The 477,298-nt window shown below is 44.1% G+C and overlaps 4 protein-coding genes and 1 non-coding gene across 9 annotated transcripts; 1 reads left to right on the plus strand and 4 right to left on the minus strand.

The window, feature by feature from the left end:
- The first annotated feature begins 1,414 nt into the window (after nt 1-1,414).
- Nucleotides 1,415-86,546, plus strand: cdan1 (codanin 1). Of its 2 annotated transcripts, XM_067991122.1 has the most exons (28): nt 1,415-1,518; nt 2,394-3,070; nt 7,051-7,275; nt 10,263-10,438; nt 12,634-12,753; nt 19,745-19,820; nt 21,578-21,698; nt 22,134-22,243; nt 26,006-26,095; nt 34,799-34,874; nt 35,709-35,914; nt 38,348-38,462; nt 42,710-42,853; nt 44,078-44,244; nt 46,713-46,794; nt 60,761-60,841; nt 63,166-63,220; nt 65,678-65,811; nt 66,618-66,721; nt 68,635-68,784; nt 70,352-70,415; nt 71,076-71,154; nt 72,199-72,359; nt 76,650-76,757; nt 77,934-77,997; nt 78,835-79,031; nt 86,102-86,215; nt 86,367-86,546. In XM_067991122.1, exons 1-28 carry the CDS (start codon nt 1,429-1,431, stop codon nt 86,433-86,435), a joined length of 3,855 nt encoding a protein of 1,284 aa, XP_067847223.1. In that variant the 5' UTR covers nt 1,415-1,428; the 3' UTR covers nt 86,436-86,546. The 2 variants fall into 2 exon arrangements, with proteins under 2 accessions (XP_067847223.1, XP_067847225.1); XM_067991124.1 differs by lacking the exon at nt 26,006-26,095.
- On the minus strand, nt 75,643-75,714 carry trnae-uuc (transfer RNA glutamic acid (anticodon UUC)). Its single transcript has one exon. It is a non-coding gene; the product is annotated as a tRNA-Glu (tRNA).
- A 1,717-nt stretch (nt 86,547-88,263) lies between the features above and the next one.
- LOC137326228 (uncharacterized) lies at nt 88,264-121,316 on the minus strand. 2 transcript variants are annotated; one of them, XM_067991126.1, is made up of 11 exons: nt 110,500-121,316; nt 105,336-105,539; nt 102,686-102,869; nt 101,377-101,511; nt 99,894-100,005; nt 97,361-97,521; nt 95,182-95,246; nt 94,181-94,386; nt 90,834-90,913; nt 88,974-89,132; nt 88,264-88,857 (listed from the first exon to the last, which is right to left on the minus strand). In XM_067991126.1, the coding sequence occupies exons 1-11, from the start codon at nt 121,305-121,307 to the stop codon at nt 88,756-88,758; spliced, it is 12,216 nt and encodes a 4,071-aa protein (XP_067847227.1). In that variant the 5' UTR covers nt 121,308-121,316; the 3' UTR covers nt 88,264-88,755. The 2 variants fall into 2 exon arrangements, with proteins under 2 accessions (XP_067847227.1, XP_067847226.1); XM_067991125.1 differs by having other exon boundaries at nt 97,361-97,524.
- A 12-nt stretch (nt 121,317-121,328) lies between these two features.
- Nucleotides 121,329-354,222, minus strand: LOC137326393 (stAR-related lipid transfer protein 9-like; the record flags this gene model as incomplete). The annotated part of the gene is made up of 24 exons (XM_067991435.1): nt 354,014-354,222; nt 333,205-333,274; nt 325,202-325,318; nt 230,434-230,550; nt 212,015-212,047; nt 211,860-211,921; nt 206,889-207,001; nt 189,383-189,452; nt 186,365-186,437; nt 184,083-184,150; nt 182,714-182,811; nt 175,610-175,801; nt 166,914-167,011; nt 165,979-166,056; nt 164,337-164,411; nt 163,445-163,624; nt 160,485-160,536; nt 153,851-153,988; nt 151,701-151,783; nt 145,775-145,881; nt 140,815-140,865; nt 128,239-128,459; nt 125,198-125,732; nt 121,329-122,442 (listed from the first exon to the last, which is right to left on the minus strand). Coding segments are annotated over exons 1-24 (3,792 nt in total), but the record flags the coding sequence as incomplete, so codon positions are not given.
- Nucleotides 354,223-360,103: 5,881 nt separating this feature from the next.
- On the minus strand, nt 360,104-441,936 carry LOC137326229 (BRD4-interacting chromatin-remodeling complex-associated protein-like). 3 transcript variants are annotated; one of them, XM_067991128.1, is made up of 14 exons: nt 441,865-441,936; nt 440,388-440,544; nt 423,682-423,893; nt 422,666-422,782; nt 420,633-420,678; nt 416,650-416,692; nt 413,252-415,324; nt 411,996-412,262; nt 386,296-386,424; nt 384,151-384,212; nt 381,576-381,724; nt 378,773-378,867; nt 376,113-376,215; nt 360,104-366,075 (listed from the first exon to the last, which is right to left on the minus strand). In XM_067991128.1, exons 5-14 carry the CDS (start codon nt 420,671-420,673, stop codon nt 364,913-364,915), a joined length of 4,125 nt encoding a protein of 1,374 aa, XP_067847229.1. In that variant the 5' UTR covers nt 420,674-420,678; nt 422,666-422,782; nt 423,682-423,893; nt 440,388-440,544; nt 441,865-441,936; the 3' UTR covers nt 360,104-364,912. The 3 variants fall into 3 exon arrangements, with proteins under 3 accessions (XP_067847229.1, XP_067847230.1, XP_067847228.1); XM_067991129.1 differs by lacking the exon at nt 441,865-441,936 and adding an exon at nt 440,805-441,184; XM_067991127.1 differs by lacking the exon at nt 441,865-441,936 and having other exon boundaries at nt 440,388-440,580.
- Between the last annotated feature and the right edge of the window lie 35,362 nt (nt 441,937-477,298).

Below are 477,298 nucleotides of genomic sequence, written 5' to 3' on the forward strand. Positions count from 1 at the left end.
AATTAGCTTTTTAAAAAAAAACATTCTTAATATTCCCAGTACTGGAGTATTAGTAATACTGTCAGTCATGAGCATAACCAGGTGTACAGATCGCGTACACTTTTCAATTACCTGTGGCACTGAAAATTGTTTTTTCTCCACTCCTCAATGGAGCTCCCTGCTGGGGTCTCCTGCACCTTTGCTGATGAAACACTTGTGGGCAGGATTGGAAATCCTGATCCTAAAATACTATGGCAAGAATTCCCACCCATTGCAGTTTCATCCCTGGAACAACAGAAGGATAGGCACTGAGAGTGGAGGGGAAGGACTGGCAGCAGGACCTGGGGGAAGGGGAAAGATGGGGTGAAAGGTGTTCACATGAAGTGAGAGGGAAGAGTGCACCTGTGAAAGGAGGGCGAGAGTGATCATTGAGGTAGCTTTTGGTGAAGTGATATTCTGATTGATCTCTTGGATGTGGATAAACCCAAATGTCACATTTTTTCTTCAATTTATAGTAGCACCTTTAATGTAAAGGAAAGCCCCAAAGCTCTTTGCAAATAGAAATAGACAGACAAAACACACACCAAAACTTGGAGGGAGAAATGAAGAGTAAACAAAAGCTTGGTTTAAAAAAAAAGGGTTTTGAGAAGTTAAGTAGATGACAGATAGAGAGATGGAAAGAATGGGATGGGATCTCCTGAAGAAGAATCAGTTCCACCTGTAGAAAGGGAGGGGATGGGTTCATCTGAAGAATCAGATCCACATATAGAAAGGGAGGGGATGGGATCACCTGAAGAAGACAGTTCCACATTGCTGGATAACAGAGAGGCAGCAGAGGAGGATGGTGTGGTCCACCCTGTCAAAAGTGACAGAAAGGACAAGGAGGGATATCGTGTCACTGTCACAGATGATGCAGTTAGTGACTTTGGCCAGGGCCATCTTGGTGATGAGAAGGATCGAAGCTGGACTGGAGCGATTTGAACATAGTGTTTTTGAGCGAGATTGGTACAGAGCTACGAGTTGAAAAAAAACCATTTGGGAACATTCGAGAAGGAAGGGAGGTTAATGATGGGGTGGTGGAGAGGATGAAGGGATTGTGGAGGGTGTTTTTTTTAAAAAGGTGGATGGGATGATTGACAATGCCAGCTAGCATGTGTTGAGGATGTTGATGGTTTTGATGCTAATCATTAACCCTCAATCCTCACTGTTGACCAGATGAAATGTTTGTTCAGATTGATTTTATTGCACTGTAATTGTGCTTAAAATGTCAATCCAAAGGTGTGGGCAGACTTTGACCCGTTTAGAGTGAGACACACAAATCTTAGATGAAGAATATAAATAATTATTTGAGACTCTCACATTTTTGAACCACCCGCCCTGCAGCGTGCGGGGTTAAGGAGAGGTCAGGGCGCCTGCGCGTTGAGCGGGTTGTGGGCGCGCGGCAGGGTGATGGCGGCCGTGCTGGAGCTGCTGCTGAGGGAGGAGGTGACGGCGAGGGAAGCGGTAACATGGCTTAAAAAACACCGGCGGCCTGCCCAGGTAAACACCGAAGCACCCGCCGGGGGAGAAAGGGTCGTAAATGGAGCTGGGTCTCTCCCGCCAGCCAGCGGCCGGCTGACTGTCACCCGGGGCCGGTGTCGGGGGCCTGAGGCGGAGAGACCCCGCCCCCGCCCACTTACCCCATCCGCCGGCCCCCGACTCCAACCTTCAACCCTCCCAACCCCCTCCCCCAACCCCACCCTTCAACCTTCCCCCACCCCCACCTTCCCCCTCCCCCAACCTTCCCCACCCCCACCCCCAACCCTCCCCACCCCCACCCCCAACCCCCTCCCCCTCCCCCTCCCCCAACCCCACCCTTCAACCTTCCCCCACCCCCACCTTCCCCCTCCCCCAACCTTCCCCCTCCCCCAACCTTCCCCCTCCCCCACCCCCAACCTTCAACCCTCCTGCCCTATCCCCTACCCCCCCAACCTTCCCCCTCCCCCACCCCCAACCTTCAACCCTCCTGCCCTATCCCCTACCCCACCAACCAATCCTGCCCTATCCCCTACCCCACCCTCAGCCCTCTATCCTAGCCCACTCCTGACCCCCACCACCAACCTTCAACTGTTGCTTATCCCCACCCCACCAACCTTCAACCCTCCCTACCACACACCTCTCCCTACCCCAATCCCCTACCCCCCTCCAGCCTATTCCTCTACTGCCCTCCCCCATGTTGTGGTTGTGCCTCATCTTGTTTTTAAAACAAAAATCTTTTGCCTCTTTACCATGGATGTTGGGTGGGAGAAGGTAAAGGTGCTGCAAAATATTGCCTAGTTATACCCTTCACTAATAAGGTCAAGAAAGCCCAAAGATGCTTTTATATGTGTGACAACATTTTCAGAAACTTTTTTTTGTCTGACTTCTGATTCCAGAACGGTGAATTGAGTGACAAGCTTCTGGCATACAATTCGCTGCAGAGAGACTTTGTACCCTTCCTTTTAAATTTTTTAAGAGAGCAGACAAACCAACTAATTCCAAATGGTCCATCTACTCCTGCAAAGACATCCTCTGCCAAAGGGCCAAAACCTGCCAGGTGCCATCGGGACTTGAATGAGAGCAAACTGACAGAAAAAAGTGCCAGTAACACACAGGCGTCAAAAGGGACCAGAGCAGAGTTATTCTCGGAGACTCCAAACAGTTCCTTTAACTCGGATGGTTACTTCCAGTCTCCTTCATCCAGTGGCTCTTTGTTCTTTTCAAAGTCAAACAGCGACTTGAACAATGTGGTTTCACCAGTTAGCCCTGACTTCGGTTGTAGCACAGCACTGCGCTATGGGGAGAGACGGTCTGCTCAGAGGGCTAGCCTTGGGCAGTTCATCGTCCTCGGTCCTGAAAGTCAATCGCAGCGACGCGCCAAGAAGAAGAACGCTTTGGTCACTGGTCGCCAGGTCACCAAGGACTCGGCAAAGAGCCCAACTGAAGAGGATGGTGCGACTTGGAGTGGCAGTAGGAGGAGGATGGAGTTTGTTAACACCCCTCAGCCTGCTACTCATTTAAATATAAATAACCTAGAAGAATTTCCACCAGTGGGTACAACTGCTTGGGGAAGGTAATGTGCATCTGTATTAATAGATTAATTCACAGTTCAGTAAATGTTCACAATTGGAACTCTTCAGTATGTTATCTAAAAGTGTCAGCCGTGGCTCAGTGAGTAGCACTCTCCCCTCTGAGTCAGGAGGTCGTGGGTTCAATTCCCACTCCAGAGACTTGAGCACATAATCTAGGCTGACACTCCAGTGCCAGTACTGAGGGAGTGCTGCACTGTCAGAGGTACTGTCTTTTGGATGAGACATTAAACCGAGGCCCCGTCTACCCCCTCAGGCTGACGTAAAAAATCCCATGGCACCATTTGAAGAAGATCAGGGAAATTTCCCCCAGTGTCCTGACCAATATTTATCCTGCAACCATCCATCATCACTGAACAAAAAATTACCTGGTCATTACCTTATTGCTGTTTGTGGGATCTTGCTGTGTGCAAATTGGCCTCTGCATTTCCTACATACAACAGTGACTACACTTCAATGTACTTCATTGGCTGTAAAGCACTTTGGGACGTCCTGAGTTAGTGAAAGGTGCTATATATGCACGTCTTTCTTTTTAAAAGTGGACTTTTATGTTGTATATAAGTGGAACGTTGTGTAAGTTGTAACCTTCCTTTTTGCAGTTGCTAACTGTTAAGTGTGAAAGTTGCACTAGATGAGTGGGTCTGCTTTATTTGAAAGTATAACAAACTCATAAAACTGTGACTTCAGTCTAAAAGTGTAAAACTGAAACTCCCAGCAATATAACTACATTGTAGATCTTGCCCTTCCAAATTTGGCATGAATGGAGCTGAGCCTAGCATATATTTTGAAGCTGTCTGGCTAAGTTGGGTGCCATTGTCTCTCGATCGAGTATTTTGATTTATTTACTGTTGGTTATAAGTATGTCACGAGTAGTGGGAGCAATTTGAAGTGATGAATTAAGAGTAACTACAAGTGTTCTGACGCATCGTTAAAATTTCGACTTAAATGCAAAATTTCCCATAGCATATTAACATCAAATTGTTAACTAGGAAATGAGGCCTCCTGTAGATTCTGTATAGGGACACTGCTTGCTTTGTGCTGAAGTTAGACCATTAAAATAGAGGAGCTTAAAATTTGGCATGAATGGAGCTGAGCCTAGCATATAATTTGAAGCCGTCTGACTAAGACAGCTGGGTGCCATTGTACCTTTTACGTGGCAAAGTCCTGTGAAGCTTGAACTTCACGTCGAGAACTGTTTCCATAGGACGTCTCTGGGTTGGGGTTGATTGACAGCTCCTACCCCAGGCAGAGAGATATTTGGCTGGTGTCTGCCAGTTCTTTAGTTCTTTTGAGTTCATAGCAACAGAGACAAATACCTAGATATTCTGGTGATTAGACATGTATGAGTCTGTATTATGGAAGCTGGTTCAGGTTAGACAGTGTTAGGAGAGTTAGAGAAGTGTGGCATTTGTTATTTTTGTACTGACTGTTTAAAGATTCTGTGATGAAGTGAAATCTGCTGTATTGATTCTCTGCACTTGTTATAAATATGATTAGTTTAAACCCAAAGTCGTGTGGTGTCCTGTTTAGTTTATTCTATTAGCCTTGGCTCAGTGGTAACACTCTCGCCTCTGATAAGGTTGTGGGTTAAAGCCCCACTCCATAGACTTGAGCACGTAATCTAGGCTGGCACTCCGGTGCAGTAATGGGATTGCTGCACTTTTGGAGGTACCGTCTTTCAGATGGTAAAACTGGGGCCCCGTCTGCCATCTCGGGTGGATGTAAAAGATCCCGTGGCACTATTTTGAAGTAGAGCAGAGCAGTTCTCCCTGGTGTCCTGGCCAATATTTATCCCTCAACCAGTATCTCCAAGAAACAGATTATCAAGTCATTTTTTTCATTGCTGTTTGTGGGACCATGCAAATTGGTTGCCATGTTTCCTACAATACAACAGTGACTGCAGTTCAAAAAAAGTACTTAATTGGTTGTAAAGCGCTTTGGGATGTCGTGAGGTCGTGAAAGGTGCTATATAAATGCAAGTTCTTTCACCAACCAAAGATGAGAACATGAGAAGGCTTGTGAAGTAAGCTAAGTATACAGTTGTTTATGTTCAGTCACATCACTGGATATTGTGTGCATAACATCACATTTCTGTTCTTCAGGGTGCTCCCGTTTGCACTGAGCATGTGAGAAATATCTAGAAGTTTAAGTACAGCTTATAAACGGAACATTGTCATCTCGGGAGACTAAATAAATTGGGCAGAGCACAAAATAGGGCAAATTGTACATGGTCTGTGGGCAGAATGGGCTTTAATAGGACAACTTCCTTGTACAGCGCTCATGTTCTTTTTATAAACAAACGTGTTAGATTGGGAAATCACAGAAGGATTTAGAAAGTCCTTATGCTGCATTTATACAAATGTGTCAAACTAGCTATATGAACATAAGAAACAGGAGCAGAAGTAGACCCCTCGAGCCTGCTCTGCCTCTCAATAAGATCGTGGCTGATCTTCAACTCCACTTTCCCGCCCGGTCCCCTTATCCCTTGATAGACCATGGTTAGCTCAGCCTGATATGTCCGCTGTTCGAAAGCAGAAGATGCAAGGTTACAGTTGCTGTCCCTATGTTTTAACTAAAGGTCATAGGCCATTTGGTCTATTATATACTTCTAAATTGATCTTTGAACCGGTGTCAAGGTTGCCCTGCTAGGACAAGTTGGGTGTCAGCCTTGGCTCAGTGGTAGCAAACTCACCTCTGAGTCAGAAGGTTGTGGGTTCAAGTCCTTGTTGGATAATTCTTTCATTATCTTTTTAACAGATTTGAAAAGCTAGAGACAGTAATATACCTGACAATTCACTTATTATTGTTTCAAAACATTGATCTTAAAACTTCATACAGAGCAGTACATGCAGTCCTATGTCTAAAACTTACGTATAGAGAACTTAACGGGAATCGTGAGCGTTGCCTATCCAAACCTGTTCAAGCTACCTCGTCTTGAAGGTAGTCAAAGTTCCTACTGAGTGAAACTTTGTATCTCCTTTTATACCATTTTCTTTCATTGTCTAATTCTTGCTGGATTCAACTTTACTGGGTCTTTTATGACCCTTAGATCATTGAACAGATTGCTGGACAATGATGGGGGGTGTCTTTTGTCCTGTAACATTGTATCTTTGCTTCCTATCTTTGCTCTTCCCTAATTATAGCTGTTGTTGTACAAGCCTTTGACGTGTTTCCTCTTGCAATCTCTACTGTAAGAAGAACCTATTCCATTATTTATACTGCAGTGATTTCCTTCTTTTAACCCCCCGCAACTGAGATTTAAAAAAAAAACTGTCTTTTTTAAAAGCCTATGTGTTTCAACCTGACAACCCTTTTAGCTCCATATTATATATCATTAATGCAAACTAGCTTGCTTATTTAACTTATATGCCTTTCCTCACAGTATAATGTCTTCGGCGCTGAAATCCTTCCTTCTCCAATGTTATCAAAGTCATTGAGGGAAAAACATGGGATTTGTGAACACAAAGTTTAAACCAATTCTGTCCACATTAGCTGTTCTGTGTTTGTTCTGTGCTAGAATAATGTAAAAACATATCTATATTCTTACAGTCCCCCTCCAGAGACTTGAGCACATAATCCAGACTGACTCTTCAGTGCAGTACTGTTGGATGTGCCGATGAGACGTTAAACTGAGACCCCGTCTGCCCTCTCGGGGACATAAAAGATCCCATAATGCTATTCGACGAAGAGCTGGGGAATTCTCCCCCATGTGTCCTGGCCAATATTTATCCCTGTTTGTGGGACCTTGCTGTGTGCAAATTGGTTGCCACGTTTCATATAATGCAACAATTTCCACACTTCAAAAAGAACTTTAGTGGCTGTAAAGTGCTTTGGGACATCCCGAGAATGTATAACACTTTATGTAAATGCAAGTCATTTTATGGTACAGCTGTATGAAGATTTTCTGTAATATAATTACATTTATGGGTCAAAATAATTATTTTAATTATCATATTTATTTCAGTAAAACAAAACCATCAAGAAGAATTAACCCTACTCCAGTCAGTGTAGAGCGGCCGCAGTCCAAACCCAAGATATGTTTCACTTCCACTCCTTTGAGTCAACCACTGTCGTCCTCATACTCCGCAGGAGTTACTTCAGAAGCATTTGGGGCTGGGCTGGAGGGGTTTGCCGCGGTTACATCTCCTAGCAGCTTGCAGGAAGAGCGAGAGATGCTGAAAATTGAAAGGTAATGAAAAAAACATCCACTAAATGTGCAGAGGAAATTTCTGTTTTTTGTTTTATATATTTTTTCTTGTTTCTGCTGCATGTTTCTTAGAGATGCAAAACAATTTTTTTTAACAAAAGAGGAGAAAGTCAAGTATTTCATTCTGGGTTCTGACCTGGAGTTTGAAATTTACAAACTATTTACTAATTAACTTCAGCATATTTTTAAGCACTACAGTGATTCCCATGTTGAGTACTTGCTTTCCAGAAATACTAAAAAAAAATGAAAGAATGCTCTCTGCAAACTTCCTTTGGACATCTTGTATGCACCAGAGCCTGAATTTCAATCCTGCAGGGGTAGTCCACCTTATAGGGTGCAAGAAACACCTTAACCTGGACATCGTCAGCCTTTTTTAATCCCACATTCCTTTTACCATTTCAGCAAACAAGCAGGGAACTCTCCCAGTGGCCTTAAAGGCACAGGCCAAATTAGCAGCTAAACATCACAACTGTGCTGCAGACCCCAGAATACCGGGTACAAATTATGTACCGGATTAAATTATGAGGACAGATTGCATAAACTTGGCTTGTATTCGCATAATCTTAAAATTAGAGTTAGGCCGTTCAGGAGTGAAATCAGGAAGCACTTAATCACACAAAGGGTAGTGGAAATCTGGAACTCTCTCCCCCAAAAGGATTTGAATTCTCAGTCAATTGGAGCTTTCAAGACTGCGATAGAGAGATTTTTGTTGGGTAAGGGTATCAAGGGATATGGAACCAAGGCGGGTAAATGGAGTTGAGATGCAGATCAGCCATGATCTAATAGAATGGCGGAACACGCTCAAGAAGCTGAATGGCCTCCTCCTGTTTCTAATGAGCTGGGAATTATTACAGTGCAAAGGCTAGAGGACAGACTGATAACTTGCCCGTTTCTGTGTAACATTATTGAACTTTTCTTTTTGGAATGTCTCTGGAGACTGGGTTATTTCACTGTCTATTTTCCAACCGCCTGGTTGACCTGTCAGCTGAGCAATCCTGCTCTTGCCGCACAAAAATATTTCAGCTTTGAGTACCCTGAACTTTTTAAAATGTCCACACTATGTTATAGCACGATAGATTTTGAACAAAAAAAAGTCTTCCACTGTGGGTTGCTGAAAAAAAAAGTTTTTTCCTCCAATGTCTTTTGGTAGGGGAGCATAAAAATAAGGAAATTAGTAGCAGGGTATACATTACTTTAATATTTCAATATGCAGTAGCACTCTGCATTTTGTTCTTGAATGGGCCCCTTGTGAAGTGCCTTGGGATGTTTTTTCTATATAAATGCAAGTTATTAATGATACAAACTGGAATGGTAGAATCAAACAGCACAGAAGGAAACCATTCGGTTCATCGTGCCTGTGTCTGGTTCTTTGAAAGAGCTTCCCAACCAGTCACTCACCTCCACGCTCTCCCCATTGCCCTGCAAACCTTTCCCTTTTCAGGTATATATCCAATTCCCTTTTGAAAGTTACGATTGAATCTGCTTCCATCACCCTTTCAGTGCATTCCTGATCATAACAATTTGCTGCGTTAAAAAAAATTCTCCTCCTCTCCCCTCTGTTTGTTTTGCTAATTATCTTAAATCTGCATCCACTCAAAGTTCCAAATTTTTCCTTCATTCTTTTAGAAACAATCCTTTGAGTAGTAATTTTGCTAATGGTATGGACAGTGTGATGTTCAGTCTGTATATTCTAGTTAGTAACAGAAAATGCTGGAAGACATTATAGGTCGATTTAACATCTGAAAGAGAAAGATAATCTAACACTTCAGAGCATGTGAATGTTTAGGAAAAAGAAAAGTCCAGTAAGCTTTATAAACCCATCTGTTTATGATAAATCAAACCCTTCTCACTGTGTTCTTCCATTCCCCCGCATCATTATCTATTTGCCTCTCAAGTCCATGTGTAATATCTGCCTCAATGTCATTTTTTAGCAACTTATTCCCCAAGTCTGAGTGGATTAATTTCTACCAGACTTCTCTCTTTATTCCTGACTTTCTAAATGCTTCCTGGATGTAATGTTTCTCCAAATTTTTGAATCTGGAATCAGCAACTACAAAGAGACAGAAATAAATCGTCTGTAGTGACAAGTACTTCACTGATTGCAGTATTCTTATGTAGTGCAAACAGTAATAAACTTTCTTCTTTCTGTATAGTCATGGTAATTTAGCACTTTGGAGTACCAGTGCAATATATCACTAGGTGGTAGGGTGCAAATTCACACTTACAATTTCTTCTTGTTTTTTCCCTTGTGCCTCTGAGAAGCACCTTGGGCTATTTTTCTAAGTTAAATGTATCATTTGAATGCAAGTTGTTGTAGGCTACTTATCTCCTCTAACAACAAGTGAAGTGACAATGTACTTCCTGCAAGAAGTAAATTGATTTCCTTTCCCTCTTGGTGGATCTTATATGCCTCTTAGTGTTACTTACGGAGAATCATTGGCACAGACCTGGGAATTGGTCATCTGTCCAACCTATGAGCTGGCTAATGATGCATAATAAAGGAATGCTGAGAGGAGAGGAAGGAGGAAGCCTCCGAAAGCTTGTGAATTTAAAATAAAATTGCTGGACTATAACTTGGTGTTGTAAAATTGTTTACAATTGTCAACCCCAGTCCATCATCGGCATCTCCACATCGAGAGGAGAGGGGAGAAAGGAGAGAGGAAATGAAATGCAAAAACAACTTACCAAATGCAGTATTTCATTAGCAAGAAATGAAAAGTTAAAGGGTCAACACCAAAAGCTTTACTTCTTTAAAGATACTGACGGGCCTGCTATATGACGCCTGCATTTTCTGTTTTTCTTGTTTAATTACTTCTTGTTTTTATGGATTAACAATAAGCTCCTGAATTAGTGCATGGAAAATTGAAGGAAGTCAGAAATGTATATATACAGCAATTGTGTTTTTGACCTCTCTCTAGGAGGCTTTTATATTAAGTTTTTTCAATATGTTTTGTTTTCAAATGATTTAGATCCAAGTTGCTTCAGCAGTCATCAGTGTTGGACCCAACTGCACCCACTAAATGCCAGTATGGAAGATCCTTTAGCATTTCCTCAGACAGTATCGCTGTATGTGCAGATGTCAGCAAAGTTTGTCATAGAAACCAGTTGGATGTGTTGGCTCAGCTGTACTCTAGTTGTATCTCTGGTAAGTGAATAAATTTAAGACAATTGGCAAAAGAACCAAAGGGGAGATGAGAATTTTTTTTATGCAGTGAGTTGTTCTGATCTTGAATGTGCTGCCTGAAAGGGAATTGGATGAATACTTGAAAAGGAGTAATTTACAGAGCTGCGGGGAAAGAGCGGTAGAGTGGGACTAATTGGATAGCTCTTTCAAAGAGCTACCATAGGCATGATGAGCCAAATGGCGGCCTCCTGTGTTGTAAAATTCTTTGATTCTAAGTGTATTGATTGCTATGTGTACAACACAACTGGTGTAAAAGGTAAACAGAACTGTGCTGATTAATGCATTTGAAAGTCAATGTTAATTTAATATATGATGGTGAAATGTAGTGTACTGGCATATGTTTGTCTTGTGATGGTGAAATATAGTGTTTGTCTTATCTGGTGAAAGAATATTCTGATTCCCATCAAATAAAAATTCTGGTTGTACGATCAGTTTCAGTGTACTTAAAATGCCTGGTGGCTCCCTATATGGAAGACTTTACTTTGGATGTTTTTATATTTTGTTTTCTGTAAGAAGTCTGTGCACTCTTCATTCACATTTCCCCTAGTGCTATAGCTGAGAAAGGGAACTTACCATTCATAAGAACAGAAGAAATAGGAGTAGGAATAGGCCCCTCGAGCCTGCTCCGCCATTTAATAAGATCATGGCTGATCTCCGACCTCAGCTTCACTTAACTGCCCAGTCCATGTGTCCCTACATTCCCCTAGAATCCAAAAATCTATCTCTGCCTTGACCATATTCAACGACTGAGCATCTACAGTCCTTTCGGGTAGAGAATTCCAAAGATTTACAACCCTCTGTGTGAAGGAATTCCTCCTCATCTCAGACTTAAATGGCCGACCCCTTATCCTCCGACTATGCCCCCTAGTTCTAGACTCTCCAGCCAGGGGAAACAATCTCTCAGCATCTACCCAGCCCCCTCAGAATCTTGTATGCTTAAATGAGGTCACCTCTCATTCTGCTAAACTTCAGAGTATAGGTCCATTCTACTCAATATCTCCTCATAGGACAACCCTCTCATCCCAAGAGTTAATCTAGTGAACCTTTGTTGCACTGCTTCTAAGGCAACTACATCCTTCCTTAGATAAGGAGACCAAAACTGTACACAGTACTCCAGGTAGGGTCTCACCAAAGCCCTGTACAATTGTACTAAGACTTCCTTACTCTTGTACTCTTCTGCCTTTGCCAAATTGATTTTTCCATTCTATATGAAAATTAAAGTTCCCCATAATTATAGCATTACCTTTGTTATAAGCTCCTATTATTTCTTGATTAATATTATGTCCAATGGTATAGCTACTGTTGGGGGCTACCCCATCTCCTTTTCCATTCTGCCTGTCTTTTCGAAATGTCAAGTACCCTGCAATATTTAGTTCCCAACCTTGGTCACCTTGCAACCATGTCTCTGTAGTGGCTATTAGATCAAACCCATTAATCTCTATTTGTGCCACTAATTAGAAATTAAGAGAAAAGTCAAAGCAACAGAGCAGTGTTGTGATTTGGGTAAAGATAAGCAGACTGTGGCAGGAAGGGCCAGAGAGTTAAACGGTAATAGTGCATCAACGAATAAGGTAAAAACAGGGAAAGATGATAAAAGTTAGTATAAAAAACTCTTTATAGTAACTTATGAAACATTCATAACAAGATAGACAAATTAGTGGCACATTGGCGGAACGGTCAAGAACCAGAGGACATAGATTTAAGGTGATTGACAAAAGAGCCAAAGGCGACATGAGGAAAAACTTTTTTACACAGTGAGTGGTTAGGATCTGGAATGTACTGCCCGAGGGGGTGGTGGAGGTAGATTCAGTCATGGCCTTCAAAAGGGAACTTGAAAGGAAAAAATTTGCAGGTCTACGGGGAAAGGGTGGGGGAGTGGGACTAGCTGGATTGCTCTTGCATAGAACTGGCGTGGACTCGATGGGCTGAATGGCCTCCTTCCGTGCTGTAACCTTTCTATGATTCTACTGTGTGTGGAGTACATTCTGGCAGTTGTTTAGGTAGGACAAAATATTAATGCAGGGATTTATTGCTTTGCTGGCAATGAAGTGACCTTTAACCAAGTGTGGACAGGTCTTTGATGCAGACTGTCCGAGGGCTGCATGGAGATTGGAAGACAAATGTTAACAACCAATGTTATTTTCTTCTAATTCTAGAGAATTTGGTGCCAAACATTTTTCTGGAGCTGTTCTTTATACTGCAGTTGTTGACATCCAGGGGAGGAGCATCAACAGATGATTTGGATGACGAGGTGGAATATGCCACTGAGGTAAAAGGTGAGAGTTACCCAATGAGAGCTGTAACGTCATCTCTCTTCGAATTTTGAGGTTCAAACCAAATACAAGATGTGTGCTACAAACAATGCAATGGAATAGAAGTAAAGAAAGAGAGAACTTGCAATTATACAGTGCTTTTCACGACATCAGGACGTCCCAAAATGCTTTACAGCCAATGAAGTACTTTTTGAAGTGTAGCCACAGTTGTATTGTAGGAAATGCGGCAGCTAATTTGTGCACAGCAAGATCCAACAAACAGCAATGAGATAATGACCAGATAATCATTGTGATGCAAATAATACAATAGAATACAGTTGAACAGAGGGGACAACAATGGAGCATTGAGAGCCATGTGTACCAACAGAAATACCTCCGTAAGGTCCAGTGTGAAAATCAGTTGAGACCAACATGCATATGTACAAAATTCATACACCTGAAGACATCAAGGAAGGACTGAATTAACTTCCATCACATTCAATCTCTGAATCCATAGGAGGGCAAGCATTGAGAGGAAGTTTTAACCAACAGTTACTGGTTCTGTAGCTGGTGATTACCACCATGTCCACCCACCCCCTCCATTAAAAGAAGTAATTAAAATTCGAGTCTGTCGCTCAAGATCAGAATGCATGTAGGGCAGGCCACGAGGTCACTTATGAACTACAAGTAGAATTGTAGAAAGGTTACAGCATGGAAGGAGGCCATTCGGCTCATTGAGACCGAGCCGGCTCTATGCAAGAGCAATCCAGCTAGTCCCTATCCCCGTAGCCCTCGAATTTTTTCCTTTCAAGTACTTAGCCAGTTCCCTTTTGAAGGCCATGATTGAATCTGCCTCCACCACCCCCTCGGGCAGTGCATTCCAAATCCTAACCACTCGCTGTGTAAAAACGTTTTTCCTCATGTCACCTTTGGTTCTTTTGCCAATCACCTTAAATCTATGTCCCCTGGTCCTTGACCCTTCCACCAATGCGGACAGTTTCTCTCTATCTACTCTGTCTAGCCCTTCATGATTTTAAATACCTCTATCAAATCTCCTCGCAACTGTCTCCAAGGAGAACAACCCCAGCTTCTCCAGTCTATCCATGTAGCTAAAGTCCCTCATCCCTGGAATCATTCTAGTAAATCTCTTCTGCACCCTCTCTAAGGCCTTCACATCCTTCCTAAAGTGCGGTGCCTTGAACTGGACACAATACACCAGTTATGGCCGAATCAGTGTTTTATAAAGGTTCATCATGGCTTCCATACTTTTATACTCTATGCCCAGGATCCCGTATGCTTTTTTAACCATTTTCTCTGCCCTGCCACCTCCAACGATTTGTGCACATATACTCCCAGATCTCTCTGTTCTTGTACCCCTTTTAGAGTTGTGCCCTCTAGTTTATATTGCCCCTCCTCGTTCTTCCTACCGAAATGTATCACTTGACATTTTTCTGCGTTAAATTTCACCTGCCGTGTGTCCGCCCATTCCACCAGCCTGTCTATATCCTCTTGAAGTCTATCACTATCCTCCTCACTGTTGACTACCCTTCCAAGTTTTGTGTCATCTGCAAATTTTGAAATTGTGCCCTGTACAAGTCATTAATACATATCAAGAAAAGAAGTGGTTCCAGCACCTGGGGAACACCGGTACACCTCCATCCAGTCCGAAAAACAACCGCTACTCTCTGTTTCCTCTCACTTAGCCAATTCTGTATCCATGTTGTTACTGCCCCCTTTATTCCATGGGCCACAATCGTGATGATAAGCCTACCATGCAGCACTTTATCAAATGCCTTTTGAAAGTCCATATACACCACATCAACTGCATTGCCCTCATCTACCCTCTGTGTTACCTCATCAAAAAACTCTTATCAGGTTCGTTAAACACAATTTGCTTTTAATAAATCCGTGCTGGTTTTCCCTTATTAATCCACACTCACCCAGCTGACTGTTAATTCTATCCCGGATTATCATTTCTAAAAGTTTCTCCCCAATGAGGTTAAACTGACTGGCCTATAGTTGATGGGTTTATCCTTAGACCCTTTTTCAAAAAAGGGTGAAACGTTTGCAATTCTGTAGTCCTCTGGCACCACCCCCGTATCTAAGGATGTTTGGAAGATTTTGGTCAGTATCTCTGCAATTTCCACCCTTACTTCCCTCAGCAACCTAGGATCATCCCATCAGGACTGGGTGACTTATCTACTTTAAGTACAGCCAGCCTCTCTAGTACCTCTTTATCAGTTTTTAGCCCACCCAGTATCTCAGGTATATCTTCCTTTACTGAGTCTCTGACAGCATCATCTTCCTTGGTAAAGACTCATTTAGTATCTCAGCCGTGCCCTCTACCTCCATGAGTAGATCTCCTTTGTGGTCCCTAATCGGCCCCACCCCTCCTTTTACTACCTGTTTACTAATTACATGCCTGTAGAAGACTTTTGGATTCCCTTTTATGTTGGCTGCCAGTCTGTTCTCCTCCTCTCTGCCCCTCTTATTTCCTTTTTCACTTCCCCTCTGAACTTTCTACATTCTGCCTGGTTATCAACCTGACATCTGTCCTAGGCCTTTTTTTTCCCATTTCATCTTACTCACTATCTCTTTTGTCATCGAGGCAGCTCTGACTTTAGTTGCCCTACCTTTCTGCCTCGTGGGAATGTGCCTAGACTGCACTCAAACCATCTCCTCCTTAAAGGCCGCCCACTGTTCAATTATAGTTTTGCCTGCCAATCTTTGATTCCAATTTACCCGGGTCAGATCTGTTCTCATCCTATTGAAATTAGCCCTCCTCCAATTGAGTATTTTTACTTCAGAGTGGTCGTGTCCTTTTCCATAGCTATTCTAAACCTTGTGCTACTATGATCGCTGCTCCCTAAATCCTTCCCCACTGACATTTGCTCCACTTGATTCCCTAGAACCAAGTCCAGCAATGCCTCCAGCCTTGGGCTGGAAATGTACTGAGTAAGAAAGTTATCCTGAACACATTTCAAATTTTCCTCCCCCTCTTTGCCCCTTCTTATAGTTATCCCAGTCTATATTAGGATAAATGTAAGGAGTCGTACAACACCAGGTTATAGTCCAACAGCTTTATTTGAAATCACAAGCTTTCGGAGCTTTGCTCCTTCGTCAGGTGAGTGAAGGGTTCCATAAAGCACAGCATATATAGTCAGAGAACAATGCCTGGTGATTACAGATAATCTTTCCAACTGCCCGTTATCACACCTCGGCAGAGAGATAATCACAGCAATCAAAGGAGTGGATGGTGTTCAGACAGGTTAGTCAGGAACATTACATCCAAGAATACTGAATACACAAGCGGTCAGATCACAAAGGCAGAGAGAGAGAGACCCGAAAGGCAGAGAGAGAGAGAGAGAGAATGACCAGTTGTATTAAAAACAGATAACTTTTTTTCGCTGGTGGGGTTACATGTAGCGTGACATGAACCCAAGATCCCGGTTGAGGCCGTCCTCATGGGTGCGGAACTTGGCGATCAATTTCTGCTCAACGATTTTGCGTTGTCGTGTGTCTCGAAGGCCGCCTTGGAGAACGCTTACTCGAAGATTGGAGGCTGAATGTCCTTGACTGCTGAAGTCTTCCCCGACTGGGAGGGAACCCTCCTGTCTGGCGATTGTCGCGCGGTGTCCGTTCATCCGTTGTCGCAGTGTCTGCATGGTCTCGCCAATGTACCATGCTCCGGGGCATCCTTTCCTGCACCGTATGAGGTAGACAACGTTGGCCGAGTCACAAGAGTATGAACCATGTACCTGGTGGGTGGTGTCCTCTCGTGTGATGGTGGTATCTGTGTCGATGACCTGGCATGTCTTGCAGAGGTTGCCGTGGCAGGGTTGTGTGGTGTCGTGGACGCTGTTCTCCTGAAAGCTGGGTAATTTGCTGCGCACAATGGTCTGTTTGAGGTTAGGTGGCTGTTTTGAAGGCGAGTAGTGGAGGTGTGGGGATGGCCTTAGCGAGGTGTTCGTTGTCATCGATGACATGTTGAAGGCCCCAGTTATCACTACTCTATAGCTTTTGCACCTCTCTGTAATTTCCCTGCAAATTTGCTCCTCTATATCCCCCAGTAATGAATACACAGGCCATTAAACACGTAGCCATTAAACACTTAGCCATCCAACTCTCACAGCCAGTCTGCCTGCCACGAAGTCAATGTGGCTAAATTGGGCAGAAGGTCTTTTCAGGAACATCTTTTGATCCTATGAAGGGAGGCATAATTTGTTTAAATAGAAAAGATACTGGTGTCAGAGCATAAACATAATTTTCTCCGATTAAATTCTAAGTTAACCAAGATTCTAGGTACAGATGTAATCCTCGCAGTACCATTCCAGTACAGCTAGATCATTGGGCAGTTACCGAAGATTGGAGAAAGCTGCTGACTGCCATAGGTTTTTTTCATGTGCCAACTCTGAGAATGCTGACCCTCCAATGTGAGATGATGTGAATGAGAATTAGCTGTGTGTCAAAACAATAACTTTTATAATTCATTCATAAATATTCAGGCACTGCTGTTGAGAAGTGTTTACCTAATTCTGCTTTTTAGAACTTGCTTTTGCACATATTGTCTTATCTTTTGAACCCTTAAAGGGGATCTTAATACTCGATGACCAAAATGACTGCTTTCCACAAAACAGCAAAATATATTTGACAACCTTGTATTTGCTCCTTACTATCCCTGATAGTGCTGGGAATATTTTGTGTATTTTTCTTTTTTATATTGCAATTCCTCACTTCCCTTGTGCTCAGCACCATTCCTTACATGACCAGCCAACCGCCAGTCCTCCACCTCTACTGGTCAGGAGGCAGGAGCTGGGAAGTAGATGAGAGCACTCTGACTTCTGCCCTTCCTGAAGGATGTGCATTTGCCTGTACAACATATCTAGTAATTACAACCTCATTTCCGTACAAGGTACATACTGAAGTCTTTTGAAGAGACTTCATTCCATCTGCTTAATCTAGTGCATCTAGGAACATAGACTGGAGAATTGCAAATGTTCCACCCTGTTCAAAAAAGGCTGTAAGGATAAACCCAGCAAATATAGGCCAGTCAGTTTAACCTCAGTGGTGGGGAAACTTTTAGAACTATAATCCGGGACAGAATTAACGGTCGCTTGAACGAGTGTGGATTGATTAGGGAAAACCAACACTGATTTGTTAAAGGCAAATCATGTTTAACTAACCTGATGATAAGAGTTTTTTGATGAGAGGGTAGATGAGGGCAATGCAGCTGATGTGGTGCATGCGGACTTTCAAAAGGCGTTTGATAAAGTGCTGCATGGTAGGCTCATTATCAAGATTGTGGCCCATGGAATAAAGGGGGCAGTAGCAAAATGGATACAGAATTGGCTAAATGAGAGGAAACAGAGAGTAGTGGTGAACGGTTGTTTTTTGGACTGGAGGAAGGTGTACAGTGGTGTTCCCCAGGGGTCGGTGCTGGGACCACTGCTTTTCTTGATATATATTAATGACTTGGACTTGGGTGTACAGGCCACAGTTTCAGAATTTGCTGATGACACAAAACTTGGAAGGGTAGTCAACAGTGAGGAGGATAGTGATAGACTTCAAGAGGATATAGATAGGCCGGTGGCATGGGCGGACACGTGGCAGGTGAAACTTGACACGGAAAAATGTCAAGTGATACATTTCGGTAGGAAGAACGAGAAGAGGCAATATAAACTAGAGGGCACAACTCTAAATGGGGTACAGGAACAGAGAGATCTGGGGGTATATGTGCACAAATCGTTGAAGGTTGCAGGGCAGGTTGAGAAAACGGTTAAAAAAGCATATGGGGTCCTGGGTTTTATAAATGGAGGCATAGAGTACAAAAGTATGGAAGTCACGATGAACCTTTATAAAACACTGGTTCAGCCACAACTGGTGTATTGCGTCCAGTTCTGGGCACCGCACTTTAGGAAAGACGTGAAGGCCTTAGAGGGGGTGCAGAAGAGATTTATTGGAATGATTCCAGGGATGGAGGACTTTAGTTACGTGGATAGACTGGAGAAGCTGGGGTTGTTCTCCTTGGAACAGAGACGGTTACGAGGAGATTTGATAGAGGTATTTGAAATCATGAAGGGTCCAGACAGAGTAGATGGAGAGAAACTGTTCCCATTGGCGGAAGGGTCAAGGACCAGAGGATGTAGATTTAAGTAGATTGGCAAAAGAACCAAAGGTGACAAGAGGAAAAACTTTTTCACTCAGCGAGCGGTTAGGATCTGGAATGCACTGCCGAAGTGGGTGATGGAAGCAGATTCAATCATGGCCTTCAAAAGGGAACTGGACAAGTGCTTGAAAGGAAAAAAATTGCAGGCTATGGGGATAGCCGGGTGAGTGGGACTAGTTGGATTGCTCTCGCATAGACTCGCGCGGACTTGATGGGCCGAATGGCCTCCCTCCATGAATTAACCTTTCTATGATTCTGTAGGAACAGGGGTATGCCATTCAGCCCCTTGAGCATGTTCCACCATTCAATTAAATCTTGGCTGATCTGTACCTGATTACAATGTCAGCCGTGGCTCAGTGGTAACATTCTCACCTCTGGGTCGGATGTTTGTGGGTTTAAATCCCACTCCAGAGACTTGAGCCTATAATCCAGGCTGACACTCCAGTGCAGTACTGAAGGAGTGCTGCACTGTCGGAGGTGCCATCTTGCGGATGAGATGTTAAACCGAAGCCCCGTCTGCCCTCCCAGGTGGATGTAAAAGATCCTGTGGCGCAATTCGAAGAGGAGCAGGGGTCTGCCTGGGGTCCTGGCCAATATTTATCCCTTGCCCAACATCACTAAAACAGATTATCTGCGCATTGTCACATTGCTGATTGTGGGAGCTTGCTGTGTGCAAATTGGCTGGCCCGTCTCCTTACGTACACTTCAAAAGTACTTCATTGGCTGTAAAGCACTTCCGGATGTCCTGAGATCGTGAAAGGCGCTATATAAATGCAAGTCTGTCTTCTTTACCTCAACTGGCTTTTATAATTAGTTCTACGTCTAAATGTAAGATGATTTATTTTCCAGATGTGGAAAGGCAGTACTTCAGAAGTGTGCATAATTGCATCTATTTTGCTGTCAGAGTTCTGGAAACGCAGTTCACGTGAGTTTTGTCCCCCCTTTATTGAACTTGCACTGTTTTATAATTGAAGATACAAGTACTGTACAAATGGATAAGATTTACCTTGGCTACACATGTTTTGGTAACTTTTGAGGTGAGGTTGTTCCCAATAATGGACTCGCCAGGGAGAAGGGAAATAAAAACTTTAGGGTTCATTATCAAGGACAGGTGTTTAGTGAGAGGGAACCTGCATACCCAGCCTTTCTCTAAAGAATGAAGCTTTTTTTGGAATGTATGTGCACATTGGTGATCTGAGAACAATGAATTATTGGGATTGAATGGTGCATACTGTCCTTTCAACTTCGTGTCTGCATGGTCCTCAATGGTGCTTCAATCTGCAGCACGAAACAGCCCATAATTCTGCACCAAACCAGCAGCCTTGCTCAAAGAGGCCCAAGGGATGGTTTGTGTGGAGAAATTAAAGGGAAGATCACAGTGGTGTATTGCAATTGTCAAGCTTTTCTGAGGTGGGGGTTAAGTGCAGAGAGAGCTTTACTCCACATTTGGCCCATGCTGCGTCTGATGTTGATGCTTAGATCCAAAGGGGATAAATATTCCAGTTCCAGGGCGTAAAGTTTCCATAGATCTCCCCCGTCCCACTCAATTCTCAGTTATGTCTATCCCCATTTCTAGTTTGTTTCGCCAGTTCCTTGTTCACTATCAAGTCTAATAGTCCTGGACAACAGCATATATAACTGGACAACTAAATGAGGCCTGTATTTCTTCTTTAGTAATTCCTGCTCCACTGTTCAGATATCAAGGATGAGATGGGTTGTAGGTAAGTGTCGCTCAGAGTGTGCTTTATATGCTGTATCTTAGGGGAAAAAAATCTCCCAGTCTATTCTTTTATAGTTAATGGATGAATTCAGACAGCAACTTCATCTATTTGAGTGGTGAGTTTTTTAAATGATGGAAGAGACTAATAAGGAATGCTTTCAGTTGAATTTGTGAGTGTTTGACAGGTGTCGGATACAGATAGTTTCAGGGATAGCTCCCTTAATTTATTTCGTCAAATGCCCGGTGTGAAACAGAACTGCACAGACACCAACAATTTGCATTTATATAGCGCCGTTAATGTCGTAAAACGTAAAGGCGTTTCATCAGAATGTTATCAAACAAAAATTTGACACCGAGCACTGTAAGGAGTCATTAGGACTGGTGACAAAAAGGTCAAAGAGGTAGGTTTTAAGGAGTGTCTTAAAGGAGGATAGCGAGGTGGAGAGGTTTAGGGAGAGAATTCCAGAGCTTAGGGCCTAGGCAGCTAAAGGCACGGCCGCCAATGGTTGAGGTCTAGGATTGAACGGCTCCCTGATGGCTCCGTTGTTGGTAGCCCAGTATAGACTGAACTGCACAAAGAGGGAAAGTGAAATCCAGTCCTTGGTCCTTGCAGAGTAAGCTGATCTCAGTTGTGGGGGAGTGATGGGACTAGAGAAGAAGAAGAAACAGAGTTCCTGCCCCCAATTGCTAACCAATGAACCCCACTGGAAAGTACATACGTGTTAGATGTTGTGATGATGCCCCCCACAGTTGAATAACCTGCAAATTCTCACTTGAAGAACAGCCACTTTACTGCTGTATCAGAGAAGAGCTGGCGCCAGTGGCCTCTATGGCATAGGTCATGAGAGGAAGTTTTTGAGAAAACCTCCTGGAAAATGTTAGCGTAGAAAATGATATGAGATGGAATAATGTGAATCGCATTCGCTCAAATTAAAACATTTTTTTTGTTTTACTTTTTGTAGGATTATTTCCTATTTAGATAAGGGGACTATAAGGCTTCTTGCAGAGAATGACCGACTTGGTATGTTCTCTGCTTCATTACGTGACCAGTTGACCCGTGCCAATGAGGTCAGCACTGCCCAGGTGAGATTTTACTGCTGTCTAATGGTAGGTTGTGGTAATCTGAATGTTTGTTTTTTTTAGAATCAGCTGTTTACTTAAATTTTTCCATTAAGTGGATTTCTTAGCAACAGACCATCCATCTTCCTTTATTACCATGAAATTATAACTGAAATTTGTTGCTTCCCAGTTTTTAAAGAATCCAGCCTTCGTATTGCTTCTCCAGCTGTAGGTCTTCCTTGGTTTTGCAGTTGAGTTCTTGAATGAAATAGTGTGTGATGCCTGCATCTTGCTGCAAACATAGGTGACAATCTCCCCCCCCCCCCCCCCCCCCCCAGGAAATATTAAAATATGAATGTCCTCATTTTAGATTCTTGATTGAGACATCCTGCCCATAATGTGGTTTACCTTCACTAAAGAATAGCCATGTTATTTCAGTGTTAACTGCTTGTTTTCCAGGTATCACTCACTCTCCCTTCAGTCATACAGTCTGTTCCATTCGAGCCTGAAACTGACACCCGATCAAATTTTACCAGTGACAGAGCGTTTCAGAATTTCAAGAAGCAAAGGTACAGAACCTGTCTTGTCATAAATACAACGCAAACATAGGAACAGGAGGGGGCCATTCAGCCCCTTGAGCCTGTTCCACCATTGAATTAGATCATGACTGATCTGATCAGTCAGATGGTTAATGCTTGTTAACTAGCTTTAATGCTTCGAAAGAAAGAAAGAGACTTGCATTTATATAGTGCCTTTCACAACCTCAGGCCGTCCCAATGCGCTTTGCAGCCAGTGAAGTACTTTTGAAGTGTAGTTACTGTTGTAATGTAAGAAGCACGGCAAGGTCCCACTAACAGAAATGTGATAATGAGCAGATAATCTGTTTTTAGTGATGTTAGTTGAGGGATAAATATATGGACACCAGTGAGTACTCCCCTGCTGTTCCTTGAAATAGTGACAATCTAATATGGGTTTAACAATGCATTCTATTCCTTTGCATTGTGATTCCAATGATCACCAAATTAGCTTATTATTGTGATACAGCTTTAGAACGCTTATGCTTTCAATGTTCTTTTCAAGATATATTTTCAAAAAGGAATTAGATGCAATGTGATCACATCTATGAAACAAAAATGAAATAATGCACTGGGATGGTAAAAACAAGTTTTGATAAAAAGATATTTGAGGTTTTTTATTATCTCTTTGTAAGGGATGTGTCAGCCATTGCTGAGTGGTAGCATTCTTGCCTCTGAGTCAGAAGGTTGTGGGTTCAAGTCCAACTCCAAAGACTTGAGCACAAAATCTAGGCTGAAACTTCAGTGCAGTACTGAGGGAGTGCTGCACTGTCGGAGGTGCCGTCTTTCAGATGAAACGTTAAAGCAACGCCTGCCCTCTCAGGTGGGCGTAAAAGATCCCATGGCATAATTTTGAATAAGAGCAGGGGAGTTCTCCCCGGTGTCCTGGCCAATATTTATCCCTCAACCAACATCATTAAAACAGTCACATTGCTGTTTGTGGGACCTTGCTGTGTGCAAATTGGCTGCCGTGTTTCCTACACTAGACTGATTAGGGACTAAAAAGGAGATCATCTTGTGGAGGCAGAGGACATGGCTGAGGTACTAAATGAATACTTTGCATCGGTCTTCACTAGAGAAGAGGATGCTGCTGTTCAAAATCATGACTGGTTTAGATAAAGAGAAACTGTTCCCATTGGCAGAAGGACCGAGAACCAGAGGACACAGATTTAAGGTGATTGGCAAAAGAACCAAAGGTGACATGAAGAAAAACTTTTTTAAGCAGCGAGTGTTATGATTTGGAATGCACTGCCTGAGGGAGTGGTGGATGCAGATTCAATCGTGGCTTTCAAAAAGGAATTGGATAAATATTTGAAGGGGAAAAAAATTTGCAGGGCTACAGCGAAAGCGGGGAATGAGACTAACTGGTTTGCTCTTAGAAAGGGCCGGAACGGGCTCGATGGGCCGAGTGGCAGTCACCTGTGCTGTAATGATTCTATGTTTGTAGCAGTAAAGGAGGAGATAGTAGTGATATTAGGTACGATAAAAATAGAGAAAGAGGAGGTACTTAAAAGATTGGCAGTACTCAATGTAGATAAGTCACCCGGTCCGGATGGGATGCATTCTAGGTTACTGAGGAAAGTAAGGGTGGAAATTGCGGAGGCTCTGGCCACAATCTTCCAATCCTCCTTAGATCTGGGGGCAGTGCCAGAGGACTGGAAGATTGCAAAAGTTATACCCCGTTCAAAAAAGGGGAGAGGGATAAACCCGGCAATTACAGGCCAGCCAGCCTAACGTGGGTGGTGGGGAAACTTGTAGAGACAATAATCCGGGACAAAATTAATTGGCCATTGGAAAAGTATGGGCTAACAAATGAAAGTCAGCACAGATTTGTTAAAGGAAAATCATGTTTGACAATTTGATTAAATTCTTTGAAGTAATGGAAAGGGTTGATGAGGGTAGTGCGCTTGATGTTCTGTATATGGACTTTCAAAAGGCATTTAATAAAGTACCACATAATAGATTTCTAAGCAAAATTGAAGCCCATGGGATTAAAGAGACAGTGGCAGCGTAGATACAAAATTGGCAATGGAACAGAAAGCAGAGAGTAATGTTGTTTTTCAGACTGGAGGGAAGTATACAGTGGTGGTCCCCAGGGGTCAGTATTCGTACCACTTCTCTTTCTGATATATATTAATGACCTAAACTTGGATATAGAGGGTATAATTTCAAAGTTTACAGATGACACAAAACTCGGAAATGTAGTAAACCATGTGGAGGATAGTAACAGACCTCAGGAGGACATGGACAGACTGGTGAAATGGGCAGACACATGGCAGATGAAATTTAACACAGAGGAGTGTGCAGTGATACATTTGGTAGGAAGAAAGAGGAGAGGCAATATAAACTAAATGGTACAATTTTAAAGGGAGTGCAGGAACAGAGAGATGCCTGGAAGTGTATGTACACAAATAAGTGGCAAGTGACATTCGCACCAGACAAGTGCCAGCCAATGACACCTCCCCTTGACATTCAATGGCATTACCATCATTGAATCCCCCACCATCATCAATATCCTGGGGGTCACCATTGACCAGAAACTTAACTGGACCAGCCACATAAATACTGTGGCTACAAGAGCAGGTTATTGGCTGGGTATTCTGCGGCGAGTGACTCACCTCCTGACTCCCCAAAGCCTTTCCACCATCTACAAGGCACAAGTCAGGAGTGTGATGGAATACTCTCCACTTCCCTGGATGAGTGCAGCTTCAACAATATTCAAGAAGCTCGACACCATCCAGGACAAAGCAGCCCGCTTGATTGGCACCCCATCCACCACCCTAAACATTTACTCCCTCCACCACTGGAGCACCGTGGCTGCAGTGTGTACCATCTACAAGATGCACTGCAGCAATTCACCAAGACTTCTTCGACAGCACCTCCCAAACCTGCGACCTCTACCTCCTAGAAGGACAAGGGCAGCAGGCACATGGGAACAACACCACCTGCACACACCATCCTGACTTGGAAATTTATCGCCATTCCTTCATCGTCACTGGGTCAAAATCCTGGAACTCCCTTCCTAACAGCACTGTGGGAGCACCTTCACCACATGGACCGCAGCGGTTAAAGAAGACGGCTCACCACCACCTTCTTGAGGGCAATTAGGGGTGGGCAATAAATGGTGGCCTCACCAGCAACGCCCACATCCCATGAACGAATAAAAAAAAACTTTGAAGGTGGCAGGACGTTGAGAAGAATGTTAAAAAAGCACATGGGATCTTGGGCTTTATAAATAGAGGCATAGAGTACAAAAGCAAGGAAGTTATGCTAAACCTTTATAAAACACTGGTTAGGCCGCCACTGGAGTATTGTGTTCAGTTCTGGGTACCACACTTTAGGAAGGTTGTCAAGGCCTTAGAGAGGGTGCAGAAGAGATTTATTAGAATGATATCAGGGATGAGGGACTTCAGTTATGTGGAGAGACTGGAAAAGCTGGGGCTGTACTCCTTAGATTAGAGAAGGTTAGGGGGAGATTTGATAGAGGTGTTCAAAATCATGAACTGTTTTGATGGAGTAAATAAGGAGGAACTGGTCCAGTGGCAGAAGGGTCGGTAACCAGAGGAGCCAGATTTAAGGTGGTCGGCAGAAGAGCCAGAGGTGACTTGAGGAAACATATTTTTACGCAGTGAGTTGTAATGATCTGGAGTGCGCTGCCTGATGCACTAATGAAAGAAAAGATGGGATGTTTTAAGGTTCCATAGTCCTACAATGCAAGTGCTGAGTGAAGAGCAGTATCCCTTCACTATCTTCCAGAGATGTCTTTTACGAATTGCTGCGTGAGTGGGAGGACAAGCATACGAATCCTGGTTGGGAGTTTGAAAGAGCACTGGGACTTCGAATCAGGTATGGCAGCCTTCTCTTCTGTTCACCATTCTTATGTTGGAAAGGAGATCAGGAACTGAAAATAGTTTGAGTATTCTGGTACAACCATGAAATAAAAGAATTGAGACACTTTTTTAGGTAATCCAGTTTTGGACATGAAACCATGAAGTGACAGCAAAACAAATCAGTATTAAATATTTCATTGGTCAGTTACTGTGTGGATAAATTTTCAGGCTTACCAGAAGCAGAGAATTGTAGGAGAGGAGTTGCATACCAGAGGGCAGTCTTTTTGTCTGAGTTTCGTCTGCTTCGTAAAGAATTCTCAGTCATACTATTCTGTTCCATCAATTACAGGTTTATTGGAGTCGTGATATTTATCTTGGAAATTTATCGTGCGACAGGGACACTGCCATACCAGTTCCTAGTCAGACTTTCATTAAATGAGTTTGTTGTTTTAAACATCTCAAAAACTAAGCTGTGTCTTAAACGTCCTGTTAGAGGTATGATGAGAGCAGTGCGTGAAACTGACTGGATTTTGAGAAGTGTTTGAAGGATTCTGATTCCAACTATTGTCCCTTACCATGGTGTCCCTCAGGGTTCGGTATTGGGACCACTGCTCTTTTTGATCTATATTAATAACCTGGACTTGGGTTTACAGGGTGTAACTTCAAGGTTTGCGGATGACACAAAGCTTGGAAATGTAGTAAATAGTGAGGAGTAGCAGACTTCAGGAGGACTTAGTCTGGTGAAATGGGCAGACAAATGACACATGTAATTGAATGTAGAGAAGTGTGAAGTGATGTATTTTGGAAGGAAAAATGAGGAGATGCAATATAAACTAAATGGTACAATTTTAAAGGGGGTGCAGGAACAGAGATCTGGGGGAGTATGTACACAAATTTTTGAAGGCAGCAGGACAAGTTCAGAAGGCTGTTTGTAAAAAAAAACATACAGAATCCATGCTTTATAAATCGAGGCATAGAGTACAAAAGCAAGGAAGTGATGGTAAACCTTTGTAAATCACTAGTTAGACCTCAGCTGGAGTATTGTGTTCAATTCTGGGCACCAGAGTTTAGGAAGGATGTCAAGGCCTTGGAGAGGTGTGCAAAGGAGATTTCCCAGAATGGTACCAGGGATGAGGGAATTCAGTTATGTGGAGAGATAGGAGAAGCTGGAATTATTCTTCTTAGAACAAAGAAGGTTAAGGAGAGATTTAATGGAGGTGTTCAAAATTACGAGTGGCTTTGATAAGAATAAATGGGGAGAAACTGTTTCCAGTGGCAGGAGGGTTGGTAACCAGAGGGGATAGACTTAAGATAATTGGCAAAAAATCCAGGGGGGAGATGAGAATTTTTTTTTACACAGCATGTTGTTATGATCTGGAATGCACTGCCTGAAAGTGTGGTGGAAGCAGATTCAGTAGTAATTTTCAAAAGGGAATTGGATAAATATTTAAAAAGGAAAAATTTGCAGGACTATGGGGTAAGAGCAGGGGACCAGGACTAATTGGATAGCTCTTTCAAAAAGCCAGCACAGACACGATGGGCCGAATGGCCTCCTGTGATGATGATTCAGTGCGTTTCCGCCTTCTGTGTCTCAGTGCATGGTAACATCCTCTTTTTGTAATTCTCCAGCATTTTGAGCGTTTGATCCAGATAAAATGTTTGGGAGTTGCTCTTTTTTCTTTTTCTTTCCCTTCCCTTTTCTCCAGTGAAATAACGTAAACTGAGCATCTACTTAGAAATGTAAAGGTTTATGTACCAGCTTCATCGTCCCCTTCTAGTGCATCCACCCTTTCAAAGGTAGTGTGCCGAAACTTGCCTAATGTATTATGAACATTATCAATGAGTTATACAGGAATAAAGTAAGATGCTGAGCTGCATCCGAGTGTTCAATGTTGGGACATGTAGGCAGGAAAAGGGTTAAATGTATTTTTAAAAACATTTGAAGACAGAATCTTATGCGTTTACTTTCCCTACTGGAAAGCTGGGTCCAAGAAAAGATAAGCAACTGTATGCTTATCTTTTCCAGTATGAAAGAACCCATATATGGTACTGTGTGAGACTGAATGTAGTGGGTCCAGTGACCTTGAATGAGGAAGATGTATGGGAAAGTGAAGGAAAAGCATTTTGAGATGAAGTCGTCACCAGTGTCAATCAATGCTTATTTGTATGTGTGTGTGTGTGTGTGTGTGTGTGTGTGTGTATAGTGTTTTATATGTTTTTTTTTTTATTCGTTCACGGGATGTGGGCGTCGCTGGCAAGGCCGGCATTTATTGCCCATCCCTAATTGCCCTCGAGAAGGTGGTGGTGAGCCGCCTTCTTGAACCGCTGCAGTCCGTGTGATGACGGTTCTCCCACAGTGCTGTTAGGAAGGGAGTTCCAGGATTTTGACCCAGCGACAATGAAGGAACGGCGATATATTTCCAAGTCGGGATGGTGTGTGACTTGGAGGGGAACCTGCAGGTGGTGTTGTTCCCATGCGCCTGCTGCCCTTGTCCTTCTAGTTGGTGGAGGTCGCGGGTTTGGGAGGTGCTGTCGAAGAAGCCTTGGCGAGTTGCTGCAGTGCATCCTGTGGATGGTACACACTGCAGCCACAGTGCGCCGGTGGTGAAGGGAGTGAATGTTTAGGGTGGTGGATGGGGTGCCAATCAAGCGGGCTGCTTTATCTTGGATGGTGTCGAGCTTCTTGAGTGTTGTTGGAGCTGCACTCATCCAGGCAAGTGGAGAGTATTCCATCACACTCCTGACTTGAGCCTTGTAGATGGTGGAAAGGCTTTGGGGAGTCAGGAGGTGAGTCACTCGCCGCAGAATACCCAGCCTCTGACCTGCTCTCGTAGCCACAGTATTTATATGGCTGGTCCAGTTAAGTTTCTGGTCAATGGTGACCCCCAGGATGTTGATGGTGGGGGATTCGGCGATGGTAATGCCGTTGAATGTCAAGGGGAGGTGGTTAGACTCTCTCTTGTTGGAAATGGTCATTGCCTGGCACTTATCTGGCGCGAATGTTACTTGCCACTTATGAGCCCAAGCCTGGATGTTGTCCAGGTCTTGCTGCATGCAGGCTCGGACTGCTTCATTATCTGAGGGGTTGCGAATGGAACTGAACACTGTGCAGTCATCAGCGAACATCCCCATTTCTGACCTTATGATGGAGGGAAGGTCATTGATGAAGCAGCTGAAGATGGTTGGGCCTAGGACACATACATGTATACATGTAAATATAATGTTTTATATAATGTTTTATACGTTTGTGTATATGTTTTGTGTATATGTTTTGTATACATGTGTATATGTTTTGTATACAGAGGCATATATGTATACAGAGGCATATATGTTTTTTGTATGCGGGGGGTGTGTTTGTGTGTATAGTTTAGAGATGTAGTTGCATGCCTTATTAGTACATTTAGATTAGTGATTTGTAGCTCAGAATATAAGTTATAAAAGGTGGCAAGTTGTAACAGGCCTTTGGATTTAACCCGGGAAAGTTTGAGCTCAAGAACTGTATATTTGATAGACCTCGAGTCCCCGAGTCGGGTTTGCTTGATTTGTAAGTATTTCACCTTATTTGGAGAGTTAAACTTTGAATAAGCGAAACTTTGAATGAACGCGCCTAAAGCTAGCTAGCTAACAATGACAACAGTGTGTGGACTGGATGCAGGTGGGTGCAGTCGATAGCAGGAGTGCAACTACACTTGTCCTTAGGTTGGTTCTATTTATTTTAATAATTGGGTTTTGAAAAGAAATAGTCAGCCCCCTGCCAGTTTTATTCTGGAATTTGTTAATAGAGTGGATGAATTGGAGTGACTGTGGGTGCTTAATTTCTTCCCCTATCATAGAAGTATTTGGTTAGCAGTCAGCAAAACACTTGGCCGGTGACTGAAAATCATACGCAGCCTATGTTTTGTCTGGAATAGTGGATGCTGAGACAAATAAGGATAAGTCCCGCTTTGTTTTCTCTGCTTATTTTCCAGCCAGTAGAGAATGCCATGTGTATATAGGAACGTAGGAATTGCTAGACGAAGAAAGTCCAAGGTCCATCTAGTTCACCACCTACCATCTTGGTCATCGCAGGATACAACGATAATGCAGTTGTTGACTAAATCATAGCTATCAATCTCTATCAATGAACCTACAACAGAGGGGTTGCACCTCAACAAAGCTGGGACCAATGTCCTCATGGGGAGGTTAACCAGTGCTGTGGGTGAGGGATTAAATTAATTTGGCAGGGGGATGGGCACCAGGATGAAACAGTAGAGAGGAGAAACAAGGTGCACAGAGGACTGGAAGGAACAAATAGAACTAGAGTAAAGAATAGTTCAGAAATGGGGAGGGATCAGACAGTGGGCGAATGTGAGGTAGTCTAAGATGAGTTTTGAGTGCATGTGCATAGATGCATGTAGCCTGGGAAATGAAGTTGGTGAGCTGCAGGCTCAAGTCGCCACATGGGACTATGATAGAGTGGCAATTGCAGAGACCTGGTTCAAAGAAAGGGAGGATTGGGAACTTAATATTCCTGGCTACAAGGTATTTAGGAAAGATAGGGGGTGGGGTGGGGGGGGGGGGGCGCGCAGTGATGGCAGTGTTGCTGAAGGAAACTATTATAGCACTGGAAAGGGATGATGTAATTGAGGGGCCAAAGACAGAATCTATTTGGTTAGAATTAAGGAGCAATAGAGGAGCTATTACTGGGTGTGTACTAAGGCCACCAAATAGTGGGAAGGAGATAGAGCAGCAAATTTTCAGGCAAATTACAGAAAGATGCAAAAACAATAGAGTAGTGATAATGGACTTCAATTATCCGAATATAGACTGGGAAAATAACAGTGTGAAGGACAAAGACGGGGAGGAATTCCTGAAATGTGTACAAGAAAACTTTCTGGAACAGTGTGTTTCCAGCCCAACCAGGAAGGAAACAGTGCTGGAGAATGAAGGGGGCGAGTGGAGTATGTTTCAGTGGGGGAGCATTTAGGGAACTGTGATCATAATATCATTAGGTTTAGAATAGTTATGGAAACTAGGGATTAAGGGACTATCAAATGTGAAAATACTTAACTGGAGGAGACCTAATTTCAGTGAGTTAAAAAGGAATCTTGCCCAGGAGAATTGGAATCAAAAATTGGTAGGCAAAACGGTAATTGAACAATGGGAGGCCTTCGAGGAGGAGATGGTTCGGCTATACACTAGACAGTCCCACGAGGGGGAAAGGAAGGGTAAACAAAACTAGAGCTCCCTGGATGACTAAAGATATAGAGTTTAAATTGAAACAAAAAAGGAGGCTTATGACAAATGTAAGGTTCATAATACAGTAGAGAACCAAGCTAAATACGGAAAGTACAGAGGAGATCTAAAAAAGGAAATAAGAGGGGCAAAGAGAGAGTATGAGAATAGATTAGCTGCTAACATAAAAGGGAACCCAAAGGCCTTTAGAAACATATAAATAGTCAAAGGAAGGGTGGGGCCGATCAGGGACAAAAAATGAGATCATCTTGTGGAGGCAGAGGTACTAAATGAATACTTCGCATCGGTCTTCACTAGAGAAGAGGGTGCTGCCATTGTAGCAGCAAAGGAGGAGGTAGTAGCGATAGTGGATAAAAATAGATAACGGGGAGGTACTTAAAAGATTGGCAGTGCTCAAAGTTTGTAAAAGTCACCCAGTTCAGATGGGATGCGTCCTAGGTTACTGAGGGAAGTAAAGGTGGAAATTGCGGAGGCTCTGGCCACAATCCTCCTTTAGATATGGGGACGGAGCCGGAGGACTGGAGGATTGCAAATGTCACACCTTTGTTCAAAAAAGGGGAGAGGGATAAGCCCGGCAATTACAGGCCAGTCAGCCTAATGACTGTGGTTGGGAAACTTTGAGACACAATAATCCGGGACAAAATTAATTGGCACTTGGAAAGTATGGGCTGATAAATGAAAGTCAGCACTGATTTGTTAAAGGAAAATCATCAACCCTCTCCGTTACTCTTTGATGAAGTAACGGAGAGGATTGATGAGGGGAGAGCGATTGATGTGTATATGGACTTGCATAAGGCTTTGATAAAGTACCACATAATAGACATGTTGGCAGAATTAAAATCCATGGGATTAAAGGGACAGTGGCAGCTTGGATGAAAAAATTGTCAAAGGGATAGAAAGCAAAAAGTAGTGGTGAACGGTTGTTTTTCAGACTAGAGGGAAGTATACAGTGATGTTCCACAGGGGTCAGTATTAGGACCACTGCCCTTTTTGATATATATTAATGTCTTGGACTTGGGTGTAGAGGATATAATTTCAAAGTTTGCAGATGATATGAAACTCAGAAATGCAATGAACAATGTGAAGGATAGTAACAGACTTCACGAGGACATAGATAGACTGGTGAAATGGCCAGACACATGGCAGATGAAATTTAATGCAAAGAAGTGTGAAGTGATACATTTTGGTAGGAAGAATGAGGAGAGGCAATATAAACTAAATGGTACGATTTTAAAGGAAGTGCAGGAACAGAGATCAGGGGGGTGAAAGTACAGAAATCTTTGAAGGTGGCAGAATAAGTTGAGAAGACTGTTAACAAAACATATGGGTTCCTGGGCTTTATTAATAGAGATATAGAGTACAAAAGCAAGGAAGTTATGCTAAACCTTTATAAAACACTGGTTAGGCCCCAGCTGGAGTATTGTGTTCAATTCTGAGCACCACTCTTTAGGAAGGATGTCAAGGCCGTAGAGGGTGCAGAAGAGATTTACTGGAATGGTACCGGGGATGAGGGACTTTGGTTATGTGAAGAGACTGGAGAAGCTATCCTTCGAACAGAGATGGTTAAAGGGAGATTTAATAAAGGTGTTCAAAATCATGAACGGTTTTGATAGAGTAAATAAGGAGAAACTGTTACCAGTGGCAGAAGGGTCGGTTACCAGAGGACACAGATTTAAGGTGATCGGCAAAAGAACCAGAGGTGACATGAGATTTTTTTTATGCAGCGCATTGTAATGATCTCTAATACACTGCCTGAAAGGGTGGTGGAAGCAGCAAGAATCAAAGTACAGTAACTTTTCAAAGAATAGTAACTTTCAAAAGGGAATTCGATAGAAACTTGAAGGGGAAAACTTTACTGGGCTATGAAGAGCAAGGAACGGAATGGGACTAATTGGATAACTCTAAGAACCGGCACAGGCACATTGGGCCGAATGGCAGCCTCCTGTGCTGTACCTTACATGATGCTATGACCCAGACATGAGGCAAGGAAATCCCCAGTGGTTGGAGAGCTTTGAGAATTATAGGTCTAAAGTCACCTGTTCCTCCCAAGCCTGTTACACTTACCACATGTCATGTCTCAAATTACTCATAGATCCTAAAATGTCATTTTCTGAAAGAAATCTACCTAATTTATATTTGAATGAATCAATACTAACTGCTTCCATTGTCTCCCTAGGGAATCGGTTCCATAAATTGCCCACTCGCTGACTGAAATATTGTTTCCGCAGATTCGTTTTGAATTTACCCCCTTTAAGTGCCAGGCAATGACCATCTCCAAAAAGAGAGTGTCTAACCACCTCCCCTTGACATTCAACGGCATTACCATCACCAAATCCCCCACCATCAACATCCTGGGGGTCACCATTGATCAGAAACTTAACTGGACCAGTCACATAAATACTGTGGCTACAAGAGCAGGTCAGAGACTGGGTATTCTGTGGCGAATGACTCACCTCCTGACTCCTCAAAGGCTTTCCACTATCTACAAGGCACAAGTCAGGAGTGTGATGGAATACTCTCCACTTGCCTGGATGAGTGCAGCTCCAACAACACTCAAGAAGCTCGTCACCATCCAGGACAAAGCAGCCCACTTGATTGGCACCCCATCCACCACCCTAAACATTCACTCCCTTCACCACCGGCGCACCGTGGCTGCAGTGTGTATCATTTACAGGATGCACTGCAGCAACTTGCCAAGGCTTCTTCGACAGCACGTCCCAAACCCGCGACCTCTACCACCAAGAAGGACAAGGGCAGTAGGCACATGGGAACAACACCACCTGCACATTCCCCTCCAAGTCACACGTTCCCGACTTGGAAATATATCGCCGTTCCTTCATCGTCACTGGGTCAAAATCCTGGAACTCCCTTCCTGACGGCACTGTGGGAGAACCTTCACCACACAGACTGCAGCGGTTCAAGAAGGCAGCTCACCACCACCTTCTCGCGGGCAATTAGTGATGGGCAATAAATGCTGGTCTTGCCAGCGACGCCCACATCCCATGAACAAATTTTTTTTAAAGCGCAATCCGTGTCCTCTGTGTTCTGGACAAGGTGAAACAGCTTGTCATGGTCCACATTATCTAGTCCCCTTAGAATCCTAAAAACAGCAATCGCATTACCTCTCAACCTTGACTATTCCAGTGAGAACATGCCCAATTTACACAATTGCGCCTCAATCCAATCCCTCCTTCAGTATTTTTCCTAGTAGGTCTTTGCCAAATTGGTGATGAACTTCTATGCATCTTACCTCATGGTGCCCCAGCAAAACTTTCTCATGAAGTAACATTGTTCTTAAAAGCTATAAGGCCAAACAGTGAGTGCAGTGGATTGTGCTGCATGAAATGGGGAGTCCAGGCAGAAACTATGACTGAGCAAGATGATGTTGAACCCCTCAACTGGATAATTGCTGGTACTTTGCTAGCTTCTTCATATCCTGATCCATGGATGTATTCCAACTAAGCATTTTGATTATTTGTTCCAGGAACATGATGGTCAATCTAAGCACAGCTTGTAACCATAGCCACTTTGCAAGACTGTTTCAGAAACAACTGATAAGGGTGAGCATGTTGTTTGTGTTTACAGCATCCTTCATTGTTCCCAATTCTCTCCTGACAGTGATGTAGAAGCTTAGGCAGCTTTCCTAGTTAAATATTTTGATTTCTTAGTTGTGAAATGATTTAGAGGAGTAAATTATGTCTGATGGAATTTTGCAGACGAAAAACAAGACGAGATCCAGTACAGTCTGCACAAAGCTTCCCAAATTTGGTTTAAATCTCTTACTTTTGAACCACAAATTGTAAAAAAAACAATTTCTAAGTACTCTGCCATAGTCATGTGAAATGACTTTTAGAGCTGTTTAGTTGTCACATTGAAAATCAAGTGTGGTGCATAGAATGACACAGAATTTACAGCACAGAAAAAGGCCAATTGGCCCAACTGGTCTTCACCGGTGTTTATGCTTCACATGAGCCTCCTCCCACTTTACTTCATCTCACCCTATCAGCATATCCTTCTGTTTCTTTCTCCCTCATGTGTTTATCTCGCTTCCCTTTAAATGCTTCTCTGCTATTTTCCTCAACTACTCCTTGTTCCACATTCTCACCACTCTGGGTAAAGAAGTTTCTCCTGAATTCCCTATTGGATTTATTAGTGACTATCTTATATTTATGACCCTCACCCAGGAAGGCCCAGGTTTTGTACCCACACTGTGCTAAATAAGGTAATTGGCCTCATTGAACTTGAGGTAGAGGGGGGAGCAAGTATTTGAAGTACAGTTAGTTACCACCTTAAGGCTTCTGGAAAACTACCTAATCTTTAGGGCTGTTAAATTTTATTTTAATTCAGACATTCGAATCTAGATTTATGAATAATCTTCCATTTTTCTCGCATAGATGTGTAAGGGTGCAGTTGGAGTACTTGCAGGTGGTGACAATCCTGACCAGGATGTGCTTGACATGTTTGGAACAGACAACCTAACCAAACTGAAACGGCTGCAGGAGCGCTTTGTCGTGCCCCAGAATATTGGGGGCCCGTGCCCTCCTCCAGCTTTCTCGGGTTGCCAAGAGTTCTTCAGGGATTTCCTTTTGTGTGCAGGAAGGTTGGTTCTGTTTTAATTTGTTTTATTATCAGCTTCTGCTCAGGGAATAACAATTCATCGTGTTTAATTCCCTCTGGAATGTTATGATTAATCTGACTTCAGTAGCCACGTGTGGTAAAGCATCCCATATCCTAACAACCTTGGCATTTAAAAAAAAAGATTTCTCCTAAGCTCCCCCTCTCTGCTTCTAATCCTGAGTTCTGCACCCTTGTTACCAGTTCTCTTATCAGTGGAAATAATCTCTCCCTATTTACCCTCTCGCATCCTTTCGTAATTTTGAAAACTGTTGGATTTTCCCAATCTTCTTGGCTCCAATCAGCGGAGTCTTAATTCTTACCAATCTGAGAAACATATTTACTCCTACTGCTTACTCTTCGTTTTTCAACTCGCCACCTCTTCATTCTGCCAATTTACCATTAATACTTGGTGTTTTAAATTTGAAACAAGTGGCAGGTGCTTTTTGAAAGTCGGAACATATCCTAATCTGCTTTGTATGCTTGGTAATTTTCTAGAAGAATTTGGTTAAATTAGTCGAGCATGAACTATCCCTTACAAATTAGTGTTGACTGTCTTAGTCTATAACCATTCTAAATTGACTACTTGCTTAGGTATTAAAATTCCAAACACCTTTTACCCATATATCCATTGTTACTATCTTGTTATGGCAATAAGCTGTTTGGACTGCAGGTTTCACCATGTTAACTCCCCAGATTACAGCCTATGCAGAAGTTATGTTACCTCTGCCAATTGAGACACCAAATTATATAATTTATAATGGTATGCTGGTGCCACATGGTGGTGGAAGTGTCAGACTGATGGGACATGGCTTTGCATCCCTGGTCTTGGCTCTCTACTGTTGGGTTCTGTTGGGTTCTTTGTTTCAGCTAAGTTGTTAGTAGGAAGCGCCAAGATAGCGACTAAATGTGATGTGTTCCCAAAGCAAGGGAAAACAGGATCTGGATGGCACATCTCTGGATTGCTGTTGCATGTTTTGTTGATGGGTTATGCATTCGGGCACAGTTAGTACCCAGCCCAGAGAGACCATGAATTCATTTAATACTGATTTAAGGTAATTGTCAAAAGGACTAAAAGAAAATGAGAATTTTTTTTTAACGCAGCGAATTGTAATGATCTGGAATGCACTGCCTGAAAGGGTGGTGGAAGCAGATTCAATAATAACTTTCAAAAGGGATTTGGATCAATACTTAAAGGAAAAAAATTGCAATGCTATGGGGAAAGAGGGGCGAGTAGGACTAATTGAATAGCTCTTTCAAAGATGGGCCGAATGGCCGCCTCCTGTGCTGTATGATTTTATGAAAGAATAGAAAATAGGAGAACTTTTAGCTTTGTCTTGTGAGGATTTGAGAGTTGCTTTGCTATTTTTTTTTAAAAAGGTTGCGATTCAAACTGGTGATTGAATTCTCAAAGCTTTATTTCAGACAAGTATTGCAGTTTGTTTTCCAAGTGATTTAATACTAGCTAGAAGATTAATTTAAATTATTTCATTCTACTGATTGATCTGGAAAGCAGCCAATCAGGACAAGCTCCTCCCCTCTTCATTTTGGCTCCAAATTCAGTTAAAAATCAGTATATTCTGAGAAAGGTAGCAAACCATTTTTGTGGCTTAAAGATACATTGTTTCTGCAGTTCCAAGTTTTTAAACAAAAGAATGAGCTTTTATGTATTTTTAGGAGGTAAATATGATCTGGAATACACTGCATGAAAGGGTAGTGGCAGCTGCAATAACTTTCAAATGGGAATTGGATATATACTTGAAAAGGAAAAAATGCAGGGCCACGGGGAAAGAGCAGGGGAATGGGACTAATTGGATAGCTCTTTCAAAGAGCCGGCACAGGCATGATGGGCCGAATGGTGACTTCCAGTGCTGTAAGATTCTATGATTTTGACCAAAGTTTATGTTTATTAAAGACCGTAATAGTGGATAAACACAACTTCTTTTGTCAGAAACTGGCTGATGACTGGGAATATGACGGAGAGTACTTTACTGGCCTTAAAGGAGCCACAGACAGGTCAAGGGAGAAGGCTGACAGACCCTGCTCTCTTCTCCCAGGAACTCTGGGACCCTTTGCCAGTGGTCCCAGATTCAAGGTCCCCTTCTGAAAGTACTGCCAAATACCAGGGTCCCCTTCCAGTGCTCCCAAGATATTTGGCCTGCTACTAATGTTGATAAATTAGTGGCCTTGATAATACAAAATGGCTTAAAATAACATCCCTCCTCTTTTTAAAAAAAATATCCTCAACAAATATATATATCTATCTATATCCATATATATATATATCTTTCTCTGTATCCCTATCTTCATATCTATGCGTATAATCTTCACACTCACCACTCACCTCCAGTACCCAACATATGTCATTACTGCCACTTCATTCTTCTAGGACTAATTTTACATTCCTTTTCTGATGTAGCCATCAGTTAAATCAGCACTTGTCAGACACCTTGTGCCAGCAGATTTTGGAACTGGACAGCATTGCAATCCTGAGCCACGAGTCCTCAGAAGGTGAAGCGGACATGGATGAACAGGTAAAGTACTGATTTGAGTTTTTGTCAATTTTGTGTTGAGTGTCAATGATCCACAAGCATTTTCTCCTGACAAAGCATTGCTCTCTCTTTCTCCCATATATCCAAGTTTACCGATGACACAAAGATTGGTGGCAAAGTAAGTAGTGTAGACGGGAGCATAAAATTACAAAGAGACATTGATAGATTAAGTGAGTGGGGAAAAACTATGGCAGGTGGATTTCAACGCAGGTAAGTGTGAGATCTGAGTATTTTTTTATATGGTGAAAAGCTAGGAACAGTGGCGGTCTAAAGAGATTTAGGGGTCCATGTACACAGATCACTAAAATGTTGTAGTCAGGTACAAAAAATAATCAAAAAGGTTAATGGAAAGTTAGCCTTTATAACTAGAGGGCTATAACCAGACAAAGCTCTGGTTAGACCATATCTAAGTACTGTGTACAGTTCTGGGCACCACACAGTAGAAATGATATATTGGCCTTGGAAAGAGTGCAGCGCTGATTCACCAGAATGTTACCAGGGTTCCAAGGGTTAAATTATGAGGAGAGATTACATAAACTAAGCTTGTATTCCCTGGAATTTGGAAGGTAAAGGGGTGATTTGATTGAGGTTTTTAGGATTTTGAAAGGAATTAATAGAGAGAGAAACTTTTTCTGCTGATGGGGAATCGAGGACAAGAGGACATAACCTTAAAAATCAGAGCCAAGCTATTCGGGAGAAGTTAGGAAACACTTCTTCACACAAAGGGTGGTAGAAGTGTGGAACATTCTCCCACAAAAAACAGTAGATACAACTCAATTAATAATTTAAATCTGAGATCGATAGATTTTTGCTAGCCAAGGGTATTAAAGCCAAGGTGTAAATGGAGTTAGGATACAGATCAGCCATGATCTCATTGAATGGTGGAACAGGCTTGAGGGGCTGAATGGCCTCCTCCTGTTCCTATGTTGTGCAATTAAATCCTGGATGCTTCTTAATTCATAGCTTAGTTTACAATGTTATGTACATCATCGCTGTTCTTGAACTGGGAGTAATGAGCTATTCTGCTAAGCTGTTGAATAATGGTCTTTGTGTTACGATGAGCAACTTAAATATACAGCATTATGCTTGAATAATGCAAGGATGAGAAAGCATCAGGCTGAAGTGTTGGAGTGGAAAATGTGGTTATTGCAATAGATTTTTGTTGTGGGACATTTCCTAGTAATAAAAGCAAAATCTATCTAGTGGTGTAAATTGAGCCTGATGGATCACGGACATTGCAGACTCAATAAGGCAGTGTTTAATCTTTCACATGCTATGTATGGTTTAAAATGTAGGTGCTAGAATTACCAAAAATCTGGAAAACCTTTCCTGCAGAATCCCAGAATACACTCCTCTTTCCCCCTCTCCATTGAACTATAAAACTTTCATCACCTAGTGTGAATTGAAAATTAGCAGAAATAAGATTTGGGCCGTTGAGTCTGTTTTGGATCAAAAAGAAAAGCCACAAAAGCCACAAATGCTGGAAATGTGAATTCAAAACACCTGTTCGGTGGTATTGGTAATGTAATGAACTGTAGCAGCTTTTCGGAGATATTTTTCTCTCTGATTTGAATGAGGAAGCTGAATGCTGGAGATTTGTCCGGTTAGAAAATTGGGATGTGTCTTTAAAGCAACAGGATTTTTTTTATGTTTGATAGTTGATAATTAGCAAGATGAGAATTTTTTTTATGCAGTGAGTTATTATGATCTGGAATGCATTGCCAGAAAGTGTGGTGGAGCAGAATCAATAGTAACTTTCAAAAGGGAATTGAATATATACAAAATTTGCAGGGCTATGGGGAAAGAGCAGGGGAGTGGGACTAATTGGATAGCTCTTTCAAAGAGCTGGCACGGGCATTATTTTTTTATTCGTTCATGGGATGTGGGCTTCGCTGGCGAGGCCAGCAATTATTGCCCATCACTAATTGCCCTTGAGAAGGTGGTGGTGAGCTGCCTTCTTGAACCGCTGCAATCCGTGTGGTGAAGGTTCTCCCACAGTGCTGTTAGGAAGGGAGTTCCAGGATTTTGACCCAGCGACGATGAAGGAACGGCGATATATTTCCAAGTCGGGATGGTGTGTGACTTGGAGGGGAACGTCCAGGTGGTGGTGTTTCCATGTGCCTGCTGCCCTTGTCCTTCTAGGTGGTAGAGGTCACAGGTTTGGGAGGTGCTGTCGAAGAAGCCTTGGCGAGTTGCTGCAGTGCATCCTGTGGATGGTGCACACTGCAGCCACAGTGTGCCGGTGGTGAAGGGAGTGAATGTTTAGCATGGTGGATGGGGTGCCAATCAAGCGGGCTGCTTTGTCCTGGATGTTGTCGAGCTTCTTGAGTGTTGTTGGAGCTGCATTCAACCAGGCAAGTGGAGAGTATTCCATCACACTCCTGACTTGTGCCGTGTAGATGGTGGAAAGGCTTTGTGGAGTCAGGAGGTGAGTCAGTCGCCGCAGAATACCCAGCCTCTGACCTGCTCTTGTAGCCACAGTATTTATATGGCTCGTCCAATTAAGTTTCTGGTTAATGGTGACCCCCCAGGATGTTGATGGTGGGGGATTCGGAGATGGTAATGCCATTGAATGTCAAGGGGAGGTGGTTAGACTCTCTCTCTTGTTGGAAATGGTCATTGCCTGGCACTTGTCAGGCGAGAATGTTACTTGCCACTTATGAGCCCAAGCCTGGATGTTGTCTAGGTCTTGCTGCATGCGGGCTTGGACTGCTTCATTATCTGAGGGGTTGCGAATGGAACTGAACACTGTGCAATCAGCGGACATCCCCATTTCTGACCTTATGATGGAGAGAAGGTCATTGATGAAGCAGCTGAAGATGGTTGGGCCTAGGACACTGCCCTGAGGAACTCCTGCAGCAGTGTCCTGGGGCTGAGATGATTGGCCTCCAACAACCACTACCATCTTCCTTTGTGCTAGGTGTGACTCCAGCCACTGGTTAATTTTCCCCAATTCCCATTGACTTCAATTTTGCTAGGGCTCCTTGGTGCCACACTCGGTCAAATGCTGCCTTGATGTCAAGGGCAGTCACTCTCACCTCACCTCTGGAATTCAGCTCTTTTGACCATGTTTGGACCAAGGCTGTAATGAGTTCTGGAGCCGAGTGGTCCTGGTGGAACCCAAACTGAGCATCAGTGAGCAGGTTATTGGTGAGTAAGTGCCGCTTGATAGCACTGTCGACGACACCTTCCGTTACTTTGCTGATGATTGAGAGTAGGCTGATTGGGCGGTAATTGGCAGGATTGGATTTGTCCTGCTTTTTGTGGACAGGACATACCTGGGCAATTTTCCGCATTGTCAGGTAGATGCTAGTGTTGATGATGGGCCGAATGGCCTCCTTTTGTGCTGTAAGATTCTATGATAGAAAAAATTGTCCATTCAAAACATGCAGCAACTTCCTGCTCATAAGCCCTGCACAGTCTGATTAGATTGAAGAAAAAGGGGCTGGCTTATATTGCATTCTGGGAGTTGTCTATCTGAGTATTTGTGGGAGGAATTTCAAATGTTGAATAATTTAATGGTCGAGCTTAGTGACTTTCCTTTAGAACTTTGTAATATTCATTTAATATGTTAAAAAAAAAATTGTTTCCAATTGACTTGAGTGAAGAAAATGGTGAGAAGAAATTTGAGCAATTCAGTTAATTTTGTACCACTTGTTGATGATTGGTAGCTTTGGAGAAAAAAAATTGAGGGATTTGTTTGCATTGGAACAAAAATGACACCACAATCATTTATAATAAAACCCAACTGAAAACAATATGCAAGATAAAATACTTGCATAAGAATGTTGTAAAGTGGGTAGAGGTTTTCTAAAGCAATGAAGTATGTGAATTTAAAAAAAGTTGAATATTATAAAAGAGGAATAAAATGAGGAAAAATGTCTAACGGTATTTTCTGAAATAACTTCTGATGTTTAGCACGTACCATTCCTGAACTGGCAGGGAAAGGCTGTTATAAAAAGGTGTGAGGAGGTGCTTGAGGATGCCCTAAGTTGAGACTCCCAGTAACTTTGTTGTTCTGGTTTTTCTCCCCCTCTCTCCTTCCCAAAAAGAGACACTTGGTTATTCTGACTGGAACAGAAGAACAGCAAGGATCAGTGGCATGAAGCTGTGACCTGTAGATATTTGGTTTCCTGAGACTGACTGCCTTGATTTGGCATCGTGCTCCCAACAATGTGCCAGTCATTTTCACTGAAGCATTTTCTTCTCTTTATTTCTATTAATTTTAGGATGAAAAGGAGCACTTTGCCTCGGTCTTGATGACAGTAAGACTGCTGGCTAAGTTTCTTGGTTTCCTTGCCTTCCTTCCTTATCGTACAGGAGATCGACCAACGAGGGACATGCAAGAGGCAGCGGTTTCCCTGAGAAACAAGGTACACGCATGGAGTAATATTTACATTTCCTATAGATAATTGAGTCTTAGGCATAAGGGTGCATTGATATTTGACCTGTCTGGTTAATTGAGTTAATTTTTATTAAACTTAACCATTCTCATCTATTTCTTGAAGTAACTTTTTCCCCTTTCCATCTCCTTGCAATATGCCAGTCATTTTTCCCCTACTTCCTTTATTGTTTAAAAGAACATTTAACACTGATTTGGCTTGTATGGGTGACAGTTAAAAAGAAAAAAAAATTGTAAATGCTAGCAATCTGAAATAAAAATTCTGCAATAAATGGTGGGTCTATCAGTGCGTAGAGAAAAACTATAGGTAAATGTTTCATGTATAGACCCTTCATTTGGGTGCAGTCCTGCATCTTATGTGCACAAGAGGGCTTTGCTGTAATAAATTAGCTTGTCCAAATATAATTTAAGATGCCATGTTTTCTCTATGTTTGCTCTCTGATGTACAGCAAGATTTGGGGGAACACATTCTGTCTGTCTCACTAACAGAAATGCTTCTTTTCAGTGGTAAAGGAAATGTTTTTTTTCCCTTTTTTTGGTCTCTGGTAACTCTGCTGCCTGTATCCTATCCCACACCGAGTCCTGCTCGCACATTACTCTGTCCTTGCGGACTCAAATTGGCTTCCAGTCCTCCAATTCTCGTCCTTGTGTTGAAATCCAATCCTGGCTGTACCTCTTCCTTTCTCTGTAACGGCTAGTTCTACAGCTCCCACTGCCCTCCCAAAATCTCCATTCCTTTGATTCTGGCCCCTTGTCCATCTCCCCTCCCTTTACCTCACCATTCATGGCTGTACCTTTAGCCGTCTAGGATCCACGTTTTGGAATTCCCTCTCTAAACCCCTCCATCTACTGTTCTCCTTTTAAGGCTCTCCTTAAAACCAAGCTTTCGGTCACCCCTTCTAATGTTACTTCCTTTGTCTCAGCATCCAGTTTTCTCTGATTATGCCTCTGTGAAGTTCCTTGGGATGTTTTTCTATGCTATATGCTGTTGTTCATAACATCTCTGCTACGTTATCTAACCAGGAAACACTTGAACTTCGATCCCTCTGATGCCTTGTCCAGGATAGCTTTTTCTAGGAGAAGATTAAGTAACATTCTGCCTTATTAAATGTCGTCACAGCCTAAATATATTAAGCTATAAGTCACAATATTTGCTATACCAAGTTGTTTTTTTTTCTTGTCTTTACTTGCCTAGGGTGTGCCTGTTCTGAACGTGTACAAGTTACTGAGACGGTCAATTGAAAATCAGCGCACCACTCTCACTGTACCCTGGATAGTTGAGTTTCTTAGTATGGTGGACCATGTGGCTCCATTCCTGGATTATTATCACAGAGTGTTTACCCTCCTCTTGCATTTATACAGGTGAGTGTCAGGAGATGGTAACTAAGCATATTTGCTTTTTTTCCCCCTTTTTTTGTATGTTAGATAGATGGCATAACAGTGTGCTGCTGGATGCAACTAATATATGTCGGCCATGGCTCAGTGGCAAGGCGCTTTATAAATGCGAGCCTTTTTCTTTATTATGGGGACCGAGGTCTGATGGACTGGACCCTGATATCTCCTGGGAGCATAGAAAGAACCATGGAATCTTACAGCACAGAAGGAGGCTGTTCGGCCCATCGTGCCTGTACAGGCTCTTAAAAGCACTATCCAATTAGTCCCACACCCCTGCTTTTTCTCCATAGCCCTGCAAATTTTTCCCTTCAAGTATTTATCTAATTCCCTTTTGAAAGTTACGATTGAATCTCCTTCCACCACCCTTTCAGACAGTGCATTCCAGATCATAACAACTTGCTGTGTAAAAACTTGAAATGATACTGGGATGCTGGTGGGTGTGTTACAAATAGTTTAATGCATGCTTAGGGAGCTACAAGCTTATAGGTTATCGGCTGTTTTCAGCTAAACTCTAATTCCCATTCAAGAAAGCATTGTAAATTTGCTGAGGTTTACATGCTTAATCCTAAATGATGTAAAGGATTTTTGAACAGTTATCAGTTTGTGTCTGTAAACTTGTTAGCATGTCTTGGGCTTTACAATTACTCGTCTGAAACCGCTTGGGGGTCAAAATCCCACATCCCTCGCTGTGACGTGAGAGCAGATTTTAAGTGAAAAATCACAAGTGGTGACTGAGTCCAGTAGTTGCCAGATACTTCCTTTGACAAGATTTAAGATTGCATGATAGTTTAGCACAGCACAAGCCCTACGAACATACGAATTAAGAGCAGGAGTAGGCCATTCGGCCCCTCGATCCTGCTCTGCCATTTGATAAGATCATGGCTGATCTGGTTGTGACCTCAACCCTACTTTCCCATCTACCTACCTTTGACTTTACCAAACCTTTGACTCCCTTGTTAATCAAGAATCTATCTAACTCAGCCTTAAAAATATTCAATGACCCTGCCTCCACCACTCTCTGGGGAAGGGAGTTCTATAGACTCACAACCCTCTGAGAGAAAAAAATTCTCCTCATTCCGTCTTAAATGGGAGACCCGTTATTTTTAAACTGTGGCCCCTAGTTCTAGTCTCTCCCACAAGGGGAAACATCCCCTCAGCATCTACCCCTTCTAGTCCCCTCAGGATCTTATATGTTTCAATAAGATCACCTCTTATTCTTCTAAACTCCAATGTATCCAGGTCCAACTTGTCCATCCTTTCCTCATAAGATAACCTCCTCATCCCAGGAATCAGTCGAGTGAACCTTCTCTGAACTGTCTCCAAAGTAATTATGTCCTTTCTTAAATAAGGAGACCAAAACTGCACACAGTATTCTAGATGTGGTCTCACCAATGCCCTGTACAACTATAGCAAAACATCTCTACTTTTATTTTCCATTCCCCTTACAATAAATGACAACATTCCATTTGCCTTCCCAATTAGTTGCTGTACCTGCATACTAACTTTTTGTGATTCATGTACTAGGACACCCAGATCCCTCTGTACCTCAGAGTTCTGCAATCTCTCTCCATTTAAATAATATACTGCTTTTCTATTCCTCCTGCCAAAGTGGACAAGTTCACATTTTCCCACATTATACTCCATCTACCAAATTTTTGCCCACTCACTTAACCTATCTATATTCCTTTGCAGACTCCTTATGTCCTCTTCACAACTTACTTTCCTACACACCTTTGTGTCATCAACGAATTTAGCAACCATAAATTCAGTCCCTTCATCCAAGTCATTGATATAGATTGTAAATAGTTGAGGCCCAAGCACTGATCCCTGTGGCACTCCACTTGTTACATCTTACCAACCTGAAAATGACCCATTTATGCCTACTCTCTGTTTCCTGTTAGCTAACCAATCCTTTATCCATGCTGACATGTTACCCCCTACACCATGAGCTCTTATTTTGTATAGTAGTCTTTGATGTGGTACCTTGTCAAAAGCCTTCTGGAAATCCAAGTACACCATATCCACAGGATCCCATTTATCCACACTGCTTGTTGCTTCCTCAAAGGACTCTAATAAATTAGTCAAACACTATTTCCCTTTCACAAAGCCGTGTTGACGCTGCCTGATTGCATTGAGATTTTCAAAGTGCCCTGCTATAACCTCCTTAATAATAGATTCTAGCATTTTCCCTATGACAGACGTTAAGCTAACTGGCCTGTAGTTTCCTGCTTTCTGTCTCCCTCCTTTCTTGAATAGAGGAGTTACATTCATTATTTTCCAATCTGATGGGACCCTTCCAGAATCTAGGGAATTTTGGAAAATGAATACCAATGCATCTGTACTTATGAGATGAGGAGGGAGGAGAAGTGAAGTGGAGAATCTGCACGTTTGTTTTTATGTAAATTAAAATGACTTTACTCTGGTTCTTCGAACAGATGCTTGGTTCTAACAAGTGAGCAAAAGGGAAATTGCCTGAACAAGTTGCTGATCCTTGCTGTAGTGGGGTGGCTTTTCCAGGCAAGTATTTATCAAATGTTAAAGGAAATGATTTGGTTTGGGGTTTAAGTAGTACAGAATGTCAAATGTTTGACTGGTTTGCAGTACATAAGTTGGTTAGTTCACTGGTAGAAATTGCTAGGAATGCCAGTCTTTGCTTCAACATTTTTTTTAACTGTGCATGATCTGCACTTGAAGTGCCATAACCTATAAGATTACGGACCAAATGCTGGAAAGTGGGATTAGGCTGGGTAGCTTTTTTTCGACCGCCACGGATCCGATGGGCTGAATGGCCTCCTTCTGTGCCATAAATTTTCTATGTTTCTATGTGACTGTCCTTCCCTACCTAACAGCACTGTGGGAGCACTCTTACCACATAGACTGCAGCAGATCAAGGAGAAGGTCCACCACCAACTTCTCAAGGGCAACTAGGGATGGGCAATAAATGCCGGCCTTGCCAGCGATATCTACATCCCAAGAATGAATATATTAACAAAAAATACAAATCGAAAGTGAGGAGGAAGGTGGTGGTGGACCTTCTTCTTGAACCGCTGCAGTCCGTGTGGTAACGGTGCTCCCACAGTGCTGTTAGGTAGGGAAGGACAGTCACATAGAAAATTTATGGTGCAGAAGGAGGCCATTCGGCCCATCGTATCCGTGCCAGTCAAAAAAAAGCTACCCAGCCTAATCCCACTTTCCAGCATTTGGTCTGTAATCTAATAGGTGATGGCACTTCAAGTGCATCGAAAGTGAGGAGGAAAAGAAAAACTTGCATTTCTATTGTGCCTTTCACGACCTCAGGACAGCCCAACGCGCTTTACAACCAATGAAGTACATTTGAAGTGTAGTCACTGTTGTAATGTAGGAATCTCGGCAGCCAATTTGTGCGCAGCAAGGTCCCACATGCAGCAATGAGATAAATGACCAATCTGTTTTAGTGATGTTGATTGATTGAGGGATAATATTGGCCAGGACACCAGGGAGAACGCCCCTGCTCTTCAAATAGTGCCCTGGGATCTTTTACACCCACACAAGGGGGCAGAACGGTTTAAAGTGTCATCTGAAAGATGGCACCTCAGACAGTGCAGCACTCCCTCAGTACTGCAGTGAAATGTCAGCCTGGATTATCTGCTCAAGTCTCTGGAGTGGGACTTGAACCCACAACATTCTGACTCAGAGGTGAGAGTGATACTCACTGAGCCACGGCTGACACTGAAAGCAGCTGAGAAAGTACCAGTGAGAAAATACTGAGGATTTCTGAAAACAAACTAATTGAAGAGTCAGGAGAACCTATATGCATTTAAAAAAGAGACAGGAAGCCAGTCACATTGCTGAAGAAAAAAATTTTGAAGTCCTTTTGTGCGCCAAGGCTTCTTCGACAGCACCTCCCAAACCCGCGATCTCTACCATCTAGAAGGATAAGAGCAGCAGGCACATGGGAATAACACCACCTGCACGTTCCCCTCCAAGTCACACACCATCCCGACTTGGAAATATATTGCCGTTCCTTCATCGTCGCTGGGTCAAAATCCTGGAACTCCCTTCCTAACAGCACTGTGGGAGAACCTTCACCACACGGACTGCAGCGGTTCAAGAAGGTGGCTCACCACCACCTTCTCAAGGGCAATTAGGGATGGGCAATAAATGCCGCCTCGCCAGCGACGCCCTCATCCCATGAGCGAATAAAAAAAAAAAAATCTACAGGGGAATCAGAAGGAGGGTGGGGGGGATCTTAGCCCAACAAATTCTCCCAGGTTGAATGCAGGATAAAACTACATAGTTTGGCTCAACAGTACATCTCCAAAGAGCACCCCATTGTGGCATTGCCGCTTCCCTCACCAGGCATCCTTGCTTGGTAGTTTAATCTGGTGGACCCCTGCCTGCTAAGAGGTAGGTTGGGGCTCACGAACCAGAATCCTTGTGGGTGACAAAAGGAAGAGACTTTCATCCCCTTAATGTGGGCTGGATTGAAGCTGGGTCACTGAGGTAGAAGGATGGTGTTCTAACCTTCCCCGTACTGCCTGTCCTCCCACTGAATTGGACAACTTCTGTAAGGTATGTGTGTGGTGGGGGAATGGAAAGATAACAAACACCATCCTCAAATTCACAAATCATTAAAGTAGCGACGCAGGTTTACAAGGCCATATAAAATGCAAACAAAGCTCTGGGATTCATTTCTAGAGGAACAGAATTGAAAAGCAGAGAGAAGGTATGTTAAACATATATAGATCCTTGGTTAAACCACACTTGGAGTACTTTGCACAGTTCTACTCTTCATATTACAAAAAGGATATAGAGGCATTGGAGAAGGTGCAAAAAAGATTTACCAGAACTGAGAGGTTATAACCATCAGGAAAGACTGAACAGGCTGAGTCTTTTTTCTCTAGAAAAGAGAAGGCTGAGGGGTAACCTATTATTTAAAATTATGATGGGTGTGATAGGATAAACATATCGAAGATGTTTCCACTTGTGTGGGAATCCAAAACTGGGCACCATAAATATAAGATAGTCACTAATAAATCCAATCGGAAATTCAGAAGAAACTTCTTTACCCAGAGAGTGGTAAGAATGTGGAATTCGCTACTACAAGGAGTAGTTGAGGCGAATAGCATAGATGTATTTAAGGGGAAGATAGATAGGTACATGAGGGAGAAAGGAATAGAATCACAGAAAGTTACAACACAGAAGGAGGCCATTCAGCCCATCGTGTCTGTGCCGACTGAAAAAGAGCTATCCAGCCTAATCGCACTTTCCAGCTTGGTCCGTAGCCTTGTAGGTTCACTTCAAGTGCACGTCCAAGTACTTTTAAATGCATTGAGGTTTTCTGGTTCTACCACCCTCTCAGGCAGTAAGTTGTGACCCCTACCACGTAGGTGGAAAAATTTACCCTCAGCGTCCCTCGAATCTGTCTACCAATTACTTTTAAATCTATGCCCCCTCGTTATTGACCCCTCTGCTAAGGGAAATAGGTCCTTCGTATCCACTCTATTTAGGCCCCATATAATTTATACACCTCAATTAAATCTCGCCTCGGCCTCCTCTGTTCCAATCATAGAATGGTTACAGCAAAGAAGGAGGCCATTTGGCCCATCGACCCCATGCCGGCTCTCTGCAAGAGCAATCCAGCTAGTCCTACTCCCCGCCCTTTCCCCGTAGCCCTGAAAAATTTTTCCCTTCAAGTACTTACCCAATTCCCTTTTTAAAAGCCACGCTTTCAGGCAGTGCATTCGAGATCGTGACCACTCGCTGCGTAAAAAAGTTTTTCCTCATGTCGCCTTTTGGTTCTTTTGCCAATCACCTTAAATCTGTCTCCTCTGGTTCTCGACCCTTCCGCCAATGGGAACAGTTTCTCTCTATCTACTGTCTTAGACCCCTCATGGTTTTGAACACCTCTATCAAATCTCCTCTCAACCTTCTCTGCTCTAAGGAGAACAACCCCAGCTTCTCCAGTCTATCCATGTAACTGTAGTTTGGAATAGAAGGATATGCTGCTGGGGTTCGATGAAGTAGAGTGGGAGGTGGTTTGTGTGGAGAGTAAACACCGACATAGACCAATTGGGTCAATTGGCTTGTTTCTGTGCTGTAAATTTTATGTTATTAGTTGCCCTTTTGTTTTTCGGCTGTTGTATATTCTACCCATTTTGCAGATAGAACATTCATTTTTGCAACACAAATTTCGGGTACTCGGTTGAAAATGGACACGTTGCAAACTCTGTACACACCCGGCTTGAAAGACTTTGGCCTTCTGGGGACACAGAGGACTGGGAGGGACAAATAGCACTAGAGTAAAGAAGAATTCAGAAATAGGAGGGATCAAACAGGCAAACTAAGATGAGGTTGGAGTGTTGTGCGTGAACGCACGTAGCGTGGTAAGTAAGGTTGGTGAGCTGCAGGTTCAAGACGCCAAATGGGACTGTGATATAGTGGCAATAACAGAGACCTGACTCAAAGAAGGGGAGGATTGGGTACTTAATATTCCTGACTACAAGGTATTCAGGAAAGATAGGGAAGAAAAGAAAGGAGGGAGAGGGGGTGCGGGGGTGGTGGCAGTATTGATCAAAGAAACTATTATAGCACTGGAAAGAGATGATGTAGTCGAGGGGTCAAAGACAGAATCTTTTTTGTTAGAATTAAGAACGATAGAGGAGCTATTCCACCACTGGGAGTATACTATAGGCCACCAAATAGTGGGAAGGAGATGGATTGAAACACATAAGATTCTGAGAGGGTAGAAGCTGTGTGGCTGTTTCCACTGGCTGGAGAGTCTAGAACTAAGGAGCATTGCCTCAGGATAAGGAGTTGGCCATTTAAGACTGAGATGAGGGGGAATTTCTTCATTCAGAAGGTTGTGAATCTTTGGAATTCTTTATCCCAGAGGACTGTGGATGCTCAGTCGTTGAATATATTCAAGGCTGAGATCGATAGATTTTTGGACTCTGAGGGAATCAAGGGATATGGGGATCGGGCAGGAAAGTGGAGTTGAGGTCGAAGGTCAGCCATGATCTGATTGAATGGTAGAACAGACTCGAGGGGCTGTATGGTCTACTGCTGCTCTTATTTCTTATGTTCTTAGGAGTAAATTTGCAGGCAAATTACAGAAAGATGCAAGAACTATAGAGTAGTGATTATGGGGGACTTCAATTATCCCAACATAGACTGGGACAATAACAGTATAAAGGGCAAAGAGGGGGAAGAATTCCTGAAATGTGTACGAGAACTTTCTGGATCAGTGTATTTCCAGTTCAACGAGGAAGGAAACAGTGCTGGATGAATGAAGCAGGGCAGATGGAGTGTGTTTCAGTGGGGGAGCATTAAGGGAACAGTGATCATAATTTCATTAGATTTAGAATAGTTATGGAAAAGGACAAGGAACAATCAAGCATAAAAATACTTAACTGGAGGAGGGCTAATTTCAGTGAGTTAAAAAGGGATCTTGCCCAGGAGGTTTGGAATCAAAAATTGACAGGCAAAATAGTAATTGAACAATGGGAGGCCTTCAAAGAGGAATTGGTTTGAGTACAAAGTATACACATTCCTATGAGGGGGAAAGGAAGGGCATCCAAAGCTAGAGCTCCCTGGATGACTAAAGATATAGAGATTAAAATGATACTGAAAAAGAAGTCGTCGTCTTCTTCTTTGGCAGTCCCTCAGGGTCGAGGATGACTTGCTTCTACTCCGGGAAGGTGGGTTCTGCGGTGGCTGAATAGTCCAATCCCGGAGCCGCAGACTCTGCCACAGGTGGGGCAGGTAGTGTTTATTAAGGCAGGCGGGTGGGAGAGACGCTCTGGATTCTGTGCGCTCTTTCCGCTGCTTGCGCTTGGCCTCCACGTGCTCCACTCGGTGTCCCTCGAAGTGATTGATGCCTTCGCGGATGCTTCTTCTCCAGTTTGGGCATTCTAGGGCAAGCGATTCCCACGTGTTGGTGGGGATGTTGCATTTTTTTAGGGAGGCTCTGAGAGTGTCCTTATAGCGTTTCCTCTGCCCTCCTAGTGATCGCCTGCCATAGTGGAGCTTGGAGTAGAGCACTTGTTTAGGGAATCTTGTGTCAGGCATGCGGACATTGTGGCCCGTCTGTCGCAGCTGGTTGAGCGTGACCAGTGCCTCGATACTGGGGATGTTAGCCTGGGAGAGAACGCTCACGTTGGTACACCTATCCTGCCAGTGGATTTGCAGGATTTTGCGGAGTCAACGTTGGTGATATCTCTCCAGGGATTTGAGGTGTCTGCTGTACATGGTCCATGTTTCTGGTGCATATAGGAGGGTGGGGTCCACAGCTGCTCTGTAGACCATGAGCTTGGTGCTGGATTTGAGGTCTCTGTCTTCGAGCACTCTGTTCCTCAGGCACACTGGCGCATTGGAGTCGATGTTGAATTTCATCGTCGATGTCTGCTCGCGCCGAGAGGAGGCTCCCGAGGTATGGGAAATGATCCACGCTATCCAGAGGCTCACCATGGATCTTGATGGTCAGAGGACAGTGTTGTGTAACAGGAGCGGGCTGGTAGAGGACCTTTGTTTTCCGGATGTTTCCTCTGCTGTTCTCTCATACGCCCCGTCTGCGTACTGCAGCTCGATGACAGAAGTCGGGGTGGTCTTGGTTCTGGCCTGGAGGTGTCGAAGGTTGAACAGTTTCCCGCTTGTCCTGTTGGTTAGCTCCACTCCGGCGGGCAGCTTCATGGTGATGGGGTGGAGTGTTGCAGCGAGAAAGATGGAGAAGAGCGTTGGTGCAATGACGAAGCCCTGCTTAACCCCAGTTTGCACTCGTATTTGGTCTGTGGTGGATCCGTTGGTGAGAATCACAGCTTGCATGTCATCGTGGAGCAGGCGGAGAATGGTGACGAATTTCTGCGGACAGCTGAATTTGAGGAGGATGCTCCACAATCCCTCCCGGTTGACAGAGTCGAAGGCCTTTGCGAGATCGAAGAAGGCCATGTACAGAGGTTGATGCTGCTCCCTGCACTTTTCCTGGACTTGTCGCGCGCTAAAGATCAGGTCCATTGTGCCTCTTGACGGGCGGAAGCCGCATTGAGACTCGGAAAAAGTAGGCTTATGACGAATGTAAGGTTCATAATACAGTAGAGTATCAAGCTGAATACAGAAAGTACAGAGGAAATCTAAAAAAGGGAATAAGGGGGCAAAGAGAGAATATGAGAATAGATTAGCGGCTAACATAAAAGGGAACTCAAAAGTCTTTTATAAACATATAAATAGTAAAAGGGTAGTCAAAAGAAGGGTGGGACCAATTAGAGACAAAAAGATCATCTTGTGGAGGCAGAGGGTATGGCTGAGGTATTAAATGAATTCTTCTCATTTGTCTTCACTGGAGAAGAGGATGCTGCCAATGTAGCAGTCATAGTATCAGAGAAATTTAAGGCACAGAAGGGGGCCGTTCAGCCCATCGTGCCTGTGCCAGCTGATAAAGAGCTATCCAGCCTAATCCCAGTTTCCAGCTCTTGGTCCATAGGCTTGTAGGTTACGGCACTTCAAGTGCATATCCAAGTACTTTTTAAATGTGATGAGGGTTTCTGTTTCTGCCTCTACCACCCTTTCAGGCAGAGAGTTCCAGACCCTCACCATCCTCTGGGTGAAAAAATGTCTCCTCAACACCCCACTAATCCTTCTACCAATTGCTTTAAATCTATGCCACCTGGTTATTGGCCTCTCTGCTAAGGGAAATAAGTCCTTCCTATCCACTCTATCTAGGCCCCCTCATAATTTTATACACATCAATTAAATCTCCCCTCAGCCTCCTCTGTTCCAAAGAAAACAACTCCAGCCTGTCCAATCTTTCCTCATACCTAAAATTCTCAAGCCCTGGTAATATCCTTGGAAATCTCCTCTGTACCCCCTCAAGTGCAATTGTATCTTTCCTGTAATGTGGTGACCAGAACTGTACACAGTACTCTAGCTGTGGCCTCGGTCGTGTTTTATATAGTTTTAGCATACAAAGTGGCTATTGACACCACTATGTCAGCGAATTAGTTGGAAGCGGGGCGGGACTTATAGCAGGATTCACAGCAAACAGTCTAGTTTACAGCAAACAGTGTATTTAAACAGAGGGGACGTGAAGTGTGCAGGACGCCATCTTGGTAAAGGTTTGCGCGTGCGCACCTAACGACTGCCAGCAGCATGAAGAGTAGGGAGATAATGATGCGAATCAGTGTACAATGCTCATTTGAAGCAGCCGGTGACATTTTGGAACTGCCAATGCCCTGTCTTAACCTTGCACAGCTGAACAGGACCTAAACGGCATGAAGGACCCCCCCCCCCACCCCCACCAGCGCTATTTAAAGGGACCATGCAGGAATTATGGGCTAGTTGCTGGATTATTTATTCTGGCTGCTGGTGCAATTGCACGTGTTTTTGGATGTTTCCTATATTTGGCTAAATTTGCAGTATTCTACAGAGAGTGGTCTGGCTGGCCTTGCAGTTCTTTTAGTGACATTTAAAATAGTGTGCTAATTGCTTTCAGACATGGGTGGCCTGCTAGGGCTTCCTCTGGGAATTGAACATGGCTGGGAGAATGAAGAGAGGCCACACAGAGCAGGATAGGCTGCTAGAAGAAGGAGGAGGAGACGGCGCAGGGCACTCAGCAGGAGGCCATATCCAGGGACCTATTCTGTTACCTCAACTTCAGCGACGACCAGTGCATCAGCTGGCTGCGGTTCACTAAAGAGGTCGTGACTGAGATTTGTCAACTGCTGTAGCCACAGCTGCAGCCTCAGAACAGGGCAAGGACAGCATTACCTCTGGCTGTCAAGGTAACTGTTGCGCTTAATTTTTACGGCTCTGGCTCCTTTCAGGCTGCTGCTGGCAATATAAGCAACATCTCGCAGTTTGCACTGCACTGCTGTATAAGGAAGGTCACGGAGGTTCTGTACACACTCAAACAGATTCATCTCTTTCCCTCTTGACAGAGACAAGCAGCATGTGTGAACACGAGGGTTTGCTCGCATTGCAGGCTTCCATTGACTGCACGCATATTGCCATGCGTGCTCCACATCAGAACTCGGCCGTATTCGTGAACGGAAAGGGGCTCCACTCCCTCAATGTGCAGCTGGTGTGCGATCACATGCAGCACATCGTGCAGGTCAGTGCCCACTACCCTGGCAGCAGTCATGATTCCTTCATCTTGTGGCAGTCCAACATGCCACCTATATTTCAATCAGCACAGCAAGTCAAAGGCTGGCTACTGGGCGACGAGGGTTATCCCCTCATGAAGTGGCTCATGACTCTGGTCCGGAATGCACGCACATGTGCATAGCAGGCGTTCAACGAGACCCATGCTGCCACAGGGAACATTGTCGAACACACCATATGTGTCCTCAAGCAATGCTTCTGCTGCCTGGATCGCAGTACTCAGCCGAGCGGCTATCGAGATTTGTTGTCGCATGCTCCTTGCTGCACAACCTCACCATTACCATCGCCTATCGAGCGGGAACCTGAGCAAGAGGAAAAAGCGGAAGAGGAAGAGGAGGAAGTCCAGCAGGAAGTGGAGGAAGAGGCAAGGAGGCCACAAGGTGGCCAGGCCCTGTCTGCCAGGGGTCTGCGTGATCAGATTATTAATGAGCGACACCACTGACCTCGAGGATACCTCCCCGTTCACCAACATTCCCACCACTCTTTACCTTTCCTCTCTCGCATGACCATCAAATTGTCTTCGTTATGATTACACATTACTTGCGTCCTCAGCCCATCGCAGAAATAAAAACCACCACCAAATGCAAATTCAAATCCACATTTATAAATTAACACATGATGGAAACAAAATTAGATTATTCACCCTTGTGCATTCCCTTAGTGCCTATTGTTCATGTGCCTTTACCTATCCTAGTGCTCCTACGAGGTGCATCCCCAGTGGCTGGAGCATGGGTGGTGGGAGGTTGCTGACCTTTAATTGAGGAGAGTGGAGGATGACTTTGAGCAGCTCTGGGCCGGGAGGGCCTGGCTTCAAACTGCACCATCTCGGCCTGGGCTGCAGCAGTCTTGCGTGGCTGACTGACGGGCAACAGCAAGGGCACTGGTGGAGTGGCAGGGGTGGATGCAGGAATGCTGTCATCCTGAGAGAGGACAGCAGGTCTGACTGCCACGGCGCTACTGCCACTCTCCCGGGGCGGCGCTCAGCAATCCTGATGATCTGCTGGAGAATGGATTGCTGGAGTGCTGTGACGCCCTGGAAGCCCCGTGCCACGTCAGCAGCAGTCTTGAGCTCCAAACGCAGCAGTCAGACCTTTGATGGCAGACGTTTGTGCTGCAATGGAAGCTGTGACATCGCTCATCAGACGCTGTATCATGGTGGGTTCCACAGGTGTGCTGATAGAACGGTTGGTCACCTCCATGTGGGAAAGGATGGGCTCCAGCTCTGCGTAAAGCCCTGTGCCTAGTTGGAGCTGGACTTCTCCATGCCCCTTGACATTGTGTGCAGGCTTTCCAGTGCACCAAGCATCTGGTGGTGTCTGTCCATTAGCCTTCTTCTGTAGCCTGGCCCATCACAATCATCATTTGACTCCTGTGCAGCAGAGCCATTGCGAGACCTCGCCCTCAGGTGAGCTGGCACTTGTGGTTTCCGTTCCCCCCGCCAAGCCTCCTGCACATTTGTGCTCGGTGTCTCACCACGTGCAGATCCCTCCTCTAACCTAGCCTCTAAATTACGCGCAGTGTCAGTATCTGAGCTGGTGGATGCGAGTGTCAGATCAAGTGACGTTGTGTCCGCATCATCACTATGATCTTCCTCTGCCTCCTCTGACTGGGCAGGTTCCGGCTCTTGGGTATCTGATCTGACAAAGGAACACAGGTTGAGTTGTGGTGAGGGGAGTGGAGAAAGTAAGATGCGTGCTGACACAATCTGCAGCACGTGCGTCAGAAAAGATTGTGGGATGAGAGAGAAGTGGGAAGTGAGAAAGAGGATTAGGTATGCAGACACCCTCATCATCAATTCCTCCAGCGCTGCCAATGGCCATGGCCTCAGTGACGGCCCTTCCAATGATGGACAGCACATGGTGTAGGCGGAACCTGTCCTCCTCTAGTTCTTTCCTGCTGCCTGTTGTTATGTGCCACCTTCTCCTGCAAGAAAGAGGGAAGTGTGTCAGTGAGCGTCCTGCAAGATGTTTGGGAGATGTGGCTGTCATGATTGAATAGCTGCCAGCGTGTGTGAGACCTGTGAGTTGTGTGGCTTGCAACAGTGGTGAGAGGAAGCATCTGATTTGAAGAGTTGCGTACTGATTGAAAGAGTTTGTTGATGGGGGGTGTAGTGCGTGGAGCAGTGGATGCGGCAAGTGGTGTAGTTGGTAGGAGATCCCACTTGACAGTTGAATGCTCTTACCGTGACCACTCGTGTCAAATCATTGAACTTCTTCCTGCACTGCATCCATGTTCTTGGCGCTATGCTCCTGGCATTGATCTCATCCACTACTCCCTCCCACTGCCTCTTGAGCATATGTCTGGAGGGCCTTCTGCCCTCCCCAGCGGATATAGGATGCCCCTCCTTCTCTCCACCTCTTCCACCATGGCCTCTAGTGCATCATCCAAGAACCTTGGTGCACGCTCTCTCGCAGGCGCAGCCATTCTTCCAACTATCTCAGCCCAGGAAACACTTCTCACGCCACAGTGCACCTCCCCTTTAAGATGCACGCAGCCAATCAACAGCACAGGTAGTGCTGGCTGCACTCAGCAATCTTTGAAATCATCAGGCAGCACGAATGTTACGTGCTGTTCGCATCGCTATGACTGGGCGCTGGTTAATCGCGCACCGCGATCCCAGCGCCTGTTTTCGGGGGTTATCCAATATAACCCCCAGAGTCTCTACGAACTACAGCAAACAGTCTATTTACTCAGCATACAGAGTCTATATAAAAAGAGTCTCTACGCACTACAGCAAGCAGAACTCATGACTGAAACTTTTTTTTATTCATTCTTGGGATGTGGGCATCGCTGGCATGGCCAGCATTTATTGCCTATCCCTAATTGTCCTTGAGAAGGTGGTGGTGAGCCGCTGCCTTGAACTGCTGAGTGGGATTGTACAACTGAGTGGCTTGCTCGACCATTTCAGAGAGCAGTTAAGGATCAACCACATTGCTGTGGGTCTGGAGTCACATATCGGCCAGACCGGGTAAAGATGGCAGGTCGCCTTCCCTAAAGGACATTAGTGAACCAGATGGGTTTTTACAACAATCTAGTAGTTTCATGGTCACCATTACTGATACCAGCTTTTTATTCCAGATTTTATTTAAATTTAATTAACTGAATTTAAATTTACCAGCTGCCATAGCAGGATTTGAACTCATGTACTCTGGATTATTAGTCCAGTAACATAACCACCATACAGCAACATATCCTGATGAAAGCAGGGTTATTTCTCCAGCAAAATGCAGTGAATGGAGGATAGTTACAGAATACAAACTACGTGTGTAAAATCAATCCCAGTCACTTACAGCAGTGCGGTCTCCAGGCATGATTGATGGGGGAATTATCCAATCACCTCCATTCTGGCCAGGTATAGTGGTGTCACCATATACAGCATAACCTCCCTGCTTTTATATTCTTTGCCTCGGCTAATAAAGGATGCCTTCTCAACACCTTATCTACCTGTCCTGCTACCTTCAAGGATCTGTGGACATGCACTCCAAGGTCCCTCACTTCCTCTACACCTCTCAGTATCCTCCCATTTATTGTGTATTCCCTTGCCTTGTTTGCCCTCCCCAAATGCATTACCTCACACTTCTCTGGATTGAATTCCATTTGCCACTTTTCTGCCCACCTGACCAGTAAAGGAGGAGATAGTAGTGATATTGGATAGGTTAAAAAATAGATGAAGAGGGGGTACTGAAAAGATTGGCAGTACTCAATGTAGAAAAGTCACCCGGTCCAGATGGGATGCATCTTAGGCTACTGAGGGAAGTAAGGGTGTAAATTATGGAGGCTCTGGCCATAATCTTCCAATCTTCCTTAGATAGGGGGGGACGGTGCCGGAGGACTGGAGGATTGCAGATGTCACACCCCTGTTTTAAAAAAAAAAGGGAGGGGGATAAACCTGGCAGTTACAGGCCAGTCAGCCTAACGCCGGTGATGGGGAAACATTATAGACAGTAATCTGGGACAAAATTAGCAATTGGAAAAGTATGGGCTAATAAATGAAAGTCAGCATGGATTTTTTAAAAGGAAAATCATGTTTGACTAACTTGATTGAGTTCTTTGATGAAGTAACGGAGAGGGTTGATGAGGGTAGAGCGATTGATGTTCTGTAAATGGACTTTCAAAAGGCATTTGACAAAGTGTCACATAACAGACTTGTTAGCAAAATTAAAGCCCATGAGATTAAAGGGACAGTGGCAGCATGGATACAAAATTGGCTAAGGGACAGAAAAGAGAGTAGTGGTGAGCGATTGTTTTTCAGACTGGAGGGAAGTGTACAGTGGTGTAACCCAGGGGTCACTATTAGGACCACTGCTCTTTTTGATATATATTAATGACCTGGACTTGGGTATATAGGGCATAATTTCAAAGTTTGTAGATGACACGGAACTCGGAAATATAGTAAACAATGTGGAGGATAGTAACAGACTTCAGGAGAGCATAGCTAGACTGGTGAAATGGGCAGCCACGTGGCAGATGAAATTTAACGCAGAGAAGTGTGAACTGATACACTTTGGTATGAAGATTGAGGAGAGGCAATATAAACTAAATGGTACAATTTTAAAGGGGGTGCAGGAACAGAGAAACCTGGGGGTGTATTTGCACACATCTTTGAAGGTGGCAGGACAAGTTGTGAAGGCTGTCAGTGCATATGGGATCCTGGGCTTTATTAATAGAAGCACAGAGTACAAAAGCAAGGAAGTTGTGCTAAATCTTTATAAAACACTGGTTAGGCCTCAACTGGAGTATTGTGTTCAATTCTGGGCACCATACTTAAGGAACAATGTCAAGGCCTTAGGGTGGGTGCAGAAGAGATTTACTAGACTGGGACCAGGGATTAAGGACTCCAGGTATGTGGAGAGACTGGAGAAGCTTAGAGCAGAGAAGTTTAAGGTGAGATTTGATAGAGGTGTTCAAAATTATGAAGTGTTTTGATAGAGTAAATAAGGAAAAACTGTTTCCAGTGGCAGAAGGGTCATTAACAAAAGGCACAGATTTGAGGTGATCGGCAAAAGAGCCAGAGGCGACATGAGGAAATATTTTTTGATGCAGCAAGTTATTATGATCTGGAATGCACTGCCTGAAAGGGTGGTGGAGGCAGATTCAATAGTAACTTTCGAAAGGGAATTGGATAAATACTTGAAGGGAAAAAAATTGCAGGGCTTTGGGGAAGGAACGGGGGAATGGGACTAATTGGGTAGTTCTTTCACAGCGGCACAAGCACGATGGGCAGAATGGCTGTTTTCTGTGCTGTACCTACTATGATACAATAGGCTTTGAAATGGGCAATGCAGATAGTAAGACATGGAATGTGTATGTATGGTATATAATCCAAATAACATTGTCAAAATCTCCTTAGATTCCTACAGTTCCTGAAGAAATGTTCTTCAATGAAGAGAAGATTGATGTATTTGAAGCAAACATATCTGATCAAGGCTTAGTAAGTCAAGCAGGCATTGCACCTCCAGCTTTTTATTGCCTCATAGATGAGTGGACTGTTCAGTTCACAGTTGAATATAAAAAAACATTAATTTTTGTTATTAGAGTAACCATGAGCTCTCCTGATTGCTTACTGAGTAAAGGTGATGTAATGCTAAACTGCTCTGACCAAATGGTCTTCATTTGATCCACTGTGTGACTGCTGATCTTAGGCAAGGAGCCATTTGGGATAATGTGGACATTAATGCCCTTTTGCTGGTGAGGAAATTTGCTTTCAGTGGATGTGTGTGGACATCAATGAGAACAGGATTTGGCGTGGCTGTGATGCCCTCTGAGGTTGAATAGCTTGCCAACGCATTGTCCCAAGTTCCCAAAGAACGGTTAATTGGGATGATGAGGCCACTTGTGTCCAGGAAGCTATAGTCCAGCAAGAGTCAGGAGAGGGAGGATGAAAAAGGAGAAAGACATTTGTCACATCCTTTGATGCTGCAATGCTCATGGCTCCCTCACTGGTTCAAAAACCACACAGATTGGAGCACTTGGTAGTACCTAAGAAAATGACAGTCTCTCCATCTGGCTAGTCCCAAAAACCAATGCCTTTCAATTGCTCAATCTTAAATATGTCCATTTTTTCCTTTTAAGTGACTCCCAGACGATGTGCAGTCCATTCCACACATTCACCACCGTCTGTGTAAAGTAGTTTAAACTGTCTGTGCACCTTACCACTTCTAAGTTCGGGTATCTAGGTATTGTAATTTTGTTTGTAAACTGTTCATAAACTTTTCTCCCCTCTGGTGCAAGCTCCAGTCTTCTATTCTGTTTTCACCCATGTTGGGCCATTACATTTTCCAGATTCCAATATATTTTTCTGATCTTCAAGTATATAAAACAATTGACTGTAGAACACCTGCTCTACAAAACTCCCTTCACTATATAACCTACACTCCGAAATGTAAACAATGTCTAGTCCTCCACAGAATTAAACACTTAATGGGGAGGTGTGTGATGCTGAATTATTGCTTAATTCTAAATGTTAAAGGGAGATCCTAGTATGTTGGTGTAATTTCCATTTACTTGTTGCAGTGGTACAAAAATGCTGGTTAGACACAGTCTGATACTCTTCCTTCACCCCTCCCTATCCAAGTGGAGGAGTCCCAATCTTCTGATGAGTGCCTCTCCATAGCAGCACAGTGAAGATTAGAAACTCTGCCATCTCGGTTGGTTAGTTCATCTCATCTTATTCAGCAAGAACGTCTTCTCTCCTATATTGAGACGTTGCGATGGATGTTCATGAACAGAACGTAATGGTGTCACACCATGAGCCAAATGAAGAGATCAAAGTTTGTGACTAAAAGACAGGCATCCGTTTATTTTTTGAGACTGCAGGACAACTTTGATTGTATACTTTTTTTTTTATTCGTTCACGGGATGTGGGCGTCGCTGGCAAGGCCGGCATTTATTGCCCATCCCTAAGAGGGCAATTAAGAATCAACCACATTGCTGTGGGTCTGGAGTCACATATAGGCCAGACCGGGTAAGGACGGCAGGTTTCCTTCCCTAAAGGACATTAGTGAACCAGATGGGTTTTTACGACAATCCGGTAGTTTCATGGCTATCATTACTGATACTAGTATTTTAATTCCAGATTTTTATTTAATTAATTGAATTTAAATTCGCCAGCCGCCGTGGCGGGATTTGAACTCGTGACTCTGGATTTGAGTCCAGGCCTCTGGATTACTAGCCCAGTAACATAACCACTATGCTACCGTACTTGACTAATGGCAAGTAATGAAAAGTTGGAGATTTTTGAGTTATTGAGAAGATGTTGACAAGTCAATGTTCTCTTACCTCCCTACCAAAAAAATAAAACAATCTATGCCCTTCCAATCCATTCTGAAATGCAGGAGTTTTGTTGCTCCAGCCTCATTGACATAAATGTTCGTTTGCTTGCTAAGTGTAATAGATTCAAAAATGTGACTGATGACAATACGCTACTTCTGGGTACCCATGTACTTGAGCTATCATTGCCCAAATGGACAAACTATAGACTTGCTTTCAAAAATGTGCGAAAGCTCTATAACTGGTCAGAGTGAGTGACACTTCCTTCCTGAAAAAGCATCCAACCCTCTGCCTTTCACATCCCTGGTTGAAAAAATGTAATTCGAGACCCAATTGAGCGACTGGTGTCATACTTCTGGATATAAAATCACATTCTGTTGCATTAAAGCAGCTAAAACGGCAAGTCACGGAGGTGCCTCATCATTTCTGATCGAGTGTCCATCTCCCCTTGATACCAAGTGTGCTGTATGTTTTTTCTATTTTCAGGATTCTGTTCCTTTGGTTGACCAGCAGCTGCTCTATCTCTGTTGTCCCTATCTGAGTAAGTATTTCTGGACATTGGGGGATGGGATGGGATGGAGGAGGCGAGGTGGGGGCAGCAGGCAGAGGAGAGAGCTAAATAGAAGGTTAATGGTTCAAATAAAGCTCACACAGACACTTTGACTGCTTATTTGTACGCCACTAGACATTTAAATGTTTACTTAAGGTTATCACATTTAACTAAATTGTTGGCATTTTTCAAAGATATTACTAGCATGGGGAACAAGGAAATAGAGTGGATTTTATGGGCGTCGATTATTTAAGAGGTGATATTATAGTATAAGGCGCCAGTTAGATTGTACTGGAGCATCGCTGGTCACCATCCCGCAGGAAGGCTGATAGACCTCTCTGTGGTGCTGTGTGTGGCGACTAAGTTGACGCACATTTTCAGGAATTTAAGTTATGAAGAAAGGCTGAGGAAGTTGGGTTTGTTCTCATTGGAAAAGGGAACTCAAGCTTTTTGTTTTATAATGTTGGCTGTTCTTAATATTCTGTATTTTTGGTTTATGTTTTATTTAATTTCCCATATGAATATCATCTTTTCCCTTTAGGAACAGGAGGAGGCAATTCAGCCCCTCGAGCCTGTTCAGTGAGATCTTGGCTGACCTATACCTTAACTCCATTTACCTGCCATAGCTCCGTATCCCTTGATACCCTTACCTAATAAAAAATCTGTCGATCTGTTTTTGTCGTGTGTGATCCTTGATTAGAAAGATTTTCAAGACTCTCGGGTTTCCAATAAGGCATCTCCTATTGCTCGGAGGTGTGTAATAGTGACGTGTGGGGATTCTCTCCCTTTACCCCTCCCCTCCCAGAGTGTCATAGAGTTATACAGCACGGAGAGAGGCCCTTCGACCCATCGTGTCCGCGCCGGCCATCAGCCCTGTCTACTCTAATCCCATATTCCAGCATTTGGTCCGTAGCCTTGTATGCTATGGCATTTCAAGTGCTCATCCAAATGCTTCTTGAATGTTGTGAGGGTTCCTGCCTCCACAACCCCCTCAGGCAGTGAGTTCCAGACTCCAACCACCCTCTGGGTGAAAAAGTTCTTTCTCAAATCCCCTCTAAACCTCCCGCCTTTTACCTTGAATCTATGTCCCCTTGTTATAGAACCCTCAACGAAGGGAAAAAGCTCCTTAGTATCCATCCTATCTATGCCCCTCATAATTTTGTACACCTCAATCATGTCCCCCCTCAGCCTCCTCTGCTCCAAGGAAAACAAACCCAATCTTCCCAGTCTCTCTTCATAGCTGAAGCGCTCCAGCCCTGGTAACATCCTGGTGAATCTCCTCTATACCCTCTCCAAAGCGATCACATCCTTCCTGTAGTGTGGCGACCAGAACTGCACACAATACTCCAGCTGTGGCCTAACCAGTGTTTTATACAGCTCCATCATAACCTCCTTGCTCTTATATTCTATGCCTCGGCTAATAAAGGCAAGTATCCCATATGCCTTCTTTACCACCTTATCCACCTGTTCCGCCGCCTTCAGGGATCTGTGAACTTGCACACCAAGATCCCTCTGACCCTCTGTCTTGCCTAGGGTCCTCCCATTCATTGTGTATTCCCTTGCCTTGTTAGTCCCTCCAAAGTGCATCACCTCGCACTTTTCCGGGTTAAATTCCATTTGCCACTGTTCCGCCCATCTGACCAACCCATCTATATCGTCCTGCAGACTGAGGCTATCCTCCTCGCTATTTACCACCCTACCAATCTTTGTATCATCAGCGAACTTACTGATCATACCTTTTACATTCATATCCAAGTCATTAATGTAGACCACAAACAGCAAGGGACCCAGCACCGATCCCCGTGGTACCCCACTGGCCATAGGCTTCCAGTCACAAAAACAACCTTCGACCATCACCCTCTGCCTTCTGCCACTAAGCCAGTTTTGTATCCAAAGTGCCAAGGCACCCTGGATTCCATGGGCTCGTACCTTCTTGACCAGTCTCCTGTGGGGGACTTTATCGAAGGCCTTACTGAAATCCATGTATACCACATCCACTGCATTACCCTCATCCACATGCCTAGTCACCCCCTCAAAAAATTCAATCAAATTAGTCAGACATGATCTTCCCTTGACAAAGCCATGTTGACTATCCCTGATTAATCCTTGCTTCTCCAAGTGGAGACTAATTTTGTCCTTCAGAATTTTTTCCAATAATTTTCCTACCACTGATGTTAGGCTCACTGGCCTGTAGTTCCCCGGTTTTTCCCTACTCCCCTGCTTGGCATCTGTTGAGTGCCTCGCCATGGCAGTACAGTTGAGATCACAAACTTTGTGAAATGCAGACTTGCACACGTGTTCTGTCATTTTACCCAATTAGTTCCTCTCATCTAATTTGTCTGCCCAACCTGCCGGCCAGATGGAAGTTGTTAACTCACGCAGAACCTGTGAGAGATTTATTGACTCTAGGTTCTGTACCAGTTAATCTAATCAGGTTTTGTGTTGCAGGTGAGTTACGCAAGCTGTTGGCTTCCTACGTAGCTGGCAGTGGAGTTAAAAATGGAGGATGTATGAGAAAGATTACACCAACTGCAGCGGAGCCCTTGGTGCCGACTTTAGCGCAATCGCAGCAGAGACTCCAGGTAACACCTTCACCCTTGTGCTCTCAAACCCTCTGTAAAGAGCATGCTATCTTGATACTATCTACATTTTTGTCTTCCAGAGAAATAAGTTTTTAATAAAGACTAACCTGCATATAACCAAGTTACAGCTTCCTGCGTTAAGTGTCTGTTATACGTTGGTGTTCATTTAATGTAGGCTTGACTTAATTCCTTTTTTTGGTGCCTCAGATTGACTGTCAACCATTTTGTTTCAGTAAAGACAAATATCTATCCCCCTTTCCAGTTCCCAAATACTATCTACACTCTTCAGTGACTTCTCTTAGCCCCTGATAAACACTAATACTGTTTGGATAAGTCTGTTATTGCAAGAATGGAGGTTGGTGCCTGCAGTTTCCTTGCTCATGCATGTTTCCTTCACTCAGTTACCCAGCACCTGGGTGAATACTCCTCCCTTTCAATGCAGAATTACTATTGGCCTTGAATCGAAACACAAATCAGTGGCAGCCTCCTGCTTGTGGCCAGCTTGCTTTCCCCCTTTCACCAGGCAGTTTACCCATCAATACTGCCACCAATTGTAGCGCTCCTCCACTGCCCCACGTGGGATTAGCTGAGAGCACAGACCAGGTGAGAGAACTAACCAAGTCTGTACTGGCTGTACAGTGAGTGCATTAACCAAACAGCCATCAGAGCAAGCTAACCCACTCATTTAAATAGCATTATCTTGGTGATCTAACTGAGGAGTAATGTACAGTGAGTGTCCGGTTTCAACTAAATGAGGAAGAATTTTACACCAAGTGCTTAACGTTAAGTTTTTGTTTCCTGGTTAGGCAGAGTTGGAGGAGGCTTTTTTTCACAATCAGCCCCCATCACTTCGCAAAACAGTTGAGTTTGTGGCTGAAAGAGTTGGATCTAACTGTGTGAAGCACATCAAGTGAGTGAAACAAAAGTCTGTCATTGTTAAATTAGGAACAGAGAGTATTCTAGTATTGTAGAAAACTTTTTATTTCAAGGTACTTATTTCAAGGAATAACCCACTCTTTTAACAAAGCAACATTAACAATATAAACTGGATGAGATGCAAGTACAAAAACACCAACACCTGGAATCACTCGCCCTCACTGCCTGGACCTTGGGCATTACCTAGAGGGGAGAATCTTGGGCCCATAACACAACCCATCTGATCCTCCTTCTATTGAAGTTAATGGAAAGAAAATACGGCGGATTCTGTAAGAGGCAGTAAGGACCAAAATCTTCATACACCCCCACCACCATCGCCGGTAAAGACCGAAAGATGGTGACCTTGAAGCTTTTATTCTTATGCCCGGAATTATCACATTATCACAGAAGCTTGTGGATGATGCAATTTCAGTCTTTGCCACTTGTGTCTTTTTAACATTGGATGTAGAGTCTTTCCCCCCTTGCCAATTTCATCTCCCTCTTTCCCCCCACCCGCCCCTGTTCCATTCCTGAAGGTATTGATAGCTTGCTCGGTGCCCTCCAGTAGCTCACCCAATTGGCTAATTTGATAAATGCACGAGCTTTGACAGTGAGAGTCCTTGGGGTATTCAGCCGCAGGAAGAATCACAGCTGAGCCTAATCCTGCTCTTGCCCGGCATCTCTATGTACCTGCTGCAGGAGGTTGCTAATCTGTAGCCTTGGTTGGTAGCTAATCCAGCATATCGAGACGGTCTCTCTGTCTCTATGACTCACTTATAAACTTGGGGAGACATCAGATGAGCCAAAAGTGGGATAGTTCTGAAGTGCTTAGGTTTAAATAAACAAAAGGCACTGAATGCATAGAGTTCTGTGCTCATTTTATTATGTCTATGTAGGTGAGCACATTAATAAGATCTCTGAAAATGCACAAGATAAAAGGGAATTAGTTCCATTTAAGACTAACTTTGCCTCCAATTTTGATAAATGCAACTGGTATAGTTCCAATGATTGCTCAGTAAGCTTTTCCATTAAGTACTGTCATTTAATTTCCCCTCTCCTGCCCTTCTACATAAAACCCTTTGGGATATTTGCCGCTGGGTTCATGGACAAAGAAAATCAGCTGGATGTGCAGTAGTTAACTCCCACAATACTGATCATTAGCTGTCTTGCCCTGCTTGTTTCTAATCCACTACGTGTTACCCTAGTCAGCTTATAGGTCATTCACCCAGACTTACCAATCTGTGCGAATTTACATTTTGGATTTTGCAGTAAGGAACAGCAACTTGCTTTTATATAGCGCCTTCAATGTAGGGAAACATTCCAAGACCCTTCACAGGAGCGTAATCAGACAAAAATTGACACCGAGCCAAAGGAGGAGATAAAAAGAAAGACTTGTATTTATGTAGCGCTTTTCACAATTTCAGGACGTCCCAAAGCGCTTTACAGCCAATGAAGTACTTTTGAAGTGTAGTCACTTGTAATGTAGGAAACATGGCAGCCAATTTGTGCACAGCAAGATCCCACAAACAGCAGTGAGATAATGACCAGATAATCTGTTTTTAGTGATGTTGGTTGAGTGATGAATTTTGGCCAGGACACCGGGGAGAACTCCCCTGCTCTTCTTCCAATAGTGCCATGGGGTCTTTTGCATCCACCTGAGAGGGCAGATGGGGCCTCGGTTTAGCATCTCATCCAAAAGATGGCACCTCCGACTGCAGGACTTTCTCAGTACTGCACTGAAATGTCAGCCTCGATTATGGGCTCAAGTCTCTGGAATGGGACAGGTGACTTAAAAACAAAAAAGTAAGAACAGGTTTAGGTTTTGTATTGCAGGTGACATTTTTTATCCCTTTCAAACATGCAGCAATGCGAGTGAAACTCAATTTTTGCCCATATTCCCTTTCCTAGGGCGACTCTGGTGTCTGAGCTAGTCAAGCGCGGGACAACAATGCTACGTGATGGAATGAAGGACGAGAAGACCAGCTTGCCCAAGCTCCTTGAAAGTGTGACCAGTGAACTCTGTGAAGAAGGCAGGCAGGCAGTGGTCAAAGGCAGAGAGTAAGCATCTCCGAGACTTGAATGGTGGCGACTTGTGTGACAAGTGCACATGTTCGGTGACCAGCTGATTGTTTCCTGTTTTGAACGAAGAACTGCAACTGTGGTTGAAGGAGGACGATAGTGAGAGGAAGTACAAAATATCAACAACAGCTTGCATTTATATCGTGCCTTTAATGTAGTAAAATCTCCCATAGCGCTTCATTGGAGAAATTAACAAACAAAATTTGACACCGAGCCACATGCGATATTAGGACAGGCGACCAAAAGCTTGGTGAGGTGAAGCCTAAGATCCTGGTTCCCACCTTATGGGGAAATAATTTTAATGATGTATTTAGACAGGCAACTACTTTATGCAATAAGTATTCCCCACCTTCTCTAATTTATTCCTCCCAGTAATCAATTATATCATCAGATTATACATGCATTGATTGTCGATTCAGTCTGAAGAATTACTGCTGGCGCTGTATTGGATGAACACTTCATGTGTTTGTATGACATTCCTCACTCCTTTTGTTATCAGGAGGCAGTAACCAGTTTAAAACAGGGGTAAGAGGGATGTTGTGTGTTTGTTCACCGTACCGATAGCAATTGTTCTAAGCTTTAAGTGTCTGTCGAAGCTCCCACTACCAGCAAACAACTCAGTAAGAGCTCTAGACTTTGTTGACCATTAGACTCTATTAACCCATAGATTACCGACTTGCAGATGGGCTACACAAATTTTATTTTGGCTTTAAAAGTTTGGAAAAAAAATAGAGTAACCTATATGCTGTTAATATGGTAAATGGGAAACTACAGATTATTGGATGACAGGTGTTGCCTCTCTTGTAGTATGGCAAATATCTCCTTGTATTTTGAATGAGGAAATGCTGTGACTACATGGTTCTGTCCAGTGTTTCTTCCATTCCCTTGCCCCCGGGGTCCGGTGTTTGTCCGCTCCCCTGCCCCCGGGGTCCGGTGTTTGTCCGCTCCCCTGCCCCCGGGGTCCGGTGTTTGTCCGCTCCCCTGCCCCCGGGGTCCGGTGTTTGTCCGCTCCCCTGCCCCCGGGGGTCCGGTGTTTGTCCGCTCCCCTGCCCCCGGGGTCCGGTGTTTGTCCGCTCCCCTGCCCCCGGGTCCCGGTGTTTGTCCGCTCCCCTGCCCCCGGGGTCCGGTGTTTGTCCGCTCCCCTGCCCCCGGGGTCCGGTGTTTATCCGCTCCCCTGCCCCCGGGGTCCGGTGTTTGTCCGCTCCCCTGCCCCCGGGGTCCGGTGTTTGTCCGCTCCCCTGCCCCCGGGTCCCGGTGTTTGTCCGCTCCCCTGCCCCCGGGGGTCCGGTGTTTGTCCACTCCCCTGCCCCCGGGGTCCGGTGTTTGTCCGCTCCCCTGCCCCCGGGGTCCGGTGTTTGTCCGCTCCCCTGCCCCCGGGGTCCGGTGTTTGTCCGCTCCCCTGCCCCCGGGGTCCAGTGTTTGTCCGCGACAACATGTCGTAGAGGGATGCGCATGAGAGGCCTTACCTGCTGTTAGGATTCAAATCTGACATTTTAAGTGTTTTTAAGAGTAAAATATTTATTTTTCTCTTTCTCACCTTTTTCAGATTCTGTAGCAGAAAGGGACCTGAAGCAATTCAAGTTCTTCTTCCAGGGGAGACATCTGCCTCGGTTTGTTAATCTTTCAGAAATCACTCTGGAAACAAAGCCGCTGCCTTATCCAGGACTCCTTGGGTTGGTGGGTGGGGAACCCTTCCTGTTCACAGTCCCCAACTCTGTGCATATCTCTCGTCATCCTCTGTCTGAATCTTCTTAGTCCAACTTTGCTAAATATTGGCAAGATCACAGCCGTTCTGTTGGGTTCTTGGCAGGAACTGTGCTCCTCGGTCACTTGTTGCCTTCCCCATTCCTGGCCACTTGCTCAACCTGAACCTGATGGTGTATCGCGCTGGTGTCCTCTGATGTTCAAACCCCACAGCTAGTCCTTCACCAAGTCCGCCTACTTCCACGCCTGCTACATCACCAAGCTCACCTGGCAGCTAGTGAAGCCCTCGTGCGCATCTCCCTCATCTGTGACAGAGTTACACTGCAATGGTTGGTGGTGCTTTGCCATTTTAAGTAACTATTAGAAACTTTTTTTGACTGTACCTTTACCCTTTCCCCCTTGCGCCTTAATCAACTCCTGTCTGTTTCCCGCCCGCCCCTCCTTCTCTCAGTTTGACTCCCACCTCTATCTCTTTTTCCCCCTCCTCATTGTGAAGTACGAAATGCCTTTCTCCTGTTCTGATGGTAGGTATTCTTTGAATGTAATGAAGCCGTTTTTTTATACAGGTGCTGAACACAGCAGAAGATATTACAAGCCGCCTTGCTACTGAGAAAGCTTGTACATGGCTTTCCGCCAACATCACAGGTACAAAGAAGCAATACCTATTTATATAGAAAAAGGATGGCTTGTTGCACACGATCACAGGAAAATTGTCCACTGCCATGCCAATATTAGAAGACTTGTCTGTGATTGCAGGTCCCCACACTGAGGGCCTGCTCTCAGCCATTCTGAGTGCAAGCTACTGCCACAAGAAATGGCTAATTCAGCAATTGAAAAAGATTGTTTGAGAATCCTTGCAGGGGAGGAGTGAGTGAGGGCGGGAGTGAAATCAGGCGCGAGGTGATGGTGGATTAGGTGCATTCTTTTGGCAACACAGCCTCTCAATGATGAGATTCATGGCACAGGAAAAGAAACGCAATTATTGAACAGAAGCAGTGCGAATTCTTCGTGTTCTCTCTTCCTTTGAGTGCATGTGTATATTTGTTTCTCCTCCTCTTCCCTCTGCTATTCCTGTGCAGGCTGTGGAATGGTGCTGGGATCGAGCACCACTTTCCTTGTTGGATGAAGGGATGCTGTTTGGGAATGGGATTATGCAGCGTGTTCATAATGCAACCTCCCGGTAGCATTTCCTTGCTGCTTCTCACTGTAGAAAGAAAGGAGATGGCACTAACATCATTCCACAGCCAGGCCTGCCAAGAAAGGATGTGGAGAGACAGTGCGGCAGCAGGGTTGCTAAGAGTCCAAATAAGGGAAGTGGCTTTTGAAACCGGGTGAAATACTTTTGGATGATGAACTGCATCTTACTCATTGATATTTTAATCTCACTTCCCTGATTATTATTTTCGACATTGTTGCACAGCAGAGTGGGGAATGCAGATGGTCCACTCCCAGCTCTCTCTCTCTCTCTCTCTCATAAGTGCTTTCGAGCCAGTCACTGGGAGAATTGCCTTCTGCTTTCCCGTGCTTGTTTCCACACTAATTACACCGTAGGGTGCTGGTGAATAATGAATGCATGTTGCATTGCTGCAATGTGTCTATGGCAAAAGTGGACTGTGTTGTGTTAAATGTACTTTGAAGCCTCTCCTGTGGTAGTTCGATCAGGTTTTTCTTTTCTTGTTTTGCCGTCAGCTTTAATTAAAAAGGAAATGAAGCTCGGCTTTGACAGACTGAAGAAATCTCAAACAGTACAATCAACAAGTGTGAGTGAGGTTCCTGGAGAGAAAGGGAGTTGCCCTCCAGAGTGCAAACACAATGCCCCACTTCCCTCCCAGATAGCTTGTGAGTTTAAGGTATGTTGCATTTCCATGGTCTAAATGTGATAGAAATGGAAAATTGGTTCAATATACAATATGGTTTCATCAAATAACGTTACTAAAAAGCAACTTAATTTTTAAATGAGCGTCTTTCTCCCTGTCCATTTCTACTGGAGCTTAATACATTTAATGTGTAATGTGGGAATTTTTTATTTGTGTAGTTTCTGCATTACATACACAAACTGTTACAAGGGACTATGATTTATGTTTTGTTTCCTGCAAATTGATTTTCGTGGCATGTAATTTAGCAGTTTGTTGATATTGATTGGTTGGGTTGGAAATTGTCTGGAAGGAGTTAGTTAGCCTGATGCTGTGAGGAACATGATTAACCTTCCTGCAGTAGTTTGGAGTCTTTCTGCGCTGACGTTGAGTTCCGTCTTGAACAAAGAGTGAGGGTGGGGATATGTAGAAATGTTTTTCCTGCTCAGGCTATTGAAAGACCAGTTGCAATAGTGGGACTGTTCTACCTCGTGCATCAGAATCTGGGTCTCGCTCTGAATGATTACCATGATGCAGGTAAACTTGTGTGGCTGGGCTTTGTCTCGGCCCATCGTTTCACTGCACGATGGTGAGGTCTTATGGACATTGTAGCATCAGAACACAGAAGTGAAACCTCCATCTTTATGTCCTACACTGCGTGTCCACTTTCAATCTGTCAGTGTGGTCTTGGAGAAACAGGACTTGGCCGCACTGGAGCTTGAGCTGTTTTACACAACGGGGCTCGTGTGCTTCCTGAGAATGGGCATCACCTTGTCAAGGAAGCCTCAGTGGGTGAATGCATGATATCCCGAGCTACATATTAAAGGTTGTTCATAATTGGGGTGGTGGTTGGGATGGAAAGATCTACCAGGGTTCCCTCCAATGAGTCCTATTGAATTAGAAATCCTGTATGTGCGCCTTGAATCATAGAAAGGTTACAGCATGAAGGAGGCCATTCGGCCCATCGATTCCACGCCTGTTCTATGAAAGAGCAATCCAGCTAGTCCCACTCCCCCGCCCTATCCCCGTAGCCCCCCTGCAAATTCTTTCCTTTCAAGTACTTATCCAGTTCCCTTTTGAAGGCCATGATTGAATCTGCCTCCACCACCCCCTCGGGCGGTGCATTCCAGATCCCAACCACTCTTTGTGTAAAAAAAAAACGTTTTTCCTCAGGTCACTTTTTTTTTGCCAATCACCTTAAATCTATGTCCTTTGGTTCTTGACTCTTCCGCCAGTGGGAACAGTTTCTCTCTATCTACTCTGTCTAGACACTTTACGATTTTGAATACCTCTATCAAATCTCCTCGCAACCGTGTCTGTTCCAAGGAGAACAACCCCAGCTTCTCCAGTCTATCCACGTAACTAAAGTCCCTCATCCCTGGAATCATTCTAGTAAATCTCTTCTGCACCCTCTCTAAGGCCTTCACATCTTTCCTAAAGTGCGGTGCCCAGAACTGGACACAATTGTGTCCAGTGTTTTATAAAGGTTCATCATGACTTCCATACTTTTGTACTCTATGCCTCTATTTATAAAACCCAGGACCCCATATGCTTTTTTAACCGCTTTCTCGACCTGCCCTGCAACCTTCAATGATTTGTGCACATATACCCCCAGATCTCTCTGTTCCTGTACCCCTTTTAGAGTTGTGCCCTCTAGTTTATGTTGCCTCTCCTTGTTCTTCCTACCGAAATGTATCACTTCGCATTTTTCTGGATTAAGTTTCATCTGCCACGTGTCCGCCCATGCCACGAACCTGTCTATATCCTCTTGAAGTCTATCACTATCCTCTTCACTGTTTACTACACTTCCAAGTTTTGTGTCATCTGCAAATTTTGAAATAGTGCCCTGTACACCCAAGCCCAAGTCATTAATATTTATCAAAAAAAGCAGTGGTCCCAGTACTGACCCCTGGGGAACACCACTGTACACCTCCCTCCAGTCCGAAAAACAACCGTTCACCACTATTCATTGTTTCCTGTCACTTAGCCAATTCTGTATCCATGTTGCTACTGCCCCCTTTATTCCATGGGCTGCAATCTTGATGATAAGCCTACCGTGCAGCACTTTATCAAATGCCTTTTGAAAGTCCATATACACCACATCAACTGCATTGCCCTCATCTACCCTGTCTTTTACCGCATCAAAAAACTCTATCTGGTTAGTTAAACATGATTTGCCTTTAACAAATCCGTGCTGGCTTTCCCTAATCAATCCACACTTGTCCAAGTGACTGTTAATTCTGTCCCGGATTATCGTTTCTAAAAGTTTCCCCACCACTGAGATTAAACTGGCCTATAGTTGCTGGGCTTATCCTCATAGAGTCATAGAGTCATACAGCACGGATAGAGGCCCTTCGGCCCATCGTGTCCGCGCCGGCCATCAGCCCTGTCTACTCTAATCCCATATTCCAGCATTTGGTCCGTAGCCTTGTATGCTATGGCATTTCAAGTGCTCATCCAAATGCTTCTTGAATGTTGTGAGGGTTCCTGCCTCCACAACCCTTTCAGGCAGTGAGTTCCAGACTCCAACCACCCTCTGGGTGAAAAAGTTCTTTCTCAAATCCCCTCTAAACCTCCCGCCTTTTACCTTGAATCTATGTCCCCTTGTTATAGAACCCTCAACGAAGGGAAAAAGCTCCTTAGTATCCATCCTATCTGTGCCCCTCATAATTTTGTACACCTCAATCATGTCCCCCCTCAGCCTCCTCTGCTCCAAGGAAAACAAACCCAATCTTCCCAATCTCTCTTCATAGCTGAAGCGCTCCAGCCCTGGTAACATCCTGGTGAATCTCCTCTGCACCCTCTCCAAAGCGATCACATCCTTCCTGTAGTGTGGCGACCAGAACTGCACACAGTACTCCAGCTGTGGCCTAACCAGTGTTTTATACAGCTCCATCATAACCTCCTTGCTCTTATATTCTATGCCTCGGCTAATAAAGGCAAGTATCCCATATGCCTTCTTTACCACCTTATCTACCTGTTCCGCCGCCTTCAGGGATCTGTGAACTTGCACACCAAGATCCCTCTGACCCTGTGTCTTGCCTGGGGTCCTCCCATTCATTGTGTATTCCCTTGCCTTGTTAGTCCCTCCAAAGTGCATCACCTCGCACTTTTCCGGGTTAAATTCCATTTGCCACTGTTCCGCCCATCTGACCAACCCATCTATATCGTCCTGCAGACTGAGGCTATCCTCCTCGCTATTTACCACCCTACCAAATTTTGTATCATCAGCGAACTTACTGATCATACCTTTTACATTCATATCCAAGTCATGCTATTATTCCCACACCGGGAGTCGAACCCGGGCCGCCTGGGTGAAAAGCAGGAATCCGAACCACTAGACCATATGGGAACTAACATCCTTTTTTGAACAAGGGTGTAACATTTGCGCTTCTCCAGTCCTCTGGCACCACTCCCGTATCTAAGGATGTTTGGAAGATTATGGCTAGAACCTCTGCAATTTACACCCTTACTTCCCTCAGCATCCCATCTGGACCGGATAAGTACAGCAAGCCTTTCTAGTACCTCTTCTTTATCAAATTTTAGCCCATCCAGTATCTCAACTGTATCTTCCTTTACTGAGACTCTGGCAGCACTTTCATCCTTGGTGAAGACAGGTGCAAAATGGTCATTTAGTACCTCGGCCATGCCCTCTGCCTCCATGAGTAGATCTTCTTTATGGTCCCTCCCTAATCAGCCCCACTACCCATTTACTATTTATATGCCTGTAGAAGACTTTTGGATTCCCTTTTATGTTGGCCACCAGTCTAATCTCATACTCTCTGCCCCTCTTAGTTCCTTTTCGCTTCCCCTCTGAACTTTCTATATTCTGCCTGGTTCTCACTTGTGTTATCAACCTGATATCTGTCATAAGCCCCTTTTTTCCGCTTCGTCTTGAGATGGGAAGCATGTTTGATTGTGATGCTCTTCATGCTCAAATTGCATGCTAACATTCACTGGTTTCACACTCAAAGTATGAGCAGTTGACCAAGAGACTGGAAGGCATCTGGTATCCATGGGACTGTATCCCAGCGGGTGAAGGAAGAAAATTGGAGCAGGCAGCAATGGAGAAGTACAGGAGAAACACAAGTTCAATCTTCTAATCCTGAGTTCCTTATCTCAATAAATCGAGGCCTGAGCATTGGTCACTAACTAAACCACAGTCAGTTTGACACTTGAAGAACGGAATATATACCCTCTAATGCGGTAGGTTTTTGCTGAAATCTCTGGTAGAGATGGTTTGGAAGCCCATAGCTTAATTCACTGTATATTCTCTCCTTTTCATAGGAGTTGTTGAGTATTACATTGGGACCCAGGCACAGTGGTGAAATATTGGACCACAAACAACTTGATGACCTATTACGAAGGTTAAGCCAAACACTAAGGTGTAAACAGGTGAGAGAATATTTATTCAAAGGTATTCCTTTTAATAAGGAGAAGATGGGTTCAAAGGACACTGATTCAAGCCTGTGATTCCTGATGAGTGAATTACCAATTTTGGCCACACTATTGTAAGAAATGCATTCCATTCTGAATACTTCCCCTCTAAGTGAAGGAGGAAGCGGTGGTTGGAAGAGACTCGAGGCCTGCATTACTCTTAGTGGCCAGTTTCAGAATGGAAGCAGGTGACATCGTGGAGCCGGTGACATCATGGAGCCAGTCACTTCATGGTTTCTTGAGCCAAGATTGACAATGCTAAGGAGGGAAATTATGTGTGGGAGGGAAGTTACGGGTGAGAAGAGGCAATTTGGCCCATCAAAGCTGGTCTGCTTTCATTATTTATGCGTCAAAATATTCAAGTTCAATTTGGGAAAAGTCACACCGTAAGATGTGTTAAGGCAAGAATGTTCAATTTTCTCAAAGGAATTAGCAACTCAAACTAGGAATTCTACCAACCAGCATCTCATTTCTAGAGGAATAGAATTGAAAACTGGTATGAAACCTTGGTTTCACACTCAGAGCACTGTGTACAGTTCTGATGTCCATATCATAAAAAGGATATAAAGGCACTGGAGAAGGTGCAAAAAAGATTTACATGGATACCAGAACTGAGAGGTTCTAACTAACAGGAAAGATTGAACAGGCTGGGGCTCTTTTTTCTAGAAAAGAGAAGGCTGAAGGGTGACCTGATAGAGGTCTTCAAAATTGTGAAAAGGGTTTGAAAGGGTAGACGTGGAGAAGATGTTTCCACTTGTGGGGGAGACAAAAACTAGGGGTCACAAATATAAGATAGTCACTAATAAATCCAATAAGGAATTCAGGAGAAATTTCTTTGCCCAGAGTGTGGTGAGAATGTGGAACTTGCAACCACAAGGAGTGACTGAGGTGAATAGCATAGATGCATTTAAGAAGAAGCTAGATAAACAGATAAGGGAGAAAGGAATAGAGGAATATGCTGAAGGGTTAGATAAAGTAGGGAGGGAGGAGGCTTGTGTGGAGCATAAATGCCAGCATAGATCAGTTGGTCCAAATGGCCTGTTTCTGTCCTGTAAATTCTATCTAATCTGCTCATCGCTTGATTATGAAACTGAAGGGGTAGCACTTGCAGTGAGCTGTGTCTTGTTTTTGCAGTACATCTGTCCAGTAATTGAACACGCCCTTGCCAAGTACACTGTGGAGCTCGCTTCTCTGTTAGGTAAGTAATTGAAAAACTAAATGGTTTTATTTTTTCCACTCTTGTATTTCTTCCACCTTCAGATGTAAACTTTTTCATGTACAGATAATATTTGTACATTAAAACATTCAGTAACCTGCAGGTGGTGCTATTGTGACTGGGATGAGTTTTATTTTAAATACTTAACATCTCGAGGGAAGATGTTTTTGGTTATTTTACTGGTGGAGTATGTCTTAACGATCTGTAAACTAAAGGAAGGACTTGAATTTATAGGATAAATATTGGCTAGTTCACTGGGAGAACTCCCCTGCTTGTCTTTTGAATAGTGCCGTGGGATGGTTCACAGCCACCCAAAAGGGCAAATGGGATCCTGGGTTATGGTCTCGATTGAAAGATAGCACCTCCGACAGTGCAGCGCTCCCTCGGTGCTGCACTGAAGTGTTAGCCTGGATTATGTGTTCAAGTCCTGGAGTGGGGCATGAACCCATGACCTGACTCAGCGAGAGTGCTACCAACTGAGCCAAGGCTGACGACTATAGTAGTCTTCAACAGCGGAACTATTTTTTTGTACTTTTAATTGAACCAAAAGGCCACTACGTGAAGCTTTCCTCTCCATCTTTTGAGACTTTCATCTTTGAGGGTGACTAATTCACTTGACTTCTAGTTAACCAATCTTGGAGGTTTCCTCTATACACTATAAAATCACAATGTGGTGCATAGAGGAAATCATCCCTTTCGTCTTTGGGAATTTGCAGCATCATTGTTGTCTTGTAACAGTGGTGGACTAATGTTTCCTCTTGTTCCAAAATAGCTTCAGCTCTACCTGGCTGAAGTCTCACCTCTGTTTCTTTTCTACAGTTTCAGGAGAAATTCCACTCTCCAACCCTAATATGAAGAAGGATTCCAGAGATCAGGCTTCTCATTGCAAGCCCGTCCAGCATTCGCTCAGCCTCCTCCTTGTTTTGTGGAAGGATGATTTCCGGGTGCCCGTACCTCTTCAGCTAATATTTAGTGAGAAGAACATTTCATATACAGTAGGGGCAAGAAATCGAAAGGTAATTCTTCTCAAGTGGTTTTTAAAAATAGCTTGTCCCATTGTGAATGAGTTCACACATGCAGCAGTTAATAGTGGCCTGCACATGACTCTGGTAGACTTATGATTTTCAATTATCTGTCATCTGAATAAGAGCTGTGTTAATTATACTTGTGGGCTGATTCCCTGAGCTCTCCCAGGATGGTGGAGTGGGGAGCTAACCTTGCTGGATTTGGTGATGTAAGCTCAGTTATTAAATATTTGTAATATGTTCTCTGTGCATTTGGTGTGTAAGGAATATTAAGTGCAGCAGCTCTTAAAAGGGTCTCAAGGATTGTTCACACCGATCATTCAAGGGAAATTATTTGTTAACTATTACAGCATCATAATAACAGCAATTTATCTTCAGAACTTAGGCGAAGGAGAAAGAAATGTTTCTAAGCTATGACTTGATTGTTGTTTTAGGAGTGCTGACTTCTCAAAAATAAAATTTGGCCAACATAGTCTGTACTTAGTCTTTCACTAATTGGCGTATTGCAGTGTTGTAATGAAGACTAAGGTAGACAAATTCTTACAGATCCTTGTTCCCAAATATTGTGTTGTTTACATTTTATTCCTGAGAACCTGATTCATTTACAAAAGATGACATGTTTTGTGGTAATTCTTACATCTGCCTAAATTTAATATCAACAAAAGGAAAATTAGTATTTTTTTATTCGTTCATGGGATGTGGGTGTCGCTGACAAGGCCATCCATTATTGCCCATCCCTAATTGCCCTTGAGAAGGTGGTGGTGAGCCGCTGCCTTCAACCACTGCAGTCCGTGTGGTGATGGTTCTCCCACAGTGCTGTTAGGAAGGGAGTTCCAGGATTTTGATCCAGTGACGATGAAGGAACGGCGATATATTTCCAAGTCGGGATGGTGTGTGACTTGGAGGGGAATGTGCAGGTGGTGTTGTTCCCATGTGCGTGCTGCCCTTGTCCTTCTAGGTGGTAGAGGTAGTGGGTTTGGGAGGTGCTGTCGAAGAAGCCTTGGCAAGTTGCTGCAGTGTATCCTGTGGATGGTACACACTGCGTCGGTGGTGAAGGGAGTGAACGTTTAGGGTGGTGGATGGGGTGCCAATCAAGCAGGCTGCTTTGTCCTGGATGGTGTTGAGCTTCTTGAGTGTTGTTGGAGCTGCACTCATCCAGGCAAGTGGAGAGTATTCCATCAAACTCCTGACTTGTGCCTTGTAGATGATGGAAAGGCTTTGGGGAGTCAGGAGGTGAGTCACTCGCTGCAGAATACCCAGCCTCTGACTTGCTCTTGTAGCCACAGTATTTATGTAGCTGGTCCAGTTAAGTTTCTGGTCAATGGTGACCCCCAGGATGTTGATGATGGGGGAATTCGGCGATGGTTGAATGTCAAAGGGAGGTGGTCATTGCCTGGCACTTGTCTGGCACGAATGTTACTTGCCACTTATCAGCCCAAGCCTGGATGTTGTCCAGGTCTTGCTGCATGCGGGCACAGAGTGCATCGTTATCTGAGGGGTTGCGAATGGAACTGTACACTGTGCAATCATAAGCAAACATCCCAATTTCTGGCCTTATGATGGAGGGAAGGTCATTGATGAAGCAGCTGAAGATCGTTGGGGCTAGGACACTGCCCTGAGGAACTCCTGCAGCAATGTCCTGAGGCTGAGATGATTGGCCTCCAACAACCGCTACCATCTTCCTTTGTGCTCGGTGTGACTCCAGCCACTGGAGAGTTTTCCCCCTGTTTGCCATTGACTTCAATTTTATTTGGGCTCCTTGGTGCCACACTCGGTCAAATGCTGCCTTGATGTCAAGGGCAGTCACTCTCACCTCACCTCTGGAATTCAGTTCTTTTGTCCATGTTTGGACCAAGGCTGTACTGAGCATTGGTGAGCAGGTTATTGGTGAGTAAGTGCCGCTTGGAAGGAGTCGTCGACAGTGCTATCATCACTTTGCTGATGATTGAGAGTAGACTGATGGGGCGGTAATTGGCCGGATTGGATTTGTCCTGCTTTTTGTGGACAGGACATACCTGGGCAATTTTCCACATTGTCGGGTAGATGCCAGTATTGTAACTATACTGGAACAGTTTGGCTAGAGGCGCGGCTAGTTCTGGAGCACGTCTTCAGCACTACAGCCGGGATGTTGTCGGGGCCCATAGCCTTTGCTGTATCCAGTGCACTCAGCAGTTTCTTGATATCACGTGGAGTGAATCGAATTGGCTGAAGACTGGCTTCTGTGATGGTGGGGATATCGGGAGGAGACCGAGATGGATCATCCACTCGGCACTTCTGGCTGAAGATGGTTACAAACGCTTAAGCCTTGTCTTTTGCACTCACGTGCTGGACTCCGCCATCGTTGAGGATGGGGATGTTTACAGAGCCGCCTCCTCCCGTTAGTTGTTTAATTGTCCACCACCATTCACGACTGGATGTGGCAGGACTGCAGAGCTTTGATCTGATCCATTGGTTGTGGAATCGCTTAGCTCTGTCTATAGCATGTTGCTTCCACTGTTTAGCATGCATGTAGTCCTGAGTTGTAGCTTCACCAGGTTGGCACCTCACTTTTAGGTATGCCTGGTGCTGCTCCTGGCTTGCTCTTCTACAATCGTCATTGAATCAGGGTTGATCCCCTGGCTTGTTGGTAATGGTAGAGTGAGCAATATGCCAGGCCATGAGGTTACAGATTGTGCTGGAATACAATTCTGCTGCTGCTGATGGCCCACAGTGCCTCATGGATGCCCAGTTTTGAGCTGCTGGATCTGTTCTGAATCTACCCATTTAGCACAGTGATAGTGTCACACAACACGTTGGATGGTGTCCTCAGTGCGAAGATGGGACTTCGTCTCCACGAGGACTGTGCGATGGTCACTCCTACCAATACTGTCATGGACAGATGCATCTGCGACAGGTAGATTGGTGAGGACGAGGTCAAGTAAGTTTTTCTCTCGTGTTGGTTCGCTCACCACCTGCCGCAGGCCCAGTCTGGCAGCTATGTCCTTTAGGACTCGGCCAGCCCGGTCAGTAGTAGTGCTACCGAGCCACTCTTGGTGATTGTCATTGAAGTCCCCCACAGAGTACATTCTGTGCCCTTGCTACCCTCAGTGCTTCCTCCAAGTGATGCTCAACATGGAGGAGGACTGATTCATCAGCTGAGGGAGGGCGGTAGGTGGTAATCAGCAGGAGGTTTCCTTGCCCATGTTTGACCTGATGCCATGAGATTTTATGGGGTCAGGAGTCAATGTACCACCACCTCTGGTTGGTCTGTCCTGCAGGTGGGACAGGGCATAGTGATGGTGATGGAAGAGTCTGGGACGTTGGCTGAAAGGTATGATTCTGAGAGTATGGCTATGTCAGGCTGTTGCTTGACTAGCCTGTGGGACAGCTCTCCCAATTTTGGCATAAGTCCCCAGATATTAGTGAGGAGGACTTTGCAGGATCGACTGGGCTTGGTTTGCCTTGGTCATGTCCGGTGCCTAGTGGTCCGATGCTGGGTGGTCCATCCCGTTTTATTCTTATTATGACTTTTTTTAGCGAGATTTTACAACTGAGTGGCTTGCTAGGCCATTTCAGAGGGCAATTAAAAATGAACCACATTGCTGTGGGTCTGGAGTCACATATAGGCCAGACCGGGTAAGGACGGCAGGTTTCCTTCCCTAAAGGACATTAGTGAACCAGATGGGTTTTTACGACAATCCGGTAGTTTCATGGCCACCATTACTGATACTAGTTTTTTTTGATTCCAGATTTTATTTAATTAATTGAATTTAAATTTAGTAAGATGGGCAAGGACAGCTCAAGGAACAAGCAATAAAAACAGAAAATGCTGGAGAAGCTCTGCAAGTCAGGCAGCATTCATGGAGAAAGAAACAGGGTTAACATTTCAGGTTGAAGACCTTTTGTCAGAACTGGAAGATGTTAAGAGTTAAAGTTTTTGAGAGTATGAAAAGAAACTTGCAAGGGATATCAAAACCAATACGAAGAACTTTTATAGTTACATTAGGAAAAAGAGGGTGGTCAGGAGCAGTGTTGGCCCCTTAAAAACTGAAAGTGGGGATATTGTCATTGACAATGGGGAAATAGCAGACATGTTGAACAATTACTTTGCGTCAGTATTTACAGTACAAAAAGAGGATAGCATGCCGGAAATCCCAAGAAAACTAATATTGAATCGGGGACAGGGACTCGATAAAATTAACATAAGTAAAGCAACAGTAATGAAGAAAATAATAGCACTAAAGAGTGACAAATCCCCAGGACCAGATGGTTTCCATCCCAGGGTTTTAAAGGAAGTAGGTGAGCACATTGCAGATGCCCTAACTATAATCTTTCAAAATTCTCTAGATTCAGGAACTGTCCCTCTAGATTGGAAAATTGCACATGCTACTCTGCTTTTTAAGAAAGGGGAGAGAGGGAAACCAGGGAATTATAGACCAGTTAGCCTAACATCTGTTGTGGGGAAAATGTTGGAGTCTATAATTAAGGATAGGGTGACTGAACACCTCGAGAATTTTCAGTTAATCAGAGAGAGCCAGCATGGATCTGTGAAAGGTAGGTCGTGCCTGACAAACCTGATTGAATTTTTTGAAGAGGTGATTAAAGTAGTGGAGAGGGGAATGTCAATGGATGTTATTTATATGGACTTCCAGAAGGCATTTGATAAGGTCCCACATAAGAGACTGTTAGCTAAGATAGAAGCCCACGGAATCGAGGGAAAAGTACGGACTTGGTTAGGAAGTTGGCTCAGCGAAAGGCGACAGAGAGTAGGGATAATGGGTAGGTACTCACATTGGCAGGATGTGACCAGTGGAGTCCCGCGGGGATCTGTCTTGGGGCCTCAATTATTCACAAACGACTTAGATGAAGGCATAGAAAGTCTCATATCTACGTTTGCCGATGACACAAAGATTGGTGGCATTGTAAGCAGTGTAGATGAAAACATAAAATTACAAAGCGATATTGATAGATTAGGTGAATGGGCAAAACTGTGGGAAGTGGAATTCAATGTAAACAAATGTGAGGTCATCCACTTTGGATCAAAAAAGGATTGAACAGGGTACTTTTTAAATGGTAAAAAGTTAAAAACAGTGGATGTCCAAAGGGGCCTCGGGGTTCAGGGACTTTGGTCATGAACAGGTGCAAAAAATAATCAATAAGGCTAATGGAATGCTGGCCTTTATATCTAGAGGACTGGAGTACAAGGGGGCAGAAGATATCCTGCAGATATACAAAACCCTGGTTAGACTGCACCTGGAGTACTGTGAGCAGTTCTGGGCACCGCACCTTCGGAAGGACATATTGGCCTTGGAGGGAGTGCAGCGTAGGTTCACTAGAATGATACCCGGACTTCAAGGGTTAAGTTACGAGGAGAGATTATACAAATTGGGGTTGTATTCTCTAGAATTTCGAAGGTTAAGGGGTGATCTGATCGAAGTTTATAAGATATTAAGGGAAATGGATAGGGTGGATAGAGAGAAACTATTTCTGCTAGTTGGGGATTTTAGGAGTAGGGGGCACAGTCTTAAAAATTAGAGCCAGACCTTTCAGGAGCGAGATTAGAAAACATTTCTGCACACAAAGGGTGGTAGAAGTTTGGAACTCTCTTCCGCAAATGGCAATTGATACTAGCTCAATTGCTAAATTTAAATCTGAGATAGATAGCTTTTTGGCAATCAAAGGTATTAAGGGATATGGGCAAAGACTGGTATATGGAGTTAGATCACAGATCAGCCATGATCGTTTCAAATGGCGGAGCAGGCACGAGGGGCTGAATGGCCTACTCCTGTTCCTATAAGTACAGAACCAGAGAAACGGGGGTGGGGGGGAAGAACAAAAGGGAAGGTCTGTGATTGGGTAGAGGACACGGATGATTAAATGACAAAAGGGTGATGGTGCAGATGGTGGTAATGGGACAGGTTAAGAAACAAAAGATTGATCAGGAGTAGCTGTAAATGGCAGCAGAAGAACCATTACAGCACCTGCTGACAAAAAATGGTAGCAGTGGTTATGAATGACCTGCCCCTTCACCACCTCCCTTCCCACTGTCCAGGGCCCCAAACACTCCTTCCAGGTGAAACAGTGATTTACTTGTACTACTTTCAATTTATACTGTATTCACTGCTCACAGTGAGGTCTCCTCTACATTGGGGAGATCAAACAGAGATTGGGTGATCGTTTTGCTGAACATCTCCGCTCTGTCCGCAAGCGTGACCCTGACCGTTTTAATTCCCCTTCCCAGTCCGACCTCAACAGAAGCTCAAGGAACAGCATCTCATCTTTTATTTTGGCATTTTACAACCTTCCGGACTCTACACTGATTTCAATAACTTCAGATCATAATCACTGCTCCCATTTTTTCAGTCAGCAGGTGCTGGTAAAGGTTCTGCTGCTGCTGATCAATCTTTTGTTTCTTAACCTGTCCCATTACCGCCATCCTTGCCTTGCACCATCATCCCTTGTGTCCTCCACCCTATCACAGACTTTCCCTTTTGTTCTTTCCATCCCCTCTCCTTCTTTCCCTGGCTCTGTACTTGCTCAAAAACTTTAACATCTTCCAGTTCTGATGAAAGGTCTTTGACCTGAACCTTTAACTCTGTTTCTTTCTCCACAGATGCTGCCTGACTTGCTGAGCTTCTCCAGCATTTTCTGTTTTATTTCAGATTTCCAATTTAAGATTTGAACAACACTAAACAGCCCTATAGCAAGTTACACAACGAGCAGAAGCCGAGTACGAGAGCAATTTGTTGTCGGGCTTATTCAAATCAAACCTTAAAAGTTCCCTCCTCACCCAATCAACCCTTTAATAATCTTACTTTGAAGAAACACATTTTTGAGACAAGTTCCCCTCTACTTTCTGAACATTGTACTTTTTATGGATGCAGTTTTTCGAGCAAAAATGAATTGTTCAGTCAGCCGTTAATCTTGGTAATTAGGTGAATACACTGCATTATAATCTAGTTGTGTTTATTTGAGGAGGGATGATAACTAGGAAAATATTGTTGCAATCAAACGAGAGAAAACTCAAATTACTTTATTCGGATCCTCTTTCAAAGCTTTATTACCATTTCTTCTCCCATTAGTTATTGTGGAATGAGCTCTCGTTTCTTATTCATGGCCTTGTTGAGCAGAGACTGATGAAGATTGCAGAAATAGAGTGTTGCTGGAGGGACCTTTCACAGCGGTCTTGGCCCCAGGTAACAGTTTAATTTATTTGGTCTGTTTCTTTTTGGTAAGTAAACCTGTTAAGATAGTTCATTGCACCTCCAGTAATAGAGTCTAAACATGTTGGTTTGAGATCACTAGAGGCTGTGGTTTTTAAAAACATGTTTCTTTTGCTTGTTCCAGGATTTTATTCATGTGATAGAATCCATATTTGGAATGTGTTCAGAACTGGCAAAGACAGATGCTGAATGAACGAAGATGCACGGAGTAAAATAGCATGCCTAGATTATGACTGCTACGAATAAAAAGCTAGCCTTATTCTGACAGTATTTTGCCATTCGTAAGTGCAATTCATTTGGGGGGTGGGGGGGGGGGGGGGGGAAGAGATATTAAATGTTACTGAAGCTGCTAATTTTAATTATAAATTCATATGAATATTTTATGTAGTTCACATTGGACTATTTCTAATAACTGTATGTATTAATCTTGAAATAAAGTGGACCATTTTATATTGTAACTAATCCTGTGATACTTATTTACAAACTACAGTGTTTTCAGCAAAACAAAAGGCAGCTTTTTAAAAAGTTGTTCCTACCTTCAAAGTGGGAGAGGGAAGAACCCAACATAAATTAGAAGTTATTGGGGGAGAAAAAAGTGAGGGACAAGAAGAGCTTTTAGCCCATCACAGTTCAGTTCTGTACTATACTCTGAATTAGGAAAGAAATCATCTTACATTTGTCCAGACCACTGATTTTTAAATTAATGTGGTAGCTGCTTTTTGTGATATAACATTTAGCTAGTCAACCCAAGCAAATGCTGTTTTAAAGTTCCTTGTATAGGAACATTGTAAATCATTAGGTAACAGCTCACATTCTTGCAGATTGCAGCAGTAATAATGGAATTCAGTAGTTGCAGAGAACATGCTGGTCTTTCTATTTAACAAAGCTTGTTTACAAAATGGGCTGGCAGTGGATTAGTATGACATCAAGGCAGCATTTGACCGAGTGAAGTCACTGGGAATCGGAGGGAAACTCTCCAGTGGCTGGAGTCATACCTAGCACAAAGGAAGATGGTAGTGGTTGTTGGAGGCCAATCATCTCAGCCCCAGGACATTGCTGCAGGAGTTCCTCAGGGCATTGTCCTAGGCCCAATCATCTTTAGCTGCTTCCTCGAGGTCAGAAATGGGGCTGGTCACTGCTGATTGCAGTTCCATTCGCAACCCCTCAGATAATGAAGCAGTCTGTGTCCGCATGCAGCAAGACCCGGACAACATCCAGGCTTGAGCTGATAAGTGCCAGGCAACGACCATCTCCAGCAAGAGAGAATCTAACCACCTCCCCTTGACATTCAACGGCATTACTATCGCCGAATCTCCCACCATCAACATCCTGGGGGTCACCATTGAACAGAAACTCAACTGGACCAGCCACATAAATACTGTGGCTACAAGAGCAGGTCAGAAGCTGGGTATTCTGCGGCGAGTGACTCTCCTCCTGACTCCCCAAAGCCTTTCCACGGCACAAGTCAGGACTATGATGGAATACTCTCCACTTGCCTGGATGAGTGCAGCTCCAACAACACTCAAGAAGCTCAACACCATCCAGGACAAAGCAGCCCACTTGATTTTGGCTCCCCATCCACCACCGGCCCACTGTGGCTGCAGTGTGTACCACCCACAGGATACACTGCAGCAACTCGCCAAGGCTTCTCCGACAGCACGTGCATGGGAACAACACCACCTACACGTTCCCCTCCAAGTCTCACGCCATTCCTTCATTGCCGCTGGGTCAAAATCCTGGAACTCTCTACCTAACAGCACTATAGGAGAACCTTCACCACACGGACTGCAGCGGCTCACCACCACCTTCTCAAGGGCAATTAGGGATGGGCAATAAATGCCGGCCTTGCCAGCGACGCCCACATCCCATGAACAAATAAAAAAAATGGTATTAAGGTCAGTAGGTAGGAAATGGAATTTGGCACCATATCAGAACAGTAATAAAACGACAAGACATTTTACTTTCACAAATTGTATATTTAAATTCAGCATTAAATATAAGTATCATAGAATAATGACCACAAAACATTTAATGCTTATTCTTAAAATCATTCCAATATAAACTTAAATTCCATGGAATTAACTTTATATAATGCTTCAACCAGTTCATATATAAATAAAAGTTCAATTTGGACCTTTGTGATTTGCATACAAAAATAAAAATCTTAACTGTACATTTAATAAAAACCTAGAACAGCTTGATTTGAGGCACTGACTTGTCCACTAAGAGGGATTGTCTTTAACTTTATCAAAGGGACTGAGTTAGCAACTGAAAAACAAATTGTTTAATTACACAATACAAAAATATCTGTACAAAACTGTACATATTATACACAAGTATCCTAAGTTTAAACATGCATAATTCTGCTAAAAGTGTTTATAAAAACAATGTGTGGCCTGAGCCAGGCAGGTAACCACATTCTTGAAGTCTGGTCAGATTACAAATCCAGAGGGGAGGAGGCTGCTCTGCAGCATTAGCCTGGATGTACAGTACCTGCCGTTATAACTGAACAGTCAGCAGGTGAGCAAGCTGGCAAGGTTGGCAATGCACAAAGGCTGTCGCTTGGCAACTGACCCCAACAGTCTGGCAGGGAGAGCAGGAGCACCAAGATCAACCTTAAAAACAGAAAGGAAGGGGAAATCGCAGCTTCATTCACCAGTTTGCTACCAACTTATTTTTAAAATTCTAATTCTATTTAAATACCGATAGGATTTAATTGCATCATCTTTACCTGAATCAGGTAGATAAGTCTCGTTACTTCCTTTCCATTCTGTATGTCAGGCTGCAGGATCCAGCCACTGGGCAGCATTTCCCCTCGTACAATCTCCTTCACGGGCCGTGGCATTGATTCCTCGTAGATGGACTGCATTGCTACAATATACTGCTGGTCCTAGTGAAAGAACAATGGGTTCAAACTGGGCATGTTCCACTGGAAAGTAAAGATCAACCCCAAACTCCTCCTCTCACTGATAAATCCATCCTTACCAGCAAGTGGGAGGAGCTAATTGATTATAGAGATTGAGGTTATCTGCTTCACCCCTCTCCCCCACCCCCAAACCTCTCGGGATTGTGGTGTGAAGTAAATGCAGGGGCAGATGTCGTATAAGGGGTAAGTGATATTACTCACTGCAAAACTGGGTTCCATTCATTCATATAAAATCAATCCATTTGTCAGTTTACAATTGACCTTGTCTTACTAGAATGCATTCCCTCTGTCTTCAGCGAGGGGAGAGCACCTGAAGGTAAATGTGAGATCACAGTATCCGGTACACAATTAGGGGTCGTATTGTTACAATCCCCGAGTCCTGCCATGCTTTGGTAAAAGTGTCCTCCATTTGAGGACACAGGACCTGTATACAGGAGTGACTAGTGACACAGCCTAAGACAGTTATCTACTGTAGACCTGTAATTTGCAATGCCCCCCGGACTCTTTACCACGAGACTATCTGACTGACAGTTAACAGCTGCCATGTCTCAAACTCTATCACTCCACCCTGAAACGGGGTTTAAAACCCTAATTTCCCTGCAGTACAACAGTGACCACAATTCAAAAGTAATTCATTGGCTGTGAAGTACTTTGGGAGGTCGTGAAAGGCGTCACATAAATGCAAGTTCTAAGTTTAGTATCGCTTATCTGTCCTCTTGTTAAAGGATGGCAGGAGCCAGGGATTGTATAAATACAACCCCTTATTGTGTTCTGGACACTGTGATCTCACACTTACCTCCAGGTGCACTTTCAATGTACTTGGGTTTCTCAGTGAAGTGAAGTACATTAGTGTGGTGTCATGGGGAACACCAGTGCTAGGGCTATAGTCAAAGCTGTCAGGTGAGTGGGAGGGATCTGGATAGGGCAGGAAAGTAAAGAGATGAGTGGCAAATGGCATTTAATATGGGCAGAAGCAAGGTATTGAGGACAATACAGGAGAGGGAGTTGGGGGATAGCTTTCTCAAAACCAACAGCACCGGGCACAGCATGAGCCAGGGCAAGCTATAGAGGTATGTAGCCAAAGAGTGACTGACAATGCACTGGCAGAGCCACACGTGGAGTAGTGTGCACAGTGCTGTTCGTCATACTACAGTGAGAATATCCAGACAATAGAGGCAGTGCAGAGAATGGTCAAACTGCTGTGTGACTCAAGGCATCTGATCCATGAGGGGAGTTTGAATAGACAGGGTTTGTTTACTCTGAAGTAGTATTCAAGAGTAGATAGATCGAATCTCACTAATACATTCGATCAACACAAATGTCGGAACCAGGGGTCCAGCTTCGATAAGGGAAGGTGTACACAGATTAGATTGAAGTGCTTTTTGCAGGAGGTGATGTACCTGTCCAGTGAGGCAGCTGTGTGGGAAAAACGTAAGGGAGAATAGGACCGTTATCTGAGGATTGGGTGATTTGAGAGCTAGTGCTTTTGGGACTGATTAATAGTCTTTTCTAGTTCGGCACTTTCCTGTGGCTCTTGCATGTATAAATCCAAGTGTAGTGAGGGGAGAATGTTACTTGTCATTCAAATAGTGCAACAGTTCAAACAGTGCTCTAATAGAAGAAGAAATCAAATCCAAAAGGAAGGTATCCTGTTGTTAACCTTACCTCTTTTGCCTCCACACTGATGCAGCAGAAGTCCCTGGGCTGATTGAGGTAGCACACAGAGGTATCATTCACAAGATAAACTTAATGAGGAAAAATGTCAAATAAAAAGGGAACATTAATTTGCAAAGTGGAATATTCAGCATTTTCTATATTTAAAGCTAAATGTGATACAGGTGTAGCATTTCTCATTGTGTTAAGAGAATAAATTGTCCAAAAAAAATCAATTTACTAATATCTGTTGCAAATGAAACATGTACATGTATAAAATGGGACTAATTGGATAGCTCTTTCAAAAAGCCGGCACAAGCACGATGGGCAGAATGGCCTCCTTCTGTGATGTATATAAATATGTAGCCTTATATTAAGCCACTGAACACAGATAGCCTCCTAGTAAAGAACTATACCAGTCTCCTGTCTGATTCTTGAACTATCTAGTTCTATCTCATCATTTAACATATAAGGCCCATCACCCTTAGCTCTTTGAAAGAGCTATCAAATTACTCCCACTCCCCTGTTCTTTCGCCAAGCCCTGCAAAATTTTCCCTTTCAAGTTTATATCAAATTTCCCATTTGAAAGTTACTATTGATTCTGTTTCCACCATCCTTTCAGGCAGTGCATTCCAGACCATCATAACTCACTGGGTAAAAATATTTTTCCTCATCTCCCCTCTGGCTCTTTTGCCAATTACCTTAAATCTGGTTAACGATCCTTCTGCCACTGAAAACAGTTCCTCCGTATTTACTTTTATCCAAGCTCTTTATGATTTTGAACACCTCTATCAAGTCTCCCCTTAATCGTCTCTGTTCTAAGGAGAACAACCTCAGCTTTTCCAGTCTCTCCACATAACTGAAGTCCCTCATCCCTGGTACCATTCGAGTAAATCTCTTCTGCACCCTCTCTAAAGCCTTCACATCCTTCCTAAAGTGAGGTGCTCAGAATTGAATACAATACTCCACCAAGAGCCTAACTAGTGTTTTATAAAGGTTTAGCATAACTTCCTTGTTTTTATACTCTCTGCCTCTGTTTATAAATTGTAAACAATTTTACAACACCAAGTTATAGTCCAACAATTTTATTTGAAATTCACAAGCTTTCGGAGGCTTCCTCCTTCCTCAGGTGAATGTTGTGGAAAACATCCACCTGAGGAAGGAGGAAGCCTCCGAAAGCTTGTGAATTTAAAATAAAATTGTTGGACTATAACTTGGTGTTGTAAAATTGTTTACAATTGTCAACCCCAGTCCATCACCGGCATCTCCACATCATGGCTACCATCGACACCACACTCTGTTTATAAAGCCAAGGATCCCAGATGCCTTTTTAAACAAGCTTCTCAACTTGTCCTGCCACCTTCAAAGATTTGTGTACATACACCCCCAGGTCTCTCTGTTCCTGCACCCCCTTTAAAATTGTACCATTTAGTTTATATTGCCGTTCCTCATTCTTCCAACCAAAATGAATCAGTTCACACTTCTCTGCGTTAAATTTCATCTGCCATGTGTCTGCCCATTTCACCAGTCTGTCTATATCCTCCTAAAGTCTGTTACTATCCTCCACATTGTTTACTACATTTCCAAATTTTGTGTCATCTGCAAACTTTGAAATTATACCCTCTATACCCAAGTCCAGGTCATTAATATATATCAAAAACAGCAGTGGTCCTAATACTGACCTCTGGGGAACACCACTGTATACTTCCCTCCAGTCTGAAAACAACCGTTCACCACTACTCTCTGCTTTCTGTCATTTAGCCAATTTTGTATCCAAGCAGCCACTGCTCCTCCAATCCCATGGGCTTCAATTTTGCTAACAAGTCTATTATATGGTACTTTATCAAATGCCTTTTGAAAGTCCATATACACAACATCAAGCGCACTACCCTCAAAGAACTTAATCAAGTTAGTCAAAAACGATTTGCCTTTAACAAATCTGTGCTGACTTTCATCATAACAACTCGCTGCGTAAAAAAAAAAATCTCATCTTGCCTCCTGTTCTTTTGCCAATTATCTTAAATCTGTGTCCTCTGGTTACTGATTCTCCTGCCAGTGGAAACAATTTCTTACCGTCTACTCTATCAAAACCTCTCAATTTTGAACACCTCTATTAAATCTCCCCATAACCTTCTCTGCATCTTTTGTTACCCAATCCAAAGTGGAGCATCAGAAAATGTCATTCAGCGTTTCCCTCCCACGTATCTGCCATCAAAATGGAATAAAAGATAGTGCGACAATCTAAAGGGGACCGCGGAATTGTTATTTATTTACATGACTTGTAGCAGATTTTCCAGAAGTTATCTACATTCAACCCAAATACAGAAAAATTACCTCCGCTGTCCAAAAATCTGGGGCATGAGGATTTTATTCTCGTTTGTTTAAGTACCCTTAAGAATGACATTGCACAAAGCCCTCGAAGCAATACGTTTGGACGAGCAGACTTTTCCTGTAGTCAGGGACAGTGCAGCAATCTGCTATGGAGATCCTCACTGTGGTTGTTAGGGCAGTAACCCAAGCCGATGTGTCCACAGATAAGTAGGGCTTGGGACTTCCGTAAATATCCTGGAGTTACTTCTCCTTGAGAAAAGGCTTTGTGGTGAACACTTTTGAGCTCATTTCGAAGGTTTCAAAAAGCACCAACAGAATCTAAAAGTTACCCTGTTATACCTTTGAAAACACCAGCCAACCAAGTTTAGCAGGCCTTGTATTATTATCAGGAGCAGGTAGGCACCTATATGGGCCGAGAAGACTTGACCTCGGAGAGAGCAGGGTAAAGAAGCCCTTCATCTCCTTTCAGCAATGACTTGGTCACAGCTGCTGCTCACATGAGTAGCAGGAGTTCACATTTGACATCTTCCGAGTGAGACCAATCGCAAACAGGATTATACCAAGTCAAAGTGGAGCAGGGACCAGACGGGCCTGAACACGCAGACAAACTTGGGAGCACCCAGGACATTCACCGTGAAAGCAAGTTTGATTGGTCAGCGAAAGGCCAAAAGTTACTCCAGCCAGTTTCAAGAGAAACCCCTCAGACATTGGCCCATGGAATGGTTAATGTATAGGAATAATGAGCCATTTCCTGGTGGTGCTGCTTAGAAAAGATGGCCAAAAAGACTTGTCGAAAGGAATTTCATTGGGTAGACCAACGACTGGGGCAGATTTAGATCAACCACCAAACCTAACCTCCCACAAAATCATTGCCCAGAACAACTAAACCCTGAAAGAGCAGAAGCCATGGCAGTGATTGCATGAAAATCTCTCCAACATCTTTTTCTTAAATCTTCATTTCTCAAATGAAATTCTTTTGCCGATTCACTGTGCCCAGAAGGGATCCATCATGAGTAGTAGCACCTTACCAAGCTCAATGCCATTTCCCAGCTGCCGGTGAATTTCCACAGTTTTTATTGTCTTGTCGTAGAGCTGCCTCTTGCTGTGATCTTTCACCATGCACCACACACAGTGCAATGGTTTCTCAATCACACCAACCCCCATAAATCCATGTTTTGTTGAGGAGGTGTACTGCTTATAGAACATTAGGATTCCTTTCTCTGTGCAGTGGTATCTAACAAACACAAAAAATATTGAAATTACGACACACAATCTTCATTTTGGGGATCAAAATAAAACACAAGGCATTTCCTCTACATTTCTATTCAGGTGCAGGGTAGCAGGTGCTGGGAGTGCGATCAGAGTACATGTGCTCAATACTCAGCCCACCCAATTTTTGTGTCTTTAAATTAACGGGTGGAAAATTGGGCGTATTGTGTAACAGTCTTGCGATCCTCCAAGCCCAATATTCCAGTGCAAAAGCAGAAAATGACCTCTTGTGTGTCTTTTTGAAAGTAAGGGCTCTCACAAAGAGTTGTTCCCATGCACCTGCTGTCCTTGTCCTTCAAGGTGGTAGAGGTCACTGGTTTGGGACCTGTTGCTTAGGTAAGCTGTTGCTTAGTGGGTAGAACTCTCGCCTCTGAGTCAGAAAGTCGTGGGTTCAAGTCTCACTCCACAGACTTGAGCCCACGATCTAGGCTGAGGGAGTGCTGCACTGTCGGAGGTGCCGTCTTTCAGGTGGATGTAAAAGATCCCACTGCGCTATTTCGAAGAAGAGCAGGAGAGTTCTCCCCAGTGTCCTGGCCAATATTTATCCCTCAACCAAACACCTAAATAACCAAAAGATGGTCATTATCACATTTCTGTTTGTGGGATCTTGCTGAGTGTAAATTGGCTGCTGCGTTTCCTACAATGCAACAGTTACTGCACTTCAAAAGTATTTCATTGGCTGCAAAATGCTTTGGGATGTGCAAGTTCTTTCTTTAACTTAACTGAAAGGGTAAACTTGGTTTATTTGTTTTGCTCCTACCTCCATCCAGCTGCTGCTTTGCCATTGAGAAGGTTTCCAAGATTATTAACTGATGCCACCATTATCTGAAAAGACAGGGTTTTTAAATCATGTATTTTCTGGACAATAATAGACTTTAAAATGTGAAGTGTTGGCTCTTGATGGCTGAGTGGTCACAAACCTGCGACCTCTCCCACCTAGAAGGACAAGGGCAGCAGGCACATGGGATCAACACCACCTGCACGTTCCCCTCCAAGTCACACACCATCCCGACTTGGAAATATATCGCCGTTCCTTCATCGTCGCTGGGTCAAAATCCTGGAACTCCCTTCCTCCTAACAGCACTGTGGGAGAACCTTCACCACATGGACTGCAGCGGTTCAAGGCAGCTCATCACCACCTTCTCAAGGGCAATTAGGGATGGGCAATAAATGCTGGCCTTGCCAGCGACACCCACATCCTGAGAATTAATAAATAAAAATTGCAGGGTGTGGTATGGTACAGGTAACATTTGATCTCTGTTCTGGGGCAGAATGAATTTATCCTGGTTGGTAGAAGACCTGCTACAATTGGCTTCAGTGGCCCTGGATTTAGAGGGATAGTTGATAAAATGGGGGGAAAAATCACCCAGAATTTTAGAACAATATCCAGTCACTCCTGTTGGAACTAAACTTCTAAGGACATTGTGTGATGACACAATCGGCTTAGCTGTGATCCACAGTCAAGCATCTGCTGAAACTCACTGCCAAAGCTCACATGAAGAATGAACCACTTGAAAGAGGGATTGGAGGGTTACATTGAGTTACATCAAAATTACAGCACAGAATCAGGCCATTCGGCCCAACTGGTCTATGACAGCATTTACGCTCCACGGGAGCCTCCTCCCTCCTTACTTCATCTCACTCTATCAGCATATCCTTCTATTTCTTTCTTCCTCATGTGCTTATCTAGTTTCCCTTTAAATGCTTCTCTGCTATTTACCTCAACTACTCCTTATTAGTTCCACATTCTCACCACTCTTTGGGTAAAGAAGTTCCTCCTGAATTCGATTGGATTTATTAGTGACTATCTTATATTTATGATCTCTAGTTTTGGACTCCCCCACAAGTGGAAACATTTTCTCTAGGTCGACCATATTAAACCCTTTCATGATCTTAAAGACCTCAATCAGGTCACCCCTCAGTCTTCTCTTTTCCATGGAAAAGAGCCCCAGCCTGTTCCACCTTTCCTGATAAGTACAACCTCTCAGTTCTGGTATCATCCTCGTGAATCTTTTTTGCTCCCCCTCCAATGCATCTATATCCTTTCTATAATAATGGAGACCAGAATTGTGCACAGTACTCCAAGTGTGGTCTAACCAGGTTCTGTACAGGTTTAACATAACCTCCCTGCTTTTCAAATCTATTCCTCTAGAAATGAAGTTGCTGGAGTGCTCGATTTGCCTTTTTTTATTAAGGCTTTAATAGCTTGTGTCACTATTTTTAGTGATTTTTGTGTCTGTACCCCAAGATCCCTTCGCTCTTCTATCCCATTCACACTCTTATTATCCAAGCAGTATGAGGCCTCCTTATTCTTCCTACCAAAATGCACCACCTCACATTTATCTACATTGAAATTCATTTGCCAATTACATGCCCATTCTGCAAGTTTATTAATGTCCACTGGCATCTTGACACATTCCTCTTTTGCATTAACTACACCCCCGATTCGATGTTGTCTGCAAATTTTGAAATTGTACTTCCGATTCCCAAATCGTTAATGTTCATTGTGAACAATTCTGGTCTCCATGTGAACAACAGTGGTCCCAGCACCAATCCCTGTGGAACACCACTTCCCCAGTCTGAGTAACTACCTTTAACCCCTACTCTCTGTTTTCTGTTTTGTAGCCAGCTTATTATCCATTCTGCTACCTGTCCCCTGACTCCACATGCTCTGATCTTAATCCCGAGTCTACAATGCGGTACCTTATCGAAGGCCTTTTGAAAATCCAAATATATTACATCTACCGCATTATCCTTGTCTACTCTTTCTGTTACTTCTTCAAAGAATTCAATAAGGTTGGTCACACATGACTTTCTCTTCTGAAACCCATGCTTTCCATTCTTTATTAGTCCGGTCAATTGGATATTTTCATATACAGCCTTTAATCCGGTCAATTGAATATTCTTATCAATAATATCAGGAATCTGGGAAAACTTACCTCTGCTTTAACAGAAGCTACAGTGTGAGTTGCCAAATGCTGGTATTTTGTAAGGCAGGTAGAACTTGCCGTATGACTGCCGTCTTCAGCCGGCTGTACTGTTCGAACAGTGCAATCTTTTATTATACTCCCTGAAATTGATTCAATAGGTGGACAGGAAGCTGCTGCAAGAAAATTAAATATAAAATACAGTTTATTGCCCTCTAGAGAAACATCTCGACACTCCATATTCCCAACGGTAATTCCATTTTGTCTTCTTACCCCAATGCCCCAACACAAAATCCACATCAACCTTCACTCTGCCAAATCTCATAACCTTACAAAACCCCAAGATCTCCAAGAGATATTGGATCAGGAGAGAGATCTTGGACAGGTCACTAAATCCATTAGCACAATGTTCCCAGGCTGTTAAAAAAAAGGAAACAGAATGTTGGGATGCATGAGTGTAACATTTAATCCAGAGAGGTCACTATAAAACTGTATTTGGCCCTGGTGAGACCACATCTGGAATGGTGGGTGCAGTTTTGTTCTCTCCATGCCAGAAAGGATATTCAGTTATTGGAGGGCGTACAAAGAAAGATATTCACTTATTGGAGGGGGTACAGAGAAGGATATTCAGTTATTGGAGGGGTACAGAGAAGGATATTCAGTTATTGGAGGGGTACAGAGATGGATATTCAGTTATTGGAGTGGGTACAGAGATGGATATTCAGTTATTGGAGGGGTACAGAGATGGATATTCAGTTATTGGAGGGGTACAGAGAAGGATATTCAGTTATTGGAGTGGGTACAGAGATGGATATTCAGTTATTGGAGGGGTACAGAGATGGATATTCAGTTATTGGAGGGGTACAGAGATGGATATTCAGTTATTGGAGGGGTACAGAGATGGATATTCAGTTATTGGAGGGGGTACAGAGAAGGATATTCAGTTATTGGAGGGGGTACAGAGAAGGATATTCAGTTATTGGAGGGGTACAGAGAAGGATATTCAGTTATTGGAGGGGTACAGAGAAGGATATTCAGATATTGGAGGGGTACAGATTACGGTACATGGTTGATCCCAGAACATAAGGGAAAAATCTCTTGTCCCACACTTGGGATCTGTGATAATACCAAATGAAAGGATACTGTAAGAGTGCATTAAATGATTGCACAGTAACAACCTGCCCTCCAGCCCTACAACCTTCAGAGAACCCTGGGTTCCCCCAACTCTGGCCTCTTGTGCATTTCCCACTTTCTTCGTCCCACCATTGGTGGCCATGCCTTCAGCTCTGGAATTCCCTCCTTAAACCTTTCCACCTCTCTCTCCTCCTTCAAGATGTTCCCTAAAACCAACCTCTTCCTATCCCAATGTCTCCTTCTTTGGCTCAGTGTCAATTTTTATCTGATTATGCTCCTAGGACGTTTTACATTAAAGGTGCTATACAAATGCAACTTTAGCTCACTTCACTTGTACCCCAACTCTCCGGGCATTATTGTGCCAAAATGGATTTTTTAAACTTGTATTTTTGCACCGCTACAATCAGCACCTGTACTTTCAAAAACACACCAAGTATTCTTTTCAAAGGAAAGCCATCAGTTTGAGTTAGTTAGTTTGTCTGCTAGATTTGCCTCAAAATCTAACCTTGTTTTGGCCCACAAAGATGTTCTGAAGTGTTCACTGGTTAATTAACTGGGAGGGGATTGTTCCTCAGAAGTATTCTGGGACCCCTTGTTGCTAAAGGGATTGTTCCATTCAATTTGCCCAGCACGGTACCCAACCAGACTATGAGAAGCCCTCAGTCACAGTTTAGAGAATAGGACACACCCTGGGGTGGTGACTTTGATTAACAGCTCTTTCTGAGACCCTTGACTAGCTGGACCCTTTGTACCTGGCACTTTGGTCAGCAGAGACTTCATCTTACCAAATTTTATTGGCAGCCCACAGGCTGACTTGAATAAGAGTAACAGTGTACGTGAATCTTGCAGCCAAAAGACAGTCTGTGCTTTAAAAGTATGAGCCAGTTTAGCCAAAGGGCTGTAGTAGCTTCAGCTTACAACATGTAGCCTTCTGTTTAGAGAGAAAGCAAGTTGGGTCTTTGTTTTTTTTTTACAGAGGAGTGTCGAAATATATATCTCATTGTGTTAAACATTGTACTGTTTGTTCATCTGTCTTACATCAATAAAACCACTTATTGGTTCAAAGTCTGTGTCTCAAGTTAATACGATTGTTTATCGAGTCCGCTGTTCTGAAAAATGAAGAATTAAAGTGGCAACAAGTGATGTATTCCAGTAGCCGGTGTGCAGAATAAGGGTTCTCTGTTACAATCCCTGGGTACCGCTATCATTTACCTAAATATCGGGTGATAACATTTACACTCCAGATAATAAGGGACGTGAGGTCCACTTATGCAAGTGAAGCTGAGTAATAACCCAAAAATGTTGCAACGACCACAAAATAAAATATTAAATGCAGAACTGAAAAGGGACTCAAATCAAGTTTCAATGCCAATGACTTATTACTATAATAAGTATGTCCATTGTTACTCACCATGGCAACTTTGGATGATTCCAGTTGCTGGATGTTCTGTTACATTAAGTTGTGAGTTTCGAGAAGCTGTGCGCCCTCTGCTGACCATCACGGGATCAGTGCTACTTTTGTTCTGGCATTATTAAAAAAAAGCCAATGAAGTAATGAGGACTTGCTTTTCAAATCACAGCTTATACAGTATAATAAAAAGCAGTGGAAATCTGAATCCAAAATGTCTGCACAGAATGGCAGTGTTATAGCTTCATACATCACTCTCATGTCTATGGAACTCCTGTGGGTTAAATGTTTTTGTCCATTGACAGGTAGTGGGCAAAACATCTAGCCCATTATTCTCTTTACACAGAAGCTTAAACACAGAGTTGGCCAATCTCTAAGGCAAGAACTGCCTTTCCACCATCTACAAGGCACAAGTCAGGAGTGTGATGGAATACTCTCCACTTGCCTGGATGAGTGCAGCTCCAACAACACTCAAGCAGCTCGACACCATCCAGGACAAAGCAGCCCGCTTGATTGGCACCCCATCCACCACCTTAAACATTCACTTACTTCACCACTGGTGCACAGTGGCTGCAGTGTGTACCATCCACAGGATGCACTGCAGCAACTCGCCAAGGCTTCTTCGACAGCACCTCCCAAACCCGCGACCTCTACCACCCAGAAGGACAAGGGCAGCAGATACATGGGAACAACACCACCTGCACGTTCCCCTCCAAGTTACACACCATCCCGACTTGGAAATATATCTCCGTTCCTTCATCATTGCTGGGTCAAAATCCTGGAACTCCCTTCCTAACAGCACTGTGGGAGAACCTTCACCACACGGACTGCAGCGGTTCAAGAAGGCGGCTCACCACCACCTTCTCTCGAGGGCAATTAGGGATAGGCAATAAATGCCGGCCTCGCCAGTGACGCCCACATCCCAAGAATGAATTAAAGAAAGAGAGATCTGACATGGGACAACATCCTGCAACAAACCCCTTACCGGTTGTAAACTTACACCGTGTAGTTGCATCAAGTGGACGTAAAAGATGCCATGACACTATTCGAAGAAGAGCAGGGGAGTTCTCCCCGGTGTCCTGGCCAATATTTATCCCTCAACCAACATCATTAGAACAGTTTAATTGGTCATTTATCTCATTGCTGTTTGTGGGATCTTGCGGTGAGCAAATTGGCTGCTGCATTTCCTACATTACAACAGTGACTACACTTCAAAAGTACTTAATTGGCTGTGAAGAGCTTTGGGACATCCTGAGGTTGTGAAAGGTGCTATATAAATGCAAGTCGTTCTTTTATCTGCCGTTCAGCAAATAGCAGAACTTTGATTGAGATTATTTGATTCTTAGATAACGACGGGATAAACTAAACTGGGATAATGGGGCCAAGAATAATTGGTGTTTTATCATCTGTACCCACATAAGAATGAAAAGATTCCCAAGTTGCCATCAGCCAGTCAATGCTCGTTTATCACTGAGTGAAGCCTGACCTTGGTCTGAGGGTTGATGTCAGGTGAGGCTGTGTTGCTGCTGCTGTAGCCTGATGTGGGATTGGAAGACAGACTAAGATTTGACCCGGTGCACAAACTGCTCCTGCTAACTAGGTTCTTCACCCTCCCTTCCTCCTGTTAAAGGGAAAAACATAGAAAACACACAAAAATCAATATAGCGAGTAATAATCAGCACCAACCAAATCCTCACAAATCGTATTACTGTTCGAAGGAAATTGAAGATTAATAAAAGTAATATTCCTGAAAGATGCAAAGAAATTGCCCTGGAAGCATCCGCACGTCCACCTGCATACACATCTACCCGCCCGCGCCCACCCACACCCACCCCCGCCCACCCACACCCACCCCCCGCCCATCCACCACACCCCCCGCCCATCCACCACACACACACCCACCCGCGCAGCCACACACACACCCACCCGCGCAGCCACACACACACCCACCCGCGCAGCCACACACACAGATCTACCTGAGCACTAATCTGCACTAACCAAATCCTCACAAATCGAATTACTGTTTGAAGGAAATTGAAGATCAATAAAAGTAATATTCCTGAAAGATGCGAAGAAATTGCCCAGGAAGCATCCGCACACGCGCGCCCACACAAACGCCTCCCCCCGCGCGCGCCCACGCCTCCCCCCCCCCACCCCCCTGCGCGCGCGCCCACGCCTACCCCTCCCCCCCGCGCGCGCCCACGCCCCCGCGCCCACACCTCCCCCCCCCGCCTGCGCCCACACATCCACATGTACACACACACATCCACACGTGTACACGCCCACACATCCACACCCACACATATATCCCCCCGCGCACACCCACACACATAAACCCCCACCCGTACCTTACACGTGTGTGTATATATATATATATATATATATATATATACACACACATATAAACACACCATTCTTTTCACTTTTACATTAATGGTTAGATAAATTATGACAGGTGGAATATATTCTATTTGGTCATTTTCAGAGACATAACCGTGTTTGCAGTTATATTCGTCACTCCAATTCCGATTGTGATGCTGATCTTTTATTTCCTATAACAAATGGTTAACAATGTTACAAGTTAATTACCTCCAGTTTTAACTTTAAAATGCACATCCTGTACTTATTATATAATGTGCTTGCATTGTCAGACTTGTTTAAATGTGATCATAAAAATTACTACAAGTTTAAACTAAGCCCTCATTCATATACAAAATCACTTAGTATCAAATGATTTAAGGCTAGTTAGTAGTTACATATATGCCCCATTAGATCTGATTGCTCCTGAAAGATACCTTCAATAACTGCGAGATCATTTGTTGTTGTAAACGCCATTTCTCCTTCTCAGCCCTCACACGTAACTTATCTCTCGCCTTTGCTATTTCCGCTTTTGCTTCCTCTCGTGCCTTCTGATAATCTCGAAGTAGATACTCGATCTCCGAAGGGGTCTCCTCTCTCCTCTTGACAACTGCTCGAGTTCTACGGGATAACAACCACTCATTAAGTTTGTCGCCACCAGACATGGTGCCTTTCATTTTCTTGAGTTTAACTAATGCTTTGGTAAAGAGCATTGAAGGCTGCAAGAACAAATTTAGATCAGGTATCGACAACCACTGATATACATCAATCGAAATCGCACGAAGTCAAGGAATCACTGGGTGATGTTGAAACGATAGATTGTTTTGCATAACTGAAAAGCTCAATACAATGTTCAAAGTTTTTGAACTTTCATACAACAGATCAACAGATGGACTCTGGAATTGGAAGTACAATTTCAAAATTTGTGGACAACACCTCGGACAATACTGAGGAGGACTGCGACAAAATGCAGGAAGACATTAATAAACTTACAAAGAGGGTGTATAATGGGCAAATACATTTCAAAATAGATAAGTGTGAGGTATTACATTTGGTTGGAAGAATAAGAAGGCCACATACTGCTTGGATAATAAGAGTCTAAATGGGGTAGAGGAGCAAAGGGATCGGGGGTACAGATACACAAATCACTAAAAGTAACGATGCAGGTTAATAAGGCCATAAAAAAGGCAAACCAAGCACTGGGGTTCATTTCTAGAGGGGTAAAATTAAAAAGCAGAGAAGTTATGTTAAACTTGTGCAGAACCTTGGTTCGACCTCACTTGGAGTATTGCGAACAACTCTGGTCTCCATATTATAAAAGGAGATAGAAACATTGGAGAAGGTGCAAAAAAGATTTACTAGGATGATACCAGAACTGTTACACCAGTCAGGAAAGACTGAACAGGCTAGGGCTCTTTTCTCTAGAAAAGAGAAAGCTGAGAGGTGACCTGATGGAGGTCTTTAAGATTATGAAAGGATTTGGTAGGGTAGACATAGAGAAAATCTTTCCACTTGTGGGGGAGACCAGAACCAGGGGCCATAAATATAAGACAGTCACTAATAAATCCAATAGGGAATTCAGAAGAAACTTCTTTACCCAGAGAGTGGTGAGAATGTGGAACTCACTACCACATGGAGTGGTTGAGGCAAATAGCATAGATGCATTTAAGGGGAAGCTAGATAAATACATGAGGGAGAAAGGAATAGAAGGATATGCTGGTAGGGTTAGATGAAGTAGGGAGGGAGGAGGCTCGTGTCGAGCCAGCATAGACCAGTTGGGCCGAATGGCCTGTTCCTGTGCTGTACATTCTATGTAACTCTATGTAATAAAAACTACAATCTATTCTCCTTGGAGATTGTCTTACATTTTAATAAGTTTGTTTCTGACTAAAGGTGCAAAGAAAAAGTCAAAAATGAGTTAGAAAGAAATCATTCCAATGACTAGTCACTGTGTAAATTTCTGTGACTGCTGCTCCTGCTCCTGCTCTCAGTACTGGCCAATCCAGGGGGCTACACTTCAAAAGTACTTCATTGGCTGTGAAGGACTTTGCGAGACTGTGATATTATGAAGCACATGGTGAGATCAATGGGCACCAGCCTTCAGAGTGAAGAGGGACTCGAGGAAGTTCTCTCAGTACTTCACCAGTATGAGGCCAGTCAGAGATGAGATGAGAACCATAAAGATGCTTGAAACAGAGAACAAACAAAAAATGTTAATAATTCTGACTGACTATTTCCTCCAAGTATTCACAAGGGAGGCTATGAACAAGAATAGATGGTATTTGTCCCACAATGCTAACGGAGATTTGTGAGGCATTGACAATCATGAGGAAGTCTCCAGACACTGAGGAGACACCAGTAGATTGGAAACAGGCCAATGTGGTACCATATTTAAAAAGACAACAATTCGAACACAGGCAACTGAAGAACTTTTACTCTTACTTTAATCCCATGTAAAATATTGGAACTGATCATCAGGTTGAGGATTATCTGTACAATGATAACTTAGTAAGGAGCAGTCAACATATTCAGCAAAGGAAGATTATTCCTGACCAACTTTTTTGAAGAAGTGAACTGTGTTAAGTCCGACAGACTTCCAGAGGCATCTGACAAAGTTCCACGCAAAAGGCAATTAACTGAAGTAATGGGGATTGCAGGTAAAACTTGGGTATGGATCAGAAATTGGCTGAAGGGTAGAAATCACTCTGGGAATTTATTACATGATTTACATGAGGGTTGGGGAGAGAAGTACTGAGTGGAGTGCCCCGGGGCTCAGTATTGGGACCACCACTGTTTCCCATTTACAGCAATGACCTGGACCCAGCAACCCATTGTAAATTGATCAAATTTGGGAAAGAAAAAGAAAGGAAGGAAGGAAAGAAGGAGCACTTATATAGCGCCTTTCATGACCTCAGGACATCCCAAAGCCTCTCAAATTGAAGAAGTGTATTCTGATTCAAATAAGCAGGCAATTGAAAGATTGAATGAATCCAGAACACCACTCAATGTACAGAGTCTTCTCTGCAGGAGTGCTGATGCTGCACCAATTCCTTGATGAAGTTTTCCTTGATGTAACCAAGTACTTACCGTGTGTTTTCCACAACGTCTTGGCGCAACCGTTGGAGGTAGTTCCTGCGCCTGCTCGGCAGGTCTTGTTCATGACGGGATGAGGTTGGATGCTTTTGGTGTCGTACGGTTAAATGCTTCTGTGGACTCAGGCTACGGGTCCTTCTGAAATTCTGTAGTTTCTCATCTCTCTCCTTTCTCAAGGCTTCTATGGTTTTCATGTGTCTTTTGTAATGTTTATAAAATATATATAAAAATCATTATGTTGATTTTTTTTGTAACATTTTAATTGTTAACCATAAACTTTAGGACCATCAAGTGACTAGTACACAGCTGCAGACTGCATCATAGTCGGTCCTTCAGCAGAGTTAACTTGAGTGCATGATTGAAGTATATAAATATCAGTTACCGCAACATAGAAAGTGCTGCTTCACTCAACTCTTTGCTAAAATGGACGTCATTGGCCATGAAGAATATCCCTTCTGGTCAGCAGGCAACTTCTATTTAACCAGAGGGCCATTTAGTCTCTGTGGTGACACCCAATCTCTGTGTTAATCTAGCAACGTGCAGTTATTATGGCTTAGCAGGATTGCCATGGTTACTAAAAAATACATTAACGTTTTTTTAAATGCCCACTTGGACATTGAGAAATGAGGATTTCACCACTGAGACTTTGAGGAATGAATGGGCTTCATGGCGGTTGGTTATTTCCTGGGTGAGAATGCCGATAATCTTGAGTACAGAAGATTAAAGGCTGATCTAATTGAGGTGATTCAGATGATTAAAGGATTTGATAGGGTGGATAGAGAGAAACTATTTCCTCTGGTGGGAGAGTCCAGAACAAGGGGGAATAATCTTAAAATTAGAGCCAGGCCGCTCAAGAGTGAAATCAGGAAGCACTTCTTCACACAAAGGGAAATCAGGGACTCCCTCCCCCAAAACACTGTTGAGTCTGGGGGTCAAATGAAAATGTCAAAACTGAGATTGGTAGATTTTTGTTAGGCAAGGATACTGAGAACTTTCTTGATCAGTACGTTTCCGGCCCAACGAGGACAGAGACATTGCTGGATCTGGTTCTGGGGAATGAGATGGGCCAAGTGGAGCAAGTGTCGCAAGTGTCAGTAGGGGAACATTTAGGGAACAGTGATCATAGTACCATAAGGTTTGGATTAGTTATGGAAAAGGTCAAGGAGTAATCTACAGTAAAAATACTTAATTGGAGGAGGACCAATTTCAGTGGGTTGAGAACAGATCTGGCCCGGGTAAATTGGAATCAAAGATTGGGAGGTAAAACTGTAATCAAGCAATGGGTAGTCTTTAGAGAGGAGATGGTTCGGGTACAGTCTAGATACATTCCCATGATGGGGAAAGGTAGGACAACCAAAGCCAGAGCTCCCTGGATGACGAAAGAGATAGAGAGTAAGGTGAAGCAGAAAAAGGGGGCGTATGACAGATGTCATGTTGATAACACAAATGAGAATCCGACTGAATATAGAAACTTCAAAGGGAAAGTGAGAAAGGAAATAAGAGGGGCAAAGAGATAGGAGAATAGACTGGCAACCAACATAAAAGGGAATCCAAAAGTCTTCTATAGGGATATAAATAGTAAATGGTTAATAAGACGAGGTGCGGGGCCGATTAGGGACCATAAAGGAGATTTACACATGGAGGCAGAGGCCATGGCTGAGTTATTAAGTGAGTACTTCGCATCTGTCTTTACCAAGGAAGAAGATGCTGCCAAAGTCACAGTAAAAGAGGAGGTAGATGGGCTAAGAATTGATAAGGAGGAGGTACTAGAGAGGCTGGCTGTACTTAAAATAGATAAGTCACCCGGTCCGGATAGGATGCATTCTAGGTTGCTGAGGGAAGTAAGGGTGGAAATTGCGGAGGTACTGGCCATAATCTTCCAATCATCCTTAGATATGGGGGTGGTGCCAGAGGACTGGAGAACTGCAGATGTTACACCCTTGTTCAAAAAAGGGTGTAAGGATAAACCCAGCAACTACAGGCCAGTCAGTTTAACCTTGGTGGTGGGGAAACTTTTAGAAATGATAATCCAGGACAAAATTAACAGTCACTTGGACAAGTGGATTAATTAAGGAAAGCCAGCACGGATTTGTTAAAGGCAAATCGTGTTTAACTAACTTGATTGAGTTTTTTGATGAGGTTACAGAGAGGGTCGATGAGGGCAATCCGGTTGACATGGTGTATATGGACTTCCAAAAGGCGTTTCATGAAGTGCCACATAATAGGCTTGTCATCAAAGTTGAAGCCCATGGAATAAAAGGGGCAGTGGCAGCATGGATACGAAATTGGCTAAGTGACAGGAAACAGAGAGTAGTGGTGAACAGTTGTTTTTCAGACTGGAGGAAGGTAAGCAGTGGTGTTCCCCAGGGGTCAGTACCAGGACCACTGCTTTTTTTTGATATATATTAATGACTTGGACTTGGGTGTACAGGACACAATTTCAAAATTTGCAGATGACACAAAACTGGGAAGTGTAGCGAATAGTGAGGAGGATAGTGATAGACTTCAAGAGGATATAGACAGGCTGATGGAATGGGTGGACACGTGGCAGATGAAATTTAACACAGAGAAGTGCGAAGTGATACATTTTGGTAGGAAGAATGAGGAGAGGCAATATAAACTAAATGATACAATTCTAACAGGGGCCCAGGAACAGAGAGACCTGGGGGTATATGTGCACAGGTCGTTGAAGGTGGCAGGACAGGTTGAGATAGCGGTTAAAAAAGCATAAGTGATCCTGGGCTTTATAAATAGAGGCATAGAGTACAAAAGCAAGGAGGTTATGATGAACCTTTATAAAATACTGGTTCAGCCACAATTGTGTCCAATTCTGGGCACCATAGTTTAGGAAGGATGTGAAGGCCTTAGAGGGGGTGCAGAAAAGGTTTACTAAAATGGTTCCAGGGATGAGGGACTTCAGTTACGTGGATAGACTGGAGAAGCTGGGGTTGTTCTTCTTAGAGCAGAGACGGTTGCGAGGAGATTTGATAGAGGTATTCAAAATCATGAAGGGTCCAGACAGAGTGGATAGAGAGAAATTGTTCCTATTGGTGGAAGGGTTGAGAACCAGAGGTCATAGATTTAAGGTAACTGGCAAAAGAACCAAAGGTGACATGAGGAAAAGCTTTTTTACACAGCGAGTGGTTATGATCCGGAATGCACTGCCTGAGGGGGTGGTGGAGGCAGATTCAATCATGGCCTTCAAAAGGGAACTGGATAAGTACTTGAAGGGAAAAAATTTGGAGGACTGCGGGGAAAGGGCGGGGGAGTGGGACTAGCTGGATTGCTCTTGCAAAGAGCCAGCACAGGCTCAATGGGCCGGATGGCCTCTTTCTGCGCTGTAACCATTCTATGATTCTATAACCAAGTTGGGTAAATGGAGTTAAGATATAGAGCAGCCATGATCTAATTAAATGGCGGAACAGGCTCAAAGGGCTGAATGGCCTACTCCTGTTCCCATGATCCTTTTTATATACAGTTACAAGGTAACTGCAGTTTAAAGCCGCAAATACTAACAGATAATGACATTTATTACCACAGCATAAAGTACTGTAATTGTACTTTAAGTTTACAAGACAGGAGGCAATATTAAGGACTTGTTATCTACAGCGTGCTATGTTATTTGAGCCAATATATCTTCAGCTTTCTTCTAGAAAATTACCCCTGTAGTAAAAGGTCTAGATCATATTTGTGGTCGTTTATGCCAGGCTGAAAAGTAACAAAAGCTGCTTGCTTTGGTGCACAAGCCATGACAATTTGTCATTTACACACCATACCTATGCATACAGTTCTAAGTATGGATGAAATAGCTGGATCTCCCATGTGTTGTTCACAGGTAGTGTGGGATTTACAGCATGACTGTGATCTTTAGCTGTTAACCTGGCCTGTCCCTTTAAGGCCACCACTCAGGTACTCCTTGAAGAGAAAAGGTCTAAACAGGCCCCGAGGTCCATTCGAGCTTTCTCTCGATTAGCACTTTCTTGGCTCCTCTCGTCAACTCAGGGTCAGAAAGAGCAGCAGGAAATAACAGCCGTTCTCTGTTGTGAATTGTTGGTGTCTGTATTTATACAAAGTGTGATGTCTGGAGTGTTATACTCTCAACTTTCATACAATTACACAGATTGGATTATCACAGTCAAACTATCTTTTTATATTCAGTTTTCACCCTGGCATAAATGATCACAATTTTTTTTTACTCCTGGCCCGACACCCGTCGGAATTATCAGAGAATGCATATTGATGGGGGTCTACCGTCTGAAACTTCAGATGCCCAGACTTAGGCCCCTTTCAAATGGTGCGGCTCTGTGGTCGGGATTAACAGGGCAGTGAGGCCGCTAACACCAGGGCACGAGATTTAAGATAATGGGCTAAAGAACCAGAGGGGAGATGAGGAGACATTTGTTTACACAGCAAGTTGTTATGATCTGAAATGCACTGCCTGAAAGGGCGGTGGAAGCAGATTCAATAGTAACTTTCAAGAGGGAATTGGATAAATACTTAAAAAGGAAAATTTTCAGGAATATGGGGAAAGAGCTGGGGAATGGGACAAATTGGGTAACTCTTTCAAAGAGCCGGCACTGGAATGAAGGGCCGAATCGCCTCCTTCTGTGCTATATGATTTTATGATCTTCAGACTGTTGGGAAGTTTCAGATTTTATCAAGGTTTGTGGAGTACCAGAGTGGGACGAGCAAAAAAAATAGTTTCTATGTGATTTCCCATATGGCCAGTCCCCAATACTGGTCACATTGTGAAGTACACGTAGAGAGGGGATTGTGATTTAAGCCACTTCCATGGATCACCTACTGGCTGTTGGCAGCTTCCCGGCAGGAACCCGAGAGCAAGTCATCTGATGTTTGGGCAAAGGAAATAAATAGGAGGGGAGAAAACAAATTGTGACGGGGAAGATCAATAAAAGCACCGGATGATTTATAAATGGCAAAGATGTAATATATGAAAGATATGAAATCATTAGTCTTTATGGAAAAAATAAAGTCAATTATAGGCAGTAAACTACAGTGGAGATCACGCTGGATGAATTGGTTCCGGGCGACACTGGACTAGATTTCCACATCAAATCATGAGTTTTTCAACTGTTGAGCATGCGACTGGGCAGTAAATGTAAATACATTACAATTTCTTAGTAAGCTTTTCATTTACCTGTCGTAAAGCTGCTGCCTTATAGGAACGTTCAAGTCATCTGCTGCTCCACTCTGGAGTATTCTTAGCAAAGCGTCCGTTTCCCCCAGGCCATAGTTCAGCTTCGCTTCAGTGAGTTCCACCGTCAGTTGGTGCTGGTTTAAGTCCAGGTGTATTCCTGACATGATCTGAGCACGTTCTTGGCGCAAGCTTTCAATTTCCTTCTGCCTTTCTCCGTGAGCTTCTGATTTGAAGTCCACCATTTCTGTAACTGCGTCTCTGGTTTGCTTTTTCTCTGCCTGTCTGTGTGGACTGATGACCGTGCTATTAAAACTTGTTGTTGACGGAGGTCTATAGTGGACCCCAGACCAGTTGCAGAACTTGTTGTGCAAAGGTAAGTCTTCTGGACCTCTGCAGTTCGCTGCCCCAGAATTGGACATTTGTGGCCTGTTGTAGCCAGTTATGGAGGGATTCTCATTCAGAAGCACTTCTGTGTTGCACTCACTTGAAACTAAGGATTGGGCATCTTCACTGGCAAATTCGATTGTCACTTCGCTCATTATGGATGTCCCGGGAATTGCATCTGACATGGAATTACAATGATTCATGGAGTCATCTTGGTGTCTAGTTTGATCCTGTAGTGTTATACACTTTTGTTCATAAAAGTCTACCACATCTTCAGAAAGAGGACCGTGCTGTACGGAAGACACACTGGGAGATCTATGAAAGATCCTTCCAAATAGCCTCGTGGAGCCATCATTGATTTCACTTAGAGTGGGAGGAAAGGAAACCAATGGATTATTCGGATAAGTTGGTTGAAAAGCAGAAGCATCTGCTGCTCCACTCTCCTTTCTTCCATCAGTGTTTGAGGTACAGGGCATCTGAACCTTTTGAAGAACCAATTGTGGCTCAGTTTCCTTGGACTCTGTTGAGCGACAACGTTTAACCACATGACCTACTCGCATCACATTTTTTTCACACTGACAATTGTACCCTGGCTTGTTCATAGCAGTTGACACGTTCATAAGATGTTCATTGCAAGTCTTTGCTGCTTCTGACCTTACAGATGAGCCTTTGGATTGGACTGTGCCCTGGTACTGTGCTTCACTCTCTCGTTGAACTAATGACAAAACATGTGGTGTCCATTTACTTTGCTCATTTGACTGAACCAAAGTCACACCATCATTTATTTCTATCTTCTGTTCACTTTCTGATTCCATTTGTGTGAAATTAATCTTTCTTTGCTGTTTTTCATTAAAACCATACCAAGAAGCAGGCCTTTGCCAATGTACAGAATGTTGCAGTTCACGAGAATCTGCATCTTGAAGACACAGAAAGGATTTGCTACGAGATCTCTGCTTCCCTGACCCAGCTTCCAATGTTTGAATAGGGGATGATGCTCGGTCCACTAGAACACTTGGCTTTATATTAGCAGAAGCAGGTTCATGTTCAGCTTGGAGACCTTGTGCAAAGCTCTCCATTTCTCGATCTTCAAGTCTGGGATAATTAGTTTCCATCTTTGCAAATTCTGATGTGCTTTCCAAAGAGTTGCTACCTGTACTGTGCGCACGGTCACTGCGTATCGATGTCTGTGAAGATGCTGCGACCGGTGAAACACCTGGACTGAAGGGAGAAAGTTGCAAAGAGTCTGCTACGGGTTTCGGAGCATCTAGCAAGGCAGGGGTTGAGGTCCTGGCAGATGAATTTCCACCATCAGAGAGAGGAGGAGAACAAAGTGATTGGCTCAAAATGGCATGATGAGTGTTAAGGTCTGACACACTACAGTTCTGCTTTCGTTCCTGTAGTGTTAATGTCACATTTGTGTGTTCTTGAGACACATTAACATCTGAACCAATCACTTTAACAATAACATTAACCTCTGGCGATCGCTGCACTTCCTTTCTTTGAATTTCCTGGCTATCTCTGTCAACTTCATGAGATAATATTTCTGTCTGAATGGCTACATCCACTGCTGTCTGGGTACAACTGTCTGCCTTGCTGGTTGCTTCTGACGTACCACGGTTTTGATTAGGTGTTGAAGTGGTTTGATTTGAACGGTCTGTGTTTGCATGGATATTACCCAACAGCTCTGTGGTGTTATGGAGAAGCTGTGAAAGATGGACAGAAAGATTCTGAACACTTGACCAGGGGCCTTGTCGTGCGGGTGTCTGTGTTGGAATTTGGGTGTAGCTTCTCCGGTGTCTAGACAGCTTCTGGTGTCTCACTCCACCCGATGTTTGTGTTTCGTGGTTGCAGGTCAGTTTCAAAGACCCATCGGAGGCTGACTTTGCAGAAGACGCGAAGTCCAATGGGTAAAGGAGTACAATTTCATCGACCTGTGATCGTACGTTTTCTAATCCAGAAGAACAACTTGGAAATTGTGACGATCTGATGAATGAAGTGGCCATAGGTGGGTCACAAGAAATTTGATAGGTATCTCCATCAAGACCATTACTGCCAGGGTATGTAGCTTCAAAATTCTCCACTCGGAAGTCACCTATATTACTTAGTGTGCCGGATATTGCTCTTGCATTGGCATATGAACTTAAATGTGAATTAAAGGGAGAATTTTGAACATTCAATCCATTGTCGACACTGGAACATCTCATAACATTACCAGGACTACTTACTTTTGACTGGACACTGCACACATTGCTTGCACTTCCAAAAGCACACTGTTTCCAATGGGCTTTGTTCAATTCATCGCATTGCCACTGATGGATGTATGGATTAATATCACTGGAAGCAAAATGCATTGGGTCTTTCTTTTCATGGAAACTCAGTTCTACTTCAGAAAACTGCTGATCTTTGAGTTTTCGTTCAGTAAAGTTTCTTTGATGAAATTCATTAATTGTCGCTGGGGTGTGACCATCATCGCCTTGTTGTTTGATTGATTGATTCCTTTGGTCTTGATTACAGGAAGGTAAAGTCAGCCTGGAATGGACTCCTGCATCACAAGCAGGCATGTATGAATCTGTATTCACCAAAACCCTCTCTCTTATAAGCTCGGGCTGAAGACCTAACTTGGACTGGCCATGTTTTCTGTCCATATCCCTTTCTGCATGTACTTCCGTTTGGTATACAACCTCTTTTCCACACGGTGATAGTGGATCAACACTTGGATTTAATGCATCTAAAGGTTTAGCGATCAGTACTGCAGCAAGTCTGTTCCCATTGGAACCTTGCATCACGAAATCAACATTGGAAGAAGACACCTGGACAACTGGTACCGATAGTCTCTGCTTCAATAGCGCTGCCCTCGATACCTCTCCACAACTTTCCAGTTTAGTGGTATTCATTGACTCTTTACAATTACAGACATATGACTGCGACCTGTTGAGAACCCTCCCACACCGCCTGCTTCGAAGCTCTTTAAGTGAAAGGAATTCAATGTCAATTTCTTCACCTGAACTCGATGAGCCCTTAGTTTCTTCTGCAGTTGTCTTCAGTTTCATTCTTTTAAGCCTCTGTGATTTCTTCTTTAGAGCATTAGCTGTATTTATGCCATGTCTCGCATCTGAACCATCCAACAACTCTGAATTGGAAGAACCATGTTCTTCAGTATCAACTTCATCTACTTGGGTTACTGAAGAGCACATAGAACAGCCACTGCTACAAGAATCTGACAGTACTGAAAAATCAGTGGTATGGCAAGTTCCATCGATTTCAGTACATTTACTGCTTTCAAGTGACTGAGAACCTAACTCTCCAATCTGCTTGCACTTTAGGACTGAATCCTCATTCTGTTCATACACATCAGAACTGAGATCACTGCCATCTATTTGGATGACTGGCAGGTCACCACGTTCACTAGAAGAAAATTCTTCTTCGTTGTATGTTTCAGCTATTACCTGAGCAGCACAAGTCTCGTGCAGATCCTCTACTTGCAATTTGGATTCATTTCCAAGTTTATGTCCAGGGGCCAATTGATTTTGAGTCTGTTTTGATTGTGATACTGACTGTTCTCGTACATGGGCCTCATGGACAGGGGTGCACAACTCTGCACAGCTGTCACTGTGGTGCATTTCTGATCTGCATTCTGATGCAGCGGTCTCAACCCTTTGCTGCATATGGGTTTCAACACTGGGCTTGTTACTGCGTTCAAGTACATATTGAAGCTTGAAGTCAGCTTCGGCGGGGCACTTTGACTTATTTTCCTCCTTAATATTAACTAAGACTTCATGATTTTTATTGTGAGAATCCAATGATAACCTATTTCCATTGTAAACCAATTCTTGCTTAAAAGAATTCAGTTCTTTTTCCAGCAGTAACTGTGTTTCTTGATACCTTTCACTACCAATTTCTTCCTTCCTGCTTAACCCATTATTCGTTGAGTCAGGTGCATCATTATCATTATGGTTTTCAGCACACCCAACTGTTTCAGAAGAAGCCGTACCATCAGCTATAACAGACTCTTCTCTGCACGTAACTAAAGGAACTGTCACTGGCCGTTCTGAAATTGTTATACACAAGTTTAAAGAATTCTCAGATAGCTCTGAAACACCCATCCCAACAAGGTCTCCGTCAATCAAACTCACTGAAGAATCCTCCTCTTCCGTTCTGCAACACAAGTCATTTTGTTTCTGGTGGCCATATGGTTCACTGAAGCTTTGCGGTTTGAATGTATTTACACAGTCAGCATTTAAGAACTGGACGTCATGGCATTTAGTTTCTGCCTTTAACGGATAATATACTGGCAATCCAGTGGTGTTTGAAGATTGCTCTTGAACAGATTGCTGAAGTGCTTGTTGAACGTGGGCCTGGTCCTTTCTTGCTGCAGGATGTTTCTTTAACAGCTCAGAACGTAATGTGCTTTCCAAGGAGCTTAACCCAGCTGATCTAGGCAAGGTGGCATTCTTTGTATCACCATCTAGTGTCTGACTTTCAATTGGGTTTTCTTCACATACATACAACCTCCGTTCACTTTGGACCTCCTTTTCTTCTTGTTTCAGTGGGACTGCTTCGGGAGATGTACACCCGCTCACATGCTGATAGGCAAATGAATTTGCTGCGGATACTTCAGATTTCCCATGTACAACCTGACTTCTATCCAACTGGGAAATATCTTGCAGAGAACTTGTTCTAACACCTTCAGTTTGGCTCTGAAACATTTTGCCTTGTTGCAGTAAGCTGCTCGTGACAGATGTATTCTGACGGACATCAGTGCTATGAATTTTCAGGGCACCTTGGAAAGTCTGAGGGGAAGATTCAGCATTGAAGCCAGAGGCTAAAAAATCTGCATTGCATGTATTCTGATCGTGCAAAAACAAGGGTGATTGATGGCCTTTAAAAATATTTTGCTTTTGAGATAAAGTCAAGGCATCTACAGTGCCCAAATTTGTCACAATTGCATCTGAACAAACTATATTTTTACCAGAAGTTTTCTGCTTGTGATTAGCGAGTGTCTCATCACCAGCCTTTCTCAAATGGTGGTCAGCAAACATGGCCTGGTCCGAATGAACTAATACTTTTGCTGCCTGCAGATCAGTCTGAACATCACTCACATCAGAAATAGCTGTTGCATCAAGTTGGCACCACATTACATGTCTACCTATCACCTCCTTTAAAACTATATCCTGACTTGGTACTGCACAAACCGATCTCCCTGGTGCCAAATATTTTGACTTCCTGCAGATGGTGCTGTTAACTTGGCAATCACCTGCACTGGCCTTTTCTTCATTGATTTCTTGAAGACTGCATTTAAAGACAAAACAGGACTGGGGTGACCCCACACCACTATTCATATCTTGCCTTTCAATCATATTCCGACTTGATTTTGAGGTAGCTGTGTCTTGGATGTTTCCTGTTGGCTGTGAAATCGACATGCTATCTTTATATGACGTACTTGGTTCATTGCCCCGCAGTAAAATGGTGTCCTTGGAACAAGTAGCACTGTCAATAATAACTCTGCTTTCAGCTACCTGTTGCTGTGGGATATTTTCACTGGACAATTTATGGTTCAGCCTCCTCCTCGAAGGAAAATCTTCATCAGCTAGAGAGCCATCCTGACTGGAGATCAAATTATGTTCTCCAGAATCAGTGCCAGAATCAGCTATTAAGTTATTGTTCTGATGACCTGGAGAAGTTTTAGATTGCTTCCTCTTTTTAGGATCCATGATTGCATGGTTCTCTAATCTTCCTACTTGTGTATATTCATGACCACTTGTCCACAGTTGCTGACCGTTTAATGAGTGCTCAGCAATATCACACTGTGAAGCTGCCAAACTGCTTTCATGCCCATCAGTACTCCCTTGACATGGAACAGTTTCAAACATCTGTGTGTCTTGGAGTGTCTCAGAGTCTGACTTTTTTATCACACATGGTATTTCCTCTTGTGATAGCTTTTGTTCTTCATTGTTAGAGGTATTTATACAACTCACAGCTGATTTTACAGATTTAGGAATCTTTGGAGAGGATGGCTCATCTACTTCATCTCCTATGGCTGTGGTTGTGACATCTTCCTGCTGCAGATCCTGGGAATATCTGTCTGCAAGTATTGGTCTAACTTCACTTGCCTGTGCCATACCTAAAGAAATGTGAAAGCAGAGTGTTGCCTGATTGTCGCGCGTGCAGGTTCTAATAACTGAACTAGGATTTTTGATGGAGTCTCTATCTTCAGTTTCAGTCCCACTGAAGTTTAGCATTTTTTCTTCACACAAAATGTGCTGCTCCTTTCTTGTTTGGGGTTTTTTTGAATTTGTGTCCACAATTTTATCAGTATTTTTAGTACCTTCAACAGATCTTGGAGACGAGAATTGATGAGAATGATTTTGCTGGGGAGCATAGTCAGTGCCCACGTATGGTATTGATTCTTCCACTATCTGAGTGGTAGCCATTTTGGTCTCTTGACTGTCACTGTAAATTAACAAAGCTGTTCCATTTTGTTCAGCACTGCTTCTGGTTTCTATTGGGTTTTTACTTTCAGCTAAGCCTTTGACATTTTCATAGTTTTTAGTCATTGTCTCTGTAACTTCAGTGATCATATTGGTAGCACCTTGATATGCACTTGTAGGTTCAGTGATCTCCTTCCAATCTGCAGTACAGTCATCCACCATGAGGGGCGATTGATTATCTACAGTTCCTGTTATGCAACTTATATCAGGGGCATTGCTGTCATTAGTCCTGCCCTCAAATTCAACATCAATTAGGTTATCCTTTTGAATTAACTCTGCCGCATCTCCTTCCTGGTCAGATTCAAGACATAATCTGCACACATCCTGAACCATATTTGTCAGCTTTTCATTCCTCTCCTCAGTTAGATGTCTTAGGAAATCAGTTCCCTTTTCAAGTTCATGACCAAACTTTGGCCATGTTTGGTTTGAGACTGTTTCAGTGCTGTGCACTTTTTCCAGATTAAGGGTTTGATGGTTCTTGCTTTCCATTAGAACGTTCTGAGCTACTACAGAGTGCTCTTGTTTGGCTTGTCCTGCCTCATTTCTTGTACAACTGGCATCATAACAAGCATTGATCTCGCTCTGAAATGCTACCCTTGATGCTTCTGCTGTGCCACAAGCTTCTGTGCAAGTCCAATCACATAACTGAGGTCTCTCCTTAACTGCTCCATCAACTGTGTCATCATTTTCCTTAATAGACTTTGTAGTGCAAGTTTGTTCTAAGCAATGTTTAGAAGAGCTGAAGCCTCCAGATACCCCGTCTCTTCTCATTTCTGTTCTCTTTTGAAATGCTCTTGCTTCACCATTGCCTTCCTCACTCAATTTTTCAAAACCCTCATCAAAGGATATTACTTCATTAGGATCTTTTCCACCTTTAGCTGTACATGTGGTCCTGATTTCTTGTAAAGTAGAAAGGACATACATTTCTGAGTCACCTGCTAATTTAACACTGGTTGTTCTGGTATTGCCATCTGTTTCTGCCACACTGGATCTGCCGGTCACCACAGATATTGTTTGAAAATAATTGTCAGTTGTATCAAAATTGTTGCCAACTTTTTCTGCTCCACCACATACAACACTGTTCTCCTTTGACTTGCTCTGTTCTACATAGTCACATGCTACACTGTGAATTAATTTGGCACAAATAATTCTCTTCTGCTCACATTCAGCGTCTCTATCGAACACTTCTCCTCCTGCACGACCAGTTCTCTCAACAAAATCTTTGAAAGTTCCTGCAGAACCAATTTGCTCTTCAACAGTGACTTCAGATTCCCCTAAAAATCCAGCACCTGTCATATTTACTGAATCTTCAGTCAGATCTGTTGGAAGACTGTGATCAAAATAAGATACACCTTCATGAACTGCATTATTCACGATGGTGTTACTTTTGTTAAGTTTTGCTGCACTAACATTACCAACACAAATTTCTTCATAATCTTCAAAACCATCCAGTAAGGAATTAGTGGTAGATACATTGACACTTGGGAATCTTTCTGCTCTCGTACTGCTTTCTTCAATAAATTGGACTGTTAATACGTCAGCGGCAACATGCTTCTGGTTGACATCTGTTTTTTTATGGTCAACTTTAGTTTTGAATCCATTCCTGGTTATCTGTGGATTGGTTGTTTCTAGGTGGCATGTCGTGCCCTCCATAATAGGGATTCTTTCCACATTGGGACCACTTGATATATCTGATCCACCTTCAACTAGCCTGTTAATCTTTTCAGTCTTTTTGATAAAAGGCTGTGGCAGGTGACCCCCTGAAATAGATTCAGTAGGAAAGTTGAGTTTGTCCGGAAGTATACTGTAGATTCTATTCGATTTTGCCACAATATTGTAATCCAGATTAAATCCATCCCAAATCCTGCTCTCAAAAGCATTTTCTGTAGGTTCTTCATTAGTAGAGTTGGGAGCACTTTGCCCAGAAGTAGGAAAATTTAATGCAGAGGTTTCTTCTATCAGTACATTGTTATTATGTTTCTGATCTTGTGCGTCGCCATTAAATGGAGTGCTTTCATAGTTCAAGCAGTCATCAAGATCAGGATTGTATGAAATTTTGCTTAGCTCTCTTTTATTAGTTTTGCCTTTTGATACACGTTCTTCCTTTTCATTAGACAAAGTGTCACTCACTATACTTTGTTCCTGTGAGGAAGCACCACTGGTTCTCACCCGGATATCTTCAGAACAAACAGTGCTAATCTCTATACGTAAATGTCCATTATCGAGACTCTTGACTTCACTGACCTTGGTTTCAGAATCCACTGGATTGTTGATAGCCTCTAAGAGAGTTTCTGTTGAAGTATATCCACTATCGTTCCTCGAGAGATTCATGTGGTTCTTCGCTTTCTGTGGAGCAACAGCCTGTTCCTTCATAATTAAACTAGGCATCAGATCCCAATTGTCTTTTTCTTCAGTTACGGCGCATCTTGTATCCGGACCCCCCTGCATTATAATGGGTTTTATAATTTGTCTGTCTCCTTCATGTACTAAAACTGAGTTTTCTGTTTGACTATTTCCATCCTTCATTAAAGTTGAGTGAACAATATCACGATCCATATCTTGCATTGCACTAAGCTCCAAAATAGGTTTGGTCTCATTCTGTAATAAAGAGGATGACAGAATCACACTCTCAATAAGCAAACTATTATCTACAATGTCATTCTTTTCTTCAGCTAAGTAGAGAAATCTGTCAGTTAAAGATGACTTATTTAGTTTTGTCCTTTGGGTGTTTAGGTCTTCCTTTTCCACGACTGCATCACATTCCTCCACCATCTTGGGTTCTAGCACCTGTAATGATGGTCCAACGACAAGTCTATAAAGGCTACTGGAATGACAAACAGTTTGAGAGCAAGAAGATTTGGAGAAGATTTGGGATTCTGTCTCATCATGAGATTGTCTATGGCAAGGTAACTCTTCTGCTTGTAGAATAAATTGCTCAGTGCTAGAAATGGTTATCTTCTCAAAGTTGGATGAGGAATTGAGCTTGGTTGCGTTCGTTCTTGAAGCACTGCCGTGTGCATCATACTTTCTGTGATAATCATCGTCACCCAACAAACTGCACCGTGTGCGGGTTCCCTCAGTTTGTGTGTTCTCTTTTTGTCTTCTCTGTGTTACCTCCATTTCTGAATGAAAATCTGTACCAGATGTTTTAAGTTTCAAACAACTGTTGGGTGTAGAAGACTCTACAAATTGTTTAGATTCCATTGGTGAACAAGATCGCTGCACAGGAAGTACACTATCTGGTACAATGGATATTCCTGCTGGTACATGTATAGTTTCAGTTTCTGAACTATCAAGGACTTCAATAACACAAACCATGTTATGATCAGTACAACCTGCACCTTGCTTAGTTACCCCATCAGTTCTAGATGTAGTACTGAAAAGTTCCTTTGTTTGGGCTGAATCCTTTTCTCCATCTAATTTGCCCTCTTTGTTCTCAGCATGCAATGTGTTTTCCTCTTCCAGCGTAACGAATGCAGTTGTCTTGTGTAAATTAGGAATTGCATCGTGCTGTATGGTCTCCTGCAGTGGATCAAAATTAAACACAGGATGGATCCAAATAGCTTCTGGTTCTTTAGTTAGTTCAGCCTCCACATTTCTATACATATCAGTTTTCCCTAGTGAGATTGTCAGAACAGGAGTATCATCGGATGAATCTACCTCCATATTACTCCTGTTACTAGATTCGCAGGATGACCAAGCATCTGTCATGATCAAGGAGTCCATATTATTTTTATCAAGCTCCAGATTTTCCAATTGTGTATTTTTAGCCATGTCTGTAGTCTTCAACACTGTGTTACTGTCCAAATAAAAACACCGCCCTTTTAATTTCAGACCTCCAACACCCTTTTTACCAATTAGTTCTTCAGGAGCCTGGTAGGTTTTATTCCCATCACCTTGAGTCCAAGGTAGATTCCAGTACACTTCAGCAGGCATTTCATCTGAAGCTGTTGACCCAGCTGAATCCATTCTGAAAATGTCACTGGTTTCTTCCACATCAGCTAAGCTGTCTAGGGAAATACTTTTCCCTCTGTATGCAAGTTTGTGCCTTGCTACCTTATTGTGGGAAAAGTGGACACTAGCATTATGTTCACTGCCATTCAATGCGCCAGCTAGTTTAGCACCCTTGTCCACCAGTGAATCCTGGGACATCTGACTCTCATCACTTTCGCTGCAATCCTCAGGCTGGTTGCATCGCTGTCCCTCCGATTCTTCCTCCTGTAACCGCTCCGTTAAAGCATTTGCATATGCAGATGAGAGAGAGTCCACAGAGTACAAGCTTTCAGCGTCTGATACTTCCTCCTCTCCTAACCAGCCCCCTAGCAAATCGCTAGAGACGGCAGCAGTGCCAGCATTCAGTATTTCGACACTGTGCCACTTCCTCACCTTGCCAGGACGAGGCACTGCTTCCGAAAGTCCATTGAGGTCAACCATTGAGGAAGCCCCCTTGATGGGAAGCTGCTCCTGGCTTGAGGAAGATGCCCGAGTGCCACTCCCCTTGCAGAACCTTTTGGTTCTGCTCAATTGTCCCGATGGTGGCTTTTTGCAAACCCTTGAGGGTGATGATTTATTGCCAGTATTCATGAACGAACATTTCCACGTTAAATCCTGCCCCACGTCCTCGTTAGTTATTTTAAGTAACTTATCCATGGTAGTTTGGCCACCTAATGAACTTTCCATCAAACCTGATTCAAGTATCTTAGTCTTGGAGACCAGGCATCCCAATGAATTTTTATTTTCAGGTACATTACTGATGAGTTGTTGGACTTCTGGCTGTGGCCTGCTTGTTTCATCCATTTTTGGTTGCTCTTTGCTAATGAAATTAGTGCTTTCAGTTAATTGTTTTATGGCTTGGGACTTTCTGGGTTTCTCATGCTCTACAGCCTTTTGTTTCTTATGTAATTGGCCCCAAGCAAGTGAAATGGTGTCGCTCCCTCGTTTTAAAGCTTGCTTCCTTATAACGGGCAATGCCATTTTCGTCAGAGATTCCACTGAGAGAGATTTCTGAGCTGAACTGTGGTTCTTCTTCGTTTGAGATGAGGTAGCTGAGTTTTTCCTCTTTAGGAAATCACTGTAAAAAGCATTGGAAACATTAAATGCAATTATATTGTTAAAAAGTCACACTTCAAAAAATATATTTGATTTCCACATCATTTCTAATTACTTCTGTGATTCAGTCTGTTTATAGTTGCATTAATATCAGTCTTTTAATACAGATTCTGAAAACCTAGTGTCTTGGAGCTGCCTCCTGGCACTTACATTGGTGTCAGCTGTGGCTCAGTGAGTATCACTCTCGCCTCTGAGTCAGGAGGTCGAGGGTTCAAGCCCCACTCCAGAGACTTGAGCACAAAATCCAGGCTATCATTCCAGTGCAGTATTGTTGGATGTGCCATCTTTCAGATGAGATGTTAAACCGAGGCCCTGTCTGCCCTCTCAGGTGGATGTGAAAGATCCCATGGCTCTATTTCGAAGGAGAGCGCGGGAGTTCTCCTCAGTGTCCTGGCTAATAATTATCCCTTAGCCAACATCTAAAACAGATTATCTGGTCATTTATCTCATTGCTGTTTGTGGGACCTTGCTGTGCACAAATTGGCTGCAATATTTCCTACAACAATGACTACAATTCAAAAGTACTTCATTGGCTGTAAAGCGCTTTGGGAAGGCCTGAGATGGTGAAAGGCACTACAGAAATGCAAGTCTTTCTTACGTTGTTAAATCAGTTTCTCATAGCCTGATGACAGATTAGTAGATCCAGTTATACCCAGCTTACAAATCTTCAGGCTACTGAAAATGGATTCAACAACATACACATCAATAACCAAATCATAAGTGCCAAGCAATCAAAATTAAAATATAAATATTAAAGACAATGTTTATTTAACCCTTTAGCCTCCTCTAAAAATGCATTATTAAACAACACTCGGGGTAGAAGAATTCTTGGGTAGAGGAAAGGGGCATTCAGCCTGAAATGATTATTTTGATTGATCTCAATCTATCTGTTTTGTCACCAGTGTCAGCAGTGATTTTAGAAGCGAGTTTGTAGTACATCATGACACTTTACTTGGTGTATTTTGTCATGTTTTGAGTATACTTTTTTTATATATACACAAACACTTTATGATTATATATTCTACTTAACAGGGATTAACAGGACCAGAAAAGACCATTTCAGGGCATTTGGCCAGGGCCAGGGTTCAAAAACAAGATACACAGTTTGCTACCAATATCCCTCAATTGATTTTCCCCTTATATGCCTGTCCATTTTTTTCTTAAAATGATTGATGTGATTAATGTCATCATTGCCTCTCAGGGCAGTCCATTCCAAACAATCACCACCCTTTGTGTGAAAGAGTATTATTGGATCTGTTCATTCACATCCCCTCTTCGCAGCATCATCCCATCATGATTTCATGTTATGCTCAGGGCCACAGTAAACACTTTCTCAGGGTTCAACTCGTTAACACTCCGAAGAATCTTGAATTCCTCATTAAGATTCCCTCTGTCTTCTCTCCCTTAGTGTAAACAATCAGCTTCTGATGTTTCTCTATCTCTCAGGTATCTGAGGCCAGGAATCAGGTGTAAAGTCACACCATATGACAAAATATGTTCCCCTTAAAGCTCAGTGATTTCATCCACTTAGTAGCTGAGCTGTACAGATTAGACCAGCTATCCCACCAGGCACCACCATGAGCCAGCCTGTTCATATCCAGCAGATAACCAAGCTGGCCACCACTAGACGCTAGCCAACCAGCAGTCATCCAGCCACGAGGAACCAGACAGCCAAATCACAGCCAGCTGACCACCAGGAGAAGTCAGCCAGGCACCAGCAACCGGGACCCAATCATCCATAACCAGCAACCGCGTCCCACTCATCCATAACCAGCAACCGCGTCCCACTCATCCATAACCAGCAACCGCGTCCCACTCATCCATAACCAGCAACCGCGTCCCACTCATCCATAACCAGCAACCGCGTCCCACTCATCCATAACCAGCAACCGCGTCCCACTCATCCATAACCAGCAACCGCGTCCCACTCATCCATAACCAGCAACCGTGTCCCGCTCATCCATAACCAGCAACCGCGTCCCACTCATCCATAACCAGCAACCGTGTCCCGCTCATCCATAACCAGCAACCGCGTCCCACTCATCCATAACCAGCAACCGCGTCCCACTCATCCATAACCAGCAACCGTGTCCCGCTCATCCATAACCAGCAACCAGGACCCAAATCATCCAAAACCAGCAACCAGGAGCCACCCTTCCACCAGAGAGAGCTGCCAGCAGAGGCAGCAGTACTGGCAGAGTCAGATTTGAGTGAGTTTTTGTGCTAATACAGAAGTGTTACCGAGCAAGAGAAACGGCATGACATTTCTGGGAAAACTCCCCAGCTCATCTTTGAAAAAGTGCCACAGGCTTGTTCACATCCACCTGAGAGGGCTTACGGGACCACAGTTTAACATCTCACCTGAGAGACGGCACCTCCGACAGTGCAGCACTCCCTCAGTATTGCAATGGGAGTGTCAGCCTAGATTTTGTGCTCACGTCTCTGGAGTGGGACTTGAACCCACGATCTTCTGACTCAAGAGGCGAGAGTGATATCCACTGAGTCACGGCTAACTCAATATTAACCTCTCTTTCCCTTTTAGATGCTAATCTATTCTATATTTACAGCATCTTTGATTTTTAAAATCTGCTTTAACAAATTAAAGGACATACTTTATTCCAAAGCATAAAAGAGCTGTCCAACTGTCTTCCCCAATTATGTATTTAGAATCTTACATGAGTTGTAAACAAATTAATTTCTGTGTAACAAAAGCATACCTGTAAACTGGTACATACTGCGGGTACAGACGTGATACCAGGTCAATTGAATCCGAATGCCTCCTAGCTGGTAAAGGAACAGATAATGAATGTCTTCTCGCTGGTAATGAGTTTGGAGGAAATGATTTGTTCCACCTCATCAGTTTTGGATTTGAACCAGTTTGTAAAGTGCCTGGTTTGCTCATTATGGGCTGCTTGAGTTGATCCTCGCTGAGTAAACTTGCAGCCTCTAGGTGTTGCAGGTTCTTTTTTGCTTCTAAAAGCTTGTGCTTCTTGGCTATTCTCTCCAGCTGGTACTTGACTCTCTTCTTGCTGATATTTCGCTCCGCTTTCCTCAGTGAATGTTTCTGCAGCAGTTCCAGCTGCATCAGTCGTTTCCTATCCTGCTCGATTGAAGGGATCTCTTCAGTCTCCAGCGTGATCTGTACCCCGCACTCAGTAAACGATGCAGAGTCGGTCTGTATCCCCAGCTCTCGCTGCTGCTGCTGCTCCAGGCAAACTAAGCGTTTCTCTTCATTCGCGAGACACAGCTGGTCTGAAAAATAAGGAACAGACAGCTGTTAATGTGGCAAAAGAAAAATACTGCGGATGCTGGAAATCTGAATTAAAAACAGAAAATGCTGAAAACACTCATCAGGTCAGGCAACATCTGGGAAGAGAGAAACAGAATTAACGGCCTCGATATTAAACCTGCCACAACGGGCGGGAGAGGGTCAGGGGTTAAAAATTTAAAAATCGGGGAACCGGCCAGGTAGGCTCGTGTCCATTTTTATGGTGGGTTTCGAGCCGTGCGAGTGTCCCGCCCTCGAGAGGGCTGGGCCAGGAGGAGATGGAGTCCTCCCCCGGCTCAACAAGGAAGCCTTCAGCCTCCCCTCTGCCGACTAAAGCCTCTCTCTCCTCCCTGCCACGATCAATGACCTCCCCCCACTCCAGCCCCAATCTCTAGCTCCCTCCCTCCCAATTGCCCCTCTCTTCCCACCCCACTCCAGCCTCGATCTCGAGCTCCCTCCCTTCAGATTGTTGATGCAGAGGAGGTGTAAATAGTTACAGAATGTGGAAACAAGCTGTTAATATGGTCCGTTTCTCTCTCTAAATGTTTTTTATTTATCAGCATTTATCCTTTCACTGCTACACATGCAGGAAAAAAAAGTTTCCTCGCTTCCACCTTATGATCAATTGGTGTGGATATAGATTTAACCCATATATCTCAATGCTGCATTTACCTTATAGCAGTGAGTCAGCAGGAAGCATGCAAGGTAAACCAGGCAGAGCTGCAGCTTCTACAGGTTCAGCTGTTTTCACCTAAAGAGGTATGTTTTTCTGACCCTTCCAACTTGCCTCTAGATTTTTTTTATTATTCGTTCACGGGATGTGGGCGTCGCTGGCAAGGCCGGCATTTATTGCCCAGCCCTAATTGCCCTCGAGAAGGTGGTGGTGAGCCGCCTTCTTGAACCGCTGCAGTCCGTGTGGTGACGGTTCTCCCACAGTGCTGTTAGGAAGGGAGTTCCAGGATTTTGACCCAGCGACAATGAAGGAACGGCGATATATTTCCAAGTCGGGATGGTGTGTGACTTGGAGGGGAACGTGCAGGTGGTGTTGTTCCCATGCGCCTGCTGCTCTTGTCCTTCTAGGTGGGAGAGGTCACGGGTTTGGGAGGTGCTGTCGAAGAAGCCTTGGCGAGTTGCTGCAGTGCATCCTGTGGATGGTGCACACTGCAGCCACAGTGCGCCGGTGGTGAAGGGAGTGAATGTTTAGGGTGGAGGATGGGGTGCCAATCAAGCGGGCTGCTTTATCTTGGATAGTGTCGAGCTTCTTGAGTGTTGTTGGAGCTGCACTCATCCAGGCAAGTGGAGAGTATTCCATCACACTCCTGACTTGTGCCTTGTAGATGGTGGAAAGGCTTTGGGGAGTCAGGAGGTGAGTCACTCGCCGCAGAATACCCAGCCTCTGACCTGCTCTCGTAGCCACAGTATTTATATGGCTGGTCCAGTTAAGTTTCTGGTCAATGGTGACCCCCAGGATGTTGATGGTGGGGGATTCGGCGATGGTAATGCCGTTGAACGTCAAGGGGAGGTGGTTAGACTCTCTCTTGTTGGAGATGGTCATTGCCTGGCACTTGTCTGGCGCGAATGTTACTTGCCACTTATGAGCCCAAGCCTGGATGTTGTCCAAGTCTTGCTGCATGCGGGCTCGGACTGCTTCATTATTTGAGGGGTTGCAAATGGAACTGAACACTGTGCAATCATCAGCGAACGTCCCCATTTCTGACCTTATGATGGAGGGAAGGTCATTGATGAAGCAGCTGAAGATGGTTGGGCCTAGGACACTGCCCTGAGGAACTCCTGCAGCAATGTCCTGGGGCTGAGATGATTGGCCTCCAACAACCACTACCATCTTCCTTTGTGCTAGGTGTGACTCCAGCCACTGGAGAGTTTTCCCCCTGATTCCCATTGACTTCAATTTTACTAGAGCTCCTTGGTGCCACACTCGGTCAAATGCTGCCTTGATGTCAAGGGCAGTCACTCTCACCTCACCTCTGGAATTCAGCTCTTTTGTCCATGTTTGGACCAAGGCTGTAATGAGGTCTGGAGCCGAGTGGTCCTGGCGGAACCCAAACTGAGCATCGGTGAGCAGGTTATTGGTGAGTAAGTGCCGCTTGATAGCATTGTCGACGACACCTTCCATCACTTTGCTGATGATTGAGAGTAGACTGATGGGGCGGTAATTGGCCGGATTGGATTTGTCCTGCTTTTTGTGGACAGGACATACCTGGGCAATTTTCCACATTGTCGGGTAGATGCCAGTGTTGTAGCTGTACTGGAACAGCTTGGCTAGAGGCGCAGCTAGTTCTGGAGCACAGTGGCACTATAAATGGTGCTGCCAAAGGAAAAAGCACTAATTTTTCTTTTTTTTGTCAAAATAGAACAAAACATTCTATTTTGTTTCCCTGCTGGCCTGAACACATCTTCCCATTTCAATTAGAATCTCCTGTTCAAAACAGTGAGTGAATCGTGTTTAAGGAAAAGACTGCGACGACATACTTTGCTCAATTTGTTGTTTGAGCTGCTCCTGATCGTGGTCAAGCTCTTGTTCTGCCTGTGACTGGGCTGCTTGGATGTGCTGGCGTAGTTCCTCAACGTAGCACTGCTGCTGCTGTATCTGCTCTTGGTAAAATTCTTCCAATCCCTTCAGCTTTTGCTTGTCCTCCTCGTGCGCCTGCTGTTTGTTCTGGTACTGCTCCCGAAGTTCCATCAGCTGCCTCCTGAGGATAAAGCACAGCAAGTAAAATCTTTTGTGTGCATGGATTCAAAGCTCACAGAACCTTTCTTCTGCTTGATGCACCAAACAATGGCACTGTTTACACTACAGAAACAGAGAAAGTCCAGAACAGGAGATTCTTCGACAGCACCTCCCAAACCCACGACCTCCACCACCTAGAAGAACAAGAGCAGCAGGCACATGGGAACAACACCACCTGCACGTTCCCCTCCAAGTCACACACCATCCCGACTTGGAAATATATCACCGTTCCTTCATCGTCGCTGGGTCAAAATCCTTGAACTCGCTACCTAACAGTACTGTGGGAGAACCTTCACCACACGGACTGCAGCGGTTCAAGAAGGCGGCTCACCACCACCTTCTCAAGGGCAATTAGGGATGGGCAATAAATGCCAGCTGTGGGGGTTCACCCCAACAATACACGGGCTGTGAGGGTTCACCCCAACAATACACGGGCTGTGGAGGTTCACCCCAACAATACACGGGCTGTGGAGGTTCACCCCAACAATACACGGGCTGTGGGGGTTCACCAACAATACACGGGCTGTGGGGGTCCACCCACAATACACGGGCTGTGGGGGTTCACCCCAACATTACACGGGCTGTGGGGGTTCACCCCAACAATACACGGGCTGTGGGGGTTCACCCCAACAATACACGGGCTGTGGGGGTTCACCCCAACAATACACGGGCTGTGGGGGTTCACCCCAACAATACACGGGCTGTGGGGGTTCACCCCAACAATACATGGGCTGTTGGGGTTCACCCCAACAATACACAGGCTGTGGGGGTTCACCCCAACAATACACGGGCTGTGGGGGTTCACCCCAACAATACACGGGCTGTGGGGGTTCACCCCAACAATACACGGGCTGAGGGGGTTCACCCCAACAATACACGGGCTGAGGGGGTTCACCCCAACAATACACGGGCTGAGGGGGTTCACCCCAACAATACACGGGCTGAGGGGGTTCACCCCAACAATACACGGGCTGTGGGGTTCACCCCAACAATACACGGGCTGTGGGGGTTCACCCCAACAATACACGGGCTGTGGGGTTCACCCCAACAATACACGGGCTGTGGGGGTTCACCCACAATACACGGGCTGTGGGGGTTCACCAACAATACACGGGCTGAGGGGGTTCACCCTAACAATACACGGGCTGTGAGGGTTCACCCCAACAATACACGGGCTGTGGGGGTTCACCAACAATACACGGGCTGTGGGGGTTCACCAACAATACACGGGCTGTGGGGGTTCACCAACAATACACGGGCTGTGGGGGTTCACCAACAATACACGGGCTGTGGGGGTTCACCAACAATACACGGGCTGTGGGGGTTCACCAACAATACACGGGCTGTGGGGGTTCACCAACAATACACGGGCTGTGGGGGTTCACCAACAATACACGGGCTGTGGGGGTTCACCAACAATACACGGGCTGTGAGGGTTCACCCCAACAATACACGGGCTGTGGGGGTTCACCAACAATACACGGGCTGTGGGGGTTCACCAACAATACACGGGATGTGGGGGTTCACCCCAACAATACACGGGCTGTGGAGGTTCACCCCAACAATACACGGGCTGTGGGGTTCACCCCAACAATACACGGGCTGTGGGGGTTCACCCCAACAATACACGGGCTGTGGGGGTTCACCCCAACAATGCACGGGCTGTGGGGGTTCACCCCAACAATACACGGGCTGTGGGGGTTCACCCCAACAATACACGGGCTGTGGGGGTTCACCCCAACAATACACGGGCTGTGGGGGTTCACCCCAACAATACACGGGCTGTGGGGGTTCACCCCAACAATACACGGGCTGTGGGGGTTCACCAACAATACACGGGCTGTGGGGGTTCACCAACAATACACGGGCTGTGGGGGTTCACCAACAATACACGGGCTGTGGGGGTTCACCAACAATACACGGGCTGTGGGGGTTCACCAACAATACACGGGCTGTGGGGTTCACCCCAACAATACACGGGCTGTGGGGGTTCACCCCAACAATACACGGGCTGTGGGGGTTCACCAACAATACACGGGCTGTGGGGGTTCACCCCAACAATACACGGGCTGTGGGGGTTCACCCCAACAATACACGGGCTGTGGGGGTTCACCCCAACAATACACGGGTTGTGGGGGTTCACCCCAACAATACACGGGCTGTGGGGGTTCACCCCAACAATACACGGGCTGTGGGGGTTCACCCCAACAATATTTGACTGTTTACAAAATACCAGTAGTTACCAGCAGGTACAGGGAAGTCTTCTATATATACGTGTAAAAATATATTCGTCATTGCAACACTTTAGCAGTGGAAAGTAAGTTATGGCCAAGCAAATACATCATGTGATAGCAGCTGCCTGAGAATCTTACAATCTTGCCAACAAACTTGGGTTTTGGATCACAAAGTCCTTTCCTTCCACTAACACATCACTCCGTTCTCTGGTTACTGATTGCTCTACACACACAGCACTTGTGGTGCGATTCCTCACAGGGCCAGCCGTTACGTTACCTAGCAACAATGCAGCTTTGGTTATACAAAGAAAGCTTGCTTGGCCGCACAGGGACTGAGGTACACAGGCACAAACTAGTCACTGATTTTGCAAGGTGTTTTAAATAGACCACAAACTATGGCAGTGCACAGTATTCAAATGAATAACATTGAGTTATATGATATTTTGCAACGGATTTAAAACTTGGAAACAAACTCAAAGCTATAAGCACACTTATTTGTCAAATTTACTTGGAGTTTGTCTAACTACCATTTCAATAGCGGCAGAATTTTGACTCCCGAACTTAATCACCCCGTTTATGCTCCACAAATGACATGGTTGTAGAACACAGGCTGTCTGATATCAATAGTACTGGGTGTTGGTGCAACTCAGCCAGTGCAAGACAAACAAAGTAAGATAAAGAACTTGATCACTAACACAAATAAAATACAATAAAAAAAGCTGAACATGAGTCATACAAACAAGTCTGACGTTAAAACTCATAAGGCACAAACCTCGATATGCTGAAGTCAAACAGCTCCACACACAGCCTGTTTACTGAATGTTAATAGTGTACCTAATTAATGTTACATAGCCCGATACGGAGAGTCTTTTGACACTGTTTACATCTGAAAATTTAATCTAAGGCATTTATCTTTGCAAAATATGAACGTTAAATATGAAATTTAAACAGTACACACAGACAGGCACACAGAACAGACAGGCACACAGACAGAGGCAGAGAGAGATAGAGGACAGACAAGATGGACAGAAGACGGACAGACAGACCAGACAGGACAGGCACACACACACTTCAATTAGTATTTGCAGTTGCTAGCCTTACAGTAATTGCCCAGGTGAACAAGTAATCCTCAGAGGATGAAGGACCCAGCCCCAAAAACTACCTTGTCTCTGGTGTCCCAATACCCCAAACTCTGCCGTTCTCAATACCCACGAAGATCAAGTCCTAATGGAGGCTTCAGCAACACCATTTTGAACATAAGCTTGCCTGCACTGTAAGTTGGTGTTCAACATAGTGTGCCAAGAGGCGACTGCAACTATGGCAACAACTGAACAAGTGATTTCAATAAGTGTCTTCCCACTTATGGCTCCATCTAAAGAAAGTTTAGAAATAGGAACCTCACGAGTACAAAAAAAGTAAAATGCAAAAGACACATTTATTATTGTGCCAGTCATTGATATTAAATACATCATTAAATTATATAAACATTAGACTAGCTGCTTAGCTTTTATTGGGGAGGGGCTGTTTATTTTCATATGCGTCTAATCTACTCATGGACATTGTATGTTATCGAATATCCATCACCTAAACGTGCATGGTAACTATTGATAACTTAGTTTAGTTATAACAACTATAATAGCATATCTCTCTTCTATTCATTACATTTATTGAACGTCGAACAAAAACTCAAATATTTTATTTCTGTTAAATAAAAATGCAAAGTACTCGTACTGATACAGAAAAAGCTGGAAATACTCAGCAGGTCAAGCAGCAACTATGGAGAAACAGAAATCAGTTGACGTTTCAAGTATTAAGATGGTTCCTCAGGATCTTAAGATGTGAATTATCAATTGACTGACTTTCTCCACAGATCTGCTGCATATTTCCAGATTTTTCTGGTTTTCTCAGATTTCCAGTATCTGCAGTATTTTGCCTATTTGTATTGAAAGAGGGTCTTTTATGTCAAAACATCACAAAGCCCTTTGCACAACAAATGACTTTTTCATGTGCAGCGAATGTAGCCAAACACAGCAGCCATTCTACATCAGCAGCATCCCAGTCACAGCCATGAGAAGAGTGCTGACTCTGTTTTTTGGTAATATTGGTTGAGGGTGGGATGTTGGCCAGGACTTCCGGCTGCTCTTTGGATATTATTACTGGATGTTCAACATCCTGATACCTGAACCACTGTTAACAGGCAGGTTGGTCCTCAAGTTAATGTTCCATCCAATGCCTAGATTGTGGCTCAAAGCTGCAACCCTCTGACAAAGAGGCCAGGCTGCTGCCAATGCAGTCAAGCGGACACACAATGTGGCTGGTGGCACTCATCATTTATTTTCCATAAACTACCAATCTTTCATATATAGCACTGCATAAACACTTCGAAACTACACATCAGGGATACAGTCCGCACCACGCCACAGGGGGGGGGGGGGGGGAGGGGAGGGAAGAGGCCGCACCACGCCTCGGAGGGGGGTGGGGGGGGAGGGGAGGGAAGAGGCCGCACTACGCCTCCGGGATAGAGACTACATATCAGGGACTTGAAAACAGCTGCCTAACTTATGAATCTCATAAGAGTGACAGAGTTACACTGGCTGCGACACAAGTGCTTTATGTTCTGATAAAAGGTCGCACCCAAAATGTTGCATCTTTCTCTTCCAGATCCATACTGTCCTGCTGTGTATTTCTAGCATTTTCTGTTTTTATACAAATAAAAAGTGAGAGATTTCCAACCCTAGTATAATGGCAGTAATCACACTCGTAATTTAGCAGATGCTGCTCATCCAAAATTGTTTATGACATTCTCCCATTGACTTCATCACAATAGCAATTTAGAAGAACTACTGAAATTCAGTATCATACTTTGTGACAGTGCACACCCTTTTTTTTTGCGGGCTAACTGTATACTATCTAGAAAGCCCCATCACCAACACAACTTCCAACAAACCACACAAGTTTCTTGTAATATCTCAGCTGTTTTGCTGACAAATAAGATAAACTTATTAATCCTAGAATTAGTTTAGTTTCCAATTAGGGAAGTCACAGTGGCTCCGAGCCTCTCATGGAATAAGTGCACAACACAGTGAGATACTGAGCAATACAGACCAAGGTCGTCTCAGGTTTGAGCCCAAGATTTTGCTGAATTAGTTAATCTCAGCCGGGGCAATGAGAGGGGCACTGTAATTGGCCTCAGCAACACTTGGCTAAGGAGAGGGAAAAAACATCACTCATCATTCATGCTCCTGACTGCTAAAGAAAGACTTGCTTTTATATAGTGCCTTTCACAACCTCAGGACATCCCAAAGCGCTTTACAGCCAATGAAGGACTTTTTTGAAGTGTCACCGCTGTTGTAATGTAGAAAATGTGACAGTGCTATCAAGCGGCACTTACTCACCAATAACCTGCTCACTGATGCTCAGTTTGGGTCCCACCAGGACCACTCGGCTCCAGACCTCATTACAGCCTTGCTCCAAACATGGACAAAAGAGCTGAATTCCAGAGGACAGGTGAGAGTGACTGCCCTTGACATCAAGGCAGCATTTGACCGAGTGTGGCACCAAGGAGCCCGAGTAAAATTGAAGTCAATGGGACTCAGGGGGAAAACTCTCCAGTGGCTGGAGTCATACCTAGCACAAAGGAAGATGGTAGTGGTTGTTGCAGGACAATCATCTCAGCCCCAGGACATTGCTGCAGGAGTTCCTCAGGGAAGTGTCCTAGGGCCAAACATCTTCAGCTGCTTCATCAATGACCTTCCCTCCATCATAAGGTCAGAAATGGGGATGTTCGCTGATGATTGCACAGTGTTCAGTTCCATTCGCAACCCCTCGGTGCAACCCCTCAACCCAGCAGTCCGTGCCCGCATGCAGCAAGACCTGGACAACATCCAGGATGGGGCTGATAAGTGGCAAGTAACATTCGTGCCAGACAAGTGCCAGGCAATGACCATCTCCAACAAGAGTGAGTCGAACCACCCCCCCATGACATTCAATGGCATTACCATCGCTGAATCCTCCACCATCAACATCCTGGGGGTCACCATTGACCAGAAACTTAACTGGACCAGCCACATAAATACTGTGGCTACAAGAGCAGGTCAGAGGCTGGGTATTCTGTGGCGAGTGACTCACCTCCTGACTCCCCAAAGCCTTTCCACCATCTACAAGGCACAAGTCAGGAGTGTGATGGAATACTCTCCACTTGCTTGGATGAGTGCAGCTCCAACAACACTCAAGAAGCTCGGCACCATCCAGGACAAAGTAGCCCGCTTGATTGGCACCCCATCCACCACCCTAAACATTCACTCCCTTCACCACCGGTGCACTGTGGCTGCAGTGTGTACCATCCACAGGATGCACTGCAGCGACGCGCCAAGGCTTCTTCGACAGCACCTCCCAAACCCGCAACCTCTACCACCTAGAAGGACAAGAGCAGCAGACACATGGGAACACCACCACCTGCACGTTCCCCTCCAAGTCACACACCATCCCGACTTGGAAATATATCGCCGTTCCTTCATCGTCGCTGGGTCAAAATCCTGGAACTCCCTTCCTAACAGCACTGTGGGAGAACCTTCACCACACGAACTGCAGCGGTTCAAGATGGCGGCTCACCACCACCTTCTCGAGGGCAATTAGGGATGGGAAATAAATGCTGGCCTTGCCAGCGACGCCCACATCCCATGAACGAATAAAAAGAAGTCCCACAAATAGCAATGTGATAATGACCAAATAATCTGTTTTTAGTGGTGTTGGTGGAGGGATAAATATCGGTTAAGGCACCGGAGAGAACGCCCCTGCTCCTCTTCGAAATAGTGTAGTGGGATCTTTTAAGTCCACATGAGAGAGCAATTTAATGTCTCATCCGAAAGACGCCACCTCTGATAGTACAGAACTCCCTCAGTACTGCACTGGGAGTGTCAGCCTAGATTATGGTCTCAAGTCTCTGGATTGGAACTTGAACCCACGACCTTCTGACTCACAGGAGAGTGCACTACCACTGAGCCACGGCTAACACCTCCAAACAGAGATCACTGACTGCTATCCAGTGATTCCTATTGGAGTGCAGGTTTTTAAATGCGGCTGTTGAATGAGATGAAGGTCAGATTCAGCAGTGAGCCTTCCCTACAGTCACTCAGGTGAGGTATCAGAGTGTGATGTCGGTGCCCGTGGAACTGTACCCCAATATGGTCATTACCTTCATGAGGAGAAGAGGAAACTGATACAGCAAGGACGTTGCCCTGGCCAGATTTCAAACTTTCTTTCCAGAAAATATGAGAAATTGTAAGGCTAAACAATTAAAGGGGAAGGAAAGTCCGGGGAGGGCCAAAGAGAATATTTTGTTCCAATCATTTCTCATTTTAGGAGGATTTTCTTCAGTACATCTTAAAACAAACAATTCTCATACCAGCCTTTTGAGTATGATTAGCTTTCTGCTAGGTTGCTCTGGTGACATGACACTCTGGTGGTGTCCCTGGGGTCATATAACCTAGGAAACCATGCTACTGAGTGGGAGAACTGCATCCCCAAGCAGTGATGTGGTTTCCTGGGTCGGATTGCCCTAGAGCTGCCTCGGGCAGGTCTGAAGTTGCGGACCCTGCTATTTCCTATTGATCCGCTCTGGGACACATGGGGATGCTCCCGGTCAGTCAGATCATCAGATCAGCTGAGAAGGGAGGAAAATCCTACTCAAGGGTCTCCTGGCCAGCAATAAAATTGACATTTATTTAAAAAAAGACTGAAGAAAATTCTCCCCAGGCTAACAATTTCTTTCACGGAGGGAATACATTCAGCAAATATACTTTCCTTCCCCTTTAACTAGGGGTGCTATGGTGTTATGATACAATTGTATGATAGAAGTCCAGTGTAAGACCTTGGATCATGTTATGATTCTCCACTGAGTGAAATTTCAAACTCCACCAGGAGCAGTTAACAAGTAGGGGCACAGAGGAGAGGAAATAAAAGGCCCGTTAGTCACAGATATCAATCTCCCACACCTCCTGGCAACTGTGGAGGACATGGAGAAAGTCCCAAATGCAGAAGGCTCACAGCAGAGAGAGAGAGAGAGGAAAATGGTGCGGGTGTAAAAGAAAATGACCAAAGATATGCAGTCACAGTAGTGCCTGCTCCAGTATGTGTTAATCTTCTTCCTACACATCCAAAAACTTGCATTTATATGGCACCTTTAACGTAGTAAATCATCCCAAGGCGCTTCACAGGAACGATTATCAAACAAAATTTGACACGAGCCACATAACGAGATATTAGGACAGGTGACCAAAAGCTTGGTCAAAGAAGTAGGTTTTGAGGAGCGTCTTAAAGGAGGAGAGAGAGAGAGAGAGAGAGAGATATGGAGAGGTTTAGGGAGGGAATTCCAGAGCTTCGGGCCTCGGCAGCTGAAGGCACAGCCGCCAATGGTGGAGCGAAGGAAATCGGGGATGTGCAAGAGGCCAGAATTGGAGGAGCGCAGAGATCTCAGAGGGCTGGAGGAGGTTACAAAATTAGGGAGCGGTGAGGCCATGGAGGGATTTGAAAAAAGGATGAGAATTTTAAAATCAAGGCTTTTGCTGGACCAGGAGAACACAAATGCAAACACAATTTCACAAGGAAAGATAATCTTTTAACTTTCACTACACTGGCCAGAGTTTTCCACGTTAATTATTCTGTTTGAAGTATATTGTGCACAGAATTAATTCAATCACAAATGCAACAAATGTATGGGATGAGGGAGAGGGTGCAGGGGAAGAGTCTGTGCATCCACAAACAAAATAAATGTCAGGTTCTGATCGAGGACTGCAATACAATTAGAATATAATTAATAACTTGCTCATGACTAAAATTAATTTAGGCTAAAGGCACAACGAAATCTGAATGCCCGTAATCTTAACAATAACTTTACGAAGCAACAGCTAAAGAATGTTCTGCAGTAAACAAGGCTAGTTTACACTTACATCAGTAAATGCCAGCTCTAATTGCATAATACTAAAGATTTCCCACAGCAGCGCAGATGATCCATTGTCGCCTTGACATTGGCACATGTCACTTTTAAGGAAGTTTGTCTTAAACTTTTTGGCTGATCATTTTAAAAGTACTCTTTCACATCAGTCAGGATATTAAACTAGTTCAGACTTGTGTTGTTCTGAGCCTGTGCCAGGTACCATTCTCATCTTCCCTGATTTATACTGATGTCAGTTAGAGGAGGAAAAACAAACATTTTACACACAGCACCTCCCCAAGACCAAGCTCACAATATCAGGTTTCAGCAATACAAGGTGAAAACAAGCCTATACGTTCCAAAAATTGAAAATGCAACACTTTATTATGCCTCTTCAGGACAGATCTACGTACCTCACGTACAATGAACTATTTTGAAGTACATTGGCTGCACACTGTGTAGGCAAATGTGGCGGAAAGATCCCACAAAAAGGAGTGGGAAGAACACACGTACAAAACTCAAAGAGCTGACCAACAGCTCCAAAGAAGTCCACAACTCATCAAACAATGTACATCTGGAAACAGCCATGAACAAGACCACTGTTTCAAGACAACTGAGTGGTTAAAAAAGATTTTTTAAACACGCTGATAGTTTCGTAAACGCGCAGACCAGTCAAAATCTCAGTCTTTACATCGTTATGTACTATAAGTAGGCCCTGATCATCTATGAAAATTATATTTCAATATTAGGAGCCTCATGGTTACCAGATGAAACGCTAGGTCGAGCAGAATGCCAATACATTGGCTCCATGCTGTCCAAGCAGTTACACCTGTCATAGACTCTTTCAGCACAGAAGGAGCCAATTCAGCCCATCGTGCCTGCGCTGGCCCTTTGAAAGAGCTATCCAATTAGTCCCACTCCCTCGCTCTGTCCACACAGCCCTACAATTTTTAAAAAACTTTTCTAATATTTATCCAATTCCCTTTTGAAAGTTACTATTGAATCTGCTTCCACCACCTTTCAGGCAGTGCATTCCAACTCGCTGCGTAACAAAAAATTGTCAACATCTCCCCTCTGGTTCTTTTTCCACTTATCTTAAATCACCTGTGAGACACTGGATGTGATAAAGAAAACAAACCCTGGGATGGGGAGCTTTAATGCTTCCCTTTTTAAAATCACAGGTGTAACCTCAGTAGCAGCTTGAGACATGTTCAGCACTGCGTTTTTAAATGGATTATTTGCATCATTTTCTGCTTCGTCCTGCCACCCATGCTGCCTCAGATTCTTGATTAAGTGAGAGGGCAAAACTGTGGCAGATGGAGTTCAATGTGAGAAAGTGTAAGGTCATCCACTTTGGACCTAAGAAAGATAGATCAGAGTATTTTCTAAATGGCGAGAAACTAGGAACTGTGGAGGAGCAGAGAGATTTAGGGGTCCTAGTACAGAAATCACTAAAAACTAGTGGACAGGTACAAAAAATAATTTAAAATGATAATGAAATGTTGGCCTTTATCTTAAGAGGGCTGGAATAGAAAGCGGTGGAATTAAAGATACAGCTGTACAGAGCTCTGGTTAGGCCGCATCTGGATACTGTGTTCAGCTCAGGAAGGATATATTGGCCTTAGAGGGGGTGCAGCACAGTTTCACCAGAATGATATTGGGGCTAAAAGGATTAAAATTATGAGGACAGGTTGCATGAACTTGGGTTGTGTTCTCTTGAGTATAGAAGATTAAGGGATGGTCAGATCGAGGTGTTCAAGACAATTAAAGGATTTGATAGGGTGGATAGAGAGAAACTATTTTCTCTGGTGGAAGAGACCAGAACAAGGAGGCATAACCTTAAAATTAGAGCCAGGCCGTTCAGGACTGATATCAGGAAGCATTTCTTCACAAAAAGGGTAGTGGAAATCAGGAACTCTCCCCCAAAAAGCTGTTGAGTCTGGAGGACAATTGAAAATTTCAAAACTGAGATTGATGGATATTTGTTAGGTTAGGTGTTAAGGGATATGGAACCAAGGTGGGTAGATGGAGTTAAAATACAGATCAGCCATGATCTAATTGAATGAACAGGCTCAAGAGGCAGAATAGCCTACTGCTGTCCCAATGTTCCTAAAATAATGCTACGGAATCTTTTACATCCACCTGAGAGGGGAGACGGGACCTCGGTTTAACATCTCATCCCAAAGACGACACATCCGACAGAGCAGCACTCCCTCAGTATTGCACTGGGAGTATCAGCCTAGATTATGTGCTCAAGTCTCTGGAGTGGAACTTGAACACACGACCTTCTGACTTTGAGGCGAGAGTGCTACTCACTGAGCCATGGCTGACATATAAGTGGTTCTTAAGAGACCCATTTTAAAAGGAACTCACTTAGAATAGAACCCGTTATCTGGGTACCTTGGGCCTGAAAGCCTGTCTGTTAGTGTTTCTTGCACAGAAATTATGAAGAACAGGTTTACAGATATAGCAAGAGTCCAACCCAAGAAACAGGCCAATGAAGCCTGTGCACTGCATTGCTGGAAAAGCTGGGATAGTGAAAAACATGCTCCGTTTGACATTAAAGGGCAAGGTGCCCAGATCTCCAAGGTTCAGACTGTCAAGGCCGTTTGTACCATGTCTCATGTAATCCTAAGTCACTGATGTGATGTTAGTGTTTACATACAAGCCTAGAAATTAACGTGACTTGAGCCTGTTCATTCAATTAGATCATGGCTGATCTGTATTTTAACTCCATCTACCCACCTTGGTTCCATATCCCTTAACTCCTAACCTAACAAATATCCATCAATCTCAGTTTTGAAATTTTCAATTGTCCTCCAGCCTCAACAGAAGAAAATATCAAATTCCTCTGCTATTTGAACAAAGAAATTAACCCATTTCTTTAATGTTAAAATAATGGAGAGAGGAAGTTGATATGAGCAAATTAAACCTTCGTATGGCAACAGTAATTTCCAGATGATAGTGTTGTAACATAATATATAAATTATCCAATTGGACAGACTAAAATGCAGACTGGAAGCACATAAAATGACAGATACTCTCTACTGTTAGTACATTCTAGGAATGAGCTGAAAACAGTAAACTGATTAATTTAAACATTTCCCTAGCTCCTAAAAAGACAATGAACATTGTTCAGGTCGGTTTCTCACCTGGTTTCATTTAGCTCCATTCCTTCGTCCTTCTCTTTGTCGTGTTCCAAGCTGTAAAAATGCAACAGATCACCTTCATTACTTCACCTTCACTTGTCCTTGTGAAAATCTTTCCTTTACAAACATACAAATCTACCAGTTCTCCAACCAGAACAGAAAGCCATGCAGGGTGCAGAAATATTACACTGTGACCCAGTCCTGGTTTTGAAGAGCAACGCTCTCCCCTTTTGGCATTTAATGCCTGCCACCTGTTCCCTCCAGCCCTAGTGAAGGTGGCTCCAACGGCAGATCAGGAGACCCACTGCTGTCGGAACAAGGTGAGTTGGGCAATTCACACCGGGAAAGGCCATGAACTATGTAAGACCCAGTGTGCTGGGAGTCAATAGGACCACAGTAATATTGACTAGGGTACTGTCGTGTAGTGGTTATGTTACTGGACTAGTAATCCAGGGGCCTAGACTAATAATCCAGAGAACGCAGTCCAAATCCCACCGTGGCAGTTTGATCACGAAGCTATGGGATTGTGGTAAAAACCCAACTGATTCACTGATTTCATTTAGGGAAGGAAACCTGCCGTCCTTACCTGGTCTGGCCTATATGTGACTCCAGTGGTTGACTCTTAACTGCTCTCTGAAGTGGCCTAGCAAGCCACTCCAGTTGTATAAAATCAGGGTAATAAATACCTTGCCAGTGACACCCACAGCCTGAGAATGAATAAAAATATAGGGAACAAAGATACAACTCATGATTACTTATGTTAATCACCACTTCCCGTCACAAAGCACCACTGGCACCCTGTACTCTTGACCACTGGTGGGTGTGACACTCACTGGAGAGGTGGCTTACACTGGAGGAAAAGTAGATAATGCATGAAGGCAACAGCCTTCCAAATAAGTGACTTGAAGCTTCTAGTGGTTTCAAAAGTGCTGGTGGAAAACTGGATTAATTGATGTCAGGCATCAGAAAGTAAAAGCAAGAAGGATAAATATATGTTCAAATGCAGAGGAAAAGTAAATGACACTTGGAACTTCTCACCAGAAGTTTCATATTTAAAGGCTGACTGCCAGAAAATGTTAGAAAAGTATTTTATTATTTGCAGTAAGGATCAAGATCGAAAGTATGTGGTTTATTTGCAAATGGTGCTAACCTCCACTCACTGCCCCTAAAGCTCCAGGACCTGGCTCCAATATTGGCATAAAATATGAACCAGAAGCAAAGAGCACAAGTCTGTGCCAGACGCTCCGCCTCCTCCCTCCAGAAATAATAAAATCAGCCATGTTGGAAAACAATAGACTGATGAAATGTTCCATTGTGCAGTGTGGTGTTATCATTCCTAGGTTCTGTGCACTAACGTAAGATACTGCTCAAGATACACATCAGGCAGCACAGAATGAAGACTGAAAGAGAAACACCATTGACCATGAGTGCTGGTAGCACCACAATATTAAAATTAGTCAGATTTTCTTTAAAAAGGAGGTCTGTTTTAGTCAGCAGCTTTGCACCATTCTCCATTTAATTTTTTTTTGCTACAATTTCTCAATTTAAATCTGTATCCAGATTCTTAGTACACTGTAGGAAGGACCAAGTAACACACCCGACTATCAGATTTGAGGAGGTTACCAAGCTCTGCACATCATATTTTTCATTCAGATAGGCTCTTGTTCACTCTGGCTGTTATTTATTGGTGGATTTCTTTCCATTCTTAGACAGGTGAAGTGACCTGAGAACAGGGTGAAAATTTTTTACCCATTCATCTGACTGGTCTGCATGGTCCTCATAAATAACTGCTTCGAAACAATGAACAATTTGAACCAGTGAGCCTGTAAGCAGCATTATGTAGAATTCAATAATTATTGATTGCAGTTTACATGCAAGAGTAACCTAAAGACTTAATAGGAAATTACAGTCGGCTATTAGTAAAGGTGAAGTATGAACCTTTCTGCAATAAATTACTGGTGTAAAAGTTGAGATAAAAAGCCAAATGTGTTTTACTGGCAAAGTATCACTTCTGTGGTACATTCTGCCATTTTTAAATCCCTCCATGGCCTCACCCCTTCCTATCTCTGTAACCTCCTCCAGCCCTAAAACCCTCTGAGATCTCTGCGCTCCTCCAATTCTGGCCTCTTGCACATCCCCGATTTCCTTCACTCCAGCTGCCTAGGCCCTAAGCTCTGGAATTCCCTCTCTAAACTTCTCTGCCTCTCTCTCCTCCTTTAAGACCCTACTTAAAACCTACCTCTTTGACCAAGCTTTTGGTCACCTGTCCTAATATCTCATGTAGCTTGGTGTCAAATTTTGTTTGATACTTGCCCGTGAAGTGTCTTGGAATGTTTTACTATGTTGAAGGCGCTATATAAATGCAAGTTGTTGTTGTAAGGTCGATAAACAGGCTTGCGGTTAAATCATAACACAGTGTGGTATATCCAGTATTAACACGATTCATCTGCTGGCAACTATTATCATATGAATATTGGTCAGCTCTGAAATTACACTGTGAAGATTAGTGTACGAATGCTTAACACATCCAGTTAAATTCCCTTGGCCTCAACTTTAATGCAGGTTTATTCTAAATGGGTTTAAACACCTGTGTCAAAATTTACATGAATTAGTTAAGAATTTGTACGCTAATCTTTGCAAAGTACAATTTCAAGGTCTTAATTTCTGACTAGTATATTTAAAAAACACACAAGTATTACAGATCAGAAGGAATAATTTGGAAAATCTCGATAAAACAATCCAAGATTTACAAATACTAGTCGATCTCCCATGATGTGGCACAAAAGGAGTCAACAGCAAGTGTCTTCAGGTAAAGCAAGGGTAGAGGGCAGGAGATAATTGAACCAGAGAGTGCAGATGTAATTCAGTCCCATTATTAAAGTCATACATTCTGTCCTTATTTTTATATTTCCATTATAAATTCCTACGTTCATGTTTATAATGGAAACTGTTTACACAAGAGGCTGTTAGCAGAATTGGAAACACATGGAATTGGCGGCAACCTACTGACATAGGTAGGGAATTGGTTAGAAGGTAGCAGACAGAGATTAGGGATAATGGGTATGTACTCCAATTGGCAGGATATGACTAGTGGTGTCCCCCAGGGATCTGTCCTGGGGCCTCAGCTTTTTACTACATTTATAAATGACTTGGATAAAGGAATAGAGAGCCATATATTTAAGTTTACTGAAAGCACTAAATTTTGTGGCACAGTAAATAGTGTAGATGGGAGCAGAAAATTGCAAAACGACATTAATAGATTAAGTGAGTGGGCAAAACTGCGGCAGATGCAGTTCAATGTGGAAAAGTGAGGTCATCTACTTTGGACCCAAGAAAGATAGATCAGAGTATTTTCTAAATGATGAGAAGCTCAGAACCGTGGATGAGCAGAAAGATTTAGGGGTCCATGTACAGAAATCACTAAAAACTAGTGGACAGGTACAAAATATAATTAAAAAGGCTAATGGAATGTTCGCCTTTATCTCAAGGGAGCTGGAATACAAAGGGGTGGAAGTTATGCTACAGTTACATAAAGCTCTGGTTAGACCCAATTCAGAGTACAGAGTTCAGTTCTAGGCACCACACCTCAGGAAGGATATATTGGCCTTCGAGGGAGTGCAGCATAGATTCACCAGAATGATACTGGGGCTAAAAGGGTTAAATTATAAGGACAGGTTGTATAGACTAGGCTTGTATTCCCTTGAGTATAGGAAATCGAGGGGTGATATAATTGAGCTGAATAAGATGATTAAGGGATTTGATATGGTACACAGAGAGGAACTATTTCCTCTGGTGGGGAGTCCAGAACAAGGATGCATAACCTTAAAATTAGAGCTAGGCCGTTCATTGGGTGATGTCAGGAAGCACTTCTTCACACAAAGGGCAGTGGAAATCTAAAACTCTCTCTCTCAAAAAGCTGTTGAAACTGGGGTTCAATTGAAAATTTCAAAACCGAGATTGATGGATTTTTGTTAGGCAAGGGTATTAATGGTTACGGAACCAAGGAGGGTAGATGGAGTTAAGATACAGATCAGCCATGATCTGATTGAATGGCGGAACAGGCTCTGGCTGAATGGCCTCCTCCTGTACCTATGTTTGTCTGATGTAAACATACCACGCTGTAATTACATCATCCTGCCGGTGATGGCGCTGCAGGACCTACACTGGGGAAGGTATAATTACAGTGTGGTACTTTTACAGGTGCAGTTTCCATTATAAATGTGGACATAGGAATTTATAGTGGGAAATCTGACAGGACGTGCCAAAGGTGCAAGATTATTAATATATTGTGTAGCTATTAGGACTATATTTATTTTAACATACTATTTATTAATGTATTGCAGTACACATATATTACATAGATTATATATATAAACATAGAACAATCTGACCAATAATGATGCACACTGGCAAAGATTTCAAATTATTTTAATGGTTAAACATGTATTGACTTAAAATAAATGCTTCTGCAGTATAAATATTAATTTAGGATCTAGTCATTCATGTTTTGAAGCCAAACTAAAGAATCAAAACCACAGGAAAACTTACTTAACAATGAGGTTAAGCTGCTGCTGAAAAGCAAATCCATTTCTGGCCCTGCATGTTCCTATGTTCCATTTATAACTGAAAAATAATATGGGATTCTGAATGTGTGCTTCATTAATTCAGTCAGGCCTCAAAACAAAGCACTTTATATGTGCCCAAAGACGTTTAAAACAGGACGCCAGCTCATTCTTGCAAGTAACATTTTAAAAGGTGTTGATTGGGGTGGGGGGGGGGGCGGGTGATCTATGAGAAAGGATTGAGCTTGTTGATTGAATTGGCCTTTTTGTGCCTAAAAGTTGTCGTTTTCCAGCTCCAGTGCTGCGAGTGTACACTGATACTATTTTTGAAACAGTAATTCTATCACATTTGACGATTTTTGTACTCCCGCTTCCAGCCAGTGGTTCTCAGAATATCCTACCTTGCTTGCATGAGAGGAGATAAAACATAAGGAGGGGAAAAGTTGAATTCTCCATCCAAATCCAGCCACTCACAGGAGCCACTGCTTGCCAGAGACACACTGCTACTCTATACAAGTGAGAGAAAAAAACACTAATGTTATATAAATTGCGGACAACAGTAATAAATTTCTTATTTAAATATTTAGCAAACTCCCATTCACATCCTTCCACTCACACAAACTCAGATCAGCAACATAAGTTGGGAGAAAGGAGCACTGCAGCCATGCTCCAAGATTCAGCTGGCAGGAAGCACAGTTCAAGGAGGTAAGACAAATATCAAGGTGGGAGACTCACCAACTGGGTGTGCAAATGAATTAGGCTTTGGAGATGGAGGTGGAGAGTTAATTTCATCAGCTGTTGGCATTGGCCCAGTATCATAATGTGCTAGCATACTAATATGTGTGAGCACATGGAAAGGTTCTGATCTCATCAGAAGAGGTTGGAGTTTTAATTTATACCCAAATCCATATACCGCAGGTTTCACATATGCCCAGATAGTCATTTACAGAGTGATATTGGCAGATGCCTGTGAGGAGATCACCTACACATCTCTCAGTCAGAGATCCATGGTATGGAGCTGGATTTGAAAGTGAAAGGATGGGAGGGAATAAAATTACTTTGTTAGGTCTTAATTAGCCTCCCCTGCCAATTGTATAGCATTTTGCTACATTAAAGACACTACATACATTTTTTCATTCGTTCTTGGTGTGTGGGCGTCGCTGGCAAGGCTGGCATTTAGAAGTAAAGGGAATTAGGGGTTATGGGGAGCGGGCAGGAAATTGGACATGAAGCTGAGTTCGGATCGGTCAATGCCCTGTGGGTGGCGGAGAGGGCCCAGGGGCTATGTGGCCGGGTCCTGCTCCGACTTCTTGTGTTCTTTAGATTTGTGGTTGGGATCAGATCAGCCATGATCTTATTGAATGGCGGAGCAGGCTCGAGGGGCCGATTGGCCTACTCCTGCTCCAATTTCTTATGTTCTTATGTTCTTATGTTCTTATTGCCCATCTCTAGTTGAGAAGGTGGTGGTGTACCAACTGAGGGGCTTGCTAGGCTACTTGTAAAGGCAGTTAAGAGTCAACCTTGTTGGTGTGGGACTGAAGTCACTTTTAGGCCAGACCAGGTAAGGGCAGCAGGTTTCCATCCCTAAAGGACATTAGTGAACCAGTAAACCTTCTTGAACCGCTGCAGTCCAGTGGTTTGATACAACTGAGTGGTTTTCTCGGCCACTTCAGAAGGCAGTTAAGAGTCAACCACACTGTTGACTCTTGTAAGTTGGTTAACTCTGCAACCTAAAAATTGAAAGACTCATCCAAACTCCACCCACATGTAATTACATGCAATAACTTAAAAATAAAATGTGTATATTGCAGCAAACTGGTCAGAAACTTTCAAGGGAAAACACCCAAAGTGCGGAGATGATTTCTGAGAAAACCCTACGAAGCAAAACAGACCTTTCCAGCACAGAATTCCTGTGGATTTGGAGCCCTACATCACTGTGACTTTAAAGAGTTTCTCTCCGTCCTGTCCCACTCACACCTCCCAGCACTGACCCTGTGGACTCTGCCAGCGGATCAGCTATCACCGCCCCTCTCCGCATCTCCCTCCAGAATGTCTGTTACCTGTGACCAAGGCCCTTGCCATCCATGAACTTATTGTGGATGATTGCGTCGACATCATGGCCATGACGGAAACCTGGCTGATGGATGATGACACCTTCCCCCTTAATGAAGCCTCCCCACTGGCTAAGACTTCCACCACTTGCCCTACCTAGACTGCCGCAATGGCAGTGTGGCCCTTATCACCAAATCATACCTTAGTCTGTCCCCATATTCCTCTGGCATCTTCTCCTCCTTTGAGCATCTCACTTTGTTCCACCCCTCTCCTCTCTCCTTTAAAATCCTCGTTCTCTACTGCCCACCCAAGTACCACACCAAGATTCTTATCGAGATATCTTCACTGCTTTCCTCCTTCAGCCTTTGCACCGAGCGACTTCTCATCCTCGGTGATTTCAACCTCCATCTCAACTCATCAAACCCTCTCCCTCTCACTGAGTTCACTGCCCTCTTATTCTCCCTTAATCTCTCCCTCCATATAAACTCCCCTACCCATATTCACAGCCTCCCCCTCGACCTTGCCTCTCTACTCCCATCATGTCAATCATGGATAAGGCCATCTTTGATCACTTCCTTGTATTCCTCTCCACCCACATCTCCCTTCCCCCTCCCAATCCCATTTCCTTCTGTGTTCACCCCTGGAAAAAAAAACTCTCCCCAAGTCATTTACAACGGCACTTTCCAATTCCCAACTGTCTAGCCTTTGGTCCTCCATTCATCACAACATTTCTGTAGCTACTGATCTGCTCAATCATACTCTCACCTCCACCTTTGATGCCGCTGCCCCATTAAACCCATTATTCCCTCTCATCTTGGTCGTTCCCCCGGTACGGCCCTCATCTCTGCTCCCTTAAGTCCATGGGACACAGACTTGAACGTTTATAGTGGACAACGAGTTCAGACATTCATCGAGATATCTCATCGAGATATCTTCACTGCTTTCCTCCCTCAGCCTTTGCACCGAGTGACTTCTCATCCTCGGTGATTTCAACCTCCATCTCAACTCATCAAACCCTCTCTCTCTCACTGAGTTCACTGCCCTCTTATTCTCCCTTAATCTCTCCCTCCATATAAACTCCCCTACCCATATTCACAGCCTTGATGAGATGAGATCATCGATGAGATCTGGCTGGACAACATAAAACACTATCGGGTCCTGCTCTCCTCTGCCAAAACTGCTCACTATTCCAGGATCATCCTGGAATGTAAAGATAACCCCCGGCTTCTCTATAAACCGTCTGCCAAAACCCCTCTCCCCTGCCCCCTCCATCCTTACCTCCAACAAGTGCGAGGAACTAGTGGACTTCGTCATTAAGCTCGAGACCATCCGTTCAGCTGCCTCTCTTCCCCTAGCCCACCAAGCCAAACATCCCCTATAGTTCCCCCCTGCCCCAGACCTGGACTTGCATCTTTCTCTAGTTTCTCTCCTATCTCCCCTCATGCCTTCTCCGAGCTCATCTTGACCATTCGGCTCACCTCCTGCTCCCTCGACCCTATTCCCATCAAACTGCTGACCACCCAACTTCCCTTCCTGGTCCCCATGTTACCTGATACTTTTAACGGTTCCTACTCCTCGGGTACTGACCCCCTCCCTTTAAATCTGCTGCCATCACTCCCCTCCTCAAAAAACCCACCCATGACCCCTCTGTCCTTGCAAACTACCGCCTAATCTCCAACCTCTCTTTCCTCTCCAAAGTCCTTGAACGTTTTGTCGCCTCCCAAATCTGTGTCCACCTTTCCCGCATCTCCATGTTTCAATCCTTCCAATCAGATTTCCACCCCTGCCATAGTACTGAAACGGCCCTTATCAAAGTCACAAATGACATCCTATGTGACTGTGACTGTGGTGAACTATCCCTCCTCATCCTTCTCGACCTGTCTGCAGCCTTTGACACTGTTGACCACACCATCCTCCTCCAATGCCGCTCCTCTGTCGTCCAGCTGGGCAGGACTATGTTCGCCTGGTTCCATTCTTATCTATCCAGTCGTAGCCAGAGGATCTCCTGTAATGGCTTCTCTTCCCACTCCCGCACCATTACCTCTGGAGTCTCCCAAGGATCTATCCTTGGTCCCCTCCTATTTCTCATCGACATGCTGCCCGTCGGCGACATCATCTGAAAACTCGACGTCAGTTTCCACGCTGACAACACCCAGCTATAACTCACCACCACCTCCTTCGACCCCTCCACTGTCTCTGATTTGTCACGCTACTTGTCTGACATCCAATACTGGATGAGCAGAAATTTCTTCCAACTAAATATTGAGAAAACTGAAGCTACTGTCTTCAGTCCCCACCACAAACTCCATTCCCTAGCCACCGATTCCATCCCTCTCCCTGGTCACTGTCTGAGGCTGAACCAGACCTTCACAACCTTGGTGTCCTATTTGACCCTGAGATGAGCTTCTGACCACATAGCCGTTCCATTACCTAGACCGCCTACTTTCATCTCTGTAACATCGCCCGTCTCCACCCCTTCCTCAGCTCATCTGCTGTTGAAACCTCTCATCCATTCCTTTGTTACCACTAGACTTCGACTATTCCAATGCTCTCCTGACCGGCCTCCCATCTTCACCCTCCATAAACTTGAGCTCATCCAAAACTCTGCTGCCCGTATCCTAACTCGCACCAAGTCCGGTTCACCCATCACCCCTATGTTCGCTGACCTACACTGGCTCCCGATCCGGGAATGCCTCGATTTTAAAATTCTTATCTTTGTTTTCAAATCCCTCCATGGCCTTGCCCCTCCCTATACCCGTAACCTCCTCCAGCCCTACAACCCTCCGAAATCTCTGTGCTCCTCCAATTCTTGCCTCTTGCGCATCCACGATTTTAATCACACTGCCATTGATGTCAGTGCCTTCAGCTGTCTAGGCTCTAAGCTCTGGAATTTCCTCCCTAAACCTCTCTGCCTCCCTATCCTCCTTGTTTGATAGTCGTTCCTGTGAAGTGCCTTGGGACGTTTTACTACGTTAAAGGCGCTATATAAATGCAAGTAGTTGTTGTTGTTGTTGTTCTCATTCTCATGTTAAATGCCTATTCATGAGGCCAGCTGCACATGAGCCTTGTGGTTAACAGTTTTAAAAATAGGATTCCAGGCATCACACTGAAAAATAACGGATTTCCGAATAAACCACCTTAATTTCAACTCAAGCAGTGAACTGTCTGATGCTGCTTGTACATAGAACCAGTTTTATTAGAACCCAGAAGCTTGAAGTCAAAACTCGGAGTGCTTTACAAGAGGTGAGCTAACTGGTCACCGGCCTGGCACTGCTCCTCCTGAGTTGTTAAGAACCCTCCCTCAACACTGACTGGTTCACACATCTATCCTGTGATTACAAATGGCAGAACGGGAACATTATAGGTACAATAAATTTGATAGTATTAATTCTATTATATACCTTAGCCTGGCTCTAAAGTAGGTAGTGAGCTATCCAACATGCTAAACTGTGCCTCTACCCAGAACCCGAGGAATCAAATTATTTAAATTACGTTGATTAACTTATCATTCTGAAGTCAGTCCCTGGGCAAAAACTCTTCTTATTTGCCCTCCAACTCCATAACCTAATCAGCACACTTCAGGCTGGTTCCCTCCCGAAACCAACAACTTGTTTCCTATCCACACTCCAATATTAAAATGCTGTCGCATTCCTCCTCTGCCCACCCCACAACCCCAAGAACTGTGTCTGTTGGGCAAAGGGATCTGGTTTTTTTTTGTCCACCTGGTGACCTCAAGTAACAATGAGCCAACAATGAACCTCATTCGACAACTTCAGAGGAGTACCCTTTACTGCACAGCAAAGTTTTAATTGCCCATTTCCCCTCAAAGTGACAATGCTGACTTGCCAGCACATTACAGTCGATTTCTATCCACTGGGAATCTGAGTGAAAGTGCCTGAACTAGTCTTGCTTATGATCCATAGAAACTGGATTCAGATGCGAGTTAGTGTTCCAACTCACTATTCCACCCAGTCCTTCTCTGCAGCACTAATTGCCATCAGCTCCAAACGTGCATTCCCTGGTCGAGTCCTTCAAAGTTACCTCTACCAAGACCAAGTTACACAAAAATAGTTATACTATGAATTTTCCTTTGAATTTTCAAAAAGTGTGACCAACAATATTTTGCAGGATGGACAACACAGAGGCCCATCAAATCTCAATCATCCCAAGTTTATTAATTACACCAAAACTTACAGAATTATTAGGGCTGCTACACTGCAAACTACAAAAGACATTAATTAATTAAGTATATGTGGTCAGACTATAGAAACTCACAGCTCTCCTTTGTCTCAACTTTGCAGCTTCAGTTGGATGGTTAAACCTGAACTTATGCACCTTGCCCAGTACTATAACAGCACCTGCAAAATAAATTGAATCATGCTGAATAAACCACAGAAATAAAGGAAGAACAGACCCTGTTATTCTACATCTACAAACAACATATGGACACAATGAAAAATTCTTGCCACAATGAAAAAAAAACGTGCAAAAAAAGCAGCATTTTTCTGGACAAGACATTTAAAATAATTTTTTTAATCTTTGGGAGAAAAAATCTTGCGTGACATTGTTTGTGGGCAGGTTGAACTCTGGAACACTGTTGTAATGTTTCACTGCTAACTTGGCCTCTCAGGTAGTTTGAAAGTGACACAAGTTCATCATTGACTACAAGAGCAGTGACAATCAGAGAGCAATTGTAATGTCTTGTACATTTCAGGCTCCAGAAGAACCAATCATGAAATGATCAGCTGTTTTCACCTCTTTTTTACAAAATTGTGTTGCATCTGTAAAGAGGTATGACACTTGGAAATGTGATGGGAATGTGCTAAACGCAAAACGACTTACATACATCGCACCCCCATGATCTTGCTCACAGCGAGTTAGTGGAGAAACTATTTTATCCCATGTAACATGAGATATATCATCTTGGCCACAGATTTACAGTGATTGAATAAGTTTTTACTGCAGAGTATAGTGGGAGTGTTAGTGGTATTTCCAGGTTTGAATTCCATGATGATGTTCATATGCGCGTGGAAACTATTATCAATAGTTTTGATTACCAAAGGTTTGTTTAACCATATAGTTAATTTTGTATTTTAGCTTTTTCAAGCACGTTGTACATAGGATGTGTCACAGGATCTGGGAGATTTTAGGGATTGGTCCTGGCGTGTAGAAGTATTAAGGAGTAGGCGGCGGGTGATGGGATGAGGGAGCCTAGGATCTGGTAGCATCTGGGGGGGGGGGGGGGGGGGGGGGGGAGGTCAGGGTCTGATTACAGTCAGGAATGCAGTGATGGAGGTTTTTGTGGGAGATGGGCCTCACGGGAGTGACAGGAAGAAGGAGTAAGCATGACTGTTCAACGCAGGTAGAACCGGGAATGGCAAGAGGGAGCATCGGAAGAGAAAAAGAAAGACAAAGAACATAGGAGGCCATTCAGCCGGGTACGGTAGCCATAGTGGTTATGTTACCGGACTAGTAATCCAGAGGCCTGGACTAATAATCCGAAGACATGAGTTCAAATCCCGCCACAGCAGCTGGGAAATTTAACTTCAATTAATTAAATAAAAATCTGGAATAAAAAGCTAGTATGAGTAATGGTGACCATGAAACCGGATTGTCGTAAAAACCCATCTGGTTCACTAAAGTCCTTTAGGAAGGAAACCTGCCACCATGATCTTCAATTAGATCATGGTCGATCTGTACCACAACTCCATTTACCCGTCTTTGATCCATATCCCGTGATACCCTCACCCAACAAAAATCTAGCAATCTCAGTCTTGAAAGCTCCAACTGACCCAGAATCCACAGCCTTTTGGGGGAGAGAGTTTCACACTGGGGTTAAAGAGGGGAAAAGGACAGCTCAGGACAGAGAGAGAGAAGTGGGAAGAGATGCCAAGGAGGACAGTTGGGCAACTGGCCCAATTTAAATAGGCTTGAGGGAGGAGGTGCAGTGGACAACAGTAGTACAGCGCCACCTAAAGGTCGGATGACTTACTTGGAGGCAAATAAAATGAACAGATAAGTTTAAGCATTACAGGCAGGTATTACAGATAGGCAGTGGAAATGGCGCAAAATAAAAGTTTTACAGGAAGTGCGTGCTTTACGAAAGACTTTTAATATATTAAAAATTATAGATTTTAAATTTTCAACAAAATTATGGTCACAGAATAAAATCATTTTGGCTTTTTACTTCTTCCAACTCATAGTGCATAATGTTTTCTTGACATCAGTGCCAATCACCCTTATCGAGTACCTGGCCAAGGACAGCCTGAGGGCAGAATAACATGAGGGAGAAGATAAAGGCTGACGGGAACAAAGGGAAAATATTTCAGATTTGTTTCAAATTATTCATTAGGCAACGTTTGCAGTAATTCCGCACAGATGCTGCCGACTGGATGGATTAGTGATAATAGTAATATGTCCATTACCTTGAGATAACCGACATGAATGGGTGACATCCAGTTCATTGACAGTACACTGTGATCCTCCACATGGTTCAAGTGTCACTATGCCATTTTCATTATGAATGACACAGTGCTCTGTCTCCACCCATGGACCCTGCAGAACTAAGAAAAAGACAACCATTATTGGTTTCCTCCCAGTGGAAAATTTTTGAAATGAGGTCACTATTTTGGAAGGGTTCCAAAACTTCACAACATTGCCTTCAATCCAACTCACTGCACACAAATCGTGATTTACAGGGGACTTTCAGCCATTGGCTCAGCTCAGTAAATGCAGTCAGTTCTATTTCTCTGCTCCCTTGCCCTCAGTCCCTGCTGGTACAAGAGCAAATACCACTAACATTTTCAATTAGATTTCTTTTATTTTGAAGAGGCTCTAGATGAGGGCAGTCAAGTCTCACAGAAACCTGCTTTTATAATTGTTTTGTTTTCCATTTTATATCGAATTATATAGAACGTACAGCACAGAAACAGGGCATTCAGCCCAACTGGTCCATGCCGGTGTTGATGCTCCACACAAGCCTCCTCCCTCCCTACTTCATCTAACCCTATCAGCATATCCTTCTATTCCTTTCTCCCTCATGTACTTATCTAGCTTCCCCTTAAATGTATCCATGCTATTCGCCTCAACTACTTCTTGTGGTAGCAAGTTCCACATTCTGGGTAAAGAAGTTTCTCCTGAATGCCCCATTGGATTTATTAGTGACTATCTTATATTTATGACCCCTAGTTTTGGTCTGCCCCACAAGTGGAAACATCTTCTCTACGTCTACCCTATCATAATCTTAAAGACCTCTATCAGGTCATCCCTCAGCCTTTTCTTTTCTCGAGAAAAGCACCCCAGTCTGTTCAATCTTTTCTGATGGGTATAATCTCTCAGTTCTGGTATCATCCTTGTAAATCTTTTTTGCACCTTCTCCAGTGCCTCTATATCCTTTTGGGTCCAGGACTGGTGTAGAAAAAGAAATCAAAGAGCAAATGCTGCTCAGATTGCACATCCATATCTACATGCATAAGATTTCATACTAAAGATAGCATTTGATTTGTTTTTTTCCATTTCCTTTTATAATATTAAGTACTGTAATTTCTCTCTTGGTTTGCAAAATAAGCAATGGACATCATCTATTAGCGAAACAATTAAAATAATAGATAACCTTCTTTCACTATGGGTCTTTCTCAATCTTAGTTTGAAGTTAATTCTCGAGTAGGATATCAAATCATCTTGGGGAGATTTCTCTTTCATGAGTTCCCTCCTTGAGAAATCAGATGACTTTTAACTCCCTCTCTGTATAAATACTTCCATTTTCAGTTCTTGAGGGAAGCAACATTGGATCCAAAATAAAGTGAGAGCACAGAAATTTTGAAGAATCAATAAGTTGAAGTCAGAAGTAAAAGATTGGGCGGCAGCTCTGTATAAGACTGAACTTCAACCAATGATTGAAGAAGACCACACATACCAAAGGCTTATAATCCTATTGTTAGTCTTCCTTGGTTCAACCTCCACATACAGGAGTAGTGTAGAATTTTGGGAGTGGGTTATCAGGGTTCTATAGCTTCAGGCCTGCTTGGAAATCATCTTGCTTAAGCATTCAACATCTTGGCCTACCAAAACAAGAGAGTGATGCACAGTACAAGTATTTATATACTGCTGCAGAACTCTCAAGTGAGAAGTGGTGACTGCATAAGTAGAATGAGTTCAAACTTTCCTCATTAGGACCTCTCCTGGCAGAGAGTAACACAAGCCACACTTCACAAGAGAGTTTGCTAACCTCTGCCAGATAACAGATTTACCTACGGCTTTGTTCCCTGGATACAAACAATTGCCTGGATTGCCAAACTTCTTGTCCTGTCCATGCAAGATGTCAATGTCCAGTAAAATTCCTTTCTGTTGATCAAGTATGAAGAGTTTAAAAGGTGTTGCTACCATAATCCCCTGGGTTAACTGAAATTCAGAAACAATTTTAGGAAGGGATGAGTGATTGAGGCCCTGCCGACATGCTACTCAAGGTGCACATAATCTATCACAGGGTGTTCAGCATACCAACCATTCATTCTGATGAGTGGCAGCAGGATTTTGAGCATAGAATCATAGAAGTTACAACATGGAAACAGGCCCTTCGGCCCAACATGTCCATGTCGCCCAGTTTATACCACTAAGCTAGTCCCAATTGCCTGCACTTGGCCCATATCCCTTTCTACCCATCTTACCCATGTAACTGTCCAAATGCTTTTTAAAAGACAAAATTGTACCCGCCTCTACTACTGCCTCTGGCAGCTCGTTCCAGACACTCACCACCCTTTGAGTGAAAAAATTGCCCCTCTGGACCCTTTTGTATCTCTCCCCTCTCACCTTAAATCTATGCCCCCTCGTTATAGACTCCCCTACCTTTGGGAAAAGATTTTGACTATCGACCTTATCTATGCCCCTCATTATTTTATAGACTTCTATAAGATCACCCCTAAACCTCCTATTCTCCAGGGAAAAAAGTCCCAGTCTATCTAACCTCTCCCTATAAGTCAAACCATCAAGTCCCGATAGCATCCTAGTAAATCTTTTCTGCACTCTTTCTAGTTTAATAATATCCTTTCTATAATAGGGTGACCAGAACTGTACACAGTATTCCAAGTGTGGCCTTACTAATGTCTTGTGCAACTTCAACAAGACATCCCAACTCCTGTATTCAATGTTCTGACCAATGAAACCAAGCATGCCGAATGCCTTCTTCACCACCCTATCCACCTGTGACTCCACTTTCAAGGAGCTATGAACCTGTACTCCTAGATCTCTTTGTTCTATAACTCTCCCCAACGCCCTACCATTAACGGAGTAGGTCCTGGCCCGATTCGATCTACCAAAATGCATCACCTCACATTTATCTAAATTAAACTCCATCTGCCATTCATCGGCCCACTGGCCCAATTTATCAAGATCCCGTTGCAATCCTAGATAACCTTCTTCACTGTCCACAATGCCACCAATCTTGGTGTCATCTGCAAACTTACTAACCAAGCCTCCTAAATTCTCATCCAAATCATTAATATAAACAACAAATAACAGCAGACCCAGCACCGATCCCTGAGGCACACCGCTGGACACAGGCCTCCAGTTTGAAAAACAACCCTCTACAACCACCCTCTGTCTTCTGTCGTCAAGCCAATTTTGTATCCAATTGGCTACCTCACCTTGGATCCCGTGAGATTTATAGAATCATAGAATCATAGAAGTTACAACATGGAAACAGGCCCTTCGGCCCAACATGTCCATGTCGCCCAGTTTATACCACTAAGCTAGTCCCAATTGCCTGCACTTGGCCCAATAGAATCATAGAAGTTACAACAGGGAAACAGGCCCTTCAACAACATGGAAACAGGCCCTTCATTTAACCTTATGTAACAACCTACCATGCGGTACCTTGTCAAAGGCTTTGCTGAAGTCCATGTAGACCACGTCTACTGCACAGCCCTCATCTATCTTCTTGGTTACCCCTTCAAAAAACTCAATCAAATTCGTGAGACATGATTTTCCTCTCACAAAACCATGCTGACTGTTCCTAATTAGTCCCTGCCTCTCCAAATGCCTGTAGATCCTGTCTCTCAGAATACCCTCTAACAACTTACCCACTACAGATGTCAGGCTCACTGGTCTGTAGTTCCCAGGCTTTTCCCTGCCGCCCTTCTTAAACAAAGGCACAACATTTGCTACCCTCCAATCTTCAGGCACCTCACTTGTAGCTGTCGATGATTCAAATATCTCTGCTTGGGGACCCGCAATTTCCTCCCTAATCTCCCATAATGTCCTGGGATACATTTCATCAGGTCCCGGAGATTTATCTACCTTGATGCGCGTTAAGACTTCCAGCACCTCCCTCTCTGTAATATGTACACTCCTCAAGACATCACTATTTATTTCCCCAAGTTCCCTAACATCCATGCCTTTCTCAACCGTAAATACCGATGTGAAATATTCATTCAGGATCTCACCCATCTCTTGTGGTTCCTCACACAGATGACCTTGTTGATCCTTCAGAGGCCCTACTCTCTCCCTAGTTACTCTTTTGCCCTTTATGTATTTGTAGAAGCTCTTTGGATTCTCCTTCGCCTTATCTGCCAAAGCAATCTCATGTCCCCTTTTTGCCCTCCTGATTTCTCTCTTAACTCTACTCCGGCAATCTCTATACTCTTCAAGGGATCCACTTGATCCCAGCTGCCTATGCATGTCATATGCCTCCTCCTTCTTTTTGACTAGGGCCTCAATCTCCCGAGTCATCCAAGGTTCCCTACTTCTACCAGCCTTGCCCTTCACTTTATAAGGAATGTGCTTACCCTGAACCCTGGTTAACACACTTTTGAAAGCCTCCCACTTACCAGACGTCCCTTTGCCTGCCAACAGACTCTCCCAATCAACTTCTGAAAGTTCCTGTCTAATACCATCAAAATTGGCCTTTCCCCGATTTAGAATTTTAACTTTTGGGCCAGACCTATCATTCTCCATTGGGACTTCCATTCATAGGAAGCCATTGGCTTGAATAGTTGTGACTTAATTGGCTGAGGACAAAATTAAAGGTTCAACCTTTGTGGTGAGTGTGGAAGAAACTTGATGACTTAAAGATTTGCAAAAGAGCAAATATTACAGAGGCTATGTGGCAGTTGATAGAGGCTAAGGTGAGCCACTATAAACAAATTAATTTTGTGGACGCGTTTTTATATAAAAGACTTAAACTCTCTTTTTTTTTTGCAAGATGCCCTTGCAAAGTGAGACTGAAAAGCTTTTTACCCACAAAAAAATCAAGTTGCATGAAACAGAAAAACTTGAGATCACAAAGAAGGTGGAATGTGCATAAAGTGATAGTGTCACAATGTGTGCTACAGGGGAAGACACGCCCAGCAGCTGAGATCAAACTGGGGGTTTTGGTGTCGGGGGTGGGGGGGGGAGACGGAGGGGGGGGGGGGGAGACGGAGGGGGGGGGGGGGAGAAGGGGGGGGGGGGGAGAAAAGGAGGGGGGGGGGGGGGGAGAAGGAGAGGGGGAGGGGAGAAGGAGAGGGGGAGGGAGAAGGAGGGGGGGGGAGAAGGAGGGGGCAAGAGACCCAAACATGAAGCATAGAAGGAGAAAAGTGAAAATATGAAAGGATTTATGGTTAAAAATATTGCTATAAAACCAGTTGTTAGAAACACATGGTAATAAGAAACAATGTTCTCGTTGGAGGAAACCCCTAACAGCAGCTGTTGTCAGAGAAGATGACTGGAGGATGGGTTTCCGTGGTGAGTGGAGACCACATGACCTCTACAACAGCAAAGTATTTATGTAGTGCCTTTAACGTAGTAAAATGTTCCAAGCTGCTTCACAGGACTGTTATCAAACAAAATTTGACACCAAGCCACATAGGGAAATATCAGGACAGTAAGGAGGTAGATTTTAAGGAGTGTCTTAAAGGAGGAGAGAGAGGTAAAGAGGCAGAGAGATTTAGGGAGGGAACTCCAGAGCTTAGGGCCTCGGCAGCTGAAGGCACGGCCAGCAGTGGTGGAGTGATTAAAATCGCAAGAGGCTAGAATTGGAGGAACAGAGAGATAGGGAGGGGTGTCGGGCTGGAGGAGGTTACAGAGATAGGGAGGGGTGTCGGGCTGGAGGAGGTTACAGAGATAGGGAGGGGTGTCGGGCTGGAGGAGGTTACAGAGATAGGGAGGGGTGTCGGGCTGGAGGAGGTTACAGAGATAGGGAGGGGTGTCGGGCTGGAGGAGGTTACAGAGATAGGGAGGGGTGTCGGGCTGGAGGAGTTACAGAGATAGGGAGGGGTGTCGGGCTGGAGGAGGTTACAGAGATAGGGAGGGGTGTCGGGCTGGAGGAGGTTACAGAGATCGGGAGGGGGGAGGGCTGGAGGAGGTTACAGAGATAGGGAGGGGTGTCGGGCTGGAGGAGGTTACAGAGATAGGGAGGGGTGTCGGGCTGGAGGAGGTTACAGAGATAGGGAGGGGGGAGGGCTGGAGGAGGTTACAGAGATAGGGAGGGGTGTCGGGCTGGAGGAGGTTACAGAGATAGGGAGGGGTGTCGGGCTGGAGGAGGTTACAGAGATAGGGAGGGGGGAGGGCTGGAGGAGGTTACAGAGATAGGGAGGGGTGTTGGGCTGGAGGAGGTTACAGAGATAGGGAGGGGTGTAGGGCTGGAGGAGGTTACAGAGATAGGGAGGGGTGTAGGGCTGGAGGAAGTTACAGAGATAGGGAGGGGAAAGGCCCTGGAAGGATTTGAAGACAAGGATGAGAATTTTAAAATGTCGGTCAGTGAGCACAGGGTGATGGGTGAATGGGACTCTAAAGCTGGGAACTTGTTAAAAGGAAGTAACTTCTAGCCAACTGAATGATGGATAATATAAACCTGCAAACAGACGATAAAGGCACGAGTGTTACCGTTCAGTTTGCTTTCACTTTATAGCTGTCCACCATCTTAGCTATGCTCTGAACCCAAACATGAACACAGGTAAAAGGCCAGAGAACTCACCCTTGAAGTTGGATCCATATTGTAGTGGATGCAGGTACACAATGTGCAAGGAATTTTTTTTTAAAAATTGCAGTAACTTTCTCATCCTAATCCATTTTTTGTGCACTTACCAATGTCTTGTTCTGTTTCAGCATCAATTCCCCCAATCTTTGTCGTTCCTTCCTAAAACCATGAAGACATTTAAATCAACTGCTTATCCCTATCGAACACAAAATAACTCACAGAATTACATCAGGTCGAGACGAACCAAAGCTCTTTTTTTAAGATCAGCAAGATATATTGCACTGGCATATGTGCCTTTAACATGTTAAAGAAAATACACACAATTGGAGCATAAATCTTAATGTTTAACACTTGGACCAGCCCTTTAAGTCTGATGTTATTTACGTTAAAAACAATATTTCAAAGTCCCAATACATATACTATGATTAGAATTTAAAACTGCCTTTAGATCACAAACTAGAGATTCATAAGTAGCATTCTAAAAGTCAACAAGGTTTAAAAATTGAACTCTAAGGATTCTCCACAGCAGTTAGCACATTAAGGGTTCCTTCACCACTAAGCCACAATGCAACAGGTAGGAAAAACAACATAACCCACCAACCATGGGTTAAGGCTCCGTTTGCTGCAAGGGTATCTTTCGAAACGCATTCCAGAAAGAATGGTGAGGCAGTTTGTTAAATAGCAATGAACCATAACTGGATGTCATTTGTGTTTTTACTAGTTGGTCACATTCTGGATGGTGAAAGTTCTGATCTGTAATGCACTGCCTGGAAGGGTGGAGGAAGCAGATTCAATAGTAACTTTCAATGGGGAATTAATATATACTTGAAAAGGAAAAATTTGCAGGGCTATGTGGAAAGAACAGGGGAATGGGACTAATTGGATAGTTCTTTCAAAGAGCCTGCACAGGCACAATGGGCCGAATGGTCTCCTTCTATGCTGTATGTATGATTCTATGAAGTGTCATCAATACCAAAGTAGTAAAATGAAATAAAAGCCAACCTGATTATGTGAAATCAGGTTGATGTACTCTACAGATCACCTGTGCTGTTTCCCGATGTTGCACACCTCACAACTACACTGCTGCCGACAGGCCAACAGAGCAGGACAGTTGGGAGACTGCTTATAACACAGGGAGCCTGGAGACTAGGGCAAGGGTCCTTCAGGATCCAGCCAAATGGAGATTGGTATACTAACAGCATGTGGATCTGTAAAACACACTGACCTGTTCAAATATTGATATAGCAACAGGTTATTACTTATACAGACAAAAATAACTTCTAAAGTCACGGTGAACAAACGGTGAAGACTTATCACAGCAAACTATTTAAGTTTAGCAGGCACAACACATACAAGGAAAACTGATCAGCAATAGTTTCCTTACTTACAGCTTAGGAGGTCCAATAGAAAGATAAACAAGTCAAAGAACAAGAGAAAAAGAAGAAAGGTAATTCAAAGAGGAAAAATGTGGTGGGTAACACTGTCTTCACTTTAAATGTAATGATTTTTTCAGCTATAACCTCTGACCTCTCTCCATCGCAGCCTTGCTCCCTTTCTATATTTTAACATTATGATGGTCATTGCTCTTCTGAATCTTCATCTTTCATTCCATCTAAACTTCAAACATACCAAATAAGAGTGTATTGAAATCAAAACTCACTGCACAATCTCCGACTTGAACTCATCATTTCCCTAAACTGTCTTAATTCACACAGTTTTCAAAACAGCTAGAGTTGAAATAGAAACTGTCTTCAAACTGGAAGACTACAGAGAGAGGGGTGGAATTTCTGCAGGGGTTCCCCAATCTCCAGCTTATTTGAAATGATAATGTAAGGGGATTGATGGACAGTGAAATAGACGATTCTAATCTCTGAATGTAAATTCCATTTCAGTCACCACTGATGGGATTGTGGTTTTCATTGTCAGGTGTCAAAAACAGATTACTGAAGGAAACAAGTTACCATCCACTTAAGTGTAAATCCTGGTTAACAGTGTAATGGCCTGACTACGGAGAAGTTTTGATAATCAAAGGGGCCTACTTTTACTTCAAAGAAAGGACATCCAAATAATGTAGGGACAGCCTCATGCTTCCCAATTGCTGGGATGGCTGAACCTCTATAGGAGAGGGTTGAGATACTTTGAGGGTCATCTCCCACATTATTTCTATCAGAAACTATTATTCATAAACTGCTATAAGGATTTTGAACTGTTTTTCTCTTTCTATTGTGTTGAAGCAGTTTACATATTTCGTTAAGTCTGCTTGTTTGTACTCTTGGTTTCTTGCTACTAATTATTCCGTGTATTACTTAACTTGTAAATAAGTCTATCTGCATTGGTCTGATGGCATGGTGTTTTTGCACTTTTCTGAAGAGATAGGAGAACATATTGGACATTCCACATGATCTCCAGGATAATTTCCATCTTAATTCACACAGTTTTCAAAACAGCTAGAGTTGAAATAGAAACCACAATTAAGGGTTATTTATTAAACCTATAACTCATACATTGGCACAGGTTTTGGTTTATAGGAGACTCAGTCTGTTTGTGAAGCACAAAACAAAAATTCTGGGAAAAAGCCTGAATTGAAACACTTATTAATTCCTTCAATCTTTCCTTCCTTGTGCAATATTCCGCTTTTTAAAAGCCAAGTTTGCCGTCACCTAATTAGTTCCCGATTTACCACTCTTGTCTTTCATTCTTTCCAATCTTGCTGGTGTTCCTCACTGTGAACCTTGGCTCTTCAGCTATCAAGGTCTCAATGGCATACAGTGGTAATTCACTGAAAAATTACTCTACGCAATGATATGGTGCGACTGCAAATTCTACAATTATTCACAGCTAGGATGATCACAAGGTACTTCCAAGAGATAGGACAGAACAAATAAGTATGGCAAAATCGAAAGAGTCAAACTGCACTTCCTCCTGACTGATCTACAGTAGCATAAGCACAGAAGCAGTTCACCCATCAGTCAGTAGATCTTACACAAGAGATCTTAGATAGAGAGAGAAATAAATATATATATTTTTAAAAACAGTGAATCGATCCAAAACATGCCTGAAATCTTACCCTTAGATGATAGAGAGCAACACCTGTACTTAATATATCCTCATCCACTGCTATTAAATGAGGTAACTGGGAGGCAACAATCACTCCAGTTTTCCCTCGGTTTATGTCCACATAGTATTCCTCCATGATTGCTTTTGTGTCTTTCCATCTGTCTGTCCATTCTTTGGTAAGCTGGTCTACCTGAGAGATCACAGTAATTCATGGAGCAGTATTTAAAGTAACAAATGAATCTAAGCTGCATGGGATCAACTTTTAAGCTTCATATTCATGCGGTATTATTAATACAAACAGAGATAATGACACTACTGTCCAATTTACAACTAAGGCTACAAAACAGCATAAATGAGAAATTTAATGTAATGAGTTGCAATGAATAGGAAAACATTCAGGCAATCTGGTTGCCCCCTCAATGCCTTAAGTGTCAGCCGTGGCTCAGTGGTAGGACTCTCGCCTTGGAGTCAGAAGATCCACTCCAGACACTTGAGCACATAATCCAGCTGACACTTCAATGCTGCACTGTCGGAGGTGCCGTCTTTCAGATGAGATGTTAAACAGAGTCTGCCCTCTCAGGTCGGTGTAAAAGATGACATGACACTATTCGAAGAGCAGGGGAGTTCACCCCGGTGTCCTGGACAGTACTTATCCCACAACCAACACCACTAAAACAGATCACATTGCTGTGTGTGGGACCTTGCTGTGCGCAAATTGGCTGCCACGTTTTCTACATTACAACAGTGACTACACTTCAAAAATACTTCATTGGTTGTAAAGCGTTTTGGGACGGCCTGAGGTCATGAAAGGCACTTTATAAATGCAAGTCTTTCTTTCTCTTTTATAAAATCCATCTAAAATATGTAAGTATCATTTTGTTCATACAAAGAGTATCACCAACCTTGAGTTCATTTTGAAGTAGCATTTCTGTCAGGCTTCCATCTTTCTCATCGCTTAAAGAAGGACTGGCGTTTCGCTGTAAAACACATTGCTGAAGTTCAACATTATTGATTGTTTTTGCTTTGGTGCAAAAATGACAGCTGTGCATCTGGAACATATGTTCAAATAGGATCATGGATGCCACAGTGGTGTTGGAACATTGAGGTGAGAATAATGAGTGCCATCAACACACTGCCCGCTGGGTGGTAGGTCGTGGGTTCAGACCCAAAGTTTCCCTAAATGATCACAACCGTGCTCTCATAGTGTCAGAGGGTCCTAACAAAGTCGAGGAGAGTCATCCAAGGCATTCCTGCACATCCGCTGGTCGGCTTATTGAGCAGAACTGCTCTATATCAGAAGCTTAGGAACAAGCCCATTATCTGCCTTTTCGACCAGTATAAAACAAGTTACTTCTCCCGAACAAAAAGAAAGTTAGGTGAACCTGGATTATCCCCTCTTATACCATTGAAAAACAATACATTTTCGGCATTTAAATTTCCCCAATTCTTCTCTGCCCCACACCCACCCCCAAACCAACTTGCTCTCTTCAGTGTCAGCTTGACTTAGTGTGAACTCTCGCCCCCTAGTCAAAAGGTCTCAGTGACGGTGAAGCCCTACTCCAGGACTTGAGAACCTAATCTAGGTTATCACTTCACTTCAGGGAGTGCTGCATTGTTGGAGGTGCCGTCTTCCAGTTCAGGTGGATGTGAATAATTGCATGGCACTATTCAAAGAAGGACATGGGAGTTCTCCTGGCCAACATGTATCCCTCAACCAACACCACCAAAACAGATTAATTGGTCACTTATCTAACTGCTGTTTGTGGGACCTTGCTGTGCGCAAATTGGCTGCCGCGTTTACCTACGAAACAACAGTGACTACATTTCAAAAGTAATTCAATGGCCACAAAGCGCTTTGTGAAAGGGGCTTTATAAATGCAAGTCCTTCCTTCTTTCTTGTCATGGTTATTGTCTTTATATAGCTTGGCGTGAGGGAGGAAAGCTGAACCCACCCTGGACTTGACTATTAATACGAATAGTGTCTCCATTAGGTCAATAAACCCACTGAAGTATACAGAGGAGGAAAGGGGGAGCTGTATTATGCACAACTTTCCCTACTTTTATGATGAGGTGGTCAGCTGCCATGACGCAACCTATTCGAAAAACCTATCTGAGAGAACCAACCAAGTTTACGCTCTTGTGAAGCGCCTTGGGACGTTTTACTATGTTAAAGGCACGACATAAATGCAAGTTGTTGTTACTGTGATCATAAACAAGGCTAATGCAGAGCACCAGATGACCCGGCATCAGATTTCATAATTACAGAATTGTGAGGAGAGTTATTTTTAACCCATACTTTTCAGAACTCATGTCCGTATATAAATCCCCATGGGGAGAAAACATTGATAATTAATTCATATATTTTTGGAAGATTTTAACCAAATTACAGACAAGATAGTACCTGAAATAAATGTTTAAAAATGAATTATTTTGATCAGAAGTGATTTTTAAAATGGTAGTCAGGAATGGTATTAAGTACAGCAGATGTCAACATTTAATTTTTACTTTTTACTCTATTATTGTAGGAGAGAATCCACCACTTACCAATTCAAAACTCATCAGCATGGCTTTTAATCTGTCAATCTCCTCCCGGAGTTCTCGAATCAACTTCACATTAGCATCCTGAAAAGTGTTAAGGGGACCCTTATAAGACATTGAAATGATGTCCGGTACAATTACAAAATACATTTTATACATACTGTATACAAAAAAAATTCCAATTTGGAGATACAGTAACTTGACTCATAACTGTGACTCCAATTGTTCTCTTATACAGTCTCACGCTGGGGTACCATTTCATTGGTGCTCCTACAATCCTCCGAGAATTCTGCATTTCTCAAATTCTGGCCTCTCGTGTATCCCCAATTTCCTTCATCCTAACCACTGGCAGCCATGCCTTCAGCTGTCCAAGCCCTAAGCTCTGGAATTCCCTCCCTAAATCTCTCCGCCTCTCTATCCTCTTTTCTAATGCTCCTTAAAACCTGCCTCTTTTCACCTATCCTAAAATCTCCTTATATGGCTGGGTGTTAAATTTTGTCTCATTACACTCCTGTGATTGGGAGGTTTTACTACGTTAAAGGCACGATATAAATGCAAGTTGTTGTTGGTGCTGGCCACATTTCTAGTATCTCACCCAACAGTCATTCTTCACGTGTCAGCAAACTATCAGACCAAGGGCAGCATCACAGGTAAGCCTGCTCCTATTCTCACCCACTTTCCAGCAGGGGTCACTGAATAGTGATCAGGGAGTGGCACTCGGGGCTGTCCGTTCCCCTCCATAGCTGAAGGATTGTCAAGAGCCAGCGCAATGCCCCTGACTAACCTAACATAGACATGAAGCCTTCCCGCTATGTGTGGCTTAATTCTGCACTAAACAACAAATTAACCGTTGATCCATATGGGAGAGTTGTTACTTTAAAAGTAAACAAACAGACACAGATTGAATGCAGTGGCCTGGCAAATGACTGCTAATTTCTCACCTCATTCACACGTGGTTTATTGACAATATTCTTTGCATGGGCTGCATATCTTAAGGTGCTGATGGTTTCGTTGTAACTTGTGCTTGCAGGCGAGATTGCTGCAGTCAAAAAACATAGGCTGTGATGACGATATCGTGAATCAGGAAGGAACACAAATGAAAGAACAAACCAGAGCAACACATAAATAGGAAGAAATCTGGGAAAGTGAATTGCCACAACTGTTCACAGCAGCTCATAACACAAATGGGCAGCTCCAACTTTTGGAAGTATTTTCCATTATTTCCACATTTACAATGTAAGGCAATGAATTCACTATAGCACTGATGTAGAACACAAGTCAAAGAAACAAAGCAAAAAAAACTGGTTAAGAATTTTCAAATACTGAGAAGTGTGAGATAACAATTAGAATCATGGAATGGTTACAGCACGGAAGGAGGCCATTCGGTCCATGGAGTCCGTGTCGGCTCTCTGCAAGAGCAATCCAGCAAGTCCCACTCCGCTGCCCCATCCCCAAGCCCTGCAAAAATTTTTCCCTTCAAGTACTTATCCAATTGCCTTTTGAAAGCCACGAAGAATGAATTTGCCTCCATCGCTCCCTTGGGCAGTGCATTCCAGATCAGAACCACTCGCTGTGTAAAAGAAGTATTTTCTAATGTCATCTTTGGTTCTTTTGCCAATCACCTTAAATCTGTGTCCTCTGGTTCTTGACCCACCAATGGGAACAATTTCTCTCTATCTACTCTGTCTAGACCCTTCATGATTTTGAACACCTCTATCAAATCTCCTCTCAACCTTCTCTGTTCCAAGAAGAACAACCCCAGCTTCTCCAGTCTATCCATGTAACTGAAGTCCCTCATCCTTGGAATCATTCTAGTAAATCTCTTCTGAACTCTCTCTAAGGCCTTCACATCTTTCCTGAAGTACGGTGCCCAGAACTGGACACAATACTCCAGTTGTGGCTGAACCAGTGTTTTATAAAGTTTCATCAGAACCTCCTTGTACTCTATGCCACTATTTATAAAGCCCAGGATCCCGTATACTTTCTTAACCGCTTTCTCAACGTGCCCTGCCACCTTCAACGATTTGTGCACATATACCCCCAGATCTCTCTGTTCCTGCACCCCTTTTAGAATTGTACCCTTTAATTTATATTGCCTCTCATCATTCTTCCTACCGAAATGTATCACTTCATACTTTTCCACGTTGAATTTCATCTGCCACGTGACCGCCCATTCCACCAGCCTGTCTGTGTCCTCTTGAAGTCTACCACTATTCTCCTCACTGTTCACTACCCTCCCAAGTTTTGTGTTATCTGCAAATTTTGAAATTGTGCCCTGTGCACCCAAGTCCAAGTCATTAATATATATCAACAAAAGCAATAGTCCGAGTACCGATCCCTGGGGAACACCACTGTACACCTCCCTCCAGTCTGAAAAACAACCCTTCACCACTGCTCTCTGTTTCCTATTACTTAGCTAATTCTGTATCCATGCTGCCACTGCCTTCTTTATTCCATGGGTTTCAACTTTGATGACAAGCCTACCATGCAGTACTTTATCCAACGCCTTTTCGAAGTCCATATACACCACATCAACTGCATTGCCCTCATCGACCCTCTATGTTACCTCTTCAAAAAACTCAATCAAGTTAGTTAAACACGATTTGCCTTTAACAAATCCGCGCTGACTTTCTTTATTAATCCACACTTATCCAAGTGAATGTTAATTTTGTCCCGGGTTATCGTTTCTAAACGTCTCCTCGCTACCGAGGTTAAACTGACTGGCCTGTAGTTGCTGGGTTTATCCTTACACCCTTTTTTGAACAAGAGTGTAACACCTGCAATTATCCAGTCCTCTGGCACCGCCCCCATATCTACGGGTGTTTGGAAGATTATGGCCAGTACCTCCACAATTTCCACCCTTACTTCCCTCAGCAACCTCATCCGGACCAGGTGACTTATCTAATTTAAGTACAGCTATAGCCTTTCTCGTACCTCTTCTTTATCAATTTTTAGCCCATCCAGTATCTCAACTACCTCTTCACTTAGTGACTTTGGCAGCATCTTCTTCCTTGGTAAAGACAGATGCAAAGTACTCATTTAGTACCTCAGCCATGCCCTCTGCCTCCATGCGCAGATCTTTTTGGTCCCTAATTGGTCTGACCCCTCCTCTTACTACCCGTTTACTGTTTATATGCCTATAGAAGACTTATGGATTCCCTTTTATGTTGGTCACCAGTCTATTCTCCTACTCTCTCTTTGCCCCTCTTATTTCCTTTCTTGCCTCCCCTCTGAACTTTCTATATTGTGCCTGGTTCTCACTTGTGTTATCAACCTGACATTTGTCACATGCCCCTTTTTTCTGCTTCATCTTTCTATCTCTTTTGTCATCCAGGGAGCCCTGGCTTTAGTTGACCTATCTTTCCCGCTCGTGGGAATGTACCTTGTCTGTACCCGAAACATCTCCTCTTTAAAAGCCACCCACTGTTCAATTACAGTTTTGCCTGCCAATCTTTGTTTCCAATTTACCCGGGCCAGATCCATTCTCATCCCATTGGAATTGGCCCTTCTCCAATTGAGTATTATTACTTCATTGTAGTCCTTGTCCTTTTCCATAACTAATCTAAACCTTATGATACTATGATCGTTGTTCCCTAAATGTTTCCCCACTGACACTTGCTCCACTTGGCTCACCTCATTCCCCAGAAACAGTTCCAGCAATGCCTCCTTCCTCAATGGGCCAGAAACGTACTGGTCAAGAAAGTTCTCCTGAACACACTTCAAAAATTCCTCCTCATCTTTGCCCTTTACACTATTACTATCCCAGTCTATATTAGGATAGTTGAAATCCCTCATTATCACTACTCTATGGCTCTTGCAGCTCTCCGTAATTTCCCTGCAAATTTGCTCCTCGAAATCCTTCCCACGAGTTGGTGGCCTATAGAATACCCCCAGTAGTTTAATGGCACCTCTATTGTTTCTTAACTCTCCTTAATCAATACTGCCACACCCCTCCTTTCTTTCCTTCTCTATCTTTCCTGAACACCTTGGATCCAGGAATATTTAGTACCCAATCCTGCCCTTTTTTGAGCCAGTTCTCCGTTATCGGCACAACATTATATTCCCATTTGTGCCTGCAGCTCACCAACTTTGTTCACCACGTTTTGTGCGATTACACACATGCACTGTAAACCAGTCTTAGACTTGTATTCTCTCTGTCTGATCCCACCTAATACTGTATTATTTCTTACTCTAGTGCTATCTGTCTCTCCCAATCCTTTATATACCTTGTTTCTCCTTTCCAATGCTACAGCCTGGTGCCCAACCCCTGCCAAATTAGATTAAACCCTCCCCCACAAGGACATTGGTCCCAGCTCTGTTGAGGTGCAATCTGTCTGGCCTGTACAGGTTCCACCTCCCCCAGAACTGATCCCACTGCCCCAGGAATCCAAAGCCCTTCCTCTTGCACAATATCTCCAGCTAAGCATTCATCTGCCCTATCCTCCTAACATAAGAACATAAGAAATAGGAGCAGGAGTAGGCCAATCGGCCCCTCGAGCCTGCTCCGCCATTCAATAAGATCATGGCTGATCTGATCCTAATCTCAAATCTAAATTCATGTCCAATTTCCTGCCCGCTCCCCGTAACCCCTAATTCCCTTTACTTCTAGGAAACTGTCGATTTCTGTTTTAAATTTATTTAATGATGTCGCTTCCACAGCTTCCTGGGGCAGCAAATTCCAGACACTATACTCACTCCTTCAGTGAGTATTTCTATACTCACGAGCACGTGGCACTAGGAGTAATCCAGAGATTACTACCTTTGAGGTCCTGCTTATTAATCTCTTTCCTAACTCCCCAAACTATTCCTGCAGGACTGCATCTCTCATTCCACCTATGTCGTTGGTACCGATATGGACCACGACCTCTGACTGTTCACCTTCCCCCTTCAGAATGTTCTGCAGCCGCTTAGTGACATCCTTGACCCTGGCACCAGGGAGGCAACATCCCATCCTGGAATCACATCTGCAGCCGCAGAAACACTTGTCTGTTCCCCTAACTATTGAATTAATCTCGAAAAATGTATTGCTACTTTACATGTTACACTAATTCATTAAAATCTTTTAAAAATATATTGGTAATGCGTCGGCACTTAGAATAAATAACTTATAAATTTGATCTATCCTTGGTCTCCTCCTATTTCTCATCTACAGGATGCCCCTCGGCGACATCATCCGAAAACTCGTCAGGTTCCACATGAACGCTGACGACACACAGCTCTACCTCACCACCACCTCCCTCGACCCATCCAGTGCCTCTGATTAGTAACGCTGCTTGTCTGACATCCAGTACTGGATGAGCAGAAATTTCCTCCAACTAAATATTGTCTTCTGTCCCTGCCACAAACTCTGTTTCCGAGCAATCGATTTCCTCTCCCTGACCACTGTCTCATGTTGAACCAGACTGTTCACAACCTCAGCATTCTATTTGAGCCTATGAGCTTCTGACCCCATATCCTCTCCATCACCCAGACCACCTACTTCCACCTGCCTGGGCCCTTAGCTCTGGAATTCCCTTCCTAAACCTCTCCGCCTCTCCACTTCTCTCTCCTCCTTTAAGACACTCCTTAAAACCTACCTCTTGGACCAAGCTTTTGGTCACCTGTCCTAATATCTCCTTATGTGGCTCGGTCTCAAATTTTGATAATTGCTCCTGTGAAGTACCTTGGGATGTTTTACTACGTTAAAGGCGCTATATAAATGCAAGTTGATGTTGTTGTTGTGCATCTGATTTCCACTATAACATACTGCAAATGAAAAGTTTGAAATAATGCAGTTAAACGTTTTTACGATTGTAATACTGGACACAGTGTCCCAGTACATGTTTGTGCTTCTTTTCATGAGCCAAGTGCGAAATAGTCCCAGTCACTTGATGCCAAAATCAGCACTTGCCTGTCACTAGTTCACAGGATGCTGACAATCTAAAAGTGCAAATAATCTGGGCTAATACAGGCTGATTAACTCCTTCCTGTTATTGTGTTTGGGTGAAGTTCGAGCAGGGACAACAGATTTATTTGTTTGTGTGTTTTTTTTGTTAGTTCTCACTGCAGCCACCCACCACCACATGTCTGCCTTCAATCAGAATAGGGAATTCAAAATCAGCACAGGATTAAAAACTCGGCCTCCTCCTGATATCCCCACCATCACAGAAGCCAGTCTTCAGCCAATTCTATTCACTCTGTGTGATATCAAGAAACAGCTGAGTGCACTGGATAGGGGAAAGGCTATGGGCCCCCGACAATATCCTGGCTTGTGCCTGAAGACTTGTGCTCCAGAACTAGCCGCGCCTCTAGCCAAGCTGTTCCAGTACAGCTAAACACTGGCATCTACCCGACAATGTGGAATATTGTCCAGGTATGTCCTGAACACAAAAAGCAGGACAAATCCAATCCGGCCAATTACCCCCCCATCAGTCTACTCTCAATCATCAGCAAAGTGATGGAAGGTGTCGTCGACAGTGCTATCAAGCGGCACTTACTCACCAATAACCTGCTCACCAATGCTCAGTTTGGGTTCCGCCAGGACCACTCGGCTCCAGACCTCATTACAGCCTTGGTCCAAACATGGACAAAAGAGCTGAATTCCAGAGGTGAGGTGAGAGTCACTGCCCTTGACATCAAGGCAGCATTTAACCGAGTGTGGCACCAAGGAGCCCGAGTAAAATTGAAGTCAATGGGAATCAGGGGGAAAACTCTCCAGTGGCTGGAGTCATACCTAGCATAAAGGAAGATGGTAGTGGTTGTTGGAGGCCAATCATCTCAGCCCCAGGACATGGCTGCAGGAGTTCCTCAGGGCAGTGTCCTGGGCCAAACCATCTTCAGCTGCTTCATCAATGACCTTCCCTCCATCATCAGGTCAGAATTGGGGATGTTTGCTGATGATTGCACAGTGTTCAGTTCCATTTGCAACCCCTCAGATAATGAAGCAGTCCGTACCCGCATGCAGCAAGACCTGGGCAACATCCAGGCTTGGGCTGATAAGTGACAAGTAACATTTGCGCCAGACAAGTGCCAGGCAATGACCATCTCCAACAAGACAGAGTCTAATCACCTCCTCGTGACATTCAACAGCATTACCATCGCCAAATCCCCGACCATCAACATCCTGGGGGTCACCATTGACCAAAAACTTAACTGGACCAGCCACATCAATACTGTGGCTACAACAGCAGGTCAGAGGCTGGGTATTCTGCAGCGAATGACTCACCTCCCGACTCCCCAAGCCTTTCCACCAACTTCAAGGCATAAGTCAAGAGTGTGATGGAATACTCTCCAGTTGCTTGGATGAGTGCAGCTCCAACAATACTCAAGAAGCTCGACACCATCCAGGACAAAGCAGCCCGCTTGATTGGCACACCATCCACTAACTTAAACATTCACTCCCTCCACCACCAGCACACCATGGCTGAAGTGTGTACCATCCACAGGATGCACTGCAGCAACTCCCCAAGGCTTCTTCGACAGCACCTCCAAACCTGCGACCTCTATCACCCAGAAGGACAAGGGCAGCAGGCACATGGGAACAACACCACCTGCACCTTCCCCTCCAAGTCACACACCATCCTGACATGGAAATATATCGCCGTTCCTTCATCGTCACTGGGTCAAAATCCAGGAACTCCCTACCTAACAGCATTGTGGGAGAACCTTCACCACACAGACTGCAGCGGTTCAAGAAGGCGGCTCACCACCACCTTCTCAAGGGCAATTAGGGATGGGCAATAAATGCCGGCCTCGCCAGCGATGCCCGCATTCCATGAATGAATTAACAAAAGCACTGGACTATGTTGGACATACTTTGCACAATCACCATCAACACCACAAGGTTACTGGGCAAAAAAAGAGAAACTCCTGTGGGTGAAAGCAGTTTTGCCTATTCTTCCAACCCGAGATACATTGTAATATACTCCACCTAGTGGCCCGGACAAGACCTGGTGAAGCATGTCCACTAGCTCCCTCCAATTTTATTCAGAATTCATGAACGATGAGGAGGCACGCTAGCTGGTTGTGTGATGGGGGCCGTGAGAAATGGACTGGAACTATTGGATGACCAAGAGAGGCATTAGGACTATATGGGAACAGGCTACTCCTAATGGTAGGGCCCACATGGATGTAGATGGTGTGTAATTCAAGGGTGAGAAAACAATGCAGGAAAGGGGAGGGAAGGAAAAAAAGAGGAATGTAACAGTTAGGTAGTGCAATACAGTATTTGGGAGGGATGGAGGATGACACTTAATGTTGGCTTCCAATCTCAGCCTCATCAAGGGCAGGTTGTCCCAGAGAGTGGGGATATTCTCCAACATAGTAACATTGGCAGCTCCCTCCTTGGAACTCCGGGGAATGGTGCATTGCTTGGAGAACTCTTGGAGAGGGGAATTTTTTTTTTAAATATACAATGAAACCTTTAAATTAGGGACACCTAAGGGACTTGCATCAGGTGCCCTTTATTTGCAGGTGTCCTTATTTTCAAAATGGTCGTTGTATATACAGTAAACCAGATGAGCCAAATATCCCAGGATTGGCTGTATCTCCTGCGGCGCTCCTTTTTTTCACCCTCACCTGGGATCTTGCCTAATTCTGGAGCCCTGCCAGCGGGATGTGATTTCAGTTCATTTTCTGTTTGTTGGGTATCCCAGTTCATTGCCATCCTGGTGGCCTTTTCCATTGAGGGAGGGATGCGCTGATTCTGGGATCTGCTACGTTGGCAGCCTACATAGGGCGAGGTGGCTGCTGTTGGGCTGGAATGCCTGGGAGATCCCAGCCAAATTGAGGGTGGGTGATTAATCTCCTGTAGACCTCAGTCCGGGACCAAATCCCTCCGTGTACTGCTTCTGCTAATGTTTGACGTGCTGTGGGGGTGGGCAGGGGGCTGTTAGCAGCTTATCAGTACCTGATATACTGGTGGAGTGAGATGTGGTGTTGCCTGGTGCAGTTTCCAGCTTTTGGGGAATGGGGAATTCTTTACCCAACATCCATAGTGGCAGAGAAACTGCTCTATCCCTGGGATAGAGCGCGGAAGCATTCAATCCCCGGGTTAGAGCCGTGTAAACATTGAATCCCAAACATAGTGCGGTGCAAATATTCAATCCCAAACATAGTGCGGTGCAAATATTCAATCCCCGGGATAGAGCCGCGTAAACGTTCAATCCCCGGGATAGAGCCGCGTAAACGTTCAATCCCTGGGATAGAGCCATTCGAACATTCACTCCTGGGTATAAAGCCGCTCAAACATTCAATCCAGGTGGAAAGCCTCTATTGATGCTGAGTAAAGAAATCCCCATTCCACAAAAGCCATTTCTTTCATCCGCTAATGCCTCGCGCTGACCCACGTGCCCCATGTTTCAAGTTGTAAATGGATTTGGTGCATTGAAGGCTGTCTGTAGTTCGCAATTTGCGATTGTCCGTGGTTTCAAGGTGCACCTTTAATCTGTTACAATGAAAGTTATTCGGGACTGTCAATAAGAGCCTGTTTTTTGCAGGTGTCCATTTGTACAGGTTTCACTGTATACAAAAGTGGAGATAAAAAGATTTCACACCGAGGATTTCTTGAAATATTATGTACTGTTCAAACCTTGTTAGCCAATTAAATTAAAAGCTCATTTTGTTATCAGTTGTTTTTTGAAAAGACGAAGATACTCACTTGCAATCATGATGGTTTTAGAGTTCCCTCCAAGGCTGTCCTTGAGAAGCCAAGTGAGGACAGAATCACGGTAAGGAATATAACAATGGCGTCTGCTGCTTCCCGAATATATGCTGGAATGGCTTCCAGTGTCTCCTTCACTCAGTACACTATTTATACTCTGGCAGCTGCTGGACATCTGGGAATTTTGTGCTACATAATTAAAAACAAAATGCACAAATTGAGGTGTATTTACTTGAACATGAATCAGCATCTTGTGATTTTCTTACATTGAAGAAAATAAACCTCATGTTGTCAGAACATCTTAAATGCACTTTGCTGCCTCACACAACAGATTACTTTGGAATGCAGTGACTATTAATGCAGGAAAATGCAGCGGCCATTCTGCCCCCACAAATAGTGACAAAATGAATGAGCAGTTGATCTGGTTTCGGGTGATATTCGCTGAGGGAGGAATGTCAGCCTGGACAGGGAAAAACTCTCTGCTTTTCTTCAAGGATTACCATTCTATGCTGAACAAGATCTTGGTTTATGAAATAGGAGCAGGAGTAGGCCATACGGCCCCTCGAGCCTGCTCCACCATTCAATATCACGGTTGATCGTCAACCTCAATTCCACTTTCCTGCCCGATCCCCATATCCCTTGAAGTCCAAAAATCTATCGATCTCAGTCTTGAATATACTTAACGACTTAGCATCCACAGCCCTCTGTCTCACTTAAAGAATGGCCAATGCAGCTCTCGGTCAGTACTGCACTGGAATGCTAGACCATGGATCGAAGCTCTGGTGTAGAGCTTGAATCCATCACCTGATCCAGAGGTGACAACTGAGTCACTGACTCACCAGCAGTATCGATTGAAAGTAATTTTCTATTTAAAACACAAATATACATTTCACATCTAAAGTCTCTATTTAGGTTAGAACAAAACCTTCTCGATGGAACAAACTTTTGTTTGTTTATAATGTTTATTGGACACAGAATTTCATGGTAATAAAACATTTTTTGATAAATAAGCTGTGACAACATAGTTAATCCTTCAGTGCAATCATCACATAACAGAGTGCGCTGGTAACTACGACACAGAAAATGGCCAGAAAACCAAATGAGACCCTATGACAGCCTGGATAGTTATATTACCCCCACCGGTTAACTTATTTCAAGGCAATAATCTAATCAAGAGGTTGAGAAGGTGGTTGGAAATCATTCTCGCTTGCTTGGATGTGATCTGAATCCCTTGATTAGATTACTGCTTTGTAACGACTTAAAGATATTAGTTGCTTCAAAATTTACTTGACTTACTCACTTTCACCTCTTCCAACAGTCTCTGAACAAATTGTAAATAAGGGTGTGATTTAAACAGTCAGAACTTAACGTCAGAATGACAGTTTGTGCTTAATCACAATGTGGGTGAACTTCCTCACCGTTTTCAGCGTATAACAGTGCGTGGCATTTTGTTTAGTGAGGAAATTCAGGTGCAAATCATTCCCACTTGCGTGGAATTTCCTTACGCTTTTTGAATCGTCCTGCGATCCATTGGCCAAGTTCTCGCTGGCCTCATCTACATATTTTGGAGCAAGAGTCAATGGCGTAGCAGCTGCATGTTTCATGGGTTTGCGCTACTAATGCACTTTGGGTGACTCAGACTGGGGGGGGGGGGGGGTGCAGAGGGACAGCAGGGAGGCGGAGGCTCAGGCTGAGGGTCAGGGGCTCAGCAGTGTCCAGGATCAGCTAGTACAGGCAGAAGTGAGGAGTTACTGACACCGAAGAGTCTGGACATTTTGAATACAGATTTCTGCAGCTGGGAAACATTTTTTTTTACAAGTGTCTATTTTGTGCTATTCTGCCGACACACACCTGGACTTGCTTCTCGGAGGGTCAGACCGCCAGCAGATTTTCAGAGTCCCTTTAACCAGAGGGCAGCATGAAGGGTTAGTTGTGGAAGTGTTGCTTTAAGAGGGTGAAGAGTGGGCTGCTGCCCAGGATGGACAAGGAAGAAAAGGAGAGAGTGCCCAGTGTGCTACATTGCCAGCCCTGGTGTAATTGTTGAACCTTTTCTGGCATTGTTGTGCAGTCCGGGGGAGGGGGGTCTGAAAGAGTTGGCACAGTGCCAATGCTACCTCCATCCAGACAGCATGAGTTACATTTCTGGGTGGCACCCAAAAACTGTTATAGGAACACAGGAACAGGAGTAGGCCGTTCAGCTCCTCGTGCCTGCTCCGCCATTTGATACCCATACACAGGAGACTGTGTCCAATGTCCTGAAGGGGGACTTGGAGGTCTGAATCAGCGAAGCTCTGTGTTGTTCTTCTCTGGCTTGGTGCCATGTCTTGCTGCCCTCTGGGTCCAGGCTGTACCTGCACAGTCATAATTCTGTACAACAAATATTGCTGAGGCATTCAGTGAAGTTATTAGAGAGTAAAGTGAAGGAGCCAAACACTCTTTCCTTACCCGTTAGCTCCCATGGCTACTGCTAAAGAGTGCAGGCAGAGCTGACTTTTTAAAGACTGCACTGGAGTTTCCAGGTAGTTCAACTGCTTGCACCCATTTTACACCAATGACCACCAATGAGAATGCAAATGAGCAGACCCAGGAAACCCATGTGTAACTCCCACTGCAGGCCATTGGGAGGTGCAATTTTAAAAATTTTTTAAAAAGGGGCAACTGTGGTGTAACCCATTTCGAGGAAATTCTAGACCAACATATTGTGATGGGTTTGACCACATCAGTGCAATTAAACGCTGAAATTATATCCTTAAAATATGAGACCAAAAGTAACCTAATGTCAAAGAGAGAGTCTCACCAGTGCACATGTAGAAAATAGTTATTAAGAGTTATGATTTGGGCTCTTCATTTTTAGTTTCAACTTAACCCCCTGGAATTTAAATAAATTGGCGATGTCCCTTCTTGTTGATATCCAGTATGTTGGTGTGAATATTCATCACCATGTGACTCCCTCTTCTTTCACTGGGTTTCAAATAATGATGACAATAACTTCTATTTGCAACATCTTTTCCATTAAGTTCTTATCTTGTGTTTTGTTCATCTGTGAATAAACATTAGCAGGAAAAAGATTGTGGGAGTGTTTCTTTCCACTGATATTAGGCATCAGAGAAAAGATTGCAACCCTTTCGCTCCTGAGCGATTACATGCAGGTGAGCAAATTATGTCATTTGAAGCATAGCTTTAAGAACATTAGAACATAAGAAATAAGAGGAGTAGGCCGTACGGCCTCTCGAGCCTGCTCCGCCATTCAATAAGATCTTCGACCTCAACTCCACTTTCCTGCGCAATCCCCATATCCCTTGATTACCCTTACAGTCCAGAAATCTATCGATCTCAGCCTTGAATATACTCAATGACTCAGCATCCACAGCCCTCTGGGGTAGAGAATTCCAAAAATTCACAACCCTCTGAATGAAGAAATTCCTCCTCATCTCAGTCTTAAATGGCTGACCCCTCATCCTGAGACAAAGTCCCCTAGTTCTAGACTCTTCAGCCAAGGGACACAATCTCTCAGCATCGACCCTATTAAGCCCCCTCAGAATCTTATATGTTTCAATGGGATCACCTCTCATTTTTCTAAACTTCAGAGAGTATAGGCCCATTCTACTCAATCTCTTCTCATAGGACAACCCTCTCATCCCTGGAATCAATCCAGTGAACCTTCATTGCACTGCCTCTAAGGCAAGTATATCCTTCCTTAGACAAGGAGACCAAAAATGTACACAGTCCTCCAGGTGGGGTCTCACCAAAGCCCGGTACAATAGTAGTAAGACTTCCTTACTCTTGTACTCCAATCCCCTTGCAATAAAGGCCAACATGCTATTTGCCTTTCTAATTGCTGACTGTACTGCATGCTAACTTTTTGTGTTTCTTGTACGACGACACCCAAATCTTTCTGAACACCAACATTTAATAGTTTCTCACCATTTAAAAAATATTCTGTTTTTCTATTCTTCCTACCAAAGTGAATAACCTCACATTTCCCCACATTATACTCCATCTGCCACCTTCTTGCCCACTCACTAAACCTGTCTATATCCCTTTGCAGACTCTTTGTGTCCTCCTCACAGCTTACTTTCCCACCAACCTTTCTATCGTCAGCAAACTTGGATACATTACACTCGGTCCCTTCATCTAAGTCATTAATATAGATTGTAAATAGCTGAGGCCCAAGCACCGATCCCTGTGGCACCCCACTAGTAACAGCCTGCCAACCTGAAATGACCCGTTTATCCCTACTCTCTGTTTTCTGTCCGTTAACCAATCCTCTATCCATGCTAATATGTTACCCCAACCCCATGAGCCCTTATCTTGTGCAACAACCTTTTATGTGGCACCTTATCGAATGCCTTTTGAAAATCCAAATATACTACATCCACTGGTTCACCTTTATCTACCCTGCTAGTTACATCCCCAAAAAACTCTAATAAATTTATCAAACACTATTTCCCTTTCATAAAACCATAAACTGCCTAATCATATTATGATTTTCTAAATGCCGTGTTGCCACTTCCTTAATAATGGGTTCCAGCATTTTCCCGACGACTGATGTCAGGCTAACTGGCCTATAGTTCCCTGTTTTCTCTCTCCCTCCTTTCTTGAATAGTGCTGTTACATTTGTTACCTTCCAATCTGCTGGGACCGTTCGAAAATCTAGGGAATTTTGGAAGATCACAACCAATGCATCCACTAACTCTTTTAGAGCCCTAGGATGTAGGCCGTCAGGTCCAAGGGATTTATCAGCTTTTAGTCCCATTAGTTTCTCAAGTACTTTTTCTCTACTGATATTAATTACTTTAAGTTCCTCACTCCCATTAGCCCCTTGGTTCCCCACTATTTCTGGTATGTTTTTAGTGTCTTCTACTGTGAAGACTGATACAAAATATTTGTTTAATGTCTCTGCCATTTCCTTATTCACCATTATAATTTCTCCTGTCTCAGCCCCCAAGGGACCCACGTTTACTTTTGCTAATCTCTTCCTTTTTACATACTTGTAGAAGCTCTTACAATCCATTTTTATATTACTTGCTAGTTTACTTTCATATTCTATTTTCTCCCTTATCATCAATTTTTTGGTCATCCGTTGCTGGTTTCTAAAACTCTCCCAATCCTCAGGCTTATTACTATTCTTGGCAACATTATAATCCTCTTCTTTTAATCGAATACTATCTGTAACTTCTTTAGTTAGCCACGGATGGATCACATTTCTCAACTGAATGGATATTCGTTGAGAATTTTGAAATATTTCTTTAAATGTTTGCCATTGCTTATCTTTGTCGTCATATCCTTTAATCTAATTTCCCAATCTACCTCAGCCCACTCGCCCCTCATACCTATGTAATTGGCGTTGTTTAAGTTTAAGACTCTAGTTTCGGACTTCATTTATGTCAGCAGATTATGTTTTGCTGATTCTGATGAGTACTTACTCCACCATCGAGTGCCAATCTTTCAACCCCTATCCCCTGAAATTCTCTTCCAAAATTACTTCACCTTGCTACTTACTCCCTCAAAAGCCTGTTTGTGGGATCTTGCTGTGCACAAATTGCTGCTGCATTTCCTACATTACAACAGTGACTACACTTCAAAAAAAAGTTCTTAATTGGCTGTAAAGCATTTTGTGATGTCCTGAGGTCGTGAAAGGTGCTATATAAATTCAAGTCTTTCTTTTTCTTTCTATGCAAATGGCAGTTGTTATACTCCACCCTCCTTCCTTTAATGGGTTTATGTCTTGGTTGAGTCACTATACAGTTGTGTATTACTGAAGATGCAGCATCCAGTTTTGTCAGCCTGCAGCAGCTTTAATTCAAAACCAAACATATATTAATCTTCAAAATTCTAGTTTGCAGCTTTCTTTTTAGCAAAAATAACCACCAGTTCTTATTCATAACATTTCACTCTACGAAAAGGTTCACATTAAGAAAACAGAATGGTGTGTTGAATTATTAGCACAAAGAAGGGATTATTATAGTGTCTTAAAATCCCTTCAGAGTTGGAAGTTCTTAAAGTGACAACATGTTGCTAATTGGTATCTGAATATTTCTCTCTCTAGTTTTATTTAGCACATCAATGTGAAATTTGTTTTCATTGTTCTAAAGTTGGATGATGGACAGTACAAACCAACTGTTAGTACTTATGCAATCCAGAGGTTGCTGAAAAAAATGAAACAATTGGCAAGCTCTTGTCAGCAGAAAAAGGTTCAAACAACAATGTGTAACTACGGAAAATGCCGGCTTCTTCCTATTCAGGCTTAAGTTCTACTTTTCTCAGTCTCTTTGTGATTATGCACTCTCCCTAAACAAGAGCTTGCAGACAAACTCTGGTCAGGTTTCTACTTGGTCATCAGCCGACTGGAGGTACAGGAGTGTGGCCTGAGGAGCTCAGATTTTCCCCATCACCTCTGGGGAAATATCTTGTCCCCCACTCACCTCATTCCCTCATCCAGGGATCAGGCTGAGAATTTGTTGTGTGGGAAATCCTGGATATCCAACCATCCCACGACGCACTGAGATGATGCACTGCCAAGGTGTCAGCTGTGGCTCAGTGGTAGCACTCTCGCCTCTGAGTCAGAAGGTCCCACTCCAGAGGCTTGAGCACATAATCCAGGCTGACATTTCAGTGCAGTTCTGAGGGAGTGCTGCACTGTCGAAGGTGCCGTCTTTCAAATGAGACATTAAACTGCCCTCTCAGGTGGATGTAAAATACGGCACTATTTGAAGAAGAGCAGGGGAGCTCTCCCTGCTGTCCTGGCCAATATTTATCCCTCAAGCAACACCTAAAAACAGGTCATAATCACATTGCTGTCTATGGAACCTTGCTGTGCACAAATTGGCTGCCACATTTCCTACATTACAACAGTGACTACACTTCAAAAGTATGTCATTGGCTGTAAAGCAATTTGGGACTTCCTGAGGTTGTGAGAGAAGCTATATAAATCCAAGTTCTTTCTTCCATTTTCTTTCAAGAATATTCTCTTTCTTCTTTTTGACCATATACTTATGGTAAAAATCTTAATATAAAATCACAAGTAGTTCTAATTTTAAGAAGTGTTAGAGTACAAGTACCTGAAAATGATAGATTTAAAGGTTTGCTGCAACATCTCACCTAAAGTGGAGATGACTATTCCCAGAGTAACCAGCGATTTGTTAATATTTGATCCTTCTGTGATCCTGTCCTTGCAGTAATTTGGATCTGCTCTCTCACTGTAAAACATCAATTGAGTTAAAGAGAAATAAACAGAGTCCTTTGTGACTCGTACTGAACAATTCCTTAGTATTTTTTCACGTTGTAGCTAAGCCAGTAGAGGGCATAATTACATTGCTTTATTATTAAAACTTTCACTGTGTACTCATGTTTGTTTGTCAGAACTGTGGACTAAGGAATGTTTGATTCCACATTCACCCGATGATGAGGATGGCCTATTGTGAAGCGTAATACTCCAGACGTCCGACAATGCATCATTAGTAATCGTTCTGCCCTTCAGACACTTGAATATAGTTAAACGTTATTTATTTAGCTTTGTATCCTTTTGACAGAGAAGTTATTTTACAATACGCAAAATAAGTGTGTAAATGTTTTGACTCTCACCCGACTGTCTTTCTTTCTCATCTACCTCAAATGTCTGACGGTTACTTTGTGGACCCCAGCTCCAGGATACAGACGTTTCAGCAGCACTGCACTTTGTTTGAGATGGGAGCTGGAGTGCAGGGGGTAGGGTTAGAGAGTGATCTAGTGTTATCCACAAAAATCTACTGGATTGCTTTGGAAAAAGTGACCAGATTGTGCCGCAAGTGTTTGCCTGCGGTGCACTGGTAAACAGTCCTGAAGGAGAAACACGATCATCAGTTACTCTGAGACGTCTGTGAATTGTAACTGGTTAGAGTTCTAAATATGGGCTGTAAGGTTGGGTTAATGTGTGCGAGTTTTGCTCAGTTATCTTCAGGGTCAAGTAGAATGTTACTTTATTTGAAGGTTTACCTATGACTTTTAGCCTCCTTCTTGAGTTTAAGTGAATTGACAGGGCATGCTCTGGAGGTACAGACTTGCAGGTCTAAGTGGGCTTTTTAAGTTAACACTTTCTTAAATCATTCATTCAAGAAAATGACTTTCTTTTGATCTATCTCCCTTAGTTTCCTTTAACCTTTAGAAAGTTCTTGCTTCAACCATTACAATGACCATTCCAGCCGCAGCTCCTGCACGTGTGATTAATGCTGCCGACAGAGCATTTAAACTGCCGACACTAAGGCAATTCCATGACAAGCACAATAAGAGGCCAAGATAGACCAATGCCATATTCAGATCTGGTTTGCTCCTCAACCCACTTACAAACAGATAGGATCGACCATTCCACCTCACAGTCCATCTGCTGCATGGGTCACCATTTGTGCAAATGTTAATCAGTGCTGGGACTCAAAGTGATGAGGATTATTATATTATTCATCTTTTGTAAAATACAAAATTCCCAAGGACTCACCTGCCTGCCAAATCAACAAGGTTGATTTTGCTAACTATCTCTGATGGAAGGTTATTCTCCAATATTGCCTAAAATACAGAAAGGGAACTATATTAATGTACATTATCAAATACATTCACTTAATATTTAGAGTGGAAGTTAAAAGTTACACTTTGTAACTTCTTCCTGTATCTTCAATTTTTTTTTAACTTGGTCATATTTGCCATACAGATTTGCAAATGTATCAGTGCAAAGGAAATGCATACAAAGGAACAGGAATAGGCCATTCAGCCCCTCGAGCCTGTTCCACCATTCAATTAGATCATGGCTGATCTGTATCTTAACTCCACTTATCTTAACTCCGCCTATGCTCCATATCCCTTAATACCCTTGCCTAATAAAAATCTATCAATCTCAGTCTTGAAAGTTCCAATTGACCCCCAGCCTCTACAGCGTTTTTGGGGTGGGGGAGGGGGAAAAAAGAGAGTGCTCAAGATTTTCACTCCCCTTTGTGTGAAGAAATGCTTCCTGATTTCACCCCTAAACAGTCTAGTTCTAATTTTAAGATTATGCCTCCTTGTTCTGGACTCTCCCACCAGAGGAAACAGTTTCTCCATATCTACCCTATAGAATCATTTTATCATTTTTAACACATACACCTTTACTGAAGGCCTAAAGGTGAGCAATAGTGCAAGATTGTTGATAAATTGCAACCCACAAGCATAACATACCATGCATTTTACTTTATTTTTAACAGAATATTAGAACATTTCACTCTCCACCAGAACAGAACTTCAATCCCCATCTCAAGCAGGATTTGTACTGGGGTCAACAAGTTCCCGTTTGGTTGCTGCAACAAGGGAATAAAGAAAGGAAAACCAACCCAGAGGTGGAAAGAATCCCTTTTTACACACCACTCACCACCTTTTCCTGGTGACAATTAAGAGGTAGCACTGATGCCACCAGTGGGAGATGCCCCTAGAGTGGGTATGAGCATAGATTTGGGACCTAATGATTAGTGACAATAGAACAAACAAATTACCAAAGTATAGGTTTTTGTAAAGTAACAAAAGCAAGAATCAGTTATTGATTTTCTCGTTCATAAATAAAGGTTTGAAAAAAGTGAAAATGTGCTTTTTAAATGATGAGACAAGTATATAGAGGTGACAGGGAGCCTAGCCACGTGGGGTCAGAGGGTGATAGAACATGAGTAACCTGTGATCACCACATAGCAAGTTCCTGATCTTGGCAGGGATGTATAGGGAGCAAACCAGTGCAAGTCAGGCATTTCCCCACAAGGAGGGAGAGGAAAATCAGAGTCTGCGGAGGGTGCCGGCGCCACTTCCAGCTTTCCTGGGGACACCCTAGTTTTGGGTGCCCTGTGGGCAGGTACAGCAGAAAGGGAACCAGGAGGGCTGGGTACACCCCCTCCAGCCTCATTTGAGTACAATCACTGGCCCTGTGCCTATTGGAGGGGGTGCAGCACAGGTTCACCAGAACAATACTGGGTCTAAAAGGGTTAAATTATGAGGACAGGTTGTATGGACTAGGCTTGTAATCCCTTGAATATAGAAGATTAAGGGATGATCTAATCGAGGTGTTTAATATGATTAAAGGATTTGATAGGCTATATAGAGAGAAACATTTTCCTCTGGTGGGGGAATCCATAACAAGGGGGCATAATCTTAAAATTAGAGCTTGGCCGCTCAGGGGTGATGTCAGGAAGCACTTCTTCACACAAAGGGGAGTGGAAATCTGGAACTCTCCCTCAAAAAGCTGTTGAAGCTCGTGGTCAATTGAAAATTTCACAACTGAGATTGATAGATTTTTGTTAGATGAGGATGCTAAGGGATCTGGAACAAAGGCGGGTAAGTGGAGTTAAGCTACAGATCAGCCATGATCTAACTGAATGGCGGAATAGGCTCGAGGGGCTGAATGGCCTCCTCCTCTTCCTATGTTCCTAAACACAAGGCTGTCAAATACAATACACAGTAAAGGTGTAATTATAGTTTTCTGTGACCGATTTTGGACTTGAATGGTGATTTAACAATGAATAGTTTATTACATAGAAACAAGTTCTTGTTAAGAGTGTTTCTCGTGTGTGAGGAGCAGTCTGCTAACACAATCTCAGTCCAATGGCCTGAAGGGGCACAATTTGAAACAAGAACAAGGTAACAATAGTTGCTGAAGGGATAATATTTGAGCAGCCGTACTTGCTTTTGAATCAGTTTGTTACGTAAACTGCTGAGAGAATAAATTAAAGCAGACAGATTGAAACACAATAAATAGAACATTTTGCGAACCTGAGTATAACGGATGGTAAAGATAGCATGGGAACGGCTGCTGGCATCATGAATGTGGGTAGCAGCAGTGATTCTAAAACAGAAGCACACAACAAATGGATGAAAAGGAACTTAATTTAATTTAAAATAAAAGCAACATTAGATATCAACCTTTTCTGGCTTCTAATAGGAATTTGTTTTGAATCTTAGATCATTTAAAATAAATTCCAAAGGACATGCAAGACCATTTCATAGAAGCATAGAATCAAACAGCACAGGAGGCGGCCACTTGGCCCATCGTGCCTGTGCCGGCTCTTTGAAAGAGCTATCCAATTAGTCCCACTCCCTTGCTCTTCCCCAACGACCAGCAAATTTTTTCCCTTCAAGTATTTATCCAATTCCCTTTTGAAAGTTACTACTGAATCTGCTTCCACCACCCCTTCAGGGAACACATTCCAGATCAGAACAACTCACAGCGTAAAAAAAATTCTCCTCTCCCCTCTGGTTCTTCTGCCAATTATTTTAAACTGTGTCGCTGGTTACCGACCCTTCTGCCACTTGAAACAGTTTCTCCCCATCTACTTTATCAAAACCCTTCATGATTTTGAACCTCTATTAAACCTCCCCTTAACCTTCTCCGCTATAAGGAGAACAACCCCAGCTTCTCCAATCTTTCCACATAACTGAAGTCCCTCATCCCTGGCACCACACTAATAAATCTCCTCTGCACCCTCTCTAAGTCCCTGACATGTAAAAAAACACTTCCTGTATATTAGAAAACAATGTGCAACATCAGTAAGTATTTTATTCATTTGGCATGTTTGTGATGTGAGATTGCCATAGATTTCAGTATGATACTGAACCAAAAAAAGGAAGCTTGAGGACAGTTTAAAGGAGTCCCAAATGATTCAGTGAGTGAATACACAATATGACGTGGTACTGAATCACACGGACCAGGCAAGTCATAGGTTTGATCCCTGGTCTGTGCCGAGATGTCTGACCTCAGACAGGGTGGGGGCAGAGTCTGCTGTAACTGGTATCAGGGCCCGAGCTGGAGACAGCGAATCAGACAAGGTTTCCACTCCCGATTACTATCGAGTGACCGTTGGATTGTGCACACTTGGGTGTTGGGATTGGATAGGATCAGGCTCGGTTCAGCTTGTCAAAATAGCCTGCCATCGCTCACATGTGAAGAGCAAGTTCTTGGGCGGGCCAGAGATTGGAGGGCCGCTGACACCTCCACTACCATTCCCCAGCAAGGGTCTTTAGAAGAGGAAGGAGAAAAACCACATTTTATGAAATCACAAGGCAGGCTTGGATTAAGAAGGCCGTTAGGCAATTTGATATCAACCCTAACGTCCTCCTATTATAGCAACTATCTGTTTCTTAATTGAGTCCAGCGTCCCAGCCTGATGGGCAGTCCAGTGGCACAACTTGCTGGAGCTCCGGAGCACTGCACCATGGAATATGTCCTCTGAACCCAGAGAGGCTGTTCACCCCTTCAGCCAGGAATAATATATGGACAGTATAGTGGGAGCTGTGGCTCAATGGTAGCAAGAAATGAGATGTGAGAACATATCTTTTACCTTCCTTCCCCCTCCACTTCCCTCTTGGCGTGAAGCATCCTTCAGGTTAGACTTGGAACAGGCCAAGCACAACACAGAGCACTATCAAGTTAACATCTTCAAAATGGCTTCCCACTACTGCACTGAGATGATTAACCAACATTCGACCTTTCTGACTTTTCCAATGAGCAGAGAACTGGCACCTGTTACTCAAGTACTGGGGGAGGTTTTATGATGTAGGACTAACAGTGCTGTTATAATGCTCTATAATGTACCATCAATGTAGAAACACATGTATTCCTGGCATCAGTGGCACATTATCAGGGCCACTGACAGTGACTAAAGTAAATTCTGTTTTTATGACATGGTTTTATCCGTGACGACTGAATAAGTCAAAATTCTGTTTTTATTTTGTAGGGTTACAGGTTTTTCTGGGAGTTTTACCAATGTTTTGGGGATGATATTCTGCAATTCCATCCATTAGTTCATGAAGATCAGCAATCAGTGGCCTGGGCACATGGCAATATAAAGGGGGCATGCTCCCTTTCTCTGATGACGTTCAGGACTTGATTTGCTTGGCCTCACTGAATGGCCATTGGAGGCAAGAGCAGAATGTGGACCTCCATCAGACCCAACGGGATACCGCGAAAGAAAAAAAAAGCACTCAACGACGATACGGATCTTCACTTCAACCCTGATCGACCAGCAATCCCACATCAACAGAAGAGAACCTTCAGTTTCCTGGGAGTTAGGAAGTGAAAGAAGAGGAATCTACCATCAAGGTCACTGTTGTTTGACATACACCTACAATTCGGTTTCAGTTTAAGATGATTGAAGTTTCAAATGATTTTAAATTCAGTTATGTGGAGAGACTAGAGAAGCTCAGATTGTTCTCCTTCGAGCATAGAAGGTTAGAGAGAGATTTAATAGAGGTGCTCAAAATTATATCGGGTTTTGATAGAGTAGAAAAAAGGGAGAAACTGTTCTCACTGGCAGGTAACCAGAGGACATGGATTTAAGGTAAATAGCAATAGAACCAGAGGCGATATGATGAGAATTTCTTTTTAATGCAGCGAGTTGTTATGATCCAGAATGCATGGCCTGAAAGGGCGGTGGAAGTAGATTCAACAATAACTTTCAAAAGGGAATTGGATAAATACTTGAAGGGGAAAATTAGCAGGGCTTTGGGGAAAGAACGGGGGAGTGAGACTAATTGGATAGTTCTTTCAAAGAACCGGCACAGGCACGATGGGCCGAATGGCCTTCTTCTATGCTGTATGATTCTATGATCAAATGTTGCTGTGGAATTTCTCATTCAGAACAAATATCAGTAACAAATTCATTCCTGTTTCCAGTGAATTAAATACTAAATAGAACACCGGGTTGAAATTTAAAAAATACTACAAACCAATTGTTTACAGCAAATTTGCAACAAACACTAAGCCAGAGGAAAAATCCATGTGATGATCAATACCTATTTGCAATCCCTTCCTCCAAAAGTTCGACAAGTTGCTTGTAGTCTGAAACCAAGTGCTGAGATAATCCTGTGGAAATTCACAAACACCACCACATACAATTAATCTGAGAATAGCAAAGCACAGTGAAAGTGACACAAGTATGAAATCATCGTTAAATCGGGGCAACTTCTGGAACACTACGTTTCTGTTACGTAGCTGCTGTTCTGTTTTACACCTCAAAAGAACTGAACCATCAACTTTCACAATATATCTGCGCTTATACCACTACTTCGTGCTGATCAAATTCTAATGTATTTACTGTGCCGCCTTGAATTAAGATTTTGTGGGAATGGAGATACTAAGCAAGTTTTCATGTTGATTTATTAAAATTAAACAAATGCAAAGTGAAGGGCAGCATCCTAACATTCTGTGTCGTAAAGTGGTGGGACGCAAGGTTAAGCCAACAGCCTTAGTCCCTGATTCCAGCCTTGCACCAAGCAATAGATGGACTTCATCATCGGGAATGAGAAAGAGGAAACCAAAGGGAGCATCATTCCAGTTGCTCTCAGTCTTGAGGTGGCCAGTGTCAGAGCAGCACTGAAGCAGATTTTCATCCCATTCTTGGTTAGGAATAATGGGTTGAGAGGCAAACAAGAGGAAAAGGAGAAAATGCCTGAAAATGTTCAAAAAGATGCAAGATACCACTTTTTAAAAATATTTTGCTGGCACATCCCTAAGCCAGTCAGCTTTCCTCCACCCTTGTGTCAATTAGGCAGACTGATTCAATGTTCAGATTGCCACTGTGTCACATCTTGGCTGAGAACAGGAGTGGGGTTCAGCCAGACTCAATCCAGCTGCTAGTGATGCAGGTTCACAATGTATGGAAAAAAAACTGAATATAAACACACTAAAAATTGCATTGAGTTTCCTTCTTCAAGATGGAGTCCAACCAGCAACACTCAAAGGGGTGGATTTTAAACTTAGAATCACAGAATCTTATAGCACATTCGGCCCATCGTGCCTGTGCCGGCTCTTTGAAAGAGCTATCCAATTAGTCCCACTCTCCCGCTCTTTCCCCATAGCCCAGCAATTTTTTCTTTTCAAGTATTTATCCAATTCTCTTTTGAAAGTTATTATTGAATCTGCTTCCATCACCCTTTCAGGCAGTGTATTCCAGATCATTACAACTCGCTGAGGAAAAAAATGTCTCCTCATCTCCCCTTTGGTTCTTTTGCCAATTATCATAAAACTTGTGCCCTGGTGTTAACGGCCTCAGAATGGGGTGGGCAGCCTCACCGCCCTGTTAATCCCAACCGCAGGACAGTGCCATTTTGAAAGGGGCCTAGTCTGAAGTTTCAGGCGGTAGACCCCCATCAATATGCAAATCGGGGTCCTCGGAAACCACCCCGCCGCTGTAATCGAGACCCCTAAAAGGACAAGGGCAGCAGGCGCATAGGAACACCACCACCTGCACGTTACCCTCCAAGTCACACACCATCCCGACTTGGAAATATATCACCGTTCCTTCATCGTCACTGGGTCAAAATCCTGGAACTCTCTTCCTAACAGCACTGTAGCGGACTGCAGCGATTCAAGGCGGCGGCTCACCACCACCTTCTCAAGGGCAATTAGGGATGGGCAATAAATGTTGGCCCTGCCAGCGACGCCCACATCCCATGAATGAATAAAAAAAATGTTTCCAACTAAACAGTGGGTGGTGATCATGACGACGGCCTGATTAATTAATAGATCCTCTCGGGGTAATCCGGTTTTTTCTTTGTAGTTTGTGGTCTCCTCTAAGGTTTGCAGTTTCCTGGAGCTAGAAGGGAGGGTGAAACAGCTGCATACATCTGCATGACTGATGTCTTACGGCTGTCTACACTTACTGCAGTAAGAGAAACATTCTCGAACAATCTTTATTTCCACCTTCTGGTCTATGTGAGATGTTTTGCTAAACAAGCACTGTAGTATCTCAGTTAAACACCAACAAAAAACCATCACAAATGGAGCTGGCAGATTCAGGTTATTAGATGGTCTCAGATTTTAAGGCCTTGGCACAAGGCCGATGGTGTCCAACTGAAGCTGCACTGCCACTTCTAAGCTTTTTTTGAAATGCTACTTCATACAAATGTCAAAAGACAACACTCCCAAACTTAAAAAAAATGCAAGATTCATAGCTTTGTCATAAAGCTGAAAGATGGAATTATTATACGATTGTACACTTAAAAATATCAGAGAAATGTTAAAATCTGTACAAAATATATCAGCTCAAAATTATTGGAAGTCATATTTCTGGAGGAGTGGATCAATTAGCTACTTCCTGACATCAACTGGATGAATTAACATTCGTGTACAGATGTCAGATGTGGCCTGTTCCCAGGAACCAGTCTCCTCTTTGTTGATAATAGCTGGCTGGAGTCCAGTCACTGTGTCTGTGGGATTGCATCAGCCCGTTGGATGAAATTCCATTAGACCATACAAAAAAAGCATTTAAAAGCAATAAGGCTTCAGAGTTGGAACGTAAGCATGGAAACTTTTACCACATTTGGCTTTAACAATAGTTTGGGTAAACCCCCGGTCTCTGTCACACCTTCTCACTGTAGGTTCCCTTAGGGGAGACACGTTTATTGCTTCAAGTCAAGAGCATCCTGCTCATTATGTGCATGGTGCTGAGAAACGTTACACTGGCTTAGAAAGGGGAGCTTCGGAGGTTGTGGTTGATACACAAAGTTGGGGCAAAAGAAGGGGTGCTTTACTCAACATCTAAATTGCACCGTACCACATCTGGGATTTGGACACTGGAGCCCCAATTTTCCAAATCTGAGTAAAGTGTGTGCGCGCACATGCGTACGCCAGAGCGAGGGTGCCTGCCTGCCTGTGCGCGCGTGTGCCAGTCTGCGTGTGGCTGCCTGTGCGCATGCGTGCCAAAGTGCGCCCGCGCGCCAGTGAGTATGGCTGCCTGTGCACATGTGCCGCGATGTGTGCGTGTGCCACAGTGTGCACGTGCGTGCCTCAGTGCACGTGCATGTACGGCAAAAAAAACAGCTGACCTGGCTGGACTTCACAATCTAAACATGCAATGGATATGAGGCCTCGCTACTGGTTTGCTGCCAATAGGAAAATTGGAAATCATTTCTCGTAAAGGGCTGCAGCTGGCTCTGAAAAGGGAGATATAGTCCTGAGGAGTTTCAAGCTGCAGCTCATTGGTTTCAATTGTTCAGAAGATGGCCATGGAGACGACATCAGGCCAGATGTTTGGGAGATGCTGGTGAAGGAGGTTCAATGTGGTTTTCCCTCTCCAAGGCAAAAGGCCAACCCCCTCAAAACCAGGGGCTCAAACTTTCTGGGAAGTGATAGCATTAAGTCTCTGGGCCATGTCCCTGGTACAACCTGGCAACAGGTGTGCACCATAATACCACCTTCACAGTATACATCAGTTAAAATAAACCGATTTGTTCAGTAATTATAAGACATTAATCCTGGGGGTCAGATGCCAGTTATAAACCAGTTAAATTTTACTCGCTTTATGCCACGATGCCCTTGATTAGATTATAGATTTGCAATTACTCTGTTCAAAGTCTCTAAGCTCCCTCATCACTCAGCTAATGAATGCATTCACGTGTGTGCAGTATCGAGCCAATCACTGGTTTGTAGATCTCTGACAGGGTGGTGATGGGTTTGCTGTAACTAACCACAGCACAAAGAAAGCTCTTGATCAGTACACAATGACCCTCGCTGGACTGTGTGCACGTGTGGATCTGAAGTAAGGCCAGGACCAGGCTCAGTTGTGTTGCTCCCCCTTGACCCAAACGCCTGAGTGTATTGGCTCACACAGGAAGAACAGCCACCTGCCTGAGGCACTGCACAGCTTGCTGCATCCACAGAGTTGGTCCCCAGCAAGGAGGCAGCAGAGAAGTTCGGGGGGGGAGAAAAGGAGTCCTCTAATACTTAAGGAGAATATTCCTGCTTCATCATGGAAACAAGGAAGAAAACTCTATAATATCTACACAGCAAAAACGATATCTCAGAGTGCAGAATTTGGATGGAACCCGTCCCTGATGCATTGTATCTGGTTTAAAGGAACAGCTGTTATTTCTCAATCCTAGTGAGTACTTGAGAATAAATCAAAGTTAAAAACAATTAAACTAGCTAATAGTGATTAAAACTAGTTTAATCTTTCTACTGAAAATATAGCTCTAAAGGAAGAAAAGAGCATGTCAATCTGCACACAGTGAGCTCCCACAAACATCACTGCGATAAATGACCAGGTAACGTGTTTTAGTAATGTTGATTGAGGGATAAGTTTTGGCCAGGACACCGGGGAGAACTCTCCTTTTCTTTTTCAAATTGTACCATGGGATCATTTACATCCACCTGAGGGCAGATGGGGCCTCGGCTTAATATCTCATCCAAAAGACGGTACCTCAGACAGTGCAGCACTCCCTCACTACTGCACTGGGAGTGTCAGCCTAGATTATGTGCCCAAGTACTCTGGAGTGGAACTTGAACCCACAATCTTCAGACTCAGAGGTGAGTGAAAATATGAAGCAGATAACTGTGGCAGTTATCACAAGCTGAGAACTGTATACGGAGGGCTCGTAATTATTAGAACTCTTGCACAAGAAGGTGCTAACACTATCAACAGAAATGGGCCGTGAAGCAGAGAGCATGCTGTCGGATTTTGAAGAAAGTAAACTCATGCTGAAATGGAATTTTGATTCAAGCGGACTGGTCTAATAAAATGCCCAGCCCTCGCAGAACTGCATCAATTTAAGCATCGTGGATGAGATCACTCTCCAACTGCCACAGGCCTATGTCACATGCAATGAAACATATTTCCTTTGAAGTTTCAGATTTGAAAAGCCAGCCTGTTACAAACTACATTAAAAAAAGGAACAGGGGATTCTAACATTCGGAGGATGCGGTTTGCATAGGGTATGTGAGAGACTGTTAATAGAATGTTCACAACAGTAAAACTGCAGGTAATAATCATTACCTGCAATAATCCAAAAGGCATATAAAGTATTAAATGCTAGCACTACTTCTGATAAACTGTAACACTTGTGCATACAAAAATGCACAGCACATAGTTATCCTCTGACCCACTGGTAACAGCTGGACTGGCTGCTTCTAAAATCAAAACACATGGTTAAAGTAAAAGAATGCTTGGGAAGGGCTACACTGTGTCTTGCTGCAACATCAGGCTTCTCTGAGTAGGATTTAAACAGGATATGAGGGGTTCCCACTGCGAGGGTTATATTCAGTATTAAACTGCTATGAAACAGTAAAAATACTTTGTAAACCAGCCAATGATCCAGTGAGCTAAAAACGTGGACTGTTTGGCTCAGTGGACAGCACATTTAAATAAAACATTCCACAATTGTAGACAGTAGAGAATTTTTTTTCCTTGTAGGCATTTAAAGCCAGGGCATACCGACTGCCCTGCATGTGTCGTGTAAAATTACAAGTTACGTGCACTCCAATCCTCCTGTTGAGTAATCTTTAAATATCAACTCTCCCTTCTGCCTCCAGTCTGTGTTCCTGGTGCGGAGTTTAAAATCTTTCTCCCTGGAATGATTCCGTTGGGCTGTCTTTGATGTTAAATCAGAAGATCGGACAGAAAGCAAGAGAGAGAGAGATTCTGTTTTTATCCTGCTGTTTGAATTGACTGAGCTGAGCGTTTGAAACGTTTGTTCTTGGCACTGATCCCATTGATGAATTTAGAATTTATCCACCTATGGGATGAGCATTAGGACAGACTTTACTCAAGAGTTAGACAAACGAGGCCAGCAGCAATAGGTGACTATGGCCTATATCAGGCCAGACTTATTCTGTCCCTTATCTCACAGCCTTTCTGAGTCTCAAGTCTCTGCCAAGTTATCTACTGGTACAGTAACCTGCTGGTGTTGTAGTCAACACATAGTCAGACAGTAAGAAAGGTCCATATATTACATACTGGCACATAATTTTAATACAGTATGCATTTTGGATACTTGTGGCAACAAATTCAAATTCACTGCTTGCTGGAAAGAGGGCAATCGTTCAATCATAGAATTTTACAACACAGAAGGAGGCCATTCAGTCCATCGTGCCTGCCCTCTGAATGAGCTTCCCACTTAATCTCATTCCCCTCCCTGTTTCCCAATCCTTCTCAGTTTTTCTTCTACAAATTCCTATCCACTTTCCCTTTAAAAGCTATTATGGATTCTGCTTCCACCGTTGTTTCTGGTAGGACATTACAGGTTCTAACACTCAGCATAAGAAAAATTTCTCCTATCCTCTCCCTTCATTTCCAACTCACCGAGCAGTGGAAGTCATTTTTCCCTATGTATCTCGTCAAAACCCCTCAACTTTGAACAAGTCTATCAGATCTGCACACAACTTTCTTTGTTCTAATGAAAAGAGCCCCAATTCTCGAGTTGTTCTTCATAACTAAAGGTGCTCATCCCTGGGATCATGATTAATCTCTTCTGCATCCTCTCCATGGCCTTAACATCATTCAAAAGGTAAGGTACTCAGAACTGAACACAATATTCTAACTGCAGCCTAACCAATGATCTGTATAGGTTCAGCATTATCTCTTGGCTTTTGCACTCGACACCAAATGATAAAACCTCAGATCCCATATGCTTTTTAAAAAAAATAACAGCTGTTAAAGACATGTAAAGACATAGTCTCTCTGTTCATCTACTCCTTTTAAAGTTTGACGATTTGGTGGTTATGCCCTCTCCTTATTCTTCCTCCCAAAAGGTATCACCTCACATCAAGTTACATCGAGTCTACAGCACAGAAACAGGCCATTCGGCCCAACTGGTCTATGCCTGTGTTTATGCCCCACATGAGCCTTCTCCCACCCCTCTTCATCTAACCCTATCAGCATATCCTTCTATTCTTTTCTCCCTCATGTGCTTATCGAGCTTCCCCTTAAATGCTATTTGCCTCAACTGCTCATTGTGGTAGGGCGTTCCACATTCTTATGTTCGAACCACTCTTTGGGTGAAGAAGTTTCTCCTGAATTCCCTATTGGATTTATTAGTGACTATCTTAAATATTTATGGCCCCTAGTTTTGGACACACCCACAAATGGAAACATTTTCTCGATGTCTCGCAAACCCTCTCGTTAACTTCAAAGGCCTCTATCAGGTCACCCCTCTGCCTTCTCTTTTCCAGAGAAATGAGCCCCAGCCTGTTCAGCCTTTCCTGATAAGAATATCCTCTCAGTTTTGATATCATCCTTGTCAATCTTTTTTGCACCCTCTCCAATGCCTCTATATCCTTTCTATAATATGGAGACTAGATCTGTGCGCAGTACTCCATGTGGTCGAACCAAGGTTCTATACAAGTTTAACATAACTTTTTTTTTCAATTCTATCCCTCTAGAAATGAACCCCAGTGCTTTGTTTGCTTTTTTAAAATGGCCTTATTAACCTGTGTCACTACTTTTAGTGATTTGTGTATCTGTATCCCCCGATCCCTTAGCTCCTCAACCCCATTTAGACTCTTACTATCCAAGCAATATGTGGCCTCTTTATTCTTCCAACGAAAGTGCACCACCTCACACTTAACTATATTGAAATTCATTTGCCAATTACACGCCCATTCTGCAAGTTTATAAATGTTGTCTTGCATTTTAACTCATTCTTCCTTTGTATTAACCATGCCCCCCAATTTGGTGTCATCCGCAAATTTTGAAACTGTACTTCTAATTCCTGATTCCAAATCGTTGATGTAAAATGTGAACAACAGTGGTCCCAGCACCGATCCCTGTGGAACACCACGTCCCACCTTTTGCCAGTCTGAGTAACTACCCTTAAACCCTACTCTGCTTTCTGTATTGTAGCCAGCTTGCTATCCATTCTGCTACCTGTCCCCATACGCCACATGCTCTGACCTTAGTCATGAGTCTACTATGCGTTCCATTATCGAAGGCCTTTTGAAAATCCAAATATATTACATCTACTGCATTACCCTTGTCCACTCTTTTTGTTATTTCTTCAAAGATCAAATCGGGCCAGGACCTACTCCGTTAATGGTAGGGCGTTGGGGAGAGTTATAGAACAAAGAGATCTAGGAGTACAAGTTCATAGCTCCTTGAAAGTGGAGTCACAGGTGGATAGGGTGGTGAAGAAGGCATTCGGCATGCTTGGTTTCATTGGTCAGAACATTGAATACAGGAGTTGGGATGTCTTGTTGAAGTTGTACAGGGCATTGGTGAGGCCACACTTGGAATACTGTGTACAGTTCTGGTCACCCTATTATAGAAAGGATATTATTAAACTAGAAAGAGTGCAGAAAAGATTTACTAGGATGCTGCCGGGACTTGATGGTTTGACTTATAGGGAGAGGTTAGATAGACTGGGACTTTTTCCCCTGGAGAGTAGGAGGTTAAGGGGTGATCTTATAGAAGTCTATAAAATAATGAGGGGCATAGATAAGGTCGATATTCAAAATCTTTTCCCAAAGGTAGGGGAGTCTATAACGAGGGGGCATAGATTTAAGGTGAGAGGGGAGAGATACAAAAGGGTCCAGAGGGGCAATTTTTTCACTCAAAGGGTGGTGAGTGTCTGGAACGAGCTGCCAGAGGCAGTAGTAGAGGCGGGTACAATTTTGTCTTTTAAAAAGCATTTGGACAGTTACATGGGTAAGATGGGTATAGAGGGATATGGGCCAAGTGCAGGCAATTGGGACTAGCTTAGTGGTATAAACTGGGCGACATGGACATGTTGGGCCGAAGGGCCTGTTTCCATGTTGTAACTTCTATGATTCTATGATAATAAAGTTTATCAAGCATGACTTTCCCCATTGAAATCCGTGCTGACTAGTGTATTATATTTTTGTTCTCTAGATGTCTTTCTATTACATCTTTGAATAACGATTCCATTATCTTTCCTACCACCGACGTTAAGCTAATTGGTCTATAGTTCCCTGGACTTACTCTATCTCCCTTTTTAAATATAGGAATCACATTAGCTGTCCGCCAGTCCTCTGGCACGATTGCCTTTTCTAATGAATTTTTATATCTTTCTAATAGTGCCTCTGCTATCTCTACCCTATCTATTCACGGATACGATCCATCCGGACCAGGGGTTTTATCCTCTCTAAATTTGATTAGTTTATCAATTATCTCCCCCCTTTCTATCTGAAATGTCTTCTTATCATTTTTGTTCTCTTCCTCTTGTGTCATGTCTGCCATGTTAGTCTCCTTGATAAATACTGAGGCAAAATAAGTATTCAATATTTCTGCCATTTCACTGTCACTACCTGTGAGTTTATCTTGTACATCCATGAGTGGCCCTATCCCTATCCCGATACTTTTTCTTTTGTTATTTATGTGTCTGTAGAATACTTCACTATTTCTTTTTATATTGCTTGATAATTTAATTTCTTAGTTCCTCTTTGTTTTCCTAATTGTTTTTTTAAACTTCTTTCCTAACCTCTTCCTATTCCCTTTTGTCGTCCTCTCCTTTATTGTCTATGTACTGAGAGTCATGAACATACTGTAAAAATGCCATTCCTTTTCCCCCATTCCCTACCTCCTATTTCCAGTTTATTTGGGGGTAGTTGAAATCTCAATTATTCGATGTCTTTTACTCATTTTACAGATTTTCCTACATATTTCATGCTCCACTTCCCTTCCACTATTAGATGGTCTGTAGAATATCCCTATTAATGCGATCGAAACCTCCTTATCTTGTCTCAATCCACATGGATTCTGTATCTATCTTAATCTTATGTTGTCTCTACTCCACCCCACTTTCTTCCTTCCCTATCCTTTCTAAATACGTTATGTCCTGCAATATTTAACCAGCAGTCCTATTCTTTATGTAGCCACGTTTCAGATGTCCCTACTACAACCGACTCCACACTACGAATTATCCAGTTCCCCCGTTTTGTTTTGGATGCTTTGCACATTGCTGTACAGGCAATTTAATTTGTTTTCAATAATTCTTCCCCTTACTTCATTTTTAACAATCATTTTATACTCATGTGCTATAATTGTATTTCTCCAAATTAAGTTTCATCTAACATCTGTCTGCCCAATCTATTAACCTATGTCTTCCTGAAGTCCCTTAGAATCATAGAAAATTTACGGCACAGGAGGAGGCCATTTGGCCCATCGTGTCCGCGCCGGCCGAAAATGAGCCACCCAGCCTAATCCCACTTTCCAGCACTTGGTCCGTAGCCTTGTAGGTCACGGCATTTCAGGTGCACATCCAAGTACTCTTTAAATGAGTTGAGGGTTTCTGCCTCTACCACCCTTTCAGGCAGAGTGTTCCAGACCCCCACCACCCTTTGGGTGAAAAAACTTTTCCTCAGCTCCCCTCTAAACCGTTTGCCAATCACTTTAAATCTATGCCCCCTGGTTATTCCCTTCTAAGGGAAATAGGTCCTTCCTATCCACTCTATCTAGGACCCTCATAATTTTGTACACCTCAATCAAATCACCCCTCAGCCTCCTCTGTTCCAAGGAAAACAATCCCAGCCTATCCAATCTTTCCTCATAGCTAAAATTCTCGAGTCCTGGCAACATCCTCATAAATCTCCTCTGTACACTCTCTAGTGCAATTACATCCTTCCTGTAATGTGGTGACCAGAACTGTACACAGTACTCAAGCTGTGGCCTAACTAGTGTTTTATACAGTTCCAACATACCCTCCCTGCTCTTATATTCTATGCCTCGGCTAATAAAGGAAAGTATTCTAAATGCCTTCTTAACCACCTCATCTCCCTGTCCTGCTACCTTCAGGGATCTGTGGACATGCACTCCAAGGTCCCTCATGTCCTCTACACCTCTCAGTATCCTCCCATTTATTGTGTATTCCCTTGCCTTGTTTGCCCTCCCCAAATGCATTACCTCACACTTCTCTGGATTGAATTCCATTTGCTACTTTTCTGCCCACCTGACCAGTCCATTGATATCTTCCTGCAGTCGACAGCTTTCCCCCTCACTATCAACCACACGGTCAATTTTTGTATCATCTGCAAACTTCTGAATCATGCCCCCTACATTTTAGTCTAAATCATTAATATATATCACAAAGAGCAAGGGACCGAGTACTGAGCCCTGCGGAACCCCACTGGAAACAGCCTTCCAGTCACAAAAACATCCGTCAACCTTGGCTTCCTGCCACTGAGCCAATTTTGGATCCAACTTGCCACTTTCCCTTGGGTTTGTCCTTTTTTGACCAGTCTGCCATGTGCAACCTTGTCAAAAGCCTTGCTAAAATCCATGTACACTACATCAAATACTCGACCCCCATAGACCCTCCTTGTTATCTCCTCAAAAAATTCAATCAAGTTAGTCAGACACAATCTTCCCATAACAAATCCGTGCTGACTATCCTTGATTATCCGTGCCTTTCTAAGTGACGTTTTATCCTGTCCCTCAGAATTGATTCCAATAATTTACCCACCACCAAGGTTAGACTGACTGGCCTGTAATTACTCGGTCTATCCCTCGCTCCCTTTTTAAACAACGGTACAACATTAGCAGTCCTCCAATCCTCCGGCACCCTGCCTGTGTCCAGTGAAGTTTGGAAAATGGTGGTCAGAGCCTCTGCTATTTCCTCCCTGGTTTCTTTTAACAGCATGGGATACATTTCACACAGGCCTGGTGATTTATCTACTTTTAAAGATGCTAATCCCTTTAATACTTCCTCGCTCACTGAGTTTATCCCATCCAATATTTCAGACTCCTCCTCCTTAACTACAATCTCTGCATCGTCCCTCTCTTTTGTGAAGACAGATGCAAAGTATTCATTAAGAACAATACCCACATAGAATCATAGAAGTTACAACATGGAAACAGGCCCTTCGGCCCAACATGTCCATGTCGCCCAGTTTATACCACTAAGCTAGTCCCAATTGCCTGCACTTGGCCCATATCCCTCTATACCCATCTTACCCATGTAACTGTCCAAATGCTTTTTAAAAGACAAAATTGTACCCGCCTCTACTACTGCCTCTGGCAGCTCGTTCCAGACACTCACCACCCTTTGAGTGAAAAAATTGCCCCTCTGGACCCTTTTGTATCTCTCCCCTCTCACCTTAAATCTGTGCCCCCTCGTTATAGACTCCCCTACCTTTGGGAAAAGATTTTGAATATCGACCTTATCTATGCCCCTCATTATTTTATAGACTTCTATAAGATCACCCCTTAACCTCCTACTCTCCAGGGAATAAAGTCCCAGTCTGTCTAACCTCTCCCTGTAAGTCAAACCATCAAGTCCCGGTAGCATCCTAGTAAATCTTTTCTGCACTCTTTCTAGTTTAATAATATCCTTTCTATAATAGGGTGACCAGAACTGTACACAGTACTCCAAGTGTGGCCTCACCAATGCCCTGTACAACTTCAACAAGACATCCCAACTCCTGCATTCAATGTTCTGACCAATGAAACCAAGCATGCCGAATGCCTTCTTCACCACCCTATCCACCTGTGACTCCACTTTCAAGGAGCTATGAATCTGTACTCCTAGATCTCTTTGTTCTATAACTCTCCCCAACGCCCTACCATTAACGGAGTAGGTCCTGGCCCGATTCGATCTACCAAAATGCATCACCTCACATTTATCTAAATTAAACTCCATCTGCCATTCATCGGCCCACTGGCCCAATTGATCAAGATCCCGTTGCAATCCCAGATAACCTTCTTCACTGTCCACAATGCCACCAATCTTGGTGTCATCTGCAAACTTACTAACCATGCCTCCTAAATTCTCATCCAAATCATTAATATAAATAACAAATAACAGCGGACCCAGCACCGATCCCTGAGGCACACCGCTGGACACAGGCATCCAGTTTGAAAAACAACCCTCTACAACCACCCTCTGTCTTCTGTCGTCAAGCCAATTTTGTATCCAATTGGCTACCTCACCTTGGATCCCATGAGATTTAACCTTATGTAACAACCTACCATGCGGTACCTTGTCAAATGCTTTGCTGAAGTCCATGTAGACCACGTCTACTGCACAGCCCTCATCTATCTTCTTGGTTACCCCTTCAAAAAACTCAATCAAATTCGTGAGACATGATTTTCCTCTCACAAAACCATGCTGACTGTTCCTAATCAGTCCCTGCCTCTCCAAATGCCTGTCGATCCTGTCTCTCAGAATACCCTCTAACAACTTACCCACTACAGATGTCAGGCTCACCGGTCTGTAGTTCCCAGGCTTTTCCCTGCCGCCCTTCTTAAACAAAGGCACAACATTTGCTACCCTCCAATCTTCAGGCACCTCACTTGTAGCTGTCGATGATTCAAATATCTCTGCTTGGGGACCCGCAATTTCCTCCCTAACCTCCCATAACGTCCTGGGATACATTTCATCAGGTCCCGGAGATTTATCTACCTTGATGCGCGTTAAGACTTCCAGCACCTCCCTCTCTGTAATATGTACACTCCTCAAGACATCACTATTTATTTCCCCAAGTTCCCTAACATCCATGCCTTTCTCAACCGTAAATACCGATGTGAAATATTCATTCAGGATCTCACCCATCTCTTGTGGTTCCTCACATAGATGACCTTGTTGATCCTTAAGAGGCCCTACTCTCTCCCTAGTTACTCTTTTGCCCTTTATGTACATGTAGCTCTTTGGATTCTCCTTCGCCTTATCTGCCAAAGCAATCTCATGTCCCCTTTTTGCCCTCCTGATTTCTCTCTTAACTCTACTCCGGCAATCTCTATACTCTTCAAGGGATCCACTTGATCCCAGCTGCCTATGCATGTCATATGCCTCCTTCTTCTTTTTGACTAGTGCCTCAATCTCCCGAGTCATCCAAGGTTCCCTACTTCTACCAGCCTTGCCCTTCACTTTATAAGGAATGTGCTTACCCTGAACCCTGGTTAACGCACTTTGGAAAGCCTCCCACTTACCAGACGTCCCTTTGCCTGCCAACAGACTCTCCCAATCAACTTCTGAAAGTTCCTGTCTAATACCATCAAAATTGGCCTTTCCCCAATTTAGAATTTTAACTTTTGGGCCAGACCTATCCTTCTCCATAGCTATCTTAAAACTAATGGACAAAGTGATCCCTCACTAACACTTCTGTCACCTGCCCTTCCTTATTTCCCAAGAGGAGGTCAAGTTTTGCCCCCTCTCTAGTCGGGCCATCCACATACTGAATGAGAAATTCCTCCTAAATACACTCAACAAATTTCTCTCCATCCAAGCCCCTAATGCTATGGCTGTCCCAGTCAATGTTGGGAAAGTTAAAGTTCCCTACTATTACCACCCTATTTTTCTTGCAGCTGTCTGTAATCTCCTTACATATTTGCTCCTCAATTTCCCGTTGACTATTTGGGGGTCTGTAGTACAATCCTATCAAAGTGATCTCTCCCTTCTTATTTTTCAGTTCTACCCATATAGACTCAGTGGGCGAACCCTCGGATATATCCCCTCTCACTACTGCCGTGATGTTCTCCCTAATCAAGAACGCAACTCCCCCTCCTCTCTTACCTCCTGCTCTATCTTTCCTATAGCATCTGTACCCTGGAACATTGAGCTGCCAGTCCTGCCCCTCCCTTAGCCATGTTTCAGTAATAGCTATAACATCCCAGTCCCATGTACCCATCCATGCCCTGAGTTCATCTGCCTTGCCCATCAGACTTCTTGCATTGAAATAAATGCAGTTTAATCTAGACTTCCCTTGGTCTTTGCCCTGCTTTCTCAGACCATCTGTCCGGTCATGTTTTGTACACTCTCCCTTACTGCCTTTTGTTTCTGTCACCACTTTATTTCCCACTGACTTCCTGCATCGGTTCCCATCCCCCTGCCAAATTAGTTTAAACCCTCCCCAACAGCACTGGCAAACACTCCCCCTAGGACATTGGTTCCAGTCCTGCCCAGATGCAGACCGTCCAATTTGTACTGGTCCCACCTCCCCCAGAACCGGTTCCAATGGCCCAGGAATTTGAATCCCTCCCTCTTGCACCATCTCTCAAGCCACGTATTCATCTTAGCTATCCTGTCATTCCTACTCTGACTACCCGTGGCACTGGTAGCAATCCTGAGATTACTACCTTTGAGGTCCTACTCTTTAGTTTAACTCCTAACTCCCTAAATTCAGCTTGTAGGACCTCATCCTGTTTTTTACCTATATCGTTGGTGCCGATATGCACCACGACAACTGGCTGTTCACCCTCCCCCTCCAGAATGTCCTGCAGCCGCTCCGAGACATCCTTGACCCTTGCACCAGGGAGGCAACATACCATCCTGGAGTCTCGGTTGCGTCCGCAGAAACGCCTGTCTATTCCGCTTACAATCGAGTCCCCTATCACTATAGCTCTGCCACTCTTTTTCCTGCCCTCCTGTGCAGCAGAGCCAGCCACGGTGCCATGAACCTGGCCACTGCCACCTTCCCCTGGTGAGCCATCTCCCCCAACAGTATCCAAAACGGTATACCTGTTTTGGAGGGAGATGACCGCAGGGGAGCCCTGCACTGCCTTCCTACTCTTCCTCTGTCTGTTGGTCACCCATTCACTATCTCCCTCAGTAATTTTTATCTGCGGTGTGACCAACTCACTGAACGTGCTATCCACGACTTTCTCAGCATCGCGGATGCTCCAAAGTGAGTCCATCCGCAGCTCCAGAGCCGTCAAGCGGTCAAACAATAGCTGCAGCTGGACACACTTCCCGCAGGTGAAGGAATCAGGGATACAGGAAGGAGCCCTGAATTCCCACATCCCACAAGAGGAACATGACACGGCCCTGGGATCTCCTGCCATGACTTAACCCTTAAATTAGCTTAAGAACAACTACAATGTCAAGAGAAAAAAAAAGGAAAGAAAAACTACTTACCACTCCCTTTAAGGAGTTTACTCCTTTAAATTGTTCGCAATTTAGAGAATGTTAACTACACTAGGGACCTTGATTCACTAAAAAATAAACGCTACTTCCTATAAGACCTGCAGACCTTCCCTTTCCTTTTACTTTAGTTACTGTAGATAAGTAGAAATACTCACCTGAACCTACTCACCAATCAGGTGCCTCCCCTGTGTCGCGTCCCGATCTGATTCCTGACGTCACTTCGAACTCGGTCGCGGCTCCGCTCGGCTCGGCTCCTCTCAGCTGTTCTCAGCGCTCTGAAATCCCGCCTTTTATTGGACGCTCCCTCCGCTCGGCTCGGCTCCTCTCAGCTGTACTCAGCGCTCTGAAATCCCGCCTTTTATCGGACGCTCCCTCCGCTCCGCTCGGCTCCTCTCAGCTGTTCTCAGCGCTCTGAAATCCCGCCTTTTATCGGACGCTCCCTCCGCTCGGCTCGGCTCCTCAGCTGTACTCAGCGCTCTGAAATCCCGCCTTTTATCGGACGCTCCCTCCGCTCGGCTTGGCTCCTCTCAGCTGTTCTCAGCGCTCTGAAATCCCGCCTTTTATCGGACGCTCCCTCCGCTCGGCTCCTCTCAGCTGTACTCAGCGCTCTGAAATCCCGCCTTTTATCGGACGCTCCCTCCGCTCGGTTCGGCTCCTCTCAGCTGTTCTCAGCGCTCTGAAATCCCGCCTTTTATCGGACGCTCCCTCCGCTCGGCTCGGCTCCTCTCAGCTGTACTCAGCGCTCTGAAATCCCGCCTTTTATCGGACGCTCCCTCCGCTCGGCTCGGCTCCTCTCATCTTCTGCCTCCACACAAAGGTTACCTTTTTGATCTCTAATAGGCCCTACTCTTTCCTTCGTTATCCTCTTGCTCTTAATGTATTTATAAAACATCTTTGGGTTTTCCTTGCCAATATTTTTTCATGCCCTCTCTTTGCTTTCCTAATTTCCTTTTTAATTTCACTCCTGCACTTTTCATACTCCTCTCGGCTTTCTGTAGTATTGAGCTCTTGGTATCTGACATAAGAGTCCCTTTTTTACCTTATCTTACCATGTATGCTCCTTGACATCCGGGGGCTCTAGATTTGGCAGTGCCACCCTTTTTCTTTGTGGGAACATGTTTACTGTGAACCCCTTGAATCTTCCTCTTGAATGTCTCCCACTGCTCTGACACTGATTTACCTTCAAGTAGCTGTTTCCAGTCCACTTCTGCGAAATCACTTCTTAGCTGAGTAAAACTGGCCTTTGCCCAATTGAGAACTTTTACTCCTGTTCTTTCTTTGTCCTTTTCCATAACAGTCTGTACAGACTATAAGCATAACAGCTTACAGTCCTTTTCACAGTGAATCATGTTCCCTGTTTTTGCATCATCTATAAATTTGAATCATGTGCCCTCCACTCTACCCAAGTCCACGTCACATATTCATACATATTCTGAGAAGGAAAAACAGCCCGAGCACTGACCCTGGGGTACACACCAGTTTAATCCTTGTGCCACACCAGACCTGGGAGTGCTGCAGGCTGAAACTGTGTGCCAAAAGTACAAAAGTGGTCTGTTCGCAAAATGGCAACCCTCACCTGGTCATTCACCCTGTCATTTGGGTGCAGTGGCAAGTTCAGCATGTTGAAAACCGGCAGAATTATACACAATCTGCGATTAAAGCTGTCAAAGTCAGAAAATGATCTAATTTTATAAACAAAGTGTGAGATTACCTTCCACATAGGGACCTTTATCGGGGTGTTCACGCACACGAAGGGTGTAGGGTTTGTTTCCATCGCAGCGCTTCAGAAGATCTCGAACACGCTCATTATAAATTTCCAGAAAGCTGCAAAGGAACAGGCTCCTATTAGTGTACAGTGAACAAACAGCAAATTTACAAAACACGATGAAGGTTGGAAATCTAAAGTAAAATTCGAAAATGCTGGGATTGCATGCCATGTCAGTCAGCATCTGAGAGAGAAAGATGGGTTCATTCATAGAGTGGGTCCCTTCTTCCGACTGATAGGAACATAGGAACAGGAGAAGGCCATTCAGCCTCTCGAACCAGTCAATGAGGTCATGGCTGATCTCTATCCAAATTCCATTTACCTGCCTTAGGACCATATCCGTTAACAGTCTTGGCAAGCAAAAATCTATCAATCTCAGATTTAAAATTATTAATTGAGTTGCATCTACTGCTTTTTGTGGGAGAGTGTTCCACACTTCTACCACCCTTTGTGTGAAGAAGTGTTTCCTAACTTCTCTCCTGAATGGCCTGGCTCTGATTTTTAAGGTTATGCCCTCTTGTCCGAGACTCCCCCCACCAGCAGAAAAAGATTCTCTCTATCTACCCTATTAATTTCTTTCAAAATCCTAAAAACCTCAATCAAATCACCCCTTTACCTTCTATATTCCAGGGAATACAATCTTAGTTTATGTAATCTCTCCTCATAATTTAACCCTTAGGAACCCTGGTAACATTCTGGTGAATCTGCGCTGCACTCTTTCCAATACCAATATATCATTTCTAAGGTGCGGTGCCCAGAACTGTATGCAATACTCCAGATGTGGTCTAACCAGTTGTACAGCTGTAGCAAAACTTCCTCCCCTTTATATTCTAGCCCTCTAGTCATAAAGGCTAACATTCCATTAGCCTTTTTGATTATTTTTTCAAACTGACTACGACATTTTAGTGATCTGTGTAAATGGACCCCTAAACCTCTTCGGATCGCCACTGTTCCTAGCTTTACACCATTTAAAAAAATACTCAGATCTATCCTTTTTTGGTCCAAAATTGATGACTTCACATTTACCTGCGCTGAAATCCATCTGCCACAGTTTTGCCCACTCACTTAATCTATCAATGTTTCTGTAATCTAATGCTCCCATCTACACTACTTACTATGCCACCAATCTGTGTCATTGGCAAACGTGGATATATGGCTCACAATAGAGAGCTATATATCTTAAGCCATATATCTTATTCTTAAGCTATTAATAAATATAGTGAATAGTTGAGGCCCCAGCATAGATCCTTGTGGGACATCACTAGTCACTTCCTTCCAACTCGAGTACATATCCATTATCCCTACTTTCTGTCTTCCATCGCCTAATCAATCTCCGAACCAGATCAATAATTTGCCTTCAATTCCATGAGCTTTAATTTGAGCTAAGTCTCTTACGTGGAACCTTATCAAATGCTTTCTGGAAGTCCATATAAACTACATCCATAGACTTCCCCTGTCTATGACTTTAGTTACTTCCTCAAAAAATTCAATGAGGTTTAGACATGACCTACCCTTCACAAATTCATGTTGGCTCTCTCTAATCAGCACAAATTTCTCCAAGTGCTCAGTCATTTTGTCCTTATAGATTCCAATAACTTCCCCACAACAGATGTTAGATTAACAGGTATAGAATTTCCTGGTTTCTCTCGCACCTTTCTTAAATAATGGAGTTACATTTGTAATTTTCAAATCTAAAGGGACAATTCCTGAATCGAGAGAGTTTTGGAAGATTATGGCTAAAGCATCTGCAGTTTCTTCAACTACTTCCTTTAAAACCCTGGGGTTTGAGAGTTCCAAAATCTTCTGCTTTTACATTTAATTACAGAGGATTTACAGCATAGAAACAGGCCATTCGGCCCAACTGGTCTATGCCGATGTTGATGCTCCACACGATCCTCCTCCTTCATGTCACTCTATCGACATATTCTTTTACTCCTTTCTCCCTTAACTAGCTTTCCCTTAAATGCATCTACGCTATTCGTCCCAACTACTCCTTGTGGCAGCGAGTTCCACATTCTCACCACACTGTGTAAAGAAGTTTCTCCTGAACTCAATTTTTAATTTTACATTGTTCTTGTTATGTTGGATGTTTTCTGTTACAGCAGTAAATAATCAATAGCCAAGACTGTGTTAAATAGGTTTCCTGTAGTATCCTATTTATACAGGTTGACCCTACCACTTAACACAAGTCAAACATTTCAACATCAAGTCTATTCAATGTATAAATATATATCAATCAATATACACCCAATTTTAAATAATGGAAGGGCAAAGAAATGTCAATATCTTGATTGTATAATTGAGTTTTTTATGTAATTATTAATACAACACAGTCTGGAACTCACTTCCGCTGAACTGAAATGATGCCAGCAGAGTCCAGGTAGATCTAATGAAAACTATTACTATGGTGCATTGCTAAGAACTTCAGTGTCTCATGAGATATGAGTTGTAGGAATCACTAGAACAACATTTATACCAACGATAAAGCCCTGTGCACTATATTAGTAAATTAGAGTAGAAAGCAATATTTTTGATATGGTGGTTACAACCTATATGGATCCTTTGTGCTGGTTGCTATGAAAGAGATTTAGGATAAAGAGCAGGAGAAACTTTTTTTTTACATCGAGGTTTCTAAGCTTGTGGATTGCACGACCAGAGTTAGTGACTGAAGCAGAGACGATGTTAACATTTAAGAATGGGTTTGATCAGTGGTTGAAGGAAAGGGGAACAAAGGGGAACAAAGGGGAACAAAGGGGAACAAAGGGGTATGGGAACAGATTATGGGATTTAGGACCACTGCTCCTTTGGTCTAGTTGAGGCAAATGGCCTGTCTCTGTGTTATAATCATCAGCAAAGTGATGGAAGGTGCCGTCAACAGTGCTATCCAGCGGCACTTGCTCACTAATAACCTGCTCACTGATGCTTAGTTTGGGTTCCGCCAGGACCACTCAGCTCCAGACCTCATTACGGCCTTGGTCCAAACATGGACAAAAGAGCTGAATTCCAGAGGTGAGGTGAGGGTGATTGCCCTTGACATCAAGGCAGCATTTGACCAAGTGTGGCACCAAGGAGCCCGAGGAAAATTGAAGTCAATGGGAATCAGGGGGAAAACTCTCCAGTGGCTGGAGTCATACCTAGCATAAAGGAAGATGATAGTGATTGTTGGAGGCCAATCATCTCAGCCCCAGGACATTGCTGCAGGAGTTCCTCAGGGCAGTGTCCTCGGCCCAACCATCTTCAGCTGCGTTAGCAATGACCTTCCCTCCATCATAAGGTCATAAATGGGGATGTTCGCTGATAATTGCACAGTGTTCAGTTCCATTCGCAACCCCTCAGATAATGAAGCAGTCCATGCCCGCATGCAGCAAGACCTGGACAACATCCAGGCTTGGGCTGATAAGTGGCAAGTTACATTCGTGCCAGACAAGTACCAGGCAATGACCATCTCCAACAAGAGAGAGTCCAACCACCTCCCCTTGATATTCAATGGCATTACCATTGCCGAATCCCCCACCATCAACATCCTGAGGGTCACCATTGACCAGAAACTTAACTGGACCAGCCACATAAATACTGTGGCAACAAGAGTAGGTCAGAAACTGGGCATTCTGCAGTGAGTGACTCACCTCCTGACTCCCCAAATCCTTTCCAAGGCACAAGTCAGGAGTGTGATAGAATAATCTCCACTTGCCTGGATGAGTGCAGCTCCAACAACACTCAAGAAGCTAATCACCATCCAGGACAAAGCAGCCCGCTTGATTGGCATCCCATCCACCACCCTAAACATTCACTCCCTTCACCACCAGCGCACCGTGGCTGCAGTGTGTACCATCCACAGAATGCACTGCAGCAACTTGCCAAGGCTTCTTTGACAGCACCTCCCAGACCTGCGACCTCTACCACCAAGAAGGACAAGTGCAGCAGGCACATGCACGTTCAACATGCATGGACAACGCCACCTGCACTTTCCCCTCCAAGTCACACACCATCCCGACTTGGAAATATATCGCCGTTCCTTCATCGTCTCTGGGTCAAAATCCTGGAACTCCCTTCCTAACAACACTGTGGGAGAACCTTCACCACACGGACTGAAGCGGTTCTAGAAGGCGACTCACCACCACCACCTTCTCAAGGGCAATTGGGGATGGGCAATAAATGCTGGCCTTGCCAACAACGCCCACATCCCATGAACGAATAAAAAAAATTCTATATAATTCTATGCCATGGTGCTTCAATTTACCTTCCCAACACCAATCAATCTCTTGCATGTTGATTGCAGAATCTAACTTGAACCATTCCTTTCTCTCCGTCTTTACAATCACCCCCACTGTTCTCACAATTGCAACAATACAAAGTGTCATCCAAGCATCCTCAGTGCCACTGAAGGGAATAAACTATTTTCACTTGTGTTAAGGATGCCGTGATGGTCATATTTCTTACACAATTCCTAGACAAAGTAAATCTGACGCACAGAATAGATGGGAAAATCAAAGAGGCAGATGGACAGGGAATGCCATTGTATTACAAGTTTGGGAGCAGTGTTGCACTATTACATTCAAGCTCCAAACCTGAATTATGCTCTTCACAACATTCCCAGCTTAGGGAACAATTTATAACAACGTCATCTACATAAGCTGGCCTCACAGTGGTACAGGAGTAGGTCAAGTGCAGAGGAGGTACTTGCTGTCATCTCCAAACTAATTTGTTCTCATAGTATTTCCAGCAGTGCTAATTCATGAAGGGTGAGGGGAGGGGGGGGATGGGGGGGAGGGGGGGGGGGGGATGGGGGGGAGGGAGGGGGAGACACAGAGCGAGCGACAGGCAAAGAAAGGAAGATAGGTAGCTATATCGACCAACTGTAAGTGCTATCAATTCAGGGCTGAGATTTTAAAAAGCAATACTAGTGTTAATTCTCACCTAACTTCTATTCTGCACGATGCGAGCTTCTCTTGGTAGTCATCCACCCTGGAAAAAAGTCCCTGTAAAAATTTAAAAAAATATGAAACACTGGATATGAATCAAATGACTAAATGTGAGGTGAATATCATTGAAATTATCGGGAAAGCAATTACCTTGCATATCCTTGGTGTCAGCCCAATCGATGCCTATGGGACACAGAGGAATAATGAGTCATGTGACATTCATACTTCACGAGTTTCCTTACTCAAAAACCATCTGATAAAGTCATTACTTATATACTGAATTAAACAAATTGAGTTTTACTCTCACAGCTTCCGTTCTCTGACCCTCCCGACCATGAAATGTTCTTCTCACTGTTACATATATAATCTGCACAATTGAAAATGTTTTCCTCTTATATTTTTCCACCTCCAATGATGTTTGTTGTGATACACCTCTTGCTCTTCACCTTAACAATCACTCAACCTGACATAAAGGACTTGCATTTCTGTAGCTTTCAGAACCTCAGGATATCCCAAAGCGCTTCACAGCCCATGAAGAACTTTTGAAGTGTTGTCACTGTTGTAATGTAGGAAATGCAGCAGCTAATTTTCACACAGCAAGGTCCCACAAACAGCAATGTGATAAATGACCAGATAGTCTGTGTTTAGTCATGTTGGTGGAGGGATAAATATTGACCAGGACACAGGACACTATTCATCTTCGAATAGTTCCATTACCTAGACATAGAAATACGGCAGGGGGACTGTGATAGACTCGAACATATTAACATCGAGCGGGAGGAGGTATTGGCGGTTTTAGCAGGCCTAAAAATGGATAAATCCCCAGGCCCGGACGAAATGTATCCCAGGCTACTGTGTGAGGCAAAGGAGGAGATTGCGGGGGCTCTGACACATATATTCAGAACCTCTCTGGCCACAGGGGATGTGCTAGAGGACTGGAGAACCGCTAACGTAATACCATTATTCAAGAAGGGGAGTAGGGAAAAACCGGGGAACTACAGGCCAGTGAGCCTAACATCAGTGGTAGGAAAATTATTGAAAAAAATTCTGAAGGACAAAATTAGTCTCCACTTGGAGAAGCAAGGATTAATCAGGGATAGTCAACATGGCTTTGTCAAGGGAAGATCATGTCTGACTAATTTGATTGAATTTTTTGAGGGGGTGACTAGGCATGTGGATGAGGGTAACGCAGTGGATGTGGTATACATGGATTTCAGTAAGGCCTTCGATAAAGTCCCCCACAGGAGACTGGTCAAGAAGGTACGAGCCCATGGAATCCAGGGTGCCTTGGCACTTTGGATACAAAACTGGCTTAGTGGCAGAAGGCAGAGGGTGATGGTCGAAGGTTGTTTTTGTGACTGGAAGCCTGTGGCCAGTGGGGTACCACTGGGATCGGTGCTGGGTCCCTTGCTGTTTGTGGTCTACATTAACGACTTGGATATGAATGTAAAAGGTATGATCAGTAAGTTCGCTGATGATACAAAGATTGGTAGGGTGGTAAATAGCGAGGAGGATAGCCTCAGTCTGCAGGACGATATAGATGGGTTGGTCAGATGGGCGGAACAGTAGCAAATGGAATTTAACCCGGAAAAGTGCGAGGTGATGCACTTTGGAGGGACTAACAAGGCAAGGGAATACACAATGAATGGGAGGACCCTAGGCAAGACAGAGGGTCAGAGGGATCTTGGTGTGCAAGTTCACAGATCCCTGAAGGCGGCGGAACAGGTAGATAAGGTGGTAAAGAAGGCATATGGGATACTTGCCTTTATTAGCCGAGGCATAGAATATAAGAGCAAGGAGGTTATGATGGAGCTGTATAAAACACTGGTTAGGCCACAGCTGGAGTACTGTGTGCAGTTCTGGTCGCCGCACTACAGGAAGGATGTGATCGCTTTGGAGAGGGTGCAGAGGAGATTCACCAGGATGTTACCAGGGCTGGAGCACTTCAGCTATGAAGAGAGACTGGGAAGATTGGGTTTGTTTTCCTTGGAGCAGAGGAGGCTGAGGGGGGACATGATTGAGGTGTACAAAATTATGAGGGGCACAGATAGGATGGATACTAAGGAGCTTTTTCCCTTCGTTGAGGGTTCTATAACAAGGGGACATAGATTCAAGGTAAAAGGCGGGAGGTTTAGAGGGGATTTGAGAAAGAACTTTTTCACCCAGAGGGTGGTTGGAGTCTGGAACTCACTGCCTGAAAGGGTTGTGGAGGCAGGAACCCTCACAACATTCAAGAAGCATTTGGATGAGCGCTTGAAATGCCATAGCATACAAGGCTACGGACCAAATGCTGGAATATGGGATTAGAGTAGACAGGGCTGATGGCCGGCGCGGACACGATGGGCCGAAGGGACTCTATCCGTGCTGTATAACTCTATGACTCTATGACTACCTCCACCTCAGAGTGCAGACGGCGCCTCATCTGAAAGCTGGCACCTCCGACAATGCAGCACTCCCTCAGCCTATTCAGTACTGTTCTGGAGTGGGGCTTGAACTCACGACCTTCTGATTCAGAGGCAAGAGTGCTTCCACTGAGCCAGGGCTGAGTTTATAACTAAAATAATCTATTGCTGTATACATCACAGACAGCAGGCTGTCAGTGAAATGAAGCACAGATGTCTTGCATGGCTCACAGTGGTTTGCACATCCGTTTGTGATCCATTCCAGAAACGCCATTATTCAGTGCCAATGCCTCTGGGAAATGATAGGTTTTCAGGATTATCATCACGACCGTAAATATCCAAAAAAAGTATGACATTAACCAGACGTTCATCACTCAAATCAGTCGGAAGAAACAGCACTTCCTAAAGTGGTAGAGCCTCTGGGACTCGCATTGTTCAAGTGAATAGAAAAGACACTTTGCTATGTGCTGGAATCGGCTGTAACTTGTCTTTCAAAACAGGAGTCAGTCTCTTGACCTGAACCCAAGATCAAGTCATTCAGCTGATGCTTCATGTGCTCCAAATCCATCAACTTTTCAATCTTCAATTCAGGAGAAAATATTACACCAATTTAGATGTTTCCATTATCTTTGGCAGTGTCTGTATTTTACAGGAAACAGAATAGGTACAGAAGAAAATGAAATAAAGTTTGTGGATTGAGGTAGAGTAAGATAGAGATTTAAAAAAAAAATCACAAATTCGAGATCTCAAATAAAAACAGAAAATATTGGAAATACACAGCAAGTCAGTCAGCCTCTGGGAAATGATAGGTTAATATTTAGGGTGGGGTCCCTTCATCCAACCAGAGCGGCGGCGGACCTGAGCGGGAGCAGAGGAGAGAGACCGAGAGCGGGGATAAAAGAGCGGCGGACCGAGGCCCGAGACCAGAGCGGCGGCGGACCTGAGCGGGAGCAGAGGAGAGAGACCGAGAGCGGGGATAAAAGAGCGGCGGACCGAGGCCCGAGACCAGAGCGGTGGGGGACCTGATTGGGAGCAGAGGAGAGAGACCGAGAGCGGGGATAAAAGAGCGGCGGCCCGAGGCCCGAGACCAGAGCGGCGGCGGACCTGATCGGGAGCAGAGGAGAGAGACCGAGAGCGGGGATAAAAGAGCGGCGGACCGAGGCCCGAGACCAGAGCGGCGGTGGACCTGAGCGGGAGCAGAGGAGAGAGACCGAGAGCGGGGATAAAAGAGCGGCGGACCAAGGCCTGAGACCAGAGCGGCGGCGGACCTGATCGGGAGCAGAGGAGAGAGACCGAGAGCGGGGATAAAAGAGCGGCGGCCCGAGGCCCGAGACCAGAGCGGCGGCGGACCTGATCGGGAGCAGAGGAGAGAGACCGAGAGCGGGGATAAAAGAGCGGCGGCCCCAGTCCCAAGACCAGAGCGGCGGCGGACCTGAGCGGGAGCAGAGGAGAGAGACCGAGAGCGGGGATAAAAGAGCGGCGGCCCGAGGCCCGAGACCAGAGCGGTGGGGGACCTGATCGGATCAAAAACAACAACAGAAAACCAAGGAGTGACGTCACAGGACAGCAGGTAAGTGATTGGTTGGTGAGTATTACTGTTTTTTTTCTACTCTAAATTAGGCATTGGTTTAAACTAAGAGCTGGGAAACTAAGCAGCTTTTATAGCAGGTCGTTTTTTTTTTTAGTGAACCTAGGTCCCTGGTATAGTTAACATTTTCAAATTTCAACGTAATTTAAAAGGGGTAACTAAGCTAAGGCAAATCATGGCAGCAGACCTCGCACCCGTGATTTGCCCCTCCTGCAAGATGTGGGAAGTCATGGACACTACCAGTGTCCCTGCCGACCATGTGTGCAGGAAGTGTGTCCACCTGCAGCTACTGACCGATCGCATCTCGGAGCTGGAGCTGCGGGTGGACTCACTGTGGAGCATCCGCGATGCAGAGAAACTCGTGGATAGCACGTTGAGCGAGTTGGTCACACCGCAGGTAAAGGCAGTACAGGCAGGAAGTGAATGGGTGACCACCAGGAAGAGTAAGAGGTGCAGGCAGGTAGTGCAGGGGTCCCCTGTGGCCATCCCCCTCTCAAACAGGTATACCGTTTTGGACACTGTTGTGGGAGATGGCTCACCAGGGGAAGGTGGCAGCGGCCAGGTTCATGGCACCGTGGCTGGCTCTGCTGCACAGGAGGGCAGGAAAAAGAGTGGCAGAGCTATAGTGATAGGGGACTCGATTGTAAGGGGAATAGACAGGCGTTTCTGCGGACGCAACCGAGACTCCAGGATGGTATGTTGCCTCCCTGGTGCAAGGGTCAGGGATGTCTCGGAGCGGCTGCAGAACATTCTGGAGGGGGAGGGTGAACAGCCAGTTGTCGTGGTGCATATAGGTACCAACGATATAGGTAAAAAACGGGATGAGGTCCTACAAGCTGAATTTAGGGAGTTAGGAGTTAAACGAAAAAGTAGGATCTCAAAGGTAGTAATCTCAGGATTGCTACCAGTAGCATGGGCTAGTCAGAGTAGGAATGACAGGATAGCTAGGATGAATACGTGGCTTGAGAGATGGTGCAAGAGGGAGGGATTCAAATTCCTGGGACATTGGAACCGGTTCTGGGGGAGGTGGGACCAGTACAAATTGGACGGTCTGCATCTGGGCAGGACTGGAACCAATGTCCTAGGGGGAGTGTTTGCCAGTGCTGTTGGGGAGGGTTTAAACTAAAGTGGCAGGGGGATGGGAATCGATGCAGGAAGTCAGTGGGAAGTAAAGTGGTGACAGAAACAAAAGGCAGTAAGGGAGAGTGTACAAAACATGACCGGACAAATGATCTGAGAAAGCACGGCAAAGACCAAGGGAAGTCTAGATTAAACTGCATTTATTTCAATGCAAGAAGTCTGATGGGCAAGGCAGATGAACTCAGGGCATGGATGGGTACATGGGACTGGGATGTTATAGCTATTACTGAAACATGGCTAAGGGAGGGGCAGGACTGGCAGCTCAATGTTCCAGGGTACAGATGCTATTGGAAAGATAGAGCAGGAGGTAAGAGAGGAGGGGGAGTTGCGTTGCGTTCTTGATTAGGGAGAACATCACGGCAGTAGTGAGAGGGGATATATCCGAGGGTTCGCCCACGGAGTCGATATGGGTAGAACTGAAAAATAAGAAGGGAGAGATCACGTTGATAGGATTGTACTACAGACCCCCAAATAGTCAACGGGAAATTGAGGAGCAAATATGTAAGGAGATTACAGACAGCTGCAAGAAAAATAGGGTGATAATAGTCGGGGACTTTAACTTTCCCAACATTGACTGGGACAGCCATAGCATTAGGGGCTTGGATGGAGAGAAATTTGTTGAGTGTATTTAGGAGGAATTTCTCATTCAGTATATGGATGGCCCGACTAGAGAGGGGGCAAAACTTGACCTCCTCTTGGGAAATAAGGAAGGGCAGGTGACAGAAGTGTTAGTGAGGGATCACTTTGGGACCAGTGATCATAATTCCATTAGTTTTAAGATAGCTATGGAGAAGGATAGGTCTGGCCCAAAAGTTAAAATTCTAAATTAGGGAAAAGGCCAATTTTGATGGTATTAGACAGGAACTTTCAGAAGTTGATTGGGAGAGTCTGTTGGCAGGCAAAGGGACGTCTGGTAAGTGGGAGTCCTTCAAAAATGTGTTAACCAGGGTTCAGGGTAAGCACATTCCTTATAAAGTGAAGGGCAAGGCTGGTAGAAGTAGGGAACCTTGGATGACTCGGGAGATTGAGGCCCAAGTCAGAAAGAAGAAGGAGGCATATGACATGCATAGGCAGCTGGGATCAAGTGGATCCCTTGAAGAGTATAGAGATTGCCAGAGTAGAGTTAAGAGAGAAATCAGGAGGGCAAAAAGGGGATATGAGATTGCTTTGGCAGATAAGGCAAAGGTGAATCCAAAGAGCTTCTACAAATACATAAAGGGCAAAAGAGTAACTAGGGAGAAAGTAGGGCCTCTGAAGGATCATCAAGGTCATCTATGTGCGGAACCACAAGAGATGGGTGAGATCCTAAATGAATATTTCGCATCGGTATTTACGGTTGAGAAAGGCATGGATGTTAGGGAACTTGGGGAAATAAATAGTGATGTCTTGAGGAGTGTACATATTACAGAGAGGGAGGTGCTGGAAGTCTTAACGCGCATCAAGGTGGATAAATCTCCGGGACCTGATGAAATGTATCCCAGGACGTTATGGGAGGTTAGGGAGGAAATTGCGGGTCCCCTAGCAGAGATATTTGAATCATCCACCGCTACAGGTGAGGTGCCTGAAGATTGGAGGGTAGCAAATGTTGTGCCTTTGTTTAAGAAGGGCGGCAGGGAAAAGCCTGGGAATGACAGACCGGTGAGCCTGACATCTGTAGTGGGTAAGTTGTTAGAGGGTATTCTGAGAGACAGGATCTACGGGCATTTGGAGAGGCAGGGACTGATTAGGAACAGTCAGCATGGTTTTGTGAGAGGAAAATCATGTCTCACGAATTTGATTGAGTTTTTTGAAGGGGTAACCAAGAAGATAGATGAGGGCTGTGCAGTAGACGTGGTCTACATGGACTTTAGCAAAGCCTTTGACAAGGTACCGCATGGTAGGTTGTTACAGAAGGTTAAATCTCACGGGATCCAAGGTGAGGTAGCCAATTGGATACAACATTGGCTTGACGACAGAAGACAGAGGGTGGGTGTAGAGGGTTGTTTTTCAAATTGGAGGCCTGTGACCAGCGGTGTGCCTCAGGGATCGGTGCTGGGTCCGCTGTTATTTGTTATTTATATTAATGATTTGGATGAGAATTTAGGAGGCATGGTTAGTAAGTTTGCAGATGACACCAAGATTGGTGGCATCGTGGACAGTGAAGAAGGTTATCTAGGATTGCAACGGGATCTTGATAAATTGGGCCAGTGGGCCGATGAATGGCAAATGGAGTTTAATTTAGATAAATGTGAGGTGATGCATTTTGGGAGATCGAATCGGGCCAGGACCTACTCCATTAATGGTAGAGCGTTGGGGAGAGTTATAGAACAAAGAGATCTAGGAGTACAGGTTCATAGCTCCTTGAAAGTGGAGTCACAGGTGGATCGGGTGGTGAAGAAGGCATTCAGCTTGCTTGGTTTCATTGGTCAGAACATTGAATACAGGAGTTGGGATGTCTTGTTGAAGTTGTACAAGACATTAGTTAGGCCACACTTGGAATACTGTGTACAGTTCTGGTCACCCTATTATAGAAAGGATATTATTAAACTAGAAAGAGTGCAGAAAAGATTTACTAGGATGCTGCCGGGACTTGATGGTTTGACTTATAGGGAGAGGTTAGATAGACTGGGACTTTTTCCCCTGGAGAGTAGGAGGTTGAGGGGTAATCTTATAGAAGTCTATAAAATAATGAGGGGCATAGATAAGGTAGATAGTCAAAATCTTTTCCCAAAGGTAGGGGAGTCTATAACGAGGGGACATAGATTTAAGGTGAGAGGGGAGAGATACAAAAGGGTCCAGAGGGGCAATTTTTTCACTCAAAGGGTGGTGAGTGTCTGGAACGAGCTGCCAGAAGCAGTAGTAGAGGCGGGTACAATTTTGTCTTTTAAAAAGCATTTGGACAGTTACATGGGTAAGATGGGGATAGAGGGATATGGGCCAAGTGCAGGCAATTGGGACTAGCTTAGTGGTATAAACTGGGCGACATGGACATGTTGGGCCGAAGGGCCTGTTTCCATGTTGTAAACTTCTATGGTTCTATGATTGAGAGTGTCAGTCTAAATAGTTCTATCTTACTCTTTCAGAAGGAGGCTGACCTACTGTGCATTTATAGAGATAAATTTTAACAAATTCCAGTGAGTTCAAAACGAGTACAATACAGGGTGTGTGACATACAATAAAAAGTTGCATTTAGATAGCACCTTTCATGTACTTCGGATGTGCTTCACAGATAATTATTTTTGAAGTGTAATCACTGTTATTGAAGCAAACATGTCAGCCAATTTGTACACAGCAAGGTCCCACAAACAGCAATGAGATAAATAACCAGTTGATCTGTTTTGGTGCTGTTGGTTGAGGGAAATTGTTGGCCAGGACACCAGCAGAACTCTTACTCTTCTTCAAATACTGCGATGTGTTCAATTACATCCACCCGAACAGGCAAAAAGGGGCTTTGGTTTCATGTCTCATCCAAAAGACATCACCTCCGACAATGTAGCACACTCTCAATTCTGAAATGTCAGCCTGGATTTTGTGCGCCAATTGCTGAAATGGGGCTTGAACCCATGACCTTCTGACTCAGAGGTGAGAGTGCTACCAACGGCTGACACAATAGACAGAATATGCCCATCCTTTGTTGGCACACCAGCAATTATGATACATGATACCCACTGTGGAAATAGCACATGTGTCCAGTAACATATGCCAAGTCTCAACCAGTTACAAATGATGCACTTTTAAAAAACTGTTTGGCAAAGGTAAAAATTGGTCCTGTACTTTTTTTTAAAACTGCATTTTCACTATAAAGGGCACACAGGACAAAATACAAAGTTAAAAAAGTACATAATCTCAATGTGGGAAGATCAACGATTCCTTGTTTTTGCACAGGAGTTAGCAACACTAGTGATTGGACAGGGCAGTGCACTTGTCCAACAGACAGGGTGAGCATTGATGGATCTTTGACACTTTCTTTTAAGAGGTCTTGATGTGACATACATTGAGTCTCAACCTTAAAGTCCCTAACTTCAATTCAGCACCTGCCTTGAAAAAAATGATAAATATTCATAACGACATCGCAGTTTGGTAGCAATTCTCAAATGATCTAATAATTGTCAGGAACACACACACACACACACACACACACACACAGCTGAGGATATTGAAAAGCAGCTATCACCACCCTGAGCCACTCACCATCATTCAACCAAGAAAATGGGTGACAAAGTCATTAAAGAATAATTTTGACGGCAAAAAAAAATCATGCAGCTGATTTGAACAAAAACTAGGAAAATAGAACTGTGCACTTCGAGAAATCACTAAAAATAAACCTGCTCCTTGGGACATTAGCTGCAGCTGGTGTCTGCAAAATAAATTGATGTTATCACTTTTAGTAATCCTAACTACTTTATGCATCGTACAGTGAGGAGGTCTGAATTGAAACGTTCGTTTTGCAAAAAACATTTTTCAGCAAAGGTGAAGCCTCCTCTGGGTTCACTATCAAGCTGTGATACGTAACAGGTTGTCCACGTGCCGAGTTATAGTTAGAACTCGGCAGGGAAAGAAAGGAAAAAATAGAGGGCAAGTAATTCCCCGGTGTTCCAATCTACCCTTTAGTGACCGGTTCAAGAGGATTAATAACCTGGCAGGAGGTTGCTGGCAGCTTTCAGTCTCAGTTACCAAACTCTGTGTAGTGCCTGGGAACTTTGAAATGAGTGACAATAACTTGCAAAATCAGAGGGAAAAATAATAAAAGCAACACCTGACCCTGCTCACAAGAAAAAAATAACCTCAATTTGGTCTGGGCTGAATGCTAAAGGAGCAACATCTGGTTTCATTGCATTGTATCAAAACAGATATATCCTCCCAAGAACTAAACCAATCCAACAACAAAAGTGCTAATGATAGAATCATAAAGCACAGAAGGTGGCCATTTGGCCCATTGTGCCTGTGCCAGCTCTTTCAAAGAGCTATCCAATTTGTCCCACTCCCTGCTCTTTCCCCATAGCCCTGTAAATGTTTCCTTTTCTGGTATGTATCAAATTCCCTTTTGAAAGTTGTTACTGAATCGGCTTCCACCACCCTTTCAGGCAGTGCATTCCAGATCATAACAACTTGCTGCATAAAATACATTCTCATCTTCCCCGCCCCCCCCCCCAACCCCATCCCACCACCAGACAATTCTTTTGCCAATTACCTTAAATCTGTGTCCTCTGGTGACCGACCCTCCTGCGAGTGGAAACAGTTTTTCCAAATTTACTCTATCAAAACCCTTCATAATTTTGAACACCTCAATTAAATCCCCCTTTAACATTCTCTGCGCTAAAAAGAGAACAATCCCAGCTTCTCTAGTCTCTCCACATAATTGAAGTCCTTTATTTCTTGCTAACGCAACAAATTTTGGTTTTACATAAATGTACCACAATTTAATCAAAAGAAAAGGATCTTCACCCCAGCAGAGTGTGATAACATGACAAAATAGTTGTCCATTGAGGATTCTCTCTCCTATCCAAAACTGTAGGTAATTTTGCACATGAATTAATTACCACTCTATTATCTTTGCATTGTTGATTGCTCATTCAGTATGACCGTAACACAATAGCTAGTCCTATCAGTCCTATATAAATGTCAGTGCACTCAATCACGTGAGGGTTGAATAGGTTGAATCAAATCATTTTGTAATGGGCAGGTTTCAGAAATCTATTTAAGATCATTCACAAAATAAATGCGCACGTACAGACAAAGTGACAGACACACAAATGGTTCACTGGAAACCGTTTGTTATAAACTACTTTCAAAGTAATGCTGTGATAAATTGCTCTAAGCATATTCAAACAAAAGACACTAAACCCACTTGATTCTTGAAACAACCCCATCCCTGTTTATAAATAACTTTGTTTTTTAATTTGTGCTGCGTTCTTCAGGACAGAACTTTCAAACGTAGCACTAATCAGCCATCAAATTAGACCTTCATAATATTAAATCTGAATTCAACTGTTCTTATGTGGTGAGTTTTAACAGTTGTAATCCATTTCCAATTATTCCTGGTTCCCTCCTAAAAAAAAGTTACATGGGTGGAAGCACTGAGGTTAAACCACTCGAGCTGAGCTACATGTCTTAGTAAGCTTTCTTTGGAAGGACATTTTCAGTGGCATGGCTAATTGATGAGATCTAACCACTGTAAAATGGGATAATTATGTTCCTGTACTTTATTTTTCCTTTGTGCTAACATTCTCCACTCCTCCTCTTCTGAAGTGATGAGCATTTTGGTGGTAGTGATCATAATACAGTTAGTTTTAACATAGTTATGGAAAAGGACAAAGACAGAGCAAGAGTTCAAGTTTTCAATTGGGGCAAGGCCATTTTTACTGAACTAAGAAGTGATTTAGCAGAAGTAAACTGGAAACAGCTACTTGAAGGTAAATCAGTGTCAGAGCAGTGGGAGACATTCAAAGGGGAGATTCAAGGGGTTCAGGGTAAACATGTTCCCACAAAGAAAAAGGGAGGGGCTGCCAATTCTACAGCCCCCTGGACATCAAGAAGCATTCAGGGTAAGATAAGGCAGAAAAAGAAAGCCTGTGATAGACACCGGGAACTCAATACTACAGAAAGCTTAGAGGAGTAGACAAAGTGCAGGGGTGAAGTTAAAAAGGAAATTAGGAAAGCAAAGAGAGGGCATGAAAAAATATTAGCAGGTAAAAGCAAAGAAAACCCAAAGATGTTTTATAAATACATTAAGAGCAAGAGGATAACTAAGGAAAGAGTAGGGCCTATTAGAGACCAAAAAGGTAAACTATGTGTGGAGGCAAAAGATGTGGGTATGGTTCTTAATGAATACTTTGCATCTGTCTTCACAAAGGAGAGGGATGATGTAGGGATTGAATTTAAGGAGGAGGAGTGTGAAATATTGGATGGGATAAACAGAGTGAGAGTGGAAGTATTAAGGGGATTTGCATCTTTGAAAGTGGATAAATCACCAGGGCCGGATGAAATTTATCCTAGGCTGTTACAAGAAACCAGGGAGACTTCAACAATCATTTTCCAAACTTCACTGGATACAGGCGTAGTACTCGGAGGATTGGAGGACTGCAAAAGTTGTACCATTGTTTAAAAAGGGAGCGAAGGATAGACTGAGTAATTACAGGCCAGTCAGCCGAACCTCGGTGGTGGGCAAATTATTGGAATCAATTCTGAGGGACAGGATAAACTGTCACTTAGAAAGGCACAGACTAATCAAGGACAGTCAGCACGGATTCGTTAAGGGGAGATCGTGTCTGAATTTTTCGAGGAGGGGACAAGGTGGATCAATGAGGGTAGCGCAATTGATGTAGTCTACATGGATTTTAACAAGGCTTTGACAAGGTCCCACATGGTAGATTGGTCAAAAAAGTAAAGGCCCATGGAATCCGAGGGAATGCGGCAAATTGGATCCAAAATTGGCTCAACGGGAGAAAGCAAAGGGTAATGGTCAACGGGTGTTTTTGAGACTGGAAGGCTGTTTCCAGTGGGGTGCCGGAGGGCTCAGTACTAGGTCGTTTGCTTTTTTTGGTATACATTAATGATTTGGACTTAAATGTAGGGGGCATGATTACGAAATTTGTGGATGACACAAAGATAAGGCCGTGTGGTTGATAGTGAGGAGGAAAGCTGCAGACTGCAGGAAGGTATCAATGGACTGGTCAGATGGGCAGAAAAGTGGCAAATGGAATTCAATCCGGAGAAGTGTGAGGTAATGCATTTGGGGAGAGCAAACAAGGCAAGGGAATACACAATAAATGGGAGGATACTGAGAGGGGTAGAGGAAATGAGGGACCTTGGAGTGCATGTCCACAGATCCCTGAAGGTAGCAGGACAGGTAGATAAGGTGGTTAAGAAGGCATTTAGAATACTTTCCTTTATTAGCCGAGGCATAGAATATAAGAGCAGGGAGGTTATGCTGAAACTGTACAAAACACTGGTTAGGCCACAGCTTGAGCACTGTGGACAGTTCTGGTCACCACATTACAAGGAGGATGTAATTGCACTAGAGAGGGTACAGAGGAGATTTACAAGGATGTTGCCAGGACTGAAGAATTTTAGCTATGAGGAAAGATTGGATTGGCTGGGGTTGTTTTCCTTGGAACAGAAGAAGCTGAGGGGTGATTTAATTGAGGTGTACAAAATTATGAGGGGCCCAGATAGAGTGGATAGGAAGGACCTATTTCTCTTTGCGGAAGGGTCAATAACCAGGGGCATAGATTTAAAGTGATTGGTAGAAGGATTAGAGCGGAAATGAGGAAATATTTTTTCATTCACAAGGTGGTGGGTGTCTGGAACTCACTGCCTGAGAGGGTGATAGAGGCAGAAACCCTCAACTCATTTAAAAAATACCTGGATGTGCACCTGAAGAGCCATGACCTGCAGGGCAACGGACCAAATGCGGGAAAGTGGGACTAGGCTGGGTGGCTCATTTCTCAGCTGGCGCGGACATGATATGCCGAATGGCCTCCTTCTGTGCCATAAATTTTCCATGATTCTATGAGCTGTTGTATGGTTTCATGGTAAACAGGACATGCTTCATGTGTAAACCGAGACAGGCATTGATGGCAGGCTATTTCAGCCTTCTACGCTGGCCCCAAACATCGGCATTTACAAGCAGTATCACTGGTTAGCTTTTGGGATTCCGGGCCCCATGAAATCTCATGGCATCAGGTCAAACATGGGCAAGGAAACCTCCTGCTGATTACCACCAACTGTCCTCCCTCAGCTGATGAATCAGTCCTCCTCCATGTTGAGCACCACTTGGAGGAAGCACTGATGGTAGCAAGGGCACAGAACAGACTCTGGATGGGGGACTTCAATGTCCATCACCAAGAGTGGCTCGGCAGCAGCACTACTGACCGAGCTGGCCGAGTCCTGAAAGACATAGCTGCCAGACTGGGCCTGCGGCAGGTGGTGAGCGAACCAACACAAGGGAAAAGCCGACTTGACCTCGTCCTCGCCAATCTACCTGTCACAGATGCATCTGTCCATGACAGTACTGGTAGGAGTGACCACTGCACAGTCCTTGTGGAGACTAAGTCCCGTCTTCACACTGAGGACACCATCCAACGTGTTGTGTGGCACTACCACCGTGCTAAATGGGATAGATTCAGAACAGATCTAGCAGCTCAAAACTGGGCATCCATGAGGCACTGTGGGCCATCAGCAGCAGCAGAATTGTATTCCAGCACAATCTGTAACCTCATGGCCCGGCATATTCCTCACTCTACCATTACCAATAAGCCAGGGGATCAACCCTGGTTCAATGATGAGTATAGAAGAGCATGCCAGGAGCAGCACCAGGCGTACCAGGTGCCAACCTGGTGAAGCTACAACACAGGACGACATGCATGCTAAACAGCGGAAGCAATATGCTATAGACAGAGCTAAGCGATTCCACAACCAACGGATCAGATCAAAGCTCTGCAGTCCTGCCACATCCAGTCGTGAATGGTGGTGGACAATTAAACAACTAATGGGAGGAGGAGGCTCTGCAAACATCCCAATCCTCAACGATGGCAGAGTCCAGCATGCGAGTGCAACAGACAAGGCTGAAGCATTTGCAACCAAATTCAGCCAGAAGTGCCGAGCAGATGATCCATCTCTGCCTCCTCCCGATATTCCCACCATCACAGAAGCCAGTCTTCAGCCAATTCGATTCACTCCACATGATATCAAGAAACGGCTCAGTGCACTGGATACAACAAAGGCAATGGGCCCCGACAACATCCTGGCTGTAGTGCTGAAGACTGTGCTGTGCTCCAGAACTAGCTGCGCCTCCAGCCAAACTGTTCCAGAACAGCTACAACACTGGCATCTACCCGACAATGTGAAAAATTGCCCAGGGTGGCAACCTGGTGTCCGCAAAAAGCAGGACAAATCCAATCCGGACAATTACCACCCCATCAGTCCACTCTCAATCATCAGCAAAGTGATGGAAGGTGTCGTCGACAGTGCGATCAAGTGGCACTTACTCACCAATAACCCGCTCACCGATGCTCAGTTTGGGTTCCGCCAGGACCACTCGGCTCCAGACCTCATTACAGCCTTGGTCCAAACATGGTCAAAAGAGCTGAATTCCAGGGGTGAGGTGAGAGTGATTGCCCTTGACATCAAGGCAGCATTTGACCGAGTGTGGCACCAAGGAGCCCCAGTAAAATTGAAGTTAATGGGAATCAGGGGGAAAACTCTCCAGTGGCTGGAGTCATACCGAGCAAAAAGGAAGATGGCAGTGGTTGTTGGAGGCCAATCATCTCAGCCCCAAGACATTGCTGCAGGAGTTCCTCAGGTCAGTGTCCTCGGCCAAACCATCTTCAGCTGTTTCATCAATGACCTTCCCTCCAGCATAAGGTTAGAAATGGGGATGTTTGCTGATGATTGCACAGTGTTCAGTTCCATTCACAACCCCTCAGATAATGAAGCACTCCATGCCCGCATGCAGCAAGACCTGGACAACATCCAGGCTTGGGCTGATAAGTGGTAAGTAACATTTGCGCCAGACAAGTGCCAGGCAATGACCATCTCCAACAAGAGAGAGTCAAACCACCTCCCCTTGACATTCAATGGCATTACCATCGCCAAATTAAAAAAAAAATTTTTATTCGTTCACGGGATGTGGGCGTCGCTGGCGAGGCAAGCATTTATTGCCCATCCCTAATTGCCCTCGAGAAGGTGGTGGTGAGCCGCCATCTTGAACCACTGCAGTCCGTGTGGTGACGATTCTCCCACAGTGCTGTTAGGAAGGGAGTTCCAGGATTTTGACCCAGCGACAATGAAGGAACTGCGATATATTTCCAAATCGGGATGGTGTGTGATTTGGAGGGAAACGTGCAGGTGGTGTTGTTCCCATGTGCCTGCTGCTCTTGTCCTTCCAGGTGGGAGAGGTCGCGGGTTTGGGAGGTGCTGTCGAAGAAGCCTTGGCGAGTTGCTGCAGTGCATCCTGTGGATGGTACACACTGCAGCCACAGTGCGCCGGTGGTGAAGGGAGTGAATGTTTTGGGTGGTGGATGGGGTGCCAATCAAGCGGACTGCTTTATCTTGGATGGTGTCGAGCTTCTTGAGTGTTGTTGGAGCTGCACTCATCCAGGCAAGTGGAGAGTATTCCATCACACTCCTGACTTGTGCCTTGTAGATGGTGGAAAGGCTTTGGGGAGTCAGGAGGTGAGTCACTCGCCGCAGAATACCCAGCCTCTGACCTGCTCTTGTAGCCACAGTATTTATATGGCTGGTCCAGTTAAGTTTCTGGTCAATGGTGACCCCCAGGATGTTGATGGTGGGGGATTCGGCGATGGTAATGCCGTTGAATGTCAAGGGGAGGTGGTTAGACTCTCTCTTGTTGGAGATGGTCATTGCCTGGCACTTATCTGGCGCGAATGTTACTTGCCACTTATCAGCCCAAGCCTGGATGTTGTCCAGGTCTTGCTGCATGCGGGCTCGGACTGCTTCATTATCTGAGGGGTTGCAAATGGAACTGAACACTGTGCAGTCATCAGTGAACATCCCCATTTCTGACCTTATGATGGAGGGAAGGTCATTGATGAAGCAGCTGAAGATGGTTGGGCCTAGGACACTGCCCTGAGGAACTCCTGCAGCAATGTCCTGGGGCTGAGATGATTGGCCTCCAACGACCACTACCATCTTCCTTTGTGCTAGGTATGACTCCAGCCACTGGAGAGTTTTACCCCTGATTCCCATTGACTTCAATTTTACTAGGGCTCCTTGGTGCCACACTCGGTCAAATGCTGCCTTGATGTCAAGGGCAGTCACTCTCACCTCACCTCTGGAATTCAGCTCTTTTGTCCATGTTTGGACCAAGGCTGTAATGTGGTCTGGAGCAGAGTGGTCTTGGCGGAACCCAAACTGAGCATCGGTGAGCAGGTTATTGGTGAGTAAGTGCCGCTTGATAGCACTGTCAACGACACCTTCCATCACTTTGCTGATGATTGAGAGTAGACTGATGGGGCGGTAATTGGCCGGATTGGATTTGTTCTGCTTTTTGTGGACAGGACATACCTGGGCAGTTTTCCACATTGTCGGGTAGATGCCAGTGTTTAGCTGTACTGGAACAGCTTGGCTGGAGGCGCCATCAAATCCCCCACCATCAACATCCTGAGGGTCTTGAGCTTCTTCGACAACACCTCCCAAACTCACGACCTCTGCCACCTAGAAGGACAAGGGCAGCAGGCACATGGGAACAACACCACTTGCATGTTCCCCTCCAAGTCACACACCATCCTGACTTGGAAATATATCGCCGTTCCTTCATCGTTGCTGGGTCAAAATCCTGGAACTCCCTACCTAACAGCACTGTGGGAGAACCTTCACCAAACAGACTGCAGCGATTCAAGGTGGTGCCTCACCACCACCTTCTCAAGGGAATTAGAGATGGGCAATAAATGCCGGCATTGCCAGCAACGCCCACATCCCATGAACTAATAAAAAAAAATCTACCTCCACCACCCTCTCGGCAGTGCATTCCAGATCCTAACCACTCGCTGTGTAAAAAAGTTTTTCCTCATGTCACCTTTGGTTCTTTTGCCAATCACCTTAAATCTATGTCTCTGGTTCTTGACCCTTCCGCCAATGGGAACAGTTTCTCTCTACCTACTCTGTCTGGACCCTTCATGATTTTGAATACCTCTATCAAATCTCCTCTCAACCGTCTCTGTTCCAAGGAGAACAACCCCAGCTTCTCCAGTCTATTCTCGTAACTGAAGTCCCTCATCCCTGGAATCATTCCAGTAAATCTCTTTTGCACCCTCTCCAAGGCCTTCACATCTTTCCTAAATGCAGTGCCCAGAACGGGACACAATACTCCAGTTGTGGCCGAACCAGTGTTTTATAAAGGTTCATTATAACTTCTATACTTTTGTTCTCACTATTACCTCTAAAAAAAATAAAGACTTGTATTGATATAGTGCCTTTCATGACCTCAGGACGTCCCATAGCACTTGACAACCAATGAAGTACTTTTGAAGTGTCGTCACTGTTGTAATGCAGCCAATAGCTCCCTTAAAGTCATGACTGGTACTGGTTCTGATTTTGGATGAATCTTTACAAGGAAATATCGGAAGCTCAAATCAAAATGACTCAGTGCAAACGCCACTCAAAGACAGTGCTTCCTCTGATTGACTTGTAGTTCATCGCTATGTCAGTCAGAAAAGAAGGTTAAGCCAGAAAACGTAGAAACTCTAAGTTAAGCTATTCACTGCTGAAGACTCCATTTGGCATTATTCTCACTATAGTCTGACAGCTGTGTAGAATGGACATGGGATGTAGCTCGTGTCTTTCATAACTGAAGTGAATAACTTAGTGTAAGAGGAATAAAGGGTGCATGAATAAAACTAACAAAATAATACGGTACTGTACTCTGGTTTCCTGTCTTACTTGTGTGAATCTGAGCGTGGGGTTGGAACAAATGTAAAAAGCATGAAGTGAATACTCACTGGTGTCCCCATCATAGTGTACGTTTTGCCTGAGCCCGTCTGTCCATAGGCAAACAGACAGACATTGTAACCCTCGATGGCTCCCGACAGGACTGATGTGCCAAGATCCTGGTACACCTGCAAACACAGAGTATAAACAGTATTAGTGAGCTGGAGAATTGTGTATTCAATGTAGACAGTGTCACAGAAACGAAGAGATTCAAAGGCACAGCCAATCATTTTGTAAAACCTCTAATACTTTAAGGCACAAAACATGCCTTTGTTAGATGGCAGATGTGGTGTCAACACATTTGGAATGACGAGCAGGGAAGAATGATAGTCATTAAATTGAAGGGTTGGAATGATATAATTAGCAATCAGAAGGAAACTCGATCGGTTGCAATCATCAGAACTCCCTCGATTAAATGAATCTCTCCCAGTCTCCTCTTTGTAGACAAATAGAAAATGTTAGAAATCTGAAATTAAAAACAACAAATAAATGCAGGAAATACGCAGCAGGCCTTTCAGTATGTGAGAGAAAAGACATGATCGCATTTTGAGGTTGTTCTGATCCAGGGTCCCCATCCCAAGCGTTAAATAATCATTTCTCTTTCAAATGCTGACTGTTGTGTACTGCTCTTTATCAAACAGATATCCAGGGCCATTATTAATTATTATTGTGAATATGTGGCTCATTTGGTAGCACTCTCGTCTCTGAGTCAGAAGGTTGTGCGTTCAAGTCCCACTCCAGAGACTTGAGCACATAATCCAGGCTGACACTCCCAGTGCAATACTGAGGGAGTGCTGCACTGTCGGAGGTGCCGCCTTTCCGACGAGACATGAAACCTGTCCTCTCAGGTGGATATAAAAGATCCCATGGCACTATTTCGAAGAAGAGCCGGGGAGTTCTCCCCGGTGTCCTGGCCAATATTTATCCCTCAACCAACATCACCAAAACAGATTATCTGGTCATTATCTCATTGCTGTTTGTGGGATCTTGTTGTATGCAAATTGGCTGCTGCGTTTCCTACATTACAACAGTGACTACACTTCAAAAAGTACTTCAATGGCTGTAAAGCGCTTTGGGACGACCTGAAAGGGGCAAATTCTTTCTTTCGATTATTGAAGCAAGTCTTGGTAGGTTGGCTGCCATTTTATGGCAGCAATATTCTACAACCATCAAGGAATAAAGTAGGGAGTGAAGTAGGTGAAGATTAACGCACAGTTAGGAACAAAGTCTGTGCTGAGCAGCACACAATTTGGACGATAACAACAGTTGGGGAACAGAAAAATATAAGCAGTAAATAATAAAATTTCATTTGTAGGTTAACACTTCGATTGGACTATTATTCCACAGAAACTTGCAGAGTGTCACTCGGTTATGGTTTATGGTCTGTTACATCGAAACTGCAGCACAGAAACAGGCCATTCGGCCCAACTTTCTGCTCCACATGAGCCTCCTCCCTCCCTACTTCATCTAACCCGATCAGCATATCCTTCAATTCCTTTCTCCCTCAGGTGCTGATCTCGTTTCCCCTTAAATGTATCCATCTATTTGCCTCAACTATTCCTTGTGGTAACTCGTTCCACATTCTTATCACTCTTTGGGTAAAGAAGTTTCTCCTGAATCCCCGATTGGATTTATTAGTGACTATCTTATATTTATAACCTCCAGTTTTCGACTCCCCGACAAGTGGAAATATTTTCTCTACATCTACCCTATCAAACCCTTTCATAATCTTAAAGACCTCGATCAGGTCACCCCTCAGCCTACTCTTTTTCAAGAGAAAAAAGCCCCAGCCTGTTCAGCCTTTCCTGATAAAAATATCCTCAGTTCTGGAATCATCCTTGTGAATCTCTTTTGCACCTTCTCCCTTGCCTCGATATCCTTTCTATAGTATGGAAACCTGAACTGTGCACAGTACTCCAACTGTGATCTAACCAAGATCCCATACAAGTTCAACATAATTTCTCTGCTTTTCTATTTTACCCCTCCAGCAATGAACCCCAGTGCTTGATTTGTCTTTTTTATGGCCTTATTAACCTGAGTCGCTACGTTATGATTTGTGTGAATGTATCCTCAGAACCCTTTGCTCCTCTATTTCATTGACACTCTTATTATCCAAGCAGTATGTAGCCTCCTTATTCTTCCCACCAAAATGCAGCACCTCACATTTATCTATACTGAAATTCATTTGCCAATTACATGCGCATTAAGCAAGTTTATTAATGTCTTACTGCAGTTTGACGCATTCCTCCTGTGTCGTCCGTAAATTGTTACATCTGATTTTTTTTCGCGGGGGGATGTTATGAATTCAACAAGGTCGTTAGTTCTTCGAAACAGAATCAGCTCAGGGACATAGGAACATAGAAAATAGAAGCAGCAGTAGGCCATTTGGCCCTTCGAGCATGCTCCACCATTCAATATGATCATGGCTGATCCTCTTTCTCAATATCATATTCCCGCTCTCTCCTCATGCCCCTTGATGCCTTTTGTGTCTAGAAATCTATCAAGCTCCTTCTTAAATATATTCAGTGAATTGGCCTCCACTGCCTTCTGTGGTAGAGAATTCCACAGGTTCACCACCCTCTGAGTGAAGAAATTGCTCCTCATCTCAGTCCTAAATGTCCTACCCCGTATCCTGAGACTGAGACCCCTCGTTCTGGAACCCCAGCCGGGGGAAACATCCTCCCTGCATCCAGTCTGTCTAGCCCTGTCAGAATTTTATATGTTTCAATGAAATCCCCTCTCACTCATCTAAACTCTAGTGAATACAGACCTAGTCGAACCAATCTTTCCTCATACCACAGTCCTGCCATCCCAGGAATCAGTCTGGTGAACCTTCGCTGCACTCTCTCTATGGCAAGAATATCCTTTCTTCGGTAAGGAGACCAAAACTGCACACAATACTCTGGGTGTGGTCTCACCAAGGCCCTGTATAACTGCAGTAAGACATCCTTGCTCTGTACTCAAATCCTCTTGCAATGCAGGCCAACATACCATTTGCCTTCCTAACTGCTTGCTGCACCTGCATGTTTGCTTTCAGTGGCTCGTGTACAAGGACACCCAGGAGCCTTTATACATCAACATTCCCCAATCTATCACTATTTAAATAATACTCTGCCTTTCTGTTTTTCCTTCTGAAGTGGATAACTTCACATTTATCCACGTTATACTGCATCTGCCATGTATTTGCCCACTCACTCAACTTGTCTAAATCGCCTTGAAGCCTCTTTGCATCCTCCTCACAACTCACGATCCCACCTAGTTTTGTGTGGTCAGCAAACTTGGAAATATTACATTTGGTTCCCTCGTCCAAATCATTGATATATATTGTGAATAGCTGGGGCCCAATCACTGATTCCTGCAGTACCCCACGAGTCACTGCCTGCCACCCCGAAAAAGATCCATTTATTCCTACTCTCTGTTTCCTGTCTGTTAACCAATTTTCAATCCATGCCAGTATATTACCCCCAATCCCACGTGCTTTAATTTTGCGCACTAACCTCTTATGTGGGACTTTATCAAAGGCCTCTGAAAATCCAAATACACCACATCCACTGGCTCTCCCTTATCTATTCTACCAGTTACATCCTCAAAAAACTCAGTAGGTTTGTCAAACACGATTTCCCTTTCATAAATTCATGTTGACTTTGTCTAATCCCGTTGATATTTTCTAAGTATTCTGTTATCACATCCTTTATAATAGACTCCAGCATTTTCCCTACTACTGATGTTAGGCTAACCGATCTGTCGTTCCCTGTTTTCTCTCTCCCTCCTTTTTTAAATAGTGGGGTTACATTTGCCACCCTCTAATCTGCAGGAACTGTTCCATAATATATACAATTTTGGAAGATGACAACCAATGCATCCACTATTTCCATGGCTACCTCTTTTAGTACTCTGGGATGCAGATTATCAGACCCTGGGGATTTATCGGCTTTCAGTCCCATTAATTTCTCCAGCACTACTTTTTTTACAAATATTAATTTCCTTTAATTCCTCCTTCTCACTAGACCCTTGGTTCCCTACCATTTTTGGGAAATTATTTGTATCCTCTTCCGTGAAGACAGAACCGAAGTATTTGTTTAATTTGTTTATTGTTATTTGTTCAAGCTGATTGGCGGAAGGATTAGAGGGGACATGAGGAAACTCTTTTTTACCCAGAGGGTGATGGGTGTATGGAATTTGCTGCCTGAATTGGTGGTAGAGGAAGGGACACTCAACTCTTTTTAAAAAGTACCTGGATCTGCACCTGAAGTGCTGTAAGCTGCAAGGCTACGGACCGGGTGCTGGAAGGTGGGATTAGAATGGGCACCTGGTTGTTCTTTGAGCCGGCGCGGACACGATGGGCCGAATGGCCTGCTTCTATGCTGTAACTTTTCTATGGTTCTATTGCTCTGTCATTTCCCTGATCCCCATTATAAATTCTCCCCTTTCTGACTGTCAGGGACCTACATTTGTCTTCACTAATCTTTTTCTTTTTACATACTTGTAGAAGCTTTTACAGTCTACTTTTATGTTCCTTGCAAGTTTACTCTCATACTCTATTTTCCCCTCTTAATCAATCTTTTGGTCCTTTTAGAATGCTTGCTACTTTTTCTGGCAACTTTACATGAATCCTTTTTGGATCTAATACTATCCTTAATTTCTTTTGTTAGCTATGGTTGGGCCGCTTTTCCTTTTGTATTTTTGCGTCAGAAAGGAATGTATAATTGTTGCAATTCATGCATTTATTCCTTAAATGTTAGCCATTGCCTAGCCACCGTCATGCCTTTGAATGAAGCTCCCCAACCTACCATAGCCAACTCACTCCTCATACCTTCATAGTTGCCTTTGTTTAGATTTAGGACCCTAGTTTCAGATTGGACTACTTCACTTTCCATCTGAACGAAAAATTCAATCATGTTATGGTCACTCTTCCCTAAAGGATCCCGCACAACAAGATTATTAATTAACCCCTTCTCATTGCACAATATGAAATCTAGGATAGTCTATTCCCTCGTTGGCTCCTCAACGTACTGATCTAAAAAACCATCTCGTACACACACCAGGAATTCGTCCTCCACAGTATTATTGCTAATTTGGTTTGGCCAGTCTATAAGTAGATTGAAGTCACCCATGATTACTGTAGTACCCTTGTTACAAGCTTCTCTAATTTCCTGTTTGATGCCGTCCCCTACATTACCACTACTGTTTGGAGGCTTATAGACAACTCACACCAGTGTTTTCTGCCCCTTGGTGCTTCTTAACTCCACCCAGACTGATTCTACATCTTGATTTTCTGAGCCAATATCCTTTCTCACTATTGCTCTGACTTCATCCTTTACTAACAATGCCACCCCATCTCCTTTTCCTTTTTGCCTGTCCTTCCTAAATATTGAATACCCTCAAATATTCAGCTCCCAGCCTTGGTCACCCTGCAGCCATGGCTCTGTAATCGCAATTATATCATATCCGTTTACATCTATTTGAGCTATTAATTCATCTACCTTATTACGAATGCTTTGTGCATTCAGATACAGTGCCTTTAGATTTGTCTTTTTAACATTTTTAGACATTTTAACATTTTTTTGTACTATGGCCCTATTTGTCTTATTACCATTTTTTCTTACCCGGACCCTATTTGTTGTCTTTTGTTTGTACGCTCTGTCCCTTCCTGACCCAATCTGGTTATCCTTACCCCAATCACTTTCCTGCACTGCTGCCTTGTCTTTTCTCTTTAGCATTCTAGATTTCTCTCCACTGGGACCCTCCCCCCACTTATTTAGTTTAAAGCCCTATCTACCTCCCTAGTCATTTGATTCGCTAGTACTCTGGTCCCAGCACGGTTCAGGTGTAGTCCATCCCAATGGAACAGCTCTCTCTTTCCCCAGTACTGGTGCCAGTGCCCCACGAATCGAAACCCACTTCTCCCACACTAATCTTTGAGCCACGCATTCATCTCCCTGATCCTATTGACCCTTATGCCAATTTGCTCGTGGCTCAGGTAATCCAGAGATTATTACCTTTGTGGTTCTGCTTTTTAATTTAGTCCCTTGCTGCTCAAACTCTCTCAGCAGAACCTTTTTCTTAGTCCTACCAATGTCAGCATCGAGTATTTCCAGGTCAATTACGATAGATGTACTGAAAGCTCTCTCCTTCTCTCGAAACTAATATGGCAAAGGGAGGGGCACCAGGATGAAGCATCAGAGAGGAGATACAAGGTCACAGAGGACTGGTAGAGACAAACAGCGTTAGAATAAAAAGTAGCTCAGAAATAGGAGGCTGACTAAGATGGGTTTGGAGTGCATGTGCGTAAACGCACGGAGTGTGGTAAATAAGGTTGGTGAGCTGCAGGCACAAGTAGCCAGATGGGATTATGATATAGTGGCAATAACGGAGACCTGGCTCAAAGAAGGGGATGAATGGGCACTTAATATTTCTGGCTACAATGTTTTCAGGAAAAATAGGGAAGGAAAAAAAGGAGGGAGAGGTGTGACAATGTTGGTCAAAGATAGAGTTACAGCACCACAAAGGAATAATGTACTTGAGGATTCAAAGACAGAATCTATTGGGTTAGAATGATAGAATAGAGGAGCTATTACACTGCTGGGTGGATACAATAGGCCACCAATAATGGAATGGAGCTAGGGGAGCACATGTACAGGCAAATTACACAAAGATGCAAGTACTTTCGAGTCGTGATAATGGGGAACTTAAATTATCCCAATATAGACTGGAACAGTAACAGTATAAAGGGCAAAGAGGGGGAGGAATTCCTGAACTGTGTACAAAAGAACTTTCTTGATCAGTATGTTTCCAGCCCAACGTGGAAGGAAGCTTTGCTGGATCTAGTTCTGGGGAATGAAGTGGGTCAAGTGGAGCATGCATCAGTGGGGGAGCATTTGGGAAACAGCGATCACAATATTAGGTTTCGAGTCGTCATGGAAAAGGACAAGGAACAATCAAATGTGAAAATACTCAACTGGAGGAGGGCTAATTTCAGTGAGTTGAAAAGAGATCTGGCCCAGGTGGGTTGAAATCAAAGATTGGCATGGAAAACAGTAATTGAGCAAATGGGAAGCCTTCAAAGAGGAGATAGATCAGGTATAGAGTAGACACATTCCTATGGGAGGGAAAGGAAGGGCATCAAAAACTAGAGCTCCCTGGATGAATAAAAATATATAGATTAAAATGAAACAGAAAAAGGTTTATGATAAATGTGGGGTTCACAATTCAGTAGAAAACCAAGCTGAATACAGAAAGCAGGGGAGAACTGAAAAAGGAAATGAGGGGCAAAGAGAGAGTATGAGAATAGAATCGAGGTTAACATAAAAGGGAGCCCAAAAGCCTTTTATAAAGAGATGAATAGTAAGAGGGTAGTCAAAGGAAGAGTGGGTGTCCATTCGGGACAAAAAAGGAGATCGTCTTGTGGAGGCAGAGGACATGGCTGAAGTACGAAATGAGTACTTTGCATCTGTCTTCACTAAAGAAGAGGATGCTGCCATTGTCACAGTACAGGAGGAGGTAGTAGAGAAATTGGATTGGATAAAAATAGACAAAAGAGGTGCTACTAAAATGGTTGGCAGTGCTCTAAGTAGAAAAGTCACCCGGTCCAGATGGGATGCATCCTCGGTTACTGAGGGAAGGGTGGAAATTGCGGAGGCTCTGGCCACAATCTTCCAATCCTCCTCAGATATGGGAGTGGTGCCAGAGGACTGGAGGATTGCAAATTTTAGACCCCTGTTCAAAAAAGGGGAGAGGGATAAACCAGGCAATTATAGGCCAGTCAGCCGAACGTCGGTGGTGGGGGAACTTTGAGACACAATAACCCAGGACAAAATTAATTGGCATTTGGAAAAGTATGGGCTAATAAATTAAAGTCAGCACAGATTTGTTAAAAGCAAATCGTGTTTGACTAACTTGATTGGATTCTTTGACGAAGTGACGGAGAAGGTTGATGAGGGTAGTGGGGTTGATGTTCTGTATATGGACTTTCAAAAGGCATTTGATAAAATACCACATAATAGACTTGTCAGCAAAATTAAAGCCCATGGGATTAAAGGAAAGTGGCAGCATGGATACAAAATTGGCTAAGGGACCGAAAGCAGAGACGAGTGGTTTTTCAGACTGGAGGGAAGTATAGATTGGTGTCCCTCAGGGGTCGATATTAGGACCACTGCCATTTTTGATATATATTAATAACCTGGACCTGGGCATACAGGGCTTAATTTCCAAGTTTGCAGATGACACGAAACTCAGAAATGTAGTAAACAGTGAGGAGGACAGTAACAGACTGGTGAAATGGGCAGATACATGGCAGATGAAATTTAACACAGAGAAATGTGAAATGTTTCATTTTGTAGGAAGAATAAGGAGGCAATATAAACTAAATGGTAGAATTTAAAGGGGAGGGTAGGAACAGAGACCAAGATGGGTATATGTACACAAGTCTTTGAAGGTGGCAGGACAAGTTGAGAAAGCTGTTAAAAAGGAATATGGGATCCTTGGCTTTATGAAGAGGCATACAGTGCAAAAGCAAGGCAATTACGCTAAATCTTTATAAAACACTGGTTAGGCTCCAGCTGGAGTATTGTGTTCAATTCTAGGCACCACACCCTCGAGCTTCTCCTTAGAGCAGAGAAAGTTCAGGGGAGATTTGATAGAGTTATTCGAAATCATGAATGTTTTTGATAGAGTAAATAAGGAGAAACTGTTTCCAGTGGCAGAAGGGTCGTTAACCAGAGGACAGTCTGGTAATTGGCAAAACAACAGAAGTGACATGAGGGAAAAAAAAATTTTGCGCAGAGTTGTAATGATCTGGAATGCACTGCCTGAAAGGGTGATGGAAGCAGATTCAATAATAACTTACAAAAGGGAATTGGATAAATACTCGAAGGGAAAAATTTAGAGGGCTATGGGGAAAGAGCAGGTGAGTCGGATGAATTGGATAGCTCTTTCAAAGAGCTGGCACATGCACAATGGGCCGAATCGCCTCCTCCTGTGATGTATTATTGTATGATTCTATGATAGATGTGTTCAGTAGTGTGCCTCAACTTGTTGCTCAACCTGGTTCTCCAGAACTTGAGATGCTTACGGTTCTCCCAGATGCTTACAGTCCTACCAGGAGCTGCTGAGTATCCAGAGTATTTCACCAGTGACTAAGAGCTCCTGGTGTTTTTCCTACTCTCCCACCAACAAAAGGCTATCAGGACTCACTTGTAGAATGCTTTGATTAATGCTTTTCACTTTTGAATTGAACTCTCAACCTTTGGGCAGGGATCCTCCACATAATGTAGTATGCTATACGCAATTCTTCTTTGGTTAATTTTTTCTAAGAAATTAATTCTGGCTAGTGATCACTGACCTAATGCTTAACACCAATAGCAAAAATAAAATTACCTTTGGCGAGAATGGCAGACAAACACTTAATACATTGGTTGGACTTTCCACTGTCCATTATTTTAATGAAGGCTTGTTTAAAATAAACAGACCAACACCTCTTAAAATAGCACACAGAGGAATAGAACCACAGGAACATAGGAATTGCTGGATGAAAAAAGACCAAGGTCCATCTAAGTTTACCTTCTGTCATCCTGGTCATCGTAGCATACAATAATGGAGTGGTTCACTATTCAGAGTAATCAATCTCTATCAATGAGTCCACAACAGACCCAGGCATGAGGCGAGGAAAACCCAGTGGTGGAGAGCTTTGGAAACCACAGGTCTAAAGTCACTTGTTTCTCCAAAGCATGTTACACTTAGCACATGTCATGACTCAAATTACTCAGATACTAGATCCCAGTTATTTTTTGGAAGAAACCTATCGAATCAAATAAACATCTGCTTTTATCATCAACAGCCATTTCTCGCTTCAGAATTATAAAGGAGAACAAGGAACCAAGGCGGGTAAATAGAGTTAAGATACAGATCAGCTATGATCTCATTGAATGGCAGAACAGGTTCGAAGTGCTTAAGTCAAAGCTCAAGGGGGCTGGAATGTAAAGGGGTGGAAGTTATGTTCCAGTTATATAAAGCTCTTGTTCGACCCCATTTAGAATACAGCATTCAGTTCTAGACACCTCACCTCAGGAAGAATATACTGGCCTTGGAAGGGGTGCTGTGCAGATTCACCAGAATGATTCCAGGGCTAAACGGGTTAAATTATGAGGGTAGGTTGCATAGACTAGGCTTGTACTCCCTGGATATAGAAGATTAAGGGGTGATCTAATTGAGGTGTTTAAGACGACTGAAGGTTTTGATAGGGTAGATAGATAGAAACTATTTCCTCTGGTGGGGGGAGTCCGGAACAAGGGGACATAACCTTAAAATTGGAGTTGGCCACTCAAAGGCAATGTCAGGAAACACTTCTTCACACAAAATGTCATGGAAATCTGGAACTCTCTCCCCCAAAAAGTTGTTGAGGCTGGGGGTCAATTGAAAATTTGAAAACTCAGATTGATAGATATTTGTTAGTAAGAGTATTAAGGGTTACTGAACCAAGGCGGGTAAGTAGAGTTAAGATACAGATCAGCCATGATCTAACTGAATGGCAGAACAGGTGAGAGGGGCTGTTCTTATAAAATTTAAATTTTTTTAGAACTCCGCAATGCAATGAATGGCCCTCGCTTGGTTCACTAGAGTTATTCAAATGGTTAGCCAACAACACAATGTTCAAAAGGGCTAACAAGAGGCACACTTTTTTTTCTTATTCGTTCATGGGATGTGGACGTCGCTGGCGAGGCCAGCATTTGTTGTCCATCCTTAATTGCCCTTGAGAAGGTGGTGGTGAGCCGCCTTCTTGAACCGCTGCAGTCCATGTGGTGAAGGTTCTCCCACAGTGCTGTTAGGTAGGGAGTTCCAGAATTTTGACCCAGCGACGATGAAGGAACGGCGATATATTTCCAAGTCGGGATGGTGTGTAATTTGGAGGGGAACGTGCAGGTGGTGTTGTTCCCATGTATCTGCTGTCTTTGTCCTTCTTGGTGGTAGAGGTCGCGGGTTTGGGAGTGGCTGTCGAAGAAGCCTTGGCGAGTTGCTGCTGTGCATCCTGTGGATGGTACACACTGCAGCCACAGTGCGCCGGTGGTGAAGGAAGTGAATGTTTTGGGTGGAGGATGGGGTGCCAATCAAGCGGGCTGTTTTGTCCTGGGTGTTGTCGAGCTTCTTGAGTGCTGTTGGAGCTGCACTCTTGCCCAGCAGAGACTCAGTGAATGTGAAAGTGATCAGCTGACATGCAAATCCTTTTGCACTGTGACCGCCAAGTATCTTTCTCACTCGTGGAGTGTGCTGTGGGAAGCCCAGCAACAACTGACACAGCAGTTGTGTAGTTCAGTGAAAGAGGCACTTGTGTCGAGAGTCACTCACAGCAGCAGACACAAGGGTCAAATAATAAGGACACAGAAGCATTCACGTGGGGTCAAACCAAGAGGCTTTGTGCTGTAAATGCCAGGCGGTAATACATTATAGAAGCCAGCCCTAATCAGGGACAATAAATTACAGCCATTGCCTGCACTCGCTCCAGCATTCATGTGTCAGCAGCAAGATACCAATAGCTGTAACAGCACTAGTACTGTTACTAACACTTTTCTTAAAAGTACTGTGGCAAATCAGAATTGTTGCAGCTCAATAAAAACCATACTTCTTTGGTTTTGTACAGAGGCAGTACAGTATTAGAGTGATGCAATGCAAATTTTAAAAGCATCTTGTGATCAGTAGCAGCACAGTCATTAGGATGACTAATGCATGAAAAATTCCACTGCTTTCTTTACAGTCTATTTGTAAAAAAAGGATGAAACTGGGTAGGGAAGGGGCACACTGACAATGGCATCATCTGGAGAAGTTTTCAAAACCTATCTTTGAGACTTGAGAGGGCAGATTCGTTATACAATTAGGAGATTGAGTAATCGGACTTCCATCCATTTGCCCCAATAATTCAAAAAAATCCAAACCCATGTTCTTGACCATGAACAAATTTTTACCCATTTGCCAGATCAGGGCCGGTGAATTTGGCTCTATTTACACTACAGCTGTCCTGATAAGATATTGTGGTTTAAATCTGACACACTTGTCAACTTGGCATGGGGGTACCCAGATTTAATTTTAAACTTTACTTGGAGGGTTATTTCTACTCTACGATCTAAAAATGAAACATGTTCATATGTTATTTGTGTTACTTTAAGAACACAGTGTTAGTTACTTTCGTGATCTACACTGCAGGGAAACAATAGGTGCAGCCAAAGCAGTTAGTTTTCTCAAACACCCATCGCAGCCTTGAACCACCCGGGCTGCAAAAGATGTAGAGAGGCAACAAAGATCTTCCGGGGTTTCTCTCAATGGAAAAGTGACTCTGCGTCTAAAATAAATCATGAAATTTATTTTCGAAATCTTTGAGAATCTTTTCCCCCCTCATTTATTGAAGTTAGAATCATAGAAAGGTTACAGCACGGAAGGAGGCCATTCGGCCCAACGAGTCTGTGCCAGCTCTATGCAAAACCAATCCAGCTAGTCCCACTCCCCTGTCCTATCCCTGCAGCCCTGCAACTTTTCTCCTTTCATGTACTGATCCAATTCCTTTTTGAAGGCCATTATTGAATCTGCCTCCACCACCCCCTCGAGCAGTTCATTCCAGATCCTAACCACTCGTCATGTAAAAATGTTTTTCCTCAGGTCACCTTTGGTTCTTTTGCCAATCACCTTAAATTTATGTCCTCTGGTTCTTGATCCTTCCGCCAATGGGAACAGTTTCTCTCTATCCACTGTCTGGACCCCTCATGATTTTGAATACCTCTATCAAATCTCCTCTCAACCTTCTCTGTTCCAAGGAGAACAACCCCAGCCTCTCCAGTCTATCCACGTAACTAAAGCCCCTCATCACTGGAATCATTCTAGTAAATCTCTTCTGCACCCTCGCTTAGGCCTTCACATCTTTCTTAAAGTGCAGTGCCCAGAACTGAACACAATACTCCAACTGTGGCCGAACCAGTGTTTTGTGAAGGTTCATCATAACTTCCTTGCTTTTGTACTCTATGCCTCTATTTATAAAGCCCAGGATCCCATATGCTTTATTAAACCACTTTCTCAAACTGCCCTGCCACTTTCAATGATTTGTGTACATATACCCCAGATAGCTCTGTTCCTATACACCTTTTAGAGTTGTGCCCTCTAGTTTATATTGCCTCTCCTCATTCTTCCTACCTCGCATTTTTCTGTGCTAAATATCATCCGCCACGTGTCTGCCCATGCCACCAGCCTGTCTATATCCTCTTGAAGTCTATCACTATCCTCCTCACTGTTCACTACACTTCCAAGTTTTGTGTCATCTGTAAATTTGGAAATTGTGCCCTGTACTCTCAAGTGCAAGCCATTGATAATATCAAGAAAAGCAGTGGTCCTAGTACCGACCCCTGTGGAACACCACTGTGCACCTCCCTCCAGTCCGAAAAACAACTGTTCACCACTACTCTCTGTTTCCAGCTACTTAGCCAATTCTGTATCCATGCTGCTACTGCCCCTTTTATTCCATTGGCTTCAATTTTGCTGACAAGCCTATTGTGCACTTTATCAAACGCCTTTTAAAAGTCCATATACACCACATCAACTGCATTGCCCTCATCTACCCTCTCTGTTACCTCATCAAAAAAACTCTATTAGATTAGTTAAACACGATTTGCCTTTAACAAATCTGTGCTGGCTTTCCCTAATCAATCCACACTCGTCCAACTGACTTAATTCTGTCCCAGATTATCGTTTCTAAAAGTTTCCCCACCACCAAGGTTAAACTGACTGGCCTATAGTTGCTGGGTTTATCCTTACACCCTTTTTTGAATAAGGGTGTAACATTTGCAATTCTCCAGTCCTCTGGTACCACCCCCCGTATCTCAGGATGTTTGGAAGATTATGGCCAGTACCTCCACAATGTCCACACTGACTTCCCCAAGCAACCTAATGTGTATCCCATCTGGACCGGGCTTATCTATTTTAAGTACAGCCAGCCTTTCTAGTATCTCCTCTTTATCAATTTTTAGCCCATCCAGTATCTCAACTACATCTTCCTTTACTGAGACTCTGGCAGCAGCATCTTCCTTGGTGAAGACAGATGCAAAGTACTCATTTAGTACCTCAGCCATCACCCCTACCTCTATGAGTAGATCTCCTTTATGGTCCCTAATCGGCCTCACCACTCCTCTCACTACCCGTTTACATGCCTATAGAAGACTTTTGGATTCCCTTTTATGTTAGCCACCAGTCTATTCTCATACTCTCTCTTTGCCCCTACTATTTCCATTTTCACTTCCCCTCTGAACTTTTTATATTGTGCCTGGTTCTCACTTGTGTTATCGACCTGACATCTGTCATACGCCCCTTTTTTCTGCTTCAGCTTACTCTTCATCTGTTTTGTCATCCAGGGAGCTCTGTCTTTAGTTGCCCTACCTTTCCCCCTCGTGGGAATGTGCCTAGACTGTACCCAAACCATCTCCTCCTTAAAGGCCGCCCACTGTTCAATTACAGTTTTGCCTGCCAATCTTTGATTCCAATTTACCCGGACCAGATCTGTTCTTATTCCACTGAAATTGGCCCTCCTCCAATTGAGTATTTTTACTTTAGAGTGGTCTGTGTCCTTTTCCATAGCTATTCTAAACCTTATGATACTATGATCGCCGTTCCCGAAATGTTCCCCCACTGACACTTGCTCCACCTCATTCCCCAGAACCAAATCCAGCAATACCTCCTTCCTCATTGGGCTGGAAACGTACTGGTGAAGAAAGTTCTCGTCAAAACACTTGAAAAATTCCTCTCCTTTCCCAGTCTATATTCGGATAGTTGAAATCCCCCGTTATCACTACTCTATGTCTTTTGCACCTCTCTAATTTCCCTGCAAATTTGCTCCTCCAGATCCTTCCCACTAGTTGGTGGCCTATAGAATACACCCAGTAGTGTAACTGCACCTCTATTGTTTCTTAACTCGAACCAAATAGATTCTGTCCTTGACCCCTCCAGGACATCCTCTCTCTCCAGTACTGCAATATTCTCCTTAATCAATGCTGCCACCACACCCCGCCCCCCTCCTTTCTTTCCTTCCCTATCTTTCCTGAACACCTTATATCCAGGAATATTTAGTACCCAATCCTGCCCTTTTTTGAGCCAGGTCTCTGTTATCACCACAACATCATAGTCCCATGTGGCTATTTGCGCCAACAGCTCACTAACCTTGTTTACTATGCTTCGTGTGTTTACACACATGCACTGTAAACCCTTCTTCAACTTTCTTTTACTCTCTCTTAATCTGATCCACCTAATACTGTACTATTTCTTACTCTAGTGCTATCTTTCTCTCCCAGTCCTTTGTGCACCTTGTTTCTCCTTTCCAATGTTACATCCTGGTGCCCATCCCCCTGCCAAATTAGTTTAAACCCTCCCCCTGCCAAATTAGTTTAAACCCTCCCCCCACAGCACTAGTGACCCTCCCCGCGGGGACATGGTCCCAGTTCCGTTGAGGTGCAACCTGTCCGGCCTGTACAGGTCGCACCTCCCCCAGATCTGGTCCCAATGCTCCAGGAATCTAAAGCCCTCCCTCCTGCACCATCTCTCCAGCCACCCATTCATCCGCCTTATCCTCCTAAGTTGATCTAACATTTTTGTTGCGTGAATCATTCTGCTGTGGACAACTTTGTTAATACACTTCCTTCCTATGTAGCATGTACCATACTCAAAAAGGAATAATAGCATTGTGAATTTAGTTAAACTGTTTTTTCAATCTTGATCAACTTAGTCACTTAGATCTGATTGGGGGCTGACTCAGTCATCTCAGTCAGGCGACTGAGGGGAGGGATGGAAAACTGCTCAGCTGCACTTTCTGGCTGGTAAATCAGGAAAAAGAATTGAAGCACTTGCACAGATGTCTGTAGCCAGGGTCACCCCATTTACCCCATCAGGGAAAACTGTGCAAATCAGGAGCTCACTCAACGACACATAAGAAGTCACAGTGCGTCTAAACCATCAGTAACCCTTTGAAACAAGGTAAAACAGCCAGATTTTTCAGCGTGGTTCTCATCTACTCACCAGTGGAACAGTGGTGTGGCTGAAACTGTAACACGGTATATAAAATAAACACAAACACACTACACGATGCCTCAGAGATCCAGGGGGGATTATGGGCAAGAATATTTTCACAGGAAAGGATATTTCCCACAACATACTAAAAAGAAACAAGTACATTTGGTACAGTACACCACAGGCCTGTTCGGTGCTCCGCCGAACAAACATGTTAAACCAGTCTGGCTGAAGGCCCAACAAACATTGGTTCTTCTCCACAAGACAATCATTTCCTGATCGGAAAAGTGCAGTCTATTCAACTTCCGCCGGTCAGAATGGGCACGTTTGCATTGGGACTTTTGACAAACCCTTGGAACGAATGATTAATCTCTTTCAACAAGCCCCAGTAGGAGGATATTTTGGTAACAAACCTAATTCCTTCAAAACCCTTGTTGATGCTGAATGGCTCATCATTTAGCATCACCACAAACCGATTCTGTTTTTTTTATCAGACCAACTGCCTCAGATACAGTGATGCACGTATCAGTCATGCAAAAATGGTATCAAAATACAAAAATACATCAAAATTATTTTACTGATTATAACATTTGATATTTCCCACATACATGTGATGAACATTGCAAATATTCAATATATAACATACAAAGATTAGGGGAATCCATTTAATACAAAAATATTTCCTTTGCGAACTGGACTTTATAATCCGGATATCTTTTCCTGTGATTATCTCGATGACTCAGGTGGCAATGGCAGCATAGAAAGGAGTCGTACAGACCAGGCTCCGTTCACAGGCTCCGATATCAGCCCCATAATCGGGCTGGATTAGGGAAAGGAAAAAGAACGACATTTGCTGCTCCCGATTGCCCGTGTATGGGGACTTCGGGTAAAGACAGAATCAGATTCCATTGATGTGCTTTCTGCATTTGACTAGCCTGTCAGTCGGCTCAAAAAGTGTGTCCACTGGGAGAGGTACTGGAGGGTAAGGAGTAGCTGTACGACCAATGTCCCAGCACGGGTCACTGTCCTGAGAGGAAGGAAGAATTCTTTTAAAACTATTTCCACAACATATCGATGTTCGCTCTGCCAAATATGCCACTCTGCCAGAATTTATAAATATTCGTACTGTGTGCCACTTATCGCTACAAGCTTTAATAAAGAGTCTGTGTTCATCAAAAGATGACACGATTGAGATGGCATGGAATGCAGTGAGTGTGAAACTGTGAAATTTTATATGAAGAATGTAAAAGTGGTGGAATAGAAGACAGTATTTTTCTTGCTGGCAAATTAAATTTATTAAAAGATGTATTTTATGAAAGTCAAGAGTTCTCAGTTTCAAACAAAAACTTATTTTAAACAATACATTTAAGACTGAAGTCTTTCCATGCTGTGAATGGCCACCCAAATCCCTGAACAGTGTTAGTCCTTTGAAGCTTTAATGTAGAGTTGCATAAAGCCCTTCTACTTTTGTTTGAAGCCATAAAATAAAACATTACTCTGTAGGGAATAAAGTGAACTTTAAAGACAAAGAAATGAGTACGTTCAAAGCATCCCCGACTGCAACAATCCAGCCAAGGTCTAGTAAAACTCAAAGGTCTAGATTCCCACTGGTCCTGAAGTCCTGCTCTGCTTCGGGCTTGACCAGCAGACAATGAAATTACTATTCTTATGTTCAAACTGAAATAACCCACAACGGCGTAAAGGTGACATATATTAAAAAAAATCTCAGGACACAGCAACTGAATCTCACTCCAACTCCATTGCTCCTTCCTCAGAGATAAACTTAAATAGGCCGCTCAGCAGCAAATCAGCGGTGTGCCTGGAACTGTCTAACAGATGGAGCTAGCAAAGCACTCCAGAATGCAATGCACCATTCTGACCCCAGAACATCATCCATCCCAAAGGAAACGGCTAGCTGGAAGTTTGACTTGATTTCAAGAATATGGAAGTCTGGATGTGTTCTCACGAAGACTCAGAAACACTACCCGTGCCAGAAATTTGAAATAAACCCGAAGAAATAGATGATGAAAAGACAGGGTCAGGTTTTTGCCCATTTATAGTTGGTTATAGTATAAAGGAGCAAGTTGAAAGCACCATATCTACCTACTGCTGCGAGTCCAACCCCAGAGACCAGCTGTGCATTGCTGCCTCACTACAGTCTGATCAATGCAACAGAGGGCACAATGATTAACTAGAGTTAGGTTTGCGATAATGTATCTCAGAGACAGAGACAGAGACAGCTGGATTAATTGATCAAATCTATGTTTCCCCTCCCCCCAAATCAAATTTAAAAGAGAAAATATTTAAATAAGTAAACTGTACAGCTCCTTTATCGTAACCAAATATAAGTAGGCAAAAAGCCTTTTCATAATTTATTTCATCGGGTTTATTTCTAATGTCTGGTAAGGGTAGTGTTTCCCAGCCTTCATGAGAACGTTTTTCACATTCAAACTTCCATATTCTTGAAATGGAGACAAACTTGCAGCTTGCAGTTTCCTTTGGGATGGACCATGAATTGTGTTAATACAGCTGTGGCAGGCTCCCAAAGTCTGAGTGAGCTGAGACAGAACTTCACATTTTCAGTGCATGATTTTACATGATGTGCGGAGGGGGGAGCACACGATCACTCATGAAGTCATTTTCTTTTTGAACAGTAAGGAAAGCTTGTTTTAATACACAAGCATGATGACTAAAACTCAGACACTTGATAGAGAGCCCTTGAATTCCAAATTCTTGTGTTAGTTCTACTATGATAATGACTTGTACAAACTTCAATTCAATACACCTTCCACACATGCTGTCCATCAATTCACCTGTAGGGTATAGGGTAAATCTGTCAATGTGCATCCCCAGTGGATGAAGTTCCTCACTGGATCCTCAATTTGTAAAATTAACCCTTCGATATAATCCCAAGCAGAAGTTAAAAGACACCTCTGCATTTGATTTAATTACTGTATGTCCAATAAAAACAGCAATGATAAAACAGTATTTTCAACCAAAGGTTAACAGCACTAATTGGTCACTGTTAATAATGCAATTATTTTTGCTTCTGTGCAATTTTTAGCCTGAATTAAATAAAAAAGTTGCTTTATAAAGCGCCTTTCACAACCTCAGGACGTCCCAAAGCACTTTACAGCCAATGAATTACTTTTGTTTGAAGTGTAGGAAACGCACAATTTGCCAAACAGCACGGTCCCACAAACAGCAACCAGATAATGACCAGATAATCTCATTTTAGTGCTATTGGTTCAGGGATAAATATTGGCTAAAACTCCCCTGCTCCTCTTTAAAATAGTGCAATAGGACCTTTCATGTCCACCTGAGAGGGCAAACGGGGCCTCACATCAACGTCTCAACCGAAAGACGCACCTCTGACAGTGCAGCACTCCCTCAGTATTACACTGGAGTGTCAGCCTAGATTATGTGCTCAAGTCCCTGGAGTGGGATTTAAACCCACAACCTTCTGACTCAGAGGCAAGCATGCTACCCACTGAGCAATGGTTGACACAATGATCTACGAACACAGTTTCCTGCTGATTGCAAAAGACTGGAAGACACAGTAGGCAGGATATACTTTTTCCTATACCCCTTCTGTGTAAAGGGTTCATTGTTCACTCTGAGACGTGCTATCTCATATTATCTCAATTATAAGTCCACATTTCAGTTAACAGGAGTGAAGATCCTGTCTGTGAAGGCTGACTTTTTGCGTTGAGCACAACTATAAGCATTTGAAAGGACCCCACAAACAGTTTTTATAAAAATTTGACCATGTCATGGGAGTATGTAAATGAAAGAAAGACAGACTTGTATTTATATAGTGCCTTTCACGACCTCAGGCTTTACAGCCGATGGACGTGTAGTCACTGTTGTAATGTAGGAAATGCGGCAGCCAATTTACGCACAGCAAGGTCCCACAAATAGCAATGTGATAAAGACCAGATAATCTGTTTATGTGTCCTTGGTTGAGGGATAAATATTGGCCGGAACACCAGGAAGAACTCCCAGCTCTTCTTCGAAATGGTGCCATTGGATCTTTTACATCCACCTGAGAGGGCAGGCGGGGCCTCGGTTTAACTTCTCATTCAAAAGATGGCACCTCCTACAGTGCAGCGCTCCCTCAATATTGCGCTGGAGTGTCAGCCTAGATTTTGTGCTCAAGTCTCTGGAGTGGGGCTCGAACCCACAACCTTCTGATTCCGAGGCAAGAGTGCTACCAACTGAGCCACAGCTGACATGAGCTAGATGCATTCTCAAGCAGGGAAGTAGAGACCACCCTGCACCACAATGTGAACACTATACCTAAAGCTACCTGTAGGTCCCACACAAAACTGAATGAGCCATACCAATATTACCTAGCCAAGATCAAACAGAGTATAGGTGTAGCCATTCATCAGTCAATAAGGCCAAACATCTCATCTGTCCTGCAATTCGGCTGATCGTTGTACAAAATAGTTCTTTGTGCCTCCAATTATGTGCCAGCGCGAGTGGAAGCAAATAGCTAGCAACATGAATCAGGCTTCAGCTGACAACTGCCAAGCAAGTCTACATACAATGTCCACAGTATCTAGGCAGCATGGAGAGGGAATGTAATTCCTGAAAGATGGAAATAAATGGTGCCCAAGAGTTCAAAGCTTCCAATGCAGCAGTATTGGGCAGAGGACATTTTACTACATCTGGTGATCCCAAGGTTGGAGGTTAATGACCTGTTCTCAATGCTAGGTCAAGTATTTCAGAGCATGTAAATAGCTATTCTAAGCAGCACCAGAAATCTTCCGAAAAAGCTGATGACCCGACTCCAAAAACACACAATCCTCTCGACCAGATGATACTTTAAACCATACCCTGCTAAACAAACAAGTCCTTCGTACATTTCTGGCTGTGTCAGAAATGTTTGGTGCTGACAATTGGGACATAGATGTCATTGCTTCATTTTATTCCATACAAGTTACACTATTGATGTTCGAGTCAGTAGCACCACAATAGCCTGGGCTTCACAACACCCCCCTACCCTTCAGGCGATTTAGGGTGGAAAGGTGCTTAGGGTCACACCCCAGCCTCTGTGCTTCTCCCCATGAAGATTGGGGCAATACCAGGGGGAGCGACCAGAATGGTAGACAGCAACAGTTTTGTTGGGGGCAAAGGCATCAAAGCTAGAGGTGAGGGATGGTTGAGCAAATCGACCAGCTGCTGAAGTATCATGGCAATTGATACGCCAAAATCTAGGCAGATTTTGAAAATTATAGTTATGATTGACTAAAAATCGAGTTTCTTCGAGGGATGGAAACAGAAGGAAGTGGGGATGGATGGCGGTGTGTGTTGTGGGTGGTGAGGGATAAATGGACGTGGTCAGAGATGGCCTTGTCAGTGATTCAGACCATGGGAGTAGAGAGGTCACAGGGATGGCATGTTTGAGGGGGTGGCTGTGAATATGGGTAAGATTGTTATATGGGGGGAGGGGCTTGGGGAGGTCAGGAGGGCAGTGAATTCATGATGGGGGCAAAGGGGGCTCAGACAGAGATTGAAATGACAGAGGATACAGAGATTGAAAAAGAGGATGAGGAGTTGCTTAATGGAGAGGCTGCGGGAGGAGAGAAGGGAGGATATCTTGAGGAGAAAGTCAGAGTGAAGTTTGGAAGTTCAGTTCTTGTCTAGGTTGGGAAACAGATAGCAGAGGAAGGGGTTAAATCAACAATTACCACAAAACTGTTACAGCATCATTTCACACCTACATTTTCTCATGTGGATCGGTCTCAAGCTCAAGAGATGCCAAGTGCTTTCTCAGGAGATACTGAAGGGAAGTCACTATGCGCACACACAGACGCCCATTAACTGGTCTAAGAGTGGCATTGACGAAAAGAATAGTGACCTTGTATAATTAATTAACAGTCCCTTTGAACAAAGCGTGCATGACCAAAAGAAACCTAATGAGGACAAAAAAAATAAAGGTTGGGGGGGGGGGAAACAATGGCTGAAGGAAATGAGGTTGAAGGGATACAGGTATAGGGCAAGTACATGGGCTGAAGATTACTGCTCATGTAGAGGATAAACCCCAACACGGACTGGTTGGGCCGAACTGACGGTTTCAGTGTTGGAATATCCAAGTAATTCGATGGCTCCAAGACAAGCTATGTATTGTCCCTTTTATATAACTGAAGGACTGCTTCACAGAGGCAAAAAACAAAAGGAGGAAAGAAAATGAAGAAATCTAACTCTGCAAAGAACTTGATTCGGTAACAAATGCAAAATACCCACAAATGGAAATAATTTTGTTTTCTGGAAAATGTTAACGGTCCTGCAGTGTTACAAGAAGCAGCTTCAATATGGTAAACAAACTTCCCTCACACCAGCTGACACAGCTATTAAACTTGGCCTTGAAATTAAAGGGAGCCTGAGAACTGGCAGCTCTACGTTCAGAAGTAACAGCATTTCCCCCCTCTTGGACAGCTGAAATTAGTTTCTACTGTGTCAGCTGTGGCTCAGTGGGTAGCACTCTCACTGTGAGTCAGAATATTATACCTGTAATGAATCTGTAATCAATAATCTGTATTGAGTACAATGCAATGAAACACCCCAGAGTGTCATGAACTGTAATTATGCACAATGTGTTCATTGAACTGTACTTGATTTAACCTGCAAATTGTATAATCTGTATTGTGTATGTTTGGCATGTGATATGACAACTGTATTGTATGTTTTTTGAAAAAAAAGTGAGTCCGAATATTGTGGGTTCAAGACCCACTCGAGACTTGAGCACATAATCCAGGCTGACACTGGAGTGCAGTACTGAGGAAGTCTTTCAGTTGAGATGGTAAACCGAGACCCCGTCTACCCTCACAGGTGGATGTAAAAGATCCCATTGCACTATTCCAAGAAGAGCAAGGAGTTTTCCCTAGGTGTCCTGGCCAATATTTATCCCTCAACCAACATCACGAAAAAAAATTATCTTGTCATTGATCTCATTGGTGTGTGTGGGACCTCGATGTGTGCAAATTGGCTGCCACATTTCCTACATTGCAACAGCGAACACACTTCAAAAGTACTTAATTGGCTGTAAAGTGCTTTGCAACATCCTAAAATTATGATAGGTGCACGTCTTTCTTTCTGAAATATATCACAAAGAAATAATTAAAAAGATTAAAGGAATGTTGACCTTTATCTCAAGAGGGCTGGAATACAAAGGGGCGGATGTTATGTTACAGCTGTACAGAGCTCTGGTGAAACCCCATCTGGAGATACTGCATTCAGTTCTGGGCACCGCACCTCAGGAAGGATAGATTGGCCTTGGAGGGGGAGCAGCGCAGATTCACCAGAATGATAGCGGGACTAAAAGGGTTAAATTATGAGGGCAGGTTGCATAGACTAGGCTTGTATTCCCTCGAGTACAGAAGATTAAGGGGTGATCTAATTGAGGTGTTTAAGATGATTAAAGGATTTGAGAGGATAGATGGAGAGAAACTATTTTCTCTGGTGGGGGAGTCCAGAACAAGGGGACATAACCTTAAAATTAGAGCTAGGCCGTTCAGGGGTGATGTCAGAAAGCACTTCTTCACACAAATAGTAGTGGAAATCTGGAACTTTCCCCAAAAAGCTGTTGAAACTGGGGGCCAAATGAAAATTTCAAAACTGAGATTGATAGATTTTTGTTGGTTAAGAGTATTAAGGGATATGGAGCCAAGGCGGGTAAACGGAGTTGAGATACGGATCAGCCATGATCTTATTGAATGGCGGAACAGGCTCAAGGGGCTGAATGGCCTCCTCCTGTTACGATGTTTCTATCAATGACGCTTTATGGAAGAGGATTCCATATTCTAACGAAGGATTTTTTTGCTAACCTCCTCCTTTAATGTGTCCCATGTTGCACTTACTTCCTCAAAACTTTTTCTCGCTACACTTGCTCCCAGCTAAGTAGCTCTAACACCTTAGTTTATCCAAAGGTTTTATAGATTCATTGAGTTACTCAAACAACCAAAAAGGATGACCTCTGACTTTCATCAGGTCTGGCAACTACACAGAGCTCCAGATCTACCCTACCAAGTTTTGTGCTGCTCAACTGTATGGAATCTTTTCAGGGCTTAGCAGGAACTGTAGGTCCATTGAAACCACCACCAGTGATGGAGTGCAAGACCATTCATTGATGCCAGGGATGGTTTTTAACAGAAGACCCTGTGACACTTGTATATGACATGTTGCTACAGCTTGTGAGGGAATGATGGAGTTGTTTGTTTTTGAGTTAGTGTTGAAGCAAGTGCCACTGCCACCAACCAATTCATCACTACCAACTGATCTTCATGTTTTACATACTAATTAAGTAATATATATGCTCTCAGATACACTCTCAAACTTCAATATAATCCTGAAATAAACCTTCAACCACAGTTCTACATGACCTATTACAGTGCTCACTTCTTGTGTTCAACATGGTAAACTAAAGTCGATTCAACTGTTGCCACAACAGAAACGAAAGAAGGGGGGGGAGGAACCAAAACTATTAAATCTGGTATAATTGCCTTGATTTGATCCCTCTGTTAAAGCCTTTTAAATAGAGGGGAGTGACTTACCAAAATAAATGTAAATTTAACACTCATCCCTGTCAAAGTTCCACATTCTTGCAACACAATTTAAAGTTCGAAGTGGTAGTGTCTGTTCAGATCTACTGATGACTCCAACGTGCCTTGTGGGACCTCAAGCTGACTAAAACACGCGGCTCTGTCCCATAATGTTTCACAGCTCTGTCCCCTCTTCCCGCGCAACTTTACACCTAAAGATTTTAAAACAAAGGAGTGTGACTTATAAACCACTAATACTTTTAACATGGTGTCTTCGCACTGAGGACACCATCCAACGTGTTGTGTGGCACTACCACCGTGCTAAATGGGATAGATTCAGAACAGATCCAGCAGCTCAAAACTGGGCATCCATGAGGCGCTGTGGGCCATCAGCAGCAGCAGAATTGTATTCCAGCACAATCTGTAACCTCATGTCCCGGCATATTCCTCACTCTACCATTACCAACAAGCCAGGGGATCAATCCTGGTTCAATGAGGAGTGTAGAAGAGCATGCCAGGAGCAGCTCCAGGCGTACCTAAAAATGAGGTGCCAACCTGGTGAAGCAACAACTCAGGACTACATGCATGCTAAACAGTGGAAGCAACATGCTATAGACAGAGCTAAGCGATTCCACAACCAACGGATCAGATCAAAGCTCTGCAGTCCTGCCACATCCAGTCGCGAATGGTGGTGGACAATTAAGCAACTAACGGGAGGAGGAGGCTCTGCAAACATCCCCATTCTCAATGATGGCGGAGTCCAGCACGTGAGTGCAAAAGACAAGGCTGAAGCGTTTGCAACCATCTTCAGCCAGAAGTGCCGAGTGGATAATCCATCTCAGCCTCCTCCCGATATCCCCACCATCACGGAAGCCAGTCTGCGGCCAATTCGATTCACTCCACGTGATATCAAGAAACGGCTGAGTGCACTGGATACAGCAAAGGCTATGGGCCCCGACAACATCCCAGCTGTAGTGCTGAAGACTTGTGCTCCAGAACTAGCTGCGCCTCTAGCCAAGCTGTTCCAGTACAGCTACAACACTGGCATCCACCCGACAATGTGGAAAATTGTCCAGGTATGTCCTGAACACAAAAAGCAGGACAAATCCAATCCGGCCAATTACCGCCCCATCAGTCTACTCTCAATCATCAGCAAAGTGATGGAAGGTGTCGTCGACAGTGCTATCAAGCGGCACTTACTCACCAATAACCTGCTCACCGATGCTCAGTTTGGGTTCCGCCAGGACCACTCGGCTCCAGACCTCATTACAGCCTTGGTCCAAACATGGACAAAAGAGCTGAATTCCAGAGGTGAGGTGAGAGTGACTGCCCTTGACATCAAGGCAGCATTTGACCGAGTGTGGCACCAAGGAGCCCTAGTAAAATTGAAGTCAATGGGAATCAGGGGGAAAACTCTCCAGTGGCTGGAGTCATACCTGGCACAAAGGAAGATGGTAGTGGTTGTTGGAGGCCAGTCATCTCAGCCCCAGGGCATTGCTGCAGGAGTTCCTCAGGGCAGTGTCCTTGGCCCAACCATCTTCAGCTGCTTCATCAATGACCTTCCCTCCATCATAAGGTCAGAAATGGGGATGTTCGCTGATGACTGCACAGTGTTCAGTTCCATTCGCAACCCCTCAGATAATGAAGCAGTCCGAGCCTGCATGCAGCAAGACCTGGACAACATCCAGGCTTGGGCTCATAAGTGGCAAGTAACATTCGTGCCAGGTAAGTGCCAGGCAATGACCATCTCCAACAAGAGAGAGTCTAACCACCTCCTCTTGACATTCAACGGCATTACCATCGCCGAATCCCCCACCATCAACATCCTGGGGGTCACCATTGACCAGAAACTTAACTGGACCAGCCATATAAATACTGTGGCTACGAGAGCAGGTCAGAGGCTGGGTATTCTGCGGCGAGTGACTCACCTCCTGACTCCCCAAAGCCTTTCCACCATCTACAAGGCACAAGTCAGGAGTGTGATGGAATACTCTCCACTTGCCTGGATGAGTGCAGCTCCAACAACACTCAAGAAGCTCGACACCATCCAAGATAAAGCAGCCCGCTTGATTGGCACCCCATCCACCACCCTAAACATTCACTCCCTTCACCACCGGCGCACTGTGGCTGCAGTGTGCACCATCCACAGGATGCACTGCAGCAACTCGCCAAGGCTTCTTCGACAGCACCTCCCAAACCCGCGACCTCTACCACCTAGAAGGACAAGGGCAGCAGGCGCATGGGAACAACACCACCTGCACGTTCCCCTCCAAGTCACACACCATCCCGACTTGGAAATATATCGCCGTTCCTTCATTGTCGCTGGGTCAAAATCCTGGAACTCCCTTCCTAACAGCATTGTGGGAGAACAGTCACCACACGGACTGCAGCGGTTCAAGAAGGCGGCTCACCACCACCTTCTCGAGGGCAATTAGGGATGGGCAATAAATGCCGGCCTTGCCAGCGACGCCCACATCCCGTGAACGAATAAAAAAAAAATTTAAAAATTTAAAGGAATCATAAAATTTCCTAACATCACAAGAAGTACGTGCTTTAAGGTGTCTGCCTTGGCTCAGTAGGTAGCACTCTCGCCTGAGTCAGAAGGTCGTGGGTTCAAATCCCACTCGAGACTTGAGCACAAAATCTGGGCTGACACTCTGTGCAGTACTGAGCGAATGCTGCACTATCGGAGGTGCTGTCTTTCGGATGAGACGTTAAACCAAAGCCCCGTCTGCCTTCTCAGGTGGACATAAAAGATCCCATGGCACTATTGGAAGAGCAGGGGAGTTCTCCCCGGTGTCCTGGCCAATATTTATCCCTCAACCAACATCACTGAAACAGATTATCTGGTCATTATCTCATTGCTGTTTGTGGGACCTTGCTATGCGAAAATTCTCTGCCTCTTTCCTACTACTTCATTGCCTGTAAAGCGCTTTGGGATATCCTGAGGCCGTGAATGGTGCTATATAAATGCAAATTTTTCCTTATTTCTTTCACTGTAGTTTACGGTGAAGCAGTAAACACAGCTAAGGCTAAGTATTTTTCATCTTATTTAGCCATCACTCCCAATAATCAATACTGCAAGTATATTGTAGAAAAGTGAAAAATGCACTATCCTGATCCTCAAAAAGTCAAATTTGCAGAATGTTATTGCATGTGGTACTTGGTTTAAATTTTACTTAGAACGTTAAGCCTCTCAAAGGTTATACAGATAAAGACAGCCATTAAACTCCTGGTATTGTGCAGTACAGCTCCTGACGCACTAGCATTAGAAACCCTTGGAACTAAAACTGCCCGCAACTTTAAATGTCTTATCTGAGGGGGGTGGTTACTGAAAGTAAATGCATGCATCAATTCTCATAGCCCCTACTTTCAGTTGTGGCAGGCAAGCAGATCCAAAAACTATGGGATATGTGGCATTTGACCCAGAATCCACTCTGTTAAAATCTCTTTGTTACTTGCATAAGAAAGAACTTGCATTTCTGTACATCCTTTCATGACCTAAAGACATCCCAAAGTGCTTTAAAGCCAGTGAAGCATAGTCACTGTTGTAATGTAGGAAAGGTGGCAGCCCAGACCCAGGTAACTATAGTTGGATGTCAATATTAGGTAAGATGCTTGAGGGAATCATTAGGGATGTGATATATGATTACTTGGATAGAGAGGGACATATTCGGGACACCCAACATGGCTTCAAAAGAAAAAGTCATGTCTTACAAACTTGATTATACTTTTTTGAAGAAGTCACCAAGATGGATGAGGGGAGCCCTGTAGACATTGTTTACTTAGACTTCCAAAAAGCTTTTGATAAGCCTTTTCACAAGAGGCTTCTCTACAACGTCGAAGCCTCTGGTATTAGTGGCAATATGAGCTTGGGCTCATAAGTGGCAAGTAACATTCGTGCCAGATAAGTGCCAGGCAATGACCATCTCCAACAACAGAGAGTCTAACCACCTCCCCTTGACATTCAACGGCATTACCATCGCCGAATCCCCCACCATCAACATCCTGGGGGGGTCACCATTGACCAGAAACTTAACTGGACCAGCCATATAAATACTGTGGCTACAAGAGCAGGTCAGAGGCTGGGTATTCTGCGGCGAGTGACTCACCTCCTGACTCCCCAAAGCCTTTCCACCATCTACATGGCACAAGTCAGGAGTGTGATGGAATACTCTCCACTTGCCTGGATGAGTGCAGCTCCAACAACACTCAAGAAGCTCGACACCATCCAGGACAACGTAGCCCGCTTGATTGGCACTCCATCCACCACCCTAGACATTCACTTCCTTCACCACCGGCGCACTGTGGCTGCGGTGTGTACCATCCACAGGATGCACTGCAGCAACTTGCCAAGGCTTCTTCGACAGCACCTCCCAAACCCACAACCTCTACCACCTAGAAGGACAAGAGCAGCAGGCACATGGGAACACCACCACCTGCACGTTCCCCTCCCGACTTGGAAATATATCACTGTTCCTTCATCGTCGCTGGGTCAAAATCCTGGAACTCCCTTCCTAACAGCAATGTGGGAGAACCTTCACCACATGGACTGCAGCGGTTCAAGAAGACGGCTCACCACCACTTCTCAAGGCCAATTCGGGACGGGCAATAAATGCCGGCCTCCCCAGCAAAGCCCACATCCCATGAATGAATTTTTAAAAATATATTGAGCTGGTTTGAGAACTGGCTGGAAGGCCGTAGACAGAAAGTAGTTACAGATGGATTTGGATCTGTTTGGAGACCAGTCACTAGTGGTGTCCCACGGGGTTCGGTGTTAGGACCGTTGCTCTTTACAATTTTTATTAAATGATCTAGATATCGGTGTTGGGGGCACAATCAGCAAATCTGCAGATGATACCAAGATCTGTGCGACTGTCAGGACTGCAGAAGATGCTCGACTGCTTCAGGTGGATCTTGATGTGTTGGGGGATTGGGCTAGTGACTGGCAAATGATGTTCAATTTGGAAAAGTGCAGTGTTATGCATGTGGGCAGGGCAAATGCTCAACATGCATACACCCTTCAGGGAACAGCATTAAAGCAGGTGGAGAAAGATAGAGATCTGGGCATTCTAGTGCATCGATCTCTGAAGGTTCATGACCAATGCCGTGAAGCGATATCTACAGTGAAGAGTGTGTTGGGGTGCATTTATAAGACAATTGACTATAAGACGAAGCATACTAATTTGTCCTTGTACAAGACCTTGGTCAGGCCTCAGTTAGAATACAGTGTCCAGTTTTGGTCGTCTCATATGGTGGGTGATAGAGGCTTTGGAAAGGGTGCAGAGGAGGGTCACAAGATTAATTCACAGTTTGAATTACCTTGTTTATCAAGATAGTTATCAACATTTCCTTTAGTGATCTCCCTACCCTAAATGAAGCTTATATTTTAACCTCCCCGATCATCACAACTGCCATTTTTTTCAATTTATACTTTACCCTCTCCTTCCCAGCTTAATGGTACCAGGAATGAAGGAATTCAGCTATGTGGAGAGACTGAAGAAACTGGGGTTGTTCTCTTTAGAGCAGAAAAGGTTAAGGGGGATTTGATAGAGGTGTTCAAAATCATGAGGGGTTTTAATGGAGTGAATAAGGAGAAACTGTTTCCAGCGGCAGAAGGGTCGGTAACCAGAGGACACAGATTTAAGGAAATTGGCAAAAGAACCAGAGGTGAGATGAGGGAAAGAAGATTTATGCAGCGAGTTGTTACGATCTGGAATGCACTGCCTGAAAGGGTGATGGAAGCAGATTCAATAATAACTTTCAAAAGGGAATTCAATAAATACTTGAAGGGGGGAAATTTATAGGGCTGTGTGGAAAGAGCAGGGGAGTGGGACTAATTGGATAGCTCTTTCAAAAAGCCGGCACAGGCACGGTGGGCCAAATGGCCTCCTTCTGTGCTGTATCATTCTATTCCATGATTCTACAGGCTCGAAGAGCTGGGACTCTACACTTCAGGAAAGCATAGACTTAGGGATGATTTGATTGAGGCATATAAGATGATTGCGGGAATAGATGGCACTCAACCAGTCAGTTTGTTCCAATTAAATAGGTTCGGGAGGACCAAGGGTCACAATTTTAAGTTGTGTAAGACCAGATCGAGGTTCGATGTCAGGAGGTGGTTCTTTCCCAGAGAATAGTGAACCTTTGGAACAGGCTGCCGGTTTGTCCGGTGGACGCCGATTCGCTGAATTCCTTCAAACACCTGTTTCTGGCTGGGACGGAGATCACCTCTTACAAAAGGAAGGTATTGTCATGTATAGAATTATCAAGGCCAGAGTGATCTCCTGGACTAGTTTTGATTGCCTAAGGGGTCAGAGAGGTTTTTTAAACTGGTTTTTCGCCTCTTCCAGAAGGTCACATGGTTTCAGGTGGGGTGGGGTGGGGGTAAGTGTATATAGTGATGCACAAGGCATCACGACGATGTGGGACAGGCTGGATGGACCGGAGGGTCTTTTCCTGTCCGTCATTATTCACATGTTCATAACCAATTTGCGCAAAGCAAGGTCAACAACAAAAACTTGCATTTATATAGTGCCTTTAACATAGTCAAACGTCCCATAGCACTTCACGGGACCATTACCAAATGAAATTTAACACAGAGCCACATGAAGAGATATTAGAACAGGTTACCAAAACTTTGGTCAAAGAGGTAGATTTTAAGGAGCATCTTAAAAGGAGGAGAGGTGGAGAGACAGAAAGGGTTAGGGAGGGAATTCCAGAGCTTAGGGCCTCGGCAGCTGAAGGCACGGCCGCTAATGGGGCGAAGGAAGTGTTTATTCCTATTGAGATCAAACTTGAGTCCTTTCTACCTACCAATTTTTACACTAAACTTTCTTGGACATTGTACGATGCACAATTTTGTTCTCATGCCAGTAAGTCCTTACAGCTCCATTCAGTTGGTGATGATGGAGTTCCAAAAGAAACAAATCAGACTTGCCCCAGCTGCTCTGGCATCTGGGTCATGGCAGCACTGGACGTGAGCACAAGCTCCAAGCCCCTGGGAGGCTGAAACAGTTGCTAAAAACAAGGGGGGAAACTGGAAGGCAGCTCACGAACAGCTGTAAAATGTGGTTAACGCTTCATTCACAACGTGAGGGACATCGCTTGAGTTGGCGTACGCTGGAACTTTGTTTCTCTCTTCCACGGGCAATTAAAAAAAATTATAAAAGGGGTACAACTAATTAATCCCAAATCATACAAAAAAGGACCAAGGAAACTTATTAAATGTCGACTGTGCATTACACACTCCAAACCCTGAGTTGCCCACCGGTCGCGGAAGGCCTCAAGCGGACACCGTGTGCTCCTTCTCCAGGGCCACCTGGGCACGGACAAGGCTGCAGAAGAGGCAGGCAGCCAGAGTGACCACCCCCCCACCGCCTGCGTCCAACCTGGACCTGTAGACAGCCACCTTGGCCAGGCCCAGGAGCAGACCCATGAGGAGGTCCTCTTACTTGCCCGCCCCCCTCCGCACCAGGTGGCCAAAGATCAGGAGCGTGGCACTGAAGTGCAGCCAGAAGTTGAGAAGCAGCCCCTTTAAATAGTGGAAGAGGGGCTGCAACCTCTCACACTCCATGTAGAAATGATACACGGACTCATCCAGGCTGGAGAAGTCACAGGCAGCCTGGGAGTCCATGAAGTGCTTAAAAACCTATTGGGTCGGCATTGCTCTATGCAACACTCTACGCCCCAGATCCCTAATGGTGATGGGGAGAACTCCCACATATAGAGCCCTCCGCCGGATGACAAAATATTGCCAAGAACAGCCACTAATGTGTTTTCTAAATGGCTTTACAACAGTAGAGATGTTCCTCTTATTCACTGGGCCCACTAAATGGCAGACTACAAATCACATCCCTTCAAAAGACTGAGGTTGAAAACAATAGCATCGCACGTATTGGGTCATTTTATGTTTACAACAAAATCATTTACCTTTACTGCATCAGAGTTGAAACTTAGAGTGGCCACTTCAAATTGCCTGTGGATCACAGTCCTACTTTCGAGTTGTATGGGCAGCAAGAAGGAATTATATAAAAACTACAGGTTGGATTGCAAATAAAAATTCTCCATTTTACAATTCCCTTCCCATCTCTGATCATTCACTCCTGGATTCTTCAACAACCAATAGAAAATAAAAGAGCATAAATTCTTGCTTGCCCCAGCAAACAGAAACCCTTTCAATATAATCAGACCTCCGTGGCATTGTACAAGAACAAGAGAAGTCTTGAGGTGATGTGGGCTTAAAGTGGGGGGGGGGGTGCACACAGACATAATTCAATCTCCATTTTGAAGTCTTACATCTTGGGTTTATTTTTATTTAATACTTTCACTTTATATTAATTATAGTTAAATAGCAAAACTGACTGCAATTTGGTAAGCAAGGAATTACGTTATGTAGAAGGACGTAGACTCTACAGCACAGAAACAGGCCATTCAGCCCAACTGGTCCATGCCTGTGTTTATGCACCGCATAAGACTCCTCCCTCCCTACTTTATCTCATCCTGTTAACGTATCCTTTTATTCCTTTCCCCCTCAGGTTTATCTAGCTTCCCCTTAAATGCATTTATGCTAGTTGCCTCAACCATTCCTTGTGGTGGCGAGTTCTACATTCTCACCACTCTCTGAGTAAAGGACGTAGAGTTGGTTACAACAATGGGGTTTCTCGACAGTACAGGCTGAGGAGCTGGAAATACAAAACTGAGGCACTACAGCACTACCACTGGCAGGAAGGTATAATTACAGCATGACAAGTTTATGTAGGCAGTTTCCATTAAAAATGTGGACATGGGAATCTATAATGGAAAAGTTGACAACACAAATTGGGGTTTTGTAGACAGGAAGTGAACTCCGACCTAACATTTTTCACACCTTATAAGGATCAAAACAGCCGAGCAGCAACAGAAACTGTGCCATACGATCTGCTTAGTAAATATCTCAGGCTAATGTGAGCCAGCCCAAGGCTCTAAAAAGGATCCAACCAAGAAAATATTCTGTCAATGGTCAGGTACGAAAATAAAGCCGATGCAAAGGTTTAACAATATTACTGGTATACATAGCCACGGTGTAAATACTCAAATGTGCAAAACTCTCCCTCAGAGGTAATTGGCCCCCAATTAGATTACCCATTTAACAGTATTTGTACATTTTGCTATTTTCTACCTACTAGCAATGTTACCTTACTTCAAAACAAAACAAATTGCACTCAACACAGCACTACTGACATGCTGGAACTGGCAAGTGAAGAAACTCAATTTTAGAGGGTGGTGTAGGTGGTGAGATGTCCTTCCTGTTCCCGTATCCCTTTACCACCGATCTAACCTTTTTTTAAATGTTGACATGGTCTTTGCTTCAATCACTACCTCTGTGTAAAAAATGTTACTCCTGCTCTCTGTCCTAAAGCTCTTCCATTTAATCTGTAGGAGAAACCATCTGAAGCCCAAGATACTGTTATTACTCAGTGAGACACAACTCAGTGAGACATTATGATCAGAATTGCACTGCCTGAAAGGGTGGTGGAAGCAGATTCAATAGTAACTTTCAAAGGGGAATTGGATCAATACTTGAACGGGAAAAATTTGCAGGGCTATGGGTTAAGGGCAGGAGTGGGACTAATTGGATCGCTCTTTCAAAGAGCCAGCATAGGCACGATGGGCTGAATGGCCGCCTTCCGTGTTTTGTCATTCTATGATTCTATAACTGAAGCCAGTAACTGTTATGGTGACATCATGTGACATGAGAGGTAACAGAGCCATATTTATGAGGTAATTACCATGTATCAGGAAGGGGTTTTATACCAATTAGAATACTAGGTCTGCCTTGTATGAACATGATGCAATAAGAAAGATCATTCCATTCTCCCTGGGTCTAGCTTCATATGTACATACACTCACTATATAACATGCAATTTATATATGCTGCAACTTTAAACAATTTATACGTCAAATATTGTGTCCTATTTAACACATACCTCTTCCAGAGAAATGTCCTAATGGAACTTCAAACACACTTGGTTTACAATGCTGTCAGGTATAAGTTTATATACATTATATATAAAATCTAACCTTGTGGCATTTAAGATGTCTTGCACATGAAACTATATAGAACTTCATACAATCATAGAGCACAGGAGGCTGCCTGAGCCCGCTCTTTCAGAGCTATCCAATTAGTCCCACTGCCCCTGCTCTTGCCCCATAGCCCAGTAAATTTGGATAGGTGAACAGTGCATTTAGATGGTTTATGTTCATTTTGTTTTAATTATAGCTGCAGTTAGACAAACAAAAACCACTTGCTCCAAGTACACAAATGGGCCACAGTTTTAACTAGAACATTCTTCACAGATACGTGATTAACTTCTGCTCCTCATAATCGAAGCACTCAAGTTGCCCTGCAGCACGTGAGAAGCAATAGGGAACAACTTACAGAACACCGTATACCGAGAATTGAAGTATGCAGGAACATTACGCCAAGAAGAAAAAAAAACACCAAAAAGGTCTGCACCACCTGAAGCAAGACCAAGCTGACATCAAATCTAGCATTTCAGGCCCGGGACAGCGTAACCAAACACTAAGCGTTCCAAGCAACAGAGCAGACAAGCTCACAACAAAGTTAGTTTCTTTTATTTTGTGCCATTCACAAACAGCCCATGAAAAAGCTGCAAATTAGTCAGCCAATAATTAAGCAAATGGCAACTGAAAAACACCCTTAATGCCAAGAAAGTGCCAAGTGGCAGAGGGGAATGCTGGCACATGTAATCAGGTCATTGTTAGCTTCAGCACATTTATATATAAAAAAATACATTTGTTTCTTTCAAATATTGCTGTTTAGAATTGTTATATTAGTGGTCAAATCAGCTGCACATAATTCCCAATAAACCTGAAGTAACTACATCAGAGTTCTATATGAAAGTCAAGCACAAACATTTACCAGCACAGATGCCAAACACTGACCAGCATCAACAGCCTTCAATTCCATGGGTGTAACTTACTCTCAGGGATTCAGATCGCTGTTAGAATTTACTTCAGCTGCACTTGCATGATGCATAATGGGATCTGAAACCCTCCCTGAAATTACAGACTTATGATCATTCCTGGGTTGCAATTATTCTGAAACTAATTTGATTTTGTAGAGAAAAAGAAATGGTCTGATGTGAGCAGATGGAAGCTAAGTTGTTGGTATAAAGCATAAAAATAGCAATTTAAACAAGATTTTCATTCTCAGGATATGGGCCCGTTGGCAAAGCCACATTTATTGCCCATCCCCAGTTAGAATCATACAGCACAGGAGGCCGCCATTCGGCCCATCGTGCCTATTTCTGTGTTGCCCTGAGAAGGTGGTGGTGGGCCTCCTTCTTGAACTGCTGCAGTCCACATGATGATAGTGCTCCCACAATGGTATTCGGTAGGGACTTCCAGGATACTGACTGAACAATATAGAACAAACACCGATACATGTCCAAGTCAGGATAGTATGTGACTTGGAGGAGAACCCAGAGGTGATGGTGTTCCCACAACATTACCAATCTGGTTCTTCTTGGAGGTACATGTCACAGGGGAGGGAGGTGCTGTCTCAGAAGCCTTGGTGAGTTGCTACAGTACACACTGCAGCCACAGTGCGCCAGTGGTGAAAAGAATAGATGCCGAGTCCGATGGCAGGAGCCCCGATCAAGTGGCTGAATGGTGTCGAGCTTCTCCAGTGTTATTGCGGCTATACCCATCCAGGAGAGTGGTGAGTATTCCTGCAGAGCATTCCATCACACTCCTGATTTGAGCCTTGTAGGTGATGGATAGGTGTTTAGATGTCAGGAGTGAGCCAAACTTCGCAGACTACCCACCCTCTGTCTTGCTCTTGTAGCCAGTGATGATATGACAGGTCCCATTCAGCTTCTGCTCAATAGTAACCTCCAAGGGATGGGCAATAAATGCCGGCTTCGCCAGCGACGCCCACATCCCATGAACGAATAAAAAAAATGTTAATGATTGGGGACTTTGCGACAGTGGTGCTACTGAAGATCAAGGTGGGGTGGCTGGGCTTTCTCTTGTTCGTGATGGTCATTACCTAGACCTGCCACTTGTCAAGTTACCCAGGTCCTGTTGTCGGCTGGCATGGGCTGCTTCATTATCAGAGGAATTCTTGAACACGGTGGATTGGTTAGCGAACAGCCCCACTCTTCATGATGACCTTATGATGGAGGGAAGGTCATTAATGAAGCAGCTGAAGATGGTTGGGTCCAGATTTTGGGGAATGGGGTTAATACTTTGGTTATCTAAGATTTGTAAATGATCAAAATGCAGGACGAAATAATGTCCTTCAGGGTAAAGAATGATGCTCACTATTGCGGCTCTGATGTTGAACTTCAGACCCTTTTATGTTGTTAGTGGAGTATTTGCACCACCACCTCCCCAAGACCAAGTCTCCTGAAGCCAAGCTGCAACCCTAATGTAAAACTGCCAGACTCGCTGCATCTTGACCTCAGAAAGGCAGTGGGCCCTTTTGGCGGGCAGATTCAAATAAATGTGGCAGAGACGTGTTTTGGGGAGCTGTGCTGCAAACACCCCGCGAACAGCAATATGAAAGGGCATTTAAGTCTCATCCTTTTCTTGTGGGTTGCACTATCCTTCAAAATATTCACCAAATACATCCAGTTTATCCTTTGTTCCTCTAGAAGTATTAATGTGCTAGAAATTTGTAATGTGTGGTCACCGACAGTACGTATAAAAGTGACACACTGCAACCTTTCCTCAGCTTCGGAGGCAGTTTACATAACTGGAAACCACCCTTCAACCTTGCAATTCTCACTCAGATTGTCTTAAAATTGTGTGAGCCATCACCTCAGATTTCAGAATATCACTCGATTATGACACAGAACATTGGGCTGCTATAGAATCCAGTCTCACTTCTTCCACTAGGATGGCTAGTGTGGAAAATGGAAATGTCACATCAATGGATGCTCTTCCGAGATAAAGATTAAGAAGCATTGTGGGCCCAATCTGAATCCAACTCAGAAGAGCTCGATGTGGACAATGGGTGCCCAAGTAGAAAAGTGTTTTATTCCCGAGCGCTGACATCCCACATTCATGATCATTACCCCTTTTTAAAGCCAGTAATGAATAAACATGATTTGAAAAGTTACTTCTAAGGGTGTGAAACTAGTAAAACCTCAAGGACACTGAGATGTATGCACTATGAAGTAAGAGATTTTTCCTGATGGCAGAGTGGGTGGAGACCTGCAGGTACCCATGCTTCCTATGCAACAGGCCCTCAGCCATACTGTCCAGGGGAGATGCTCAACAATAAGTTCGGTACTTCTTCACAAGCAAACAAAAGTGAAACTGTGAGTCAAAGTTTGTCCAAAACTATTCTCACACACATCCTGAGCACCAGTTCTAGAGTTGCACTACCTTTTAAACAAGAAAGATGCATTCAGCAAAATTTAATGATGGGTGAGGAAAAAGTTGCTCTAATTTCCCCATTCCACACCCCCCCCCACCACCACCTCCTCTCCTGAAAGCACAATGTCTGGCTGGGATCCATTCCAATGGATATCAGCAACCCTCCAGTACCTCGCCCAAGTAGCAATTCTTCACGTCTGAATCTGGATGGTGAGCAAGGCAGGTTAACCAACTGTGGAGCCTGATCCTGTCCTCGCACATGTCCACTTAGCTAGCAATAGTTTGGTTTCCTCCCTCCCACCCCTCCCCAGCCCAGGGGCATGGATATCAATTGTTACAATCCAACTGGCACCTCAGCTAAAATCAGTTCATTCAGCACAGGCCAGGAATTGGACTGTATGGATTAGTATTAGACAAAGCCTTTACCCACTATGCCACTGTCTCATTCCTGGTGCATCCTCTTTACGATGGTACTATGCCAGTGAGAGTATGTAGAATCTTTCTTGAGTTCTTTCATGAGTCAATGCAAAATGCAAAAGCTCCCTTCCCTGTATCGATCCATCCATTCACCCACCCAGAGATGTCGATCAAGTAAAGTGCTAATGTTTTACAATCTCGGTGTAACTGCTTCTCAATCACCACATTTGAATGAAAAGCAACTTCAACAGAAAGAGGCATGGAGTGAGCATAAAAAGGGAAGTGTTCACCCAGCACCCAGAAACCATAAAAGTGTGGACAAATCCACCAATCATACTTCGATTGAAGTCAAATTCCATCACATCTCTTTCAATCACTCTGCTTCTCAAACCAAACACTGTGCGAGCAAACATTCATAGGGCAGTTAAAGTCGAGCTCCCATTGATTTCTCTCCTCCTTTTCTATTCATCATTGACAGCACTGATTCACAGGACTCTACACTGATATCCACAGGACTGACCTTCCTCATATATAAATTTGCAAAATGAAAACAAACTAAAATTAAATCAAAACACAAACACAAGGCTGGGATTTTCCTCAGAGCTGCTCCCAATTCACAGCCGTAACTTCACCAGAAGTGCGGACAGTTAATGTGTGTGAACAGGGTTTCAGTCACACTTCCGGCCAACTTACGGTGGTGGGGGAGGAGCAGTTCCAAGGAAATCCCCCCACCATGTTTCAACGTGTTTTACAGCATCTTAGGACAGGTTTTTTTTAATATCTTAACCAGCTTTTTACTGCAGTTATGAGACACCAAACAAAAAATGTATTAACTTGGGAGGCTAGTCTTGAGTGTTCACCCTCAACAAAAACTTGCATTTATATAGTGCCTTTAACATAGTAAAACGTCCCAAAGTGCTTCACAGGACATAATCAAACAAAAATTGACACAGAGCCAAAGAAGAAAACATTAGGCCAGGTGATCAAAAGCTTGGTCAAAGAAGTAGGTTATAAGCAGCATCTTATAAGTGGAGAGAGGGGGAGAGGGGGCAAAGAGGTTAAGGGAGGGAATTCTATAGCTTAGGGCCTAGACAGCTGAAGGCACGGAAGCCAATGGTGGGGCGAAGGACGTGGGGGAGGCGCAAGAGGTCAGAAGTGGAGGAATGCAGAGATCTCGGAGCGTCGTAAGGCTGGAGGAGGTCACAGGGATAGGGAGGAGCGAGGCCATGGAGGGATTTGAAAACAAGGATGAGAATTTTAAAATCGAGGAGTTGTTGGGCCGGGAGCCAATGTAGGTCAGCGAGCAGAGGTGTGATGGGTGAACAGGACTTAGTGTGAGTTAGGATAGAGGCAGCGAAGTTTTGGATGAGCTTAAGTTTATAGAGGGTGGAAGATGGGAGGCCGGCCAAGGGAGCATTGGAATAGTTGAATCTGGAGGTAACAAAAACAACAGTCTGTGTCAGGGTGTCAAAGGCTAGCATGATAAAGAAACCGCTGGATTCATTTGAATCAAATTCTGAATCCAATGAGAATTCCTTTTTAATGGAAGTCAGAAATTTCATAGTTACATTGAGTCCACAGCACAGAAACAGGCCATTCGGCCTAACTGGTCGATGCCAACGTTTATGCTCCACGCAAATCTCCTCCCATCCCTCTTCATCTAACCCTATCAGCATATTCTTCTATTCCTTTCTCCCTCAGTACTTATCTAGCTGCCTTTAAATGCATCATTTATGCTATTCGTCTCAACTACTCCTTGTGGTAGTGTTCCACATTCTCACCACTCTTTGGGTAAAGAAGTTCCTCCTGAATTCGATTGGATTTATTAGTGACTATCTTATATTTATGATCTCTAATTTAGGACTCCCCAACAAGCGGAAACATTTTCTCGACATCTACCCTATCAAACACTTTCATAATATTGAAGACCTCGATCATGTCGCCCCTCAGCTTTCACTTTTTCTTTCCGCAAGAGAGAAAAGAGACCCAGCCTGTTCAGCTTTTCCTGATAAGTATATCTGCTCAGTTTTGCTACGATCTTTGTCAATCTTTTTTGCACCCTCTGCAGTACCTCTATATCCTTTTTATCATATGGAGACCAAAACTGTACACAGTATTCCAGGTGCGGTCTCACCAGAGCCCTATATAATTGCAGTAAAATCTCCTTACTCTTATACTCCAACCCCCTTGCAATAAAGGCTAACATACCATTGGCCTTCCTTATTGCTTGCTGTATCTGCATGTTAACTTCCTGTGATTTGTGTACACTGACACCCAAATCCCTCTGACCACCAACATTTCTTAGTCTCTTAACTTTTAAACAATATTGTGCTTTTCTGTTCTTGCTACCAAAGTGGATAATTTCACATTTCCCCACATTATACTCCATCTGCCACCTTCTTGCCCACTCACTTAACCTGCCGATATCCCTTTGCAGCCTCTGTGTTCTCCTCACAGCTTACTTTCCCACCGAGCTTTGTATCGTCAGCAAACTCTGTCCTCTCATCTAAGTCATTGATATATATAAGAGCTGCAGTAGATCCCAAGAAGGAGATAGTAGGAGGGATGACTGAAAAATTGGTCAGAGGTGGGTTTTCAGGAGGCTCTCAAAGGAAGAAATGGAGGACGGATTGACAGAGGGGTTTAGGGAGCAAATTCCAGCGCATAAGTGTTGGCGACTGAAGGCACGGCTGCCAATGGTGAGGCAAACGGGAGATCCACAGGGAGTCAGAGGAACGGAGATATTGCCGGGGCAGTTTGTCGGACTGGAAGAGGTTACAGCGCTAGGGAGGGATGAAGCCATTAAGGGATTTAAACAGGAGGATGAGAATTTTTAATTTGATGCATTGGGGGACCGGGAGCCCACCTAGGTCTGCGAGGGTGCGGGTGATGGGTGAACGGGATTTGGTGCGAGTTAGGATGTGGGCAGCAGAGTTTTGGATGAGCTGGTTTACAGAGGGTGGAGGATTGGAGGCCGGTCAGGAAAGAATTTTAATTGTCGAGTCTGGAGGCGACAAAGACATGGATGAGGGTTTCAACAGCAGATGGGCTCAGGCAAGGCAGAGGCGGGTGATGTTAGAGGTGGAAGTAGGCGGTCTTTGTGATGGAGAGCATACAGATTTGGAACCTCAGCTCAGGGATGAATAGGTTTTGAACAATTTAGTTCAGCCTGAGATAGTGGCTGGGGAGGGGAATAGAATCAGTGGCAATGGTACAGAGTTTGGAGTGGGGACCCCAAGAGGCTGGCTTTGGCCTTGCCAATGTTTAGCTGGAAAAAACTGCGGATCATCCAAGAGTGGATGTCGGACAAGCATTTGGACAATACAGAAGAGATAGAAAGGTAGAGCTGGGTGTCAGCAGTGTACATGTGGAAGCTGACCTCATGTCTGCAGATGATGTTGCCAAGGGGCAGTATGTAGACGAGGAAGAGGAGGAGGCCAAGCATCGAACCCAGGGGGACTCCGGAGGCAATGGTTCGTGGTAGAAAGACAAGGTGCCAGAGGAGTGGGGAAGAGATGAAGGTGTGACTGTGGCAAAGATCACACCACCACCACAATGGTTTGGGTGGAGCAGGTGGTAGAAAGCATAGCCAGATGGGGAGTTTTCAATCTTCAGTACGGGGCAAGACATTTCAGTCAAAGCCAGGGTGTCAGTGCAGTCATCCACAATAAGATAGTAAGGACATTGTTCATGAGTGAATGGTTATTATGGAGGGTGAAGTGTGGAGAGGGGCAGTGGTTGATCTGCTGGCAGAGTCCAAATGGTACCCTAGATAGACTCAGGTTTGCATTCTTGGACTTGGAGTGAAGATGGGGGTTATGCCAGGGGGGAACAACTGGGATGGGAGACAGTAAAGGTTTTGCTCAGGGCATCAAATATAGAGGCAAGGGGATGGATGATCAATTGCAGAAGTATCCTGGCAAATGGAAGGAGATTGGCGAGTAAAACATACGACATTATGTATTGTTGGGCATTGTTTCAGCATCTAGCATGAGTTTCCCTTTGATTCACCTCTCCAGTTGGGATGGAGATGTTTGGAGTTGTACAGCGTGCCTTTCATGAAATTAATTAACCCCCTATAACGTTCCACATGGTGGTTTGTCATCTGGGCCAGGCACTTTTTTGTTGTTTTTGTGCTGAGATGAAAGTTTACTAAAAAGCAAATACAGCACAAGAAGATTATAAATCAAATGTTTTTCAAGCAGTTAAATCACAGCACTTATAGTTTGCATCAACTCAATGTCATTGCTTCTGCCAGCAATGAAGTTTAATTGTCAAATACCAGAAATAAATTAAGCAATTTTGCAACAACAGTGGTCAGTTATGCTATTATGTTGTAGCATAGTCACTCATCAGGGTCAAAGCCAAGGAACCTGTCAAAAAAATATTCATTTTGAAAATTTCACAAGTACAGTCTCTTTTTCTAGAAATTTGGAACATGCTCAAGATCACCACAATTCCCATCGAAATTCTGCAACAGGACATCTTTGACAAGCTAATTTACATTGTTTTAAATCCTGTGTTCCAGTTTTGATTTGGTCTTCCTCTTTCAATGATAACAAATTACATCAGTTCCTGTCACAGAGAGTGCAAATGAGCCTCAAAAAGAAATGTGTGTCCTTCAGAGCACAATCAGAAAACGAAGGGAACAGACTAGCTGCATCAACTCTACCATTACTATAGAGACCCTGTACAATGCTGGGATTATTTACCCACGCCAAATCACTCCCAAAGCATCTGTGGCTAATTTGGACCGATCATTTACTTCCTAAATACTGCCGAAAAGACAGATTCCTGCTGCTTATTTATACTTCAGTTGAAACAAGAGCCGTTAGCAGCATATCTGTCTGCATCCACTTACACAAAACCAAAAATTTCCCATTGTAAAGAAAATAAAACTACCCACTCATTTTACAAGATGCTTGGAACTGTATGGTAGTGTATTCTGGATTAACCTACAAAGAAAGAGTACAAAAATAGTTTAGTGGATAACATGAAAGGGAACCCAAAAGTCTTTTATAAATATATAAATAGCAAAAAGGTAGTCAAAGGAAGGGTGAGACCAATTAGGGACAAAAAAGGAGATCATCTTGTGGAGGCAGAGGGCATGGCTGAGTTACTGAAAGAGTACTTTGCATCGGTCTTCACTGAAGAGGATGATGCTGCCAATGTCACAGTAAAGGAGAAGGTAGTAGAGAAAGTGGATAGGAGAAAAATAGATAAAGAGGGGGTACTTAAAAGGTTGGCAGTGCTCAAAGTCGAAAAGTCACCAGGTCCAGATAGGATGTATCCTCGGTTACTGAGGGAAGTAAGGGTGGAAATTGCAGAGGATCTAACCATAATCTTTCAATCCTCCTTAGAGATAGGGACGGTGCCAGAGGACTGGAGGATTACAAATGTTACACCTCTATTCAAAAAAGGAGAGAGGGATAAACCCGGCAACGACAGGCCAGTCAGCCTAACGCCAATGGTGGGGGAACTTTTAGAGACATTAATTCGGGACAAAATTAATTAGCACTTGGAAAAGTATGGGTTAATAAATGAAAGCTAGCACGGATTTGTTAAAGACAAATCGTGTTTGACGAACTTGATTGAGTTCTTCAATGAAATAACAAAGGGCTGATGAGGGTAGTGCGGTTGATGTTGTGTATATGGACTTACAAAAGGCTTTTGATAAAGTACCACATATTAGACTTGTCAGCAAAATTGAAGCCCATGGGATTAAAGGGGCAGTTGCTGCGTGGATACTAAATTGGCTAAGGGACAGAAACCAGAGAGTAGTGGTGAATGTCTTTTTTCCAGACTGGAGGGGAGTATCCAGTGATGTTCCCCAGGGATCAGTATTAGGACCACTGCTCTTTTTGATATATATTAATGACCTGGACATGGGTATACAGGGTATAATTTCAAAGTTGGCAGATGATACGACACTCAGAAATGTGGTAAACCATGTGGAGAATAGTAACAGACTTCAGGAGGACGTGGATAGTCTGGTGAAATGGGCAGACACATGACAGATGAAATTAAATGCAGAGAAATGTGAACTGATTCATTCTGGCAGGAAGAATGAGGAGTGACAATATAAACCAAACGGTACAATTTTAAAAGGGGGTGCAGGAACAGAGTGACCTGGGGGTTTACGTACACCCTGTAACCTGGTCATTACCTCAATACTGTTTGTGGGATCTTGCTGTGCGCACATTGGCTGCTGTGTTTCCTACATTACAACAGTGACTACACTTCATAAGTAATTAATTGGCTGTTAAGCACTTTAGGACATCCTGGGGTCATGAAAAGCGCTACATAAATGCAAGTCTTTCTTTCTTTCTTTGAAGGTGGCAGGACAAGTTGGGAAGGCTGTTAAAAAGGCATAGGGAATCCTTGGCTTTAGCAAAAGAGGCATAAGCAAGGAAGCTTTGCTAAACCGTTATAAAACACTGGTTAGGCCCAAGCTGGATTATTGTGTCCTATTCTGGATGTCAAGGCCTTCAAGAGGTTGCAGAAGGGATGAAAGGCATGAAGGGTTTTGATAGAGCAACTAATGAAAAACTGTTTACAATGGCAGAAGGGTCGTTAACCAGAGGACACAGATTTAAGGTAATTGTCGAAAGAACCAGAGGGGACATGAGGAAAAAAAATTTTACGCATTACGTTATGATGATCTGGAATACACTGCCTGAAAGGGTGGTGGAATCAGATTCAATACTAACTATTGGATAAATATTTGAAGTGGAAAAATTTAAGGTAATGGGTCTAATTGGATAGCTCTTTCAAAGAGTCGGCACAGGCACAATGGGCCAATGGCCTCCTCCAGTGCTGTATCGTTCCATGATAACAAATTCAATCATCAATATTTTGCTGGCACAACCATGGTCCCTAAATAGATTTTAGAGCATCTTTTATCTGTCTCCGTTTCACGTTATGATACTGTTAGAATCATGAAGAAAATAAGCATCAGGTTTTTAGTACTTTTAATTTAGGAATAGTGAAGGTGGACAACCTGCAATTACATTATTTTCCCACAGTGGCAAAGAAGTCAAGAGGCAAGGGCACGAAAAGAATCATGCATCTCCTTAAACCCCGTGCCTCAGCATCAAAAAAGAAAGAACTTGCATTTGGCTTGATCCTTTCACGACCTCAGGACATCCCAAAGCACTTTACAGCCAACAAAGTACTTCTGAAGTAATTTTAGTCACTGTTGTAATGTAGGAAACGCAGCAGACAATTTGCTCTCAAGGTCCCACAAACAGCAATGTGATAATGATCAGAGAACCTATTTTTAGTGATGCTGTTGAGGGATAAATATTCAGAGTGTCGATTGACACCATTGTGTCATCCAATGAGGCGGGGCGGGGCGGGACTTCTGGCAGGACTCACAGCAAACAGTCTATTTTGCAGCAAACAAAGTCTATTTACAAAGTCTATTTAAAGAGTCCTTACGAACTGCAGCAGTCAGAACTCATGACTAAAACTGCAGCAACTTCTCCTGATAAAAACAGGATTATTTCTCCAGCAAAATGCTGTTTAGAAAATAGTTATATAATATAAATTACGTGCGTAAAATCAATCTCAGTCACTTACAGCAGTGCGGTCTCCAGACATGATTGATAAGGGAGTTACCCAATCATCTACATTCAGGCCAGGAACAGTGGTGTCAGTATAGTCAGCCATAAATATTGGCCAGGACACCAGGCAGCGCTCCACTGCTCCTCTTTGAATAGTGTCATGGGATCTGAGAGGGCAGACGAGGCCTCAGTTTAATATCTCATCTGAAAGATGGTACCTCCGACACTGCAGCACTTTCTCAGTACTGCACTGGAGTGTCAGCCTGGATTATGTGCTCAAGTTTGTGGAGTTGGACTTCAACCCACAACCGACTGACTCAGATGAGAGTGCTACCAACTGAGCCACAGCTGACACCAATTTAAGAATATCCTCGTCTTTTCTAACACTGAAGGGTGCCCTGGAGGTCGTTAATCTCCAAAATGTATCCATGTTTTCTATTACATGACTTGTTTAAAAATTGAAAATTCCATAACATTGCTTAGATCTTGTCTTGTGTAATGAGGCAGGGTTAATTAGTAAACTCATAGTAAGGAATCCTCTGGGGAGGAATGATCATAATATGATAGAATTTCACATTAAGTTCAAGAGTGATGTACTTAAGTCCAAAACTAGAATCTTAAACTTAAACAATGCCAATTACATATTGGCTAAGGTAGATTGGGAAATTAGATTAAAAGATATGACGGTAGATAAGCAATGGGGAATATTTGAAGAAATATTTCATAATTCTCAACGAGTTTACTTTCCATTGAGGAATAAAAACTCCACGGGAAAAGTGATCCATCCATGGCTAACTAATGAAGTTGGATAGTACTAGGTTAAAAGAAGAGGATTATAATGTTGCCAAGAAGAGTAGTAAGCCTGAGGATTGGGAGAGTTTTAAAAACCAGCAAAGGTTGACCAAAAAATTGATAAAGAGGGAGAAAATAGAATATGAGAGCAAAACTAGCAAGAAATATAAAAATGGATTGTAAGAGCTTCTACAAGTATGTAAAAAGGAGATTAGCAAAAGTAAATGTGGGTCCCTTAGAGGCAGACAGGAGAAATTATAATGGGGAATAGCAGAGACGTTAAACAAATATTTTATACCTATCGTCATAGAAGACACAAAAAACATACCAGAAATCGTGGGGAACCAAGGATCTAATCAGAATGAGGAACTTAAAGTAATTAATGTTAGTAAAGAAAAAATACCGGAGAAATTAATGGGACTAAAAGCCAACAAATCCCCTGGACATGATGACCTACATCCTAGGGTTCTAAAAGAGGTGGCTGCAGAGATAGTGGATGCATTGGTTGTGATCTTCCAAAATTCCCTAGATTCTAGAACCGTCTCAGCGGACTGGAAGGTAGGAAATATAACACTGCTATTCAAGAAAGGAGGGACAGAGAAAACAGCAACTACAGGCCAGTCAGTAGTCGGGAAAAATGCTGGAATTCATTTTTAAGGACATGGTAACAGGGCACTTAGAAAATCATAATATGATTAGGCAGAGTCAGCATGGTTTTATGAAAGGGAAATTGTGTTTGACAAATTTATTAGAGTTTTTTGAGGATGTAACTAGCAGGGTAGATAAAGGGGAATCAGTGGATGTAGTACATTTGGATTTTCAAAAGGTATTCGATAAGGTGTCACATAAAAGGTTGTTATGCAAGGTAAAGGCTCATGAGGTTGGGGGTAATATATTAGCATGGAAAGAGGGTTGGTTAACGGACAGAAAACAGAGAGTAGAAATGAACGAGTCACTTTCAGGTTGGCAGGCTGTAACAAGGATCAGTGCTTGGGCCTCAGCTATTTACAGTTTATATTAATGACTTAGATGAAGGGACCGAGTGTAGTGTATCCAAGTTTGCTAACGATACAAAGCTGGGTGGGAAAGTCAGCTACGAAACAGGTTAAGTGAGTGGGCAAAAAGGTGGCAGTTGGAGTATAATGTGGGGAAAGACAGAACATTTTTTAAATGGTGAGAAGCTATTAAATGTTGGTGTTCAGAGGGATTTGGGTGTCCTTGTACACAAAGCACAGAAGTTAACATGCAGGTACTGCAAGCAATTGGGAAGGCAAATGGTATACAAAATTATGAGGGGCCCAGATAGAGGAGACAGGAAGTACCTGTTTCCCCAAGCGGAGAGTTCAAGAACTAGAGGATATAAATTTAAGCTGATTGGCAGAAGGATTGGAGGGGGCATGAGGAAACACTTTTTTACCCAGAGGGTGGTGGGTGTATGGAATTCGCTGCCCGAATTGGTGGTAGAGGCAGGGACCCTTAACTCTTTTAAAAAGTACCTGGACCTACACCTCAAGTGCTGTAAGCTGCAGGGCTACTGACCGGGTGCTGGAAGGTGGGATTAGAATGGGCACCTGGTTGTTCTTCGAGCTGGCGCGGACACAATGGGCCGAATGGCCCCCTTCTGTGCTGTATCTTTTCTATGGTTCTATGGTATGTTCGTCTTTATTGCAAGGGTGTTGGAGTACAAGAGTAAGGGAGTCGTTGCAATTGTACAAGACTTTGGTGAGACCACACCTGGAGTACTGTGTACAGTCTTGGTCTCCTTACCTAAGGAAGGATATACTTGCCTTAGAGGTGGTGCGACGAAGGTTCACTGGATTAATTCCTGGGATGAGAGGGTTGTCCTATGAGTAGAGATTGAGTAGAATGGGCCTATACTCTCTGGAGTTTAGAAGAATGTGAGGTGATCTCATTGAAACATGCAAGATTCTGAGGGGGTTTGACAGGGTAGATGCTGAGAGGTTGTTTCCCCTGGCTTGGAGAGTCAAGAACTAGGGGCACGGTCTCAGGATAAGGGGTCGACCATTTAGAAGTGAGATGAGGAGAAATTTCTTCCCTGAGGGTTGTGAATCTTGGAAATTCTCTACCCCAAAGGGCTGTGGATGCTCAGTCGTTGAGTATATTCAAGGTTGAGATACATAGATTTTTGGACTCTAAGGGAATCAAGGGATATGGGGATCGGGCAGGAAAGCGGAGTTGAGGTTGAAGATCAGTCATGATCTAATTGAATGGCGAAGCAGGCTCGAGGGACCGTATGGCCTACTCCTGTTCCTATTTATGTTCTTATCTAAGTTTAGGGAGCGATTTTTTTTTACAATAAATCCTCAGTACACATACTGTTGACACTTATATTTGTAATAGCTTACGGAATGAAGTATCTTACGTCTTTCTGCATCCTGCTACAAAAATAACAAATATTCATGTCACTATAGTATCAATCATGTGATCCTGGTCATAGATGTCTATCTTTACTGGCCTTGCATTTATATCTCACTGCCTCTGGGGGTGCAATTAATAATGTACAATTTATTTTTGCAAAGGGCAACAAACATCTCAGAGTCCAAAGCAGAAATGCAATTGTGGGTTCCATATCAAAACTGCCTGATCAAATTACTGCCATGTAACTCAGCGACAGACATCAATTATCCTGTATATTGTCTGTCAATTGTGCTGTCATCTTAACCCTTAAAGCACAAATTACCACAGCATTCATATTGAGTCCCCGCTTATTCAGTGGGACAAGAACTTGGAAGAACGGAGTGTGAACCCAGTGATGTAGATCACTGTTGTGTTCCCAGCGTGGGCAAAGATTGTCTGCATTCGGTTCAAAATGTGTTGAAACATCCAAGTCTGGAGCCTATTGGAGCAGGATCACACATAAATAGAAAGAAATGATCTTGCTGAATCATCGCTGAAAACCTATGGTGTTTGCTTTGGCCAAATAGATTTCAAAAAAATGGGAAAAAAGTCACCACTATAAACAAAACTATCGGGCAAACTGCTCATCATCAAAACCCAATGACGTATTCAGAAAAATTAACTGAAAATATCGGGTCTTTGCTGCTTCTCTGTTAGGTTGCCATTCTTTGGCTCAGAATTAAATGCATTACTGCAATCCTTTCTCAAAAACTTGCCCTCAAGTTTGATAAACAATTTTCAATTGTATGCCAGTGTGTAGAGGGCAGCAGTAGATTAACTAACTTACTTCTCCACAAAGCCTTTTCTTGCTCACGTGGCTTGAATGTTGCTTTAATATACAAATCCCTGCCAACCAAGAGGCTTGCATCAGAAAAGCAGATGTTTAGTATGCTTGTTTCAACTCTTTTCTAATTGCTTGACAAAATTTCAATACCTCTCCACAGCAATCAAAGAAAGCAACTATACTTAGCATCAGTTTGTTAAGATGTTTTGCAATCAGCATCTGTGATTGTGTATTGCTGTTGTCAGTTTATGTAAACACAAAAAAACCTTCCATACAGATGACAGAGCTTCCTTTCCATGATGCTGTAAGCAGACACTGAATTATAATAATTGTACAAAGACATTTTAAGATTTTTCAATCTGGGAGCAATTCCAAAGAAATCTATGCAATTCTGAACTCAAGGCCAAGTTGGATGGTTATATTCTTAAGCACATTAATAGTGCTGAAAATTTTACTCGACAGTTTGCTGGTCTTCCCTCTCCTTCTGCAGGCATTAACTATTTACTGTAGCACAGTTTCATAGGTGTCTTCAGTCCCTCACCCAAGGGGCCATACTTGAGCCCTTACAATGAATGTCAGCAGACGATACAAGTGTGGGGGGAATAGAATTGCCAAACGTGACCTTATCCACACATGCACGGGATGCTGGATAGCAATGAGGAACAGGAACAGTGGTTGATTTTCCCTCCCCAACTCAAGGCCACTTGTAGCCCCAGGACTTTCCTGGTTCATCTGCTCACTTTTTAAATTCACTGAACCATGGGAAAAGAAAGAAAAAAAGACTTGCATTTCTATAGCGCCTTTTACAACCTCAGGATGTCAAAAAGAGCTTTATAATCAATTAAGTACTTTTAAAATGTAGTCACTGTTCTAATGTAGGATACGCAGCAACCATTTTGCTCATATCAAGCTCCAAACAGCAATAAGATAAATATTGGCCATTTGTGTGAAGGAGTGCTTCCTGATTTCACTCCTGAATGGCATACCTTTGATTTTATTATGTCCCACCAGAGGAAATAGTTCCTCTGCATCTACCCTATTGAATCCTTTTAACATTTTAAATGCCTCAATTAGATCACTTGTCAACCTTCTATATTAAAAGGAATACAAGCCAAGTTTATGCAACCTGTCATCATAGCTTAACCCTTTAAGCCCAGTATCATTCCAGTGAATCTGCCCTGCATCCCCTGCAAGGCCAATATATCCTTCCTGAGATGCGGTACCCAGAACTGAACAGGAATAAGGGAAATCGAAACAAGAAGGTTCTTGTGCATCTTCTTGTGAACAGTTGCATGACAGCATGGGTGGAGGGCCGAGAGCAGGCTACCTGCCCCACCTGCAGACTGGGCAACTGTTTGTGGATCAAGGAGAAGAACAAAAAATAGCTCATCCACAACTTTTCTGAAGAGTACAAAACAAATTTCATACAGTCACAAGTTACACCAGCTCCTAATGGACATACATTGAACATTGAATTCAACAATTTGGCAAGCTCACTTGGAAAACAAACTGATGAATCCAAGGAACGCATTGATCCTATCTGCTACCCACATCCTAACTCACACTATGTCCAATTCAACCGTCACCCCTGTGCTCGCTGAACTACACTGATCCCCAGTCCACCAAACAATTTTAAAATTCTCATCCTCGTGTGCAAATCCCTCCATGGCCTCATCCCTCCATATCTCTATAACCTTCTGAGAACTCTGCATTCCTCTAACTCGAGCTTCTTGTCCATCCATCACTCCCTTCACCCCACCATTGGCGGCCGTGCCTTCAGCAGTCCACACCCAAATTTGGCAATTTTTAAATTTCTGGAATTCGCTAAACCTCTGCACCTCCACCTCTCTCTCTCTCTCTCTCTCTCTCTCTCTCTTCCCCTCCCTCCTCCTTTATAACACTCCTTTAAACCCACCTTTTTAACCCGTTTTGGTCACCTGTCCTAATATCTCCTCCTTTGGGTCGGTGTCTGATTATTTAAAAAAGGGGGATAAAACAATGGTAGGCCTTCATGGAGGAGACTGGACACATCCTTAGGAGGAGGAAAGGAAGGGCATCCAAAGCTGGAGCTCCTGGATGACTGAAGATAGAGATTAAAATGATACTGAAAAAGGAGGCTTATGACATGAGGTTCATAATACATTGGAGAACCAGGCTGAATACAGAAAGTAGAGGAGATCTAAAGAAGGGAATGAGGGGCAAGACAGTGCTTGAGAATAGATTAGCGGTTAACATAAAAGGGAACCCAAGTCTTTTACAAACTTATAAATAGTGAAAGGGCAGTTAAAGGAAGGGTGGGGCCGATCAGGGACAAAAAAGATCTTCTTGTGGAGGCAGAGGACATGGCTGAAGTACTAAATGAATACTTCGCAACGGTCTTCACCAGAGAAGAGGGTGCTGCCATTGCAGCAGTAATGGATGAGGTTGTTGTGGTATTGGGTAGGATAAAAATGGATAAAGAGGTAATTAGACGATTGGCAGTACTCAAAGTAGAAAAGTCACCCGGTCCAGATTTTTTTTATTCGTTCATGGGATGTGGGCGTCGCTGGCAAGGCCAGCATTTATTGCCCATCTCTAATTGCCCTTGAGAAGGTGGTGGTGAGCCGCCTTCTTGAACCACTGCAGTCCTTGTGGTGAAGGTTCTCCCACAGTGCTGTTAGGAAGGGAGCTCCAGGATTTTGACCCAGCGACAATGAAGGAACGGCGATATATTTCCAAGTCGGGATGGTGTGTGACTTGGAGGGGAACGTGCAGGTGGTGTTGTTCCCATGTGCCTGCTGCCCTTGTCCTTCTGGGTGGTAGAGGTTGCGGGTTTGGGAGGTGCTGTCGAAGAAGCCTTGGTGAGTTGCTGCAGCGCATCCTGTGGATGGTACACACTGCAGCCACGGTGCGCCGGTGGTGAAGGGAGTGAATGTTTAGGGTGATGGTTGGGATGCCAATCAAGTGAGCTGCTTTCCCCGGATGGTGTCGAGCTTCTTGAGTGTTGTTGGAGCTGCACTCATCCAGGCAAGTGGGGAGTATTCCATCACACTCCTGACTTGTGCCTTGGAGATGGTGGAAAGGCTTTGGGGAGTCAGGAGGTGAGTCATTCGCCGCAGAATACCCAGCCTCTGACCTGCTCTAACAGCCACAGTATTTATGTGGCTGGTCCAGTTAAGTTTCTGGATGGGATGAATCCTAGGCTACTGAAGGAAGTAAGGGTGGAAATTGCGGAGGTGCTGGCCAGAGTTTTCCAATCGTCCTTAGATATGGGGATGGTGCCAGAGGACTGAAGGATTGCGAATGTTACAACCCTGTTCAAAAAAGGAGAGAGGGATAAACCCGGCAATTACTTGTCAGTCAGCCTAACGTCGGTGGTGGGGAAATTATGAGACATAACAATCCGGGACAAAATAAATTGGCATTTGGAGAAGTATGGGCTAATAAATGAAAATCAGCACGGATTTGTTAAAGGAAAATCGTATTTGACTAACATATTTGAGTTCTTTGATGAAGTAACGGACAGGGTTGATGAGGGTAGTCCGGTTGGTGCTGTGTATATGGACTTTCAAATGGTATTTGATACAGTACCACATAATAGATTTGTTCGCAAAATAAAAGCCCATGGGATTAAATGGGACAGTGGCACCGTGGATTGGCTAGGGGGACAGAAAGCAGAGAGTAGTGGTGAACAGTACTTTTTCAGACTGGAGGGAAGTATTCAGTGGTGTTCCCCAAAAGGTCAGTATTAGGACCACTGCTCTTTTTGATATCTATTCATGAGCTGGACTTGGGTGTAGAGGGTATAATTTCAAAGTTTGCAGATGATGTGAAACTTGGAAATGTAGTAAACAATGTGGAAGACACCGACAAACTGGTGAAATGGGCAGACAAAGGCAGATGACATCTAACACAGTGAAGTGTGAAGTGATGCATTTTGCTTGGAAGAATGAGGAGAGGCAATTTAAACTAGATAGTATAATTTTGAAGGGGGTGAAGGAACGAAGAGACCTGGGGGTTTATGTACACAAATCTGTGAAGGTGGCTGTTAAAAAAGTATATGAGATCCTGGGCTTTATTAATAGGGCACAAAGCAAGGAAGTTATGCTAAACCTTTATAAAACACTGGTTGGGCCTCAACTGGAGCATTGTGTTCAGTTCTGAGCACCACACTTTAGGAAGGATATCAAGGCCTTCGAGAGGATGCAGAAGAGATTTACTAGAATGGTGCCAGGGATGAGAGACTTCAGTTATGTGGAGAGACTGGAGAAGCTGGGATTGTTCTCCTTCGAACAGAGAAGGTTAAGAGGAGATTTAATGGAGGTGTTCAAAATCATGAATGGTTTTAACAGAGTAAATAAGGAGAAACTGTTTCCAGTGACAGAAGGGTCATTAACCAGAGGACACAGATTTAACGTGATCGGCAAAAGAGACAGCGGTGACATGAGGAAACATTTTTTTACGCAGTGAGCTGTGATGGTCCAGATTGCACTGCCTGAAAGGGTGGCTGACGCAGATTCAATAGTAACTTTCAAAAGGGAATTGGATAATACTTGGAAGGTGAAAAAATTGTAGGGCTATGGGGAAAGAGCAGGGCAATGGGACTAATTGGATAGCTCTTTCGAAGAGCCGGCACAGGCACGATGGGCCGAATGGCCTCCTCCTGTGCTGAACCTACTATGATATGATAGAACAAGTCCAGGGAACTATAGACTAGTTAGCTTAACGTCGGCAGCAGAAAAGATAATGGAATCTTCACTCAAAGATGTAATAGAAAAACATCTAGAAAACAAAAATATTATCAAGAGTAGTCAGCAGGGATTTCAGAAGGGAAAGTCATGCTTGACCAACCTTATTGAATTCTTTGCAGAAGTAACAGAAAGAGTAGACAAGGGTAATGGGGTAGATGTAATATTTTTGGATTTTGAAAAGGCTTTCGATAAAGGTACTGCATTGTAGACTCATGACTAAGGTCAGAGCATGTGGAGTCAGACAGGTAGTAGAATGGATAGCAAGCTGGCTACAAAACAGAAAACGGAGCTCAGGGGTTAAGGGTAGTTACTCACTGGCAAAACGTGGGAAGTGGTGTTCCACAGGAATCGATGCTGGGACTACTGTTGTTACATAGAGTTACATAGCATGTTCAGCACAGAAACAGGCCATTCAGCCCAACTGGTCTATGCCAGTGTTTATGCTCCATACAAGCCTCCTCCCACTCTTCTTCATCTAAACCTATCAGCATCGCCTTCTATTCCTTTCTCCCTTATGTTCTTATCTAGCATCCCCTTAAATGCATCTGTTAGTTGCCTCAACTACTCGTTGTGGTAGTTAGTTCCACATGCTCACCACAGTACTCCAAGTATGTTCACAATTTACATTTACGTTAACGATTTGGACTTGGGAATCCAAGTACAATTCCACCAAATTGGGGGGGGGGGGGGGGGGTGTAGTTAATACTGAAGAAGAATGCGTCGAATGCAAGACGACATTAATAAACTTGCAGTTTGGCCTGTAATTGGCAAATGAATTTTAATATAGATAAGTGTGAGTTGATGCATTTTGGTAGGAAGAGTATGGGGGCCACATACTGCTTGAATAATAAGAGTTTAAATGGGATAGAGGAATAAAGGGATCTGGGGGTAAAGACACACAAATCACTAAAAGTAGCGATGCAGGTTAATAAGGCCATAAAATCAGCAAACCAAGCTTGGGGTTCACTTCTAGAGGAATAGAATTGATAAGCAGAGAAGTATTGTTAAACTTGTATAGAACCTTGGTTAGACCACACTTGGAGTATTGTGAACAGATCTGGTCTCCATACTATAGAAAGGATACAGAGACATTGGAGAAGATGCAAAAAAGATTCACAAGGGTGATAACAGAACTGAGAAGATATACTTATCAGGAAAGACAATACAGGCTGGGGCTTTTTTCTCTAGAAGAGAAAGCTGAGTGGTGACCTGATCGATGTCTTTAAGATAATGAAAGCGTTTGATTGGGTAGACATAGAGAAAATGTTTCCACTTATGGGGGAGTCCAAAGTTAGAGGTCATCAATATAAGATAGTCACGAATAAATCCAATCGGGAATTCAGGAGAAACTTCTTTATCCAAAGAGTGATAAGAATGTAGAATGCGCTACCACAAGGAGTAGTTGAGGCAAATAGCATAAATACTTTTAAAGGTAAGTTGGATAAGCACTTGAGAGAGAAAGGAAGAGAAGGGTATGGTGATAGGGTTAGATAAAATAGGGAGGGAGGAGACTCGTGTGGAGCATAAATGACTGCATCAACCAGTTGGGTCGAATGGCCTGTTTCAGTGCTGTAGACTCGTTGTAATTTGATGAAGTAACACTGCTGTGAAGTGCCTTGGGTCGTTTTACTATGTTAAAGGCATTATATGAATACAAGTTGTTGTCATTGTTCTGGATGATGAGAGGGTTTTGCTCAGAGGCAAAAGTCAAGGTAGACTGTTTCGACAATGTAGTAGAAGCACCTGGACTAAAGATGCAATAATGGAGGAACTTGATACTTACATTGGGTGCAAATTGGAAATCAGTAGTTTAGTTCCATGCCATAAGAGACAAATCCAAAACAAAAAAACTATTAGTTTTAATGCTGGTGCACTTTATAAATTACGAAGATCTATTTTGGTGATAAAGTGGTTCTGAAAGCTTCAGCAAAAAGGTTTAATGTTCGCATTAAAAATTTCAAAGCCTTGAAATGTGACTCTGTGAATTTGAACCTTTATTGGTTTAATATAATTACAGAGAACTCAGTTACAAAAGAGTTTAAAATCTCAAGTAGTAACACAAAGAATTACATAGGATATACAACAGAGAAACAGGCCTTTAAGCCGAACTGGTCCATGCCAGTGTTTATGCTCCACACGATGCCTCCTCCTATCCCTCTTCATCTAACCCGACCAGCATAACCTTCTACTCCTTTCTCCCTCAAATGTTTATCGAGCTTCTCCTTAAATGCATCTGTGCTATTCGCCTCAACTACTCCTTGTGGTAGCGAGTTCCACATTCTAACCACTCTCTCAGTAAAGATGTTCTTCTTGAATTCCTTATGTGATTTATTAGTGATTATCTTATATTTATAGCCTCTAGTTTTGGTCTCCCCACAATCTTCTTGACATCTACCATATCAAACTCGTTCATTATCTTTTAAGACCTCTATTAAGTCACCCCTCAGCCTTCTTTTTGCTGGAGAAAAAAGCCTCAGCCTGTTCAATTTTTCCTGAGGGGTATAACCTCTCAGTTCTGGTATCATCCTTGTAAATCTTTTTTGCACCTTCTCCAGTGCCTCTATATCCTTTTTACAATTTGGAGACCAGAACTGTACACAGTACTTCAAGAGTGGTCTGATCAAGGTTATGTACACGTTTAACATAACTTCACTGCTTTTCAATTCTATCCCTCTGGAAGTGCTTGGTTTGCCTTTTTTATGGCCTTATTAACGTGCGTCCATTTAGACTCCAAGAAGAACATGGCCTCCTTATTTGTCCAACCTCACTTAACTATATTGAAATTCAATTGCCAATTACACACCCGTTTTGCAAGTTTATCAATGTCGTCTTATATTTTGTACTTTATACATAACAGAAAATGATCAGCACAACATTCAATATACTGATGCACGGTTCTGTTCTACATCCCCTTTTCACCAATGCTTAGCAGTGCTCTCAGCTTCATTGAGGCTAATGTTTTATTTCAATGAAGAATAATGCAAATGAAAGGAAGATGATTGCATTGAGCAGGAGGATGATATATGTTCAATGGTCTGTTCATGCACGAGGACTTGCACATTGAAAGGTTAATGACTTTTTCCCTTTGCCAAGTTTACTGGCCAATAATTTGCATTTAATGACGAGATTTACACCCACCCTGTTCCATGTTTGAAGGCTGGATAGTGTGAAGAATGAGCAACCAACATGGCCTAAGCAAGGCGTTAAAACCAGAGATTGGCAGGTTCAGCAGCGGCTTTGCAACAATTTTTTTTAAGACAATTAAAATTGCGATCTCAGAGAAAATATGAGCCATAGTCTTACATAGTAGTCAGAAAGTTTTGAATACTATATACCAACATGTTTTTTTAAAAAAAACCTTTCCTTTACTTTGATTTTCTTCTGCCATTACTTTAACTCCTCCTCCACCATGTGATGTAAAACATTGGCGAATCTGCCCTCCCAAGTAAAGGTGCACAAGTAAGGGTTACAGGACCAAAGCGGGTAAATGGAGTTAAGATACAGATAAGCCATGATCTAATTGAATGGCGGGACAGGTTCAAGGGGCTGAATGGCCTCCTCCTGTTCCTATTCTAAGTACAACCTAGATTGATCCATATCCTGATCTTCCCTTCCTCAGTGTGAGGAAACACCTCATATCTGATTACCTCCTTCCTTGTACCTCATTATACCCAACAGCTTGGGCTATGACTCGAAACTTATCACTCGGGGGAATGACAGGAACAAAGTGCATGCCATCACTGATGCAGCAACAGATCTGGCCCATTGCTATTCTGGCATCCAAGCCATTTGTAAATGTGCAAAATTCATATTTTATAAACACTCAAGGAAGCTAGCCCTGAGATTTTTTTTTTTAACAACTCTTGAATACAAAGTTGCCTTCCCAACACCAAGCACTTCAGAGACATACTCTAGACTAAACAAATGCCTTTCCAGGAAGTTAATAGCCTACCATAGGATTCAGCAGCAACAAGTCTTTAAATCCATATCCTGCCAGATATGTGGAACAAGAATAAAAATAATGACATCCCAAAGCGCCTTTACAGCCAATTAAGTGCTTTTAAAGTTTAATCACTGTTGGAATGTGGGAAAAGCGGCAGCCAATTTGCGCACAGCAAGCTCCCACAAACTGCAATGAAATAAACGATCAGATCCTGTGTTATAGGTGTTGGTTGAGGGATAAATGTTGACCAGAACAATTAACTATAGCAGCAAAATCAGAAGAACAATAATGCAAAATCAAACAGGCATCTGTACATGGTGGTCAACACCATTTGGCAGCCACAGCACTTGAAACATGCAAAACATGGCAGCTGACAAACTTTTAGCTGTGCTGACAAAATGACAAGTTAAACATGCAATATTATCAAAATTAACTCACTGTACATGGGTGGCCCTGTTTTTGTACAAGTACAAGTCTTCTCAAAACCAAAGGGCCAAACCCGAGCTAAAATTCAGGTATTCATCAACTGATAAGAATCAGCCTATTGTGAATCAGATTCCTGATCAGTCATTGTTGTGGGAAAAATCACCACTCGGAGTCAGATTTAAAGATTCAACATGCAGTTTATTGGACAAAGCTTTGGGAGAACAGCTGGACACTCCGCAGTGCACGCAGTCATTTTTCTCAACTTTAAAATGGTTGTCATGCTTTTTTATACCTTTGAAATACAGATTTTCAGTCGCTTTTACATCATTAATCTTGATTACACACATTAACCAATTAAGCCCGCATGGCAACAACGGACTGTTTACACATTAACCAATTAAGCCCGCACAGCAACAACGGACTGTTTACATATTAACCAATCAAATTAAAACAACTGTTATCACCTTAAGACAGTATGCCTTTGTTTCACGCAGTCTGGTTCTATAGTTTTATCAGTTCATTGTGAAATCTCCTTTGTATTCCCAGACTGTAAGCCAGTTCTGGAATGTACAAACTCAACATTTTTAACTGTCTTTCCCACAGTCACAGAATCCATTTTATTTAATAGTGTCCATTTTGTTTAATAGTGTCCATTTTGTTTAATAGTGTCCATTTTATTTAATAGTGTCCATTTTGTTTAATAGTGTCCATTTTGTTTAATAGTGTCCATTTTGTTAGTAGTCAAGCGTTGTATTTAAGCTTTTAATTAGGGTTAGTCTAATCTACACAAAGCGCTTAACCCAACAGCCCAAATTTTACGCTAACAGTCATTTTCAACCATCCCATAACCATTAGCAAGGATTCCTTTTCTAGCTCTTTTATAATCTCCAAATATAACTTTTAAAAAAAGTTTGGAGGGGTGTAATAGAAAAATCAGTGTAGTGTAGCTCTGTAATTTGCTTCAGGATGTTCATGACGCTTGTTCAAGATGCTTTGCTTCTTCAAAAGTAATCTCATGGTGTAACTCAATGAAGTTTAAAGCAGTTGCATGTGCATCTCATCATTCTCCATGTGTTATCAGACTAAAACAAAGTTGAATTGTACAGGAATCCTTCATTAACCATGCTACGCTGGCACAGAACGACAGGCTCCAGGACAGTAATTGTATGGTTTAGTGTAATTATGTATGGCACCCGAGTCTGCAGCCAGGCAGCAAAATAGTGGCATTCTTCATTTTAACAGGGAGGCAAGGGTGAAGTCTGCCAACACTCTCGTTCTCCCATCTGTGTAAAAACTGCAGACTTTAATCAACATTCTCACTTAGGCTGATAAGGAACTCAAAGCTATGATCATAACTTTAATTTTTTTTCAAAACGGACGTAGCTTTCTCATGGGAGATGGTTCCCCCCACTATCAACAATTAAGGTCCTCATTTTGCCTTGGGATTTAAAACTTAGAAATTTTCCACACTTCCGGTATTTCATATCCACAACATCCTGAAGAACAATGAAGACTTATAAAATCGAGGGGGAGGAAAGAGAATAACAAAAGACAATCACGCCTTACGTATGCACCCCTTAGACTGTGCTTGTCCTGACCAAATGCAAGGAAGCCTAAACTTACACTGGTTAGGATAAAGGGTATATGTTGATGCGCGATTTCTGACTGAACTCACTGTGTTAGGGTTTGCTTTGGTTCATTCAATCAGTTCTCTCACTAATACTTCAGATGCAGTCAGTGCTTACACATGACCAGAGCAGGGAATAAGTTCAACTGTAAATCAGTATATAATTACAATTAAACCTTAACTGTTGCAGATTGCTGCAACAAAACCAATAATAATAATAAATGAGCTTAAAATAGTTGCCTCCTTCTTTTACTATAGACAGTGCATTTGATAGAAATCATTCTGTAAAATGTAGCACTTAAGCACAGAGAAGCTTGTGTGGCCATACAGTTCATCAGTGTTGATTATGTGATAATCCTAAACCTCATGATGCAGAGTAAGACTGTTTTTATATGGGTCCCAAAGCAATTGCACTGTGATTCAGGTCCTATCTTTTTGGGGCTAATTCCACAATCATTGAACAGTTTAAAAAGGTACCAATTTTGGTTTGTTGAGTTCGTGATGAGATCAGTACCTCTTCAAGAATAAATATATGCATATTAATAAGATCACAAAGTCCTGGCCAATTTATATACAGATGCAGTCATTAGATATGTGCTTTTCCATTGAGCTGCACAATGCAGCTATTCATGTCCATGGCATACAGCTGTTGGTACTGTTCAGCTCACTAGTACTTGAACAAAGATTGGCATTTGTTAGTGTATTGACTGAAACAGGAAGTGAGGGAGGAGAAACACCGAACTTTCGAAGCAGTGCTTTGGTTCACGCCCACTCATATCTTAGCAGCCAACGACCAAATTGTAATGGTGGAGGCTTGGGAGCCTTCCTTCTTATCTAAGAAATGGCACATAACACAAAGAGCTGAGGCAAAAAAAAGTGAACAATGCCATATCTTCACCATTCTCTTAGCTTTCGAACTCAGAGATCAAACAGCTATGAGTTAATAAACCAAACACAGCCAACATGGTCCAACATGCATGGAGCAGGCCGACAGCAATCATCTCCAACATACCACATCGGAAGGAAAACACATCAGACTGTTCTTGTCCATTTTTCAGCCTCTTATTTCTGGGATCAGTGAGACAGTGGAACACATCGGAAGGAAAACACATCAGACTGTTCTTGTCCATTTTTCAGCCTCTTATTTCTGGGATCAGTGAGACAGTGGAACAGTTTGCACATCCACCATCTTGGATTTACACTGCAAGTGGTGTCACAAGAAGGGCGAAAATACATTTTGGTGGGGGGGTTGTGGAAACTGGATACCATGTTTCTTACTAAGCAGAATCTTTAAGGTTTCAAGTGCAGGTTCTTGTAGCGGAGGGAAAATGCAAACAAATATTTAGCTCTGTATGTAAGAAAAGCTTGAGCTTGTCATGTGACATTAGACTGATGACAGAAAAGGCAATTGATGGAAATGCATAGTATCTGAAAAGGAAAAATAAGTTCATATTCTGGGTGGTGCCCTTCACCAATACTGGTGCAATGAAAAGTCCCATCTGAAACATTTACCGACCATTTTTCAGATGCCGACTTAACTCATTTTCTGGTTTTATTTCAAATTATCAGCATTCTCAAATTACAAGGTGGCTGATGCCCAATAGCCAACAAACTAGAGTAAACCAGATACATGTAAGAGTAAATCTAAGAGTTTTAGGACAGACAGTGGAAGAAACTTTTTAACAGAGGGTTGTGAGGTTGTGGAATGCATTAAAGGAGTTAGTGAATGAAGCAGAGACTGTGTCAACATTTAAAACCCCTGGTCCAGATAAATCGCATCTGCGCATATTAAAAGAAGTTAGGGAAGAGATAGCAGAGGCACTATTACATATGTATAAAAATTCATTAGAAAAGGGAATAGTGCCAGAGGACTGGCGGACAGCTAATGTGATTCCTGTATTTAAAAAGGGAGATCGAACCAGTCCAGGGAACTATAGACCAATTAGCTGAACATCGGTGAAAGGAAAGATAATGGAATCTTTATTCAAAGATGTTAAAGAAAAACATCTAGGAAACTAAAATATAATAAAGAACAGTCAGCACAGATTTCAAAAGGGAAAGTTATGGTAGACCAACCTTATTGAATTCTTTGAAGCATCAGAAAGGATAGATAAGGGTAATGCAGTAAATGTAATATATTTAGATTTTCAAAAAGCCTTTGATAAGGTACCACATTGTAGACTCATGACTAAGATCAGAGCATGTGGATCGGGGGACAGTTGGCAGAATGGGTAGTAAGCTGGGTACAAAACAGAAAACAGAGGTTGAAGGTAGTTACTCAGACTGGCAAAAGGTGGGAAGTGACGTTCCAGACGGTTTGGAGCTGGGAACCACTGTTGTTCACGATTTACATACATCATTTGGATTCGGGAATCGGAAGTACAATTTCAAAATTTGCAGATGACACCAAATTGCGAGTATAGTTAATACCGAGGAAGAATGTGACAAAATACAAGACAACATTAATAAATGCAGAATGGGTGTGTAATTGGCAAATCAATTTCAATATCAATAAGTGTGAAGAATTACATTTTGGTTGGAAGAATAAAGGGGCCACCTACTGCTTGGATAGTAAGAGTCTAAATGGGATAGAGGAGTAAAGGGATCGGGGATACAGATACACAAGTCACTAAAAGTAGCGACGCAGATTAATAAGGCCAAAAAAAAAGCAAACCAAGCACAGGGATTCATTTCTAGAGGCATAGAATTGAAAAGCAGGGAAGTTATGTTTGGAGTATAGTGCACAATTATAAAAAGGATATAGAGGCACTGCAGAAGGTGCAAAAAAGATTTACTTCATTGATACCAGAACTGAGAGGTTATACCTATCGGGAAAGATTGACCAGGCTGGGATTCTTTTCTCGAGAAAAGAGACTGAGAGGTGACCTGATAGAGATCTTCAAGATTATGAAAGGGTTTAATAGGATAGACGTAGAGAAGATGTTTCCACTTGTGGGGGAGACCAGAACTAGGGGTCATAAATATAAGATAGTCACTGATAAATCAAATAGGGAATTCAGGAGAAACTTCTTTACCAGAAAGTGGTTGGAATATGGAACTTGCTACGACAAGGAATAGTTGAGGCGACTAGATGCATTTAAGGGGAAGCTAGATAAACACATGAGGGAGAAAGGAGAAAAAGCAGATAGGGTAAGATGAATTAGGGAGGGAGGAGGCTCATGTGGAGTATAAGCACCAGCCTGAGCCTGTTGGGCTGAATGGCCTGTTTTTGTGCTGTACATTCTATGTAATTTAAAAACAAGTTCGATAGGTTAGAATTCGGATTTCAGACTTTATGATCGCACCCAAACACAGAATTCACTGATGAACAAAAGGCAAAATGCTACGGATATCAGAAATCTGAAACAAAACCAGAAATCGCTTTGCAGGTCGAGAAAACACGAGACAGTTGACATTTAAACTATAAAACCTCAGAACTGATTTCAGAGCAAAGGTTTTATATTTGAAATGTTAACTGTCTCATGCTTTTTCGATAGATGCTGCCTGACCTGCTGAGTACCTCCAGCGATTTCTGGTTTTGTTTCTGAGTTCACCAATGTGAGTCAGTATCTAATATATACTGAACCTGGATTAAATGAAGCGTTGAAACTTGAGTTTAACAAGCAACCTCATTTTCAGATCCAGAGTATCGTACCACTGATCTTTTCTTGAAGAAAAATCAAACTGACAAAGAATTTCTATTACTCATTGTAAATAAAAGGATTTTTTGCACTAAAAATGGAATTATTCAATAATTTGAATAAAGCAACATAAATAACAGTAAAATGGGAATTTAATGTAAAAAAAATTCTTGAATTAAAAAATTAGGCCCTTAGCTCTGGAATTTCTTCCCTAAGCCTCTTAGCTTCCCAACCTTTAAGGTCCTCCTTAAAAAAACACGATGTGGAGATGCCGGTGATGGACTGGGGTTAACAATTGTAAACAATTTTACAACACCAAGTTATAGTCCAACGATTTTATTTTTAATCCCACAAGCTTTAAAAAAACACCTCTTTGAACAAGTCTTTTAGTCACCTGTTCTCATCTCCTTCTTTGGCTCGGTCAACTTTTGTCTGATTACGCTCTTGTGCAGCACCTTAGGACGTTTTACTATGTTGAAGGCAAGTTGTTGCTGAATTATTAGCTAATGTGAATTAAGCAACGTTAAATTAAGAGGGGTAAACTGTAACTCTTAGCATACTTTTGTTTCTCTTCATTTGTTAAACATACCAGTCGATTTCCCATGACATTTACACACAGAGATGTAATGTTAAATGCACTATTTAGGCGAAGCAGGGTCAGAAGGCGGGCGCTAACTGGACAAGGGCCGAGGGAGGACTGTGACAATGAATATCAGTAAGCGAAGAGAGAGTAGGGTGGTGATGGGAGAAAGGCAGAGGAAGGGGGAAAGTCAAGCAAGATGGGGGAAGCAAGGGAGGACGGGAGAAGGCGGGGGGGGTTAAAGTGGGGGTGAGAGGGCAAGGGCCGGGGTGAGAAAGGTAGACAGAGGAATACTGCTAATGTTGAGTATCAACGTGCATGCATGATTTGCACCAACGTAAGAAATAACATCATGCCCTCTTTGGTGAATAGAAAGAAAATGATAGAAACCAATTTAAAATGAATGAAAGCTAAGTAAATGGCCTCAAAACATCTTTTATCAGAACCAGATGCGGAGCATGCGATTCCATCAACAGTATTATTGTGTGAGATGTGTCAAATGCCACTATCATGCCTGACTTTTTTTTAAATATGGAAGGAACGCAACCAGAGAAACAAGTTTGGTGTGCTGAAGTGTAGGTTTTAATAAAGACTAAACAATGGCCATTCCCTTCCAACATCCACCAATCCAACCATGCATTCCCGCACCCACACAAAAGCACCCACGCAACTTTGAGCATCTCTTGCTCTCTTACATACCAACAGGCGGCAAAGCAAAAAAAAAATTAGGGCTGGGATTTTATATCTGCCTGGACAATTTCACCTTCAAAGTCAATATAAAATGCTTATGTTTTTCCCATTACTGGCAAAAAGAGAAACCAATTTTAAGATACATTGAGAATATGGAAAAACTTCAGAATATCCTCCAGGCTCAGAGGCAAATCCCCAACTTTCATCCAGTTGCTTACTATAGCCCAGTAATAAGAAATTGTACAATTGAAGTGAGATTTCTGACTGGAAAAGGGCCATTTAAATGAAAAGGCCATATTACTGGCACAGAAAGAGTGGGATATTAAATCTTTATGTTCCACTCCCCTCCCCCTGCAGATTAGTATTCGAAAGCACCCACATGCTCTTTCACTGATCTAGGCAAAATCCCACATTCAATTATTACACAAAACACACATTCTTCTGCAATCTATGGGACATTTAAAACTGAACCAGAATGTTAAGAAATTAATGCAGGCTTGCAAATATTTTACAGACAACTACAACCAGCACTCACATTCCACACCCACAGATATTGGGCACTCCTTCCTCTCGTTCCAAAAAAACATTTCTTGTTGAAAACCAGCCTCTTTTCCTCAACTGTAGTGACGTTTACAACAAAACAGAAATACAATGCTACTGTGATGTTTTTTTAAAAAGCAAAAGTTACAGACTAAACAGGCTGGGGCTCTTTTCTCTAACTAAAAGATGGCTGACCTGATGGAGGCCTTAGAATCACAGAAAGGTTACAACATGGAAGGAGGCCATTCGGCCCATCGAGTCCGTGTCGGCTCTATGCGCAAGCAATCCAACTAGTCCCACTCCCCGCCCTATCCCCATAACCGTGCACATTTTTTACTTTCAAGTACTTATCCAGTTCCCTTTTGAAGGCCATGATTGAATCTGCCTCCACCACCCGCTCTGGCAGTGTATTCCAGATCCGAACCACTCGCTGTGTAAAAAAGTTTTCCCTCATGTCACCTTTGGTTCTTTTGCCAATCACCTTAAATCTATATCCTCTGGTTCTTGACCCTTCCGCCAATGGGAACAGTTTCTCTCCATCTATTCTGTCTGGACCCTTCATGATTTTGAACACCTCTATCAAATCTCCTCGTAACCGTCTCTGTTCCAAGGAGAACAACCCCAGCTTCTCCAGTCTATCCACCTAACTAAAGTCCCTCATCCCTGGAATCATTCCAGTAAATCTCTTCTGCACCCTCTCTAAAGCCTTCACATCTTTCCTAAAGTGCGGTGCCCAGAACTGGACACAATACTCCACTTGTGGCCGAATCAGTGTTTTATAAAGGTTCATCATGACTTCCTTGCTTTTGCACTCTATGCCTCTATTTATAAAGCCCAGGATCCCGTAGGCTTTTTTAACCGCTTTCTCAACCTGCCCTGCCACCTTCAACGATTTGTGCACATATACCCCCAGATCTCTCTGTTCCTGTACCCCTTTTAGAATTGTGCCCTTCAGTTTATATTTCCTCTCCTCATTCTTCCTACCGAAATGTATCACGTTGCATTTTTCTGCGTTAAATTTCATCTGCCAGATGTTCGCCCATGCCACCAGCCTGTCTATATCTTCTTGAAGTCTATCACTATCCTCCTCACTGTTCACTACACTTCCAGTGTTTGTGTCATTTGCAAATTTGGAAATTGTGTACACCCAAAACCAAATCATTAATATATATCAAGAAAAGCAGTGTTCCTCCTACCAACCCCTGGGGAACATCAATGTGCACCTCCCTCCAGTCAGAAAAACAACTGTTCACCACTACTCTCTGCTTCCTGTTACTTAGCCAATTCTGTATCCATGCTGCTGCTGGCCCTTTTATTCCATGGGCTTTAATCTTGATGACAAGCCTATTAAGTGGCACTTTATCAAACGCCTTTTGAGAGTCCATATACACCACATCAACCGCATTACCCTCATCTACCCTCTCTGTTACCTCATCAAAAAACTTTATTAAGTTGGTTAAACACGATTTGCCTTTAACAAATCCGTGCTGGCTTTCCTTAATCAATCCATAGTTTTTCAAGTGACTGTTAATTCTGTCCCGGATTATCGTTTCTAAAAGTTTCCCCACCACCGAGGTTAAACTGATTGGCCTGTAGTTGCTGGATTTATCCTTATACCCTCTTTGAACAAGGGTGTAACATTCGCAGTTCTTCAGTCCTCTGGCACCACGCCTACTTTAAAGTTATGAAGAGTTTTGATAGGGTAGACGGATAGAAGATATTGGGTGAGTCCAAAACTAGGGGACATAAATATAGATAGTCACTAATAAATCCAATAAAGAATTCAGGAGAAACTTCTTTACCCAGAGAGTGGTTAGAATGTGACACTTGCTACCACATGGAGTAGTTGAGGTGAATAGCATAGATGCATTTAAGGGGAAGTTAGATAAGGGAGGGAGAAAGGAATACAAGGATATGCTGATAGGGTTAGATGAAGAGGGATGGGAGGAGACTTGTACAGAGCATAAACACCGACATAGACCAGTTGGGCCAAATGGCCTGTTTCTGCGCTGTAATTTCTATGCAATACAGATATAATTGCATTTCCTATAGTTACTGCTCTTATACTCTATAACAACATAATTTAGCTGTAGGTAAACAGAGATGGGATCATTTGATTAGGTATGCTGCCAATCAAATATTCAGAACCAGCTGTCTGACTGGATATTTTGATTTTAATACGAGATTCTATGAAGCCCATTTTACCAGCTGCACAAAGATCATGAAAAGTTGGTTACGAATTGTATCATATTGCAGGTACCCTCTACTCTACATCTTAGATTGAATGTAGTCATTTCATAATCCATGCTCTCGAGGTCCAGAACTAGCATTATCCACCCCAGCTAACCCACACAAAAACGGGACTCAGCGGAGTACAGAGTTAGGTTCAGATGTGATGTCTCCATTGCTGGCACCTACTGTTTAAACTCACAAATTGGGAACTGACTCTTGGTTGGTACCAGTGGAACTGTGTCCCAGCATTCGTCACTGCCAGGCAAGAGAAAAAGATATACATTTTCATTTTACAGATGGTACTGTCTTACTTTGGATGTCTTACTGCAGTTATACAGGGCCTTGGGAAGACCACATCTGGAGTATTGTGTGCACTTTTGGTCTCCTTATCTGAGGAAGGATGTCCTTGCCATGGAGGGAGTGCAACGAAGGTTTAGACTGATTCCTGGGATGGCAGGACTGACGTATGAGGAGAGATTGGGTCAACTAGGCCTATATTCACTAGAGTTTAGAAGAACGAGAGGTAATCTCATCGAAACATATAAAATTCTAACAGGACTAGACAGACTAGATGCAGGGAGGATGTTCCCGATGGCTGGGGAGTCCAGAACCAGGGGGCAGAGTCTCAGGATACGGGGTATGCCATTTAGAACAGAGATGAGGAGAAATTTCTTCACTCAGAGGGTGGTGAACCTGTGAAATTCTCTACCACAGGAGGCAATGGAGGCCAAGTCATTAGATGTATTCAAGAAGGAGATAGATATATTTCTTAATGCTAAAGGGATCAAGGGATATGGGGAAAAAGCAGGAACAGGGTACTGAGTTAGACGATCAGCCATGATCATTTTGAATGGGGGAGCAGGCCCGAAGGGCCGAATGGCCTCCTCTTGCTCCTATTTTCTACATTTCTATGTTTCTACTGATTAAATTAGCAATTCTACCATTCTCAATTGCAAACCAAGCTCCTTTCTAACTAAAGAATAGAGATTTATATAGTGCCCTTCACGGTCTCAGGATATCCCAAGGAGCTTTACCGCAAATTAATGGCGTTTGAAACATAATCGCCATTATGTAGGCAAACACAGCAGGCAGTGTGTGCTCAGCAAGGTACCATAAACAGCAATGAGATAAATGACCAGCTAATCTGTTTTTAGTGGGGTTGGTTGAGGGACAAATATTGGCCAGGACACCTACAGAACTCCCCACTCCTCTTCAAATTGCACAACAGGATCTTTTTCATCCACTTGAACAAGCAGGCAGGGCCTTGGTTTAACATCTCATTGGAAAGACAGCACCTCTGACGATGCAGAACCCCCTCGGTCTAGTTTATCTGCTCAAGTGTTGGAGTGAGTCTTGAACCCACAATACTTCCGGCTCAGAGGTGCGAGTGTTACTACTGAGCCAAGTAGACAGTTATACATTCACCCAACTATATTATTTTAAAATCCATCATTCTATGAAAATAAAAACACCTTTTCCACTAACATGTTGCTGCCTCCATTTTGGTAGTGGTTGGACTCTGTTTAGTTTGACAAGTAATAAATAAAATGGGTAATTCATGAATCATACAGCACAGGAGGCTATTCAGTCCATCATGCCTGTGCCTACTCTTAAGAAGAACTATCCAAATAGTCCCATTCACCCGCTCTTTCCCCATAGCCCTGCAAATTTTTCCTTTTCAAGTATTTATCCAATTCCCTTTTGAAAGTTATTATTGAATCTGCTTCCACCTCCCTTTCAGGCAGTGCATTCCAGATCATAACTTGCTGCGTAAAAAAAATTCTCATCTCCTCTCTGGTTCTTTTGCCAATTACCTTAAATCTGTGTCCTCTGGTTACCGACCCTCCTGCCAGTGGAAACAGTTTCTCCTTATTTACTATATCAAAACCCTTCTTATTTTGAACACCTCGATTAAATCTCCCCTTAACCTTCTCTGCTCTAAGGAGAATAATCCCAGCTTCTCGAATCTCTCCACATAACTCAAGTCCTTCATCCCTCGTACTATTCTAGTAAATCTTGGCTAAATAAAATTGGTGAGCACTTTATACTGGGATGAAGAAACCTACACAAAGGCAATCAATGAGATCTAGTTATGTCCACCAGAATGCTATATCTGGATAAAGCATGTGTTTTTCTGGAGTTGACCATCACTTTTTAAAATTTGGAATAAACAGAAACAAATCTCTCAGTAAGACACACAATTACATTTAGACGCTTTTAACCAAGAGTTAATAATTTTAAAAAACTGATTTAATTCATCAAAAGAAGCTGAACTAATTAGATTGCAGCTTTTAAAAATACATTTCAGGAACTTCAAGAAATACAAACAAGCGTTGGGGATATTGGTTACCACTTTTACTGTCTTTGCTGTATCTTGATTTGATCCTGGTTTGTTTTGATTTGATCCTAGTTCATTGTAAAATTGCTGTTTAATCTTTAATATTCCATTTTTTAAAAAGAAATAACTGGGAAAAAACAGATCCATCATCCTGTGTAGTACAATAGGGGCGAGACCCAGCCAAGAAAGTCAGTTATAAGCAGCATCTAACAAATAAACCAATGACTCAGTACTTCTCAAGCAAGACGTTTTAATTTTAAAAATTAATTCATATCAGATGGTGCTAGTACGCGTGGGTCTCAGTGGAACTTCCAAAAAGTACTGTAACCGACTCTCAAGATTACAAACGACAGAACACAAATATAAATATTCAGCCCTCATAGGTTTGATGCTTGTTACTGTGCAATGTTTTACAGAAGTAAAATCCAAGTGTTCCCCTACAAAAATCTATTACTTACTTCAGTCCAAAAGTTTCATTTGGGAAAATTCTAAACACATTATTGTTTTAAACAGCCTTCTCCTAAATATGAAGCAGCCAAGCTAAAATAAAACCAACTGCCCATCTCCCCAGTAGGTTAGTGGGTAATTGTACCAACTGGTGTGCTTCATACAGAGCATTAAGTGCTGGAAAACATCCTGATCTACGCTGAGTTTCTTGCTCGGGTCAACAGTTAAGTTGCTACAATTGGCCTCAATGCCTGGTGTAAAAAAAGTACCTGGTGCAAAAAGTGTAATCAGCCCAGGTCCCCACTCCCAATTGCTGCCTGTGATTCCTGCTGGGAACTGCTGAGATTCCACGTCAGATGAGGACAGGACCAGGCTCACCTGTAATGCCCTGCATGGTGAAAAAATCTGCCAACAATTGTCCAGGCTTACATGTGGAAAATGGCCAAGTAGTAGAGCACTGCCATTCAGCAACAATCAGTAGAGGAGAAGAGGAAAAACAAAAAGAATTGAATATACTTGCCTGGAAAACAACTTGTTTCAAGTTTTTTAAACTATCAATTTGAAGAGAAACAAATTCATGGGAACTTTAAATTCTGAACCTCGGAAATAAAGAGCAAACTTACATTTATATCAAGCCTCTCACAACCTCAAGTCGTCCCAAAGCACTTTACAGCCAATGAAGTACCTTTTTGAAGTGTAGTCACTGTCGTATTGTAGGAAAAGCAGCAGCCAGTTTGCACACAGCAAGATCCCACAAACAGCAATGAGATCATGATCAGAGATGTTGGTCGAGGGATAAATACTGGCCAGGACACCAGAAAGAACGTCCCTACTCTTAGAATCATAGAATGATACAGCACAGAAAGAGGCCATTCTGTCCATAGTGTCTGTTCCAGCACTTGGGAAGAGCTATCCATTTAGCCCCACCCCTTGTCCCCACCATTCCCCTGCTCTTCCCCATAGTGCTGTAAATTTTTTACCTTCAAGTATTTATCCAATTCCCTTTTGAAAGTAATTACTGAATCTGCTTCCATCACCCTTTCAGGCAGTGCATTTCGGCTCTGGTTCTTTTGCCGGTCACCTTAATTCTGTATCCTCTGGTTACCGACCCTTCGGCCACTGGAAACAGTTTCTCTGGTTTTCAGAGAGTAAAAAAGTTCATGATTTTGAACACCACTATCAAATCTCCCCTTAACCTTCTCTGCTCTAAGGAGAACAATCCCAGCTTCTCCAGTCTCTCCACATAACTGAAGTCCCTCATCCCTGGTACCAATCTTTTCTGCACCCTCTCTAAGGGCTTGACATCCTTCCTAAAGTGAAGTGCTCAGAATTGAACACAATACTCAAGCTGAAGCCTAACAAGTGTTTTATGAAGGTTCAACTGAACTTCCCTGCTTTTATATTCTATGCCTGTGAATAAAGCCCAGCATCTCTCGTGTTTTTTTTAAAACCAGCCTTCTCAACTTGTCCTGTCACCTTCAAAGATTTGTGCACATATACCCCCAGGACTCTCTGTTCCTGAACCCCCTTTAAAATTGTACCATTTAGTTTATATTGCCTCTCCTCATTCTTCCTACCAAAACATATCACTTCACACTTTCCTGGGTTAGATTTCATCTGCCATGTCACCAGTCTGTCTACATCCTCTTGAAGTCTGTTACTATCCTCCACATTGTTAATTACATTTCCAAGTTTTGTGTCATCTGCAAACTTCTTTGAAACAATGCCATGGGATCTTTTACATTCACCCAAACGCGCAGACGGGGCCTCGGTTATCATCTCATCCGAAAGACAGCACCTGCGACAGTGCAGCACTCCCTCAGTACTGCACTGCAAGTGTCAGTCTCGATTATATGCTCAAACATAAACAGTCTGAATTAGTGGCAAAATTCTTACTTTTGCTTGTAGTTCTGGGCATAGTTCCGCTGCTTTATAATTTTCTTTTAAATACAGCAACCCGACAAGGGGTAACAAGGTCATCCTGTTACAACTTCGTACAAAATGTTCATAAAAATTTGCTTAGTTATATTTGATGTACTACAGTCACACAATAAGTGTACTGTGAGCCCTGTATGGGTGCCATGTTAATCAAGTCTTAGCTTATCGTTCCCTGTCACGAAGACGCATTCAAACAAGTCACTCCTCTTTGTTACACTGACGATATCACAATGTTTGCTGAAGTGAATCTGTTTGAGTGGTTACACCTCACATCACAAGACGCAGATGTCATTTTAAGTCCATGCTCAAACATTGATAACTTATTTTCACTTCCCAGCAACAGAATTAGAAAAATTAGACTTTTCTTGTTTGTATTAAGCTAACAATTTTACTAGATATCATCCTTGCTACATTACTGCAGTTATCAGTGTCCATTAGTGATGCTTCAGTTGTAGATCAGCACTGTAGAGCAGTGTTGTCCAATACATTAGCCACGTGACTAATTGGATTTCTGATTAGTAAATAAAAAATGAGTAATTACAACAGTGACTACACTTCAAAAATACTTAATTGGCTGTGAAACACTTTGGGACGTCCTGAGGTCGTGAAAGGCTCTATGGAAATACAACTTTTTCTTTCTTTGTGATCTCAATATTCATATTTTCATGGCATATACACGTGAACTTTAACCTTTTTGTATGTTTGTTGGTAAAATGATAAGACAAAAGCAGAGTGTGCGAGTGTTTTCTGATTGTTGTGGCTGCTTTTCTTCCTTGGTCACTGAATGGTGGGAGATGTTTGTTAAGTAAATATACACACGTGAATTTACCTGGATTGTGTGTCAGGCGTTTTCTACTGAAATTAGTACAGGTAGCAAAAACGTTGTCGCCATAGCAATACCTGTGGCTAATCAGAGATTTCTACTGGACAACACTGCTATAGAATGGAGTCCTTTCAGGCCTCCCAGCTATTTGGCTTTAATATACAGAAATGATGCTTCTCCTATGCATCTTTTGTTGTACTACATTCCCACAAGAAGATGTTGCTTCTGACTTAATCATGTGATACACTTAAAGGAGCTGATCACCCACTGCTATCCACAAACACACCCCTCACTAGAATATACTCAATACAAAAAGACAAATACATGTCTGTACAGAACACACCAAGAACAAGCTGCAATATATCTCGGGGCCGAGGTGACACTGATAAGACACTCAAGCTTTGCTCTCACAGTTTGTGACTATCTCAACCCATCAATGCTTTCGTAAAACATTCTACATTAATCTGTGACTAATTCTGATCTACGACATTTGTAGTATGGAACAAGTTGCTTGCAAAATTAAAAAGGCACTGAAAGCATATTTTGATTAAATTCAAAATATTTTCCTGAGCTTTAAACTCTGCATGTAATCAGGTGAGACAACTGATAATGCATTTCACAGAGAACTGTCCGATCCCATTACATTTGCACAGATTCAAACAATGCATCCCTGCCACCCAATTACCTATGCATTGGAATGTAATAATATTTATGGTATATACAGACATATGGTGGACCTCCAATCTTCCTCCCATTCTGCCCAACATCTCCCAAGTTAACAGGATCTGATGCCGACAAACCTTGACAGATTTATTATTCAAGTTCTCCCTGGCGTTCTGGCCAATATTTATCCCTCAACCAATATCACTAAAAACAGATTATCTGGTCATTATCATATTGCTGTTTGTAGGACCTTGCTGTGCACAAATTGGCTGCCATGTTTCCTACATTTTAACAGTGACTACACTTCAAAAATACTTCAATGGCTGTATGGCACTTTGGGATGTCCTGAGGTTGTGAAAGGCACTGTATAAAGGTGTCTTTCCTAGTTTCATGAATTCTTGTTGAACTGCATATTCATTTACTTTACACAGCCTCAGAGACGAGGGTTTTCCTGTTTCTTTTCCCCTAAACCTTAGCTTCCTTCACCATGGATATCATATGCTTTTAGCATTTTCACAGACTATCACAGTCAAGGGAGTGCAGCTAAAAAACAACTGTGCACTCAGAATTGAATCCTTCATTTAAAAATATTAATTAGCACACAAATAAAAACCATCAAGCTGGTATTTCCATCCCTCCACCTCCCCTGAAAAACATCTTTTTCTCCATTCCTGTCTTGAAGGCAGTGGCTCATGCTGGGGTTAAGTCTCCACAGAAGTCAGCAGTCCTCCAGTCCCTTGGTCAACTCTCTAATCTTCATGCTTCTACACAATGTACCATGAGGGGCATCACTATTAAGCCCAAGCACTCTTCATCCTATATCTGAACCAGGTTAGTAGACAGTTAATCAGGAGAAGCTACCCGAACTGACATTTTCCTTCCCTAGCTCAGACATCAGCTGTGGTCAACTGTTAGACCCCTACTACCTCCAGCTGTGGTCAACTGTTAGACCCCTACTACCTCCAGCTGTGGTCAACTGTTAGACCCCGACTACCTCCAGCTGTGGTCAACTGTTAGACCCCGACTACCTCCAGCTGTGGTCAACTGTTAGACCCCGACTACCTCCAGCTGTGGTCAACCTACTCAGCACAGAAGAGAGATTGAACTTGGGAACTTCCTATTCTTTTTGGCTCGGTGCTACACCACAGAGGGAGCCCGTCACCATCATTAATACTTGGCTTCAGCTTTTTAAAGAGTGGCTCACACATCAGTTCTAATAATTAAGTACTTTTGTGATCAAGTCATTAAAACCTAGCACTTAGCCATATTTTTATCCATCTTATCCATAATGTCATTATAAATAAGGGCAGATAATCAGCCAGTATCCTTTTTGAATTCAGAGGTGTTTCAGGATGATTGGTCCCTATGTAGAATTGAAAAAGTCTGTGTGTCTCCACAGGTGAATGCTTGGTTGAGTGTATCATTTCCTGGGAGACCAGTGTGTGATGGCAATGCCCAAACATCACCATTGGTAAATTTTCAGAAAATGTGTGACCACAATAGCAACATGCTGAATCTTCCTAAACCACCAGCAACAATAATCACAACATTTTATGTTGTTGACTATGATGCTCATGTGGAAAACCATTTCCCACTACATTCTTTAAAGTAAGGGTCCAGAGGACAAAATGGAGAGATCTGTGTGGCACCATATCTCACATTAGAGTTCTTGAGTTAAGTCAAGCCAAGAGAAAGTGCGTAAATAGCTCCTTTCTGACAGCTGCTTATGATGTTAGTTAAGTCGAAGTTTGAGCATGCAAGATCATTGACATCACTTAGCATAATTCCAGCATCACCTGACACAGTGGGAAAAGGCTATAACAATCAACAGCACAAATCCAAAATAAGCTATACAGAGGTCCTCTGATGGCTTATTGAGTAGAGTGCACTGTATGATGTAGCACCACTCCATATTAAATCAAAAAAATCTCAGGCTCAATGCATCAAATTACTAAAAGCTAGTGCACAGGTACAAAAGTAGTCAAAATGTAAATGTTGACCTTTACCTCCAGGGGTTGGAACACAAAGGAGGAAGTGATGCTTCAGTTGAACAGAGTCTTGGTCAGACCCAATCTGGAGTACTGGGAACCACACCTCAGGAAGGATATATTAGCCTTGTAGGAGATACAGCGCAGATTCATCATAATTGTACTGGGGCGATTTTAAGGTTCATAATACTATAGAGAATCAGGCTGAATACAGGAAGTGCAGAGGAAATCTAAAAAAGGGAATAAGAGGGGCAAAGAGAGAGTATGAGAATAGATTAGGGAACCCAAAAGTCTTTTATAAACATATAAATAGTAAAAGGATAGTCAAAGGAAGGTTAAGACCGAGTAGATCTACTTGTGGAGGAAGAGGGAATGGTTGAGGTACGAAATGAATACTTAGCATCGGCCTTCACTAGAGAAGAGGATGCTGCCATTGTTGCAGTAAAGGAGGAGATAGGAGCGATATTGAATAGGATAAAAACAAATAAAGAGGAGGTACTTAAAAGTTTGGCAGTATTCAAAGTAGAAAAGTGACCCGGTCCAGATTGGATGAATCCTCGTTTACTGAGGGAAGTAACGGTGGAAATTGCAGAGGCTCTGACCACATTCTTCCTATCCTCCTTAGATAGGGGGACGGTGCCGGAGGACCAGAGGATTGCAAATGTCACACCCCTGTTCCAAACAGGGGAGCGGGATAAACCCGACAATTAAAGGCCAGTCAGCCTAATGTCGGTGGTGGGGAAACTTTTAGAGACAATGATCCGGGACAAAATTAATTGGCACTTGAAAAGTATGGGCTAATAAATGAAAGTCAGCATGGATTTGTTCAAGAAAAATTGTGTTTGACTAACTTGATTGAGTTCTTTGATGAAGCAACAGAGAGGGTTGATGAGGGTAGTGAGGTTGATGTTTGTATATGGACTTACAAAAGGCATTTGATAAAGTGCCATGTAATAAATTTGTTAGCAAAATAAAAGGCCACAGGATTAAAGGGACAGTGGCAGCATGGAGACAAAATTGGCTAAGGGACAGAAAGCAGAAAGTAGTGATGAACGGTTGTTTTTCAGACTGGAGGGAAGTGTACAGTGGTGTACCCCAGTATTAGGGTCCAGTCATTAGGATCACTGGTCAGTATTAGGATCACTGATCTTTTTGATATATATTAATGACCTGGACTTGGGTACAGAGGGTATAATTTCAAAGTTGGCAGATGACACGAAACTCGGAAATGTCGTAAACAATGTGGAGGATAGTAACAGACTGCTGAAATGGGCAGGCACTTGTGAAGTGATACATTTTGGTAGGCAGAATGAGGAGAGGCAATATAAACTAAATAGTCCAATTTTAAAGGGGGTGCAGGAACAGAGATACCTGGGGGTGTACATACACAAATCTTTGAAGGCGGCAGTACAAGTTGTGAAGGCTGTTTAAAAAGCAGATGGGATCCTGAGCTTTATTAACAGAAGCATAGAGTACAAAAGCAATGAAGTTATGCTAAACTTTTATAAAACACTGGTTCGGCCTCAGCAGGAGTAGCATGTTCAATTCTGGGCACCTCACTTTAGGAAGGTGCAGAAGAGATTTAGGAGAATGGTATCAGGGATGAGGGACTTCAGTTATATGGAGAGACTGGAGAAGCTGGGTTTGGTCTCCTTAGAACAGAGAAGGTTAAGGGGAGATTTGATAGAGGTTCGAAATCATAAACTGTTTTGACAGAGTAAATAAGGAGAAATTGTTTCCAATAGCAGAAGAGTCAGCAACCAGAGGACATAGATTTAAGGTGATCGGCAAAAGAGCCAGAAGCAAAATGAGAAAACATTTTTTTACGCAGCGAGTTGTAATGATCTGGAATGCGCTGCCTGAAAGGGTGGTGGAAGCAGATTCAATAATAACTTTCAAAGGGGAATTGGATAAATACTTGAAGGGAAAAAATTTACAGGGCCATGGGGAAAGAGCAGAGGAGTGGGACTAATTGGATAGCTCTTTTGAAGAGCCGGCACAGGTACGATGGGTCGAATGGCCTCATAGAAACATAGAAAATAGGAGCAGGAGTAGGCCATTCGGCCCTTCGAGCCTGCTGCACCATTCAATATGATCATGGCTGATCCTCCATCTCAATATGACTTTTGAGTCCAGAAATCTATTTCCTTCTTAAATACGTTCAGTTGACTTGGCCTCCACAGCCTTCCGTGGTAGAGAATTGTACAGGTTCGCCACCCTCTGAGTGAAGAAATTTCTCCTCATCTCAGTCCTAAATGTACTACCCCGTATCCTGAGACTGTGACCCCTCGTTCTGGACCCCCCCAGCCAGGGGAAACATCCTCCCTGCATCCAGTCTGTCTCGCCCTGTGAGAATTTAATTTATTTCAATGAGATCCCCTCTCATTCTTCTAAACTCGAGTGAATACAGGCCAAGTCGACCCAATCTCTCCTCTTACGACAGTCCTGCTATCCCAGGAATCAGTCTGGTGAACCTTCGCTGCACTCCCTCTATGGCAAGTATATCCTTTCTTAGGTAAGGAGACCAAAACTGCACACAATACTCCAGGTGTGGTCTCACCATGGCCCTGTATAACTGCAGTAATCCATCCCTGCTCCTATACTCAAATCCTCTTGCAATGAAGGCCAACTTAACGTTTGCCTTCCTAACTGCTTGATGCACCTGCATGTTTGCTTTCAGTGACTGGTGTACAAGGACACCTCCTCCTGTGCTGTACCTACTATGATACGATGAAGCAAACAATACTTCTTACAACCCTACTATTTACATAATACCCAAGTCCTGCTGGTGTGCTGATGGCTTTGGGGCAAATGTTCTGGGTTGGGTGTGAGGGAAGGAGGAAAATTGTTCTCTACATGCAGAGGAAGGAAGGGAATTAATTATATGTCAACAAATTACCGTGATCCCTAATGTCTTACATAATTGCAGCATTTTACAAATATAAACAATTCCTTATAATTAAGCTATACAGTAATGAGATTAATTACTGGAGCTAATACACTGCGGACTTGGAGCAAACGCAAGGAAACCCAGCCCGACTATTTTTAGTCATTTTACAGACAGGAAGTTGGGTATACATTTTCTTTTGCACAATTAAGACAACGAAAAAAAATTCGACATTAAAAAAAATTATTTATGCTTTTGGTGTTCCCTCGAGATGCTGCACAACCTTCAGAGCAGATATATTTAGCTTTATTACAGATGTGAAGACGAGACGACTATAACGGGAGGAGGCGGCTCTGTAAACATCCCTATCCTCAATGATGGCAGAGTCCAGCACGTGAGTGCAAAAGACAAGGCTGAAGCGTTTGCAACCATCTTCAGCCAGAAGTGCCGAGTGGATGATCCATCTCAGCCTCCTCCCGATATCCCCACCATTACAGAAGTCAGTCTTCAGCCAATTCGATTCACTCCACGTGATATCAAGAAACTGCTGAGTGCACTGGATACAGCAAAGGCTATGGGCCCCGACAACATCCCGGCTATATTGCTGAAGACTTGTGCTCCAGAACTAGCTGCGCCTAGCCAAACTGTTTCAGTACAGTTACAACACTGGCATCTACCCGACAATGTGGAAAATTGCCCAGGTATGTCCTGTTCACAAAAAGCAGGACAAATCCAATCCGACCAATTACCGCCCCATCAGTCTACTCTCAATCATCAGCAAAGTGATGGAAGGTGTCGTCAACAGTGCTATCAAGTGGCACTGACTCGCCAATAACCTGCTCATCGATGCTCAGTTTGGGTTCTGCCAGGACCACTCAGCTCCAGAACTCATTACAGCGTTGGTCCAAACATGGACAAAAGAACTGAATTCCAGAGGTGAGGTGAGAGTGACTGCCCTTAATATCAAGGCAGCATTTGACCGAGTGTGGCACCAAGGAGCCTGAGTAAAATTGAAGTCAATGGGAATGGGGGGGGAAAACTCTTCAGTGGCTGGAGTCATACCTGGCACAAAGGAAGGTGGTAGCGGTTGTTGGAGGCCAATCATTCAGCCCCAGGAAAATGCTGCAGGAGTTCCTCAGGGCAGTGTCCTAGGCCCAACCATCTTCAGCTGCTCCATCAATGACCTTCCCTCCATCATAAGGTCAGAAATTGGGATGTTTGCTGATGATTGCACAGTGTTCAGTTCCATTCGCGACCCCTCAGATAACGAAGCAGTCCGAGCCCGCATGCAGCAAGGCCTGGACAACATTTTTGGGCTGATAAGTGGCAAGTAACATTCGCGCCAGACAATGACCATCTTCAACAAGAGAGAATTTAACCACCTCACCTTGACAGTCAACAGCATTACCATCGCCGAATCCCCCACCATCAACATCCTGGGGGTCACCATTGACCAGAAACTTAACTGGACCAGCCACATCAATACTGTAGCAGGTCAGAGGCTGGGTATTCTTCGGCGAGTGACTCACCTCCTGACTCCCCAAAGCTTTTCCACCATCAAAAAGACACAAGTCAGGAGTGTGATAGAATACTCTCCACTTGCCTGGATGAGTGCAGCTCCAACAACACTCAAGAAGCTCAACACCATCCAGGACAAAGCAGCCCGCTTAATTGGCACCTCATCCACCACCCTAAATATTCACTCCCTCCATCACCGGCGCACACTGGCTGTAGTGTGTACCACCCACAGAATGCACTGTAGCAACTCGCCAAGGCTTCTTCGACAGCACCTCCCAAACCCGCGACCTCTACCACCTAGAAGGACAAGGGCAGCAGGCACATGGGAACGATACCACTTGCACGTTCCCCTCCAAGTCACACACCATCCCGACTTGGAAAGTCGCTGGGTCAAAATCCTGAAACTACCTATCCAACAGCACTGTGGGAGAACTTTCACCAGATGGACTGCAGCGGTTCAAGGCGGCGGCTCATCACCACCTTCTCAAGGGCAATTAGGGATGGGCAATAAATGCTGGCCCACATCCCATGAATGAATAAAAAGAGAAGTGCTCAGCAGATTGAAAATCCCTTTGAATATCCTGAAGACCAGTTGCAGGAGGCACGCGATTGAAATTCAAACTACCTACATGATAAACAAATTGATGTGGGAGGGCGGGGGGTAAACGTTGGCACAAACCCATGAATAATTAACACTGGGGGAAAAGATGTAGACTTGCATTATTTTAGTAGCCAATGGCAATTATTTCTCTTATCTGTTCCTTTGTGATTTAACACTAGTTACAATTTGTGATCATTGTAAACAATTTTACAACACCAAGTTATAGTCCAGCAATTTTATTTTAAATTCACAAGCTTTCGGAGGCTTCCTCCTTCGTCAGGTGAACGATGTGAACGATTTTCACATCGTTCACCTGACGAAGGAGGAAGCCTCCGAAAGCTTGTGAATTTAAAATAAAATTGCTGGACTATAACTTGGTGTTGTAAAATTGTTTACAATTGTCAACCCCAGTCCATCACCGGCATCTCCACATCATGACTACAATTTGTGATCAGCAAGATCAATTCTGTCTCTCTATATTATGTACATGAGATCGGTGTTACGAACTGGACCATGAAGAGACTTGTTTTTTTTTTAAAAATGGTAGGATAAAAACAGTCATACAACAATAATTAATTACTCGGCTGGATATAAATTTATAGTCGAAAAGTACTTTCTACAGGATAGGCACAGACTTAAATTTTACAATGAACTTCAAGAAAGATTGAAAGATTTGCTTTTATAAAGCCCTTTTCACGACCTCAGGACACTTTACAGACAATGAAGTTGTGTAGTCACTGATGTAATGTAGGAAATGCGGCAGCCAATTTACGCACAGCGAAGTCCCACAAACAGCAATAAAATAAATGACTAGATAATCTGTTTGAGGTATTGGTTGAGGGATTCATATTGGACAAGATACCGGGAGATCTCCCTGCTCTTCTTCCAATAGTGCCATGGGATCTTTTACATCCGCCCAAGACGGCAGATGAGGCCTCGGTTTAAAGTCTCATCCGAAAGATGACACGTCTCTCACTACTGCCAGCCTGGATTATGTGCTTAAGACGTTGGAATGCGACTTGAACCCACAACTTCAGAGGCGAGAGTGCTACCACTGAGCCACGCCTGACACCTACATTTAATGTGGTGAAGACTGAACTTTGCGAGAGAATTGCTAAATTCGGATCAAATTGCTCCACTCTCAAGAAGAAATAGAACAGACTTCATCCTTACGGGCAACATTTTGTCTTTCTCATAGATCCCACTGACCTTTCATTTAGAGCTTTAAATCAAACAAGCCAGGAGTGCTTCTCATACCACTTCTTATTGCCCATGTTTGTTATTAGTTTAACCAGGCAGGCCAGATTGCAGCTGTGGACCTGGCTTTTTTCTGTTAGAATGCATTGTATATGGTATAACTAAAAGTTTTGTTACAGACTTTATTCATCAAAAGGCAGATCACGACTTTGGTCAGTTTAGTAAAGTTATCATATAATGGCCAATTATATGTATCTAGTAAGAATAGTCAATACAATATATTAAAACAAGGTACTTAGTTCTTAAGTGCCATTAGTGAGATTGGTTTGTGCAGTGCCAACACAGTTTTTTGACATTAACATCTGCCCACAATCATTGACACTAATGCTGTGCTATACTATTACCAATTTTGTGCAGGAAATACAAAAGAAAAACCGTAATCTTCCAAACATCCTTAGATACGGGGGTGGTGCCAGAGGACTGGAGAATTGCAAATGTTACCCCCTTGTTCAAAAAAGGGTGTAAGGATAAACCCAGCAACTATAGGCCAGTCAGTTTTACCTTAGTGGTGGGGAAACTTTTAGAAACGATAATCCGGGACAGAAGCAACAGTCTCTTGGACGACGGTGGATTGATTAGTTAAAGGCAAATCATGTTTAAGTAACCTGATAGAGGTTTTGATGAGGTAGCTGAGAGGGTAGATGAGGGCAATACAGTTGATGTAGTGTATATGAACTTTCAAAAGGCGTTAGATAAAGTGCTGCATGGTAGGCTTATCATCAAGACTGCGGCCCATGGAATGAAGGGGGCAGTAACAACATGGATACAGAATTGGCTAAGGGACAGGAAACAGAGAGTAGTGGTGAACGGTTGTTTTACGGACTGGAGGGAGGTGTACAGTGGTGTTCCCCAGGGGTTGGTGCTGGGACCACTGCTTTTCTTGATACGTATTAATGACTTGGACTTGGGTGCACAGGGCACAATTTCCAAATTTGCAGATAGCACAAAACTTGGAGGGGTAGTAAACAGCGAGGAGGATAGTGATAGACAGGCTGGTGGCATGGGCAGACAAGTGGCAGATGAAATTTAACACAGTAAAATGTAACGTGATACATTTCGGTAGGAAGAACGAGGGGAGGCAATATAAACTAGAGGGCACAACTCTAAATGGGTACAGGAGCAGAGATCTGGGGGTATAACTGCACAAATCGTTGAAGGTGGCATGGCAGGTGGGGAAAGTGATTAAAAAAGCATATGAGATCCTGGGTTTTATAAATAGAGGCATAGAGTACAAAAGCAAGGAAGTCATGATGAACTTTTATAAAACACTGGTTCAGCCACAACTGGAGTATTGTATCCAGTTCTGGGCACCGCACTTTAGGAAAGATGTGAAGGCCTTAGAGAGAGTGCAGAAGAGATTTACTAGAATGATTCCAGGGATGGGGGACTTTAGTTACGTGGATAGACTGGAGAAGCTGGGTTTGTTCGCCTTGGAACAGAGACCGTTGCGAGGAGATTTGACAGAGGTATTCAAAATCATGAAGGGTCCAGACAGAGTAGATAGAGAGAAACTGTTCCCATTGGCAGAAGAGTCAAGAACCAGAGGACATAGATTTAAGGTGATTGGCAAAAGAACCAAAAGTGACCTGAGGAAAAATATTTTTATACAACGAGTGGTTAGGATCTGGAATGCACTGCCCGAGGGAGTGGTGGAGGCAGATTCAACCATGGCCTTCAAAAGGGAACTGGATAAGTACTTGAAAGGAAAGAAATTGCAGGGCTATGGGGATAGGGCAGGGGAGTGGGACTAGCTGGATTGCTCTTGCATAGAGCCGGCACAGACTCGATGGGCCCAATGGCCTCCTTCCATGCTGTAACCGATGATTCTATGTAATATGGCATTTAATTGGTAATATAAAGGCAGATATGTCACTTCCTCTGACAACTGGCATTCCTGTTGCACTTCCTGTCAAGCCCTTCAAACACAAGGATCTGAGTGAGGATTCACAATGTGCCAGCTCCAACATAACACCCAGAGTCAACACACTATGGATGGAATCCAGTCAATCAAGTTATTGGAGCATGTCCAACACTATCGCCTTGTAGCCCCGTGCCAGTAACATGTCTGGGGCCAGGACACACAAACTGAGCATTGCAGCTTCATCTGGAACTGAGAGCGCCACCTCATGTATAGGATGGATCATCCAGTATAACACAGCACATAGGAACAGGAATAGGCCATTCAGTCCCTCAAGCCTATTCTGCCATTCAAATAGATCATGGCTGATCTGTATCTTAACTCCATTTACTTGCCTTGGTTCCATAATCCTTAATACCCTTGCTTAACAAAAACCTATCAATCGCAGCCTTAAAATTTTCAACTGACCCCCAGCCTCAACAGCTTTTTGTGGGGAAGAGTACCAGATTTCCACTCCCCTTTGTGTGAAGAAGTGCTTCTGATATCACCCCTGAATGGCCTGGATCTAATTTTGAAGTGCTGCCCCCTTGTTCTGGACTCCCCCACGAGAGGAAATAGTTTCTCTCAATCAACCCTATCATTTCCTTTCAAAAGCAAAATACAAAAAAAAAGCAAAAGGAAATCTGAAACAAAAACAGAAAATGCTGGAGAAGCTCAGCGAGTCAGGCCGCATCTGTGGAGAAAGAAACAGAGTTAACGTTTCAAGCCAAAGGCCTTTCGTCAGAACTAGAAGATGTTGAAGAGTTATCAAGTTTTTAAGCAAGTACAGAGCCATGGAAAGGGAGGGAGGGAGGGAGGGGAGGAAAGAACAAAAGGGAAGGTCTGAGAGAGGGTCCAGGGCAAGAGTGATTAAATAACAAAACAAAAGCGATGATGGTGCAAGGCAGGGAGGGTGGTAATGGGACAGATTAAAAAAGATTGGTCAGGAGTAGCTGTAAATGGCAACAGCAGAACCATTACCAGCACTTGCTGTCCAAAAAAAATGGGAGCAGTGGCTATGATCTGAAGTTATTGAAATCAGTGTCGAGTCCAGAAGGTTGCAAAGTGCCTAATCGAAAGATGAGGTGTTGTTCCTCGAACTTCACTGGAACAGTACACGAGGCCTAGGACAGAGAGGTCAGAGTGGGAGTGGGGGAATTAAAATGGCAAGTGACCGGCAGGTCAGGGTCACGCTTGCGGACAGAGTGGAGGTGTTCAGCAAAGCGATCACCCAATCTGCATTTGGTCTCCCCAGTGTAGAGGAGACCACATTGTGAGCAGTGAATACAGTGTACTTCTTTCAATTTAATACAAGCAAATCGCTGTTTTACCTGGAAGGAGTGTTTGGGGCCCTGGACGGTGGGAAGGGAGGAGGTGAAGGGGCAGGTGTTGCATCTCCTGCATTCACACGGGAAGGTACCGTGGGAAGGAGAGCAAGTGTTGGGGGGGATGGAAGAGTGGACCAGGGTGTCGCGAAGGGAGTGGTCCCTTCGGAATGCTGAAAGGGGAGGGGAGGGGAAGGGAGGAGAAGATGTGTTTGGTGGTGGGATCACACTGGAGGTGGCGGAAGGGTCCGTCCTATTTCCCGTACTTCTGCCCTCACCCCTTCCCCTCCCTCCCAGAACCATAATAGGATCCCCCTTGTCCTCATCTTCCACCCCACCAGCATCCACATTCAACGGATCATCCTCCGGACTCAACACTGATTTCAATAACTTCAGACCATAATCACTGCTCCCATTTTTTCGGTCAGCTTGTGCTGGTAATGTTCTGATGTTGCCATTCACAGGTACTCCAAACCCATCTTTTGTTTCTTAACCTGTCCCATTACCACCCTCCTTGCCTTGCACCATCATCCCTTTTGTTATTTAGTCACTCCTGCCGTCCACCCTATCACAGACCTTCCCTTTTGTTCTTTCCTCCCTCCCCTTCCTCCACTCCCCCCTCCCTTTCCCTGGCTCTGTACTTGCTTAAAAACTTTAACTCTTTAACACCTTCCAGTTCCGACGAAAGCTCCTCAACCTGAAACGTTAACTGTTTCTTGCTCCACAGATGCTGCCTGACTTGCTGAGCTTCTCCAGCATTTCCTATTTTTCTATCATATCCTTCAATCATCTTAAACACCTTGATCAGATGATCCCTTAATCTTCTATATTCAAGGGAATACAAGCCTAATCTATGCAACCAGTCCTCATAATTTAACCCTTTTAGCCCTGGTATCATTCTGGTGAATCTGCACTGTAACCCCTCCAAGGCCAAATATATCCTTCAAGTAGATATTTGTGAGGGGCCAAGAAGAGATAAGTATATGACAGAACAGTAAACCCTTCACTAACGTTAAAAAGCTTCAACGTAAAGTTAAAAGCTCCCAGTTGGTCCAGAAGATTAGATGCAAACTGGCTGCAGTTATATATTTTTTTCTTTTAACCTAACACCAGGAAAGCTCCAGATTCCATTAGCCTCTCCAGAGTTAGCGGACTTCAGCTGGAGCAGGAGAAGGGGGTAATACAATGTGCCTTTGTGTCCCTGGGTTAGGAATGGGCGAATAGCCCATGGCCCCCTCCTCCAGAGACTCTTGCTGCATGCGCATGTAGACATCAGGTGAGAGCAGGATCGGACATGGTGCAAGAGCCCATCAACACTCACTGTTGAGGCTCACACGTGAATAATGGGCATGTGGACAGGGTAGTGTGTGCCTCACACCAATGGAAATGTACCCCAGCAAGGAGTAAATACCTTCAAGAAAGACAGGAAGGGGAGAAAAATTGATACGAAACTTTATTTTTAAAAACTGAAGCAATATATTTAACATATAGCCTCTTCTGTATGGTGATGAAAATGGGACGCAGCAATTGAAGTGCGGCCAGCACTATCGCTTTATAGAAAATCAGCATAGCTCCTTTAAAGAAATGTTCTTCTCAATAAGATTGTGCAATGATTTATCAATATTATATTAATGGAGCTTTTATACTATAAGTACCAATTTGAACTGGTACCTGTTTTAGACTGGTGCAGAACAGCAGTGCTGAGTTCTACTGTCAGCTTGGCACCACTCTCTGGTCAAGAGATAAGTGTATGACAAGACAGTAAACCCTTTACAAACATTAAAAAGTTTCAACATAAAGTTAAAAGCTCCCAGTTGGTCCAGAAGATTTGCTGTAAACTGGCTGCAGTTATATCGCAACCAATACAAGTCCAAGGGGTGTAAGACGATCTGATCAAAGTGGTATCATCACTTGCCAAAGTTCAATGTGCCAGCAGTTCAGAGGCCTCACTCACTAGCTATATGTAGCTTCCCTAATTCATTCATTATTGAATTCCAGTACTTCAGAACAGAGTCCCAACCTTCAATTACATTTGTTTCATTCCATTATTTTAGTGTTGTATTTGAATTTGCAAATGGCCAGAGGAAAAACAAATAAATTGGAGCAAAAATTGGTTGGAAGGGAGGAGAATAGAAGTTACTGGCAGTTTCTAAGAGTAGTTGGAAGTGGGGAGCCATGTTACGGAGGGTTCTGTTCTGGGATTGCTTCTGTTCACTGCGTACATCAATGATATGGAAAAGGGGCGAGAGGGAGTGGCATCCAAATTTGCAGACTATACTAAAAGAGGAGGCACAGTAAATAATTCCGAGGAACAAAGGAAGCTGCGAGGGGATAGAGAATAGATGATGGAATGGGCAAAAAAAGTGACAGATGGAATTCAATGACAGTAAATGTGAGTGCACATAATGAAAATACAATAATTATATTTTAAATGGGAGAAAATTGGGTGATGTGGAAGAGCAGAGGGATTTGGGGGTTCAGGGTCACAAGACATTAAAAGCAGCATCACAAGTGAGTAAGGCCATGAGAAAGCCAATAGAATACTGGGTTTTATGGCAACGGGTTTAGAATATAAAAGTCGAGATGTATTTGTGAATCCATATAATACCTTCCTATGGCCACAATTGAAAACTGTGGGCAGTTTTGGACTCCACACTATGGGGAGAATGTTGTGGCAATAGAGAGAGTACAATACAGATTCACTGGAATGCTGCCTAGTATGAGGAAATACAAAAATCAAGACTTGAAAAATTGCAGCTGTTGGCTTTTGAACAGAGGAGATCACAGGATGATTTGATAGAGGCATTTAAAATTATGAAAAGGTAGCAGTGGGTCGATAGAAACGGATTGTTTCCAGTGATTTAGGGAATGAGACGACATAGATGTAAGATTAAATGCAAGAGATTTAGCACTGAAAACAAGAGATTTTTTTTACACAGAGGGTTGTGAAGCTGTGCAATTCACTATCAGAGTTAGTGATTGAAGCAAAGACCATGTCAACACTTAACAATAGGTTAGATCAGTGGTTGAAAGAAAGGGGAATAAAGGGGTAGGGAACATGGGATTAGGATATTGCTTGTGTGGAGGATAAACACCAACGCAAAATGGTTTGGGGGAACGACTTGTTTCAGTGTTGTAATTTCGATGTCATTCCCTGCACACTATTGTTGCCTTTACATAAGAACATAAGAAATAGGAGCAGGAATGGGCCATTCGGCCCCTCGAGCCTGATCTTCTACCTCAACGCCATTTTCCTGCACCATCCCCATGTCCCTTGATGCCTTTAATATCTCGAAATCTATCAATCTGTGTTTTGAATGTACGCAATGACTGAGCCTCCACAGGGGTAGAGAATTCTAAAGATTCGCCACCCTCAGTGAAGAAATTTCTTCTCATCTCAGTCCTAAATGGCCTACCCCTTATTCTGAGACTGTGACCCCTGGTTCCAGACTCTCCAGCCAGGGGAAACATCTTCCCTGTCGAGCCCTGTAAGAATTTTGCATGTTTCAATGAGATCACCTCTCATTCTTCTAAACTCCAGAGAATACAGGCCTAGTCTACTCAATCTCTCCTCATACGACAATCCCGCCATCCTCGGAATCAGTCTGGTGAACCTTCGTTGCACTCCCTCTATGGCAAGTATATCCTTTCTTAGGTAAGGAGACCAAAATTGGACACAATACTCCAGGTGTGGTCTCACCAAGGCCCTGTATAACTGCAGTAAGACATCTTTACTCCTGTACTCAAATCCTCTTGTAATGAAGGCCAACATACCATTTGCCTTCCTAATTTCTTATTGCACCTGCAGTTAGCTTTCGGTGACTCATGTACAAGGACACGCAGGTCCCTTTGAACATCAACATTTCCCAATATCTTACCATTTAAAAAATGCTCTGATTTTCCGACCAAAGTGGATAACTTCACATTTTTCCACATTATATTCCATCTGCCATGTTCTTGCCCATTCACTTAGCCTGTCTTTATCCCCATGAAGCCTCTTTGCATCCTTCTCACAACTCACATTCCCACCCAGTTTTGTGTCATCAGCAAACTTGGAAATATTACATTTGGTCCCCTCATCCAAATCATTGATATGGATTGTGAATAGCTGGGGCCCAAGCACTGATCCCTGCGGTACCCCACTAGTCACAGTCTGCCAACCTGAAAAAGACCCGTTTATTCCTACTCTCTGTTTTCTGTCTGTAAACCAATTCTCAATCCATGCCAGTATATTACCCCCAATCCCATGTGTTCTAACTTTGTTCACTAACCTGTGTAGGACCTTGTCGAAAGCCTTCTGAAAATCCAAATAAACCACATCCACTGATTCCCCGTTATCTATTCTACTAGTTACATCCTCAAAGAACTCCAATAGGTTTGTCAAACATGATTTCCCTTTCATAAATCCATGTTGACTCTGCCAAATCCTATTATTATTTTCTAAGTGTCCTGTTATCACATCCTTTATAATAGATTCTAGCATTTTCCCTATTACTGATGTCAGACTAACACGTCTGTAGTTCCCTGTTTTCTCTCAACCTCCTTTCTTAAATAGTGGGGTTACATTTGCCACCCTCCAATCTGCAGGAACCGTTCCAGAATCTATAGAATTTTGAAAGATGACAACCAATGCATCCACTATCTCTATAGCCACCTCTTTCAAAACCCTGGGATGTAGATCATCAGGTCCTTGGGATTTATCGACTTTCAGTCCCATTAATTTCTCTAGTACTATTTTTTTTACTAATACTAATTTCCTTCAGTTCCTCATTCTCGCCAGACCCTTGGTTCTCCAGTATTTCTGGGAGATTTTTTGGGTCTTCTTCCGTGAAGACAGACACAAAGTATTTGTTTAATTTGCTGAAGTCTTGTCATTTCCTCTGCTGACTTCACCTCTCCCTTCCATCGCCAAAACAGGAAAATAAAAACACAGAAGTCACCGTACCAATCACATTAATTAGAATCATTCTGATTATGTTTCTATTTTTCTTTATCAGCACCTCTCACTAGCAGCAGAGAAGCCAAAAGTAGCATGCTGTGTGTTGTAGGCAGTTAAATAACTGCAACTATTTAGGAAGTGTTTATGGTTCTTGCACAGAATAGAATCCCATTTTGCTGCACTTATTAGACAGGAAAGGTCATCTCATTATGCTGGCTGTACCCAAACTCTGCTTTCAAAATGGCTGTGAGGTAGAAGCATTTTGATCACTTGCAATGGGAGCCCTTACCTTCCTTTGTTGAAACATGAATGTACCTGGTAGGCCAAACCCCCTTGTCATATTTACTTTATTAATCCCTCTACAAAGCACTCAAAATGACAAACTAAAAGAACTTTGGACCTCCCTAAAGAAAATCAAGATTCCAGATATTCGCCCTTTCGGTTTGATAGCCAAATGTATATCTATCTATATATTTACTCTATAAACCTTGGGATATTTTTCAGTATTAAATGCTAGTGGTGTTGTTAAAACATCTGATGCATTTGACAGCGATATCAAGGTCATTAATCTGTAAAGGACCTCCAAGGGTTTAAAACATCCCTCGCAAACACCAAATGGTAGCAGCCAACAAGCTCAGACTTGTCATGTCTTTGTGGCAAACCACAGAGAGATTAATACAACTTCCTACACAATAACTTCTGTAAAAAGCTAAATCAAACATGTTTTGTACTCTCATAAGGATGACATATAAATATATGAAGATGTATTAGTACACCCACTCCATACTTACCACATAAAGGCCATCAATATTGTTCATATTTCCATACTTAAAAGACACCTGTGACATTGCTGACAGTAACACTAAATACTAGGGACGTGATTTCTTCCCTCACAGAAACCTGGGTGAAGGGTCAAATCCCACCAAGGTTGCAAAAAGCATACGAGAAGTTTTGGGGTCAGTCTCGAAGCAGTATTTATGAAGTCTCAATCTTGGGCTTTTAAACCGCACAGTTTGTAGGAAGAAGGGATGACCGAGTGAAGCAAGGTAGTCTACAGTTGGGAAAGGTATTGGGAAAACTTAAGTTGAGTATGTACATTCAACCATCAACTTTTTAAGTTGACAGCATCTCAATTAATATGTCATGTTAGTGTTCCACAAGAAAAATCAGCTTTTTTTAAAAACTGGGATCGTAGGTTGTCAACTGGAACATGGGCCATGAGGTTGTCTGAATTAGACACCACTTTCTCCCCTGGTTGGCTGTGCACAAATTGAGGCAGAAAAGATTTAAGATTCTGACAGTCGCAGTTACATCGAGTTACATCAAAACTACAACATTGGAACAGGCCATTCGGCCCAACTGGTCTATGCCAGCGTTTATGCTCCACACAAGCCTCCTGCCTCTCCACTTCATCTAACCCAATCACGATACCCTTCTATTCCTTTCTCCATCATCTGTTTATCAAGCTTCCCCTTAAATGCATCTATGCTATTCACCTCAACTACTCCTTGTGGTAGCGAGTTCCACATTCTAACTACTCTCTGGGTAAAGAAGCTTCTCCTGAATTCCCTATTGGATTTATTAGTTGTAAACAATTTTACAACACCAAGTTATTAGTGACTATCTTATATTTATGACCCCTAGTTTTGGTCTCCCCACAAGTGTAAACATCTTCTCTACGTCCACCCTGTCAAACCCTTTCACAATTTTGAATGCCTCTATCAGGTCACCCCTCAGCCTTCTCTTTTCTAGAGAAAAGAGCCCCAGCCTGTTCAGCCTTTCCTGATAAGGATATCCACTCAGTTCTGGTATCATCCTTGTGAATCCTTTATTGCACAGGTTATGCTCATTTCATTTTTGTCTTCCCACCAAAAAAGTTGGATACAACAAATAAGCTACCAAAAAGCAGCCTTTAAAAACTTTTCATTTTCCTCAAAGGAACTTCCTGGTGCATGCCAAGCTGTTGTCTTATGTGAAGGTTAATTTTCTTTTAAGGCCAGCTGCAGCTGCTTTGTGACAAGGAGGAGGTTCCTTGGTATGAATGAATTAATTGGTTTTATTTGAGCACTGCATTTGTGGAATTGCCAGGGAGTGGAAATAAAATCGGGAGCAGGGATGAGTTTTGCTTAACCAAAAAGAAATTACACAGATTTCCATATTCAAGATCTCAGTCGTGTCCGACTGGGTGTGTGATACAGACCATTGACCTGCTTGTGCTCGAGTTAGAATCATAGCATCGTGCACCACACAAAGGCTATTGTGTCAGTGCCAGCTCTTTGAAAGAACTATCCAATTAATCCCACTCCGCTCTTTCCCCATAGCCCTGCAAATTTTCCCCATCAAGGATATATCCAATCCCTTTTGAAACTTATTATTGAATCTGCTTCCATGACCCTTTCAGACAGTGCATTCCAGATCACAACTCGCTGCATAAAAAATTCTCATCTCCCCTCTGGTTCTTTTGCCAATTATCTTGAATCTGTGTCCTCTGGTTACTGACCCTCCTGCCTGTGGAAACAGTTTCTCCTTATTTACACTATATTTGTTCATATTTGATACAGAATGCTATCTGAAGGTAAAACAACTTACTGTCAAATACAATATACTGTACAGCCACTAAAATAATCGAAATACATTTCAGATCCAACATAATATAAATGAGTGGCATCCTTTGTCCCATCTCATATAGTAGTACATTCAGCAATACCACCACAATAATTTAAAAAATCAAAAGGGAAGTTTGAAACCTTATACATGTTGTAAGGAGGAAGACATCCCTCACTGAATTTAAGACAACAATCTAATACCTGGGTTCAGGTGGCAAACATGAACCAATCTAGCTTTGCTCTTATGGTTTGCAATATCATCTGCCTTCCCCCACAAAGCTGCTTGGATTACAAACTTAATTAACCGATAGCAACTCATTATCCATATATTATACACACACATCAAGCAGTTAATAGGGGTGAAATTGGTCTACACCAGTAACATGAAACGGGCTTGCCACGAATCGGCAGCCTGTTTTACACCCCACCTGATTTTGGTTTCTGTTGAAGTCAATTGAAAAGAAAGTCAGGCGAGGTGTAAAACAGGCTGACAATTTGCCACAAGCGCGTTTCATATTACTGGTGTGGACCAATTTCACCCCTAATTAGTTCAACACATTATCATCATCTTCACATTTCAAAAATAAATTACTATCAACAGGTGAGAATTACTCAGCTACTGCAAAATAAATGCTTTTAGCGACAAAATATATTGAGTCCAAAACGTGTTCATTTTATTGTCCTTTTAGGTGTATTGATTAAATGTTTGAAACATACGTCAGAGACAGCTTTAGGAGTGAGTGAGCAAGCAATACAAGTGAGAAGAACATTAAAGAACGATGCACAGCCCTTAGGTGTCAGCTTGGCTCAGTTGGTAGCACTCTCACTTCTAAATCAGAAAGTTGTACATTCAAAGATTCCAGCACATTGCATTCTTAGTTGCTCAAGCAGAGTCTGCTGCAGGGATGTTTGTACATTTTATACAGTATAGGGTAGGAGTATAAATTTATACGACGAGGTTCCATACTAAGGGGTGTGAATCGTGATGGATGAGTACAACGTGATGGGAGTATTGCAGTCTACACTCAGTGCAATTCTACATCACTTTACTAATAAAAGTGTCCTTTCCTGCAGCTACATTTTGTGGACTTTTTCCAACATGACTGCATATCAGCTAATCTCAGTTGAAATCTTAAAACAGTGGACAATAACCATAAATGCACGCTAAGTTTGCACTGTATAATATCAAAGAAATCAGATACTCACCAGTTCCTGAGGCGCAAAGTTGGCAGAGTCCGAATCCACTGACCAATAACAGTAATCAAAGGTGAACTCGATATTTCGCTCTCTTGTATCCCCAGGACTATCAAGCCGGGGCTCCAGCTAGTAAAGGATTCAGAAAAGACATAGATTTAAAACGTATTTCACCTACTAAATTCTATTTACATCTTTTTGTGAGGTCCATGCCAATTCGATTAATTAGTTTCCTTTATTGGGTAATTGTCAATTGTATTTTTCATGGCCTAGGAAAGTGGTAACTCATTGAAGTGAAAATGAAACCAATGGTCAACCTGCCGTTAACTGTCAGGGGACAGCCTACCCGAGGAGATACAGTCCAAAAAATGGTCTCAAGAAACATCAGTATAGAAAATGGAACATGGCATCATTCTATAAAACAGAAGTACTTTCAGTAACAAAGGGCTGATAAAGATAGTGCAGGTGATGTTGTGCATATGGACTTCCAAAAGGCATTTGCTGAAGTACCACATAATAGACTTGTTAGCAAAATTGAAGTCCATGGGAATAAAGGGACAGCATGGATACAAAATTAGCAAAGATACAGAAAGCAGAGAGTAGTGGTGAACAGCTGTTTTTCAGACCGGAGGGGAGTATACAGTGGTGTTCCCCAGGAGTCGGTATGAGGACCATTGCTCTTTTTGATTATAGAATCATAGAAAGATTACAGCACAGAAGGAGGCCATTCAGCCCATCGTGTCTGTGCTGGCTCGATGCAAGAGCAACCAGCGAGTCATACTCCCCCACTCTATCCCTGTAGCCCTGCAAATTTTTTCCTTTCAAGTACTTATCCAGTTCCCTTTTGAAGGCCATGATTGAATCTGCCTCCACCATCCCCTCAGGCAGTGCATTCCAGATCCTAACCTCTCGCTGAGTAAAAAAGTATTTTCTCATGTTACCTTTGGTTCTTTTGCCAATCACCTTAAATCTATGTCCTCTGGTTCTTGACCCTTCTGCCAATGGGAACAGTTTCTCTCTATCTCCTCTGTCTGGACCCTTAATGATTTTAAATGCCTCTATCAAATCTCCTCTCAACTTTCTGTATTCCAAGGAGAACAACCATAGCTTCTCCAGTCTATCCACGTAACTGAAGACCCTCATCCCTGGAATCATTCTCGTAAATCTCTTCTGCGCCCTCTCTAAGGCCTTCACATCTTTCCTGAAGTGCAGTGCCCAGAACGAGACACAATACTCCACTTGTGGCCGAACTAGTGTTTTATAAAAGGTTCATCATGACTTCCATACTTTTGCACTCGATGCCTCTATTTATAAAGCCCAGGATCCCATAGGCTTTTTTAACCACTTTCTCAACCTGCCACCTTCAACGATTTGTGCACATATACCCCCAGATCTCTGTTCCTGTACCCCTTTTAGAATTGTGCCCTTTACTTTATATTGCCTCTCCTCATTCTTCCTGCCGAAATGTATCACCTTGCATTTTTCTACGTTAAATTTCATGTGCCACGTGTCCGCCTATGCCACAAGCCTGTCTATATCCTCTTGAAATCTATCACTATCCTCCTCACTGTTCACTACACTTCCAAGTGTTGCGTCATCTGCAAATTTGGAAATTGTGCCCTGTACACCCAAGTCCAAGTCGTTAATATATATCAAAAAACCAGTGGTCCTCGTACAGACCCCTGGGGAACACCACTGTACACCTCCCTCCAGTCAGAAAAACAACCATTCATCACCACTCTCTGCTTCCTGTTACTGTATCTATGCTGCCGCTGCCCCCTTTATTCCATGGGCTTCAATCTTGATGTCAAGCCTATTATGCGGCACTTTATTAATCACCTTTTGAAAGTCAATAAACACATCAACTGCAACGCCCTCATCTACCCTCTCAGCTAACTCATCAAAAAACTCTATCAAGTTAGTTAAATATGATTTGCCTTTAACAAATCCGTGCTGGCTTTCCCTAATCATCCACACTTGTCCAAGTGACTGTTAATTCTGTCCCGGATTATCGTTTCTAAAAGTTTCCCCACCACCGAGGTTAAACTGACTGGCCTATAGTTGCTGGGTTTATCCTTACACCCTTTTTTGAACAAGGGTGTAACATTTGCAATTCTCCAATCCTCTGTAACCACCCCTGTATCTAAGGATTTTTGGAAGATTATGGCCAGTACCTCTGCAATTTCCACCCTTACTTCCCTCAGGAATCTAGGATACATCCCATCCGGTCCAGATATCTTGAAATTGATATAAATTAATAACCTGGACTTGGGTAAACAGGGCAAAATTTCAAAGTTTGCAGATGACACAAAACTCAGAAATATAATAAAAAAATGAGGATAGTAACAGACTCCAGGAGGACAGAGACAGACTGGTGAAATGGGCAGACACATGGCAGATGAAATTTAACACAGAGAAGTGTCAAGTGATACATTTTGATAGGAAGAATGAGGAGAGGCAATATAAACTAAATGGTACATTTTCAAGGGGGAAGCAGGAATGGAGACACCTTGGGGTGCATGTACACAAATCTTTAAAGGTGGCAGGACAAGTTGAGAAGGCTGTTGTAAATAGTATATTTATATACTATTATACCTACTAATAGTATATAGTAAGAATAAATGGGTCTTTTTTGGGGTGGCAGGCGGTGACTAGTGGGGTACCACAGGGATCGGTGCTTGGGCCCCAGCTATTCACAATATATATCAATGATTTGGATGAGGGAATCAAATGTAATATTTCCAAGTTTGCTGATGACACAAAACTAGGTGGGATCTTGAGTTGTGAGGAGGATGCAAAGAGGCTTCAAGGCAATTTGAACAAGTTGAGTGAGTGGGCAAATACATGGTAAATACGTATCATATGGATAAATATGAAGTTATCCACTTCAGAAGGAAAAACGGAAAGGCGAGTATTATTTAAATGGCGATAGATTGGGGAATGTTGATGTACAAAGAGACCTGGGTGTCCTTGTACACCAGTCACTGCAAGCAAACATGCAGGTTCAGCAAGCAGTTAGGAAGGCTTGCTGAACCTGTATGTTGGCCTTCATTGCAAGAGGATTTGAGTACAGAGCAAGGATGCCTTACTGCAGTTATACAGGGCCTTGGTGAGACCACACCTGGAGTATTGTGTGCAGTTTTGGTCTCCTTACAAAAGAAAGGATATACTTGCCATAGAGGGAGTGCAGCAAAGGTTCTCCAGACTGATCCATGGGATGGCAGGACCGTCGTATGAGGAGAGATTGGGTCGACTCGGCCTGTATTCACTCGAGTTTAGGAGAATGAGAGGGGATCTCATTGAAACATACAAAATTCTGACAGGGCTAGACAGACTGGATGCAGGGAGGATGTTTCCCCTGGCTGGGGGGGTCCAGAACGAGGGGTCACAGTCTCAGGATACGGGGTAGGACATTTAGGACTGAGATGAGGAGAAATTTCTTCACTCAGAGGGTGGTGAACCTGTGGAATTCTCTGCCACAGAAGGCTGTGGAGACCAAGTCGCTGAATATATTTAAGAAGGAGCTAGATAGATTTCTAGACACAAAAGGCATCAAGGAGTATGGGGAGAGAGCAGGAATATGGTATTGAGATAGAGGATCAGCCATGATCATCTTGAATGGCAGAGCAGGCTCAAGGGCCCAATGGCCGACTCCTGCTTCTATTTTCAATGCTTCTATATGGAATCTTGGGATTTATTAATAGAGGCAGAGAGTACAAAAGCAAGGAAGTTATGGTAAATCTTTATAAAACACTGGCTAGGCCTCAGCCGGAGTATTGTGTTCAATTCTGGGCACCGCACTTCAGGAAGGATAACTGTGAAGAAGAAATCTCAGTGTCGGTCATTCCAGGCTGCTGTACAGCAGCTCCTGAGCTGTGGTTATACAGTGGCATTGTTGGGGTCAGGGCCAAATGTGCAGCTCCATCCTCCCAACCAGGGAAAGTGCACAGCACAGGGAGACATCAAAAAAAATTTTAACAGGCAGGGTAAGTCAGAAAGCAAGAAAGCAGGCAAGAAAGAAAATTACAATTTTTTTTAATTCTTCAATTTGAATTTGACTTTCCAACTACAAATTTTGTTTCAATTCAAAACATTTCAACATTATAAACACAGCCAGCCAAGGCCACAGTTGCAGTGAATTTCATTATAAACACCAATGTACAGTATCAGATTACAATACAAAATCCATGGCTCTTGATTCATGCTTTTGTCCAGTTCACAAACCCATGTAAACTTGTGTCAATTAACAATGAGGAACAGCAGATAAAGGATGATGACATGTACTGACTGAACAACAGACAACTTTCCTTTTTGGTTAATTAAACATGAGTGATGATTACCCACATATAAACAAGTAGTTACTTAAAAATGCAGCAGTCCAGTTCATAGACTAACCCATTGTTTTATAAGCTGCATTGCCAACATTAACAGCTTTCTTGAGATAATGCTATCCCTGATCAAGTTTAACCCTGGAACACCTGCTTTAACACAAAGATCTTGATAGCCCGGAAAACTGCATCGGATAATTGACTGTTGGAATTCTTCAAAATAAATTCAGCAGTGCCACACTCCCAACGGGGAGCAGCATTGGAAGATCGCACGGGGTGGAGAATAGGTGTGACAGCGTTGTAACTGATCTTTGATCCACACTCTCTTCGAGCACAGCTTCCCACTGGGAGAGCAGGGGCACGGAGTTTATCTGCAGATTTTGTTCAAACCCACAAACGACTCGACAAATAAATACATATTACTTCTGATTAGGTTTGTAACATGGAGCAGCTTACACCATGCTACATTCATACTAGTTTGGTGCACTAGTTTATTACAGGTACTATATGCTAGATGTAGTTTAACAGGAATTAACATGTAATAAACTGCAGCTGCAGTTGTATAAAACAAAAGAATAATGGGAGATGGAAACAACATGGGGCAATATGGGAGGGAGATAGAGATCTCACAAGCTGCACCATGGAATGACACTTCATGTCCGAGGTTCCTGAACCAACAAGTTATTGGCCTGAACAAGTCAGGGCTGTGTTATTTTCAGTCAACTACTAATCATCTCTGAATGACCCAGCAGGGATTAATTCTCGATCTTCATGTCTGGAGTTGGTTTGGACAAAAGTACTGCTCTGAATCCATTCTGTGAAATTCACAATGTATATATTAATAAATTTGATACCGTGGAGTGATTCTAAGGTTGTATTACCATCTTGCAATTCACCTGACAGCCAAATTTCAGTCTCATGGTTCAGGACATTATTTGAACCTTGAATGAGACTATATCCTTTCAATCACTCCATTATTCCATACTTCATCGAATTTCTCTTTTTATTTTTATTCAGAAGGTTCTGACGAAAGGTCTTTGACCTGACCCATTAACTCTGTTTCTTTCTCCACAGATGCTGCCTGACTTGCTGAGCTTCTCCAGCATTTTCTGTTTTTATTTCAGATTTCCAGCATCCGCAGTATTTTGCTTTTGATTCTGTGTCCTCTGGTTACCGACCCACCTACTTTCTCCTCAACTATTCTATCAAAACTCCTCATAACTCGTTGCACTTGGAGCTCAGAATGCAGAGAAGCCGTGGATATCAATGCTTACATTAAGAGATGTTTTAAATCCTAACTCGAGATCAAATACTCTTAGAAATCTCACTGGTAGCCAGAGGCTAGAGCTCTTTTCACCAGGGCTGAAAAGGTTAAGGGGTTAACCGATAGTGTTTTCAAGCTTATGAAGGGTTATGATAAGGTAAATGGTAAGCATGCTTTCACTGGTCAGCGAGATAGTAAAAAAAAAAGGGACAAAATTGAAGGAGGTGAGGAAACAATCCTTTGTAAAGAGGTTAGAATGTGGGATCCTCTTCCATTAAACGTTGCTGATAGAAACAGGAGGAGGCCACTCAGCCCCTCGAGCCTGTTCCACCATTCAATTAGATCATGTATCTGTATCTTAACTCCGTTTACCCATCTTGATTCCATATCCCTTAAGACCCTTACCCAACAAAAATCTATCAATCTCAGTCTTGAAATTTTCAACTGACCCCCAGCCTCAACAGCTTTTTGAGGGAGAGTTCCAGATTTCCATTCCCCTTTGTGTGAAGAAGTGCTTCCTGACATCACCCCTGAACAGCCTAACTCTAATTTTAAGGTTATGGGCCCCCTTGTTCTGGACTCTCCCACCAGAGGAAATAGTTTCTCTCTATCTACCCTATCAAATCCTTTAATTATCTTAAACACCTCAATTAGAACACCCCTTAATCTTCTACTCTCAAGGAAATGCAAGCCGAGTCTATGCAACTTGTCCTCATAATTTAACCCTATTAGTCCTGGTATCATTCTGGTGAATCTGCGCTGCACCCCTTCCAAGGCCGATATATCCTTCCTGAGGTGCGGTGCCCAGAACTGAACACAGTATCACCAGATGGGGTCTCACCAGAGCTCTGTACAGCTGGAACATAACATCCGCCCCTTTGTATTCCAGCCCTCTTGAGATAAAGGTCAACATTCCATTATCATTTTTAATTATTTTTTGTACCTGTCCACTAGTTTTTAAGTGATTTCTGTACTCGGACCCCTAAATCTCTCTGCTCACCCACAGTTCCTAGCTTCTCGCCATTTAGAAAATACTCTGATCTATCTTTCTTCGGTCCAAAGTAGGTGACCTCACACTTTCCCACATTAAACTCCATTTGCAACAGTTTTGTCTACTCACTTAATCTATCAATGTCCCTTTACAACTTTCTGCTCCCATCAACACTATTCACTGTGCCATCTAACTTCGTGTCATCAGCAAACTTGAATATACATCTCTCTATTCCTTCCTCCAACTCATTTATCAATATAGTGAAACGCTGTGGCCCCAGTACAAACCCCTGGGGAACAGCACTGGTCACATCCTGCTAATTTGAGTCCATACCCATTATCCCTACTTTCTGTCTCCGAACCAATTCCCTATCCAAGCCAAGAGGTTGCCTCCAATTCTATGTGCTCTCATTTTTGTTTACAGTCTCTGATATAGTGATGCAGTCGATAAGTTATTTTAAAAGGGAATTAGATAGTTGCTCGAAAAGATGCTTTTTAAAAAAAACGTGTATGACAAGGGAGCAGGAGAGTGGGATTAAACCAGGTGGCACATGAAGAAAAACATTGGCACAAACCTGTTGGGCCAAATGACCTATTTCTGTTCTGCAATGTCCTACGATTCTAAAGGTGTGGGATTAAGAAACTAAGAACTGTTCTGTACGTTTTTCTTAACCGTTCTCCAATTCCAATACATGATACTCTAATCGGACTTCAAAAAACACTATTTCAAAAGTGATATTTTATGATAGAAAAGGTGTGATTTTCACACAATACCTTAAAGTGTATATTTCAAGCTGCTAAGAACTTTTAGCATCCAATGGGTTAAAGTTCCTATATCGTCAAGAATTCTTTCCCTACAAGCTAAGACTTCCTGTTTACAAAAACTACTCTTCCCCCATTAACAATATTTATGACTAACTGTGATGCTTTCTTTCATATCAGAATTAGACACGGAAAGCAATTCTCCAGATATTTTTAACAATGGACATCAAGGTCAGAAAGTATAAATTCCACCCAAAACTGTCAAAAATAATACTTACTGTTCAAAAAAAAAATGATCTGTTCACTATCTTTGACAATACCAAATCGGCTATTCTGGTTCATCAGAAACCAATTCAAAGGAAAAATTCGCAGGGCTATGGGGAAAGAGTGGGGGAGTGAGACTAATTGGATAGCTCTTTCAAAGAGCCAGCAGGCACGATGGGCCAAATGGTCTCCATAAATTCTATGAACAATTTATCAAAAATTTTCTGCACACAATTTTTTATGCTTGCAAGCATGAAACTCCTAATCACAAAGGCCCCTTTGTTAAAACAATTACATTCAACAAAACAATGTTAAGAATTTCAATATTTGCAGATGAGATCCTCAGTTTATCTGGATTAGGATACAGTACCGGTTTGAGGTATAGTTCCAAACAGAGGGCCACTTACCTTTACATTTCTGATGCTGGCTATCTTGTCATCCATCTTCATAATTATACTTGATCCTTCCGCATTTTCTCTGGAGGGGAGAGACATGGATATAAGTAAAAGTACATCACAATTGACAATCTAAGCCGCCTTTATAATGTTGTAGAAAAAAGCAGACATGGCATTTCAAAACTCACAGTCTGACACACTAGATTTATGCTTACGTCACTTTTTCTTGTCGAAATATTTTCTTAACTTCCACTGCATCATATATTTTCACTAAATCACTTCTTCAAAAACTATCCCAAAATTTGAAGTTCACAAAAAAATTGTATCAAATGACATGAATGTAATCCACCTATCCTCCATCCATCTGATCAAGATGCTGTGCTGGTACAATAATCACATTATTAAAACAATTTGGAAAGAATGCAGTAACTTTTGTTTCACACCAAAAAATGCTGTAATTTTTGTTTGCACACAAGGTAAGAATAAACTATATTTTAAAAATGCTCATGCATGCATGGTTCACAACATAATTATGGTTTTCATCTACAATCTACTGGCTTGAACACAAATAATCTTCAATTATGTTCATCATATATGTAGTGGAAAATTGGCAACTAAAGGGTTCAATCAGTTTGCAACTCACCACCTAACCAAAGGGTCCCATTATCAAGTCTCGGGACTATCTTAGTTTGGGGATCACTTGCATTTACCACAGTCAGTAAACAGAAGGGGAGAGTTGGATCAAATAGAGAGAAGAAACAGTAGCCAACAGTGGTTAATCACAGAGGGGCACTGACAAGTTATTCAAATCTGAATTCTAAACTATTTCATTGCCTGGCAAACATTAGATTATGAGAGGAATAGGAGTGGGCAAAAGGATCAGTTTACTAAATTTTAAAACATCTGTACTTTTCAATGGGGGTGCTTTTAAAAAAAAGGTTTAAAGAACAAACTTGCATTTATATAATGCCTTTCATATCCTTCGGACATCCCAAAGTACTTCCCCATAAAATGAATTACTTTTCAAGTGTAGTCACTGTTGGACTGTAGGAAACGCAGCAGCCAATTTCTGCACAGCACGGTCCCACAAACAGCACTGCCCAAATTAAATGACCAGTTAATTTGTTTTAGTGAGGTTAATTGAGGGATAAATATTGGTCAGGACACCATGGAGAATTCCAGCTCTTCTTCCAATAGTGCCATGGGGTCTTTTACATCCACCTGAAGGGGCAGACGGAGCCTCGGATTAATAGATGGCACCTCCGACAGTGCAGCACTCCCTCAGAACTGGACAAGATTATGTGCTCACATCCTGAAAGGTGAATGCTACCACTAAACCAAGATGACACTTAAGGTATGAAACATTTAGTACACTTCAGATGATATATGTTAACTGATGTGTTACCTTGATAATCTGAACAGCGCCTATTTTCAGTTTTTGGACTCTGAACAGTTTATACCAATTGAGCAGAGCGTCCAACCCCACATACTCCCCATCACAAAAAATGCCTACTTCCATCTCCGTATCATCACCCGTCTCCACCCCACCTAATCCCAACTCAACCACGATCTAATTCAATGGCGGAACAGGCTCAAGGGGCTAAATGGCCTCCTCCTCTTTCCATGTTCCGATCTGCTGCTGAAACCCTCATGCATGCCTTTGTCACCTCCAGGCTCGGCTATTCCAATGCTGTCTTGGCCGGCCGCCCATCCTGCACCCTTTGTAAACTTGAGCTCATTGAAAACTCTGCTGCCTGTATCATAGAAAAGTTACAGCACAGAAGGAGGCCATTTGGCCCATCGAGTCCGCGCCAGCTATGCAAGATCAATTCAGCAAGTCCCACTCCCCCGCCCTTTCCCCGTAGCCCTGCAAATTTTTTCCTTTCAAGTACTTATCCAGTTCCCTTTTGAAGGCCATGATTGAATTTGCCTCCACCAATCCCTCGAGCAGTGCATTCCAGATCACAACCACTCGCTGTATAAAAAAGTTTTTCCTCATGTCACCTTTGGTTCTTTTGCCAATCACCTTAAATCTATGACCTCTGGTCCTTGACACTTCCACCAATGGGAACAGTTTCTCTCTACCCACTCTGGCTAGATCCTTCATGATTTTGAATACCTCCATCAAATCTCCTCTCAACCGTCTCTGTTCCAAGGAGAACAATCCCAGCTTCTCCAGTCGATCCATGTAACTGAAGTCCCTCATCACTGGAATCATTCTGGTAAATCTTATCTGCACCCTCTCTAAGGCCTTCACATCTTTCCTGAAGTGTGGTGCCCAGAACTGGACACAATACTCCAGTTGTGGCTGAACCAGTGTTTTATAAAGGTTCATCATGACTTCCATACTTTTGTACTCCATGCCTCTATTTATAAAGCCCAGGATCCCATATGCTTTTTTAACCACTTTCTCAACCTGCCCTGCCACCTTCAACGATCTGTGCATATATACCCTCAGATCTCTCTGTTCCTGTACCCCTTTTAGAGTTGTGCTCTCTAGTTTATATTGCCTCTCTTCGTTCATCCTACCGAAATGCATCATTTCGCATTTTTCTGCGTTAAATTTCATCTGTCAAGTGTCCGCCAACGCCAGAGTGTCGATATCCTCCTGAAGTCTATCACAAAACCTCCTCGCTGTTTACTACCATTCCAAGTTTTGTGCCATCTGCAAATTTGGAAATTGTGCCCTGTACACCCAAGTCCAAGTCGTTAATATATATCAAGAAAAGCAGTGGTCCCAGCACTGACCCCTGGGGAACACCACTGTACACCTCCCTCCAGTCTGAAAAACAACCGTTCACCACTACTCTCTGTTTCCTGTCCCTTAGCCAATTCTGTATCCATGTTGTTACTGCCCCCTTTATTCCATGGCCGCAATCTTGATGATAAACCTACCATGCAGCACTTTATCAAATGCCTTTTGAAAGTCCAGAGACACCACATCAACTGCATTGCCCTCATCGACCCTCCCAGCTACCTCGTCAAAATACTCTATCAGGTTAGTTAAACAGAATTTGCCTTTAACAAATCCGTGCTGACTTTCCCCAATCAATCCACCCTTGTCCAAGTGATTGTTAATTCTGTCCCGGATTATCGTTTCTCGAAGTTTCCCCATCACTGAGGTTAAACTGATTGGCCTTCAGTTGCTGGGTTTATCCTTACACCCTTTTTTGAACAAGGGTGTAACATTTGCAATTCTCCAGTCCTCTGGCACCACCCCCGTATCTATGGATGTTTGGAAGATTATGGCCAGTGCCTCCGCAATTTCCACCCCTACCTCCCTCAGCAAGATAGGATGCATCCCATCCGGGCCGGGTGACTTATCTATTTTAAGTACAGCCAGCCTTTCCAGTACCTCCTCTTTATCAATTTTTAGCCCATCCAGTATCTCAACTGAATCGTCCTTTACTGAGACTCAGCATCCTCTTCCTTGGTAAAGACGGATGCAAAATACTTATTTAGTACCTCAGCCATCCCCTCTGCCTCCATGAATAGATCTCCTTTGTGGTCCCTAATCAGCCCCACCCCTCCTCTTACTACCCATTTACTGTTTACATTCCTGTGGAAGACTTTTGGATTCCCTTTTATGTTGGCTGCCAGTCTATTCTCATACTCTCTCTTTTCCCCTCTTATTTCCTTTTTCACTTCCCCTCTCAATTTTCTATATTCTGCCTGGTTCTCACTTGTGTTATCAGCCTGACATCTATCATACACCCCTTTTTTTCATTTCATCATACTCTCTATCTCTTTTGTCATCCAGGGAGCTCTGGCTTTACCTTTCTGCCTCATGGGAATGTACACGAACCATCTCCTCTTTAAAGGCCACCCACTGTTCAATTACAGTTTTGCCTGCCAATCTTTGATTACAATTTACCCTGGCCAGATCTGTTCTCATCCCATTGAAATTGGCCCTCCTCCAATTGAGTATTTTTACTTTAGAGTGGTCTGTGTCCTTTTCCATAGCTATTCTAAACCTTATGATACTATGATCGCTGCTCCCTAAATGTTCCCCCACTGACACTTGCTCCATTTGGCCCACCTCATTCCCTGGAACCAAGTCCAGCAATGCCACCTCCTTCCTCTTTGGGCTGGAAACGTACTGGTTAAAAAAGTTATCCTGGATACATTTCCAAAATTCCTCCCCCTCTGTGCCCCTTATTGTTATCCTAGTCTAAATTAGGATAGTTGATGTCCCCAGTTATCACTACTCTATTACTTTTGCACCTCGAGAATTTCCCTGCAAATTTGATCCTCTATATCCTTCCCACTAGTTGGTGGCCTACAAAATACACCCAGTTGTGTAATGGCACTTCTTTTATTTCTTAACTCTAACCAAACAGATTCTGTCTTTGAGCCCTCCAGGATATCCTCTCTTTCTAGTACTGCAATATTCTCCTTAATCAATACTGCCACCCCCGCTCCTTCCTTTCCTATCTTTCCTGAAAACCTTGTATCCAGGAATATTTAGTACCCAATCCTACTCTTTTCTCGAGCCAGGTCTCTGTTATCGCCACAACATCATATTCTCACGAGGCTATTGGCGCCTGCAGCTCACCAACCTTGTTCACCACGCTTCATGCATTAACACACATGTACCGCAATCCAGTCTTGGGCTGATCCCACCTAATACTGTACTATTACTTGCTTTAGAGCTATTTTTCTCCTCCAATCCTTTGTGCCCTTCCACTGCCAAATTAGTTTAAACCCTCCCCCACAGCACTAGCGAACCTCCCCACGAGGACAATGGTCCCAGCTCTGTTGAGGTGCAACCCATCCAGCCTGAACAGGTCCCACCTTCCCCAGAACTGGTCCCAAATGCCCCAGGAATCTAAAGCCCTCCCTCCTGCACCATCCCTCCAGCCACGCATTCATCTGCTCTATCCTCCTATTTCTATGCTCACCAGCGGGTGGCACCGGGAGCAATCCAGAGATTACTACCTTTGAGGTCCTGCTTCTTAATCTCTTTCCTAACTCCTTAAAATCTGCCTGCAGGACCTCAGCCCTCTTGGGCCACGACTTCAATGCCTCCTTCCTCGTTGGGCCCGAAATGTACTGGTTAAGAAAGTTATCCTGGACACATTTCAAAAATTCCTCCCCCTCTAAGGCCCTTATATTATTATTGTTATCCCTGTCTATATCAGGATAATTGAAGTCCCCAGTTATCACTACAGCTGATAGGGCTGTTCACCCTCCCCGCACCCCCCCCTCCTGCCAAGAATGTTTTGCAGCCGCTCAATGACATCCTTGACCCTGGCACCAAGGAAACAACATACCATCCTGGAATCAGGTATCCTATCACTAGGTTCTGCTCACCGATCACTCCTGACCTTGCTAATCTACATTGGCTCCTGGTCCCCCAATGTCTCCAATTTAAAATTCTCATCCTCGTGTTTAAATCCTTTCGTAGCCTCACCTCTCCCTATCTTGTAACCTCCTCCGGCCCTATAATCCTCCCAGAATTCCCCATTCCTCCGATTCTGGCCTTATAACTCCTCCACCCCACCCCCCCCCCACCCAACTCCCTTTGTCCCACCAGTGGCACCCTTGCCTTCAGCCATTTGGGCGCCAAGCTCTGGAATTCCCTCCCTAAACCTCCCCACCTCACTCTCCTCCTTTAAGGCCCTCCTAAAACCTACCTCTTTGACCAAGCTTTTGATCACCCCTCCTAATCGCTCCTCCTATGGTTTGGCATTCATGTCTGTCTGATTACGCCTCTGTGAAATGCCTTGGGAGGTTTTCTTATGTTAAAGGCACTATATAAATGCTAGTCATGTTGCTGTTAAGTAGAAGTGGCCATGAGCTTATCACAACACTAAATGATACTTTCTTCTTGCAGAACATCAGTTATATTTTTTGCATTTTTAAACTACATTTAATAAACAGGGATTAAAATACCAAAATAAGGGTAGTGGAGGCAGAATCAATAATAACTTTCAAAAAGGAACTGGATAAATACTTGAAGTGGAAAAATCTGCAGAGCTATGAGGAAAGAGCAGGGGACTGGGACTAATTGGATAGCTCGTTCAAAGAACGGCACAAGCACGATGGGCCGAATGGCCTCCTTCTGTGCTGTATGATTCGAGGAAGGAAAGAAGGAGCCTGCAGGGGGAAAAAAAACTGGTCAATACTGACAAGAGCAAATCCAAGAAAAAACCCCACAAAGTGCCCAAACTCAAACTATAATGGGATAGCGAAAAAAGAGGAACCAGAGATGCTGAATCCTCTTGAGCCAGAAAGAAAGCTGAGGCATACCTGCCTTATGCCAAAGGACTGGGATACAACAGCTTGGTTTAGTCCCCAGTGACAAGCCTGCATACAAGGAGAATGGAGAAGGAAGACTTTTCACAATGTAATGACAGTGATTTAGGTTAACCAACTGACATTTTGAGTACCCTCAAATCCAATTGAAAATAGTTTTATAAATGAACTAAACAGCTTGAGAAGCCAATTTGTTCACTGCTTACTTGTACAGGTCTCAAACCCACTGTATTACATTCCCGAGGAGCGAATGCAAACATGTGATGGACAGACAAGGTACCTTTTATTCAAGCACATTATGACTAAATTCACTGCAGCTTTAAATTTGTCTTATGGTGATATGTAAGGTTGCAGCCTCTAAACACTGGGTCTAGTAAGCATCCTACAGGTTGCAATATGGGTTTATTTTTAATAATTTGTAAATTTGAAAAATTGTTTCCTTCAATTTACCTTAATTTTCGACACCCAATTTCACATCAAGTATAACAAGTACCAGCAGCAGTATCTTGACACAAGATTAACACACAGGGATGTTCCAGTATCCTCAATCAGTTTTCTATCCCATAACCGTCAGCTCAAAAGTATTCAACAGATTCCTGTGCACAGGACACCTGTCACTCTGCTTTCCCTCGTTCCCCAAATGCCAAAAGACATTTTTAATAAGAACATCGGAAATTGGATCCTGAGTGGACTATATGGCCCCTCGAGCCTGCTCCGCCATTCAATAAGATCATGATGTGGAGATGCCAGTGATGGACAGGGGTGGACAAATGTAAGGAACCTTACAACACCAGGTCATAGTCCAACAATTTTATTTTAAATTCACAAGCTTTCGGAGATTATCTCCTTCGTCAGGTGAGTGAGTGAATGAGAGGTTCTCAAATCGCATATCTTATATTAGGCTGGGACACCATCATGTTGTAAACTTCTATGATTCCATCACACCAATCAAAGGTGTCGTTGGTGTTCAGACAGGTTAGCCACGGAAAACAGTAGGTCCCAGTATACTGAATACACAATGTGTCAAATTACACAGACAGAGAGAAAGAGACCCAAAAGGCAGAGAGAGAGAGAGAGAGAGAGAGAGAGAGAGAGAGAGAGAGAGAGAGAATTTCCAGTTGTATTAAAAACAGATAACTTTTTTTCCCCTGCTGGTGAGGTTACGTGTAGCGTGACATGAACCCAAGATCCCGGTTGAGGCCGTCCTCATGGGTGCGGAACTTGGCTATCAATTTCTGCTCGACGATTTTGCGTTGTCGTTTGTCTCGAAGGCCGCCTTGGAGAACGCTTACCCGAAGATCGGTGGCTGAATATCCTTGACTGCTGAAGTGTTCCCCAACTGGGAGGGAACCCTCCTGTCTGGCGATTGTTGCGCGGTGTCCGTTCATCCGTTGTCGCAGTGTCTGCATGGTCTCGCCGATGTACCATGCTCCGGGGCATCCTTTCCTGCAATGTATGAGGTAGACAACGTTGGCCGAGTCACAGGAGTATGAAGCATGTACCTGGTGGGTGGTGTCCTCTCGTGTGATGGTGGTATCTGTGTCGATGATCTGGCATGTCTTGCAGAGGTTACTGTGGCAGGGTTGTGTGGTGTCGTGGATGCTGTTCTCCTGAAAGCTGGGTAATTTGCTGCGAACGATGGTCTGTTTGAGGTTGGGTGGCTGTTTGAAGGCGAGCAGTGGAGGCGTGGGGATGGCCTTAGCGAGGTGTTCGTCGTCATCAATGACATGTTGAAGGCTGCGGAGAACATGGCTTAGTTTCTCCGCTCCGGGGAAGTACTGGACGACGAAGGGTACTCTGTTGGTTGTGTCCCGTGTTTGTTTTCTGAGGAGGTCGATGCGATTCTTCGCTGTGGCCCGTCGGAACTGTCGATCGACAAGTCGAGCGTCATATCCCGTTCTTACAAGGGCGTCTTTCAGCGTCTGCAGGTGTCCATCGCGTTCCTCCTCGTCTGAGCAGATCCTGTGTATTCGTAGAGCCTGTCCATAGGGGATGGCCTCTTTGACGTGGTTAGGGTGGAAGCTGGAAAAGTGGAGCATCGTGAGGTTGTCCGTGGGCTTGCGGTAGAGTGAGGTGCTGAGGTGCCCGTCTTTGATGGAGATTTGTGTGTCCAAGAAAGAAACCGATTCTGAGGAGTAGTCCATGGTGGGATGGAACTTGTTGATGTTATCGTGTAGTCTCTTCAGTGATTCTTCACCGTGGGTTATAGGAAGAAAATGTCGTCGATGTATCTGGTGTATAGCGTTGGTTGGAGGTCCTGTGCAGTGAAGAAGTCGTGTTCGAACTTGTGCATGAAAATGTTGGCGTATTGGGGTGCGGATTTGGTCCCCATGGCTGTTCCGTGTGTTTGGGTAAAGAACTGGTTATCGAAGGTGAAACCATTGTGATCCAGGATGAAGCGGATGAGTTGTAGGATGGCGTCTGGAGATTGGCTGTTGTTGGTGTTGAGTACTGAGGCTGTTGCAGCGATGCCGTCATCGTGGGGGATACTGGTGTAGAGTGCCGAGACGTCCATCGTGGTGAGAAGTGTTCCTGGTTCAACTGGTCCGTGGGTGCTGAGTTTTTGTAGGAAGTCTGTAGTGTCGCGACAGAAGCTGGGGGTTCCCTGTACGATGGGTTTCAGGATGCCCTTGACGTATCCAGAGAGGTTCTCACACAGGGTTCCGTTGCCTGATACGATAGGACGTCCGGGTGTGTTGGCTTTGTGTATCTTTGGGAGGCAGTAGAAGTCTCCCACGCGGGGAGTATGTGGGATGAGAGCACATAGGATGCTTTGAAGGTCTGGATCGAAGGTCTTGATCAGTTTGTTGAGCTGGTGGGTGTGTTCTTTGGTCGGATCTGCGGGTAACCGTCTGTAGTGTTCCTGGTTGTCCAGTTGTCGGTATGCTTCTTTGCAATAGTCCGTTCTGTTCTGTATGACAGTGGCTCCTCCTTTGTCCGCTGGTTTGATGACGATGTTGCTGTTGGTCTTGAGAGCGTCGATGGCGTTGCGCTGTGCTCGGGTGACATTCTGGACTGTCATGAGTGCGGCTGATTAATCTGGCGGGTTGACGTATGCTCAACCTGTCAGGAGATGCATGTCAAGCTTAGGGCAGTGACCCTCCGGAGGAGTCCAGTTTGACTCTTTCTTCTTCGGTTGCTGTACCGCGGATTCCTGTGTCTGCTGTTCCGGATCGTTGATTGTCTCATTGGGTTCGCTGCTGAAATCTTGGGGTTTGTGGTAGAATTCCCGGAGTCTCATTCTCCTGATGAATTCCTCTGTGTCCGCCGCAAGACCGATGGGGTCCATTTTGGTGGTGGGGCAGAAATCGAGCCCTCGGCTGAGAACTTCGATTTCGTCTGGTTGAAGGGTGCGGTGGGACAAATTGACGATAGACTTTCCTGTGGTTGCAACCGTGGTACCGGGGGAGGCTTGGTTGATGCTGGTGGTGATTTCGAGTTTCTCAAGCTTCCTGCTCTTGGTTTTCATGTAGGCAGCGTAGTTCCGTTGCCTCGTCTGTTTGGCGGTATCTCGTAGCTGGTCTGCTGTGTCCTGAGTACAGGTTGAGAATATGGACTCTATCTTGGTTTCGAGGTTGCGGCGTCTGCTGTAGAGTTGGTGTACGAGATGGTTGTGGAGTGTGCGAGAGGTACGACGGCAGAGTCTCTCAGCGTAATCTGAATTGTATGTCGACTTGAGTGGGTTCGTGATCTGTAGTCCTTTCGGGATCTTGTCTGCTTTCTTGCAGCGCTGCAAAAACTTGATGTCTGTGTCGATATGAGTGATCTTCATGGAGATCCTCTCCACTGTGAGCCGGCAGTTTGTGGTGTTGATAGTAGCCATGGTGTGGCTACTATCGACTCCGGGAATTCTTCCACAAATGAGACTCCGGGAATTATGAGACTATGAGACTCCGGGAATTCTTCCACAAATCCCAAGATTTCAGCAGCGAACCCAATGAGACAATCAACGATCCGGAACAGCAGACAGGGGAATCCGCGGTACAGCAACCGAAGAGGAAAGAGTCAAACTGGACTCCTCCGGAGGGTCGCTGCCCTAAGCTTGACATGTATGCTCAAGCTGTCAGGAGATGCGTCAACCCGCCAGATAAATCAGCCGCACTCACAAGACAGTCCAGAATGACACCCGAGCACAACGCAACGCCATCAACGCTCTCAAGACCAACCGCAACATCGTCATCAAACCAGCGGACAAAGGAGGAGCCACTGTCACAGAACAGAACGGACTATTGCAAAGAAGCATACCGACAACTGGACAACCAGGAACACTACAGACGGTTACCCGCAGATCCGACCAAAGAACACACCCACCAGCTCAACAAACTGATCAAGACCTTCGATCCAGACCTTCAAAGCATCCAACGCACTCTCATCCCACGTGGAGCGTGGGAGACTTCTACTGCCTCCCAAAGATACACAAAGCCAACACACCCGGACGTCCTATCGTATCAGGCAACGGAACCCTGTGTGAGAACCTCTCTGGATACGTCGAGGGCATCCTGAAACCCATCGTACAGGGAACCCCCAGCTTCTGTCGCGACACTACAGACTTCCTACAAAAACTCAGCACCCACGGGCCAGTTGAACCAGGAACACTTCTCACCACGATGGACGTCTCGGCACTCTACACCAGTATCCCCCACGATGATGGCATCGCTGAAACAGCCTCAGTGCTCAACACCAACAACAGCCAATCTCCAGACGCCATCCTACAACTCATCCGCTTCATCCTGGATCACAATGTCTTCACCTTCGATAACCAGTTCTTTACCCAAACACACGGAACAGCCATGGGGACCAAAATCGCACCCCAATACGCCAACATTTTCATGCACAAGTTCGAACACGACTTCTTCACTGCACAGGACCTCCAACCAACACTATACACCAGATACACAGACGACATTTTCTTCCTATGGACTCACGGCGAAGAATCACTGAAGAGACTACACGATAACTTCAACAAGTTCCATCCCACCATCAAACTCACCATGGACTACTCCTCAGAATCGGTTTCTTTCTTGGACACACAAATCTCCATCAAAGATGGGCACCTCAGCACCTCACTCTACCGCAAGCCCACGGACAACCTCACGATGCTCCACTTTTCCAGCTTCCACCCTAACCACGTCAAAGAGGCCATCCCCTATGGACAGGCCCTACGAATACACAGGATCTGCTCAGACGAGGAGGAACGCGATGGACACCTACAGACGCTGAAAGACGCCCTTGCAAGAACGGGATATGACGCTCGACTTGTCGATCAACAGTTCCGACGGGCCACAGCGAAGAATCGCATCGACCTCCTCAGAAAACAAACACGGGACGCAACCAACAGAGCACCCTTCGTCGTCCAGTACTTCCCCGGAGCGGAGAAACTAAGCCATGTTCTCCGCAGCCTTCAACATGTCATTGATGACGACGAACACCTCGCTAAGGCCATCCCCACGCCTCCACTACTCGCCTTCAAACAGCCACCCAACCTCAAACAGACCATCGTTCGCAGCAAATTACCCAGCTTTCAGGAGAACAGCGTCCACGACACCACACAACCCTGCCACGGCAACCTCTGCAAGACATGCCAGATCATCGACACGGATACCACCATCACACGAGAGGACACCACCCACCAGGTACATGCTTCATACTCCTGTGACTCGGCCAACGTTGTCTACCTCATACACTGCAGGAAAGGATGCCCCGGAGCATGGTACATCGGCGAGACCATGCAGACACTGCGACAATGGATGAACGGACACTGCGCAACAATCGCCAGACAGGAGGGTTCCCTCCCAGTTGGGGAACACTTCAGCAGTCAAGGATATTCAGCCACCGATCTTCGGGTAAGCGTTCTCCAAGGCGGCCTTCGAGACACACGACAACGCAAAATCGTCGAGCAGAAACTGATAGCCAAGTTCCGCACCCATGAGGACAGCCTCAACCGGGATCTTGGGTTCATGTCACGCTACACGTAACCTCACCAGCAGGGGAAAAAAAAGTTATCTGTTTTTAATACAACTGGTAATTCTCTCTCTCTCTGCCTTTCGGGTCTCTTTCTCTCTGTCTGTGTAATTTGACACATTGTGTATTCAGTATACTGGGACCTACTGTTTTCCGTGGCTAACCTGTCTGAACACCAACAACACCTTTGACTGGTGTGATGGTGTCCCAGCCTAATATAAGATATGCGATTTGAGAACCTCTCATTCACTCACTCACCTGACGAAGGAGATAATCTCCGAAAGCTTGTGATTTTAAAATAAAATTGTTGGACTATGACCTAGTGTTGTAAGATTCCTTACAATAAGATCATGGCTGATCTTTGACCTCTACTCCACTTTCCCTCCCAATCCCCATATCCCTTGATTCCCTTGGTGTCCAAAAATCTATCTATCTCAGTCTTGAATGTACTCAACGACTGAGCATCCACAGCCCTCTGGGGTAGAGAATTCCAAAGATTCACAACCCTCTGAATGAAGAAATGTTTCCTCATCTCAGTCCTAAATGACTGACCCCTTATCCTGAGACTATGCTCCCTAGTTCTAGACTCTCCAGCCAGGGAAACAGCATCTCAGCATCTACCCTGTCAAACCCTCTCAGAATCTTATACATTTCAATGAGATCACCTCTCATTCTTCTAAACTCCAGAGAATATAGGGCCATTCTGTTCAATCTCTCCTCATATTTATCCCTTAACCAACATCACTAAAACAGATTATCTGATCATTATCTCATTGCTGTTTGTGGGATCTTGCTGTGTGCAAATTGGCTGCCGCGTTTCCTACATTACAACAGTGACTACACTTCAAAAATACTTATGGATGTAAAGCGCTTTAAGACGTCCTGAGATCATGAAAGACGCTATATAAATGCAAGTCTTTCTTTTGTCGTGGTCTTGCAGGTTTACATTGCAGAAACACTTTAAGGATCATTCAACAGATCTCAAAGATCTTAAACGTTAAGTGAGCGTCGTTAGCTGTGCAGTTCTCCCCTCATCCTGTATGTCAACTGTATTGTGAAGATAAACTGTTTCACCTCTTGTCGGTCCAATAGCAGTCTGGGCAATTCTCATTGGTCTTGCATCCTGCCATTGGAACATCTGGTTTATCTGGTATTCTTCAAAATGCACTGCAATGATTTAATGAGCTCGCATTGACCCTTACTTTAATTGTTTCCTACATTACAAGTGACTGCACTTCACAACTATTTCATCGGCTGTAAAGCACTTCAGGATATCTTGGTCATGAAAGGTGCTATATAAATGCAATTTCATTCATTCTTCTATTGGGAACCAAAATAGAGGACATCATCTTGATGAACTACAGTGTTAATTCCCAGGCCCATTATATCGTCCGTTGTCTCCACTCTCCTGGGCCTCCAACATGGCTGCATTCAGTGGAGACCCAGGCTAGCATTGATATTGAAAGTGAAACAAAGGTCAGTTTGCCATTACTCTTCTGTGACCCAGATTAAATCTAAAAACACCCAGAGTTCAGGAAGTATTTCAGCAGTACCAGTACAGTCCAGGTTCTGGGTGCTGTAGAAACAACATTGTTTATACAACAGGGCAGGTTCTGCAGCAGCCAAACCAACATCATAACAGCTTTGCAAGTATGATTGTTTACAAGCTGCAACTATGAATGTGATGGGCAAGGTACGTGCTGACCAGCAAGCTCAAAACCACTTCACTGGTCAAAAAAATAGTCACAAGGCATGGTAAACCTGATCAATGGGATAAAGCTAACTCCAGAGGCACCCACACAAGTCATTGGGCAATGCAAATTGCCTTCTGAGGCTGTAATTCCACCTTTTTAACTTTACTGCACTGAAGGGATCCACTTAACAATTTTCATTTCTATATTGTAGAAGTAAAAAGTCCCAAGGCGCTTCACTGGAGCATGATCAGACAAAAATTGAAGCCAAAGATGGAGATATTAGGTCAGGTGACCAAAAGTTTGGTCAAAGAGAGTCTCAAAGGAGGTTAAGGGAGGGAATTCCAGAGCTTGGGGCTTAGACAGCTGAAGGCATGGCTGCCAATGGGGAGGCAAAGAAAATGGGGGGTGCACAAGAGGAACCTAGAGATCTCGGAGGGTTGCAGGGCTGGGAGAGGTTACAGAAAAATGCAAAGTGATACATTTCCATAAGAAGAACGAGGAGAGGCGATATAAACTGGAGGGCACAACTCTAACAGGGGTACAGGAACAGAGAGATCTGGGGGTATATGTGCACAAATCGTTGAAGGTGGCAGGGCAGGTTGAGAAAGCAGTTAAAAAAGCCTATGGGATCCTGGGCTTTATAAACAGAGGCATCGAGTACAAAAGTATGGAAGTCATAATGAACCTTTATAAAACACTGGTTCGGCCACAACTGGAGTATAGTTTCCAGTTCTGGGCACCGCACTTTAGGAAAGATGTGAAGGCCTTAGAGAGGGTGTTGAAGAGATTTACTAGAATGATTCCAGGGATGAGGGGCTTTAGTTACATGGACAGACTGAAGAAGCTGGGATTGTTCTCCTTGGAACAGAGACGGTTGCGAGGAGATTTGATTGAGGTGTTCAAAATCATGAAGGGTCTGGACAGAGTAGATAGAGAGAAACTGTTCCCATTGGCAGAAGGGTCAAGGACCAGAGGACATAGATTTAAGGAGATTGGCAAAAGAACCAAAGGTGACATAAGGAAAAACTTTTTTACGCAGCGAGTGGTTATGATCTGGAATGCACTGCCCGAGGGGGTGGTGGAGGCAGATTCAATCATGGCCTTCAAAAGGGAACTGGATAAGTACTTGAAAGGAAAAGATTTGCAGGGCTGCAGGGATAGGGCGGGGGAGTGGCACGAGCTGGATTGCTCTTGCATTGAGCCGGCATGGACTCATTGGGCCGAATGGCCTCCTTCCATTCTGTAACCTTCTATGATTCAGTAATAGGGAGGGCGAGGTCATGGAGGGATTTGAACATAAGGTTGATAATGTTGAAAGAGGCGCTGCCGGACCTGGAGCCAATGTAGGTCAGTGAGCACTGGAGTGATGGGTGAATTGGACTTGGTACAAATTTGGATATGGGCAGCAATATTTTTGGATGAGCTGAAGTTTATGGAGAGTGGAAGATAGCAGGGCCAGGAGAGCACTGGAATAATCGAGTCTGGAGCTAATAAAAGCATGGATGAGGGTTCCTTAATAAGTTTCTGCCACTGTTTGAGGAAAGGAGAACTTAGAGCTCCAGGAAGAATTAGTGTAAAATGAAATTCTAATATACATTTTAATATATCAAATTTAAATTGATATGGCATTTGACAGTAGTTCTTTATATATAAATTTGATATATCAAATTAGTACAGAAAACTATTTGCAACACAACTAGAAGCAAGCATGAACTATTTATCTTCTGTATTAAGTGCATCACAAATAAACTCCGTAATATATAAAATGCAATCTTCAGAGTAATTTGAAACAGACCTTAAATGTCATTGGTACATTTTTCATAAAGACTATATTAAATACATAAATTATGAATGACAGTGTTTTCTGTAGATAATATAATTTGTCTGTTAATGAAATAATGATATCAGTTTAGATGTTAGATGACAGAAAACATACTCTAAGAATGATTTTAATATGTTGTTCCAGAAATTCCATACTCAAAGCACACTGGAAGGTGATGCGCTCATTCTTTTACCAACCATTCCATGGTAGCAATATAATAACCGCTTGCCTTTAACATCATATTTTGAAGTAGTATTTATGCAAGAGATACAAATGGCCAGTTAAAAGTAAATCTACAATATAGCACAAGAAGAGCAACGTCAGAAGAAATTGGGGGGACTAAAATTTTTGCTAATTTGAGTGAACACAGAAATTTGAATGCAAACAACAACTGGCATTTATATAGCACCTTTAACACGGTAGAACGTCCCAAGGCGCTTCACAGGAGCGTTATCAGGCAAAGTTGACACCTAGCCACATAAGGAGATATTAGGACAGGTGACCAAAAGCTTGGCCAAAGAGGTAGGTTTTAAGGGGCTTCTTAATTCAAGGAGAGTGAGGTCGAACACCACCATTTTTTACTCAGTTTACTTTTTCAACAAAATTAACACAAACAGGAATGTTGGCCCCTTTATGACTAAGCCACATCCTTTAAAGACAGTCTGCATTTTCAGGTAAAGACAGACCCTGCACTTATCCACCTATCTGCAGTATCTCTTAACTACAATCTCCACTGACCTCCAGTTCAATCTCTGAACCAAAACGTGCAAGATTTGAATACCAGAACGGTTCATACTGTGCAAAATTCTAGGGGAAGCCTGATTACAAAACATTAAGATTTTTTTGATAGAACTCCCACTAAGTGCAGTGATACAATTTATGCAGCCATGAAGTGTTTAAGCTTTGCTGGACTGCTTATATAAGTTTATTTCTAAAATCAACTTTATACCAAAGAAAACCAAAATAACAAAATTCTGAAAGTGTCCTACTTTATGCTCGTTGTTGATCGAAGTTTAAGAAAAAGTGCACAACATACATCACCAACAGCTGAAATGTTTCCTCCAGGGATATTCTGACGCAGGACATTACGTGAAAGAATGTGCAATGTTTAGCCATTAGACCAATAAGTTAGCCCTTATCCAAACTTATCTTTCCCTCTCTAAATCGTCAGGGCAGATGCAATCTACTGTTTCAAAAATTTATGACTCAAAAAACTTTCTTCTGTTTATTTTTAAAATATTATATCTTTTAAAAGATGAAGGAGAAAAAAGTTTACAATTATATTATGTTCCTTTTAGACTTATGTAATGGCACATCACATGTCATTAAACAGGTTATTACATCTGCACTAGTGTCCTCAAAAACACTTAAAACAATTTAAACAATCACTTTTTTAACATTCAAACCTGTTACATAAACAAGCATTAGAAAATATTTACACTAAATAAAAGCAATGTTGTTACAGGGTTACAGGGAAAACAAACTGGTTTAGTCCCCTATCGAGCACATATTTTTTCCATACATTTACATTTATATTAAACACACTGAACAGATTCCAGCCGAATACTCAATTAGGTCGAAGAAACCCAAGTCACATGAGCAAACTGCAGCAATAATACCGCCCAGATATATAATTGTAACCAAATTTGGAAACACTTTTCTTTTTAAAAGACAGCTATTGCAGACGGTCTCTGATGTTCTGACCTCCTCCCATTCCATCTCCGCCCAAGAACGCGACAAACTGAAGTTGTATATTCAGATTGTTTAGCTGGAGCACAATCTCACAGACAACAGAAAGTTATTTAAATCATTAGGATCTCCCATCAGACAATCAGAGACAAAGTCAAGTCTGAATAAGGCATGGAGTGAACTCTGAAGGGAGACAAATAAATCGCAGAGATCCATCTCTATAACTCCCTGCTGTGCAGCACTTTAGCAGATGTCAGACTGAGAAACGTACAGTCCCAACTTTACAAACCGACATTTTTAATATAAAGTCATTTCCCGCACAGTGCAATATTACAGATCCTCCTCACTACCGTAGGCACTCCCGCTCATGGCAGTTCGTTTTATTATTTTGACAGATACCAACCGCTCAAGGTTTCACTTCCACCCTCACTCACTCCCAGACTCTTCCCCACCCCTCACTCACTCACTCACTGATGCTTCCCCCCCCTCACTCTCACTCACTCCCGGATGCTTCCCCCCCCCTCACTCTCACTCACTCCCGGATGCTTCCCCCCCCTCACTCTCACTCACTCCCGGATGCTTCCCCCCCCTCACTCTCACTCACTCCCGGATGCTTCCCCCCCCTCACTCTCACTCACTCCCGGATGCTTCCCCCCCTCACTCTCACTCACTCCCGGATGCTTCCCCCCCCTCACTCTCACTCCCGGATGCTTCCCCCCCACTCACTCCCGGATGCTTCCCCCCCCTCACTCTCACTCACTCACTCCTGGACACTAACCCCCCCCCTCACTCTCACTCACTCCCGGACTCTTCCCCCACCCCCCCAACTCTCACTCTCACTCCCACCCTCCCGGACTCTTTCCCCCCCCCCACTCACACTCTCACTCCCTCCCTCCCGGACTCTTTCCCCCCCCCCCCACTCACACTCTCACTCCCTCCCTCCCGGACTCTTTCCCCCCCCCCCCACTCACACTCTCACTCCCTCCCTCCCGGACTCTTTCCCCCCCCCCCCCCCACTCACACTCTCACTCCCTCCCTCCCGGACTCTTTCCCCCCCCCCCCTCCCCCTCCTCACTCCCTCCCGGACTCTTCCCCCCCCCCCCCCCCCCCTCCCTCCCCCCCGGACTCTTCCCCCCCCCCCCTCCCTCCCTCCCCCTCCTCACTCTCACTCCCTCCCGGACTCTTGCCCCCCCTCCCCCTCCTCACTCTCACTCCCTCCCGGACTCTTCCCCCCCCCCCTCCCCCTCCTCACTCTCACTCCCTCCCGGACTCTTTCCCCCCCCTCCCCCTCCTCACTCTCACTCTCACTCTCACTCCCTCCCGGACTCTTCCCCCCCCCCTCCCCCTCCTCACTCTCACTCCCTCCCGGACTCTTCCCCCCCCCCCTCCCCCTCCTCACTCTCACTCCCTCCCGGACTCTTCCCCCCCCCCTCCCCCTCCTCACTCTCACTCCCTCCCGGACTCTTCCCCCCCCCTCCCCCTCCTCACTCTCACTCCCTCCCGGACTCTTCCCCCCCCCCCTCCCCCTCCTCACTCTCACTCCCTCCCGGACTCTCTCCACACCCTCACTCTCACTCCCTCCCTCCCGGAATCTTCCCCCCCCACCCTCACTCTCACTCCCTCCCTCCCGGACTCTCCCCCCTCCTCACTCTCTCTCACTCACTCCCTCCCTTCGTCACGGACTCTCCCCCCTCCTCACTCTCACTCCCTTCGTCACGGACTCTCCCCCCTCCTCACTCTCACTCCCTCCCGGACTCTTCCCCCCCCCCCTCCCCCTCCTCACTCTCACTCCCTCCCGGACTCTCTCCACCCCCCTCACTCTCACTCCCTCCCTCCCGGAATCTTCCCCCCCCCACCCTCACTCTCACTCCCTCCCTCCCGGACTCTCCCCCCTCCTCACTCTCACTCACTCCCTCCCTTCGTCACGGACTCTCCCCCCTCCTCACTCTCACTCCCTTCGTCACGGACTCTCCCCCCTCCTCACTCTCACTCCCTTCGTCACGGACTCTCACCCCTCCTCACTCTCACTCCCTTCGTCACGGACTCTCCCCCCTCCTCACTCTCACTCCCTCCCGGACTCTTCCCCCCCCCCCCCTCCCCACTCTCACTCCCTCCCGGACTCTTCCCCCCCCCTCCCCCTCCTCACTCTCACTCCCTCCCGGACTCTCTCCACCCCCCTCACTCTCACTCCCTCCCTCCCGGACTCTCTCCACCCCCCTCACTCTCACTCCCTCCCTCCCGGACTCTCTCCACCCCCCTCACTCTCACTCCCTCCCTCCCGGACTCTCTCCACCCCCCTCACTCTCACTCCCTCCCTCCCGGACTCTCTCCACCCCCCTCACTCTCACTCCCTCCCTCCCGGACTCTCTCCACCCCCCTCACTCTCACTCCCTCCCTCCCGGACTCTTCCCCCCCCCCCACCCTCACTCTCACTCCCTCCCGGACTCTCCCCCCTCCTCACTCTCACTCACTCCCTCCCTTCGTCACGGACTCTCCCCCCTCCTCACTCTCACTCATTCCCTCCCTTCGTCACGGACTCTCCCCCCTCCTCACTCTCACTCACTCCCTCCCTCCCTCTTCCCACCCCTCCTCAGACCCTCCCCCCTCCTCACCCTCACTCCCGGACCCTCCCCCCTCCTCACCCTCACTCCCGGACCCTCCCCCCTCCTCACCCTCACTCCCGGACCCTAGCCCCTCCTCACTCCCGGACCCTCCCCCCTCCTCACTCCCGGACCCTCCCCCCTCCTCACCCTCACTCCCGGACCCTCCCCCCTCCTCACCCTCACTCCCGGACCCTCCCCCCTCCTCACCCTCACTCCCGGACCCTCCCCCCTCCTCACCCTCACTCCCGGACCCTCCCCCCTCCTCACCCTCACTCCCGGACCCTCCCCCCTCCTCACCCTCACTCCCGGACCCTCCCCCCTCCTCACCCTCACTCCCGGACCCTCCCCCCTCCTCACCCTCACTCCCGGACCCTCCCCCCTCCTCACCCTCACTCCCGGACCCTCCCCCCTCCTCACCCTCACTCCCGGACCCTCCCCCCTCCTCACCCTCACTCCCGGACCCTCCCCCCTCCTCACCCTCACTCCCGGACCCTCCCCCCTCCCTACCCTCACTCCCGGACCCTCCCCCCTCCCTACCCTCACTCCCGGACCCTCCCCCCTCCCTACCCTCACTCCCGGACCCTCCCCCCTCCCTACCCTCACTCCCGGACCCTCCCCCCTCCCTACCCTCACTCCCGGACTCTCCCCCCTCCCTCTCACCCCCACTCTCGGACTCTCCCCCCTCCCTCTCACCCCTCCTCCCTCTCACCCCTCCTCCCTCTCACCCCTCCTCCCTCTCACCCCTCCTCCCTCTCACCCCTCCTCCCTCTCACTCCCGGACCCCCATCACTCACCTTTTGCTCAGAGGCCGGACCCTCACGGCCACTTTAACGTTCGCCATCTGTAAGGGGGCGGCGGAGGGAACAGGGTCAGTTTGCTCCGCAGCCCTCAGGTCTTGGTGTCATTTTCCGCTGATGTGACCAGGCCTCGGCCCCGACCCCGACCGTGCTGTTTGTCCGGGGCTTGCTCCTCAGGCCGCCGCCGGTTGCTAGCCACGAACTTCCCACCCGGTCCGCATTGTGCAGGGGGCGTGGCGCGCCCGCTGTCAATCACAGAGAGGGGCGGGGCATTGCTGGTCGCACACGCGAGCCGAGGGGGCGGGACGGGAGTGTGGGACCTGTCAATCACATCAAGGCGCGCGGCAAAAGGGGGCGTGACAGACAATCCAATTGGCTGTCAGCAGAACAGGTCCTCATTCAAACACACTGCGACTGGTTGTCAATCACGCTGTGGGGGCGGGGACATCCAATTAAAGGGACATTGATGTCTGCTTGCTGAAGAAGGCTGCACATCTCACTGGTCTATCAGGCATATAATGCAGAGCAGTTTTATGACAATTCTGAACCGAATGGGAATGGCCTGTGCAGACATAGCAGCAACAGCAATAACTTGCACTTTAATGTTCCAAGGCACTTCACAGGGGCGATTATCAAACAAAATTTCACACCGAGCCACATAAGACGACAGATGACCAATCGCTTGATCAAAGAGGTAGATTTTAAGGAGCGTCTTAAAGGAATAGATGTAAGGAATCTTACAACACCAGGTTATAGTCCAACAGCTTTATTTTAAAATCACAAGCTTTCGGAGATTATCCCCTTCGTCGGGTGAGTGAATCTGACTCACCCGACGAAGGGGATAATCTCCAAAAGCTTGTGATTTTAAAATAAAACTGTTGGACTATAACCTGGTGTTGTAAGATTCCTTACATTTGTCCACCCCAGTCCATCACCGGCATCTCCACATAAAAGGAGTCGGGGAGGTTTAGGGAGGGAATTCCAGAGCTTAGGGCCTAGGCAGCTGAAGGCCCGGCCGCCAATGGTGGAACAATTAAAATCGGGGCTGTGCAAGAGGCAAGAATTGGAGGAGCGCAGAGATCTCGGAGGGTTGTAGGGCTGGAGGAGGTTACAGAGATAGGGAGGGGCGAGGCCATGGAGGGATTTGAAAACAAGGATGAGAATTTTAAAATTGAGGCATTCCCGGACAGGGAGCCAATGTAGGTCAGCGAGCACAGGGGTGATGGGAGAACGGGACTTGGTGCAAGTTTGGATGCAGGCAGCAGAGACTTGGATGAGCTCAAGTTTATGGAAGGTGGAAAACGGGAGGCCGGCCAGGGGCACATTGGAATAGTTCAGTCCGGAGGTAACAAAGGCGTAGATGAGGGTTTGAGTAGCAGATGAGCTGAGGCAGGGGCGGAGACGGGCAATGTTACGGAGGTGGAAGTAGGCGGTCTTGGTGATGGAGCAGATATGTGGTCAGAAGCTCATCTCAGAGTCAAATAGGAGCCCAGGTTGTGAACAGTCGGGTTCAGCCTCAGACAGTGGCCAGGGCGAAGGATGGAGTTGGTGGCGTTGTGTTTTCGGATGATGTCACCGAGGGGCAGCACGTAGATGGGAAATAGGAGGGGGCGAAGGATAGATCCTCGGGGGACTCCAGAGGTAACGGTGCGGGAGTAGGAAGAGAAGCCATTGTAGGTGATTCTATGGCTGCAACTGGATAGATAGGAATGGAACCAGGCGAGTGAAAATAATACATATGTAGCGAGTCACTGATCTTATTTTGCCAAACTTCCCCCCAGCCCCATCATGTTCTCGAGTTACCAACCCTCTAGGAAAGTCCTGAACTCTCCAGAAATTAAATATTAATCTCCTGAATACTGCTAACAGCAACCAGGTTGAAAAATCATAAGGCCATTAACAAAAAATAGTTTTTTCATTTCTTTGAACAATTTTTTTATTATCTATAAAAATATTGGCGATAGGAGGGGGGTCGGAGGGATGAAGGATGTTCAACCGGATTGAGCGGTTGGAGGTTTGAGGTCATGTAATGAAATCCCCAGCAATGTGCCCAGCCAGAGTTCACAAACCTAGTCTGAACTGGTGCATCTTTCAGTGGTAGCACTTTCACCTCTGGGTCAAAAGATCATGGGGACCACTCCAAAGTCTTGAGCACATCATGACACTTCAATGCAGTACTGAGGGAGTGCTACACTGTGGGAGATGCCATCTTTCAGAAGAGATGTTAATCCAAGGTCCCATCTGCCTCTCAGGTGGTCACTAAAGATTCCATGGACACTATTCAAAAAAGAGCAGGGGAATTCTGCCCTACATCCTGGCCAATATTTATCCCTCAACCAACATCACTAAAACAGATTATCTAGTCATTTATTACATTGCTGTTGTGGGAACTTGCTCTGCACAAATTGGTTGCTGCCTTTCCTACATCACAACAGTGACTACACTTCAAAAGTATTTCATTGGCTGTAAAGCCAATGTTCCTTTGGGACATCCAGAGATCCATGGCATAGAATATAAGAGCAGGGAGGTTATACTGGAACTGTATAAAACACTAGTTAGGCCACAGCTAGAGTACTGTGTACAGTTCTGGTCACATTACAGGGAAGATATAATTGCACCAGAGAGGGTACAGAGGAGATTTATGAGGATGTTGCCAAGAGTGGAGAATTTTAGCTACGAGGAAAGATTGGATAGGCTGGGGTCATTTTCTTTGGAACAGAGGAGGCTGAGGGGTGATTTAATTGAGGTGTATTTAATTATGAGGGGCCCAGATAGAGTGGATAGGAAGGACCTATTTCCCTTAGCACAGAGGTCAATAACCAGGGGGCATGGATTTAAAGTGATTGGTAGAAGGATTAGAGGGGAGTTGAGGAGAAATGTTTTCATGCAGAGGATGGTGGGGGTCTGGAACTCACTGCCTGAGAGGGTGGTAGAGGCAGAAACCCTCAGCTGATTTAAAAAGTACCTGGATGTGCACTTGAAGTGCCGTAATCTACATGGCTACGGACCAAGTGCTGGAAAGTGGGATTCGGCCGAATGGCTCTTTTTAGGCCGGCAGACACGATGGACCGAATGGCCTCATTCTGTGCCGTAAATTTCTATGATTCTATCGTGAAAGGCACTATATAAGTACAATTCTTTCTTCTTTCCATCTCAGTCTACATTTTTCAGTACAGGATATACTTTATAGCGAAAACACCGTGTAATTGTTATTTTTTGGTCATATCTATTGCTACCCAAACTAATGTTATATTGGGAAAAAACTCTAAAGTTATGTATCTATAATGAACTATTGCTTCCTAGTTTGTATATAAATCTTTTATGATTATATTTTGTGTGTAAATCAACCAAGTTATCTGCTATCACCCAACAATTTATGAAAACAGTAGTAAGAAAACATAAGTCACGGTGCTCCAGTGAAAAGAATCCCTTCATGTAGAAAGAATGTTTGATTTATAAATATAGAAAATTCAGATTTACGATTGCAGTGTGGTTTGGGGTTTCCTGGCTGCTTGATCCAATGAAGTTGGCCATTGTCCTGAGTCCAATGAGTCAGTCACAGCACCAGCTCATCTTAAAGGCACTGACCAAACCTAACAACGTTAACGGTCGAACTGCATGTTGCAAGAACCTCCATCTGTCTGAAAGGCGCAAAGAATCTTCCACAGATGTATCTGACATGCCAGCTGCACATTAAGGTAACTTTCGTACCTGCAACTAAAAATGAAAGTGGCCAACAAATTTCCTTCAAATATTCTTACGGACGCAGTATTAACAAATGGGACAATCGCGAACACTGGAAACAGAAAATGAAGAGTGGGTTTGGTCAGTACCTGGAAAAGATAGGGTCGTGTCTCGACCATCTGAATCTTTAAACTGGAGTCCTGCTGTACATTTCCAGCATTTTCACTACTGATAATAAAACTAACCATTGAAACCCAATTCCGTATAAATTTTGCTGCGGTCCGGAGCTATATACTAATCACAACTTGCTACATGTCAGGTTATTGCGTTAAGAAAAAACTTGGACTACCTTTATTAAATCTATGAATTATTGGAATTCGTTGGAAGGCTTTTTAACTGGACTCGTGAATATCAGCTGCATTCTGCCACCTGGTGGACATTTCAAAAAGGAATTTCTGTGCTGCAAAGTCCGTTAAAAAAATTAAAGTGACTAAATAAATGTGTATCTTCACCGCCTCTGTGCACTTAAAAGTTTTTGTGTTTAAGTACGGACAAGAAACGGCTATCAGGCCCAAATATACTCACTCGCTTTGATTCATCCCCATTAATCAACCCTCCCTTCCCCCTCCATCTACTGGGAGAAACTAATGTATTGTGCCATTTCCAACCGAGATGAGGAGAAATTTCTTCACTCAGAGGGTGGTGAACCTGTGGAATTCGCTACCACAGAAGGCAGTGGAGGCCAAGTCACTGGACGTAGTCAAGAAGGAGATAGATATATTTCTTAATGCTAAAGTATTAATCAAGGGATATGGGGAAAAGGTGGGAACAGGGTACTGAGTTAGACGATCAGCCAGAATCATTTTGAATGGCGCAGCAGGCCCGAAGGGCCGAATGGCCTACTCTTGCTCCTATTTTCCATGTTTCTATGAAATGATATGACCTGTAACTAATTCAAAAACCCCTCTCCCACCTTCAGGAGTGATCAAACAAGCCCCGGGTGGCCTCAAACCCTTCATTATTTTCCAGAATACCTTCCATATGCTGCGATCATCTGATTTTCCAGGAAAAGACTTGCAGTTATAACAACCACGCATCTATATAGCGCCTTTAAAGTAGTAAAACGTCCCGAGGCACTTCACAGGAGCGATTATCAAACAAAATTTGACATCGAGTCACACAAGGAGATATTCGGGCAGGTGACCAAAAGCCTGGTCAAAGAGGCAGGTTTTAAGGAGGAGGGAGAGCGGTTTCGGGAGGGAATTCCAGAGCTTAGGGCCTCGATGGCTGAAGGCACAGCCACCAATAGTGGAGTGATTAAAATGGAGGATGGACAAGAGGCCAGAATTGGAGGACAGCATCTCAGGTTCTCAACTGTTCCAGGAACCAAACCTGCTCCAAAACTCACGAAAGTAGCAACCCTCTCAGTTGGGTTTGTCTGAATAGTGTTCAGTAAATTAGTTTTAGTCACCATAACCAAGAATTGTGTCATCCTGGGTAGACAACAGGAGTTTACACCTTTTAAATCCAACATTTGGATGGGTCAAAATCCTGGAATTCCCTTCCTAACAGCACTGTGGGAGAACCTTCACCACACGGACTGCAGCAGTTCAAGAAGGCGGCTCACCACCACCTTCTCAGGGGCAATTAGGGATGGGCAATAAATGCCGGCCTCGCCAGTGACGCCCACATCCCATGAACGAATAAAAAAAAATTTCCAGCAGATTGAAGATCCAACAGACCAGACTGGGTCTTATCATTAGCAGCATCCATCATTCGTGTAATTACAAATAAGTGCATTGCGTCATTTTACTCCTTTAAAGAAAGTATGTAAATGCAATTTGTTGTTGCTTATCATTCCTTTAGGGCCTGCGGATGTTGGATTGGTGAATGTCATCACTGTCACAGTAACACTGTCTGGAAAACGCAGTCTTGGCCCACTGGGACATTTTGCTTGAAAGGCAGTCTCAGATCATCTCATGGAAAGGTTGCAGGTTCTTTTGAGATGATGTTTTCAGCCTGTGCACCCTCTTCACAAGCCCCACTTTGTCTCCCCTCAACGATCCCCTGGAGCACACATGTAACCTGCAACTGAGAGGGGGCAAGGCAAACAAATTGCTCCCAGGACACCTCCGATATTTGGGCCTCCATGAGACATGGCGGGTAATCTCCATTTGAAACCTGTGTCCATCTGTTGGCACCTCCCCAGAGAACGGCGGAGGCAGGAAACTCAATGGATGTGGGACAGAGGGAGGAATCAAACTCGTGCCCTGCTCTGTAGTACTACAAGGTGTTGTGCCAGCCTGAGAAGTTTAGATATTTGTTAAAAAGCCAAGCACTTCAAAGAATTTTCAACAAAAAAATCAGCAACTTATATGATTTATCTTTCACATTTTCCTCATTTATTAGAAAATGGTACTTTAATAAATAGCTTAATAAAAATGTGTACAAAATGTTCATTTGCTTAGGGTAAGAGATTTAATACTATACAGCCAACCAAACAATGAATTATTCTGTTCACCCACTATTGACAATATCGACAATCCCATGTGTTTCGAGTAAGGCCTCAGAACTGGCTGAAAAGACTTGCCTTGCTGTACAAAGTAATAAAATGTATTCATTAATTATATATACACAACTGACGTGGCTTTATGGCTCAATATGCACTGGAGGTATTAGCCGCCCAACACACAAACTCATTACCTGAAGATTAAGCGATTTGCATGTTTGTGACAGAAAACTTGAGCTATGACAGAATACTGACACACACTGGAATGCAATGATACAATTAAAAATACTGGTACAAAGTATGTCCAGGACACAAGCACACATTTAAATGTAAACAAGTGCGTCGTAGTGAAATACTGCTGAGCCCAGCTTGAGAGAGACATTAAACGTAAGATATAACTTATATGATACAGTTTCACCTGTGTGAAACCAGGTTAGAATTTCATTTCCCTGCTACAGACAGTTACTGCTATTACACACACACACAAAAACTCATTCACACCATGATGTAAATAGCGTTTTGAACCAGTGTTGAGAACATGCTCAGAGTGTGCATTAAAAACATAATGTAAAAGGCATGAAATCCCTTTGAGTTATTCAGTTAAACAAATCCAAACATGGGAAAAAGAACCAGAGGGGAGATGAGGAGACATTTTTTTTATGTGAGTTGATCTGGAATGCACTGCCTGATAGGATGGTGGGAGTAGATTCAATAGTAACTTTCAAAAGGGAACTGGATAAATACTTAAAAAGGAAAAATTTGCAGGTCTATGGGGAAAGAGCAGGGGATCGGGACTAATTGGATAGCTCTTTCAAAGAGCTGGCACAGGCAGGATGGGTCAAATGGCCTCCTCCTGTGCTGTAAAATTCTATAATCAATGTTTTGTCAAATTGCACGATTTGATCGTGGGATCTCCATCAGAGAATGAAAAAGGTAAATAGGTCAGTGTAAACATTAAGTTTGTGTATCATGAAAAGAATGACACGTTCTGAAATGTGTTCCGAGGCAGCTGGGTTTATGATATCATTTATCAATACATTGCTGTCTCAAAACCTGCAGATTGCATCTTACCCCTAAATTTAGATATTTCTAAACAGCTGCCAATGGAAGTAAAGGGTTTCGTTCACAATCACCAGCACCAGCACTGTAACACCGTACCACGCAGAGCTTTTATGTCCTGCAGTTCCTCAAACTACTGAGCACGTGCTTGAACATTGGGTCAAGACTCTTTGTCGCAATTCTGCGAGTCTCTGCTATCGAAACACAAAAAAAAGTAAAGAATTGTCACAAGAACACAACTGAAGTTACAATCAGAACTTGTCTTACAAACTATCCTTCCGCTATTTTATTTTGTTCTAAACAGCCTTGATCATTTTTGTAAACCAATGTTGATTTTTTAAAAATATAAAATGGAAGGAATTTACAAAATATTAACTTTGTGCTTGCTGTTCTCCCCTCCATCTGGAACACACAGTAGATAGCTTCGTGCCAGAGCAGATAGCTACCCTGGGAGCTTATTTTTGTTCAATTAATCATGATCGTGAAGAGTGTAGGCCGTGGCACAGTGGGTAGCACTCTCGCCTCTGAGTCAGAAGATTGTGGGTTGACCTCCCACTCCAGGGACTTGAACATATAATCTAGGCTGACACTCCAGTGCAGTACTGAGGGAGTGCTGCACTGTCGGAAGTGCCGTCTTTCAGATGAGATGTTAAACCGAGGCCCCGTCTGCCCTTTTGGGTGGACGTAAAAGATCCCGTGGCCAATATTTCGAAGAAGAGCAGGGGAGTTCTCCCCGGTGTCCTGGCCAATATTTATCCCTCAACCAAAATCACTAAAACAGATTATCTGGTTATTATCATATTGCTTTTTGTGGGACCTTGCTGTGCGCAAATTGGCTGCTGCGTTTCCTACATTACAACAATGACTACACTTCAAAAGTACTTCATTGGCTGCAAAGCACTTTTGGAATGTCCTGAGGTTGTGAAAGGCGCTGTATAAATGCAAGTTATTTATTTTTCGATAGGGTAACTGTGGGGAAGGATTTCTCTGTGTGCCAGGTGTCGGGAAATCATAAGCCAGTCCTTTACAAACAGGTTTTTTGATTTTGTTACAGCGAGACACACACAGAGAAATTCATTCCCTGCCCCACACTGCAGCAATACAGCAACCTGGGAACTGGAAATCTCGAATAAAGGAGACTTAACTTCTTCAAATAAGAGATAAAGTTACTTGTATGACATTTAACAAATACTAGTTAAACATGTAACGACTTACATCAATTCTGCACCAATCATTTCTCGGCAAAGCACTGTAAAAACTGCTTGAGGAACTTCGGAGCTGAGAGTTACACAAATAAACTAAGTGTTTCTTCTTTAACAACGGAGAAAAGGGAGTGAAAACCAATCACTAAATACAAGACCATAAAAAATAGCAACCTTCCTAAAAACCTTTAAAAGCTCCAAAATCTCGTTTCAGTTTTCAAAATAAAGACACTTCAATCCACAGAGACGACTTCATGTAAAGTTTTAAAGGAAACACAGTGGGGTAGATTTGGACTTCTGGCCGCCCCCTCCCTCCTCCCTCCACCGACCATTCCGGTGGGTGAAGGCGCCCACCGCTGTGGTTCTGATGCCCCGGCCTCATTTACATTCCATGGACGAGCTGCAGTGGGACAAAAACCCAGCTCACCAGATTGGGCGAAGGAAAATGGGCCGGCGATGCCGCCAGGAAGGAAATCGTGGTGCAAGAGGGGGAGGTCACAATCCACAGAGGGTGGGGGTCCCGGGGCGGGAGCAGCCCAGATTACTCCTATTCTCCCGAGGTCCACAGAAATAAATTGACACTTAGCTTTGCCGGGCCTCCTCGCTCCCATCGCCTATGGAGCTGCTCAGAGTGTGTGCACGGTGAAGGCTCCAGCCTACCGCTCCCAACCGAAAATGACAATCGGAGTCCGATTTACGCCATAGGACCCTGATTTGCATATTAAAGCGGCCCGTCGCTTGAAACAAGCAGGCACTTTGGTGGAGCAGGCTGTATCGCCGGCGTTAACGGGACGGTGAGGCAACCGACCCCGTTCTGAGGCCGTTACCGTCCCGTTAACACCAGACGAAGGCTGTGAAAATCTACCCCAGTGAAAGAGAATTAGAGACAACAAGAAACCAGACAGCACTTTCTCAATTCACAGCTGTTTGTCGTCTTTGACCTGCACCTTGGTCCTCCAAGTGTTAGCAGAACCCACTTTAATTAAATTTGCAGCTACTTTGAAATTGTTTGCGTTTTACGCTCGTTACATTTAACGGTCAAAAAAACCCTGATAATGCAAATAAGGAGAGGCACCAAGTGACTGGGGTCTACACTGTCAGCAATTATTCGATCAAAATTATAATACTTTTATTTTTGAACACGTTCTCACCAAGAAGCCAGTTTGTTCCTGCATGTTTCTGCAGACGGGAGTTTCCTCACTTTAAAATGTTTAATGGCAACGTAAAAATAGACCAACATATAGATTTTAACTCTGATTCAAGTACGATAAAAGTGCTTTCCTTTTCAAACTGAGCTTGAAAAAGTGCCAATTTATTCGAGTTCATTAAATTGCAAAATACTGTGTTAAAGATTCTTTCATGTTAAAAGCCAAGAAGGTTTATTTTTTTTAGAGAGATGTTGCTCCAGTAACGCTGATCGTGGATTGAGAAGCTTTAAAACAGTATGGAAGCGTGCACTTTGTATTTTATTCCAAGGTGACCTTATCACGCAGATAAAAAAAAATCAGTCATCCCTAAAAAAGTGCAAGGCTGAGTTTTAAAAAAACTTAATAAAAATAACTCTAAAATTAAATATAAATCAGTGGAAGAAACTCATTAAAAGAAAAATATATTTTAAAAATAAGTTGTGTTTTTGCAACAATCCATATTAAGAAGTATTCTTATCCTCTGTCAATGAAGTGACCAACTTCTAATACCTGTACACTCAATCTTCCACAGCACAGACCTTCCTTCTGTTCACACCAGCTCTGTGAACCCATTTCAAAATGATCCAAGCACGACAACTTCATAAATACTGCGTATGTACCCAACCCAACCTTCAAAGGGGAAGCAAGTCCCGCCAATTTATGAAAAATCTTCATCTGTTTGAAAGAAAAACCCTGCAAATTCAACGTCAACTTGTATCTTTAGCGGGAGAAATAAAATGATAAGTACAACTGTAAAAATCATGGATGTCAGGGCCAACCAATATATGATCGGAGGTCGAGGTCATGTGGGAACACGCTAAAGGCAGTGAAAAATACTCGGGCTACAATGACCGGGGCTCAATATTGACTTACAATAGTGACAAGTCAGCCTGCGACTTCATAAAGAAAAGGTTCCCCACATAACCCAGCCATTTTCCCTTGGCGTAACACTTAATGGAGGATTATCGAGAAGTGAAATCATCTGATATGTCTGCAAACCTTCAGAGTGTTAATAAATAACGCTACTATACGACACTAGTTGTGCAGATGTCAGCCGCTTTATGTATAAATTGCTCGACTTTATGACCTCTTTCTACACAACTGGTATTGTACAGTAGCCTGTGTAGGCACTGTCCAAGTAACTGTACAGCACTTGCATCTGTAACTTTCTGCACTCAGTCACAAAACACGTGCTATTTTTTCTTTGAAATTAAGCCTCATATCCAGCTTGTTCTTCCGATCTTTCAATGCTTCCCTAGTCCCCTAAAATACTGTTTACTGCTTCTTCCAAAGTGGAGGTCCCTGCTCCAACAAGGCCACCGTCATGTTCTGGTTCCATGAAGTCCCCCGAAGAAGCCATAGGGGAGAACTGAGGGATGTCCAGCTCTGCGGACTCGAGAGGCTCGGTCGTGGGCTGCTCCTCTGACGAGCTCTGGAGTCTTTGTAGGTCCAGAATGCTGTTGATGGCACTCTGCAGGTGTTCGTTGAGCGTGCTGTCCTGGGGGCTGTCGCTGGAGAAACTGGCATTGTCCACGGAGTCAGACTTGCGACGTTTGGGCTGCGGGAGGGGCAGCTCCCAGTGCAGATCATCCACTGGGCCGACCTTCATCAGGCCCTGCGTGAGCGCATCTTCCACCTCCGCAAGCTCCTTCATCAGGTTGCTTGTGCTGACGTCGCTCTTCCCTCCCAGCGGGCCCCCAGTTTTGTCCTGCATCGAGTTCTGGAAGCCATTGCCTGCAGTCCTGTCGCTAGAATTCAAGGGTTGAGCCCCGTCGTCCACTCTGTCTGAGCCAGTGACAGCTTTTTGATCGTCTTCATGTTCAATCGATCTTTTAAACTCAGAACTGTTCTGTGGGAAGGATATTTTACTTTGGGTGGGTACCAAACTTGTAGGATTATTCCTCTCACATTTTGCAAGATTGTTAAGATAGTCCCTTCGTTCCGACGCGTCCCTGGGGTCCAAATGTTCCAGCTGCCGTTTCTCAGCTGGAGAAGGGACCGTGCGGTTCAGATTTCCGTTGCTTTGGCTAAGGGGGGTGGCAGCGAGGGTGCCGGGGCCTCTGGTTCCTGAGCTCTGCGGGACTGCCGGAGGAGAGAGCTGATCTAAGGCTGTGTTGTGGACAACCTTGCTGTAACCCGCCTCCTGCTTTATCTTCAGCTTGAGTCCGCCTCTGCGACTGGCAACATAAGTCTTCAGGGCCTTGGGCCGACTTGGGAGTGCCTCCATCTCCACGTCTCCCGTCGGGGAGGTTGTTGCCCGGGTGACGGAAGGCGAGCTCCTGGCCTGTTTGATAACCAGCTTGGTGGCGGTGATCTGTGTTGAACTTTGAACAAGCTCACTGGGAGTTACAAGGGGGCAAGAAGCAGTTGGCGGAGTGCTGGTGATTCTACGTTGGAAAACTGATGAGATATACGCATCTAAAAACAAACAAAACAAACATTCAGAACTCGAAAGCCACAGTACGTTCAAAGCCAGTGCCCTTGAAACAAAACAACAACTTGCACTGATATAGCACCTTTAACGTAGTAAAACATCACAAGGCGCTTCACAGGAGCGATTATCAAAAAGAAATGTTACATCAAGCCACATAAGGAGATATTAGGTCTGGTGACCAAAAGTTTGGTCAAAGAGGTAGGTTTTAAGGAGTGTCTTAAAGGAGGAGAGAGAGGTAGAGAGACGGAGAGGTTTAGGGAGGGAATTCCAGAGATTAGGGCTTAGGCAGCTGAAGGCGCGGCCACCAGTGGTGGAGCGATTAAAATCGGGGATGGGCAAGAGACAAGAATTGGAGGAGCGCGGAGATCTCAGAAGGTTGTAGGGCTGGAGGAGGTTACAGAGATAGAAAGGGCATGAGGCCATGGAGGGATTTGAAAACAAGGATGAGAATTTTAAAATCGAGGCGTTCCAGGACTGGGAGCCAATGTAGGTCAGCGAGCACAGGGGTGATGAGTGAACGGGGCTTGGTGCGAGTTAGGATACGGGCAGTAGAGTTTTGGATGAGCTCAAGTTTACAGAGGGTGGAAGGTGGGAGGCCGGTCAGGAGAGTGTTGGAATAGTTGAGTCCACAGGTAACAAAGGCATGGATGAGGAGACTGAATAGTTATCCTTCAAGTGACAATTTCTGAGTTGATGATTTTATTTTTAAATTCTTTTCTTGCACCAAATATTTCCCCCTCCTCTCCTTCCATGAAAACATTGACTGCTTGCTGGGGAACCGTTTCCCAGGCAGCAGGTACTGACCCTGTACCTCACCCAGGGGGTCCTTGTATTACCCAAGCATGAATCTTAACAGTGAGTGCTGATGGACTATTTGACTGCAAGGTGCATCGCGGCTGATCCTGGTCCTGTCCTCATTTGAGGTGCACTCATAGGCCCTTCCAGCAGGGGTCACTCTTTAGCAATCAACAAGATAACGAGGAGATTTACTGGAATGGTGCCAGGGATGAGGGACTTCAGTAATGTGGAGAGACTGGAGAAGCTGGGATTGTTCTCCTTAGAGCAGAGAAGGTTAAGGGGAGGTTTAGCAGAGGTGTTCAAAATTCTGAGGGGTTTTGATAAAGTACATGGGGAGAAACTGTTTCCAGTGACAGGAGGGTCAGGAACCAGAGGACACAGATTTAAGATAGTTGGTGAAAGATCCAGAGGGGCGATGAGGAGAATTTCTTTTTACGCAGCGAGTTGTGATGATCTGGAATGCGCTGCCTGAAAGGGCGGTGGAAGCAGATTCAATAATAGCTTTCAAGGGGGAATTGGATAAATACTTGAAGGGGAAAAATTACAGGGCGATGGGGAAGGAGCTGGTAAGAGTAAGGTTCTATGGTTCTAATTGACAAGGAAGGCCATTTGTGGCTCATCTTACTTCATTCACCCAGAAAGACCCGACAGTCCCTCATTGCAGCACCCGGCTGTTTAAGTAATTCAGGGTTTCTACTTCCACTGCTCCACAGAAAGTCCAAACCATGAACTGATCTAATTCTTGTGTAATGACAGTCCTGATATCCATCCTAAATCTGCCTTTTGCTAGTTTAAACCCTTGTCCTACTCTCCCAATGTAGTGTGAAGTCATTTTATCTTCTTTCACTTCCGTTTGCAACCTTACACCCCTCAATAAGTTCAGCTCTCCATCACTCTCGTCCACAGTTGAAAAGCCCAAGTTTCTCCAGTGTTTCCCCGTCACTCAGACCTCTAACTCCAGGGAGTAACCTCGTGGCTCTCCCAGTGTTTGAATGTCTCTCCACAGGGGGTGAGATCGGTCTTGGGCAGCAGCGCAAAATCGATGATCGTGAACTGGCGCCCGTTTTACAGCCCGCTACATTTTCTTTTCCATTTGATTTCAATGGAAAAGAAAATCATTTGGGATGTATGTGCTAGCCGTGGCTCAGTTGGTAGCATAGAATTACATAGAATGTACAGCACAGAAATGGGCCCCAAATGAGCTTCCTCCCTCTCTTCTTCATCTCACCCTATCAGCATATCCTTCTGTTCCTTTCTCCCTCTTATGTTTATCTAGCTTCCCCTTAAATGCGTCCATGGTATTTGCCTCAACTACTCCTCGTGGTAGGGAGTTTCATATTCTCACCACTCTTTGGGTAAGGAAGCTTCTTCTGAATTCCCTATTGGATTTATTAGTGACTATCTTATATTTATGGCTCCTAGTTCCAGTCTCCCCGCAATTGGAAACATCTTCTCCACGTCTACCTTATCAAACCCTTTCAGAATCTTAAAGACCTCTATCAGGTCATATCTCAGCCTTCTCTTTTCTAGAGAAAAGTGCCCCAGCCTGTTCAATCTTTCCTGATAGGTATAACCTCTCAGTTCTGGTATCATCCTAGTAAATCTTTTTTGCACCTTCTCCAGTGCCTCTATATCTTTTTTATCATATGGAGACCAGAAGTGTGCACAGTACAGCATATGTGGTCTAATCAAGATTTCATACAAGTTTAATGTAACCTCTCTTGCTTTTCAATTCTATCCATCTAGAACTGAACCCCAGTGCTTGGTTTGCTTTTTTTATGGCCTTATTAACCTGCGTCGCTACTTTTAGTGATTTGTGTATCTGTATCCACAGATCCCTTTGCTCCCCTGCCCCATTTAGACTCTTACTTTCCAAGCAGTATATGGCCCCCTTATTCTGCCTACCAAAATGAAATACCTCACACTTACCTATATTCAAATTCATTTGCCCATTACACATCCATTCTGCAAGTTTATTAAAGTCTTCCTGTATTTTGTTGCAGTCGTCCTCGGTATGAACTATACCGCCCAATTTGGTGTCGTCTGCAAATTTTGAAATTGTACTTGCGATTCCCAAATCCAAATCGTTTATGTAAATTGTGAACAACAGTGGGCCCAGCACCGATCCCTGTGGAACATCACTTCCCACCTTTTGCCAGTCTGAGTAGCTACCCTGAACCCAGGACTGGTTAATATCCCGGTAACATGTCCAGATTATCGCTCCTCAGTAACACATCCTACCTCGACAAAGTCTCTGTTTTCTGGTTTGCAGCAGCTTGCTATCCATTCCACTACTTGTCCCCTGACTCCACATGCTCTGACCTTAGTCATTAGTCCATGCGGTACCTTATCGAAGGCCTTTTGAAAATCCAAATATATTACATCTAATGCATTACCCATGTCGACCCTTTCTGTTACTTCTTCAAAGAATTCAATAAGGTTGTCAAGCATGACCTTCCCTTTTGAAATCCGTGTTGACTATTCTTTATTATATTTTCATTCTCTAGATGTTTTTCTATGACATCTTACAGTAAGGATTCCATTATCTTTCCTACCACTGGTGTTAGCCTAACTGGTCTATAGTTCCCTGGACTGGTTCGATCTCCCTTTTTAAATACAGGGATAACATTAGCTGTCCGCCAGTCCTCTGGCACTATTCCCTTTTCTAATGAATTTTTATATATATGTAATAGTGCCTCTGCTATCTCTACCCTAACTCCTTTTAATACGTGTGGATACAATCCAAACGGACCAGGGGTTTTATCCTCTCTAAGTTTGATTAGTTTATCAATTTTCTCCCCCTTTCCATCTTAAGTGTCTTGATATCTTTTTCGATCTCTTCTAATGTCATGTCCACCTTGTTAGTCTCCCTGATAAATACTGAGGCAAAGTAACTATTCAATATTTCTGCCATTTTGCTGTCATTACCTGTGGGCTTATCGTGTGTGGCCCAATCCCTATCCTGATTCTTCTTTTGTTATTTACGTGTCTGCAGAATACGTCACTATTTCTTTTTATATTTCTTGATAATTTAATTTCATAGTTTCTCTTTGCCTTCCTAATTATTTGTTTTAAAACTTCTTTTCTAACCTTTTCGTATTTCCTTTTATCATCCTCTCCTTTATTGTCTATGTGCTTAGTGTCTTTTTAGTTTCAACTTTGCCCTTATTTCTTTATTCATCGATGATGTATCATTATTGGCTAGTTTGTTCTTGCTGTTTAGTGGGATATATTTCTCCTGGACTCTATTGATCAGCGTTTTAAATGTTTCCCCTGCTGTTCTATTTCTTTGTTTATCAGTAAAGTTTTCCAGTTTATTTTCCCGAGTTCCATTCTCATCCCCTGAAAATCAGCTTTTTTATTTCCAATTTGTTCTTTTGGTCTTTGTCTTACTTATGTCCTTCTCCAATCTTTATCTTAAACCTTATAATGTTGTGATCGCTATTGCCTAGATCTTCCCTGGCGGTTACTTCTCTTGTCTGCTCTGGTCCATTTCCAGCAGTGCTTCCTCTCTTGTTGGGCTTTTTACATACTGGGTAAGAAAAGAGTCCTGCACACATTGTAAAAACTCCATTCCCTGTCCCCCTTCACCTACCTCTTCTTGCCAGAGTTAAAATCTCCCATGATTATTATTCTATGTCCTTTACTCATTTCACATATTTGCCTACATATTTCTTCCTCCGTCTCCTTTCCACTATTAGGTCTGTACTATACCCCGATTAGAGTGATCGATCCCTTATCTTTCATTTCAATCCATGTGGATTCTGTTTCTATCCTTCTGTTAGTTATGTCCCTTTTTTCCACTGCCACTATGTTATCTCTAATTAATACAGATACTCCACCTCCCCTTCTTCCCTCCCTATCCTTTCTGATTATGTTATAACCTGCAATATTTAGTTGCCAGTCCTGTTCTTTATGTAGCCATGTTTCAGTTATTCCGACTACATCTGGTTCCTTGCTACAGATTATTGCCTCCAGTTCCCCTGTTTTATTTTGGACTCTGTGTACTTTGCTGTTCAGGCAGTTTGATTCATCTTTAGTAGTTGTTCCTGTTACTTTATTTTTAACTGTCCTTTTATGCTTGTGTTTTTTAACTCTATTCGTCCTTGACCATTTGTTATCTTTATTCCTTACCGAGGCCTGACCTTTGCACTCATCTCCTGTTGCTTTAATCTTTATTGCTATCAGATCCCCGTGCACCCCTCCCCCATCTTGCGAGTTTAAAGCCTCATGCACCGCTCTATTTATCCTCACCAATTGGACTCTGGTCCCATTCCGGTTCAGATAGAGCCCGTCCCAGTGATACAGCTCCTTCCTGTCCCAGTCCTGGTGCCGGTGTCCCATGAAATGGAACCCCTCCTTCCCACACCAGTCTTTCAGCTACACATTCACCTTCCTGATCTGCCTATCCCTATGGCAATTAGTATGTGCCTCGGGTAGTAAACCTGAGATTACCATCCGTGAGGTCCTGCTTTTTAATTTAGTTCCTAGTTTCTGATCTTCCCTTAGCAGGACCTCCTCCTTGTTCTTCCTTACATCATTGGTACCGACATCGAGCACGACAACTGGATCCTCCCCCTCCCTTTCCAGTTCCCCTCCAGTTGCTCCGAGATGTCCTTTACCCTTGCACCTGGTAGGCAATACACCCTCCTGGACTGCAGAGGACACTATCTATCTTCCTGATTAAATAATCCCCTATGACTACAACCTTTCTATTCTGATCCTCCCCCCCTCCCACCCCACCGCCCCGCCTTGGACTGCCTCATGTTCCACGGTGCCATGGTTAGCAATCTGGGCATCCTCCCTGCAGCCTTCATCGTTGTCCTCACAGGTATCAAGTACCTCGTACCTGTTGGATAGGACCAGTGTCTGCGGGACCTCCTTCTCTACTTTGCTCTCCCTTATATGTTGGAGCGTCTTTAACTCGCTCTCCAACTCAAAGACTCTGAGCCGGAATGCCTCAAGCCAGAGGCATTTACTGCAGATGTGGCAATCCCGGAGTCTTGCTGTCCACAAGCTCCCACATATTACAGTCCCGACACACAGCCTGTACTGCCATTTCTAGTTTTTATTTATTTATCAGTCATTTATTTCTAGGGCAAATAGAATCACTTGAGATCTATATTATATTTAGTACATGGATTTAGCTTGATTTCAAAATAATTCGTAATTACTTAGTCTTTTTAAAAAAAATGTTATGTATTTTTTTTATTTAAGTTTTAAAAGTTGATTGATTAGTTTATAGTGGCTTAAATCACTTAACACCTCCTTCCCCCTCCGCACCAAATTCCCACTTGAAAGTCCTCAGTTAGCAATTCACCCTCACCTCTCGAGTCAGACAGTCGTGGGTTCAAGTCCCACTCCACAGACTTGAGCACATAACCTAGGCTGACACTCCAGTATGGTACTGAGGGAGTGCTGCACTGTCGGAGGTGCCGTCTTTCGAATGAGACGTTCAACCGAGGTCCTGTCTGCCCTCTCAGGTGGATGTAAAAGATCCCATGGCACAATTTCAAAGAAGAGCAGGGGAGTTCACCCATAAGACCATAAGAGATAGGAGCAGGAGTAGGCCATTCGGCCCCTCGAGCCTGCTCCGCCATTTAATGAGATCACGGCTGATCTGATTTTTACCTCAACTCCATTTTCCCGCCTTTTCCCTATATCCTTTGACTCCCTTGCTGATCAAAAATTTGTCTAACTCTGCCTTGAATGTATTCAATGACTCAGCCTCCACAGCTTTTTGGGGTAAAGAATTCCAAAGATTCACAACCCTCTGGGGGAAGAAATTCCTCCTCATTTCCATCTTAAACGGGGGACCCCTTATTCTGAGACTATGCCCCCTAGTTTTAGATTCCCCCATGAGGGGTAACATCCTCTCAGCATCTACCCTATCGAGTCCCCTCAGAATCGTGTATGTTTCAAAAAATCTCCTCTCATTCTTCCAAACTCCAATGAGTATAGACCCAACCTGTTCAATCTTTCCTCATAAGACAACCCTTCCATACCCGGAATCAACCTAGTGAACCTTCTCTGAACTGCCTCCAATGCAAGTATGTCCTTCCTTAAATAGGGGCACCAGAACTGTACGCAGTACTCCAGGTGTGGTCTCACCAGCACCCTGTACAGTTGTAGCATGACTTCCCTGCTTTTATACTCCATCCCCCTAGAAATAAAGACCAATATTCCATTTGCCTTCCGGATTACCTGCTGCACCTGTATGTTGACTTTTTGTGTTTGATGCACAAGGACACCCAGATCCCTCTGTACTGCAGCATTTTGTAGTATTTCTCCATTCAAATAATATTTTGCTTTTTTATTTTTCCTCCCAAAGTGGATGACTTCACATTTTCCCACATTATATTGCATCTGCCAAATTTTTGCCCATTCGCTTAACCTGTCAATATCCCTTTGCAGACACTTTGTGTCCTCATCACAACTTGCTTTTCCACCTATCTTTGTATCATCAGCAAATTTGGCCACAAGACACTCTGTTCCTTTATCCAAGTCATTGATATATATTGTAAATAGTTGAGGCTCCAGCACTGACCCCTGCGACATCCCACTAGTTACAGATTGCCATTTTGAAAATGACCCTTTTATCCCGACTCTTTGTTTTCTGTTAGTTAGTCAATCCTCTATCCATGCCAGTATATTACCCCCAACACCATGAGCTCTTATCTTGTGCAGTAATCTTTTATGTGGCACCTTATCAAGTGTCTTTTGGAAATCCAAATATACTGCATCCATTGGTTCCCCTTTATCCACCCTGCCCATTACTTCCTCAAAGAACTCTCATAAATTTGTCAGACATGATTTCCCCTTCATGTTGACTCTCCTTGATTGTATTAGGAGTCTCCAAATGTCCTGCTACTACTTCCTTAATAATGGATTCTAGCATTTTCCCGATGACAGATGTTAGGCTAACTGGTCTATTCTTACCTGCTTTCTGTCTCATTCCCTTCTTGAATAGGGGTGTTACATTTGCGGTTTTCCAATCCGCTGTGTCCTTTCCAGAATCTAGTGAATTCTGGAAGATTACAACCAATGCATCCACTATCTCTGTAGCCACTTCCTTTAAGACCCTCGGATGCAAGCCAACAGGTCCAGGGAACTTGTCAGCCTTTAGACCCATTAGTTTACCTAATACTTTTCCTCTAGTGATAGTGATTGTTTTTAGTTCCTCCATCCCCTTTGCCCCTTGATTTTCTACTATTATTGGTATATTAGTGTCTTCCACTGTGAAGACAGATACAAAATATTTGTTCAATTCCTCTGCTATTTCCTTGTTTTCCATTATTATTTCCCCAGTTTCATCCTCTAAGGGACCAATGTTTACTTTAGCTACCCTCTTCCTTTTTATATACTTGTAGAAGCTTTTACTGTCAGTTTTTACATTTCTTGCTAGTTTACTCTCATCATTTATTTTCTCCCTCTTTATTATTCTTTTAGTCATCCTTTGCTGGTTTTTAAAGTTTTCCCAATCTTCGGGCTTATCTTTGCCATGTTGTATGCTTTTTCTTTTAACCTGATATCATCCTTTACTTCCTTAGTTAGCCATGGTTGGTTCACCCTTTTTGTGGAGTCTTTCCTCCTCACAGGGATATATTTTTATTGCGAGTCATAAAATATCTTTTTAAATGTTTGCCACTGCTTATCCACCATCATACCATATAATCTGTTTACCCAGTCCACTTTAGCCAATTCCACCCTTATTCCTTTGTAATTCCCCTTATTTAAGTTTAATACAGTAGTTTCAGACCCATGATCCTCGCTCTCAAACTGGATGTGAAATGCGATCATGTTATGATCACTGTTTCCCAAGGGATCCTTTACTATGAGATCATTAATTAATCCTGTTTCGTTACCCATTACCAGATCCAAAATGGCCTGTTCCCTGACGTATTGGTCGAAGAAAACAGTCCCTAATACACTCTACGAACTCCTCCTCGGGGTTCCTTTTGCCAATTCGATTTGTCCAATCTATGTGAAAGTTAAAATCGCCCATGATTATTGCATTACCTTTTTTACAAGCCCCCCTTATTTCCTGATTAATATTTTGCCCTACAGTGTAGCTACTGTTAGGGGGACCTATACACTACTCCCACCAGTGATTTCTTTCCCTTGCTATTTCTTACCTCCACCCAAATTAATCCGACATCTTGATCTCCTGAGCCAAGATCATTTCTCACTAATATACCAATTATCATCCTTTATTAACAGAGCTACCCCATCAACTTTAACTTTTTTCCTATCCTTACAAAATGTTAAATAACCCTGAATATTTAGCTCCCAACCTTGGTCACCTTGCAACCACGTCTCTGTAATGGCCACGAGATCATACCCATTTGTTTCTATTTGTGCCGTCAATTCATCTACCTTATAACGAATGCTGCGCCCATTCAGATAAAGAACCTTTAATTTTGTCTTTTTACCATTCTTTCCTACCCTGACCCCATTTGCTAGTGCACTCTTATGTTTGTACGCCCTGTCCCTTCCTGACACACTCTATCATTACCCCCATCACTTCCTTGTCTTGTCTCTTTATCAATCTAAACTTCGCCCCACCTGAGTCCTCCACCCCTCTATTTAGTTTAAAGCCTTCTCTACAGCCCTAGTTATTTGGTTTGCCAGAACACTGGTCCCAGCACGGTTCAGGTGAAGCCTGTCCCAACGGAACAGCTCCCTCTTTCCCCAGTGCTGGTACCCATGTCCTCAGCCAACATCACGAAATTCAGATTATCTAGTCATTTATTTCATTGCTGTGTGTGGGATCTTGCTGTGCGCAAATTGGCTGCTGCGTTTCCTACATTACAACAGTGACTACACTTCAAAAGTACTTCATTGGCTGAAAAGTGCTTTGGGACGTCCTGAGGTCATGACAGACATTATATAAATGCAAGTCTTCCTTCATTTTTTTAAATCTAAAAATAACTGCAACGTTTTTCCTAAGATATTAATATCCATAGAACACTTCAGTGGCGTGTTACAGACACCAGACACACCTCCCGCCAAATCTACATTCTCTTGCCACAGAATTAGGTCGGGATTGGCACCAAACACAACAAGCCCAAAGGTGCTGCAGAAATTTAAAAAGCTCTGACTGCAAACTACAATTTAACCTGTCCCACTGACAGACTCTTGCAAGCTTTAAATTGCACGTGAACCTTAACTCCCCCCCTGTTCTATGTTTGCTACCATTTGTACATTTGAAGAGCCATCTCACCAGGACTGTCCCTGGCCAGTTGCTTAGCTTCCAGGAAAGCCACCTTTTCTTCTTGAATGAACATCCGATCGATCATCACCATCTCAGCTGAGGGTTTTGTCCTCTGAACAACATACAGAAAAACAAAGCAGTAAGTACCAGGACTTAGAAACATGGGAACAGGAGGAGGCCATTCAGCCCCTCGAGCCTGTTCCATTATTCAATTTGATTATGACGATTAGGTCTGTACCTCAACTCCATTTTCCCGCCTTTATTCCATATCCCTTGATACCCTTACCGAAAAAAAATCTATCGTTATCAGTCTTGAAAATTCCAATTGACCCCCATCATGCACAGCCTTTTGGGGGAAGAGAGTTCTAGATTTCCACTACCCTTTGTGTGAAAAAGTGCCTCCTAATTTCACTCCTGAACGGCCTAGCTCTAATTTTAAGGTTATGCCTCCTTGTTTTGGACTCCCCCACCAGAGGAAATTGTTCCTCTCTGTCTACCCTATTAAATCCTTTTATCATTTTAAATACCTCAATTAGATCACCTCTCGACCTTCTAAACTCAAGGGAATACAAGCCAACTTCATGCAACCCGTCCTCATAATTTAACCCTTGAAGCCCTGGTATCATTCGAGCGAATCTATGCTGTACGCCCAAGGCCAATATAGCCTTCTTGAGGTGCGGTATTCAAAACTGAATACGGTACTCCAGATTGGATCTGACCAAGGCTCTGTACAACTGAAACATCAATTCCTCCCCTTTGTAATCCAGCCCCCTTGAGATAAAGGCCAACATTCCATTAGCCTTTTTGATTACTTTTTGGATTGATAAACACTCAATGAACTATCCATCATATACTCCTGGTGGCTCAGTTAGTTAAATGCATTGACTGATGTGGAATTGAGTCATATACACAAAGAAGATTGCTGGTCTCTGCTAGCTTAGCTCATCTCAGGAGGTAAAGCACTACAAATAGACTCAGTGCTCCCAGGCTAGGGAGGGGGAGAAGAAACAGCTGATAATCGAGGATAAAATTAAGTCATTTGGACAAGTGTGGATTAATAAAGGAAAGCCAGCATGGATTTGTTAACGGCATAATGTGTTTAACTAACTTGATTGAGTTCTTTGATGAGCAACGGAGAGGGTTGATAAGGGCAATGCGGTTGATGGACTTTCATGCACTTCGATAAAATGCCACATAATAGGCTTGTCAGCAAGACTGAAGCCCATGGGATAAAAGGGGCAGTGGCACTATGGATACGAAATTGGTTAAGTGACAGGAACAGAGAATAGTGGTGACCAGTTGTTTTTCGGACTGGAGGGAGGTGTACAGTGGTGTTCCCCAGGGGTCAGTGCTGGGACCACTACTTTTTTGATCTTTATTAATGACTTGGACTTGGGTGTACAGGGCACAATTTCAAAATTAGCAGATGACACAAAACTTGGAAGTGTAGTAAACAATGAGGAGGATAGTGATAGATTTCAAGAGGACACAGACAAGGCTGGTGGAATGGGCAGACACACGGCAGATGAAATTTAACACAGAGAAGTGCGAAGTGATACATTTTGGTAGGAAGAATGAGGAGAGGCAATATAAACTAAAGGGCACAATTCTAAATGGGGTGCAGGAACAGAGAGACCCGGGTGTATATGTGCACAAATCTTTGAAGGTGGCAGGAAAGGTTGAGAAAGTGGTTAAAACAGCATATGGGATCCTGGGCTTTATAAATAGAGGCAGAGAGTACAAAAGCAAGGAAGATATATTGAACATTTATAAAACACTCGTTTGGCCACAACTGGAGTATTGTGTCCAATTCTGGGCACCACACTTTAGGAAAGATGTGAAGGCCTTAGAGAGGGTGCAGAAGAGATTTACTAGAATGATTCCAGGGATGAGAGACTTCAGTTATGTGAATAGACTGGAGAAGTTGGGATTGTTCTCCTTGGAGCAGAGACGGTTGAGAGGAGATTTGATAGAAGTGTTCAAAATCACGGAGGGTTCAGACACAGTAAATGAAGAGAAACTGTTCCCATTGGTGGAAGGGTCGAGAATCAGAGGACACAGATTTAAGGTGATTGGCAAAAGAACCGAAGGCCACATGAGGAAAAACATTTCTACAAGCGAGTAGTTATGACCTGGAATGCGTTGCTAGAAAGCGCGGTGGAAGCAGATTCAATCATGGCTTTCAAAAAGGAATTGGATAAATATTTGAAGGGAGAAAATTTGTAGGGCTATGAGGAAAGAGTGAGGGAATGGGACTAACTGGATTATTCTTACAAAGAGCCAGCACGGGCTCGACGGAGCGAATGGCCTCCTTCTGTGCTGTAATTCTATGATTCTAGGTTCTTACTTCTGTTCGGTATCCACTGATCTCTGCTGGAGAGTGTTGGTATTGTGTGAGGACAGGATCGAGCTAGTCTATAATATTTCCTTGTGCTCTCTCTTCCCCCTCCCCCTGTGGTTAAATCACTCAGCGACACTCACTGTCTTGGTTTACATATGAAGAAGGGTCACTTGGTCAAAGTACTGGGAGATCATCCAACACCTGTAGAGTCATCAGCCCGACATGATTCGTTACCCTGGTGGTCTGTATCCCTTTGAGGAGAACACTTGCCCATTATAATCTATTGCGGGATTTCAAGATTTCACTTAAAACAACGTGAACGCCGTACCCTGGATTCTTCGAAGAGCAACAGCCGATATTTGTTCAGCATGGCCTGCGTTCGTTTGAGGAGCTGTGTTGATACTACCTCAAACTCTTCATCCACTGGGAGAGAAAGAATCAGATGTACTGTGAGAAAACTACAAAGATGAAGACAGCCCTAAAGCCTACATCTTGTGAGGCAGCAATGAACTTTGAATTTCAGACCAATTAAAGTCTATTCATTCAATTATACTTGCATTCAGTTACATGGCAATACAAAATGGATTTCATCCATGCCAAACTTTTCAGATTTACAGCATCCATGTGTTTATTCTTTCCTTTTAATCTCAAGTAAGCTCGCTTCTGTCATGAGTAATGTTCTTAAAAGGCAGAAAGAATAGTACAATGCTTGTGGGGGAGTCCAAAACTAGGGGCTATAAATATAAGGCAGTCACTAATAAATCCAATAATGAATTCAGGAGAAACTCCTTTACCCAGAGAGTGGTTGGAATGTGGAACTCGCTACCACATGGAGTGGTTGAGGCGAATAGTATAGATGCATTTAAGGGGAAGCTAGATAAGCATGAGGGGGAAAGGAATAGAAGGAAATGCTGATAGGGTGAGATGAACTTGGGTGAGAGGAGGCTCGAGTGGAGCATAAACACCGACATATGCCAGTTGGTCCGAATGGTGTAAAAGTCTATGTAATTCTCTGGAGTCCTCGCTGGTACATTTTAGCTGTTGAAAAGATGTACCAGTTTATATTGCCCCCTGCCTTTTTCCATGGCCTGCATGCTCCCTGGCCAACGGAATGAATGGAAAATCTGCTCTCCAGTCTCCTTTCATGCCAATCTATAACAGGTGGCTGGGAGATGCAAAATCTTAGGTTGGGGTATCTTGCCTTCTGGCATTTCCTCCCTTGCGTGGAAGCATCTGGCCTCTTCTTGGTACCTCATCCAACAGCACAGCTAAGATGTACAACTCTTCACATGGGGAATCTTGATACAAACCTGCATTCCATCAGCGCACTGGAGTCTCAGTGTCAGCCAATTGAGAATTATTCTAAAATCAGATGGTATTCAGCATGAACTCGAATGTGCTGTTCTCTTTACAGCTTATGGTAAAGTATTATAAATTAGATGGATTTCTTTCAGTATTTTGGGATCCAGTATCTGAGTAATTTGAGACATGACGTGTGCTAAGTGTAATATGCTTGGGAGAAACAGGTGACTTTAGACCTGTGGTTCCCAAACCTCTCCACCATTGGTGTTTTCCTCGCTTCATGTCTGGATCTGTTGTAGACTCATTGATAGAGATTGATTGCTCTGATTAGTCAACATCTCCATTATTCTATCATGCGACGATCAAGAAGGTAGATTCCTTCATCGTCGCTGGCTAAAAATCCTGGAACTCCCAACCTAACAGCACTGTGGGAGAACCTTCACCACACATACTATAGAAGGCGGCTCACCACCACCTTCTCAAGGGCAATTAGGGATGGGCAATAAATGCTGGGCTTGCCAGCGACACCCACATCCCATGAATGAATAATAAAAAAAGATGAACTAGATGGACCTCGGTCTTTTTTCGTCTAGCAATTCCCATTTTATGGTAGTTCATGAACACATTTGCAGATAATGGACAACTGAATACAGTAGCATTCATGAGGCCAAATTTTTTCGCCAACTCGTTGGAAAGTAATGAAAAAAATTACCGTTGTTCTATGAATGCAGCAAAATGGGAATTTTGATTCAAATTAGTACATTGTCGCATCAAAATTCTAGTAACAGTCAAAAGGGCTGTGTTGGTTATCAATAGATTACTGAAACTAGCTTGTGTTTGGGAAATTGAATTGGTTAACTGTTGAATTGGTTAATTCAGCTTGAAAGGAAGGACCCAACTTGATGATTTGTATAGAAGCCCACAGTCTTGATTGAGCAATGCTGCCTTGATGACTGAATTTGTAATGAAGGCAGGTAATGACAGGTTAGTGGTATCTATCCTCCTGCAAACTGAGTCACACACACCCCTCCCAACTGCATGTTTGTAAGTGGTAGATTATCATGATTTATAGAGTCGAATTCATTTGACAGAAAACTCCAGGAATTCTGAGTGTTATAAGCACAGCGGTTGGGAGGGGGGTCGGGGGGTAAGATTAGTTTTGGGGGAAAGTGCAAAACAGGCCGTTTTCCAATGGAGAAGAAAATTGAGCACGGTGTAAATTGCTGATTCGCTATCGCCCGTTTCGGCCTTTTGCTCAAGACCAATTTCACCACCAGAGTGTTCTAAATGCAACGCCTGCACAACATGGGTGGATAACTCCCTGCAGATAGTCTTGGGGAAACCCCAGTTAAAGCTGTTCAACATGCAGAGCTTCAGTGCTTCGGAGGATACGCATAGAGTTCCTCCGTTAATTGAAGAGACACAAATGATGTAGATTATGTTAGAGAATGCTATAATGGGACCTGTATTTTGGACCCTGATTAACCAACCTCGCATCAACAATGCAAATATCAAATGGCTGGTACACTGCAGCACCTTATATCCACGTTTCCCCCACTAAAACTTCTTTCCTTTAAAAAAAAGTTGAGCAGCAATGCAATGTTTTTTTTAAAATACATTATTTTTAGTTTAATAATTCAGATACTGAGTTGTTTAATATTAGCAGTGAATACGGTTCACTAAAGTTCACATCAACATCAGATAATAAAGGCCAATGATCCACCGAACTAAAATGGCCAACAGTTCACTGGAACTAAGGTCACACTTTGTTCATCTCCCCCTGCCCCCACCCTCCCACCCCCTCCAGCAAGAGACAGTTGTAAAAGTACCTTTGTTAAAATCTGTGACAGAAGGCAGTGTCCCCTTGCATACATGATAGGGCAACAGTCTGAAAACAGTGTCCTCGAAGGAATTGAAAGGAGTGTTGCAATCGGGTTGCATAACAGAGCTCTGGTCCTTGCAGAACTTTTCAAGTAACCTGTTTGTGCCACAATTTAAAAAAAAGTTACTACCAACACCTAAAAACAGACTGTGCTAATCTGTCGGAGGTGACGACTTTTGGATGAGATGTTAAACCGAGGTTCCGACTGCCCTCAGGTGGACGTAAAAGATCCCATGGCACTATTTCGAAGAAGGGCAAGGGGAGTTCTCCCCGGTGTCCTGGCCAATATTTATCCCTCAAACAACATCACGAAAACAGATTATTTGGTCATTATCACATTGCTGTTTGTGGGATCTTGATGTGTGCAATTTGGCTGCCATGTTAACTACATTATAACAGTGACCACACTTCAAAAATACTTCATTGGTTGCAAAGCATTTTGGGATGTCCTGAGGTTGTGAAAGGCGCTGTGGAAATGCAAGTCTTTCTTTTCTTTACTTTTCAAAAACTTAATTGAGCAGAATCTTACCTATTTCTGGATGAAGAGTCAATATCCAACAGTTCAGTTCATAATAAGTGAACATGGGGGAATGATGAATTCCTTCTTCGTGAAGCATGGACAGGCACCAATTCAATCCCAATGTCTTCAAATCAAGTAGGACTGGAATTGGCCGAATGATTCTGACCTGACAGATGGAACCATTTTATTTCCATGTGGGAATCCTAATTAAGTGCTAAATCGTCCATTCAAGTGAATTCTTTCCCCACTCAAGCACACCAATTGTATGATTCCCCAGCCAAGGTAGAACGCTGATAACCTGTTCCCAAGTTTCTAATGTGCTTATTTGTATCCAGTCAGCGGGAGCTCTACAGGAGCAAGGCAGCTTGACCACTCCTTTAGAGAAGAAAACCTGCCGACCTGAACCTGCCGTCCTTACCCGGTCTAGCCCTGTACCTGACTCCAGTCCCACACCAACGTTGTTGACACTTAACTGCCCTCTGAAGTGGCCAAGCAAGACACTCAGTTGTATCAGCCCGTCACCCAGCGTTTCAAGAAGACGTCCCACCACCACCACCTTCTGAGGGCAACTAGGGATGGGCCATAAATGCCAGTGATGCTCACATCCTGAGTTTTTTCTTTATTTATTCTCCAGTTTTCCTCCCTCAATTCCTTCCACTTAGTGCCCCTCAATCATAAACTCAACCTGTGGGGAGTCATGGCACAAAAGCACACCTCACCAGTGTGTGGCACATAGGACTCATACACACCTTGTTAACTTTGGGCGATGGTGTAGAAGGAGCGATATCGAATTGATGGGCCATTATAGCCCTCCCCCATTTCCCCTTCCATTCACTTCAATCGAGAGGAAAATGGGGGCAGAGTTCACAATGGGCGGCCAATTAGATATTGTTCGTTTTACACCATCACCCACAGGTAAAATTACACCCACTCCCCCCACCACCACAAGCTTAGACACTAGAAAGGCTAATTAACTGGGTTTAACCTTTTATTAAAAAGTGACATTTTAACATTATGCTCAGTATATCAAGGTTTCCTTGGTTCAAAGGATCTGATGATTCCTGATCAGAATATTTTTTGCCTTTATAAATAGAGGAATCCTTTCAATAACGCAGCTAACTCACCAAATAACAATTCTTGTTACAAACTGCAAATCTTAACAAAGTGCATAATACTGTACTTCACTGAGAACTTCGTCAAAAAAGTTCAGCTTCGTTTTACTCAAAAGCAGAATTTTATTTGTTTCTTTCGAACCTTTAAAACGGTTGAACACTATTTTCTGCCCTGAATAGTCCCACTTCCTAGATTCTGTAGAGTTTGATTTACCACCCATTCGCAATAGCGGAAAATCTAGCCCGTACATGTTCAGTACCCATTCCATAACTCATTGCCTCAACCAATGGTGATTTTTGATGGGGAGTCGGGGTAGAGGAAGCTGATATAGAATAACACTGCTCAAAAGGAGGCCATTCAGCCCATCGTGCCTGTGCCGGCTCTTTGAAAGAGCTATCCAATTAATCCCACCCCCCTGCTCTTTCCCCATAGCCCTGCAAATTTTTCCCCTTCAAGTGGCAGCACTGATGAATTTTCTGTCCTGTCTGTTTGCTGGGCATCAAAGCTCCATTTGGTACTGGACCTGACCATTCAGCCACGATCAACCATTTGAGGAACAAGTACCGTTCGATATTCGGGCCTAAACTCAACTCCCTGAGTTTGCAGCGCATTCTGCTGGACCAGCACGCGACACCACTGGTTCATCTCAAAACCACGATCTGAATCAAGTCAGTGTTTCGAGAAGCAAGGGTGTAGGAGATGGTGGTGGATTATTTTAAGGCTTTCTATGCAGAGTTGGAGGACACATGAACATTTAACAAGCTCAGAGATCAGGCTTTTTTTTGCCATCCACCAAACAGTAATGGGAGAAAGCAAGGAAAAAAATTGACATTGCCCAGAAAAGGTGCACAAAGTGCGAAGCAGTTTCAGAGGGCGTTGATGGACTTACATGTCTCCTCTGTTGAGAGTGGTTGCTGCGGCCCGCTTCAAATTACCAACTGGTCCTTCAAACTGCAAGATACAAAAATAAACCGAGCTTATTTTTTCGAAATATAACAGCATAAAATTATATTTTATTACCAACTACCATTACCAACAAGCCAGGGGATCAACCCTGGTTCAATGAGGAGTGTAGAAGAGCATGCCAGGAGCAGCACCAGGCGTACCTAAAAATGAGGTGCCAACCTGGTGAAGCTACAACTCAGGACTACATGCATGCTAAAAAGCGGAAGCAACATGTTAAAGACAGAGCTAAGCGATTCCACAACCAACAGATCAGATCAAAGCTCTGCAGTCCTGCCACATCCAGGCGTGAATGGTGGTGGACAGTTAAACAACTAACGGGGGGAGGGGGCTCTGTAAACATCCCTGTCCTCAATGATGGCGGAGTCCAGCACGTGAGTGCAAAAGGCAAGGCTGAAGCGTTTGCAACCATCTTCAGCCAGAAGTACCGAGTGGATGATCCATCTCGGCCTCCTCCCGATATCCCCACCATCACAGAAGCCAGTCTTCAGCCAATTCGATTCACTCCACGTGATGTCAAGCAATGGCCGAGTGCACTGGATACAGCAAAGGCTCCGAATTCAACCCCACTATAGTGCTGAAGACTTGTGCTCCAGAACTAGCCGCGGCTCTAGCCAAGCTGTTCCAGTACAGCTACAACACTGGCACCTACTTGACAGAGTGGAAAATTGCCCAGGTACATCCTGACAAAAAGCAGGACAAATCCAATCCAGCCAATTACTGTCCCATCAGTCTACTCTCAATCATCAGCAAAGTGATGGAAGGTGCCATCGACAGTGCTATCAAGCGGCACTTACTCACCAATACCCTGCTCACCGATGCGCAATTTGGGTTCCGCCAGGACCACTCGGCTCCAGATCTCATTACAGCGTTGGTCCAAACATGGACAAAACTGCTGAATATCAGAGGTGAGGTGAAAGTGACTGCTCTTGACATCAAGGCAGCATCTGACCGAGTGTGGCACCTAGTAAAATTGAAGTCAATGGGAATCAGGGGGAAAACTCTCCAGTGGCTGAAGTCATACCAAGCACAAAGGAAGATGGTAGTGGTTGTTGGAGGCCAATCATCTCAGCCCCAGGACATTACTGCAGGAGTTCCTCAGGGCATTGACCTCAGCCCAACCATCTTCAGCTGCTTCATCAATGACCTTCCCTCCATCACAAGGTCAGAAATGGGGATGTTCGCTGATGATTGCACAGTGTTCAGTTCCATCCGCAACCCCTCAGATAATGAAGCAGTCCGAGCCTGCATGCAGCAAGACCTGGACAACATCCAGGCTTGGGCTGATAAGTGGCAAGTAACATTCGCGCCAGACAAGTGCCAGGCAATGACCATCTCCAACAAGAGAGAGTCTAACCACCTCCCCCTGACATTCAACGTCATTACCATCGCCGAATCCCTCACCATCAACATCCTGGGGGCCACCATTGACCAGAAACTTAACTGGACCAGCCACATAAATACTGTGGCTACAAGAGCAGGTCAGAGGCTGGGTATTCTGTGGCGAGTGACTCATCTTCTGACTCCCCAAAGCCTTTCCACCATCAACAAGGCACAAGTCAGGAATGTGATGGAAATCTCTCCACTTGCCTGGATGAGTCCAACAACACTGAGGAAGCTCGACATCATCCAGGACAAAGCAGCCCGCTTGATTGGCACCCCATCCACCACCTTAAACATTCACTGCCTCCACCAGCCGTGCACCGTGGCTGCAGTGTGTACCATCCACAGGATGCACGGCAGCAACTCGCCAAGGCTTCCTCGACAGCACCTCCCAAACCCGCGACCTCTACCACCTAGAAGGACAAGGGCAGCAGGCACATGGGAACAACACCACCTGCACGTTCCCCTCCAAGTCACACACCATCCCGACTTGGAAATATATCGCCGTTCCTTCATCGTCGCTGGGTCAAAATCCCGGAACTCCCTTCCTAACAGCACTGTGGGAGAACCTTCACCACACGGACTGCAGCGGTTCAAGAAGGCAGCTCACCAATGGTAAAAATAAAACACAGTGTAAGAAGTAATAAAGAAGGTCCCACACGAGTCCATCAAATGACGATGCACTAACCAGCGCTGATTGCAAGTTTCCTGCAGATGTGATACGGGCGATCCCTTTCCCAACCATCTGAATTTGGATTGGCCCTTTACTTAGGGTGACATTCAGGCCTGAGAGGTTGCTGATCATACCGGGTGTTGCCTACAAAATAAATGGGAAATTGTATTTCTGTAAGGTCGCACAAGTATAGGAAGTTCAACAATGAATCATTACAAAATAAGATTTTTTTATAAAAAGATGGTCGTAGACAAAATCTAACCAGCACTTTTTTCTTTCTTTCTGGGATTCACGGGAATATAGGAACAGTGGGAGGTCATTCAGCCCCTTTGGCCTGTTCTGCCATTCAATTAGATCATGGTTGAACTGCACCGTAACTCCGTCGGCCCGCCTTTGCTCCATGTCTCTTAATACCCTTACCTAACAAAAATCGATCAATCTCAGCTTTGCATTTTTAATTGACCCCCAGCATCCACAGCTTTTTAAGGAGAGAGTTCCAGATTTACACAACCCTTTGTATGAAGAAATGCTCCCTGACATCACCCCTGAACGGCCTAGCTCTAATTTTAATGCCCCCCTTGTTCTGGACTCTCCCGCCAGAGGAAATAGTTTCTCTCTATCTACCCTATCAGGCCATGTACCTTTGGATAGAGAAGATGGGAGAGGGGAGGAGAGGGGCAAGGAAGGGAGGAGAGAAGACATTTCCTTGACCACAAACAACCAACTTCAACCTCATCCTTGGCATGTAGAAAAGAGTGAGCGAAGAATGACAAAGTAATTGTTCATTGCTAAGCAAGGAAGCAATGAATTGGCAGAGGTTTACAGGAATTTGAAATGGAACTTGTCGTGCAGTCTGAGCGCACTTGGAGATTTCCACCTCAATTCGAGGGAGGAAAAAATGGAAAATCAATCAGTGAGATGGAGTTGAGATTCAGACAGTTTGTTGCAGCTTCAAGTTTAAGCAAGACAAAGTAAAAGTAGAGGCTTCGATTTTAACTGGGGGCGGGGTCGGTGAGCCCAGGGCGAGCAATGAACTGCAGGAATGGTTCCTGGCAGTCAGGTAAGCCTCAGGGAGGGGAAGCCTGGCCCAGGGGAGGCCCAAGGGTTCCTTGTTCGCTCACAAGGAAACAGAAAAAAAGTGAATAAAAACTTACCTCTTCTGGCCCTGGCTGCTGTTCCTGGAAAGTTTGGCCTGGTGGGGAAACCACTACTGCTCCCCCACTCAGGCCTCAGGCTAAAATAGCAGATGGAGGCCCGACGACGTCATTGGAATGTGATCTCCATATCTGAAGAGGTCCCGTCAGCTTGGGGTGGGTGTCCTTGATCCTGTAATTTAAAATTACAGTCGGCCAGATCGGGGCAGGATAGGAGTGGGTTAGTCCCCTGCTCCTTTTTAACTGCCCCCCATCCCTGGTTTCTGCCAGGGCCATAGAGAGAGAATAAAAGAAAACCATTCTTGGCAAATACATTTCACACTGGGTGCTAAATGCTTACACGATATGTTGCCCACAGTATACATGGTGAAAAGTTTAATTGACAGAACTGATAAAAAGGTTAAATATATTTAACACTCGACAGTGTACTGAAAGAGTTAAGAAGCCTCAAGTCTCAGCTAACTCTTCAAACTTTTCCACAGAACTATAGCATTTTACAATAGAGAAGGAATCCATTCGGCCCATTGCTAGAGAAATCCAAAACTAAATCCACTTGCTTGCTCTCTCCCTCGCGCCTTGTTTCTTTCCCTGCTTCAAATATTTATCCAACTTTCCTCTAAAAGCAATGCTCTCTGTCTCAGCCACTCCCTGTGGCAAAGCATTCCATGCTCCAATAACCCTCCGTGAAAAGAAATGTTTCCTAACCTCTCTCCTCACTCTCAGTAGCATTTTAAATTAATAACCCCTCATCACTAACACCCCAACCAAAGGAAACGGTCTTTACTTATTTACTCTATCAAAACTCTTCATAATTTTAAAAATCTCTATTAAATCTCCTCTTAGCTAACTCTGCTTCAGTGGAAATAGCCCCAGTATCTCAAGTCTCTCCTCAGAACTATAGATTCCCAATCCCTGGCAGCATCCTGGTGAATCTACGCTGTACGCTCTCTATGGTTGTAATGTCCTTTCTACAATAGGGCGCTCAAAACTACACACAATACTCATAAACTGTGGTCCATGTAATTTTCTACACAAATGTAACATTACTGCTTTACTCTGTGCCCCACTTATAAAACCTGAAGTGCTACTGGCTCTTTTTATGCTTTATCTACCTGCATTCGCACATTCAGGGAATTATATATTTGAATCCCCAGGTGTCTCTGTTCATCCATCCTTCGGTGTCTTTCCATTGAGTGCAGACTCCAATTTGTTGTTTTTCTTCCCAAAACGTATCCATCATGGTCCTTGGGGTATACCATTACTAAGGGTCATTGTTAGTCCCATGGTATGTTGTCTCACACTCGACACACTATCGGGTGCAGGTTTCAGTTCACAGAATACTGTTTTTATCACTGTCTCATCAACACAAATTAAAAGTACTGGGGCAAAGCCTGAATAGTAACAATGAACATCACTTTTGCACAACAAAGCAATGTTTTTTAAAGAAGTATTTTCCTGACATTTCATTTGCAAAGCCGATCAATTTAATTTTCCTTCAATTCTCTTGTCTGTGAAAACTATAGAGGTGACGCTAAAATTCACAAAACTTCAAGACTGCGAAGACAACTTGTGCAACTGAAGAAGACCCAGGCATATCTCTGTTACTCACAAACATCGTAGTTAAAGTAAATACAACAATAACCATTGCATTTATATAGCGCCTTTAATGTGGTAAAATGTCCCAAGGTGCTTCACAGGAGCGTAATCGAACAAAAATTTGACGCCGAGCCACAAAAGGAGATATTAGGACAGGTGAGCTTGTCAAAGAGGTAGGTTTTAAGGAGGGTCTTAAAGGAGAAGAGAGAGGTAGAGAGACGGAGAGGTTTAGGGAGGGAATTCCAGAGCGTAGAGCCTAGGCGGCTGAAAACACGTTCGCCAATGGGGAGCAATTAAAATTGGGATGTCCAAGAGGCCAGAATTGGAGGAGCGCTGAGATCTCAGAGGATTGTAGAGCTGGAGAAGGTTAGAGGTCGGGAGGGGGCGAGGCCATGGAGGGATTTGAAAACAAGGCGTTGCTGGACCGGGAACCAACATAGGTCAGCGAGCACAGGGGTGATGGGTGAATGGGACTTGGTGCAAATGCGGAGGTGGAAATTGACGGTCTTGGTGATGGAGCGGATGGGGTCGGAAGCTCATCTCAGGGTCAAATAGGATGCCATGGTTGCGAACGGTTGGGTTCAGCCTCAGACAGTGGCCGGGGGAGTCGATGGCTCGGGAATGGAGTTTGTGGTGGGGTCCGGAGACAATGGTTTTGGTCTTCTCAATATTTAATTGGAGGAAATTTCTGCTCATCCAATAATGGATGTCAGACAAGCAGTGTGTCAAATACAGTAAGTATATTCCAAAAATACCCAAGTGCTGGCTAAAAACTCCAACTTATAATTCACAAAACATGCTAAATCATGTAAAGCCCAACTCCAAAGTACAAACGGCAAAAGCTTTAAACTGACAAGCAACAGATCACTTCCTAAAATTCTAACATTCAGCGAGTTACAATCCTGAATATATTGTGGGGACTGAGACCTGAGCTCATTCCTCACTTACTCCCTCCAACTCAACGGCACTGGAGCAAGCGGTTGCTCTCCTGCTGACGATCTCACTAACTCAACACAGACCGAGCAACGAACCTGGGGTCTTCCTGGTTGGCGTGGCTACGTTCCACACTGAGTGGTGCACTTACTAACTGAACCGTCGCACAGCTGCTATGTTCTGGTGAATTATGAATTCACCAACTTAAAATCATCCGTGCGATTCGCATTCAGTATCTGTTCCAACTTGTCCAAAGGAGGGAACAGTTTGAACCAAAAAAAAAGTGCGGTGGTGAGAGGGGGGAACACAATCTTAACAATGAAAGGTGTCGGGACTCAGAACTTCTAACAAGAGCATATGATTCTGTCACACTGAAGTAGTTCACTTAAAACCAGGGAAACTGCAACCATTTTCAGTTCAGAGGACCTGAACAGCAGCTTCATTTGAAGGTGATGCTTTTGATATGGAAATTACAGCACAGGAGGCCATTCAGCTCATTGTGCCTGTGCTGCTGCTAGCTCTTCAACTGGAGTGCCTTACTCTGATCTCATTGCCCTGCGCTTTCCCTGTATCCTTCCTTTTCAAATCCTTATCCAGTTCCCTTTTAACTGGTGTTACATTCTCTTCCTCAATCGCCCCTTGTGGTGAAGCATTCCATGCTCAAATAACCCTCTTTGGAACATAGGAAAAGGAGGGGGCCATTCAGCCCTTCAAGCCTGTTCCGCCATTCAATTGCATCATGGCTGATCTATATCTTAACTTAATTTACCCGCCTTGGTTCCATATCCCTTAATAGCCTTACCTAAGATGTGGAGATGCCGGTGATGGACTGGGGTTGACAATTGTAAACAATTTTACAACACCAAGTTATAGTCCAGCAATTTTATTTTAAATTCACAAGCTTTCGGAGGCTTCCTCCTTCCTCAGGTGAACGTTGTTGGAAATGAAATCCTCGAAATGAAATCGCATTTATAAATCACAGAACAATGCTTGGTGATTACAGACAGTTTTTTCAACTGCCCGTTGCCAAGGCAATCAGTGTGCAGACAGACAGGTGTTACCTACAAGGTCTCCGAATATACAAATCACCAAAAAAAAAAAAAAAAAAACACAGAGATAGAGAGGTAGAAACATAGAAAAGACAGCAACTGACCCGTTATATTAAAAACAGATAACATTTGTTCGCTGGTGGGGTAACGTGTAGCGTGACATGAACCCAAGATCCCGGTTGAGGCCGTCCTCATGGGTGCGGAACTTGGCTATCAATTTCTGCTCGACGCAACAATCACCAAACAATCACCGCGCAACAATCACCAAACAGGAGGGTTCCCTCCCAGTCGGGGAACACTTCAGCAGTCAAGGACATTCATCCACCGACCTTCGGGTTAGCGTACTCCAAGGCGGCCTTCGAGACACACGACAACGCAAAATCGTCGAGCAGAAATTGATAGCCAAGTTCCGCACCCATGAGGACGGCCTCAACCGGGATCTTGGGTTCATGTCACGCTGCACGTTACCCCACCAGCGAACAAATGTTATCTGTTTTTAATATAACGGGTCAGTTGCTGTCTTTTCTATGTTTCTACCTCTCTATCTCTGTGGTTTTTTTGGTGATTTGTATATTCGGAGACCTTGTAGGTAACACCTGTCTGTCTGCACACTGATTGCCTTGGCAACGGGCAGTTGAAAAAACTGTCTGTACTCACCAAGCATTGTTCTGTGATTTATAAATGCGATTTCATTTCGAGGATTTCATTTCCAACAACGTTCACCTGAGGAAGGAGGAAGCCTCCGAAAGCTTGTGAATTTAAAATAAAATTGCTGGACTATAACTTGGTGTTGTAAAATTGTTTACAAGCCTTACCTAACACACATAAACAAAAGCGTGACTAAGAGCAACGTGGTCGGCCGGTTTTCACACTAAAGTGCAGCTTGTATAAGGACGGGTCAGGAAGCTGAACTTAGCGTGAAGCGTACCGTGAGGTGACGGTTATTTCCCAGTCGATTCCTTACCTGCACTGTAGACTGCAGCTGTGGCTGGACAAGTGGTTTTAAGTGAATTATCTGAACCTTCCCGTGCCTTTGTGGAGACGCTGTCCTTGTAGAGCTTGTACATGACAACGCACTGAGCCACCCACAGCAGTCGAGTCTGGTGGAAGACAGAATTAAAACCAATTGTCCGTTTGCACAGTACTTAAAGAGGTACTAAAGACTGGTGGTGGAAATCCATTCCTTTCCCAGTGATGGCTCGCGCTTCTCTCCACCGAATCAATGTGAATGTTTCTTTGTTGGTTCATATTCCTTTGGTCAGAGTATTCCATTAATCGGAGCCACGCTTACCACCAAGAATTATCGGTAAATTATGCAATCTAGGGTTCCGAGTTCCTGTGTAAATTATACCCTCCCCACCCTCTCCCCACCCACTCCCCACCAACAACCTACAAATTCCACCGCATCAAATAACATCGTCATTGGGGCTTTACACAGGAACTGCAAGTCTGAAATTACATTGCACACCAATAATTCTCAGCTGGGAAACGAATGATCGTGACAAAGAGCTCTCTGACCAGAAAAAATAAGGAAACATTTACGACAGGTTAGATGGCGAGAAGAGAGAGAACAATGAATAGAGTTACTCCACCACTGGGGTTTAGTTCCCCTTTAAGAAAGGTGCAAAGACTGTCGACTAGTTAGAATCATAGAACCTTACAGCACAGGAGGCCATTCAGCCCTGTGCCAGCTCTGTGAAAGAGCTATCCAATTAGTCCCACTCCCCTGCTCTTTCCTTATGCAAATTTTTCCCCTTCAAGTATTTGTCCAATTCCCTTTTGAAAGTTATTATTGAATCTGCTTCCACCGCCCTTTCAGGGAGCACATTCCAGATCATTACAACTCGCTGCATAAAAAAAAATTCTCATCTCCCCTCTGGTTCTTTTGCCAATTATCTTAAAATCTGTGTCCTCTGGTTATCAACCCTCCTGCCACTGGAAACAGTTTCTTCCTACCCACTCTATCAAAACCCCATATATTTTTTGCACACATCTATTAAATCTCTCCTTAAATTTCTCTGTTCTAAGGAGAACAATCCCAGCTTCTCCAGTCTCTCCACATAACTGAAGTCCCTCATCCCTGGTACCATTCCAGTAAATCTCCTCTACAAGGCCTTGACATCCTTCCTGAAGTGTAGCGTCCAGAACTGGACACAATACTCCAGCTGAGGCCAAACCAGTGATTTATAGTTGTGGTATAAAGTGAGTGACTTAGCATATCCACTAGCCAAACTCTTCATTGAAAGACACTTATGCTCTTCTAAATGAAGCACAAGGCTGACACTCCTGGTCTCAGAGAAAATGTCTCCCATGCTGAGAAGCCAAGGATAAGACTCCAGGCTCATCTGACATTCGAACTTGGCTGTTGCCAACGGATAAGTCTGGCAATTCTTCACTAAATGAAGCTGCTCGTGGTGATGAGATGCTCCCTCTCTCAAGCATCGTAGTGAGGCAAGTAATATCAAGCTGATGGTTGGGTAAATCCCAGCTCCTTTCCAGCTATAAATGGAAAAGTCTGATGGCCAATTGGTGGAGGAGGAAAAGCAGAAGGGACAAGATATTAAAAGCTGGGTGGTAGAGCGGAGGGGGAGATTCTAAAACTAAGTACGTTCTTGGGGCATAAAAAGAGTTCCGAAAAAAAGAGCAACAACTGAACAGCCAAGCAAGGAATCCAGAATGCAATTTGTCCCTGTATCTCAACAGTAATGTAACATGTAGTTGCAAATGAGGAAATGGAATGCAAGGTTTTGATTTACGCTCTGTCTTTTTGATCATTTCACACTAGTGGGGTGAAATCCTGCTTTCTGATATTAGCAAATAAGTGGGTTATCACCAGCACTAAAATAACAGGCATCGATCTGCCAATTACACACGACGATTTCACCTCACACGAGTTTTTCTTCAGCGTATATGCCACTTCCGATCATATCTTCAACAAGATATCTCTCTTGACTTTGAATACTTTTCAGAGAGTGTCAACACAAGTGATGGTAGTTGTCATAAAATAATAAAGGAAGAACTTGCATTTTTTATAGCGCCTTTCAGGACCTCAGGACATCCCAAAGTGCTTTACAGCCAATGAAGCACTTTTTGAAGTGTAGTCACTGTTGTAATATAGGAAACATGGCAGCCAATTTGCGCACAGCAAGGTCCCACATACAGAAATGAGATAATAACCAGATAACTTGTTTTAGTGATGTTGGTTGAGGGATAAATATTGGCCAGGACACTGCGGAGAACCCTGCAACTCTTTTTTCAAAGTAGTGCCATGGGAACTTTCACATCCACCTGAAAGGGCAGGTGGGGCCTCGTTTTGAAGTCTCATCTGAAAGACGGCACCTCCAACAATGCAGCACTCCCTCGGTACTGCACTGGGAGTTTCAGCCTAGAATTCGTGCTCAAGTCTCTGGAATGGGACTTGAACCCACAACCTTCTGACTCAGAGAGGAGAGTGCGACCAATTAGCCACGGCTCACACCACAACAACATCAACTGTTCATTAAAATATTTTTCTTAAGTTGGCTGGAAATTAGTTCAATAAGAAATCAGACATGGAAATGCCTTTAAACCGTGCAACGGTTGTTAGAGCACAGCGGTGCATCTTAGTGTTTGTGCGCACACAGATTAACGTTGTTTTATTACCTTACTCACAGCTGATGCTTACATTAATGCACCTGCACAGACTTTGTTCCCAGCAACTGTTTGTCTTGCAGTTTCCGTGCATTACATAATTTTTTAAAAATCAGGGGAAAAGAAGAAAACTGGAGTAAATATGGATCTTTACTGACAAAACACTTATGAAGCATTTTGGCATAAATCGGGGCCAGATAAATCCGAATTAAAACAATTATTGAATTCTTTTAAATTTGACAGAGAAAAGTGCACATTTCATTTCGAAAACAAAGTACAATCTGAGATTCTTCTCACAGTTTTCCAGCAGTCACTAATTCATGATCGTGGCCTGGATATATATCTAAGGCTTCTTCAACTGCACCTCCCAAACCCGCGACCTCTACCACCTAAAAGGACAAGAGCAGCAGGCACATGGGAACATCACCACCTGCACGTTCCCCTCCAAATCACACACCATCCCGACTTGGAAATATATCGCCGTTCCTTCATCGTCACTGGGTCAAAATCCTGGAACTCCCTACCCAACAGCACTGTGGGAGAACCTTCACCGCACGGACTGCAGCGGTTCAAGGAGGCGGCTCACCACCACCTTCTCAAGGGCAATTAAGGATGAGCAATAAATGCCGGCCTTGCCAGCGACGCCCACATCCCAAGATTGAACTGAAAAAAAAATTGAAAATTCTCAAAATCAACGAATAAAGGAGAAAATAGTAGGGCTTTAGAAACAAGGATTAGAACATTATGTTAATACATCAGCAGTGTTCAGTATTTTGATGCAGTGCCAATTCAATGAAATAGCATTTAACACTAAAAGGCGTACAATAGTACAGAATCATTTACTTTTGCGTGTATAGACACAATCCCATAGATGTACACATGCAACACGAGTTCCATTGTCCCTTTTGACTTGCCAGACAACACATCCAACAGATAGCATCATTGCCCAACTGAACGAAGGCACAGTTGCAGAATTCCTATTATGAAATTCTCTGTCCATACCACACAAAAAATATCTATTATTCAGCTCTCCACTGCTTAAAAAGAAAATTTAAATGTGAAACTTGTCCAAGGACTGGCTCCGTACCAACATTATCTTAAGGTAAAACTGATCGTTCCCTGACATATAAGGAGGCCCAGTCGGTAACGCGTAATGTGTGCAGTAATGGGAAATGGATTACTGCGGAGAAGCTTTTGGTGAGTTTCTGCCGACTGGGGAAAGACAACACAAAGTGCATTCAACCCTTAGTGAGCTGAGAAACGACATCGTTCCCCATTCATCCATCGGTGACCTTATCCCCAAGGGAGGGAATGTGCCTTTAAGCATTTCTCACAACCCCTTAGCTCCATGTGTAACAGGTCGTTTCTTGGTCAAGAGTGCAGAGACAGGTAACCTGATCACAGGCCTCTGTCGGTCCCGCCCCATAATGGCACAGCCGAGATTGGGAACTCACTGAATTGGGGGAGAGGTGAGTGTTTATTTCCACTTTCCACCACTCCACGGTGCAGCAGTGATAGCTGAAGCACGAGTGATATCCCTTTCAACGAGTCGACTTCCATTCTACTCTGCCGTCACAAGTGAATGTGTCCAAACGAGGACTCACCTCCGGGTGAACAACTGGATATAGCAGGATGAACCTTTCTAGCCTGAGGCCAGGAAGGCAAGTCGTTGGGGTGGGGTGGGGGTAGGGCATCGAGATCGTTGAAAGAATGGGTCCTGCTCCTCCGGAGCCCACAACAGTAACTGGACACTTGACCTTTGCCGGGCCTCCTCTCCCCCATCGCCTGTGGGAGTGGTCGGAGTGAGCACAGCAAAGGCTCCAACCAGTTCCGACCTACAACAGCGAACAGGGTCCTGTTTATGTCCTAGAACACCGATTCCTATATTAAAAGGGGCCTTTCACCTGAAACAGGCGAGCACTTTGGACAGCCGACAGTAGGCCCCTTTCAAAATGGAGCCTGCCGCATCGTTTGCCATTAATGGAATGGTGAGGTGGCCGATCCCATTAATACCCCATTAATGGAATGGTGAGGTGGCCGATCCCATTAATACCCCGTTAATGGAATGGTGAGGTGGCCGATCCCATTAATACCCCGTTAATGGAATGGTGAGGTGGCCGATCCCATTAATACCCCATTAATGGAATGGTGAGGTGGCCGATCCCATTAATACCCCATTAATGGAATGGTGAGGTGGCCGATCCCATTAATACCCCATTAATGGAATGGTGAGGTGGCCGATCCCATTAATACCCGTTAATGGAACGGTGAGGTGGCCGATCCCATTAATACCCCGTTAATGGAATGGTGAGGTGGCCGATCCCATTAATACCCCATTAATGGAATGGTGAGGTGGCCGATCCCATTAATACCCGTTAATGGAATGGTGAGGTGGCCGATCCCATTAATACCCGTTAATGGAATGGTGAGGTGGTCGATCCCATTAATACCCGTTAATGGAATGGTGAGGTGGCCGATCCCATTAATACCCCGTTAATGGAATGGTGAGGTGGCCGATCCCATCAATACCCGTTAATGGAATGGTGAGGTGGCCGATCCCATTAATACCCGTTAATGGAACCGTGAGGTGGCCGATCCCATTAATACCCGTTAATGGAATGGTGAGGTGGCCGATCCCATTAATACCCCGTTAATGGAATGGTGAGGTGGCCGATCCCATTAATACCCGTTAATGGAACGGTGAGGTGGCCGATCCCATTAATACCCGTTAATGGAATGGTGAGGTGGCCGATCCCATTAATACCCCGTTAATGGAATGGTGAGGTGGCCGATCCCATTAATACCCATTAATGGAATGGTGAGGTGGCCGATCCCATTAATACCCCATTAATGGAATGGTGAGGTGGCCGATCCCATTAATTCCCCGTTAATGGAATGGTGAGGTGGTCGATCCCATTAATACCCGTTAATGGAATGGTGAGGTGGCCGATCCCATTAATACCCCGTTAATGGAATGGTGAGGTGGCCGATCCCATTAATTCCCCGTTAATGGAATGGTGAGGTGGCCGATCCCATTAATACCCCGTTAATGGAACGGTGAGGTGGCCGATCCCATTAATTCCCCGTTAATGGAATGGTGAGGTGGCCGATCCCATTAATTCCCCGTTAATGGAATGGTGAGGTGGCCGATCCCATTAATACCCCGTTAATGGAACGGTGAGGTGGCCGATCCCATTAATACCCCGTTCATGGAACGGTGAGGTGGCCGATCCCATTAATACCCCGTTAATGGAACGGTGAGGTGGCCGATCCCATTAATACCCGTTAATGGAATGGTGAGGTGGCCGATCCCATTAATACCCGTTAATGGAATGGTGAGGTGGCCGATCCCATTAATACCCGTTAATGGAATGGTGAGGTGGCCGATCCCATTAATTCCCCGTTAATGGAATGGTGAGGTGGCCGATCCCATTAATACCCCATTAATGGAATGGTGAGGTGGCCGATCCCATTAATACCCCGTTAATGGAATGGTGAGGTGGTCGATCCCATTAATACCCCATTAATGGAATGGTGAGGTGGCCGATCCCATTAATACCCCGTTAATGGAATGGTGAGGTGGCCGATCCCATTAATACCCCATTAATGGAATGGTGAGGTGGCCGATCCCATTAATACCCGTTAATGGAATGGTGAGGTGGCCGATCCCATTAATACCCCGTTAATGGAATGGTGAGGTGGCCGATCCCATTAATACCCCGTTAATGGAATGGTGAGGTGGCCGATCCCATTAATACCCGTTAATGGAATGGTGAGGTGGCCGATCCCATTAATACCCCGTTAATGGAATGGTGAGGTGGCCGATCCCATTAATACCCGTTAATGGAATGGTGAGGTGGTCGATCCCATTAATACCCCGTTAATGGAATGGTGAGGTGGTCGATCCCATTAATACCCGTTAATGGAATGGTGAGGTGGCCGATCCCATTAATACCCCGTTAATGGAATGGTGAAGTGGCCGATCCCATTAATACCCGTTAATGGAATGGTGAGGTGGTCGATCCCATTAATACCCCGTTAATGGAATGGTGAGGTGGTCGATCCCATTAATACCCGTTAATGGAATGGTGAGGTGGTCGATCCCATTAATACCCCGTTAATGGAATGGTGAGGTGGTCGATCCCATTAATACCCGTTAATGGAATGGTGAGGTGGTCGATCCCATTAATACCCCGTTAATGGAATGGTGAGGTGGCCGATCCCATTAATACCCCGTTAATGGAATGGTGAGGTGGCCGATCCCATTAATTCCCCGTTAATGGAATGGTGAGGTGGCCGATCCCATTAATACCCGTTAATGGAACGGTGAGGTGGCCGATCCCATTAATACCCCGTTAATGGAACGGTGAGGTGGCCGATCCCATTAATTCCCCGTTAATGGAATGGTGAGGTGGCCGATCCCATTAATACCCGTTAATGGAATGGTGAGGTGGCCGATCCCATTAATACCCGTTAATGGAATGGTGAGGTGGCCGATCCCATTAATACCCGTTAATGGAATGGTGAGGTGGCCGATCCCATTAATACCCGTTAATGGAATGGTGAGGTGGCCGATCCCATTAATACCCGTTAATGGAATGGTGAGGTGGCCGATCCCATTAATACCCCATTAATGGAATGGTGAGGTGGCCGATCCCATTAATACCCCGTTAATGGAATGGTGAGGTGGCCGATCCCATTAATACACGTTAATGGAATGGTGAGGTGGCCGATCCCATTAATACCCCATTAATGGAATGGTGAGGTGGCCGATCCCATTAATACCCCGTTAATGGAATGGTGAGGTGGCCGATCCCATTAATACCCGTTAATGGAATGGTGAGGTGGTCGATCCCATTAATACCCCATTAATGGAATGGTGAGGTGGCCGATCCCATTAATTCCCCGTTAATGGAATGGTGAGGTGGCCGATCCCATTAATGCCCCATTAATGGAATGGTGAGGTGGCCGATCCCATTAATACCCGTTAATGGAATGGTGAGGTGGTCGATCCCATTAATACCCCATTAATGGAATGGTGAGGTGGCCGCTCCCATTAATACCCGTTAATGGAACGGTGAGGTGGCCGATCCCATTAATACCCCGTTAATGGAATGGTGAGGTGGCCGATCCCATTAATACCCCATTAATGGAATGGTGAGGTGGCCGATCCCATTAATACCCATTAATGGAATGGTGAGGTGGCCGATCCCATTAATACCCGTTAATGGAATGGTGAGGTGGCCGATCCCATTAATACCCATTAATGGAATGGTGAGGTGGCCGATCCCATTAATACCCATTAATGGAATGGTGAGGTGGCCGATCCCATTAATACCCGTTATTGGAACGGTGAGGTGGCCGATCCCATTAATACCCCGTTAATGGAATGGTGAGGTGGTCGATCCCATTAATACCCATTAATGGAATGGTGAGGTGGCCGATCCCATTAATACCCGTTAATGGAATGGTGAGGTGGCCGATCCCATTAATACCCATTAATGGAATGGTGAGGTGGCCGATCCCATTAATACCCATTAATGGAATGGTGAGGTGGCCGATCCCATTAATACCCGTTATTGGAACGGTGAGGTGGCCGATCCCATTAATACCCCGTTAATGGAATGGTGAGGTGGTCGATCCCATTAATACCCATTAATGGAACGGTGAGGTGGCCGATCCCATTAATACCCGTTAATGGAATGGTGAGGTGGCCGATCCCATTAATACCCATTAATGGAATGGTGAGGTGGCCGATCCCATTAATACCCCGTTAGTAACAGACGAAGGGAGTGAAAATCAACCAACCGGTGTTTTGGGCTTTTCCTGAGGAAGCAAACTGTATAGAAACCCATATTCTAGTCAGGGACATTGGCCTGATATTCTCATACAAGGAGCTAACGACGCAGACGACAAGTCAGGAGTGTGATGGAATACTCTCCACTTGCCTGGATGAATGCAGCTCCAACAACACTCAAGAAGCTCGACACCATCCAGGACAAAGCAGTCCGCTTGATTGGCACCCCATCCACCACCCTAAACATTCACTCCCTTCACCACCGGCGCACTGTGGTTACAGTGTGTACCATCCACAGGATTCACTGCAGCAACTCGCCAAGGCTCCCTCGACAGCACCTCCCAAACCCACGACCTCTACCACCTAGAAGGACAAGGGCAGCAGATACATGGGAACAACACCACCTGCACATTCCCCTCCAAGTCACACACCATCCCGACTTGGAAATATATCGCCGTTCCTTCATCGTCGCTGGGTCAAAATCCTGGAACTCCCTTCCTAACAGCACTGTGGGAGAACCTTCACCACACGGACTGCAGTGGTTCAAGAAGGCGGCTCACCACCACCTTCTCAAGGGCAATTGGGGATGGGCAATAAATGCTGGCCTTGCCAGCGATGCCCACATCCCATGAACGAATAATAAAAAAAGGACTTACAGCAGAGATCCTTCATGTTCAAGAGCAAAAAGGAGCCACAAAAAGGACAAAATCAAGGGGAGATCGGCCACACCAACAGAAGAGGAACAGAACCCAATACTCAGATCATCGAATCATACAGCACAGGAGGAGGCCATTTGCCCCATTATGCCAGTGTCGGCTCTTGGAAAGACCTATCCAATTAGTCGCACTCCCATGCTCTTTCCCCATAGACCTCCAGAGACACTCAGGACATGTACGGGACAAATTGCTAACATTAGTGAATACTCTCTTTCTCTCTCCACAGATGCTGCCTGACCTGCTGAGTGTTTCCAGCATTTTCTGTTTTTATTTCAGATTTCCAGCATCTGCAGTACTTTGCTTTTGTGTAAATTTCTGCGTTTGTGAAGTATTTGGTACAGCGGACAGGGATTTGTGTTTATCTGATAGACTCTGTTTCCGCTCTCCGTCTGGTGATAGGTGAGTAGTTACCACTTAGCTGCGTTCTTTGGGCTGGGCCTGAGGTTGGGGGTGGGGGGGATGAGCCTGGACCTGTGGTAGGGGCTGAGGCAGCAACTGGTGCTGAGCCAGGGTTGGGGCTGAGCTGGGGATTGGCTTGGTGACTGAGGGCAAATTTGGGTTTGATGCTGAAACAGAAGAATCAACAATGCTGGCATCATTGTTTTAAAACTTTCTACAGTAGAAAATTAGACCTTGAAATTATGACCCTGTGAATATTTGTGGAACTATCTTGAGGGGCTGAATGGCCTACTTCTGTTCCTATTGGTGTAGAAATGCTTAATGCATCGGCATCAAATTCCTTTGTCCACAACTATAACTCGCATTTATACAGCACCTTTAACGTAGTAAAACGTCCCAAGGTGCTTCACAGGGGTGTAATCAGTCAAAAATTGACACCAAGCCACATTTCTTTTTCACTCATTCATGGGATGTGGGCGTCGCTGGCGAGGCCGGCATTTATTGCCCATCCCTAATTGCCCTCGAGAAGGTGGTGATGAGTTGCCTTCTTGAACCGCTGTAGTCTGTATGGTGAAGGTTCTCCCACAGTGCTGTTAAGTAGGGATTTTGACCCAGCGATGATGAAGGAACGGCGATATATTTCCAAGTCGGGATGGTGTGTGACTTGGAGGGGAACGTGCAGGTGGTGTTGTTCCCATGTGCCTGCTGCCCTTGTCCTTCTAGGTGGTAGAGGTCGCAGGTTTGGGAGGTGCAGTCGAAGAAGCCTTGGGGAGTTGCTGCAGTGCATCCTGTGGATGGTACACACTGCAGCCACTGTACACTGATGGTGAAGGGAGTGAATGTTTATGGTGGTGGATGGGGTGGCAATCAAGCGGGCTGCTTTGTCCTGGATGGTGTCGAGCTTCTTGAGCGTTGTTGGAGCTGCACTCATCCAGGCAAGTGGAGAGTATTCCATCACATTCCTGACTTGTGCCTTGTAGGTGGTGGAAAGGCTTTGGGGAGTCAGGAGATGAGTCACTCGCCGCAGAATACCCAGCCTCTGACCTGCTCTTGTAGCCACAGTATTTATGTGGTTGGTCCAGTTAAGTTTCTGGTCAATGATGACCCCCAGGATGTTGATGGTGAGGGATTTGGCAATGGTAATGCCATTGAATGTCATGGGGAGGTGGTTAGACTCTCTCTTGGAGATGGTCATTGCCTGGCACTTGCCTGGGGCGAATGTTACTTGCCACTTATCAGCCCAAGCCTGGATGTTGTCCAGGTCTTGCTGCATGCGGGCATGGACTGCTTCATTATTTAAGGGGTTACGAATGGAACTGAACACTGCAATCAACAACAAATCCCCATTTCTGACCTTATGATGGAGGGAAGGTCATTGATGAAGCAGCTGAAGATGGTTGGGCTTAGGACACTGCCTTGAGGAACTCCTGCAGCAATGTCCTGGGGCTGAGAGGAGGAGGTATTAGGACAGGTAACCAAAAGCTTGGTTAAAGAGGCAGGTTTCATGGAACGACTTAAAGGAGGGGAGAGAGGTAGGGAGTCCGAGAGATTTAGGGAGAGAATTCCAGAGCCGAGGCAGCTGAAGGCACGGCCGCCAATGGTAGAGCAATTAAAATCGGGGATGCGCAAGCAGCCAGAATTGGAGGAGCGCAGAGATTTTGGAGGGTTGTGGGGCTGGAGGAGGTTACAGAGATAGGGAGGGATTTCAAAACAAGGATGAGAGTTTTAAAATCAAGGCATTGCTGGAGCCAATTGCGAACACAGGGGTGAGCTGCACTTACTGCGAGTTAGGATATGGGCAGCTGAGTTTTGGATGAGCTCAAGTTTACGGAGGGTGCAAGGTGGGAAGCCGGCCAGGAGAGCATTGGAATAGTTGAGTCTAAATGGTTTCAGCAGCAGATGAGCTGAGGGAGGATGGGAGACCGGTCTTGATGATGGAGCAGATATGGGGTTGGGAGCTCGGTCAACTTGAACGCCATGGTTGCAAATGGTCTGGTTGAGCTTCAGACAGTGGCCAGGGAGAGGGATGGAGTCGGTGGCGAGAGAACGGAGTTTGTGGTGGGGACCAAAGACAATGGCTTCGGTCTTCCCAAAATTTAGTTTAACATAAGTCTTAAACCATTCAAAATATATGGGTTAACACCTCAGTTCAAAATGGACAAAACTTTCATCTGAACACATGAACCACTTACACACTAATATTTTCACATGGTCATTTGAAAGACTTAATATGTAAATGCATGGAAGCCTTATTCCTACAGTAGGACAAATTGTTTCTACTGCCAGGAGGGTCAGTAACCAGAGGACACAGACTTAAGATCATTGGCAAAAGAACCAGAGGGGAAATGAGGAGAAATTTTTTTTACGCAGTGAGTTGTGATGATCTGGAATGCACTGCCTGAAAGGGCGGTGGAAGCAGATTCAATAGTAACTTTCAAAAGGGAATTCGATAAATACTTGAAAAGGAAAAATTTACAGGGCTAAGGGGAAAGAGCAGGGGAGTGGGGCTAATTGGATAGCTCTTTCAAAGAGCCGGCACAAGCACGATGGGCTGAATGGCCTCCTTTTCTGTGCTGTATCATTCCATGAACATTTGATGTCTGCTGAAAGGGTGAAGGAAATGTTGTTCAAATTCGAGCTTAGACCATCATTCATTCTAAGCTTCTTTTCCAGCTCTTGGAAGGAAGCAGAACACTGACATTTAAATGAGGAGCAAGAAGCTTGCAAGGCTACCCCGGGACCATGAACTGCAGAACACTGATGGCCAAGCAAAAACCATTCTGCCCTTTCAACTGAATGAAACACAGTTTCAGGACCAAAATATTGATAAAAAGGGAGAAAATAGAATATGGGAGTGAACAAGCAAGAAATATAAAGCCAGATTGTAAGAGCTTCTACAAGAATGTAAAAAGGGAGAGATTAGCAAATGTAAAAGTTGGTCCCCTAGAGGCTGAGACAGGAGAAATTATAATGGGAAATCAGGAAATGGCAGAGACGTTAAACAAATATTTTGTATCTGTCTTCACAATGGAAGACACAAAAAGCATATCAGAAATAGTGGGGAGCCAAGGGGCTAATGGGAGTGAGGAACTTAAAGTAATTAATATCAGTAGAGAAAAAGTACTTGAGAAACTAATGGGACTAAAAGCTGACAAATCCCCTGGACCTGACGGCCTACATCCTAGGGTTCTAAAAGAGGTGGCTGCAGAGTTAGTGGATGCATTGGTTGTGATCTTCCAAAATTCCCTAGATTCTAGAACGGTCCCAGCGGATTGGAAGGTAACAAATGTAACCCCGCTATTCAAGAAAGGAGGGAGAGAGAAAACAGGGAACTACAGGCCAGTTAGCCTGACATCAGTCGTCGGGAAAATGCTGGAATCCATTATTAAGGAAGTGGTAACAGGGCACTTAGAAAATCATAATATGATCAGACAGAGTCAACATGGTTTTATGAAAGGGAATAGTGTTTGACAAATTTATTAGAGTTTTTTGAGGATGTAACTAGCAGGGTAGATAAAGGGGAACCAGTGGATGTAGTATATTTGGATTTTCAAAAGGCATTCGATAAGGTGCCACATAAAAGGTTGTTACGCAAGATAAGGGCTCATGGGATTGGAGTAAAATATTAGCATGGATAGAGGATTGGTTAACGGACAGAAAACAGAGAGTCGGGATAAACGGGTCATTTTCAAGCTGTCAGGCTGTAACTAGTGGGGTACTGCAAGGATCAGTGCTTGGGCCTCTGCTGTTTACAATCTATATTAATGACCTGGATGAAGGGACCGAGTTTGCTGACGATAGAAAGGTTGGTGGGAAAGTAAGCAGTGAGGAGGACACAAAGAGTCTGCAAAAGGATATAGACGGGTTAAGTGAGTGGGCAAGGCGGCAGATGGAGTATAATGTGGGGAAATGTGAGGTTAATCACTTTAGTAGGAAGAATAGAAAAACAGAATATTTTTTAAATGGTAAGAAACTATTAAATGTTGGTCTCCAGAGAGATTTGTGTGTTCGCATACAAGAAACACGAAAAGTTAGCATGCAGATACAACAAGCAATTAGAAAAGCAAATGGCACGTTGGCCTTTATTGCAAGGGGGTTGGAGCACAAAAGGAAGACTTACTACATTTGTACAGGGCTTCAGTGAGACCTCACCTGGAGTACCGTGTATAGTTTTGGTCTCCTTATCGAAGGAAGGGTATACTTGCCTTAGAAGTGGTGCAACAGAGGTTCACTAGATTAATTCCTGGGCTGAGAGGGTTGTCCTATGAGAAGTTGAGTAGACTGGGCCTATACTCTCTGGAGTTTAGAAAAATGAGAGGTGATTTCATTGAAACATATAAGTTTATGAGGTGGCTTGACAGGGTAGATGCTGAGAGGCTGTTTCCCCTGGCTGGAGAGTCTAGAACTAGGGGGCACAGTCACAGGATAAGGGGTCGGCCATTTAAGACTAGATGAGGAGGAATTTCTTCACGCAGAGGGTTGTGAATTTTTGAAATTCTCCACCCCAGAGGGCTGTGGATGCTGAGTCGTTGAGTATGTTCAAGGCTGAGGTAGATAGATTTTTGGACTCCGGGGGAATCAAGGGATATGGGGATCAGGCAGGAAAGTGAAGTTGAGATCGAAGATCAGCCATGATCTAATTGAATGGCGAAGCAGGCTCGAGGGGCCGTATGGCCTACTCCTGCTCCTATTTCTTATGTTCTTAGTACTCAATGCAGAGGACGTCTAAAGTTCAGAGTGAAAAGGGAATATGAATGTATTTTAAAAATGCGTAATGCATTAGGTGCTGATGTTGAGGCATTGCCTATATCTGACTAGGCCTGGACTCCAGGCTGAAGGTGAGGAGAGGTGGATTCACAGTATCTATTGGTGTCGGCAACTCAGTTTGAGGTGGCATGTGGGACTGTACTTGTGTACAGCCTCAGCGGAGGCGAAAGCTGCACTGAGATTTGAGGCTAGACTTGAAGGAGGGTAAATTCAAAACGAATCTGCGAAAATAATATTTCAGTGAGCGAGTGGTCAATTTATGGAACCGATTCCCTCGGGAGATGGTAGAAGCAGTTAGATCTTTTTTTCAGAAAATGACACTTTGGAATACAGTATCTGAGTAATTTGAGACATGACGTGTGGTAAGTGTAACATGCTAGGAACAGGTGACTTTAGACCTCTGGTTCCCAAATCTCTCCCCCACTGAGTGTTTCCCTTGCCTCATGTCTGGGTCTGTTGTGGACTCATTGATAGAGATTGATTGCTCTGATTAGTCAACAACTCCATTATTGTTGTATCATGAGACGACCAGGATGGTGGAAGGGGAATGAGATGGGCTTTGGTCTTTTTTTGTCTAGCAATTCCTATTAACTTGTGGCTGATGAGCTTAGTCCGAAATTGGAATGTAGTTTTTGCCTGTTGTGTCGGGATTAGCAAAGGCAGTAAAATTTAACCCTTCGTGGAAACCAGTAAGACAATGCCTGGTGAAAATTAATGAAGTTCTGAGAAGTAAAAATCCGAGCATGAATGTCACACTTAACAGAACATCAGGTCCGTTGGTTCAACAGGGGTACGAGAAATAAGGAAAGGCTAAAATATGTCTCCGATACCAGAAACGGCAACCTGCTGCTCTCTGCTTCACATAATGCAAGTGTTGGACTGGAAAAATAGGCTTGTGACCAGAAATCCAAAACCTCCAGCCTCCCCTCACCTAACCCGATTAATATATATATATATTAAAGAATGATTAGCCACTCCTATCCTCACATACATAAGTAGTTAAATCGTACATGTAGCATTTAGGTAGCAGCAAAGCATGATGGGATACTTGACCATTATGGTTGCAGTTTGTAACCCACACTGTAAAAGCTGACAAAGGCAGGTTTGATGGATTTATGGCCACCCCCTCGCTTATCCCCAGAACACATTAAGGAATGTTTACCCAAGGCCGAGGCTGACATTGTTTATCCTAACCAGCTTACTTCGGATGATTAAGGGAGGAGTGGTGGATAGCTCCAGGGTCACCCCAGCACAAAAGGGAGTGAGGGATGAGCTGATCAGGACTTTGTGAAGACCCTCCGTGCAGTCTCAATGTCTGGGACTTATGTGTTTACTGATAAGGGTCCTCCTCAGGAATGTGAGATGTTTAATGTCATGGGACGACCCAAGGTAGCCCCTGACAAGTGAGTGGCAGGCTATACCACCCAATGAAACCCACTGTAGTTACGTAAACATGTACCCCCCCCCCTCTTTCACAGCAGGTGGGTGTTGCTTATTGCAAGGGATAAACATGCTTGTAGTGCTGATGTACCTTTGAGAGTTAGGTATGAGCTTGAGGAAATTTACCACTCTCCCTTTGTGCACAAAGCTTTCTAATAAACTTTAACTTGATCAGCAGTTCCATCTCCGTCTGGTTTTGCTTCAAAAATTCGAGTCTAATACAAGCTTCGATTGTGGACTCAGTTTGATTGCTTTGTTAATTCCCAACATCTAGGCTTATCTACAGAGTGTGTGATGTAAAAAAGAAACTTCCTTTGATCTTAGAATCATAGAAAGTTACAGCACAGAAAGAAGCCATTTGGCCCATCGTGTCCATGCTGGCCGAAAAAGAGCAAGCCAGGATGATCCCATTTTCCAGCGCTTGGTCCGTAGCCCTGTACGTCACAGCACTTCAAGTGCACATCCAAGTACTTTTTAAATGAGTTGAGGGTTTTGGAGGTTTCTGCTTGAAACCAGATAGGTTTCTGCACAATAGGTATTTTGTTTCAGTCCCGACGACATAGTGCCTATGCTTCTGGTCGGCAACCGTTTCACGCTCCTCATTTGCCATCAGCATAGGAGCCAATTTCCAAGGCAATATATTAAGTGCCCCTTCTATTTCGGGCAATTCAGTAAACTCTTCGCACCTTGGTTGCTGATGGGGAGCATTTGAAATCCTCTAAAATATCCCGACATTTCAGTGGCAAAATGAATTAAACAAAACGAAAAGAAACATTATGTCCTCGTGTCACAATAAAAGAGGTCGAAGAGCCAAGGGCAGCTGCCTACGAAGTGCTTGGGTCATTCACAAAATTCCCAAACTAGTTGTGAAGGTGTTTCAGAAGAGGATTTAATAAGGGGGTGATCCAAATTTATTAAAATCAAGTGTCAGCACTGTTTAATGTAAGTTTTAATGATATGGGATTCGGAGAGCAGGGTTCCTGCAGCCTGCGATGGTTTTAATGATATGGGATTCGGAGTGCAGGGTTCCTGCAGCCTGCGATGGTTTTAATGATATGGGATTCGGAGAGCAGGGTTCCTGCAGCCTGCGATGGTTTTAATGATATGGGATTCGGAGAGCAGGGTTCCTGCAGCCTGTGATGGTTTTACCACCCAACGCTTACAGTGGGCCAGGTTAACGTCAATACGCCGACTACATGCAGCATGGACTAACTTCTCTCCCTTTCCAAGTCTCAGAAAACCATGCACTGTCCTGCAGTACAGAAAGTGAGTGAGCCATAGCTCCCAGGCCTCCATCAAAGCTACTTGAGTTGAACGGAGTGGTCAAGTAGTTAAAATGGCAGGGGGCGGGGGGAAGGGGGTTTGCACCTCGTTCCCGCCCCATGCTACTTTAACTCTGCAAAACGGGAGTTGGGAGGGCGCAGGGCCGAGGGCCGACCCCCCCCCCACCACTGCCAGGCAGGGGCCTACTGAGAAAGAGAGAACTTGCATTTATATAGCGCCATCCCAAAGTGTTTTACAGCCAATTAAGTATTTTTGAAGTGTAGTCACTGTTGTAATGTAGGAAACGCGAGAGCCATTTTGTGCTCAGCAAGGTCCCACAAACAGTAATGAGATAATGACCAAATAATTTGTTTTAGGGATATTGATTAAGGGATAAATATTGGCCAGGACACTGGAGCGAACTCCCCTGCTCTTCTTCGAATAGCGTCATGGGATCTTTTATGTTCACCGGAGAGGGCAGATGGGGCCTCGTTGTAACGTCTCGTCCGAAAGGCACCACCTACAGAAGTGCAGCACTCCCTCAGTACTGCACTGGGAGCGTTTGCCTGGATTTTGTGCTCATGTCTCTGGAGTGGGGCTTGAATCCATGGCCTTCTGACTCAGAGGCGAGATTGTTACCACTGAGTCACGGCTGACACTTATGGGTCTTCGGCAACTGCAATCCAACGGAAAACAATCTTCAATAACAGATTGGCTCCTCAGGTGTGCCTTATAATAAGAGATGATGTACTTGTATTATCTGATCGGGACATCTGGAACCTGAGGTTGTTGTTTTTGCATCGTCACGCTCTTCCCTTGGAGAATAGTGTGAAGTAGTGGGAGGATTCACAGGCGGATTAACAGTCCGACAGGGTGGCGTTGTTGCTTTTGTATCTTCCAATTTTTCCCTTGGAGAATAATGTGAAGTAGTGGACTATCCGCAGGCTGATTAACAGTCTGACCGACAACAACGTGAACACTCCTTCCAGGGCCGAAACCAGCTTTGTACCAGTCCATAGTGTAGTTAGTCCTATATGGTGGGAGGGTTTTATGGGCTCCCACAACCCGCTGAATCCTGATGAATATATAACAAGTTTCCTGTGTACGTGGATACTGCTGATCTAGACTGAATGGGAAGGCTGCTCTGGAATTCTAAACTTGGATCAGACCTACGCTTTAGTCCAGATCCCCCTAGGACCAAGGACCTCAAATGCATTAAACCATGGATTTTGCTTTGAGAGTACATTTATCATAATTTACTTTGATTTTCACCTTTACATTGCAAGGACAACAGCAATGTTAGTAATTTTGTCACAAATGTCCTCTTAATTTGAGCATAAATAAGCAACACAGATCAGAATGGCTCAAAAAACTAGCAAAATGTAAAAATACTTGAACTGAAAATAGAAATTTGCCCTCACCAAACCACAGCAACCTGTCTTTAACTATGTCCTCTGGTCCTTTGCATTGGCGGAAGGGTCAAGAACCAGAGGACATAGATTTAAGGTGATTGGCAAAAGAACCAAAGGTGACATGAAGAAAAACTTTTTTATACACAGCGAGTGGTTAGGATCGGGAATGCACTGCCCGAGGGGGTGGTGGAAGCAGATTCAATCATGGCCTTCAAAAGGGAACTGGATAAGTACTTGAAAGGAAAAAATTTGCAGGGCTACAAGAATAGGGCGGGGGAGTGGGACGAGCTGGATTGTTCTTGCATAGACCCAGCGCGGCTTCGATGGTTCGAATGGCCTCCTTCCGTGCTGTAACCTTTCTATGATTCTATGTGGAAAACCATCTCAAGGCAGTTCACAGAGATGCAAGGAAGAAAAAATGGTCGTCGAGCCAAAGGGAAAGGTGGCCAAAAGCCTGATCCAACAGGTGGGTTTTAAGGATGGTCTTAGAGGAGGAGAAGGAGGTGGAGAGGAGTAGGGGTTTAGGGAGGGAAGTCCAAAGCTTGGAGACCAGGGCAACTGAAGGCACAGCTGCCAATGGCGAGGCAAAGAGGGGATGCACAAGAGACTGGGGTCAGAGGAACAGGGAATTGGGGGGGGTGGGAGGAGGGGTTTATAGCACTGGAGGAGGTTACAGAGATAGGGAGGGATGAGGGCATTTATAAACAAGGATGAAAATTTGAAATTTGAGGAACTGGGTGACCAGGAGCCAATGTAGGTCAGCAAGTATGGGATGATGGGCGAACATGACTGGGTGCAGGTTAGGATACGGACAGCAGAGTTTTGGATGAGCTGAAGGCTACAGTGGGCGGAGGATGGGAGGCCGGCCAGGACAGCATTGGAATAATGGAGGTGACAAAAGCATGGATAAGGGTTTCAGCAGTGAGGGAGGGACGGAGATGGGGGTGTTGCAGAGGTGGAAGTAGGAGGTCTTGGTGATGAGGGTTTCAGTAGCAGATTGGAACATAAGAACAGGAGGGAGCCATTCAGCCCCTCGAGCCTATTCTGCCATTCAATTAGATCATGGTTGATCGTATCTTAACTCCATTTACCCGCCTTGGTTCCATATACTTTAATACCATAATCTAACAAAAATCTATCAATCCCTACCATTGGCGGCCGAGCCTTCAGCTGCCTAGGACCTAAGCTCTACTTCTCTTCTCCTTTAATAGGCTCCTTAAAACCTGCCTCTTTGACCAAGCTTTTGGTCACCTGTCCTAATATCTCCTAATGTGGCTCTGTGTCAATTTTTGTCTGACAATCGCTCCTGTGAAGCGCCTTGGGAAGTTTTACTACGTTAAAGGCACTATATAAATGCACATTATTGTTGCTTTCAAGGAGGAGAGCAAGAGGATCTGACAGAATAAATTGAGCTTCAATAAATGAATAAATCTAGCGACAAAATCACAACCTTAACAACAGATTTATTATTGGAACTCTTACTGGCTTGGCTTCAGGACAAAGGAAATGAATGTGTAATAGTGCAATTAAAGCTGCTGTGAACTGGAATCAATTCATACCTGGCTGGCCAAAGTTGGCAGGAAGTGGCTGGACTGAATCTGAGGTAATGCTGTTTGGTTTTTGGGCTCCACTAGCACAGTGTTTGCTGGCACGAGGATGCTGTTTGTTTGCACTGCGGGTCCAATCCCACTGCTGACAATGACACACGCTGGAACACTGTTGGCAGTGACTGGCGCTGCCAAGCCATTGGAAGAGGTCAGCGAGAGGCCTTTCTCCTGTTGGAGCTTCAAGGCCTGCTGGTAAAGGAGTTGTTGCTTTTGCTCTTTCTGTGATTGAAAAGGTAAAAAAAATTAAATAGACTAGTGGACTCAAGAGAAACCACCTTCATCAAACATCTACATTTATGCATGCTAAGGTTCAGCTGGTGTCTGTACTTCTCATATTACATTGAATGTGCAGCACAGCAACAGGCCATTCGACCCAACTGGTCTATGCCAGTGTTTATACTCCACAGGAACCTCCTCCCACCCCTCTTTATCTCACCCTATCTATTCCTTTCTCCCTCATGTACTTATCTAGCTTCCCCTTAAACGTATCTATGTTATTCACCTCAACCACTCCCTGTGATAGCGAGTTCCACATTCTCATCACTCTTATGGGTCAAGAAGTTTCTTCTGAATGCCTTATTGGATTTATCAGTGACTACCTTATATTTATGGTCACTAGTTTTGGTCTCCCTCAAGTGGAAACATCTCTTTGTCTACCCTATCAGACCCCTTGATAATTCTCTATTAGGTCACCCCTCAGCTTTCCCTTCTCTAGAGATAAGAGCCCCAGCCTGTTCAGTCTTTCATGATAGGCATAACCCCTCGGTTCTGGTATCATACTTGTAAACATGGTTATCATCCATAGGAACAGGAGGAGGCCATTTCGCCCCTTGAGCCTGTTCCACCATTCAATTAGATCATCGCTGATCTGCAGCCCAATTCCATTGACCCGCCCTTGATCCATATCCCTTGATACCCTTACCCAACAAAAATCTATCCATCTCAGGTCTTCAAAATTTCAATGGACCCCCACAGCCTTCTGTGTGAGGACTGACAATGTCTGTTACTCATTTTTATTTACTAATCAGAAATGCAATTGGCCATGTCTGGATTCCCAATTAGCCACATGTGGCAAGTGGCTAATGTATTGGATCACCACTGGCTGAAGGTTGAAAAAGATTGCATTCCCGCAGCATGCCTTATCTTGACAAGCATAAAACATTACCAGGAGTGTATCAATGTATCTCTTACAATGTCAAGTGACTGACCTGTTGGAAAAGCAAAAGCTGGTCGGCATTGAGTGCCGATCCTACTCCTTGCTGGTTGATGAGTTTGTCAGTTTTTTCAGCCAAGGCATTGCTTGGCTGTGAGGTTGCAACTGACAGCTGAGTAGGCTGGTGAATCTCCACCAGTTGGGACTGAGACTGGGCCTGTGTCTGTGGATGGCACTGAGGTGGAGTGTGTGTCTGCTGCAGCCTAATAACTGGCGACTGCCCATTCCCTACGGACGTTAACTCTGCACCAGTGGAAGGTTGTGGCTGCACAATACTGCTCTTGGAGGAACTGCTGCCCGACTGCTGAATGTTCATGGATTGTCCTAAAGGGCCAGTATTGTTCAGCACAGTTATCTGATTTGGCAGTGAGACACCCTGTACGACAGTTTGACCCGGCTGTACTACCGTGCGTTGACCTGACAGGTTCGACTGTGTAGCAAAGCCAGCGCCTAGCTGGGCGGGCATCTGAAATAATGTAGATGGAGCCAGCTGACCAGGCTGTAGTTGCAGAGGCCCAGATAATATGTGCGCTGTTCCTTGGCCGACTGTCAGTTGCGCGTTCGATGCTGCGAAAACTTGGCCAAAGTTGGTCTGGCTGGTAATCAACTGTCCCGCCACATTTTGGGCAGTCAGGATCTGTGCAGGTAAGGACTGGTTGGTGACTAATTGGCCAGAAGGTCCCTGACGCCCCATAACGTGAGTCGCGGCTGGTTGTCCAGGGACACTCTGAGCTGCTGCACTTTGGGCAGTCAAAATAGATCCACCGTGAATTGCAGAAAGTTGCTGGGGGACTCCAACTCCTGAGGCGTTGGCCAACTGCCCTGGTAAAATAAATTGGCTTTGACCTGGGATCACAGCCTGAGGAACTGACTGAGGCTGGATCACTATACTACTCCCCTGGTTTAGAACTTGAACACTGACTGGTTTGCCCACATTGGGCTGGACTTGTTGTGGTTGTTGTTTGATCAGGTTGGTGCCAATACTCTGAGCAACTGTTGGGCCTTGCGTCGATAGTAGGACGTTCTGACCTGCGGCACCCGAGACAAAAGTCAAGTTCTGTTGAGCTTTCTGTTGCTGTAGTGCGGCTTCCGTCTGAATCTTTAATGCCGTCTGAAGAGCAGAAGAGTTTGGGCTAAATGAAGGCTTTGGGCTTATCTGGACGAGTTTGGGTTGGATGTTGACACGGTGTTTTGGCTGAATTGGAGTGGGAGTCCTCTGAACAATCACATTTTGGGTCGATACTGGGGTGTGAACCACCTGGTTACTGGCGCCTGGTCGAACAGTGACCTGTTGCGTTGATTGTGTGAGATTTGCATTGGCGAAGAGAGAGTTTCCATTTAGATTGGTGCTTGCGACATTCTTTTGGAACTGTGAAGAAATTGATGAGCTTAGGGTGACCTGATTCTCTGAAGGCGAGGCAGACAGGTAATTCCCTGAAGGAAGAGAAGTCATCTGGGATGACTGGCCAGGTTTGGCCATCAATTGCTGATGATGCTGACCGATGGACATCATGGCAGTTTGACCAGCATGCTGGTCGACCATCTGAATCTGTCCAATCCCGGAGGCTCTGGGGCTGCCATTGGACATGGTCTGAATTCTGGCTATCGGCTGTATTGCAACACTGTTCAGTCCGACCTGTTGTATCAAACGTTGCACGCTAATGGTTTTGTTGACAAACTGAGCGTGCACTGGCTGTTGAAGCAGTGGCTGTTGCGTGATTACAGCAGGTTGCTGTTGCTGGGGTAATCCGAGATCTGTGCTGACACCACCGAAGAACTGGACGTGGTCTTCAGCAGGTTGAGTCGCAGGGTGCGGTTGGGAGTAGGGTTGCATCTGTAGCACGCTGGCCGCTAGGTCAGCTTCCTCTTGCAACGTCTGCTGCGTGATGTTGGCCTCCTGCAAACTCTGCTGCAAGATATCGCAGGGCTCCTCCGCATTCTGCTGAATGCCAGAACCAGCTGGTGACCCGAGGATGTCATCTTCAAGGAAGGAGATGTCAACGCAGCCAGTGGATGATGGTACCTGGCTACTGCTTCCTTCACCGGCCAATGCTACCTGGCCCTGTAACTAAGAGAGATATTTTTCTTTTTATATAAACTATCAGACCGCTGAGCGTTTCGGATTAGATTTACAGCACGCCGACTATAAATGGGCAGAAAATACAGCTCGAGATTCCTTCAGGAATTTGCAACAAGGTAGATTTTTTACACAAAACTGTTTCTAAACAGAAAAAAAACCGCAAGGCTAATTCCACAATCCCTGCTACCGACAGCGCAGATCAAACATAAGGAAAGGAAAGGGAAAAGGAAAAGGGGAGGGAGGGGGGGTGGAAAAAGAGGGAAGGGAGGGGAGACAACAAGAAAGAAATGGGTGCAGGAAAGCATTTGAATAGGAGGACCCAAAATAAAACAGTTCGAAAAGTCAGTACTTTCAGATTTGTTGCGGAATGAATTCTGTGCCATCTTCAGATTTACTTGTGGGCCCCATGTTTACTGACTTTTGATCTGTTTTATTATGGGGGGGGTCTCCTTTTCGAGTGCTTCCCCCCCACCCCCCATTCATTCTCATGCCCAACAAAAAAAAAAGACTGGCTCCCAATTCCTGTCAATGTCTCTGTGCAATTGGCCAGTGGAAGGAGCACACGTGTGAAGCAAATCAATGCTCCCTTTTCTGATTTTCCCTCCCTTTTAGGGAAAAGCATCTCCCTGGACAGGTACATTGGCAGCAGCCCCCTAACTGGCTATGGCACCAGGCTGTCCAAAACTGGCGAGTTTAGAACAAAACAAACGTTAACCAACTGGAGGATCCACGAGAGAGCCAGTCGCATCTCCTGCGCTATGCTACAAAGAGAAACACAAATCATAGAATCATACAGCACAGAAGGAGGCCATTTGGCCCATCATGCCTGTGCCGGCTCTTTGAATGAGCTATCCAATTAGTCCCACTCCCCTGCTCTTTCCCCATAGCCCTGCAAATTTTCCCTTTTCAAATATTTATCAAATTCCTTTTTGAAAGTTACCATTGAATCTGCTTCCACCAGCCTTTCAGGCAGTGCATTCCAGATCATAAAAACTCGCTGCGTAAAAAATTCTCCTCATCTCCCCCCTGGTTCTTTTGTCACTTACCATAAATCTGTGTCCTTCGGTTACTGACCCTCCTGCCAGTGGAAACAGTTTCTCACTATCTACTCTATCAAAACCCCTCATAATTTTGAACACCTGTTAAATGTCCCCTTAACTTTCCCTGTTCTAATGAGAGCAACCCCAGGTCCTCCACAAAACTGAAGTCCCTCATCCCTGGTACCATTCTAGTAAATCTCTTCTGCACCCTCTCTAAGTTTATTATTAATGAAGAATACTTCATTAGAAGTAATAAAGATGGTATGTACTAACCTTGTCAGATCCATGCAGAAAGTCATTCAGGGCTTGAGGGTCACTGGAGCACAGAACAAAAGATAATTTTAAATGTTGTGGTTTTATGTAAAGAACCCTATCATGAAATGTGCTAGGGGGAAAAAAAAACCATAGAAGAATTTTGATTAATCATGTTTGAGGTTTCCTTGATAGTTTAGTCAATCACTAATGTCCTTCAGGGAAGGAAACCTGCCGTCCTTACCCGGTCTGGCCTATATGTGACTCCAGACCCACAGCAATGTGGTTGATTCTTAATTGCCCTCTGAAATGGCCTAGCAAGCCACTCAGTTGTAAAATCTCGCTTAAAAAAGTCATAATAAGAATAAAACCGGACGGACCACCCGGCATCGGACCACTAGGCACCGGACACGACAACGGCAAACCAAGCCCAGTCGATCCAGTAAGTCCTCCTCATGAACATCTGGGGACTTGTGCCAAAATTGGGAGAGCTGTCCCACAGACTAGTCAAGCAACAGCCTGACATAGCCATACTCTCAGAATCATACCTTTCAGCCAACGTCCCAGACTCTTCCATCACCATCCCTGGGTATGTCTTGTCCCACCGGCAGGACAGACCGACCAGAGGTGGCGGAACAGTGATATACAGTCAGGAGGGAGTGGCCCTGGGAGTCCTCAACATTGATTCCGGACCCCATGAAATCTCATGACATCAGGTCAAACATGGGCAAGGAAACCTCCTGCTGATTACCACCTACCACCCTCCCTCAGCTGATGAATCAGTCCTCCTCCATGTTGAACATCACTTGGAGGAAGCACTGAGGGTAGCAAGGGCACAGAATGTACTCTGGGTGGGGGACTTCAATGTCCATCACCAAGAGTGGCTCGGTAGCACCACGAACTGACCGAGCTGGCAGAGTCCTGAAGGACATAACTGCCAGACTGGGCCTGCGGCAGGTGGTGAGCGAACCAACACAAGGGAAAAACCGACTTGACCTCGTCCTCACCAATCTACCAGTCGCAGATGCATCTGTCCATGACAGTATTGGTAGGAGTGACCACCGCACAGTCCTCGTGGAGACGAAATCCCGTCTTCGCACTGAGGACACCATCCAACGTATTGTGTGGCGCTATCACCGTGCTAAATGGGATAGATTCAGAACAGATCCAGCAGCTCAAAACTGGGCATCCATGAGGCGCTGTGGGCCATCAGCAGCAGCAGAATTGTATTCCAGCACAATCTGTAACCTCATGGCCCGGCATATTCCTCACTCGACCATTACCAACAAGCCAGGGGATCAACCTGGTTCAATGAGGAGTGTAGAAGAGCATGCCAGGAGCAGCACCAGGCGTACCTAAAAATGAGGTGCCAACCTGGTGAAGCTACAACTCAGGACTACATGCATGCTAAACAGCGGAAGCAACATGCTATAGACAGAGCTTAGTGATTCCACAACCAACGGATCAGATCAAAGCTCTGCAGTCCTGCCACATCCAGTCATGAATGGTGGTGGACAATTAAACAACTAACGGGAGGAGGAGTCTCTGCAAGCATCCCTGTCCTCAATGATGGCGGAGTCCAGCACGTGGGTGCAAAAGACAAGGCTGAAGCGTTTGCAACCATCTTCAGCTAGAAGTGCTGAGTGGATGATCCATCTCGGCCTCTTCCCGATATCCCCACCATCACAGAAGCCAGTCTTCAGCCAATTCGATTCACTCCACGTGTTCAGCTCCATTCGCAACCCCTCAGATAATGAAGCAGTCCGTGCCCACATGCAGCAAGACCTGGACAACATCCAGGCTTGGGCTGTTAAGTGGCAAGTAACATTCGCGCCAGGCAATGACCATCTCCAACAAGAGAGTGCTCCAGAACTAGCTGCGCCTCTAGCCAAGCTGTTCCAGTCCAGCTATAACACTGGCATCTACCCGACAATGTGGAAAATTGCCCAGGTATGTCCTGTCCACAAAAAGCAGGACAAATCCAATCCGGCCAATTACCACCCCATCAGTCTACTCTCAATCATCAGCAAAGTGATGGAAGGTGTCGTCGACAGTGCTATCAAGCGGCACTTACTCACCAATAATGTGCACACCGATGCTCAGTTTGGGTTCCTCCAGGACCACTCGGCTCCAGACCTCATTACAGCCTTGGTCCAAACATGGACAAAAGAGCTGAATTCCAGAGGTGAGGTGAGAGTGACTGCCCTTGACATCAAGGCAGCATTTGACCGAGTGTGGCACCAAGGAGCCCTAGTAAAATTGAAGTCAATGGGAATCAGGGGGAAAACTCTCCAATGGCTGGAGTCATACCTAGCACAAAGGAAGATGGTAGTGGTTGTTGGAGGCCAATCATCTCAGCCCCAGGACATTGCTGCAGGAGTTCCTCAGGGCAGCGTCCTAGGCCCAACCATCTTCAGCTGCTTCATCAATGACCTTCCCTCCATCATAACGTCAGAAATGGGGATGTTCGCTGATGATTGCACAATGTTCAGTTCCATTCGCAACCCCTCAAATAATGAAGCAGTCCGAGTCCGCATGCAGCAAGACCTGGACAACATCCAGGCTTGGGCTCATAAGTGGCAAGTAACATTCGCGCCAGACAAGTGCCAGGCAATGACTATCTCCAACAAGAGAGAGTCTAACCATCTCCCCATGACATTCAACGGCATTACCATCGCCGAATCCCCCACCATCAACATCCTGGGGGTCACCATTGACCAGAAACTTAACTGGACCAGCCATATAAATACTGTGGCTACAAGAGCAGGTCAGAGGCTGGGTATTTTGCGGCGAGTGACTCACCTCCTGACTCCCCAAAGCCTTTCCACCATCTACAAGGCACAAGTCAGGAGTGTGATGGAATACTCTCCACTTGCTTGGATGAGTGCAGCTCCAACAACACTCAAGAAGCTTGACACCATCCAAGATAAAGCAGCCTGCTGGATTGGCACCCCATCCACCACCCTAAACATTCACTCCCTTCACCACTGGCGCACTGTGGCTGCAGTGTGTACCATCCACAGGATGCACTGCAGCAACTCGCCAAGGCTTCTTCGACAGCACCTCCCAAACCCGCATCCTCTCCCACCTAGAAGGACAAGAGCAGCAGGCACATGGGAACAACACCACCTGCACGTTCCCCTCCAAGTCACACACCATCCCGACTTGGAAATATATTGCCGTTCCTTCATTGTCGCTGGGTCAAAATCCTGGAACTGCCTTCCTAACAGCACTGTGGGAGAACCGTCACCACACGGACTGCAGCGGTTCAAGAAGGCGGCTCACCACCACCTTCTCGAGGGCAATTAGGGATGGGCAATAAATGCCGGCCTCGCCAGCAACGCCCACATCCCATGAACGAATATAAAAAAAAACCACCTCCCCTTGACAATCAATGGCATTACCATCGCCGAATCCCCCACCATCAACATCCTGGGGGTCACCATTAACCAGAAACTTAACTGGATGTTAGTGAGGAGGACTTTGCAGGGTCGACTGGGCTTGGTTTGCCTTTGTCGTGTCCGGTGCCTCGTGGTCTGATGCTGGGTGGTCCGTCGGGTTTTATTCTTATTACGACTTTTGTTGGGCAAGGGTATTGAGGGATATGGAGCAAAGGCGGGTTAATGGAGTTAAGGTACATATCAGCCATGATGTAACTGAATGGTGGAACAGGCTCGAGGAGCGGAATGGCCTCATCCTGTTCCTATGTTCCATGTTCCTATTTTATAGTTGCTGCTTTAATTGCACCCATTCGTGTCCTGATTTTTAGATTTTTTTTCAATTCCCAGCTGTTGATTTAATCCATTTAATTAATTAATAGCATTGAAGTTGATTTTTTATAATTGCTGGACAACATGGACTGGGGCTGAGATTACAAAGTTTGAATTGCACTTCTAACTATTTAGTTAAATCATCTGAGAAAAAAACTCTTCAAAATTTTGGTGTAAACAGATACTTCAGTTTATCCTTTTGATAAAACATATTTAATAGAAAGACAAACTTACCAAATAACATCCAGCAAACACCTGCCATCTTCATCATCCATGACAACTGTGGAGAAAGATGCTTAGTACATGAAAAAAATAATTGTTCATATCTTCCACCAACAACTATCACACACTTGTGGGATGCCTCAAATTAACATTTATAGGATATTGGGAAAAAAACGATACATTTTGGATAGTTTTTTTTAAGCTTGTCAAAGTGATGAGCGTCGAGCCTGGAGAATCAAACTAGAAATTGTAAAGTTGGGACTGCACAGCGGGGGAGGAACATACAAAAACGAGGGGCAGGAAAAGACCAGCCTGCCCCACACTCATGATGGCTGGAGCATCATGTCTAGACTCTTCCAATATGCCCCCCCCTCCGCTCCCACCACCTTCGCAGCCGTGCAATCTCCTGGGAGTTACATCAAAATGCTTCTACAGATTGGCAACTCTGGACACTCCCTCCGATGGGACTTGGTGGTCGAATGCACTGCACACTGTGCCACACACAGGAAGGACCACGGTTACATTCCTCGTCTGTGCTGATGTAATTTCATACAGGTTAGAGGGAGGGGACTAGCAGTGTTCTTGGGCCAGGGAGAAGCAATAAAATCCAGTTATACCTCACTCGACTCCAGTGACCCTGTTGTAAATTAAGAATATGAATATAAATGCTCGATGAGGAGATGATTGGACTCAACTGCAATGGCTGAACAGCCTGCTGACATTTACTTTCAGGCTTATACACGAAAAATGGATAATTAAGGGAGCTGCCAGAAACCATTGATACCCTCAACACTGTACACCGCCTTCAGGAGTGGAGGGCACACATTGGTAAAGAACATAGGAACAGGAGTAGGCCATTGAACCTCTCGAGCCCGTTCCTCAATTAAATCATGTCTGATCTGTATCTTAACTCCATTTACCCGCCTTGGCTCCAAGTCCCTCAGCACACTCACCTAACAAAATATATCAATCTTACTTTTAAAATTTTCAATTGACCCAGTCTCAACAGCTTTCTGGGGGAGTGATTTCCAGATTTCCACGATCGTTTGTATGAAGAAGTGCTTCCTGACGTCACCCCTGAATGGTCAAGCTCTAACTTTAAAATTATGCCCCCTTGTTCTGGACTCCCCCACCAGAGGAAATAGTTTCTCTCCATCTACCCTATCAAATCTTTTAATCATCTTGAACAACTCCATTCGATCATCCCTTAATCTTCTATATTCAAGGGAATACAAGCCTTTCACGAATACAAGCCGATGCAGCCTGACCTCATAATTTAATCCTTTTAGCTCTAATATCACTGCACCCCCTCCAAGGCCAATATATCCTTCCTGACATGCGGTGCCCGTAACAGAACACAGTACTCCAAGAAAAAGATGTATGGAGTTGGCTTGGTTCCCTACCTCTCGCTAGTATGCGAGACTGTCACTCACTCCCTTGTCTTAGGTCTACAGCTGGCATAATGGTCGCCCAATTTTCGCTGGGAGACACAATCCTTATATTAAAACTGACCTTAAATCTAAATCTCAAACACACAGGTGTGTATGTAATATTGTTCAATGTGTTGCTTCATTTGAGGTTTAGAAATTGCTGGTGTACAAGCAAATCTAATTTTTGTGTTGAACTTCACTTCTGGAACTTAAATGAAACAGCCTCCTAGATATGGTTTCTAATAGTGACTAGTCAGACACATACTTCATAGAGTTGATATTTTTTCTTGACACATAAAACTGTCGAAATAATTTATCTGATCCCAAAATTGAAAATAACAAGATTCAACAGCAATCGACTTTGCTTCTTGTTATATTTATGGAGATATTCAGGTGTGTTTCCCCCTTTCATCCCTTTTCCTTTTTCTGTCTCCTTCTACCTGCCAGTAGGATGTGTCAGAGACAGCCAATAATTTTGTTTCCTCCCCTCCTGCTTCTCTGGGAGACCCCACACGATACCTCCACTGGTACCTCTCTGACCTGTGTAGCTCAAATCATTATTAGTTCACAGCAGCACTGCACCACCCTTCACCGACAGTCTTCAGTTGCACATACATTCACTGATGCCGTAATCGGGCTCCAGTAGCTGCCAGAGCAGTGCACAGCTCAGATCGTGCGGCCAGACGCCAAGTCCAAGGGGCAACGGAAGAGCATGATGTCATCAATGAACTTCTGTTGGCAGAGAGAAAAAAACCTTTTGCATTTCTGTGGGAGTGTCAGAATAAGAGAATTTAACATGCCATTAGTCTTTGAAAGCTATCCTGAAAGATAGGGTGGTTAGTCCTTACAATGGGAAGGTTTTACAGGCTCCCATAACCCATACGATAATGGAGGGGGGAGGGGGGGGTGTTACCCAAGCCCACCAGACACGATAATCCCACCGGATGTCAACCCAGAATTCAGAGCCGGAGCTCCAGTCTCCCCTCACCGGAACTGTCTGGAGTGGGGTTCGAACCCCTGCACCTGCAGGAATGCTACCTCTGAGCCAAAGGCTCAGTGCCTATATACCTGAAGGTAAATTGATACGTATATGACGTGAAGAAGGTGCATTCACATTTAATGGCTATTCAGGTGTCTGCTGACAAGAGCCAAGAATGAGCAATATGGCAAATGCCATAACAAGAAGATAAGGTGACATTTTTTATGCAGCGAGTTATGATGATCTGGAATGCACTGCCTGAAAGAGTGGTGGAAGCAGATTCAATAGTAACTTTCAAAGAGGAATTGGATAAATGCTTGAAAAGGAAACATTTGCAGGACTATGGGGAAAAAGCAGGGGAGTGGGACTAATTGGATAGCGCAAGGACAGGGACGAATGGCCTCCTTCTGTACTGTATGATTCTATGCCATTCCTCAACTCATTATCAATTGTTTGAAATAAAAGGGGGTGGAAAAGGACAGAAGAAATTAATTAGCTGGGCTCCTGTCCAAGGTGGTCATGTTCTGTTCAGCAGATCAAATTCAATGCTATGACCCATATAATCACCGAGACTGGCCACACTCTGTAAGTACCTAACAATCTTCAACAAACATCCCTACATCTTCTGAACAAGAAAACACCATATACTCACATAGTTCAGATGCCACCCCATCCAGCGTGGATCAGCCCCAGGAATACATCGACTGCATTGAAAGCTTTATGCAGTCCTGCCAACACAGACTTCAACAATACATCTTCTTTCTGGGGTTTGTCCAGACCCTACTTATAGAGTTCATCATACGGCCACAAAGCATCTTCAAGTGGGGGCACGAGAAGTTTGAAACTCGGTTTCTATATAAAAATCTATAAACAACAAAGAAATAAAAACAATTTCAGTCCTTCTTCCATACGACATTTACCTGCATCATTGCAAGAGTTTTCTTCGAAACATGAACTTGAAAGCACGAATGCATTCATCAGACGAGCCTCATGAGGAAAATAAACTGGGCATTCCATTGTTGTGCTGTACAACCTTTGTGGGAGTAATACTTTTAATAAGAATATAATTAGAAACATGGAGGAGCTTTTAGGGGACGATCTCTCAACTAGAGAGGGTACAAGAAAAAGCTCACCATCTGATCATTCTCTCAGCCTCGTGTTTCTCCATCACAACCTTCTTGCTTCTGTTTTACTGAAACTCCTATGATTCCAGTTCCTCTGAAAAGCCTCGGTTCCAAATCCAGCCCCCCACCTGCCCATGCTCCTCACTGTGCTGAAATCTTACTTCTACCACCATAACTCACTCTTTCCCACAACCTCAAACTTGTTGAATTTCTTTTCTCCTTTAGTCTCCCTGCAATGTACAGGCTTTTAAAATTCAGGCTTGGCAATGCCTGCCACTCCTTCAATTGCCTTTCCTCTTCCAAACTTTCAACCCTTCATCTAGTTTTTTCTTAAATCTCAAATGACTCACCAACTTTCAGTTAGGCCACGACAACAACAATTTGCATTTATATAGCACCTTTAATGTAGTAAAACGCCTCAAGGCACTTCACAGGAACGATTATCAAACAAAATGGGATACCGAGCCAAAGGAGGAGATATTAGGACAGGTGACCAAAAGCTTGCTCGAAGAGATAGGTTTTAAGGAGCATCTTAAAGAAGGAGAGATAGAGAGGCGGGGAGGTTTAGGGAAGGAATTCCAGAGCTTATGGCCTAGACGGCTGAAGGCATGGCCGCCAATGGTGGTTCGAAGAAAATGCAGGATGCACGAGGCCAGTGTTGGAGGATCGCAGAGGGCTTTAGGGCTGGAGGAGGTTACAGAGACAGGGAGGGGCGAGGCCATGGAGGGATTTGAACTCGAGGATGCTAATTTTAAAATTGAGGCGGTCCCAGAACGGGAGCCAATGTAGGTCAGCGAACACAGGGGTGATGGGTGAACCGAACTTGGTGCGAGTTAGGATATGGGCAGCAGAGTTTTGGATGAACTTGAGTTTACAGAGGGTGCAAGGTGAGAGGCTGGCCAGGAGAGCATTGGCATAGTTGAGTCTGGAGGTAACAAAAGCATGGATGAGGGTTTCAGCAGCAGATGAGCTGAGGCAGAGATGGAGACCTACATTTACTTTGAGATGTGACACTAACTTTGTAATCTGAAGTCCTATGCACCTGCAATATAGTATAGGATTTTTGTCTTTCTAACGGTCTCCATTTCTCTCCTTCTGAAGGTGCTGAATCATGCTGGGGATAGTCACACAAGGGCTGTGAACCCTCCTGTACCCCATCCAAGTGGCCATTCTTCATATCACTGCTTTGACAGGAGAAGCATCACGGCCAAGCCCAATCCTCTTCTCCCTTCACACACACGTTGCTCCAGTGGGTGTCACTGGAAGGCAGCTGCAAGATTAACTTTAAATATTACTGTACTATTTTATCAAATTTGAAATGAGTCTATCAATTTCTGGAATTGCTTGTTGTGATGTGCAGCATTGTTGCAGTGTGCAGCATGTACAGAAAATCAATTTTGCTGATGGAAAAGATAGACTTGCTTTTAAAGGTGAAACGATCTTTCAGTACATTTATGATGATGGTTCTGAAAAGCCACAACTGTCGGCCTCATTCTCCAACTCCACAAGTCGGATGTATTCACTCTGACCAATGGAAGGTCATGCACTTGCTTTCCAGGTGCAGGCGCAAAGGGTCAATACATAATATTGCAGGAAAGTTAATCATTGATTTCACTTTGGAGGAAAGACTCTCTCTGATTTGACTTTCCAACTTACAATTCCAATCAGACCTATCAGGAACCTGAAGTCTTCTTTATATTCACTGAAAAGAAAAATATAAATACCGGGCTCGATACCCACTCTGTGCTGCGGCACTTGATTTTAGCTGATGGGTGGGAAGGGGTTCTCCCTCTTGGTTGGAAAAGGAAAATCAACCAGGATCTCCATGCCTGATAGCCATCAAACGGTTCTTACTGGGAGGTCACTGTGTTACTGTTAGGTGAGGACAAGATCAGGCTTTGTTCTGATGACTCTTGCAGTCAAATAGCCTGCCAACACTCAGTGCTGAGGCTTACATGTGAATAATACCATTTAGGTGAGATGCCAGAGGGCAACCATAACCCAGCAAGAAGTCTGGGAACATAGGAATTGCTAGATGAGAAAAAAAGACGAAGGTCCATCAAGTTCACCTCTACCATCCTGGTAGTCACATGATACGATAATGGAGTGGTTCACTGATCAGAGCAATCAATCTCTATCAATGAGTCTACAACAGACCCAGACATGAGGTGAGGAAAACCCAGTGGGGGAGAGATTTGGGAACCAAAGGTCCAAAGTCACCTGTTCCTCCCTAGCATGTTACACTTACCACGTCATATCTTAAATTACAGTCTACACCTTCAGGAGAAGAGGGGAGGGAACAACATTGGGAGAAAAAAAATGTTATGCGACAAGATAATTTTCAGCACTAATTGACTCCCAACATCGGGTCTCCCGCAGTGAGCCAATTGATTGATAAGAGTTTATGTTTGTCAATTTCTGGAATCGCTTGTTATGATGTTCAGCATTAGAAAGTCTGTCTTTTCCATCATATGTGAAGTGATTTTGTACAAGATTTTTTAAACCTTAAAAAAGAAAGCTATCTCGATAAGTATTATCAATAACTTCTGAAGAAGAATGAAAGTTTTCCCGATCGCTTGTGGGTAAATTGCCTCTGTGACACTGAGCAAGATGTTAACTGTGGCTCAGTGGTAGCACTTTCAGACCCAGTCCCACTCCAGTGACTTGAGCGCATAATCTAGACTGACACTTCAGTGCACTACAGAGGAAGTGCTGCACTGTCGAAGGCGCCGTCTTTCAAATGAGATGTCTGCCCTCTCAGGTGGATGTAAAAGATCCCACGGCACTATTTGAAGAAGAGCAGGGGAGTTCCACCTGGAGTCTTGGCCAATATTTATCCTATCACGAACTGTATTCCCGACCTACATGTGATTTCATTCCCACATTAAGTCACTGACTTATAATGCCCTCGACAGGGCGGGGGGGAATAATTAGTAACTAGTACATAGGCTGTACTGCCAACTTGGTATTTTGTTTAAGGTAATTGGCAAAAGAACCAAAGGAGAGATGAAGAGAAATTCTTTTACGCAGCAAGTTGTTATGATCTGAAATGCGCTGAGTGAAAAGAGTGGTGGAAACAGATTCAGTAGGAACTTTCAAACAACAACAACTTGCATTTATGTAGCACCTTTAACATAGTAAAATGTCCCAACGTGCTTCAGAGGAGCGTTATTAAACAATGATAGTATGTTGCCTCCCTGGTGCCAGGATCAAGGATGTCACTGAGCGGCTGCAGAACATTTTGAGGGGCGAGGGTGAACAGCCAGAGATCGTGGTCCTTATCAGTATCAACAACATAGGTAGAAAGGGGGATGAGGTCCTGCAGGCAGATTTTAGGGAGCTAGGAAAGAGATTAATAAGAAGGATCGGATTGCTCCCTGTGCCACGCACGAGTGAGTACAGAAATAGGAGGAGAGCAGATGAATGCGTGGCTGGAGGGATGGTGCAGGAGGGAGGGCTTTAGATTCCTGGGGCATTGGGACCGGTTGTGGGGGAGGTGGGACCTGTCCAAGCCGGACGGGTTGCACCTCAGACGAGATAGAGAGGGGGATAAAAAGGCGGGGGGGTGGGGGTCGCAATATTGGTTAAAGAAATAAATACATTCGTGAGGAGGGACGATGTGTTGGAAGGATCATCAAGTGAGGCCATATGGGTTAAACTGAAAAACAAAGAAAGGGACAGTCACACTACTGGGAGTGTACTGTAGATGCCCAAACAGTCAGAGGGAGATAGAAGAGCAAATATGTAGGCAAATTTCTGAGAAGTGCAAAAATAATAGGACAGTCATAGTAGGGGATTTCAACTACCCGAATATTAACTGGGATACAAACGGTGTGAAAAGTATAGAGGGCGCAGAATTCTTAAAATGCATTCAGGAGAACTTGTTTAGCCAGTATGTCGTAAGCCCAACATGAGAGGGGGCAGTTCTGGATTTAGTTTTAGGGAATAAAGCTGGACAGGTGGAAGGGGTATCAGTGGGAGAGCATTTTGGTGGTCGTGATCACAATTCTGTTAGATTTAGTATAGTTTTTGAAAAAGACAAAGATAGACCAGGAGTAAAAGTTCTCAATTGGGGAAAGGCCAGTTTTACTAAGCTGAGATGTGATTTAGCAAAAGTGGACTGGAAACAGCTACTTGAAGGTAAATCAGTGTCAGAGCAGTGGGAGGCATTCAAGGAGGAGATAGAGGGTTCAGAGCAAATACGTTCCCACAAAGAAAAAGGGTGGGACTCCCAAATCGAGGGCCCCCTGGATGTCAAGGAGCATAAAGGGTAAGATAAGGCAAAAAAGGGTAAGATCAGGCAAAAAAGGTAAGATAAGGCAAAAAAGGTAAGATAAGGCAAAAAAGGTAAGATAAGGCAAAAAAGGTAAGATAAGGCAAAAAAGGTAAGATAAGGCAAAAAAGGGAAGCTTATGTCAGATACCAAGAGCTCAATACTGCAGAAAGCCTAGAGGAGTACAGAGGGGTGAAATTAAAAAAGGAAATTAGGAAAGCAAAGAGAGGGCACGAAAATATATTGGCAAGTAAATTTAAGGAAAACCCAAAGATGTTTTATAAATACATAAAGAGCAAGAGGATAACTAAGGAAAGAGTAGGGCCTATTAGAGACCAAAATGGCAACCTGTGTGTGGAGGTGGATGCCATGGGAGTGGTTCTGAATGAATACTTTGCGTCTGTCTTCACAAAAGAGGGGGACAATGCAGACATTGTAGTTAAGGACGAGGAGTGTGAAATATTGGATGGGATAAACATAGTGAGAGAGGAAGTATGAAGGGGGTTAGCATCTTTAAAAGTAGATAAATCGCCAGGCCCGGATGAAATGTATCCCAGGCTGTTAAGAGAAGCAAGGGAGGAAATAGCGGAGGCTCTGATCATCATGTTCCAATCCTCTCCAGCGACAGGCGCGGTGCCAGAGTATTGGAGGACTGCTAACGTTGTACCATTGTTTAAAAAGGCAGAAAGGGATAGACCGAGTAATTACAGGTCAGTCAGCCTAACCTTGGTGGAGGGCAAGTTATTGGAAACAATTCTGAGGGACAGTATTAATCGTCATTTAGAAAGGCAAGGATTAATCAAGGACAGTCAGCATGGATTTGTTCGGGGAAGGTCGTGTCTGACTAACTTGATTGAATTTTTTGAGGAGGTAACAGGGAGGGTTGATGAGGGTAGGGCGTTTGATGTAGTCTACATGGATTTTAGCAAGGATTTTGACAAGGTCCCACATGGCAGACTGGTCAGAAAAGTAAAAGCCCATGGGATCCAAGGGAAAGTGGCAAGTTGGATCCAAATTTGCTCATTGGCGGGAAGCAAAGGGTAATGGTCGACAGATATTTTTGTGACTGGAAGGCTGTTTCCAGTGGGGTTCTGCAGGGTTCAGTACTAGGTCCCTTGCTTTTTGTGGCATATATCAATAATTTAGACTTAAATGTAGGGGACATGATTAAGAAGTTGGCAAATGATACAAAAGTTGGCCGTGTGGTTGATAGTGAGGAAGAAAGCTGTAGACTGCAGGAAGATATCAATGGACTGGTCAGATGGACAGAAAAGTGACAAATGGAAATCAATCCAGAGAAGTGTGAGATAATGCATTTGGGGAGGGCAAACAAGGCAAATAAATAGTAGGATAGAGAAGTGTAGAGGAACAGAGAGACCTTGGAGTGCATGTCCACAGATCTCTGAAGGTAGCAGGACATGTCGATAAGGTGGTTAAGAAGTCATATGGAATACTTTCCTTTATTAGCCGAGGCATAGAATCTAACAGCAGGGAGGTTATGCTAGAACTGTATAAAACACTAGTTAGGCCACAGCTTGAGTACTGTGCAGAGTTCTGGTCACTACTTTACAGGAAGGATGTAATTGCACTAGAGAGGGTGCAGAGAAGATTTACGAGGATGTTGCCAGGACTGGAGAATTTTAGCTGAGGAAAGATTGGATAGGCTCGGGTTGTTTGCTTAGGAACAGAGGAGGCTATGGGGAGATTTAATTAAGGTGTATAAAATTATGAAGGGCCTAGATAGAGTGGATAGGAAAGACCTATTTCCCTTAGCAGAGAGGTCAATAACCAGGTGGCACAGATTTGAAGTAATTGGTGGAAGGAGTAGAGGGGAGCTGAGGAGAAATTTTTTCACCCAGAGGATGGTGAGGGTCTGGAACTCACTGACTAAAAGGGTGGTAGGGGCAGAAACAGAAACCCTGATGGCATTTAAAAAGTACTTGGATGTGCACTTGAAGTAACCTACATTGAAATGGACCAAGAGCTGGAAAGCGGGATTAGGTTGCACAGCTCTTTTTCGGCCAGCACAGATACGATGGGCCGAATGGCCTCCTTCTGTACCGTACATTTCTAAGATCCAATGAAAATTTGACACCGATCCACATAAGGAGATATTAGGGCTGGTAACCAAAAGCTTGGTCGAAGAGCTAGGTTGTAAAGAGTATCTTAAAGGAGGAGAGAGAGAGAGATGGAGAGGCGGAGAAGTTTAGGGAGGGAATTCCGGAGCTTAAAGCCTCGGCAGCTGAAGGCACGGCTGCCAATGGTGGAGCAATTAAAATCGGGGATGTGCAAGAAGAAAGAATTGGAGGAGGCTAGAGATCTGGGAGGGTTGTAGGGCTGGAGAAGGTTACAGAGATAGGGAGGGGCGAGGCCATGGAGGGATTTGAAAACAAGGATGAGAATTTTAAAAATCGAGGCATTGCAGGACCGGGAGCCAATGTGGGTAAACGAGCACTTGGTGCGAGTTAGGATGCAGGTAGCAGCGTTTTGGATGAGCTCAAGTTAATGGAGGGTGGAAGATGGAAGGCCGGCCAGGAGAGCATTGGAATAGTTGAGTCCAGAGGTAACAAAGGCATGGATGAAGGTTTCAGCAACAGATGAGCTGAGGCAGAGGTGGAGATGGGCAATGTTACAGAGATGGATAAGTAGGTGCTCTCAGTGATGATGCGAATGTGTGGTCGGAAGCTCATTTCAGAGTCAAATCGGACGCCAAGGTTGAGAACGGTCTGGTTCAGCCTCAGACAGTGGCCAGGCAGAGGGACGGAGTCGGTGGGTAGGGAACGGAGTTTGTGGCGGGAACTAAATACAACGGCTTCGGTCTTCCCAACATTTAGTTGGAAGAAATTTTTGCTCATCCAATACTGGATGGCGGACAAGCAGTGTGACAAATCAGAGGCAGTGGAGGGGTCGAGAGAGGTGGTGGAGAGGTAGAGCTGGGTGTTGTCAGCGTACATGTGGACTCTGACATTGTGTTTTCGGATGATGTCGCCGAAGGGCAGCATGTAGATGAGAAATAGGAGGGGGCCAAGGAGGACTCCGGAAGTAACGGTGCAGGAGCGGGAAGAGAAGCCATTGCAGGTGATTCTCTGGCTACTAGGGAATCATGTAGGTGAACCTACAAAGGGAAATTGGATATATACTTGAAAAAGGAAAAATGTGCCTGGCTATCGGGAAAGAGCAGGGGACTGGAACTATTTGGGTAGCTCTTGCAAAGAGCCGGCACAGGCACGATGGGTCGAATAGCCTCCTTCTGTAATGTAAGATTTTATGATGAGTTCTCATGTGGAGAGTTTCCTATCTCAGCCATCCCACTGCAGGAAGGTGCTGAATCACACCCACGCTGGTTGTACAACAAGAGCGACAGTCAACCATGGTTGCTCTGCTTAATTCCTATTAACCAATAACCGGAACATCAGCATCGGGGGAGGCTTTACAGTGAGCTGTATACCCATTCTCTTGGTAAGGATTGGCGCACATCCCAAAGAGGTAAAAGAAGAGGAACACAGGAACAGTAGTAGGCCATTCAGCCCCTCGTGCCTGCTCCACCATTTGATAAGATCATGGCTGATCTGTGATCTAACTCCATAAACCTGCCTTTGGTCCATATCCCTTAATACCTTTGATTGCCAAAAAGCTATCTATCTCACATTTAAATTTAGCAATTGAGCTAGTATCAATTGCCGTTTGCGGAAGAAAGTTCCAAACTTCTACCACCCTTTGTGTGTCGAAATGTTTTCTAATCTCGCTCCTGAAAGGTCTGGCTCTAATTTTTAGACTGTGCCCCCTACTCCTAGAATCCCCAACCAGCGGAAATAGTTTCTCTCTATCCACCCTATCTATTCCCCTTAATATCTTATAAACTTCGATCAGATCACCCCTTAACCTTCGAAACTCCAGAGAATACAACCCCAATTTGTGTAATCTCGCCTCGTAACTTAACCCTTGAAGTCCGGGTATCATTCTAGTAAACCTACGCTGCACTCCCTCCAAGGCCAATATGTCCTTCCGAAGGTGCGGTGCCCAGTACTGCTCACAGTACACCAGGTGCGGTCTAACCAGGGTTTTGTATAGCTGCAGCATAACTTCTGCCCCCTTGTACTCTCGTCCTTTAGATGTAAAGGCCAGCATTCCATTAGCCTTATTGATAATTTTCTGCACCTGTTCATGACACTTCAATGATCTATGTATCTGAATCCGAAGTCCCTTTGGACATCTACTGTTTTTAACTTTTTATCATTTAGAAAGTACCCTGTTCTATCCTTTTTTGATCCAAAGTGGATGACCTCACATTTGTCTATATTGAATTCCATTTGCCACAGTTTTGCCCATTCACCTCATCTATCAATATCGCTTTGTAATTTTGTGTTTTCATCTACACTGCTGACAATGCCACCAATCTTTGTGTCATCGGCAAACTTAGATATGAGACTTTCTATGCCTTCATCGAAGTCGTTAATAAATATTGTGAATAATTGAGGCCCCAAGACAGATCCCTGCGGGACTCCACTAGTCACATCCTGCCAATGTGAGTACCTACCCATTATCCCTACTCTCTGTCGCCTTTCGCTCAGCCAACTTCCTAACCAAGTCCGTACTTTTCCCTCGATTCCATGGGCTTCTATCTTAGCTAACAGTCTCTTATGTGGGACCTTATCAAATGCCTTCTGGAAGTCCATATAAATAACATCCATTGACATTCCCCTGTCCACTACTTTAGTCACCTCTTCAAAAAATTCAATCAGATTTGTCAGGCACGACCTACCTTTCACAAATCCATGCTGGCTCTCTCTGATAAACTGAAAATTCTCGAGGTCTTCAGTCACCCTAACCTTAATTATAGACTCCATCATTTTCCCCACAACAGATGTTAGGCTAACTGGTCTATAATTCCCTGGTTTCCCTCTCTCTCCTTTCTTAAAAAGCGGAGTGACATGTGCAATTTTCCAATCTAGAGGGACAGTTCCTGAATCTAGAGAACTTTGAAAGATTATAATTAGGGCATCTGCAATGTGCTCACCTACTTCCTTTAAAACCCTGGGATGGAAACCATCTGGTCCTGGGGATTTGTCACTCTTTAGTGCTATTATTTTCTTCATTACTGTTGCTTTACTTATGCTAATTTTATCGAGTCCCTGTCCCCGATTCAAGATAAGTTTTCTTGGGATTTCCGGCATGCTATCCTCTTTTTCTACTGTAAATACTGACGCAAAATAATTGTTTAACACGTCTGCCATTTCCCCATTGTCAATGACAATATCCCCTCTTTCAGTTTTTAAGGGGCCAACACTGCTCCTCACCACCCTCTTTTTCCAAATATAACTATAAAAGTTGTTCGTATTGGTTTTGATATCCCTTGCAAGTTTCTTTTCATACTCTCTTTTTGTAGCTCTATCTGTTTTGTGACCCTTTGTATCTCTCCCATTCGCCAGGATCTGTGCCATTTTTTGCACCCTTTCCTTATGTCTTATACTGTCCCTTACCTCTTTAGTTGTCCATGGCTGTTTTTTTTGTCAAGTAGAGTTCTTGCCCTCAGGGGTATAAACTGATTCTGTGTCATATTAAATGTTTCTTTAAACATTTCCCACTGATCATCTGTCGTTTTATCCATTAACAGATTTGCCCAGTTTACTGTGGACGGTCTCTGTCTCATCCCATTGAAGTCGGCCTTACCCAAGTCTAGAATCTCAGCAACTGATTCACTTTTTTCCCTTTCAAACACTACATTGAACTCGATCATGTTATGATCGCTATTGGATAGATGTTCACGCACAGTTAAGCTGTTAACTAAATCTGGTTCATTACTCATTACTAAATGTAGTATGGCTTGCCCCCTTGTTGCCTCTGGGACATACTGCTGTAGAAAACTATCCCGGATACACTCAAGAAATTCACTACCTTTCTGACAGTTGCTAGTCTGCTTTTCCCAATCTATGTGAAGGTTAAAGTCCCCCATTAAGACCACTATGCCTTTCTTACACGCTTGTCTAATCTCTGCATTTATACAATCTAGCACTTCAGAGCTGCTGCCAGGGGTCCTATACACAACTCCCACTATAGTCTTCGATCCTTTCCTATTTCTCAATTCAACCCATAAGGTCTCTCTTGGCTGCTTACCTCTCATTATATCCTCCTTCATCATTGAAGTGATTTCATCTCTAATCACTAAGGCTACTCCTCCCCCTCTTCCATTTTCCCCATCTCTCCTGTAGACCTTATAACCCGGTATATTTAGTTCCCAATCCTGACCATCCTGCAGCCATGTCTCAGTAATAGCTATCATGTCATACCCTCCAATTTGAATTTGAACCTGTAGTTCATTCAGGAAGAAAAAAAACAAAATTTCCTTTTTAAATATATATTTGAAGGTGGCAGGACAAGTTGGTACGGCTGTTAAAAAAGCATACAGGATCTTTGGCTTTATAAACAGAGCCATAGAGTACAAAAGCAAGGAAGTTATGGCAACAACACAACAGCTGCAACAACACTCAAGAAGCTTGACACCATCCAGGACAAAGCAGTACGTTTGATCGCCCAGCCAATCCATCACCTTAAACATTCACTCCCTCCACCACCAGTGCACCGTGGATACCATCTACAGGTCACACTGAAGCAACCCCCCAAGGCTTCTTCAACAGCACCTCCCAAACCTGCGACCTCCACCACCTAGAAGGACAACGACAGCAGGTGCATGATCACAAGTCACATGCCATCTTGACTTGGAAATATATCGGCTGTTCTTTAATCATCGCTGGTCAAAATCCTGGAATGAACAGCACTGTGGGAACATCTTCAGCACATGGACAGCTGTGGTTCAAGGCGGCTCACCACCACCTTCTCAAGGACAATTAGGGTTGGGTAATCAATGCCAGCCTTGCCAGCAATGCTCACATCCCGAGAATGAATTTTAAAAAAAGCTTTATAAATCACTGGTTAGGCCCTAGCTGGTGTATTGTGTCCAATTCTGGGCACTACACTTTCGGAAGGATGTAAAGGCCTTGGAGAGGGTGCAGAAGAGATTTACTGGAATGGTTCCAGGGATGAGGGACTTTAGTTATGTGGAGAGACAGGAGAAGTTAGGATTGTTCTCCTTCGAGCAGAGACGGTTAAGGGGAGATTCAATGGAGGTGTGCAAAATCATGAGAGGTTTTGACAAAATAGATAGGGAGAAACGTCTTCTGTATATAGTAATCAAATGCATTTGTGCCAAATGTATGAACACACACTCAGCATTCGTGAGAGTAGCTGAGAGGTTGAACTTGTCGTCTCAAATGACCACATGCCACACAATGTAAACGTGTACGGCCTGCTGGAAGAATCCATTCACAGGTGTGTGGGGAAAAGGAAGGGGAAGAGGAGTTACAAGGAACAGCTTAGCAGATCTAGCTTGCTTAATGCGAAAAGGAATCAAAGAAAAATGTTTAGAGTGGTTTGTGTTGATGAGTTACAGAAAAATCTGTAACATGAATGGGAAATACTTCCGTCTGCTTTCGGCATCCATCTTGTCAGTCCCCAAGTGGAACGTAATCTCAGGAGTACACTCACAAAATAGAGTTAACTACAGTAGCCCATATTAACATTATATTATAAATCCCTCCCTTAATTGGGTAGCTCTATAATTGCACTGTAGATTTACAGAGTCGCTCTTTATGCAGCCTCTTGAGCATTTCAGAATCTCTGCCACATTGCTTACTGTGTGGGCCAGAAATCAATTACTGTCACTGATTCCAGGAGTGTACATTCCAGCCCAACACACTTGGCTGCAAGATGCTTCCACTGCAGGACAGGCCTGTAACAGTGCTTCCAGTATCACAGCTGCTTGATAGAATAAGCAATGGAATAAAATTAGCTAAAATTTCATTTGGGGTTTTTTTAAAAACAAAATCCATCTCTCTATCTATTCCCAGATGTCAGCCTTGGCTCAGTGGGTATCACTCTCGCCTCTGAGTCAGAAGGTTTTGGGTTCAAGTCCCATTCCAGGAACTTGAGCACAAAATCTAGGCTAACACTCCAGTCGAGTACTGAGGGAGTACTGCACTGTCAGAGGTGCCGTCTTTCAAATAAGACATTAAACCGAGGCCCCATCTACCCTCTCAGGTGGATGTAAAAGATCCCATGGCACTATTTTGAAGAAGAGCAGGGGAGTTCTCCCCAGTGTCCTGGCTAATATTTATCCCTCAACCAACATCATTAAAACCGATTACCTGGTCATTATCATATAGCTGTTTGTGGGATCTTGCTGTGCGCAAATTGGCTGCCACATTTCCGACATGACAACAGTGACTACACTTCAAAAGCACTTCATTAGCTGTAAAGAGCTTTGGGATGTCCTGAGCTCACGAAAGGCGCTTTATAAATTAAAGTTTATCTCTGGTATCGTCCCTGCCTGCTTATCTATAACATTTAAAGTTTTACTCATACACGCACTTGCTGCAAGTGTCACATTTTTCCATCACACTTCGTTGATAAGGCCTCTATTGTTATAGAACAGTATATGCTCTAACTCACCGTAACACCGTGGTGGATCTGTTACTATATAACATACATCCAGATATCACTTTGTTACAGATATAAAAAACATCTGGGTACTTCTGACCTGTAGCCTGAAACTGACCAGCACATTTTGAGCTGCAAAGTTCCCTGACAAATCAACAATTAAACTTAAATTGACTTCAACCTGTATTTAATTAACAATTGGAAATTGTGGCTTAAAGGGACACAGCTCCACCACAGCAGAACAATACCTTGTGCAGCACATGATATAACACTCGTGTCCTAAAGAACAGTATATCAGCCAATTTAATGTGAGCAACACCACCGGGCATCTACTGGTGATTTATTAAAAATACATCGAGCACTCTGTTACAAATCTGAGGAGAGGGCTTCTAACTCCAGCCTGAACCTGACAAGCACATTCCAATCTGCCACCTTCCCTGACCAAACAGCAATTAAACTCGAAATGACCTGTCCTCTGTTTACTTACCAATTAGCAGCAGAATAATACATTGTGCATTACATGGTATAACAGTCCTATACTTATAAAGCATTGTGTCATTGAACTTTCCCTCAGCAATGCATGGGAGATCAGCTGGTACATAGAAAAGTTTTGAGTCTATCTCAAATACAAAAAAAAGAGATAGGCAGTCATTTCATGCTGATTTCATCTGACCTGGAGCTAGAAATTTACAAACATTTACCAATCTACAATTTCCCCGCACTCAACCATTAAACGACTTAAGGAAGTGCCCCCCAATCCCACGCAATGGCTCAACGGGTTTACCCAGTCAGTAGCTCAGCAGTACAGACCAGGCTGGTCCTGGATTTGATCCCCGACTGCCCTCGGTCCCCCGACTGCCCAGGTGACAGGATTAACACTACAATTAACCTCTGGGTCCCTAACTTGAGGAGAGGAAAAATCGTTCCTGCTCCTGACCACCGTCCATCGACCCCTTTCTGGAAGTGTGTTTGTATGGACATCAGGTTAGGACAGGTTCAGGCTTGGCTGTGATTGTTTAGCTTGACAATATCAACTGTCAGGCTCCGTAAAATCAGAATCCGGCAAAGAGCCAATGCCTGGGGAAAGGTGGAGAGGGGAGAAAATTGATAAGAAAAATATATATTTATCCAAGAATAAAAGAAAACATTTACTCTATTTTTAACAATTTGGGAATCAGTCCCTGAACCCAGACAGTCCCATTTCTCTTCATCTTGTCTCTGGATCAATAGATTGACAAATACCATGGCCATTTTATGATGTCTGGTCACCTCACCCTGTCACGTTTGTGTGGAAGTCAGATGATGCAGACCTAATCATAGGCAAAGCTCTGTTCCCATGGACCACTGGAAGTGCAGTCCTACTTGTAATTACTTATTTTTTTAAGTGTTTAATTCTGGAGCTGTCATTAAATACACTATGTGGTTTCCACTGAGCTATGCAGGCCGTTGCATTTTCAAAACTGAACACTTCTCATATTTGTATAATATATGGCACAAGGACCAGTAGTGAGCAAAAGAAAACTGGCAAGAAAAATATATTTGTTTTAAATGCAACCTCCATGGTCATATAATGCAATGTTCAAAAATAAAAGAAAACATTTACTCTGTATGTTTAACAATTAGGGAATCAGTCCCTCAACCCAGACAGTCCCATTTCTCTTCATCTTATCACTGGATTGACAAATGCAATGGGCAATAGTGGTAGCAGTCAGCTGTACTAGCATGGAGGCCATCGCAGACTAGCCAAGTGATGAATTGACCAATCTCCACATAACTCATATAATCTCCAGTTCATATCCGCACTGCCGAGCTCGGAGGAGAAAAGTGGGGTGAAAAACAAAATCATCCATGGTCCCCACTCCTGCTCTGTGTTCAGTGGCCTCTGCAGTGAGCTGCATGAGGATTGGCCGTTGACAAGCTGCTGGCAGTTTTGGAGCCATTATCTCAGTGTGAGTTACTGTCTTCAGGAATTGACAGGAGAAAAAAATAGTTCAGTTCCACAGCGAAGAATGAAAGAAAAAAAGACTTGCATTTATATAGCACCTTTCACGACCTCAGGATGTCCCAAAGCGCTTTACAGACAATGAAGTACTTTTGAAGTGTAGTCACTGTTGTAAAGCTGGGAAGCGTGATAGCTAATCTGTGCGCAGCAAGATCCCTCAAACAACTGAACTAAATGTTGAGATAATCTGGTTCAGTGATGTTGGTTGAGGGATAAATATTGTCCAGGACACCAGGAAGAACTACCCTGCTCTTCTTCGAATAGTGTCATAAGATCTTCTATGTCCACCTGAGAGGGCAGACGGGGCCTTGGTTTAACATCACAATCGAGAAACAGCACCTCCAACAGGTGCTGAGGGAGAGCTGCACTGGGAGTGTCAGCCTAGATTATGGGCTCAAGTCTCTGGAGTGGGACTTGAACACACAACCTTCCAACTCAGAGGCGAGAGTGTTACCACTGAGCCATGGCTGACACCAATGCCTATTCACCCTGACCAGTAAGTCCTGCTGGCAAACCTCATGTCTGGACATCAGGACCACACTCATTCCCCAGGCTGGATGATCTACAAACACTCACTGCCAAGATGCATTATACATGGAAAATGGCCACTGGTGTGAAATATTGGATAGGGACCGAGAGTTTAGGGAGGGAATTCCAGAGCTTAGGGCCTGGACGGCTGAAGACACAGCCTCCAATGGTGGGACAAAGGGAGTGGGGGATGCACAAGAAGCCAGAACTGGAGGAGCGCAGAGATCTCGAAGGGTTAAAGGGTTGGACGTTGCAAACGGTATGATTCAATATAGAAACAATGGTAATACCTAGTGTTTTCTCTGAATTTCTCATTGCAGACCGTCCCCCTCCCACATTAGTCGGAATTCCAATGCATAACGATTGCAAAATGTCCAGTTTTATGAAGCAGGGCACTTAAAAAAAACTATCTGCAGCCCGGGGCTGGAATAGAGAGTGAAATCAATTTGATTGCATAGATAATGAGTAAAGGCCTGTATGGCAAACGGACACCATTGATCCGGGATCCCTCAGCCTACGAGTTGTTTCCTCTTATGCAAAAAGGGCAAACTGCAGACGTCGATCTTACGATAAGCGAGATAATAAATTACAAGTATATTTCATGTCTGCAGAGTGTTATTTACGACCCTGTATCACATTTCTGGATGTTATTTTCTCTCGCACTGTACACGCTATCCCTCAGATCCAATAAATCAAGAACGTATATAATAAAAAAAAACACAAGAGGGGGCTTAATTATGTTAATCTATCAGCAGTAAAAAGTTTAACCCAATTAGGAGCAAAGTCACGATGGGGAAGATTTATACATTCGAGCTATCGTCGATTTCCAACTCCTCCCTCCCCCTCCAATCCATCACCAGCCAAAGAGAGGCCAGACTGAAATAATCTGACCTATTTGGGGGCAACAAAACATTAAAACCCGAACGGTTCGCACATACCATCCCGTGCAAAGGCGAGCTCGCAGTCCCGAGTCTCTCCAATCCAGTGTATCGAGCGAGGGGGGAACACTTGTATCGGACACGGGGCTACGTGATCCGTCTCAGTCTGATACAAGAGGAGCCACATTGAACACCTTGTCCTGCCGACATCTTGTTACTTTGTTCAGGCGGGGAGAGAGAGAGAGAAAAAAAGGATATGTAGTCTTTGCAAGGGGGTAATTTTTAAAAAAGATTTTTAGTATTCATACATTAACTTAATAAATCCACCAAGCAGTTTCACAGCACGTATAGTTTTGTGTACATTTATTTTAAAACAGCACAAAGAATTAGGGTGTGGTCTCATTGTAAAGGTTACAATATTAATAGACTATGAAATGCTGACAGTATTTTCTCCACCTTATTTATTGATTCACACACCGGTTTTTTTTTAATGATTTAACCTGGCCCTGGTTTATTTCCAGCGATCAAAGCATTGATTTGGTGCTTGCTCTTAATATGTAAAAAAAAGTTACAAGGCCCAACGTTTCCTTGACTCCAACACGCCTGTTAACAGTAATGATTCTCCTGCTTGTATGTACGTGAGCTCCGCACGTCTGATGGGCTTCAACTGCTAATGTGGATGTTTTTAAATCGAAATCCGAATTCCTATTGCAGAATGAAAGGGGGCTGTTTTACAAACTGTACGGGAGGGGAGGACGTTGCATAACTCTGGCCGGATCCGAATTTTCAATCAAGTTACCGCATTGCTTTGGAAAAGAAAAAAAAAACCCCAGAGCCAAGTTGCGAGCTGCAGCCATTGATTTCTGATGCTGATCTTTTGCATGTGAAATCACAGGGTCCTTTTGTAATCTGACCTCCAATCTCATGAGTCATTCCCCCCCGCCCCGCTCCACCAAAAAAAAAACAAGCTCATATTGGAAAACCCACTGCTTCGGGGAATCGCTCGACCTTAATGAATGAATGGAGGAGGAGGAGGAGGAGGAGGGAAGAGAAGAGAAGACGAGACAACAGTGCAGGTCTCAGCAAATAATCTCTTACAACAAAAAAACACAACTAAAAGGTCCGGAGAGAAACACCTCCTCCTCTCACACACTGCGAGAGGGAGGTGTCAATAAACAAAGAACTTCTCACGCGCCTTTTGTTAGGTTTTATTTTGCTTGTTTGTTCATTTATTATTATTCCCTCCACGATCTGGTTTTCGATCCTGACCTGGCTGCAGAGGCTGATCCATTTTTATTGTAAATGAGACATTGGAGCAACAGAAAATGTAACAACGACTCGAATTCTGAGGGATCTGCGGGAGTTCACAGGGGCAAAAATACAGCAACTGCCCCCGGCCAAGAAATGATCGTTTCCTTCTTTTTATTTATTTGTTTGTTTGTTCTCGGCATTGCTTATTTTTCAAATATACATTTACGTATCGGATCAGCGGGAAGAGCGAGAGAAACAAATTGTAACACTTTAAAAAGGGACTCACCGCCAATGTGGTTTGCCTTGTCAACGGGGTTTCTTCGCCATCATTTCAGGGGCTGCATGACCAAAAAAGGAGGAGGGGGGAGGGGGAAGAGGAGGAGGGGATGGAGAGGGGAGGAGGGGAGGGGGGAGGAGAGGAGGGGGGAGGGAGAGGAGGAGGAGGGAGGACCAGAGTCAAAGCACAGGGCGATCAGCTGTCGGCTCCAGGCACCGTGCAGCAAGGACAGGACATTTATGCAGATACTCCAACAATTAGTCTCTGCGCTTCAAAGGTTTTAGGAAGTGGGTTTTTTTGGTTGTATTTTGACATGATTTGATGCATTTTGTTTCAAATAAGTGCAGATACTTTGAGGGATGACATGTCTTTTTTTAGATGAGGAAACGTGAATACACTGTTACAGTTTAAATAGAGATCCTCACATATGGCATGAGAAACTTCCCGGGGTGAAAAAGGACAAGAACACATGTACATTATATTGTTTTTAATCAACGAAATTGAGGAAAAGCGCAGATCAATGAAGCGCTCGGATCGGAGCGCCGTCAATACTGGGCGGGCGGGCCGGGGCCCCGTCAATACTGGGCGGGCGGGCCGGGGCCCCGTCAATACTGGGCGGGCGGGCCGGGGCCCCGTCAATACTGGGCGGGCGGGCCGGGCCGGGGCCCCGTCAATACTGGGCGGGCGGGCCGGGGTCCCGTCAATACTGGGCGGGCGGGCCGGGGTCCCGTCAATACTGGGCGGGCGGGCCGGGGTCCCGTCAATACTGGGCGGGCGGGCCGGGGTCCCGTCAATACTGGGCGGGCGGGCCGGGCCGGGGCCCCGTCAATACTGGGCGGGCGGGCCGGGCCGGGGCCCCGTCAATACTGGGCGGGCGGGCCGGGGTCCCGTCAATACTGGGCGGGCGGGCCGGGGTCCCGTCAATACTGGGCGGGCGGGCCGGGGTCCCGTCAATACTGGGCGGGCGGGCCGGGGTCCCGTCAATACTGGGCGGGCGGGCCGGGGCCCCGTCAATACTGGGCGGGCGGGCCGGGGTCCCGTCAATACTGGGCGGGCGGGCCGGGGTCCCGTCAATACTGGGCGGGCGGGCCGGGGTCCCGTCAATACTGGGCGGGCGGGCCGGGGTCCCGTCAATACTGGGCGGCCGGGCCGGGCCGGGGCCCCGTCAATACTGGGCGGGCGGGCCGGGCCGGGGTCCCGTCAATACTGGGCGGGCGGGCCGGGGTCCCGTCAATACTGGGCGGGCGGGCCGGGGCCCCGTCAATACTGGGCGGGCGGGCCGGGGTCCCGTCAATACTGGGCGGCCGGGCCGGGCCGGGGCCCCGTCAATACTGGGCGGGCGGGCCGGGGTCCCGTCAATACTGGGCGGGCGGGCCGGGGTCCCGTCAATACTGGGCGGGCGGGCCGGGGTCCCGTCAATACTGGGCGGCCGGGCCGGGCCGGGGCCCCGTCAATACTGGGCGGGCGGGCCGGGCCGGGGTCCCGTCAATACTGGGCGGGCGGGCCGGGGCCCCGTCAATACTGGGCGGGCGGGCGGGCCGGGGTCCCGTCAATACTGGGCGGGCGGGCCGGGCCGGGGCCCCGTCAATACTGGGCGGGCGGGCCGCCGGCAGCCTCCGCGCACACTACTGGCTGACCTTGCGCTGAATGGCAGCCGCTCCGGGCGGCTGATTGGCTAAACTGTGTCATGGAAGATAGAAATGGAGAGAAGGTGGACAGAGTCAAAATCACCCAGTCCGAGAGAGAGAGAGAGGTGTACAGAGTCTGAACAAAATCACCCAGTCCGAGAGAGAGGTGTACAGAGTCTGAACAAAATCACCCAGTCCGAGAGAGAGAGAGGTGTACAGAGTCTGAACAAAATCACCCAGTCCGAGAGAGAGAGGTGTACAGAGTCTGAACAAAATCACCCAGTCCGAGAGAGAGGTGTACAGAGTCTGAACAAAATCACCCAGTCCGAGAGAGAGGTGTACAGAGTCTGAACAAAATCACCCAGTCCGAGAGAGAGAGGTGTACAGAGTCTGAACAAAATCACCCAGTCCGAGAGAGAGAGGTGTACAGAGTCTGAACAAAATGACCCAGTCCGAGAGAGAGAGAGGTGTACAGAGTCTGAACAAAATCACCCAGTCCGAGAGAGAGAGAGGTGTACAGAGTCTGAACAAAATCACCCAGTCCGAGAGAGAGAGGTGTACAGAGTCTGAACAAAATCACCCAGTCCGAGAGAGAGAGGTGTACAGAGTCTGAACAAAATCACCCAGTCCGAGAGAGAGAGGTGTACAGAGTCTGAACAAAATCACCCAGTCCGAGAGAGAGAAAGGTGTACAGAGTCTGAACAAAATCACCCAGTCCGAGAGAGAGAGGTGTACAGAGTCTGAACAAAATCACCCAGTCCGAGAGAGAGGTGTACAGAGTCTGAACAAAATCACCCAGTCCGAGAGAGAGAGAGAGGTGAACAGAGTCTGAACAAAATCACACAGTCCGAGAGAGAGAGGTGTACAGAGTCTGAACAAAATCACCCAGTCCGAGAGAGAGAGGTGTACAGAGTCTGAACAAAATCACCCAGTCCGAGAGAGAGGTGTACAGAGTCTGAACAAAATCACCCAGTCCGAGAGAGAGAGAGAGGTGTACAGAGTCTGAACAAAATCACCCAGTCCGAGAGAGAGAGAGGTGTACAGAGTCTGAACAAAATCACCCAGTCCGAGAGAGAGGTGTACAGAGTCTGAACAAAATCACCCAGTCCGAGAGAGAGGTGTACAGAGTCTGATCAAAATCACCCAGTCCGAGAGAGAGAGGTGTACAGAGTCTGAACAAAATCACCCAGTCCGAGAGAGAGAGGTGTACAGAGTCTGATCAAAATCACCCAGTCCGAGAGAGAGAGGTGTACAGAGTCTGATCAAAATCACCCAGTCCGAGAGAGAGAGGTGCACAGAGTCTGAACAAAATCACCCAGTCCGAGAGAGAGAGGTGTAGAGTCTGAACAAAATCACCCAGTCCGAGAGAGAGAGAGGTGTACAGAGTCTGAACAAAATCACCCAGTCCGAGAGAGAGAGAGGTGTACAGAGTCTGAACAAAATCACCCAGTCCGAGAGAGAGAGAGGTGTACAGCGTCTGAACAAAATCACCCAGTCCGAGAGAGAGAGGTGTACAGAGTCTGAACAAAATCACCCAGTCCGAGAGAGAGAGGTGTACAGAGTCTGAACAAAATCACCCAGTCCGAGAGAGAGAGAGGTGTACAGAGTCTAAACAAAATCACCCAGTCCGAGAGAGAGAGAGGTGTACAGAGTCTGAACAAAATCACCCAGTCCGAGAGAGAGAGAGGTGTACAGAGTCTGAACAAAATCACCCAGTCCGAGAGAGAGAGAGGTGTACAGAGTCTGAACAAAATCACCCAGTCCGAGAGAGAGAGAGGTGTGCAGAGTCTGAACAAAATCACCCAGTCCGAGAGAGAGAGGTGTACAGAGTCTGATCAAAATCACCCAGTCCGAGAGAGAGAGGTGTGCAGAGTCTGAACAAAATCACCCAGTCCGAGAGAGAGAGGTGTACAGAGTCTGATCAAAATCACCCAGTCCGAGAGAGAGAGAGAGAGGTGTGCAGAGTCTGAACAAAATCACCCAGTCCGAGAGAGAGAGAGAGAGAGGTGTGCAGAGTCTGAACAAAATCACCCAGTCCGAGAGAGAGAGAGAGAGAGGTGTGCAGAGTCTGATCAAAATCACCCAGTCCGAGAGAGAGAGAGAGAGAGGTGTACAGAGTCTGATCAAAATCACCCAGTCCGAGAGAGAGAGGTGTGCAGAGTCTGAACAAAATCACCCAGTCCGAGAGAGAGAGAGAAGGTCTCCAGAGTCTGAACAAAATCACCCAGTCCGAGAGAGAAGGTCTACAGAGTCTGATCAAAATCACCCAGTCCGAGAGAGAGAAGGTCTACAGAGTCTGATCAAAATCACCCAGTCCGAGAGAGAGAGAGAGGTGTACAGAGTCTGATCAAAATCACCCAGTCCGAGAGAGAGAGAGAGAGAGAGAGAGGTGTGCAGAGTCTGAACAAAATCACCCAGTCCGAGAGAGAGAGAGAGAGAGGTGTGCAGAGTCTGATCAAAATCACCCAGTCCGAGAGAGAGAGAGAGAAGTGTACAGAGTCTGAACAAAATCACCCAGTCCGAGAGAGAGAGGTGTGCAGAGTCTGAACAAAATCACCCAGTCCGAGAGAGAGAGAGGTCTCCAGAGTCTGAACAAAATCACCCAGTCCGAGAGAGAGAAGGTCTACAGAGTCTGATCAAAATCACCCAGTCCGAGAGAGAGAAGGTCTACAGAGTCTGATCAAAATCACCCAGTCCGAGAGAGAGAGAGAGGTGTACAGAGTCTGAACAAAATCACCCAGAACGGGAGAGAGAGAGAGAGAGAGGGGGGTGTACAGGGTCTGAACAAAATCACCCAGTCCGAGAGAGAGAGGTGTACCGAGTCTGAACAAAATCACCCAGAACGGGAGAGAGAGAGAGAGAGGGGGGTGTACAGAGTCTGAACAAAATCACCCAGTCCGAGAGAGAGAGAGAAGGTCTCCAGAGTCTGAACAAAATCACCCAGTCCGAGAGAGAGGTGTGTACAGAATCTGAACAAAATCACCCAGTCCGAGAGAGAGGTGTACAGAGTCTGAACAAAATCACCCAGTCCGAGAGAGAGAGGTGTACAGAGTCTGATCAAAATCACCCAGTCCGAGAGAGAGAGGTGTACAGAGTCTGAACAAAATCACCCAGTCCGAGAGAGAGAGGTGTACAGAGTCTGAACAAAATCACCCAGTCCGAGAGAGAGAGGTGTACAGAGTCTGAACAAAATCACCCAGTCCGAGAGAGAGAGAGGTGTACAGAGTCTGAACAAAATCACCCAGTCCGAGAGAGAGAGAGGTGCACAGAGTCTGAACAAAATCACCCAGTCCGAGAGAGAGAGGTGTACAGAGTCTAAACAAAATCACCCAGTCCGAGAGAGAGAGGTGTACAGAGTCTGAACAAAATCACCCAGTCCGAGAGAGAGAGGTGTACAGAGTCTGAACAAAATCACCCAGTCCGAGAGAGAGAGAGGTGTACAGAGTCTAAACAAAATCACCCAGTCCGAGAGAGAGAGAGGTGTACAGAGTCTGAACAAAATCACCCAGTCCGAGAGAGAGAGAGGTGTACAGAGTCTGAACAAAATCACCCAGTCCGAGAGAGAGAGAGGTGTACAGAGTCTGAACAAAATCACCCAGTCCGAGAGAGAGAGAGGTGTGCAGAGTCTGAACAAAATCACCCAGTCCGAGAGAGAGAGGTGTACAGAGTCTGATCAAAATCACCCAGTCCGAGAGAGAGAGGTGTACAGAGTCTGATCAAAATCACCCAGTCTGAGAGAGAGAGGTGTACAGAGTCTGAACAAAATCACCCAGTCCGAGAGAGAGAGGTGTACAGAGTCTGAACAAAATCACCCAGTCCGAGAGAGAGAGAGAGGTGTGCAGAGTCTGAACAAAATCACCCAGTCCGAGAGAGAGAGAGATTTACAGAGTCTGAACAAAATCACCCAGTCCGAGAGAGAGAGAGGTGTACAGAATCTGAACAAAATCACCCAGTCCGAGAGAGAGGTGTGCAGAGTCTAAACAAAATCACCCAGTCCGAGAGAGAGAGAGGTGTACAGAGTCTGATCAAAATCACCCAGTCTGAGAGAGAGAGGTGTACAGAGTCTGAACAAAATCACCCAGTCCGAGAGAGAGGTGTACAGAGTCTAAACAAAATCACCCAGTCCGAGAGAGAGAGAGAGGTGTGCAGAGTCTGAACAAAATCACCCAGTCCGAGAGAGAGAGGTGTACAGAGTCTGATCAAAATCACCCAGTCCGAGAGAGAGAGAGAGGTGTGCAGAGTCTGAACAAAATCACCCAGTCCGAGAGAGAGAGAGAGAGAGAGGTGTGCAGAGTCTGAACAAAATCACCCAGTCCGAGAGAGAGAGAGAGAGAGAGAGAGGTGTGCAGAGTCTGATCAAAATCACCCAGTCCGAGAGAGAGAGAGAGAGAGGTGTACAGAGTCTGATCAAAATCACCCAGTCCGAGAGAGAGAGGTGTGCAGAGTCTGAACAAAATCACCCAGTCCGAGAGAGAGAGAGAAGGTCTCCAGAGTCTGAACAAAATCACCCAGTCCGAGAGAGAAGGTCTACAGAGTCTGATCAAAATCACCCAGTCCGAGAGAGAGAAGGTCTACAGAGTCTGATCAAAATCACCCAGTCCGAGAGAGAGAGAGAGGTGTACAGAGTCTGATCAAAATCACCCAGTCCGAGAGAGAGAGAGAGAGGTGTGCAGAGTCTGAACAAAATCACCCAGTCCGAGAGAGAGAGAGAGAGAGGTGTGCAGAGTCTGATCAAAATCACCCAGTCCGAGAGAGAGAGAGAGAGAGGTGTACAGAGTCTGAACAAAATCACCCAGTCCGAGAGAGAGAGGTGTGCAGAGTCTGAACAAAATCACCCAGTCCGAGAGAGAGAGAGAAGGTCTCCAGAGTCTGAACAAAATCACCCAGTCCGAGAGAGAGAAGGTCTACAGAGTCTGATCAAAATCACCCAGTCCGAGAGAGAGAAGGTCTACAGAGTCTGATCAAAATCACCCAGTCCGAGAGAGAGAGAGAGGTGTACAGAGTCTGAACAAAATCACCCAGAACGGGAGAGAGAGAGAGAGAGAGGGGGGTGTACAGGGTCTGAACAAAATCACCCAGTCCGAGAGAGAGAGGTGTACAGAGTCTGAACAAAATCACCCAGAACGGGAGAGAGAGAGAGAGAGGGGGGTGTACAGAGTCTGAACAAAATCACCCAGTCCGAGAGAGAGAGAGAAGGTCTCCAGAGTCTGAACAAAATCACCCAGTCCGAGAGAGAGGTGTGTACAGAATCTGAACAAAATCACCCAGAACGGGAGAGAGAGAGAGAGGGGGGGGTGTACCGGGTCTGAACAAAATCACCCAGCCCGAGAGAGAGAGAGAAGGTCTCCAGAGTCTGAACAAAATCACCCAGTCCGAGAGAGAGAGGTGTACAGAGTCTGAACAAAATCACCCAGTCCGAGAGAGAGAGGTGTACAGAGTCTAAACAAAATCACCCAGAACGAGAGAGGTGTATAGAGTCTGATCAAAATCACCCAGTCCGAGAGAGAGAGAGAGAGAAGGTGTACAGAGTCTGAACAAAATCACCCAGTCCGAGAGAGAGAGAGAGGTGTACAGAGTCTGAACAAAATCACCCAGTCCGAGAGAGAGAGAGAGGTGTGCAGAGTCTGAACAAAATCACCCAGTCCGAGAGAGAGAGAGAGGTGTGCAGAGTCTGAACAAAATCACCCAGTCCGAGAGAGAGCAGGTGTGAGGCGGAAAGAAAGAAATGAACCTGGAAGGATGCAGACGCCCAGTTACAAATGCACCGAGCAATAATAGCGGCGCTGTCCAAGTGTTATTTTGCAATGTTCAGTTCGACTTAAGGGATACTGTGCACTGGAGTTGGTGATCGTTAAATCTTTGGTGAATGGTCCAGTCATTTTCTGTTATAATAATTGGGAACTGGTGAATTCTGTGCACGATTACGACAGGTTTAATTTTCCTTGCAGATACTGGAGTATTAGTGAAGAAATAAATGTATCAAGTGCCTTAGGAAGACAACAGGCCATTTAATCAAGTTTTACGTTGCAATATTCTTGCTAAAGCTAGGATCAGGTAAGTATAAAGCACTCTTGCTGAAAACGTTTCAGACATGGATGTGCGACAAGGAACTCTAAGAACTGGTTTTAGACCCCCTTCCCAGGAAAACCCTTTGAGATTGGTCTGGAAGAACATTATCAGAAATTTCCCTTCATGGCGACAAGTAGCTAGAGTACACGTATACACAGTGGCAATATATAATTGTTACTTTGCATTATACTCTGATTAATTTTTGCCCACTAAGTTGCTGAAAGTGCGAGCTGATAACAGCGCAGCGAGAGAAATGGGGCCAGATTTTGCTGTCAAAATAACAGTGAGGCTAATTGCACTCGCCATTATTTCTACGCAAACAGTACAGCAACTTCAGGCGAAGGGCAGGTGTGCGGTAAAACGCGGAAATCCCAAAGTTGCTGTCCGAGTTACTCCGCTCCGCCATTAGCTTCACGAAAATGGCATCTCGCTGTCTGCCTCGCCAGTGAAATGCATTGATTGGTGTGAAGTTCCTGTATTTGTGCGCTAAGTACAAACCAAACTCGCCACAGAAAGTTCAGTCTTGTCATTTCAAGTCGAAGTACCCTCTTAATGATGAGAAGTCTTAATTAATGCCAATCAACCTCTCTGGTACTGCAAATTAACTATTACAAGTGTGGGCTCATTCCTTCAGGTTTTAATTGTTGGAGATTTTATAAATTTTGATTTTTTTTTACTTTTCCTTTCTGTATCTTTTTTCTCTCTCTTAATCCAATCTTTCTTTCCCTCTCTTTCTGTGCCTGATTTGACATTGAATTCACCCACTCCAATTTACACTTCCTTCTCAGTCCTTGCAATGTTTATTTCATAATCCTTCAATCTGATTGGTTGAGGAGATACCCAGTTGCTTGCCCTGATCACTCAGGTCCCAGACGCCCTCCTTCCCTCGCTGCGCCCGTTATCAGCTCGCAAATTGCCACGCAAAAAAAATTAAAAACCGAAGTGTGCAAGGGCACATCTAACTAATGACAGACACTATCAGATGCCCTGCTACAGCAAATTATGGCCCAAGGCATCTGGGACCCGAGTGAACAGGGCAACCTCACGTGTTGAACGCCGATTCGCTGAATTCCTTAAAGGGAGAGCTGGACCTGTTTCTGGCTGGGGCGGAGATCATCTTGGATTGGGAACATTAATCAGAGTGGTCTCCTGGACCAGTTTCGATTGCCTAAAGGGGGTCAGAGTGGAATTTTCCAGATTTCTTTTCCTAATTGGCCTGGGTTTTTAATCTGGAAAGTTCTGACGAAGGGTCTTTGACCTGAAACGTTAACTCTGTTTCTTTCTCCACAGACACTGCCTGACATGCTGAGTATTTCCAGCATTTTCTGTTTTTATTTCAGATTTCCAGCATCTGCAGCATTTTGCTTTTGGGCTTTTCATCTTTTTTTGCCTCTCCCAGGAGATCACATGGTTTTGGGGGGGTGGGGAGTGTATATATTGTGATGCACAAGGCACCACAGTTGTGTGGGATACCAGGGTCTTGTCAGTCATTGTTCATATGCTCATCCCCTCTGCTTAGACTAAAATGTGGAGAACAGCCACTTGTGTAAGGTATTGAAGGGTTGCACCTGTGCCTGTGAAAATCTACCCTCGAATCAGCCAACACCTTCAGGAGAGGGGGAAAATCGAAAAAGAAACAGTCAAGTAGAACTTGCATAGCAACACCTTTCTGTCATTATGCTCACTCATTAAGACCTTATTTGCTTTTTCATTTGGGCATTCATTGTGTAGGCTTGGCTCAGTCGATAGCATCGTGCCTCTGACTCAGAAGGTTGTGGGTTGGAGCTCCACTGCCACATGTCCCAGTAAAATGAAAGAACTTGCATTTATATCACGCCTTTCACAACCTCAGGATGTCCCAAAGCACTTTGCAGCCAATGAAGTACTTTTTTGACGTGTAGTCATTGTTGTAATGTAGGAAATGCAGCAGCCAATTTACGCACAGCAAGATCCCACAAACAGCAATGTGATAAATGATCAGATCATTTGTTTTTTTAGTGATGTTGATTTAGGGATAAATGTTGGCCAGGACACCGGGGAGAACTCCCCTGCCATAGGATCTTTTACATCCACCTGAGAGGGCAGATGGGGCCTCGGTTTAACGTCTCATCCGAAAGACGCACCTCCAACAGTGCGGCACTCCCTCAGTACTGCACTGGAGTGTCATCCTGGATTATGTGCTCAAGTCTCTGGAATAGGACTTGAACCCATGACCTTCTGACTCAAGGGAGAGTGACACCCACTGAGCCACGGGTGAGATCTAGACCCACAGCTAGAATCATTAGTAATCCTGATAAATTAAGAGCAACATATAGCCTCTATTTCTACAGCTATTAAACAGCTATTGACTGATGTTTTCCAAAGTGTATTGTCACATGGTGTTTGTAACTTGGTATGGAAAATATACTGCCAAAGGGTAGGGGAGCAATTCAATCCATCATACAGGTTGGGTTTTGTTTGAAGCTAAAGAAATTGGACAGAAATGGGAACCAATTGCAGGAACATCAGTCGGTCATTCAGCCCTTCGAGTCTGCTCCGCCATTCTATTAGATACGGCTGATCTGTAGCTTAACTGTATTTACCTGCTTTTGTTCCATATGTCCTGATACCCTTACCCAACAAAATTCTATCGATCTCAGTCTTAAATTTCAATTGACCCTCAGCATCCACAGCCTTTTGGGGGAGAGAGTTCCAGATTTCTATTACAATGTGTGTAAAAAAAGTGCTTCCTGATTTCACTCCTGAACGGCCTAGTTCTAATTTTAAGATTGTGTCCCCTTGTTCTGGATACCGTCTCCGGAGGAAACAGCCTCTCCATATCTATCCTATTGAATTCTTTTAATATTTTGAACACCTCAAGCAGATCATCCCTTACTCTTCTCTAAAAGGGAAAACAATAAAACAATCAAGGTGAAGGATAGGGACTGCCAGAAAACTTCTGCAGCCACATTGTCTTTCATACACATTGCACCATAGGAAGTAGGCTTCCACCCACAGATTAAGTCCCGCACCATTACCTCTGGATCCCCCAACCATCTATCCTTGATCCCCTCCTATTTCTCATCTACATGCTACCCCTCGGTGACATCATCTGAAATCACATCAGGTTCCACATGTACACTGACGACACCCAGCTCTACCTCACCACCACCTCCCTCGACCCCTCCACAGTCTCTGATTTATCACACTGCTTGTCCAACATCCAGTTCTGGATGAGCAAGAATTCCTTCCAACTAAACACTGGGAAGACCGAAGCCACTATCTTTGATCCCTGCCACAAATTCCGTTCCCTACCCACCGACTCCGTCCCTCTCCCTGGCCACTGACTGAGATTGAACCGGACCGTTCTCTCATCACCCCTGTGCTCGCTGATCTACATTGGCTCCCAGTCCAGGAACGCCTCGATTTTAAAATTCTCATCCTTGTGTTCAAACCCCTCCATGGTCTCGCCCCTCCCAATCTCTGTAACCTCTTCCAGCCCTACAACCCTCCGAGATTTCTGCACTTCTCCAATTCTGGTCTCTTGCACAGCCCCAATTTTAATTGCTCCACTATTGGTGGCCGTGCCTTCAGCTGCCTCGGCCCTAAGCTCTGGAATTCCCTCCCTAAACCTCTCCGCCTCTCTCTCCTTCTTTAAGACGCTCCTTAAAACCTACCTCTTTGATCAAGTTTTTGGTCACTTGTCCTAATATCTCATCACGTGGCTCGGTGTCAAATTTTGTTTGATAATGGATCCCGTGAAGTACTTTGGGAGGTTTTACTACATTGAAAGGCACTATATAAATGCAATTTATTGTTGATTTATCAAGAAAAGCTCCTGAGCTTCCTGTATGAATGAAAACAACATTAGGGAGAGGAGTCATTGCGTGCTGTTCTTGTGCAGCTCTAAGAACCTCTTGTGTTATTTACTAAATAGTAACCTTTAAAATGAGTATCAGGACCATAGTACTTAGCCTCAAAAAGTATCCCACAGGATCTGAGTTACATGGAAAGGTTTATGTTATAATCAGGCTAATCTGTATCTACCAATTAGGTATAATTGTCATAATTATTTCATATGTTCTCCCTATTATCATATTCAGTGTACTCTCCAAGATTTGTAAATATGGGGATTTTGAGCTTTGAGTTGTAGGGAAAATCAATTTTCTAATTAACCTATTTTGCATCTGTGAATGAACTATTTTGCATAATTATTTCAAATGTCATCTCTTCAAGTTTCATGAATATAAAGATCATTGCTTCATTATTAAGAGAAATGTGAAAATATTTATGCCATGGTGCCACTTCACCCCCCCACCCCCGCCACTGCTGAATTTTGCCCTGTTACACAGACAAAAACTAAATACTTGCAGTAAATTCACTACTTACTGCCAGCAATTGTGCTGTTGTTTTGATAATCTTTCCCTACTGCACTGGACACTGAGAGTTTCATTTGATTTTAATGAGCCTGTCATCAAATCATGTTTCTTGATTTGAAATGTGAACACAGTGGGTAATCTCACTCCCAAGGATGATGAGGGTGGGAAATAGAAATAACAGGGGATACGACTGGCTCAGCCCAGATTGGGGTTAAAGTACATTGTTGAGGCAATAATTGGCAGGAATTTATCTTCGCAGGGTATCCATCTTCTGCCTGATTTGAATCCAATGCTCGATGCAAACAGTCAAAATAAATTGTGATTCTCCACCCCCACTCAGTGCTGACTTCATACACTGATCAGCACAACAGTCACGAGAAAACGCAGCAGCTGTATTATTGTAAAATAACAAAACATCGTTACCCTAATTAGATTTCCAGCAGTGTTTGCTTCTTAAATTGAATTTGTTGCTTGCATTTATGGAATTTCACAATGATATGGAATTTTTAAAATATATATATTCATTCCCAGGGTGTGGGTGCTATTGGCAAGGCTGGCATTTAATGCCCATCCCCAGTGGGAGCCCTGAGAAGATGGTGGTGGGGCTGCATTCTGCTGCAACTGAATGGTTTGCTTGGCCACTTCAGAGGGCAGTTACAAGTCAACCATGTTGGTGTGGGACTGGGGTCCCATCTAGGCCAGACCGGGTAAGGAGGGCAGGTTTCCTTCCCTTTCAGCTGTGGTTCAGTTGGTAACACAATGTAGATCAGCGTTGTAGGGCTGGAAGAGGTTACAGAGATTGGGAGGGGCGAGACCATGGAGGGGTTTGAACACAAGGATGAGAATTTTAAAATCGAGGCGTTCCTGGACTGGGAGCCAATGTAGATCAGCGAGCACAGGGGTGATGAGAGAACGGTCCGGTTCAATCTCAGTCAGTGGCCAGGGAGAGGGACGGAGTCGGTGGGTAGGGAACGGAATTTGTGGCAGGGATCAAAGATAGTGGCTTCGGTCTTCCCAGTGTTTAGTTGGAAGGAATTCTTGCTCATCCAGAACTGGATGTTGGACAAGCAGTGTGATAAATCAGATTATCTGATCATTATCACGTTGCTGTTTGTGGGACCTTGTTGTGTGGTAACACTCTCGCCTCTTGAGTCAGAAGGTCATGAATTCAAGTCCCACTCCAGAGATTTGAGCAGATAATCCAGACGGACACTCCCAGTGCAGTAATGAGGGAGTGCTGCACCGTCGGAGGTGCCGTCTTTCGGATGAGATGTTAAACTGAGGCCCCATCTGCCCTCTCAGGTGGATGCAAAAGATCCCGAGGCACAATTCGAAGAAGAGCAGGGGCATTCTCCTCAGAATCCCAGCCAATATTTATCCCACAATCAACAGCTCTTAAACAGAGTATCTGGGCATTTATCCAATTTGTTTATGGGACCTTGCTGTGCGCAAATTGATGGTTGCACAACAGGATCCACACTTCAAAAGTACTACATTGGGATGTCCTAAGGTTATGAAAGGTGCAATATAAATGCAAGTTCTTTCTTACATATACAATATATTTATGAGGCTGTGTATTAAACTACAAAAACACATTTGCTGTTGTCCCCTTCCTTTATGAAGTGGTGAAAAAGCTACTGCAGAATTCTCTTTGCACTTTCAATAATGTACCACGCTGCACACTTGTTCATGATATCTGTGCTAATATGCGGCACAAGGACCGGTAGTGAGCAGAAGAATTGGAGAAAAGAAGTTTTAGGAAAATGTTGAGTCAACTAATTTTAGCCAGGAAAGCAATTTGGCTTACAAAGATCTGAGGGCTGAACGAAGGAGAGAAAAAAGTTACTCAAGGCTCTTGCTCCTGATTGCTATCTGCTGACTCAAGCTGGATAGTCCGTGTGTTTGGACGTGGGTAGGAAGCAAGACGAGGCTTGGCTGCGATGGCCTCCATGGTGGGACATTTACCCCTCAATCAACATAACTAAAGCAGATTATCTGATCATTATCACGTTGCTGTTTGTGGGACCTTGTTGTGTGCAAATTGCCTGCCGCGTTTCCAACATTACAACAGTGAATACACTTCAAAAGTACTTTACCGGCTGGAAGGCACTTTGAAACATCCTGAGGTCATCCTGAAGGCACTATATGAATGCAAGTTCTTTCTTTTTAAAGGACATCAGCCAAACAGTTGCGTTTTTACGACAATCCAACAGTTTTATGGTCACTTTTACTGAAAGCAGCTTTTTATTTTCAGATTGTTCTAACTGAATTCAAGTTCTCAAACTGCCACATCAGGATTATCAATGCTGATGTTTCTGCAGCAGTTATATTTCTTCTTCAGCCTCTCTGTAACTGTGACTGTAATCTTGTGAGTTGTCATAAGATCCAAATAATTCATCAACATCTTTGTGAACCTGGCTTCTAAGAAGGAAATAAGTGAAGCAGAAACCTTCAGCTTCCTTTTGCACAACTCTCAATCAGTGAAGTGAGGAAGCAGCAAAGGCCGGAGAGTGGGTCACTAAAATTGCACCTCAGTAGGGCACTTAACAAAAATCACAACTTACTAGCTGGGAACTGGCACCTCACCAGAAAGCAGAGAAAGAAAGATTGAGCTTTCATTCATAGAGCTCCTTTCATATCCTCAAGGATGTCCCAAAGCGCCTCACTATCAATAAATTACTTTCAAGGGGCAATTGCTGTTATTTTCTGGAGAACAACTGAAGCTGATATTGCGTAACAGTTATAGGAACAGAAAGTGGCCATTCAGCCCCTCCAGCCTGTTCCATCATTCAATTAGATCATGGCTGATCTGTACCAACTCCATTTACCCGCCCTTGCTCCATATCCCTCGATACCCTGACCTAATAAAAATCTCAATCTTGAAAATTTCAATTTTCAAGGCCTCAACAGCCTTTTGGGAGAGAGATTTCAAGATTTCCCCGATCCTTTGAAAAAGTGCTTCCTGATTTCACTCCTGAATGGCCTAGCTCTAATTTTAAGGTTAAGCCCCCTTTTTCGAATTTCCCCCACCAGACATCGAGGTCGTGAAAGGCACTATATAAATGCAAGCTTTTTCTTTCTTTCAGATACACTGACCAGAATTTTCTGTTTTTATTGAATACAATTAGAAAAGTCTGGCTTTATTCATGACATGGAGCTTGAAAGATGATGCACTTTTAACATTAAAATACATTGCAAATGCAATTCCTAAAGTATCTTGGGGAAGTTTGTGCTGCAAAATCTATTTGCACCATGTCAAACATTTTAAAGACGTGTCCTTGTGTTTCCAGTGCTGAAGAATTAGTGATTGAGAGCCCCAGTGGTTCAGTGTAAAAGTGCAGCATGGTAGAGAACCATCCAGCCCAGAAGCGTCCGAGGTTAGATCTCGAGTCTGTGCTGGAAGGTGCAAGGGAAAGTGTACTCGCGCTCTAATGTCCATTACGTTAGTGATGGGAAACAACATCAGGTAGAGTTCCTGCTCCGGATCACCATCCAGTACCATTTTTTTATTCGTTCACGGGATGTGGGCGTCGCTGGCAAGGCCAGCATTTATTGCCCATCCCTAATTGCCCTTGAGAAGATGGTGGTGAGCCGCCTTCTTGAACCGCTGCAGTCCGTGTGGTGAAGGTTCTCCCACAGTGCTGTTAGGAAGGGAGTTCCAGGATTTTGACCCAGCGATGATGAAGGAACGGCGATATATTTCCAAGTCGGGATGGTGTGTGACTTGGAGGGGAACGTGCAGGTGGTGGTGTTCCCATGTGCCTGCTGCCTTTGACCTTCTTGGTGGTAGAGGTTGTGGGTTTGGGAAGTGCTATTGAAGAAGCCTTGGAGAGTTGCTGCAGTGCATCCTGTGGATGGTACACACTGCAGCCACTGTGTGCCGGTGGTGAAGGGAGTGAATGTTTAGGGTGGTGGATGGGGTGCCAATCAAGCGGCTGCTTTGTCCTGGATGGTGTCGAGCTTCTTGAGTGTTGTTGGAGTTGCACTCATCCAGGCAAGTGGAGAGTATTCCATCACACTCCTGACTTGTGCCTTGTAGATGGTGGAAAGGCTTTGGGGAGTCAGGAGGTGAGTCACTCACCGCAGAATATCCAGCCTCTGACCTGCTCTTGCAGCCACAGCATTTATGTGGCTGATCTAGTTAAGTTTCTGGTCAATGGTGACCCCCAGGATGTTGATGGGGTGGGAGATTCGGCAATGGTAATGCCGTTGAATGTCAAGGGGAGGTGGTTAGATTCTCTTTTGTTGGAGATGGTCATTGCCTGGCACTTGTCTGGCGCGAATGTTACTTGCCACTTATCAGCCCAAATCTGGATGTTGTCCAGGTCTTGCTGCATGTGGGCTCGGACTGCTTCATTATCTGAGGGGTTGCGAATGGAACTGAACACTGTGCAATCATCAGCGAACATCCCCATTTCTGACCTTATGATGGAGGGAAGGTCATTGATGAAGCAGCTGAAGATGGTTGGGCCCAGGACACTGCCCTGAGGAACTCCTGCAGCAATATCCTGGGGCTGAGATGATTGGCCTCCAACAACCACTACCATCTTCCTTTGTGCTAGGTATGACTCCAGCCACTGGAGAGTTTTCCCTCTGAATCCCATCGACTTCAATTTTACTCCGGCTCCTTGATGCCACACTCGGTCAAATGCTGCCTTGATGTCAAGGGCAGTCACTCTCACCTCACCTCTGGAATTCAGCTCTTTTGTCCATGTTTGGACCAAGGCTGTAATGAGGTCTGGAGCCGAGTGGTCCTGGCGGAACCCAAACTGAGCATCGGTGAGCAGGTTATTGGTGAGTAAGTGCCGCTTGATAGCACGGTCGACGACACTTTCCATCACTTTGCTGATGATTGAGAGTAGACTGATGGGATGGTAATTGGCCGGATTGGATTTGTCCTGCTTTTTGTGGACAGGACATACCTTGTCAATTTTCCACATTGTCGGGTAGATGCCAGTGTTGTAGCTGTACTGGAACAGCTTGGCAAGAGATGCAGCTAGTTCTGGAGCACAAGTCTTCAGCACTACAGCCGGGATGTTGTCGGGGCCCATAGCCTTTGTTGGATCCAGTGCACTAAGCCGTTTCTTGATATCACGTGGAGTGAATCGAATTGGCTGAAGACTGGCTTTTGTGATGGTGGGGATATCGGGAGGAGGCCGAGATGGATCATCCACTCGGCACTGAGAATGATTGAGGACTTGATGAGTCTCAGCTTTGTAATCCCACCAGAAACTTAACTGGACCAGCCACATAAATGCCGTGGCTACTACAGCAGGTCAGAGACTGGGTATTCTGTGGTGAGTGACTCAGCTCCTGACTCCCCAAAGCCTCTCCACAGTCTCTCCACCACCTAAAAGGCACAAGTCAGGAGTGTGATAGCACACTCTCCACTTAGAACTGGTAATCTACTGTCAGCTGAGGCTGACTCAGGTGATTGGCATTCTAGCCAGCATAAATTCAGAAGGGTTTTGCTAATGCACGGAGAAAGGTAGCATGGAGTAGCAGCTATCGATAGAGTCTGGTTTTGACAGAGTCTGTAATTGGGTGAAGTGCATTTGATCAGTTAGCAGAGCGGAGAGGAGCGTACTGAGAGCGGGTCACAGCAACTACAATATAAAACTGCAATGTGACGTCACAAGTAAGGCAGGTCGGTGATTGGTGGTGAGGATCTCTTCTGTTTTCTTCTTTCTTAGGGCTGTGGGCTTAGTAACTTACAGCATAAAACTAAATTTTTTTTAATAATCTAAACTTAATTTAATAAATTAAACAAGGCCAGTACTTGGTTCAACCTACAAATAATTTGATTATTTAATTGATTACTTCAATGCCAAAGAAAATAGTTATGACAGGGCAGGAGACGTGTTGCAGCCTCTGCACTTGTCCAATAGATACGAGGTTCTTGCAGCCCTTGTGGATGAGTGCAGGGACTGCAGGGAGGATGAGCAAACTGGCCACGGCACATGGTTCAGGGGGCCATTCAAGTGGGGGGAGTAAAAAGGAATGTGTTGTAGTCGGCGACAGTATAGTTAGAGGGATAGACACTGTTCTCTGCAGCCAAGAGCGAGAGTCCGAAGGCTGTGTTGCCAGGGTTAAGGACATCTCCTCAGGGCTGGAGAGAAACTTGGAGTGGGAGGGGGAGGATCCAGTTGTCGTGGTCCACGTTGGTACCAATGACATAGGTAGGACTAAGAAACAGGGTCTGCTGAGAGAGTTTGAGCAGCTAGGGACTAAATTAAAAAGCAGAACCACAAAGGTGATAATCTCCGGATTATTACCTGAGCCACGAGCAAATTGGCACAGGGTCAATAGGATCAGGGAGATGAATGCGTGGCTCAAAGATTAGTGTGGGAGACAGGGGTTTTGATTCATGGGGCACTGGCACCAGTACTGGGGAAAGAGAGAGCTGTTCCATTGGGACGGACTACACCTGAACCAGTGCTGGGACCAGTGTTCTGGCAAACCGAATAACTAGGGCGGTAGAGAAGGCATTAAACTAAATAGAGGGGGGGGGGGGGGAGGGCTCAGGTGGGGTGAAGTTTAGATTGATAGAGAAAAGACAAGGAAGTAGTACAGGAAAGTGATGGGGGTAATGATAAACAGTGTGTGTCAGGAAGGGACAGAGTGTACAAACATAGGAGTGCACTAGCAAATGGGGCCAGGGTAGGAAAGAATGGTAAAAAGACAAAATTGAAGGCTCTTTATCTGAATGCGTGCAGCATTCGTTATAAGGTAGATGAATTGACGGCACAAATAGAAACAAATGGGTATGATCTCGTGGCCATTACAGAGACATGGTTGCAAGGTGACCCAGGTTGGGAGCTAAATATTCAGGGTTATTTAACATTTCAGAAGGATAGGAAAAAAGGTAAAGGTGGTGGGGTAGCTCTGTTAATAAAGGATGAAATTGGTATGATTGTGAGAAATGATCTTGGCTCAGAAGATCAAGATGTCGAATTAATTTGGGTGGAGGTAAGAAATAGCAAGGGAAAGAAATCACTGGCGGGAGTAGTGTATAGATCCCCTAACAGTAGCTACACTGTAGGGCAAGATATTAATCAGGAAATAAGGGGGGCTTGTAAAAAAGGTAATGCAATAATCATGGGCGATTTTAACTTTCACATCGATTGGACAAATCGAATTGGCAAAAGGAACCCCGAGGAGGAGTTTGTAGAGTGTATTAGGGACTGTTTTCTTAGACTAATACGTCAGGGAACAGGCCATTTTGGATCTGGTAATGGGTAACGAAACAGGATTAATTAATGATCTCAAAGTAAAAGATCCCTTGGGAAGCAGTGATCATAACATGATAGAATTTCGCATCCAGTTTGAGAGCGAGGATCTTGGGTCTGAAACTACTGTGTTAAACTTAAATAAGGGGAATTATAAAGGAATGAGGGTGGAATTGGCTAAAATGGACTGGGTAAACAGATTATATGGTATGATGGTGGATAAGCACTGGCAAACATTTAAAAAGATATTTTATGACTCGCAACAAAAATATATCCCTGTGAGGAGGAAAGACTCCACAAAAAGGGTGAACCAACCATGGCTAACTAAGGAAGTAAAGGATGGTATCAGGTTAAAAGAAAAAGCATACAACATGGCAAAGATTACTGGTAAGCCCAAAGATTGGGAAAACTTTGAAAACCAGCAAAGGATGACGAAAAGAATAATAAAGCGGGAGAAAATAGATTATGAGTGTAAACTAGCAAGAAATATAAAAACTGACAGTAAAAGCTTCTACAAGTATATAAAAAGGAAGAGGGTAGCTAAAGTAAACATTGGCCCCTTAAAGGATGAGACTGGGGAAATAATAATGGAAAACAAGGAAATGGCAGAGGAATTGAACAGATATTTTGTAACTGTCTTCACAGTGGAAGACACTAATAACATACCAATAATAGTGGATCATCAAGGGGCAAAGGGGAGGGAGGAACTAAAAACAATCACTATCACTAGAGAGAAAGTACTAGGTAAACTAATGGGTCTAAAGGCTGACAAGTGCCCTGGACCTGATGGCTTGCATCCGAGGGTCTTAAAGGAAGTGGCCACAGAGATAGTGGATGCATTGGTTGTAATCTTCCAGAATTCACTAGATTCCAGAAAGTTCCAGCGGATTGGAAAACCGCAAACGTAACACCCCTATTCAAGAAGGGAGTGAGACACAAAGCAGGTAACTATAGACCAGTTAGCCTAACATCTGTCATTGGGAAAATGCTAGAATCCATTATTAAGGAAGTAGTAGCAGGTCAAACATGGGCAAGGAAACCTCCTGCTGATTACCACCTACCGTCCTCCCTCAGCTGATGAATCAGTCCTCCTCCATGTTGAACACCACTTGGAGGAAGCACTGAGAGTGGCAAGGGCACAAAATGTACTCTGGGTGGAGGACTTCAATGTCCATCACCAAGAGTGGCTCGGTAGCACCACTACTGACCGAGCTGGCCGAGTCCAGAAGGACATAGCTGCCAGACTGGGCCTGCGGCAGGTGGTGAGCGACCCAACACGAGGGAAAAACTTACTTGACCTCGTCATCACCAATCTACCTGTCGCAAATGCATCTGTCCATGACAGTATTGGTAGGAGTGACCACCGCACAGTCCTCGTAGAGATGAAATCCTGTCTTCGCACTGAGGACACCATCCAACGTGTTGTGTGGCACTACCACCGTGCTAAATGGGATAGATTCAGAACAGATCTAGCAGCTCAAAACTGGGCATCCATGAGGCGCTGTGGGCCATCAGCAGCAGCAGAATTGTATTCCAGCACAATCTGTAACCTCATGGCCTGGCATATTCCTCACTCTACCATTACCAACAAGCCAGGGGATCAACCCTGGTTCAATGAGGAGTGTAGAAGAGCATGCCAGGAGCAGCACCAGGCGTACCTAAAAATGAGGTGCCAACCTGGTGAAGCTACAACTCTGGACGACATGCATGCTAAACAGCGGAAGCAACATGCTATAGACAGAGCTAAGCAATTCCACAACCAACGGATCAGATCAAAGCTCTGCAGTCCTGCCACATCCAGTCGCGAATGGTGGTGGACAATTAAACAACTAACGGGAGGAGGAGGCTCTGCAAACATCCCCATTCTCAATGATGGCAGAGTCCAGCACGTGAGTGCAAAAGACAAGGCTGAAGCGTTTGCAACCATCTTCAGCCAGAAGTGCCGAGTGGATAATCCATCTCAGCCTCCTCCCGATATCCCCACCATCACGGAAGCCAGTCTTCGGCCAATTCGATTCACTCCACGTGATATCAAGAAACGGCTGAGTGCACTGGATACAGCAAAGGCTATGGGCCCCGACAACATCCCAGCTGTAGTGCTGAAGACTTGTGCTCCAGAACTAGCTGCGCCTCTAGCCAAGCTGTTCCAGTACAGCTACAACACTGGCATCCACCCGACAATGTGGAAAATTGCCCAGGTATGTCCTGTCCACAAAAAGCAGGACAAATCCAATCCGGCCAATTACCGCCCCATCAGTCTACTCTCAATCATCAGCAAAGTGATGGAAGGTGTCGTCGACAGTGCTATCAAGCGGCACTTACTCACCAATAACCTGCTCACCGATGCTCAGTTTGGGTTCCGCCAGGACCACTCGGCTCCAGACCTCATTACAGCCTTGGTCCAAACATGGACAAAAGAGCTGAATTCCAGAGGTGAGGTGAGAGTGACTGCCCTGGACATCAAGGCAGCATTTGACCGAGTGTGGCACCAAGGAGCCCTAGTAAAATTGAAGTCAATGGGAATCAGGGGGAAAACTCTCCAGTGGCTGGAGTCATACCTGGCACAAAGGAAGATGGTAGTGGTTGTTGGAGGCCAATCATCTCAGCCCCAGGACATTGCTGCAGGAGTTCCTCAGGGCAGTGTCCTTGGCCCAACCATCTTCAGCTGCTTCATCAATGACCTTCGCTCCATCATAAGGTCAGAAATGGGGATGTTCGCTGATGACTGCACAGTGTTCAGTTCCATTCGCAACACCTCAGATAATGAAGCAGTCCGAGCCCGCATGCAGCAAGACCTGGACAACATCCAGGCTTGGGCTGATAAGTGGCAAGTAACATTCGCGCCAGACAAGTGCCAGGCAATGACCATCTCCAACAAGAGAGAGTCTAACCACCTCCCCTTGACATTCAACGGCATTACCATCGCCGAATGCCCCACCATCAACATCCTGGGGGTCACCATTGACCAGAAACTTAACTGGACCAGCCATATAAATACTGTGGCTACGAGAGCAGGTCAGAGGCTGGGTATTCTGCGGCGAGTGACTCACCTCCTGACTCCCCAAAGCCTTTCCACCATCTACAAGGCACAAGTCAGGAGTGTGATGGAATACTCTCCACTTGCCTGGATGAGTGCAGCTCCAACAACACTCAAGAAGCTCGACACCATCCAAGATAAAGCAGCCCGCTTGATTGGCACCCCATCCACCACCCTAAACATTCACTCCCTTCACCACCGGCGCACCGTGGCTGCAGTGTGTACCATCCACAGGATGCACTGCAGCAACTCGCCAAGGCTTCTTCGACAGCACCTCCCAAACCCGCGACCTCTACCACCTAGAAGGACAAGGGCAGCAGGCGCATGGGAACAACACCACCTGCACGTTCCCCTCCAAGTCACACACCATCCCGACTTGGAAATATATCGCCGTTCCTTCATTGTCGCTGGGTCAAAATCCTGGAACTCCCTTCCTAACAGCATTGTGGGAGAACCGTCACCACACGGACTGCAGCGGTTCAAGAAGGCGGCTCACCACCACCTTCTCAAGGGCAATTAGGGATGGGCAATAAATGCTGGCCTTGCCAGCGACGCCCACATCCAGTGAACGAATAAAAAAAATTAAAAAAAATATTTGGAGATTCCTAATACAATCAAGGAGAGTCAACATGGTTTTATGAAGGGGAAATAATAGAATCATAGAAGTTTACGACATGGAAACAGGCCCTTCGGCCCAACATGTCCATGTCGCCCAGTTTATACCACTAAGCTAGTCCCAATTGCCTGCACTTGGCCCATATCCCTCTATACCCATCTTACCCATGTAACTGTCCAAATGCTTTTTAAAAGACAAAATTATACCCGCCTCTACTAGTGCCTCTGGCAGCTCGTTCCAGACACTCAAATTTGTCATGTCTGACAAATTTATTAGAGTTCTTTGAGGAAGTAACGGGCAGGGTGGATAAAGGGGAACCAATGGATGCAGTATATTTGGATCACCAAAAGATATTCCATAAGGTGCCACATAAAAGATTACTGCACAAGAGCTCATGGTGTTTGGGGTGATATACTGGCATGGATACAGGATTGGCTAACGAACAGAAAACAAAGTCAGGATAAAAGGGTCATTTTCAAAATGACAATCTGTAACTAGTGGGGTGACGCAGGGGCCTCAACTATTTACAATATATATCAATGACTTGGATGAAGGAACAGAGTGTCTTGTGGCCAAATTTGCTGATGATACAAAGATAGGTGGAAAAGAAAGTTGCGATGAGGACACAAAGTGTCTGCAAAGGGATATTGACAGGTTAAGCGAATGGGCAAAAATTTGGCAGATAGAATATAATGTGGGAAAATGTGAAGTCATCCACTTTGGGAGGAAAAAAAAAGCAAAATATTATTTGAATGGAGAAATACTACAAAATGCTGGGGTACAGAGGGATCTGGGTGTCCTCGTACATGAAACACAAAAAGTCAACATTCAGGTGCAGCAGGTAATCCGGAAGGCAAACGGAATATTAGCCTTCATTTCTAGGGGGATGGAGTATAAAAGCAGGGAAGTCATGCTACAACTGTACAGGGTGCTGGTGAGACCACACCTGGAGTACTGCATACAGTTCTGGTGCCCTTATTTAAGGAAGGACATACTTGCATTGGAGGCAGTTCAGAGAAGGTTCACTCGGTTGATTCCAGGTATGGAAGGGTTGTCTTATGAAGAAAGATTGAACAGTTGGGTCTATGCTCATTGGAGTTTAGAAGAATGAGAGGAGATCTTATTGAAACATACAAGATTCTGAGGGGACTCGATAGGGTAGATGCTGAGAGGATGCTACCCCTCATGGGGGAATCTAAAACTAGCGGCATAGTCTCAGAATAAGGGGTCCCCCGTTTAAGACGGAAATGAGGAGGAATTTTTTCTCCCAGAGGGTCGTGAATCTTTGGAATTCTTTACCCCAAAAAGCTGTGGAGGCTGAGTCACTGAATACATTCAAGGCTGAGTTAGACAAATTTTTGATGAGCAAGGGAGTCAAAGGATATGGGGAAAAGGCGGGAAAGTGGAGTTGAGGTAAAAATCTGATCACCCATGATCTCATTAAATGGAGGAGCAGGCTCGAAGGGCCAAATGGCCCACTCCTGCTCCTCGCCCTCTTATGATCAGTTGCCTGGATGGGTCCAGCTCCAACAACACTCAAGAAGTTCAATGCCATCAAGGACAATGCAGCCCACTTAAGCAGCAGCCCATCCACCAGCTTAATCATCCACACCGGTGCACTGTGGCTGCAGTGTGTACCTTCGACAGGATGCACTGCAGCAACTTGCCAAGGCTTCTTCGACAGCGCCTTCCAAACCCGCGACCTGCTGGAAGGACAAGGGCAGCAGGTACATGGGAACAACACCACCACCAAGTTCCCCACCAAGTCACACGCCATCCTGACTTGGAAATATATCGCTGTTCCTTCATCGTCGCTGGGTCAAAATTCTGGAACTCCCTTCGTAAAAGCACTGTGGGAGAACCTTCACCACAAGGACTGCAGCAGTTCAAGGAGAAGGCCCACCCTCACCTTCTTAAGGGCAATTAGGGATGGGCAATAAAAGCCGGCCTCGCCAGCAACACCCACATCCTGAGAATGAATATTTTTTTTAAAAATCAAACAGTTGGCCAACACTCGCTGTCCAGGCTCACTGTGAGCAATAGCCTCTTGGGCAAGGTACTGGAGGTCACTGCTTCCATTCAGTGCCCTTGGAAAGGGGAGGAAAATGGAAAAGACAAAACATACAGGAGCCTGCAGTAAAATCCTCAATGGTTACTAATACCCCTCCCGATCTCTGTAACCTCCTCCAGCCCTACAACTCTCCAAGATCTCTGCGCTCCTCCAATTCTGACCTCTTCCGCATCTTCGATTGTCATCGCTCCACCATTTGTGGCCGTGCCATCAGCTGCCTTGGCCCCAAGCTCCAGAATTCCCTCCCTAAATCTTTCCATCTCTCTACCTCTCTCTCCTCCTTTAAGACGCTCCTTAAAACCTACCTCTTGGACTTGTCTTAATATCTCCTTATGTGGATCATTGTCAAATTTTATTTGATAATCGCTCAGGTGAAGCACCTTGGGACGTTTTACTACATTAAAGGCAAATTGTTATTTATAAGATGGAATGCTAAAATGGGCTGTAAATGAGTGACCTTATTTTCATAACTGACACTAGGTGGCGTCATTGTCTGCTGAATTCCAGCAAGAGTCCTGTTCTTTTAACCGACCATTCATTTGCCCTGATATTAATTGCAGCTGGGTTACTCTATTATTCACACAAACAGGGAGCTCTGTAAAATACAGGAATGCCACAAATTTACAAAAACACACATGTATAATAGCGGCTGCAGAATATTTCAACTGGGAATTATTTCTTGATTACTTTTGCTGCAACAATCTCATTCATCAATGACAAGAAGTGCACAGACCGTCAGCACAAACACTAACCCAAAGCTGACTAAGCCTTACTCCGTAATATGAACGATATACATTATTAAAAAAAATAACAAATAACCTGGACAGATTTCAAGGCAGCAATCTAATCTCAGGATTCTGATGACAGATGGAAACTGTTTGAACAATGTTCTCCCAGTTTATTGTGTCATCTGAACCACTTGATTAGATTACTGCTTTGAAATAATTTCTAATTATCCATTATACTCTTTATGTCTCCTTACCAAGTCTGTACGATGAATGAGATCTGGTACAAACACAACAACAACTTGCATTTATATCGCACGTTTAAACGTGGTAAAATATCTGAAGGTGTTTCACAGGAGCGTAATCAGATAAAAGCTCACAATGAGCCAAAGAAGGTGGTATTAGGACAGGTGACCTAAAGCTTGGTCAAAGAGGTAGGTTTTAAGAAGTGTCTTAAAGGAGGAGGAGAGAGTTGGAGAGGCGGAGAGGTTCAGGGAGGAAATTCCAGAGATTAGGGCCGAGGCAGCTGAAGGTATAAATAGCACAGAAGAAATGTTAAAGAATTGTCCACCCTTGACTGAGGTGACAATCACATTGCGAACAGCAGATTTAAGACAGCAGTGCTGCCTCATCTGAGATGCAATTGTTCCGCATGAGGAGCAAGCTGAGTAATTTAGTCCCATCTGTCGACAATGGCCTAGAAATTGGATCGCACTCAATCAGGGCCCTGGAGACAGGGGATGGTTCAATCGGTGAGCTCGAACGCCGGTTGAAGGTCTCAGGGAAGGCAATTGGGAGAGAGTCGGCCTGCGGTTTAAATGTGGAGCCTGGAGGAGCATCCGACTCCTGGCTCCACAACAAGACAAGTAAAAAAAATGTTCCACTTACCTTCCGGGTGGCAGCCTCTACCATGCCTGAAGAAACTGACCGCAATGCACGAGCACGCTGTGGTCATTCACAATTCAATTTGGCAGAGAGTTGGACCCCCGATTTGCATAGGAACATAAGGAGGCCATTCAGCCCCTCGAGCCTGATCCGCCATTCAATCAGGTCATGGTTGATCTGTATCTTAACTCCATTTACCCACCTTGGTTCCAGAACCCTTGATACCTAACAAAAAAAATCTATCAATCTCAGTTTTGAAAGTTCCATTTGACCCCTGACCTCAACAGCTTTTTGTGGGGGAGAGAGTTCCAGATTTCCACTCCCCTTTGTGTGAAGAAGTGCTTCCTGACATCACCCCTGAGCAGCCTGGCTCTAATTTTAAGGTTATGTCCCCTTGTTCTGGACTCCCCCCACCAGAGGAAATAGTCTCTCTCTATCCACCCTATCAAATCCTTTAATCATCTTGAACACCTCGATGAGATCATCCCTTAATCTTCTATATTCAAGTGAATACAAGCCTGGTCAATGCAACCTACCCTCATAATTTAACCCTCTAATACCTGGTTTCACTCCAGTGAATCTGCCCTGAACACCCTCCAAGGCCAATATAACCTTCCCGAGATGCGTATCCAGAACTGAACGCAGTATTCCAGATGGGGTCTGACCGGAGCTTTATACAACTGTAAAATAACTTCCACTCCTTTCTATTCCAGCCCTTTTGAGATGAAGGTCACCATTCCATTAGCCTTGTTGATTACTTTTTGTACCTGCAGATGCAAAGTGCCTAACGCCAGTTTCAGGCACCCTGGACACCTGCTATGCAGCCCATTCCAACATGGCGGGCAGCGCAAAATGAGCGCTCACATCCTTCGTGGACCCTGAGGCGCCTGTTTTACGTCTGTAAAACGAGCACTGCGCCAATGGATTTCTAGGCCACTGTTACTCACATCAATACATATAATGAGTAAATTGTGCGTTTGTTCGAGTAGTAACATTAGGATTGAGCAATAAACTCTTGTCAGCTGTGGCTCAGTGGGTATCACTCTCGCCTCTGAGTCAGAAGGTTGTGGGTTCAAGTCCCACTCCAGAGACTTGAACACAAAATCCAGGCTGACACTGCTGGTGCCAGTACTGAGGGGATGCTGCATTGTCGGAGGTGCCATCTTTTGGATGAGACGTTAAACCGAGGTCCTGTGTGCCCTTTCAGGTACATGTAAAAGTGTCCCGTGACACTATTTCGAAGAAGAGCAGGGGAGTTCTCCCCGGTGTCCTGGCCAATATTTATCCCTCAACCAACATCACTAAAAAACAGATTATCTGGTCATCATTACATTGCTGTTTCTGGACCTTGCCGTGTTTCCCTACATGACCACAGTGACTACACTTAAAAAAAGTACTTCATTGGCTGTAAAGCATTTTGGGACATCCTGAGGTGGTGAAAGACGCTGTAGAAATCCAAGTTCTTTTGTTAAATTTTCAGTCCAGGATACATTTTCCTGAATCTTATTGGAGCACTGAGTCACTGCTTTCTACCAGCACCACCAGTTCCTGCTGCAAGTTTATCACAGTGCTGCGGTTCGACCACACACATGCATTGGCTCAGTGAGTTCTATCCAAGGATTAACAGATTCCTAGGCATAATCCCTGATCCGTGCTGAGTTAGCTGATCTCAATTACAGCAAAGGACGCCTCCTTAGTGAGGGGGAACAGAAATTTGCCAGCATTCCTACTCCGAATTACTATGCGGTGATTAAGATCATAAGAAATAGGAGCAGGAGTTGGCCATACGGCCCCTTGAGCTTGCTCTGCCATTCAATCAGATCATGGCTGATCTTCAACCTCAACTCCACTTTCCTGCCTGATCCCCATATCCCTTGATTCCCTTGGTGCCCAAAAATCTATCGATCTGAGCCTTGAATATACTCAATGACTCAGCATCCACCGCCCTCTGGGGTAGAGAATTCCAAAGATTCATAGCCCTGAGAGATGACATTTTCCCTCATCTCGGTCCGAAATGGCCGACCCCTTATCTTGACACTATGACCCCTAGATCTAGATTCTCCAGCCAGGGGAAACAGCCTCTCAGCATCTACCCTGTTAAGCCGTCAAGAGATCACCTCTCATTCTTCTAAACTCCAGAGTGTAGGCCCATTCTACTCAACCTCTCTTCATAGGACAACCCTCTCATCCCAGGAATCAATCCAGTGAACCTTCGATGCACCCCCTCTCAGGCAAGTATATCCTTCCTTAGATAATTTGCCTTCCTAATTGTTTGCTGTAGCTGCATATTAACTTTTTGTGATTCGTGTACAAGGACACCCAAATCCCTCTGACGACCAACATTTCTTCGTCCTTCACCTTTTAAAAAAAATATTCTGCTTTTCTATTCTTCCTACCAAAGTGGATAATTTCACATTTCCCCACATTATACTCCATCTGCTACCTTCTCGCCTACTCACTTAACCTGTCTATATCCCTTTGCAGCCTCTTTGTGTGCTCCTCACAGCTTACTTTCCCACCTAGTTTTGTATCATCAGCAAACTTAGATACATTACACTTGGTCTCATCCAAGTCATTGATAGAGATTGTGAACAGCTGAGGCCCACGCACTGATCGTTGCAGCACCCAACTAGTTATGATCTGCCAACCTGAAAATGACTTGTTTATTCCTACTCTCTGTTTTCTGTCCATTAACCAATCCTCAATCCATGCTAATATCTTATCCCCAATCCCATGAGCCCTAATCTTGTGTAACAACCTCTTGTGTAGCACAAGAGTGACTTGATCCACAAAATCTCGGCTGACAGTCCTGTGCAGTATTGAGGGAGTGCTGCACTGTCAGAGGGACCGTCTTTCGGATGAGATGTTAAACTGAGGCCCCGTCTGCCCTCTCAGTTGGACATAAAAAATCCCATGGCACTATTCGAAGAAGAGCAGGGAAGTTCTCCCCTGTTCCCTGGCCAATATTTATCCCTCAACCAACATCACAATAAAAAAATTATCTGGTCATTTATCCCATTGCTGTTTGTGGGACCTTGTTGTACGTAAAATGACTGCCACGTTTCCTACATTGCAACAGTGACTACACTTCAAAATTACTTCATTGGCTGTGAAGCGCTTTGGGACGTCCTGAGGTCGTGAAAGGTGCTATATAAATGCAAGTTCCTTCTTTCCTTCTGTGCCTGAAGGCTATACCACAATAAGATGATTGAATGGTCTATCAATATTCACTGTCCAAGCTCAGAAATGAAAACAAACGAGAGGATCTTCCTGTACCTATGGTCGTTGAGTCTGAGTTAGTGCTGCAGGTTAGAAAGTTGAAAAGACGTTGGGATTCAAACAAGAGTAAACAGGTCTGATTCATGGCAGCTGCCCAAGTGGGTGATTGATTCAGAGCTTTCAAATAAAGAAAGCCTGTGAAAACCCAAGATAATGCATTTATTTTATCTAAGCACTATGTGGCCTCTTATTCTTCCTACCAAAATGTATCACCTCGCACTTGTCCATATTGAAATTCATTTGCCAATTACACACTTATTATTAAATAATACATTGTATGAAAGCCCACACAGGTGCACAGAAGAAAAAAACTTAGCTAATGGGAAGCCAAAGACTGTTGGAATGTCAGGGCAGTTTCTGACAAGAGTAATGCAAGATCTTACAAAGCACGGGGTCCATTTAGAGTGGTGCGGATCTGGCTTAAAGCTCTGCTACTGCATTGAAAACACATCTCAGAAAACGGGAATAGATTTCAAATATAGAGTGGAGATTGATTTTAAAAGAGACACAGCAAGAGATAGGTAAAGGCTGACTGAGGGCAAGATGTACACGAACGGCACTTACTCACCAATAACCTGCTCACCGATGCTCAGTTTGGGTTCCGCCAGGACCACTCGGCTCCAGACCTCATTACAGCCTTGGTCCAAACATGGACAAAAGAGCTGAATTCCAGAGGTGACGTGAGAGTGACTGCCCTTGACATCAAGGCAGCATTTGACCGAGTGTGGCACCAAGGAGCCCTAGTAAAATTGAAGTCAATGGGAATCAGGGGGAAAACTCTCCAGTGGCTGGAGTCATACCTAGCACAAAGGAAGATGGTAGTGGTTGTTGGAGGCCATTCAGCTCAGCCCCAGGACATTGCTGCAGGAGTTCCTCAGGGCAGTGTCCTAGGCCCAACCATCTTCAGCTGCTTCATCAGTGACGTTCCCTCCATCATAAGGTCAGAAATGGGGATGATCGCTGATGATTGCACAGTGTTCAGTTCCATTCACAACCCCTCAGATAATGATGCATTCTGTATCCACGTGCAGCAAGACCTGGACAACATCCAGGCTTGGGCTGATAAGTGGCAACTAACATTCATGCCAGACAAGTGCCAGGCAATGACCATCTCCAACAAGAGAGAGTCTAACCACCTCGCCTTGACATTCAACGGCATTGCCAAATCCCCCAACATCAACATCCTGGGGATCACCATTGACCTGAAACTTAACTGGACCAGCCACATAAATACTGTGGCGACAAGAGCAGGTCAGAGGCTGGGTATTCTGCAGTGAGTGACTCACCTCCTGACTCCCCAGAGCCTTTCCACCATCTACAAGGCACAAGTCAGGAGTGTGATGGAATACTCTCCACTTGCCTGGATGAGTGCAGCTCCAACAACACTCAAGAAGCTCGACACCATCCAGGACAAAGCAGCCCACTTGATTGGCACCCCATCCACCACCCTAAACATTCACTCCTTCTGTGCTGTATGATTTTGCCTATCTGAAGAGATAGCAGAGCCACTGTTACACGTATATAAAAATTCATTGGGAAAAGGAATAGTGCCAGAGCATTGGAGGACAGCTAATGTTATTCCTTTATTTCAAAAGGAAGATAGGACAAATCCGGGGAACTGTATACCAGTTAGCTTAAGTCGGTGGAAGGAAAGATAATGGAATCTTTACTCAAAGATGTCATAGAAAAAAATATAGAAACCGAAAATGAGTGCAGCGGGCACAGAGCGAACGGCTTGAGAGTTTGCTAAGTGTGGGAGTTCGGTGAAGTGGGGGAAGGAGGTCCTGCTTTGCCTTGCTTTTCCTAGCTTTTTCCGCAGAACAGCGGCGGACCTGAGCAGCAGCAGACCGAGACCGGGGATAAAAGCAGCAGACCTGCAACATGAGAAAACTGCAGTGTGACGTCACAGGTGAGGCAGGTAAGTGATTGGGAGGGACTGTGGGCTGAGCTTTAAGTTAGCATACAGCATATAACTAAATTTTAAAAACTAAACTTAATTTAATTAATCTAATTAAACAAGGTAAATAATTTGATTAACACTAAATTAATGAATTAAAAAAATAAAATAATGGGAGAATAGGAGATGTGTTGCTGCTGCAATATGTGGGAGCTTGTGGATGTTTTTGTCCAGGGCGACGACATCTGCAGTAAGTGTCTGCAGCTCGAGAAACTTCGGCTCCGAGCTGAGGAGCTGGAGTCTGAGCTGTGGACATTGCAAGACATCAGGGAGGGAGAAAGCTATGATTTAGATTAAATACTTTAGAATTGACATGTGGTCAGGGACAGGAGGGTGTGACTGCGAGTGAGGCAGGTACGGGGATCCAGGAGGTCGTATTGCAGGAGCCTCAGTCCCTGCGCTTGTCTAATAGATTTGAGGTTCTTGCAACCCTTGTGGACAAGTGCAGGGGCTGCGGGGAGGACGAGCAAACTGACCATCGCACCGTGGTACAGTAACCCGTTCAAGTGGAGGGAAGAAAAAGGTGGATGTCGTGGGTGTAAGTATAGTTAGGGGGATAGACACTGTTCTCTGCAGCCAGGAGCACGAGTCCCGAAGGCTATGTTGCCTACCCGGTGCCAGTGTTAAGGACATCTCCTCCGGGCTGGAGAAGAACTTGGAGTGGGAGGGGGAGGATCCAGTTGTCGTGGTCCATGTAGGTACCAACATCACAGGTAGGACTAAGAAGGAGGTTTTGCTGAGAGAGTTTGAGCAGCTAGGGACTAAATTAAAAGCAGAACCACAAAGGTAATAATCTCTGGATTACCTGAGCCACAGGCAAATTGGCATAAGGTCAAAGATTGGTGTGGGAGAAGTGGGTTTCGATTCATGGGGCACTGGCACCAGTACTGGGGAAAGAGGGAGCTGTTCCGTTGGGATGGACTACACCTGAACCGTGCTGGGACCAGAGTTCTAGCGAATCCAATAACTAGGGAGGTAGATCGGGCTTTAAACTAAATAAGTAGGGGGAGGGTCCCAGTGGAGAGAAATCTAGAATGCTGCAGAGAAAAGATAAAGAAGCAGTGCAGGAAAGTGATTGGGGTAAGGATAACCAGATTGGGTCAGGAAGGGACAGAGCGTACAAACAAAAGACAACAAATAGGGTCCGGGTAAGAAAAAATGGTAATAAGACAAATAGGGCCATAGTACAAAAAAATGTTAAGATGTCTAAAAATGTTAAAAAGACAAATCTAAAGGCACTGTATCTGAATGCACAAAGCATTCGTAATAAGGTAGATGAATTAACAGCGCAAATAGTTGTAAACGGATATGATATAATTGCGATTACGGAGACATGGATGCAGGGTGACCAAGGCTGGGAGCTGAATATTTGAGGGTGTTCGATATTTAGGAAGGACAGGCAAAAAGGAAAAGGAGGTGGAGTGGCATTGTTAGTAAAGGATGAAATCAGAGCAATAGTGAGAAAGGATATTGGCTCAGAAAATCAAGATGTAGAATCAGTCTGGGTGGAGTTAAGAAGCACCAAGGGGCAGAAAACACTGGTGTGAGTTGTCTATAGGCCTCCGAACAGTAGTGGTAATGTAGGGGACGGCATCAAACAGGAAATTAGAAATACATGTAACAAGGGTACTACAGTAATCATGGGTGACTTTAATCTACATATAGACTGGCCAAACCAAATTACCAATAATACTGTGGACGATAAATTCCTGGAGTGTGTCAGAGATTTTTTTTCGGCCAATCAGGGAACAGGCTATCCTAGATTGGGTATTGTGCAATGAGAAGGGGTTAATTAATAAGCTTGTTGTGCGGGATCCTTTTGGGAAGAGTGACCATAACATGATTGAATTTTTCATTAAGATGGAAAGTGAAGTAGTCCAATCCGAAACTAAGGTCCTAAATCCAAACAAAGGAAACTATGAAGGTATGAGGAGTGAGTTGGCTGTGATAGATTGGGGAGCTTTATTGAAAGTCATGACGGTGGATAGGCAATGGCTAACATTTAAGGAATGACTGCATGAATTGCAACAGTTATACATTCCTTTCTGGTGCAAAAACACAAAAGGAAATGCAGCCCAACCATGGCTAACAAAAGAAATTAAGGATAGTATTAGATCCAAAGAGGAGTCATATAAAGTTGCCAGAAAAAGTAGCAAGCCTGAGGATTGGGAGCAGTTTGCAATGCAGCAAACAAGGACCAAGTGTTTGATTAAGAGGGGAAAAACAGAGTATGAGAGTAAACTTGCAAGGAACATAAAAGCGGACAGAAAAAGCTTCTACAAGTATGTAAAAAGAAAAAGATTAGTGAACGCAAATGTAAGTCCCTTACAGTCAGAAACAGGAGAATTTATAATGGGGAACAGGGAAACGGCAGAGCAATTAAACAAATACTTTGGTTCTGTCTTCACGGAAGAGGACACAAATAACTTCACAGAAATGCTAGGGAACCAAGGGACTAGTGAGAAGGAGGAATTAAAGGAAATTAGTATTAGTAAAAAAAAGTGCTGGAGAAATTAATGGGACTGAAAACCGATAAATCCCCAGGGCCTGATAATCTGCATCCCAGAGTACTAAAAGAGGTAGCCATGGAAATAGTGGATGCATTAGTTGTCATCTTCCAAAATTCTATAGATTATGGAACAGTTCCTGCAGATTGGAGGGTGGCAAATGTAACCCCACTATTTAAAAAAGGAGGGAGAGAAAACAGGGAACTACAGACCGGTTAGCCTAACATCAGTTGTCGGGAAAATGCTAGAGTCTATTATAAAGGATGTGATAACAGGACACTTAGAAAATATCAACAGGATTGGACAAAGTCAACATGGATTTATGAAAGGGAAATCATGTTTGACAAACCTACTGGAGTTTTTTGAGGATGTAACTGGCAGAATAGATAAGGGAGAACCAGTGGATGTGGTGTATTTGGATTTTCAGAAGGCCTTTGATAAAGTCCCACATAAGAGGTTAGTGTGCAAAATTAAAGTACATGGGATTGGTGGTAATATACTGGCATGGATTGAAAATTGGTTAACAGACTGGAAACAGAGAGTAGGAATAAATGGGTCTTTTTCAGGATGGTAGGCAGTGACTGGTGGGGTACCGCAGGGATCAGTGCTTGGGCCCCAGCTATTCACAATATATATCAATGATTTGGATGAGGGAACCAAATGTAATATTTCCAAGTTTGCTAACCACACAAAACTAGGTGGGATCATGAGTTGTGAGGAGGATGCAAAGAGGCTTCAAGGCAATTTAGACAAGTTGAGTGAGTGGGCAAATACATGGCAGATGCAGTATAATGTGGATAAATGTGAAGTTATCCACTTTGGAAGGAAAAACAGAAAGGCAGAGTATTATTTAAATGGTGATAGATTGGGGAATGTTGATGTACAAAGAAACCTAGGTGTCCTTGTACACCAGTCACTGAAAGCAAACATGCAGGTGCAGCAAGCAGTTAGGAAGGCAAATGGTATGTTGGCCTTCATTGCAAGAGGATTTGAGTACAGGAGCAAGGATGTCCTACTGCAGTTAAACAGGGCCTTGGTAAGACCACACCTGGAGTCTTGTGTAAGGAGACCAAAACTGCACA

This window comes from Heptranchias perlo, chromosome 10 (genome assembly GCF_035084215.1).
Source record: "Heptranchias perlo isolate sHepPer1 chromosome 10, sHepPer1.hap1, whole genome shotgun sequence".
NCBI lineage: Eukaryota > Metazoa > Chordata > Chondrichthyes > Hexanchiformes > Hexanchidae > Heptranchias > Heptranchias perlo.

Coding starts and splice junctions, on each gene's coding strand:
- cdan1 (XM_067991122.1), top strand. CDS start 1,429: ATGGCGGCCGTGCTGGAGCTGCTGCTGAGGGAGGAGGTGACGGCGAGG. Junction 21,699..22,133: donor ATGAGGTCAGCACTGCCCAG/GTGAGATTTTAC, acceptor CTTGTTTTCCAG/GTATCACTCACTCTCCCTTC. Junction 66,722..68,634: donor AACTGTGTGAAGCACATCAA/GTGAGTGAAACA, acceptor TCCCTTTCCTAG/GGCGACTCTGGTGTCTGAGC.
- LOC137326229 (XM_067991128.1), bottom strand. CDS start 420,673: ATGGATGATGAAGATGGCAGGTGTTTGCTGGATGTTATTTG. Junction 378,868..381,575: donor TGTCACAGATTTTAACAAAG/GTACTTTTACAA, acceptor TTTCTCTCCCAG/TGGATGAAGAGTTTGAGGTA. Junction 376,216..378,772: donor TGCTCTTCGAAGAATCCAGG/GTACGGCGTTCA, acceptor TATGTTGTTCAG/AGGACAAAACCCTCAGCTGA.
- LOC137326228 (XM_067991125.1), bottom strand. CDS start 121,307: ATGCCTGCTGAAGTGTACTGGAATCTACCTTGGACTCAAGGTGATGGG. Junction 100,006..101,376: donor ACATCAACCCTCAGACCAAG/GTCAGGCTTCAC, acceptor TAATAATGCCAG/AACAAAAGTAGCACTGATCC. Junction 95,247..97,360: donor TAGCTTCTGTTAAAGCAGAG/GTAAGTTTTCCC, acceptor CTGTCTTTTCAG/ATAATGGTGGCATCAGTTAA.